We start from the raw sequence: 576,716 nt of genomic DNA on the forward strand, positions 1-576,716 counted from the left end.
GATTGAAAGAATAAACATTATTAAAATGGCCATCCTACCAAAAGCAATATACCGATTCAATGCTATTCCAATAAAATTTCAATGTTATTCTTCAAAGAAATAGAACAATTATTGATGAAATTCATATGGAATCACCAAAAACCCCGAATAGCCAAAGCTCTCCTGAAAAAAAAAGAAGGGAATGGAGGCATCACACTCCCAGATTTCAGGCTATACTACAAAGCCATAATCATCAAAACTGCATGGTATTGGAACAAGAACAGACACACAGACCAATGGAATCGAATAGAAAATCCAGAAATAAACCCACAGATTTATGGTCAACTAATATTTGACAAAGGAGCAAAGAATATGCATTGGAGCAAAGAAAGTCTGTTCAATAAATGGTGCTAGGAAAACTGGGCCGCTACATGCAAAAGAATGAAGCTTGACTACTACCTCACACCATACACAAAAACCAACTCAAAATGGATTAAAGAACTAGACATAAAACCTGAAACCATAAAATACATAGAAGGAAATATAGGCGAAACACTACGTGATTTGCACATCAAAGACATCTTTACAGACACATCACCCAAAGCAGTGATAGTGAAGGCAAAGATAAACTGCTGGGACTACATCAAATTAAAGAGTTTCTGCACAGCAAAAGAGACAATAGCAAAAACAAAGAGAAACCCCACCGACTGGGAGAACATTTTTGCACCCAACACTAATGATAAAGGATTGATCACAAAAATCTGCAAAGAGCTGATGAGACTCAACAACAACAAAGAAAATAATCCAGTCAAAAAATGGGCAGAAGAGCTAAAAAGAAACTTCTCTGAAGAGGAAATGCAAATGGCCAACAATATGAAAAAATGTTCAACATCACTTGTCATCAGGGAAATGCAAATCAAAACTACCATGATACCATCTCACACCAGTGAGAATGGCACATATTAAAAAAACTAGCAACAACAAATGTTGGCGAGGGTGTGGAGAAAAAGGAACTCTCCTGCACTGTTGGTGGGAATGCAAACTGGTCCAACCACTATGGAGAGCTGTGTGGAGAGTTCTGGACCTACTAAACATAGAGCTTCCATATGATCCTGCAATTCCACTCCTAGGTTTTACCCAAAGGACACAGAAACATCAATTCCAAAGAACACCTGCACCCCTATGTTTATAGCAGCACTATTTATAATAGCTAAGCTTTGGAAACAGCCCAAATGCCCAAAAATAGATGACTGGATCAAGAAGATGTGGTACATATATACCATGGAATATTACTCAGCATTCAAAAAAGATAAACACATGCAATTTGCAGCAACATGGATGGCGCTGGAAGGGATCATGCTCAGCGAAATAAGCCAGAAAGAAAAAGAAAGATACCGGATGGTCTCACTCATAGCAGGAATCTAGAAAACTTAAATAAGGGACCAGGAAAATGAATAACTATAAGAAAGTAAAAATCAAAATCAACAAAAATCTATGAACCAGAGACACTTTTGGGGGGGTGGGTGGAGGGAGGGGAGGGATTGAGGTCAAAATGGGGGGGTTGAAATTGTATGGGGAATATAAAAATAAAATTTATTATTAAAAAAAAAGAATTTCTTTAAAAATTCTTTAAAAATTCTAATTCCTGTTTCCCTCTGACATATTCCCATCATGCTCTGAGCACTTTCTTGTTTCTTGTCACAAAAAGATGTTTCTGATCATCTTGTTTTGACCTTCTTCCTGATATCAGTCATTTCTCCAAAAAATCTTGGTTGCTTTTGCCGAAGAATGGTATTTAAAACAAATGGGCCTCCCTGGTGGTGCAAGGGGTTCAGATGCAACCTATGAAGCTATCCGCAGCCACTGCAAGCAGGAGTTAGATCCCCAGGCAGGGATCAACCCACATGGCACAGCAGACCTCTCCCGACTTGCCCGCTGCTCCCCTCAGCAGTGCACTTCAGTCAGTTCTGCCTGTTCTGTTCCCAACTCTGTCTCTGGTGAATCCTCTTACCCCCCGACCTCTGGCCTGTACCCCAGTTCTTGTGTGCATAAATAAATAAATCTTTAAAAAAAAATGACAGGTAAAGGAAGGACGACCTTATAGATTTATGATGCTTCAACTAATCATTACAAGAGGTTTCAGCCATTCATTTTTGGCAAAAATGAACCCTCCCAAAACAACTCCTTCCCCTCCCAAAAAACCCTTAGGCGAAACATATGAATCAGTGAAATCTCAAGCAACAAAGGAGTGTAATCCCTGAGACAGGGAATAGAAGAGCTAAGCCCTTTACTTGCCAAAGTTTATTGCCTTGAGCATCTCCAGACTATTAATCATCACCATAACAATGATCATGTTCAGTGTCAAAGTTCTAAACACTTTAATTTAAAAAAAAAGAATTTGGGAGTTTGGACATAAAAGCAAAACCCAATTACTTGTTGTATAGAAGAAACACCTTATTTATTTCTTTATAAAGATTTATTTATTTATGCATACATGAGATAGGGTGTAAGCTAGAGGTATGGGGGATGAGAGGATTCACCAGAGATAGAGTGGGGAGCAGAGCAGGTGGATTGTCTGAAATACACTGCCGAGGTGAGCAGAGGGCAAGACAGGAGAGGTCTGCTGTGCCATGTGGGTTAACTCCCTGATTGGGGATTGAACTCCCACTGCAGTGGCTGGGGATAGCTTCATAGTCCTGAGCCTTAACCCCTTGAGCCACCAGGGAGGCCCAAGAAACACTTTAAATACAAAGCCATCAACAGGTTAAAGGGTTATAAAAGATATCACGCCAAAATTGGTCAGGAAAGCAGACATGCTACTTCATTATTGAATAAAGTGGGTGTCAGAGTAAGGATATTACTAGGGATAAAGAATGCCGCCTCCTACACCCCAGCTCTTGTATGCATGAATAAATAAATCTCAAAAAAAAAAAAAAGAATTTCATTTCCTAGTGGTAAAGTAATCATTAAAATTTATATAAACATTTATGATCCTGGGCCTCCCTGGTGGTGCAAGGGGTTAAGCACAGCACTATGAAGCAATCTGCAGCCTCTGCAGCATGTGTTCCATCCTTGGCTGGTCAGGGAGTAGCCCACATGGCGCAGCAGACCTCTCCTAACTCGCCGGCTGCTCTCCTCAGCAATGTATTTCAGTCAGTTCTGCCTGTTGCATTCCTCAGTTTGTCTCTGGCGAATCCTCACCCCCTGCATCTCTGGCCTGTACCCCAGCTCTTGAATGCATAAATAAATAAATCTCTTTTTTTTTAAGATTTTTATGCATACAAGAGCTGGGGTACAGGCCAGAGGTGTGGGGGGTTGGAAGATTCACCAGAGACAGAGTGGGAACAGAACAGGCAGATTGACTGAAATACACTGCTGAGGGGAGCAATGGGCGAGTCAGGAGAGTTCTGCTGCATCATGTGGGTTGCTCTCTGGCCGGGGATTGAAGTCGTGCTGCAGTGGCAGTGGATTGCTTCATAGGTTGCGTCTTAATCCCTTGTGCCAGCAGGGAGGCCCATAAATAAATAAATCTTTAAAAAAATTTATGACCCTAATAACATAGTTTCAAAACATACAAAGATTGGGCCTCCCCGGTGGCGCAGCGGTTGAGCGCTGGGTTGCGAAGCTGCCCGCGGCCTCTGCAGCGCCGGTTCGATCCCCGGCTGCTCCCTGGCCACCGGAGGAGGGTCCCACATGGCGCGCAGACCTCTCCTGCCGCCCGCTGCTCCCCTCAGCAGTGTACTTCGGTCCTTCTGCCTGCTCTGCCCCCCGCTCTGGCTCTGGTGAATTCTCTCACCCTCCCGCGCTTCTGACTGTACCCAGTGCTTGTATAAACAAAACAAACAAACAAATAAATAAATAAATAAATAAACATGCCTCTATAAAATTAAAAAAAAAATACAAAGATTGATAGAAGTTTATGAAATTTATAAAATCAGTTATATTTGGAGATTTCAGTATCTCCCCTTCTCTTGATAATTGATAGAACAAATGAATAGATAACCATTAAGCACAGTCTTGAACAATGCTATCAACTTGACCTATTTGCCATTTATAGAACACTTGACTCTATAGCTGAATACACATTCTTTTCAAGTACACACAGAACATTTACTAAGATAGACTATCTTCTGAGACATAAATCTCAAATTTAGAAGGATTGAAGTCATAAAATATATAGTCTTTGATCACAATGTAATTAAACTAGAAACCAGTACCAGAAATATCTCTAGAGAAATTGCAAATATTTCTTTATTATTTTTTAAAGATTTATTTATTCATGCATACAAGAGCTGGCATACAGGTCAGAGATGTGGGGCAGGGGGTGAGAGGATCCACCAGAGACAGAGTGCACAACAGAACAGGCAGACTGGCTGAAATACACTGCGGAGGGGAGCAGCGGGTGAGATAGGAGAGAGGTCTACCTCGACATGTGGGGTTTTCCCTGGCCGGCTGGGATCGAACTCATGCTGCAGAGGCTGCAGATTGCTTCCTAGTGCGATGGTTAATCCCTTGTGCCAACAGGGAGGCCCCCCTCAAATATTTAGAAGCTAACATGCTCTTTAGATAATGCATGGGTCAAGTAAGAAATAAAAAATAAAAATCATATATTATTTAGAATTGAATAAAAATGAAAAAAATAATATATTAGAATTTGTAGGATGTCACTAAAGCAGTTCTTAGGGTATAAATTCATAGAAATAAATATTTGTATTAGGAAAGACGGTTTCAAAATATTGATCTCAGATTGCAATTTAAGAAACCAGAAAAAGAGTAAATGACAAAGTAAAAGAAGAAATAATAAATATGAAATGGGAAATCACTGAATAGATAATGAAACCAGGAGAGGAAATAAATTTAATTTATTTAACAGCACTGTTCTTTGAAAGGATCAATAAAATTGGTAAATTTCTAGTCAGACTGATGAGGAAAAGTAGAGAAAACACAAATTATGGGAATGTTGGCATCACTATACTTTTTTTATTTATTTGTTTTTGCATAGAAGAACAGGGGTGCAGAGGTGCAGTCTGGAGGGGTGAGAGGATTCACCAGAGACAGAGTGGGGAGCAGAACAGGCAGATTTATTGAAATACACGCTGCTGAGGGAAGCAGCGTGCCAGACAGGAGAGTCTGCTGTGCTATGTAGGTTAGCTTCCTGGCTGGGGATCAAACTCAAGCTGCAGCCAGTGGTGACAGCATGATAGCTCTGAGCCTTAACCCCTACATCACCAGGGAGGCCCATCACTATAGGTTTTAAATATTAAAAGGATTATAATAGAATATCATGACCAATTCTATGCATAGAATTTGACAGATGAAACAGACAAATTCCTTAAGAGACACAAATAGCCAAAGATTACTCAAGAAAACAAAAAAAAAATAACCTGAAGAGTTCTAAATCTACTTTTTTTTTTTTAAGACTTATTTATTTATTTATTTATACAAGCACTGGGTACAGTCAGAAGCATGGGGAGGGTGAGAGAATTCACCAGAGCCAGAGCGGGGAGCAGAGCAGGCAGAAGGACCGTGGTACACTGCTGGGGGGAGCAGCGGGCAGCAGGGGAGGTCTGCGCGCCATGTGGGACCCTCCTCCTGTGGCTGGGGAGCAGCCGGGGATCGAACCGGAACTGCAAGGGCTGCTGGCAGCTTCGCAACCCAGCGCTCAACCGCTGCGCCAACGGGGAGGCCCTCTATATCTACTTTTAAAAATGGAATTTGCAATTAAAAACCTTATCACCAAGAAAACTTCAGTCTCAGATGGTCTTAAGGAAGAAATAAACCAATTCTATACCAACTCTTCCAGAAATAATATTTCTATACAAACTTTTAACTTCTTTTTTTGAGGTCATCATTATGCTGATACTGATTGCAGCCCAAGAAATTACTAGAAAACTCTAAGCCAATATTCCTCATGAACATGACTGCAAATATTTGAAACCAAATTTTTAGCAAATCCAATGCAATATATAAAAAAGAAAATATATTAGTATTAATTTTATCCCCAGAATACAAGGCTGGTTTAACATTTAAAAATCAGTGTAGGGCCTCCCCTGGTGGCTCAGCGGTTGAGCGCTGGGCTGCGAAGCTGCCCGCAGCCTCTGCAGCGCAGGTTCGATCTCCAGCCACCGGCGAGGGGTCGCGCATGGCGGCAGACCTCTCCTGCTGCCCGCTGCTCCCCTCAGCAGTGTACTTCGTCACTCTTCTGCTCTCCACTCTGGCTCTGGTGAATTCTCTCACCCTCCCATGCTTCTGACTGTACCCAGTGCTTGCATAAATAAATAAATAAATAAATAAATCTTAAAAAAAAAAGAAATGTTTAAAAAATAAATAAAATCAATGTAATTCACATTAACAAACCAAAAAATAGAAAAAACACAAAATAATATCAGTACAGAAAAAACATTTGGCAACATCCTTTCCTAATTAAAACTGTCAGTAAAAGAGGAAGAGTCACAAACATCAATTTGACAAATGGCATATATGAGAAACTGACAGATCCCAAAGGTCGTTTCCCCCCTATTGTGCCAGTGAGGTTGGGCACAGAAATTTGGGAGAAATTTTGTTTTGTAGTTGAATTGGGGCCCAACTCAACTAAGGATGTACATATTGAACATCTAACTGGGGATGTACTTATTGATAGAGATCTGGAACTCTGAAGAGTTTGTGTTCAGGGCATAGAACCTATAATGGTTATTAAAAAAAAAAATACTTATTTATGCATACAAGAACTGTGGTACCTGCAGGCCACAGGTGCAGGGGGGTAGGACTGAGAGGATTTACCAGAGACGGTGGGGAACAGAACAGGCAGATCTACTGAAATACACTGCTAAAGGGAGCAGCAGGTGAGACAAGAGGTCTCACCTGCTGCGCCATGTGGGTCACCTCCCTGTCTGGGGATGGGGATCAAACTCATGCTGCAGTGGCTGTGGATTGCCTTATAGTGCTGGGTCTTTACCCCTTGCGCCACCAGGGAGGCCCTATCATGGTTATTTTTAAACAAGCACTCCAGGAAAACACAGATAAAGAGTAAGATGAAAGTTGAAATGGAAATACTGAAGAAACTGGTATTTAAGCCTCCTATTGAAGAATAACTATAGAAAGAGGGGCAACAAAAGGTGACCAAGAACAATTAATAGAGGTGAAAAGACACCTCTGTGGTGCACTGTAAGGGAATCCTGTATCTAAAAAGAGGGGGGGGGTTAATAGAGTATAAAGTTATAAAACAATAAATGAAGATAAGGATTCTGGTACATGCTGATATTCTTTGCCATAAACACAAATGACCACTAGAATGTATTTAAACTAGGCATTATCAAATAGAGATGGGACTTAGCCAATCCTCACTGTCCGCACAACACATTCCATTTCAGGGGGATGTTGTTGCAGCTTGAGGCGCTCTTATTGGCTACCACTCTGTTCTCTGCTTTGTTTATCCCCACCTGCCGACAGAGCTCAGTTTCCATGGCTTTAGAAAGTTCAAGCATCCACTTCTCCACTCAAAAAAAGGTAAGTGCGAGCGAGATCTGGGCCATGGGCTTTTTGTACACGTAAATATTTTACCAATTAACTGTCTATCCTTCACCGGATCAGGTGCCTTTTCTTTCCTTCTACACAGAGGGGCATTATCTCATTGAACCTCACAGTCCCCATTTGTAGAAAGCGGAGAACATCACTACTTTATGGGACTGGTTACAATAAAAAAGAGTTTTTGGAGGCCAGGGTTGTGTCACTCCGGCCCCTTAATACCTGTAGTAGAGCCAAGGGCTGAGTTCTTCAGGGGCCCAGCTTTTCGTAGGCTACCTCCATGGCGCCGTCAGCCTCTCGCAGCCACCAGGAGCTGCAGGCGGGCGGGCGGGCGGGCAGGCAGGGTGCAGGCAGCAGTTTGAGGGCGGAGAGTCACGGATCCCGCCTCCAAGCACAGGCTGCGTGGTGCGGGGGCGTGGCTTGGCGGGGCGGAGCCTGTCGGGGGCGGAGCCGGGCTGGGCTGCGGCTCCTCCTCCTTGCGGGCTGACGGAGGCGGGGCCAAGGGCTCGTTTCTTCCTGGCGGAGCGGGCCTCGGCGGCGGGGGCGGGTCCTGGTGGCGTAGCCCCGCCCCCAGTGGGCGGGCGGGCCAGAGAGGGCGGGCTTCCCTGTCCGGGGGCGGGCCCAGGGGCGGGGCCGGGCCCGCAGGCCCCTCCTCCCGAGGGTGGCCGGTTCCGCGGCAGCCGGGGGAGTCCGCGGCTGGGCTCGGCGGCTGAGCTGAGCGGGCTCTGGCTCCTCCCTGTGGCTGGCCCGGGCGGAAGCGGGAGGCGGGGGCAGCGTGCGCCTCGCAGATCTTCCCTCCCGCGGCGCTGGGGCCCGCGCTCCGCGGCCGCGGCTCGATTTGGCGCTTCGCAGGCGGCTCCCGGACCAGGCCTCCTGCGCCCCAGCCCGCGCGCGCTGCCCGGGCCCCGCCGCTCGCCCCGCATCGGCCGCCGCGGGCCCGGCCCGGATGGCTCTGTGCAACGGGGATTCCAAGGTCAGCCCAGGCGCGGGGTCCGGGGCTCGCCGCCCGCGCGGCCCTCCCGCCCCCTCCCCCAGCGGTCGGCATCCCGCGGCCGGCGGGGGTCGGGGGGCCGGCGGGGCCCGCGCGCGTCGCCCTCCCCGGGCGGCGGGCGCTTTGTGGCCGCGGCGGCTGCGGGTCCTCGTCCCGCGGCGCGGGCGTCGGGCGCTCAGCCCGCTGCGCCCCAGCCCCGCGCCCTGCGGCGGGCGCCGAGCCAGCCCTGCCGCGCGGGGGAGGCGGCGCGCGGGGAGAGGGTCGGCGCGTGTGTGCGGGCGAGTGCGCGCGTGTGCGCGGCGGGCGCACCCCCAGCCCGGCCCCGCGGAGATCGGGGGGCCTTTGTGGCGCTCGGGGACTCGAGGTCCGGGCCTCGTGCGCGCCGGTGCTGGGCGGGCCTAGCGCTTCCCGCCACCGGGTTTCCCGCCCGCAGAGACGCCCCCGGTCCCTGCGACTACCTCGGGGTCCCCCGGCGGCCCCGCTCGGGGGCGCACCGCCTTCGGCTTGCTCCCCCTGGGATCGCCCCCGCCGCCCCCTCTCCTGTCCGCGCGGCGCGATGCCTTCCCCCGCTGCGCCCACCATCCTGCCTGGGAAGGAGCGTGTCCTCCCGCCCCCGGCCCGCTGGCTCCGGCTTTCGACTCGGTAGTTGTTGGAGACCTGCCTCCCGGCCGCGGCCCCTCTCCGCGCCCCGCCGCCCGGCGCCCGCCTGGGGAGCGGGTTCCTGAGCCCGAGACTTGCTCACCTGGGGCGGCGCGGGGAGGGCGCGCGCGTGTCGCCGCCCGCATCCCCCCTTGGTTTTCTCTTCTGTGCCATTTTCCTTCGACCTGGAGTTCTTTCAGACCCTCCCAGGGTCGCTTCAGTCGGCGGGAAATCGCAGTTTTGCATTGCGGTGACTTCAGGTGCACCTCCTGGTCGCTGGTAGGGCCTGGCTTTAGGAGCTGTAGGTTGCAGCCTAGGTGAGCGGCGTCGGAAACTTCAGGTGCGCGCTGGTGGTGGAAGTAGGCGGTGTTTGTGCAGCGGCGATCCTGAGAGTCCCGTCTCGGTGGGTCTTCTCTCAGCTGTTGCCTGGCATGTAGTAGACACTCAAAAAGTACTTGTTGAACAAATGAGTAAAGATTACAAAGTAGTTCATACTCTTTTTTAAACCGAGGAAACATCCGCAGGTGAGCTGGAGCTCCTTTTTAGGGAATTGTCAAAGTGAGGAAAGACAATCAAACCCTTGTCTTTGACCTCAGAAGCTAATGTGAATCTTACCACAGCTCTTTCCTGTGCAGTACTAACTTGCAAAGCATTTGTCTTTTCTTTAGTTTTGAGCCTTACAACTCTCAGAGGAAAGGTTCGTTTTTGTGCTGGTAGAGGAAGTGACTGCTATTGGAAGGATTGAAACCTAATTATGGACTTTGAAATATGTATGTAGTGATTTCAGAAGGATATTTTCACAAACGAGTAACAGCAGAAAATTCTAGGTTCAGTTGGTTTTCCAAATTTAACGTCAAGGCTTTAAAATACAGGTTTTCTCTAGTTGGTATTTTTTTGTGGGTTTTTTTTTTTTTTTTGGTTCAATTTGAATTTTAAAGAGACTTTTAATCCAGTTGATGTATTTGAGCCTCTGGTGAATTGCTGATTAACTTTTATTTCTAGGTCTTTTATGTTTTATAACATAGTCAAGCCTTTTTTTGCCCCCCCCCCCTAATTTTTAACAGTTGTGGGTCGAATAGGAAGCATTTTCAAGAGAAGCAGTTCAGGAAAATAACATATTTGATTAACTCTAGGGTTATTTCTTATACTCCTAAGGAAAAATAAACAGCCCTACAATTAAACCATGACATGGCATTGATTATAAGAAACATTTCAAGGAAAGATATTTAACTATGGGGGCAGATATAATAAAGTAGTTGAAATAAGGTATTTTTAAGAGCTTCATCTGGAAATCTGAGTAGGCATCTGTTTTCCATACCTGGCCATTGAAACCTTTCCATGTGAAATATAACACAACCACAGTTTCCAGATTTACTTTGTACATTCCTTTGACAGTTTTGTGTAAATCTTAGTTCATAACGTGTGGAAAGAGTTGATTTTAATTCCTGTTCTGGTTCATCTGAGGTTTTTTTTTTTTTTTCCCCTTAATAGGTTTATTGCCTTTAAGAGAATTTTCGTAAAATATAAATATAAAGGCTTCGAATTTACTTACAAAGTTAAAACATAGGTTTAAAAAATAAACACACAACCTAGAAAACTTTAGTTTTATGTGCATTTTTCAAGCAACCTCAACATATTGTGCTAATTTTCAATATTTTACAGCATATAGAAAAAAGTAGCTCAAATTCTTACCTGGATTTTCTAAAAAAGATATGCATCTTAGTTATTAGGCAAATACTTAAAATTTGAAAGCATTTGGACTGTTCTCATTAGTTTTACCCACAAAATATCATTTCAGAGCTGGAAAGAACCTTTGATGTGTTCGAGTTTCCTAAACTGAAAAAAACAGCTAGGACTAGGGCCTAGCTTTTCTTTCATTTCCAGGGTATTTTGGTTAAACATTGAAGGCTGGGATTTTGTTTCCTTTAGTTAAGGAGGAGATATAATGTTGTTTAGTAAAGATTTTATTAAATGAAAGACAATAAGGCAGTTAGCTTTAAGATCTTTTTACATCTATTCAGTGTTGGGTATGAGTAATATGTATACATTAAGTATTATATGTAACTTTTTTCAGTTGAACTAAGACTGGATTATCTGAGGAATGTTTTTGGACTGCTTGTCAAATTTCCCACTTTTGGGCCCTATCTAAGCCTCCAACTCTGGTTGGAGTAGAGATGTGGGACCTGCCCCACCATATGACTAAGATGTTGACTAGTGCATACAGAGGTGTTTTGTAAATACTGTATGTTATATGGAATCCTTAATAACATCTAATGTTAAAATTTTTAATTTGACATTTTAATTTAAGGTTTTTGTTTTAATTATTTATTTATTCATTAATTAATTCATTCATTCATACAAGAACTGGGATGCAGGCCAGAGGTGCAGGGGTTGAGAGGATTCACCAGAGACAGAGTAGAGCAGAACAGGTGATCTATGAAATACACTGCTGAGGGGAGCAGTGGGCAAGACAGGAGAATTCTACACCATATGGGTTAGCTCCCTGGCCATGTGGGTTAGCTCTCTGGCTGAGGATCCAGCTGAGGCTGCCATGGCTGGGGATAGCTTGAGAGTGCTGAGACTTTAACCCCTGTGCCACCAGGATTGAATTGAGCAGAAAGATAACCTGAAATTGTTATCTTGCTTGTGTTGAGAATTAAATAACTGTTCTGATAACCCCATAGTACATTTATTTTAAAAGTCAGAGATGAATATTTTGTTGTTTCAAATTTTGTTCATCTGTGAAGATGTTAATCTAGAATGGAAGAACTGTTATACACTAAAGGGATGGTTTTTATTTTGTTCCAGGAATGGAAGGTTTTGAAATTCTTCCAGGAACCTCAGATGACCTTGCCTTTACATGGGCCAACTTATCACTTAAGGAAAATAATTGTCTTTTAAGGATTTTTTAAAAACATAGACTTGTTCTGTACTTGTGTTCAAATGCTTTTGATACTTTTGAAAAGGGCAATTTAATGAATTATTTTATAAAGGATACTGTTTAAAGTAATGAATAGTTACTTGCTATCCACAAAGAAAATTTTCCTGTTAATCATATGTAAATTGTGTTCATGTTTCCTGAGAACACAAACTCTGTAATGCTTAAAACGAATGAAGTCCTTGGGGTTGATACATATTCTCAAGCACTTTGTGAATCAACAAAAAAGCAATAGACTTAAATATTTGTATAGCATATAGTTCTGGGTTGTGTAGTATATTCTTAAGTCCATACTTATGTATAGAGACATTTCTGTATATGCTCAAGAATCATAGTGTTTCCAAAAAATCACTTTACTGTAGTAATAGTGTGACACAGGTTGATTTTCTTTGTAGACCTTTGCCATGAAGATCCTAAGAGATGCTTTTTGTAGTTACATCTAGATACTCTTTAATATGTAGTTCATTATAATATGATAGGGAATAAGATACTTGGTTATAGTCGTGTGACTGTATATCCTCTTTGTATAAGCCAGGGCACTTGAGCATAAAAGGTGGAGCTAAAAATAATTTAAAATTATAATAAGTATTATAAAATAAAATGGTGAAAAATGTGAATTTATACAGTATAATAATGGTGGCAAAACTTCTGTAGCAAGAGTTCAAATTATACATTATGAACAGAACACATAGTGTCTCTTCCTGCATATCTTACAAATAGCTTTTATTTCCCACTGTCCCAGCTTATTATGCCTGGAGGTTTTGCATATCTAGCAAGTTGAGAATGGCTGTGGCACAACTGGCAGGTATACTAAGTGTCTGTGATGGCTAGCAGCTTCTAACATTTCTCCTATCAGTACCCAGGATGATAGATTTGACTACCCTTAGTTGCCATTGACCAGCTGTACTTCATTTCATTAGGAAAGAGATGGGTTATCAGTGGTTGGCTTTAAAATTGAAAGAGAAATTAAAGTGAGACATGTTCATTGCACTTGCTCTACACACTACCAGACAAATGCCATGGCAGAAGGTGGAAATACAAAATGAAACTCTAACAAATCCATCCTGTCTTACTTTAATGCTGTTATGTTCAAATATGTTAAAATATGAACACTATGAGACATGTTAAACTGGGTGGGATGTGGGAATAACTAAATTAGGACTATTCTGGACAAAGCAGGGCATATGGTCACTCCAGTTGTAAAGCACATAAGCACATACTGTCCTGAGTATTGATGTTGATTTCTTTTTTTTTTTAAAAGATTTATTTTTATTTATGCATACAAGAACTTGGGTGCAGGCCAGAGGTGCAGGGGGTGAGAGGATTCACCAGAAACAGAGTAGGGAGCAGAACAGGCAGATCTACTGAAATACACTGCTCAGGGGAGCAATGGGTGAGACAGGAGAGGTCTGCCTGCCAGGTGGGTAGCTCCCTGGCGAGGGATAGAACTCATGTTGCAGTGGCTGGCCATAGCTTGATAGCTCTGAGACTTGACCCCTTCCCCACTAGGAAGGCCCCCTGGATGTTGATTTTACCTAGCCTCTGCCCTGCAGAGGGAGACAGGTGGGCAGAGGGAGTGCTGCTGAGGGCTAGGTAAATTTAAATTACCCTAACCTTGTAATTGGAGAACTAGTTTTAGTAATTCTTAACCCTTTGAATCTCATTATGAATATGAATATGAGGCTTCGAATTCTAAAATTATTCCTTGGACAAATTTTAGCTGAACTCTAATTTGGATAATTTTAGATGAATAGAAGTACTTGCTTTGGACTTTTTTTTTTTTTTAAGGATTTATTTATTTATTTTATTTTATTTTTTATTTATACAAGCACTAGGTACAGTCAGAAGTGCGGGAGGGTGAGAGAATTCACCAGAGCCAGAGCGGGGAGCAGAGCAGGCAGAAGGACCGAAGTACACTGCTGAGGGGAGCAGCGGGCGGCAGGAGAGGTCTGTGTGCCATATGGGACCCTCTTCCGGTGGCCGGGGAGCAGCCGGGGATCGAACCGGCGCTGCAGAGGCTGCGGGCCGCTTCGCAACCCAGCGCTCAACCGCTGCGCCACCGGGGAGGCCCAGAAGTACTTGCTTTGATGTTATTAGTAGTAGTGGAACTTTTTTATGCTGTGAATTCCCCCTTCATTTTATGAAAAATTTCAAACAAAAAAATTTAGGTTAACATTTATGCCTCCCATTTCTATTATTCACTTTTCTTATTATTTTTTAAAGATTTATTCTTATTTATTAATGCATACAAGAATGGGCATGTAGGAAAGACGTGCAGGGGGTGAGAGGATTCACCAAAGTGGTGAGCAGAGCAGGCAGATCTACTGGAACACACTGCTGAGGGGAGCAGTGGGCAAAACAGGAGAGGTGACAGGAGAGTCTGCTGTGCATGTGCTTAGCTCCCAGACAGGGGATCCAACTCCTGCTGCAGCGGCTGGCCATAGCTTGATAGTGCTGACACTTTAACCTCTGCACCACCACGGAGGTCCGCATTTACTTTTCTTAAAAAATATTTGTTTTTATAAGAGCTTTATTGAGATAGACTAGGTAGAATTCACATATCATAAATATGTCCATTTGAACAGTTCAATGCAATGGTTAATATATTCACAAATTTTCCAACAAAGTTAATTTTAGAAGATTTTTATCACCCCCTATCCTTTTGCAATCAGTCCTCATGTGCCTCTTACTACCATTCCTAGACAACCACTAATATATTTCTGTTTCATTAGATTTGCCCATTTTGGACTTTTTCTAAGACTAGTTATTGTGCACCAGTAACTTAGATCGTTGTTTTATTAGAGGTTGCAAGACAGTGTAATTCTAATTATGTTTTTTATGGAACTCTTTTATAAATAATTTTTTAGTGTTATGTACTATGTGTATGTTTATAATTTTCCTCAGGTAGTATAGAAATTCTAATAAAGTACCTTGAGACATGCTTACCTTTTGGCAACAAATTGTCAGTTCTTTACTATTGTATTCCCATAGGAAAGCTGTGACTATTTGGTGGGGAGACCTTCAATTTCTTGTCCAATCTGGGACACTTGAGATTCAAAGGAGGCACCGCTAATATTAATGGCTCTATAACATCTATAAACCAGGCCTGTATTTTGTATAACTGGGTTATGTGTTCACCTTGCTTTTAGAAAATATTTGTAAGTTGCACTATGCATAGACTAATTGTCATGTAGTCAGTTTATGGTGCTTTAATTAAAGTGCTTATAGATATCTAAATCTTCCTGGTAAAAGAAGTCTCTTGAATTGGCAATTCAGAATCCTGAACTGTTTTCATTGCTCTGGGTTTTTGGTATTGATAGTGACCTACTGTTTTTTAAGGTAGTAGCTCTCTTTCATAATTAAGAAGACACTTACATTAATACTTGCAGCTGGAGAATGCTGGAGGAGATCTCAAGGATGGCCGCCACCACTATGAAGGAGCTGTTGTTATTCTGGACGCTGGTGCCCAGTATGGGAAAGTCATAGACCGGAGAGTGAGGGAACTGTTCGTGCAGTCTGAAATCTTCCCACTGGAAACACCAGCATTTGCCATCAAAGAGCAAGGATTCCGGTATGCTTTTCACTTATATGTTTTTGAGGAGATTGAACTTAGATACGGGGATAGTTTATTATTAATTTGCTTGGGCACTGAATTTTTTATGAAAGTGAAGCATGAATAGTTTTACATGGAATTTCCTGTGACATTGATTTAAAAAATAATTAAAGGGAACATTTACTTTTCTCAGTTTAGAATATTACTTTAATTTTAATTGCACAGCTATAGAATTTATCTTTTGAATATTTTATTTCTTATAGGATTTCTAAGTCAGCATTAGATTTGGCTATTATGCATCCTATTCATCCTGGGGTATTTAATCATAGGAATATATATGGTGGCTAGAATACCAAAAGAAGAATTGAGTACAGTGAGTCTTGCTTCCTATCCAAGACAGACACTAGATTCTAAAATGTAAAGATTTCATAAGTTGAATCTGAAGGCTAATTACTCAGTTTGTATTCTTGGAATTAATCCAAAACAGCAGTTAACTTACATATAGTTTCTTTAACAACTATTTTGGGTTAAAGCTATACTATTTTTTTTTTAATGATTTATTTATTTATGCAAATAAGAGCTGGGGTGTAAGCCAGAGGTGTGGGGAGTGAGAGGATTTATCAGAGACAGAATGGGGAACCAAACAGGTGAGTGTCTGAAATATACTGCTTAGGGGAGATGCCGGTGAGACTGGAGAGGTCTGCTGCACCATGTGGGTTAGCTCCCTAGCTGGGGATTGAACTCATGCCACAGTAGCTGGCCGTAGCTTAATAGCCCTGAGACTTTAACCCCTGGAACACCAGGGAGGCCCACTATCCTTTTTTTTTTGGAATTAATGTTTATAATAATGTTCTTCAGGCGCAGGCATCTAGCTCTTAAGCTCTAATGTATGTTTCTTCCAAAATGTGTTTAATTTTTCCTAAAAACAATTTTCCATTGGGAAAATGCTTATTAACTTTAAAAGACTTTATAGACATGTATACATTATCCTGTGATTTTTTTTTTTTTTGTGTGTGTGTGTGTGGGACCCTCACTGGCGGCCTGGAATCGAACCTGCGCTGCAGAGGCTGCGGGCAGCCTCGCAACCCAGCGCTCAACCGCTGTGCCACCAGGGGAGGCCCATATCCTGTGATTTTTGTTTCTGAAGTTAGAGTGAATTGAATGTCAGGAAAGGCAGGTTTAAATTTAACTCTATTTTAATCTTAGGACACAGATTAAAAACAGTTACCTTTAGATTAATGTATATATTTCAGTGAAGTACCATTACAACCTTGTTAATTTTTTCATAGCATGGGATTTCTCCCTCAGGTGCGGTCATCCTGTTTTTCCCCTCACCAAAGCATCCTTAATCCTCCATCATAGGCCTTGGGTCCTCCCCCCTCCCTGTTTTCTCCCTTCTCCTTCCTCCAGGATGCCTCAGACAGCTGTCCTTTTAAGCTGAAGTATTAAATTTTAGAGTAAAAAGGACTTTGAGGTCTTTCTAATTCAACTCTTGATTTGCCAGCAAGAACCAGTTTTAGAGAAATGAAAATACTATGAGAAATTGAAATGACCCTCTGTCGAAACCAGGCCCAATCATTTCCCCTACCTAAAAAAACAAATCCCCTAGCAAACTAACCCAGACTCAATGTAGAGAAACCAAATACTTGGCAACAGAATTATAAGCGATTGTTTTTCCTGTCATCTGGTCATACATAACAGTTATTTGGTTTTGCTTGTGCCCCAGTATTCTTCTCTGTGAAAAACAGAAACTGTAGCATGGACTTTTATTCTAATCCTTCCTTTTGAGTGAGAGATTTGGCCCCTTTTCTAGAATAAATATTTGTTTTATGACATAAGGGACATCTTAACCTACCAATTTTTAGAACCTTGATCTGCCTGATATATAAGATTGGTATCTGGAATGACTTAAGGCTTATTAAGTCTTGTAATTGCAAGTTAGTTTCAAAGTGATAGCAGGGTGGAAACAAACCTTGGAATGATTTAGCTCTTATCAAGATGTATTAGATAAGAATTTTTGTAATTGATTGTTAAGTACTACTTAAGTTTTATCCTTGAATAAGCCCATTGCCTTTTTTTTAAAATTAATTTATTTATTTATACAAGCACTGGGTACAGTCAGAAGTGCGGGAAGGTGAGAGAATTCACCAGAGCCAGAGGGGAGAGCAGAGCAGGCAGATTGACGAAGTACACTACTGAGGGGAGCAGCGGGAGGCAGGAGAGGTCTGTGTGCCATGTGGGACCCTTGTGGGTGGCCAGGGATTGAACCAGCGCTACAGAGGCTGCAGGCAGCTTTGCAACCCAGTGCTCAACCGCTGCGCCACCAGGGAGGCCCAAGCCCATAGCCTTTTACTTTTAATTGCATTAAGAATCTTATGGCGGGCCTCCCTGGTGGCGCAGTGGTTGAGCGCTGGGTTGCGAAGCTGCCCGCGGCCTCTGTAGCGCCGGTTCGATCCCTGCTGCTATGCAGCCACTGGAGGAGGGTCCCGCATGGCGCGCAGACCTCTCCAGCCGCACGCTGCTCCCCTCAGCAGTGTACTTTGGTCCTTCTGCCTGCTCTGCTCCCTGCTCTGGCTCTGGTGAATTCTCTCACCCTCCTGCGCTTCTGACTATACCCAGTGCTTGTATAAGTAAATAAATAAATAAATCTTAAAAAGAAAAGAAAAAAAAAAGAATCTTATGGCCCAGAATTTAACAGATTAATGACAGATGCTGGGTAGCCTCTTGGTGATTATCCTTTATAAAATGAAATATATGCTGGAATTCTAGGGGTCTTGATTATTAAGAGTGTTTTATAGAATTTTAGTTTCTGCATTTTTAAAACTTGCTATGAAGATTTTATTGGTAACTTTTGATTCAGATTATTGTAAAGAATTCAGCTGCTTCTTTTCCTACTCCCTAAGGTGTTTCTTTAGTGAGTCAGAGTTGTTAGACAGTGTTCTAAAATTACTTAGCTTCTGTATTTTTTCATTTTTGTATCTTTTTCCCCACCACCTTCCCTATACTATACCGCCATTTACTTTTTTCTCTCCTCCCACCTCAGAGCTCTTATGGTATTTGTCAATGTCTGCTAATTTTATAAGTATTTTACTTTGTCAAATTGTTATGTAAATGTCCAGTTTTGTGTGTGTGTGTGTGTGTGTGTGTGTGTGATTCTGACTTGTTTTGATATATTTAATTCTGGGGCCTCCCTGGTGGCGCAGGGGGTTAAATCTCAGCACTGTGAAGCTATCAGCAACCATTGCAGCATGAGTTAGAGCCCTGGCCTGGCCAGGGAGGTAACCCACATGGTGCAGCAGACCTCTCCTGTCTTGCCTGCTGCTCCCCTCAGCAGTGTATTTGCAGTCAATCTGCCTGTTCTGCGTGTACCACTCTGTCTCTGGTAAAACCTCTCAACTGCCCCCCGCCCCCTCCCCCATGCTTCTGGCCTGCACCCAGCTTTTGAATGCATAAATAAGTAAATCTTTAAAATACATACACACACACACATAATTCCTTCAAACTCCCTCCATTTTGCTGTAAATGTTTGCATTTCAATTTTCCTTATGACTCAATAGTATTCTGTAGTGTGAATATACTACATTCTTGATCTAAGCATGATGGACATACTTCTATGTCCTAGCTTTTGTGCTAGGACACATAGTACTGCATTTATCATTGTAGAGCATATAGTTTTTTGTGTTGATGGTTTTTTTGGATAGATACCAAAGATTTGGATTGCTAGGTCATAGCGTATTTTCAGTTTTAGTTTTTTAAGGTAAATCCAGAATGCTTTCCATATGGGTGTACCAGTTTACTTTCCCACCAACAGTGTAATAAATAGGGTTCTTCCTCTTTGTTGGCATTCTCTTCAACACTTGCTGGGGGTCATTTTCCAAAAACATCTTTATTGTTGATGTCATGGAACTGGTCACCAGTGTTTTCTATATATTTTATTGTGGCAAACTTCTGCATTTTTAAGGAGCTAGATTACGTATCTGCTCTTTAGGGTCAACCCCACACACCTTTAGAATTACTATTTTAAAGATGTCACATTTGTCATTAGAGTAGGTTGTCTTTAGTCTCTTTGATAGGAGATAGGGTAAAAAACATAATGTATGTCATAATTCTTGTTACAATACAAAATTCAAAGAGTGGGGCCTTTGAGCTCTCTTAACTTATTATTACATATTTTTAAAATGCCCTAGGTTGCTGAGTAATTCTTATGAACTTGAGTTTTGATATATTATTCTGCATGTGTTAAAAGCCTAGTATTTTTAGTTTGAATGTTACTACACGGCAGACAACCACTATAAAGTGAATTGTAGCCAATTGTGCGAATATGTTTTGGCTATATCTTGGAATATAGTACTATCCTTTAGAAATACAGATAAATTGGGATTCCTGCAAACTCTAACTTAAAGTGAAACTAGAGGCTACCTTGAATAAACGGCATAAATTGTGCCTGTGTCCAGAAATCTGAATTTGAGTATAAAATTTGTAATATTAAAATGCTTTAAACTTTTTTGAGTGAATGATGAGTGCCAAATTAGACATATTAGTGGCCAGTTGGGGAACATGTGTCACAGTTTGCAGCTTTCTTTATAATAACAGTTTGATTTCCAACTTAACTCATAGAATGATCTGTAAATGGTAATGAAGTCAGATTATGATATTGGGTCAAAAGAGATTTTAACTCCTTTTCCTGGGTCTCAGGTAAGATTGTTGAGAATTTGTGGGACGGGAAAACAGGCAAAGTTAGGTAACTCTTCACATACTGCCATTTTTGCTGTAATTTGCTCTGAGTCACCCAGGACCAGGTATATATATGATATACCTGCCCTTGTCCCCTTGTAACATGGTTTACTTCTTGTCTTATATTTTCTCCATTCTCCATCTCCCTTTAGAATTCTCCTTTACTTCTTCCATCAATTAGGAAAACAGTCAAAACAGATTCACATTAACCTTCAAGAATAGAGACTTTGGTATTTATATTTAAAATTTGTTATTTTAATGAGTATTGAATTGATAGTCTTCAGACATTGTAATAGAGTACAAATAATGAAGCTGTTGTAGGATATTAATTAGCTGTGAGAGGATCTGTATTTGCTACATTGTATCAAAAGTATAACAAAAATGTCTGAATTTATATTGAATTCCCCTCACTGGTAAAAGGGAAGGAGAGCAAAGACTATATACAAATCAGCAGTGATTCATCAACTCTTTCCCTTTAAATCCACAGTGCTATTATCATCTCTGGAGGACCTAATTCTGTGTATGCAGAAGATGCTCCCTGGTTTGATCCAGCAATATTCACTATTGGCAAACCTGTTCTTGGAATTTGCTATGGCATGCAGGTACATCTGTGAATTTGTTCTAAGAGTTAACTTAATTTTATTCTGTTTGTGACTCCTGTATTAGTATTCTCTGTCTCTAGAGTATTTAGGGTATTCAGTTAGTTGGATGAGATAATTTGTGCATATTACAGCTTGAGTTGTACTAATATGACAGAGCTGACCTGAGTGGGAATCTGTTGTTAGAAAAGTAAACTATATTAATGCATACAACAAAATACTATCTATTAAATAAACTTAGATATTCAGATTTACATCAGAATTGCAGAATAGTACACAGAACTCCTATATACTTTTACCCAATACCCCAATTTTAACCATTTAAATAAGTTGCAGATGTGTTACTTTTTGTAGTCCCGAAGTACTATGCCAGTGCCCCACATAAGCACAGTAAACTATCAAAAAATTAGGACATTAACATTTAGTTAGCATCTAATCCAGAGATTCAAGTCTCACATTTTACTGTTTGTCTCATTAATGTCCCTTAAGAATTCTGGATCCAATCAAGGACTGTGTGTTGTGTTTAGTTACCATGTCTCTTGAGTATCCTTTAGTTTGGAACCATTTCTTCTCTTTCATTGCCTTCATAGTTTTAAGGAAAAGTACCTTCAGGTACTTTGTAGAATATCCCTCAATTTTGGTTTGTTTGTTTCCTCATTGTTAGTCATGTTTTGTATTTTTGGCAGGTTACTGTAGAAGTGATGCGGAGCTTAGGGCATCTCATTAGGGAACCCTTGGTGTCAGTTTGTGCTGTGACCAAATGTCATTCATTAGCTTTGGTCTAATGTTATTAAGTATATATACCTTGGAGTTGATCAAAAGCAAGAGCTAGTTGAGATCTTGAGCTAAGAGATATTCTTCTGTGAGTTAAGTGTTTAGAAATCTCTTTAGGCTGCTGTGGTACCTTTTTTGCTTACTTTATTTTTAAAATTTTTTTTAAAGATTTATTTATTTATGCACACAAGAACTAGGGTACAGGCCAGAGGTGCTGGTGGTGAGAGGATCCACCAGAGACAGAGTGGGGAACAGAACAGGCAGACTGACTGAAATACACTGCTGAGGGGAGCGGCTGGGGAGACAGGAGAGGTCCGCTTCGCCACGTGGGTTAGTTCCCAGGCTGGGGATTGAGTTAGTGCTGCAGAGGCTGCCGATAGCTTCATAGTGCTAAGACATAACCCTTGGTCCACTAGGGAGGCCCCTTGCAGGTAAGGAAAAAATGTCAGGCTTTTCTGCCTTCCCGCCATCAGGATAGATGATGGATCCTTGCAGTCCTGAATGCATGCCTGATGGCGGGCGCATAGGTAGATGGGATTCACCTGAGCTGAGACTGGGCTTTTAAGGGAGGAGTCACGGGGACACCAGCAGAAGCCGAAAGAGAAGCCGAGAAAGAAGTAGCAGAAGCTGAGAGAGAAGCAGAGAACGCTGGAGAGCCCAGATAGAGTGAAGACTTGCTGGGGGCTGGGAGACCTGCCAGCCTCCCGGCCCGCCAGCACCCTTGCCTGCTGTGTACCGGGTAAACCCCAATAAAAACCTGCAAAAGCCACTGAGGGCTCCAGACCACCTCCTTTACCTGGTCTGCTGGATCAGAAAACCTGCACTGGCCCATTCCTGCCCTACACCCCTCAAATTATGTTTTTTACCCACTTCCCCCTAAACACTTTCAAACTGAGAATTTTCTGCTGTGATGAAAGTAGCCAAATACAGTAACTATAGATTTACTTGTTCATGAATTGTCTTGATTGCTTCCCTTTTTTCCACCTTTGGCTTTATTGGAAGGGAAGACAGGGTCAGAATACAAGTGGAATTAACTCCTCGCCCCACGTGGAATTAATCTTTTCGTGAGATCCTAATTGGCCAAAATGGAATTGGTGTTAATTAAAATATCAGCTTTTCAGTTTCCACATGATATTCTGATGTTTCCTAATTAATAAAGAATTGCCTGTTAATTTTCAATTTCTTGTGGAATGGCTAATAATGAAGACGTTGTATTCTCCTGATGACTGAGTTGTTTCAGTCTGTGGATTGAGAATAATTTCAAATGCCAGTAGTTGTGGAAGATAGTGAGTTTTTTCAATAATATTCTGGTTGAAACTTGTACTTTAATGTGAATCTTGCACAGAGGGAAGCTCTTTCAAAGGTAGAAATTGAACAAACCGACTTGTTTTCTTCTAGCTGACATAGGTGCTTTCAGCGAAGGAAGTAAATACAAATCAGTGTTCACATAAGAATATTTTATTCTGTCCTTGATACGAGGTCAGAATATTAGAAATTAGTGCTCTGTAATATAGCTTTACCAGATTTTGTTTTTAATTGTTTTATGGTTTTCCACTTTGATTTAGAGGAAATACTGATTACTATAAATATGTAAAGTACAAAGGCCAATATCTACAATAATGGATATTTACTTCTCTAGGCAATAAACACTTTACAGTAAAAGGCTCTTTTCCCCTGTTAATGTTCTCTGAAAATTCAAATGGTGATTATAAATTGGATTTAGATGGTAACTTATTTTTAGAATTTCCTATTTAGTGTCCTACTGAACATATTTTCTTAGAAGAGTATGCATTCCAATTGACTTGAACATTGGAAATTGATTTTTTAAATATATGTACTTTGCCAAGATGTAATATATTTACATAATTTATTGATCTCCCTTGCCAGAATAGTCAATATTAATCATACAGCACTACTTATAATTAAGTTAAACAGTCCTTAGTATCTTGAGGGATTATAACAACATTTTGTAAGGAAGAGTTTCATAGGATATGTTTTTAGGGTACAATTATAGTAAAATAGTCTGGGAGATGCTTCTTTAAGTGATAGTGACTGACTGTTGTCTACCATTTTGTCAAACCCCTATATAACTCTAATAAGGCTACATTTTTCTGTCATTTGATAGGGATGGTGTTAACCATTTGTGCTCACTGTAAATGTGTGCAAAAAAAATTTGCCTGTATATCATCTGAACTTTAATAGTCACATGATAGATTAGGGTGATCTTGGTCCTTTGGGAAGAAATCAGATTTTTTTCAGAAAATATTGATAGAGATAACATCTAACCTATATGTTGTAAAGGACTGCCACTTCTAGAGACTATTGGTGGGTAATGTTAGCATGGAATGTCTCTGGTGTGCACCTCCTCTCCTGTTACTACCCTGAAATTTTAATAATTTTAAGGTCTTAAATACTAGCTGGGTTCTCTTGTCAGAGTTTTTCTAATTATTTTCCTGGTAATTCTTTGCCTTCGAAGAAAAAGTTTGTGCTGCTCATCGTTACCTTTATTTCTGTTACTGACTTACCACTCCCCTTTCCCCAGTGTGAAAAATAGAACATTAGCAGAACTTTTTTTTTTTAAAGATTTATTTATTTATGTAAACAAGAACTGGGGTTCAGGCCAGAGGTGTGGGGGTGAGAGGATTCACCAGAGACAGAGTGGGGAACAGAACAGGCAGATTGACTGAAATACACTGCTGAGGGGAGGAGGGCAGGCAGGAGAGGTCTGCTGCGCCATGTGGGTAGATCTGCAGAGGCTGCGCCATGTGGGTAGATCTGCAGAGGCTGCGCCATGTGGGTAGATCTGCAGAGGCTTCATACGTTGTGTCTTAATGCCTTGTGCCACCAGGGAGGCCCATTAGCAGAACTTTTGAAACTCCCTTTCTGTTTTTTTCCTATGTATTCTTCTCCTTTCAACCAAAGGTAGCTTTTCTCCTGGATTTTCTTATTTCTTTCTTTTCTTTATAGATTTATATATGTTTATATCCTTAATTTACTTTTGTTCATTGGCCTTGATATGAGTAAAATTATACTGTGTGTTTTCAACTTTGGTTTCGAGATTCATATATATTAATATATTAGATAGTAAGTTACTCACTTTTACTATTGAATTTACTTGAATATATCACAAAGTACATATTCCACTGCTAATGTTGCTGGTCTTTTTCCAGCTTTTTGCTGTTATAGTACTACCATGAATATTTTTATACTTCTGATACTGTACACACGTGGACTTTTCTCTAGGGTAACCATGAGTTGAAATGCTGAGTCTCAGCATTGTAGGTAAAAGCTATCTCCTCCCAATTTCTATTCCCACAGCAGTATATTCTGCTTTATTTCCCTGCCAAGTCTTAATATGGTCAGATTTTGTTTTGTTTTGCTTTTCTGGTGAGAAGTGTTAAGTGGGATCTCGTTGTTGAGTATTCATTTTCCTTGTTATTGGAAGATTTCTGTGTTTATTTGCTATTTCACTGTTTCACTGTAAAAGTTTGCTCATGATTTTTGTCCATTTTTTATTGAATTGTCTTAAAAATTGTTTGCTGGCCACTGAGCTTTTGCCTATTACAATATCTTGATGTCTTTAGAGTGTGACTTTTATTCTTTATAATTTTATTTGGTTTCTTTTTCCCTTCTAGAGTTCTAATAAGATCTTTAGTATAAGCTTTGATTTCTTTATATATTCCCATAGATTTTATTAAAGAGTTTTATTGCCAGAATTTCCTTCCCTTTCTTGCTCCCAAATCTATACTATATTGTAAAGTCTTGGCATTTGAGACAGATGAGAGAATCCAATCTGATTGCGGGGGTGGGGGTGGGAGGGATAGACTTAGAGTATTACAGGGTATTCTTTGAGGAGGACCTTTGAGTTATCAGGAATTCACATTGAAAACTATTTCAATATTCATAGGCTATTAAAATCAAAAATTTAAGAAGTAACTTGTTTTTGTTATGTGTAGAGTTATCCCCTTATCCCCTAAGCTTACACTAAGCAGGTTAACTCTTTGTACTTTCAAACATAAGTGGCATAATCAGAAACCAAAAGTAAGCATGAAAGCCTTCTGAACAGGTGAGAAAGTCTTTAATTTTACTGCTAGCTCTTAGCTTTGTAATAGTATTTCATTTAGACTTTGGACTTCCAAATTGTTCCAACAGCTTTGGTTATGTGATCATTGCCATTCTCCTAATTAGGAACTGCAAGTTAGGGGAGGTAGAAATGCACAAGGCTCAGTGAGAAAATAGAAGAAAATTCATTCTTCATTCAACAAATTTGAGTGGCCACTCTGGACCTCTGGGACTGTGAAGAGAGCTGAAGACGTTGGGAAAACATAAAACATGGTCTGATGGTCTGTTTTGGTAATAGCACTAAGCTTCCATAGCTGGAGTAGAAAATGAGGGGAGATGAGAATTGAAGCCAAAAACAAAACAGGGGCCGTGTGATACGTCTTTATACATGTATGGACAAGAGGTCAGCAAACTGGTCTGTTGAACAAATCTGAACCACTGCCTGTTTTTGTACAATGGGCAGACTATGGTTTTTATATAAAGTGGTTGGCAAAAAATTGAAAAAAAAAATTATATTCTCTGCCATAGGAAAAGTAAATGAATTCAAATTTCAATGTCCATAAATAAAGTTGTATTGGAACATGGCTGCATCTGTTTCTTTTAAGTGCTAACCATCAGTGCTTTTGTTTTACAATGGCAAGAAGTGAATACTTGCTCCAGAGACAGTAGTGTCTGCAGATACCAAAAGATATACTATACTTAGATATACTAAAAAATATACTCTCTGGCTTTTCTAAGGCTAAGACATACCCTTTTTACAGAGAAAGTTTACCAACCCTTGCATATCATAGACAACAGTGAATTTAATCATGGATGAACACACATTTATATAGCTAATCTTGTTGGCTGTCTGGATCATGGGTGGGGTGTGGGTAAAACTAGAGCAAAGGAACTGAGCAGCCTGCAGTGTTGGTTATAAACTCAAGTCAGTTAGTGTGCTGCAGGTTATTTCATATCTGAGTGTTCAGGTTGAGAAATGAGTAAACTGGTTAGCAAGTTCCTTTACTACATTTGACCCAGACTTTTATTGCAGGAAGTCTTACCGTGAATGTTTAGGGAGAAGCAGAAGGCAGCTTTTGCTAATGGCTTTGAAGGTTCTGTTTCTCTGTCATGAGAAGGAACATGTGTTCACTCGTCTTCCTGTTTTTCTTTTGGGGCCTGCCTGGTACATTGTTAGGGCAGACACCGATTATGGATCAGCCACTGGGGTGATTTTATTGGTGAAGACTTAACCCTTTGCACTCTGAACCATTCTGGACATTGGCTACCAATGTCCCCTGAGAGGGGACAGCGGAGTGCAAAGGGTTAATGTTTGTAAAAGTCTTGTGTGTATTTACTTGGTGTTGGTGGTGTGGTTTGGTCATATGTAACTGATAAGGAAGAAAAGATTAACACACAATGAAGAATGAAGAGACCCATTTTTTGAAATAAGAGTCTATATGGGATTTGCCTGGGTGAGCTTAATTGAAAGGCTAGATTTTCCTGCTTATCCCATTTTCACAGCACAACCTTCTGTAGACTTTCAGATTGTGCCTTTGGGGCCAGAGATTAAACAGCTTGGAGGAATTTATACCTGTCTAGTTCTAATGCTACAGCACTTCTTATTGTCTACTGTAGCTTTTTTCTAAGCTTCGAGTATCTTTTAAAATGGTTTTAAATTAAATTCAGGTGTAAGTATTAGAAATCTCTTCTTTTTTTTTTTTTTTTTTTAGAAATCTCTCTTTTTAACAGTTGAATTAATTAAAATACCCTAAATGGAAAATCTGCCAGTGTTTTAACAGAAATTAACCTCAGGTTAAGTTTCTAATTTAGTTTTGTTTGATAACCTTGCCTCTTAATAACTGTGTAATTATATATAATATCAAGTTATCCACATTTGTCAAATTCCTCTAATTTTTGGACATAGCATAACATCTTGAAAACAAGGAATATAAATTATTAAATTAACTTTAAAAAATGGCTGGGTAATTTTCTCTTAATTTGTATTAATGTCAGTTTATTTACTCTGAACAGATGATGAATAAGGTATTTGGAGGAACTGTGCACAAAAAAAGTGTTAGAGAAGATGGAGTCTTCAGTATTACTGTGGATAACTCATGCTCATTATTCAGGTACTATATTTTTACATGAATAAGAATGATAAATTAATTTATCATTAATGACTGGAATTCTTTTCTTGGACCCCTCTGTGGTATTATACATTGTACTGCCAGTATTTCAGTTTTCTCTTTTTATTCTGATGGAGTGTGATTTTAAACATGACTGTGCTGGATATGGCAAATAGATATGTTTAAAACTGTCTCACATCCCTACATGCATGTGTGTTCCTCTTCCCTCACCACATTCTTTTTTTTTTTTTTAAATTTATTCATTTATGTATGCAAGAACTGGGGTACAGGCCAGAGGTGTGGGGGGTGAGAGGATTCACCAGAGACAGAATGGGGAACAGAACAGGCAGATCAACTGAAGTACACTGCTGAGGGGAGCAGCGAGCGAGTCAGGAGAGGTCTGCTGTGCCATGTGGGTTGCTCCCTGGCTGGCAGGGGATCAAATTCATGCTGCAGAGGCTGCAGATTGCTTCAAAGTGTGGTGCTTAACCCCTTGCGCCACCAGGGAGGCCCCCCTAATCTAAACAATTTATTAACAATTTATTGATGAATAAATTATTTATTAGCATTCTAAAATCATTTATCTTGTTTTACTATTAAAAAAAATTGCTGAACTTTTTCATCCAGTTTTCTGAAAGACCAGAAAATTTACATTTCAGTCACTTGCTTTCTGTTTTTTGACTATTTCTCTTTTTTATGATACTCATTTGGGTGGACTGTTTGGTAGGGTTACTTTTTTTAGCCTAAATCTATTTTATTTTAAAACCACATATTCCACAGCTGCATGTAGGATGGTATCACTTAATGAGCACACATAGTTAACTTTTTTTTTTAAGATTTACTTAATTTATGCATATAGGAACTGGGGTGTAGGCCAGAGGTGTGGGGGTGAGAGGGTTCACCAGAGACAGAGTGGGGAGCAGAACAGGTGATTGTCTGAAATACAATGTTGAGGGGAGCAGCTGGTGAGACAGGAGAGGTCTGCTGCACAATGTGGGTCAGCTCCCTGGCTGGGGATAGAACTCAGGTAGCAGTGGTTTGCGGTAGCTTGATAACACTGAGACTTTATTGCACCAGCAGGGAGGCCCCATAGTTAACTTCTTATTATTTCTTTTAACTATGCTGATTATTTTTAATAGGGTTATTATGATTTATTCTTTTTTTTTTGAAGATTTTATTTATTTATTTATACAAGCACTGGGTACAGTCAGAAGCGCGGGAGGGTGAGAGAATTCACCAGAGCCAGAGCGGGGTGCAGAGCAGGCAGACTGACGAAGCACACTGCTGAGGGAGGCAGCGGGCGCACCATGTGGGACCCTCGCCAGCAGCCGGGGATCGAACCGGCGCTTCAGAGGCTGTGGGCAGCTTCGCAGCCCAGCGCTCAACCGCTGCGCCACTGGGGAGGCCCAGGATTATTATGATTTATTCTTAAAGTCTGTTGAATTGTGCCTAGATTAATTCTTAATGATTTACTCCAAATCAGACAAATCAGAAATTCAAAAATGAGATGATTTTTATCTTAATTTTTACATAAAACTGTGGCTAGCTATTTAATATTGAGGAAAAGCAAAAAATAAGTTTATCACTATCCAAATTCTCACTTTTCAAATGAAAATTAATTTTAAAATTTAGGTTTTACAGCTCAAAATAATTTTACAGACTTAGCTACTCATTGCCAAAGTATATTTGAAGTAAAATGCTTGTTCTACTTCATAACTGAGAGGTGTTGCTTACATTAATTCTTTTCCTCTAGTGACTAGTCATGAGAATAGCTTCAGGAATCTTGCTGGTGGAATGTAAATATTGCAAGAGACTTTTTTTTTTTTTTTAGGATTTTTATTTATTCATGCATACAAGAGCTGGGCTACAGGCCAAAGATGTAGGTGGGGGTGGGGTGTGATGAGAGGATTCAACAGAGACAGAATGGGGAACAGAACAGGCAGACTGACTGAAATACACTGCTGGAGGGGAGCAGAGGGTGAGACAGGAGAGGTCTGCCTCGCCATGTGGGTTTCTCCCTGGATGGCTGGGGATCGAACTCGTGCTGCAGAGGCTGTGGATTGCTTCGTAGTGCGGTGCTTAACCCCTTGAGCCACCAATGAGGCCCATGGCTAGCTAGTATTTCTAAAGCAAAAAAAAAAAATTAGACTTCTAGTTATAAGAAGGATAAATTCTGAGGAGCTAGTGTACATTTGTGTGATGGATGAACTGACCAACTTATGGCAATTTCACTATATATGTCTATTAAGTCATCATATTGTATACTTTAACACAATGTAGTATGTCCCGTATGTCAAAGATGGAAAAAAGTAAAAGGAAACATTAATCATGTCTTTAATATATTTGTGTTTGTGTATTATTTATTATATATTTAGGGGCCTTCAGAAGGAAGAAATCGTTTTACTTACCCACGGAGATAGTGTAGACAAAGTAGCTGATGGATTCAAGATTGTGGCACGTTCTGGGAACATTGTGGCAGGTGAAAATTTTGAAACTTTCACAGATTTCAGTTTAAAATTTGTATTGGAATTTAAGCATATGTTTCTCTGACATATTTTTGATTTTTCTTATTTCTTAAAGGTGCTGTCAATGTCATAAAAACAATGATTAATTTATAAAGGGAATTTAATATTAAAAGTGATCGCTAGAAGTTACTAGCTTGCTTGAAGTATTTTTAAAATGTTCATCCTAGTTTTTTTTAGACTTATAACACCAGTTATATTTTCACAGCCACAATTAAGTTATAATTGCATTAAATAGACAAATTCAATTAAAATATCCTGGGTGGAATAGTAGTATGCTACTGTGAAATAATCTCTATAGGTCTTTTTTTTGCTGTCATATGGCTTATTAATTGCTACATAAAAATGATCTTTATAAAGAAAGATCATGGCAGTATGGTTTTTATTATGTATTTTTTCCTATAGTATCAATGTTACATTTACAGAGGAAGAAATTGTGAAATGTTACTGTGGGTATTGGTTGAGTCATTGCAACATAAAATTTTTATTTGTTATTATTTTCTCTGTAAAGGAATAGCAAATGAATCTAAAAAATTATATGGAGCCCAGTTCCACCCTGAAGTTGGCCTTACAGAAAATGGGAAAGTAATACTGAAGAATTTCCTCTATGATATCGCTGGGTGTAGTGGAACTTTCACTGTTCAGAACAGAGAACTTGAGTGTATTCGGGAGATCAAAGAGAGAGTAGGCACTTCAAAAGTTTTGGTAAGCAATTTATATCTGAAAGTCTACACATTTATGTCAGTGTTGAAACTCAGACCTGGCTTCCTCACATTGTTCTCAAATGCTGCCTCCTTTCTGAGTTGGCATTGTTTTGGAGTGGTTTTTCAGTTATGCTTTAGATACAGAGTGGTAGCAGTCTCATAGTTTTTATTTTCTTTTTGCTTATTTTACTCAGTTTGATATTTTATTTCCCTATAGGTTTTACTCAGTGGTGGTGTAGACTCAACAGTTTGTACAGCTTTGCTGAATCGTGCTTTGAACCAAGACCAGGTCATTGCTGTGCACATTGATAATGGCTTTATGAGAAAACGAGAAAGCCAGTCTGTAGAGGAGGCCCTCAAAAAGCTTGGAATTCAGGTTAAAGGTATTGATGAACTCCAGAAAAATTACATGTCAGGACTTGTTTCATCAAATCTAATCTTATGGTTAATTGAGAACAGTACTTTAACCAACTACAGTTTTCTCAATACACTCACCCCTTTGACAGTATTTTTTTACATTATAATTCTGGTTCAAGAGGGGTTCCAGTATAAATTTAAAAGCTGTTGCTTACTCCTAGTGTTGAAGATAAATGAGTAAGCTTACATTTTCTACTTATCATTCTGTTCTCTTCCAGTCATTCTCTTTCTTAAGCATATTTTTTCCCCACTCATAATTTATGCATGAAAATGTCTAAGCCTTGCAAAACATATACAAATATAGTTTATTTATTTATTATTTTAGTTTCTTTTTTATTATTATTTAAATTTTATTTTTATATTCCCCTTACAATTACAGCCCCCTTATTTTGACCCCAAGCCCTCCTTTCCCCGCCCCCCCAAATATAGTTTAATTTACAAACAAAATCTTGTACAGAGAAGAGGAGTGAGAAGCCCATCATCACTTTTTCTTTAAAGGAAGACTTCTTAGATTTTAGCTATATTTCATTTGTGGATTTTCTTTTATACTTTATATAAACAAAGTTACAGTGAAATCAGGTCAGTAATTTAATTATAGAAACTATAAATATTGAATTATTTGTAATTGATGCAAATATTATAATACTTAATTAGATATTCAGTGCAAATTATAAAGTGCAGTTAGACATGCAGTAAAGATGAATCCAAAAAATTGTAATGCCACAAGGGTAAGGAATGGACCTGGTAACTGACTAATATGCCTTTAACAAAATGATGGAAGGCGAAAAGCAGATTTTCTCTGATTAGCTAATGAAGCTTAACTTTCAGCACCCCTCATTAGCCAACCTTTTCCTAAAAACTGGGACAGTGGCTAGTAATGTCTTGATATGGTCATATAAGAGTTTTTAATGATTTGTGATTAAGTTCGCTTTGAGTTTTCACTCTAACTTGCTCTGTTGTTGGTGTTGATATGGCCACAGGCATTTTGGGATTAGTCTTAAGAAAAACATTAAATTGGAGATACATTTAGTTTGTATATAGTGGTATTATGTGATTTGTAGTTGTTACTGTGCATCATGAAATTCATGTTATCCTTAGTATTGTGACTTTTAAAATACCTCATTTACTGTTATTTCTCTTGAAGGGGGGGCATTTCAGATTATCCAAGTTTTAGTCTCACAAAAGTCCTGATCCATCCCTGTTATGAGACATAGTGGAATCTTAGGGTGGGGTTCAGGGGAAGAAGCCAACAAAAAAGCAGAACTTTAAGGAAGAAATGACATTGGCTTACCTATGGGCCATGATTCTTTGGGAGAACCTAAAATGGATTTGTTGAGAATCTGAGAAAGTAGTTTTCCTTAATATAGGAACAGACTCCTGCTATCCCTTCCCATCAGAAGACCGAAGTTATTCCCTATAGAGGTTGAATAAGAAAGCGTTTTATTGGATATATCAATACCAGGTTTAGTTGAGGTTGTAAGTGAATTCTACATTAAAAGCAGGACTAAGTAGAAGTCTGTACACTGAATGAATTCGTCTTCTCTGGGGTGATTGACCAGTTTTTCGAAAGAAGCATAAATTCAAGAGTGGCTCCCCCATGAAATCTCCAGCTGTCTTAGCATGTGATGCCCACCAGTTACTCAGCCTTATTACCAAAGAGAGAGCACAATCAGTTTTTTAAGATGTTGCTCTTAAATATAAAAGCCAGTATGTTTATCAGCATCAGTTTTTCAAGAGATGAATGTGCAGTTCTGAGGACTTGGTTATTATATAAGAACCACTGTTTTTGATTCCCTTTGGAACTATGCTTGTTGCTCTGGTGAAGCTGTGAATAGGTGGAAAACAACCAGCATAATTTGTTTTATTATGGCCCTAAATCATTAAATGCCATAGATTTCTCAAAAGGACCCAATTAACGGGTGCTTTTGTCTGGACTTCGTTAATCATGATTTATTAGTAGTTATGAAAGATACAGGCAAATCAAAAGATTTATGTAGATTTTCTGTCTGTAATTTGACCTATTCTTTATTATTTTTTAATAATTTGTTTAAAACATGTTTCTCCCCTCTTTCCTAGTGATAAATGCTGCGCATTCTTTTTACAATGGAACAACTACTTTACCAATATCAGACGAAGACAGAACTCCACGAAAAAGAATTAGCAAAACATTAAATATGACCACAAGTCCTGAAGAGAAAAGAAAAATTATTGGGGATACGTTTGTTAAGGTATCTGTATAATAGACTCATTTTGTACTATTTTTGATGTGAATTTTAGTATTTGGTTTTTCTTGTCATTACATCAAGTAACTATGTTTGCTAATTGTGATTATTTTTTTGCCTGAGAGTTTTATTGTATATTGTTATTGTAACTGTGACCAGTAGAAATTTTTAAATGTTTTAAAGGACATGTACACTTAGGTTGCTAGGCTATTATTTTAATGGTTTAAGAACAGGTGTTTTTAGTTGATATCAGACTTTAGTTCTTTGGGAATTTATTTCATTGTCTAGATTTTAGACTCTTGAAGGAATCTTGCGTACTTTTTTTCAATTCAGGTGAAAACACATGGTCTTAATGCAATTTATTTGGGGGGAGGGTGGTAGATTTCCTTTCCTGGTCAGTATTCCAAAATAACTATGAGAAATGTAGCTGAAAGTATAACATTTTCCTGTCTTTGAAAAGTTTCACCTGTTATGACAGTTTTACTCCCGTTGGTTATAGATCGCCAATGAAGTAATTGGGGAAATGAACCTGAAACCAGAAGAGGTATTTCTTGCGCAAGGTACTTTACGGCCTGATCTCATTGAAAGTGCATCCCTTGTTGCAAGTGGCAAAGCTGAACTCATCAAAACCCACCACAATGACACAGAGCTTATCAGAAAGTTAAGAGAAGAGGTAAAAACTTAGGAGAACTTCTCCTTAGACTTTCACCCTTCCTCATCCTCTTTTAAGCGAACAGTTAAATTGTGTTATGTATACATAACACATTTACATTCCTGTGAAACAGATCTCTTAACATTTTCTTCTTCCAAAGTTGTAATTCTGTGCCCATTGAATAGCAGCTGCTTTAACCTTCCCTCCCTTTCCCCAACCTCTGGTAACCACCACCCTAGCTTTCTATTTCTATGAAGTTAACTGTTTTGATCGCTCATATCCATGCAATCATATATTATTTATCTTTTTGTGATTGACTTCACTTAGTATAATGTCCTCAAAATTCATTCACGTTGTACCATGTGACAGGATTTCCTTTTTAAGACTAATATTCTGTTGGTTTTTTTTTTAATTATTTATGCATACAAGAACTTGGGTTATAGGCCAGAGGTGCAGGGGGGTGTGAGAGGATTCACCAGAGACATAGTGGGGAGCAGAACAGGCAAATTGACTGAAATACACTGCTGAGGGGAACAACTAGCGAGTCAGAAGAGGTCTGCTGCGCCATGTGGGTAGCTCCCTGGCCAGCTGGGGATTGAACTCGTCCTGCAGTGGCTGTGGATAGCGCTGCAGTGGCTGTGGATAGCGTCAAAGCTTGCGGCGTCTTAACCCCTTGCACCACCAAGGAGGCCCCTGAGTAATATTCTGTTGAATATATATATACATTTTGTTTATCCTTTTAACTATTGATGGACATTTGGGTTATTTCCACTTTTTGGCTATTGTGAATTGTGCTGCTGTGAACATAGATTTACAAATATCTTTTGGAGACACTGTTATAAATTCTTTTGTATACATACCAAGAAGTGGGATTGCTGGGTCACATGGTAGTTTTATTTTTAATTTTTTTAAGGAGCCTCCTTCATGTGTCTATAGAGGTTACATCATCTTACCAGCCCACCAACAATGCACAAGGGCTCCCGGTCTCTCTATAGTATGCCCCCATACATATGTCATTTTGAGTGTGTATTTGTGTGTGTGTGTGTGTGTGTGTTTTCTATAGCCATCCTAATGGGTATGGATTATCTGTCTCTATATTTTATACATCCTAGAGGATGTAATGTGGTGTATCATTGCAGTTCTGGTTTGCATTTTGCTAATAACTGATGTTTGAGAATCTTCTCAAGTACTTATTGGCCATTAGTGTATCTATTTTTGGCATAGAAGAACTGGGGTATGGGTCAGAGGTACAGGGGGTGAGAAGATTCACCAGAGTCAGAGTGGGGAGCAGAACAAGCAGACTGAAATACACTGCTAACGGGAATAGCGAGACAGACAGGAGAGGTCTGCTGTGCCTTATGTGAGTTAGCTCTGTAGCTGGGGATCGAACTCAGACAGGCCGTAGCAGTGATAGTGTGGAGACTTAACCCTGAGGCCGCCAGGCAGGCCTTGTGTATCTTCTTTTTTTTTTTTTTTTAAATAGAGGCATGTTTTATTTATTTGTTTGTTTGTTTGTTTGTTTGTTTGTTTGTTTGTTTATACATGCACTGGGTACAGTCAGAAGCGCGGGAGGGTGAGAGAATTCACCAGAGGCAGAGCGGGGAGCAGAGCAGGCAGAAGGATCGAAGTACACTGCTGAAGGGAGCAGCGGGCGGCAGGAGAGGTCTGCGCGCCATGTGGGACCCTCCTCTGGTGGCCGGGGAGCAGCCGGGGATCGAACCTGCGTTGCAGAGGCCGCGGGCAGCTTTGCAACCCAGCGCTCAACTGCTGCGCCACCAGGGAGGCCCCCTTGTGTATCTTCTTTAGAGAAATGTCTGTTTAGATCTTCTGCCCATTTTTAATTGCTTTTTTAAATTTCATTCTTGAAAGTGTTTTTTAAAATATTTTACATATTTTAATTTTGCATATTACCTACATACAGTTTACATACTTTATGATTTACCTTCTGTGGCTTGGTTGTCTGTTCACTTTCTTGGTGGTGTCATTGGGAGACATCTCATTTTGAAACACCAGTTTATTTCCTAATTGCCTTATGTTGTAATTAGAATTGCATTTGGAATGGTGGATAGTTTGTTTTGATTTATTTATGTTTAAAAGTCATATGTGTGCTACACATTGGAATACTACTTATCTGTAAAAATGAAATCTTAACTGTAGCAACATAGGTAAAACTGGAGGGGATTATGCTCAGTGAAATAAGTCAGAAGGAAAAAGACACATACTGGATGGTTTCACTCATGTGGAAACTGACAAAAACAAACAACCCCCTGATATCTCACCACAGAAATGAAGTTACCAGAATGGGTGGATGGGGAGGTGGGAGCAAATGGGGAAGAGGGCCCAATGGACTGTGATGGAGGATTATTGGGGTTTGGTGATGGGCGTGTTATGATAATGTACATTTGTAGTGCTGTGAACTTGAACCTTTAAAATATGTAATGTGACCCAGTATTACCTCAATAAACATAATTTAAATGTGACAAAGGCTTATGTTTAAAATGTTTTTCAGAGAAATAAGATCACTGAAATATTCATTTAATTCCTTACAAGTATAAAGGAGGAAATATTTTAAAAGATGAAAGTTTAAAAACTGCTTCTTTCAAGTAAAGTGAAAGACAACAGGAAAAGCCAGTAACTTGTTATATTTTATTTTCCTTATCATTTGTTATTAATTGACATTTTTCCTTCCTGTAGGGAAAAGTAATAGAACCGCTGAAAGATTTTCATAAAGATGAAGTAAGAATTTTAGGCAGAGAACTTGGACTTCCAGAAGAGTTAGTTTCTCGACATCCATTTCCAGGTGAAAAATTGAATTGAATTCTGTTTGATTTGTCATTTTGAAATAATTGGTTATCTTAGGAAATATGTAACGAGAGAGGAAGAGTAGGTGGGGATAAATATTCTTTTTAACATCATTTTATTAAATATTCATTTCTTTTTTTTTTTTTAAAGATTTATTTTTATTTTATTTATATAAGAACCGGGGTGCAGGACAGATGTGCGGGAGAGTGAGAGGATTCCCCAGAGACAGAGTGGGGAACAGAACAGGCAGAATGACCGAAATACACTGCTGAGGGGAGCAGCGGGCAAGACAGGAGAGGTCTGCTGTGCCATGTGGACTGCTCTCTGGCCAGCCGGGGATTGAACTCTTGTTGTGCAGAGGCTGCAGACTGCTTCATAGTGTGATGCTTAACCCCTTGTGCCACCAGGGAGGCCCAGTAGCACTTACTTACATCAAATTTCAAATCAGTGCTTCACAATGTTCAGTCAGTAGCCTCTGTTGTTGGCAAAGGGATGTGTGTGTGAATGTGATGGAAGCAGGCTGAGTGGTCCTGTGCCACTGGTCCTCACTCTAGCTGGATTCACATGACTTGTAAAAAGTCTGTGTGTGGGTTTTCTGTTATGTAAGATTTCACTGGTAAGAAGGATTTGCTGCTTTAAAAGATAGAAATATTACTTATCTTGAACAAACTGTTTAAAGATGAAGAATGAAACTGAGGGATTAATAGATATAGCTAAGATTTTGCCAGGCTCCTCAAAGGATGCCTTTCTACTGTTAAAATAAAATGACAGAATCCAGGTTTTCTTACATCCATGCATACCATGTGATTTTATCCTTCTAAGTATTAAGTGAGTAGAATTGTTCTGGATTGAAATATTCTGTATATATTTGATATTTTCTTTTTATTTTCCCTTTACTTCCCTACATCCCTGATTTTTTTTTTTTTAAAGCAGCATATTCTTCCTAGAATTAGATTGGTAATTGATGGTGGGTGATGACTGATAAGGTTTTTTTTTTATATTGTCCTCTTATATATGTTTGAAAATTCCCTTCACAAAATTTTTCATATAAATTTGCACAGATAATATCAATTAAATATTTATTGGATAATTTTATGACATTTAATACATGGATTAAATAGGAGAAATTATTGAAGTAAAGAGGATTGAACATTCTAAAAAATGGTTTGGATGGGAAAGGTAATAGCTACATTTGAAATTAAATACTTGTAAAAATTTATACTGGTTATGTAATAATTATATCTGAACAAAACTGGAAAAAATCTATTTATTTTTAAGATTTATTTATTTATGTATGCATACAAGAGCTGGAATATAGGCCAGAGGTGTGGGGAGGGGGTGAAGATTCACTAGAGACAGAGTGGTGAACAGAACAGGCAGACTGTAACACACTGCTGAGGGGAACAGCAGGCGAGGCAGGAGAGGTCTGCGACCCCATGTGGGTAGCTCCCTGGCTGGCCAGTAATAGAACTTGTGCTGCAGTGGCTGCAGATAGCTTTATAGGTTGTTTCTTAACCCTTGGTGCCACCAGGGAGGCCCTGGAAAAAACTTTTAAAGTGGATAGATTTTATTTTTGGAAGAATTACATTTTTGGAACAATGACATTTGTAAATTAATATAAACTTTATATTTAACTTGAAAAATTAAAAACCATTGCTACTTTTCTATCTAGGTCCTGGCCTGGCAATTCGAGTAATATGTGCTGAAGAACCTTATATTTGTAAGGACTTTCCTGAAACAAACAATATTTTGAAAATAGTAGCTGATTTTTCTGCAAGTGTTAAAAAGGTAATAATTTGCTTTGCATTTGTATATTGTAGGAGCTTTAAACAAAGCCAGCCACTACAAGAAATTTAATGGATTCCTGCATGACTGTAGTTTTTATAGTGAATTTGTTAAGTTTTCGTTGTTTGAAAATTCATAGTAATTTTACCTTTGAAATAACTGTGAGGATTCTATACAGTCTGTTAAATGCAGACTTCTTTTTCTAAGCTATGTAACAGATTGGATACCCTGAATTCCTGAAAGTGGTAGTTATAAAATATTTCAAACATTTCTTCCATATGTGTTGCAAGAAAGTTAAGGAAGTTATTTTATCTCTAAATTGACGATGAGTGGAAAAGTCTCCTAGTCCTTAGATTTCTCCAAATCCATGGATTTGGTGCCTTAAATTCCTAATGTGTGTGATCTGAAAAGCTCAGAATACCAAATCAAAGTGGATCTTGGTTGATAGTATTTCCAGGTGAGAAATTACTGTAAATTCTTTTTGGAATAGCTTCAGCCAGCCCTGGAAGAATTCCCATAGAACATTTCAACAAATATGAGCTTACAGTCAAATATTACCAAGTAGATATAGAAGTAAGGTACCAAGAATGAATGTTAGTGGAAACAATCAGCAGAACAGATCCTCACTTTGGCTACTAGGATTAGCAGATAGGCAGTATATAAAGTACGTAGAATTAAAAGACTCAATTGATAATAAGAATAAGGATTATGATAAGAAACTACCAAAAATGACTTGGGCCCCTTAAAAATAAATCAAAACCAACTAAGCTCTAGAAATGAAAATCACTGAGATGAAAGAGTAAATTAATGAATTCAGATACAGAAATTAAGAAATTAGGAGAAAGCAAAACAAAAATGAGAAAAGATTAAGATTGATTGAGAACATCAATTTTAAATTATGTCCCGAAGGAGACGTTGAAAATAACTGAATTCCTCCATATCAATGAAAGCCACTGTGACTCAGATTCAGGAATTTTAACACATCACAATTAAGATAAAGGCAAAGAACTCAGCACATAGTACGTATACCCAGAGAAACTACAGACTTCCCAAGACAAAGCCAGCTGAAGAGAAAAGATTGATTACCTTACAAAGGGAAGACTAATTTTGAAAGCATCAGTAAAAGCAAAGAAACCTGAGTGCCAAGAAAAATAATTGTGAACAGTAGTTATCAGAGATAAACTGTCTCCTAACAACTAGGGTAAAATAAAGATATTTTCAGGTAAACAGAATTTACTACTGACTTTGTTATTTAAGGGATTAAACACAGTGATTCTCCATCCTAGCTGTGTGTTAGGATCATTTGGTGGAGCTTTTGAAGTGTGCTATGCTTGTACTAAAATTTCTTACTTAATTGCTCTAGTATAGGACGTGAGCTTACCAATTAATTTGAGTTTGCAGCTAGGGTTGAGAACTGCTGTTTTAAAGGACTGATTTTAGGAGAAGCAAAAATCATAGGAGAAAAATCTGAATACAAAAAGGGAAACAACAATATGTAGTTAAAATAGCACACAAGGGTATTGATTGGAGTTAAAGTTTTCAAAGGTGCTTGTGTTGTTTGCCAGGAATTTGGAAATATATCTTCTTTTGTTAAGTGTCTATGTTAACACTTACGGGAAAATATTAAAAGAATGAAGTTGGGTTTTAACTTCAAAATCAGTAATAGGGACATAAAACTGGGAGCAAAGATCAGTTCAGAAGAATGTAAGAAAGGAGAAAAAATATGTAAAAAATGGAAAAATATGTAAAAAATCGGTAAGAAATTAACGATTAAAGTGGTAGAATGAAATTTAATCATAACCATTAACCCTCAATTTAGAATACATCTTTAGCTAAGACTTAGATTGTCAAATTAGTTGAAAAGGTGTGAAGTAAAAGAAAAGAAAAATAATGGAAATAAAAAAAGGAAGTGCAGCTAAATTAATTTCAGACAAAGCTGACTTCATGGTGGAATGTTTTATTTCTATATAAGGAGAAAGTTTGATTCACATGAGGTGTGTCCCTTGCAGGTGACCCCATTAAAGCCTCAATGTGTGTAAATCTCTAATCAGCATGTCTTATTCTGATGTTTAACTTCTTATAGCGCTAACTCTTGGAATGAAATTCTGTCAGAGATGCTAACTAGTTATAATATATAACTGGTTATAACCAGTAAGTGTAGCTATGTAGAGTTATAGATACCAAAGGAATGAATGCCTTTTATTTGATACTTTAACAATTGTCTCTGGTTTTTGCAGCCACATACCCTATTACAAAGAGTCAAAGCCTGCACAACAGAAGAGGATCAGGAGAAACTGATGCAAATCACAAGTCTGCATTCACTGAATGCCTTCCTGCTGCCAATTAAAACTGTCGGTGTGCAGGTGAGTTGTACGAATTCATTGTGGCATAATGATCTGCAGTTTGTTCTTTCTACTAATATTGAAGTAAGAATAACTTAGGATAATGAAATATAAAAATAACGTACATCATCTAACTAAAAGGCTCAAAGAATGATTTGCTACAGGGTGAGCTTGCTTGCTTCTGACTTAAAGGGCAGGTATCAAGAATTCATATTGTCATTTATCCTTTGTGTGAAATACACTGCGGCTTTGGAATTCTTTAACCTCAAGAAAGTCCTCAGATAACATGCTATACCATTTAGATCTTGTTCTTGGCGTGTGTATTCTTTAAACTGTGTTCTCTGCCTCTACAAAAGGTCCTCTATTAGCCGTGATAATGTATAACACACATTTTCTGTGATTTATTCTGCCTTTCCAGTTGTAAAAGGATGTGAAGATAAAATAGATAGTTGTCACTTTAAAAATGCTATTCACAAATAGTGTCTGGAGAAAACTTGGGAGAGGGCAGGGAGGAGGGCTTCTTTTCTGTTGTGTAGTGTGTAGTTCAGTATGTACTTAATTGTAAATTAGAAAACATGTCAACAATTCATTTCAAAATGGTATGAGTGCCAGTTATTGGATGTGTTTATAATGTCCTCTTATAGTAAAATTATATGTAGAAAGAATTAACTCTGTTTTAGAGATTATTTATCTCAAACTTATTAAATATACTCTTCTCCTGAATATAGAATCTGAATCATCAGCTTAAATTCCTCCTCCTGAATTCACATAGCTGTCTGTAAATAAGATAATAAAAATTTATTGTTACTTTTAAATTAAAATATTTTCATTCCCTTCTGCCTATTACCCCTTGCTGGTACCAGTTCTCTGATCACTTCAACAAGTGCAAAGGCAACAGTCTGAAAGTCTATCCCTATTACAATCCATAAAAACTAAAAATGAAGAGACAAAAGATAAATCACAAATGCTGGTGCAAAAACCCGAGAGAAATCTCAGTCCAGCAGAACTGTGGAATATTCCTGAAGAAGACTTCAAGGTAACAGTTACAACAATGCTCACAAGAATCAAAAACAATGGATGATGTAAAACAGAAATAAAGGCTGAGAAAACGTGAGATAGTTACAATCAAAATAATGGATTTTTAAAAAACTCTACAACTGGGCAGGTCGTGGCCTTTCTGAATCATTGACCGTGTGGGTTGGAGTAGCCTGAGCCAATAATCTGGTGCCAACTTGTTTTAAGGCCTTATTAAAAATTTTGGATCCCCATGAAGTCCTACTGTACTCAAGTTTACCAGGAGATTGGGTTGATGGGCTTAATCACTTATAAAATCAGGAGTGCTGATAGAAGAAGTAAAGCTTTGGAAGCTTCTAGTCCCATACCTGCCTGTCGCCATCACTAACCAACTGTAGTTGGAGTACAGGGCAGATGGAGCACAAGCCTGGCTGTAAATTGCAGCTTTGTAGGTGGCAGTGTGGAATATCACTGTATATTTGATTAAGGACCCTTTCCTTCATTGCATGAGCAAGTCCCTGTGAGACACCAAAATAAAAAAACAAAACAAAACAAAACACTATAACCAATATAAAAACACAGCAGAAGGTCTTAATAGTGGATGTACAGAAGCATTGGAGAGACTTAGTGCACTCCAAAGCACAATGTCAAGGAGCATACAAAATAGAACAACAAAGAAAAAGAAGAATTAAAAGAATGAAAATCGTGAGAGTCCTTTGGGATAAACTGAAGAGAAATAATGTCTGTATCGGGATTCTCAGAAGGAGAGGAAGAGGAGAAAGGCTCAGAAAGCTTATGTAAGGAAATAATTGCTGAAAACCATCTCTGTCATGGAAGTGAACCAGACATTGTAATCCAAGAAGCCCTGAATTCCAAAGAAAATAATACAGACTAATCTATAATAAAACACCTTATAATAAATGTGTTGAAAGCCAACTGACAAGTGTAGAATACTAGAAACATCAAGAGAAGCAAGGGTAACCAGTCAGGAAACACCACAGTTAGCACATCTGCAGATTATTTAGTAGAAACACTGCAAGCAAGAAGGGAATAACTAGACACTTTTAAGGTACTTAGGAAAGATTTCCAGCCTAGAGTCCTTGACCCTGCAATATTGTATATAGAAGAGTAAGGAGCTTCATTGAAAAGCAAAACATTTATCAAAACCAAGCCACACATGAAAGCAATAATAATAAAAAGCACCAGAACAACAAAGGTGGTGTTAACAGCCACCTAAACTATAACATGGAGGAGGAGAGTAACAGCATGGCCCATCGAAATGAGTCAGAGACCATTTTGTCCAAAATAGAAACAACCCATCATATGCTAATCTCAGTAGAACCTTTCAAACCAAATCAACAGAAGTGGTACATAAGACAGTGGAAATGGAATCTCAATGAAACATAAAAATAAGACATACTGAAAGAAAAAAAAAAACCAAATGTTGATAAGCACTTATATCTTAATAATTATCATAAACGTATTGACCTGAATAAATCAGTTAAAAGATGTAGTGTGTGGGTGAATTGGTGGTGAGAATTTTATGAGGACTACAACCAAGAGGAGAAAGCATACATTGTACAAAAAGGAAGAATTATGTAATATATAAAGATGAAGCATGGCTGAATGGACTTCAAAAGTACAACCATGTGCTGCTTATAAGAAACCTACCTTGCCAACAAAGACAAGCATGAAGTTAGAGTTAAAGGCTGGAAGAGAATCCAAAAAAAGCCAGATATAGACAGCTATACTCAGATCAAATAAAATAAGCCTCCAGCTAAAATGAGATAATTATGTTATGATTACAGGCCTAGCACAAGAAGAAATAACACTCTCTGGATTACATATGTACCAAATAGCAGCACACCAAAAAACAAAAGTCAATAAAGGAGCTCTATAGAAAGAGACTGGCAGTAACACAGTAATATGAGTGAATTAATACTCCATTTACAACTATGGACAGATAACAAGAGAGAATAAAGAATGAAATCTTAGTTTTAAATGAGGAGGTCAGATAAAATAGGTTTAATAGATTTCTGCTGATTACTCCACCCAAATAAAACTACAAAGATTGAAGTTGTACCCGCATCTCTGATCATAATGCCATAATGGTGGAAATCAACTATAAAAACATAAGCAGGAAAACTACAAATACATGGAAACTATAATATGCTGTTCAATAGCTGTTGGATATGAATGAAAATTAAAACAAATCTAACCTTGAAATTAATGAAAATGAAGATACAAGATAGCAGAATATGAGATGTAACAAAAGCTCTTAAGAGAGGTGATTTTAAAACAGGCCCACATTAAAAAGCAAGAGAAATTCCAAGTAAACAATTTAATACTGTAACTAATACAACTTGAAATAGAGGGACAAACAATAACCAACGTTAGTAGAAGAAAGGAAAAATAAGAGTGGAAATAAAATGAAGTTCATTAATATTATAGAAAAGAAACAAAACTAAGTCTGTTCTTTGAGAAGATAAATACACAAAGCACTAGCTAGGCTAACAAAAGAAGAAGCATTAATGAAATGAAAGAGAAGAAATTAGCACAGATAGCAAAGAAATATAAAGGATCCTAAGAGATTACTCATGACCAACTAAGAAATATAAAGGATCCTAAGAGATTACTCGTGACAAACTAAATCGCCATAAGTTTGATAATCTAGAGGCAATAGACAAATTTCTATTATCAATATAGTTTGGCAGGACTGTACCAATAAGAAACTGAAAAATTGAACAAACTGATCACAAGTATGGACATAGAACAATTAAAAATTGTCCCCAAAACAAAAGTGCAGAACAGACAGCTTTACAAATGATTTTTATCAAGCTTTCAGAGAAAAACTAATGCATATATTGTTCAAAATACAAGAGAGAATGGTCCCTAATATATTTTACAGTGCCAACATTAGCTTAATACCAAAACCATATAAGGTTAAAAAGTTTTTACATGGGGCAAAAGATCTATAAGAGTAAAGACATCCTATTGCATGGGAGAAAATATTCACACAATATATAACCAATAAGGCATTAATATCCAAGATATATAAAAAGCATACAAATTCAACAACAGAAAACAAACAAACCTAATTAATAAATGGGTAGCAGATGTAAACACACTGTTCACCAAACAGGATATCCAGAAGGCTAACAACTATATAAAAAATGTTCATTGTCATTTCCAATGACAGCTGTGAGTTAAAATTGTAATATCTCACACCCTGACAATGACACACATTAAAAACAACCCCAACAATAAGCGTTGGAGAGGATGCAGAGAAAGAAGAATGCTATTACCCTGTTGATAGTAATATAGACTGGAGAAGCTATTATGGAAAGTGATCTGGATTTACCTTCAAAAACTAAAAGTGGAAATAGTATATGACCCAGCAATACCATTCTTGGTTATCATGAGATTATGGACCCATTAATGCATAAAATGCCCTACAGTATTTATTATAGCACTGTTTATAATCAGTAGGACATGGAAGCATGTCCATCAGTTAATGAATGACTGGATCTAGATGTGGTGTAGTCACACTGTAAAATATGATTCAGCCATAAGGAAAGATGAAATGCAGCCATTGATAGCACAATGGAGAGAGTTTTGAGGGAATTATGTGTAGTAAAGCAAGTCAGAATAATAAATATAAATAGTGGACATTTATGTATGGAGAATTAGATAAAATACTTAAAAATCTAGCAGACATCAATACCTTGAAAGCTGTGAGCTTAGGAGGGTGTGAGGATGAAGAAAGGGACAAGGCAATATGAGGAATGGTGGTGAGAAAAAATTTGAAATATTTTAATTCATCGAAATGATAGGCCAGCTATTTCAGTTATAGAGTTCTTGTCCCCCACCTCCATTTTAAAGGCTACATATGTAACAATTTATATTGAAATAAAGATAAAACTTCATGATAGAAGTTTGAAGTAATTTATTGGATGAGCTTTTAAAATAAAGTTCATTTTATCTCCTATTACTATCAAAATAAAATTTTGTTTTGTTTTTAGATTTCTAATTTATTCTAGTCTCAGACTTTTGAAGCTGAGACTCTTGGAAGCCCAGCTAAAACTCATAATTCATGGTTAGTGAAGCAAGTTTATATTCTGAATATCAAAACAAACCATACTTTAAAAAAGTCAAGATGCAGCACATTTGAAAAGGAATGCTCTCTGTCTGTATTCTCCCATTAAATGGTGTATGTCTTTCCAGAAACACTTAACTGTAAAAAGGAAATTATGAATGCACATTGTCACCTTTTTTCTTTTAACTGAGCGCCATGAACTTATCTTCTCACACCAGGACAAGTAGATGATTATTCTTTTAAATGAATACCTTGAATTTGTTATGTTTCCATGCCTTATATTCTATGCATGGTTATACTATCATTTGTTTAACCATTTCCCTACCATTGTACATTTAAACTATTTTCAATTTCTCACTATTGGCATTTCGGCAAGTAACAGCTTATATCTTTAAGCAATTGCTCATCTGTTTTTATAAGACCATTTCCTGGATTACAGCGCCAATTACATTGGGATAGATATTATCAAGTTAGCATGAGGTCTCATTCTCAGTGTACAGTTACCCAATGAATCTTTCAAAATTGCTTCTCAGTTTAGTAAGATTTTTTAAGTCAAATTACTTGAATGAACTAAGACAGTGAAAAGGCAGTCAATATTATTAACAAGTTTTATTATCATTAGATCAGTTTAAAAGAAATTGGTAAGTAAATCTTTTATTTTATTGTATCATTAGAGAAGTCCCTGTACTTTAATTCAAACATGTATTGTCAATTGTGTCTTTATTTTTAGGGTGACTGTCGTTCCTATAGTTACGTCTGTGGGATCTCAAGTAAAGATGAGCCTGACTGGGACTCTCTTATTTTCCTGGCTAGGCTTATACCTCGTATGTGTCACAACATTAACAGGTATGTTCTGCAAGGTAAGGTGGTGAGGCATAAAGGTAGGGTATAAAGGAGGGATGTGTTTTTTTAAGGTCTTGCTAGGATTGAAACAACCAGAATCGTCAAGTGTAGATACAGGTATGCCTGTAGGTCACAATAGAGCATACATTCAATGATACCTGTGTTTTGTTCTTTCATTGTATTGCAATCATTTGCTTACCAAAACAGTTTTTTTGTTGTTTTGGTGAGAAATATGAAGGGTTTTTATTTTAGTTTAAAATGTTAATGGTAGCTTTTAAAACGTGTCTTCCAAAGTAGTGGCTTATGCTATCTTGGTTTTTTGGTAATATGTTTTAATCTAGAAGGATGGACTGAAAGTAAATATGTATAGATTACAGAATTACCAATAGCAACTTGGTGAATTCAGTAATCATCATCCCAGGGGAATAATCATCACATCATCACCCTCCTCCTCTCAAGGGAAGTCAATGAAATAGTATATGCCAGATATTTTTAAAAGAAGTACATTAAATGTCTAATGTATTTGGTATTTAGTGTTTCAGATCCAGGTTTTGTTTGTACATTACTTTCTAGTGTTACACACATTTATAACATGTGTAATACTCAATATTTTTTTCCATATACATTTCAAAAATCTCATTTGATGCCAGACTGCTAATTAAATGTTCTTCTTACTAGTGGCTTATGCTATTTCTTAACAGTTCTAAGGTCTAGAAGTCTGAAATCAAGGTGTCAGCAGGGCCTTGCTTTCTCTTGCAAGGTTGATAGGAGGATCCTTCCTTGCCTTTTCTAGTTTCTGATCTTTGCCGGCAGTCCTTGGCTTGTGGCAGTGTAGCTCCAGTCTGTCAGCTGTCTTCAGTGGTCCTCTTTCCTGTGTTTCCTGTGTATGTGTCTGTGTTTCTAAATTTCCCTCTTCTTGGAAGAACACCAGTTACTGGAGTGGTGTCACCCTAATCCAGTAGGACCTTGTCTCCTGATGATACCTGCATGAACCATTTCCACCCATAGATTCTTTTTTTTTTTTCTTAAAGATTTATGTATTTATCAATGCATACAAGAGCTGGGGTACAGGCCAGAGATGCAGTGGGTGAGAGGATTCACCAGAGACAGAGCAGGGAACAGAACAGGCAGACTGACTGAAATACACTGCTGAGGGGAGCAGCAGGCAAGACAGGAGGGGTCTGCTGCGCCATGAGGATTGCTCCCTGGCTGACCGGGGATCGAACTCGTGCTGCAGAGGCTGCGGATTGCTTCATAGTGTGGTGCTTAACCCCTTGCACCACTAGGGAGGCCCTCCACCCATAGATTCTTGATGGACATGAAGTTTTGGGAACATTCTTCAACCTAACACATTATATAAAAAGAGAATTGTGATAATGACATCTATCTTTGCACATTTTGGGGTGCTAGTATCCTAGAGAACATACTTTTTTTTTTTTTTAAAGATTTATTTATTTTATGTATACAAGAGCTCGGGTATAGGCCAGAGGTACAGGGTGTGAGAGGATTCACCAGAGACAGAGTGGGGAGCAGAATAGGCAGGTTGACTGAAATGCACTGCTGAGGAGAGCAGCGGGCAAGACAGGAGAGGTCAGCTGCACCTTGTGGGTTGCTCCCTGGCTGGGGATTGAACTCATGCTGCAGTGGCTGGCGATAGCTTGATAGTTCTGAGACTTTAACCCTTGTGCCACCAGAGAGGCCCCTAGAGAATATACTTGGAGGAAGGTACATAGAAACTCCTATACTCTTACATCCTGTCTTAACTAATTGGGGATTTGTAGTAGATAAGAGCGGCACTGAGGAATAAATGAATGTTATTCTGTATGCTTTGCTTCTTCTACTAAAAAATAATTTCTCTAAAATTTTACCTTCCCCTTCTAGAGTTGTCTATATATTTGGCCCACCAGTTAAAGAACCTCCTACAGATGTTACTCCCACTTTTTTGACGACAGGGGTGCTCAGTACTTTACGTCAAGCTGATTTTGAGGCCCATAACATTCTCAGGGAGTCTGGTATGTTGCTCATTTTATTTACCTCTGCTTGCTGGCATTAGATATTAGAAACTTGACAGTATATGATTCTGGTAGGAGGATCTAGTTTTAATTTTTAGGTGATTTCATTTTTATTATTTAATTATATAACTAGTTCTGTGATGTTGCCTTTTCTGTAACTCTTACTCACCTTTGTTGTCCTTTGTGGACATGTGTAGAGTGGCAAAAAAATTGGAACCTCCCAACTTGCACATTCCCAGCTGAGGTTGGCTGAGGTGACATGCAACTTTTTTTTTTTTTTAAAGATTTATTTATTTATTTATTTATGCAAGCACTGGGTACAGTCAGAAGTGCGGGAGGGTGAGAGAATTCACCAGAGCCAGAGCAGGGAGCAGAGCAGGCAGAAGGACCGAAGTACACTGCTGAGGGGAGCAGCGGGTGGCAGGAGAGGTCTGCGCGCCATGTGGGACCCTCCTCCGGTGGCCGGGAAGCAGCCGGGGATCGAACCAGCGCTGCAGAGGCTTCAGGCAGCTTCGCAACCCAGCGCTCAACCGCTGCGCCACTGGGGAGGCCCTGACACGCAACTTTTTGTTTCAGTTCCCTATTTTAAACAAGTGTCCTTTTTTGTAGTCATTTTTTGAGCTATTGTTTGAATTTTTGTTGATTCCACTGTTGAAAATGGCCCCCATGCTTAGAGCTGAGGTGCTGTCTAATGTTCCTAAGCACAAGAAGCCTGTGATGTGCCTTATGGAGAAAATACGCAGGTTAGATAAGCTTTGTTCAGGTGTGAATTATAGTGCCTGAACCTATAGAGCATAGCTTCAGTGTTAATTCATAATATTAAATAAGGTGTCTTTAAATAGAAGCATACATAAAACAAGATTACATACTTGTCAGTAGATGAAAATGGATGACCAGTGCTTGCAGGAACCTGTTTCTCCTGGGGCAGTGGTTCAATATTTGTTAATTCACTGTTTGCAGCAGTATATATAGTACATAGCTACCATAACAAGAATTGACTCTGTGTGTATATGTAATTACACCACTGTCACATGTCACGGTTATCAAATTATTTATAGACTTAGATTATTTACAATGTTAGTGAAACAGTGCATGATGGCAGTCCTAGCAAGTGTGTGTCGTTTTAGATATTGTCTGGAAGGATTTATGTGAACTGGGTTACAGTGTGTTTCCATGGTGTGGTGATTGTTTCGATGTGTTAACTTGCTGTCTCTAGGGTATGCTGGAAAAATCAGTCAGATGCCAGTGATATTGACACCATTACATTTTGATCGGGACCCACTCCAGAAGCAGCCTTCCTGCCAGAGATCTGTGGTTATTCGAACCTTTATTACCAGTGATTTCATGACTGGTATACCTGCAACACCTGGCAATGAGATCCCTGTAGAGGTAATCTATATATATTATTTTTAATCTATATATTATTTTTAATCTCATAATTTTTTAATAAGGTGAATGGAATAGACTATGACAGTGTTGTTATTTGTGGGGTTGATTTTATTAAAATGTGTTCTTTTTTTTAATCTCTGTATGGTTGTTTATAAACTGTGAAAAGGGGCCTTAAATTTATTGTACCTCCAGATGTCTGATTACTATGTGGAGTGGAACCAACTCTAACTTATAATTTTATCGAATCTTGCCAACTTCTGCTTTATAAATAGTATTCTCCCAACAAAAAAGAAAACCCTAGAAGTAAAGGAAAATTTATTAGCAATAGGGATGCAATCTGATGGCATTATGGCCAGGCACCCATGAGTTGCCTCCTGCTGTATTTACTACCAATTCTATTTTGAATCACCATCTCCCCCTCCTTTTATCCCCCCACCAGCATGTGATTACAGAACTCTGCATAGTAGCAAATGGAAAATAAGACTATTATTGGGACCACTGCTCCAGATGTATAATGCACGGCTCTAGCTATAGCTGGACAGCTGGCTGGGTAATGTGATGTAGAGTCTGTTTTCTCTTTAGTTCAGACTTGCCAATTCTCTGACCTGTCAAGTGAGGCCTCTCCCTCCTCCTGTACACTTGGCAGTATTGTTATTATAGGGGCATCATGTGCCCTAGCAGTGGTCACCGAGTTCTGTGTTTGACCCACAATTTGTGAAGCATTGACATAAATACATAAAATAATGTGCTTGGAAGCCATAGCAATGTCAAATTGCTATCAGTGTTTCTGAGCATTTATTATGGACTAGTAACAAACATTATTTGCCAAGTCCACTCTGAGTGGTACTGCGTTGAAGTCACTTAAATCTATAAAGGAAATAGGTTCACTACATAGAACTAATCGGACCATCCCTTGTACATTGAGGACAATAGTACAGATAGGTCACATTTTTAATTTCAAATGTAAGCTTTCTAGATCTGTTGGATACATGCAGTGGATCCTGGCTCTTCTATTGATAATCTTTGTTTTATAACAGGTGGTGTTAAAGATGGTCACTGAGATTAAGAAGATTCCTGGTATTTCTCGAATTATGTATGACTTAACATCAAAGCCCCCAGGAACTACTGAGTGGGAATAATAAACTACTTGTTCTGTTAACGTACTGTGTGCAGTTTAAATTGATTAGCAACCATTCTCAGTATTGACATGCAGTGGTGTGAAAAAGAGTTCCTGGAGCCACTACATCACATCTGAGTTCTCTACAGCAGAACCCTGCAGTTTTAAGAGCTGAGTTGGGGATTACGTAAAAGGGCCCGAGGATCTGTAAGCGTGTAATCCAAGCACCATTGCCCACATTCAGACAGATCGACTTGGTTGTACCTTTGCCTCACTTATTCTTCATGTTTGATCTCACTCATGTTGTTTCTGTCCATGAGAATGGATGAAGGTGAATGAATTTTGGGGTGGTAATGGACTGCTGTTCCCTTGCCAGTTTCTAAGCGCTCTTAGTACGCCCATTTTATTTACCATTGTTACTTAGTATGTATAGTTTTTAGAGAAACTGAATTTCCCTGTAAGTAACCTTCTTACAAGGGCTGGGGTCAGGGATGAACATATCAGATAAAGATGTAGGTGGGTTATTCCAACCATTTTTGCAGGTCACTGGAGCTATAAAATGTAAACTACCTTAAGATGGAAAAGCACTAGGAATTTGTGAAGTACTTTGGAATTTTATGATACCATAGCCATGGGAGGAAGAAACTCAGTTTAACATGTTTTCAGATCAGGTTCCACTTAGATGCCATGTTGCTCTTCGCTACTGACCTGCTCATTAGTTTAAGGAACCTTGGCCTCCCTGCCTGACATTGCTGGCTACTGCAGCTCTGCAGAGGAAGTCCTCTGTTCTTACCCTAAGAATCGCTGTGTCTTGGGTAGTATAGATAAAGTTTGAACATTTGTATCTCATTTGATTGTTAGCGCACCAGTTCTGAGATCACAGAAACTACTCACAGCTTACAAATGCACACCTGCAGCTTCTATCATCTATTACAGAATTTTGTAAGCAACAATCAGATATACTCTTGAAGGCAAGTTTATCACCCACTGCTCAGAAGACTGTGGCCAGTCTTTGTCCATGCAAAGTATTGTCAAACGTTGTAATCTTTTAACCAAGAAGAGTCATGGACTGGAGTAGAACTTTTGTCACAGGTTTCTGCCAAATTCTTTATAACATTCATATAAGTACTGTAAAAAGACAGTACTAGACCTCTACAACCATTTCTCAATATTTTAGCTGATACTAATATTTAAGAACATTACTATGTTTTTCTCATACCAATTTTGTCTCAGGTTGCTGGCTTTTATCGAATTGACCTTTTGTATTAATCAGGTACGTAATTTTGTTTGGGATTCAGTGTAAGATAAACAATAAAATTATGCATGCCAGCGTCTTCTTTTCATTCAGACTGGACCAGAGGACAACTGTTGCTGGAACAGCAAGGAAAAGCTTCTGTCTATGGTAACATATATACCCAAGACAAAGGAGTATTTCACTTCTACAAAACTTGAAGTGTTCATCCTCTGTCCTGATGATGAGGTACTGATGGTGGCTTTTTGGAAGGAGGATGTCATAGTGATCTGATCTTGGAGTCTTATTTAGGACTGCAATAAGAGGTATTAAAAGACAAACATTTGTGTTTGTGAAAAAAATTCCTCTTCTAGCAAAAGTGTCATGTGATTTTGTATTTAAACAAGTATTAGGACTCTAGAAAGAATATATGAGTGGTTTTTTTCCCTTAAAATATGTTCTATAGAACACTGCTCTGTGAAAATGGCCCACATTAAAATACTTAGGTGGTCATCTGAGTTTAGAAAGTGCTAGTCACTTGTCCTTCCATCTTGGAGATTTACCATATACATTGTATTAAAGCTCTGAGTAATTTTGAAGTTGAAAACAGGTGTTAACTGTTTTTGTATTTAAGGTTTTTTTTTTTAAGATTTTATTTATGCATATAAGAACTGGCGTATAGGCTAGAGGTGGGGGGGCCTTTAGAGGATTCACCAGAGACAGTGGGGAGCAGAATAGGCGGGTCGACTGAAATACACTGCTGAGGGGAGCAGCGGGGGAGACAGGAGAAGTCTGCTGCGCCATGTGGTTTAGGTCTCTGGCCGGGGATTGAACCCCATGCTGCAGTGGCTGGCGATAGCTTGATAGTGCTGAGACTTTAATCCCTGCAGCACCGGGGAGGCCCCCTGGCCCTAAATTCTTAATAAGTAACGTGAAAAAGCATCTCAGGAGACATAATGGAAAGACAAGTGGTCAAAGGCAATCATCAAAAAAAAAAAATGTAAAATCAAATGGTAGATTATTTGAAGTCGTAGCAAAGTTTGACCACTTGAGACTCTTGGAAATACTCACCAATGTGTTCCTGCTGGCACTCTCTTTACTGTGTATTTTTGGAAACGTTCACAGTACATGCTTTGGCTTAGGAGAATGAGAAATCTTCGATAATCTATTTATCATGCAGCTGATTGTTGGCAGAACTGGTGCTGGATCCCAGGCTTTTTTGATCTCCACATTGAGGAGTCACGTTTGAGGTGTTTCAAGGCAAGAGTTTTTTTTTTTTAGGAAGTTCTCAGTGTGTCATTTGACCATTGCAGGTATTTCCAAAATGTTAATTTGACCATTGTGGGTATTTCCAAAATGTTAATTATCTTAAACTGCGTGTTGAATTGCTTCTGGAGAATACTGTCTTTTAGGAATTCCTCTACACTCTTATGCCTAACATTATACCCCTGTTTCTTCCTACCATATCACACTACTCTCCTCCCTCAACACCCAAGACTTCCTTTCTCCCATCTCCTGAATTCTTTTTGTAATGGGGTGAGAACACGCTTCATCATTACCTCAATGATGCTCCTTTCACTGACTCAAGTTCAGGATGTTACTGGAAGCAATACCAGTTGGATGTCGCTTTCCTTAGAAAGCACCCCCTTTAACCTAAGGTTGTTTAGCCAAATGGGTGATATAGGCAGCCTTTTAACTTCCAGGGCATTTTATTTAACGACAAGCAAAGAGATAGGGATGCTCCAAAATTCACCAAAATGCCAGGAAAAATGTACCCCTATCCTGCAGCCACCTCTCTTTTTTTTTAAGATTTATTTATTTATGCATACAAGAACAGGGGTACAGGCCAGAGGTGCGAGGGGTGAGAGGATTCACCAGAGACAGAGGGCAACAGAACAGGCAGACTGACTGAATATACTGAGCAGCCACCTCTCTAAATCTGACGGACCCTAGCTAGCCAGATTACAAAACTGAGCGTGAACTGTTAAGACACCTACTGAGAAACATTTATGCAACTATTTTGAATATAATTATCTGATGAGCTAGAAGTTATCCTTTAATAATCTTGAGTTCTTTGTATGAGAATCCTTTGAGCAGATTCATCTTAACTTACCCATTTTAGTCTTTGTTCAGTGGTGAATCCTGTGGGCCTTGGTAAAAACCCTAGATTATCAAATAATGAGGCGGGAAAGTTTAACTGTTTGTCGAATATACTAAGTTCAGTATCTGGAAAATCCTCTAAGTTGTTCAGGAAACTTAAACTTCAGTAATCCACATGGAGTGTGTGCCTTTGCAGAGTACAGATGTTTTAGGTAAGTAAGTTTCTGTTTGGATCTTTTATGAGCATTGTTAAAACCTTATGATAATAAATGAAGTGAATGGAAAGTTTTGAGCAGATTTTTTTATAAAAAGTATTTGTTAATTGGAATGAATAGTTCTGAAATCACTAATTATTTGTGGTATACTGAAACTTATATGTTGTGGTAATGTTGCCATAAAGTGGCTTTGCTAAATTAATCTGAAATAACTAATGCCTTTTGTCCTCAATATAGTTCACAAGGGAGGAAATGATGACTTCCATAATTTGTAATTAAAGCTTCAGTATTTATGAAAAAGTGGAAGAGTGAAAAAGCAAAGTAATATTCAGAATTTGGTAAAGAAAAAATTGCATGTACTTTCAAGAGTTTCTGCATAGTAAACGTAGATTTACAAATGTAGATAACATAAATATACATCTATAAATGTAGATAATAAATCTTAGATATATAGGAGGAAGTCAGTCCAGGTGGTAACAATGTACATAAAATACTATGTAACTTTTATTGAATGGCTAGCTAAATGTGTGTTGTGTGTTCCCTAAATTAAAGTTCTACACACACCCACACACACACATTCTCACACACTCACCGTTTGCAAGCATGTTAGCAGAGTTGACCAGCCTTTCAAAGTAAATGTTTATATTGGTGATTTGCCAATGTGAAGATTAGAGAAAAATATAACATTCAGAAACAATTCACTTATTTCAGGTGACTGCATTGCTTTGGCCTATTTACTTTCAGATATTTAACCTGGTCTTGTCTTCTGTTATCCTGCAAGACTGTTAAATTCAAGTATATTTTGAAAGTTTTTACTGTTTAAGCATGGCTCAAAGCAAAAATATTACTGAATTTTTATCTTAAACTCATTCTACCTTCAAAAAATATTATCAAAAACTTTATACTACAGCTAAGGTTTTCTTGTTGTTTGGTAGATTATTAACAAATTCTGTTACATACGTTAGATGCCAGGAAAATATGCTAGGAATCCCACTTGAAGCTTTGCTTTTATCCAAATACTGTGTTGAATTCTAACAAAATGTTTTTTCATATTTTGTATGCTACTTCATATGTAGTTTTATATTACTGTTCCTTTAGGTAAATAATCTGTGACCTGTCAACATACATTCTTTCAAAAAAGAGAAAATTGTGTTTAAAAACTCCCACTTCATGTGGCTCTATTAAGTAGTAGACAACATGAAAACTTTGCCAAGAAGTGTTTACCCAGTTGCATTAGGATAATTGACATTCTTTGCAAAAAGTTTCAGTGGGTTGAAAAAATGTATTTAGCTAAATGTGAGAAAATTCCATCTGCTGATTCTTTTGGAAAGCAACTTTTATAATGTTGGTGAGGCAGTAATGAATTGAACTGCTTATTTATAGTGCTTTTTTTGGAGGGGAGCAAAAATAGCAAAATTATACATACCATGATATGTTTTCAATAGTGAGTTTTTCAAGCATACCCAGATTTTGTGCAACTGAAACCCTCTTCTGTTCCTGTTGCTCAGATTCAGGAATTATACTAGTACTTCTCTTAGTGATTGAATAAATTTTATAGCTCATGGTTGAGATTTCCCCAAAATGTTAATAAGTATCCAGAGATTTTTAAATAAATGTGATTTCTTTGGGTGTTTTTAAAATATAATTCAATGTTTATGCTTATCTATTTTCAGTTAGGTTTTTGCTTAAAAACAAACTTTAGGTTTTACCACTGATTAAGAAACATTTGAAAGATTTTTTTTCTGGTCAGACTCTTAAAGTATCTGATACTATAATCATGATTTTAGTACAGAGATTCCCAAACTTTCTCCTTTCACAATTCTTTTAGTAATTTTTTATATTATGACCGTTGACCAAGATAAATACAAAACAGTTACATTCATTAAATGATAGTAATGTTCAAATAATTTAAAAAATATGCACTAATAATGTAGTAGTTGTTTGAAGGTATTATACATGTTGAAAGAACAACCAGTTTTTCTCTGGAGATAATTACTGATGGCAATGATGCGTTTGTTGGGCACTGTACAACCTATTAAACTTTGGAATAGATTGAACACTGCTCTCCTCAATTTCTGTTCCATGTTGGCTTTTGCACCATATTTTTCTCAATGACAGATAGAATGGATTATGGTCCGTTGTTGAAAGTGACCCCCACATGCTGTGAGTTTACTGCAGTGGCTGGGGTTACTTTGGCAAAAGTTTTAGAGCTTTGATATCTGAGCATTGTTTTCTCAGTTTAGTTGATTAGGAATCCAAATACACTTGCATCCTTAATTTTGAAGGAGTTCTTTTGACATTTAAAAATTTGAATATTTGGAAAAATACTGATATTTTAAAATTTCAATGTACTTTTCTAGGAGTAGAGAAACATACCGTATGTTACATCAACTACATGTATAGAGCGTGTCTTAGATCCAAGTGTGATATATACTTGTACTGTGGAGCTTGCTTTGCCAGGTAACTTTTTACTACAGAGGTTTAAAACTATATATTTTTAGACATACACTGTAGAAGTGAGTATTTTAATTTACTGAATTTAGACTATGCAAATGTGTATTGGCAAACACTTTTAATTGTGCTAAGCAGTCTGTGATGGCCCTCCCTTGAATATTTTTATTTTATTTTTTTAAGATTTATTTGATTATTTATGCATACAAGAATTTGGGTGTAGGCCAGAGGTACTTGGGGTGAGAGGATTCAGCAGAGACAAAATGGGGATCAGTACAGGTGGATCTACTAAAATACACTGCTGAAGATAACAGTGAGCATGACAGGAGAGGCCTGCTGCTCCAGGTGGGTTAACTCCCCGGCCTGGGATCGAACTCATGCTGTAATGGCTGGCAATAGCTTGATAAGCTGAGACTTTAACCCCTGTGCCACCAGGGAGGCCCCCCCTTGAATATTTTTAGTTTAGAGATTTCATTTAGCAAGTGAGGAAAAGGAAATTTTTATTGCTTATACATACTAGTTCAGAGATAAATTGAAATTAAAGCTTACTAAAAGAGGGCCTCCCGGTGGCGCAGCGGTTGAGCGCTGGGTTGCGAAGCTGCCCGCAGCCTCGGCAGTGCCGGTTCGATCCCCGGCTGCTCCCCGGCCACCGGGTGAGGGTCCCACAGGGCGCGCAGACCTCTCCTGCCTCCCGCTGCTCCCCTCAGCAGTGTACTTCGGTCCTTCTGCCTGCTCTGCTCCCCGCTCTGGCTCTGGTGAATTCTCTCACCCTCCCGCGCTTCTGACTGTACCCAGTGCTTGTATAAATAAATAAATAAATAAATATTTAAAAAAAAAAAAAAAAGCATAGCTAGCTGTCTTGTATAGAGTGTCACCTTTCTGTGATTTCATCACCCTAACTCTCAGGAAAATTATTGTAAATAATGTAAAAAAAATTTCTGAGAAATAGGAATAGTCTATCATGACATCTTAGAGTAAGATTCCTAGTCTAGTTCTGTGTAATTTGGACAATGTATGTTATAATAATTTATTACAAGTTTTGCTGATACACTATCATCCTGAAATTCAATAAACTTCATTTACTTCTAATTTATACTACATGTAATTCTCTTTCCTTGGGCAGTACCCCAGTTTCCTGGGCAACAGTTAAAATGTTGGAATAGTGCTGTGTGGGTCAAGTGAAGAGCTATATGAAAAATGCCTACATTATGTATGAGGATATGCTTTATCTGTAAAGTGCTTGTGTAAGTATGGCCTGTCATTTAAAGCCAATGGCAGTGTACATGGAACAAACGATGTAGGATTACTAATTCCATTGTACACAGGACAATTCAGATAGGTCTACACTGTGTGGGGTCTCCACATAGTGGGATAACGCACTTTTATCTATGCAAGGGCTACATATGCATCTACAAAAGTTAAGCTGCATATTAACCCTAACAGGAAACACAGTATACTGCCTTTTAATCTGCAACCTTGTACTTGGGAAATAAAAACTTGAGTGTTCAGTTTCTCTTCTGATTGTGGTGGTGTATGTAATAATGAGACATCTGTTTTCTCATCATAGTTGGGGAAAGAAATTTCGTATGAAATGTGTGTATAGATGTGTTAAGTCAATATGTGAGTAATTAGAATGAAATGTTCAGGCAATTTTTATAAAATGTTCAGAGATGACAACACTAAGCTCGTGTGATGGTCAGGTGCTTTATTTCACCACACAGGTTTGAGCAGAGTCTGGAAAGTAGGCTATGTATGGAGAAGTAGAAAGCGTGAAGTGTTGCGGGTGCATGCAGGTTAGAAGGGGCTAAAAGTGAGGAGATTTTTACCAGCCTGTGTTGTTTGGGAGGGTGGAAATGAAGAGTAGGTGCAAGGTACAAGTGGAGGAGGGGGGACTGTGATTCAGCTGAGGGGCTGAATTGCATCCAGTTGGGCGTGAGTCTTGGATGGACCAGAAGAGCTGGAGAAGCTCTACTCTGCTGCCAGCACCTGAGAAAGGGTACAAGCCCTGTTTTTTTTTTTTTTTTTTTTTACTGTAATAAGGGCTTTTTGAATAGGCTGTTTAGTCAAGCCCTTTTCCTTATTATTTATCACTAGCATGTTCTATTTGAGAAAAGCCTTTAGTGGTGGGTGTTTTATGGCCCTTGTCCACCAGTCTGGCCCAGCTTTACCTTTGCAGTCATGTTGATCCCCTTGTGGGTCCCTTGTGTCTCTTGCTGTTTCACTTCTCACTTTTGCCCCTATATTCTCCTCCCACCCCAGAGTGCCAACCTCAGAGCCACATGCCCGGTCTGCAGACAAAGTCAGCTTTCAGTACTCGTGAGGGTCTCCTCAGACGTCACTGTCCACCCTCATATCTGTAGACTGTCACTTCCCAACCCCCACTATTTGTTGAGGAATTCCATGCTTTTATTTCTTCTATTTTACTTGTTTATTTTTTTTTCAGCAATACTTGAGTATTTGAAAGCAGGGTAAATGATCTTTTAATCTTTGAATTAATAAGAGCTTGATTCATAAAATGTCAAAATGATTTTTTTAAAAGGACTTTTGTAAAAATAGAAGACTTACTTCAAGGGAATACATTTCGAATAATAGAATCCCAAATATCACAAACCTACGTGAAGAAGCTAAGCTTAGACGGGTAACCTAATCTGCATCCTTGAGTCCACACTTGAACTCATCAAACAGGAAACTGCCTCTTTCTCTAATGTGTAATGCCAGCTTTTTGTGTTACAGCCCAAAGTGCTGTGCTCTTGTTTTGTTTTTTGTTTTTTTTTTTCCTTTTTAATTATAGGTGGGAAGGCTGATTCTTTGGCAAATTGTGTTTCAATTGTAAATTAAAATATGAGTGCTTTGGAGAATAGCAGGCAATTATTAGAGATTTGTTTGGTCTTTTGATGAGGCTGTGAGGGAGGGGGGTGGTGGTAATGACTTCCCTGTCTAGGAAGCAGAAAACCCCAGAATTCAAGTGGACAGCGCCCATGGTGCTTGTGGTGAGAGTGGTCTCTTGGCAGTTCAAATTTCATTTAGAAACTGTCTGCTTTAGTCTTTCTCTGAACTTCTTGCAACTTCTCTTTTATGAAGATAACTGCAAAGTTTTAGAAAAAAAGATTAGACAGGATTTCGGTGTTTTTCATTTTTTTTACTGCCGGGGAACACAAGTTGATTGCTCACAAGTAAAGAATAGAGGTGTTAGGTTTAGTTTTGAGTACTTACATGCTACTGAGTGGCTGGCAACCTGATGCTGTATTTATTTGTGGCTTACTGGTAGAAGAGTGAGAGATTTACTGTCCATTCTCAAACATTTTTTTGAGTAAGGGGTAATGTATGTAACTTGACATTTATTGTTCTCCAAGCAAACATTGGTTCACATCGGAGAGACACAAAGGTGTGCAGATTATGCAGTTGTTAGCTAACGTTAAGCAAAATGATGGTTCAAGTGCTGAAAATTTGAGCAATAGAGGGAGAAAAAACCTTAAATTTGCAGTTTGAGCAGTGAAATTCTGGACTAATAAAATCCATACATCCTGGTGTAATACTTCAGAAATAATGTTAGCGTTACTCAAGAGTGCTTTGCACACAGTTGAGCACACCCGGGTCTCCAATGCTCATCTCTATCCTCATACCCAGACTGAGGCACAAACCCTTTATCAACTTAGTTTCTGGTTCTACCTGGAAAAGATTCCAATTTTATTTGGTTTCTGCTTTTCATCCTTCAGCTCCAGAAGTCAGTCTTAATTTAAAACATTTGTATCCAGGTGTCTCGGGGGGAAAAAAAGTGAAGTCAGTTTTTCTTTATTTTAAACAATGATCATTTATCTTAAAGCTTCAGTGGAAGCGGCCTGCACAGCGTGCTGTAGGTGGAGCTGTGTCGTTCATCTTGGGAATACTTTACATCAGACCATCTTAAGCCCCCGTAGATCCTACTGGTCGGGGTAGATCCTGCTTCCCACCCCTCTACCACCACAGAGAACAAGAGCCTCTTTCTCTTCTACATCTTGGGTCACTGCATTATCATTTGGGGTTTCCCTATCAAGTTTAAAACTATTCTGATTTCTTGGAAGTAGGACCAGCATCCTTGTGGCAGAGAGACCCACTACCTCTTTTTTCCTCCTTCATGATCAGATCATAGAGACTGTTGTTTCAGTGTGTAGGGGTTGTTTTGGAAAAGTTTTGTAAAAATAGAAGACTTTCGAAGTGTTTGAAGAAAAAGCATTTATGCCTTCAGTAGCTAATTCATGAGGAATCTGGCAAGATGGCAGTGGGCTCTCCTCCATATTGTCACTAGACTGCAGCAGAGCAAAGTAAAATAAAAACAAAACTCTGAGTGACAAATGGGTGACCACAGCACACATTAGGAGCAACAACCCAGCGGGAAAGCTTAGAAAACTTTTAAGTGAACTGTGCTTGTAGTCATACCAGGGCAGGATATCCACAAGATGGAGGGGCTGCTACAGTGCCTAGTGCCCTACAGTTGTCCACCAATATTGGGAATTGTTGAAACCTGCACTGCACTGGTTAAGGAGCCCAGGGGCACTGTTTGAGAGCTGCTGGGGTGGAGTTGCAAAGTAAGGATTACTGGCTTAAGCCTGATGCCCTCAATATAGAATAGTTGGAGTCTGAATCAGTGGCAAAAAAACAGGCTGGACCACATGTGACTCAGAAAAGACTACTAAAAGTGAATGAGATATTCAAAACTTACTGCCACCCCAACCTCTCACGGGCTAAAACAAAACAAACGAACACTTAACATAAACTGGAGTTCAAGTGCCTGTTAATTGTGGGAGCAAACATCCCAGAAGTTTTATACTGGGAAAGGAAGTAACAACTCCCAGTCTGTGACCCCATATCAATTATAATATGTGCCCAGTGCTGTATCTAGTATTCAAAAACAGCCTAACATGTCCACAAGGCTATAGGAGACACCAGGAATGAGGAGCTAGCTTAGAGGAGGGGGTGAATGTGGTTTCCCACCACACAATTCTCTTACCCTCAGCATAGTAGGAAGCCTGAATCCCTGATGTTCACTGGAAATTATCTATAGGCCATGTCCACTTTTATACCTACTGTCCCTTGCTGATATTAGTACTCTGATACATCAACAGAGGCAAAGAAAGTATATTACTATACAAATAACAAGTGAGACAGAAGAATGTACCATGAGTGCTGGAGCAAAAAGAGGAGTCTTCAGCAACGTGTAGAACATAACAGGTTCTACAAGGTAGCAGTTAAAACTGCATTTCTGGAACTCTCTCACACACACACACACCCATACACACACAGAACAATAAAAAAGGATATGAAACAAAGATAAAGCATGAGGCCTACCCAAAGACTACAAAAACTAATTGGAAGAGAAACCTAACTAACGTGTTAATTGCAACACTGCAATAACTGAGATGGAGAAATAAGCCAAATGTGCAAAAATGGATGTGTGGATAAGATATAGTATGTATACAAAATGGAATATACTACACAGCGACTAAAACTCAAGTCATCTGTGGCAATGTGATGGATGGAGCTGAAAGGAATTCTGATGATAAGTGAAATCAAAAGGAGAAATACTGGATGGTGTCACTTACCTGACAAAGGGCAAGATAAAACCAAACTTCCTTATCCTTGAAAGTTGACCAGAACTGAGGAATCCAGAGGGTAAGGACGAGGGGTGAGAGCAAGTTGTGAGGGAGCATAGTGGACTATGGTGGTGACCTATGAATGCTTTGGTGGTGGGTACACTATGGTAGTAACAGCTGAGAGGGGAGATCCTGTATTTCCAAACTACAAACAATGATGTAAAACAACATTACCTCAATTTTAAAAAAGGGGAAAGAAAAACATGAGGCAGCACCAATTAGAAGTAACTAGAACCACTATTAAAAAATACAATTGAGGGTTTCAATGAGCAAACTGAAGCAAATCATAGTATTAATGGACTTAAGACAATATTGGAGGACTCAGAAAAACAAAGAAAAATTTAAAAATCTAATAAAATTGTATGAACCATAACTTTAAAAGAAGTGACATCCCTATCATGGGGGTTCCAGAAAGCACAGAAGGAGAAAGTTACAGAAAATTTAGTGTTTGTGTTCCCAAAGTGAGCACAGGCATAGAAAATTTAAATAAATGACAAAAATCATCTCAATCTGGGAAACAAACCAGACACGATCCAGGAAACCTAAAGAATCCCAAACAACACCAGAGAGACACCAATACACAGAATAAAACTGTTGAGAGCCAGCAACAGGGACAATACAGATGACATGTCATCAAGAGAAAAAAGATTAACTTATCAGGGAGCACCTTATACTTAAAAACAAGCACAAAGGAATTGGCAGGAAATATTTAAAGCATTTTATTTCCAGACTCTTACCCAACATGATTAACATTCAAGTAAGAAGAGTAAGTACCTTCAATGAAAAGCAAAAACAGTTCAACTTTTATGTTTACAAGAAACCCATCTACCCACCAAACACAAGCATAGACTTAAAGACTAAGGCAGTTACACAAGCGGCAACAACAAAAAGTCAGAAACCAACTATAACATAAGTTTCCAGTTGAAAGAGGCACTAAGAGATAGAAATGGACACTATTATGATTATAGGCCAAGTACAGCAAGAAGAAATGATGTTCATAAAAATATGTGCACTAAGTGATGGAGCACTGAGATGCAGGAGACAACTCAAGGGTGGTGTTGACAATAATGCTAAGGGATTTTAATAACCTACTTATAGAGGCATGCTTTATTTATTTGTTTGTTTGTTTGTTTTTTTGTTTATGCAAGCACTGGGTACAGTCAGAAGCGCGAGGGTGAGAGAATTCACCAGAGCCAGAGCGGGGAGCAGAGCAGGCAGAGGGACCGAAGTACACTGCTGAGGGGAGCAGCGGGCGGCAGGAGAGGTCTGTGCGCCATGTGGGACCCTCCTCTGGTGGCCGGGGAACAGCTGGGGATCGAACCGGCGCCGCAGAGGCCGCGGGCAGCTTCGCAACCCAGCGCTCAACCGCTAGCCACCGGGGAGGCCCTTAATAACCTACTTATAATGAGATTAACAAGGCAATAAACAGGGAAAGAATAGCCTTTAGCAAGGAGATAGTGAAACTAGATCTAAGACTACAGCACACTCAAATACCACCGAATAAGCATTTTTTAAGTGCACATGGTCTATTTTCAGCAATAGGCCGTATGCTGCCATCCAAGTCAACTGCCAGTAAAACCACAAGGTTATTACATATATTCTCTCTGACCATAATGACAAATTCAGAAATCAACAATAAGGAAAAAATGAAAAACTATGACTATATGGAAACTAAAATATGCTGCTTAATAGATTTTGGATAAAAGGGGAATCTAAAGTAGAATTAAATACCTTGAGATGAACAAAAGTGAGAATATTAGCTACCAGAATCTTTGGGATGCAGCAAAACTGGTCTTAATGGGAAAGATAATTGGAATACACACCCACATAAAAAAAGCAAGAAAAATTCCAGATAACCTAACACTAGTCCTAAAGCAACTTTAAGAAATGGAACAAACAAGGCCCACCCAAAATTAGTAGAAGAAAGGAAATAAAAATAAGAGCAAAAATAAATGAAGCACAAACTTTAAACAAGCTATACAAAAAATCAGTAAAGCTTAGAGTTAGTTCTTGAAGAAGATAAGCAAAATACACAAACTTCCAGCTAGGCTAACAAAGAAGAGGAAATATTTAAAGATTTATTTTTATTTATGCATGCTAGAACTGGGGTGTAGGCCAGAGGAACGGGGGTGAGGGAATTCACCAGAGACAGAATGGGGAGCAGAACAGACAGACAGACTGAAATGCACTACTGAGGGGGGCAGTGGGTGAGATAGGAGAGGTCTGCTGCACCAAGTGTGTATCTCCCTGGGTGGGGATCCAACTTGTGCTGCAGAGGCTGTGGATAGCTTCATAGTGCTGTGCTTTAACCCCTTGAACCACCAGGGAGGCACTGCATAAATAACTCTTTTTTTAAAAAATTGAAATTTATATGGAACTATAAATGGTCTCAAACTGTAAAAGCAGTCCTGAAGAAAAAAGGAAACTGATTTCAAGCTACTATAAAGTAACAATTTAATATATTGGCACATAAATAAAAATGCATCAGTGGGATAGTATCAAAAGTGCAGAAATAAATGTGCATACATATTAGTACCTAATTTATGACAAAGCAACTATGACCTTACAATGGGGAAAAGATAGTCTTTTTAATAAGTAGTGCTAGGAAAATTAGAAAGCTTCAGAAATTTATTGTGAATTAAATATTTACAATTTCCAAGTTGTTCGAGGACTGTGAGTATGACTGCAGCTTTCATTGACCACCTCCAGACCTGCTTTGTAACCGGCTAAAGGATAAATGAAATTTAACTATTAAAAATTAAGGATTCTTATTCAACAAAGGTCATTATAGGCAAGCAACCTATAGGAAGACAGATTATAGAAGCTGCTTCCAACATACAAAGCCAACACGGAATTCATATCTAGAATATACAAGGTATTCTTGAACATAATTGTAGATCATGTAAGAAAAGTCAAAAAATACAGACTCTTAGAAAGTAGTTAATAGAAAGGAAAGATTATATAATTATTAAACATCTTAAGTGAATATAACCAGAAAAATGCAATTTAAAATGATTACATTTTCCAACAAGCCAGATAGCAAAAATCATGAAGATGGATTACATCAAATTTGGCCAAAGAATCTGCATATGTTGCTGGTTGTCCCAGTGAGCTGTATTTGCTGTGCAGAGTGAAATGAAGATATGTACTATGTTGAAAAATTCTGTACCTGGATAAATTTCAATGTCCACAGAACCACTTGCATAGAATTTTGCAAAAAGATGTCCTCAGAAAGAGATAAGGATGCTATTGGCATCTACTTGTTTTAATAAAGGTGAGTAATAGTGTGGTGCCCAACTCCAGGGGAATGTGTAAGTAACATGTGGTACGTGCATTTGATCATGTGCCATGCAGCAGGCAGAGGCTTGCTGCAAATAAGATTTACACCTCACAAAATATATATATATATATATGTATATCTAAATGAATATATATGCAAGATGGCTTGAAAGATCAAATTTAAAATATACTACTGTGAGTCTCTATACCTCAGTAGAGATTGGGGTTGTCAATGGTAAATAAAGAGAATTAAAGCAAATTGAAATAACCTTGTGAATGCCACCAGTTATATTTGGTGGAATACTACACAGCTGTGAAAAATAATAAAGTTTTTTTTAAAAAAAAAAAACAGAAAAGGTGGACTTACTGAAACACAATTCTAAGAGAAGCAGCAGGTGAGACACAAGAGGTCTGCCAATAGTGGCTTTGGGGACAAAAATGGATGATAATTATGTTAAGTGAAATAAGTTAGAAATTGGAAGATAGATATTGGATGGCTTCACTCATCTGTGGAATATAAATAACCAAAAACACAGACAGAATACAGTCAGAGTAAATCTTGAACTCAGTGAAAGAATTTAATGGGTATTAGGCACAGGTGTTTTGGTGGTGATGAGTGGAAGATGTGCACATATGGAAGAGTGAAAAATGTAACCCCAAAATAAAAGTAAAAACAAAAAGGCTTCATTAAAAAAAAGTTACCATGCCTTTATATTTTGGTCAATAATAATAATTTTTTTTTGACTTGTGAAGTTGGAATAAATTCCATGGTTTGGCCCACCTTGAGCTGCTCTACTTCCAGACACTAATGTAGTTGCTGCAGTTTTCTGTTAGCCAGGCGCACTTTTATGGGCTTCCTATTTACTGTTGTAGTGTGTTCATTTATCTCCAGTCTTCCTGCACATAGCTGCCAGGTGACCTTTGCCTAAGCAGCTTTTTTTCTAGAAATCAGAGGAAAAATTCCTGCCAATGAGATGACTTTAATGCTGGGTTTGAAGTGACAGATGGTAGTTGGATTTTACAAGACCTCCTTACCCTATTCCTTCATATTCTGCCTGTTTTTGTATTAATCCTTTGTACAGATCTGGCGAAGTGTAAAGTACCCTCCAAGGAACAGTGTTAATAAAAAACCCAAATCTGGGTGTTAAAAAGAGTCAGACTGCCTTTCATTTGCAGGGCCTGGGAACCCCTTCTGGCCTTTAGCTTATTAAAGTTTTACAGCAACTGTGATGATATTTAGAGAGAACACACATGCGGGATGCGGAACCCAGAAGACGGGCTTGCCAGTCTTCTCAGCAGAGGGCCTCCCCGCAGGCTGGATTTATTGGACTTTTCAATTTCCTCAACATTTGGATTTCCAAATACTTTTTACTAGTTCAATCTTTCATGCTCAGAAATTAAGCCAAATTGTAAGTAAACACTGCAAACTTGGTCCTCTGGGACTCAAGAGTTTAACTGCTAAAATCTGCTAAATTGGCTATACAAGCTATCTGTTTGTGTCCTCTGACCCCATCCCCACCCTGGCAGTGCTGGACTTTTGTCATAAAAATGCAGCCAGTGTGTATTGTGCATCACGTTTTATGTTTCTAGTTAAGGCGTAACTGAAGTAATTTCATAATACTTAACAAGGTTTGTTCCCTAGTTTTGAGTCATTCATTCGGTAAGTCTTTGCTGAGCATATGTGTCCTGTGTACAGCTCCAAATTTTGCCAGGCTATTGTTAGGCTGCCCTCTTTGTTGATAAGCTCTTGTAATGTGTCTTTTGGACTTCTCTGATCTCTGAGGTGAATAAATGCTGAGAATTAAGTCGCCAATCTCTTGTCAATAGATTAACTGGCTTTTAAATTGTTAAGTAGGAAGTTGATGTTCTTGGAAACAGAAAGAAGAAATATATGCACCTTATGACCCTGAGTTAAAGACTCAGCAGTAAGTGCTGAGTGTTGTTAGGGTTTAATAAAAATTACTTCTGTTTCATACTGTGCTTAAGTGAGGTATGGTGTGGTATGATATAGTGTATTATAGTATGACATGGCATGGTGTGGTATAGTATATCAAAGTATAGTAAAATACAGTATAGTAAGTATACTATAATATAGTATAATGTAGTAAGGTATAGTATAATACAGTATATTGTAGTAAGGTATAGTATAGTATATAGTAAGATATAGTATAATGTAGTGTAAAGTTGCATAGCATAAACTTAAACTTAGAGTATGGTATAGTATAGAAGAGTAAAATATAATAAACTGTAATATAATGCATTCTACTGGCTAGACCTCAGATTCCCATATGCACTGATGCTCGAGTATCAACTTTGCCATTATCTTGCCTGTGATCTTGGGTAACTGTCTTAAATTTCTGTGCCTTAATTTACTTAAAATTATAGGAATTTCGATAGTTGGAGTTATTGAAAAAAATTAAGTGAGGTACAGTAGGTACTTAGCATATAGATGTTCATTAAATGCCAGTCTCTCCTGTAACCATCTCAGAGGAACATAAAGGAGGTGGAAAGCCAGACCTGGCCCTCAGGAACTTACAGTCTAGTGAGGGAAATGAGACAGCCTCTACATAAAATCACCTTGTCAGATTTGCCTCTGAAAAGAGACCCAAATAGCATGTGTTACATTACCCTATCCCTCATTACCAGCAATTCAGGAAATGAAAGATGGAGTTTTTTTTTTTTAAATATGTTTATGCTTGATATGAAGAAGTATTTCTCTAAACAAGTCCTTTTTGTAGAAGTGATACACTTTGAGTGTTAAATTAAGCAGAAACACACACTTGCATACACGTACACGAATATTGTAGTGACTTAGGGTTCGATAAGACATTCAGCTGAAAGTCATGCAAATGTTTGATCCATCTGGTGACAGCTCCTAGAACGTGGTATTTCTAGTGTTTGCAAAAAAAAAAAAAAATACAGAAGTCTGCTGGAAGAGATTGTATTCAATGTGTACGTGCTGAAAGCACTCCCTTTGCCATATTGTATATTAAAAGAATTGAAAACCATCCTTCCATGTGCATATCTCCATGCTGACAGGGTCCTGGCAGTAGAGCCTAAAGTATCTAAAGTATCTAAAGTATCTAAACGTCAGTGTGGACATGAGCTCTAGCAGAGGCCTCTTTTTGAAGTACAATCCTCATTGGTCTAATGCCAGCAGATTCAGTGGAAAGAGCAAGGGTTTGAAGCTGAGATTTAGGTTCTAATCTCTATCTCTTGGAATGAGGTGTTCAAAATTTGCTGGAATTGTAGGAGTCACATTTGCATGGGAAACATGGAACCTCATGGGATTAAGGACAGATACTTTAACCTTCTCATGTTAACTGCTGTTAAAACATCTCGATGCTAGAAAGAGTCCTAAGTGAGCAGTGTAAGATAGGCCACTTGGATCTTTCCCAAGGAGTATTTACAGGGAAGGTGAGCTCCTGCCCCATGCCAGTGCCTCATCATCTTGGGGAAGAAGAGGATTCTGGACACAGCTTGTGTCTGAAGTTGGAACTTCAAGGCTTATTCTTTGTTAGTGAGCTTAGTGATGTTTTGCGGGAAGTTTCCCTCAACAACTGCATGTGTGCTGAGTGCTCGGCACATAGTTGCTGGTGTAGCAAGGGAGCAGTGTAGCTGCAGGCTGTTTTCCATGGGCTTCTGGGGCGGTCATGCTTTTTGGTAGCCTCCAGGTGGCATTGTAGGCTTCAAAACTAGCCCTTAGTGTAGTTGGGGATGGGTGGTGAGGGAGGTGGGAGGGTGGAGGTTTGGAAAAGAGTGACTCCAGTGGGGAGACACATAGGAAGGGAACTTGATGGAGTGTTCAAAGGAGGCAGGAGGTGGGGGCTTCTAATTACCCCTCCTCTTGGAGACGTGATAAACACACTACTCTAGCTAAGTTGGGACTGGAGTTCAGGTTTGTTCTGTTGCTTGTTCTTCTTGTGCTTCCAGTCTGGTCATTCCTGTAAAATGAATTCTGTAACCTGTGGAGAAGGGAGCAGCTGATTTGCCAGTATTCTCCTTGCCTGGGTGCCAGTGATCACTGTTCCAGAACCCAAGCACAGCCCAGAATGTGTCTCTAGCACTCCTGTCCAGGTAGTTGGGATGAGGACTTTAAAGATCTAGTCTCTCTGCATTTCAAATATATAGTATTACTAACTATAGTTTCTGTCTTATACGTTAGATGCCTAGGATTTTCTTCTTTTATACCTGGAAGCTTGTAACTTCTGACCACCTTCACCAATTCTGCTCACCAACCCCCATCCCCAGGCTGGGCACTGCATTGTATGCCAGTCACTGTACTGAGTGCCACAGCTGCTACTTCACAGTCATGCTTAATCCCTATAACAAACTCAGCATTATCTTTGTTAAGTCACAGTTAAGTGACTTACCCAAGATTCATAAGTGTTGGAGACTGCCTTCCAAATCCTGGAGACATTGCTTTGAAAAGAAACTGATATTTTTGTAATAATTTCTATAGCACTTGCCTTTCGTTAGCTAAATTATTTTTTTATAGTCCTTCTACTGGCATAATGAGGCTTCTTGTACCAACAAAGGGCTGATGAATAATGACAGATACTAATATTATCATTGCTGTTTTTGTTATTGCTAATTGTATTTTCAATTAATAGTTGGGATACCCTGATGTAAATAAATAATCTAAGCAAAATGTGCATGGTTTTATGAAACAGCATATCACCATTCTCCAAATCCAAGCTGTATAACAACATTTTACTGTATATTGCATCGTTTTCTAAACTTTTAGTTTTGTTGATTTTTCACCATCTAAGTGATGATTTCTAGGCAGACTCTATCTTATGGGGCATAAATACCCATTCCTATATAGTAGCGGCTTTACTATGATACATGTAGGATGTAAAAAAAAAAAGATCTGAAGAGTAGAATACTCAATCTAAGTCAATTTACAAGATGGAAAAGTTCTTGAAAAGAATGCTGAACAAATAGTTTGGGAAAAGATGGATGCATGTAAATTAGAAATTGAGAAATTAGTCCAATCAATCTCTCCAAACCTTGATTTTCTTGATTCTTTCATTCCTTACATTTATGTTATTATCTTTTCTCCCTTATTTTTACTAAAACAACCCAGCCTTTGGCTCATTTCAGATATAAAAACAAAAAGATTAGCATAAAAATAACCACTAACCTATACACTTTAACAGCTTAATAGTCTTCCAGACAATTTTTAATTTTTTAATTTTTTTTATAGAGGCATGTTTGTTTATTTATTTATTTATTTATTTATTTATTTATTTATTTATTTATTTATTTATACATGCACTGGGTACAGTCAGAAACACAGGAGGGTGAGAGAATTCACCAGAGCCAGAGCGGGGAGCAGAGCAGGCAGAAGGACCGAAGTACACTGCTGAGGGGAGCAGCGGGCGGCAGGAGAGGTCTGCGCGCCATGTGGGACCCTCCTCCAGTGGCCGGGGAGCAGCCGGGGATCGAACCGGCGCCACAGAGGCCGCGGGCAGGTTCGCAACCCAGTGCTCAACCCCTGCGCCACCGGGGAGGACCCCCAGACAATTTTTAATACTTTAAAAAAGTCATCAAACCAAACCTGTTCTTTTGAAAAATTTCAGATGTTAGATAACCAATTTCATTCTGGAGACATTTAGGTAGTTTTCGGCTAACCTCACTTATTGAATATTCAAGTTATTTCCAAATAGTTCCTTTTCTAGGTATTAGGTTATTCCCAGTCTTTATTGCTATATAACCTATTGCTGCTATAACAGATTGCAATTTGAGTGGTTTAAAAGATTTAAAAATTAAAAAAAATTTACTTAAAAGTTTATTCTCTTATAGCTTGGCGTGAAGGAGGAATAGGAAGTAAGGCTTCCTTTGGGGACGATAGGAAAATAAAATTAGATGTGACAATGATGGCACAGATTGTAAATATACTAAAAACTATTGAATTATGCACTTTATATGGGAGGATTCTCTGTCATGTAAATTATATCTCAAAATTATAGAAAAACATTAAAAAGTGGCTGAGGGCTTGACCTGGTTACTTTCCTTCAATGTGGGAATGCATTTGAAAGGGGCAAGATTGGAGGCAGTCAGGCAAGTAAAATTTTCAGGTGAGATTTAAAGTTGGACGCTATTTTCTTTTTTTTAAAGATTTATTTATTTATACAAGCACTTGGTACAGTCAGAAGCATGGGAGGGTGAGAGAATTCACCAGAGCCAGAGCGGGGAACAGAACAGGCAGACTGTCAAAGAAGTACACTGCTGAGGGGAGCAGCGGGCGGCAGGAGAGGTCTGCGCGCCATGTGGGACCCTTGCTGGTGACTGGGGATCGAACTGACCGGCGCTGCAGAGGCTGCAGGCAGCTTCGCAGCCCAGGGCTCAACCCCTTCGCCACCAGGGGAGGCCCCTCAGTATAGCATCTTTGGACACTATTTTTAATTGGATACTTTTTAGTTTCAAATTTTGTTAAAATAGATGTTTATGCTTTAGATAACTGATCATAACAGTTTTGCAGCCTTAGATAATTGCTTACCTGTGTCACAATTTTTATTATAGCCATAGCACCCATAGCTAAGTAACGTGGTGCAACCAAGGACAAGGTGCTTTAGAGAGTTTGTTGGTGAGAGTTTGTTGCTAAGCCAGTGAGCTGATTTGAGGCAGGGGATTAAACAGGCAGTCAAGTCTTTTCCCTGAAAATAGGTGCACCCTATGGCTTTCGAAATTCAGCAATGTTTCTGTTTAAAATTTGTTATGCCTACAGTGTCAGAGTGTTGCTCTCCTTGGCTATAATTGAGGGTTTTTGCTATTTCTACACATAGGAGGTTCTTCTGTAACAAGTGGTTAGTATTGCTGTGTTATAAAAAACAAAAACAAAGGCCTACTTCTTACACACCCTAAGGTCTTTCATCATGAATCTATTGTTCATATAACAATACATGTAGGAAAATGGATTTTTTCATATTCCTTTCTTCTCAGGATAAAGATATAAATGAATCAAATTGTCACAAAATTTAATATCATTAATAATTATTTTAACTGTTGGAGACATCATCAAAAAGACTAGTATATATTTCATAAAGTAAAAACAGCAATCTAAACACATAGATAAGGTGTTATGTTTATTTCTCAACTTTTAGAAGGATGGCTCTGCATGAGAAATAAGAAAACAAAGTATATTAGTGGATGCATCAACTGATGGCATGGTGCGAGTATTCCCTAGAGTCTGGTGACTATAGAGCTAAGGGGATGGCAAAGAAGAATATGAAAGCCAAGGGACATGACAAGATAGTGTGACTGTGATCTGGCTGTGAATTCCCTGCTCTTGCTGCAATTCTGGGGCTTCTCAGATGCTCGCAGAAGTGTTCTAAGCTAAGAAAAAGAAAAATACCGGATGGTTTCACTTATAAGGAGGAATATAAAGGATCCAAATAAGGGATCAAGGAGGGGGAAGTAAAATAAAAACAAGCAACTATAAATATTCTGCAGTGGGGGAGAGGGGAGTAGGATCAAAACAGGGGTGGGAAGAGCACAAGGGACTATGGTGATGGTACACAGTTGAATTGGTGGTGGGAATTTCATGAGGATTATAACCGAGATGAGAAAGCATATAGTGTACAAAAATAAAGACTGATGTAAAAAATATATAAAATAAAAAATACAATTAAAGGGGCCTCCCTGGTGGCGCAGCGGTTGAGCGCTGGGTTGTGAAGCTGCCCGCAGCCTCTGCAGCACCAGTTCGATCCCCAGCCGCCGGGCGAGGGTCCCACATGGCATGCAGACCTCTCCTTTCGCGCCCGCTGCTCCCCTCAGCAGTGTATTTCGTCACTCTGCCTGTTCTGTTCCCCGCTCTGGCTCTGGTGAATTTTCTCACCCTCCCGCGCTTCTGACTGTACCCAGTGCTTGTATAAGTAAATAAATAAATCTTAAAAATAAATAAATAAAAAATACAATTAAAAAAGAGAAGTGTTCTAAACTTTTCCTGGAAACCATGAAATAGTCTTCAACCCTTTAGCCTTTTTTATAAGATGGTTCTCATAAACTTTATGGGCTCAGGTGTTTTTCTTGGCCTGAAGGCAGAGACAAGTCCGGGCAGAATGTGTTTTTGTCCTTGGAAGTGAACCTGACCTTTGTCAGAGCCTTGGAGAGTAGCCTGGATCAAACAACACACAGCTCACCCACTCAGACCTCTGAGACTGGGTGGGGCACGTGTGGTAAACACCCAAGGTCATCTGCACCATCATTCACCTGGAGTCTTCCTCCTTGGCAAGGCCTTTTGGAAATGGTGAGTATGCCCAAAGTTTTATTGTAGCAACAATCTCACCTTCGTAGTTGAAACAACTTGCAACTGCTTGCTCTGATTGGCATATTATAAGCTACCACTGAGCTTGAGCCTGGGAGCTTCTCCCAGAAACAGATTTTTACTGACTTGCTAGGGCCCAGAGACCCCAAACCCCTGATGTTTGGGGGTGAGGGGCTTGTAGTCCGAAGAGGTGAAGAGAGGGCTGGATAGTGAGGAAGTCAGTTCTGGGGCCATCCTCCAGGACTTGGTCCCTGCCCTTTCTCTCCACCACAAGGCCTCATGAAGGACACAGGCTTCAGTGTCCACACTTTAGCATGAAACTAACTGTGTGAACTCATGTTTCTTCATTTATAAAGTGAACAAACAAAACCAGTTGTGTAGGATGTCAGAGGACAGGGTGAAGAATGGAGCTGCCATCTATGCATTTAATAAAAACTCTGCAAACAAGCACTGATACTGTTTTTCTTTATTCTCTGCCTCATCTTTGATGACTTTGGCTATATTTGGAGGACGTGGCCTTGCTCAAATATACTGTCACTCTGGGAATGACAGAAGCACTGACTACTAGATGCCACTGCAGAAACTAGAAGCCTCATTAACTCTGAATCTAGTTCCTAACCTAGAGGAAGAATAATAGATGTGAAAAACAATTTGTCAAATGCTACAAAATGCTTGTTTTTGTTATTAGTAGTGTAACTTAAAATAATCCATCTGAATAGTTTTTGTGGTCCCTAGCACAGCTTTGGCCGAGAGGATTAAGACAAATCAACTTTGGTGGTAAACATATCCTTGTGTGAGGGTAGCCCTTGGCAACAAGAGAGGTAATTGCTTAGAAACAGCTGCCTTCTGGTAAGAAAGGGAGAGCAAAAATAAGTGAGGCATAGTTGCAAAGAGTTCTGAAAAAGGTCGTACACTAAACCTTTAAAGCTCAAGAGCAGGTTCCAGGCTGTTGGGAAGGACTGATCTGTCACCCAGAGTGACTTTATTTGCAAGAAACCAGCTTCTGAAGCAAGCTTGGGGACACAATCTCCTGGGGTCTTCTTTTTTCCCCTCCAAGTATAGTCTGTCATTTTGAAAGCTGAGGTGAAACCTATGAACCAGCTATACTTTTGAAAATTAGCTAGTCAGACATTAAATAAATAGCCTGAGATGTCACTGAAGGGCCTGGGTATGCCATAGCTTGATCTCTTGCAAAGGATTTGGAGAAACTGAGGCTTGGGAGTCAGTGAGGTAATAATGGGTGACTCTCTTTTTGTGTTCTTTAGGGTCACATAGGGATTATACTTAACCAGCAATGTTTACTGGAAATCCTTCAGTGGGGATGAGGAGAAGGAAGTCACTTGTGTGGAAGGATTGCTGGAACCCTGATGTCAGGGTGGCAAATAGATGCGGGTGTTGGAGCTGAATGTGCATGTGTGGGGGCATTTTTTTCCATTTCCATTTATAAAGGAAATATAAGAATTTTGTAAAACATGCAGGAAAACATAGAAAAGTAGAAAAAAATAAAACCATCTATGAAATAATTAAAACACTGCATGTGTATCAATCTGGCCTGGAAATAAACCTGAAAATAATTTGTTAAAATAATGGGAAAAGGTAGGCCTCCCTGATGGCTCAAGGGGTTAAGTCTCAGCACTATGAAGCTATCCATAGCCACTGCAGCACGAGTTCAATCTCCAGCTGGGGAGTTGACCCACATGGCACAGCAGGCCTCTCCTGTCTCGCCCACTGCTCCCCTCAGCAGTATATTTCAGTCAATCCCCTGTTCTGCTCCCCACTCTGTCTCTGGTGAATCCTCTCAAGTCTCCCCCACCCTCTGGCCTACATCCCAGTTATTGTATGCATAAACAAATAAATCTTTAAAAAAATAAAATCATGTAAAGGGATCTTTTTTCTTTCTTTAGGTTTCAGTTCTCAGTGGTTTCTTCTAATGCCTTTAATGGAAATATATGAATGAGAGTTGTAATATACTGGGCAATTTTAGAAATTTAGAATGCAATTATAAAGCTGCTTTGTTATCTGTTACTTCATTTTAAGCATCCCATGGGCTGTTTGCTTTGAGCAAATATTTTTCTAAAACAATTTAGATGCCTCCTTTGTGTCCCACCATGTGAATAGATATAACTGATTTTTCAGAACTTCCCTTTAAATACATTTAACTTGTTCCATTTTATTTTTACTATTAAAATAAAACTACTTAATACCTTTATAATTTATGTTCATGTAGATCCCCCATTGTTTTCTTGAGATATGTACTTTGAGAAAAATCCCATGATCAAAGGCATACACGTGTTTATGCTCCTCAGTCATGTTACTGGATTGTGTTCAGACGATAAGAGTTTGTACCATGGGGAGATGTTTGAGAAAGGGCAGAGGAATCTGTGGGGTGGCAATCCACTTTGGGTTGACCTCGAGAAAGAGATTGAAAGCACTTCTGAGTGGGACCTAGCAGGAAAAGCAGCAGAGGGGCTTCTCAGGAATGAAACAGGGATTTGTGCCTGAATGGCCGATAAACTCAGCAAAGTGAGTTGAAGGAAGAGGAGGTTCAAGAAAATGTACACTAAGTGTTTCTTGAATTCTTAGGAAATTTACAGGCTTTCTAGGTGGTCTGTTATAGTTCCAGTCACTGGAGGCATTGAACTAAGGGACTTCCTACCATCACACTAATAAAATGTCAGGCCACAGATTCAAAGTATCTTGTAGCCCAAATGCCTCAAGTTCTCCACTTGACTTTTTCTATACCTCCAGGGTATAGAAACTTGGCCTGATGTCACCTCTTCCTACACTTTGTGATAAATTAGAATGCCTTTTGGGGCAAGGACAGCTCTTATGTGTTGTCTTCGGTGAGAATAAATGTAGCCAACATGACAAGAAAGGGATAATTTGTACCCTGAAATGATTCTACTTTAAATTTGAAACCCACTATTATGTCACTATATATTATTGCTATGCATAAAGGATTTTTATGAGACTGTTTTCAAAAGGATTGCTCAGCAACTAGATCCATCAGATCTGTAAATTGCAAGTGAATGCGAGGCTCTGATTGATTGAGGCATGACAATTATGTAGCAAGTAGTGGCAAGCTGTCTACCAAGATGGGGTATACCCACATGCACTGTAACACTCCAGTGAGGTGCCTCATTACAACTTTCAAAACTGGTCATTTTCCCCAACACACCTTATTGAGATGACCAGCAGGAAGAAATGTTGATTCTAGCATTGTTTGCTTTTTCATGGGCCAAGTGGACATTGAAGGCAAAGAAGAGAAAGAAGAACAGATCTGTCGGTTGCTGGGCAAGTTTGATTTGAATGGGGCTGTAGAAGCAAAAACCATTCACTTGTTATTGGAGGACTGTTCCCTGTTCACTCCAGGACTGTCCCAGCAAATACATCTATTTTGGAATGAGGATCAGCAAAATGTGAAGGGTAAGCAATTCTTTTTGTCTTTTTCTGGCATCAGTCCCAGGTCGTGGGGGTGAAGGAGCATTGGGTGTGGGCTCAGAGGCTAGCACTGGAGTCCTGACTGTTTATTTGACTCAATATAGGTGCTTCCTGTTTCTGGGCTTCAGTTTCTCCAAGAGGGACACTCATCCTGCCAGGCATTTAAAAAAAATTACTTCTTGGTACTTATCCAAATATTCACTTAATTTATATATAGTGGGTTTTTTTTTTTTTTTTAGTAAATGAAAGCTTATTACCAGTGGGAGATGTAGATTCAATTTTTTTTTTTTAAAGATTATTTATACAAGCACTGGGTACAGTCAGAAGCACGGGAGGGTGAGAGAATCCACCAGAGCCACAGCGGGGAGCAGAACAGGCAGACTGACAAAGTACACTGCTGAGGGGAGCAGCAGGAGTGGCAGGAGAGGTCTGCGCACCATGTGGGGCCCTTGCCAGCGGCTGGGGATCCAACCGGCACTGCAGAGGCCGCGAGCAGCTTCGCAGCCCAGCACTCAACCACTGCGCCACTAGGGGAGGCCCAATTTATATATAGTTTTTTTTTTTTTTAAATAGAGGCATGTTTTTTATTTATTTGTTTGCTTGTTTGTTTGTTTGTTTATACATGCACTGGGTACAGTCAGGTGCGCAGGAGGGTGAGAGAATTCACCAGAGCCAGAGCGGGGAGCAGAGCAGGCAGAAGGACCGAAGTACACTGCTGAGGGGAGCAGAGGGCGGCAGGAGAGGTCTGCGCGCCATGTGGGACCCTCCTCCTGTGGCCGGGGAGCAGCCGGGGATCGGCGCCGCAGAGACCGTGGGCAGCTTCGCAACCCAGCGCTCAACCGCTGCACCACCGGGGAGGCCCCAATTTATATATAGTTTTAATTATAGTATGGAGCTATGTATATTAGCTGTTTTCTTAGTATTATATGCTTAAGAGGCCAAACAAGAAAAGCTTGCTTTCAAATGGATCTTTTCCTATGTCCACACCTTAAAAAGCAAAAAGACAGGCTTTGTGTCATCTATAGAACATTGCTCCTCAGAGAATGTTCTGTAGACCAGCGGCTTCAGCATCACCTAAGAGCTTGTTAGAAACATAGACTCAAAAGCTGCATCCCATATCTGCTGAATCAGAATCTGCATTTTGACAAGTCATCCTGATGATTCAAGTATACAGTAAGGTGTTTTGGTTTAAAAGCAGTATTGCAGAATAATGCAGTGTGGCATTTTGATTGTGAATTACTAGACTAAGATCTCAAGTGAAAACATAATGTGGGAATGCTGATTTATTTCTGAGCTAATGTTCAGGGCAAGATTCCTATTCTCTTCACTCCAGAATTGCCACAAGTGGAAATGAGATCCGTGACTGATAATATGAATTTGCCAAGAATCCATTGTGTGAAAGATTAACACAGGCACGAAACACACAGACACACACACACACTCACAAACACTTTGGTGTGTAAAGAATGTCAGAAATCACAAGAAAGGAGAATAACTTCCCTCTATCCTACTACCATAACAAAGCAACTCTTTTCATTTCTCTGTATTCTTTTTTAGCTCTTTCTATAAATTCAACCATAGCTTTTGCATATTCATGACCATGGGCTCAATTTTATATCAGGCACTTTATATATAGGGTAAGCATTTCTATGATGCACCATGCTGATTATGGTTGTAAATACAGGCATAAAAATTTTTATTCAATTAAATATTCGCCAATGACAACTCTTTTCTTTTTATCAAATTTCATGCTATATATTTGAAATACTATTCAAGAGATGGAGAAACTGTAATGTTTGTTAAAAGGAAAGGTTGCAATCAGTCTCTCTTTTCTGGACCTAATTCTTACCATTCTTAGAGTGAAACAAAGGGAGGAGAGAAGAGAAGCATTTCTACTCACAGCTACATTACTGCAGAATCAATTCATTATTTACCACACAAGTTTTCATTGTTTCAATCCCTAAAAATGTTAAATGAAAACAAGAGTTTGTCATAACATAGTACAAAAATATTTTGTGAATAGAATTACTTAATTTGTGACTTCCTTGCCCTTCACCCAGAAGTTTCAATGGGAAATTCTAAAGTTTATCTCCCTAGCAAAGTTAGATGGAAATGCCAATATACATATTTTTATTAAAAATTAACCTCCGGGGCCTCCCTGGTGGTGCAGGACTTAAAGACACAGCGCTATCAAGCTATCGCCAGCCACTGCAGCATGAGTTCGAACCCCAGCAGGCCAGGAGCTACACACATGACACAGCAGACCTCTCCTGTCTCACCCGCTGCTCCCCTCAGCAGTATATTTCAGTAGATCTGGCTGTTCTGCTCCCCACTCTCTGGTAAATCCTCTCACCCCCGGTACCTCCGGCCTCCATCCCAGTTCTTGTATGCATAAATAAATCTTTAGAAAAAACCCTTATAAAAATATTATTAAAAAATAACCTTATAAAATTTGGCATATTTACCGTGTTTGCAACGGTGATGAGAGTATTTCCTATTTTTAAATTCACAGGGTAAGGGATATTTTGATTTCCCTATGTAGCCCACCTGCTTATTTAATTTTTTGAGCAGTCTGATAGTTGCTTAATATCTTGCCCAGGAAATTTAATTGTAATCAGTAAGAAGCCTGAGTTGTCTTTGAAGGAGCATTTCAGTATTGCTTCTGAGAAGTTCTTGATGTTTTGTGTGAAGCTTTTTCATTGTGATCCAGGGCAGCTGAAAAGCCCTGGTCCTAAATGTGGGTCAGAAATGTGGGTATACCCACTTGTGGTGGGCATTCTGCTCATCTCCCACCCTGATTTACCCGAAACCCAAGTGTTTACCTATGTGGGATACAGGGCTAAAACTTCCCAGCCTAAGCACCCCTATATATTTTGGATATTTAATTACATTTCATATCTAAAACCTTTTGTACATTTTCTTCAATATGAAAGATATTCAATTCATCTTTATCCATAACTGTCTGTGGTCTTTCCTACCTACCCAACCCCAATGTTCTCCAAGCCTCTCAACACTGTTCTTTCCCTGCCAATGGGAGTCTCCTCCCAGGAGGGCAGTGAGGTGGTATTCAGGAGCCAGGTGGGGCCTAGCCTGATAATAATCTCATTGTGGCATCTTTAGTCTCACCTATAATGGATCTAGAAATTCTGGTTGGAGTTTGGAGGAGTCTCATTCTGAAACCCCACAATTTTAACAAGATACTGGTTTGGGTTTGCCATAAGCAAAAGTCTACAGAAGAGGAAAACCAATGTTTTGGAAAATGTTGGCAGCAGAGAAAGACAGTGAAGTGAGATGCAAAGGGAGTATTTCAACTCTTGTTTTGGTTGATCTAAACTAAGGATTTAGAGAAATTTTCAGAAGGAAAAATAGTATATATTGTACAATATTGTGATTAACATGTGGGAATTAACCAATGGAAAAAATCATCCTATATCCCATCCTTTCAGTAATTATCCTAGGCTCATTTTCCCTGTTGATAGTTATTCAAATAGTCATATAATTTATATGTAGTTTTAATTATATAGTATGAAAATAACTTTGTATATAGCCTATCTCACTTAATATTAAATGCATGCTACTATGTAATTTCACTAATTATAGTTTTTATTGATGGGAAATGTTCCCCTCAAGTCATTGTACCATACTTTATTATGCAATGCCTATGTTCTTTTCCATTTATCAATATTAGAAATAATTCTCTAATGAAAAATAAGAGCTGCTTGAACCCTTCAAATTTGCTATGTCATTTGTGAAATATTAACATAAGCAGACAAGTGAGGTGCTTGCTGAGGCTTTGGCAAAATGCTCTCAGCACCATCCCCCCAAGTTGTTTCCTTCCCCCAAAGATCTACCTACTTACTGATGCCTAACAGAAACCCAATTTCCTTTGTAGGTTTAATTTTTGGGGCTTCCGTTGGATGAAAACCATAATCCACACACTCAAGTAGATTAATGAGAGGAAGGATATTTTGTCCAAAATCACTTTGGGCTATCAAATATTTGATATCTGTTCTACCATCTCCAATCTATAGCAGCAGCTTTGGTTTTCCTCAGAGGGCAGGAAGAAAACAAGTCCAATTGTAGAAACAGCATTGGAGCATTTCTGGCAGGAATTGTTAGAGCAGGCGGATCATCCCTATTGGTTGCTACTTTGAGAATTCTAGGGCTGTGTTATTTACCTCAGGTATCTCTAATATTGTATTGGGTACTAACTTTTAAATAAATATAGATTACGGTTGTGGAAATTGCACCAAATAGTAAGGTGCTCAGGTGAGCTAAGATAAGGTGCAGCAACAAATGCATAGTGAGGTTGTCAATAGCCATAATCCCTCTATCCTGTCCACCCTCTGAGGAAATGTGACTGGATGCCTGCTTAGCAGTGATTACAGATTCTCCTATATCCCCTTGGATCCTGATTTAAGTTTTTGCTTGAGGTGGTTACCTGTGATTTGTATGTTCACCTGTCACTAGATGCTACATTAGCTCTACCTGAAACATGGAAAGGTGATTGAGAAGTGCTTGTTGGTTGGTTGAAGTTGTTATAACACACTCATTTTGTTTTCAACTTATGATAGTGCTTGTTGTTCACCACAGTTTTGTTCATGCAACTAACATCCTGATATGGACCCGGGAATCTGAGATACTCATATACAGATTATATTAAATTTGCAGACATAACACATTTCAACATAAGGATAGATGATATCGGGAAGAATGGATTATTAAGAAAATATAAATAAGGCTCTATAATTATTTCTAAAGAAATACACTAGTGGTCATTAGAAAATCGGTTATCAGGATCTATTTAATGTGATTGATGATTAAGTTTCTTTGTGTTACTGAAGTAATGGAAGAATTTGAAATAGTTGTAAGAAGCAGAGATTACATAGTGTTTCTTATAAAGCTGCAAATACAAATATAGGAGAAACACAGCACAACTGAGAAATGGAACCAAGAAGAGGGGTTAGGTGTCAGCTCTGATGCCTTAGGTGTGGATGTCACTGTGGTCCAGGCACCTGTTAGACACCTCTAGATAGGTTTTGTCATTTAAATCTTTGTACACTGCAAAGAAGGTAAAAGAAATCTTCTCTGTGACACTTTCACATTTGTCATTTCATTTAAAATAAAATGAGCAACTTTAAGATGTCAATATCGTTACCCTGATTTCACACCTGGTGAAAATGATGTTCAGAAGGTTTATGTAACTTGTTCACAATCTTACACTGATAGATGATGTAATCAGAACCAGAAATCAGCTGCCTCTGCTGATTAGGGTTTTTGCATTCTTTGGATAAATACCAAGAAGTGGAATCACAGGACCAAACGGCATATCTATTTTTAATATATTGAGAGGCATCTTCATACTGGTTTCCATAGGGCCTGGACTAGTTTCTTGGTGTTTTTTGTTTGTTTGTTTGTTTGTTTGTTTTTTGATACGAGCCATTCTCATGGGAGGGAGGTAGACTCTTTGTGGTTTTGATTTGCATTTCCCTGGTCATAAATGTTGAACATTTTTTTCATGTGCCTGTATGTCATTTGCATGTCTTCTTTGGAGAAGCAACAGGAGGACTTTGATGTGCAGGGCTATAGCTCTGAACATTTAGAAAAGAAGCTGGGTCCCTGGGCACTCAGTGTAAAATGACTCCTAAGCAAGTGCTGGGAAGTTAAGAAGGAGCCCCATCATTCACCAGACAGCTGAACTTCTTACCCTTGCTGAAATACTAGTTCTAAGTGAGCAGAACTATAGGACTTTTGATATTCTAGTTTAGTGTTTACTGCAGAGTGACCTGCGGTGTCACAGTAAAATGATAGCACAGTGGAGAGCACTGGCCATTTAATCTTTCATGTGAGTCTTGCTTTTATGGTAGCAATAAACTTATATAGACTCATACATATTCACAAATGCACACATATACACAAGTACACAGACATGCACAAAAGGTCACACACACACAATTCACATATACACACACACTCGCACATACACATACACATGTGACACCAATTCCTCCCCTTCTGGGTCCATTGTCAAGCAGCTCTTGAATACTTTGTGACAGGACATAAAAATAATAATGTATCAGCATTTGTCACTGCCCGACCACAGTGCTCCTGCATTTTATTTCTGTGGCCTAGAGCTGCTCTAAAACAGTAGTTCCCAATCACATGTAGCTTTTAAAGTTTAAATTAATTAAGATAAAATAAAATTAAAACTCACTTCCTTAAACAAATCAGCCACACTCAAATGCTCAGCAGCCACAGGTACTAGCAGCACAGTCAAAGAAGAGTTCTACCCTTTCAGATATAGACCCCAAGTGTAGTGTACAAACCCTCTTCTCCCATTAGCAGGAACAGATTTATCAAATTATCCCTTCCCTAGAGTCCTGTGGACACAGGGCCTTGTCTGAGTGGTCAAGGTAGAAAGCTAGTTTTAGAATTAGCTTTGCATATATAGAACCATCCACAAGACTTCTAGCAATCTTGCTCCTTGGGATCCATGAGCTATAGAGTCTTTGTCTATTATCTTTGCCCAGCTATACTAGATTTCCCCTGATAACACAAAAGTTCCATAGAAATCCAGACAGGAGCTCTTTCAGCCTCATAAGTGATGGGGACGAGGGTTTTGTTACATGTGTTCTGTGGGTCTTTCCTAGCTCCCCCACTCATTGTGTACCCATCTGTGCTGTTCTGGGACCCAGAAGGACGTTTGTCAGGGAGAATCCTTAAGCTGCTTCCACTGCATCCCCTGTGCCAATGGCCATATTACGCGGGAACCAGGTAAAGATGGTTGCTTTTTCTATTAGTTTAAACATGTTTTGTGAAGGTGGGCCTTGGAGTCTTTTAAAGATGCTATGGTTGGGTGAAGGACTCACAAACATGAATTTAAGAAAGGAAAATACAAAGCAAATTATATAAAGTGAGAAATAGGAATAAATGGATTTATAAAGTCTTTAAAATTTTTTCCGTTTCTGAAATAGATTAAACACTGATTTTGTTCATAATTAGGGAAAAAAGTGCTCACTTTGGCAGCACATATACTAAAATAGGGAAAAAAGCTATATGTTCTACCAAATTATCTCTAACCTGGAACTACATGATCTAGTATTCTACCCCTAAGACAACTGGCTATGACATACTACTCAAGGAATGTAGGACAGATGAATTCTACAACTACTGCTCTATGAATTCTTCAGTACAATTGCTAAATTCTGTTCTTTGTGACCAGGATTTTAGTTAGACTTGGTTTGCTTAGTCTGGTGTAACTTGTTGGAGCAGGTTTATTTTTATCATTATCTTCTGCTAAAGGTAACACAAATTGTATTTGCCTTTTGCCAAAAGACCTTCATTAACAATTAATTAAAAAGAGTTTTTTTAAAATACAAAATTTTTCCAAAATGGAAAAAAGCACCACGTCTCCCCTACAAATCCCAGATCCCTCATGGCTTGGTGCCTGCAGAATTACACTGAGGGAAGTTCAGTCCAACATTCGGAAGGGACCAAAGGGGATTCCACTCTTTCTCTGCATCTTTTACCGAACATTTAAGAGATCCATTTCATAGTCAGGCATCATCTCATTTCAAATAACTTTTTTTATGTCCCAATATTCTCCTTAGCGTCGCCAAATCTTTTCTCAACCCTAGTCAACATGGTTGTTATTTTTGTTACCCTTCATCTTAACCTCAGTTCTTCTTTTTGTATTTTCTCAAATCTGTATCAGGAGGGTTGGGATGTAGCAGCTCAGTGGACTAAGACAATAATTATCTTCAGTAGGCAAAGTTGATGTTGAATCAAGACTCAAAATACTCATATTTTTTATTTTATTTTTTTTTATTTTTTTTTAATTTTATTGTTATATTCCCCATACAATTGCAGCCCCCCCATTCTGACCCCAATCCCTCCCCTCCCACCCCCGCCCCCGCCCCCCTAAAAGTGTCTCTGGTTCATAGTTTTTTGTTGATTTTGATTTTCACTTTCTTATAGTTATTCATTTTCCTGGTCCCTTATTTAAGTTTTCTAGATTCATATTTTAGGGCCTCCTTAGTGGCGCAGCGGTTGAGCGCTGGGTTGCGAAGCTGCCCGCCACCTCTGCGGCGCCGGTTCGATCCCCGGCTGCTCCCCGGCCACGGAGGAGGGTCCCACATGGCGCGCAGACCTCTCCTGCCGCCCACTGCTCCCCTCAGCAGTGTACTTCGGTCCTTCTGCCTGCTCTGCTCCCCGCTCTGGCTCGGTGAATTCTCTCACCCTCCCGCGCTTCTGACTGTACCCAGTGCTTATATAAACAAAAAACAAAACAAACAAATAAGTAAAAAGAAATAAGACATGCCTCTAGAAAATTAAAAAAATAAATAAATAAACAAAATACTCATATTTTAACCAAGCTTTTCCCTGTCCCAAGTTCCTTGGTTGTTTCACCTCAGTAACTTGAATTGTCCCATTTATGGAAAAGCATTTGTGACTTGTTCATAGCTTTATGAGAATAAGTATCTTCCTTCTCATTTAGATAATTGGGAAGAGAAAGAAAGAGGCATCTTGTTGAAAACAGCAATGCAGGAATAGCTGATACAAAGAAGGGAGACGGAATTTTCCAAAAGGGTAAATAATTTTTTTATTTTTATTTTTATTTTATTTTATTTTTTTTTAAAGAAAGGCTTTTTTGTTTAGTTTTATTTATTTATTTATTTTTAAAGATTTATTTATTTATTTATACAAGCACTGGGTACAGTCAGAAGTGCGGGAGGGTGAGAGAATTCACCAGAGCCAGAGCGGGGAGCAGAGCAGGCAGAAGGACCGAAGTACACTGCTGAGGGGAGCAGCGGGCGGCAGGAGAGGTCTGCGCGCCATGTGGGACCCTCCTCCTGTGGCTGGGGAGCAGCCGGGGATCGAACCAGCGCCGCAGAGGCCGCGGGCTGCTTCGAAACCCAGCGCTCAACCGCTGTGCACCAGGGAGGCCCAAGGGTAAATAATTTTCAATCTGTAGTTATCTTCACACTTTAAGTCCACTTTATCATTCCTTTCTCCCCTGAGATATTGTCGATATTCTTTATAAAGGAATTTCAGTGAGTACTAGACTAGGCCTTTGGGTAAGTCACAGCTAATGGGGACACGGGATTTCCCTGCGGTTAGTTCTCTGTTCTTTGTTCATTAGGTCAAAGAGAGATAAACAATGTGGTAAAGACTATTGGTCAAGTGCACAAAAGAGTGAATGTGTGCTGGAAGAGGTGGAATACCTTGCTTATCATCAGGCCCTGGGATTCACGCTTGTCATTCTCTTTGTCTTTGGAGCTCCCATGGTCTTGGCTGTCATAGTTGTATATGTGATACACAGGCACACTCCACTGGTGAATGCCAATGACTGGGAGCTGAGCTTTCTCATCCAGATTTCTCTTGTCATCATCACTCAACTCTTCCATGCTTTTCACTGGGGAGCCAAACAAACTGGTCCTGCATGGTCCCCCAGGTCACTCTGGCACTGGGCTTTTCTCTTTGTCTGTTTTGCATTCTTGGGAAGACTGTATCACTGTTTTTAGTCTATAGAATTTCCAAATCCCAAACCTGAATTCTGTCCATCTGGTCACTTTATTGGAAAATCATTATGCTAATCTCTGTTCTAGTTGATAACGGTATATGCACAACCTACTTGGTATTGGAACCTCCAAGGGTGTACAAGAACATGGAATCTCAAAGTACAAAGATTATTCTGGAATGTGATGAAGGTTTATACAATTTTTAAATTCTCTGTTTGGGATTGATGTCTTCCTTGCCTTGCTCTGCCTTTTTACAACATTTGTGGCTTGCCAGTTGCCAGATAATTACTATGAAGGGAAGTGCATCACCTTTGGGATGCTGGTCTTTTTCATCATCTGGATCTCTTTTGTCCCTGCTTACTTGAGCACCAAAGGCAAATTCAAAGAGGCAGTGGAAATATTTGCAATCTTGGCACCTACGGTTTGTTCGGTTGTATATTTACTCCTAAGTGCTTCATTATTTTGCTGAGGCCAAAGAGGAACACTGATGAGACTGTTGGTGGAAGAATCCTGGCTGTCAATAAAAGCAACCAACTGACTTCAGCCTCTGTGAGCAGTGAGCTTAACAATACACTGGTGTGGAATATTCTAGATGACTAAGGGTATGAGTTACACTTGTCCTTCAAAGCCTCAGTGGTGACATGGCTCAACATTCCCTCTCAGGCTACTCTGCAGCAACTTTCTGATGCTCTGGAGAAATACTGGGGATTTGGGTTCTGGTAGTGTTGCCTTAGCCTTGTGAGTGTCATCTTATACTGTAAGATACCATTTTGTGTGAATAAGAATACCTGTTACTATTGAAATTGTAAATCTCTTCATTCAAACATTCCTTAATATTTTGGTAAAAGGGGTAGATATTAGAGTGTAGGATAAGCATAAGTAATCCAGGAAATGATGGATAAAGATTAGGTTCTTGAATTCATTTTTCTTATACCATGAGTGTTTTATCTAGAAACTTACATTAAACAAGGTCTCATTGTGGGTACCAAAAGAGACATCTTATCCTACATCCTATTACTAGCTCTCTGACTAAGGTAGGAATACTTTCCCTTAGATCTGGGCATTTGGTAAGAGAATTTATGTTTCAAAGGACTCTAGAGCATACAGAGAATACTGAAGAAACTGAGATGTGAACAAAATCCAGTTCCTTCCTGAATTCATATTGGGAATAGGTGAGCTTCTTCCAGAAGGAAGCCAAACCTTCCTGCTTTGTATTTTCCTGGAGGAGAAAAGGTGGTAAAATATTTGTTTTTCAAAACATTCTTCTGCTGGAAAAATAGAAATGAAAGGAATTAAGATTTTAGAAAGCAGTTAATTAAGTTCATTACATAATGAATACTCACAAGCGAAAAAAAAAAGCAAATGTTTACTTGGAGCAGATATTAGAATGCAATGTCTTTTAGGATAAAATTAAATGATAGATATTTGCTGATTATTCAGAATTAACTGGACTGTTAAACAAATATTTTCAACATTCTTCCAGATGGGAAAATTTAAAAATGACATATATATGTGTGTGTTTAGTTACATCACAGCATGGAGAGTAGGGAAATCCTTTCTTTACTTGATATAGGGTGGACAGTGGAAAAGAGAGGATGGTTTGTCAAATAATAGGGAATAAGAATCTGAGTCAATTTCTTGTTCATTTATATATAAACTCCTTTAGTGTTCTCAATGATCTTCTTGGGATTAAAATAAAGTTGAAAGATGGCTCATGTGAAATGACTTGTTTTACTTTCATGGTCAAAATATTCCAATTTCAGAATAAATCCATTTCTTTTCTAAGATGTTGGTTATTGAACATATGGTCTCTAAAAAGATAGTCCTGGTAGTCCATCTGTGCAATATCAAAGACTTCATCATCTTCATACCATAAAAATAAAATATCACTGAATTTACATGTTTAATGCTTTTAGTGCTTACTTACAACTTTAAAATTTTAAGATGCAACTTTTATCTAAAATTCTCTAAAGTTATCACATTGATTTGGTACACATGCATTGTTGAGAACTGATTTATGGTAGAGATATTGAATAATATGTGATTGTCAAAAGATTATGGCTTTATTATTGATTAATTAATTACTGTAATTAATCACTATAATTAATTACTTATTAAGTATTAAAATATTTCCAATAACATTGGAAGATAATTTCTTTTTTGGTGGAAGATTATTTCTTTTTCAGTGGAAAATAATTTAGTTTTTGGTAGATATGTACTTTAAAAATTAATTGGTGAAGTATGGGACATCTAGAGATAATTATTAATAATCTCAAGTTAGAATTTTTAACAATTTATGTAAAAAATCTTTGGAAACTTCACTTATTTAATATTTTTGGAGGATTGTTATACAGATCTCCAGGTAGTTTTGGAAAAATAACTTGGCTATAAAAAACATAATGTGAAAATTCAAATAGACCAGATAGTTAGGGTAGGTTAATTGCTCGAAGGAACAACTCCTGACTTTTAGAAGTTGAGCAAATCAACACTGGACACACAAAAAGACTACAGTGTGTGTCCCCGATCTGATGAAGCCTGGATGGTCTCCCTCCAGGAAGTGACTCAGAGATTGCTGGACATTCTATATTCTGCCTCCTCCACCCCATATTCTGTGTCTTCTCCATTCTGTGCTGTGTCTCTGTATGTGGTATCTAACAAACTCCTTCCCATGAGACTGCCAGTGAGTTTTGGAAGGCACCCATGGGAGACTGGAAAGTGAGCAGGGAGGCCATGTCCTTGTTATTTCAGCCTTGGCTCATTTGCCTCACTGTAGTCCCTCTCCCACGGCCTCAGCTCCCACCAGGTGTCTGGAGGTTGCCCTGTCCCTTCTCCTTTCAGCTCTGGGTGCAAGAACTTATCACTGCTCCCAGTCCAGGTACTCTCCCATCCTCTGTTAGATCCTTTAACTTCTTCAGTTCTCTTCTCCAATCCTCTACTCTTTTGAGTGTATCAGCTGTTTCCTGCTGGGACCTGACTCATAAAGTGGCCCATGTTCTTTTAACTGAGGCTGCTGCAATCTTCTTCTCCAGTACCAGCAGGGAGAGTACATGCAGGCCCCAATACTGGGTAAGTGTGAATAGACCGTGAAGAAGTCTGAAGTCCAGCCTGGGACTGGACTGTAGGGACACTTGAAACTGTTCAACTAAAATACCTCTCCAGGATAAAGCCGAGGAGTCCATACTGCTCAGGACAAGGACAGTAGGAAAAAAGAAAGAAATGGTTCAACTCCATAGAATCAAAGTAAACCCACCTGATTTAAATTTGTGTCATCTTGAAATCTATGTGTGAAGTTTTAGGTACTTTCAATACTGATCAGATTCGATTATTTTTCTCTAATAATATTTAATATTTTTTGTTTGTCAAAAATGAATGACACATACATTATATGACTAACTTCATCACTAAACATCCCAGGACTCTTAATGTGCTTGCTGCAAAGTGGTGCGGCACACGATTGCCCATCTCCCCACTGCTCTGTCACTCAGTGCACTTGGCAGAGCCTCATGCAAATGCCTTTGCAGTTAGAACATCTTGTTTTGAATATTCTCAATTATGAAGGATCTTTACTTTTTTCCAGAATGATTGGATGTTCTTACAGTTTAATTTACTGTTAGACATTGAAAGAGAAATGTAAGAGAAAGAGAAGAAATGTAAATGGTTGGATAGAATTAGAAACGTGGTAAAGCAAACCAAGGTGCAATGTTAATGACCATTTTGGGAAACTATTGGCGGTATCTGTTGAAGCTGAACAATACCTTATGAGCTAGCAGATTCAGTCCCAGAATATACTCACTGAACTATGTCTGTATGCTTACCAAAAAAGATGAATTGGGTAATTGTGATTACCCAAGCAAAAAACTATCCAGATGTACCCAAATGCCCATCAGTCATAGAATGAAAAAATGAGCTGAGCTACTGCTCACACAGTGGGAGTCTGCACAGCAATGAGAATGAATGGGCTGAGTTGTGGGGAAAAGACTGTGGGGAGTAAATTTGAGAGCTGGGAGACCAACTTGCAGGTGATTACTATGGTCTAGGCAAGAGTTCAAGGTGACTTGGGCCAAGAGCAGAGCTCTTGACTCTCTGTGGCTAGTTGGACACTGTCACTCAGATTTCCTGATATAATTTGGCAATTGCACATTTGAAGTGCATGTTCAAAGAGAAGGGGACACATTGCAAAGTGACAATTTAAGCTCCTAGTGTCACTCCCCAAACAAATGCTGTTATTTTGTACTGACTTTAACTTCCTTTTGAAACTCTTAATAAGAGTATAATTTAAGCTAATAAAGCCACCTGGGTAGAAAATGATTTTCGCAAAGTCTTGCCAGAGCTCACTAGTAATCAAAAACTTGAGTGGAAAATTTCCTGCTGCTCCTGTCCAGTTTTAAAGTTTAAATTGCTGCAAATAAACCTAGACCTTTTCTCCTTTCTGTATTTATTTTGTATTGTAATTTTTTTTTACAAGTGTTGCATGAAAAGGCAGTTTGAGGTGGTGTCAAGAGAATGGAAGTGACATGCGATGCAGATGCTGCTCCATTCTCTAAAAATGACAGTTAACCCACAAGCCACTGTCTGTATAAATGATGTGTGAAACAGAAAGATACACTTTCTTTGAGTCACTTAAAAATCTGCTGATATGCAAATTATGTTGAGTTACAGGCTAACCCACAAATGCCTTTTTTTTCCCTCCTCACAAAGTCACCAATGTTGATTTCTACTTTTCTCTTCAGCACTCCTGTTCAAGGTGTCCTACTTTTTGTGCTGTACAGGCCGAGCATACGGGTTTCTAAGGTAAAGCACAAAGTACTTACTGCTTTCTTATTAGGGGATCCCTCACCCTCATCGCGCTTTGCTTTACCAACTTTATTTATTATTAGTATTTAGTTTTTATATCATTGTTCATTTTTAAACAATATTTGCATCACCCCCCACCCCCTCAGGTGTAGTCCCCTTAGAGTTTCCTTCCCCAGTGCACCCGTGCACCATCACCTCAATCCCCTGTGTGCCTCCCTCCCTCCCTCTGATCCCTCTCCTGCCTCCTCCCCTGCAGGATGTCTCTGATTTATAATTGTCCGTTTTTGCTTTGTTGTGTTTTGTGCTGTTATTATTTTTTTTACACTGATGTCTTATTTGGTTCCCCTATATTCCTGCTATAAGTGAAACCATCCGATCTTTTTCTTTTTCCTACTGACTTTTTTCACTGTTTCTCTACCGACTTTAATTTCAAAGTAAATCTTTCCACAGTGTTAAGTTGACTTCCTCAGCGAGGGCCTTGATTGGCAAAGATGAAGACACTGATATACTTTGGTCCCCTAATCTCACAACTGGTTGGAAACAGCAGAGCAAAATGATGAAAAAAAGTTTAGAATGACATGGTCTGGAATGAGCAGTACACTTTCTTGTTAATCCTAGGCAAGTTACTTTACTTCTTTAAGTACAAAGCCTGGCACATAGTAAATATTCAAAAACTTATCTACTCGCTCAGCTGTTGAGGCTGCTAACACAAAACACAAAACATGGGTGTTTATTTCTCACAGTTCTGTAGTCTGGGAAAACCAAGGTCATGGCACTGGCAGACTGGGTATCCGGTGAGAGCCTCTTCCTCTCTATGGGCTCGAGTGATAGACGGGATCTCTCCAGGTATTCACTGTGCACATGAGGGCAGAGCCTAGCCACCTCCCCTAGGCCCCAGCCTCTAATACTGTCACCTTGGAGATTAGCTCCTAATACCAACACATGAATTTCTTTCGGGAAGCAAATATTCAGACCATAGTAGCAAGTTACATTAGTTATGTTAACAGAGAGCATCGAACTGTTAGTTACTATTATCGTTAGCTAGTTGGCTCCTATGCCTGCTTGGTCCAGGCCCCATGGATTGAGCATTTTCCACCACAGTGGAGGCAGTGAGTTCCCGTGAGAGTTCACAGCACCTCTGGACCACATGGTTCCTGAATCAGAAACCTGGGAATCATTATCAGGATTTCTTTTTCCTTCAGCTGTCACTGCTTTCCTCCTTCCAAGACTCTCAGACAGCATAATTACCCACTAATTCCCCATTCCAACTCGGCAAGGGTCTCAGATCAATCCCTTCCTTTTTATCAACCCAATCCAAGAGCAGCCCTTGATCTTGGCATTTTTGTCACTTTTACCCTGCTGCTCTCTGCAGCAAAGGCCCTTTTTCTAAGATGTGTATCTAATTTTGTCACTTCTGGCTGAAATCTCTAGCAGGACTTCCAGGTCCACTGCCATTATGTTCTTGTTCCCTATTTATCTTTCTTTCCTGGTATCCCCTTCCGCCACTTCCACTACCCCTGTGATCTCACCTCCCCTGCTTACAATTCTTCTTATCCATTCTTTCCTTTTCCCTGAATGTCCCTTTCTTCCCTGTTCTTTCTCTGGCTGTCTCCTCCAGTCCTTGAAGACTAGGTAGCACCACTTCTCTGTGGAAACTTTCTTTTCTTTTTTTTTTTTTTAAAGCTTTTTAAAAAAGATTTATTTATTTATGCATATAAAAACTGGGGTACAGGCCAGAGGTGTGGGGAGTGAGAGGATTCACAGAGACAGAGCGGGGAACAGAACAGGCAGATGTACTGAAATACATGCTGAGGGGAGCAGCAGGTGAGACAGGAGAGGTCTGCTGCACCATGTGGGTTAGCTCCCTGGCTGGGGATCGAACTTGTGCTGTAGAGGCTGTGGATAGCTTCATAGCACTGTACTTAACTACCCTTGTGCCACCAGGGAGGACCCCTTTGTGGAAACTTTCTGAGCCATGTCACCAAATTGGCGTGGGCCACTTGTCAGTCTCATCACCCTCCAGGCCTGCTTTGTGACAGCATCTACCCCAGGGTTGTGATGACCTTTGGAAAGGAGCACTGTGAGCTCAGCGAGCTCCATGTAGTCCCTCTGTATTCCCTGACCAGATAAGGGGACTGCTGCAGGGCAGGTGCTCCCTCAGTGTGTTCACTGTCAGGTGGCAACTCCACAGGAGGCTGGTGTTTTGGGTCAGTGTAATCAAGATGCAGCAGCAACTACAGATAATAAGTTTTTGTTCATTTTTCAAGTTCTTAAGCAGTACTGACATCAGGTTGTATTTGAGGCCATGATTGTGGCTATATTGGACCTTCCTCAAACATGGCCCTGTTCTGTAATAAATGCCATACTAGCGGCTACTTGAATGACATTACGGAATCTGGGACAACTGGCCTCTGGAGAAACAGTCTTTATTTAGCTATGGACAAAGCCACCATAAGCCACAGTCACCCAGCAAGGTCAACATAGCATGTTGCCAGCTTAGCGCCTTCTCTCCATTGGCTGAGGCCACAGTAGCTAAAGTGGGCTTAAAATAAACCTCTACAAGGGACTAACATCAATGCCTGGCCTACCCACGAAGGATCAAGGCTCACAATCACATTTTCTGGCCCTGCCAAAAGCCTCTCTGCATGAACATTGTCCCTCTCCAATTCTGTACCCCTCTGTTTAATTTTTGATGTGGGAATTTTTAATCCCCAGCCTATAAAATGTTAGTCATTAAGAATGCACCAAACAAATTACATTCTCTTCTTCTTTCTGGGTTTATGACAACTCAAGATAATACACATCAAACAATAGCAAGTAAGAGGCCAAGGTGCCATCTGAGTTTGTGTCAGTAAACTGGGTTTGCTAACTCTAATCCCAAGAACTCAGTGGGCTTATCCAGCAGTCACAGGGTATGTGGGACTGGAAGAAGTCCCTGCCACCACCCAAAGGCAGAAATGACCAGGTCAGACTTGGGGCATGGGGAAGCACAGAAAAGCCCATATAGCTCACTCTCAAAGAAAGGAACAGAGAAGTCTGAGCTCAGTGGGTTCAGTCCACTCCCCTTCAGGTGAGCAGTGGAGAGTCACTGACGATGTGACCCCAGTTGAGATTCTTCGACAAGGAAGGAATAAGAGTAGGGAAGTTGTCCCACCTGGCACCAGCATATAACTTTTATTGTTTAATCAATAAAATATGTATTTTATTTAAATTATATTTTATTTTAAAATTTAAAAAATTATTGATTAACTATACATGTTTATATCTTCATTTATTATATAGCACATATATGTGTGTGTCTACCTATGTATATTTGTATGTATAATGGGAGGTGCTATTGTTCCAGTATTTGGTTCCATTCAGTTCCTGTAGTTGCCTGACTTAGGGATAAACATGGTGATTTTGCAGTATTAAAACCAGACAGGAGGGGGCCTCCCTGGTGGTGCAAGAGGTTAAGATACAACCTATGAAGCTACCTGCCGCCACTGCAGCATGAGTTCGATCCCCTGCCAGGGAGTTACCCACATGGTGCAGACCTCTCCTGACTCACCCACTGCTCCCCTCAACAGTGTATTTTAGTCAATCTGTCTGTTCTGTTCCCCACTCTGTCTCTGGTGAATCCTCTCACATACACATACCCCCACATCTCTGACCTGTACCCCAGTTCTTGTATGCATAAATAAATAGATCTTAAAAAAAAAAAAAAAAAGACCAGACAGGAGGACTCTGGATTCTTTTTTTTTTTTTTATAAAATACTTCAGATTTTTTTAAAAAATTTTTTTATTTTTATATTCCCCATACAATTGCACCCCCCTTATTTGAGGGACCCCAATCCCTCCTTTCTCTGCCCCCCCCCCCACAGTGCGTCTCTGGTTAGTAGTTGTTTGTTTACTTTGATTTTTACTTTCTTAAAGTTATTTTTTTTCCTGGTCCCTTATTTAGGTTTTCTAGATTCCTGCTGAGTGAGATCATCCGGTATTTTTCTTTTTCTTTGTGGCTTATTTTGCTGAGCATGATCCCTTCCAGCTCCATCCATGTTGCTGCAAGTTGCATGAGTTTATCTTTATTGATTGCTGAGTAATATTCCATTGTGTAAATGTACCACATCTTCTTGATCTGGACTCTGGATTCTTATCATCAGCTCTAATGGTGCTCGCATCTGCCCTGTTTCTTCCTGTAGTTTAATGCCACCCATCACAGCACAAGCTGAAAATGTTAAGCCTTAAGTCATGGAAAGAATCATTGTGACTCTTTTCCCCATAAATTGTTTACATCCTTTATTTTCTACTTCAAAGAAGTGGAATATCCATAAGAACAAGTTGAACTCAATTTCTTTTCAAATTGTAACCTCCTTCCACAAGTGTAATTTAAAGGGCAGTAATGGATACATAGCTTGACCTTAGTGCATTAATGTTGCATTTTAAAAGCAGGGAAATATTGGGCTGTGGGCTGTTTCTCAGACTTAGAAGCCTGATCACTTAATAATGTCATAGTCCCTATCACTATACAGTATCAAATGCCTGCTGAGCTGGAGGCTGGTGTTTTGGGTCAGTGTAACCAGAAGACAGGGAACTGGTGAGGAAAGATAACACTAAAGAAAGCCTTAGGATCCATGATGTCAAAATGTGCCAATTGGGGGCCTCCCCCGGTTGAGCGCAGTGATGTGAAGCTGTCCGCAGCCTCTGCAGTGCAGGTTCAATTCCCGGCAGGCCAGGGAGATACCCACATGGCAGGTCAGACCTCTCCTGTCTCTCCTGCTGCTCCCCTCAGCAGTGTATTTCAGTCAGTCTGCCTGTCCTGTTCCCCACTCTGTCTCTGGTGAATCCTCCTGCACATCTGGCCTGTACCCCAGCTCTTGTATAAATAAAATCTTTTTAAAAAATGTGCCTCCAGATTTATCTCTCCAGAGGCCCAAGGGAACACAGGAGTGAGGAGAAAAGTGTAGTGTTCTATTTGCCCTTTCACAAATGTTTATTTCCCTGGCAGCAAAGGATAGGAGATTTGGGATTGGACCTGGTGACTCTTAATGCCCATTTTTGCAGGTAGTGGCAAGAGTTAGAATTCCATTGGTCAGTTTGAAGAATCACCAAGTACTTACTCCCCCTGCAGTGAGGTCTCCTTGCCAGTGAGAGAAAGGAAAACAGAGATGATGAGAAGTTGTCGAAGAATGAATGAAATTCATCCATGGCATTACATTCCGACTAGAGAAGCAGACGGGTACACATAGCCATTTGAAGAATGAGGTAGTTTGAAGACAAATAAAATATCTTGGTCACAATACTTACCACCTCTGGCACTTTTACCCTATGTCTAAATTTCCATCCCTACTGGAAGAGCTTCGAGGTAATGTTTGTCATGTGCTTACGATGTTGATTTTAACTATAAAGACTTGTGCTGTTAAGTCATTGTAAAGCTATGTGGCTGGGTCATGTTTTCTCAGGCTCTTGCAGCAAAGTTTGATTGAATAAACACTTAATGTTACAGGGTTTTGTATAGGGCTGACAGGAGAAACATTTACTTTCCTTGAGACCAGAGTTGTGTGTTTTTCATTACATGCCTCCTCTGTAAGCACCTGGATAATGCAGCCCTCTAACTGCAAAAGCAAAATGAAGACATGAAGAAGAAACTACAAAAGGATATAGCTAGTGAATACAGGAAAATATAAAGATGCTCAACATCATTAAAAAAGAAATGAAACCTAAATATTGGGCATTATGTTCATGGGTCTCCTTGTAAAGAAAGATTAGCATGTTGATTCTCAGTATAAAATGCAAAGCTTTCTCGTACTGGGCAGTTTAAGATTTTCTCATAATGGTATAGGTGAGAGTTGGCTCAAACATTCGGTAAAAAAAAGTGGCCATATGTATAAAATAGTTTAAGATTTTTCCTGGTGCTAATCCGATTCCATGTAGAGAAATTTATCCCTGAGAATAGTTGACAATGTCTGAAATGATTTATCTCCAACACTGCTTTCATTTCCTATGTCCTCCTAAAAAAAAGTGTCTGGGCCTCCCCTAGTGGCGCAGCGGTTGAGCGCTGGGTTGCTAGGCTGCCTGCGCCTCTGCAGCGCCGGCTCCATCCCTGGTAACCGGCAAGGGTCCCACAAAAAAAAAAAAACAAAAGTACCTAAGCTACTGCAGGGGGAAGTAGTTAGTTAATTACATTGTTATATAGACACATTACAATAAAATACTATACAACTATTTTAAGGAAGAAATACTTTCTTGACATAATGCTCTGAAAAATTAATACAGGGTGTTTAAGATTTTATTAAAAATTTGTAGTAAAAATGACACACATAATCACCATGATTTCAACTATGTGGGAAAAAGTTCATGATTTATCATGTAGTTAAAAATAGATTATAAAACAACATGCTTCTATGCTTGTAATTTTTTAAAAAGATTTATTTATTTATGCATATAAGAACTGGGGTACAGGCCAGAGTTGTGAGGGGTGAGAAGACTCACCAGAGACAGAGTAGGGAACAGAACAGGCAGATTGACTGAAATACACCGCTGAGGGGAGCAGTGGGAGAGTCAGGAGAGGTCTGCTGCACCATGTGGGTAGCTTCCTGGCTACCCTGGCTTCCTGGCTACCTGGGATTGAACTCACACTGCAGTTGCTGTGGATAGCTTCATAGGTTGCATCTTAACCCTCTGTGCCACCAGGGAGGCCCATTCTTGTAATTTTTAAAAAAGATTTATTTGTTTATACATACAAGAGCTGGGGTGTAAGTCAGAGGTGTTGGGGGGGGTGAGAAGATTCACCAGAGACAGAGAGGGGAGCAGAACAGGTGGATCTACTGAAATACTCTGCTGAGGGGCGCAGCAGGTGAGACAGGAGAGGTCTGCTATGCCATGTGGGTGGCTTCCTGGCCAGGGATCAAACTTGTGCTGCAGTGGATGCTAATAGCTTCATGGTGCTGACACTTAACACCTTGTGCCACCAGGGAGGCTCAATATGCTTGTAATTTTTTTTTAAAGATTTATTTATTTATTTATACAAGAACGGGGATACAGGCCAGATTCGTGGGAGGGTGAGAGGATTCACCAGAGATAGAGCGGGGAACAGAACAGGCAGACTGACGAAATACACTGCTGAGAGGAGCAGCGGGTGAGACAAGGGAGGTCTGCCGCACCATGTGGGACCCTTGCCCGCTGGCTGGGATCGAACTGGTGCTGCAGAGGCTGCGGACAGCTTCACAACACTGCGCTCAACCTCCTGCACCACCAGGTGAGGCTCAATTTGCTTGTAATTTTATATAAAATATTTGCAGATGATATTGGAACTCTACACATTGGATGTGCAGAGGTTTACTGGAAACTGAGATGTGTACAATTTTAATTTCACTCTTTAAGTACATATCTCACCATGTATTAACTCAAGTAAATTATTGAAACAACAGAGAAGTATAGACCCTAAGTTCTGTTTTGCTTACATTTCTGATTAATTCTGATACAGCACTTAATATTTATGATGATTCTCTTTGTGCTACTTAGATGGATATGGATTTTGTTTTCTGCCAATGAAACTGTCATGGTAAAAAATTAAATAAAAAATATAAATTGACTGAATTAAGAGGATGTACGTTCTTGGTCCTTTTAATCTTTTGTAGTAATGTATATGTTACCTATATTATCAACAGCAAGAATATTACTACTACAGGGCCTCCCCTGGTGGCGCAGCGGTTGAGCGCTGGGCTGCGAGGCTGCCCGCGGCCTCTGCAGCGCAGGTTCGATCCCTGGCCACCAGTAAGGGTCCCACAGGGTACAACAGACCTCTCGTGCTACTCCTGCTGCTCCTTCAGCAGTATATTTCATCGGTCTGCCTGTTCTGTTTCCCACTCTGGCTCTGGTGAATTCTCTCACCCTCCTGTGCTTCTGACTGTACCAATGCTTGTGTAGATAAATAAATAAATCTTTAAAAAAAAAAGAATACTACTACTACAACTACTACTAACTGCAGTTCAAAGTCTATGAAGTATTTGTGAGCAATGCTAATTTTATTGCTGATTTTTTAGGGAGATGGTTAGACTAGTGTTTGCTTACCTCTTAATAAAACTTGAGAAAAATCCTCTACAGACTTTTGTTCTCCTCCCAAAGTTGATCTCAGCTATCATTTTTCAAATTCCTTTCCCAATTCTTTCCCAGTAGGTCTAAGTTTACCTTCTGAATCCCTCATTTTTGCCCACCATCATCTCTCCATGTCATTCAATTAATTTTATGGTCCTATTAAAATACTTCTGAATAAATAAACTGATGGAGACATTTCCTTGGAAAAATAAAAGGGACCACACAGCTGTGCAATGTTTTGAGTAGCTGTCTTTCACAATAAAATTTTAGAATTCTAAGCAGCAGTGGAGAGTGTTCTCCCCAAATCTGCATATAAAGACTCAGGTCCAGTTACCATGTCTTGTGATTAAAGGAAGCCAAGTGATGAGCTTGTCAGAATGTATCTGTGTCAGTTACAACAATATTGCTTCAACAATATCCCTTCAGATGTACCAGCCCCTGCTTGCCAATGTCCCTCAGGGTTGGTCCATCTGGTTCACCATTGTATCTCCAGCATTGGAACCGTATTTGGCTATAGAGTGTGCCTAATACATATTTTATAAATGCATGAAATTTATAAATGCGTGGATAAATTTAGGCAGAATAGAAATATGGTAGGTTTCAAATGTCAAAAAGAAATTCCTCTCCTTCTCATATCCAGACACGATGTAAGGGAATTTGCATTAATCTTATTAAGTAGGCACTAATTATTTCAATTTTTAGAGGAGGAAATTGAATTTCAAAGGCTTAAGTAATAGTAATAAAGTATGACCAACTTTACTATTTTTTTTTTTTAGAGGCATGCTTTATTTATTTGTTTGCTGGTTTGTTTGTTAGTTTGGTTTATACATGCACTGGGTACAGTCAGAAGCGCGGGAGGGTGAGAGAATTCACCAGAGCCAGAGCGGGGAGCAGAGCAGGCAGAAGGACCGAAGTACGCTGCTGAGGGGAGCAGCGGGCGGCAGGAGAGGTCTGCATGCCATGTGGGACCCTCCTCCGGTGGCCGGGGAGCAGCCGGGGATCGAACCGGCGCCGCAGAGGCCGCGGGCAGCTTCGCAACCCAGCGCTCAACCGCTGCGCCACCAGGGAGGCCCCAACTTTACTATTCTTATAAACAACAGAATTGGGGTTCAACTCTGGGCCCATGTGAGTCCAGGACCTGGACTGTTTCCCTTCTGTTCTACAATGGTGATGTTTTAAGGACCAAGGGGAAGAGTCTGAAGTATGTATATTCTGATGTTGCAGTTATGCATTAAGGGTATATAAATGTGAGGAGCAAATCTTTATTTGAAATAGTAGTACTATAATTTTTACAAATCTAATGAAACCTCGTGTAAATTGGTGATAAAAGATGCTTTATAAACTCTGTGAGAATGATCAGTATATATTCTGGGGACTCAGGAGGCTTGGATTTATTTCTGGCTCTGAGGCTAATTAGTTCTCTGACCTTGGGTGTTCCTAAGACCTCCCTGTGTTTCATTGTCTCCTCTCTAAGTTGAAGGAGCCAGTCTCTAGGACTTCTGATGACTTACTCTCTAGCCTTATAACTCAACAATTCTGTATATGATACAAAAATGAACTAGCTTATCCTATCCAGACAATGGGGATCATCTAAATGTAAGTCAGCTAATAAATTAATGAAAGCTAGACCCACCATTTTCCCAATAAGTGTTTGTATTGTCAGACATGAAAATCTATTTTTATAATGTATGATTTTTACCTAAAAAGGAATTTTCAAGAGATATAACTTTTTTTTTTTCCTTTCTTAAGTTTGAGTTATCAGGCATGGAGCTAAAATGATTTCTTAAGATCTGTGTTATTTAGAAACTGTTTATTCACATTGAGAAATGAAATGGAGAATTCTATTTTCTCTTACTGGCATGGGAATTTATCCAATTAGGTGAATGAAACAGGACTTCCTATTTACTTGCCTTTGAATTATATCTGGAAGGAGGAAATAGAATATTTTGATTCAGTCCTCTTCTCTTTGTAGCTTTGTAATTCAATCATTATTTGGGGGATGCAACAGAAAGACTTAAAAGATGACTCAATCAATTGAAAAGAATAAATGCATCGCAAATTAAATTTAAGGAAATCTCTGTCCATTAATTGAGCATCTGGGGAGACCCATGACATTCTTATGGATTTATAAATCCCAGAAACCTGTGACTGCTGTGGTGTACAGGTAACAAAGATGCTGCCTCCCTACCCAGTCTCTCTCTCACCTCCAGGGAGACAGTGGAAGAGAGCAGAGTAGAATTTCAGGAGAAAAGCCCTGGACTGGTATGGTCTCCCTTTTCCAGGACATTCCTCTTACTTTGGACAAATGACTATTTTTCTCTGAACCTCACCTGGATCTACTGGTCTATTACTTCAGAGCTGAATTTTGGGGACATTCATGGATCAGAGGAGACTGGATGAGGGGGCTAGTTGAAGGAATTGACTCAATTCCAAGCTCTTATGAGTAAAGAACACATGAATCTGTGAAGACAAAGAGCCCCCCACCCCCAAACTGAATCTTTCCAATGGTTTGGATTTGGATCCCAACTGGTAGGGAGGTCCACGGCACAGGGCTGCCTTTGGTTGTTTCTAATGGAGGCCTAACTGGGCTTTGCTGGAGTCAGACTAGGGTTTTAATCTGGTGCAGATTGTTTTACTAATTGGCTCTGTGTGGTTTGTCCTAGGAGTAGCAGAACAAGGACCATTTCTCCCAGGAGGAGAAGTACTATTTGTTCGAACAGTTATATTTAATAACCCAAGACCTCCTGGGACAAAGACAGATACAAGAAAATATTATTTGTTCTTCTTTCACAATCCAAAGTGCCACATTCTTCTAGGTCAAAACTGTGTCTGTCTACTTGATTTTAATGCAGATAATTTCTATTTTAGTAACGTCCAAGAATCTTATATTTCAAGAAGAGAAAAAGAAGAAAGGACTATCCACAGATATCCTTAGGTAACATTTTCAAATCACATTTTTTTGGGGGGGTGGGTGTTGATGTGATAAAACTAAGTCCAGATAATGGTCCTGCTCATTTTATACTTTTGATTTATTTATTGTATTGTAGTTAGTCATGTCAAAGTTCTCTGTGCTGACACAGGGATGGTCCAGTCTGGTATGCTGCTAAGCCAGCTATGAAAACGAAGTCCAGAGCTATAGCATTGGCTGACCTCTGTGGTGTAGATGTTGTCATTATGGCTGAGTTCAAGGTACCATAGGGCGTCCCTGAATATGGAGCTGGAAGAAGATGCACACAGGACTCTCCTGAGCTGAGAACAGCTGGAGTGTCCTCCCTTCACAGATACGCTGAGCAATGCGGGGGAGCTGTGATTCTTAACAGAGGGTGCCTAAAACTGAGGTAATTCAAAGTGTGGGCAACTCCTAGGGGGAGAACTGCAGGAAAATATGGGAACTGAAATGAAATGAAAGCTGTGGGACTAAGCAGGCATGAGTTTCTGGGCCCAAATCTGTGAAATTCACTTTAGGCAGACAGATGAGAGGAACCAATTTGTCAGAAACAGATGAGAGTACACTTAATATATATTTAGGGATTTAACAGATGATGGAGGTGGTTTCCAGTCAGAAGAAGGAGGTAGCTATATTAATTATATACTATATGCATTTATTTTGTACATTTATCTATATGCTTTTATATTCTATATATTTATATATCATTATGCAATATTAATTGTAACGATTGATATGGCCCATGAACCCTAGAATAGAAAATCTTATCTGGCTAATTTTAGGTAACTCAATCACTTCTCATATAAACACGATCTCTGAGAGTTTTACTTTTCTCTATTCAGGCCTCATCCAGCCCCTAGAAGAGTCAGGTATGGCCTTAGTGTGGGGCGGGGTCTCAGAGATGAATTACTTGTGTGGGCTCCACAGGGTGCAGCTTGCATGGGGGCTGGATGGTTGGTTTCTCTGTCCACGTAACAACTCCAAGAGTGGAGTTCTGGACCCTCGCGCCCAGGCTGCACCCTGAAGCTGGTTCTAGCAGGAGCTGCCCCTGCACATGTACACGCACACGCACCTCTGCCTGGAGGAGCTTGAGTCTTTGGTTCTCCAGACTTTTCTGCAAATCTCTCAGAGGCCAGCATAGATCTCTTTACCACTCTATCATGAATCTGGGCACAGAAAGGCTGAACTTTGGAAGAGCTTATCCTGTGTAAACATCTGGCTCCTATTCAGTGCTCTTGGGTGTGGCCCAAGCTCTTCCAATTTCAGAGGGCATTCTCATTTCTACTCCTTTCCTTAAGGGATCTCTCCTCTTCTTCTGTGGCTCTGGCTCTTACCATAAAACCCTCGCTCCAGGCTTTCACCTTGAAATGTGCAGCTCTTGAAAAAAATCAGGACTTGTTTTCAAGATTGCATATTTCACTCTGAATTTGAAAAGCCTATTTTTGTACTCAGAGCCAAGAATTAGAATATATACATATGTGTTATATATGTATAATTAGAAAAAAAAGTGTTTTTAGGAGAACAGCAAACCATTCTACTTTCTTTTGGGTAAACTTTGAAAAGGCTCTTATAAAATGCCACTTTCTTTTAATATCTGGGCCTTCATACTAAATATATTAGTCCCCTATAAGTAAGAGAAGCTTTAAGATTTGTAAACATAAAGTAACATAAAATGTGAACAATAGTAATTAAAACTGCATGGATGAGAGGATTTCTAAAAGTGTTAAAAGCCAATACTTTTTATAAAGCTGAAGTCTTTAGCATTTTGGAGAAAGTCTCAGATCTCTAGCAAGTTATAAGTGACATCAGCTATTAAGCAAAGTAAACAGCATCTGTGTTGTGCTTTGCCTTTTACAATGCATTCCTGCTCTTATGACCTTACTGCTATGTCAACACTCACAACTCATTGGGGCAGGAATAATAACTATCATCTCCAGTGCACTATGGAACACCAATTCATGAATCGAATCTAGATCTTCTAGTGAAAAACTTTAAACTCATACCATCAGACCACAGTTTCTCTATAGCTTACAAGGAATCCAATAGAGTCCTGACATCAAAATAGAGATATAAAATGAATTTATGACACACGATTTTTTAGATTTCAGGCTGTTTTAATTTTTGAGAATGAGGTGCCATCTGGAAGTGGTATCCATTTTAAAGTTGAGACAGTGATTCATAGTTTCCTGATATATATAGTTTACTAGTTTTAGTCTTTCTTCCCAAGATTCTCTTTACTTGAGGAGACAGATGGTTAAAACATTGTGATATTCTGAATGCTGCATTCTACCAATGAGCACCATTCATACTAGAGTCTACATGAATGGCACCTTCTGGAATTATGCAATATTTAGCCTGTGCCACTGTACATGGTCCTGGTGGCCTGGAGAAGAAGCCTGCCTTTTTGGTACTTTGCTCAGGTAATGTTAGTCCTAATGATGGTGGCCAACAGAGGGGTCTAAATCCTTGTGTCCGGAAATTTTCCCACTTGCTATAGCCATTGAACCCTCCCTTATTCCTAGGTAATATATGCTACACAGAGGATACTCCAAGAAAACAAATGTATTATTGACTAAGCTATAATTTCCTTACCCTAACTCAACTGTTCTCAACACTAAGCAATGTCTGGACATAATTTTGCTTGCAACAAATTTTGGGTATTTAGTGTTATTTATATCTAATGGTTAGAGTCTAGGGATGTTGTTATACATTCCAAAGAGCATAGGACCGCCCCCTCACAACAAAGAATTGATTGACTCTGCATGTACAGGTATAGACCTCTATACGTACTCCCTGACAAGTTAGGCTGGTGCATTTGTGAACGTTGAGGATTTTCTTGGGTCTCTCAGTTAGGTGTCTAATAGAAAACTGAAAGTTTCCTTTCCTCTAAATCCACCTGTGGTTTCTTACTGGGAATTTTCTATTTCATTTATGAGAGAAAGAAGTAAAAATCCTTCTTATGGAACCCCGCTACACTGCTGGTGGGAATGCAGACTGGTCCAACTCTTATGCAAAGCAGTGTGGTGCTGTCTCAAAACATTAGAAATAGATCTGCTATATAGCCCCAAAATTCCATTCTGAGGTATCTACCCCCCAAAATTCAAAAACACTCATTTGAAAGGAAATTTGAACTCTCATGTTTACTGCAGCATTATTTATTATAGCCAAACTATAGAAACAACCTAAGTGCCCCCTAAACAGTGAATCAAAAAGATGTGGTATATAAACACAATGGAATATTACTCAGTGATCAACAAAGAAACTCATGTCATTTGCGGCAACATGGATGGGGCTGGAAGGGATAATACTAAGTGAAATAAGTTAGCAGAAGAAAGATAAATATTGAATGATTTCACTTGTGTGCAGAATATAGAGAAACCAAACAAAGGATCAGGTAAAAGACAAAACTTACAAGCTGACCATAGATCTGAGGTACACAGCATTGGAAGGGGGTGGGAGAGGGATCAAAACCAGGGAGGAAAAAACACACAAGGGACGGTGGTGATGGGTCACAGATGGTGGTAGGAGAACTACAGGGACTTCACCTGAGGGGAGAAATCAAACACTGTCCAAAATTTAACAATGACGTAAGAAAAAATATATATATATATAATAGCTTTCAAATGCCAGGAAGCAGACTGCATTCTGCACAGGGCTGTGGACTTTCTAGGACATATTTCATGATTCTGAAGACACTTTTATCATTGATATTTCAGTTGGAGACCAAGACTTTGATGACATATGTTGGGTGAATGACAGCTGTCAGTTAAGAAAATGCATCTATTCGAAGCAGATGACTAGACTTGCTTTTTTGAAAATATCTGTAAAGGTTCTGGATAGCATTTGCAACCAGAGCTTAAAAATAAGTTTGGGTCTGCAAACTTCTCTCATCCTGGAAAAGAGAAAATGTATTGACTTAGGTTACATTGTATTTATTTATTTATTTTTAGTATTTTATTTTATATATTCTTACATCATTTTTCATCTTTGCACAATGTATGCATTTTCATTTTGGTTATATTCCCCATACAATTGTACCCCCCTCCTAATTTTGACTCTAGTTCTTCCTCTCCCCGCTCCTCCCTCCCCCCCTCTGCCCCGTAGTGTTTCTCTGGTTTATAGTTGCTTGTTGATTTTGATTATTACTTTGTATTGATTAGTCTTTTTCCTGGTCTCTTATTTAGGTTCTCTAAATTCCTGCTATGAGTGAGACCATCCGGTATTTTTCTTTTTCTTTCTGACTGATTACGCTGAGCATGATCCCTTCTAGCTCCATCCATGTTGCTGCAAACTGCATGTGTTTATCTTTTTTGATTGCGGAGTAATATTCCATGATTACATTTTAAAGCAGTCTGTCCTCATCATAGTGTTGGGTAGTGAAGGAAGAGCTTTGCTTATGGGGTACAGTGTAAAATGACTTCCCAGAAGAGAATGCCAAACAATGACTTCTTTTTAAAGTGAACTTTCCTATAGTTCTTAGAAATAGACAGGCTCTTCATTGTGGACTCCTCTCTCCCTTCTCAATACTCAGGAGAAAGGCGAGTTTTACATCCCTTAATCAATAACTTCCCATTGAGCTTGGTAATTATACATAATGAGCTTCCATTGTACCAAGTTTCTAGCTGGGGTGAAGATCATGAAGTCACAAGAAGTCTCATCATTACTCAATTCAGTTCTTTTCCACTGAAATTCAGTTTGGGGTGAACCAAAAGAGCTTATCTGAAATTACAAGGGACCGTGAATACATTAAAGAGATAAAAGAAGTTATTTGGAAAAGAGTGAAGGACAAAAAGTCAAGAATTATTTCAAAATGTCAATGAAGATATTAAAAAATTGTGCTTCTCATTTCCTTTTTTTCTTTTTCAGATTTTATGACCTTTTAAAATCTTTTCAGATGTTTTAGATATTTAGGATTAAAAAGTTACTTTCTATGCAGTTTCTTCTGATTTCTTGATAGGTCTTTTCTCAGGGATACTGCTTAGCCATACTCCAAACCTCACTTCTGTTAAGTTTGGCCTTTGAAATCTAATACTGGTCAGGGGGATCTGAAGTGTCTAAGAATTATGTAAACATCACACAAACACTCTCCTTCTTAAAAAAACCCTCAGAAAAAGATCCACATCAGGTTTTCCAGAGTGGACAGTAGCAGGTTCTCAGTTGCCAGAGCATAGCTCAAGTATACCTACTCATCACCTTCCATGTTTCTGAATTCTTTCATCTTTCCTGTAGACCCATGTTGCCCCATGTCTTCGATTGCAAATCTTATAGTTGGAAATGTTGGCTTCTGCTTCCAACTCTTTCCAGCCCATCCAATTAGCCACTAAGCCCAATTCCACCCCTGGAATGTTTCCAAATAACACGTTCAAGTTACTCTTCTGAACAACCACAAAACCCTCAAGACTCCATGTTGCTTACAGAATATTGAACTGTTCAACCTGACATTGCAGGATCCCCTGTCCCCTTGTCCTCATTCCAACCTACCTTTGTCTTTTCATTTAATTCATCCATATATTTATTTTATGCTCCTAGGGAAACCAACTTTACAGATGTTTTCTGATTGCATTCGGTGCTAAATCATGCCAATTTCTATCATGATGTTACTTTAATAAAACAATTATGTAGAAACACATGTGATTTTAGAAAATACAAATGAGTAAATTAAAAATGAAATATTTATTACTCAAACACTCAGAAATAATCACTTGCCAACATTGCTATATTTGCAGATTTTTTCTTGCATATTTTCACATTTGCAAATTTTATAAAAACAAATTTTACTGCATTTACCAAAACTGTTTCAATAATTATTTCATTGAATTTTCACCATAATTCCTTACTTGTAGTTCCGTATCATAGCTTACTATACACAGATATTTATCTGCTCTCCTATTTTGATCACTTAGGCTGTTTTCATTTTTTCACCACACTTTTATTTATTTCTTTTTTAAAGATTTATTTATTTATACATACAAGAACTTGGGTGCAGGCCAGAGGTGTGGGGAGTGAGAAGATTCACCAGAGACAGAGTGGGGAACAGAACAGGCGGATTGACTGAAATACACTGCTGAGGGGAGCAGTTGATGAGTCAGGAGAGGTCTGCTGCCCATTGAACTCGTGCCGCACTGGCTACAACTAGCTTCACAGGTTGCGTCTTAACCCCTTGAGCCACCAGGGAGGCCCATCTCCACAATTTTAAATCATTTTCTTATATGAAATTTTTCTACAAGTTCTTAGGGCTAATTCCTATAAATGAAATTATTTCTGAAGAATCTTTATTTTAAAAAACTAATTTTTTTCAACTTCAAATTTATTTTAATGATATGAACAAGAGTTCACAAATTACAATTAAAATGGAATCAGTTATGTTAATTCCACATAGCTGAAAATCATACATCACTACATTGTAAAAACAACAGCTACAACCAGTATTTTGAGACTTGTGATAATATCTAGAAATTTCTGATGTAAGTATTTTGCAAATAGAACTTTATATAAATTTAAATACCTAATAATCAATTAATACATTATTGGAAAAGATTATAAGTATTATTAATAAAATGAGATTATAACCAATTGATTTTAAAATTATACCAGGTAAACAGTTAAATACAGCTTCATGAAATAAATATTTGGTTATGAAAATAGTTTTGAAAATGATGTAATATTGAAGCTATGTATTATCTTTATTGAATCAGATTATATAAATAATCAAGATTTTTAAATTAAAGAAAATATACCTTTCTTTTCTTATATTCATAAATAAGTACTTATGTAGTCTTTATATACAAGTGAGAAAAAAGTCAGGGTAAAAGTATACTTACTGCCAATCTAGGTTCAAATAGCTCTTTATCTACACATTAAATTGCATTGATGAAAATGTTCAACTTAAATCACATTTACCCAGCATAAATATTTAATCTGAGTACTGTAAATAACAGAGAAAACCAAATTCTTTTATTTTGTCACATATAACTGTCAACTTCTCAGCTTAAAACACCTTGGAAATGGATCCAATTCAACCTCTTTTCATCTTATTAAAACTTGAGGATTAAACTCAGACTATAACCTTCAAGACTTCTGACTAGAGGGCCTCCCCGGTGGCGCAGTGGTTGAGCACTGGGTTGCAAAGCTTCCCGCAGCCTCTGCGACGCCAGTTCGATCCCTGGCTGCTCCCCAGCCACTGGAGGAGGGTCCCACATGGCGGGCAGACCTCTCCTGCCGCGCGCTGCTCCCCTCAGCAGTGTACTTCCATCCTTCTGCCTGTTCTGCTCCCCACTCTGGCTCTGGTGAATTCTTTCACCCTCCCGTGCTTCTGAGTTCTGACTAGAGAGAGCTAAGGAAAAGTTTGAAATGACTTTCTGCCTCCTACAGTTTCACAATGTTTGTTAATTAACGTCAACCACAGTAATATGAGCTGCTAATGTAACAAAACTTGCTCTCAAAATGATTTATGTTCAGTTGCCCACCTACCCAACCCTCATCTCTGACAAGTCAACCATCAGTCTCTTCTCACAGAGTTGTTGATCCGGATCTGGAGCTGTTATTGTGCTCTAAGCTCTGAGCTTAGGTTTGTCTGGCTGGCTGCCAGAGGTTGTACTTTCAAGGGCACTTAGTCTACTATGTGGGTAATCCACCACTGAATGGTTGTTCATTTATTCTGCTCCACTAAATTGAAAAAGCATATACTGGGCCCCATGGTGCAGATGGCTCTATGATGAGCTCTGGGGTACAGTGGTAAATAGAAAAGTCTCTAAAGATCTTGAGATCTGGTAGAGAGGTCACCACATCAACACCTCAGTTCCTTTGCTGTGACATTGAAAAAGCAACAAAAACATATGCAGAATAGAGGAGATGGTAACTCTTTATGGAAGGATCAGGGAAGGCTTTCAGGAAGAGGTGACTACTGAGCTGCATTTTGGAGGATAAACAAAAATTCCACAGTTTGCTGCAAAGTGAGAAGGGTAGAGAAGAGAGACAAAATTATTTTTAAACACAAAGAGGCCTAATATAATATGGCATATTTAGGAAACCACTTATAAGGTGGCATTATTGGAAAGTTTGCTATGGAGAGAGGAAGGTTTGTATCATGAGACTAGAAAGGAGGACAGTAGCTAGAATATGAATGGCCTTGATAATAGTTTGTGCTTGGACTTGACTCTGGAAACATGTATGACCTGATGAGATTGTTGTTTTAGAAGATGCTTCAGATAGCAGTACAGTGCCTGGATTTCAGATGAGAGGCACTGCAACAAAAAGACCACTTTGGAGACAATTATAATCACCCATGAAAGAAATGAGGGGAGACTGGGACAGGAGAGGGATAATGGTAGGAAAGGATAGACACCCAAGGATTTTAGACTATTTAACAAACAGGGCTCTATAGGGTTTGAACAGAAGCAACATTGGGATGGTACTTAAAAGAAACAGGACAGAGGGGTTGATGGATCCAGGAGAGTTCAGGAGGGAAGCTGAAATTTAGAGTTATTCTAAAAGAGACATCAATGGGACAAGGTCAAGTAAAAGTCATGTGAGATACAATAGGCTGGGCCCTGGGAATGCCATAGAATATCCTAGAGTGTAAAACAAATGGATTTTCTAAGTAGAACAAGCAAATGTCAACAGGGATATTCATAAATAGACTACAAAGCAAAAATTTCTCTAACCTGAAAATCTTTTAAGTACTAGCAAGAGAGAAATCCTTGAGGAAAAAAAATGCTGAATTGATTTCACAGTAATTTTGATCTGGATGTGAAATTCTAATTTAGAATAAAATATTCAAATTCCATTGGCAACTTTAATAGGCACTCATCACTTACCCTATTTTATTGGCTTTTTTATATTGCTGGCAGGGAGGAATTTTGAAGACTTCTCCATATCTTTTATTGGCATAAAGAGGCAAAAATATGTCATTTACAGATGCTGAAAACTACAGATGCTGAAAAGTGCTAGTGTTTGCTCATTTCCCTCTTCTTTTCCACATGTAATCATTTACCTCCAGTGGTTTGAGCTGTGTTCTAATTATGTAAGCTGTATAAACATACCACTTCAAGACTTAGTTACTTAAAACAATAATATTTTGCTTATGAACTGTAACAGCCAGAGTTTGGCTGGAGCAGCTGTCCAATCCATTGGATGTCAGTCATGACAGATTGAAGGCAGAGGCATGGAATTATTTGAATATTCCCCATTGGCATGTCTGGTGGCCGATACAGGGAGACTCAAATAGGTAAGACTGGAACAACTGGGACTCTATGGCCATTTCTTTTTATATGTGATGTCTTTACTAAGGGAACCTCTGGGTAGCCGGACTTCTTCCATATATTGGGTGAGGTCCCCGAGGTGTGTCTTTCAAGAATGCGAGTATGAGAGCCAGAAGAAAGATGTCCCTACCTTTTTTTAACCTACCTTATTTAACCTACCTTAGAAGAGGGCAGGCATCTCTTTTGCACATTCAAGTTATTAGAAATGAGTTGCTAAAGCCAGTTCGTATTTAGGGAAAGGTCTTAGACTTCAGTTTCTGTGGGATGAATGTTACATAATTTGTGTGAAAATTACTGCTGTCTAGATGACTGGTAGTATATGGGAGCAGAGAGGGGGCCTAATGTTTTGCCATAGTTTGATTGTAGACGCTGGTAAGATCTTTTGGCTCCTTTGCATTCCCAATTTGAGTTCCACCTATCCCAACCTTCCCAAGTTCACATCTTCGAAATTTCTGAGGGTCCCAATTTCTGTTGGAATGGAATGAGCAGGTGTGTAGAGTTAGAAAACATGATCAGTAATCTCCTAGGGTATACTACTGACTGCCTGTAACTCAGACAAGCTTCCCACAGCAAGTAGGATCGAATAGTTTAGACACAAAGAGCCTAAACCTAAGAAAATCTAATCCTTTGGACTTGGTAACTTACCTGAATAAGAGTTTAAAGCAACAGTCCTAGGTATACTTATTGAAACAACGAAAACAATTGAACAAAATGGAAATTACAGTAAGGACAGAGAAAATATGAGAAAGCATCAAACAGAAATTTTATACTTAAAAAATTGTATAGCTGAGCTAAAAAATGCAATTGAGTAACTCAATAATAGACAGGAAGTAGCAGCTGATAGAACCAGTGACCTTGAACATACACTAACAGAAATCATATAAATAGACCAGCAAAAAGAAAAAAGAATCAAAAAGAATAAAAATAGTATAAGAGCCCTATAGGACAATGTCAAGAGAAACAATATCTGCTTCATAGGGATCCCAGAAGAAATAATAGCCAAGAATTATTCAAGAAATAATAGCCAAGAATTTCTCTAGTTTGGGAAACAGACGTTCTGATCCAAGAGGTCCAAAGAATTTCAAGCAAAATAAATCCAAACAGGCATGTCACAAAATATTATAATTAAACTACTAAAACTAATGATAAGGAAGGAATACTAAAAGGGTTCAGAGAAAGGGGAGTTATTTAAGGAAACCCTTATAGATTATCTACAGATTTCTGGGTAAAAACCTTGAAGGCCAGAAGTCAACGACCTGATATATTTAAAGTCCTAAAAGAAAAGAATTTCCAGAGCCTCCCCAGTGGCGCAACGGTTAGCGCTGGGTTGCGAAGCTGCCTGCAGCCTCTGCAGTGCCGGTTTGATCCCCGGCTGCTCCCCGGCCACCCGGCTCAGGTCCCACATGGTGCGCAGACCTCTCCTGCCACCTGCTGCTCCTCTCATCAGTGTATTATCAGTCTCCCTGCTCTGCTCCCTGCTCTGGCTCTGGTGAATTCTCTCACCTTCCCGCGCTTCTGACTGTACCCAGTGCTTGCATAAATAAATAAATCAATTTTTTTTTAAAAAAAAGGAATTTCCAACAGAGTACTTTATCCTGCTAGATTATCATCAGAATTGAAGGAGTGACAATGAGCCTTACAGACAAAAATTAAAAGAATTCATCGCCTTTAAACCAGTCTTGCAAGAAATATTCAAGGGTCTCATAAAGTATAAAGAAATTCTGTCTAAAAGTAGAAAGACACCAAAAACATACAATATAGAGGAGGAGGAGAATACAAATGTGGACGATCAGAACTAGTTTTAGATCATTTCCTTCAATAGGTTACAAGTATAGAACCATATACATAAACTTCAGGATAACCTCAAAAATCCATAGAAGAAATACTTAAGAAACTGGAAAGGAAACTAGATAACATGAAAGGTAGATGTCAAATCATGAGTAAAAGGAAGACTATAAAAACAAAAGAATAAAGACAAACTATAAAAACATCCAGAAAACCAAATGGCAACAAATATTTCTCTTTTGATAATTATCTTAAATGTAAATGATTCAAATTCACCAATGCCAAGGTATAGAGTAGCTTAATGGATCAGGAAAAAAATCCAGCTTTTTGGTGTCTATAGGAAATTCATTAGTTCTAAATACAAATATAGACTTAAAATTAAAGCTTGAAAGACTATTCTATAGGCAAATAGAAACTTTTAAAAAGGTAGGTATATATTTTATACTTATACCACATAAAATAGATTTCCAATTTAAAAAGTTAATGAAACAAGAATGGACATTATATAATAAATAAAGAAGATGTAACAATAACATATATGCATGAAATGATGGCACAGCAAAATATATAAGGCAATTATTGAGAACTAAAAAGTGACATTGACAACTATGTAATAATTGTAAGAAATTTTAATATGCCATTTACAACTGTGGATACATCAACAAAACAGAGAATAAGGAAACAATAACCTTAAATGGTGAGCAAGATGAGATGGCCCTAATAGATATTCTGCCCCTAAAATCACAGAATTTACATTTTTCTCAAGTGAACATAGAACATTATTGGAAATTATTGGAAATTATTGGAACCTATGGAAAACAGCAAAAGTGGAGAGAAGTTAATTGCAGTATAGGTCTACATTAAGAAACAAGAAAAATCTCAAATTTGGTGTAAGTAATTTAAACTTACACCAAAAGAAAACTTGAAAAAGCAGAACAAACAAAGCTGAAGTTTAGTAGAGGGAAGGAAAAAATAAGAATTAAAGTGGAAATACATTAAATTGAAGCCAAAAAAGATGATACAAATATTGAAACCATTGTTGGTTCTTTGAAAAGATAAAATCGACAAACTTTTAGTTAGGCTCACAAAGGAAAGGAGAGAAAACTTTAATAATTAAACAGAATTAGAAAGGGAAGAGGAGAAAATACACCAGATGCCATAGAAATACAACAGATGATGAGAGACTATACGAACAACTATACACCAATAAATTGATAATGTTGAAGAAGTGAATAGATTTTTAGTACAGTACAGTTTACCAAGATTGAACCTGTAAGAAATAAAAAACTTGAATAGACTAATCACAATGATGGAAGGAGGGGGCAGCAAGAGAGCGGCCACTGGATTCACCTCCCCAACAAACTCACAGCTAGATTGCAGCAGAGCAAAGCCAATAACTCCTGAAGGAAAAACAATTATAGAACATATTTATTTTGCATGCTATACAGCTCTTGCCAAGGAGGTGGCAGGATTTTCTTTCAAATAAGCCCAAAGTTTTCAGTCCTCAGAAAATTGTTTTTTTTTTTTTTTCCTCTGTTGCTAAATTGAACTTCCAAAGAGCCCCTTGCCAGAATGAAGAGAATGGAAAGCTTGACTTTTCAATAACAGCCTCTGATTTGATAATTAGGCATTCCAGGAATGTCTGCTTTGGCACAAGTCAGCTACATTTTATCTCGACAGTGTAAAAGTCTTCTATTTTCTTCTTTTTTCCTTTTCCATTATGATAACAGAAGAAGCTATTTGGATTTTTGTAACACATTTCACTGTTTAAGGCCATGATGTGTGTTAATGTTTTCCCCAAAGGTCACAGCTAGAAATATTTAATGGTGAGGAGATCATGAGAAAGGCCAGCTTCTTAAAGATCCCAGCCAGTATCAACTTGAGAACCTTTCCAGTTAAAGCTCTATTACAACTCTTGTGATTTCTATCCTATCTTTGCAAAAGGAAGCTGATGCTGTGGAATTTAAAAAAGACTGGGAGGATTTGGGGCAGAGTGACCAAGATACGGATTCCAGCTCTGCTATCAACTTATTTCTGGTGAGTTATTGAAAACCTGGAAGGTCCACTGTCCTTATGTGGAAACGGCAGTGATATATACCTGCATCGTAGCATGGTTTGTAGGTAAAGCCCACTGAGTGTGGCACCTGACACACCCTTCACATTCTAATAAATACGAGATCTTTTCCCTTGTACCTCTGCTGCATCATAAGTAGGTGTCACAGCAAGTCTCAGGGCTTCCTGGTGTCAGTTTATCCATCTGTAAAAACAGCTAATCACATGATAATTTGCATGAAAAGTCTATGATTCTGTGATTCTTTATGTGTTCATTCACACACCAGACTGAATTAGCTTTTTGGTGAAGGTGAATGACCACAGGTGACTGGGGGACCCGTGTGGCCTGCAAGGCAGAATGACCCAAATTCTGGGCCGAAGGAAAGTAGAAGGCAGTGGTTGGATCACAACCTGAGACCTTCTGGGATTATATGAGACCAGGGAGGTTTAGCCCAAATCCTGCTTGGGAAGAGCTATCAATCCCAAGGCCAACTCAGGTACTTACGATATATCCAGGTTCTTATTCAGCACTTTCCCAATGAAAAGTAGCAGAAACCCAATAAAAACCATGTAAATCCAATAAACTCCAGTAAAACATAAAAGGGATTTTATTGTCTCATGAAAGCAGGAAGATTCAGGCATGGTTGGACAAGGAACCGGATGAAACGTCTTGTCTATCCTTTTACATGTTAGCCTTCCAGGTTTCCTCCTGTTCTAATAGATTTTCTCTACCTGGGAGCCAAGTGGTACTTGGCACACTTAGGTTTACAGCTTTTAGCTTCAAATCCAATAGGAACAGAGAAGCTCTGTCTTTCTTCGTGTGTCTAGAACACAAGCCCCGTGGAAGGGTTCTGATTGGATTTATTAGATTATATGCTCATTCCCTGGGTGGAGCGCATATTAGCATGTGAATGGCATTCCTCACTGCTCAAAATACAAAGGCCTGCTTGATGGGGGCACTTATGTGATCAGGGGCCAGGGGCCTGGTGATTTATAGTCTAGTAAAATTTACATGGAACAGAGTATGCTGTTTGCCAACTGAAAGAAAGAAAAGACATGCTAGGCAAAACCAAACACAATCCAGAAATACCCATGGTAGGAGGCCCAGGGAGCAGAAATAATTCCCCATGTTGTTCTCAATCTCCCATCCACCCAGAGACTCACTGACCCTCCAGAAACTGCCAAGTAACAGCCATGTACTCTTGGGCTTGACCTCAAAGAACTTGACCTTTTTTTCTATCAGCAATTTCATCTTTTCAATTTCTTGTTCATAGACCTTACACATCATTCAACATCATTGATCTTCTAGTGCCAATTGCCTCTCCACATTGTGTATCAATCCCACTGCCTGAAAAAGCACAGCTTGGGGCCATCCTTTTTCTCCTTCTTACACCTGGAATGTTGGGCACCCTGGAGACAGCCATAGCCTGCACTGATAAGAGCCACTACCAATTTGTGGCCTCCAACCTCTGGCAGACCCTATTCCTAGCAGCTCTTTCATTCTGCCTGTGTAGTGGCTTTTCCAAATTCTCCATTTGCTGGTGATTTGCTGTTTCTCCTGTGGATTGACTCTCCACCTTTCTTTCCTGTACCCTGATTGTCTGACCTCTATAGATGACATCATCTGGCCCCTTGCCCTTTGGTTTCCTGCTGGGCTAGTCAGGGGAGCCTCCAGCAAAGAATCAGAGGGCAAGCACAGAAGCTGAATTCCCTATTTCCCTGCTGCTCCCCTGCCCCACCATCGGTCTGGTGATGGCTCCATCCTCATTAGAAATTCTCCTTTCTCCAGCTCACAAGGACCTCTCCCCTCCTGTTGTCCCCTGTGGCTAGTGCATGTGTGCCTGACTCTCCCTAGTTTGTTCTCTTAGCCCAGTTGACATCTATTTGACTTTCTTTTTCACTTATTCATTCCTTTTAAACTCTCCAGTATGCCACCTGTTTCTTATTAGAAAGGGACACATCCACTTTCTTCAAACACATAGCCCCTCCAGTGACTCATTTAAGCTCAGGAGAACATTCTGATGTCATACAGAGAATACAGAGCCCACTAGAAAGGAACCTCCTCAATAACCTTCCATGAGGCCCAAATCTCCTGCGTCTGCATCTGCATCTGCTCGTCTCCTGCTTTTCTCCAGTTACAAAAACCTGTTGTCCTAATGCCTGAGACCTATCTGTCAGCTTGTGTGCTGGATCCCATGACTCCATCTACCTGGGGTCCTTGTTCTGTCAGTTACAGTCTCTTATTTTCAACCTCTCTCTCACACTGGTTTCTCCCTTCTTTCTAGACTCATCTTTAAAATGCCCCCTCAATACCTGTTTCTCTTTGGCTACCATCATATTTTTCTCTTCCACATCATAACAATCTTCTGAAAAATGTTGACTGCAGACTCCACATTTTCACTTTCCACATGGCCAAATGCTTCCCTCAGCCATTGCTTCCCTCCCACTCAGGTGCCTTCTTGGAAACAGGGTCAGAGGCATCTCAACCCTAAGCAAGTCCACTCCAATCCTCTCATCCTGCATCAAGTTTCTTTTTGACCTGAGGGAAGGAAGAGGAGGAAAATAATACTTAGGTAATTTAATATCCTCCCAAACTTTATGCCTTTAACATCTAAGCTTTCTTTTTACAATTTAAATAGGTGTTTCTAGAAATAAGAAATAAAGCCAAACAAAGCTTCTATTCTTTAGGTTTCTGGCCCTTTAGGTCATTGGCCTTCTAGAGCCCATGTTGAAAGTGAAGGGAGAAGATGCAATGGGTAAGGTGCTGAGGTTGGTGTGAAAGAAGGTGTTTCAAAAGGGGATGCAAATGAGAGGTACTGAGGGCAGAAGGGGGGCAGAACATGCACTAAAGGGAGCAAAATTGTTCAACACAGTGATAAAGCAGTTGCCACAAAGTCACAGGTGACTAGTGCATCCAAGTTAGTTCAGAAAATGAAGGAAATGCTCAGGAGTCAGAGGAGGGCTTTTGCCAGCCTGGAATTTCAGGAAATTGAGAACTGGATAGTTAGAAAGCATTATTAATGGAGAATGGGAAAGAAGTGGTAAAATGTGAAGGGATGGAATAACAGCTACCTTAAGGGCATAGTGAGAAAACCATAGGAAAAAGCGATCTAGTTAGAACACATTCCTTGTGCAGAGAAGCTGCTGGATATGAAATAGAAAAAGGAGACTGGAGACAGATGGTGATTGGCCTTTAAAATCAATTTGATGCGTTTCAACATTATCTTCTGGTACAAGGGAAACACTGAATGGTTTTGAGCAGGGAGAACTATAATTAGAGTCAATATCTCCATTCTCCCACCCATTTTTTTAGGAGAAATTTGTCTATCAGGCATGTAGACTGGTAAAACTTTGGAATGACTGTAGAGAGAAAGATGAAATAATTATTTTAAATCAGCTATTATAATTATACTTAATGAGGTGAAGGAAAATATCCTGGCAGTGAATAAAAAGATAAGAAATCTCATCAGAATAATAGAACTATACAAATGAAAATGCTAGAGCTGAATAATACGTTATCTGAAATTAAGGAGTTACGTATATACTTATCAGACTAGAAATAACTGAGTCAATTGAAAAAAGATCAAGGGCCTCCCTGGTGGTGCAGCGGGTGAGCGTTGGTTGCACTGTGAAGCTGTTCACAGCCTCTGCAGCGCAGGTTCAATCCCCGCCAGCTGGCAAGAATCCCACACGGTGTGGCAGACCTCTCCTGTCGTACCCGCTGCTCCCCTCAGCAGTGTATTTCTGTTGTCTGCCTGTTCTGCTCCCTGCTCTGTCTCTGGTAAATCCTCTCACCCTCCCGCACCTCTGGCCTGTACCCCAGCTCTTGTATGAAAATAAATAAATCTTTAAAAAAATCAATAAAATTATCCAACCCAGAGAAGAGAAAAACAAGAATGAAACAAATGAACAGGGCCTCAAGGACACCTTGGAATAATATCAAAAGGTCTAATATATGTATTAGTGGAGTCCCAGTGGAGGGGAGACTGTATATATAATGGAAAAATTTCCCTAATTTGGTGAAGGACTTTGGTGAAGTCAAGAAGCTCAGCAAACCCCAAGTAATATAAATACAAAACCAGGCACATCATAGTTAACTTAAAAGAACCAAAGGTACAGAGAAATTGAAGAAAACAGCCTGCAAAACCCCACACAGTTCACACTGTAGGAAATGATAATGGATGGAAACTGGGCTCCTCAGGATGAAATAAAAAATAATGCTGAAATAATCTGACTTAATAAAAAAATAACCCTCTGATCTGACCCACTCCCACCAAACCCACTCGATCCTCCTGAAGCTTCCTTGTGTAAGCAAGTGGCAGAGATCAGCAGGCTGCGGTCATTCTCCACTCCTTACTTTCTTTGATAGGGCTTTCCTGCTTTCAGTCCATCAGGAAATTCTGGCCCTTCTGCCTTCAAATATGTGTGCAGACTCAGAACATTTTTTTTTTTAACCTCCACTGTTCATCTCTAAGCCACCACCATCTCTCTTGTAGGCTATTTTCCTTTGCCCCCAGCACGATTTTCTAGTCCAGTAGCCAGTATGAGACTTTCTTTTTTTTCTTTTTTTCTTTTTTTAAGATTTATTTATTCATTTACACAAGAACCGGGGTACAGGCCAGATGTGTGGGAGGGTGAGAGGATTCACCACAAACAGAGCGGGGAACGGAACAGGCAGACTGATTGAAATACATTGCTGAGGGGAGCAGCGGGTGCGACAAGAGAGGTCTGCTGCACCATATGGGACCCTCACCGGCCAGGGGGGATCGAACTGGCGCTGCAGAGGCTCTGGACAGCTTCACAGCGTGGAGCTCAACCGCCTGCGCCACCAGGGGAGGCCCCAAATACATACCTCTAATCCTATCACCGGCCACTGTCTTCACTCTGCCTTCCCATCTCAGAGTGATTAACATATCATTTAAAATGACACATCAGGGCCTCCCCGGTGGCGCAGCGGTTGAGCGCTGGCTTGCAAAGCTGCCCGCAGCCTCTGCAGCGCTGGTTCGATCCCCGGCTGCTCCCCGGCCAACAGAGGAGGGTCCCACATGGCGCGCAGACCTCTCCTGCCGCCCGCTGCTCCCCTCAGCAGTGTACTTTGGTCCTTCTGCCTGCTCTGCTCCCTGCTCTGGCTCTGGTGAATTCTCTCACCCTCCCATGCTTCTAACTGTACCCAGTGCTTGTATAAATAAATAAATAAATCTTAAAAAAATAAAATAAAATGACACATCATTGTGATTTGTGTGTGTTTGTGTGTATATATGTGTATAGAGACTTAAAAATGGAGTAATTTTGCTACAATATAAAGGTCTTCTGTTTCCGTTATCTATCGGAAAAAAGTTTCTCAGAACATGTATCTTTAAAAATAAAAAAAGGGGCAAGAATAGAGTTGATGTTGAACCTTGTCTCTCTCTCTCCTAATAGTAATACTACGCTATGGGTGCATGACCTAATTCAGAAAAAATCCCAGCTCCCATCCATGCCATTGAGATGCATTTCTAATAAAATTTACATTTTATTAAGTAATAATCTATTAAAAATTAGAAAATCTAGTGTTGATCAATTATGTCTAGTAATAAATGTCATGATAACTAAATTGCTAAGATATTTCATGTAACACCTATGGATATAGGAAATAAAAATTAATATTTTAATTTACATTTGTATTTTTGTTACAGAGAATTTTTTGATAGGGATTTTTGTAAAATATTTTCAACCATAGAAATATTTTATATCAGAATAAAATTCTGTGAGGAGAAATAGACTGTAAAACCAAGTTCAGAGAGAAAAAGGACAAATATAAAATTTCCAGGTGCTGAAGAGGAGCATATTCATGAATTTTTTAATGGATAATGATAGATATCAGATAGCTATTGGACTTAAATTCCACTGGACACATTAAGACAGTGATGTAACAACTTTATTTTTTTAAAAGAACAACCCTTAAAATATGGGCATGCCATACTTTACAAATATTTGAATTTATGGTGCCCAATGTTAGATATTTAAAAATGTTTATACTAGTTTTTTTAAATTTCAAAAGGGAAACATAAGCAGAAATTTGAGTGCTGCAATAGTATCTAACTTGCGGAATAAATATTAATACTGATTAAATGTTAATATTTGCTAAAAACTTTTCTATGTATCTCACACATGTTCTGTTAAATGTTTATAATAAGGAAAAAATGTTTATAGTAAGGATTTGGGTGAAGTTTTGGTTACTATTGCTGCATAATAAATGCCCCCCAAACTTAAAGGCAACAATAGGCAATCCTTTTATGTAGGTTACAGTGTTGTGGGTTGGAAATTTGGGGAGTGTTTGGATGGGCTCTCCTTCCTTGGGGTGTCTATGCAGCCATGGTAAATGCCAGCTGGAACCACAGTTGCATGTCCACACTACTTCTTACAGAGTTGAGGCTCATGCTGGCTTCTGTCTGTGAACTCAGCAGGGACTACTGACCAGGGTGCCTGCATGAGATCCCCACAGTACTCTGAGTTCCTTACATGCCATTCCTTGTAAGACATTCCTTACATGACAGCTCTCTCCCTCCAGAATGAACCTCCCAAGAGTGGTGGGGAAAGGCACTGTGGGAGCTATGAAAAAATCACATAGCATCACTTTTACCATTTTTTTTATTGGTTAAAACTCCATATTTTACTGATCAAAGCAGTAAGAAACCCCCCAGATTCAGGGGAAGAAAAATAGGCGCCCAATGAAAGGGAAGTCAAAATGTTTGAGGACCATATTTTAAGACTGCCACAGGTCCTACACATTGTCCTACTTTTTCTCAATGTGGACACTAAAGCCCAGTGGGGTTAAGTAATTTACTTAAGATCACAGAGCATGTTAGTGAGGGAGTTGGGGTTCCAACCCCAGCAGTGGGACTCCAGAACTGAGCCCTTAAACATGACAGCACTGCCTCCTGAGAAAGACAAGTCAGGGTAACGTGCATCCTCTGCCCATTGGCTGAATGAGCACAGACCCTCCTCCCCCGCCCCACTGCAGAGCCCCTATTGACACACCCCCCCCCAACAGTATCTAATAGAGGAGTCTGTTCCCAGAGTCAACAATCTGGGAAGCCTGCTGCTGTGGATACCACCCTGGCAGAGCTCTTCCAAGACTCCAGGGAGGGCAGGCAGGGAAGGAGCTGGAGAACCTTTAGCTGCTGGTGCTTAAAGTTCCTACTCTACCCCCAGCCTAAAGTGGGACAGACCCTGGCACTTGGTAGCCTCTGCCTTCATGCCTTTGAGAGGTGTTTCAGGTGGCACATTGCTTGCAGGTCATGGTTCTAATCCTAGACTTCCCTGGAGACTGTTAATTAACTGTTAATATTAATGTGTTAATATTAAATAGCTTTTATCTGAATAAAGGAGCGCTCACATGGTGTGATTTGCTGTCCCCTCATCCTTGCCTTTTATTAATTAACAGTCATAGAGATCCTCAAAGATTCAGCATGCTTTCTAGAAGAGCTAACTCTTTAATAAAAGCCCTTTCCTCCACCTCCTGCTGTGCTCAAAGGTTGTAAGACCTGCTATCCCTCTAAGCTTTTTATAACTGGTCTTGCAATGACAGAGAAATTCACCATCAGCCAATACTGAGTTGATTGCTGCAGGAAGGACTGAGGTTAACCAGGAGTTGCTGCGGCTTAGTGGCTTACTAAACAACTTCAGACACTCAGGGGACATCACTGTCCCCTGGTTCAGTCCCATCCATCTTAACCTCAAGGGCCATTACTGAACCTGCTTTCCATCTCCAGAAACAGTTTTTCTGAACCTAGTAGCCCCCACATCCCACCCTTGCCCTTGCACACCCAGGCTCTTAGTACCTCTTTTCACTCTGCTATATTTTCCCACTTCAACTTCAGCCTCAATCTCCTCAACGGTAAGACAATTCTCATATTTCCATCTGTCAGAGGTTTGAGATGGCCGATCACTGAGTCAGTTATGGTGGGCTAATCTTTCTTCCATTAGGAGTGAAAAATGTTTCACATATGTGCTTCGTGGCCCCAGTTCTTATACACATAAATAAAATAAATCTTTAAAAAAAGAAGTCTCACATTTGTAGGGGTATGAAACTACAGCCCTAAGACATAGATAGTGTTATAAAGCATCACTTCTTTAAACATAGTGTTATAAATACTAACAACTACAACAAAACCCCCCAAACTTCCCTTTCCCGAAGCACTATAAAACATACTGAATATATGTTAAGGTTACATAAGAGGAATCATCCTCCCTTTGTAACAGTATTGTTAAACTTATTTGAGGAAATTCACATTAGAACTTTTAAAACGCTAAGGGGCCTCTAATTAAGAATGACTAATGAGTGTCCCTCAGTGTCTTTTTTCATCACTCTATCATCATGAGCAAATATAACTTACCAAACCCTAGTGATCTAAGGTTGGGAGTTTTCATTGTTAAATGAAGGAGAACTCCAACTTTGCAGAAGAAATAGCAGGGCAGAACTTCAGTCATGCAAAGTTGTTGGGGCTGTTTTTAAAATTTCCATGTTCTAAGACATCACAGCAGTGGTTGCCTTAGCTCTTCCTCAGGAAAGTTAGAGATACCCTTTCATCCCGGCACAGACCCGGCTCAATTACAGCTCTGTGGCAGGATAAGGTTAAGGGGATGGGGGAGGACAGGCAGGAGAAGGGAGGCAAGAGCAGAAAAATCAATTCAAATTACTTTGATCACAGTGACTTGGAGTCTTCGCTGACAGCTAGGCACGGACCTCCAAGATGCTGGCAGCCCGCACTGGAGCTGTGGGGACTCAGATCTCAGAAGAGAACCCCAAGTTAAGGAAACATGCTGGGCTTTCCGTGGGTAGCAAAGACAAGTCACCCAAGAAAGCCTCCGAAAATGCAAAGGACGGCAGCCTCAGCCCTTCTGGGCAAAGCCAGCTCAGGGCTCGGCAACTGGCTCTGGTGCGGGAAGTGGAGATGAACTGGTACCTCAAGCTCTGTGACCTGTCCAGCGAGCACACCACCGCCTACACCACCGGCATGCCTCACAGGTAAGCCTGGTCCGGAGTGGGTGCTTTAAAGTCTTTTCCCTGTTGCTGGGGATTTTGGCGGTTCTGGTGGCCTTACAGATGATTGACACTTCAGACTATGTAATTATGAAGCACCGGAACCTGGTGAAAATGGCAAACAGTACTTTCTGGATTGTCGTTCAGAAAACAGCTCTTGTAAAGTGGCAGTAGACACTCAAGAACTGACAGGTAGAAAGAATCTCGTCATTATGATTTTTCTTAAGTAAAAGCCAAAAGAGTTCAAAGCTTGTGTGAAGATGCTTCCTCCCAAACCAACAGCAAAAAGCCTTTGCCACCCTGTGCTTCCTTTTCCTGCAGAATTGTTGGTGAGGGAGGGACTGTGTTTTGCCTGTTGTAAGTATGTACCTTGAGTGCTGTGAACTTTTTGAGTGAGTGTTTAGTTTGGCAGTCAGCGTGCAAATTGACAAATTGACTACAAATTGACTACTAAAATGGGGGGCAGAGTCTCATGGCTGGGTGGCAACATTAGGCAAAGGGGGCATTTTATTTATTTATTTATTTATTTATTTATTTATTTATTTAGTATTTATTACATCATTCTTCATATTTGTACAATGTATGATTTCCCTGTGAAATTCCCACCACCATTTCACCCGTGCACCATCACTACAGTCCCTTCTGCTCTTCCCACCCCATCCGGATCCTACTCCCTCCTCCCCTACAGAATGTCTCTGATCTACAGTTGCCTGTTGATTTTGATTTTTACTTTTTATATTTAAAAAGGGGGAATTTAAAAAAAATAAGGGAGAATGTAAAAGAATTTCTGTAGCTCTCTTCTCTGTTCTTTTCTTCGTCTGGATTCAGATAACGCAAAGGAGTAATTCTTTTATAAGTCTCGATGGTAAGAAGCAAAATGTACTGAATAAAAGTGTTAAGAGTCCTGGAATTTAAGGATGTTTATTTCCTGCAATAGCTTCAAAAATTTCTTAGGAATGAAAGATAATTTTGCAAGAAAATTATTGTGAAAATAAAGCCTAAAAACTTTTTCAATTAAGTTGTAATAAAAATCCTTTAGTAATGAAAAATGATTCCAATGAAATGGCCAAAATATTGAAAACTTCTTTTGTAGATACTGTGTGGTGGCATAGAAATTCTGGAATATATTTTGTTTATCAAAGCCTCTGTGTGCTCTGAGCTGCTGTTTTATAGTTCTACTTCCAAAAAAACACCACAGGAAGACTTATTTAGCAATTGAATTAACTGATGCATGCAGAGTAAAATCTTCAAAATGCCTATACTCCATTTTCGCCTTTCCAAGGTAGGAATGGATATTTTCAAATCTAAGCTGTCATTTAAAAATCAACATTGAAACGGTAAAACAAAATCACATTTCTGGAAATGTTCTGTGACATACTTTCTTTTTACCGTGACATTTGCTTTTGATAGCCAGAGTGAATTGTCTGAGTCTCTTGTAAACTGTCGTGCCTGTGTTTGGGGTCCCTGGAGGAAGGACCCCCAGGAGGATGGGCTTAGTCAAATGAGCTTGTAGTACTGGGAATGCACCTCATATTTATTTAAAATTATTATTAAGAAAATTCTAGAAAAAGAGTTAGGTGGCAAAAGAAAGTCTTGTAATAGCTTCCTCTATTACATATTCTTTTGTTTACTCTGGACCAGAGGTTCTGTGGTAGAGTTCTTTCAGAAAAGTTTCTGGTCCAGAGTAAGTAAATATATTGGCAGAGTCCTTTTAGTCACGTTTTAAGGAAAAGTGTAGGTAATATCTATGTCGCATGACACATGAAAAATGCCTTCTCTTCTCACCTTTGTAAGGTGATTGTTTGCAGGGGAAGCTCCTGTGTGCAGTTGAAGCTAAACACCTTTATAAATTAGGTTTACCAAAGTGCTCTGTTGTATTCATACCTCAAAAAAAGGCAACGATTCTTGTCCTAGCTCATTCCTTTCTACATCCCAGTGGTGGAGTCACCACCCTCAGATGATTGCTTGAGTTTCTGGGGGACAATGAATGACCTGACTGACAGTGCATCCCTCCAGTGTAATCTAAGCAACAGAATGTGGGTCCTCAATGCCACCAGTTTACCTTTCATTTGTAAATGTTGCTTGTGAAAAAGTCACACAAATTTGTCTGGACTTCTTCCCCTGTCCTTTCTTCCAAGAGTGATATCGCCATTGGAGACGTGGATGTAGGAGAGATATAGAATTAACGTAAAATAGAAAGAAGTGTATCTATCTGTGAAATGTTATAGGACAGGATAGGAAGCATAAAGAGTCCTTGAAGACATTGCATATTTGCTCTGGGCAAGAATTTGATGGGTTGTTGGTTAGTGACCATCAACAGGGAATTGCTGGAAAGTTCTAACTCCAATTTCCTTTCTGAGAAGGAATGAAAATATTTTATAGCAGGTTAATTCTAGTTCATGAGGGAGTTGAGGATTGTCTTACGCCCAGATTCAATGATAACCTACATTTGAAAGACAGGGTATTATTAAATTATTGGAAGAAAGCTTCAAATATAGAGAGAGGTCTACAGTCCTGATATATTTAAGAAATAAAATTGCAGGAGGCATGACAGAGAATGCACATTAGTCTGTGGTGAGTGGTGCTGACCCCCTGTCTGGGGGCGCATATGAAACAATCTAATGCAATTTGCCTCATCCAGATGCTTTTCCTGGAGTTGTCTGATGATCCTGTAATGCAGACGTATTTCATATGAGGCTTCTTCCCTGCACAGTGAGGGAGGGTGTGCAGGGGCCTGGGCTTAGAGACAGAGGGCTGTTTTTGTTTCTTAATTCCTGTGCAACTGTGGATGATTTATAAAAAGGTTTATTTACTGTTTTTTTTTTAAAGCGTTTTCTTTCAAATGACAAAAGTATCATCTGAACTTTGTAGAAAATTTTGAAAGAAAAAAAAAATAAACATATAAAGAAGAATAGGAAACCATTGCTAATATTTTGTGTGCTTTCCCATAGCCTTTTGAATTAGAATCATATTCTGTTTTATACTTTTTTTTAAAGATTTATTTATTTATACAAGAACTGGGGTACAGGCCAGAGGTGCGGGAGGGTGAGAGAATTCACCAGTGACAGAGCGGGGAGCAGAACAGGCAGATGGATCAAAGACACTGCTGAGGGGAGCAGCGGGCGAGGCAGGAGAGGTCTGCTGCGCCATCTGGGTCTCTCCCTGGCCAGCCCGTAATTGAACCCATGCTACAGAGGCTGCAGACAGCTTTACAGCGCCATGCTCAACCCGCTGCGCCACTGGGGAGGCCCTATACTTTTTATTTTCGTTTAATCTTATGCCAGTCTATCTTACTTTCTTAAACACCACTTAAAATTTCTTTCTGAAGGGCCTCCCCCAGTAGCACAGGTATTTGAGCGCAGTGAAGCTGTCCACAGCTTCTGCAGAACTGGTTCGATCCCTGTCTGCCGGTGAGGGTCCCACATGGCAAGGCAGACCTCTCCTGTCGCACCTGCTGCTCCCCTCAGCAGTGTATTTTGTCAGTCTGCCTGTTCTGTTCCCTGCTCTGTCTCTGGTGAATCCTCTCACCCTCCCGTGCATCTGGCCTATACCCCGGTTCTTGTATAAATAAATAAAAAATAAATCTTTAAAAAAAATTTCTTTCTGAAGACTGCATCTTATGACTATATTCTTTTTTTTTTTTTTTTAAAGATTTAGTTATTTATGCATACAAGAGCTTGGGTATAGGCCAGAGGTGCAGGGGGTGAGAGGATTCACCAGAGACAGAGCAGGGAACAGAACAGGCAGATGTACCGAAATACACTACTGAGGGGAGCAGTGGGTGAGACAGGAGACGTCTGCTGTGCCATGTGTGTTGCTCCCTGGCAGGCCGGGGATTGAACTCATGCTGCAGAGGCTGCAGACAGCTTCATAGTACTGTGCTTAATCCCTTGAGCCACCAGGGAGGCCCTGACTATATTCTTGTGTAGCCATTCTTATTTTATTACTTGTTGTATTGGGCCACACCACACTGACAAAGACATGGGAGTCATGGAGCAGGCTGCACAAGGCAGGATACTGCTGAGAGCAAGATCCTGACCGTTTTATTCATAGAATAATCATAGAGGATCAGCTCTGTGTGTTAGGAGGACCAGGAGAAAAGGATGGGTGAAACTCAGAAATGTTATCTAGGGCTTGGGGGCAAGAGTCTGCTGACCATGTCATCAGCTTGATGACCAAGTATTGTAATCAAAACCAGACCCCAGACCTCCAGCCATGGTCCTAATCTTATCAACAAGGCATTCCACTGATCAGCTTTTGGGGATCAGTCCTCTGCCCCCTGGGCGTTTCCAGTCATAACTCATGATGTATGAGTCAGGAGTAAGTTTATGCATCCGTCCTCAGCCCCCCAGGCGTTACTGGTCATATCTTGTGATGCACACCCTTCCCAGAGTGATCAAGCTTTCTGCTCTTGATTGATATGAAAGGCATTTTGTAAGGTTTGGCTCATATGACAGTGACTGGGCAGTTCTGACCTTTGTATAGGAATGCCGAACTGCAGGTAACCATAATGGTGGCTGAACAGACTGCTTAAGTCTAGCAGACCCACAATTACTTATCATTATAAATAACATTACAATAAGCATCTTTGTATCAGATTTTAAAAACCCATTTTTCTGGTTATTTTCTTATGTTTTATATTCAGAAGTGGAATTAATGGGTGAATATATATACATGTATATTTGTATATATACACATATATACATATATCCATACGCATATATATTTTTATTCTCAATGTTTCTGGAAATATTTTCTCAGTGAATCTTCCCACAGGCAATATTTGAGAGAGCCCATTTCATTTTTCTCTAGACAGTGTAGTGTTTATACAGAACCTATAACATTGAGTTTTTTAGTAAATTGTTGGGTAAGCTAATAAACTTTTATCGGTCTCGATTTCTTTGGCTATAAGAAAGGACAGTTGTAAAAATTAAAGAGATAAGAAGCAGGTGATGTGCTTTGTTTTCAAACTCTCCAAAATAAGGACTGAGATGTGACCTCATATTGTACATGGGATATGTACTATCATATTGTACATGAATGAAGATAATTAAAAATGGGGTACTCATGATATCTGGCACATATGTGCATCTCATCTTGTTCCTCATCTATATCCTGGTACACTGAGTTAATATTTATGAAGCACCACTGTGTGTGTGTTTTTTTTAAGATTTATTTATTTATGCATAAAAGAGCTGGGGTACAGGCCAGAGGTGTGGGGGGTGAGAGGATTCACCAGAGATAGAGTGGGGAACAGAACAAGCAGATTGACCGAAGTACACTACTAAGGAGAGCAGCGGGTGAGTCAGGAGAGGTCTGGTGCGCCATGTGGGTTGCTCCCTGGCTGGGGGATCAAACTTGTGCTGCGGAGGCTGCGGACAGCTTCATAGGTTGCGTCTTAACCCCTTGAGTCACCAAGGAGGCCCACCACTGTGTGTTCTTAGGGAAGGCGTTTAGGGATTCGTATGCTCACCATCCTCCTAGGAAGGATCTTGGGGGTTGAATACAAATAGCTTTTCAATACTATCAGCCTTAACATTCTATACCATGGTGGACTGAACCCATGAAGTTGAAATGATTGGGGACATTTAGATGGACACACCAACACATCCATGAACATTTAGCTATAGTATTTGGATAATGATTTCTACCTTCCTAATAAATGGTTTTTCCTAACCAGTGAACAGTGACATATAGCCACTCTTCTAATATTCCTCTCTGACATCAAAAATTATTGATTTCCTAGAAATGATCTACTCTACAGGATTCCAGAGGGTCAGACGGGACTCTCTGCAGGGACAGGCCCTTGTCCAAGATGGGTTTTGGTGAACTCAGTTCCTGACAAGAAGGCTGGTGAATATAGCAACCTCTGGCTGAGTTTCTGCAGGCAGATCTGGCAGCTGAGAACCAAGCCTCAGGTCAGGGAGGGAATGCTGAGCAGTCTGTTGATTGAGCATCGTCTTTGTGCAAGGCCCTGTAAGTGACACAAAGATGAATGTTCCGTGCAGCCTAAAGGAGATAAGGCATGTACTTAAATGAAAGGTGCTATAAAGAAGAAGGTCATAACACATTTTGGAAGACAAAGGGAGTTTCCCCAACTGGAGTGAGTGCATCTGGACTTGAAAGGTAGGTCAGAGGAGAGGGGCTGAGTCAGGGAAGGTAACAGCATGGAAGGAAGAGTTGTGAAGCAAAGGCACAGATATGCAAAAGTATGAAAAAGAAATGAAGAGCTGCTTCTGTTCTCAGGTACCTGCATGCTCTCAGAAAGGCTCCTTCAGGCTGGAGCTAGGTGTGTGGCAGGAGAATGGAAGGAGAGGCAGACAGAGGAATGGAGGAGAGGCATTGTGCATAGGCAACTCTCAAGGGGAGGGGAGGAGATGACAACAGAAGTCTGAAGTAGGGTTCGGGGAGAGGTTTGCAGGAGAAAGTCAATCCCTATATGAGCCGAGTGGGAAGAGAAAGTGCTTCACTAACACTCATAGTGAAGCAAAGTCTGCAGAGAAGGAGACAGAGTCAAGGGCACCAAAAGCAGGTGTTAGCTTTGGCAAAGGGCAGTAATGGTGGAGCCCAGTGAGAATATGCCACTGGGGTCCTCTCTGCAGTTCTGGGATCTGCATCTGCATTACCTGTGATCTGTAGGTAGAGCAGATCTACCTGTTGGGAGGCTCTGGTGCTTCTGGACAGGCAGTTGACTGGGAGTTTAAAGCTACTGATCCTGGAACCAGGCTGCTGTATTCAGGCCCTGGCTCTGCCCCTCACTGGTGATATGACTTTATTCCTTCAGCTGATGAAGGTGGGCAATGAAATTACCAATGCCACTAGGTGAGGTGACAGAAGAGAGGGTAAACAACAGCGTGGGAATTAGTCAGAGAAAGTCCCCAGCATCCCAACAGTGGCCTCAGGGGAGGAGTGGTCCCTAAAGATAGAGATGATGTCTTTGACTTAAGGACCATGCAGCTGGCATTGCCTTGTGCGCTTGTACCCCAGGGATGTCTGCTTTCTTCCAGATATCCCGGGACCCACACCCTCTGCAGTGGTAGCCAAATAACAGGAGTTTGCTTCAGTCTGCATCCCTGTGACTGTTTGGGGGGGTTTCTTTGGGAAAACTGAGGCAGTTTCTCAATTTAATATTCCTGGTAGCTGGACCATGTTGGTGGATTTGTCCAGTTCTTCTGAAGGACCATGGGCACCTTGGAAGCAGTGTCTGTCTTGGTTTTCTGACTTACCCTTTTTTCTTTCTTTTCTGATGATGCCAACAGATTAGAGGAAGTGCAGAAGCTCTAATTCCCCTCCCTGTGGTCCTCTGCCCCCAGGGTCAGACTCTTTCAAAGCAGCAATGCTGCTGAAGGACTTGGAGTGGTGGGTCAAGTCCCATTTTGCTGTGTGGCCACAGAAAGGTTGTCTAAGTTCTTCAGAACCCAGTGCCGTCTCTGTGAAATGAGAAGACGGGACCAGTGTCTCCTGGACTCTTTCTGGCCTGAGCCTATGTGGTGTAATAATATCATGAACCCGAGCAAAGGGGCGGAGCTTGACCTGCTCGCGGACTGGATAGCGCTTGACCCGGGAGTCATAGCTCAGAGAAAAAAGGAGATGAGTTTGTGCTCTGTTGTGAATGAAGTTGAGGGAGCAGTGGGAACTTCTCTTTGATTCGGAAAGTTTATTATTTTAGTAGTTGGTACAGCAGTGCCAGATAGGTTTGATTTTTTAAAATACATTTTTTTCTTTCCCTTTTAATTAATTAACTAATTTATACAAGAACTGGGGTACAGTCAGAGGTGCGGGAGGGTGAGTATTCACCAGAGACACAGTGGGGAGCAGAACAGGCAGACTGACTGAAATGCACTGCTGAGGGGAGCAGTGGGTGAGACAGGAGAGGTCTGCCGCACCATGTGGGTTGCTCTGCAGAGGCTGTGTATTGCTTCATAGTGCGGTGCTTAACCCCTTGTGCCACAAGGGAGGCCCATAGCTTTGATTTTTTTTTAAAAAATGTTTTCTAAATAAGGGAGCAGTGCCTTGTCTCAAATAGAGAGGCTTGGCTCTAAATTTTTGACTGCTGCTGACTAGCTGTGTGCGACTCTGCAAATCATGAGCCTCAGTTTCTTCATCTAAATGCTGGAAATAAAAAACATCTGCATTGTCCGTCTTCTGGGATTTTTACAGATAAGATCCAAATACTAATCTTAGATGAAAATACTCAACATGCTCTAAACCACTATAAGTGTTTGCTATCACATTATTTTTATTTCCTTCTAATCCTAGACCATGTCTAGAACACAGCTTGAGAATGTGGTTGCCTCTGATCATTTTTCTAGTAGCCACAGCCAGTCCTTGGACAAGGTTTCTTGCATGCTCCCTTTTCCTACTGTTAGAAATGGTTTATTGAATACTTACTGCATATTCATTTTCTTTGAATTATTCAATTTAATCCTTCTCAATAATCTATGATGGGGTTATTTATATAATCTCCACCTTTCAGGAGAAAACCAAGATCTAGAACAAAAAGATTCTGCCCAAGGTCAGATTCAAGGAAATCACAGAACAAGGTGCAGGATGTCACCTCTTAACTCACGGAACACTGCCGAGTCTGGGTTGACTCTCTGTCATGACTGAGATGTCACATTAGTAACTTCACCTTCACTTTCCAGCACAGTGCAAGGTTGCTTTTGCTGGATGTGGGAGTCACCCTTTCTCTCCCTATTTGGGGTCTTCACTCTTGCCCTGCTTATGTTTATCAAACAGCTGGAATGTCATTGTGGGGGTGGGAGGATGAAGCACAGATGAGGAGGAAACCACCCAGGTGGAGAGCAAAGGGCCATGGAATAGAGCGGGCTGTGAATTTCAGCGTTTCTTCAGGCTTTCACCATGGAAGTTGTTTCCATAAAGGGAAGTGTGTAAGAACGGAGAGAGCCCTGGCAGCCCCCAATGACCCTCTAGTAGGTGAATTCAGCTCAACTTCAGGCCATAGGTTTAAGTAAAAATCTATGGCCATCTCCTGTGAGCTGAGAGGGTGAAGAGATCGGACAGCAGAACTGCTCTGGCCTTTCCAGTTTCAGTTTGTGGTCATCCTTGGGCGGCGTGTGCTATGCTATGTTAATGTCTCACCAGAGATTTTTCACCTCTGTATAATGTGCCTCTCCTCTGCGGGAGGAGCAGCATCTCACTGTTCTCCAGGGGTGATGGTTGAGACAATGTTATTTTCCTCACCCGCCTCACCAGCTGTGTGCAATGCCTTCAGGTGTCATTCTTCCAGTTTTGGAGAAAAATCTCCATTTCAGGGCAAGAAAAATTGGATTTGTGCTCACTGGCACCCACCCTGCATCAAATCACAAACAGAAACTTGCCATATATTTCTTCAGATACCGTGAAATTAAACTGGGCTCCAGTCCACATCCCTAGTTCAGTTCCCAGTCCAGGAAGGGCTCCTGAATGTTTGTTATGCTTAGGCTGGCACCTAAAACCCATTGATTGTATTAAAAGTAAAGCTAGGTGCTAAATCCTGCAACCTTGGGCAAGACATAAACTTTCTTATGTCCTATCAGGGATAGGAAGGTCCAATCAGTTGGGATTCAAGCTGATGAAAGTCCTGTCATCTTTAACTTATTTTCTCTCCAGTTTGAGAAATAATTAGCATAGAACAACCCCAAAAATCTGAGTACACATTTTTCCCAAGTGCACACAAATCATTCTCCAGGATCGATCACATCCTGGGACACAAGACAAACATCAACTGATACACCAAGACTGAAATCATACCAACCATCTTCTCTGACCATGAAGGCATCAAACTAGAAATAAACCATAAAAAGAAGGCAAGGAACTCTCCTACCTCATCGAGATTGAAACCCACACTACTGGAAGACCACTGGACTAATGAGGAGATCAAAGAAGAAATTAAAAAATACTTTGAGTTGAATGACAAGGAGGACACCAATTTCCTAAATGTGTGGGATGCAGCAAAAGCAGTAATAAGAGGAAAATATATAGCAATAGAGGCTCACATCAAGGAACAAAAAAGAACTCAAAGCTAATCTAATCACAGCTCAAAGAACGAGAAAGAATCAGCACATACCACTGCGGAAGGTTCAGGTATACAGCATGTTCATTTGCTTTCATTTATTGTGAAATGATTACCATAGAAAGTTTAGTTAACATCCATCATCTCATATGGATTCAATGAAAAGAAAAAGGAAAAAAAAGGTTCTCCTCATCGTGAGAACACCTGGATCAACTTTCTTAACAACTTTTCCATCTAGCTCACAGCATGGCAACTAGAGTCATTATATCAGACAGAACATCCCTAGTGCTCAATTATTCAAACTGGAAGTTTGTCCCTGCCTCCTTCCTCACTGCCAACCCCCACTTCTTCTTTAGTTTTCCAAGTGAGCTGATTGATGGCCAAGCATTGACATTTGTTCTGCAGACAGGAGCATGAGGTGGAGTCCATGGAGGGCACTTTATAGGCTAGGCTTAGAAATGGCAACTGTGGGCTATAGCGTCTGCTGGAGTTTCATCACATGACCACACTGAATTGCAGGGGAGGCTGGGAGCCATGGTCCAAGCCTCAATGAGAAGGGAAACTGAGTGGAGTGAACGGAGCCATGGACAGGGCAGAGTAAAGGGAATGCCCAGGAGGGGCCGCTGCTTCTGGTACCAGGACAGCCCAAAACTCCCTGACCTTCAAGGCTGGCCTTAGCCCCAAGGTGGGGGTTAGCTCTTCTGGCTTCTTACTTGGAATTCACTTTCCTATTTTGCTAAGACTGATGACCCTTTAGAACTGGTGATGAGATGTGAGCGCAGCAGGGACATGGCACACAGCCTTCCTTCTGTCTCCCTACTCATGCCCAGCTCTCGCAGTTTTTCTCTTGCACTGAGAACTGTGAATGTGTTGGAGCCTCGCTGCAGCTCATGACTTACTCCTTCATCCTCCTGTGAGCCGAAGTCACAGCAGGCTCTCTGGAAACAGCCACAGACTCGGGTGCCACATTCAAGGCAGATATCTCCAAGGCAGGATCACACTGGAAACAAAGGTCAGAGGGCGCTTGCTGAGAGCCAGGAGAGTCGAGGGGTTCAGCCTGTCATCTCAACACTGGCCAGGGGTGTGTTTTGAAGAGGAGCTTCTGCAATAGTATGTTCATTGAAGCAATGCGATTATTACGATTTTTCCAATAATGCACCCATATTTTGAAGACAGATAAGCTGGCCTGCTCCCAGCAGCAGGGCACAGCATTTTTAAAAAAAGAATTGTTTTATTTATTTAAGCATACAAGAGCTGGGGTATAAGCCAGAGGTGTGGGGCTGAGAGGATTCACCAGAGACAGAGTCAGGAGCAGAACAGGCGGATCTACTGAAATACACTGCTGAGGGGAGCAACAGGCCAAGATAGGAGAGGTTCTTTGCGCCATGTGGCTTAGTTCCCTAGCCAGGGATCGAACTCATGCCTCAGCGCTTGATAGCACTGAGACTTAACCCCCGCACCAAACAAAACCCATGTCATTGACCCTGTCCTGGCACTCTTCCCCTGGCTCACTGTTCTCAAAGAAGATACATATGCATCCTTATGTGGAATGGTGAGGACTGTGAGGGAAAGTTGGTTAGGAAAATTTGGGTTTGTATTCAAGAGATCTTTTATTTTGATTTTATCTTTTTTTTGCAATTAAAAAGTTTTGTTTTCTATGATGTAATATAGGAACATCTATAGTTAAATAACAATACAATCATTACAGTTAATAGAACAACAGTTTATATCATAACTATTTCCCAGAAGTTTAGCTTAATTTTTTTAGGTTGATTTTTGATTCAGAAATTAGAGTTGAGACTTTATCTCAATTATTATTACTTAAAATATTTTACTTTCCTATTTAAGTTTGAAGGCTTCATTTAAATTTTTAAACCCAAAGAAACTTATTTTCCTTTTATTTAGGTCCACAAAACCATTATTATTGTGCAAAGTTACTGGAAAATCTAATATTCAGTCTAAGTAAATTGGGATTATTTAAAGATTATTTGCATGCATGAAAATCAGGTGAAATGAGTTTTAAAAATATTTTATATTTTAACCGGATGGTCTCATTCATAGCAGGAATCTAGAAAACTTAAATAAGGGACCAGGAAAATGAATAACTATAAGAAAGTGAAAATCAAAATCAACAAAAAACTATTAACCAGAGACACTTTTTGGGGGGTGGGGGCTGGGAGGGGAGGGATTGGGGTCAGAATGGGGGATTTACAATTGTATGGGGGAATACAAAAATAAAATTTATTATTAAAAAAATAAATAAAATTAAAAAAAATTTATATTTTATTTCTGTTTAGAACAAAAAACTTTTGAATTACAAATATCTCCTATTGGAAATAGAACACTTAAAAATATCATTTTTATAGCTCAAAGCATTTTATAGCTCAATCTTCATATTTAATTTGATTACAATTATGAACATTAAGTATGAAACAAGCTGTCCAAAGGACTGTTGAATTATTTAATTACCTCTGGGAATGTAGAGGTGATAGTTAACATAAACAATTCCACAAGTGAGACTCTTTAGTGCTTTCTGTCTCCAAGCTTAGAATGACATGACTATCCAAACACCAGTTGCTTGTTGAACAAAATATTAACTGCTTAAATCTGTTTCCAATATTTTAAGTTCCAGATGGTCATTTATCCAGTAGAAAGGACAAGGAAGCATTAAATTCAAATGTGTTCTTACAGTATTTCAGTTAAGTGAATTTTCAAAAAGTCAATATTCAAAATTAATATTTAAAAAAGGAAGAAATGTATTTACATGCATGGACCCTTATTATCAGATATGCAATGTTGAAAGAATGTCTAACAATCAAAACAGAAAAATCTTTAAGAGGTTTTATCAGCTATTATGTTCCAGTTCTGGGGGAAAAGGGATGCATGACAGCTGTCTTGCCTGGAAAAATCCCGGAGTCTTTTTAGGGAAGAAAAGAGTATGGTATAGTTTTAATGGCGTGATAGAAGAAGTGTGGATGAAATGTTATGGCAATAGAGATAAAGGAATAATTATTTCTACCAGAGGTAGGGAGACAGGGATGAGAAGTGGCAGGAGAAATACACATAAATGCCCCATTTCAACTGGGTTTGACAGGGATGAGAAGTGGCAGGAGAAATACACATAAATGCCCCATTTCAACTGGGTTTGCAGAGGAGGCAGATAGGAATAGGGCTGAGGAAAGAAATGCATAGTGTATAGCTCAGGATCAAGTTGACCTTGTCTCAGGTTAGATATCAGTGGGAAAAACTACAAGATTGGGCAAGAAAATATTTCTAAATGTAGAAAATATTCACAGCTATCTATCTGACATGGTCAGAAAATGAAAATTTCCACTTCACTGGGAAAATGAAATTTTCCCAATACCTGAAATCTTATAATTTAAGAAGGCTTTATTTTAAATTTTGAACCTGAAAAAACAATTTGACAACTCTAGTTTATCTTCATAAATGTCAACTATTATGCTATGTTAAAATGTCTTCAGGGACTAGTAAGGTATGTGCAACTATTTGCCTTGAAAATCAGAGGCCTCATTTTGCTATTTTATTTTTTAAATTCTGGCTTCTCTATTTTCTTCTTCCTCTGTTATTTTTTCTGTGTCCTCACCTTCTGGTAAATTTTTCTTGCTGCTGTCAGTATGCCTGCCTCTAATAACCTGCTTCACCTAATTTGCTTTCTTTCCTCTGTTGAAGAATAGGAAAGAAGAAAATTCATCTGGCTTGAATTATGTTCTAGAAAGAGCGAGTGGTTTATGAATTGAGGTACTCTCCCAGGAGGGCTGAAACATGGGCTTTGTGATAGCTTATGTGTTCATTTGTTGATTCTTGGTTGTGTTCTATCTAGCAAGATTGCTAAAAAGGCGACCTCTAAAAAATTCAGTTGTCACTTTATTTGAAATACCATTTGCCTATTTGAGAAAATACCAAATGCTGAAATGACTTCAAGTTGAAGTTTATCTTGGAATAATCCTTAGAGATTTTAGAAAAGCAAACTGGTAGAATACAATTTTTCAAAGTGTTGATGGGATATATATGCTCAGGTTTTAGATCTTGCCTGTTGAAAAGAACCTTCTACAATAAATCAAGGGAGCAAAGTGAAGCTGTTCATTTGTCTTCTGCAGCAGAAACGTATTAAGGGCTTTTCTGTGGATAATTTTTTTCCTGGAACTTTTGTCAATGCTTAAACCTTTATGGTTATTTTATAGTGAAACAACATTTTAAGGGGCATTGTGGTATATCTGGGGATTAAAAAAATAAAAACTGATTTCGTTTATTTAACTCTCTGGAGGTAGTATTGTTTCTAATTTTCTGAGGGAAGAAAGTAAATACTCAAGAGAGCACTCACATCAGACAAGAATTTGATTTAAGCCCTCTCTGACCTATGACCTTGCTCTGCCAAGCTCCCATTTTGTTCTCGTCCTTGTAGTAACTGATCCCGAAAGTTGCCAGTTTGCCAGTTTATTTTATTCCTTATTTGGAAAACAGAGAATTGAACTAGTTGGTTTCTGACATTCCTTACAACTTTAGTTAGAATCCCAGATTTTTTTAAAGATTAATTTTACTTACAGAGAAGATGTTGAAGAACTAGGTTGGTTCAGGTGGGATGGGAACAGCAAGACTCTTGGCTGAGCACTCTGTCACAAACCGAAACCGTTAACAGGCAGGGTGAGGGGCACCCTGGGACCCTGGGACCTGCCTACTCTAAATGGGTTCTGCCATCAGCCACATCAAGACAAAATGTGCTCTAGTGCGCAAGACCTTCAATAAAAAATGGCTTTAATACAATTAATGTGCAATAAAGAGAAGAGAAAGAATGTTATTAAAATAGTTTGCAATTCAATACTAAAAGTTACCCATGCCCTTGTGGATAAATGCCCAGCCAAACAGGGGTGGCTCAAAGCAGGACTGCTGAGGCCCAAAAGCTAAGTCTAAGGCACCTTCTGGTGGGGACCCATAGGGGCAGAAGGGGCCGGGCAAGTCTGGAAGGAAAAGAGCAAAATCAAAACCCAAGTCAAGATAAGGGCTGCCTGTGTTAACCTCCCCCTCGCATCATTCACCCACATCTCTGTCTCTCTCAAGTGTCTCCTTCCATGTCCCCCAAGTCCCTGGTAACCATCTAAGGTTGAGAAGCAAGCACAGCTTCTTCACATGTCTCTCTGCTCCCTGTGCCTCTCCTAGACAGCTTGATCTCTTCCTTCTCCCTCTCTTCTCTCCTCCAGACCCAATTCCGCCCTTCCTTAGGGTAGGGCCTGGAACCTGGAACCGCCCTGTTCCCTGGGGAGAGAAACTTTTAGGCCTTGCCACTGCAGCAGGGACTTACTTTTCTCATGGCACTCTGCAGCAGGGCCTCCCAGTCTGGCTCTGACGAGTTCCAGACCCCAAAAGAATGAGGTGTGGACAAAGATGGCCAAGCCTGGTGGTGGAGAACATGGAGCAGTGGTCATGGTCAGGTAGGAGTCTTCACAACTTTCAAACTACATTCTGAGTAGGTGCTTGAGGAGCAGTGGGGGGATTTCTTGCCAGATGAAAAACAAACCAACTTTATCCAGATAACCCTTCCCTTTTAGAAAGAAGAAAGTCACATAAAGCCATCCCCATCTATTTTGCAGTCATGCAACCCACAGTATTAAACCTCTGGAAACTTTCATCATCTGGCCAGGTCTACCACACAGAGCCTTGCAGGCTGTGCCCTGCACCACCACTAGGGGCACCATCCACACGGCACAGCCCTGATGACAGTCCTTGGAGTTGTGCAATGCAGCAGACGTCATAACAATAACCATTGTTTATGAGGCCATTTATTCTGTACCAGGCACACCAAACACTGTATTTCATTTAATTTTCACAATAACCCTTTGATGTAGCATGTACTATCTTTCAGAGGAAGAAATTGGGAAGCACCCACGGTTAATCTGCTTGTGTGCGGGAGGGGCAGGTCTTCCTTCATAGCCCATGCTCTTTCCATAAGATTCCCTCCCCTCTCCAGAGGAGGTCTTTTAAGCCAGGCCAATGCAGATGAGTGTTAGGGGGGTATTGTCAACATCCTGGAAGTGTTTCCATGAGAATGCTATAGCAGGTCACCACAATTCCACCCTGACATTAAAACTTCACCACTCAATTCGTAATAGAAAGGAGCTCTGCTACTCACCTCCCACTCTCTCCCTTCCTCCTTACTGCCTCTCTCCAGGGCACTCTGTGACCCCAGCAGCCACATTTCAAGGCATTTCTGAGTCCTGCTGGCCATTTCCTTTGCTTTAGCCTTAGACTAGAGGCCACATATAGCATCTTTTTGTGACTTTTTGCAGAAAGAGCAAGAGAATCACACACTAAGTAGTGAGTGGAGCTTTTGCTACAAATTTAAGGTGTATTTGGGAATGTGGATGTGCCCAGTGTGGGATCCAGGTGGGCCAAGCTCTTCAGGTCAAGGAGACCCACAGACCTGTCACCTGGAGGATGCTCACTCTTTGTGAAACAAGGCTGTAATGCAATATATGTGTGTACTAGAAATGTGACAACTACACATTGGGGAGGGGTTGTTTTATGTTTTTGTTTTGTCACAGTGCAAGTGTGTATTACGTGCAAGCAGTGAGGATAAGGTAAGAGGTAAAATGAGGCAGTGCTGGAGATGCCGGCTGGGTGCTGAGGTTGCTCAGTGGGGCCTTTCCATCTGCCCCCTGCTGCAGTTCCACCTCCTGGAATTTGCTGACCCTCTTTCATCCTCCCCTGACTGTCTTATTCTGTTCCTCGAGAACTTTTGGCTTGAAAGAGGGGAGAGGATTATCTAGAAAACAGCCAATGAGCTATAAACAGGGAGCCTTTCAAGAGTAGGCTTTTTGCTTGATGGTGAGGTTTGGAAAGGTCTCCTTACCTCTTTCCTTACCTGATATTCCTTCCTCTCCTCCACCCTTGGCTGGGCTGGGGCGTGTCCTCACCGCCTGCCTCCTTTGTGGCTCACAGTGGGAGGCTTTGTAGTCGGTTCGGGTCTCTCTCCTTCCCTTTGAACTCCCCCAGGGCAAAGGGGGATGGTCCTCAATGCACTTTGATGCAACACACACTTATTTAACTGTGGTCTCCCTATGTGGCACAGGTGAAGAGAGGACTGTGGAGACTTGAGGAGAAAAACCTCTCATGATGGTTCCCAGGGGGAGGGGAGCAGGGCTGTCTGAGGACAAGAATCTCTCATCTACCCTTTTATGGATACAGCCCTTGCCTTTCCTCTGTCTTAACCTCTGGCAACCACTAATCTGATATCCAGCTCTATAATTCTGTTATGTCAAGAATGTGACATAAATGGAATCACACAGTATGTAACCTTTTCTTACTGGCTTTTTTTCATTCTGCATAATTCCCTGAGATCCATTCAAGGTGCTACATGGAATAATAGTTCATTCCTTTATAGCTGAGAAGTATTCTGTAGTATGGACATAGCACAATTTAATCACTCACCCATTGTGGAAAATTTGGCTTTTTTTCAGTTTTTGACTGTTTTGAATAAAACTATCTATAGGTTTTTGTATGAACATAATATCTTATTTTTCTGCGATAAATAAGTAAGAGCATAATTGATGTGCTATACAAGAAGTTTGGAATGTTTTGATTTATAAGAAACTGTCATCCTTTTCTATGAAGTGACAGTAGCATTTTACATTCCTGCCAGTAATTTATGAGGGACCCACCTTCTCTGAAAACTTGCCTGTATTTGGTGCTATTGGCATTTTTATTTTAGCAATTCCGATAGATGTGCCCTATCTCATGGTAGATCTGGTTTGCATTTCTCTGATGGCTAAGGGTGTTGAACATGTTATCATGTGCTTTTTTGCCATCATTATATCCTTGCCAGTGAAATACCTGTTCATGTCTTTTGTTCATTTACTAATTTTTTAAAATGCTTTTATTGTTGAGTTTTAAGACTTCCTTATATGTTCTAGATATAAGTTCTTTGCCAGACATTTGGTTTGCCAATATTTTCTCCCAGTCTGTCTTTTTTTTTTTTTTTTAAATTTTCTATAGGGTCTTCCACAGAACAGGAGTTCTGAATGTTGATGAGGTCCAACTTAGTAATTTTTCTGTGATTGGAATGTGTTAGTTTTATATCTAAGTACTTTTCATTTAGCCCTAGGTTCTGAAGATTTTCTTCTAAGTTTTTTGCCTAGAAGTTTTATAAGTATTACATTTAAGTCTGTGATTCATCTTGAGATAGTTTTTGTATAAATGTGAGGTCTAAGTCAAATGTTCCTTTGTTTTTGCTTATGGATGTCAAATTGCTCCAGTACCATTTGTTGAAAAGTCTATTGTCTATTAAATTGCTTTTGCATTTTTGTCATTAACCATTGGGGCATATTTGTGTGGGCCTTGTGCTTTCTACAACCATCTTGAAATTTCCTATCCTTTCATAGCAACATATAAAAAAAAACAAGGTAAATGGTCTATTCACCTAAATGAAGCATGCCACTAGTATAATAAATCATTTGATTATGAATTATTTGGTAGTTTAAAGAGGTCTCATCACACACTCATGAATCATCTCCAAGGCCTGCTGGTCTTTATGAGAACAGAGTATTTGGCCCATATCCCACCAAAATATTTCCTTTTACCTAAATAGAAAGGCATGGGAAAGAGTGCCCATATTTTTCCCAAGGACAAGAAAAGTAATTGGCCTTTGTCAGGCATCCTTTTTTTTGCACAGACTTCAGCTGAGACATATAACCAGCAGCTCTGCTGGGACCCAGGCGCCTGCTCACAGGCAAAAACTGTTAAGGGATATCTAAGGAAAATCAGCTGATCCCTTTCTGGGACACATCAAGCCCGATAACCCAGGTTAGTCAAGCAAGACTGAAATCTGCTTTGCCTCCTTGGGCTTTTGAAACATGCATCTGTACAAACCTGCCTGTGCGGACATCCCTAGCCCCAAGCTGGGCCTGCCCAAATCCGGTGAATCAACTCTGAAATGCAGGCGGCACGTGGCAGTGACCAGACCTCCGCCCGCTGTAACCTGCTGGCCTGCCCGGTCCAGTGGAGCAGTGGAACGGAAATATTTGGAAAAGTTTTTACGTGTCCATGGAATTTCATTGCAGGAAACCACCAGGGCAGAGACGGGCATGACTTACAGGTACTTGCTGATTGCTATGTTATTCAACCAGGGCACTGCACTGAAAGGTTGTCGTTAGTAAAAAAAATAAGCATTGAAACTGCAAGACAAACACTATGTATCAATAGAAAAAGGGGGAAATGAATGCAGTGAACCCCCTTTTTGGGCTGCTTTATTTATTTTATTTTTTAGTTTTAATTTTTTTTTTAAGATCTATTTATTTATACATACAAGAGCTGGGGTACAGACCAGAGGTGTGAGGGGTGAGAGGATTCACTAGAGACAGAATGGGGAACAGAACAGGCAGACTGACCAAAGTACACTGCTGAGGGGTGCAGCGGGCGAGTCAGGAGAGGTCCCTGGCCAACCGGGGGATCAAACTCGTGCTGCAGAGGCTGCGGACAGCTTCATAGGTTGCATCTTAACCCCTTGTGCCCCCAGGGAGGCCCTAAATTGTCTACTTTAATTTTGCTCAAAAGATTGTCTAGGTGATAGGTCAGGCTCACCTGTGAAAGCTTCTCACTATGTGCTGTCAGAAATAGCCTTGACTTTGAGTAGGCAGATGCTTTAGCAAGTCATCCTGAAAAACAGGGACTTTGTTTATTTAAGAGAATATATAAATAAAGACAGATTTGTTTTGTTTTAACGCTGCCTAGGTTTTATGGCTGCTATTTTCTTCTAAGTCTGAATCATGCGGTCTGTGTGAATGGCTAATAAAGTAGTTCAAGAAACTGAGGGAGTTCTTGAAATGACAACACTTTTTATCAATGTAGTCCAAGATAAAGTACTGGCTGCTCTCTAACCTTCCAATTTCATCATTTATTCTGTGAAAAATTAACGAAAGGGAGAACTACTTTCCTGGTATGCGGTTGGATGTGTAATCTTTATAAATTGCTCTGTGATGGGAAGGATCATTCTTTTTCAGAGCAGTTATTGTTCTAGTCCTCTACAAGATCTGCCTGTGCTTAGTTAAATCACTGACAGCACCTGCACCAGTGCTTTCTAGACAAATGCCCAGGGATTTCAACACTGGGAAGCAGAGCAAAAGCTATTCAGAAGGATGAGATAGTTGAAAACTGAAAAACAAAACAAGATGAAACAAAAAACCAAACCAGCTTAGCACTTGTGAAGAATACTTCCTTAGCTCAAGTCAAATTTTTGACTTCAGAGAGTTTGCATGTACAGATTGTCCCCAGTGATTTCACTTCTCTATAATCTAAAGAGCTATTTTAGTAGAGTAGCGAGTGCTCTAGTTTATCAGCTAATTTGATTGAGAAAGCAATTTGCAATGATATGACTCCTCTCTGGAGGGCAAAGTATTTCACGCAGACTCTATACAGTAAAGGGCTCCTGCAGAAGAGGGGTGAATCTTCTAGGCTTACAGGGCATTTAAACTGAGAGCAGCCTAGTCCATCAGGTTTCAGGAATGGAGCCTGAGAAGAATCTAAATGCATATCCAGGAGAACAGAGTGGGGCTCCTCTCACTGGGGTGGAGGAGGAGATGCCAGCCTTTCTCACTCCCATCCTCTGAACCTGTCTTCAGAGGACAGCCTACTTCCTCTCACAATTTCTGGTTCAAATATCAATTATGTGATCTGTGCCTATGAGCAGGCAAAGATATGTCTCAGGACAGTGCTTTTGAAATGGTAAAAAAACAGAGGCATGCTTTCTTCATACAGGTGAAAGCAAAGCTGTCCCAAATGGTGTGGGGTTGGCAGCCCAGCTTCTTGAGGGGTTCCCTGCAGATTCTGTTCTCTCCAAGGCTTGAGAGCACACTTCTGAAGCATTGGCGGGCATGTGTCTATGACCTTGATGATGCTGGGTCCTCTTCAGAGGTGACCCTTGGTAGGCGTATGTGCTGCTAATCACACTCTAGTAAGAAATAGGACTTGGGGAAATTTTCACAGATCAGAATTTGAGGGGGGTAAAAGCACAGTTAATTGATAATTGGCCCCAGAAAATAGCCATTTTTTTTAATTAAGAACATGTGCTAGTCTCTATCCAACTCTTCGCGATACATCTGCCATGACCCCTCACTCTAACTGGAAGCAGGGCCCCTTTCTTCATACCAGTGTCCATTCTTGCTTCAAGGCTCTTATTAATTGTCCTTATTTAACTCATCCTCCTTTAAACATCAGGATGGGATTTTTTTTAAAAGATTTATTTATTTATGCATACAAGAGCTGGGGTACAAGCCAGAGATGTGGGGGGTGGGTGGGTGAGAGGATTCACCAGAGACAGAGCAGGGAACAGAACAGGCAGACTGATGAAATACACTGCTGAGTGGAGCATCAGGCGAGACAGGAGAGGTCTGCTTCGCCATGTGGGCTGCTCCCTGGCTGGCTGGGGAACGAACTCATGCTGCAGAGCCTGCGGATTGCTTCATAGTGCGGTGCTTATCCCCTTGCACCACCAGGGAGGCCCCAGTATGGGATTTTTAAAGAGAATCCAGGTTTTCTTGGGAAAACCCTCACTTGGCTCTTGTAAACATAAGCAGGGTGAAGTGGGCAGGTGCTTTAAGAATTTTCTTTACTTGATTTCCTCTTCCCCTGAGACTACAGCTATGTTAAAAGACCTAGTTCAACCTGTCTTTCCGATTTTTTTCTGAAGGGTCTTGTTTCATGTCTAGTGAAATGGCATTAACCAAATGAGTTCAAGTCTCAGTTCTTCAGGTTTACCCTGCATGCCCTTGGGCTGTCTGTGATGTGTAAGTGCCTAACATACAGTAGGTGCTCACTCAATACAGACTCCCCTCTCACTTGTTCTGTAGGTTCTGCCAGTCAGTCTAGAGGCAGGGGATGACAGCACCCTATAGTTGAAACATACAGATGGAGAAGATAGACAATTCTCAGAAGGAAAAGAAATAATAAAATAATCTATAGTAGTTCACAATCTGCAGGTTTCCATGCTGAGGTTTGAATTCTGAGATCTGGAAAAGTCAGGGAAGTGTTTTTTCTTCCTAATTTGGTCAAATCCCATCTCAGCCTTCAGCCCAGTTCCAGCTGCTTGGGTCCCTCAATCATCTGAGAGAAATTATGTTGTGTTTCCATGGAGACTTCGTTTTGTTTTTAACTATAGGTGACCAGGGGAGGTCATATCAATAAATATGCAAACACAAGTATCAAGTAAAAGGAAACTGGAGAAATTGTTTGATTATGGCATTAAAAATGCCAAGTTATTGTTTAAATCTGTTGATTTAGAATTTTCAGCAAAAAATTAGACTTTTTTGTGGGTTCAGCTTTATTAGTGTCTACAAAATTGTCACCCCAAATGTTCCTTCAGTCATTTCTTTTTTTAAATTTATTTATCTATTTTTACATTTTATTTATTTACATATTTATTTACATTTTATTTATTTACTTTTTTTACATATTGTAAGGGCAGGAAGGACCACAGTGCAGGTTTTCTGATCCCATGCAGACCGGGTAAAGGAGGAGTCAGAGTCCTCAGTGGTTTTTTGCAGGTCTTTTATTGGGGTTCAGCAGGTACATGGCAGGCAGGGGTGCTGGGGGGCTGGGAGGCTGGCAGTCCTCCTAGCCCCCAGCAAATCTTCACTCTATCTGGGCTCTCTGGCGTTCTCTGCTTCTGCTTCAGGCTTCTTCTCTTTCGACTTCTACTGGCGTCCCCGTGACACCGCCCTTAAAAAGCACAGTCTTAGCCCAGGTGTCTTAGCACCTTAGCACCCACTCCAGGTGCCCGCCATCAGGCAGGCACCTGAATTAATGAGGCCAAGAAAGATTTGGGGCAGGAAAGAAAGGCCTGGACTGAATGTGCCATGTGCAGCCGCACACCTGAACCTAGGTTTGGCTCTGAGCTTCCTGCAGCGTCAGACTGTAATGAGGGAAATGGAGTGCGTATGACACTGAGTGTCCCAGAGGTAGAGACGAGCCAGTTGCTAAGTAGTGGCCCCTCCTCCTAATCTAGAGCAGAAGAAACTTCTTCCCATGGTTGTTCTTTATGTAATTAATATTATCCTCAAATGTATCCTTAGGGTCAACGCAGTGGTGGGGACTTTGTCTCTTTCGTGTGGAGCCCCTAATAAAAGGAGTGGCACCACATCCGTGATAGTTCGGCAAAGGCAAGTGGGTGGTTGGCAGAAGAAATGACATCCGTCAGTGTGAGATGACTTTCCTACTAACAATTCCCGCATAGCGATGACACAGGTTTGGCTGTTCTCTTACAAGGAGAGGGCTCGCCCAGTTCATGGGATGAAACAATTGCTTCTCAAAAAAAAGTTATGCTGTTTGCCAACTAAAGATAAAGTTTTCTAGAGCTTTGAGCTGCAGGTGGGGAGGGGACAAAAAAAGAAAAGGCGAGGCCAGGGATAGAATTATTGGTATGGGACAGACCTTGGACATAATCTGCTTCAATTCTGATCTTACAGCTGAAGAAAATGGAGGTTTGGGGGTGCTGGGTGACCAGGCTGAAGTGGCATTTGCAAACAGTGGCAAAGCTGGGACTAGACGCCTGTCTCTGGGGTCCCAGACCCAGTTTTCTTTATACTCCCCATACTCCCAAACCCCAGCCCACGCCAGCTAACACTCACACTCACGCATGCTCACTCTCACACACCCTCACAACATCCTCACACACTCAATTTGCTCACCCACACTCACACTTACACTCACTCATGCTCACATACTCAGTCACACATGTTCACATCCCCATGCTCACACACACATGACCATACACACCACCACTACTACCACAAGACACACAGCCTCTGGGGATGCTTGGGGTCCAGGCACACCCAGCACCCCACTTGGGACTGCTTTCCCCAAACCTGTTGATACTCTGCCCTGACTTTGCCCTGAAACACTGAGTTTCCAATCATCATGCTTTGCCCCGCCTCAAACATTCTTCCACACCTCCGGGGCAAATCTCTCCCCATAGGAATTGGATTGGGGTGTGTGTGTGTGTGTGTGTGTGTGCGTGCGCGTATGTAACTCTCAATTTTAATGTGAGGATAGGACTAGGGCTTGAATTATCTTGTAATTAGCCTAGGCCTGCTACATGTGTATATACTTGATTGGGTGCATCCAGCCAGAAGTTGAGGAGCAGAAGGAAAGTCACTGTAGCTAAGATCTTCCCTTTCCCCCATGAAGAGTGCTCCAGCCCCAGATGTCCATGGGTCCCAGGCCCAATGCGCATCTTCACCTCGCTGAGCCTCAGTGTCCTCATCTGTACAAGGGCAAAGATTCCACTTAGCTCATGATGGTGTCATAAGAATTAAATGAAGCTTCATATGTGAAGATGGTTGGCTCACTACCTGCTAGAGTGGGGGCCTGCCAGTGTCTCTTCCCTCCACCCTCCTGAAGCAGTCCTGGGAATCATCACCAGTCATTTTTCAAGGGCTGAGGGACAATGTGGGTGCTGGTGTATTTAACCAGGGAGAGGGGCAGAAAATAAATGCCTACAAATTGAATCTTGTGCAAATCTGAGCTTGTCACCTACCTGTCCTCACTTGCTTTTATAAATATTTAGCTTCTCCTATCAGGATATATCCTTAGTATACTTTGAGAAAGATTTTTTTTTTCATTACACCTTCCATGGCCTCCACCATCAAACAGCTCCAGGAAGCACTGGAGTAAATTATTCTCCAAATGGAGTAATATGAAGACAAAATTCACCTTCCATCAACCTGAGCCTCGTGCCTAGCATAGTGTCTAGAAAAAAATATTTGAGGCAGAATGAAATGAAAATGACCAACTCCTAACAGCTTGCCAGTGCCCAATGTGGCTCAGACTCTGCCTGAGTTCCCAGCCCGTTAAAATGGGGAAGTGTGTGCTGGAGATGCCCCTATTAATCTAAGCTAAGAGGCAGCAGACAAAGAAGGAAACAGTACACAGGCCCGGTATAACCTGAAAACAGCAAAGACAGAATAGAAGTTTCTAGACCAGATTAGGGGGAATGCTTGGGTATCAGGCCAGGGCCATGTGTTACCTGACTGTGCAGTGACACAGGAGGAACAGGAAACAACCCAAAGTTGCTGGGCAAAGGGTTTGCATGTATCTGTAAATGAAGGTTCTAAGGACAAGTGGGAACTATCTTTCACTCTGAAAACCTTTTTCTGGATCCTGTCAGTGGGAATGTGGCATCCCAGCTGGATGATTTGAAGACCAGCTCCCTCCCTCCTTTCTCTGATCCTCTACCTCCTTATCTAGAAAATGAAATAGCAAACCCTTCCTATAGGAAAATACCATTTGTGAAAACAGCCAAATGGTGGGCACTCACGAAAGCCCATCTGCCTCTTGCTTTCTGCTTTTCATCATATCACAGGCAAATACATCGCAGAAGCTGAAAATTGTTTTTGTTCCTAAGTTGAACTTATTGTCATCCTCCAGCCCTCCCATCCCCCCAAAATCCTTTGTGATGCAGTCCTATGACCTAATTTTTCACAGAACACTCGACACACTCAGCCCCATTTGAAAAGCAGCTATACCCATGATTGTAAAAATCAAAAGCCTAGAAACAGCGTTACTTGCACAGGGGGTTGTATTTTCACATGAAGAAAAAAAAAGGCCTGCATGATTTAGTTTAGGCTGGCCTCATTTTGGTCAGTTTTAGGCCTGGGCTGGTTTGCCCGGCGTCCCTTGGCTGTGTCTCTCCTGGCATCAACATATGTGATTACTTGACGGCTGAGGAGACTGCTGGTGAAACGCCTAGAAGGCTCAGTGAAAGGGGCCTATTCAGAACTGGACAGAATGTTTACTTCATATGGAATGGAGCAGAAGTTCTAAAATAAGTACATTTCAGAGGTAGCAGTGTCGGTAGAAAATGCTTTAAAATTTAAGCAGGAGTGACACATGCATAACACTTGGATTTGAAATATTATTTTCATTTCATGTTTAAGTCTCTACTTGTGGTTTTCCAAGGAAGAGTTGCTTGGTTTATGTAACATAATGAAAACATTGGAAAATCAGGACTCAAGAACAACATTGGGGCATAACTTATGGCCTCCTAACACACCACGTTTTTTCATATGGAAATTCTTGACATCAATTTCATATGAAAAAATCAGCACTTTGAGACTGATTTTCCTGACCAAGAAGCAGCTGTAGGTCAAGTATATTTTTACTCAAGAAAAAAGATCTTCCTGAATTTCCCTGCAGTGCTCATAACTGCCACTAGTCTGCGCTATTTCATAAAGGAAAGGAAGCGCCTCTGTTCCTAGGAACTGCAATCTTCAAACTTGATCCAGATAACCCTAGACCAGAACTTATATTTGAATTTATATATTTTCCTTGATTGCTAAAATTAAGAAGTATCTCTTTTGATGCTACAATGCGAAGTTTTATATAGTGAGAGAGAAAAAATGAAGTTATGGTCTGGATATGATTCTGAGAAGCTTACCCCATAATCTAGATAGATGTTTGATAAAAGCATTTTTTCTACGTACAAGAATTTCTGAGCACAGGGGACTCTGAATCACATTGCCGACCTCTGAGTTGAGGAGGTATAAAGAAGGAGCTTGTGGGGAAAATCAGCCATCTTACCCCCTTACCCTTCCTTCTGAGAATGTCCTATCTTAAACAGGTGAAAACAAAGCTTCTGGTTAAAGCTGTGGGAGGTGGATCTGTAAAATGTTTTATAGACAAAGAAATGAACCTCTGATGGTGAGAGTCCAGGTAATGGTGGAGATAGGCAAGCTATCTATTTCTTAAAATCAGATTATTAAAAAAAAAACCTTTTTAATTGAAAATCATTTCAACCTTACAGAAACATTGCAATAATAATACTAAGAACATCTGTAATCACTTTATCCTTTAATGTATTAATATTTTGCCCCATTTGCCTCAACCTTTGCTCATGTTTTTACATGCATGCCCCAGTTTTTCCAAGCCGGGTGAGAGTAAATGACATACATCCTGGCCCTTATACCCCCTAAGTGTTAGGGTATCGACTTATGTATCCCCAGTGCAATCACCAGCTTCCGGAAAATGACACTTAAAAATTAATTAGTCATTTAATTAATTTATTTTTGAGATAACGTTGGTTCATAGCATTGAATATGATTTAGGGGATCAGGTTCTCACCTCCTCAGATGTGCGTCACCCCACCCATGTCCCTTATTGTATACCATTGGGTCTCCTCACTTTTTTCCTACCCCTATTTCCCTCCTCCCCCACCCCCTCAGTAAACTTAACCCTTCAGTCATGTTTCTAGACTTTGTTTTGGCTTAGTTTTTTGTCAGTTCCTTTGTTTTGTTTATCCCCATTCCACATGTGAGTGAAATCAACTTGTACTTGGTACTTGTCTTTCTCCTGACTTATTTCACTTAACACAATCCCTTCTAGTGTCATCCATGTCATTACATTTTTTCCCCCTAATAGCTGAATAGTATTCCATAGTGTATCTATGCCCCCAATGTCTTAAACCACTCATCTGTGGTTGGGCACTTAGGCTGTTTCCATGACTTGGCTACAGTAAAAAGTGCTGCAATGAACACAGGAGTGCCTGCCTTTCTTCAAATTCATGTTTTTGTACTCTTTGGGTTAATGCTGAGGAGTGAAATCAAAGGATCATATGGTAGATCTGCTCTTAATATTTTGAGAAAGCGCCACACTGTGGGGCTGGGCCAGTCTACAGACTCACCAACAGGGTGCAACTGTTCCTTTTCCTCCACACCCTGATTGTTTGTTATTTCTGGTCTTTTTTGATACAGGCCATTCCCACAGAAGTGAGGTGGCATCTCATTGTGGTTTTGATTTTCATTTCCTGATAATGAGTGATGTTGAATATTTCTATGTGTGCAATTTGTATGTCTGCTTTGGAGAAATGTCTATTTAGTTCCTCTGCCCATTTTTTGATTGGGTTCTTTGTTCTCTTTTTACTGAGTTGTAGGAGTTCTTTGTAGATTTTGGATAGTAGCCCCTTGTTGAATATATGATGTACCAATATTTTCTCCCATTCAATAGAGTGTCTCATTTTTTTCTTTATTGAGCTAACATTGGTTTACAACACTGTAGAGTGTCTTTTTGTTTACTGATAATTTTTTCACTGCGCAGAAGCTTTTTAGTTTGACGCAGTCCCATTTGTTTATTTTGGCTTTTATTTTCCTTGCTGTTAGAGTCAAGCCTCCAGAGATATCCTTGAAACCAATATCATGGAGTGTTCTACTTATGTTTTCTTCTATGTATTTAATGGATCCTGTTCTTTTATTAAAGTCTTTAATCCATCTTGAGCTAATTTTTGTGTATGGTGGGAGAGAGTGGTCTGGTTTTATTTCTCTGCATGTGGCAGTCAGCCACATGTAATGTGATACTTTTATTTAACTGTATTCCAATTTTTTCAGCCCACATAATATTGCCCTTTTTGACAGTTAATTTACTCTAGTACAGGATTCATTTTGGTATCACAGTGAATTTTGTTGTCATATCTTTTTAGTTTTCTGTAATCTAAGGCAATTTGGATTGGAATTAATTTTAATTAGTGCTTGGAGGATATTGTTGAGAAAGGGGACTGTTAGTAATTGCAATGTCTGCTTCAGGTTGGGAGGTGGTGCTACAGTGCCATACAGTTCTACACTTGACCTGAGGTTGCCTGGTTACTTCTCCCAATTCTGTGCCCAAAATTGTGTTTTCCACAGCTACCCAATGAGGGCCACCATATCTCATCTTGAACTTGAGGTCAAAGCTGAGGTGGATCTCAAAGTTATACTGACCCAACTGACCTATAAGAGTTTAGTCATCTGGGTTAACCTAAACCTCTGCTGATGCCTGGGTGCCAGGGGTTGGGCTGTCAAGAGTGATGCCTGGGAAATGCATAATGCCCTCTGAAAATCCATAGGCAGTGCTGAGAGGGGCCAACCACACAATTATCTGAGTAGCCCCCACCCTCAAAGTTGGGCACCTATAAAACTAGGTCAGGGAACTACCCAAGAAGCTGGAGCAGCAATCACTGGGAGAGGCCTGTTGTACACTGACTCCAGTGCAGGAGTGTGGGTGCGGGCCCTTTTCCTATGCGGAGTGCTGAAATGTCCCAGAAGCCAGGGAAATAGGTTCTCAGTGGGTTAGATGGAATATTTTTAGACAAGGGAGTTTTGACCTAGTTGTCTTTAGTCTTTTTTTCCCTCCATGATATTCCTTTTAATTTGTGAAGGCACAATGAGATAGAAGCTCTGACAATTGTGGAGTGTGGGTGTAGAATGTGCAGCTCATTATGTTTCTAAGCTCTTGCCTTAGCATTTGAAGGGTCTGCAGTAGGTCACTGATTCAACCTGCTTTTGATACCTTACTGCACTCTAACTCAGCACACACAACATACACGCATTTAGAAACCGGTGCTGGCTTTAAAAAGGATCTTTTATTGTCTCCCAAGATGACCATGTATAGGGCCAGCACCTCTCTGCATAATTTCCCAACAGGTTAACTCCCACTGAAACTTCTTTCTAAGACTCATCAAATTAGTACCCCCTCCTTTTGCCTCCATTTCCAATCCCACTGGAGTGTGAACTCCAGGACAGGGATTTTATCTGTATGATTAATTGCTGCATCCCCAGAACCTGGTATCTAGTATAGAATTCAGTAAATATTTACTGAATAAGTGAATTATTAAGTGGGAATATAACAAACTACACTGTTCACTGGGAGACAGACCATTGCATTCTCAGATATAGGAATTTACACCACCAGATTCCATCCACGGTCTCTCTGCCTCCTACTTCTCAATTTTTCTCACTTTATTAAAAGCATCAAAGTGTCATCAGCAATAAGTTATCAGTACCTGGGAACAGCGTTATTTCCATAGGAAGTAGATCCTTCAGTCTTGGATCTTCAGTCCCTTGAAGTTGCCTATCACACTTGTCATGCATTGCACAGCCCCCTTTACATTTGCTTCTCCTCCACTGTGCATCTTGTTTCATTTTTCACTCACTCATTTATTGCACTCCATGTGGTTTTCACTGTTCTTTCCCTGAGAAAGTTCTGTCTGGCGTTGTCATACAGTCCTGTGCATCATGGGGTTCTGGATTCTAGTGAGCTGAATAAGATACTCACAGCTCTCACTCTGCACATGGTCCATGTTTCTCCTCAGATGAGGCGCTTACATACCCATATCATGGAACACTGGGGATCTCCCGGCCATTGCGAGGACTCAGAGCTCAGCTGCCAGGAGTTTGGGACAAAGGATAAACCTTTCTTTGGCCAAAGTTAATACTTCACTGCACAGAAGCCCAATCATGCAAGTCTTTGTAGGTTGTTTAGAGGATATTGCTTCTAGGGCCTCCCCGGTGGCGCAGCGGTTGAGCACTGGGTTGCGAAGCTGTTTGTGGCCTCTGCGGCGCCGGTTCAATCCCTGGCTGCTCCCCGGCCACCGAAGGAGGGTCCCACATGGCGCGCAGACTTCTCCTGCCGCCCACTGCTCCCCTCAGCAGTGTACTTCGGTCCTTCTGCCTGCTCTGCTCCCCGCTCTGGCTCTGGTGAATTCTCTCACCCTCCCGCGCTTCTGACTGTACCCAGTGCATGTATAAACAAAACAAACAAACAAACAAATAAATAAATAAATAAAACATGCCTCTATTAAAAAAAAGAAAAAAAAGTTTAAAAAAAAATAAAGGATATTGCTTCTAGTCTCACTGAGATGGGGGGGGGTTTGGGGGACGTTGAGCAGGATTTTATTTATTTTTAAAAGGATCATCATGGCGTGCATGTCAGGATCATTCTAACCACTAAGCTGGAAAATAGACTGAAAGTAGAAGCTGGTGGCTGATTAGGAAGACACCATTCACTGGGATGGTCCAGTCAAGAGGTAACAAGCACTTGACCAGGGTGGAAATGGTGAGGAGTAATAGGATTCTGAATCAATTTTAAGAGTAAAGAACATTTGCAAATAGATTGGATATAGTGAGTGGTAAAAGGAATAATCAAAAATAACTTGAAGTTTCTTGACAACTGGAACAAGTCAACTGCCTTTAAATGAGAGTCATCAGATTGCAGGGGAGCAGGCCTGGTGGGAGGACGAGTAAAAGCTTGCTTTTTTGGATTTGTGAGATTGACATGCCTATTAGATAACAAAGGGAAAGTGTCAAGTTGACATGTCTGGAGTTTATAGAAGAGGTCTAAGCTGGAGATTCCTATTCAACATGTAAATATATAAATCTTGGAGTCAGTTTATTGTGGGATTGTAAAAACTTAAAACTAGCAAGGAAGTATAGAAGAGAAAAACTCAAAACTACCCCCAGGCTCAGTATTAGGCTATGGGGGAGATAAGGATGAATCAGCAAAGGGGACTCAGACTGAGCACTCACGAGGTAGGAGGAAAAGAGAGCAGAGTGTCAGGAACTAAATGAAGGCGTTAGAAGAGGTTAAGTCTGTGAAGTCCTGCCTATGGATCAGGTGGGATGAGGATGAGAACAGACCATTGGACCATGGAAGATTCAGGGATTTAGGGACCAGGAGATCCCCAACTATCAACCTTAGCAGGAACAGAGATACAGCGTTACTTACTTCATTCACAGAGTTATGCTTGACAGAAGAATGCAGAGACCCTTGCATGTATATAAGAAAATTCAAAACATTAGTTCTGGACACTTAGTTAACAGAATCTGGTCCCCATCTGCTAAACAGTGTCTCTGGATTTCCTCTTTGCTATGAACAGAGAGAAAAATATAAAGAATCATAACCAAACACTTACATTGGTCTAACCTGTGACTAGTATATAGAAGGATTTTCCTTCTCATATTTCTTCTCCCACCCTCCACCCCCAAATTATTAGTAAGGAGAGTCCTGGAAGAGAAAGAGGCAGCAGAGAAACAAATCTGGGAGGAGCCCACTGTGAGAAACTGTGGAAGGATCCTTAGGTAAGAAGTGACAAGATCAAATTTTCGCCCTAAAGAGGTATTTTTGGAAACGCTGTGCAAAGGAAACGGATAGAAAGTTATTTTGCTAATCTAGGTAGGAGGCCTCAAAGACAGGAACACACGGCAGGATGGGTAAGACTGCATGTGTGATTTGGGAGACTGGACGTGGAGGATGGGTTCCAGCACAGCTTTGTTGACTGTGTTCTGTTTTCCCTTCCATGCACGGGAAGAGGTTGTTAGGGAGGGACAGGGCTTGTCAGTCCAGTAGGGCCCCGAGATCTGGTGCTTTATCCTCAGGAAGGAGGCACTGGGTTGTGTAGAGGGCCTATTGCTCTTGGTCCAGATGCTCTTAAGTGCTTCCATGGAACCACTGAAATCGTCAGCATCCTCACTCACAGGCAGGGAAACTCCAGCGCCTCTGCTCTGTCATCTTTTCTCCCTTTCCTGACTTTAATGCAGGTCCTTAAATGACTCAGATAACCTCAAATCCATTACTTCAAAGCAGCTCAAGACTTTTCTCGAAGGCTGGTCCATCTGTCCTCCTTTATGGGCACCGAAGGACCCTGTGGGCGCAGGCTGGCCTGGGGGAGTGCTCGCCAGCCCCTGGCTTCAATTGCTTCACCTCCCTCCCTTCCCTTCTCCTTCCTTTGCCACATGTTTGTCTTTCTTTTTCCACCTTTTACTGATAACCGAACTGCAAGATGGATGAATTTGTTTATACACACCCCTCCCTTCCCCCAGAGGACTATAGCAAGAAAAAGAAGCTGTTATCTGATCCAAGCCTCCTGGGATGTGCTGGATGTGCTTTGCTCCCATCCCACCCCTTCTCATGCTGATTTTATATCTAACTGGTATTCCACTGTAGATCATAATTTCTTTTATTTCTTTTTTTTTAAAGATTTATTTATTTATTTATACAAGCACTGGGTACAGTCAGAAGCGCGGGAGGGTGAGAGAATTCACCAGAGCCAGAGTGGGAAACAGTACAGGCAGACTGACGATACACTGCTGAGGGGAGCAGCGGGCAGCAGGAGAGGTCTGCTTGCCATGTGGGACCCTCACCGGGCGGCCGGGATCAAACCAGCGCTGCAGAGGTTACAGGCAGCTTAGCAACCCAGCGCTCAACCGCTGCGCTACTGGGGAGGCCCTCTTTTATTTCATTGTTTTAAGATTTGTTTATTTATGCATACAAGAACTGGGGTAGAGGCCAGAGGTGTGGGGGGCAGTGAGAGGATTAACCAGAGACAGAGTGGGGAACAGAACAGACAGATTGATTGAAATACACTGCTGAGGGGAGCAGCGGGTGAGACAGAAGAGGTCTGCTGTGCCATGTGGGTTTCTCCCTGCCTGGGGATCGAACTCATGCTGCAGAGGCTGCTGATAGCTTCACAGTGCCATGCTTAAGTCCTTGTGCCACCAGGGAGACCTCATATTTTCTTTTTGAATATAAGTTGCCCTCTTTTTTTGAAAGTGTTTTCATTTTATACACAATGGGTTCTGCTTCAACAGCAAAGGCTGGTCCACATCACCAAAGCCTAGTGGTAGTGGTTTCATATTTTTCGTAAAATGATTGGTCTTTGATTTAATTATCTACAAAATACCTATGTGAGCCCAGATGAAAATGAGTGAAGAAATTACTAGCAAAGTACTTCCATTTTTATCGGTGAAAATAACTGTATGATTTGATTGCCTGTATTTAGAAAAAACACTACTCACATAATTTTCTTATGTATGACATGATTTGGGGTTTTTTGATCTAGATATTGAAAACATTGTAAGAATTCACAAAATCTCAGAGCAAAAGTTTAGAACACCACACTAAAAATACCTGATTTTTGGTGCTGATCACATAGAAAAAGCGTTCGAAAAACTGACATCTGAAGTGCTTTAATCACATCACTTGAAATTATAAAGTGATTTCTAAACATTACTTGAAGCTTAACTGGACAGACTGATCTGTTCACGATGGCTGTTTTTAAGGAAGGAATACAGAGCGAAGGGTAGTGCTAGTACTGTGCCTGTTTATTTTTGTGTATTATATGAATCTGCTATTTCTTCTAATTTTAGATCTATTAATTATATAAACAATGAACTAATAATTTCAACCACTGCTACATGCAAAGTATTGGGTTAGACACTAAGTAGCTGTACTAGCTCTCAAAACAAAATCTCCCTTTAGCTGCTTTTGATCACCTCCCTCCAGATAGTCTTCAGAGGTCAGCTGTCCTATTTTAATTTTAAGTTCAGCTGAGTGTCAGCAACCCAGATTCAGGCTGGAGAGGACCACAGATGTTATTACAACATGGAGCCTCTTACAAACACTAAGACTGTTACTAACAACTCTCATAGACATGTGATGCCTGGAATTCCTTCAGCTCATTCCTGCCGGTGAAGTCATTCACGGTTCATAACTGTTATTCTTGGGTTTGAAAAAAACAAACAAACAAAAAAAACAATACCCATCAGAGACCTTGACATTGGAATAGTCCAGGATGCTGCCCACTCAGCTGGATTCAAATGTGTAAAAGCAACTCTTCATTTCTTCATTTGATGAGCTGCTTCAAGTTTTAACCAAGTTAGAATTCCTATCAACACTTGTCTAAGACAGGAATATAGTCAGAAGACAGGGCATGCCATTCTGCAAAGTCAGTTATGAATTCACAAGACATAAGTGGCACAGCAGTTGAGCGCTGGGTTGCAAGGCTGCCGGCAGCCTCTGAAGTGCAGGTTTGATCCCCGGTCTCTGGGTGAGGGTCCCACATGGCACACAGACCTCTCCTGCTGCCCGCTGCTCCCCTCAGCAGTGTACCTCAGTCCCTCTGCCTGCTCTGCTCCCCGCTCTGGCTCTGGTGAATTCTCTCACTCTCCCACGCTTCTGACTGTACCCAGTGCTTGTATAAATAAATAAATAAATCTTTTTTAAAAAAAAGGATATTTAGAAAACTTCTTTTAATGTTTAAGTTTAGATGTGCGTTTTTTTAATAGTATTTGAAAACAGGACCATATTATGCTATCCATAGTCACAGGTGGCTATTTAGGTGAATGAACTTTAAATAAAGTTCAGTTTCTCAGTGGGTACTATATGGGGAAGGTGAAGAACATCTACTGTCCCAAAGAATAACCTTGCACTCAATGTGAGAATCTCAGACTCAGAATATGTAGGTTTGTTTTTCCTTTTTTAAGATTTTTAAAAAGATTTATGTATTTATGCATACAAGAGCTGGGATACAGGATGGGGGGATTGGGGGGGTGAGAGTCTCCACCAGCGACAGAGTGGGGAACAGAACAGGCAGATTGACTGAAATACACTGCTGAGGGGAGCAGCAGGAGAGACAGGAGAGGTCTGCTGCACCATGTGGGTTGTTCCCTGGCTGGGGATTGAATTCATGCTGCAGTGGCTGCAGACAGCCTCATAGGCTGCATCTCAACGCCTTGTGCCACCAGAGAGGCCCCGGGTTGTCTTTGCTTTTATGGATAGTTTTTCAAATGAGAAACCTCACTTTAAAAAAAAATATCTACGTGTTCCTCTACCTTGAGCCAAGTGGAATAGTGGAGACTCTGGTCAAGCAATATGTCAACCTCAAGGTAAAAGTATAGGAATAATGATCACTCAGTATCAAGTCCCTCTCTGCCAGGGGAGGGTGGGTGTGGGAGGGAAGGTGATTTAGCTACTTGGACATAAAACTCTGTTATAAAGATGTCAAGATGTATTTCAACGAAAGAGCATTTTGGTGCATGCTATTTTGCATGTCCAGTTAATTTTCAGTGAGTTAATGAAAAGTATTATTTGGCCTTGGTGATTAAATTACCACGATGAGCTGCTGCTGGGGGCCAGCTGACGCCCATGCTTACGAAAAAGAAATATGAATTTTTTCTTATCCATGTCACTTCAAATCCAGCCATCACTTTTTGCTTGTGTAGACATTCAGATGAAGAAGTACTTTTAATTCAACTTTATCTTGCTATTTCATTATTCCTTTTCAGCAATGACAAATTTTGTACAGAATTGTAAATGAAGGCCAAATGTTGCATAAATGCCACAGTACAGATTCATTTCGTGTGCGTACAACCTTCTGATCTACAAGGTGATTCATCACTTGTTATTCTGTCTTCCAACGAAGCAGTTGGATGCTGACGCATGCTAATGTACACAAGTCAGTCTGGGCATTCAGCCTGCAAAGTCTTGCATATTATTCTTCTCAGATCTAACGGAGTCTCAGCCCATCGTCTGCAGGAAGGATGGCCTCTCAGAACCTGTGACCTCTGTACTATGAATTAATCTGGGAAAGTGGTGAATTATGAAATCTGGCTTGCCATGCCTCCCCTTACCTGTTGACAGTTTGCCAAATAGGACTATTGAGGACCAGCTAAGAAAGGGAACAAAAGATAAGTGTCCCAAAAGAGGAGAGTGGTTTGTACTTAACCATGGGCTTCACGTACAGTGTTCCATTCCACCCTCACATCATTCTGTCTACAGTGTGGGAAAGTTTACATGTGCAGCACTCCTGAGAAGAATCGACCACTTTCCACCTCTGTGTCCCATTAGCTCTATTCTAACCCATGTGCCTTTGTAATTATTTGTGTACATGGCCATCCCTCTCACTGGATTTGAAATTACCTGGAGGGAGGGACCCTCTTCTTACTCATTTTGCTTTCCTGGCATTTACCATGGTGACTGGTGTATGAGTGGTTTCTTTGTGCAGAATAAGAAAGGTGACTATAATGCAAAAGATCTGTGAAGGAATTATGATGTAGTTTAAGGGAGAAAAACATGATGTTGGGTCTTGTTGCTTAGGGTGTTTGCTCTCTCTGCATTCACAGAGATGTTTAGCCTGCTCTGAGTCACACAGTGCCAGCGCTGGAGTTAGATCTAGGATGCAGGTCTCCTTTTACAGTACATTTCCCACTGAAACATTCTATTCTTTGTCTACCACTAAGTCTTGATTTGAAGGCATTCTTTCTCTCTTTGCAGCTACCCAGCAAAAGGGAAAAGAAATTTTACCTGCTTTCTGTATACAAAGAGATTGCAAATATTGAGGGAGAATTGAAAGGAAAAACCATACCACTATACTTTTGTTCCAGGAACGAAGAAAAGGTCTAAAACAAATGGCTTAAAACCATTTGAAATGAAAGGAGACTCATGTGACTACAGTACCATGTTGTAAATTGGGCAGACTGAATTTCTGATCATTATGGGCATGCGCGATATCTATCCGATGGTCTCTCTGCCTGCACCCAAGGTCAGGCTTGGCTCAGCCTGGGGATTCAAGGGAGGAGAGGAAAAGCTTGGGTGAGCAGAGAAAGTGGACCAAATAAGGGGGCAACCCCCACAGTCATCAGGACTTCGTACTTCACGTGTTGAATGAATGCTAACAAAATCCAGGTGAAGTTTTACTCTTTGGACAAACATCACAAGTCCTTTACAGATGTTTCATTTTATATTCACAAATATAAACAAATACTGTTTTGTAATATTTAGTGTTTTTACTTTCACGCATCTTCAACATGATTCTTATATTTATGGTATAATTTCCTTTTGACCTTCTGAAAGCTCCTTGCTTAGTCCCTAAGTGTCAATGATCAGGTCTCACTGGTGAAGACAATTTGTCTCATGGTGAATTGTTACTGTCCTTTCCCTGTGGGCCACAGGAGGTTTCTGGAAGGTGTGAGGGTGTCTCAGCCTTGCTCAAGTGCAGAAACATGCCTGTTGTGATCCTGACAACTGAGGTGTGGGAACCCCAACTGCCGGCTGGAGTTTTTGTCCCTAATTTTTACCCATGTGCAATGTTCAGTGAACATGTGTCTATTATAAGAGAAAGTAGGAAACAGCTTTACTTGAAGAAGTGCAGGATGTAAGGTAACTAATGGAAAAGCGTAATATTGCAAATATTGTAGTATACCAGACTTTGCTTTTAAGTATTGTATCAAGATAATTCTGCTATGGCCTGGGGCAAAATAGAGAAGACATTTCCTGCCGTCAAGTCCCATTGTTTGTGGAGGCCACACTCAGGTTTTTTTTTTTTTTTAAATAGAGGCATGTTTTTATTTATTTATTTGTTTGTTTTGTTTATACATGCACTGGGTACAGTCAGAAGCGCGGGAGGGTGAGAGAATTCACCAGAGCCAGAGCGGGGAGCAGAGCAGGCAGAAGGACCGAAGTACACTGCTGAGGGGAGCAGCGGGCGGCAGGAGAGGTCTGCGCGCCAGGTGGGACCCTCCTCCGGTGGCCGGGGAGCAGCGGGGAGCAGCGGGGGATCGAACCAGAGCCGCAGAGGCTGTGGGCAGCTTCGCAACCCAGCGCGCTCTACCCCTGCGCCACTGGGGAGGCCCCACACTCAGTTTTTAATCCATACAAAGGCCCTGCGATAAGAGCCTTTAATGGGCTGGGATTGGGGGCCGGTAATGCATTTGAAAGCCCTGGTAATGAAGGGTCTGTTGAAAAATTGCGGTGGAACTCAAGGGCCTGCATCAGTAAGACTGAAAGGTAAATGAAACCAGAGTAAATGTCAATATATTATTTTTATAATTGTACTGGAAAAAATTTAAATGATATGCATATAAGTAGGTAATAACATGGCATATTTTAAAACATCCTAATTAATGAAATTCAGTGGGATCCCTATGCTTCCTATGGGGTTTTAAATCTGTTAAAGGGCACTTAGATCTCATTATTAGCAATTTGCAAAAAGGTTTTTGTTTGTTTGTTTGCTTTTGTGGCAGGATACCCTTTTCAACTAAGCCTCTGGTTTGGAATTTGTGGAGTTGTGGCATGAACAAATTGGTCAATAATTTTATGACAAGATTTTTATTTCATTTAAGCGTCCCCTAGACATTAAATGGGCTTTTCATGGGCCTCCCCGGTGGCACAGCGGTTGAGTGCTGGGTTTCGAAGCTGCCCGCAGCCTCTGCAGCGCTGGTTCGATCCCCAGCCGCTGGGCAAGAGTCCACATGGCTCGCGCAGACCTCTCCTGCCATCCGCTGCTCCCCTCAGCAGTGTACTTCGGTCCTTCTGCCTGCTCGGCTCCCCGCTCTGGCTCTGGTGAATTCTCTCACCCTCCCGCGCTTCTGACTGTACCCAGTGCTTGTATAAATAAATAAATAAATCTTTAAAAAAATGGGCTTTTCATATAACTTCTTATTAAAATTTCTTGGAATTTTTAATGAACCAGTTGATATTTGTGGATATTATGGAGCCATGAGGACACGGGCCCTTCTGGGTTGCACTGGACTGTTGCTGCAGGGAAGGGTCACCACCGCTGACTGCCCTCGGTGGTTCAGGACTCTCATCTCATCCCAACAGGGCAGAGAGTCCTTAGGACTCAAGGGATGTGCTCACCCCATTGCACTCCCTGGACCATCTTCTCAGAAGACCCAGAATTTCCTGCCTGAATGGCGTGAGAAGTTTCTTCTATAGCTCTCTTCCCTGGAGGGTGGACCACATCCCAGGCCAAGGGCAGACCAAGTGCAGAAGGTGTGGATGTGTGGCTGGGATGTTCCCTGAGGCTGGTGGCATGTGAGGCTCTTTCCTGCAACTAAAGGAACAGAGAGAGGGTGAAGAAGCGAACTGTCATCCATCAAGAGAGGCTGAGCTATACTCACAAAAGGCAGGAGCAATGTAATCATTGTTACAGTCAGTTATTTCTGTGCATTTCCGAAAGGACTTCTAGGAAGTAATAGTACTACTTCTTTAAAAAAGAAGGTAGATTTTCTTTTCTGAGAAACTTTTTCTGAAGATGACATCAAACAACCCCCAGAGATGTTTTGTGCCATGACAATATCAATAGAATTAAAGTTGATTATTTTCAAAAGTGCTTACTTTAAAGCAAGACTCACTGAATATCTTAGGTCTGGTGTATTTATTTAAATCAAATGGCTGATATCCATAAATTTAATCATAAGAAAAATAAAGTCAGTGGAGATTGAAATTAGTTATGACATTTTTATTTTGTAAAGTAACATGATCTATTCAGTTAAGAGTCAGAAAACTGTACTCCAATTCCAGCTTTCATAGGACAGCTGAATAATTTAGGCCCTGACCTCTTAGGATCTCAGTGCTGATGTCTATTAAATGATAGAGGTTGGCCAAGATGTCCTCTAGGCTTTCCTTATATATGAAAGTCCAGGATTTTTATACAAGCCATATTCTCAGTTTGAGATATGACATAACATATTCATGAATCAGTTACCATTTACCGTGAGATGCACCATTGATTTGCATACTGTTGAGACAGAGACATGTTGCCCATCACAATTTTCAGACTATTTGTTATAGGGCAGGGAGAGGGGCAGCCCAAACCCTGCAAACCTGCCTATTTTAAATGGGTTTTGTCATTTGCCGTATTAACACAAAACATATGAGACTTTAATGAAGGAATTTTAATACAATTAGGAAACAATACAGGAAAGGCAAAGAATATAGTTTTTAAATTAAGTACCCAAAGTTACCCATCCCCTCGTGGGTAAAACTTCATCCAAATGGGATTGGCCCAGAGCAAGGCCCCAAAGCCATAAGTCTAAAGCACCTTTTAGTGGGGACCCACAGAAAAGGGTCAGAAACAACCAGACAAGTCCAGAAGGAAAAGAGCAAAATTAAAATTAAGATAAAAGCTGTCATTGTCACCTTCCCATGGGTCTTATCCACATCTGTGTCACCCAGTTTACGACCAAAAGACAAGTGCAGTTTTTTTTTACGTGTTTTTAGGCTTTATGTGTTTTTTTTTTTCAGGTTTCCTTCTGGCTCCATCCTGCTTCCTTCCTCAGTCTCCTCTGCAGCTTCTCCTCTCCTTGCTCAGCTCCACCCTCCCTTGGGCGGGGCAGGGAAACTCCCCCTTTCCTGGGGACCACCCTGTTACATATTGACTGTAAGAAGCATTCTTATTTTGAAATGTGATAAATAGACAAGCATATCTTAGGATCTCTGTTATGCAATGATTCTTTTTTTTTTTTTCCCAAAGATTCACTTATTTATGCATACAAGAGCTGGGGTACAGGCCAGAGATGTGGGGGATGAGAAGATTCACCAGAGAGAGTGGGGAACAGAACAGGCAGACTGGCTGAAATACACTGCTGAGGGGGGCAGTGGGCGAGACAGGAGAGGTTCTGCTGCACCATGTGGGTTGCTCCCTGGCTGGCCAGGGATCGAACTTGTGCTGCAGAGGCTGTAGATTGCTTCATACTGTGATGCTTAACCGCTTGCACCACCAGGGAGACCTGTTGCAGTAATTCTTATCTTATTCAGCTAAAATCCTTCACAGCGTCTTGTGAAGTACCTACCATATCTAGTCATTCATTTCTTCATTCAATAAATCGATAAATAAATAAATATAAGTGCATTGCCTACTATACATCAGACAATACAACATGCATATGTCATAAAGCATTGCATCATGGAGCTTAGCACGATTACTTGCCTTTCATGACACTAACACTCCCATGAAGCTAGTGATGCTGGTAAGATATGAAGAAGTATTGATTCTGTTAGGGGGAAAAGGATGTCCCAAAGCAAATTCCACATAGGCTTTGTGGACTCCACCCCCACCCCAGGTCAAAGCCAAAGACACCGGGAACTCCAAATCCCATCACCACCAAAGGGAAGGTGGCTGGGACCTGAGGGTGGGGTTAAGCAGCCAGGTAGATACAAAAGGCAGACACGTGGGCTTTGGGGGCTCTCCATTTTTGGGCTCTCGGCCAGCTCGGAGCGTCCGGCCAGCTCTGAGAGTGACTTTGGGTTTCCAGGTCGTCGGATCGGGTAGGACGCATTAAAGACTTTATTTCCCTATTTTCTCCCTGAGTTGTACATTTTCCTTATTTCCTTTCCTCTTGTAAATAAACCTTTTATTAACCCTTTTGCATGTGTCTGTAGTAGAGTATTCATAAGTCTCTTTAAAGCGCGCGGGTGAGGACCCACAGCCAGGAACCCGTTTAATATCGGGGCTGCTCTATAACAATTCCAGGACTATAATGAAGGTGCTCCTTCACCTGTTAATTCTTTTTTAGTAAAAATAAGGCAAAAAATGGGTGTTCTAAGAGACATTTTTATGCTGTGCCATGTGAAACAGTTTTACATGATTTATTCTGAAGCAATGCTGTTAAACTGATTTATATATACTTGAATCTTTACATTATCCATTGGTACCTCATAATACCCCAAGCTAAACCCCTAGAGCAATGTTATGTGAGGGATGACACTTTCCTAAGTGCTCTTACTCTCAGGGGCAGAATCTGAGCACAGAGCACCAGTGCCAAATAAAGTTTTCACCCCCCCCCCTTCCCCCAATGTTTTCACCTATAGGAATTGTTCTGGGACCTTAGCAAGATGGCAAAAAAGAATTAGTTGAAAATGCTTGAATACACTCTATAATGGGAGCCATGTGCAGGAATTCTAGGCCTGATTATATGCAACAAACAAAGATGTTCTGTGCCTCTTTCAGAAGGAACTGGAAAAATCCCTTAGTCAGGAATGACTTAAGAGAAGTTTCTGTTCCTGTTCTGTTTAGATTTCCGTTAATGAATTGTTCTTGCCACATGAAATATTTGGATGTTTCTAATTAACCTTTTCTCCCAGTCTCTGTTCAAAGTTTGTTTTAAGCACAGTCTCCTGAGCAATCAAATTTTCAAAGAGACCCTTCTTCCCTCTATGACCTGAGGCTGTTCAGCTGAGAAGGGTTTCTCTGGGGGTTCACAGGTCTGGGCTTCCTGTCTCTTGTGGATGTGAGTACATTGTGTTTTCTGATCAGCGCAATTTCCTCTCCAAAGTGGAGTGAAGAGATGAATTTTACATGCTTCCCTCAGGGATAAACTGGGGAAAAGTGTGGCTGCAGGGACACTTCCTGAAGCAGAGTTCAAAGTTTATTGCAGGTTGTTTGCTCATGCATTCTGTGCCTACCTGATAACATTGTCTCTACCTTTGCATGATCTTCTTGGGGATAAAAACTTACATTTGGCTGACTATGCTGCTTAGGGACATTACTATTGAAACTGAGAGTCAAATCACAGTTAGAAACTTACACACCCCAGACTGCACACTCCCCCTGTCTCTTATCCCCCAACCCCCCATTTTCCACTTACATCATTTTGAGCTACTCTTTCCAGGAACCTCATTGTAGGAGTGAGAATTGTATTGGCTTCTGCCTTATAAATTGTCTTCTCCCCTATAAATGTCATTGAAGAGTTCCCTTCCTAAGCAATCCCAATCCATATTAACCCTATCACAAATATAAATTTCTCCCCAATGATCTTTTGACTGTGGAGAAATTAGCACAGACCATAATGCAGAGTGCTGGAAAGAATCTCCTCATTGGAAATAGAAGAGCAATAGGAAAGGAGATTAATACTTTTCATTTAGTGGCAATATTTATTTTATGCAATTTTATATCATTAATGCCAATAGAGGAAAGGAATGTGGCCTATGTTCTCCCTGAAGACAATGCTTCATGTTTGCATAACATTTTCTGTTTTGACTAAACCAATCACAAGGAAGAGTCCAATGCATATGTGCGTTAGTGCTCCGAGTGTTTATTTCAAGAACTCTCTGTCTTCCCTAGTCCCTCCAGTGAACTGAAATGCCACAGAGCCTGCAATTTTAAAATACATAACCAGTTGTCTTCTTTTTGAAATTTCCTTTTTTTAAAAAAAGATTTATTTATCTATGCATACAAGAGCTGGGGTATAGGCCAGAGATGAGGAGGGTGAGAAGATTCACCAGAGACAGAGTGGGGAACAGAACAGGCAGACTGACTGAAATACACTGCTGAGGGGAGCCGCGGGTGAGACAGGAGAGGTCTGCTGCACCATGTGGGTTTCTCTCTGGTAGGCTGGGGATTGAACTTGTGCTGCAGAGGCTGTAGACTGCCTCATAGTGCGGTGCTTAACCCCTTGTGCCACCAAGGAGGCCCTGAAATTTCCTTTTGATATCAATGACAAAATCACCCAGCCTATTGGTATACTCCACTTTGTTACCTTCCCTCACAGACCACAGGTTGTCCTGAGATCTTCATATATATTCAATCCGATTGAGTCATAAGGAGATTCCTGGGAGTAGAAAGTATTTGAGAATATGAGTGTGTGCCAAGATGATTTTTAAGAAATCTTATCAAAGACACTTTTCAAATTTTTTCAGCTCAGCCTGGAACTCAGTGGAATGGGTTTTGTATTTCTTGGCAATATGCCCAATATCTATAATTATATATATATACTCACACACAGAGGATTCAAAGGAATTTTGAGAAAGATTCTTGAATGAGGAACAAGATGAACATTTGATGCCCAGTGGATTCACACATAAACTTGGCAAATTTCTTGGTATCTGTATTCATCAGAAGCTGTTATTAAATCAGATACTGTGAGCAAATATACTCTAATTCCCTTTGGTGGGATGTGATAGGCAGAGGGACAGTGGAGGCTCAGAACAGAATTTGTAAGCCCTGCCCTGTTATGTAACTGAAATGTTACTTTAAGAAATGAAATGAAAGGAGGTGACATGGTAGTCATATATCAAGGCCAATGGGCAGTGGCAAGTGGCAATATAGAAAGACAGGGGCCTCTAGGTTGTCAGAGTGAAGGCATATAGGAAGATACCACAGGAGATGACATCCCAGTCAATGGGTTGAGGTAGGACTGGAAAGTTCTCAGGGCCATATCAGAGGCTGGGTTTGCTCTCTGAGACTGGATTTTACCTGGCCTGGGAGAGCTGAGGATGTCTGATGCCTTTCCAGATAGAATATTCCTAAACTATCTTCCTAGCCTCATACTCCTTCACCAGCACCCCTGGATATAAAGGTCGTTGGGTTTGTTGGGCAGCTTCTTTCAGAAATTGGCTTGGGTCTTTTATCACAGATGGGCCCTTGTCTTTTGCTGTTGGGGAAAGACAGGCAGAGCTCACCAAAAGCACCTACTGAGTGTTGTCTAGCAAAAGCTCCTTCTCTGGAGGGAAAGGAGATCTGAATGTCAAATGCATCAAATCACTGCTGTCAACTTCTCAGAGGTGCTGGGGACCTTGTCCAAATCTCTAGAAATCTGTGTGTTTAGTAGAAAGAGACTCTGTTTTTTCTTTTTTTAATGTTTATTGAGATAATGTTGTCTTACCACACTGTGCATGTATAGGGGTATAGGTTCATGTATCTACAAATATAGGTTATCACACAACTCCCACCACCAAAGCACCAACAATCCTCCACCATAGTCCTTTGAGCTCCCCCCTGCTTTTCTCCCAAACCCCACCCTCACCTTCTGGTAGCCTTCGTTTTACAGTCAGATTTTTGGGGTTTGTTTTGTTGTAATTTTGTCTGCTCCCCTTCAACTTTTCTTACAGACTCTTGACTATGTCTTATGTATTACGAAATATAGCTTTGTACCCCTAAAACATAAACTGTGTTGTAAACCAATGTACCTCAATAGACATAATTAAAATAAAGAGGGGCAGTCCTGATTTCACTGTGGATGCAACAGAACTGACATCAAGCTCACTGATGAGCTGGGCTAAGTGTTTCTGGAATGAGATAATGATGTGGGATATAGGGAGGCAATGGGAAGAAGTGGAGAAAAAAAGGAACAAAAAATTTATCCCCTGGAAATGGAATACTTCTTAGTTTTAACCAATGAATTAAAATGTTAACCACACCACAAGTGGGTTATGAATGATTTGGCTAACAATTATCCAGTTGGAAAAATAGAAAATGGTATGTTTCATCTGGGTTTAATTTCCAGATCTGCCATCAATAATTTGTGAGACTCTGAGTTGATGCCTAACAGCGCTAAAGCCCTCAGTTTCTCTATATTTAAATAAGAGCATTAACTCCAAAGTTTCCAGCATTCACACTCTATGGAACCATAAAAAGTACAAGTTGTATGTGATGGTTGATTTTATGTGTCATCTTGATAGGGCCAAAGGATGCCCAGATGCTTGCTTAAACACTCTTCTGGGTGTGTCTGAGAGTGTATTTCTGGAAGAGATTAGATCTGAGTGGGTAGACTGAGTAAAGCAGATTGTGAGCAGTGTGAGTGGGTTGTGAACCATCAGCCAAGACCTCAAATGAGCAAAGAGGGAGAGGAAGGGCAAGTCTGCCCTCTGCCTGGCCTCTTGAGCTGGGGCATCAGTTCCATCTGTCCTCAGACTGGGCATACACTGCTGGATGCCCTGGTCTTCAGGCCCCCAGATTTGGAATGGATGACACCACTGGCTTCCATGGGTCTCCAATTTGCCAGTATTAGATTGTGGCATGCCTCAGCGTCTCTCCATAATCTCACAAACCAATTCCTTACCCTAACGTTCTTTCTCTCTTTTATAACTTCTGTTTCTCTGGAGAGCACTAACAAACACATTGCTCTTTTGAGAACAAAGATACTGTTCAAATCTAGCCGTCCTGTCTCCAATTTCATGGAACATAATTTTAGGAACTAAATGCTTGGTATTTTCTATCTTTACCCCTTCAAGTAATGAATGAATTTTGGTGGCTAGTTCCCAGGTAGGAATTAGCACCAGAGCGTGGCTGGTGGGACAACACGCAGGGCTTCTGGAAGGAGCTGCTTTGTGCAGTCTTTTCCTGATGAGAATTCAGCAGGAGGAGCCCTTTAGCTGTCTGAACAGCTGCCGGAGGGGTGACTCGTCAACAGGGGTTAAAGCACTCAAGAAAATTACATTCTCCCAGCAGAAAATGGCCTGTTTCTTTACTCACTAAGAAATGGAGTGGATCCTTCCCTGATATCCTGATTGTTTAGCATGTGGTCACAATATCAACAGGAAGTCAGGAACCCAAATCCTTTTTTTAGGTCTATTTCTTAAAGGTGCCTCACTACCACTAAATGTCAGATGTGGGTGAGGACCATACGGCTGGAGGAGCTGATATTTAGCAAATGTGGTTGCTCCACTGGCCCCCTTGGTCTCACAGCAGCCCAGTGAGAGCAGACTGCAGGGAGCCCCCGATGCAGGGGTGGAAGGAGGCAGTGGGAAGCCACGTGGCTTGGGCTGCCAATGAGGGGGCATCTGTCAGAAGGTTGCCATTTCTAGAGCATGAGCCAACTTCTCGCTAACTCTGCCACATGCTAGTTTTTCAACTCCTCCTCAGATCTGCCAGTGGAATCCTTCAGGGCAGCATGATGCTTGTCAAGCTCTCACATTTGTGTTTTAACTTACCTGTTTGTTGGATGGAGGACATAGACTGGGTTGCTAGAGCTCATTCTTGAGCCTCTGATCTGTTGCAGTGCTTTTGGAGGCACACCTTTCAGGACTGTCAGGAAAGGAAAATAGGGGTGCTCTGATTTTTCTGACCTGGGCCAGTTCATCCCTCCTTAGGTAACCTGATGGTCCCCTGCTTCTAGGGGGCCACCTTACTGATGTTGAACTTAGTGAGGACAGCTGATTGACATTGTGTGGTACATTCCAGAACTTCCCAACTAAACCATCTTCCTGCTTCAGCCTCCCAAGTAGCTGGAACTACAGGTGTGTGTCACTGCACCCAGCTGCTGTGGAGTTTTCAGACCATCTGCCTCCTTTTCTCATGATCCTTTGTCTGTAGAGCTGTCCCTTTTCCTCAGTGCATGGGGTCCCTGCAGTGGAAGCCAAATGACAACTGCCTCCATTGCATACATTAAAGACTTATGTTGTTTCTCCAGGGTCATCTGTATTTGAATAGGGAAAAATCTGTTCATGTGCAAGGTGATTTCAGGCAAAAGTCTGGGAGTATCCCGGAGGGCTTTTCTAGAATGGGGCTCATAACTCTCTCTGCAAATCATATTATGTGAGGGTTCTAACCTCCAGGGGTACATGGTCAGTCCTGTCTCATATTACCCAAATAATTCTTGGGAAGTAGCAAATGCAAATTTGAACTTACAAATCTTGTATTTTTTGAGTGATGGATTTTTTTTGAGAATCTGTTAAGAACCAAGAATCTTCCCTCCCAGTTAAATGTATGTATACACACATACCCTATTTTACATATAATTTAGCAGGGTCACCGGATTCCCTAGAGCTCATCTTGGAATTCCAGAGTTGGACAAAGAAAGCTTGGATTTGAGGGTACATTGGGATCATAGGCAAGTTCCTTATGTTCTTATGGAAAATATAAAACCTTGAACTATACAAAAGCCTTGAATTTTATACCAGTGGTTCTCAACCAGGGAGAGCACCACAGGCATCTTGCATCCCTTGTACCCATCTAGAACATAACAAGAGAGTTTATAGCTCTGTGCTAATATCCCAAACCATATGTAAATATTAAATTTTGAAAAAAAATGAGTCCATTCATGCTTTTCTGTCCCATTCCAGATGGGGTGAGGGACAGGTGAATGTTGTCTTGAAAAAATATTCCCAGCTGAGTTGATATGCTCCAACTGGACATGAGAGCAGGAGGCAAGGAGATCTTCAAGCAACCACAGTGTTCTGTGACTCTGAGGTATTTCTTCAAAACTGCCCCACTGAGGTGACAGGCTACTCTGCCAGGTACCAGGGGGAAAGAGGAATTGTAGCAAGACAGAGAAAGCTAGAAGGCTGGCTTTTCCTTCTTACAACTCTATCCCATTTTTAATGGAAGAAACTGGTAGGAAGGAAGCAGAAAATTTCTAGAATTCTCTTTTCCTTGAGAACCCATTTAGTCAGGAGAGGATTTATCTATTCAATCTTGAGAGAATAAGAAATCAAATTTATCTTTAAAAAAAACCCCAAAAACCTATGTATTTGGCATTTTATAGATACAATATAATTTTTTGACTACATAGATTTATTATCAATAGTTACTTTTTAATTCAGATAATGTGATGAGCTCCTGCTGTCTCATTTTCATTATGAATCACCAATAATATTTAAGGTTTTATTTTATAGAAGTCATTGAAGTAGATATTAATTTATTGATTCATTGAAATTTGAAGAATATTTACTGAGCTCTTATCTTCAGCTTAACATGGTAGAGTTTTCAAAATAATGAGCGTTTGAGAAGTTTGTAGTCCTGTGCTAATACCTGAAACCATATTTAAATATTAAATTTTGAAAAAGAATTATGGTCCATTTATACTTTTCCTTCCCATTCCAGAAAGGGGAAACACACAAACTTTTAGAAAAGACAAGTTATTTTTATGTCCTTTATTATTCCCTGCTTTCCTCCTCCTGTCCTCCCTAGCCCTGAGTTTTTCTGGCTCACTGCTCCAGTGCTTTCATGCTGAAGGACCTAGCCACATATATGTGCTTTAGGTTGAGGGAGCAAACCATTTTTGGACCCCTTGGATCACTGAGCCACTTCCAGCAGCTTTATCTCTTTGTCCACCATTGCATGAAATAACTCTATCATGTAGAGTTCTGTTGCTTGAAGAGGAGGTGACTGAGATACTAAAGGCATCAATGAATAGATAAAAAGTGATGAGATTGCATATTGCTCTGTCAATGCCTTAACTCAAAACCGTTTTTATTCAGAAGATTAAATTGCTTCAAATACTGGAATCCTTCCCTAGAAACTTTATAACTGACTGTATAATAAAAGACTACTTTTCATTCATAATAGCAGTTGTATTTTTGATGCAAACCTTTTTGGTCCAAGTGATAATAAAAATACTACTTACTGGATGTTCTATAGGTGGAAGGCTCTGTAGTAAACACTTTAATATTGATTTTTATTATTGGGTATGTAGGACATTTGCTCTTTCAGGTACCAAATAATCAGCCTTATTATCTTGGAACTATTAATATTGTCACGCCCCTCCTTTTACAGTTGAGGAAAACATAGACTTAGTGTGATTAAGTAACTTGTCAGAGGTCATTCAACTGGGAACTGGTGGAAAGCCAGGATTCCAACCCAGGTTTTCTAATCTTATTTTTAATTCAATCCTCACAGCAATTCTATCAAGTACTTTAGATATTTCCATTTTACACAGATGGACATGAAGAGGGTGACCGTTGTGCTGGTGGTCATCTGGCTAGCAGAAGGTGGGACCAGGGTTATCTGACTGAGGCCAGTTCTTGTATCATTGGGCTACCCTGTCTAGCAGTGGACCTAAAGTAGGTGACAACCTAAAATGCAGGTACTCATTTATCTGAGCTTTTATAATAATACACATTTATTTTGGTTTGCCTAGTAACTCCTTTCCTTGGTATTCAGTGTTAAAGGAAAATACATCATGTCTGGGGAATTTCTAAAATATAATATAACATTTCTTTTTTGTTTTTCTTCTAAATCTTTTTTTTTTTTCAATTTATTTATTAATGCATACAAGAGCTGGGGTGCAGGCCAGAGATGCAGGGTGGTGAGAGGATTCACCAGAGACAGAGTGGGGAACAGAACAGGCAGACTGACTGAAATACACTGCTGAGGGGAGCAGCAGAGAGACCAGAGAGGTCTGCTGCACCATGTGGGTAGCTCCCTGGCCGGCTAGGGATTGAACTCGTGCTACAGAGGCTTCTGATTGCTTCGTAATGCAGTGCTTAACCCCTTGTGCCACCAGGGAGGCCCTAATATGACATTTCTGTTACTGCTTACAATTACCATCTTTTTTGAACACAGTAATACTTTTTGAATACTTTCCATGGGCAAGACTCTGAATTAAGTATGAGGATGACTAATGGTTTGATTTTATTTAAAAGATATGTTTTTATTTTCCATTTTCAGAAGAGACACATGCTCATTGTAAATAGCATTTAAAACAATACAGGCATGTACAATTTAGAAAATGAAAATCTTTCATAATCTACAAATAATGTTTAAAAAGTTTGTGGTATATTCTTTCAGATTTCTTATGCTTCTGTAACTGAAATATACATTAAATATTTGCATTTATGGGATAATAACTTTCACTGTTCTGAAACTCACTTTAAAAAATATTTAACAATGCATGTGTGAAAATGTAAAAGCAGACCTGAATTATGTCTCACTGTGTTAGCATTTTGCATTTTCCTCTTCTACTATATTACGAGGTCCTGGAAAACAAGCTATTTTCTGGCAGGTGGGTTTATTTTGTTATTTTCAGGGTGATTTGGAGAATATTGTGCAGGTAATTGTGATCACTTTGCTCGGAGAACTTCCTACCCACTGGGAGGATGTCCTCCTAAGCATCAGGCACCCACAAGCCTGGCAGGTGCTGGGGTTGGCTATGCCAACTGCTCACTCTGGGCCTTGCGCAGCTCCAGGACAGGTTGCTCCAAAGCCAAGCCACAGTATACACTTCTCTTGTTCTCTGGAAGTGTTGGTGGTTGTAGGCCTGCTAGACTTAAGTGGCTGCTAGACTTTAGTGGCCTGTTCAGCCACCATTATCGTTACCTGCAGTTCTGCATTCCTATACAGCGGTCAGAACTGCCCAGTCACTGTCATATGAGCCAAACCTTACAAGATACCTTTCATATCAACCAAGAGCAAAAGCTTGATCACCCTGGGAAGGGTATGCATCAAGAGGTATGACCGGGAATGCCTGGGGGGCTGAGGAAAGATGCATAAACTTACTCCTGACTCATACATCATGAAGTATGACCAGGAACATGTGGGGGGCTGAGGAGCGATGTATGACAAGGGACCCCAGAAGCTGATTAGTGGAATGCCTTGTTGATAAGATTAGGACCATGGCCGGGGGCCTGGGGTCTAGTTTTGATTACAACACTTGGGTCATCAAGCTGATAACATGGTCAGCAGACTCATGTCCCCCCAAGTCCTAGATTACATTCCTGAGTTTATGCTCTATGGTTATTCTATCAATAAAAATGGCCAGGATCTTGCTCTCAGCAGCATCCTGCCTTGTGCAGTCTGCTCCACGACTCCCGTGTCTTTATCTATGTGGTGTTGCTGGACGCAACAGGTGGTACTTGTGAATGATCACCTCGCTCCTTCATGGGACACATTGTCAGCCTGTTTCTGACTTGGAGCTATGGCCTTGTCATCCTTCTCCTTAGAAGTGGGGTCCTTGGACTTCAGCTGCTGGGATCATGGGGTGAAAGAGTCAGAACACTCTGGACTCCTATGTGACCAGTTTACCTGCTGCACCAGAAGCGCTCCCTGCTCGAATCCAGGCAGCCACCTCAGAGACATAGCTTTCCTTCATGCCCAAGGAGAGTGCAGAGGAAGCAATGGGCCATCACACTGTGGGAAGAAACAGCAGGTGGTGATCAGATTGCTGTTCCCAGAGAAGGGACAGGTCGCTGCTGTATGCCTGTTGCATGCTCCCCTCATGTCCAAACCAGCTCCTGATGAGGAGAGTTGGGGGTGGAGGCACTGGGCTGTATTTTAAATGTTTCTTTCCCCTTCTAATCATTTTTGTCCTCTTTTCTCTATCTTTCTACCATAAAACTCTACTTAACCCACAAATGAAGGTGTAGCTGCATGATGCAATCGTGAAATTCAGAAGAAAGGCTTATTGTTTCTAGCAGGGGTCAGTTAAAATTGACAAAGGCACTTACATTACTCTCCACAGGGACCATCAGCAAACACTTGCCTCCACCTCGCACAGCAACATGGGCCATTGGCGGAGCGAGGGGACATGTGCTAAGGTTGCTTGATGGGAGCAGGGGCAAAGGGTGCTGTCATGTTGATTTACAGAACAAATGACCGATAAAATCTCTTCCAGATTCTGATAATAGTCTTGAATGAAGGACTTTGACAGATGTAGAGTTTGATCAACTACTAAACCAAAAGGAATCATCAAACTGTTAATAATTTTAAAATGTTTACCGAGAAAATTATCTACAAGTACACTAAAGAGGCTCAACTGTAAGTAGTATGAGTTGTGATGACTCATTGGCCAAAAGCTTTTGTCCTAGAGCATTCTGTGGGTTCACAGATCCCCTCCCTGTTTCAGTGGTACTGCTTCCCCTCTTCCCTCCCTCCCTCCCTGCCACCCTCCCCTGCCACCCTACCCTGTCATCATTTTCCAAGGACCAGCAGATTGCAGTTACTTTTTCTTATTTTTTGTGAAACACAAAAAGCTTAACTTTAGTGTATTTTTATTCATTTATCAAGGTTGATACATTCTTCATAACAGCATAAGACATAAGAAGCTTCAAAAATAGGAAAGAAAGAAAGAAAGAAAGAAAGAAAGAAAGAAAGAAAGAAAGAAAGAAAGAAAGAAAGAAAGAAAGAAAGAAAGAAAGAAAGAAAGAAAGAAAGAAAGAGAGAAAGAAAAAGAATTTAGCCCATTTAAAAATATAGTCAGGGCCTCCCCGGTGGCGCAGCGGTTGAGCGCTGGGTTGCGAAGCTGCCCGCAGCCTCTGCGGCGCCGGTTCGATCCCCGGCTGCTCCCCGGCCACCGGAGGAGGGTCCCACATGGCGTGCAGACCTCTCCTGCCGCCTGCTGCTTCCCTCAGCAGTGTACTTCGGTCCTTCTGCCTGCTCTGCTCCCCGCTCTGGCTGTGGTGAATTCTCTCACCCTCCCACGCTTCTGACTGTACCCAGTGCATGTATAAACAAAACAAACAAACAAATAAATAAAGCATGCCTCTATAAAAAAAAAAAAATAAAAATATAGTCAGTTACTTATAAAGCACAAACACCAACTAAAAAGAATTCATGGAATAAGTGGGTGCCTGCTAGCTTCTTGGGGGGAAATGAAGACAGATATTACATCCCCTGAGCCTGGCTCTGCATCTGCAAAATGGGAATTGGTAATCCCAGCCTCAATGACATCCCCAGGCTACATGAGGCCCAATAAGGGGCTGGCCAGGAAGCAGGTAAGCACGTTCAAAATGGGTTTAGTAATTAAAATACCCAGGTGAGATCTCATAGGAAGATTGACCTCCAAAATGCAGGAGCAGTCTCATCACTTGAGAATTTCTGCACTTGCTAGAGATTTGAAGAAGACATGGAATCATCTGTAAATCACTTGTGTAAATAAGCAAGGGCCAATTGGCTAGATCCCAGAGGAGGGGCCTCTGAGTCTCACACAGAGGGTATATGCAGAATAGGCCCCTTGGCAAGGGCTGGTGCAGGAGGGGCTGCCTGTCTCTGCAGCAGCCTTACAAGAGTTCTTAGTTTTCAAATGTCAGTGCCTGAGAGTTTTTGATCTGTCACCACAGAACCTAATCCTTCAATCCTAAAATCCATAATGCACTGCTATTTTTGAATGAACCCATCAACTATCTTTTAAAAACTTTTAACTACTAGGGAAAAAATCTTTGTATTTACCTATATGCTATGCGTGTATTTATCATTTCTTTTTTTTTATTTTTTTAAAAAAAATTTTTAATAGAGGCATGTTTTATTTATTTGTTTGTTTGTTTTGTTTATACATGCACTGGGTACAGTCAGAGGCGCGGGAGGGTGAGAGAATTCACCAGAGCCAGAGGGGAGAGCAGAGCAGACAAACTGATGAAGTACACTGCTGAGGGGAGCAGCGGGCTGCAGGAGAGGTCTGCGCGCCATGTGGGACCCTCCTCCGGTGGCCGGGGAGCAGCCGGGAATCGAACCAGCGCCGCAGAGGCCGTGGGCAGCTTCGCAACCCAGCGCTCAACCGCTGCACCACCGGGGAGGCCCTATTTATCATTTCTGACACGTCATTCTTTTGTGTGGAACTACGTTTCCATGTGTTTTTTTTTTTTTTCTGCTGACTTTCCTTACTTCCCTGGTGCTGCATGGCTGCTGATGAATTTCAGCCTCTTTACAACCTCTTTACTTTGATTGATTTTCACTTCACAGCGGATTAATGTTGAAATGTTTTCTCCTTTCAGTATTTCAACAGTCTTCTGGTTTGCATTTTTTTCTCATAAGACGTCTATTGTCAACCTTATGTTTGTCCCTTTGTTTTGTTTTGTTTTTTAATGTTTGTTCCTTTGAATAAAATGTGGTTTTTCCCCAGCTGCTTTTAGATTTTCTTTTATCATTGATTTTAAGCAAATTGATTCTTTTGTGCCTTGGTGTAGGGTTTTGTGTTTTGTTCTGTTTTTGTGACTAGAGTTGAACTTCTTGGATTTCTTTGTTTATGTTTTCATAAATTGAATATTTTTCAGTCATTTTCTTCTCATATTTTTCCTCTCCAACACATACCTTTCATGGATTTAATCACAAATACATGTAATTTATCTAACTCCTTACTTATGCTCTGCTCATTAATATTTGATAATTAATAAACTTAATTTTTATAGTAATTTTAGGTTCAGTGTGGAAAGTTGAGTGGAAAGTACCCTCTGTCTTCCCCCCACCTTCCTTACACACAACGTCCCCCATTTTCTTTTGATTAATGTTAGCATGGTGTATCTTTCTCTATCCTGCTACCTCTAATCATATGTGTTTTTATATTTAAAGTGGGTTTCCTATAGGCAACACATAGTTGGATCTTTTTTTTTTTTTGGACCCACTCTGACAATCTCTGTTTTTTGGTGTATTGAAACCATTGCTATTAAAGTGATTATTGATATAGTTGAATCACTGTCTCATATTTGTTACTGTTTTCTATTTTTTGCCCATGATCTTTGTTCCTATTTTTAATTCCACCCTTTTGTAGTTTTAATTAAGCACTTTATTTCGTTCTAGTTTCCCTTCTTAATGTAACATACTTTCCCCATTTTTTTTAGAGGTTTCCCTAAAGTTTATGACATGTAAAGCAATGTATATTTACATGTATTCCATGTCCACTTCCATATAACACTATATTGCTTCACAGTTAGGGCAAATACCTTATAATAACTAAGCATTCCAAATTCTTTCTTCCTTTTATTATATTTTTCATTTTCCTAGAGGTGTCTTTTTTATATGTCTTTTTCACAATGTTGGCAATTTTTTGCCAGAGATACTGTTTATCAGATTAAAGTAGTATTGCTACTCCTCCTTTACTATATATGTTTTAGAAAATTAGAAAAGGCTATTGAATTCTGAAAGACATTTCTGAAGAAATAATAATATATCTCATTTATTTTATTAATTTATATGATAAATTCTAGTAATATATTTTTAAAAGTTGGACTCCTTACGTTACTGGAATAAACACTATTTGGTCAACTGTGTAATGGTCTTTTACTTGCTTCTGTAAAAGTTGTATGAGTATTTGTAATTTTAATTTCTAGATTCATAAGCAAGATGATTTTTAATTTCTTTGCATTACCTTTGATACTTTTTGGTATTAACGTTATGATAGTTTCGTAAAAATTATTATCTTTTTATCTTTTATAAAAAGCTGTAATGTTTTTTATTTTTTTACGTGCCAACTGGGGCTGGCAACCTATGAATCACAGGCCAAATCAGACCTACCACTTGTTTTGTAAATAAAGTTTCACTGGAATGAGCCATTTCTGACCATCCATTAATGTGTTGTATGTGACTGCTTTCCCGCTGTAATGGTAGAATTGAGTAGTTGTGATGGAGACTGGTGGGTCTACAAAGTAAAAAATAGCAACTCATTGATCCTTTCTAGAAAAAGTTTTCCGACCCCTGATCTAAAATACTTCAGATGGTATTAAAACTCTATCCATTTCTTGACGATGTAGGTTACTATGAAACCAGAGTAAGATAGCATCCAGCCCACAAAACTGAAGGTGTGTTTGCTGTTGGGGAACATACTTAAGCTACCTTTGGGACATTTCCCTCAACTAACTATAAATGTGGGTATTCATAACAATACTTGCTTAAAATAATACTATAAGGATGAAATGTTATGTTAATGCATTTTAAAAGTGCTTGGCAGAATGCTGGGAATTATTAAATGCAACTTTATTTTGGGGGGAGCTTCTTAGCACTGCTCTTAAGTCATGGTTTATTTTTGCAAGACCCAACAGACTGGTTGGTGCCAATGATATATTCTAAAGTACAGTAGCGGTAGTTTTCTCTGAAAGTACTTTTTCTAGTCTAGATTCTTTCTTTTTATTAAATACAATACCTCTTCAAATATTACTAAAACTAAATATTTTAGTAATATACTAAATATTATTAAATTAATTAATTACTAATTAATTCATTACTAAATATTGTAATTAATATTACTAAATTAAAGATTCCTAACGTTTTCACTGTACTCTCATCTCTTCAATAAGTCTCTTTCATAGGAAAGCACTAGCTTTTCTTCTTCAGACACTTTTAATTTAATCTTCTGGGATTCCTCATATATTCATTGATTGTTTTCTATTCATGCTGTCAGGGGGGATCTGTTTTCATTCATTGCTCAGATTGCAGATTAGTCAAAACTGAACCTATTTGGATCTTTCTCCAATATTTTGGGCCTGGGCAAAGGGTAAAAGGAAGAATTTAAAGCAGAAATCAAGATGTGTGTTTGCCCAAAGTGTCACCTGACCAGGCACATTTATTCTCTGTGATTGTGGTTGCATTCATAAGTTAGCAGAGTAGTGTCCTCTTTCCAAGCATTATATTGTTTGGAGCCAGTAGTGAATATTTTGGGGGCAATGGTGTAGGATATAGGTTTGCTCTCCTACTAATTGCTACATGACCTCTCCTGTCCTGTAGCTCCTGCCACTTGTCGGAGTTTGGCTTTGGAGCCCACCCACTTACTTCCCAGGTGGACAATTCATTTGTAGGTCATAACTCAGAGTTTGTTAAATCTGTTTATTATTCTGACCTTGTGTGAATTTTATTTTACAGAATTTCTCAAGTCTAATGGCATACAGAAGACACACTTTCTTCTGTTTGTAACTGCCTGGAAATCTCAGTAAGTCCCAAATCAGACTAAAGCTGAAGCTAGTGCTATTTATTAGACTGCCCTTTATTTATGAGCCAAAAACAAACAAAATTTATCTACCCACCTACCATCTTTTTTGTCTAAGCCAAACTAGGTAGGGTTTGTTTTATCTCTGCATCTCAATGTATTACAGGATACTTAAATCATTGTGGTTGCTCAATAAATGTTTGTGAAAAGATGGAAAAAAATGAGAATTGCAGTTTTATATGTATTGTATGTTCAGCCTGTGAATAGCAAAGCTTCACTCTGATACCTTTGCATTTTAGTACTTTTATATATTTACTTCCTGGCCAAAGAATGGGAAAATGTGTGGAAAAAGAAAACAACAAAGGACTCACACCAAGAAAATCCTCATGAATTTCTATTGTCCACATTTTTTTTTTAAAGATTTATTTATTTTAAACAAGAACCAGGGTATAGGCCAGATGTGCGGGAGGGTGAGAGAAATAACCAGAGACAGTGCGGGGAACAGAACAGGCAGACTGACGAAATACACTGCTGAGGGGAGCAGCAGGCGAGACAGGAGAGGTCTGCCATGCCATATGGGATTCTTGCCGGCCGGCCAGTATCAAACCTGCATTGCAGAGGCTGTGGACAGCTTCACAGTGCGGTGCTCAACCGCCTGCACCACCAGGGAGGCCCAGTTCACATCTTCTTTATCCACTCACCCATCATTGGGCACTTAGGTTGTTTCCATTTCTTGACTATTGTGAATAGTGCTCCAAGGAACGTAAAGGTGCTGATACCTTTTTGAATTATTATTTTCATGTACTTCAGATAAATACATATTAATGGAATTTCTGGATCATAGGGTAGTTCTATTTTTAATTTTTTGAGAAATCTTCATATTGTTTTCCATAGTGGCTGCACAAATTTACATTCCCACCAACTTTCTCCACACCCTTGTCAACACTTGTTTCTAGTTTTTTTGACACAAGCCATTATAACAGGTGTGAAACATTATCTCATTGTGGTTTTCATTTGCATTTTCTTGATAATAAGTGATGATAAACTTTTTAGGTGCATGTTGGCTGTCTGTATGTTTTCTTTGAAGAAGTGCCTATTCAGATTCTTTGCCCATTTATTTGATTAGATTGCATTTTTTGTGTTGTTTAGTTGTATGAGTTCTTCATATGTTTGAATACTAATCCCTTATTGGGTGTAAGGGTTGTGAATATCTTTTCCCAATCAGCAGGTTGCTTTTATGTTTCTGTGGTATTTTCTTTCACTGTATATAACCTTTTAGTTTGATATAGTCCTGTTTATTTATTTTTGCCTTTGTTTTTCTTGCCAACAAAGTAGAATCTCCAAAGATAACCCTCAGTAAGGACAATGTGAACTTATTGCCTTCTTTTCTTCTATGTGTTTCTATGGTTTTAGGTCTTATATGCAAGTCTTTAATCCATTTTGAATTAATGATATGAGATAGTAGTTTGATTTCATTTTTGTTTTTGGAGTGGTTATCCAGTTTTCCCAACACCATTTGTTAAGATATACTCTTTGCTCCTTTGTAGTAAATTAATTGTTCATGCAATGTGAGTTTATTTCTGAGCTCTCAATATGTTCCATTCACCTCTGTGTGGGTTTTACCCAATGCCATACTATTTTGAGTACTATGACTTTGCAATGTAATTAGAAACCAGAGACTGTGAAACTTCCATTTGTGTTCTTTTGTTTCTCAGTATTGCTTTGGTTACTTGTAGTCTTTTGTGGTTTCATACAGATTTTGTAGTATTGCTTGTTCCATTTCCTTGAAAAATTCCATTGGAATTTTGATAAATATTACATTGAATTTGTATATTGCTTTAGGTAAAATGGGTCTTTCTTTGTATCTTATGCATTTTAACAGTGTCTTAGAGTTTTCACTGTACAGATCTTGTTAAGTTTCATTGTAGGTATTTTACTCTGTTTGATGCAATTATAAATGGCATTCTTAATTTTTCTTTCTTCTACAATAGTTCTTGTACAGATTTTTGTGTATTGATTTTGTAGCGTGCTGTTTTCCTGTGTTCATTTATTGTTTCTACTAGGGTTTTTTTTTTGTGGACTCTTTAGGGTTTGTGTATCTTATATGGAAAATAGTAAAAGTTCTACTTATTTATCAGTTTGGATTCCTTTGACATCCTTTTCTTGCCTAATTACTTGGCTAGGACTTCCAATGTTATTTGATTAATGGCAGTGAGAGTGGGCATCCTTATCACTGATCTTAGAGAAAACACTTCAATTTTTTACCATTGTTAGTTGTGGGTTTATTTATAGATGTTTAAAAGAGATTATCAAAAGAAGTTTATAGAACTTTACACTGTCTAACTTTGGAAGAGGCTGGAAATTAAGAAATTTAAATTGGGAATTTACAGTTATTTTAGGTGCAAGAAAGTATTACATTTTCACTTTTTAAAATAAATCTTCTATTTTGTTCTAGTTATCTTCCATTGCTTCTCTAGGTCTATTTTCTGCACTTCTCCCTCGTATGTCTGCCACAAGAGCTGACCTACATGGCCAACATGGTAGCTCTAACCATCTGTATGGCTGATAGGAGGCCCCAGTAATAGGGGAAGAAAGTGAGGTTGAGGCATTTACTCTTACCCTGCGAGGGATCACCTTATGGAGACTATCTACCTTAACCAGAGTTTGTAAGTACTCTACAAAGAATGCATGCATTTTCTACATGAACACCTTCAACCCTATTCAGGCAACCATCATCCATTTCCTCCTCACTGCTGCTTCTTACCCTGAGTTACTGCAGTGTCCCTTATAATTGTTCTACACCTAGGCAAATAAACCTGATTTGAATCATGTCACTGAGTATGCCATCTGTTTTTTGTTAGAACCCCAGGTGACACATACTTATTTCAGAAGTAAAAAATTTAGACACGAGCAATATATATTAGCTGTGCCCATGTAAAGATGACTAAAAAGATAAACCAGGGAAGGGAAATGCTTAGAGGGTTTTCTTGGTTTTAAGTAAGTCTTCCTATTACCCAACCCCAGGAGTGCCATTCATAGGATGATTCAGGCTAAGGTTAGAAATGTTTCACAACCAGGAGCATTTCTGCTTAGTAAGAAGCAAATGAGAACAAATCAAGCAATTTGGGTGAAATGAGGTTAAAACTGGTACCAACAAGAGTCACAAAGAGCAAAAGAAATTCCCAAACCATTAAGTTTCTTTTGGCCTTGAAATTTGCTCCTTTAGTTCTAAAGATCTAAAATAGCACAGACCAAGAGTTGTATAGCAAAGTTAGTTTTGCTTTGGAGGTTTGATTCAGGTTAGAATATGTAGTGACCTCTAAAACATTTTTTAATACCAGTTGGCAAAACTCCCAGACCTGTCATATTGAATCTTTGTTCAGATCTTTGCCCAGAGCTGTCAGTGTCCCTGCCTGTTTCCCAAGTTTGGAAAATGGATCCATTGTTATGATTTCCCGTTCCTTGGGATTGCCTTTGATGGCACTTGATCTTTGTAATAATTTTGTTCTCTGAAATGTGTGCAGCTCTCCTCTTATCCATGCCTCCTCTTCTGGATATCTTTTATTGTTCTCCACCATGTTTCTAGGGCTTGCTTCCCACCCTGTGGACAGGGCTGTGCTTCAGAGTCAGCTTGGCTTTCTCTGAAGTGCAGCTGTAGCAGTGTGAGTTAAAAATAACGATGTCTTGAGAGACTAGGGGGAGGGGGTGGGGAGCAGAAAGCATGTTCACTAAGAGCTTTTACATTTCTGAATGCCTCTTCTGAGTCATCAACACCCTTGGCCAAGAACACCTCTGACAACTCAGTGAGGGAGAGAGGTGTTTTTGTGTTGTACTCTGAGTATGTTATGAGTGTTTATGTTAATAAGAAGGGAAAAAATACTTGCCCATGTTGACGATGATCGGAATTTCATGCTGTGAGCAAACACAACAAGATGGGAATTCTGGGCAAGTCAGCTGTCCGAGGAGTCTGTGTCCTGACCACCTGCCCTGTTCCCGTAGTGACACTAATTAGCCAGCACTCTTACTATTTAAGGACATGATATATATACAAGACAAGCTAAAGGCCCTTTAGTGACACTTCACTCATTTATACCAATTGGAAATGACTACTAATGAGACTTAACAGGAAATCTCAGCTCTGGAATATTTATTTCAGGCGCATAGTTTTCAAGAATGCACTGTAACAAAAATGTGTTACTTTCATTGGTAACCATTTACTCTTGTCATGAATTCAATGATAAAGGAGGAATAGAGTCTATGTCTTTAATTTTTTTTTTAGAAATAGTTAAATAGAGAAGTCAATTTTTATACAATTGCATTTCAAGGTGATGAATGTGATGATGACACTACACAGAGAGCTATATAAAAATTCCATAAGTTTAATTTGGTGGAAAGAGATATAAGAATCAGGAGGTTTCTGGAAGGAATGTATAAGTTCAGTGAACTTTAGAAGTTGGATGGGATGGACCTTCTAGGCAGAGCAAATAGCATCTTCAAAGGTATTGTGGCAGGAAAACAGATTGTACTTATTTATATTAATGGGTATCTTATTTTGGGGGTTTATTCAGAAGGGTGGAAAATGGCATCCTTTATGAGAGAGGGGCTACTGCAGATGTCAATTTGTTTACTAATTAGCTAACACCCATGCCAATAAACCTTAGCAGACACTCTGAGGATAGAAAATAGACAAATACTTCCTCGTTATCAGTGATAGATGTTATGGTTTTAATATCTTAAATTGTAGACTGTATGTATTTCAGTTCACACTGACACAGATGCTTTCTGGAATCTGGGGTATAAACATTCCATACTAAGTCACATATGTGAATGGAACACAAAATCTCTGGAAAATTCCATCAGAGCACAATGCATAAGGAAGCATGTTGTGTGGGGGATGAGAAACATGCTCACGATGAGTGTGTCAGCAAGCCTGCTAAATAAATCCATGTCAAAGAGCTTATTTCTTATCAAGGTTAAACACCTCCCACATCTTGTTCATACCATTCATTTCATAGGAAACCAATTCAAGAATAGCATAAAGAGAGATAAATTGTAGCTTAGAGTAGGTGATGGAAGTCAAGTGAGCTAATTTCATACTAATGGACTCTACATTCTAAATGAAAGGAAATTTCTTGAAAAGGCATTTTAAAAACAGTTCCTTGATGTCATTACTAAATCATCGGTAGACTGCCAGTTCCCCCTTCCCCTCTAGGAGACGTGCATGGGTCTGGACTTAGCATAGATATTCACTAAGCAACTGTCAAGTCGTATTGAATATTGACTTGACAGCAATGAGGCACAGGGTAAACCCTGCTGATGAGCTGAAGGCTGCTGCCCTAGAGGGAGCTTTCTGGGCAGGGAAGCCTCTGCTTTCCCTTGCTTTGTTTTAGAACTTGGTGCACCTCTGCACAGCCAGGTATCCCTCCTTTTTACTTTGCATACATTTCATTTTTGCTGCGGTGTTGGATTAAGAATAGAATTCAGGCTAGATCTTAATATGCTTAGAATTCACCCTGAATTTTCAAAGTGTCCTGGATCGTAACAAGGTGGTCCTCAGGAAAAGGGAAAATTCCAGGTTCCCTGCCCCACCCAAAGAAAGGTGTGGCTGAGCAGGGAGGAGAAGCTGGAGAGGAGCCTGGAGAAGGAAGGAGGAAGGGTGGAGAACTAGAAGGAGACCAGGAGGAGGCACATGGGGGAGAGGATTACATATCTTTCTCTCTCCTCCTCTCCTGGCAGTGAACAGGGCTGCATTGATGGTACTGAAAATGTGGCTGATACCCCAACCCCCAGTTTCCTGGAGATCATTGGGACAGAGGAGTTGGAGGTTGTTTCTCCTGCCTGCTCTAGAGAGAATAGAATAATGCCCGGTATTTACCAAACACACATCATTTATTCATCCACTCATCCAAAAAGCAATTATTGATCACTATGATGTGCCAGGCACCATGTTAGGAGCAGTCATAGTAACAAAAATGGCACTGTCCATCACCAAGCTGAGTCCAGCAATCATGGGAGTAAGTGACAGGGCTGGACTGAATGCCATGTCTTCTGGCCCTAGACCTGTGCCTTTTCTGCTCCCTATGTCATCCCCATGGACTGGACATGGCAGGTGTCTCGAGCTACTCTTCAATCTCCCTTGATAGTATGTTGCCCTTCTGGAAACTTCCCTTCCATTTTCACATCCTCTTTGTTTTTTACCTATTCAGAGAGGACATGAGATGGAGAAACAATTGGGTGGCGCCTCAAAGTATAATTGTTCACAAGGTTCAGTCCAGGAAGTAGGGTTGAACAAAAGCAAAGTGGAGATTTCAAATATTAAAAGAAAAATTCCTTTGTGAATGGTAATGAAGTCTCAGCAGTCAGGCTATTTTTGACGTCAGACAAAGGTTGATCTGAGCAGTCCTCAATGTGAGGGGGTGCGGTAGGGTGGCTGTTATGCTGAGGACAATGGTGCAGATTAGTCGGGAACAAGGATCAAATCACAGCAACTCTAGCTGTGCTTGCTAACACCTGATTCTGAGGACTGCAAATCAAAGAGGGAGGATGAGGAAGAGAGTCATAAAATAGATTGCTGATTAGAAATTGTCTCCAAGCCTTGCTTACTTCCAGATGTTTCCAGCAAATTTTTACTTTCTGATTTGCGGAATAATTATCTGCAATGGTTAATATTTGAAATATGCTAACATGCATTATTTTTAGACATATGGTCAATGCAATGAGGTGGATTTTTTGATAATCAGTGGTTGATTCTTCTGGTTTTCACCAGAAGGTGCAGATAGATGCTTCTCAGACCTAATGTAATTGATTCAGTTCTGAAATCACATCCTCAATTATAACCCCAGGCACTACGCTAATGTGCATGTACAAGATCATCCACTAAGCACTAGTGTGGTAAAAAGCATCCAGGGCAGTTTGCTCTTCACTGTGAAGCTATACCCCCCACGAAAATCAAAAAAGATGATGCAGCGATGGAAAAATAAGTTAGTTGACTTACCCATGGTCAAGAGAATCATTGCCTCTATGTTTCTCATAATTCCACAGTAATTACTCAAAGGAAATGAATGAGTCTGGGCAATTTGTGTAACAGGGTGGTCCCCAGGAAAGGGGGCAGTTTCAGGCTTTCTGCCCCACCCAATGGAGGGTGGAGCTGAGCAGGGAGAAGAAGCTGCAGAGGAGACTGAGGAAGGAAGGAAGCAGGATGGAGAGCCAGAAGGAGACCTGGAGGAGGCACACGGAGCAGAGAGACATGTGAAGAAACTACACTTGCCTTTTTGGTCATGGACTGGTTGAAACAGATGTGGGTGAGAGACCTGTGGGGAGGTGACAATGGCAGCTTTCATCTTGATTTTGATTTTGCTCTTTTCCTCCCTAACTTGTCTGGTTGTTTCTGATCTTTTTTCTGTGGGACCCCACTGAAAGGTGCTTTGGACTTGTGGCAGGATTTGGGGCCTTGCTCTGGGCCAATCCTGTTTGGGTGGACTTTTACCCATGAGGGGACAGATAACTTTGGGTGCAAGGAAATGATATTCTTTGCCTTTCCTGTGCTGTTTACTAATTGTATTACAGTTCCTTCCCATTAAAGTCTTACATGTTTTGTGTTGATGCAGTTGGATGGCAGAACCTATTTAGAACAGGCAGGTTTGCGGGGTCTGGGTTGCCCCTCTGCCTGCCCTGTAATACTTGGAGATACATTTGTGTCTGTGACAGTCCCAGATGGTGTCCAAGCATGTGGCCAGCTGCCCAGCAGAGCCCTCTCATCTGTGAAGTAGCTCAGCAAGGGTTGGTCACAGAAGGGTGCTCCTGGGGAAGCTGGGCTGGAAGTAGAGGAAGTGGTTGGACTCTCAGATCAAAACTGAGAGGGAAATCCAGTGAGAGAAGTTGTGCCGAAGCAGGGAGCTGAACAGGCAGCCCCGATTCCCTGATTCCAGATCAGCGGTTATGACTGGAGCTCTTTTCTGAGAGCAGAAAATAATTTTCTAATCTTTCCAAGGGATAACAGGAATGATTCCATTTTATTCACCTTTCTAGAAAATCTAAAAATCCTCCCTCTACCAAAGGATAAAGATTAGTGATGGTTTCAGGCTCTTTGAAAGGTGGTGTGGTAAATACTTTTTTATAAGTACAAAATAAAATGCTATTTCTCCTTCAACATTCAATAATCAACAGCTAATTTTGAACTCCTACAAGCTCAGGCACAAGGCCAACCTCTAGAAATATTGAGAGGTGTAGAAAAAGCACAAAGGGGGCACTGCTGGGGCTTCTTGTTCACTGGAGTGGGGGGAGTGTAAGAGACAGAATGAGATAAATGATTGTAAATTTGCAGCAACTGCCAGGTAGAAAGGATGATACTTGTTACTCAGAGTTCACTGTAAATGAGGCTTGACCTTATTTACCTCCCCAAGATGTGATGACATCAGAAGGGTGAGCTCTGAGTGGGCTGGGGAAGACTGGAGGGGAGGGGGTGCACTCCAGGCACAGAGGCCCAGGAAGGGAGGGAGTTTGGAGAGGGCAAAGCCTTTAAAGCACAGGCCACATGGAGAGTGTGAGAGGGAAGAGGGTGCAGAGTAAACAGGGAGGTCAATGGGGCCCAGTGGAAAGTGTGGAGGTGGGTCTGTATATGCAGAGCAGGGGGTGCCAGGGCAGCTTTAAAGAAATGGGGTGACAATGCAAAATAAAAACTCTCTGCCATTTGGAAAATGGATTTAGTGGGGCTAAGTGAGGGGAGCAACAGGGAGATCAGGGCTAGATTTTCAAAGCTACTTAGCAAGGGATTTGGTGAAGGGCTGAGACTGCTCCTCCTGCAATGCCTAGCGCATGTTTCTTCAGTTGCCCAAATAAAACAGCTTAAAGTCATATGTGTCTATTTTCCTTTTGTGAGCCCTGTGTCTAATCAGTGGAAAGATCTAGCCAAGCCCACACTTCTCTGCATAGCCTCAGGGTAAATGGAGATGTTCCACTCACCTCCTGGTTTCTAGGGAAAGCCTTGCCACCCTGGTCATTCGCCTGTATTTTAGTGCACCTGGTAGGGTGTAAAAAGCAGTGTCTCGGGGCCTCCCTGGTGGAGCAAGGGGTTGAGCACCGCACTATGAAGCAATCTGCAACCTCTATAGCACAATTTCGATCCCTGGCCAGCCAGGGAGCAACCTACATGGTGCAGCAGACCTCTCCTGACTCCCCCGCTGCTCCCCTCAGCAGTGTACTTCGGTCAATCTGCCTGTTCTGTTCCCCACTCTGTCTCTAGTGAATCTTCTCACCCTCTTGCTTCTCTGGCCTGTACCCCAGCTCTTGTATGCATAAATAAATAAATCTTTTAAAAAAAAGAGCAGTGTCTCTTACCTATTCCCATGAAAATAAAAAATGGGAACCTCATTAGGAATCAAAGTCCCCCAACTTCCTATCACCATCTCCATTTCTGAAGGATGGAGAATGGGGTGTGGCTGCTTGCTCAGTGACCTCAAGGCACAGAGTCAGGGTCTATCCCCAGGCTGAGCAGACTCAGTTCGCTGCCTGCAGATTCTTGAGCAGCAATCAATGGAGTGATTCACAGACTCTTACAGCTCCATCAAAGTACCAGTTCTTGTATACATAAATAAATAAATCTTAAAGAAAAACAAAACCAAAGCTTTAAAAAAAAAAGGTCAAAGACTAGCTTCTCCAAAGCTTAAATCCCCCATCTCTTCCTCATGGATGTGAGAAATAAAAAGTTGAAAAGTTGAAATAAAATAAAAAGTTGAAAAATTCATTCTTATTGTCTGAGATAGTGGGATTTGTGTGTTTACAACAAACACAGCAGGCTGCATCCAACATTAGCAGGATCTTAAAACTCCATTCAGGGTGTAAAGGATTCTTTAGAAAGTCTATTCCTCTATTTGCTATTCCCCTATTGTGTTACTTTCTTAAACTCCATTTCCTATAGTTTAATATGCAACCACAATGATAAGAGTAATGAAATCCTTCTGAGTGCTCACTCTAGGCATTCCCTTCAGTAAGCTGTTATCTCAGCTAATCCTCAGAACAGCTCTGAGAGTAGGGGCTATTAGCCTGATATTGAGATGAGAAAAGGGAGGCTATAGAAGTTCAGTGACTTGAAGAATGTAGCTAAGATATTAAGTGCCAGAGAAGGGGGATGAGCAAAACCCATATTCTTGACCTTGATGCTGAGCAAGTCAAAGAAAGTTGGTCTCTGGCCCTGATTTATCTCAGTTCAGTCAACATTTAATGACCACATACTGTATACAGTACAGTTCTCAGCATAAGGATGTGAGATAGAAAAATTGAATTTCCTTTTAAAAAAAATTATTATTTATGAAAACAAGAACTGGGATACAGGCCAGAGGCGTGGGGGTGAGAGGATTCACCAGAGACAGAGTGGGGAACAGAACAGACAGACTGACTGAAATACACTGCTGAGGGGAGCAGCGGGTGAGTCAGGAGAGGTCTGCTGTGCCATGTGGGAAGCTCCCTGGCCAGGGATCGAACTCATGCTACAGTGGCTGCAGACAGCTTCATAGGGTGCGTCTTAACCCCTTGCGCCAACAGGGAGGCCCTGAATTTCTCTTTGAGTAGGCTTAAAATATGTTGGAAAGTTAAAACCAGGTGCCTACACAGCATCAGACACATTCTATTAAGTGCAAATGGGAGGTGAGGCAGAGTCAATGAGATCACAGGGGTGACAGAGGTGAACTCTGACTAGAGTGGGGGTGGAAAGGGACTTAGGAAAAGTCCAGGAGAGGTGATAACCTTTCGGGTGCATCTGGAAAGACCACTAAGCATTTGACAGATAGTGGAGATAAAGATTTTCCCCCCACTCCCTAGTTGCTGTATCCTGTTCAGTGGCCCTGGGGTGGGAGTATGTGTTGCGTGTCGGCTCAAGAAGCAGCTTCTGTGGTTCTGTGCAAGTTGGCCACTAGGCTTGTACAGGCCACCAGGAGAGTGGGCAGAGGGGAATCCAGAGAGAGGTGGGCTGGCTGAGGGGTTTCCATGACTCAGCAGCCATAGGAAAAAGGGGTATGACCAAGGAGAGGGGCGACAGGATCTTATTCTTCCTATGGGAGAGCAGAGCTCTGGGGTTTTGCTTGCTAATGCTCAGTGAGGTACCATATAACAATACAAAGTTGCTGACATTAGACTAGTTTGACCTACAAAAGTGACAATTTCATATGATTCACCCTAATGCATTTTGGGATTTTTCTCCTAGTTCTGGAAAAACCTCTGCATGTAGTGTGTGGCTATAAATTTGGGTCTCTTGGCCTTTGTAGTTCTTCATTGTACTATTGAGGGTCTAATGACTGCTGTGAAGATCTTAGTCTAGCTAGAAAGGCAATGAAATGAAATTTTATTTATTTCAGACTGGAATTTGAACTCAGGAGGGCAATCCTGGCTGCTTGATGGAGAATAGAGGCTTGGATTGGTTGCTGATAAGATCAGAAATTCTGGTATCTGTGAGGAGGGGAGTGGATACGCAGTGAAGATTTACGAAGGCCCTTGATGGTAAGGACCTTGGTTTTGTAGATCACTACTGAGAACCAGCCAAAGTACTCCCTGCCATGTTTCCAAGCAAACCCTTGGCATTCTGGGCTTGTGCTTACAGTTCTTAATCCATCAAATGTTTTCTGAGCCTAAATGTTTCGGGAACACTGCTAGGCACTGCAGATATTGTTGGCTTTAAACCAGATATATCTGCATATCTGGTTTTTGGGTTTTGAGACAAAACCAGAATGAATAACAGAGGATTAAAACTTTGATCAGAAAGATGGCCTGCTGCTGACTCTGTTCATGAAAATAACTGAGTAGTCTCTCTGTAGAACAAGGGTACAAGGGGAGAGAATACTTTTTCATGGGGGTCTGATTAGATCCAGAGGGTTCCCCAACTCTGGGCAAATTAGTCCTTATCTACTTTATGACAGATAAAGAAACTGACTCCCAGAAAGGTTGAGATAATGTTTGGGGGTCATAGTAGTTGTTGGAAGAAGATGGAGAAGGGGCTTAAGTTCAGTGATTTCAGGTTTTGCATGATAAACCTGATGGATCAAATGCTTATTTGTCCAGAGGCTTATTTTCTTTTCAACCAGAATGGAAATAGAATAGTGCAATCATAACCATTTGTTGACAGTGGCAACACAAGCTGTAGGGATAGAATTAGAGTGGCAAGGCCAGGCAGCTGGCATCTGCCAAAGGCATGAAAACAGTATGTCAAACCCAAGGCAATGACGCGGCAGCATTCCTGCAAGTCAGATTCCACTAGGATTGCCATGTTAAGAGAAGGTACAAGGATATTGCTCAAAGTCAGCAAGCGCAGCGAGAATTTGGTGCCCATCTTGATAAATCTGTAGAAGTTGCAACCCAGAGGTTGTGCTGTTAACTTGGGTGACTTGGAATTTCTATGCCAAATATATTAGAAACAATAATAAATGTTCACATGGTTTAAAATTTGCTCATGTCGTATGAAACTGCACTTGGAAATTATAGTAAAATATGCAAAGATTTTCATTTCCTCCATTAAAGGAAATGCATTTCTGCAGACTTGAATAAAAAGAATTTGTGCCAACAAGATCATCCTGAACATGTTTTGTTCTTTTAAAGTCATTGAATTTCCACCATACTTTGATATCAACAAAGAAAATCAACTCTTTGCCTCCTTGGGAGTCAGGGACACAGTGAGTATAAAACTAGCTGATTTTCTTCTTATTGCTTTAAAAATGCATGAAGTCCTGGAGATGCCTTGGAATTTAATATGGACTTACAGAAAGAGCTTCTCATTTAATGCTCCAGCTCCTCCCTCACAGATGCCAAGCCCCTGTCACTGTAGATCTGAGAGACCAGTCACAAAGTCCATCACATACGCACTTGTCAGGGAGCTGCGGAACTCCAGTCCCCCAGAACAGGGACACCAGGGCCAGGTGGTGCAAAACTTTATCTCCAAAAGCTTGTGAACAAATCCCCATGTTCTTGATGTGATCCTTTCATCCCAGATTTAGAAAACACCCCGCAGCCAACCCCTGGTTTCTGGGCTCATCCTCCCTCCGGTGTAAGCAATAAGCACAATCAGTAGTCACACTGGACTTGATTAATTCAGTGTACAATGATCAAGAGAGTGCTTTGACTTTGGGGCAAATCAAACCAGGGTGGCCTATATGACACAGACATAAGGGATAAATATTCATTAAAAAAGAAAAATCCATAGCCTGGAGCTGGCGGGGATGGCATAGAAATAAAAGAACATACACAATGAATTCCAACTACAGATTTTTAAAAAGCATGGATGATTAAATACTTTGGGGGCTATTCTACTGTGTAATTTTTAATGGTTTCCAAAATCTGAGTGCTGCTTGGTTACAATGTTGTTTAAAAAATGATCTATTAGGTCTTTGTGTGAACATGTGCAGACCATAAATCCACTGATCAATAGCTAATGCAAGGAAAAAGTTCTTTTTTATTCCTTTACAACACGAACCTGTTATGATTTAGTGCTGAAATGACTGGCCATTTACAAGAACATAACTAATTTCAAGGAAAATGGCCAAGGACAGTGTTCTCAGAGGTATTAATAAGCCCTAAAAGTTTGACATAGAAAAAAAGGTTCTTGGAATATATCCATCCCCAGGGTGCAGTAAAGTGTGATGGTTCTCAGTGAATGCAAGAGACTTTGTCTCTCATATGAGTAACAATTGTCTTTTCTCAAAATACTTTTGACCTAGAATAGGGATTAATATACATGTTTTAAATACCACTTAGGATGTGATTCTTGTATGATTTGAGAACAGTTGATGTCAGTAAGGTGGGCATTATCATCCCATTTTGGGAAAGGAAGAAAATAGTAGGTTGGCTCCTGCCATGCAGTTGGCAAATAGAAATGCTTGACTATGAACCCAGGTTACTGACACCAAATGATTCTTCTCTCTATGGAAAGGGAGCAAGGTCCCCATTAGCAGGACATGATCAGTTCTTGCCCCCAAAGTGCCATCCCCTTCAGAGCCCTTTCAGTGCGGGGAGGACCTCCTTGAAGAGCCTCTTTCCAGACATGGGTCTCCTCCAGCTCCGCTGTCATGTTAATGGCACAAGGTCTGAAAGAGAAACCAAGTCAGCACCTGGTGTGGGAATTGTGCACGATTTCCTGGACACATGGAGGATGGAGAACTTTCCTGATAGGACCAGTTTTATTTATTTATTTTATTTTTAATTTTTTTAAAAGATTTATTTATTTAGGCATACAAGAGCTGGGGTACAGGCCAGAGATGCGGAGGGTGAGAGGATTCACAGAGACAGAGTGGGAAACAGAACATGCAGACTGTCTGAAACACACTGCTGAAGGGAGCAGCGGGCAAGACAGGAGAGGTCTGCCGCATCCTGTGGGTTTCTCCCTGGATGGTCGGAGATCAAACTCGTCCTGTGGATTGCTTCATAGTGCGGTGCTTAACCCCTTGTGCCACCAAGGAGGCCCTAGGACCAGTTTTAAACTTACGTTTCTGATGCATAAATTGAAACTAAACATTAGAAATGTTCTCCCCCTCTAAGAGTTTGCACAATGATTTCTTACACAAAGGTGGTTTGCAGTATGCTCCTCTGTCCATCCGTTAGCCCATGGCTCACATCTGCACTGAATGCTGGGCCTCAGCGTCCCTGTGCTGGTGTGAAGCAGATGCTGCCCTGCTCTCAGATGAAGCGCAGTGCCCAGTGGGCAGGAAGGGTGGGGACACATGCTGATTGAAGGCGCTAGGGAGCTAACACTTTGTATGTTGTGAGGCACAGAGAGCCTTCCGGTTCTGTATTGGACTGCTGTGTTGGATGGTTTTGCTGCCACCTGACTATCCTGGGTCCTCAGCCCCTCGTATGTGCTCCTCAAGCGTTTCTGGAAGCCCTCAGAACATGTCTCATGTGGTCACACACACACCTGGCCTGCCTTCATGGAGCATCTGCTGCTTCTTCCTGCTTCCTCAAGCCTGTTTCTTCTGGGTCCCGTCACGTCCACCCAGACCCCTGCACTCATGTTGTAACAGGGTGGTCCCAGGAAAGGGTGAGGTTCCCTGCCCCACCCAAGGGAGGGTGGAGCTGAGCAGGAAGAGGAGAAGCTGCAGAAGAGACTGAGGAAGGAAGCAGGATGGAGCCAGGAGACCTGGAGGAGGCGCATGGAGCCTAGAGACACGTAAAGAAACTGTGCTTGTCTTTTGGTCGTGGACTGGGTGACACAGATGTGGGTGAGACCCGTGGGGAGGTGACAATGGCAGCTTTTATCTTGATGTTGATTTTGCTCTTTTCCTTCCGGGCTTGTCTGGTTGTTTCTGACTCTTTTCTGTGGGTCCCCACTGGAAGATGCTTTAGACTTGTGGCAGGCTTTGGGGCCTTGCTCTGGGCCGATCCCATATGGATGGAGTTTTACCCACGAGGGGACGGGTAACTTTGGGTGCTTCACTTAGAAACTAGACTCTTTGCCTTACCTGTATTGTTTCCTAGTTTTATTAAAGTTCCTTCCCATTAAAGTCTCCTATGTTTTGTGTTGATGCGGCGGATGGCAGAACCCATTTAGAATAGGCAGGTTTGCGGGGTTTGGGCTGCCCCTCTTCCTGTCCTATAACAATGTGACACGCCAAGAGGGTAGAGGGTGAGTACCCCTCTCTTCTTCATGTTGCCGTCTGCTAGTTTTAGTCAAACAGCTCATTCAGGTTGGGTTCCAGGACTTTCTCCCCACCTCCCTGGCCCAGGCTAGAGTCAGTGTGGCTGGACCAGAGAAAACCTTGGTACCATCCACTGCGAGGCTGTCAGAATTGCCCCCCACTTCTGACAGCCACCTTATCTCCTCCTTCCACTCTACCTGTGCCCAAGCTTCCCTTCACAGGCAGTTACTTATTCATGCAAAGACTGCTGGTAAGTCCACCCATGAGTCCACTGTGTGCTTAAACCCCCACAGCAGTTGGGACCACGCTAAGAAGGTGGCTTTTGGTGCCGAGCTCCAAGAGAGGATGCTGTATTGCTCTCCACAAAAGCTCTTCTACTCTTCTGCTTGGGGGAGGCCTTGGAAGCTCAGCCCCGACACAGCCTCTTTAAGAAGAGTCTTGAAACGCTGTTTAACAAGGAACAAGGCAATTTTTCTTTCTATGGTTAGAGATAAAACACATGGCACCATTATGTTGGCTGCATTAATGGAAGGGATAGCACTTACTCATCCTGAAGTGTAATCAACGGAAGAGCAAAATGATGTTGACTGTTCCCTAATTTTTTTGGAAGATGGAGTGAGGAAAGTAGAAAGGCACTGGAGGTCTGAAATAAAGGAGGGTAGAGGAAAGGCACCAAAAAGGAATTGATGGTGGTAGAGAGAAAGATAGTGAAGACCTTCGGTTTAGATGGTGGGAACCCCAGTTAAACTGGTAAATACCCGTTGTGCCCAATTGTTTGGATTGCCAATTCTGCAATTTACAATTTAGAAAGTGTGTGTGTGTGTGTGTGTGTGTGTTTAAAGAAACACAGACTACCTACTCACATAGAAGGAGTCTGGTCTCCCCAAATGTGAGAGTTGATTTAATTTAGGAAAACATTCCATTCGACATGTAATGCATTTCTGTCAGTGTCTTAATTCCATTTCAGGCATTGTGCTGAACATTCAACTTGTAAAGATAAGACCATTGGCTCGTTTCTTATGTATGAGATAAGTCTGACATCCTAAGAGCTTTGCACACTGACATAGAATTCAAAATATAATTTGTCAGGCGGGCAGGCATAGAAAAGTGAATGTGGGGTGGGAAAAAGGGGAGGAAAGGTTTGTTTGCAATCTATGAAACTTTGAATGTGGTCACTTTATTTTTGAATGTCAGGCGCTGTGGTCCATTAACTCTGAGTTAATCTACCTTCCAGCAGACACAGGCTGTGTCATGGGAAAATATTGGCCTGTGGTCATGAGCCGGCATCTGCTCAGCTCTGCCCGAGTTAGGTGTGTTTGCCTGGGCAGGTGCTTTTGATACTTAGTTTCCTCCTCTATAAAATTTCAAATTGGATACAAGCTCCCTGAGGTTCCTTCCAGTTTTAAGTTTCCTTCTGGTACTGCTATTGGATCCTATTTGGAAGCTTATGTTCATTTACTCGTTCATAACAGTATTTACTGAGGGATCACTGTGTAATATACAGTGACACTGGATATGTGAAAAATAAGGCAAGAAGTCACTTGTGGCATTTACATAGGCGAGGGAGAGCTAGATGACAAGTCAATTTATGAAAATTTGAGTGTTTATCTAGGTAAACACATCAGCAGAACCACAAGGGAAAGAATACTTATGGGAGGGGTGTTCCCAAATAGAAGCCAGGGAGTCCTCTTCTGATGCAGGTGCTAGACCTGGGTATGTTCTTGGGAAAGTGATTATGGTTATACTATCTTCTGTCTGTATAGGACGGTATATAGATCAGTAAAAATGGTTATTTACAAAAAAAAATAATCTGGGTTGTCATTGTGTGCACTTACTTTAGCAATTCAATCAGTTTTGTGGTTCCACCGGGGAAAAACAGCAAGCCCACTGCCCTCTATATTTCCTTCTCAGGGGGAGGGACTGCCTTTCATCCTTAGACGTGTTGGCACCTCCTGTGTTTATGTTTGGGTATTCTGGCTTTCTTTTCCCCTCCAGCCCTTGGCACAACTGTGCCTTTCCCGTCCTCCACTAGGGTTTTATCTTCAGTTTGATTAGAGCAACTTTCAATACTCACATTACTATGACCACCTAAACACGGCTCACAGCTGAGCTGAAATGACTCTTAATCACATATAATTACTTTTCTTTTCCTGTGCAACCTTTTGCTTTTCCTGGAATCAATGATTATCTCATTTTTGAGTTAAGCATATTTTCCCATTTGTGTTCTATCTTGTTCAACCTCATATACTCCTCTAATTGTTGAAATACCCTCTCAAAATATCCTTTCACATCAGATCTGCTCTCAGTTTCACATTCTGGAGGCAGGCACTCCTGAAATCTCCCTCCCTGTTCCACAAGGGATTGGTCTCTACAACCTGCCTTGCTAGACTGGTTTCCTCCAGCCCTTGTTACCTTTTCTGGTTTAATCTCTCATTTTCCTGGGACATATCTGCCACCAGTTTCCCGAGAAAGGGCTCATGGGAGGTAAAGTTACTGGATTTTTTACCAGTTCACATATATCACTATTCTATCTTCTGTTAATTATTCTATCTTCACACTTTGCTCATAATTTGACTGTGTGGATTTTAAAGTCAGGAATTTCTTGCCCTTAGTTTTGAAGGCATCACCTCCTTGTCTCTACCTTCCAGTGTTGCTGTGGCCTGTTAGAGCTATTTTTTTTTAAAGATTTATTTATTTATGCATATAAGAACTGGGGTACAGGCCAGAGGTGTGGGGGTGAGAGGATTCACTAGAGACAGAGTGGGGAACAGAACAGGCAGCTTGACTGAAATACACTGCTGAGGGGAGCAGCGGGCGAGTCAGGAGAGGTCTGCTGCACCATGTGGGTTGCTCCCTGCCCGGGGATCAAACTCCTGCTGCAGTGGCTGTGGATAGCTTCATAGGTTGCATCTGAACCCCTTGCACCACCAGGGAAGCCCTGTTAGAGCTATTTTGACTCTTTATGTTTTGTATATAACTTGCTTTGTCCCCCTCTCTCTGGAAGCCTTTCAGATCTACCTAGTAAACTGATTTTCACATTGAATGTGCCCTGGTGAGAATCTATTTTTACTATTGTGCTGTTTACACTGTGGTGCCTGCATTCCAGGCTGCCTTGTCCTTCTTTTCCAGAAAGTTTTCTTCAATTATTTCATTATTGATTTCCTCCCCTTAGTTTTCTGTTTTCTTTCTTTTTAAAAGTTTTGTAATTGAAATGTGAGGCTTTCTGAAATGTTTGTCTAATATTTTCATTGCTTTGTCTTAGTGTCACTTTGTCTTTTTATCTTTTTGGGATATGCCCTCAATTTTATCTTCAAATCTTTCTATTGAATATTTTTCTCTGCATCCTGTTGTAATTTCCAGAACCCATTTTTTTTTGCCGAATGTATCTTTTTTAAGAATAGCACACTTCTTCTTTCTCTTCATTTTCTCCTATATTTCTAAGTTGTTAATGAATTTTTTTAAGGCTTCTTTCTCTCTACATCTTCCAAATAGTCTCCTCCCTGTCCTACTATTTAAAAAAATTATCTGTCTTTTTTTTATTATATTTTTTCTTTATGTAGATGGCAAACTTTTGTTGTCTACTCATATTTAAGATATAAAAACTGATGGGAAACTTTGAGCAGGTGGCTGAGGCTTGGTAACTCAAAGCAGATCACCCCAAGGGTAATGCAGATGGATTTTTCTTTTCTTTGTGGACAAATTCCCAGTGTTAGTCCTCTTGAATGATTATATTCCCCAATAAGATTTTTCCAGTCTCTTCCTGGGCCAGAGGCATGGGAGGCCTAAGCATCTACTATGGAGGCCTTTGCTTTCTTCCCATTTTCCGTATGGTGCCCTTGCCCTTGACTACACATAGTGTTCCCCCCTGCAGGTGCGCCATTCTCCAGCCTTCCTGGAGAATAGATTTCTGGTCTCTCCTGGGACAGGAAGGGAGAGAGAAGTTCCCCAGTCACAGCAAGTAGGGAGGGATTTCTGCAACTTTAGACTGTTTTCCTTACTTCATTCCCACCCACTCATGCCTCAAGATGCACACGGCCACCTTTTTATGAAACTTTTAGGATTCTTTGGTGTGGGTAATGCTATTTCCTGGCTATCGCATGCCAGCTTAGGATACATCTTTCTCAGAATTGCTGTCAGTCTTTACTCTTTCATCCTCCAAAGTTTTATAATCATAGCTACCTTTTTTTCTTTCTCTGCCCACTGCACTTATGTCTTTTTGAAAAATTGCTTTATTGTAGATTTAGTGAGGTTTCAGGAGGGAAAAAAACTCCATATATGTGATAAATCCACCATCTTTACCCGTGTGCCCGTGTTTGAAAGTGTTAAGTCTTGAATGTGACATGAGTTGATTTATGTTTTAAAACAATCATTTATCTGCTGTGTGGAGAATGGATTGGGTAAGTGCAGGTAGGACCACTTGGTGCAGTTTGTACTAGATGTCCTGGGACCCGGAAGGGGACTGGAGAGATGAAAAGAAATGCATGGCTCCAGGACATGTTTGTATGTTCTACAAAGGACTTGCTGATGGATTGGATGTGAGGAGTGAGGGAGAGAGAGGGGAAAAAGACCAGTGCTACAGTTTTTGTTTATGCATGAATTCATGATGATGCTGTTTACCAAGATGGAGAAAGCAGGGAGGGAGAAACATTTCATGTTAGAGAAAAATATTCAATCATTGCTAGACCTGAGCTTTAAAATTATCATAGAATGAGAAAACAATTTTCATAACATTCTGTTTCCTGGCTTTTTGTATTCATGATGATAGTTTACAGGGGCTTATTTTAAATAGCAGAAGAGTAAAATGACTGAATGTGGTATTGGCATATTTCCAGATACTACCCTGAGGATATGTTTCTGTTTACTGTTTTTCCCCAGGTGATGCTGCTGTGCATTACAATAAGATACTGTTTTAATGTGAGAGCTAATCCAAGAAGTTACAGAATCTAAAGCTATCCTTTCTGACCTTAGGAAGTACTCTTAGGACTTCCAAATCTTAAATGTGCTTTTCTTATTCTCACAGTAGTGTCTAATATAATTTGACCTGATGTTTTTTATTTACTGAAGAACAAAGGACTTTTTGATTTAATCCAACAACCCAACCAATATTGTGAAAATATTAATTGAAGTTGCTTTATTTACTTACTACTCAAAGTAGGTAATTTGGTAACAAGTCTGAATTGATGAACCAAATTACTTTAGGGATGCAGGTAGTTAGTTATACCCACCAACACTGTTGTCTTGGAGATTGGAGTCCAGAACCCATATTTTTCAGATTCCTCCCCAATGACTACAAGTCTGAGGCAAATTTGGAGATGACTGTCTGTGACAAGGTGGGACCGTCAAACATGCAGGTGCCACAGTAGCCTTTAGAGATGCTCCAGAAACTGCCAGGTCGATTAAATGCAAATGTGCCCTCATAATTCTCATCTCTTCATATCCCACCTGCTACTTCACTTTGCTGCTTCCTTAAAATCCTCTCAGGAACACACTCTTCAAACTTCCTCCTCTCTCACGTGGGCTCTCAGGACCCTTCTGTTTATTCTTGTGGTATTCCTGTGCCTGCCCTTTTGTGTGGCCTCCAGTGCCCTGTCACTGCCCTATCTGGTGACCCACGCACCTCTGCCTGAAACTGGAATAATCTATTTTCCAGAATTACACAGCTACTCTACGATCACAAGATGCTAGCTTTTTAAAATAAGGCATGTATGACTTAGTTGTTTTCAACATACTAAATTTACTAAATGCAGCAGAACTCCTTTCCAGTTTCCTAACTGGGCAAAGGCTGAAGGGGACCTGGTAAAAGGCTGAGTTGAAAGAACATCCTGTGGAATTGCATTGTGAGCATTCCTGAGCGTAGGCAACAAGCTGGGGGCAGAGCTGGGTTCTTGGTGAGGAATGCCACCTATTGTCAATAGCCATTTATTGTCAGTGTAAATGGTGTTTGAACAGGAAACCTAGAAGAGACTGGCTTGCAAACAGTTTATTGGTTTTAGTCCTTCATTAGACTAATCATTTTCTTTATATCATTTCCAAATAATTTATTTTCACAGGTGATAGCAAGGCAAACTTCACTTCCAACATGTCTAGAATTATCCTAAATTTTCAATTTTAAAAGCCTATGAGCTACTAAATGGATAAAATGATTAGTTTCTCTCTGGATTTATATTTTATTGCTCTTGAGAAAAATAAGTGGAACTTTTCAGAATGGTTCCTTATTAGACACCTAAGTAATTAATGTGAATTATAGAATAATTAGAAATTTCAACAATTACAAAGAGAATAAAAGTTGCCCACATTTTTGCCATCCAGAAAATCACTGTTGCTGTTTTGTAGAATAAACTTTCACTCTTTTATCACTTACACACACAACACACCATTTTATTTTGCAACTTATGATGTTACCAGGCAGACTGAGGGGTACCCCTGGACCCCCAAACTTGCACACTCTAAAGGAATCCTGCCATCTGCCACATAAAGATGACAAAGCATATTCTTAGTATGAAAGGTGTTTAATAGAATGATTGTGCAGGGAGGGAAGTAGTGAAAAGATATAGTTTCCCAATGAAACACTCAAAGTTTCCCACTTTGGGTGAAATAGCATGAGCCCAAAGTGGAGCCATGTAGCCCAATAGCTTGACACAAGTCTAAGGCACCTTCTGGTGGGGAACCACAGGAAAGGGGAGAAAAAGCTTAGGCAAGTCTGGGATGAAAGGAGCAAAATTAAAATACAAATCAAGATAAAGCCTGCCATTGTCAGTCTCCCCAAGTGTCTCTTACCCTGGTGTTACAATCCACCCTGAAATTAATTTCTTACCTGTCTCAAGTTAAGGTCTTGTGTGACATAAAAGGAAAGTATTCTCGTAGACATTTTTCACAGTAATCTCATTGTCAACTAGCTAGTTTATACCCTCAGCTTTCACACATAAATTCGCTTTTCAAAATATTGTTCATTTTTCATAATTTTAGATTACAAGCAAGCATGTGTCAGCGAGTTGAATCAATGACGCTAAAGCAATGCCATTTGGAAAAATTACCTGATTTTCTAGAGTCAACTACTGGAAATTGATGAGTAGCCCCAAATTCTCAGTCTAAATAATTTATCAGAAAGTGTCAAAATGATAGCTGAAAAGAAAGATATGACTCTAAAAGCACTAAGATGATTGTAGAATTATTTGAATTCTACCAAGCCCTCAATCAGGGTCTGAGACTTAAAATGGTTTTCAAGTTTTGCTCTTTACCATTTGTTACTGCTGAGCTGTGCTCCTAAGGTTCTGCTGGACCCTGTAACAAGTGAGTCATTGTGCGCACAGCCACTTCCTAAGCCTCCTGCCTTGTTTGCTCACCCCCATCCTAGGCTCAGTTTCTCCAGTGTCCTTCTGACCTTCACCCACATGTTCAATAGCCTCATTCCCTCACTCAGTCAGTCATCAGTCATTTACTTATTACTATACAAATACCTATTAACCCCCTACTCTGAGGTAGGTATTGTCCTAGAAAATGGGGACACAGTGGGATAGGACTGAAAGGGCCTCAGCATGATGGTACCCACATGGGCTAGAGACAAAAACCAAGTAAACTAATATAGGATGTAGCTATAAATAGAGTGGTCCTGGAAGACCTCTCTGAGGAGGAGATATTTGATCTCAGATATTGAAGGATGAGAAGAAAACAGCCACTTGGAGGGTTTGATATGGAACTACAGACTGAGTTATTCAATAGATGTAAAAAATTTCCAGTCTCCAAAATCATCATATTCTAATCAACTGTTGGTTGTGGGAACTGTAATAGACTTGGAGAATTTTTCTAATAGTTCTCTCTAGCAGCCAAAAGTACAGACGGCATTGTATTTGAAACACATAATAAATGTATACACAAATATGTTGCCACTTGATCCATTTCTGGGTATTTTGTGGTTGTTGGAGAAATGCTACTTTTTATTGCCTTTTCTTCCAAACAATGTAAATATAAGAGGATAAACTTAAAAGTAATAGTGTGCACCTCTATCTGATGATTTCAGAAATCCATTTTGTTGCTGCTGTCATGGGAGCTTCCTAGCAGTCAGTTAGCAGAGTAAGTCCTTAGTGAAACTGTGAACTGTTTAACCTTGATCCCTACCCCTTCCCTCCCAATCTCCTCTCCTCTCCCCCTTGCCTAACTTTTTCCACAACCACCTTTCCTCTGCAGAGGTGGCCACCTCACAGGATCCCTCATTTGCAGTCCTCATAGCCAGGCTCAGCACCTGATCTACATGAGTCCTTTTACTCTTGCTCTCAATTACATGTCATCACTGATTCCTTTCAGGGCATTTGTCATACAGGCAAGTTTTTTATTTATTTATTCCCTGCCCTCATCTGTTCACTGACTCTCAGTCTCTTCCATAGGATGTAGTTTTCATAAAAGCAAAGACCCTTGTTCATCTTTTGTATCTCTGTATTCCAAACCACTGGAGACGTAATGACTGTCCCTTCATGTCCCTTTTGTGACAAATAGGTACTTTTTAAATTCCTGCTGCTTCACAAAAAATGTGGTATTGAGGCAGGGAAAAGACAGAGAATAAGAAACACACACTAATGGGGTCATTTATAAATTGAGTAATAGACATATTTCATTGTCCAAAAATGTTTCCTACCACAGGCGTGTTTTATGACTTCATGGTTCTCTAAACTGTATTTGCCCGGCTTTGGATTTAGCACAGGCCTTGGGGTTAAGGACTTACAGTCCAGCTGAGCAAAGGCAGTTTCAATTGTAAAGCATTTTGACATTTTTAAGAGAGTTGGCCTCTTTTATCTTTTCCCCTGTCTTCTCTTTTTCCCTTCCTTTTCTTTTTTTTTTTCCACCATTAAATTACATCAAAATAATACTGGCTAGTAGCATACTATTAAAGGCAACACTACTATTAAAAAGTCAAATGACAACAATCAACTATAAACCAGAGACACACTGGGAGGGCAGGAGGGTGCAGGCAGAGGAAGGACTAGGGTCAAAATAAGGGGGATGCAATTTAATGAGGAATATAACCAAAATGAAAATGCATACATTGTGCAAAAATGAAAAATGATGTAAGAATTATATAAAATAAAATATTAAAAAAGTCAAATGATATTAAAGGGTTTATATATCAAAATATGAGTTTCTTATCCCAGCCTCTTGATTTTCCTGAACCCCTTTTTCCAGAAACAACCACTTTGGAGAATTTAAGCTGTTCCTTCTAGCATTTCTAGATTTCCATACTTCTAAATAAAATGTGACTATAGCTCTCTTCCAATTCATCTTTTTAAGGCATAATCTACTTAGTTTCTAGCATAGTAGGCAAAGACTTAATTCTCTTACATCACCATCCTCCTTGCTTTTCCTCCTTTATTCTCTTCAGATAATTTTACTACAAATTTTGTTTAAATATATATTCAGTGTCAATGTCATTTGCCTATGTAAATTTTATTTCATAAAATTTGTGATATCTTGGTTCCCTAGCAGTAGCCCTCGAGACAAGGATTCAGATACAAAAAATGTATTGGGGAAGAACAGGAAGCAGCAATAGGAGAAAAGGGAAGCAAGGATGGAAAGACAGTAATAAAGGGTGCATTGTCCAGTGGTTTCCACACTGTAGGTAGTTGGAACTTAATCCAATGAGGGGCATTCTGGGATCCAATGAGTGGGCCTCACCACTCCTGGTCATCTTACTTGGAGTACACCCCAGCTCTTGTCACTCATCTGTTGAAGGCTGTTCTTAAAGATCCTTAATTTTTTACAACCTCCAACCCACTATGTGCAAATGCCACTGGCTGGAAGTTGGCCAGAAGCATCAACCATATCATATATCATGATTATGTTTTCATACTGGTTTTTCCTGAAACTAATAATTGCCTTTGAAAATTTGCTTCACTTTCTTGATAACTGCTGCATATTTCCCCCACACCTTCTGATAGCTTCTAAATGCAATATTTACACAGTGATTGCATCAGTAATCTGTCCACTCCACCTTTTTCCTTGGAGACATCCCAGGGCTTCGAGGATGCCCTGTGGACAACCTGCTCTCAGGGCCTTCTGCATAGATAATATCCTGGGACTGCCTGCTATCACACCAAAAACGTGCTTTGCCTTCAGGGTTGCATTCCCTTGCTTATTGGTTTACTTCTAGGTGGCTCTCACAGTTTAGAGCATAGTGAGTTTGGGAGGAAGTTTGTGGGGTATGGTGTCTGTCTCCTGAGCCATGCTGCTCCCATTAGGCAGGTTGCCACACTGCCTCTGCGCTGCACCTAGCGCTTCCTTCCCAGTGGCAAGGAGAGTCCTTTCAACACACTCCTGTGTGGGATCACGCTGTCTCTCCTCTCTCCTTACTAATCTCTGTTTTCTTTTCCTTGAATTGTTCCTTCACTTTCCTGGAATAAACCTCAGTGTGTCTTAGAAAAGGTGCCTGGGAGGCTTATGTTTTGAACCTTATATATCTGAAAATGTCTTATTTTCCTCTTGATTGTCAGTTTGGTTAAAGAAATAGATGTTGGAAATAATTTACCTTCAAAATTGTGAAGACATTTTTTTCTACCTTCCAATGTTACCATGAAAAAGCATAAAATGATTTCGATATTATATTTGGCCTGACACTGATGTTAATTTTAAATCTCTGGAAGCTTTTAGAATTTCTTCTTTGGCTCCAAGATTCTGATATTTTATGATGAAGTCACTTGGTGTTGACTGATTTTTATCCATTAAGTGTATTATGGTCTGTGGGTTGGGTCCTTTCAATCTAAAAACTCTTGTCCTCAGTTCTGGGAAATGTTACTATTTTGTTCATTAAAAATTTTTTGCCTACATTTTTCTCTGTTTTTCTGGGGCTCCTGTCATTGTGATAATGGACTTTCTACTCTAATTCTTCCATCAGATGTATTCTTTCTCACTTTCCACCTATTTCCTTTTAAAAATTCTTCTTTCTGAATAATTTCCTCAGTTTTCCCATTTAATTATTCCATTTAGTTTTTCATTTTTGATAACGTGTTTTAAATTTCTAAGAGACATTTTTAGCTTTCTGAAGGTTCATTTTTAAAAGCATCTTATTACTAGTATTTCAAGGATGCAATATTTTTCTCTTAACACTCAAATAAACCAGTTATTTCAGTTGCCACTGTTGTGTTATATTTTATTCTCTGTGCATAGTCTTTCTTTCAAGTGGCTTTTTTCTGTTAGAATATAGATTTATGTTTTTGAAAGTATTTTTTATGTTCAAGGCTTCCCCAGATATTTAATAATCCAAACATACATAGCTGGAACTTGTTGACTTTGAACTTTGCTGGGGAGTGAGAGATCTAGGCTATTTGTGGAGAAATCCTCCAAATCTGGTGTGTTTTGGAACACTGGCATTCCTGTTTAGGGCTGGGAATTACCTTTCCCAGATGCCCATTTCCTGAGTGATGAGTTTGGGTGAAGAGAGAAACTTGCATCAGATTTGGAAAGCAGTGAAGTAGGAACCATTCCTTTCAGAGGTGACAGTGATCAGGTGCAGCGGTCCCAGTGGCACCTAACTACTGACCCCACTGGCAAAGAGTGACCCCCAGCCACCAAGTGCCTGGTTGCAGTTCCCAAGGGCACTAGCGGCCACACATCTGCTGTGGGGATCCCACTTACTGTTTTGCTTGGTGACCAAGCACATGCTCTTTCTGGAATACACTCAGTACTGGTTCAAGCTCTCAGCTGTTGTGTGTTTTTGCCTTCTTAAACTGAGGTGACAAATTACAATGAGCTTTGTTGTTTAAAAAACATTTTTCCTTATAGTTTGAAGTGTTAAGTATCATCAGTGTTTTCTTCTGAAGCCTTCAGGGGAGAAATCCATTTCCTTGCCCTCTCCAGCTGCTAGAGGCCAACTATATTCCTGCCTCCGGCTCCTTCCTCTATCCTCAGTGCTCATCACTGCAACCCCATGTTCTGTCTTCAAATCTTCTCTTTCTCACTTTGATCTCCTTCCTGTTCTTATAAGGATCTGCTTTGATAACATTGACCCATCAGGATAATCCAGGATAATCTCCCACCTCCAGATCCTTCACTTAATCACACCTGCATAGTTCTTTTGGCCTTGGAAGGGAACATATTCTGGGAAAACGATGTGGCTGCCTCAGGGGTCACTACTTTGTCCATCACAGCCTGGCAGTGCTGTGGATGGAATAGAATCTTAGGGGTAGGGAGGAGTGGCTCTAGGAAACTGATTGCTTCTGAAAGAGCCTTTTACAGCTCCTGCTTTGATTAGCTGTCACTGGCCCTTCACTCCATTTCTGTTGTTACCAGTTCCCAGAACTTTTGACGATTTTGTGGTTAAGTAAGATTGCTTCTTAGGATTTGGCTTCCGGACTCAGCCAAGACTGTTATTTCACTGACTGCTTTCAAAATTTTATTGATGTTTTACATTCTTTTTCTTCCTATTTTTGCAGGTTTATATTTTTAAAATTAAACTTATCATTTTGAGATAATTTTAGACTCACATGTAGTTATGAAAAATAATTTGGAGAAATCTCATATTCCCTTCACTCAGTTTCTTTCCCCTAATGGTAACATCTCGCATAACTTTAGTTCAATATCAGAATCAGGAAGCTGACATTGATATGATCCACTGAGCTTATTCAGGTTTTTCCAGTTTTACATGCATTCGTGTGTGTGTTTTGTGCATTTATTACAGGCAATTTTATAATATGTATTTGATACATTTTTATTAAAATATTCCCCTACTGTACCTTAGTGGTGTTTTAGAAGGACTGAAATTAGATGCTGTGTCCCATGTGCCATCTCTAGCTGAAACTTGAATGACAGGAAATTCAACAGAGAGTTATTTTGAATTTGTGATTAGAGCAGAACAGGACCAAATTTTATCTTCTTTACAATCTTGCCCAAGGGTTGATAGGTCAGTTAACAAGGCTCTTTGTTTAGCTCACTGGGTTGTAAATAGTCTGTCCTACCCCTCCCCGCCACCTCCACCTGGTCCCATTACCCCAGAGAAAGGCATTTTGCAACACAAAACTGAACTGACAGACATTTTAGGATCATGATGTTACATTTTCTTTGTGCTGGGTTCCTCATCCACACTGAATTAAAATAGATGAAGTATATTAATCAGAAGAGTAGTTTTAAAAATTTTCAGATACTCTTCTTGAAGAGGAAAATTGTCTTTTCTGATTTCTGCAAAAATAAAGAATTAATGACACAGTAGCATGCATGAATAGAGAGACCACCAGATTTGCCTTTGGATGTGTGGCTATATCTGCACCACTTGAAATTGTAACAGGGTGGTCCCCAGGAAAGGGGAGGTTCCAGGTTCCACCCAAATGGAGGGTGGAGCTGAGCAGGAAGAGAAGAGGCTGCAGAGGAGACTGAGGAAGGAAGGAAGCAGGATGGAGCCAGAAGGAGACCTGGAGGAGGCACATGGAGCCTAGAGACAGGTGAAGAAACCGCGCTTGCCTTTTGGTCGTGCACTGGGTGACACAGATGTGGGTGAGAGACCCGTGGGGAGGTGACAGTGGCAGCTTTTATCTTGATTTTGATTTTGCTCTTTTCCTTCCGGGCTTGTCTGGTTGTTTCTGACCCTTTCCTGTGGGTCCCCACTGGAAGATGCTTTAGACTTGTGGCAGGCTTTGGGCCTTGCTCTGGGCCAATCCCATATGGATGGACTTTTACCCACGAGGGGACGGGTAACTTTGGGTGCTTCATTTAGAAACTAGACTCTTTGCCTTACCTGTATTGTTTCCTAGTTTTATTAAAGTTCCTTCCCATTAAAGTCTCATATGTTTTGTGTTGATGTGGCGGATGGCAGAACCCATTTAGAGTAGGCAGGTTTGCAGGGTTTGGGCTGCCCCTCTCCCTGCCCTGTAACAAAATCACTGTTAGTAGTTGGGCACTCAGATGATTAAATGGTCTCCTGGTCCACTTGGACTCAATTTGATGCAGTTGTGGAAAATTTGCAGTGTTATTAAACTCAAAGTTAGGAAGGCAAGATGGTAGGAGACTATCACAACCAGGAAACATCTAAACTAAGTCAACACAGGTAGTAAATGAAATCCAACATTCTTTATGTATACTTGTGTAATGTCAGGAATGGCCACAGTGCAGGTTTTCTATGATCTAACAGACCGAGTAAAGAAGGAATCAGAGTTCTCAGTGGTTTTTGCAGGTTTTTTATTTAGATTACCAGGTACAGGGCAGGCAGGGGCGCTGGGGGGCCGGGAGGCTGGCAGTTCTCCCAACCCCCAGCAAATCCTTACTCTATCTGGGCTCTCTCTGGCGTTCTCTCTGCTTCTCTGCTTTTGGCTTCTCTGCTTCTTTCTCGGCTTCTCTTTCGGCTTCTACTGGCGTCCCCATGACGCCGCGCTTAAAAAGCACAGTCTTAGCCCAGGTGAATCCTATCTACATGTGCCCACACCCTATTCCAGGTGCCCGCCATCAGGCATGCATTCAGGACCGCAAGGATCCATCATCTATCCTGATGGCGGGAGGGCAGAAAAGCCTGACATTTTTTTCTTTACCCTACAACTTGATATGTATGATGTTTTATTACAAAATGTATTTTGGTAAGAAAAAGGGATACGATTTTTTCCTAATTCTTACTGGGTTCTTCTGGGAAGCTGCCTTTGAAAGAGGAGAGTGGTTTAATATGCTGTTTTTGATCAGAACAGGCAAAGGAGGTAATGAACGTGGTGGGCCCTGATGAACAGAAGCAGAAACAAGACAAACATTTGTTTTTATCTGCTGCCTTTTGTTTCTGCCTATCTGTGATGCTGATTTAGGGCCTGAAGTGGCACTATTAAAGGATTCTAAATGAAACCATATGGTTTAAAAGAATTCATGGAAATTCTGTGAGAAGCTGATTACTACATAAGTTAGGATGCAATTCATACTGCCTTTTCTTAAAGGTTTTTAAATAAAATTGTAAACGCAAGTCAGAAGAATGCTTTCAGTTATTGATCTGTAATTGGTGGCTGAGACCAGGGACTGTAACAGGTGGTGCCTCCTGGAGGGGGTTGCTGATGAGGATAGGGAAAATGCTAAAAAGTATCACATTTTGGGGTGGGGCAACCGATAGGAAATATAAGGGACTGCAGAAGGGGACTTGGGCTCACTCAGTCTTCAGAATTCAGCGTTTTCGGATCTTTCGGGTCAGAGATTTCAGCCCCCACCGCTCTGATCTTCCAAGGCTGTTGTGGGCCACTGAAGGTGGAGGCCTCCAGCAGCCAACCTCAGGAAAAGTTCAGAGGCTTGGCAATTAGCCAAGTGACAGAAAAAGTTCCCAGTTTTGCTGCTGTTACAGCCTGACAGAGAAAGCGAACACCCAGAGCTGGAGAGCTGCATGAATGTGGCCGTTGGTTAGGTTGTTCAGTCGCTGAAGCTGCTCTCTAGAGTGTCACTTGTTTGGTACTGCCCTAGGGCATCCCTGCAGTTCCTGGAGTGTCTCCTGTTGCATCTTCTGTTGTCTTTGTGAGTTGGAACCTGGCCTAGAGTCTGGCTGCCTCGTACTTCAGGTTGACAGAGGCAGGAAGACGCCATCTTGGACACGTGGCCTGTTGTTCAGGAGAGGACCTTTGCATCCTCAGTGGCGGGAGAATGCTTTCTTAGCTGCTTTTGGTTAGGACTGAGAAACACCGGACACTGCTTCAGGTGAGGTAAGTGGCTATTTTTTTTGCTTCAGTAACTCTTTGTTTTTCCCTGGTTTGTTCAGTAAATCCCATTGTTGTTGTTCCCAGAGCCTGAGTAGTCTTGCAATTGTGTGCATAGGTGAAGAACTCAGACAGTGACAGTAAACTATTTGGGCAGTGTCTTTGACCAGTTTTAGTGCCCCTTGCTGCCCTGTATCGGATCCATGCATAGGCCGCCATTCCAAAATTCAGTAACTTAGAATGATAACAATTTATTATTGTCTTGACTGGGAGGAAAAGTTATTTTTTTTAAGAAGTGGGGTACAGGCCAGAGTCGCGGGAGGTGAGACGATTCACCAGAGAGATCAGGGAGCAGAACAGGCAGATGTACCAAAATATACTGCTGAAGGGAGCAGCGGGCAAGGCAGGAGAGGTCTGCTGCGCCATGTGGGTTGCTCCCCAGCCAGCCGGGGATGGAACTCGTGCTGCAGAGGCTGCAGACAGCCTCACAGTGCTGCGCCACCAGGGAGGCCACCAGGGAGGCCCTGTGCCACCAGGGAGGCCCAAGGAATAGTGATTTTGCCAGGTCAGGCTAACCTTGGCCTCACCACCACATCTGTGGTCAGCTGGCCATTGTCTGGGCCTGACTGATTTAGGGTGACTCTCTCTTACCTGGTTACTTGTCCTCTGGAAAGTCAGCCTGGGCTTGGAAGCTCTCCTGGTGATTTCAAGACTGAGTGATGTCAGTATGGGACTGACCATCCTTACTTCTAGTGCATTCTATGGACCAAAGTAAGTCATAAGCCAGTCATACTCAGGGCTAATCTCCATGGCTAAGAGAAAAATCCTCACACAATAACATGATCAATAATTTTCAGTGGTTTTTCTTTCTGTAATGGGCAGGTATTTTTCTCTTAAAAATAGAGAAAATAGGTGTCTGTCTCCTGGCAAACACCTACTCATCCTTCAAGGCCCACAATGTCCTGTGGGAAACCTGTTCAGGCCCCTCCTGCAGACTGGCCCACAGCCTGGTCTGCATGACCACTACTGGCCCCATTGCTATTGCTGTTTGGAGTTCTCAGTGCCTCGAGGAGAGGGACTACTTTCTGAATGTCTTTGAACCTCCAATTTCTAGCACAGTACTTAGCCTAACAAATATTTTCTGAATAAATAGATAATGGCCATTTCTGAGTTCTTTTATTTTCCCCACCCATATTGATGCTGTCATTTTGAGGCGACTCTTGTTCCCTTAATAATTATTTGCTTTGAGTGCCTTCACAAAAATTGTACTATTTGACAAGTTGTGGAAAATGGCAACCTATTCCTGTTTTTTAAAATTGAAGTAGCATTGCATTCTACCATTATGTAAGTTTCCGGTGTGCCTCACTGAGACCTGCTAAAGTCTGATTCTATCCTTCACATAGCAGTTCCTCTGTTTTGCAGCTAGAGTTTTGAGCACTTGTGAAGTTTACTAATTGCAATGTTGCCTTTGTACTTGAACTCTTCAGTTAGCGGCGCTCCTCTGTCCTTCTATCTATGCCTTTGTGGTGCAGTTATAAGTGCCCATCTTAGCATTTGCAAGCACAGACATATTTATGGCAGTTTTGTAAGGCTCTTGAAAAGTCCTTTTCTTTAACTGGCAATTTGATGCCATGGGAAATTGTTACATAGTTCTGGGTGCCTTTAATGATGTTTTCCTTTTCCAACAAACCCTCAGTTTTTCAGCATTTGCCTTTTATTGCAGATTACTGTGTGAGGGGATAAGCACTGTAGAAAGAGTGCTTGGAGTTAGAACTCCCCGGCGCTGAGAGGGATCAAGGCCATCACCTAGTTCAATATAATCTCATTTTAAAGAAGCAACAATGGAGACCCACAGAGGTGAAGTGACATACTCAAAGTTACACAGTGACTTTAGGGCCTTAGGAACAGGATTTGAGCAGTTGGAATAATTCATAAATGTTCTGGAGAAGCAAGCTGCTCGTCCAGATGGTTCTTGTCCTCTAGTTAAACCAGGTGAAGCCCCTTGTGATGAGTCCTCCTTTAATAGATTCTTCCTCTTTGAGAGTGCAGCGTTGGCCTCTGGAGGACTGAGTGCGAAGGGCAGCTCTGCTCCAGCTGGTCCTGGTGTCCCTGTGCCTCTCGAGCATGCCTATGGGAGGATCAGAGCCATCTGATTAAATGCAGATTACTGTGCACCCCTAAACCTGAATTCCTGGAGATTTGGGACAGAAATCTGTATTTTAAACAAATGCCTAGGTAATTCTGATGTACTTTGAAGTCTGAGAATAAGTGAATAACAGGCCAGACAATGGTAAGTGCTAAAGGAAAAACACTAATAGAGTGAGGAAAAATGAAAGGATCACTATTTGCATGGTTAAGTTAATGGAGATGTCTTTGGTCAGAGATCTGTAAAGATATTCTTATAGCTAACCATGCAAAGAGCTATAGTAAAAGGGAATAAATAAGAGAGGACCTGCTTAAAAGTGAGTCTTGTAGTTTTACGGAGAAAGAAAGCCTCATTAAAATTGCTTCAAAGATTTCACATGAATTTTAGAACAAAATCCAAACTCCTCACCATGCACTGTAATACCTTTTGTGATCTGGTCCCTGTTCATTGGTGTGAAGTGGTGTTGTGGTGACACATGATTGTGGGCCCAGTAGGGGCCCTAGGAAATATAATCTCTAGTTCATTGGCATCTCTCAGACTAGCTCCACACTACAGAATTTTGGGGGGATTTGCTTTAGTCAATGAGCAGAAACTGGCCACTGCTTTCAGAAAGATGAAGGTCATTGATCACCTTACCAAAAGCTGAGTGAAACCAGGAGACATGTTGATCAGAGTGATTGGTAACTTTTAGAGGATTTCTATTATGTATTAGTGATAGCGTGGAGGCTGGAGGGATGTAGGGTCTGGGAGATCTTGTTAAAACGAGAGGTTCTATATATCTTTGAATGCTATTAGGAATGATCCAGTTTGGAAGGAGAAACTGATAATGTAAGAGAGGTGTAAGATCAGAAACTTGGAGAGGGAAGGTATGGAAGGAATCCAGTCTACCTGGGAAATGGTCGGCCCATGAGTGCACCAGGGACAATTCTTTTTAATCGTGAGGGAAGCAAGTTCAAAAAGCTTGTAAATGGTGGAGTCGAAATCCAAATCTGTTCTGTCTTGAAAACCTATTTAACAGGGACCTCCCTGGTGGCGCAAGGGGTTAAGCACCGCACTATGAAGCAATCCGCAGCCTCTGCAGCATGAGTTCAATCCCCAGCTGTCCAGGGAGCAACCCCCATGGCGCAGCAGACCTCTCCTGACTCTCTCGCTGCTCCCCTCAGCAGTGTATTTCAGTCAGTCTGCTTGTTCTGTTCCCTGCTCTGTCTCTGGTGAATCCTCTTACCCTCCCAGACATCTGGCCTCTACCCTGGTTCTTGTATACATAAATAAATCTTTTTTTTTTTTTTTTTTTGCTGTTTTATAGTCTTTATTTATTTATTTATTTATTTAAGCACTGGGTACAGTCAAAAGCACGGGAGGGTGAGAGAATTCACCAGAGCCAGAGCAGGGAGCAGAACAGGCAGAAGGACCGAAGTACACTGCTGAGGGGAGCAGCGGGTGGCAGGAGAGGTCTGCGCGCCATGTGGGACCCTCCTCCGGTGGCCGGGGAGCAGCCAGGGATTGAACCGGCGCCGCAGAGGCCACAGGCAGCTTCGCAACCCAGCGCTCAACCACTGCGCCACCAGGGAGGCCCCATAAATAAATCTTAAAAAAAAAAAAAAACCTATTTTACAAATTTGCCCAAAGCCAGCGGTATTCAGGAAACAGGGATTTCATTATTTTTCTTCTCCTCCTATTCCTCTTCCTCTTATTGTGTGCCATATGGTCCCTTGCTCCCAGATCCCATCATTCTAGTTAATACCATTGATTCATTCAACCACCTTCTTGGATACCCACTCTACAGTGTGTGGTGTCCCCCAAGAGCATAGTGTGGCATCTGGAGGAGGGGCACTTACCACCAGTGAGGCACCTGTCTTTTTTTTTATTGCTGGATAGAGGAGCTACCAGCATCCCACGAGAGCTGGGTTTTGACTCTTTGACCACATTGCTGGGGCTGGACCTTGGAGATGAATCCTCCTCCTTGGCCTCAGGGGATGATGTAAGAAGTGAATTTCTATCTTCTCAGTTGGATGAGCTGAAATACCCTGGGGATGAGTGGATAACAAATGTTATAGTCAGACCTCTCTTGACACCGTTGCTAGGCTAATGCTTTCATGTATTTAACTAGAATGTTCTTTTATGAACTAATTCTTTTGCTTAAAATTGACAAGTAATTTTGTGTCTGTATGATGGAGCCCTGTTTATTTTTTTTTAAACTCTTTTTTTTATGTTTTTTTTTATTTATTTATTCATTTATTTGTTTGTTTTTGTTTATACATGCACTGGGTACAGTCAGAAGCATGGGAGGGCGAGAGAATTCACCAGAGCCAGAGCGGGGAGCAGAGCAGGCAGAAGGACCGAAGTACACTGCTGAGGGGAGCAGTGGGCGGCAGGAGAGGTCTGCGCGCCATGTGGGACCCTCCTCTGGTGGCCGGGGAGCAGCTGGGGATCGAACCGGCGCCGCAGAGGCCGCGGGCAGCTTCGCAACCCAGCGCTCAACCGCTGCGCCACCGGGGAGGCCCTAAACTCTTTTTTTTTTAAAAGATTTATTTATTTATTTATGCAAGAACCAGGGTACAGGCCAGATGCATTGGGAGGGTGAGAGGATTCACCAGAGACAGAGCAGGGAACAGAACAGGCCGACTGACGAAATACACTGCTGAGGGGAGCAGCAGGCACGGCAGAAGAGGTCTGCCGTGCCATGTGGGACCTTTGCTGGCCGGCCCTCATCAAACTGATGCTGCAGAGGCTGCAGACAGCTTTACAACGCTGCGCTCAACGTTCTGCACCACCAGGGGAGGTCCAGCTCTGTTTGTTTTAATATTTTACCTGCAAAGGTTTTTCTTGAGTCTGCTTTGTTTCACATCATTCTTTAATGCATAAATGTGAAGTTGAAAGATGCAGAGAGGGATCTTTATGAAAAATAGAAACTAGCAGTAGGTATTCAGTTCATTGACGAGCTTGGATTACTGATGAATAACTTATTAGGCACCAGGTAAAAACCTGAGGCTGAGAGACATGGCCAGAAAAGAGAATCCTTGAATATGTTTACAACACACATTTAAATAGGCTGTGTGTGATAGATGGTTTAAGTAATTTCTATAGTAAAATGTGTTCTGAATTCCACACAATGGATCCCAGCCAAAGTTCTGGGATGCAAATCCCTTGAAAGTAAGTATGTTTAATTGCTGAATTGTCCTTTTACTCATATTTAAGGCAATTAGCAGGAATATAGAAAGGTTTCTGGGGTGGAAGGATAATAAGGATCAAACAGATTTACACCAGGGCTAAAGCTGGTAAAGAGAAATGTGTGGTACAACTCTCTGTCCTTGCCTGGCAACAAATTAAGCTGTGATCTTCTTGGTAACTAGAAGAAAGTAAGAAACATGATTAATTCTAAAATTCTGTGTCCATCAAATGCAACCCATTTGTAAGTTAGAGACTTTAAATCACTTTAAGGGGAGTACTGCTCTTGAAATAGATGGATCATCTTCAAGGATTCTGTCTTGAATCCCACTGTGTTGTCCGGAGCTCTCTCTTCTCTGCCTACTATAGTGGCCGCCTTGTTCTGACACCTTGAGGCTCACACAGGTTTCTTACCTCTCAAAGCTGAGACTTATCTCTCCCTCAATTCCATTCTGGTTCTTTAGGCTCAAACCTTCAACTTGGACGATGGTATACAAGGTAACAGTTACTTGTTCTAAAATAGAGTCGCCTGAATGACAAGGAAGCAAAAGTGAAAATAAGCCAATGGGACAATATCAGATTAAAACACTTCTGCACAGTGATTAACAACTGTGATTAAAACAAAAAGACACACTACCAAATGGGAGAAAAAGCTTGTACATCATACATCTGATAAAGGGCTGCTCTCCAGATCTACAAAGAACTCAGACAACTCAAGAAAAAGAAAACAAGTGGGCAGAAGAGCTAAATAGACACTTCTCCAAAGACATACAGGTGGCCAACAGACACATGAAAAAATGCCCATTATCATATTTCATCAGGGAAATTCAAATTATAACTATCCACTGCACATCTATGAGAATAGTCCATGTCGAAAAAAACAGAAACAAGTGTTGGTAAAGGTTTGGATAAAAAGGGTGGAAATGTAGACTAGCCTGACCTCTAAGCGAAATAGTATGGAGTTTCTCAAAACATTAAAAATAGATCTGTCATATGATTCAACAGCTTTCCTAGGTATCTACTAGAAAAATGCAAAAACACTATTTTGAAGAGACACAGGCAGTTTTGTGTACTTTGCAGCCTTATTAACAATAGCCAAGTTATGGAAAAGTGCCCAATGACAGAGGAATGGATTAGGAAGATGTGGTATAAATACACAATGGAATACTATTCAGCTATAAAAAAGATGAAACCTTGCCATTTTTTAATAACATAGGTGGAACTGGAGGGGATTATGGAAAGTGAAATAAGCCAGCAATACTGCTTTATTTATATTTATTTATATGCAGAATATAAGCAAAGACAAAAACAAATCAAAACAAACCCTTGAAATCTGACTGCAGAATTAAGGCTATCAGAAGAGGAATGGTGGGGTGGCAGCAAAAGGAGAGGGGTTCCAGTGGGGAAACACTGAGGCTTTGGTGGTGGGTATGGTGAGATAACATACATTTGTGGAGGTGTGAACCTATAACTCTGACACATATACAGTGTTGTAAATCAACATTACCTCAATACATGTAACAACAGCAAAAAATAAATAAAAATAAAATGGAGTCACCTGAAATAAATATTATTCAACCTTTTCCATATGGATGCATTTGAAAAACTATTTTTAATGAAGTGTTCAAATGTTTAATGATATTTGTTTATGTTTGTCATTTATTTTTTCTTTCCAACTCTAGGTGATTACGTTTATATGCTCTAAAATACTAAAACACAGGCTCGACCAGGATGATGCCAGCACTTTAATTTGCATTTGTGATTTGCCATGTCGAAGTTAAGGCAATGGTGTGTTCTATTAGTCCCTTACATGCCTTGGAAAAGAAAGAAAGGGAGGAAGGGAGGAGGGAGAAAATTCTAAGAGAAGATCAATTGTGTTGCGCATTTAGGCATAAATTATAATAACGGTGGAAATACAGAAACATAGTTGGCTGACACTCCTAGAGTGTCAGCTTTCCCAGGAGAGCTAATGGCTTTTGCTCATCTGGCCACATTCCTCAGTCTAGTCCTGGGAGAGGTGTCTGAGGCCATGAATGGAGGCTTCAGAGGATGGGTGGATGTATATTGGAGGAAAAAAAAGGATTATTCGTATGTCCTGAAATATAAATGTAGATTCGAACAGCAAGAAAGAACCTACCTTCTCCAAGGGTATGTTCCTTGGGATTAGGTATTCCGTGAAATGGAGATTTAGGCTGTTAACTGAATTTTAAACCTGTTTGTAATATTTACAAAGTTTGCCTGATCTAACTTTATGTAGGTAAAACCCAGCTGAGTGCCTGTCGAAGTCCTTGTTAGTCAAGCTGCGTTGGAGGCCAAGAGCTGGTATTTGTCACTCAGTCCTTAAAAAGGAAACCGTGACCTCTGGTCTCCACTGCTTTAAGAACCTCTGGCCTGGCCGGAGGTTCAAGCGTCCTCACTGCTGATGTGATGAGCCCCTGGAAAGAGAAAGTATTTATTTGGGGGGCATGGCAGATGAGGAGCACAGGCTCTCTGTGATGAGGGCACCATAAAGCCATACAGCTAAAGTCACTTGCTGGGGACATGGCTCCCCGCAGCTTCTATTCTAGAAACTGATGCCTGGCAGCAAGCAGCACACCCGTGCTCTGCCCCCTGGTGTGGCACTAATGACATCCATGAAGGAGCTGAACCACTGTGTTGAAAGTGAAGTCTTTTCTTTTACCTCTTATCAGGGTTATTTCCCCTGTCTTCCTGCTGACTGGAAAGTAGAGCAATGCTGTGTAGAGTTGATAAGCCAAAACTTTTCTTCTTTCTTTGTTTATTCTTTCTGTGTTTCAAATTCTGCCTGAATTTATAGGAGAAAAGCACAACTGGATTGGTCTTTGGCAGCAGGCTATTGTGAAACCACTGATACCTTTGGTTGAAAGACACCATTAGTGTGATATATAAGCTCTCTTCCTTCAATTTATGGGGTATCTGAGGTTGTCTGCAAAGTAATTATTCTTGAGAACTGGCACATGGATTAAAAGTTCATCTTCACTCACTTCAAATATATGGGAAAAATCACCCAGGGCCCAGGTGACGAGGTGGCTGTGGAGTGTTGTGTGCCCAAGATGAAGTACCTACCATGTTCCCCCAACCCCCAAAGCACTCAGCAGAGCTCCTGTCTTAGTGTGGGATCGTGAATGGAGACCTATAGCAGAAGAGAATGAACACTTTCCCAATACACATCAGGCTATAAACTTTCATAAGCTGCTGGGTTTTCTGAACAAGAAAGCTCATCTGTCAGCCTGTTCACATCTGAATTCTGTCTGATGAGCCAGGCATTCCTTCCCAAGACAACTTAAACCCTAAGCTACAAAAAGCAAAATTGTGCAGGAGCAAAGCTCATCCTGTGAGGGCTAGCCAAGAAGTCCAATTAGCAGATTATTGATGGTTTATGTTCTTAAGAGCATGGATGGCACAGTCAGATTTGCCCCCACTCTGGTGAAGCTGTGCTTGGGGTTCCTGCACACACAGTGAGGGCAGGTCACAGTGCCAGGCTTATATTTACAGTCTGGCCTATTTCAATTTCAAGGAGCAGTTCAAGATCTTCGGTGTTGTTTGTTTTTTGGTTTTTTATTGTGTTGTCTCTGAAAATGGAGTTTCTTTCAAGACGCTGAACTAGAAGTGTCACTGGACAAGAGGGTGGGCCTGGGGCCCTCAGTCTGATCCCACCCTTCGGCAACAGGGGGTTAAGCTGAGAGTGAGCCTGCTGCTGTCCACTGCTTCCCCCTCCCTGGAAACCAGAGGGATGGACTCAGGGGGTCCCCTTCTCAAGCTTGGGGAAGAGCTCTTGAGACCCTCTGGTCAAGATTGAAAAGAGGATCCCACAAACACCAGTGAGGGCAGGAGAGGAGTCAGCATTGATTGATAACAAAAGTGCAAGGAAAGAGAGCTCCAGTGATGTGAGAGAGACTTTGGATGTGAGAGAGACTCCCTGAGATGCTGGGAAGGGGGTCTGCCTAGGTTTTAGGACTCGGCCTTTAAAACAAAGGCATTAGACTTTATTGGCTGAGAAATCAAGGACAGTGGGCTTGGCTAAAATTCGCTTGCTGTTGCTGGTTGCACCTATCAGCTGCAGCCAGTGCTGTGCAGGGCTCATGACCATCTCCATGGAGTTTCTCATGGAAGCTGTGTGCCCGCAGCTCCAATTTGAACCGGTCTGATCTCAAGGTCTGTGACTTTTCTTCTAGGTTTGCAAATTCCTTTCCTTCCCAAAGCAGCCAACTTGCTAACTGTGGAAAGATAGCTCAGAAGTAGTAAGAAGAAACAATGAACCAAGGAAATTGATGATAGCAGGTGTCTGGGTTTTTAACTTCTTGCTTACCAGCCCTCTGTTTCTATGCATAGGTAACCATGGCCTCCCTCAGTGCCTGGGGGGGCTCCAGCTGGGGGGAATTTAATGGCCATTAGCCATCTCTACATTGGCTTTGCCCACTCTAGTTTGGGGCTTAGAAGCCACTGTCAAGTGCAATAAGCCAGGAGAGCAACGCACAGCCCACAAGATTGTGAAGAGTTTCAGGTTTGAGTGACTTCCAAACCAGAAGACTATGGGTCTCCATTTCATGCTCACACCCACTCTTTTCTTAGGGAGGGAATCCCGCACTTGTTCCTTCTCTCCTTGCAACCCTGTGTTTAAAGGAAGGGTCAGCCTCTTCCCTAGACCCGTGGGCTGACCTTGACTTATCTAAGCCATGTCCTTGTTGTGTGGACCTGCAGCAGCAGTGGCAACATGGCTACTTGCTAGAAATACAGATTCTCAGGCCCCACTGCAGCCTCCACCAAGGTCATCTTAGCATTAGACCCACCAGATGTCACCTTAGGGGCAGGCACTGGCTGCAGGGAGTGCAGATTTCTTACTGTAGGGCAGGAACTGGACACGGTGCAGGTTTTCTGATCCCATGCAGACCGGGTAAAGGAGGAGTCAGAGTCCTCAATGGTTTTTTGCAGGTCTTTTATTGGGGTTCACCAGGCATATGGCAGGCAGGGGTGCTGGCTGGGGGGCTGGCAGGCTGGCAGGCCTCCCAGCCCCCAGCAAGTCTTCACTCTATCTGAGCTCTCTCTGGAGTTCGTTCTGCTGCTTCTCGGCTTCTCTTTCGGCTTCTGCTTCGGCTTCTACTGCTGCTACCAGTGCTGCTACTAGCATCCCCGTGACGCCGCCCTTAAAAGCACAGTCTTAGCTCAGCTGAATCCCATCTACCTATGCCCACACCCTATTCCAGGTGCCCGCCATCAGGCATGCATTCAGGACAAGGATCCATCATCTATCCTGATGGCGGAAGGGCAGAAAAGCCTGACATTTTCTTTACCCTACACTTACCAAAGTCTCTGTCTCCTGAGAGGACATTTCCTGAGATTGTACAGAGTGGTCATGGGAATGACACTTAGCTCACCCTGGGGACCCCCAGCTCTTGTCTTTGAGCCCCTGGGTGGCCAGGGCTTAGGTCAGGAGCAGTGTTTGAGTTGCTCAACCCTTCCTGTCAAGAATTGTTTGTCTTCTTCCTGGGCTTCTGAGAAGTCTCGGTGTGGACTCTGCACAGGGTGTTCCAATATTTGCTATTTAGTTAGAAAGGCTCACTGCTGAAAATGTGACCTTTCCTTTGGCTCTGTTTTCTTAACTGAGCCCTAAAGCAGATGAAGTATTGGCTGCTGAGAGCTGGGCCAGGGACTCTGGCTTCCTTTCCTTTCAGAGTTAACTTCGTAGCTTCATCTGATTTCACACCCCACTCCCAGTCTTTTTTAACATCCAAATTCAAGAGCATTTCCTGATTTAGCCTTTGGGGTCAGGTAATAAGGCTTTAAAGGAAGACTGATTTTTTTGTCTCTTCATTTTTAATACTAATTGTCCTGGTAGGGAGGAACCTGCAGTGAGTTGCAGTGGCTGAATGTAGCGGAGATTAATTAGCAAGCTCCCTTTCTTCCCCTGCCATGTTGACTGTGTGGGTGACAAGTGGGTCCCCTCTCTATACTCACACTGATTTACAGAACATTCAGAAGATTAGTTGAGGGCCTTTTAGCAACGTGGCCTCTCTGACCCAGTATAACTATTTATAGGCTGCTTTGTTCCAACAATCCACTTTCAGTCTCACTTCTTGGTCTAGTTGGTATTGAACTATTTCCATTATCCATGAGGGTGTTGTGAGTCAGATCTTATTTACAGTTTGAGGCCATCAACATCATTTGATGGAAGTTATTAAATGTGGCGTGTTAGGGATGAATGCACTGCAGATTTTACTGTCACATAAGCCAACTGAACACAGATGTGAGGCAGTAAGACAGAGCTGCTGTGGACCATGATGTTAAAAATAAAGCCACACAAAATATAGGTAATATCCCTCTCCGGATCAATCCCTATTGTCACCAGAGTAGAGTTAAATAAGCTGATGTTTATGATTAGATTTGATTCAAAGACTCTTTTCCGCTCTGTCTTTCTCTGATATTCTCTTCTGTCACCTATCCAACAGCACCACACAGCCTGGTCTGGTCTACATTTGCCCAACATCTATGCATCCATGTTTCTGTTCACATAGGACCCTGACTTGAAGTGTTCCTTCTTTACCTAACAGTGGGTTCTTATGCACTTCAGCACTAACCCCCTCATTTTCATTTCAAAGTTCAAGCAAATGTCACCTCCTCCATGAAGTCTTCTTTGATTTCCCCAGTGTCAGCATGAATTTCTGCTTGTCATATCCCCTCCCCAAAACCACCTAGGCTTCTTTTAGCACATATTTCATTCTGACTGCATTACAGTGACTACTTATATTTACTTTATTACACTTTAAGCTGCTGAATGGAAAGAAGAGTATTGTTTATCTTACAATATTTCTTCTGTTCCAACACCTACAACAGCACCCAGCATGTGGTAGATGTTCAGTAAATATTTGTTTAATGATGGGACAGTAATGTGATTTCTCTCTCATATTAGAATCTCCCTTGAAAAAGGTAGGAAAAAAGCAGCTTAGTTGGACTGCTTAGTTTGGATAATTTCCATGAAATTTTGTCTTTAGGTTTTAGTGGATTAATTTTAAATTAAAAAAATGAAAAGGCATTATGTTTTCAGCACCACTTGTATCCCAATTTTAATCTTAAATGCAGGGCAATGCTCCCAGAAACCTGACCTTTCTTCTTTGTAATATTTTTCACATCCATTTCAAACAAAAGATTTCGCCACAGTTTGATTAAAATTATGTATTTAAGTGAAAGCTTGAAAGTATTCTCTACCGCTGTCTTTGGAAAAACTGGAGGATGGGTCAGCAAACATTTTTTGCTGAGGACACTCTTAACTTGCTCGAGTGTGTTCCTCATGAGAAGATATTCATCATTTTCTATAATGCATCAGGGAAATGCAGATCAAAACAACCATGAGATATCACCTCACCCCTGTGAGAACAATATCGCCTCACACCTATCATTCAAGAAACAATGAGTGATGAAAAGGATGTGGAGAGAAGGGAACCCCTGTACACTGTTGGTGGGAATGTAAATTACGCGGCCATTATGGACAGCAGTATGGAGCAGATTCCTCAAAAAATTAAAAATAGAAATGTCATATAGTCGGTTATCACACTTCTGGTTATCTCTGAGAAATACAGAACACTAATTGGAAGTGATATATGCACCCCCATGTTTATTGCAGCTGATTTGTAATAGCCACGAACTGGAAACCAGCTAAGTGCCCACTGATGAACCGATGGATAAAGATGTGGCATATACATGTAACGGAATACTCCTGAGGCACAAAAAAGATGAAATCTTGCCAGTTGCAGCAGCATGGAGGGCCCTAGAGGGAATTAAGCTTAGTGAAATAATGCAGACAGAGAACACCAAACCACAGCTTTTCACTCATATGTGGTATATAGAGAAAACAGGCAGAGATGAACTAAATAAAAAAAAATAAATAAACTGTTGGACTATAAGACCAATTAGTAGTGAGCAGAAGGAAAGGGGCGAGGAGATGGGTAAATATGGGTAAAGGGCATAGTGATGTGGTTTAGGATGGATTTCAACCTTCAGTGGCGGGGGCACTTAATGCACTATAAACACATATTGATTCTCAGCAATGAACTCCTGAAGCTCCTTGTTTTCCTCTTCGGGGTCTCTGTGTGTTTACTGGAGGGGTATTTCTTCATGACCCCCTCTGGCAGCACAAGTGAGCTCCACCCGAGTGAGTGGACACTCACTGTCTATTGCAATAAACACTCATCAGTGGGCTCCGAGGTAGTGAGATATTTGTGCCTACTTGGGGAAAATGTAGCTTAAACCCTTCCCTCCAACCCCATGTATGTGGTGTGGTTCCCATTTACCACTGCCAATCCACACCCTGCTCTTTTCTACTCTGCTTGGTCCCCCAGGAGGCTACTCTGTGCTCCTGTGGCCTCTGGTTTCCAGTGGATTGAGTCAATTAGCAGAAGCTTGGGGAGGAGAGAAGAGCTGAGGTGTTCATTACCTGACCTCCCTTTCTGAGGGCTGGCTGTGTCCTTTTATTGAAGCTCATAATTTCGTCAGGAGGCCCTCACCACTCAGTTCCCACTGCCTCTGGGTTCTGGTGACCATTGCTTCCAATCATGCCTTCAGGCCTGGGGATGGTAGGAGGCCCAGCTATTTCTAGGGCTGAGGTACCATGGTTTAAGGATGTGTTCCCCTTGAAGGAAACTCCTGTCACACCTTGTAAACATTCTCTGTGTCTTACTCCCTCAGATAGCAGAAGCTTGGGGAGGAGAGAAGAGCTGAGGTGTTCATTACCTGACCTCCCTTTCTGAGGGCTGGCTGTGTCCTTTTATTGAAGCTCATAATTTCGTCAGGAGGCCCTCACCACTCAGTTCCCACTGCCTCTGGGTTCTGGTGACCATTGCTTCCAATCATGCCTTCAGGCCTGGGGATGGTAGGAGGCCCAGCTATTTCTAGGGCTGAGGTACCATGGTTTAAGGATGTGTTCCCCTTGAAGGAAACTCCTGTCACACCTTGTAAACATTCTCTGTGTCTTACTCCCTCAGATAACCCGTGGGTGCATATTCATTTTCCTGCTATGACCTGATTGAACCATGTCATGTCAGATAAGCACAAGTATCCCAGATTTGGTTTTATTTGCTAAACTCCTTCCTCTTGTGAAAAGCTGGTACCTGATCCCTTAGCGAGGTGCTGTTGGATAATAGGTGAGAGAAGGTGCAGAATGCATTTCTCTGCCTGTCTTTATCAATCCTGTGGGAAGCATCTTGACAATAGTAAATACCTAAACAAAACAACTGAAAGAGAATTAAAAAGGAAAAGAGAAATTGTAGAAACCTAAAATTAGAAAGGATCTTGGGAGTTGTCTGGTGAGGGATCTGGTCTGTCAGGAGTCCCATTCTTCAGACAACTTCTATAACATTTTGTAAAAAAGATGTTTGAAGCTCTGGCCTCTTCCTCTTCTAAAGACCCTGATCCCAACATGGGGGCCCCATACTCACAACTTCATCTAAACCTTAATCACTTCCCAAAGGTCTCACCTTCAAACACTGTCACGCTTGTGGTTAGGGCTTCCACATTTGAAGTTTAAGGGGCACAAATATCCAGCAATAACAGTGTCTGACATACCGTCAGCCTTCCATGGCGGCCTAGTGTGGGAGCCATATTCTTGGGTGCAACCCATGAGTGGTGCCCGGCTGGTGCAGTCAGATTCTTTCTTGTGGTGAATTTGAAAGGGAAGAGTAGAATTAGTCAGTCATAGTCCCAGAACAGTGGAACCTGAGGCTTAGGAGCTGAGTCACCAAGGCAGAGTGGATAAGAAACCAGAATAGCAAAGAGCAGATGCCTCCTGGTGAGGGAGGCTGAGAGGAGGCAGGCTGCTAGGGCGAACGGTCTCTCTGGTGAACTTTCAGCTCATTCTTAAGCAGGTCCTTTTCTTACAATAGTCCAAGGCGGCTTTAACCTGAACTAGCTACAAATCTAGAAGAAAGAGACTTTCCCTCAATAAAATGCCAGGATTGAATATTACTGAACAAATTGGGGTCACATGGTCATCCTGAGTCAACAACTGTGATCTGGTGATAGAACTAGCTCATTGACTGCTGGATTACTTGTCCACACCAGGAGTAGGGAGTGGGGTCCACCCCAAGTGAAGCAGAAAATACTATTATCAGAAGGGAGACGAGGCCTTGGATGCACCAAAAAGACTAACCTTTGTCATCTAAGTATATTTCAGTTCTTTCTGCCCAGAGCCAGGTGCACGCTGTTCCATGCCTGGAAGTAAACCCCTCTGTCTTCTCTTACCATGTGTGGAGTTTGTTCTTTCTCACAATACCCCAACCCACCTGGAACTGGTCCTCCTGCATCCTATTTCTGTCCTGGGTAACAACACTCTCAAATGTCCGCCCTCCTCCACTTGACAACCTTCTGAATTTCAGGAGACAGGTAACAATTATGGATGATTACAGGGAAATTTGAATCAGGCAATCCTTTGCTGGAAGGAGCAAATTTTCTCATTTATCTGCACGTAACATTAAATAACTCATCCTACTCAATTAAATGAAGAAACCCAAGCCAAAAACATTGGGAATCCAAATACCCACACTGCCCTCCGGCATGTGGAGGCTTTTAAAACAATCAGCTCAATTGTTTTAAATGGTGTCTGGCTGGAGAGTGCACACTGGCCCTAAATCAGTGTTCCCTGTGGAAGGGCAGGCAAATTCCCCTCGGCAGGTGGACAATCCAATCGGATAGGGCAATGGAACAACTTTGCTTAAAATTGGTATTCGTTTAATGACATTTCACTTTAAAATGCCACTTCAAGAGGGGCCTCCACAGGGGTTAAAGACAGCGATATCAAGCTTTTGCCAGCCACTGCAGCATGAGTTCAATCCCCAGCCAGGGAGCTGACCCACATGGCACAGCAGACCTCTCCTGCCTCGCCCACTGCTCCCCTCAGCAGTGTATTTCAGTCAGTCTGCCTGTTCTGTTCCCCACTCTGTCTCTGGTGAATCCCTCTCTCACAACCCCCACCTCTGGCTTACACGCCAGTTCTTGTATGTATAAATAAATCTTTAAAAAAAAAGTCACTTAAAGAGTTTCAAATGTGTTACTTGATCTGTAAATGAACCTGGAAACACCTGGTTTTGGGTATACACCCAAGCAGGCTCTGGGGATCCAATAACTGCAGGCACTTGCTGCGGAAGCAGATCATTTTCATACCCAGCACCACTTCCAGTTGCTAGGGGTTTTGCCTGACTCTCAAAATGAGAAGGGGAACCCTACAACAGTTAACCCCACTGTTCTACTGTTTTTTTTTTTTTTGCTTTGAATTTCTGATGTCTTTTAAACAATTTTTTAATATAATTTATTTATATATATTTTACATCTGTTCATTTTTGTACAGTGTTTGCTTTCTCCTCTTAGGTGTAGTCCCCACAGAATTCTCACCACCGGGCCTCCCTGGTGGCACAGCAATTGAGCGCTGGGCTGCGAAGCTGCCCACAGCCTCTGCAGCGCTGGTTCGCTCTCCTCCCCAGCTGCCAGTGAGGGTCCCACATGGCATGCAGACCTCTCCTGCCACCCGCTGCTCCCCTCAGCAGTGTACTTCGGTCCTTCTGCCTGTTCTGTTCCCCGCTCTGGCTCTGGTGAATTCTCTCACCTTCCCGCTCTTCGGACTGTGCCCAGTGCTTATATAAATAAATAAAATCTTTAAAGAAAAAAAAGAATTCTCACCACCAATTCACCTGTGCACCATGGCCACAGCCCCTTGTAACTCTTCCCTCCCCTACTTTCATCCCTCTCCCTCCCCTTCCCCTGAAGAATGTCTCTGATTTGTAGTTGCCTATTAATTTTTTATTATTATTTTTTCCCTAATCTCTTATTTGGTTCCCCTATATTCCTCCTATAAGTGAAACCATCTGATACTTTTCTTTTTCCATCTGACTTATTTCACTGAGCATAATCCCTTCTCCCTCCATCCATATTGGTGTGAATGGCATAAGTTTATCTTTTTGGATTGCTGAATAGTATTCCATGGTGTATATATACCACATCTTCTTGATCCAGTCATTTATTTTTGGTCATTTATGTTGTTTCCATTTCTTATACCTATTTATACCTATTATAAATAGTGCTGCAATAAACATAGGGATGCATAGCCTCACCGTTCTTATTCTGCCTTGAAACTCCTCTTCGAGACATCCTAGACCTCAGAGCTTGGACCTGAACTGCTATGGTTTGTAATAAAGCTTATATTCAGAAATCCAGTCTTTGCTTCTGGCATAGAAAGGAGAGGCTTTTTATATCATGAGAGCATCTTGGATTACCCAGGTGGGCCCTAATCCAATTATAAAGATCCTTATAAGAGACAGAGGAGGAAGAGACTCAGACAAAGTAGGAGAAAGCGCTGTGAAGGCAGCTCAGAGATGGGAGTGATGTGGTTGCAGAGTGTTGAGAGCCGCCAGAAGCTGGAGCGGCAAGGAGTGACTTATCCCCTGAGCCTTTGGGGGGAACACAGTCCTGATCACCCCTGTTTCCAGACTTCTAAGCCATTTCCAGATTTCTAAGCTATCAAAACTGTGAAAGAATAGACTTCTGTTGTTTTAAGTCACTGAGTTTATGATAATTTGTGTAAACAGCTCTGCAAGACTAAACACTTTCTTTTTCCCACACAGACCAACTCCTTCCCCATGAGGTTCAGTCAGATTATGAGCCAGCTTAATCGGTCTTTAAATCTTTCACTATACTTAATTTTAGCCAAAATTCTTCACATTTCCCCCTATTCCTTCGCCAATTATTTCCTAACATTTCTGCAGAAATAGTATATTGCATTACTCCATCTTCTTGAATTTTACCATGTAGAACTACTTAAAAAACAGGTTGAAAGAAGAGCAAAAGGTGAAAGCAGGAGACTGTAGTCAAACCAGTTATTAGAGGTGCCTCAGAAATTTCAAAGGAGTGACCCGGTATAGTGGATTCCTACCCAGTTCTATCACTCTCCCAGATGCTGGTATAATCTATTTAGCCAACTGGAATTAATAAAGCCCCTTTTGCACAGCTGTGTGATAAATTGGGACAAGTCCTTTTCTCCTAAGGAGCTCAACTCATATTAATTTGATTAACTATGGACTTATATAAGTTTTTTCTTCCCTTCAGAAATGGCCAAATCTAGGCAGGCTTATCCAGGTTCAGGTTGATAAAAATTCCCTAACAGTCTGTTTAATTGTTTTTTTAGTGGGTCCAACCACTCCTTGTCTGTCTCCCCAAGCAGGAATTCATTTCAGATATTTAAAGAAACAAATAGTGATTTAATTTGCTAAACTCTTTCCTATGTCAGCAAAGCTTAATGGTCACATCCTGGTTAATCTCCTCCTGGGTAATCATTTGTTAAACTGTAGGCTGAGTCATCTTAGTGACATTTATCCTATGGTGCTGGGTGCTGCAAAATAGAAAAAGTCATTGGACTTTGCTCCACATAGGGATACCTACAGGCTCTTTGCATCAAGCATCATTTTGTTTCTCTGGGTTCACAAAAATAATATGTACTCACAGCAGAAAAATCATATCCTATCAAAATAAAGGAAACAAAAATTACCTACAGTTCAACAACCTGCAGGTAACCATTGATAATGTTTGGACAGATCAAAAATACCCAATTTACCAAATATATTTGGGTATGTCATTTTGTTTCTTTACAGAAGTAGATAACTTTTGCACCTGTCAAAATACACTCATAAGGTACCTATCATTTGGAACTAATTTTTCAGTTCCATTCACTGTGAGCATTTCCCATCATCTTTCTGTTGGAACTGGCAGTAGAAGTGTCATTCTTCCATCAACAGATTTTAAGTCACAGCAGTCAGATTTCAACTGTCCCATTGTCTTCTTGCATTTAGTTCCTTATGCCTCCAGGCCAATCTATGGACTTCCAGATGAAACTTCCAGAATCCACTTAAACCCCTCACCGTGGACCAAATCCTGGTTGAACTTTTCTCCAATCTCCCACAACTGCCCCAAGGTGGGTATCTGCACATTGGCTTTTATTCCAGGCCACCACCCCCTACAGATCTCATTTCTTATATAAATCATTTTCTCAGATAGGTTCCATCTGTTTTGCTCATTATTCCCCAACAAGCCCATCCACTCACCTCTTTGCTGCAACTGTTTCCTCTGCAGGTATAGCCTCCCTCCCACTCTTTCCTTGCCTGGGTGCTTCTTTGTCTTAATATCAAGATCTTTCCTGAAATCATAGTTTCTCTGTGTTCTCTCCCTCTTCCTCTGGGGTGTGTATCAGCTCACCCCTGGTCCTGACACACATGGTAGGTGGCGAGTCCTCATCCATGAATGTCCAAAACACCCTACTCAAGACCTGAGCCCTTCTGAGGAGGTTTGAGCTCTCTACCTCTCAGCCTTGACAGAGTATGTATCTTGTCACCTAGTGATGAAAAATACATGTTGATAATGGTGATGACAAAATATTTACACGAGGACAGACAATGTAGAAGAGTAAGAAAAGTGAACAAATGCAAAGTGATAACATGAAGTAACAGATACACTGAAAAATATTCAACTATGTAAAGTAGTGACAGCAATATCAATAGCAGCTACAACAAAACCAGGCATGGGAAGTCAAGAATAGTAGCCCCCAAAAGATATGACAACAGTGTAAAAAGCTGGAAGTTGCTTTCATGCATGACATTTTTTCTTCCTTGCTGCCATGTAACCCATACATAAGAGAAATGACTTCTGCTTTCTCAATTATTCCATTATGATTTCATAGAAATTTTGTAATAGAAAATGTAACTTTTAAATTTTATTTTACTTACAAGAGTAATACAGGTATATTATAAAAACTGCAGACAATGCAGTATTTGGAATGCAGTATTTGATAGACTGCAAGATGACAGCTTTACATGTATAAGCCCCTGATAAATTTCATTTTAAATGTATTGAAAGATTGAGGTATCACCAACTTCATCATCTGCCAGAGGAAAGGATTTGAAATAGAAGGTATCTCATAGAATCCTAGTTCTGTCTACGACATCTCCCTTTCAAAAATGAGTGAAGAAGTGAGGGAATTCACCTCTCACAAAAATCTTTTCAATATTATGGGGTAGAGGCATGTATAATAATAGCTTTTTTTTATAATAAATTTTATTTTTATATTCCCCATACATTTGCAACCCCCCCCATTCTGTCCCCAATCCCTCCCCTCCCACCCCCCACTCCCCAAAAACTGTCTCTGGTTCATAGTTTTTTTGTTGATTTTGATTTTCACTTTCTTATAGTTATTCATTTTCCTGGTCCCTTATTTAAGTTCTCTAGATTCCTGCTATGAGTGAGACCATCCGGTATTTTTCTTTTTCTTTCTGGCTTATTTCGCTGAGCATGATCCCTTCCAGCGCCATCCATGTTGCTGCAAATTGCATGTGTTTATCTTTTTTGAATGCTGAGTAATATTCCATGGTATATATGTACCACATCTTCTTGATCCAGTCATCTATTTTTGGGCATTTGGGCTGTTTCCAAAGCTTAGCTATTGTAAACAGTGCTGCTATAAACATAGGGGTGCAGGTGTTCTCTGGAATTGATGTTTCTGTGTCCTTTGGGTAAATACCTAGGAGTGGAATTACTGGATCATATGGAAGCTCTATGTTTAGTAGGTCCAGAAATCTCCACACAGCTCTCCATAGTGGTTGGACCAGTTTGCACTCCCACCAACAGTGTAGAAGAGTTCCTTTTTCTCCACACCCTCGCCAACATTTGTTGTTGCTAGTTTTTTTAATATGTGCCATTCTCACTGGTGTGAGATGGTATCTCATGGTAGTTTTGATTTGCATTTCCCTGATGACAAGTGATGTTGAACATTTTTTCATATGCCTGTTGGCCATTTGCATTTCCTCTTCAGAGAAGTTTCTTTTTAGCTCTTCTGCCCATTTTTTGACTGGATTATTTTCTTTGTTGTTGTTGAGTCTCATCAGCTCTTTGCAGATTTTTGTGATCAGTCCTTTATCATTAGTGTTGGGTGCAAAAATGTTCTCCCAGTCGGTGGGGTTTCTCTTTGTTTTTGTTATTGTCTCTTTTGCTGTGCAGAAGCTCTTTAATTTGATGTAGTCCCAGCTGTTTATCTTTGCCTTCACTATCACTGCTTTGGGTGATGTGTCTGTAAAGATGTCTTTGATGTGCATATCATGTAGTATTTCACCTATATTTCCTTCTATGTATTTTATGGTTTCAGGTCTTATGTCTAGTTCTTTAATCCATTTTGAGTTGATTTTTGTGTATGGTGTGAGGTAGTGGTCAAGCTTCCTTCTTTTGCATGTAGCGACCCAGTTTTCCCAGCACCATTTATTGAACAAACTTTCTTTGCTCCAATGCATAGTCTTTGCTCCTTTGTCAAAGATTAGTTGACCATAAATCTGTGGGTTTATTTCTGGATTTTCTATTCGATTCCATTGGTCTGTATGTCTGTTCTTGTTCCAATACCATGCAGTTTTGATGATTATGGCTTTGTAGTATAGTTTGAAGTATGGGAGAGTGATGCCTCCATTCCCTTCTTTTTTTTTTTTCAGGAGAGCTTTGGCTAAATAATAGCTTTTCTAGTGCTAAGAAGACCAACACATTGGAACTTAAATGGGAATTTTGGCCCCTTCACTTATTTCTGGAAAGGCCTTCAGGTTATTTTTCTCATCCCCATCAGGCAAGGTGGCTTTATGTGGAATGTTCTTCCAGAGTCTGATTCACTTTTCAGTTTTGCCAGGATGCAGATAAATGCTTGTGTAACTCTACCTATGTAATAATTTGGAGTGCAAATAATTTAGAGGCTTAACAGAACCTGTTTTTCCTTCCCTCTTCTCTGGGATGAGATAATGAAGGTGGTGGCTTTTGACACAACGCTCAGCACATATGTGAGCAATCAAGAGTGTTGCTTCTCTTTTGCTCTCCTTCCTTCCTTCCTTCCTTCCTTTCTACAGTATTTTAGATTTAGAAATCTAAATAATCGTGAAATGAGAGTCTACAATATGCTGTCTAAGACATCATCATAGCTCATCCATTCCTTCAAGTACATACTTTCCCTTTTTTTTTTTTTAATTTTTTTTTACTTTCCCTTTGTTGAAATTGTGATTTCTAGTTGCTGCTGGCCAGGTGGCCATGGAGCTGTGGGTTATCAAAGCCTGTAAATGTGCATCAAAACTTGCAGAGTGACAGCGCAATAAGCCAGAAAGAAGAAGAAAAATACCGGATGGTCTCACTCATAGCAGGAATTTAGAAAACCTAAATAAGGGACCAGGAAAAAGACTAATTATAATAAAGTAAAAATCAAAATGAACAAGCAACTATAAACCAGAGACACGATGGGGGGGGGGCAGGTGAGGAGGGATTAGGGTCAAAATAAGGGGGGGGGGAATTGTATGGGGAATATAACCAAGATGAAAATGCATACATTGTGTAAAAATGAAAAATGATGTTTATATATATATACACACACACACACACACACACACACCACAAATTTGAAAGGAAACTCAAAAAAAAAAAAAACAACTTGTAGAGTGAGTGTCAATAGCTTGGGGGAAAATCCCAGAAACAATGTTAGAGCTTTTTTTTTTTTTTTTTTTTTTTAAAGATTTATTTATTTATTTATACAAGCACTGGGTACAGTCAGAAGTGTGGGAGGGTGAGAGAATTCACCAGAGCCAGAGCGGGGAGCAGAGCAGACAAACTGACGAAGTACACTGCTGAGGGGAGCAGCGGGCGGCAGGAGAGGTCTGTGCCATGTGGGACACTTGCCCGGTGGCCAGGGATCGAACCGGTGCTGCACAGGCTGTGGGCAGCTTTGCAACCCAGCGCTCAACCCCGGCGCCACGGGGGAGGCCCCTAGTAGAACTTTTTTTTAAAAACAACATTGTATCATAAACACAAAGGATGATATGTGGAAATGACTGAGCATGAACATATTGTATTTTGGGAATATTTCTCCTTATATTTTTCCTTTTTAATGTATGTCCAAGAGTGAAATTTTTATGAAAATTCTACGTAAGATTGAAAAGATGCTTGGTAAATTTAAAATAAAATGTTTAAGGGATAAGAAAAAAGCTTGTGTTAAAATTAACTGACCACAGTTTTCATTTTTAATGATATATACAATAATGGTGTATCTTATGGTTAATGGTATCTGAAATTGAATGAAATGTGTAATTCTAGTTATCTTTGAAAATACATTTTCTTGAGTTAAGCTCTTTAGGAAATATTTTGCAAAGACATGGCAAGTTTTCCTGACCATCTTGTTTTAATAGAACGCAGTGGCAGAAATTACACTGATGGCTAATAATTTTGGAAGAATGAGTGTCACTTATAGGGAAAAAAACCAGACAAATCATGTGTCCCTGCTTTCTCCCAGCTCTGTATGTAGGTTCCAGAAATACTTCTGAGAAATTATTCACCATAAAGACTCCCAAACAAAATAATCTGAATTGGGTCTTTCCTTTTGTTCCATATTTGCTTCTGTTGCATGATGACAGCTTGTCTTGAATGTATAAAGTGATGGATAAATATTGGACATCTTGCTGATACAGCTGATGTGTCAGAAGTCTCAAATTAAGAAAATATTTATCAGTGGCAATGGTCTAGTTTAAATGTTCATTGAAAAGCGTAACTATCCAGTAATTATGTTTTGGTTTTGGATGTGAGGTTGGTGCATGAGAATATTTGAACTGAACCTATCCTTAAGGTTCCTGGGAAGGGTTATTGGGGAAACTTTTCTTCCAAGAGGCAGAAGGGTAGACATCTGGATGTTTCTTGTATTCAGCAGAGCCTTGAGTATTTCCAATTTGGTCTCTCAATTTTACTTTCTCTATTTCTCTAAAACCTGGTCCCATACATACAAATGTAGGGCCATGCTAATTTTCCTGACTGATTCAATTTGTCAAAATATAATAATTTGCTCTCCAAACCCATGTGTTAAGAATTTCTGATAAATAGCACAGTCTCACCCTAACAATTCCTCTTTTAATCACAAATAGTGAGCACATAAAGTGGCTTGCCATCTGTACTCTGGCATGTTTAAAATTCTTCAGATATTAGCAGATTCTTTTCTGTTTTTGCATGAATCCGGGTTTGCCTGGCTGCAGAATTGAATGTTTTTGGCCTCTGCTGACTTTCTGGTTTTGAATGGAATATAAATGGTAAATTTTAAGTGGGCTCAACAAAAAGCATTTGGTTTTGACTTTGCTTGTGAGAAATTGAATCAATCAGAAATTCAGTAATTGGGAAAATATTTTTTCAAGAGCAATGGGAACAAAGTATTACAACTTATTTGAAAAGGTCGATAAAAGGCATATTCAAAAGCTATCAAGCATGGATGATTTAAATGTTCTGAACCTTTTAGACTTTTAAGATCAAATTTCTTTTTCTCACTTATAATAAGAATAGGCCTTCTTTTCAATTATATGCATAAAATGGCACTATTTAAAGCCCTCTCACAAGAAAGTTCTTGCAGGAAGTACATACAGTGAATAAGAACCAAGTCTCTGGGGGCTGGTGCCACAGGTACATCCCTGCTCTGCAGCTTCCTGCCAGTGCCAGTGTGGGCAAGTTACTTCTCTGTGCATCATGTTTCCTTATCTATAGAATGGAGTTGACGTCTTCGCACCTCTGTATGGGATTATGTATGCGTTACATGAGTGGATGCATGTCAAGTGTTCTCAAGGGTCCCTGAGATACAGGAGGCATTGTGTGACACTGCCAATAGTAATTGCTGAGGTCTCATGCTGAGCTGCCTTCCATATTGATTAATGACTGCGTCATTTTTTTTTTCCTATGAGGATACTGCAATGCCTTCTATGAGAGAGGTTAAGCATCATGTTGTTACAGGCATGTGGGAAGGAAGGGGTAGAGCTGGGATTCACACCCAGCCCCATGGATGCCAAACCTGTAGGCTTCCACGTGTCTGCAAGACTCCCTGAAGAGCATAAGGACAGAGGGCCCAAGCTGAGCAGTCCAGTGTACTCCTAAGTAGCTCCTCACTGGGACCCAATTCAGCTAATATTAATGTCAAAGAATTCTAGATTTCAGGTAATGAGCAGAGACCAGTCAAGACCAAGGTAAAATTGCAGAGTAAATGATAATTTGACTCTACCCAATGTTGCAACCTTCATGTCTCTGAAAAAGCACCTTGTGGAATCTGGAGAACAACAGAGGATCTGAGAAATAACATATGCACACCCCCTCATATTTCAGGTGAGAGAAAGGAGACACCATGAGCTGTAATAACTGGCTGAGTTCTCAGGTGAAGTGACAGAGGTGGGCTGGGAAGCCAGCCTTTGCCTGCTGGTGGGACTTCTCTCTACCCACCAGTTCATGACACTTAGGCCATTGCTGATTTCTGGAGGTCCACTAGGAAGCCAGGCTTCACAAGGGCAAATGGGCAGAATAAGGAGATTGTTAAGAACGAGGGAAAGCGCCAAGTGGAGGCTTTATGACTTTGTGGAAAGGGGTCAATGAATTTTGTGTGGAGTTCTTTGGAGAACATTTGTATTATTGTCTTAGGACACACTGAGTGGCGTGAGAAATGCTCATTGTGGTCTAATAGGGCTTTTAGGAGCATCTTCCTTAGAGAACCCCGAGAATTTCTCTTGACCAGTAATATAAGAATTAAAACAAAAACAAATGATGTCTATATCTGTATTAGTTTGGTAGGGTGCCCCAAGAAAGGACCATAAACTAGGCAGCTGAAACAACAGAAATTTGTTTTTTCATCATTCTGGAGGTTATAAGTCCAAGATCAAGGTGTCAGAAGGGCTGGCCTCTCTCCTTGATTTATAGACAACCGTTTTCTTCCTGCATCTTCATAGGGTCTTCCCGTTGTATGCATTTGCGTCTCCTCTTCTTACCAGTCTTATTGGACCTAATGACCTCATTTTACTTTAGTGAGCTCTGTAAAGGTTCTAGTTCTAATACAGTCCCATTCCAGGGTAGTTATTGAGATGCAGGACTTCAACACATGCCTTTGCGGGGGCTCCAATTCAGCCCATCATTTCTACATCGACATTTATAGCTACATCTATATCTTGAGCTACATCTGCATCTATCTCTATATTTATGGGTCTTATTTGAACCTGAAATAAAATTAGCAAGAGCTCCTGCAAATCCTGTTGTATGACAACGAAAGGCTACATACTCTCAATCTAATTTCCCCAGCTTGATTAGCACATGGCCTGCTAGTACGAACATATTAGGAATGAGCATTCTCACAGCCAACAGTTATTTAATTTCAGGCTCCTGAGACCTACTGCTCCATTAATTCTGGAAGCCTGGGGTAAGTCACCCAGCTGCAGGCTGGCTATCAGAGCGCCGTGGGGTCAGACCTGGAAAGGCGCACTGTGGGCAGCAGAAAAGGCTGCGCTGTGAGCATCCTTGGCTTTGGTCTGCGATTCTCTTTGAGGCTGGTACTAAAGGCTCACACTTGTTTAAACACAAAAGGTGCAGACATGAATGTGGGGCAATTATTTGCTCCTTTTAAGCAAGCAGGCATGTGAAACTAGAATGTGCAAGGTTTTTTTTCTTTTTCTTAAGAAATTGAGTTTATCCAAGAATTTGGCATTTTCCCATATACCTCCCTTGCGTACTCCCTGCCTCCTCCCTTCCTCTGCTTCCTTATCTCCCTCTCTCAATTATTTATAGAGTGAAGGCTGCAATGCACAAGGCACTCTGCAAGGTCTTGTGGGGGATGAAAAGGTGACTCAGAGGCACTGTTCCTTGCATGCTTTATTCTGATAACCTATTCCCAGTTCTGGTTTGGGGTCTGCTTTCAGGCATTGCTCTGCTAGTTCTTGGCAAGCCTGAAAGCTGCTAGGGCTAAGTGTCCAGATCACCTGTACCGTCAACATGCCCCTTCCTCCTACAGAATTGGCTGCTTTCTTCCCCAGTCCTGGCCCACCCAGGCTGCTGGCTCTTGACCCTTCTGCCCCTTTGGCAATCACAATACTCTGTCTTGCTTTCCAGACAGTGTTATTTTCCTTTTTTTATGAGCTATTTCTTCTGATTCCTCCCACTACTTCCTCTTCTCACTTTGACTGTTTTCCTGATTCACATTGATCATCTCCGATGAGCCAGCTTAGTGTGAAAAAATAAAGGTTCTAATGATTTGCTTCCTCTCTGCTCACTGTTATTCATTCCAGGGAACAAAGATTTGCTTCAGGAAAGCCTTCCTTGGAGCTGAGGGTGAAAAGCCGACCTTAGTTTATCTGTCCATTGCCACAGCCCTCAGCTCATCCTCAAGCTACCTCCCCCCAACCCCCAATGCACACGGGATGGTATATTGTTCTTTAAAGTCAGGAGTGGGAAGGGCAGGGAATGTGAAGAATGAGATTCCACAACCTTATCTACAGGTTATAAATGCTAAGAGTCATGTCTGCAATAGAATCTAAAACTGGCATCCATTCCACTTGACATTTTATGTCTACAACTTAGTTAGACTGGAAAAAAGTGGTCAGATCTGCTATTTTTAAAATTACATACATACAGCCAGACTGTGTGTGCTCCTCACACCTGCCAACCCCTGGGAAGCCAGCCTCCCTCCTTCCTGCTTTTTAGAATCACGCCCAGCAAAGTCCTATCCATCTACTTGGGCTCCTAGGCATCTGAGAACTCGTTGAAGTCAGTCTCTGTCTAAGGGTACAAATTTGGTTGGGGTGAAATCTTGTACCTGAGAAACAAACAGATTCAGGGCCTAACGGGGACTCAGTTCACATGGGGAGTGAATCAACAGAAAGAACATTTTCCAGACTACTGTCACTACCACACTGCTAACTCCTGTACACTTAGAGTCTTTACCACTCATTCAGAATTGTCACAATGTGCCCTCGACATTATTAATTAGCCCCCTTTAAGACTGAAAAGGCTTTGTCCTCCACTTAACATGGCAGTTTCTTGATGAGGACAACACTTTGTTTTTTCCTTGGTATTTATCTCTATTGCCTAGTGCAGAGATAGTGCTCACAATAGGGTTGATTGACAGCAGGGTCTGGTGAGAAGAACCAAGTTTAGAAAACAGTTTTAGGAGAAAGCTCAATTTTATTGTCAGTACATCCACAAGAGGGGTCTGACTTCCATATATTTTGAATGGAGAGATACGTTCTTAGTCATGTGATGCTTAGTTTGGGCCAACATATTGCACTTGACACTAAACCAGAACGTTCCTGTTTCATGTGGATTCAGAGTTGAAGGGGGTGTCTTACTGTCCACCTCTGACCTGAGGTAGAGCTTGTCGGAGCAGCTAGCCATAGGTGATCAGGGCAGTGTACTTGGTGCGGGCCACCAGGCTTGGAGACGTGGTCCTAGGTGTCCTAGGTGGAGTTGTGGACCCGGCACCCACCCAGCCACACCAGGGTGGTGATGCATTGCTGCCCCACCCCCACCTCTGGCCCTCTTCTGGGAGACAGCATCAAGTTAGCAGGTTTGACTCCTCAAAGTATGCCTGTGGCTCCTCAGGAAACTTCAAACTTATCTGCTTAAGAAATAGCATGCAAAGAGGAAACAACCCCCGGCAAGGCTAATAACAGGGGTTTTCAAGCTGTGTTTTAGCACGCCAGTCACAGAAGATCCACGTGTTATTCACTGGCGCGTTCAGCGCAGAGGCTCCCCCACTCTGCCATCCTCCAGCTCCAACTGTTGTGCTGCAGCAGGATTTGGTTGGAGTCTGGGCAGAGCCCCCTTTATGAACAACCCTCCGGACTGATTCTGTTTCAGCAGAAGTGATCCTTGCCTTCCCAGCCGCACACAAAGCAAGGAGATCCTTAAAGGGACCTGCCTGGTCCTCCGTGCAGCCACAAGCCCGCGTCGGTGCGGACTCAGAGACCCAGGTTCTGGCGGAGAGAATGAACGGAGAGGGCTCTTGAGAACCCCTAGTCCTCCCGGAACCCGGCTGGGAGGGAGCTGAGGCCGGAGCGCATGGAGACTACCAATCCCCGCGGCCCGGAGCACGATTAGCTGCTCTGGGGATGCTGGGCGCGCGCGGCGAGCATCCTGCCTGTGGTCCAGAGGCTGCTGGGGCGCTTCCTGCGGTCTGCGCGGATCGGAGCCAGCGCCCGGAGGGAACCCGCATTCAGACCAGCGCACCGGCTCCCCGCGGGTCTGCGAGCAGCCGGTGCGGATGCTCAGCTCTAGGCATCTGCAGGAGCCCCCCCGATTGCAGGGATTTGGCTGTTTAATCGAGCGAGGTTACCACCTGGGAAGGTCTGCGAGGTTGATCCTCGTTCCAGCTGCTGTGATAACTTCGGGACTGACTGTTGACTTCTCCGGGTGCCGGGGACTCTGTCCTGCACCGCCACCACTCCCGCCACTTGCCCAGCTCTCCTCTGAGGGCACCTCTGGCCAGCGGGGCGAGGAGGGGTTAAAAGGCAAGCAGAGCCCCCAGCTGCTAACCTGTGTGACCGCCTGTGTTGTGGGGTTCTGAGAGGGACCGTGCGCCGCCCGGGGAAGCAATGCAAGTCTCCATAGCCTGCACAGAGCACAATTTGAAGAGTCGGAATGGCGAGGACCGACTTCTGAGCAAGCAGAGCTCCACCGCCCCCAATGTGGTGAACGCAGCCCGGGCCAAATTCCGCACAGTCGCTATCATCGCCCGCAGCCTGGGGACCTTCACCCCCCAGCACCACATTTCTCTCAAGGAGTCCACCGCGAAGCAGACTGGCATGAAATATAGGTATGGATATCAAATTTCCTCTTCCCCAGGGGTTCCGTGTCCTGTACAGGTGCCCTGGAGAGGTACAGTGGTTTTGAAAAGTCACTCACCCATCGGTGGATTGCTTCATTTAGAATTCTCAGGTCTCTCTAAAACAGCTCCTTAGGAGGGTGGAGAACACAGATGGGCTGTGTTGTGCTGGGTGTGTGTGTATGAGATTAAAAAAAAATGGGACCCATTGTGTATATTCGGAAGTGTTACAAACACCCTAGATCTGTATGGATTCGGGTCTGCAGAGACCAACTCAACTGCTGGAAACTGGACTGAGCTCAGGGTAGCTTTTAAACAGCAAAGGTGTTTGTCCTATTTTTTTGGCACAGTCTAGTTTCTGCCCTTATATTATTAAAAATAGTTTCTGGTCTACATTCTTGTATACCGCATTCTTAGGTATCTTTTGAACTACCACGGAAACAAAAGCTATGCACAGCTTGTAAGGAAGTTTTGTTGCTGGAAGAAACACCTACAAATGGTAAATTAGATTGGACACTGCCACACTTAAATCCCATTACTGCTTGAAAGAAATGCAGAGTGTGTTGTAAGAAAAAGTCTATTGTAATGCTCCCAATTTTCCCACATGATTTTAAGCTCCATCTTTTTCTATGTAAAACAATAGAGGAAGATGGAAGTCTTCCTGGTAATAGTTGATACTCTCATTAAAAGAATGACTTAAATTTGATAAGCAGAAAATTTTATTATTCAATTATATGACTCTTGCCTCCTCATTATATGTTTTTGTCTTGATCCTTCTTGACTTTAAAACAACCATGCGTCTCATTTCTAAGAGTGTTTGCAGATGTAGAGTAGGGAAGCTGATGGTGCATCCTTCAAAAGCTTTGCTTACTCTAGTTTGCAGATATGATTTTGTCAATTATTTACATCTAGCTATCTGTCTTCTTTGTTAGGAATGAGGTTTTAGGGTGGAAGGAACTTAAAGCTATTAAAAGAATTCACACCTAAGGTTGCTTCCCATGTGGAGTTTCTGAAATAAGCATTAAACCAATTTCTATAAAAGTTATCGTTGAAAAAGTTTCCCTGCAGAGTTACAGGAAGGCTCACTGAAAAAGCACCAAGAACTGTTGTCTGAGGACCATTAAGAAAGAAAATCATGTGTCTGTGGGGAGACCCCACTAAAAACCCTATAAAGCCCTTCCCTCAATGGCAACGCAGTTCAAGCAGCTGGACTCTGGGCAATGTCTGGCAGTGTCAGCTTTTCACAGTCTTCCTGTGATGGGGAGTGGAGCCCACAGTGACAAGTCACTAACTAGACTGCAGTCCCAGTACACTGGCATTTTCTAGTGCTGCCACTGTGGCACACACCCAGCCCGTGCCCAGTGCTCACAGAGGCTCCGCATGCAGTGCAGCTGCTGAGGTGGAGCTGAGCTGCTTCCTTCCTCCAAGCTTCTTGCAGCCAGACCCCCAGGGTGAAGGCCCATCACTGAGGTGGTTTGACTTGTGGCCTCCAGCATGTTAGTAGGCCATGGCCTTTCTTTTTGTAAAGTAGAAGAAATAAAAAGTAACAGCCCTCCTTGGGAGAGCGTGTCATAGGTGCCTGTGGATCACTGTATTGAAGAGTTCGATTTTAGGAGGGTTTTCAGAAGGTTTCTATTAAGATTTTTCTGGTAATACAGCTCATCTCAGATTGGATGAATAGCTGTCTCTTTTGGCCAAAAGCTCAGTGTGTGAGGGAGATTTGCTTGGGCATCTTTCATTACTGGTAAGGTAGGACTGCTCTTCTCTGACAGAAAGTTAGCCATATGTGGCCTTCAGTGTTCTTTGAGCTCTTTATTGTTTATGATGACTGGACAAGTACCTCATCTCCATGCCCCTCTTATTCTGAACTACTCCATCTATGACAAACAGACAGTTCTTAGTGTAATCCTCCCTCTTTCAAATTCTACTGAGAGTGACCTTTAAAAAAGAGATGATGAGGGGCCTCCCCGGTGGCAGCAGTTGAGCGCTGGGCTGCGAAGCTGCCTGCAGCCTCTGCAGCCCCAGTTTGATCCCCGGGCAATGGCGAGGGTCCCACATGGCACGCAGACCTCTCCTGCAGCGTCCGCTGCTCCCCTCAGCAGTGTACCTTGGTCCTTCTGCCTGTTCTGCTCCCTGCTCTGGTTCCGGTGAATTCTCTCAGCCTCCCGCACTTCTGACTGTACCCAGTGCTTGTATAAATAAATAAATAAATCTTTTTTTTTTTTAAAAAAAAGAGATGATGAGATTGTGCCAAATGTACATTAGACTTCTCCTTAGGGTGAGAGATAGACAGACAAACAGGTGGAAAGGAGAGAGACTAACCATACATTTTATTAAAAATTAGAAACATTTTTATTAGTCGAATTATCCTTTTCTTTGACATTGTTGCCATTCAAACATAATGTGCATGTGTGGTCTATTTATTAATGGTAACAAATAGCAAAAAATAAACAAAAAAATAAACAAAATTCCATGTAGTGTGTGGGGTGGTGATTGATTTAAGTAATCAGGAGATGTGTGAAGATACAAGAATGGCATGTGTTGCTAATATTCTTATACTTGAAAATAATTTCGCAGGCATAATTTAATCTGGGATCCATGAGCCCCATAGAAGATTACAAAATACTCTCTTTCTCTGCATTTTATGAGGAGAGGGTTCATAGAAGTAAAAAAGTATCTACCATCAAAAATGGTCAAAAGGCAGTGCTATAGCATTCATTTAATTAAACAATATTTACTGAGCAACTACTGTACACCAGGAACCCCACTAGAACTTGCTACATGAAGGTGCAGAAACCAGAAAAGGGTTGGGGTTTACATTCAAGTTGAGGAGACAGACCAGGAAGAAGAAAAACAGAAAATAGCAATCTAATGGGAGACATTCTTTTGAAGTCTATGTTTTAGGGATGATAGTTATGCCTGGACTAACTTAGCTTGTCCATTTGATGTTGCCACCTCTGCTTCAGTTCCAGGACAAATTGCTGCAGCTTGGGGCATGAGTAATTTTGCCCATATTTGCCACCCATTTGGCACTCTAGGGACTTCTTTCAGGTTCCAGCATTGTTGTAAGGTGCCACCTGACAAGCCAGGACCAACCTACAATGTTGGTGAATATGTAGAATGCCTTCTACTGATATAATACCCTATGATTTCTAAGGCCAAATTTATATTTTAGCTCATGATTACCATCCATTAATCAAGAACTTATTAACTTGGGAGTCTAGAAATAATTAATATATATTTGTGTGAAGCATCTGAATTTTGCAAAAATAAAATGCTCAAAGCCACTCTTAGAATTACACCACCATTATGCAAAATCTTGTGTAAGATTAGCTATTGTTTCAAAGTTGTGGATGAAAAAAATCCATTGAAACAATCTGCTAGTTAAATGCTACTGTCAGCCCCAAAGAACAAGATCCCACTTATTTTTTTATCCTGAGGACTATTCTGTATTTAAATAACCCAAGACAATTCTTTTTCTTATAGACTTTATTTACATCTGTGCTTTGTTAATGCCTGAGAGTTCCTTTATTTTAGTTTTGCTTGTGTTGACCTTGGAGTTCATCACACTCTGTTAGTTTGATGTTTAGTCTGTAACCATACATGATAGACTTAGATACATACATGAAACATTCATCCTAAGATAACCAAATCTCTCAGAACAGATGCTCAACTAGACTTGTTTGTTTTTAAATTTTTTTAGAATGATCTAGCCACTCGTGTTTGACTGGTCTCAGAGCCTCTGTTATTCAGAATTGAGCACATTTGCACTCATAAGCTATCCTCCACCCATATTTTGAAATTGTTACTTTAGTTCTACAACAATTTGACTTTTGATGGGCCTAATTTCATTAAGAAAACATTTATCTGAAATATATTCCTCCAGGTCAATATAACCTTATGCTATATATTACATAAAGCATATTTTGAAATTCTTAAGAGAATACTTTCTAAGAACTGTTGTCTGAGCAATCGTCTTTAGATTTCACTAAAATATTCTTTTTTCCAGTTTTTCAGGTTAATGACCTTTTTGTCACCATTGAAAACATTATTTGAAATAATTGTAGATTCAAAGGAAAATGCAAAAAAAAATCCCAATACAGGAAATTTCCTTGAACCCTTAATCTGTTTTTTTCCCCAATAGTACTATCTTGCATAATATCACAACAAATCAAAACTAGTATGTTAACATTGGTACAATCCACAGAATTGGTTTCAGATTTTACCAGTTATAAACCATGAATGTATGCAAGTCTATTTGTCTATGCAACTTTATCACATGCAGAAATTTGTGGACCCAGTATTACATGGAATCAGAATTGTTCCATCACCACAAAGCTCTTCATATGACCCCTTATAGCCACATCCACTTCCTCTTCCCCAACCCTAATTCTGTGATTTATCTCTATAATATTAATCTTTTGAGAATATCATATAAATGAAATCATGCAGTATTTTGGAACTGACACACACACACACACACACACACACACACATATATATATATTTTAATTTGGCATCATTCTCTTGAGGCCCACTCAAATGGCTGTGTGTATCAGTAGATCATTCCTTTTTATTGGCAAGTAGTATTCTGTAGTCTGGATATTTCATTTTTTTTTTTTAATTTTTCACCATACATTGTCAATCAGGTTGTTGCAATCATGATTTTTAGCATGCATTAGATAGCTTCAGATTATGATATTTTCCCCAGATTCTTTTAATGCCATTCAAAAGCTCAGGAGATAAAATCCATGCTAAGTAACATGACATGAAGTCCTTCATGGTCTGACTTCCATCATGCTTTCTGGTCACCACCCTTTGTTCTTATATCATCTCCACTCATGCTTTATAGGAAATACTTAAAAGACGACTACTCACAGTACCCTGAATTTTCTTATTTATTGTTGCCCTTGTATCATTTTTCATGCTTGTCTTTATACCCTGGAATTCTACCCCTTGTTATTAGTCAGGTAAACTGTTCATACTCGAAGACCTGACTCTACATTGACCTTTTCCATAAAAGCTTCCCTGGCTTCACCCCACACCACATTCAGTACTTACATTTTTATTCCCAATTGCCTCTGACTCTTACTTGCATTATGTAAGTGACTGATCACATAAGTGTTGCTATTATCCATTTGCATCTGTGTCTTCCCTATTAGTCCATGAAAGGCTAGAGGACTGGATCTTATTCATTTCCATAACTCTTGAGTCTAACCTGGAACATGACACATAATAGCTACTAAATAAATGCTTGGGAAATGAATGACTACATATATGGACTATTATGTTAATTGCTGGGGGTAGTAGTAGCTCAGGTCAGTGGAGCTTGGAAGGAGATTACCAAGAGAGGAAGAGGGAAGTATGACTCCAAGACCATACATGTAGTGGTGAGAAATACTGAACTTGCACAGAAGGCTTTATGCTGGGAAGTGGTGAGAGAGAATCTTGCAGAGGTAAAGAGGGTTTGGAGTATCGCATCTTGAAGGCCAGGATAAGTTATTTAAACATGAGGTAAACACTTGCAATGGAGGATCATTATGGATATTTGAACAGGGTGTCTATTTATGAAGTTCTGTTAAGAAAGAATTAATTTGCCAGTTGTTAAAAAAAATAGAAAATCTACAAGTTGTAAGTTTGAAGAGAATTTACAATGAATTCCATAGCACTCTATTTTCATATAAAGTATCAAAATTACACAGAAAATCTCAGACCAGATGCTTTTCCCATGCCATTCCCATCTCAGCTTCGTTATTAAAGCTCACATCTCATCTCATCCACTGCTTTTTACCTCCCACGAATGGTGGGCAGATTTGAATCAAAGCAATTGAAGTGAAAGATCAATTTTGTCAGCTGATTACGTAAAAGGGGGAGAGAGGGAGAGGGAGAGAGAGAGAGAGAGAGAGAGAGAGAGAGAGAGAGAGAGAGAGAGAATACACAGGCACACACACTTGTAAACCTCCGCATGGGGAAAAGTAGGAGGAAATAGGTGGGTTGAAGAGGCGGCAGAGAAGAGCCAGCTCTGTGGCTGTGTTTCAAATAGAAATATTTGAGTTTGGTCCAGAGAAGAGAGCAGCTTGGTTATTTAAAGTGCCAATTTTTTTTTTGGTAAAGAATACCATTGTCATTTTCACTGACACCCATGGATGTGGGCTTTCCTCTCTTCCTCAAAGCAAAATGGGAATATGGGGAGGTGGAGAAATCTTCCTGAAAATGAGTTGCTGATTCAATCTCAAAGAGTTTATTCCACCTCTGCAAGGCACCAGTCAGAAGTCTGGCATCCATGGGATGGTGAGAAAATGGTAGGAGGGGTGGGAGGCTCCCAGAAGTTGTTAGGAAACTTTGTTTTATTTCCACGGCTTTGGAAGTTGTGTGTGTGTGTGTGTGTGTGTGTGTGTAAGAGTGAGAGAGAGAGAGAGAGAGAGAGAGAGAGAGAGAGAGAGAGAGAGAGAGAGAGAGTGAAGGAATCCTTCTAAAGTGTTCCAGATTCAGCTTGTCATCTCACCACAATCTTTAGTTGGGTTGCTCTAGATGGAGTCCTTAATTCCAAGTCTACTCAATGACCCTCTTTAGAAGCTTGGGAAAGGGCTGGGGGACACAATGGATTCTGGGTGCCTTGTCGTGGGTGTAGTGTGGTGCCAACACTTGATGAGGTGGGAACCTATATTTCTGAATCATAACGAGTGTTGTAAACCAATGTTACTTTAATAAAAAATGATAAATTATAAAAGTGATTTGCTTTTAGGAATTTTTAAAAAATTTCTGCAAACATTTTGACTTTAATTTGAGGAAGATTCTGAAAGGAAAAAATTCCATTACATTCAAAAGGAAAATCATATTTATAAAGTTGACTATGCTATTTCAAATTCATATTCCATCGTTAGTGTATTAATTCATAAACAGTATGAGATATTGATCCAGTGGATAGGTTTGAAATATAGGACTCTTGGTTTCCTGGAGTATTCTTCAAAATTCCTTTTAGGAGGGAAAGTCCCTTTATGAGAAGAACTGAATTCCCAAGCATCAATTCATATTTTTTTCCTACAAGAATTTCAAATAATTCCGATAAATAGCCATTAGACATAATTTTCAAATTACTCATTTTTGCAAATTATGTTGTATGCTTAAAAAAATTTCTGCCTCCAATTCGCCATGCTTTTCAGATTTAGAAATCAAGTGACAGAAACTGAAAAATTTAAGGCAAATGTCTTTTCCATTTCCATGTCAACATTGAGGATTATTAATCCTGCATGATTGCTAGCAATGATGTTAGCTAGGAGGGCACTTGAGATGCCATCTATTCCAATCACATTATTACATAGAACAAGGCCTTTTCCTTGGTGAGAGTGATGGTACTGATGGGAAGGTCAAGGTCAAACTCAGGTCTCCCAACACTCCTTCAGCTTCCCCATTGCAGCTTCTTGATTACGTCCTATTTCAACACAGGGAAAAAGCCTGGAGAAGGAACAGTTTCCTTCTATACATAAACACTTTGCAGTTTGTATCTAGAAATGAAGAACTTGCTGAGCCTGGAGAGCCAAACCAGACTCCTTGGTCTCCTGCAGAGTGGCGAGGACCCCAAAATTCTGCCCAAGCTTCTCTTTACTTGTACATGTTCTAAACTGGACATAAATTAATGTCCAGATGACAGCGTGCTTAGCATCACAGCATCTAAAGTGCCGGCCTCTCCACCAAACCATGGGTGTGGGAATGAGACGGTGCTCCCTGCCAAGCCTGGATGTGAGATGCACACTGGCTTCTGTGCCAAGCGCACTTCACTCTCCCAGTGATTTTGGAGATTGCTTTGAAAGCCTGCTTCTGACAATCAGAATCAAAATACAGCACATTTAAAAATCCCCATTGCAGGTTGACTTTCAGTTACTCAGATTGGAAACCACAACAGAAGCCCAGCCGTGATTTTTTTTCTTGGAGGCGACAACTGGGAGGACTCAGAGCGCTCGCCCAGGCCATCTGGTCCAGTCCTCATGAGAAATCTGCCCTGCTTTTCCAATTTGCACTGTGCAGTGACTACTTGTAAAGGCCCCTGAAGAAATATTGTGTAATCTCCTTTCATGACAGTCATGAAAAAATTTGGCTCTTCTTTCCAAGAATTAGAATCATTCACTAAGCCCTAAAATCCTCAGAGGGGAGAAGCACTAAGGTGAAGGTAGTGAGAATTTGGGTTTGCTGGACTAACAGACCAGTCAGGTTGGCAAATGAAGAGAGGAATGAGGGGCAAGAAGGCCAGGGCACAGCAGTGAGGTGAGAACCCAGAATTCTATGGACACCGGCCAGGGGGATTCCTTCCCATTCAGCACCTGCTCATCTGACCTGTTTTGCTGCTAAACTATCCAAGAATCCAGAAAAAGATCACCACACAAAACTCCTTGCAAATGACTCAGCTCCTTTCAAGCTGCCTTCAGAGCTTGTTGGCCTGTCCTGGGTTGAAAGGAAAATGAACTAGCTATGATCATCTTACTTTCTAGATTTCCAGTGCTTGGAAACCATCGCTACGACTCAGACTGCTAATTTCCAGAACGGTTCCAGTTGTTTCCTCGTTGATTTCATCCTCTCATCCCCAATTGTGACTCTCATTAAATCCCTCCATGTGATGACTGTAGCTCCTCTAAGTCATCTGGAGTTAAAGAGAATTCCAAGGAAAAGTCTGGACTTTTCAGTACAGAAGTACAAGATTGCCTAATAATAAAACATGCTTTGTTCCCCTCTTTGCACTTGTTTTAAGTGGGAAATAATTTCAAAAAAATTGAGCCAATCTTTGACAGAATTGTTGTAAAAAATAATTTTTAATTCTAACCAATATTTTAGAATAATGAAGATGACTATGCTGATACACAGCAATTCTTATGGGGTCATTAGCTCTGAAGATTGTGATGGTGACAACTGAAATCTTATGGGTAAAGAAATATGAAAAGGTCAAATTTGATATATAGGTTTTGATGGTCATTGAGCATCCAGAGAGAAAAAAATAACTGTAATAAGATTAATTTGCTATTTTGATGTACTCTGTAAGAGAAGATTTTTTTTTTAACCTAGCAGGTTTAAATATAAATATAACCATAAGCGACTAGTATTATTTTGTTTTTGCTTTCTTTGACCTTTTTTTTTTTATAATTTATTTAATTGAGGTAACATTGATTTACAACACTGTATATGATTTTTGAGGCACAGGATCACATCTCTCCAGATTTCTGTTACCACCCCATACCCATAACCAAAGCACCCATAGTCCTCCATCACAGTCTTTTGGGCCCTCTTCCATGTTCTCTGCCCTCCCCCATTCTCTGTGGTAGCCTCAATGTTAGAGTCAGGTGTATAGATTTTGTTCTTGTTTTGATTTGTCTGTCCCTTTGTTTTTCTATATTCAAATATGAATGAAAATGGCCATCTTCTACTTGTCTTTATCTTTCTAATTTATTTCACTGAGCACAATCTCCTCCTGGTCCAGCAATGTAATTGCAAATGGCAAGAGTTAATTATTTTATAGTATAACAATTGTGTATTTACAACACATCTTCTTAATCCACTCATCTTTCTTTGGGCACTTTGGTTAATTCCATAACATGACTATTGCAGTGGTGCTGTAATGAACATAGGAGTGCACAGATCCCTTCAAATTAGTGCTATTGCATTTTTGATAAATACCTAGGAGTGGACTTGCTAGATTGTATGATAGACCCAGTTTTTATATTTTGAGAAACCTCCATACTGTTTTCCATAGGGACTGGACTAGTCTACATTCCCACGAACAGGGTTAAGAGGGTTCGTTTCCCTCCACATCCTTGCTAGCACTTATTGTTTCTGATCTTTTTGATATGAACCATTCTCAGGGATGTGTGATGACATTTCATTGTGGGCTTGATTTGCATTTCCCTGATGATAAATGATTATGAGCATTTTTTGACATGCCTGTTGGCCATCTGAATGCATGACTAGTATTATTAACAAGAGAAATCTTCTGTGTTGGTAATTGCTACTTTTTAGGACAATGGCCTTGAGGGGGGCTCCATTGCAGAAAATTCCAAGTACAGAGTTCTGCTTCAGGAGTTTGTGTCTACTGGAAGGCCCATCTGGTTTAACAGGCTCTTATATAAGAAAAGCAAGTGCTTTCCTGAAGAACATATGCTAATAAAGTATCCTGCTTTCCATTTCTTTGAGATTAGTTTCCACTTTAAACTTGGTTCTTATGTTACTGGGGATTTGTTAGCTTCTTTGGCTTGAGACCATAGCCACAAGCTCACTACAAAATTCAACTGTGTAAATAACATGGCTTTAACGAATGCTACTTTTCTCTCTACCCAAGAATCTGCAAATAATCCTCCGAGGTATTTGATGAAAATAAATCTTTGACTCACTGCTTACTCCATTTCCTGCCTCTCCATGCACGAGCTCTTCTATATTGTGAGTCTGCATTTACTGAGAAGACTGGAAATGCTTTAAAGAAGTCTTTGCCGAGAGTTTTCATCTTGATGAAAAAATGTATTTGTTCAGTTTTAATGAAGAGAAAATAAATAAGTTGTAAACAGACTTTGGAAATCAGGAGGTTCTGATTGCTTAGACCAAAAAAGCTCAGGATCATTCCTTTTTTAAGTAAATTTTATTTATTTATTTTTGTGTGGAACTGGGGTATAGTCCAGAGGTGTGGGGGTGGGGTGAGAGGATTCACCAGAGGCGGAATGGGGAGCAGAACAGTCAGATAGACTGAAATACACTGCTGAGGGGAGTGATGGGCAAGACAGGATAGGTCTGCTGAGCCATATATGGGTCAGATACCTGGCCAGGGATTGAACTCAGGCCGCAGTGGCTGGTGATAGCTTCCTAGTGCTGAGACTTAACCCCTGTGCCACCAGGAGGCCCAGGATCATTCCTTAATCCAAGACACAGTGGATATTTACTTGAGGACTCCAGATTTCACCAGAGGTTTCCTAAGGGCTTCACAGGACCTGCTGTGGTCTTGGTTCACAGCAAGAGGTTACTTAGATGGGGGCACACAAGTCTCCTTAGAAAAGCACACCTGGACATTTTATACTGTGTGAGCTTCCTCTTGCTGCTGTAACAAATTACCACAAACTTCGTGCCTTAAAAAACACAAATTTGTTCTCTCAGTTTTGAAAGCTTGAAGTCTGAAATCAATGTGTCAACAAGGGGTGCGTTCCTTTCAAGGGGGGCAATGTAGAAATTTGTTTCCTGACCTTGTCTAGCTTCTAGAGTTCACTTGAGCTTCCTAGCTTATGACTTCTTCCTCCATCTTCAAAGCACATCTCTCCACACTGTGGTTCTACCTTCACCTTTCTTTTTTTTTCTTTTCCCACTCTGTTCCTCCTACCTTCCCTCCATTAAGGACTGCTGTGATAACATTGGGTCCACCCTGATAATCTGGGATAATCTCCCGATCTCGAAATCCTTTAATCACATTTGCAAAGCCTTCTTTACTATGTAACATAGCATTATTCTCAGGTTTCAGAAATTAGGGGGTCATTATACAGCTTTCCATACATAGCATGCAAATATGTTATGCAGGAGAGGGGAGAGTTACAAGAACTCCAAAGTAGCAAGCATCACATCCCTATCACTGTCTCTAGCAGCTAAGACTCCTTCAGGTGTAGCAACACAGCAAAAGGAATAACGAGACCACTGAAATACAGAGCATCAGGAATGTTTTCTGTGTAAGGCCACAGAACAAAAATTCTCATTTACAGTGTGTAGTTCCAGTGTAAAAAAGTTTCAACAGTTTAACCTTAGCCTTGGCATTTATTATTTTCTATTTTTGCTTTTAAAATCTAAGTACAAACTAGAAAATTTGGAGGTGGACATTAATAGAAAATCAATAAATAGTCATAAAGAGCAAGCTCTAATTAACATTGCCACAGCTCAAAAAATATATCTGCCTTCACATTTCATGACTATAATCAGGGAAATATGGAATCTTACTCCTTCTAGCACCTGGATGGGGGGAAGATGAATTTTTCAGGAACACAAGATTCCTTTTCTGAACACTTCTATTAAATATTATTCATTTGAAGCCACAAGGTTGTCCTGTCATTTTATTGTAATCACAAAGATTAAATTGTTATTAACAATATTCATACATATTTTTACACAAATATTCAAATGTTTTATATTGAATACAGTGTTCTTCTAGAAAACTTTGTCTCATGTATCGATAGGGAAGCTAGTTGTGGCTCAATTCATTCCAGCTTCTCCCAAAGACCCACAATCTTCTAGCACTGCCTAGAATACTGGACTTTGAGGATTATACTCTTGATGCCAAGTCATGTACATCTGTATACCCTCACTTGGTAAGCAAGCAATAAATGCCAAATTGCATCAAGTGTGGGGAGAAATATTAGTGGCTATAGATCAAAGTGAGTTACATGAACAATTTGCTGAGAATTCAGAAATCAGGGGAGTCAAGAGTTGGAGTCAGAAATCAGGGGAGTCAGCCTGGGCTTATAACTCAGTCTCTTGTGGCCAGATATTGTCACCAGGAGGCCATAGGGGATGAAATGCTTGATTAAAAGGAAATTGAGGAAACATCTCCTTTGGGACCTTACTGATTATAGATGAAAAGAGACTAGACTGTAGAGAAGGCTGCACAGCAAAGTTTAGAATGTACTGGAGGAGAAAGTGATTCTAAAGCAGGAATGGACGCATTGCTGTGAAAGACCTCCCAGGGCCGGACAGCACCACAGGCAGGTTGGACTCAGTTGCATCATTTCCCTGTAAACAGGAAGTGTATTTAGGGCCACCAAGCCCCTCTCCTGCTTCACTGAGGACTGAACGGGAAGAGCTCCTCCTCTCTATGTTGCTCCCAAATTATTGCCAGCAGGGCCTGTATTCTCAGAGAAAAGATGTTGTCCTGGGGCCTAATGCAAATAAAACAGCGGCAACATTAACTAATAATGACAACAATAAAGAAAAATAAATTGAAGTCTCTGTGTTTGTCACCGATGGCCTTAATAAAGTAAATGTGATCAGCTTAATAAGTGGACCACGATCTCATTTCTTAGTAGGAAGGCAGGCAGTGCTGCCATGTGACAATCATTGATCAAGGCGTTTGACTTTACTTTAGCCATGATTAGTTTTAGAAATAGAAACGTTTATGAAATGCTAGTTTATAATTTTTCTTGTTGCTTATTCCTGCCAAGGATATTAACCTGCTCTATACTTATCTTGAGATGGACACCCCATGAGGACAGCGTTGGATAAAAGACAAAAGCTGATTCCCAGAATGTCTGAATGATATTCTATGCCACTGAAACCTTACTTTATGTTAATTTACACTTGGAAACATATTAACTACAGGATTAGAGGAGCTTAATTATATTAGTTTTAATGTTGAGAAAAACTTGAAAGGGAGGAGCAAGTAGAGTTATGCTCATTTTCAGCAATAACAACAGAAGCACCAAAACAGAACCTTACGTCATAGTGTAGAGACGATTGGACTTCAGGTTTCAGTTCTGAGTCCAGACAACTCTAGCCAACTCCATATAGCGAGCAGCATAGATTTATGCCAATAGTGAGTTAGGATTAAAAGAAATCAGCATTGGCAGGTAAACTTTCTGTGCAGGTTCTCTTTCCTCATTGGCACGAGACAGGGGAATGGTCCTGATGCCCGGTCCCCCCTCATGCCTCTGCCCAGGAACCAGAGCAAACACGACTGGAGAAGTGGTTTATAAAAGTACTAGGAGCCCAACAGTCAGAAAGGCAGACAGAAAGTTCAGCAGTCGTGTTTATTTTTGGCCATTTGAGCTTTTTAAAAATCTACTTTGAGGGGGTAAGTGTATCTTTTGGTGTTAATAGATAAATGTATATATAGCTCAAGGAGGTGGCAGCTGCTTTTAAAGGTGACTTTTGGGTAAGTATTCATCAAACATTTAGTCCAGCTAGGGGTGTGTGTGTGTGTGTGTGTGTTTAATGCACACACAAAACTGGGGGTGGCAGTGGTACGTGGCTTGGTGGGAGCACTTGAAGCAGTGAAGGATACCATGGAATTCATTTATGTAGCTTTGCCTTTACTAGTGAATCACTTAACTTCTGTGTGCCTAGTAGGGACCTGGTAATCCTTTATACAGTTGTTTGGGAAGCTAGCATAAGGCAATGCATGCAAATTACCAAGTGTTATTCATTATAATTGTCATTAATATCAATAACAAAGGGACAGAAATAAGTGAGTCTCACTGAACAGAGGGTAATAGCATTTCTATAGATCTTTTCTAAACTTTTTTCTGCTTTAGAATATTCCCGTTTTAATTATCCCCAGTCCCAGCACAGTCTCTGGCACATGGTAGGTGATAAAGGTTTGTTGCATGGTTGAGTGGAGGTGTCACTGGTTCAGTGTTCTTTGTGTGTTACGATACGACTCTCAGCTCCAAACCAACTCTTTTCTCTCCAGACTTGTCCTCTTCCCATCAGCCCAGATCTTCTTTCCTTTAGAGGCTACAGTCCTGTCAGCTTTTAAGTTTGCCTGCAGCAGTGGCTGCCCTTTACCATTCTGTTCCCCATGATGTCTGCTATATCCACTCGCACCCAACCTTGTACTAGAGAAGAATGAACAATGGTTCCAAAATCTCACGGATTATAAGAAAAAAGAGAAAAGATAGGATTAAGAAGGCTGTAGAATGTATCCTGTATGTGTACATGACTTTGAAAAGCATCAGCAGACCAGGTATTACAGCAGCTCTCTCCCAGGAGAGGTAAGTGTAGCTGTGTGCAGGGTCCTGGAACTGTGCTGGAGTCTCTGTTTTTGTTGATTTTCTGCTATGATTGTGGGTCTGGGTAAGATGGTGGTTCCTGAGTTCCCACTACAAGGGGACAGAAGTTATTACAATGAAGGTGACAATGAAAGCTGTGTGGTTTATAAAACTATAAACAGGTGAAGTCATAAGAAGTCATAAAAAGAATGCCTTCATGCAAATTACACTTATGGCAAATTATATATATGATATATATAATATATACACACTTCTCTTATGTACACATATATAATATGTACTTTTAAATAAGTATATATATTTATATATTTATATATATATCAATATGTTGCTGCTTTTCTTTTTCCACCACCATCCATTGTACCCCTTTGACTCTTTCCTCCTCTCTCTCCCTCTTAAACTTGGATACCTCATTTTGTTTATTAGTGTCCACTAGTGTTTATAAGCATTTTGCTTTGTTGAATCATCTGTTATATAAATGTCCAATATTTGTTTTTGTCATTCTGACTAGCTTTACTGTACATAATTCCCTTGAACTCCTTCCATGTTGCTGTAAGTGATATCTTTCCAGCATGTGTTAATGTTGTTGTTTTTGTTTTTTTTTAAAGATTTATTTATACAAGCACTGGGCACAGTCAAGCACGGGAGGGTGAGAGAATTGACCAGAGCCAGAGCGGGGAGCAGAGCAGGCAGAAGGACCAAAGTACACTGCTGAGGGGAGCAGTGGGCGGCAGGAGAGGTCTTCACGCCATGTGAGACCCTCCTCTGGTGGCCAGGGAGCAGCCGGGGATCAGACCGGCGCCGCAGAGGCTGCGGGTGGTTTCGCAACCCAGCGCTCAACCACTGCACCACCGGGGAGGCCCACCTGTTAATGTTTTTGAATATGTGTCATCTCATAGGTGTGAGATGACATTTCATTGTGGATTTGACATGCATCTCCTTCTTAAAGGTGAAGATGAACCTTTGTCCACATACCTATTTGCCTCTGGACATCCTCTTTTGTGAATTGTTTGTTCACTGCCCACTTATTAATTGGGTTGTTTGATTTGTGTATCTTGGATAGTAACTCCTTGTCAGTTGTGTATCAATATTTTCTCCTGTTCAGTGAGAACAGGAGAAATCTATTAATCTACTTATGTTTTTAAATCTTTTTAATCCTCTCTCTCTAGGGTTTTGAAGACATTTTTAAAAATATCCTTTGCCCCAGGCCTAAGGTGTATAAGCTCCTTCTCCCCAACCCATTTCACATTTTCTGCCTTAATTCAGTTAATCTACTTATATTTGCTTTAGCTGTGTAAAAGCTTTTAAATTGAGGTGACCCCAATTATTTGATTTTGCTTTTATTACCCTTGCTGAAGGGATCAAGTCTCCCAAAACATCTTTATTGTATTCCTATTTTCAATAATCCTTTTTTTTTTTTTTTTAATTTGGCAGGCATGGTTATAACTGCTAACTTTAACTCCTCCTCTGGCATATTCTGCAGTTCTGCTGGACTGAGTCTTCTCTTATTTTTCTTATCATAGTAAGTTGACTGTATACTCCTCCTACAAGAAGCTCGGCATCATCCTAGTTTTTTAACCAGGATCTTTAGGTGTCTGTTATCTCACAGGCTGACGCCTTCACACATTTCCGATGGCCAGGGCACTGGGGCAGGTAAGCAATAATAGGTAGGAAGAAACTGGGGCACTGAGAATTTGCCTTAGGTGCACATGAAGGGTTCAAACATTCTATGGTGCTGTGGATAAATTATTTATATTCATATATGATTCACAGGTTTATTTTGGTCAATTAACAAAAATGATCTAATAATAATTCCAAAACCCATTCAGTGACTTGGATTTTGGACAACATGATAACAGATGGAGCAACCAAATCTCCTGGCACATCTGGTCACTCTTACCTTTGTTCAATGGCTGCAGCAGCTGAAGGTCTGATTCCCTGAGGACCCAGACAACAAGGCCACTTGAGACCCACCCCCAGGTTCCCTCACTGTCCACACTGAGCTATAACACTTCCTTCTGAGATGTACAAACAGAGAAGGTGCCTGGCAGGTCTTCTCCAAGAGAAAACTCTTTACCATATATGAAAAGTATGGTAAGCGCCCATATAAAGATATTGCCTTATATAGTTTCTTCATTTAAGCAAGAAGCTTGTACTTCCTTATTTACAGAAAGTGTGGTTTTGTTTCTAAAAACTTGTACCCACTAAAGAGTCAGGTTTGAGAGAAAAGGCATTTCCAAGGTTATGCTGTAATTATGCTAGATGGGGAAGGAGGTTTTAGGGTAAAGTCTAGGAGCACCCCTGAGACTTGATCCTTCAAAGCATCCAAAGAATATAACAGGTTTCCTATAGGAGAATGACTGTGGCATCAGAGAGACTGGATCCCCAGCCAGGGCTTAACCTCTCCTCAGATCTATGAAGACTCCTGTGTAATAGGAAAGTAGCAGAGTCTGGGGCCATGTGGTCTGGGACAAAGACTATCTCTAGAGGCACAGTGGACAGATGACTGACCGTAAGAGGGTCTTACTGATGCCGTGGAAGGAAGATCCTGGGACACTGACCCAACCCAGCAGCATGGAAGGAGCAAGTGGTCTGAATGCTAAATTGCCCATCAGCTTGGCAGGAGGGCATCCCTGGGTTAAAAATAAGTTAATTTATAGAAAAATGTTAACATCCATATTTCTTGCAAACCTGAGTTGTGCCCTACATTCTTACCTGCTTTGTGTGCATTTTGGAAGGTACATAAGGAGGGAATAAGGACAACCCAGCCATTGTTTTGAGATGGGAAACTAGCCAACCAAAGCAAGTCTCCAGGCTGAGCTATGGGACTGTACTGGTTTTAGAATGACAGACATTATTTTTTATGGAAAGAGGGAACATTTTTATTTGATTTTTTCCCTTATTTCTTTTTATTTGGCCTTCACAAGAAGAGAAATTATTTATTTGGTTAAGAAGTTCCTCTCACCAGCATGCTAGTTTCTCAAAAGAATGATTCAATGGCCTCCACTCAGATATAGAGCAAGAATTACATTAAAATTGAGGCTGAGCTGGGTACTGCGCAGGCTTGCAAACCCCACTGTGACTTGTATACCTGTGATTTAGCCTGCTTGTTGACCACATACAATGTACACTGGAGTCCCTTCCTTTCAAGCACATACAAAGCCCACTGGGTGGCTTTGACACTCAAAACTCTGCAGTGGCTTAGTTACCTGTCTGGAGCCAAGGCTGTGTTCCCAGAACACGCCACATGCAACTTTGGACAAGTCCCCATCACACATTTTATTTATGCTGCTTACTTCCCCCCACCTCTTACTATCTATAATTTTAAGCTGCTCTATGTTTTCCCCCTTGAAATGCATTAGTAGCTATGGAAACATGATGCCATTAGAATGGGCAGAGCTTGGAGCAGGCACAATCGCAATCTGAAGGTGGTTTTTGTGACAGCTGGCAGTGTGGATGTTGTCACTGAGAAAGCAGGTGACAGGTACTGTGATCACGTTTATGAAGAACATAACCTCTAGTAGGAAACATGGGTATTAAGCTTAGAACAGAAAATGGAGTTACATCTCTCCCTTGAAGTATACAAGTTCCCAGAGGTTTTAAATAGCAGGACAAGTGAGCTACTGAGAGTATAGGAAAGGAGACTTAATATGCTGATACCAACCAAATTTCCCCAAAGTATATGTGTACAGAAGCCAGTTGTGGAAATGTCAGATATCTCATAATAACAAGCCTGGTTCTAAGTGTATTTGAATGACCCGACTATGAATGATGCGACTATGAAGAAACAGCGTAATTACTGTGAGCTCAGGGGTGCAGGCTGACTGCTTGCACATCTGCCTCTCCATGGCCTGTGGAAATTGCTTTCAGGACAGAGTCAGCTGCTGCCTTTTCTGACAGAAATGACCACAAGCCTGGCTCCATCCAGGATGAGTACTGAAGGCTTTGCTAACTTTGTGAGTGTTTCTCTCCCAGCCCCAGTGTCTGGCTAAACCCTCACATCCCTGACCCTGAATATCTCAAGCAACTGGATCTTTTTGCTTTATGTTTCTAATGCTTCAGGTTTCTATTGCTCAGGAAATATTGACTGTCTCACACTTTCACAGCATCAGTAGCAAACAATATTAACTCAAATACATACATTCAAATGAAATACATTGGAAGAATTTAAGCAATTTCTGATTAACTGTAAACAGTATGAAAAGGTCAGCATCTTGTTAATTCACTGATACATTTACTAGATTCACTATTAAGATGGGCTGGAAAAAATCCAAGTGATTGGAAGGCACTTCTCTCCCCATTTTACTGACCCCTGTAGCAACTGAATAATGTTCCAATGATACCCTGGTCCTAATCTCTGGAGCCTGCAGATGTTGCTGTATGTGGCAAAAAAGAGTACTTCATAGCTGTGATTAAAGTAAGGATTTTGAGTCGGGAAGATTATTCTGGATTATCCAAGTGGGTTTGAAATGTCACCACTGGCATCCTTACAAGAGGATGGAGGAGGAAAGGATGGCTACAGAAGTGTCAGACAGAGGTGCTATGATGACAGGCAATGAAGAATTTAAGATGGGAGACTGCTGGCTTTGGAAGTGGAGGACAGAGCCAGGAATGAAGAGCTGTAGACCTTGGGAAAGATAAGGAGATGGGTCTTCTCTGAGGATCTGCAGAACGAACCATCCTGTCTCTGTTTCAACTTCAGTTCAGTGAAATTCGTTGGGACTTTTGGCCCCCAGAACTGTAAGACATTGCATTCATGATATTTGAAGCAACTAAGTTGGTGGTAATTTGTTACAGCAGCAAGAGGCAATGAACATAGCCTCCTACCAAGCTAAAATCAGAAAAAAAAAAATGAGGGGAAGACATCATTGGTGTTTGAGTGGCCAGAGGGTAGATTTACAGTCTTTCTGAGCATAGCATGTCAAAGCCTCATTTATTTTTAACCTATCAAAGGGAAATGATAGTACTGTATTATCCAGAGTCCAGAAAATAGACATCATACTCAAAGTAATTGAGAAGGTTTAATAAGAGACTGATGACAAGAATGTAAGCAAAATTAAATGCATTCAACAAAGGATGGCAATGTATCCTGGGAATACAAAGCTTCTCCAGTGGGATGATAATGGGGATTAATTACCAGAAGCTGAGGAGAGAGTACTGGTTCGAGGAGAGGCCCTGACAGGAATTGGGAAAACAGAGATAAGTCAACCCACCATCACCACCACCAAAGAAACAAGAGCTCTGGAATAAGTACCCATATTTGATTTTGATTTCATCCCATTCCTGGCTGAGATAGGAGCCAAAAGGCATGGGAACATTAAAGATACTGTCCAGGGCACAGAACAGGGTAAGGAAAGAAGGAGAGTGGACTTGAAAGGACAAATGGAGAAGACCCCCCCGCCCCCACCAAGAGGAGCACATCACAGGGCAGTTGTGAGCGTCACATGAGATAAACCAGATAAGACCCTTCACACAGAACCTGAACAGAGCAAGTTCTCAACAAATGTTAACAGCTGAAGTTATTTCTATTATTATTCCCGTTAATATTTGGTGGTGTTTTTTTTCAACCTCAGAGAGATATTTCTAGAAGCTTGACTGAAAAGAACCTATTTTGATCCGGAGCCTAGAATAATTATTCTTCTTGGAGGTAGGATAGGTATGTCAGACATCAGAAATATAATTCCAGACATATCTATAGGGGTAATTCATAGGATTAAAAAGGAACATTTATATGTACATTTTAACATCATGTTTGGTGACAGTGTAATTAGGATTGTGTCAGGGTTTCCATTGTGTCTTGCTATTTTCAAGCTTTTATAACTTAGTTATAAAATTTTGCTCTGGCGGAAACTTGGCTTACTATGTCTTAGCTGCTTCAGATGAAAATTTTTACAGAGGAAAACAACCTTTTAATTGTCTTTCAGTTGAGTAATGGAATATTTGTGTGCACCGTGGGTGTGGATATGTGTGTATCTATCCATTAATATGTGTGGTAATAGCTTTGGTGTTCTGTCTTCCTTCTTCCCTATCTTGATAGCATGAACCCTGCTACTTAATACGGAAATGACTCAAAAGATGACTCATCTACAATCCCACCTAAGGAGAAAAAGCAAAAGAACAAGAAAAGAAAGGAGAGGTGGAAGGCATGGTTATAGCACTGATGACTTACAATAACCTTGCGAATAGTCTTTTAGCATCTCCCAGCATACTTCGTTCACCAAGCCCAGCCCCCCTGGAGCTGAAACTCCTGAGCAAGGTTTTGTTCAGTCCACATAGGGGTGAATTTTCCCTCTTTTAATTAAATCATGGAAAAATACCCAATAAACAATACCTGTCAACATTGTAATTCAGGAGAACTGTGCACCCACAGGCCTTCTTGGACTTACTGGGAAGGAGGACAAGGATGCTATTGGGAAACAACGTTGCAGAACAAATAGGACTTTCCAGAATCTTGTTAAAGTGATATGTTAATTCCCATCTGACTGCTGAGCAAAAGTTTTAGACAGGAAGTTAAATATTTAAGATACCTAAGGTATACGCACTTCTGGTTGTTTACAAAGCAAATCTGCATCTCCAGAATGAAGCAGAAGAGCTTTGGGAGAAGGGGGAAGGGGCAGGATGGAAGCCAAGGAGGCAGAAGCGTGCTGGGTATGCTTCTGTCTTCCTGGAAGATTTCAGTCAAGGGAGAGCTAGTGAGCTAAGATGGTAGAGGGCAGAGACCATGTCCTTTTTTTGTACATCAACAGTTTCTGATTTTCTGCAGCACACCGGGAAATACTCCTTTTTCATGCATACAACACATGAAAGATTCTGAAAGGTCACTTGATCTAAACATGACAAACTCAGATGCTACAACAATGGGGGATAGGGTTTAAAAGTGAGTGCCTGGCTGGGACCCAAATCCAGTCTAATGGGAGCAGGTGCCCTCAGCTCCTCAGGTTGAAATATGGCCAGATCACTCCAATTTTAAGAATCTGAAAATATTCTAGAATGTCAGTTCTAAAAAAAAAAAAAAGAAGAAGAAAGAAAAAGGAATGTTAGCTTTAGAAGGCGTGGATTTTTGCCTGATTGGTTTTTTAACTGTTACCCCAGTGCTCAGAAGATTAAGTAGAAGAGTAAGAACACACAGTAAGTATTCAGTAAATATTTGTTACATGAATGCCTGTAGAAAAGAGAGTAAGCTAGCTGTATTTTTATGTGATTATTTTAAATTATAATGTTGACAATTTTTTTTCTTCATGGTTTAATTAAAAGGGGAAAACTCACCCTATTGTGGACTGAACAAAACCTCTCTGAGGCAGGTATAATTTATCATGGGATGCAAAACCTTGTGCTATAGAGTAAGAAACTGTTGCCACAGGATTCTGAAGTTTTGCTCAGGGCTCACACAGATGGTTAATGGCAGAAGCATTGAACCAGTAAGACAACCTATGCCTTCTAATTCCCCTCTAGTGTTTTTTTTTTTGCTCATTCATACCTTGCTACTGCAAAATACAAAATGACAACAATATTAGCATGAAGATTAATGAATAAAGGTATGTTCTTTATAAGAGGGCTTTGAAATGAAAAGGTAAATTGCAAGGAGGCAAAAGAGAGACTTAGAAAGATATAGGAAGCACCCTCCAGTGATTCTCACACAGGCAGCCCTGAGGGGTAAAAGCTTTCTTTCCCACATTTGTCAGCACCTCAAGTAACACTAGGCTGCTGAGGCACACAGCCCCCAAATCTCAGTCACTTCAAGCACAGAGTTTATTTCTCATTCACACTATATTTCTTCATGGGTCAACTGGGAGCTGCTCTGCATTATTCTTACTCTTGGACCCAAACTAACAAGTAGCACCTCTGGAACATTGTCCATTGCTAGGATGGGCTAAGGAAGAGCATGTGGCAAATGGCACACAGGCTCTTGGATGACAGGTTTTCTGTCATCTCTGTTCCCATTTCCTTGGCTTGTAAATCACTTGGCCATATTGAAGTTAACAAGGGCAGCAAAGCACAGGCCCACACATGCTTGGCATGTAGGGGCCATCACTCTACAACTGCTGGTGAACAGACACACAACTTGGCTTAGCTCAGCTTGGGAACCCCAAGAAAGTACACCCCTTCCCTCTGTGCGGTCTTGGTTTTAGATTGATGTCATGAAAAACAGCCACATGCCTAAACGTTTATTTCTTAGACGTAAGTTAGAAAAAGGAGAACTAAATGTTCTGCTCTTCAACATTCCTTATTGAATAGTCTCTTGTGCCCTCTGTTTTCAAATTGTTCCAAAACCTGCTTAAAAATACCAGAGGGGGAAAAAAATGAAAAACATAGAACATGGCTCAATCGTTAATACAAATTAATATTCTAGATTTCCAGATAAGTAAGTCTGTAGTCTCTGTGATGAAACCCAGTTTCCATGAGGACTGTGAAGTCACTCCTTGACTCCAGGAGTATCTTTGATACACAGGACCAGCAAGCTCACTCAGGCAGGAGGTGGGTGGGGTCCGTTGGCCATTTGCATTTCCTCTTCAGAGAAGTTTCTTTTTAGCTCTTCTGCCCATTTTTTGACTGGATTATTTTCTTTGTTGTTGCTGAGTCTCATCAGCTCTTTGCAGATTTTTGTGCTCAGTCCTTTCTCATTAGTGTTGTGTGCAAAAATGTTCTCCCAGTCGGTGGGGTTTCTCTTTGTTTTTGTTATTGTCTCTTTTGCTGTGCAGAAGCTCTTTAATTTGATGTAGTCCCAGCTGTTTATCTTTGCCTTCACTATCACTGCTTTGGGTGATTCCCACTGGGAACATTTAGAGGATCATGCCTTGGATTTGGAAGGTGGGAGGCTTCCCAGCAAGACCATGTCTGGTGAACAGGGGGTTGAGGAGGCAGGGCTGGGTGAGGATCACAGGACTGTAGCCTGTGAGCTCCCACTGTCCCTTCTCTTCACTCTGGGACTGCTCTGCAAGACAGCTCCACCAGTTTTGTCTAGCAGGCTTCAGGAAACCTGGAGAAAGTTCTCCTCCCCATCACCTAATTCTCCTGCCTCTTGCTGCAGGCACCCGAGACTGAGGGGAATCTAATGGGGTGAGCTCACATGATTGGCCAAGGTAAAAAGAGAGCATAGTACCATGGTAAGAAGAAATGTATCCAGCTGCCTCCCCTCATCACACCCTCTCTTTTTCATCATTTCATATTAAATCAAAGATTCATTGCAGCGTATGTTTCTGGTTAGGCATGGTCTGGTTGGGATGGCTGAATTCCCCCTCTTGGGAATGGCTGGTGTTTGGAGATGCAAAAACAGTGGAAATGCTAGGATGGATGAACAGTTCACACCCAGAGGAACAATCATAGGAGCAAACAGCACTGCCTGTGTGAGACCTGTGTTGTGTTGGCTGAATGCATCTTCACAAACTCCTCTGGTGGAAATTCTCTTTTAGCCCCATTGGCCAGAGAAGCAACCGATTAACTTGGTCAAGGCCAAAAAATGGTGAGCAGTGGCGTTTAAACACAGCCAGCCAGGCTTGAGGGCTTTTAGCCACTATAATCTTCCTCATCTTCCCTAGGGGTCATGTCCCAAAAAACTAAGAAGCTGAAAATATGGTGTAGAAAAGGTAGTTAGAACACCTTCCTTCTGGCACATCATAGCTTAACCTAGCCTACCTTACGTGTACTCAGAACAATTATGTAACCAGCAGCTGGGCAAAATTATCTAACACAAAGTTTATTTTATAATAAAATGCTGAGTATCTCATAGAATTAATTGATACAGTACATTTTTGAGTGCTGACTGGGAGTTGTGCTTGCCGCCTCTCTAACCATCAGGATTGAGGGTCATATTGCATTTCGCTTCCCCAGAAAGGATCAGAATTCAGAGTAGTCTCTACTGGATGTGTAATGCTTTTCATACTATTGTAAAGTCAAAAATCTTATGTTGAACCAGCTTAGGTGGGGACTGTCTGTAAAACATATGTCCTTCTTATGCCTCTTTTCCCCTCTTCTCCTTTGCAAATGTATAAATTTCAGAACAAAGATGTGCAGGGATATTCTGGGAACCCACATACCTTTTGCACCATTTATAACATTGTTTTTATAGCAAAATGCATCTGAATTCCAAGCAGCCAGCCTGCAAATAAACTTTTGAGCCTCACTCTATTTATAAGTCGGATATTTTTTGAATTTCAATTTACATTTCAGGTAGTGAAACAGCCTTCTAAAGAAACCAGAAAGTCTGGTTCCACAGAGTGAAGGTCCTCTGCTGTAGACAATTAAAAATAGTGGAGCTGCATCTTCTATGCCAATTATCTTGCAAAGTCTATGCAACATGGTTAAATTACCCTTGAAAATCCATTAGGAAGGCTCCATCTTAGAGGCCAAAAATCATCTCCCAGCCTACTTCTTCCAATGCAGAGAAAGTGATCACTTGTGTGCAGCCTAAGATCCTTCTGCCTAGTGGGGCCTCACTTTGGGTCAGGCACCAAGGACCTAGTGGACCTATGGAGCTGTCTTCCATCAACGTGCTCATCCCAGAAGTACTTAGATGAAGGAAATCCTAACTGAACAACTTTATTTCTCCTCCTTTCAGTTTTCTGACCCAGTGACTTTTGTTGAATTTCAGTGTGTTAAGTGACTGTTTGATGTGGCTGAACTTGAGATATGAATATGTACTAAGGCAGGACACTGCAAGCATAGAGCTTCAGAGGATTGTGAAAGCATCACCCAGATATCTTCCTTACTTCCCGCTCACTTCTGTAGAGCACGTCAATTTAAAAAAAAAAAAATTTGTTTATGTATACAAGAACTGGGATTTATGCATACAAGAACACCCAGAGGAATGGGTGTGTAAGAGAATTCATCAGAGACAGAGTGGGGAGCAGAACAGGCAGACTGACTGAAATACACTGCTGAGGGGAACAGCGGGTGAGGCAGGAGAGGTCTGTTGCGCCGTGTGGGTCACCTCCCTGGCCAGGGATTGAACTTGTGCTGCAGTGGCTGTGGACAGCCCCACAGTGCTGTGCTCAACTCCTTGCAGCACCAGGGGCGCTTTAATTTTAAACATGGTCAAGGTCTCCAAGACAGAATCCCTGCAAAAAAAAAAAAAAAAAGAAGATATTAAAGAACAGAGGAACCCCTGGACCATACACATTCATCCCAGTTACTCTCGTCTGTGACTTCCGAGCCTGCACTCTTTTAGCTCAAGTCATGCTATAGAGGAAGCTGTTTGGGTCATGAGATATTTGTAATCCTTTTATTAAAAGATGGTGCTACCGATGTGCCAAGAGGAAGCCCAGACTTTCAATTATTTTTCCACAAGGAAAAATAACCAACCGTGCCCAGTCAAACCAGCTTCATGAGGGACACTCGTCAACAAGTCCCTCAAATATCTGGCACACTGCTCTCTCCAGTGTTTAGCTCCTAAGTCCTTAATTTTGAATGACCTGGGACTTCTATAGATGAGTGCCTGCCAACCTCCCCAACCTCCACATTGGTGTATGCTTATAAATGACTGGTTGCCTGAAAAATTCTTTAAGTAAGTTGGTAGATATTTAAGGACAAATTACTGGAGTGGGTTGGAAGTACCTTTCAAAGTAGCATAAAACCGAAATACTTCTATTCATTGGTATTGGGGAATAGAATGACACCTGCATTAATGAAACTTCTCCTCTAACCAGTGTGTACAGATTTTATTTATTGATATCATTACAGTAGGTCTTCAGTCATTAAAACTATAAAAATGTGTAACAGTCATTCAGGTACTTGGTTCATCTTCATTCTGTTTGTACACTGATTTCTTCCCCCCACCAATCTATCTTTTAAAAGCCATTAAAAATAGCATCAGAAAGTGTTTTTTAAACAAATCCTTTGATCTTGTGTGAGAGCTGTGTCATCCTAAAGAAAGTATTTGAGGTGTTTCTTTTGTGTGGTTGGAGGTTAAGTTGCCATGGTAATGGCTTATTGTGAAATATTGGGAGAGGTGAATTAGGAACATTGCATGTGGCAACTCCTTATTGGGTTCCTGTTATTATAGCCTGGGTAGAACTTGCTATTTCTTGGTCCTAAACCATCTTTCCATGATTTTATAATAACAGGAATTTGCATTTCTAGCTCAAGGCTGCCTTTTTCCTACCTGCTTTTAGAACAATCAATGCTGCTTTTAGAACAAACAAGAAGAGAATCATTGTGGAAATGGTTTTGCATCAGGTGTTACAGAGTAAGTTCTCATGATTTTTATAGCATTTCAAACATGTGGATTGCATTCATTTAAAATCCTTCACTTACCCATTATTACTACTTCTAAAAGTCAAGCAATATCTCATAGAACAATTGTCCAGAATTGAAACAATTCATTTTGCATATTTTCGCTTTGCTCTCATTTCCTCAGAACAACACATATGCTTTATGAAAATACATGAAGAACTGGATGTGCTTTCAGGGTCTTATCAGAAATTTGAGTCTTTAATAGAAAAATAGAAACTATAATCTAGATGCTGCTATGTCAACCTCTTTCTGAGCTGAATGGATAGACAAGTATTTTCATTTAAATAATTCGGTTCACACTGTCCTTGGCAACAGTTTAGCTCTCTCAAGCTTTTGGTAGACCAAGCTGTATTTTCTAAATTGGTCCATATTGCAATGCGCTTTAATTAGGAAACATAACAGATAAGTATAAGGTGACTTCATTAAGACCTTGTTCCATAATTTCTATCCATCTCCAGGAAAACATTGCCCATCTTTGTTTCCCATGAATTTGTGATCCTTTAGTGAGGTTGGCAAACAAATTTTTCAGATGATGCCACATTTACTCATGCCTTCATTCCTTCCATAGATATTATAGAGCGCCTGCTTTGTGCTAAGATAACTTGATGCCACCCACTCACCTGCATTACAGAGATCTCAGTGGAGAATTGGTCCAATGTGGAAGCCTGCACTCAGAAGCTCCCTTGTTTACTGGGGCTTTGCTAACTTTGGGACTTTCTCCCAGGACCTCAAAGTCACAGACATTTTGCCACAGTTTTTAGTGCAATATTATTCATTCATATCATTCATTCAATCAGCATTTACCAGGCCAGTGTCTCTACCATGCTCAAGAAATGCAAAGCAAGAGTAATCCCTGCCCTGAGAGGCTATTCCAGACCCTTCTGGGATCCTGTCTTTAGGAGTGTGAATCGAAGTGACTTAAGCTTTCCTCAGAGTTTTCCATCTCTTCTTCTGTTCTCCCTCATTTTGTCTCCTCACTTTGCCCTTTTGCCCTGAGCTTCCTCTGCTGTCTATATCCCATAGTACAAGCTTGCGTTTATTGAGGATTTATTATGTGAATCACTTTATACATACTGTTTCTTTCACTTCTCACAAACTTCCTAAGAGGCAGATACTATTATTATTCCTGTCTGACAAATGAGGACACTGAGGCTCAGAGTAACTGTTCTGAGATCTTTCAGGTGAGTAAGTAGAATAGATGATATAGAAGCCCAGTTTTTTTCTGACTCTAGTACCCAAGCTCTTACACCTTGCGGTGCAGTCAAAATTACACTGGAGCAAGCTCTAGTGTCCATTTTCACTTATAAACTAGATATGTAGGCCTTTATTTTTCTTCTTATACATTATTAAGTAAATACCTCTTATAAGTCTCTAAAAATAGAGGAAACTCAGACTTAGGAAGAAATGGATACTATAATACATTTCAGAAAGATTTAGAAATTAAAACAACTTTTCTTAATTTCCTTTGAATACTTATTCCACTTAAAAATTAATTCATTACATATTTAAAAAAAAGGTAAACTCTTTTAAAGAAAGCGATGCTTCTATATTAAGGAATTTAAAGTTTCAGCATAATGTGAAACTATAACATATATGTTGTGTGTCTTTGGCTGCATTCAGGTTTTTCTCTATATTTTTGGTTTTTAGCAGTTTGACTATAAGAGGCCTACGGATGGTTTTATTTGTCTCTATCCTGCCTTGGGTTTGCTGATTTTCTTGAATTGGTAAATGAATGTCTTCACAAAATTAAAATGATAATGCTAACCACTAGAGTTGCTAAGCACTGAGCAGAGCTTCAATTTTATTAATAACTTTGGCCTAATTAGGTTTTTAAATTGCACAAAACAAATGCCCCCTTGCATTGCCTCAAGTAAGATGGAGTTTATTGCCAGGACACCCATAATGTAATGGACTGTGAATGGCAGGAATCATGGCACTCCAAGGAGGGTGACCATGGAGCAGCCAGTGCTCTCCAGAGACAGATACCAGGCAGCTCTAGAAACCTCAGAAGCAGCAGTTGTACGTCACCTGCCATCAGTGGGTACTTCACCGTTCACACTCATCTGCTGTTTGCATGTCTGCTCCCTCTCCTACACCTCTGACTTGCTTACTTCTTCCTTCCTGTATTTTTTCACCTATCACCTTGGATTGCTTATTCATAACTCATAACTGGTGTTGCTATGCCTTCTATACATCATTTTAGCTCTGGCACTTGCTGCTAGCAACCCTGTTTTCTCAGTATCTCCTAGCTGACATTTCTGTGAGTGCATCAGAGAGATGCAACTAATGACCTGAGGTGCAACATTACCTCTGTTGAGGCAGAGTTCTTAAAACCACAATCGTAGGACACTGGCAGGTGTAGAGTCATCTCAGTGCTTGGGGGGAGGGCCCTTTCTTATCCCAGAGGCTCTCAGTGTACCAGGGCTTGCGGGGAGGTGAGGAAGGGCAGGAGGAGCTAGGATTCTCATGTTAAAATTATGACTTCCTCAGAGTTTTTTCAACAAGGGCATGAGTGGGACATTTTCTGTGAGAGGGAACTAGAGGCATGATTAGCACCATAATGACATGTCTAATTTATTCTGAACATCTATTTTCATTCCAAAGATGCTCCTAAAACAATGCCATGGAGAGTTTTACAGTTTGGGCTTTCTAGTTGTAACCTTCAATAAGCTATGATGTTTTTAACTGATTTTTTTTTGAGGGGGGAATGGGGAGTCTGGTTGTTCTATCAGTTACTGAAAATAGAGTTGTTTATTTCTCTCTCTAATTTTTTCAATTGTTCTTTCACATATTGTGAAGTCCTATTAGGATGTATATATTTGTGACTATTCTATCTTCCTGATTGACTGGTCTTTATCATTATAAAATGCGTCACTTTATTTCTGATAATACCCTGTCTTGAATTCCATTCCAGACTTCTTCCCATCAAAATGGTGTAACTTTTTTAATCCATTCTACCTTTGTATATAATGTGCATCTCTTGAAGAGAGCATATATTTGGACCTTCCTCTTTTATCCATTCTACCATCCTCTGCCTTTTAGTTGGAGCATTTAGTCTATTAACATTTAATGTAATTGTTGATAATATTGAATTTATGTTTGGGTCACATCTGTTTGGTCTGTTTTTCTTTTTGTCTTTTGTTCTCCACCATTTTTTAGTATTTAAAAATTACTTTTTTTAAAAAAAATTGCACTTTATTGTCTTTTTTTCTATACCACTTGGCAATATTTTTTAAGTGGTTGCTCTAGGGAGCACAATATACATCCTTAGCTTTTTACAGTCTACTTGGATTTAGTGTTTAACACTGCTTGTACAATGTAGGAATTTTGCAACATTGAGGTCCATTTGTAGCCACTTCACACTCTTTAGAATATGTATGTTCTAAACCCTCAAAGCAATGTTAAAAGTATTTACTCTATAGAATCAAATGCATTTAAAGAAAATAATAGAAAAATTGTTTTTTGTATTTTCCCACATACTGGCTCTTCTTTCCTTCTTAAAGATTTTCTATCTGGTATTTTCTTTTAACCTGAGAGCCTCCTTTAGCATGTCTTATACTATACAACTGTTGGGAAAATTTTTCTTTTTTAGTTTTCTTTTATCTGAAAAATGTTTTCATTTTGTCTTTGTTTATACATTATAAAGAGTTCTGGATTGAAATTTTTTCCCTAGCAATTTGAAGATGTATTGATTTCTGGTCTCCACAGTTTTACTGTAAAATTGGTTGATTTGAATCATTGTTTCCCTATCTATAATGTATCTTGTGACTTTGACAACAGTCAGGTTTTTCTCTGTATCTTTGATTTTAGCAATTTGATTATAATGTGCCTAGAGATGATTTTCTTTGTGTTTATTCTGTTTTGGCTTGCTGACCTTCTTGAATCTGTAAATAAATGTCTTCACCAAATTTAGGAAATTTTCAATCATTATTTTTAAAGTATATTATTCTCATTCTCAATTACATATGTATTATACCTTTGAATATTATCCCCCAAATTGTTGAGGGACTGATCACTTTTTATTTTTTTTAATTTTTAAAATTTTTTATTTTTATATTCCCAATACAATTGCACCCCCACCCCCTTATTTTGACCCCAATGCCTCCTTTCCCCCCCGCCCCATAGTGTGTCTCTGGTTCTAGTTGTTAGTTGATTTTGATTTTTTCTTTCTTATAGTTATTCTTTTTCCTGGCCCCTTATTTAGGTTTTCTAGATTCCTGCTATGAGTGAGACCATCCGCTATTTTTCTTTTTCTTTCTGGCTTATTTCTCTGAGCATGATCCCTTCCAGTGCCATCCATGTTGCTGCAAATTGCATGAATTTATCTGTTTTGATTGCTGAGTAATATCCATTGTGTATATGGACCACATCTTCTTGATCCAGTCATCTATTTTTGGGCATTTAGGTTGTTTCCAAAGCTTAGCTATTGTAAATAGTGCTGCTATAAACATAGGGGTGCAGATGCTCTTTGGAATTAATGTTTCTGTGTCCTTTGGGTAAATACGTAGGAGTGGAATTGCTGGATCATATGGAAGCTCTATCTTTAGTAGGTTGAGGAATCTCCACACAGCTTTCCATAGAGGTTGGACCAGTTTGCACTCCCACCAGCAGTGCAGGACAGTTCCTTTTTCTCCACATCCTTGCCAACATGTGTTGTTGCTAGTTTTTTTAATATGTGCCATTCTCACTGATATAAGATGGTATCTCATTGTAGTTTTGACTTTTCTTTCCCTGATTACAAGCTGATCACTTTTTAATATGTTTTATTCTTCCTTATATTAATTAGGCAATGTCTGTTCATCTAGCTTGAAGTTTATTGAGTTATTTCTCTCTCCATTTTGATGTTAAGCCTATCTAGGGATTGTTTACCCGTGCATTGTATAGTTTAATTATTAAATTTGCATATTTAAAAAATGTCCTTACTATTCATTATAAACCTATTTTCTTTTCATCATTGAGCAGTTATAATTGCTGCTTTAAAATCCTTGTCTGTTAATTCTAGCATCTGGAATCAGGTCATCTCAGAGTCATTCTCTTTTGCTTATTTCTAATCTTGAGAATGGAGCTTATTTTTTTTCTTTTTCTATGTCTTTGTTGATAATTTTGGATTAATTCTGGACATTGTAAATTCCGTGTTATAGAGATTCTGGATTCTATTATATTTCTCCAAACTCTTAGTAGCAGGCAGTTAACTTAGTTTAACTCAAAGTGCAAACTCTGTCTTTCAGGCAGCAGCTACAGTCTCATCTCTGAAATTTCAGTCTCCCCTGGGTCATTTGGAATCTGCCTCGCAAATGCATGGTTCAGAGGTCAGGTGAAGAGGAAGGTAGAATTCACTCATTATGTGAATGAATTCATATTTCCTCCCTCTGATACTCATTTCTGTGATTTCCCTCTTACATTCCAATGGCTGTGGCTGTCCCAAGCTCTGGCATCTTATTCTTTAAGTCAGAAAGGTTGCATACTTTCTATTAGACTCACCCCTTCCACATGACAGAAACTCAGCTGTCAGGTCAAAAGTCATGAAAACAAGGAAATCACCCAGAGACATTTCCTTCTCCCAAGTGTCTCCTTCCCTCTCTAACATCTGTAATTTGATTCTACCCTACTTACAAGTCAATATTTGCTGGGTCAGAAGCAAAACTTTAAAAAATTCTTTTCAATGGGGTACCATTGTTTTATATTCTTGTCAATATTTTGATAGTATAGGATTTCTCCCTTCAGGTGTGGTCACCTTAGCTCTCCCACCACCAGAGCACCCACAGTCCTCTACCATAGTCCATTGTGCTTGTCTCCCCCCTTCAATTCTTGATACACGTTTGCCTCTCTGGATGCCTTAGATCTATGGTCAGCTTTTAAGGGTTTTTTTTTTAAGATTTATTTTTTATTTATACAATAGCTGGGGCACAGGCCAGAGGCACGGGATGGTGAGAGGATTCACCAGAGACAGAGTAGGGAGCAGAACAGGCAGACAGACCAAAAGCACTGCTGAGGGGAGCAGTGGGCATGACAGGAGAGGTCTGCCGCGCCATGTGGGTATCTCACTGGCCAGCCAGGAATTGAACCCACACTGTGGAGGCTGCCAACAGATTCACAGTGCTGTGTTTAACGTGCTGTGTTCAACCTGCTGCACCACCCGGAAGGCCCAGCTTTTAAGTAAGGTTTTAAAGCTTGTCTTTTTTGACCCTTTGTTTGATTTCTCTATAATCCCCATATACTTGACACCATCTGGTATATAGTTTTCTCCCAGAAACAAAAGCATCATGAATATCAACATACTAACATTCACTTCCCTGCCCCCCAGTCCCACATGGAAGACCCCTGGGTCCCAGGAACATGCCTGCACACACAGTGAGTTGCATTTCAAGAGTGCTAAACTGAGCTTGGGGGAGCTACCCCTTTTTATTAAAGCAATTAACAAGTCTGCTCCTTGTCCCACAGATTTGTGTCATCCTGATGCAATCCCTCAAGATTGCTCATTGTAAATTCAGCTCTGAGTAATGGTCTAGATTAAAAGTAATAAGAGCCTCCGCCTTCTAGCCAAATTCCCAAAGAGCATGCAGGGACACTCAGGGTATGGCCAACTGTTTCTTCTAACACCACCAGAATATCCCTTCTTTTGGATCCTCTTTGATGCCATCAAATAGCTGTTTTTTTATATTTTATGCAGAATTTATGGTTGTTGGCTTGGGAAGTTTCATCCTCATAAGACCTTATTTGGCTGTTGCAGGAAATAAAATTGACTTGGTCTCCAGGGTAGACCACAATGTGAGTGATTTGGGAAGAACCCACTAGGCATTAGCCAGTGAACCGGAATACATCCTGCCCTATGTGAGACAGGACGCTAGCCTCATCGTTGGTGGATTGTGCTCAAACATCATCAGGTTTGCCGTGTGTGAGCAGTCAGGTACCAGAGAGGGTCCTGAAGTCCACAAATATGGCCTTTCCACCCCTCTTTTTTCACAGTGCAGTGACCAGCAGATCTGACATTCTTATTGTGGATTTTGGCTTAATAAAGTGAGTTCCTAGGAAGAAAAATCTCAGGCAACAAAGGTTGTAATAAATTATATTAACAGATAAGCTCTGGCCTGATAAGCAGGAACTTCCGCTGATTCACGCCAACACAACAGAAGGATCAGCCCCTCGAGGAAACCCAGAGCAGAATGCCAAGGATAAGACAGTTGGATCCGCCACTAGCAGACGAAGACTTGTCATCCTGAGGTGGCTCGGAGGGCAATCCTCCCAGAGGGCAGACACTTGGGTCAGCAGATCTGCTGATCAAGAGGTTCTGTCTACTGCAAACAAAGTGAAAAACAGAAGCAGTTTCTGTTGAACTCACCAGTCTTACCATACTCTTTACCATCTACAAACATCTGGCCCTGCACTGTTCTTCCTTTCTCAGCAGCTAGACGGAGCCTTTTAAAATACAGATCACAGCATATCACAAGCTTCTTAAACCTCCAATGACTTCCCATCACACTGAGAATACATCTGGAGTTCTACTCTGACAAGATCTGACAGTGTCTCCACCTCAGTTCTTATCTCTGACCTCCCCAACCCCATGCCAACATAATACAGCTCACATTCCCTCAAATACTCCTTGAGGTCTTGTCACAACCCAAAATAATAACCCCTGTTTTCCTCTGGGTCCCTTACTCCAGTGACTGCTCTTTATAGAATTTATCATTATGGTGATATACGTATTTAAGCGTTGGTTTTCCTCTTCTCTCTACTAGAACAAAAGGCCCGTGAAGGCAGGATGTTATCCATGGTGATACTTGATGCAGCCCCCTGCATCTTGAATAGTGCCTCACACATAGCGGGTGCTTGGAAGTATTTGCAGAATGAATGAATAACTGAAGTTTATTAGCATTACATGTAGAAAGAACATTCATGGCATGGTAGCTCTGATTCCGTGCTCTGAAAAGCAGATAAGAAACAATAGACAAAAATGCTGGTCCATGAGCACCTTTAAGTAAATAAGTATCTAAGTAAGGTTAACTCATTTCAAAGTTGACTCCACCAAATTAAGCACATAAAAAAGCCTAGTGAAGGCAAATATAAGAGCAATAATGAAATAGCACCTTTCTATGGTAGGGATTTGGCCCACTCACATTCAAAGTCAAGCTTGGAAGGATCATGAAAGGGTTCTATGGTGTTACAGGCAATATTTCCTTCTCACTAGAAGACTTGCACTTCCTCTAAATTGGCCCTCAGTATCAGAGTGCTCATGGAGATACCCCAAGATCTAGTGCCTTGCTTTTGAGTAGATTCAGCAACTCAGAGCACCGGTTAAAAAGCATTTTCCATTCAGTAATGAATTTTTTTAGAAAATTATTTTCTCATCATGAGATAGATTGGGATGCATTGATTACTATATACTAATATTAGTATGATAGTTTGAGAAATGTGGTTTTCACTAAGATTTACATTAATTACTATAAATTACCCTTAATTTACTAAACAAATATTATTTTCATATTTGTAGATACATAAATACATATGTTTATACAAATGCAATACTGTTGACTAGACTCTGGGATTACATAGGTAAATCAAAGACGCCTCAGCAAACAAGTGTTCAGTCTAGTATGATAATTAGAAATAAAACCAAATAATTGAAAATCTGGGCCCTGGCAGATGTAAGAGGAGTATTTATGTTGCAGAGTTGCCACGGGAAAAGTGTTGGTCAGCTCTGTCTTGGAATCAGGAGATATGAAGAAGATAAAGAGGGGTCTCCCTGGTGGTGCAGGGGTTAAGCTATTGGCAGCCACTGCGGCATGAATTCGATACCTGGCCAGGGAGCTACCCACATGGCACAGCAGACCTCTCCTGTCTCGCCTGCTACTCCCCTCCGCAGTGTATATCAGTAGGTCCACTTGTTCTGCTCCCCACTCTATCTCTGGTGAATCCTCTCACCACCACCCCCACACCTCTGGCCAACATCTCAGTTCTTGTATGCATAAATAAATAAAATAGATTTTTTTTTAAAAAAATAAAAGATTTCCAGAAATGACTAAGGTCACAAAGGAGGCCAGCATCCCAGGTCGGCGGCTTCCTTCATTGTTGTTTCTCTCTCTTGCTTCAACTCCTGACTTTCTACCTTGGTTTTGATGTCCCTCTGGCACCCACCCAGCATTTGATTTGTACTTCCCCAATTCTTTACAGCTCCTGTCTTCGCCAGTCTCTGTTATCTGTGCTCACATTGCCATCTAGCTCCTGTTTCATGGGTGTCTGTTCCTGTGCCATCCTACCATCCCAAAAGTCTAGCCTTTCAGCCCGTCTCCCTTCCCAACCACACTTTCCCATACTGCATAGCAGAGGTGAAATTTTTAGACAAAGATGGTCCAGAAAAAGAATCAAAAGCACAAAAAGCTTGGCCTCTCTGGGAATTGCTTGTGGTTTGGAATGAGACAGCAGGTAGGAGGCTAGAACAGTGGCAAATGAGTTAGAAAGTTAAAGTAGAATGTGAAGGGCAGAGTGCACTTTAAAAAAAGAGTTTGGCCTTTGTTCTAGAGACAGTGAAGAGCTATGGAATGCTTTTGAGGAACAACTATAAGATGCTTGGTGATTGGATTGAAAGAAAATGTAGTTTTCTAGGACAAATAACTATGAGAACACTTAATTTCAATTGTATTTATTCTTTTTATTGAAGTAATATTGCATTATAATATTATACAAGTTTCAGGCCTTGAAAATTAACATGCATATGTACTAAGTTCACTGCCAAACCTCCAATTCTCCATACCACTGGCCCTTTTGTCCCAATTTACCCACCACCCTCCTCCCTTCCTTCATGATAACCATCAAGTGGCCCCATAGTCCAAAAGTTTATTTCTGCTTTATTTATGAGATGAACCTTCTGTATACACTAATCTGCAATCACAATCTGAAATCCACTAGATTTCCCAATGTCATGGCTCATTCTTGGCACATATTATGGTTAAGTCTTTTAGGATATGAATTAGGTGCCCATTTATTATTTAACGGGGTTGAGTCCATCCTCTAGTTATATGACATTATTATATTAACTCCAACTGCAAGACAGTTTTTGAGTTGAGTTTCATCAAGTGTCTCGGCCCATTGCTGCAGCCAGTCTGTCTTTCCTAGTTGTGGACCAGCTGAAAATTCCATAATCACATCTTCTATTCTCATTAGTGGAGCTGTTGAGCAGAATGCCTAACCATACAGAACTGTTGCACTCCTTCCAGAGAGAAAGTGACCTATATAACTTAATAAGCTTTCATCAGGTTATTCGGTCAGCTACAAAACCATTGACTTCATAGGTGGTTATCTGGTTATCTGGCCTTTTTGGAGTGGAGGTGTTGATATTTATATCATTTCTCTAACCTGACAGTCTAGAATGTCTCCACATCTAGGTGGAAAATGAGTCTGACTTTCTGTATTATTCCAGTGTTCCATAGTGAGTTATTTTCTGCTAGGAAGTTATGGTGAGGTTTAAAGAAACTTGCTTTTGTTGTATTTTCTCTTTGCTGGGGACTACTTTGCCTTCAACCAGTAAACCTGTGCCCTCCAGTATCCCAAAGGATATGTGAAGCTAGGAACAAAAATAAAATTCTTGACTTAAAGATCAGACTGTCAAAAAGCAGAGGGGAAAAAAAAGATTTCAAATGCCTTCAGATCAATTAGCGCTCACCCTCTTCCTTCTCACCCATTCCAAAATAAAGATACTCTGAGCAGGAGCGAATAGGAGAAAGTGGGAAACAGCGAGAGAATTAGACATTGGGGTTGGGCAACAGGTCCCCTGCCTACAGCCATACACGGAGGCAAGAAGTGGGTGGAGATGACTGAATTCTATCGATAGGTTCCGAAGAGTAAAAGGAATGAGGACCTGCTGCTCAATTGGAATGTTAAGGAGAGCTGCCTTGCAGACAGACGCTATACACCAGAAGCAAGAGATGGGGATAAGGTGGGTAGTAGGATAGAGAAGATTGTGAGAGGGTTCTTTTTTTTTTTTTTTTTTTATAAATTTTATTGTTATATTCCCCATACAATTGCAGCCCCCCATTCTGACCCCAATCCCTCCCCTCCCGCCCCCGCCCCCCTAAAAGTGTCTCTGGTTCATAGTTTTTTGTTGATTTTGATTTTCACTTTCTTATAGTTATTCATTTTCCTGGTCCATTATTTAAGTTTTCTAGATTCCTGCTATGAGTGAGACCATCCGGTATTTTTCTTTTTCTTTTTGGCTTATTTCGCTGAGCATGATCCCTTCCAGCGCCATCCATGTTGCAGCAAATTGCATGTGTTTATCTTTTTTGAATGCTGAGTAATATTCCATGGTATATATGTACCACATCTTCTTGATCCAGTCATCTATTTTTGGGCATTTGGGTTGTTTCCAAAGCTTAGCTATTGTAAACAGTGCTGCTATAAACATAGGGGTGCAGGTGTTCTTTGGAATTGATGTTTCTGTGTCCTTTGGGTACATACCTAGGAGTGGAATTGCTGGGTCATATGGAAGCTCTATGTTTAGTAGGTCCAGAAATCTCCACACAGCTTTCCACAGTGGTTGGACCAGTTTGCACTCCCACCAACAGTGCAGAAGAGTTCCTTTTTCTCCACACCCTCGCCAACATTTGTTGTTGCTAGTTTTTTTAATATGTGCCATTCTCACTGGTGTAAGATGGTATCTCATGGTAGTTTTGATTTGCATTTCCCTGATGACAAGTGATGTTGAACATTTTTTCATATGCCTGTTGGCCATTTGCATTTCCTGTGAGAGGGTTCTTGAACAGAATGGCCAGAGGGGGGACCTTCTGTAGTCCCAGAGGAGAGTGGGAGAGAACTAACTCTCCAGCATCCCAGGTGGAGTGGGGATGAAGTCATTGCACTTTGGCAAAGGGGGTGCACCAGAGAAGGGACTAACATGGCCCATCCAGTAGAAGACAGTGTAAGGACCAGACCAGGGACACTTAGCTGTTATAGAGGCAATGTCCTTTGATGATTTTCAGTCCGTTCTACATTTCACGGGGGTCTGGATCAGGCTAGATTAAGATGTCAAAGTAAATGCCTTTCTCTTTTCCACACTGACATTTGCACAAATCCAGAGCTTATAATCAACCTCATGGGAAAGGAGGTGAATAGAGAAAAGAATACTGAATGAAGCTGATTTTTAATTGCAAAATGACTTTGAAATCATGAAATTTCATTGACCCTTTGTTATAGGACAGGGAGAGGGGCAGCCCAAACCCCGCAAATCTGCCTATTCTAAATGGGTTCTGCCATCCGCCGCATCAACACAAAACACATGAGACTTTAATGGGAAGGAACTTTAATAAAACTAGGAAACAATACAGGTAAGGCAAAGAGTCTAGTTTCTAAATGAAGCACCCAAAGTTACCCATCCCCTCGTGGGTAAAAGTCCATCCAAATGGGATCGGCCCAGAACAAGGCCCCAAAGCCTGCCATGAGTCTAAAGCACCTTCCAGTGGGGACCCACAGCAAAGGGTCAGAAACAACCAGACAAGCCCAGAAGGAAAAGAGCAAAATCAATATCAAGATTAAAGCTGCCATGGTCACCTCCCCACGGGTCTCACCCACATCTGTGTCACCCAGTCCACGACCAAAAGACAAGTGCAGTTTCTTTACGTGTCTCCTGGCTCCATCCTGCTTCCTTCCTCAGTCTCTTCTGCTGCCTCTCCTCTTCCTGCTCAGCTCCACCCTCCCTTGGGTGGGGCAGGGAACCTCCCCCTTTCCTGGGGACCACCCTGCTACAATCCCCCCTTTTAATTTTTATTCCACCATATCTATGGTGGCACAGATTTCATGGTGTAATCTTAGGAGACAGTCTTTTTTCAGGGTTACAATGTGTGTAAGAGAAGTAACAATTAGTCAGCAGCATTGTCCATGAATGTCCAGTATGACAGTTTCATTACTTAAAAATAGTCCATTATCCAAGCCAAAAGACAAAAATTTGGAGCATTGGCTAAAACAAGATAGCAAATATATCAAAATCACAGGGAAAAAATGTTAAAATGGTTTCCTTCATAAGTATAATTAAAATAAGTTTTCTGAAAATGAGACTCTGAAATAGTTACAAAAAAAAAAATCTTACAACTTGCTCTCTTGCAAACTATACCCCACATGTCATAGTAAAACATTGAAATGTGAGAAAATAGTAATAGTAAATAGCAAAACACTGAAATGTGAGAAAATAAGTCTGGCTTTTTATTGCTTATCTATGCTGGTGGCTAATTACAATGATCACTTCTTTCTCTGCTTAGTTCATATCACCGGTCTTGGAGTCAGACTTGCAAATGTAAAGTTTGTAGGGCCCATTTTTTTTTTCTATTAAAAAAATCAGGGCAACATTTGTCTGCCTCTGCCTTTCAGGAATTCTTCACCGTGATTTCTCTGAGACCACTGACTGATTCTAGAGTCTAGAATCTTGCTTGCCAAACTGGGTCTCAATTTCCCTTTGAACCATTTCTTCTGACATTTTCACATTGAGAACATTCTCCTTCCTGGAGAGGGATGGGCTTGAGTTGAAAAGTTATCTCTATTCATCATCCCCCACATTACATTACTGCCCCAATTGGTGATCATTTTTACCGGTCATCTAAGACCATGCTTGACACAAGCCAATTCCTGCCGAGTGACCAAGTCCTTGTAAGATCATGTTCTGTGGTCCCTGTGCCTTTTAGGGGTTGTTAAATGCTTTTGGTAGACCTTAGCTTGCCTCTATCTTTCCAGGGCACACCACAGAACTTCCAGAATCTTCCAGGGCTTTCAAATTTTGCAGCAAAATCCCCGACATTCCTGTTTCTGGTTACTATTTTGGTATGTCTCTTTTCAAGTGTGCCCTTTATCTCTTATTAAAGCTGTTTTTAAAGTGACAGCCACAGAGACTGAATCCTTCTCCTCATCCCACGTACAGCCATCACTTGGCCCAGGAAGAAGCCCCAAGTGCCCTGTCAACACCTGGGCACTGGATAACTGCTCCTAGAAGCCGGGAAGTGACTGACCTAGCTTTGCAAACAAATGTTTATAACATACCTAATTTTACATAAATGAGAGTATACGCCTAATTTTTCAAGTAAAAAAAATTTAAGGTAAAATTTAAAAAGAGTATTTGCTTTCACCTTTTTTTGTGGTATTAAAAGACCTTCCATAAAAACTTATGCAACCCTGATGATGGCAGACAATGGTGGGATTTTATTTGCATGTTTGTTAAAGTCCTTACATGGCAAAATGTAAGTTAGTAAGCGTACGTCCATTCTTCAGATTCTTTTAGAACATTTACTTGTACTTGAAATCTAGACATCTAGATACCCCAGTGTTTGTGAATTCTCCCAAAACCCAGTTTGTGCTGTAGGAGGTTAAATTTTCCCAGTGGTCCTGTGTGCAGAGACCTGTGGGGATGAGCCAGGCAACCATTAAAAGGAGGGGGAGCTGCACCGACAGGGACGTCAGCAGTGTCTGCGGCTGTTGGCAAGCAGGACCTCAGGGGGCTCGGTTGGGTGGAAGGCAATGGGGCTTCCCCTCACCAGTCTCCGAGTATGTAATATGTCCTCCAACTCTGAGTAATCTTGATCAGTTATATTTCTTGACAAAATTTTATTTAAAAAAAAGATAAGCTGTGAATACTATCTATTTTTAAATTAAAATGAATTGGTTTGGAAAAAACCAATTTGGACACTTAATTAGATACTGTGTTTGGATACTTAATTAGAGATTGTGGACATTCCTTTATTTGAATGGTGTGTTTTACAATAGGAAATACTAATGAAATTTATACAGGAGCAAAAAGGTCAAATATAAATAGTTTGATGCCAAGTTTTTCTTGCTTCCAGTAAAGGACACTACTCCTTTACCAAACAGTTTTTACCAAGCTTATTAATTCAATTTCTTTTGATGAAGTGGAATCCTTTATACCTATTCCTATATGCACATACTCTGACAAGCATTTGTCATGGACCCTTCCTAGGCAAGCAGAGCTTTCCCACAGATGTCTCTTAGCATCTGCAGTGAAGGAGTCTCCACCTGCTGAGTAGGGTCAGTGCCACCCAGGACACTTCTACTCTCCCTGAGCCATGATCTGGGCTCCCAATCCGTGCCCCTAGTGCCTGTGTTACTGTGACTCCCCTCACAATTCTTGCAATTTCCGTTTTGAAAAAGTCCAGCCCATGTAGTTGTAATAACATCAGTGTCAGTGTCCACTGGGGGTTCACTCAGACAAGCTGCAGGGAATGTGCTGCCAGTGTCCCACAACCACCATGGACTCGCTCGAGGGAGGTGCATCCTCTTGCTTTGTACCTCTGTAACTTACAGCCCCCACGCAGGGAGCAGTGGGGAGCTCAGAGGTCCCCTGAGCAAGGAGCCTCATTCTTGGGTTCATGACTTGTGGGCTCCTGGAAAGAGGTGATGCTGGAAGATAGCATAGTTTGGTTCATTCCCTATGGCTTCTCTTTCAAGGTTATCTAAGACATCTGAGAGGATTATGGGTATAAAAACAACTTCTGAAGCAACAGTGCTGCGTGCTATCATGGTCTGTGTCAAGGGGAATGGGGGCAGCATCGTTCCTCAGTATCAGTTACAGCATTTCTAAGGGACCTGGGAAAGAATCAATCACTTGTCAATGCCTGGATATCAGCGTAGCTTTGTGGCCTCCTTCCCTAGGGCCCAGTGGAAAAGTCTGTGTTGACAGGCATTGAGCTCAGGTGAAAGGGAAAATCCACTGGAAACTGACTCTGGGTCAGTTAAGAATTAAAATCCCTGAAGTTCTTAGCAGTGACTCAGGATTCCTTTGAAAGGGAGACTCTTCTGTTTAACCCTCTCCCCTCCCCCGCCCCATACACATACCTCTTTCAGAGTACTGGGTGGGGGATGGGGTGTGTGAAAACCACCACAGCCCACCATCCCCTGAGGAAGCTTCTTTCCAGAGAGTCCCAGGGACCTTCTTCCTTTTTCAGCCCCGATGTCCTTCCTGCCTCCTCGGACAAAGCTACCTGACACAAACAGCAATGCAGGGACTTTGCAGGCGAGTCACCACCTGAATCCCAATGGATCTGTGATTATCTTGACTGATGGGCCAAGAGAGTGAGTGCAAGGGAGGAAGTGGGTTTTATGATTTGGGTGTCTGCCCAGACTTTTATTGCTATTTCTTTATTGGCCATCTTTGCTGCCAAGACAGCAGCTGCATCTTCCCCGCATGTCATAGCAAGATTTCACTTTTGTTACTGGTGTTTCTTACTGAGAGTAGTAGACACTGCTAACACCTCCCACTGCTGCCCCCCAGGTAAGCTGAGTAATTAGGGAAATCTTGGTTTTAAATGATTATCAATGAAAAAAGATAATCCTCCTTTAATACAATATACCTGTCTGCAAAAAGTGGTGTTTTTGACAATGAAGCATATTTTTATGATAAATATAATCATTGGAATGTATTGATACACTCATCTGTGCAAACACTAACTTCTGTAATAAAGTCACTCTAGGTGTCTACTTAGAGATAAACCTGCTCATCTCACTTGGCGTAACATACCTATACTCGTGGATAATCCATCAGGTTGAAATCTGGTAGAAAGTGCCAATGCTCTTGGAGCAAAGAAAGTTTGTTCAATAAATGGTGCTGGGAAAACTGGGTCGCTACATGCAAAAGAAGGAAGCTTGACCACCACCTCACACCATACACAAAAATCAACTCAAAATGGATTAAAGAACTAGACATAAGACCTGAAACCATAAAATATATAGAAGGAAATATAGGCGAAACACTACGTGATTTGCACATCAAAGACATCTTTACAGACACATCACCCAAAGCAGTGATAGTGAAGGCAAAGATAAACAGCTGGGACTACATCAAATTAAAGAGCTTTTGCACAGCAAAAGAGACAATAACAAAAACAAAGAGAAACCCCACCAACTGGGAGAACATTTTTGCACCCAACACTAATGATAAAGGACTGATCACAAAAATCTGCAAAGAGCTGATGAGACTCAACAACAACAAAGAAAATAATCCAGTCAAAAAATGGGCAGAAGAGCTTAAAAGAAACTTCTCTGAAGAGGAAATACAAATGGCCAACAGGCATATGAAAAAATGTTCAACATCACTTGTCATCAGGGAAATGCAAATCAAAACTACCATGAGATACCATCTTACACCAGTGAGAATGGCACATATTAAAAAAGCCAGCAACAACAAATGTTGGCGAGGGTGTGGAGAAAAAGGAACTCTTCTGCACTGTTGGTGGGAGTGCAAACTGGTCCAACCACTGTGGAAAGCTGTATGGAGATTTCTGGACCTACTAAACATAGAGCTTCCATATGATCCAGCAATTCCACTCCTAGGAATTTACCCAAAGGACACAGAAACATCAATTCCAAAGAACACCTGCACCCCTATGTTTATAGCAGCACTGTTTACAATAGCTAAGCTTTGGAAACAACCCAAATGCCCAAAAATAGATGACTGGATCAAGAAGATGTGGTACATATATACCATGGAATATTACTCAGCATTCAAAAAAGATAAACACATGCAATTTGCAGCAACATGGATGGCGCTGGAAGGGATCATGCTCAGCGAAATAAGCCAAAAAGAAAAAGAAAAATACCGGATGGTCTCACTCATAGCAGGAATCTAGAAAACTTAAATAAGGGACCAGGAAAATGAATAACTATAAGAAAGTGAAAATCAAAATCAACAAAAAACTATGAACCAGAGACACTTTTAGGGGGGCGGGGGTGGGAGGGGAGGGATTGGGGTCAGAATGGGGGGGCTGCAGTTGTATGGGGAATATAACAATAAAATTTATAAAAAAAAAAAAAGTGCCAATGCTCAAAGAAAAGAAACTTATCAAACAGAACCCAAATCTAGGCAAGGGTCAAGTTCTTTTCGCTCATGTAGGTGCACCCAATTGTGCTAAGTGTTGGGGTGAATACCTAGAAAAAGCGAGACCGAGCAGCTCAGTGTCCACCACCTCATCAAAGGCTTTCTCTGAATATGTGCTGTGACAAAGGCCTGATGGCCAGTGAGCTCCAGCCCCATGTGGCCATGCCCTCTCTTCTAAGTGTTCCACAGCCCAGCCCAAAGCTTCTTCAGGCTGAGAGGGCAGATTTTCCCTGTGGCCTGTCTCATGCCACCCTACAACACTGCCACAGATTAAGTCCAGTCAAATCTATTTTTTATTCTACTCCAAGGAGATGTAATATTGCAAAGAAAAGCAGCCATTCTCAAATGCTCTGACCACACCACAGGGGGAAATTCACTCCCTTCTGTAGCCCAACCCAGACGTATGATGCAGGCATACATCAAATAAAACAGTGTCCTTGCAGATAGGATGGACTCTGAGCTCTCGTAGTTTTTATTCTTTTCTGTTCTATGCCATTTCATCCAGCTTAAAATATCAAATGTGACCTTTTAAACAGATTTATGACAAACTAATGGATTATAATCATCAACTTGAAAAACATTCCCTGGTGTATGTCAGGAAAGGTTTATCCTTTGCCCACATCAGTGCCACTCAACCTTGAGCTGCTCCCTGGCCCCTGTGGCACTTCATGCCCCATGGAGCTTGTGCTCCCTTAGCTGACTTTGAAGCTGGTTCTGGCATCTCTCAAAGCTCCTGCTTCAGGTGCAGCATCTTCAGGATTAGACTATTTAATAAGCCCAGGGAACAATCACTAATGACTTTCTGTGTAAAAGACAACATATTTATAGAACACAATAATTTAGATAATATATATATAAAATAAGAAATAGCAGGAAGTCAAAGAAAACAGAACTTCTAAGTGTAAAGATGTACCCTGTCCGTTCTTACTGGTGTGTAAAAATCTGTTTTGACATACTCAGCTTCTCCATTTTTTTTTTTTAGATTTATTTATTTATATAAGCACTGGGTACAATCAGAAGCACGGGAGGGTGAGAGAATTCACCAGAGCCAGAGCGGGGAGCAGAACAGGCAGACTGACGAAGTACACTGCAGAGGGGAGAAGCAGTAGCAGCAGGAGAGGTCTGTGCGCCATGTGGGACCCTCGCTGGTCGGCCGGGGATCAAACTGGTGCTGCAGAGGCTGCAGACAGCTTCACAGCCCAGAGCTCAACCGCTGTGCCACCGGGGAGGCCTGCTTCTCCATGTTTTTAACAGTTAATGCCCTGGCTGAAATACTGAGTCATAATTGCCTACTCGATAATATGCTCAATGACAGTGTCTTGAATCCATCCCTTTGACCTTTGAACACTGGTCAGGTTCCTCTTCCTAGAATGGTTTGAAGAAACCCTTTCTGTGAAATACAGTTCTTTCCCTCCTTTTGCTACTTTCAATGCAGCCAGAGACACCCACCCAAAATTTCTTCTCATTAGCAAGATCTACAGCATTGTCACTTGGGTTTAGCTCTTTTTTCGTTAACTTCCTAAATGGATCATTTATTTGAACCTTAGTAATATTTGGTTGCTGAGAAAGGGACCATTTCCCTAAATTAATCAAACTCTGTCCTCGAAGGTTAAAATGAAAGGGAAATTTACCTTATAGAAAAAGTCTGTTCAGCTTTTCACCCTGATTCTTTTCTGCTCTGTCCTAAAGTGGCTAAGAGCTACTTTTGTGGTCTTTCACTAGCTGCCCTGGGCTACCCACCATTTTTCACAGTTCTTAGGTGATGAGGGTCCCTCTTGACACTCTTGATGACTGTGTAACCACAATCCTCTTAGCAGTATAGCTGAAATGTGGGAATATTTAAGCAAAACTTTATTAAAGACCAGGGTTTTGAATCTCAAATTAGAGAGCCCATTTAAATCAGAATAAGGTCCCAGTTCCAAAGACTCTGCTTTCATACATCTGGGCTCATTCTGGTCTGGTCCATGGACTACACTTTGAGAAATACTCATTAAGAGATAAAAAATACAAAAATAGATAAAAGAAATATGCTGAGTGAATTGAGTGCAACTGAGGAGGGTGGAGATGTAAGTTGGCTCTGAGGCTCTAAAGGCCTGGTGTATCCCATTGCAGGTCTGAACTCTGCTCTCTAGTTCTAGACTCAGAGAGAAAGACACAGAGACAGAGTCATCCCTGCTTCCCACTGTGCAAAGTTGGTTGTCCCAGCTCTGAGGCTTAGTTTTTTAAAAACTTTTTTTAAATTAACATTTTTATAACAACATATAGGTTTCAGGTGCCCAATATTATCACCAACATCTGTATATACTACACTTAGTTCAGCAGTTAATGTCCAGTTCTGTCCTTCTCTGTACAGTTGAGCCCTTTACTTGATTTACCCACCATCCTTCCTTTCTGTTATCCACTAATTTGGTCTGATATAATCTAAATTTTTTAAATTTAATTTATTCACTTTTTTTGGTTTCTTATATGAACCATATATGAATGAAATCATTTCACTCTTTCTTTCTCCATATGATGTTTCACTAAGCATAATGCCCTCTAGTTCCATCTATGCTGCTGTGAATGTCTGGTCTTTCTTGGATGATTGACAATAAAACTCTGCTCCTTCGAAAGACCTCCCCCTCTCCCAGAGGGGTATCCTATAACCCCATCATGTTAAAAGGGACAACCATATCCTAATCCAGCACTATAGGCCTGATATCTATTTAAGAAAGAAGCATAAACATACAATGTTGATTAACAGGGGGTGGCAGCAAATGACCTATACGTGAGCCATTAAAGGATAAATAAACTTTAAAAGATCACACAGGTCTTGAACATTAAACACAAAGATTCCTTTGGTCTGACTTTTTGCTTCTGCCCCCCACCCCCATTTTGGTTGCCCCAAATACTCCTCAGTCTCCATAGTGAAAATAGAAAATGGACCTCTTTGACACCCTTAGTATCTGCGCAGCACACCAGAAGTGTAGCCCCTGCCCCTTCCCTCCAGAAACTCAAGTTCTGAAATGCTGGACAAGCTAAAATCAGATTGTTCCTAGGCATTCTCCCCCATGTAAACAATAAACTGCCTAATTTTTTTTTCTGGATTGAGGAGTATAAACATGTAAACAGCATAATTTGTTTTATTCATTTGCACTTTAATTGCATGCTGTGTTCAGTAGGCAGTAGATCAGATTTAGAAGGCTTTGTCATCTCTGTTTCCTAGTGACAAAGGGGAAAAACTAATCATGACATTAATAAGCTTTCATTTGGAGGCAAAAGAAATGGATGTTTAGAAATAACTGTGCCAGATTTAAAGTTGTAGCTTCACTTGGCTACTTTTTTATTATGGTCTTGGGTTCTCTAAGTTTATTATATTATTGACTATAAAGAAATACCCTCTCTTCGCTCAAGTGTAGTCCTAATAGAAGAAAAACCCAAGATTACTGAAGCCCAATACTTTTTGAGATTATGAAATTTGATTGAAAGCAGATTTATTGCTTGGCTCTATTTTTTAAAAAATAATTTTTATTTAGGTAGCATTAGTTTATAACATCATATAAGTTTCAGGTAAACAGCATTCTAATCCTTTACTTGCATATGCTACATCATGATCATCACCAAAGTCTAGTTTCCATCCATCACCATGCAACTAACCCCAGTACCCATTTCACCCCCTCTCTAACCACCAATCTGTTCTCTGAATCAAAGTTTGCTTTTTGTTTGCTTTGATATCTCCATTGTTAACACATTATATTATGGCCTACAAAACAAAAATCTTTTCATTTGGGAATGTTTCCTTTGAGATTCCCGGACTCAAAAGTAATGGTGATGTGAAAAGTTGTTTGTGTTATTATATTTTGCTGGAACAAGCCCTTTTAGAAGCAGGATTGATAAGTTTGCCCCTGTGCTATAGGAAAGCTCTAGCTATTCAGTGCTGGGTAGGGTGGAAGAGGGAGGGACAGGCAGCAGCTGAGACTGTGGTAGTTGGGGTACATGGGGAGAGCCCAAGGCAGAAACTCTTTACCAACTAATTCAGAAGGACATTGTGGGAATATTCTCTACCAGCCCAATTCAAATTAGAGGCAGAGAATTATGACCAAATATAGTTTCCATATGAAAGAAAAAAAGGAAAAGTGGGCCTCCCTGGTGGTGTAAGAGGTTGAGACGCAACCCGTGGGGCTGTCCACAGCCATCGCAGCGTGGCTTCTGTCCCCGGCAGACCTCTCTTGCCTCGCCCACTACTCCCCTTGTATTTCAGTGGGTCTGCCTATTCTGTTCCCTGCTCTGTCTCTGGTGAATCCTCTCACCCCCCACACCTCTGGCCTGTACCCCAGTTCTTGTATGCATGAATGGATAAATCTTTAAAAAAAATTAAAAAGAAGAAAAGGAAAAGAGAAAAGATAAAGGGAAATAAATCGATAAGCATGTGCCATGCTGTGCTCCTGAACAGATTCCAGAGGAAACTGAAATTAAAACAAGTCCAATTTATCTAAGCCTAAATTTTGGAACCATCTCATTGTGTTCTGAGGCTTAAATTAAATGCACATTAAGCACTTACCCTGTCTGAAATAACAGTAATGTATTTGCGCCTGTCATGGCCTTGTACATGAATTTTCCATGTTCATATAGTTAATTGTATGGTCTGGAGTCACTATTAGCAAAAAGCTCTTACAGCAGATACCCAGAGGGAAATAAAACAAATCAAAATTTGTTTTATTTGTTTTACAAATCAAGTAAAATTTCAGCTCTACATTTCACTGTTTTTTGAACTGGTAAGAGAGAAACTCAGAGGAAAAATGTAATTTGTAGTGTATAAAGTGCAGATGTACAGATGGTCCATGACAAGTTCTGGTGCATTCAAGTCCACGAAGAAATGAATTAGCAGGAACATATTCTCGCCAAACAAATAAGTAACAACTACACTTCATGAGGAGAGTGGTGGCTGGTGGTAAAGGGCACACAATTGTACTTGACAAATATTTTAGTTCAAATCATTGAAGAGACTAGACTGTCTCTTCAGTCCTATATAATCAAAAGAAATCCTACTAAGCATCATTTTCTTTTCTAAAAAACAGGTATAATAAGTTACAGGGTTAGTATGAGGATTAAATGACAATACAGGTAAATTATCTTGTTCATAAGTGATTATCCAATGCTAACTATAATCATCATCAAAAACTAAATAGTCCAATAAAAAAGTCGAGAAAACAGGCACAAGGTGATTTATGTCATGAAAACATATATATTTTTTCAGTGATAACCCTTACATTAACTCAGCAGATGAATTTTCAGCAGATGTTTCTCAGACATCTTACTCACCTTGTTCAGTTCTTGTCGGCTTGTCCCTGTCTTAAAGCTTATGAGTGGAGTAACTAGAGTGATGAAATACATCCAGCTCTCTTACTGAGGAGGGAGGGGGAAGCATGTAAAGGGAGGAAGAAGGTAAGAGAGAGAGAAACTAAAGAGGAGAGGCAGCTAAATATTATTCTTTTCTTTTCAGAGTGTATCTCTTATAAGTACTCTAAGTATTTGTATGTAAATATATAATGAAAAAATAATCCTGTAATATGAAACTTATTTATTAATATTTTGCCAGTAAGGTTTTTTAAAGTAGCATAATTTTAATAGGCTTTAAAAAATAAGATAACCTCAAGTACCAGGTAAAAGTAATATGACCAAGGACATTGTTAAAGGAAACTGACAAAATCAGGGGTCCAGTCAGTGAAATAATCCTAGGAGAAATGAGAACACTAATCATATCTAACTCACCTGAAAATGCAATTTTCAACCCCTGGGAATCAGCCCTGATAGGTAAAGTGGGGCACTGTTGCTTCCTGTTTGAGGAAAAGCCCATCCTTCTGGGGTTCAGCCCTCGGCAGATTCAAGAAGACACTTGTTTTTCAAGGTTCTGTCATTGAGAATAATCTGATTCATCAGAAGGAGCAAGAGAATCAATAGGATTGGACTTGTTTAGTTTCATCTTATAAGAAACTCATCTACCAGTTAGCACATTACATACAGAGATGCAGTCTTTATAGTATTTTATTGACTCTGTGAAATTAGTCAAAACTGCACTTAAAGAATCTGGAAACTTCCAGTGTTCAAATTCTTTTATAAACTCACACAGCAACTAATTGAGAGGGCTGGGCCATCATTCCTGAGTGGTATTTTCCTTCCAACTACTATTTTCTAGCTCTTTAAAGCTCCGACCTATGAATTTCCATAAAATCCATGTTTTTGTATATTTGAGCTAACTTGGTGCTTCTGTGAGCTTTTCATGGGAAATTTTCAAAAATATTTTGTGCAAGAAATATGTATGGAACATCTACTGATATTTACCAAGGGTAGGCATTGTTGTAGACACTGGGGAGACAGAACAGAATCCACAGGGTCCCTGTCCTCAAGGACAAGCAAACAAAACCAAATAACACATCAATAAAAGAATGCAGGGAGTGATGAGTGTTGTAAAGAAAAATAAAACCAGGTGTTGAGATATAAAGTCAGAGGATAAACTGTAACATTTAAATAAAAGTCTTAAAATGAGATGCTAGTCAAGTGAATGGAAGATCATCCCGACACTGGGAACAGTATATGCAAAAGTCATGAGTTAGGAAAGAACATGGATGATGCAGGAGAAAAAGTTCACCAGACAAAGAGCTCTTGTAGTTTTCCAGGCAAGAGACATTAGGGATTAGATTAGGGTGGTGGTAACACAGAGTTGGGGTGGATGTTCCAGTGGAGCTGTATGTTGGAGATGGAACTGACATTTTTTTGCTGGCAAATTGAACATGAGAGGTTGAGAAACAGGATTCTTCTTTACTTTCTGGCCTCAGTAGTTGGGAGGATAGTGGGGTCATTTACTGAATTAAGGAGGAGGTTTTGGAGGAGAGAGAATTGAGCTTCATTTCTAACATGTAAGGTTTGAGAAATCTGCATGAGAAGTAGAAGTGTGAGACAGTGAGTGATACATACGTGTCTGAATCTCAGAGGAAGGTTCTCATCTGAAGAAATGACTTTGGGAGTCAACAACATAAATTCAATATTGTTATTGATTGAATCCTTGGGATTCTCCTAAATTGGGTCCCCTAGATTGTGATCACTTAGATTGGAGACTCTTCCACATGAAGGTAAAGGAGCAACCTTTCATGGTACTCATCTCTGAAAATAGGATTCTCTCCATTTTCAAAAGCTCAACTTAAAAATTAATATTTAGAGAGAATTCTTCCATTCTCTCCAAAACTCTTCTCTGGGTTAAGCCAGAGAAGTTAAGCTTCTACCTCTATTATGATGCCCCACCTGAAGAATGACTTCTTATACTGTGTTCTCTGCTCACTGAAGCACCTTGTGAGAAGTCACACAGGAATCCTAGTTTTCACTGTAAGAATGTTATTGAGGATGTTATTGCTTAATCACACCAGAGGTTATAAACTGGCACCTGACGATAAGGAATTCAGGTCTTTTTTTGGCATGATGATTTTGCATCTTTCAATTATTTTATTTCTACAATACAAACATCCATTCTATAAATAACCCAGTCTCCACCACTCCCTTTTGCATATATTCTGTTTTTCTCAATTTTGTTACCTATGTTCCCATGGAGGCATCTTTTGTGTTTGCAGCCTCTATAAATGCTCAGTATGATGCTGATGGTAATTCTGTTCTTTCTATCTACTTTTTTACTTTAACCTCACAATAACTCAATGATCCTTTTAGATGGCAGCCATTCTCCCCATTTAGCAAGCCGAGGAAGCTGAGGCTCAGGAAAGTAGAGTAATTTATGTTTGGTTGTTAAGCTCCTGAATGCTTTTTTATACTGTATTGACTAATGGGAATGGTAATCAGTTCTAGGGGCACTTTCTAGTTAGTCTTTGTGAGGTTATCTGGGGGCAAGTGGAAGAAAAACAGAGAAATCTTGAACAGTACATTCATGTCATGTTCCAGCCAATGGTGGGGCGAAAATATACCCTGCCCTTCCTGCCCCTGGCCCAGCACTGGAAAGCACAGCCAGCCCTTTCGGAGCCTCACCAAAATCCCACAAGAGGTTGTAGCAAAGTTCCTGTTTAAATGCCTGTTTTTTCACATGTACCTTCTAATGAGCACTAATCACGGGCATTGAAGTCATTGTTGGTAACCTTCCACAACTTCCTTCTCAAATTTGTCAACTTCCTGTCTTTTCCTTCTTTAATTTTCATTTCCTGCTGAGTTCTTTTACTCCTCTGTAATTTCTTTGTCTCCCTGTTATTTCCTACATATGCTTAGCCCTGTTGGTGTTGGCTAAAACAATTTCTGAATGTTCTTCTTAGCTTAAGACAGGGATCATTTGGAATTCATCTTTTTCAAACTGTTTTCAAAACGTAGAACTAAATGTTCTGTTTTGCACATACCAACATTTGGGTACTTATCTTGTTATTTTTATACTCTTGCTACCTGTGTCTGCCATCATTTTGTTCTGAAAACCCTTACTGGATGGGGCATGTCAAATTAAACTGGTTTAGGGCTGAGCACGCATGAATAGCAGTGATTTATTTTTTTTTTGTATTGTAAAGAAATGAGATAAAAAGCTTATCGAGCTTTTAAAAGATCGAGCAGATCAGCTAAGTTAGGTGATTTTCTTCAAGGGGGAAAATTCTTCTCTGGAAAGGAGTGTTCTTAGTACATTTAGATGGTTGTTTATAGAACATTTTACTTGACAGAGAGGTTGAGTAAAAAAACCTGAATTCTGAATTGTTTTGTAGCCTGGGCCTCCTGAAGATGAGCAAGAAATAAAAATAATGTATTTCAGAAGTTAAGACATGAGTCCATGAAATACCTGTTTTAATTCACCGACATTTGTATGTAGTGCCAGAGATCGTGTATCACAAATTCTGCATAACTCTTCAATAAGACCTGCTAGAATTAAACAGCTTCTAGTGCTGCTGTGTCCATGGTGCTGGGCTAGGTGTGGGGGGGTGGGGAGGTGTTGACAGATGCAGCCTCTGCTGGGCGGTGGGGGAGGGGATTTATAGAGGGGGTCAGGAGAGCAGCGACTTGGCGGCTGGGACACTGGGTGTTCAGGTTCTGGAAAAGATGTGTGTGGTCCCAAAGGAGACACTTTGTGAATTAATGGAATCAGACAAGCAGGTTAAGAGCTGTGAAGTAGAAGAACAATTTTTTTAAATCATTAACATGGAAAGGAAATGATAACCTGAATTCACCCAGAAGTTGCTATAAGAAAAGTCTCTGAAGTTTTTCAAGAGCTCTCAGAGCAGACACATAGTGTGACATAGCTTTCATGGGGTGAGTGGAAGTGGTGAGGAAAGACAGCAGAGTCCCCTGGAACAGAAGAGTCGGGGCTCTGTGAACACAAAGGGGAGAGCCACGTCATGAGAATGCGTGTGCTCCTGAGGAAGACAGCAGAGGTGATGGAGGGACCTGGACCGGCAGGCTTCCATCTGCAACGTGGATGCAATCTCAGCACCCCCTCTCATGTCTACTAAACCCAGTGCCTGTGATACAGCTGCTCTTGCTCACCACCCCCTGCTTCCTTGTGCTTTATCATCCTCCTTGGGGTTTCACTGGTACTGCAGATTCGGGACTCCCGCAGAGAATTCCCCCAGTCTGTCTTCCAGCACCCACATGTTTGACAAAAACTCTTGAAATGATTCCCTCACATTCCCAAGGGAAGGACTCTGCTCGAGCAATTGTTAAGCCACTCACCAAGTATAAAATTAATTAGAAGTGGAGGTAAAATCCGCCAATTTAGTGACTATCCAGGCAGCCAACTGTTAATTCTCAGCTTTCTGTCTCTTGTTTCCATTCTTTTGCGGACGCCTGCTTTTCCCTTCCTCTCTCCCTCTCGCTGTCCCTTCCCCCTGCTCTTCCTTTTCCCTTTCTCACACATTATGAGCGTCTGCTGAGTACTGTGCAGCATGTTTGGTACCAGACAGACAAGGATGAATCAGACCCACAGTGGGCCTCGGGGGCTCCCAGACACGTAAATATATCACTATGATAAGTGTTGGAGGTTGTATTAGCTGTCTGTGGCTGCATAGCATATTACTGCAAAATTTGTCAACTTAAAACCACATTTAATCTATCATAGATTCCGGGCCTCAGGAATCCAGGTGTGTTTCGCTGGGTCCATGGCTCAGGGCCTCTGACAGGTGTAGCCTGGGCCACATTCACCTCAGGCCCAGTTGGGGGAGATTTACTTCCAAACTCACCCCTAGAACTGTGGCAGCCTCGAGTCCTTGCACCTGAGCATCTCTGTGGGCACCCCACAACGTGGAGGGGGCATATGTCAGAGTGGGCAAGCAAGAGAACAAGAGGCTGTGAATAGAATGAAAGCTGGGCTTGAAGGAAGGCTTCCCTGGGCCTCACCACACTCTCAGGGCTGGGACAACACCAGGGCGTGAACGATGCAAGGCAAAAGCACTGGGAGTTGCTTGAGGTCATCCACCATGAGGAACTATCATCATGTCTTTAAAAAATTTAAGCTCAAGTCACTTGGCCCAGAGACAGTGAGTTAAAAACATCAATTGTCCTTTCCGTAGGATGCTGTGAGGAAGGCAGGTAAGGAAGTCTATGGAGCAGTAAATGAAGCCCGGAAGATAGAATAAAACTGGTTCATTCTCCCGCCTTCCCTACTTTGTTAAAAGTTACATAGCAATTCTCTGTCGCTAACAGAGAATTGAGGTGACCTCACCCATTTAACTAAATCCCATTTAACTAAACTCATCCCTCCCACCAACCCCCTCAAAAAACAGTACCGGTGAGGCAGGTAGGCTGTGCCACTGAATATTTGATATTCATCCATTGTTAGTCCCAGAAAAACTAAGATTCTACAACTTGTGATATATTGTATTTGACTCAACATGCTTTGTGTTCAAATTCCAACCAGCAAAACTCATCGCCTTACAAATTGACACACACTATCCAAAGGAAAGATTTCCATTCAAGGCTCTAGCCAGCCAGCACACTTATCATTCATTTATAGCGTCAGCTCTAAGAAAGATTGAACGCATTCCTAATTGCCTGCCTAGGGATATACATTGGAAATGAAGTCGATTGATATTTCAGTGTCTGTTAGACCTGATTTATAGGGACTTGTGTTTCATTCTAGACGGTTATAATGTATCATGCAAACGGATACTGCAGTGCAATTTAAGATTTTTTAAAGAGCATATTCACATTTGTGTTATCATGTTAAAAGAGATGCAGATTTGAAAATAACATTTTTAGGGTTTGCATGATGTATCACCAAAGAAACTACTATTTTAATTGCCAGCACTGGAAAGAAACCACGTCCTTAGATTTCTAACTCAGCCTTACAACATTAATTCAGTAGCCCTTTGCGAGGGGTTTTCCAGGAGGTAAAGAGGGTAAAGGTGGTGTCCACTCTACCTCGATAATTCACCTGCCTTCCTGCACCTGTCCTATATGTTAACTCACCTTCTAGGTCCTTGTTAACTAAAATACTACAGCAAATTCATTATTTGGGGGGGGGGGTTATTCATGACTAAAATAAAACACATCAATAAATCATCATTACTCTATAACTCAAAACTTGGAATTGTGTTGCTAATTTTGTCAAGGAGTAAATCTGTGTCCATAATCAACATCCAGTGTAGGAGTCTTCCACACAATGCACCTGTTTGATATCCATCTACAGTCACAATGGAGGGGGTTGATTTTGAACCGTTGCAGCCTCAGATATTAAATAATTACTTCATTCTTCTAAAACGCCTGAATTTCACAGGACAAAAAAATGTAACCACAGGTTAGAGGTCACTGAAGAAGAAAACATGGAAATCTGTCTTAACAGATCACTTCTAGATGGGTGATGTGAGTGTGAAAAATTTTCACTCTCCAAAACTAATTTCCACAGAAACACATTAGGTCTCACTAAGGTGGTGACCATATACACACACAAACTCAAATCCTGCCTTGCCGTTTTCATTTTTAAAAGATGAAAATTTCTGCAAGAACTCATTTAGTGTTGTTTATCTTACCTCTTTGACCACGGCAGGGGGGGGGATCATCGGCCCCAGTAGCTGTTGGGACCGAGAGCCACAGAGGGGCTGGTGGTATCACTAGTGAGGCACTAATTAAACCCAAGCTCTGTGATTTTCACTCACTGCCTTTTGTAAACAAACCCCAGAGGTTCCTATTTTTCAAATTTAGAAATTAAGCAACTCTCAGAGCTCCCTTTCTCTGTATTATTTCCATGCAAATAATCCAACAAATGCAGCACAAATCAAATCTGCAATTAACTTGGGGGATTTATCATCACTGGCCCCACAAAGTACACATTAGGTTCTAAATAAATTTCCCTTATGGCTGCACAACTTTCTGCAGAAATGTCTTTTCCTAGCTTAGAAAAAAGAGCTCAAAGAGCAACATATTTCTGAATTTTCCAGCAATGATGAAACACCAGAGAAAAGACAAGGTTGTAGGCGAGGCCTGGTGGTGTCAAAAGCAGCTCCCAAGGAGAATTCCTCTATCTGTTGGCTCTGTCTTCCGGGTGACAGTAAGAGGGCTTCCTCGAACTGCACCAATTGGCAGAATGACAAAATCTCTGTACTCACCTTGCTCTCCCACCTTCCCCTCCCTCAATAGGGCAAATATTAATTATTTTTTATAAGCCCCTCAATTCCCTTTCCTGATTTCTGTAGGACAGAGTAATATTTCACAAACCTAGTGGCTCTGCCCTGTGTATAGTACAAGTTTCTCACGTTTTTCTTCTACACAATTTCACTTTCTAAAAAAAAATCATCAAGCCTATTTATGCTCAGAATCCAGTTTGATACTTTTTAATTAATAAATTTCTGGAAATTTTAGAGCAGAACTTTCCATTATAAATGTATAATAAAGCTACACATGTAATTTAAAAATTTCTAGTAGCTACATTAAAAAAACATAAAAAGAAGCAGGCACCACCTCCGTGGTGGTGGCACAAGAGGTTAAGCACAGCATTATGAAGCTATCCGCAGCCACTCCCAGCACGAGTTTGATCCCCTGGCTGGCTAGGGAGCTACTCACATGGTGCAGCGGACCTCTTTCTGTCTCCCCCACTGCTCCCCTCAGCAGTGTGTTTCAGTCAGTCTGCTTGTTCTTTTCCCCAGTTGTCTCTGGTGAATCCTCTCACCCCCTGTACCTCTGACCTGTATCACAGTTTTTGTATGCATAAATAAATAAATCTTTAAAAAAAAGAAGCAGGTAAGTTAATTTTAATAATATATTTCATTTAACCCACTGTAGCCATAATATTGCCATTTTGATATTAAAATTATTAATGAGGTATTTCACCTTCTTGTTTATGCTACATCTTCAAAATCTGTTGAGTACATTAAACTTAACACATACTCAATTGTACATTAAATTTTCATCAGAAATACTTAATCTGTATTTAGATTTCACGTAAATTTTCTGTTGATATAGTTGACGCACAGTTCCAAGTTGTCTCAGATATACTCAAAGAAACTGGATTGTGCATTAATTTTAAAAATTACATTAATTAAAATTAAGCACAAAAAAATCAGTTCCTCCATTGCACTAGCTACATATCAAGTGGACAGTACCACTGAGGCTAGTAGCTACCATAATTGACAGCACAACTTCATGACAATGAATGTTCTCACACTTTGAACCACCTTATATCTCCCTGGGCATGGATTTATTTGGAAGGATTAGAACTTTTAGTAAAATGAGGCTCCACAGCATCCCTTCTTTTGAACCCACAAAGTAAAAACAAACAAAAACCCCACAAGATCAAGACATAATATTTCTGTCCTTCCATCAGCCAATGACTGTCCAGAGTGATAAAGGCTCCACTTCTGGAGAACTGCATGCTGAGTTTGGGGGTGGGGGGCGGTGGGGTAGGACTTGTGCTCCTGGCACCACTGAGAGGTCAGAGAGGAGCCCAAGGAGGGAGCAGGAGCAGAAGAGCCTGGAGGCCCAGGCCTGGCTCATGTGTTCTCACCTCCCGACATGCCCTCCATCCCTCCCCACCTGTTGCCTTCCAGTCTTGGCAAACCAGTTTGCAGCAACTTGGGTCTCTGCAGTTTCCTTTGGAGATTTTCACCCAAATTAGAAACTGCATTTGCCTCTGGCAATGATTGCAATCAGTTACTTCCATGGTTTTTCCTCCATTTTTTGGAAGAAAGAGCTTAAACTGGCCCTTGGGACAGGTTTCCAGCTCCCTGCTGTCCCCCTGCTTGGCCTCAGGAAAACATGGCCCTATCAGTGAGTCATGGCTGCCTTGAGAATGAAGCGAATTCAGACCGAAAGCACCTCTCAGGGCATCTGGTAGATGTAAAATTCTCAAAAAACAGTGGAACTTACAGTTTCAGACTACAGGCTCTTACAAAGTTTATCCACAAAAAACTATCATCACTCTGCACAAAATATAAGTATTTTAAGGGAAGTGTATCCTACGGTGCTAAAACAGAAAATGCTTTGCATGCTTTTGCAAGATAAGTATTTAGTTTTCCACAAGCCAGTATTGGGCTTATTTCCCATGAATGCCTGGCGGCAGAGCTGTTCCAGTCCACCCTGAAGAAGGCACACAGACCTCCTTTCAAAATTGAATTGTCGGAGTCATTCTCTTGGTACAAATTAAAAATACAAATTCTGCCAAAGGTCACTCACCTGCCTTTCTGTACAAAGTGATGACTTTTTTTCTTATTCTTTAGCTATGTCTCTTCTCCTCAGTTTTTGGCCAGGATCCTGTGGCAATTAAAGGGTCAGTGACCCTCAACCAGGGCCCAAGAGGGAAAAAGTGAGCCAGGTCTCCAGGAAACAATGAACAATTTGCTTATGTGACACTAAAGAAATAATCGCTGTGGTGTGTGTGCATTGAGATGTGAACTGACACCATCTATCATGCTCAGACTGTAGAGGAGTTGCACATGATCGTGTTATGCAATATGTAGAGGATGTCATTAGAGAGTCTATTTTTGAGCATATCCTGAGGAACGTAATGGATACTTAGCTGTAATAAAATTTCTATAGGTTTGTCATAGTTTGAGAAGAGTGAAACTGAACATGTTTTCTTGGAGGCAAAGGTTGTGTTGTAGAAAAACCCCTAGAAGATTCAGGCTTATAGTCTGCTGTCAGTTGTGCTGGCTGTGATCTTGATCAAGTCATTTGCTCTCTCGAAGCTTCCTAATCAGTAAATGAGTGTGGTGTTTGAGTGAGGATTAAATAAGACAACAAATGTGATTTTCCAGGGCAATTCTTACCTGTTTGACATTCATTAATATATGTGTGTGTTTGTACTTATACATATATATATATATATATATATATACACACACATATATAGTCATATGTGGATTCACATATGCATAGTCATGTGTCACTTAATGATGTTCTGGTCAACAATGACTGCATGTATGATGTTGGTCCCAATAGCCTGTGCCATCTAGAGTAGGTGCCTAGTAGATCCACCCTCCAGGTTTCTGTAATTACACTCTGTGATGTTCTTCTAACAACACATTTCTCAGAATGCCTGACGGACACAAGACCATTTATATTTAATCACATGAGAAAGGGTTCATAATATATTTTTAAATAAAAACAGTACATTACTGTATTATTCATAAAATAATCTAAATTTTGTAATTAAATATTCATGTCAATATACCCAGCCCAAGTTTCCCCCTCAGGTTCTTTTTTTTTTTTTTTAAAGATTTATTTATTTATTTATTTATTTATACGAGCACTGGGTACAGTCAGAAACGCGGGAGGGTGAGAGAATTCACCAGAGCCAGAGGGGAGAGCAGAGCAGGCAGAATGATGAAGTACACTGCTGAGGGGAGCAGCGGGCGGCAGGAGAGGTCTGTGCGCCACGTGGGACCCTCGCCTGGTGGCCGGGAGCAGCCGGGGATCGAACTGGCGCTGCAGAGGCTGTGGGCAGCTTCGCAACCCAGTGCTCAACTGCTGCGCCACAGGAAAGGCCCCCCGCCAGGTTCTAATCTTGTACATGCAATGCCCACCTGACCCCTACTTGGTCTCAGACTTTGCCTGTCCGAACGGAACTGATACCCTACACCACCCAACTGCCTTCCTTCCAACCTCCCCAATACAGTAAATGACAATTTCCTCCATCCTTCCAATCTCAAAAGCCAAAACTTTGGAATCATGCTAGACTCTTCTTTGTCTCTCCTGCCCACATCTAATCTGTCAGCAAATCCCATTGACTGTTCCTTCACAATATACCCAAATTTCAGCTACTTCTCTCCTCACTTCCGCTATCCAACCCAAGCTACATCTGTGCCCCGGATGCCACCGCAGCTACTAACTAGTCTTATTTCTGCCTTCATGCTTATCGCCTGCTTGCACCCAGCAGACAAAGCAATCATTTTAAACCCCAAGTCATTTCAGGTGAGTACTCTGGGCAGAACCCTCTGATGACTCACTATCACTCAGAGTCCTTACAAAGGGCCAACAAAGCCATGTATGCTCTGACACCCCCAAATTCCCAGGACTTCCTGGCCCTCCTCACTCTCTACCTGCTCTTTCTCTACTCCTGAGTATTCCAAAGAAACCAAGCCCACCCCTGCTCCAATGCCTTGCACCTGCATCTCTGAGGCTGTTCTTTTTAGACAATTTCAGTTCTCGACCAATTTCAGTTCTCAGCTCACAGGACACCCTCTTAGTGAGGTCTCACTATCTCCTTATTTCATCCAGACACATATGCCCACCCTACAGTCTCTCCCCTTCCCTGCTACTTTTCTCTTTATGCAGCTTATCATTGTTTGACATTATGACCTCTTGATGTATTTATGGGCAATCATTATATAAAATATATATAGATATACACACACATGTAATTTTTCTGTTTATTGTCAACCACACCCCCTCCCCACAAGCATTTAACTCCATGAGGACAGGACTCTCAATTTATCACTGTTACAGGCTCATTGCCCAGAACATTTTCTGGTACAGTGAAGGCTCTCAATAAATTCATTTATAATAAGTGACTAATTAAGTGGAATTATTCATCCAACAAATGCTATTGAATCTCCACTTCATTCCAAGCATTGTTCTAGGAACTTAATACAACACAGCAAATAAAATAGACAAAGATACTGTTCTTATGAGGCCTTATCATCTCGATCATCTATCGCTAATAGAACTACATTAATAAGTGCAATTACATATATCCATCTGTCTACCTACCTACCTATGTACCTACCCATCTATAATTGTAACTTGCATAGTGACAGATTATGGGTGTTGCTCCCTATTTGTGTTCCTCAAAGTTTTCTAAATTGACAGGGGTTGCTATTGTAATCAGGAACAGGAAAGAGAAGTGAAGGAATAGTTGATGCAGAGGAAAACTTTAACATCGATCATGTGCTTGCATGAACTTGGCCAAACATCCAATTAAGCAGCATACCTTTATGATCCTGCATTATTGAGGCAGTGTGGACTTGAACTTAAGGTCAAGATTTCTGGGTTTAATGCCCAAAAATAGATGACAAGATCAAGAAGATGTGTTACATATACACAATGGAATATTACTCAGCAATCAAAAAAAGATAAACTCATGCCATTCCAGCAACATGGATGGAGCTGGAAGGGATCATGCTCAGCGAAATAAAAAAAGAAAAATAAAGAAAGAAAAAAAGAAAAATACCAGATGTTCTTACTCATAGCAGGAATTTAGAAAACCTAAATAAGGGACCAGGAAAAAGTCTAATTATAATAAAGTGAAAATCAAAATCAACAAGCAACTATAAACCAGAGACACACTACAGGGGTGGGGGGTGGATGGAGATATGAGAGTAGGATCAAAACAAGGGGGGTGGGAATTGTATGGGGACTATAACCAAGATGAAAATGCATGCATTGTGCAAAAATGAAAAATGATGTAAAAATATATAAAATAAAATAAAATATTAAAAAAAAGATTGCTGGGTTTTAATCTTTACTACTCACACAACCTTAATTAAACTCTCTCTGTAGCTTAGTTTCTTCATTAAAAACTGGAAACAGTAGTAATATCTACTTCATAGTTTGGTGTGAGGACTGAGTTAATACATGCCAAGTGCTCAGAACCATGCAGGAGATGGTAATAATTACTGCTGTTGTCTTGCTGGCATTATAGTTATCTTAATTGCTGCTGAATGAAAGGGAGGAAAGATTTATTCTCTGGACCATTACATTTAATTATGCATCTACTGACTCCCAGGAAAAATACTATTTAGAATTTTACTCTCAAACATGAATTTGAATAACTTTTTTTATGGTAAAATCTTCTGCTGGCAAGTTCATCAGGTACTAAAGTACAGTTCTGAGGACAGAATAGTTCACATGAGATGCCCAGTCTCAGACCTGCCTGAGAACCTGATGGTGGAAGCCAGTTTTCTGGCAATGTGAGTCAAGAGTCAGGATATTGGTTCCTGAGTTGTCACAGAAAGATGAGTTGCCACAGTGACGATGAATTTGTGTAATTGGCACTGCATTGTGGATGCCTGGACACCTGATGTGAAGTTAATTATATTAACAACAGAAACCATTACATCATCTCAGAAAAAAATCATTTAATTTAGTCCAAGATCATATTTAAAATTAATAGCACTACTGTGCATGAAGTAAATATGTGTAGTTCTTTGGGAAATGCCAGTTTGACAAGTTGTTATGCCTTAACAAGCTCAACCTGCAGAGGCTCGTACTTTGGGTAGTTGTTCGTCTCCTTTCTTTTCTGATGTTATCATCAGCCAAAACCAATTGTATTATTAATTAAAAATGTTTCATTTGGTATTCCATCATACATATTTACAAATAATCCAATTCAGTCTGGTCAAGCATATTGTTTAATCCAGGAGTAAGTGTGAAGACATCATGAATCCTACACCCCAGTGGTTGTATTTATTGGCATTAGGGATGTTTACATAGACATAGGATGGAGCAGGAGCTCAACACTGACCTGTGTTTCCCAAGACTGAAGGGAAGCATGCTCCAAGGCAGGACTCCATGACTCCATTTTCATTTCAACAGCTAAACACAAGTAGTGAACTACAGATCCTGGCAGTGGCTTAGTGTCCTTTATTTATATATATGATATTTGCACACTTCTTGTTTTCTCTCTGTTCAATGCAATCTTTTAGTCACTACCTGCTCAGTTCTTGTAATTTCAAGAGAGATGCCCTGGTGACCGGGGAAGGCACATAATTGTCAATAGGAAGGATCTGAGGCAGTGTGTCCAGGACCTCTGGCTCCAGGCTAAGTTGAACAATGAAAAATCTGAACTTGTAAACCTTTATCCTCTCCAAGCAATTGAGAGGGTATGTGATAAAAGAGGTGTTACTTGAACACAGGATAGAATGCTAAGTTCTGGCGAAGATTGTTTTATGTTTCAAGTCAGCAGTTCTCTCCCCAGATCTCAGCTAAGTGTGAAACCAAGTCCTTTGATGACTATCAAATGATTGTCAAGTCACTACAACACCTATTAGGAATTAATCTGGATGAGGTGCCCCTCAGCGCAAAAACAAGATGCCTCTCTGGGGTTTAAAGCTGGATGCAAACCAACCTAGCCTCTGAGAGAGCAAAAGCACAGTGATCAACAATCTCTTTCATTAAAAGCTCCTTCATACCCACTGTCAGAGAAGGGAGTGTCAAAAGAGAGCTATGGGGGCGATGACATCTGGGAAAGAGGTGGACTCAAAGCCAGCTGTCAGACAGGATCCATTAGTGGTGAAGGGGTGGGTTGTTCTCTCCCAAAATGAAATATAACTTAGTTGCTTGACCGGAGCTCGGAAAAGGAAGAGGACATTTAGGGTTTTGCTGGTGTTTGTTGTCTCAGAGTCAGAGTCCTAGTTCCAAATCCAGTCTGTGTAGTAAGAGAGTCAAGATCAGGGCTTTGGATAAATTTGGCCTTGGTTAGAAATCCTGGCTCTACCAATTAGTTACTGTGTGACCTGTCAATTTGTGGAAACTCTTGGAACTCCATTTATAAAATGGAAATCATATAGATGATGGTAACAAGGGCATTAACCCTATAAAGTAGTTGAGATGATAAGGTGGTTTATTGGTGGGACATGGGGAAGGTGCATAGTACATAGACAGTATCAATAACTATTAGTTTCTGTTCTCTCTATGGTGTAGAACAAGACACAAGTGAGGGTAAGAGGCTCATCTCCCTCCTGACCCAAGAAAGGTGCCACTAAATTTCCCTCAGTCCTGCAAAATGTTAGCAATATCATGAACACATTTATAATCCCCCCCAATTCTCCCTTTCCAATAACTCTCAGCTTTGCACCCTTTTCCAGTGTTGGCTCTTATGCTCCTGTTTTTCATTATTGTAATCATCATGATTGCATGCTTTCATATTCACGTAGATCTTTTCATTCCTCTTGGGTCTAGTCTCCTGCTGGGTTGTATATTGTGTTCTGTTGTTTGCCCTAATTTGGGAAGAACCTCAGACCAAGACAAATCAAATTATTTTGATGGACCTGAGCTCTTTCCTCTTGAACGTCCACTCCTGATTGCTCATTATTTTGTTAAGCATTTGGCCACAGCTTCATCCTTTCCAAAATGAATGAAAATAGACAAGGTCCTAACCTCCTAGAGTTTACAATCTCATGTAATCAAAATGGATGCAGACCAGACATAACCCAGGAAAACAAATTTTGAAAAATTGTGGGAATTACATTGTTTGCACAGACTGGGGAAAGCTTGAGGGAGGACACACTTATGCCTGGAGGGTGGCAGCAGGGGAGAGGGAGAAGGGCTGGGTTCACTGTTCAGAAAGGCTGGGACCAGAGGGCTATTGAACACTTAGTAGCTTGTTCTGTACTTGGCTCTCTGACATAAAAATTAATGAAAGAAAGCAGAATTATGTGGCCCTGCAAAAGCTGATAAAAATGATGCACAAATATCACAATATGTGCAATATTCATCAATATGGCATTTTCATGAATACTGATGTTGGAAAAGAGCAGACATTTATGGTTTGCAGTTTCTCATTTGGGATTCTATGTCTCCATCTCTCCCATTGTGTTTAAAGCATATGATCAGATAAAAAGAACAAACTTGGAATAGTTGGGCAGAATCTGAAAGTGTGGAGGGATAATGGTAGAGCATGGTGGAGAAAGAACATCTGGAATCATATACTTAGTCACTGCTTTGTTGTCTGTCTCCTTTGCTGAAACATGAGCTCTGTAACAAGAAGGATGCTGCTGTCCTTATTCAGCTCTCCACTGCACCCCTAGACCTGGAAGGAGACTGGTCCACAGTAGGTGCTCAATAAATATCTGTTAAATGATAAGAAAACGGAACAGAATTTCAACCTCTTCAGGTTGTGGCTCCATAAAGTTGGGCATGATGCTCCCCACCCCCATGGCAGCAAACCCATGAAACAGCCCAGCTGTCATATTCTCCTGTAAGGTCATTTAGGGAGAACTCCAAATCAGGAATTGAGAATGCCCAGCTTCTAATTTCTTAAATCAGCAGGAGTAACACTCCAGCCTTCAGCAAAGACTGCTTGCTGCATTACTAAGTCAGTCCAGGGGTAGAACTATCATTTGAATCACCCATTAGAAAGGGAATCCAGTATCTCTGCCTCTTGATTTGTTTTAATAACATTCAAATATGAAACCGACTTGGCTCACTATGACCGCTCATATGGAATATAGGTTGTGTGTGTCTCTTTCAGAAGTCTTACTGCATTTAAATTTAAACCACATTGCTCTCAAGAATAGCATTATTTGGGCACTGAGAAGAAGCATGTAGTTAGCAGAAGGAAAGTTGCTGGTCCCTGGAGTACAGCGGGAAACCTGCAAGAAAAGCAGAAAGTCATAATTATGTCATTGTGGCTAATCTGCTCCCTGGGCAGTTTGATGAGATTCTTGCATTTAAATGGAAAAATTTCAAAGATTTCTGTAGTTCACAAAAGTCTTTTGCATAAATGATTAGTGCCTTTAACAATTCTCCGACCCAGTAATAGCATCTTGGAGTCATCTAAGCAACCCAACACAAATATTTTATTTCTGCAAGAACCCACCAGAAGAATATGAAAAGGAAACATCCCCCCATCCCCCGCCGCCACTGCCGCCATAATCAATAATTCAAAATTTGTAGCTAGAGCTAGTGCTGTTTTAGTAGCTGGCAACTCTAAGGAGACTTTTCATTTTCTTTAACAAATTACCCAAAGGAAATGACTATAGCAATGATGTCATGAAGACATGAGAGAGCCCAGTGCTTAACCTCCTCCTCCTGCCTCCACCACAGCAGACACATAAGCCAGAAATGCAAAAAGAACTCTGTCAAAAGTCATTTGCAAAGCTAGGGGAACTGCTCCTTGCCCCTAACCCCACTCTTGAAATTTAAAGATTTTTTTATCAAAAAATAAACAAGGATGGGGCCTCCCTGGTGGTGCAAGGGGTTAAGCAACACACTATGAAGTGATCTGCAGCCTCTGCAGCATGAGTTCAATCCCCGGGCAGCCAGGGAGCAACCCACATGGTGCAGCAGACCTCTCCTGACTCGCCCACTGCTCCCCTCAGCAGTGTGTTTCAGTCAGTCTGCCTGTTCTGTTCCCCGCTCTGTCTCTGGTGAATCCTCTCACCCTCCCTGCATCTCTGGCCTGTACCCCAGCTCGTGTATTCATAAATAAATAAATCTTTTAAAAAAATGAACGGGCCTCCCTGGTGGCGCAGCAGTTGAGCGCTGCACTGCAAAGCTGTCCGCAGCCTCTGCAGTGCCAGTTTGATTCCCCGCTGGCCAGGGAGAACCCCACATGGTGCACAGACCTCTCCTGCTTGCCCGCTGCTCCCCTCAGCAGTGCTTTCAGTCCTTCTGCCTGTTCTGCTCCCCGCTCTGGCTCGGGTGAATTCTCTCACCCTCCCGCGCTTCTGACCTGTACCCAAGTACTTGTATAAAATAAATAAATAAATCTTTAAAAAAAAAATGAACAAGGCAACAATTTTGGTCACAACATTTGCCTACAGGGTCCCTTTCCCTGAGTGGAAATTCAGGCTTAACAGTTCTCTGTCTTCATCAAATTGCATTCGATATTGTGAACGTGGATGTGCTTGGTGTTTGCAATTACACCTCTGCTTTTGCAAAATGAAAGGGACTGCAGGTATCACAAAAAGATGGGACTGGAACTGGGGAAGCTTGACAAAGTTAGCAAAGGAAAGCATAATTTCCAAGTTAAATTGGACACAGATTATCACAACATACTTTACATTATACATACCTCCTATTCTATACTTTACGCATATGTATATTTTACGTATGCTTGTATTAGGCATCCATTATTTATATAAAATTCAAATTTATCAGGGCTTCCTGCATTTTTCCTGGTGACTCTGGGAAGGGAATTTGTGGCAAGGAGCAGTAAGTTCCCTGTACTCCTGAAATCTTGGTGAGTGTGTCCGTGTGTAAATATACCTGGCGATCCACCCAGAGCTGGCCACAATGTCTTTCTATGAAAACAACTTCCTGGGAAAAACTTTCTATGAAGAACTTCGTTGAGGTTCTTGTTTGGAAAGAGGTTCACCTTTATTTGCAAATAAAATTTGTGTTGGAAAGCAGCATGGTAAAATGGCACCATCATATGCTGGATATAATTCCAACTCTGACATTTATTCACAGTCTGATCCCAGATTAATTAATCTACATTTTCTACCAGAGTTAATAAGCTCTGTTCTGCATACTTCCTAAGTTGGAAGAGAGTTAAAAGGTAAAATAAAGCTATTAAGACAATGTTCAGTATATAAAACGTGCTCAATGTTGCTCTATTTCCTACCAGAGTTTGTCTTTATAAAGGAAACGCCAGAATTATTAGTCCCTAATTGTTGGTAAAGCATTGATGGGCGAATTTTCCTGCTATAGATCTTCATTTGTTTCATTACTATCTTTATTGAAGTATAACTTATATATGGTGTGGTACCCAAATATTTAATATATAACATGATCAAGTTTTTCATATGTACACACTCATAGAACAGGCAGGTCAAGTTCTAGAATGTTTACATCTCCCCAAAATTTACCCTCCTAGCAGTTCCCAGTCAGTGCCACCTCCACAGAGGTAATCACTGATCTGATGTCTATTACCATAGATTTGTTTTTCCTGTTCTTATAGCTCATGTGCATGAAATCATACAGAATGGACACTTTGGGGTCTGGCTTCTTTCATATAATACTGAATGTCTGAGATTCATTCGTACTGTAATGTATATTGCTAGTTTGATAATTTTCATTCCAGTATGATATTCTATGGTATAAATATAAAATCATATATTTATTCATTTCATTGTTGGTGGATATTAGGGTTGTTTCCAGTTTTGAGTTATAAAAGCCACCAGGAATATTCTTGTACATATCTTTTTTTGCAAACACATGTATTCTTTCCTCAGATGTATAGGAATAGATCAGCTGGGTCATAGGATACATGTGTGCTAACTCTCCCCAGCACCAGGTGGAATAGAAGTACATGACTTGAATTGTAAACTTACAAAAAAAAATTTTTTTAAGGGAGATGGGAATGAAGGAAAAAAAGAAACTGCTAGCCTTGTTCCTTCACCAGACCTCATCAAACCTAGAAACTTGTTTTAAATTCACATTTCACTGTAGGAGAGGCCCCTGACTTGGTAGTGTGGGGTGGGGGTGAGTGCTTTTTCAAGCAGTTCAGAAAACAGAATCCACAGAAAATCTTGGCCCTTATATACAGTCACCTATGACTGATGTAGTTAATTTGAGTTTAAACAAATGTCATTTAAGAAAAAAAAGATAACTCCATCTTACATGAAATTTGCGTTCCAGCATTCATATTCATTTGTCTTACATCAATTTTACAATATTTTTGTCAATTCTCACCTTGTTCCAGCTGTCGATCATAGCAGATTAACTCTTAGAATTACATAAATGCTTCACAGATGTGTCAGGTTTTAAGTGCCCAAGATACACTAAATGCCATCAGAATTGTTTCCACTTCGGAGAGAAATAAATTGAATTGCATGCAAAATGAAGTTTTCATAAACAGGGACAATATACAGCTTTCCCTTTCAGTGCCCCTGGGGGGGCATTTGTGCCTCTTGCTGTGATTACCCAAAAAGTTATGATTCTTAGGTATGACCCTGAGTGCTGCTGTTCCGTGGCTCAAGGAAGGCTGAGGAGCGGACCTTGAGGTGGGTGGTCCCTGCTCACCCACCTCTGAGGTCAGTACAGACACAAGGGCTGGATAGTCTATGGTGGAGGTTGCCCGGGGAGGGGCTCTGGGACAAATCAGGCAAAAACAGAACCCACAAAACAGGAGCTCTTCAAAAGAAACCTCCAAGAAGAAAAAAAATATATGGCTTAATGTACAATTATTTGTCAGTTGTTTTGAAATGTATTATTCTACCCGAATATACTTTTTTAGCACTGAAATAATCCATAATGCCAAAAGCCCAATGTGAGGATTATCAGATTAAGCACCCAGAGGATGTGTACAATGCCACAGGGGGCTAAGAGGCTGAGGAAGCTGTGCTCTTTCACTCAAACCACCCCCCCCCCCCCACAGCACTGAGCAGTCCTGAGCGGTCACTGGAAATGGTGGGTGAGTAATATGAAGGAAGCCAAGGGGTTGGTCCCTAACCTCTAGAGCTGAGAAATTAAAGGCCTTTCTGAATCGTACCCCCTAAAGGGTTTGAGGAAACTGGTTAAACAATAGCAAGGCCTTAGGAGGCAGCAGGCCCAGATTCAAATCTCAGACTTGCCATTTACAGCTCTGTGATTTTGCAGAAACTAACCTCTGAGCTTCTGTTTCCTTGCCTGAAAAAGGTGAGCACAGCAAGGGCCACCACAGGATCTCTATAAAGGTAAAGACAAACGGGGCAGCTGAACAAACATCGGCTCCCATCCCTACCCCATACCCAGTCCCCAACACCCAGGTCTATTTTTCTGCTCAAACCGCTGAGCTGGTCTGAGCTCCCCTCAGACATGGTCTTGCTCACTGTTCCTGTTGTTTTCCCTTCCTGAGATGTGGTTCTATGTAGAGTAAAACAGGAAACCTCAGACCAGAGTCTATAAAAGCTTTTGAAAAACTCCAGAAATGCAATTTGAAAGGAGGGGACTTGGAGTAGATTTTTCCCATTGTGAAGAGGAAAACCAGGGGAATTGGGGCTTCAATGAATGCAATAGCAATCCATTGTAGTGAAACCCAATTAAATCTCCCCCTCTGTTTCACAGTATTGTGTATATAATAGATGCTGTGTGTAGCCAGGAGGTGTTGAAATGACACACTAGTCATGAAACCTCTCCCCCAACCTGGGCCCAGATCAGAAGCTGCTCTGCCTGCAGAGGCCAAGGCGCAGGATATGCATTAATCCTTCTGTGCCCCATGGAGAATACAGAAAATAGTTTCAAACTGATTTTGTTGCAGCAAGTTTTTATAAAATCTTAAGATTTTTTCCTTTTTCTTCATTCAGTAAACAAATGTTCAGGGACCATCTATGGCCTGGCATGGGGTGCAAGTTCAATTACATGCCTATCCTGGTAGACTCCCTGGTCTCAGGCAAATCAAACTTACAATTATTTGCCATCCAGTACAAGGTGGAAAGAGATTACTGATTGGCTCTAATACGCCAGGGGTCACAGAAAAGGGAGCAGTTTAGAGGAGAATTTCTTCTTGGAGAAAGTAAAATTCTGAGAAAATACCACACCAAATGGTAGGATATTAGGTGGTTCATTGTGGGGCCTTCAGTAAGTTACTTAACCTCTGGACCGCTCAGTGGATCCCGTTATGAAGCAAGATAATGATATTTGCTCCATACCATTGAGTTAAGACAGTGGTTCTCAAACTTGAGTGATGCTGGAGCCACCTGGAGGACTTGTTAAGGTGTACTGCTGTGAACCAGGTTCTGATGCAGCAGATCTATGGGGAACCTCTCCTATTCTGCCCAGTGATGCTGGGGGTGCAGACAGGGTACTGCACTCTGCAAACTACTGAATTAATACAAGTGAGGGGGGTTATACAACTTCTGGGATATGGCAAACTCAAGAATTGTGAACCGTGATGTGTGAGCCTTGGAACTGTATATAAAAGGATGAGTAGGAGTTTGCCAAGGGGAGGAAGGTACTCCAAGGACTCTTGAATCCAAGGACACTTCAAGGACACTCCAGGCAAAAGAAAAATCATGATGTTTTGGGGATAAATCTCAGAATGTAATGCAGGCTTCCTTGGGGTTAGGGAATAGCCAGACGAGGCTGTGAAAGAACATCGGAAGGGCAGTTTGCAGTTGCTGGGGGCTGCCACAGCCAGTTTAAATCAGTCTTGATGAGTCCCTCAGATTAAAATTCTCTCCTGGTCTTCTTTCTTACAAGTCTTTGGCTACTGGAGAGTAGGCAAGAAACCACACAATGTGCATTTAATAAAAGCTTGTGGACTGAATGCATATAAACTAAAAAGGTAAATAGTGTCCATTGTAGAGAACAGCAACTGATCAGTTAATAACTTCCTAACCTGGAAAACACAGGCAGTCCCATGTTTCTTAGGCCCAATGCAAGATTTCTGGGTGGCTGAGCAACTGAAACTGTTTCCTTTTGTTCTTTCATCCCAAAAGAACAGGACAAAGCCACAAAGCAATTTTATCTACTGAAAAACAATTACAGCTGGGTGGGGGAAGAGCACCACAAAGCCTTGGAAATTTCCTGAGAGTCAGGCTAAGAAATCTGGACAGATTTAATCGCCCTTGTTGCAGAGGTTCTTAAATGGAGAGCTTAATCTCATTTTCATTTTCTGTAAAGAATAATTTGGAGAGGCTTCGGGAAATAGAGTCAAAGCTTCAGAGTTCAAGGGAGATCACTCTGTAAAAACAAAAATGAAGAAATGCAAAACACAGGTCATAAAAGCCAACACACTTTTAAATGTGTATATCTATTAATCCACCCTTTTAACACAAAGTATAAAGTGTAAAAGAAACTGTCAGCATTGGAATAGCAAAAGAATGAATTAAAAAAAAAACAACACTAAGTTTTGAAGATAAACTATGTCGTCAGCCTGTGTGATGAAGATAATTTATTCCATTTTTTTTTTTTGATGTCTCTGAGACTGAACACTCATAAAAGGAAGGTGAGAGTTCTACACGGAGGCCCTGTGGGGTCAGGCAGCAGCTCTGGGCCAAATGGCCTTTCCAGTCCCCACTGTGATAAACCTTGATGAGCAAAAACAACCACAATTAACCCACCCCCGGTGTTGAGTAGGGTGTCTAAAGGGCTTCCGTCTATTCTGTTCAAACCACACCAGGGCCATCTCGGTGGCTGTATCCGTCCTGTGTGAAAATGGAGTGGATCACAGGACATCCAAAAGGAAGCAGTTATGAGCCGAAGAATCTGGGCCAGACTCTTGGCTCTGCCTTTCCTGAGCAAGCCACCCAATCTTGCTCTCCCTCATTTTCTCTATCTCTGAAAGGATATACTCACCTTGCTGTGAACATTAAATGGGCTATGTCTTAAATGTCACCCACCAGGAGCCAGGACCCAGATGCCTACCAGCTCTGTGTCCTTGGGAAACTCACTTGACCTCTCTGGGCCTCAGTTTCACAGAATATGAGGTCAGATAAGCTTATCTCTGAGAACCTTGTGGTTTTTAAAATCTGCTCACTGTCTCTGGTTTAAAAGCAGGAAGAGAAAAGAAGGGAAGGAGAATCAAGACAAACACTAACTTTTCTCTCTTCTCCTTACCAATTTTGGCCATGAAGTCCTGTGCTACCTCAGAGTTTGAACCACAATGAGAACATTTTAATGGGAAACTTGATCTATTCGTGAGTGTGTAGAGAGCAAATCTTTTTTATCTGTCAAACATTCTTTAGAGGGTATACCAGTATTGAGGTTTAATTTCTGGTACAAGATAGTTTCAGTCTAAAAGCCTTACGTGTGTGTGGGGGTCAGGGAATTGCAGCAGAAAGAACAGCTTTTCTGTTTTAATCCAGCGAGTAGAGAACTTGAAGACAGGACTCTGTCTGCAGCAAGCCCTCAGCATTACCAAACCTGGGTGGGGGTGGGGAGTGGGGTGCGGCACCCTGACCCCAGGAGCAGCATCCCTTTGTGCTTCTCTCTAGAGACAGACCTATCTTTGGCCCCATTGAGACAAATGTGGATTCCATGCCCAGCTCTGTCACTTCCTGGCCAAGTTACTCAGCTTTCCTAAGTCTCACTTTCTTAGTGGGGAATGAATACCTACCTCAATACATTGTTGTATTTTTTTTTTAAATTTTCTTCATTCATTTTATTAATCATTTAACACTTTGGAAATTTTCAGAGAATTCAGAATGAAATCATCTTCACTTTAAGCATTGAAAACATCACTTTTTTTACAAACCCAAAACACTGAAACTAGTAGGAAGGTCTTTGTTTGCTTTATTTCTAACATCAAATTTTCAAATAGGCACTCTCTAGGTTACCAGCTCTGTCACTCTGGGTGTTTGGCCAAACGGCAGTCATGTGACCCATGTGCAAAGCCTGGCTAAAGTAGAAGCTTGGATTGTGAGAACCCCATTCATCAAGGTCCACATAAAGTAAGATAGGTGGGAAGCAGGAGGACAGATGGTAGGGTTGGCAGCAAGGAACTTGTTTGTTGACATTGATATAGACCCTTCTTGCCGGAGTGACTCCATGTACTTGTTGCCTGCAGCTCACCTTCTATTAAGATGATAACTTTGGCCTAGTCTTCCATGTATTTTTTTAATGTAAGTTAAGTGCATAGCATGATATTCAGAAGTAAGTGCTCAATAAAACTGAATGCTCTGGATAGGCAACATAAAGAATTTAAGAAGGAAACCCGGTGTCATTCCTGTGATATAAGTAACAAGGACTCTAGTCACACATAAGCCCCCTGAAGTCCGCCTTTATTGACCATTGCACTGATAGAGTTTTACTGAGTTTTGTTTTCAGATTAGATCAGACAATAAACGATGACTTACATTAAACCCTCAAAATTCGCAAAGCAATTTCATGTGCATTATCTCCCATATTCAATAACCTGGATTTTTTTCAAACAAGAAAACGAGTTGACAGGGTTGGTGAGTAGCAGAGCGAGGGACAGAATTCCGGATTTCTCTTTCCTCGCAGAAGCCACAGCCCTTCTCTGTAGAGTTGACAAAGCTTGTTGCATGCAGCCTCTGATTTCCAACCGTCCTGTGCTGGGAGTTGGGTGGGTATTATTACCTCCATTTGCTAGGTGAGGAAATTGACAACCCAGAGCTAAGACCAGAATCTGCTCACTGTCTAGTGATATAAACGTGAACATAAATAAGCAAATCAAACCAATGTCATGTGCTGTAATGTTTCTATAATGTTTTGGGGTTCTGGGGTGAAAGGAGCTCATTGTCTCGGGGTGGGGGGATATATGTACAGCTATGTGTTGTCCCAGGGAGGTTCCTAGAAGTAATACTTGCATTGATATTTGAAGGACGAGCAAAGCAGACAATTAAAGGAGAAGTGAATAAGGAAATCATGTAGAAAAAAACAGAAGCTCAAAGTAATTTTGCTGGTAAGCCAGGAAATTCTGTCTTCAGTTCAGTGTCGCACATTTTGAGAATGCTTTCACTTATTTTCTAACAGTTCTTTATTGAGCATCTACTGTGTGTGGGGGTCTATAAACTTCAAGTCCCCATAACTTGGTCTGTGGGAATTCACAGTGGGAAATGGCTGAAGGGAACTAGGGCGCAAGCTGCAGGCATTGGTGAACAATAGCAGAGGGCCCTGGAGTAGATGAAAATGTCACCAGACAGAGAGCAGGCCAGGGGGCCCCTCAACCCAACCCCAAACTCCCCCACAACACAGGCTGATAAACTATGCGCATTACAGTCACTGCCCAGTTCTCCACTGTCAGGAAACAGAGGGATGCATTGAGGGGTCCTGCTCCCAAGCCTGGGAGGAGGCTCTTGAGAGCCTCTGGTCAAGATTGAAAAGACGCAGACATGGGTGAGGACAGGCAAGGAGTTAGGGTTTGTTGGTTAGAGAAAGAGCAAGAGGAGACTGCTCCTGTCCTTGTCCCAAGACCCTTCCTGCCTCACTACCAGGGAGGAAGGAGCCAGAGGCTGAGAGAAGGGGACACGGGGGCTGAAGATGCATTCTGGCGTGCAGCATTTAGATGTGGACAGGGGATGCAAGGTCAGCAAAAAAGAATGCAGAGGTCAAAGGCTCAGGGACACTCAGGAAAGAGAGAATGAAAAACTAGAGTGAAGCCAACACTGTGATATCCCACAGAGGATTTCAAGAAGATGAGGACCCAAAGTCAACCACAGGGAAGGACTGCTGGGGTCACCCCTGGATTTAATGAGCACAGTGTAATGAAGAGCAGGGGAAAGAAGTCGGACCATTGTTAGCTGAAGAGTGTAATGAGCAATAATGAAGGAAGCTTCTGAGAGCACATGTTCTCAAAGGTTTATGGGAGCGCAGAGGGAGGGTTGTTTTTACATGTGAAAGACTTGAAGAAAGCACAGATACTGAAGAGGAGAGAGGAGATAAAAACAAAGCAATGACCCAAGAGGAGAGGACATTAGTGGCTAGAAGGGAGGATGCTTTCTCATAGTGATAGTTCTCTTTCTTTGTTGTAAATAATAGCAGATATGAATTTCTGGTTGACAGAACGCAGTAACCTACTTAAAGACCTCACTTGGCTCAACAACTGAAAAATCTCAACATGGATCCAGTTTTAAAAGCAGCTGGACCAAAGGATTAGGACTTTCTCTCCCTCCATTTCTTAGCTCTGAATTACTGTTTGACTTCACTTCCTGGCATGGAGGCTCTCAGGAAGGGTTCTTTTCCCACTCAATTAAAATTCTCAGAATAATCAAATTGCGTCACATGCCCAATGACTTGGGTGGGCTCATATGCCCTTCTCTTGAGTTAGAGATGAGGTGAAGCTATCCTACTCTATGCAAACGCAGAGTGAGGGGATTCTCTAGGAATACCAGGGTGCTGTTAGTCAAAAAGTGGAGTGAGGTGCTGGGTCATCAGAAAGTTCCAAATGTCCATGACCATGTGTCACCAGGAAAAAATGACACTTCGGAGTCAGGGACGCAGAAGTCCAGGCTGGCTACATATGTTCTGTGAGTGAGGGAGAAGACCTGTTTTAGCAACACTACATGCTCTTTGCAGTGGCCTCCACAGACCTCAGTGCTTAAACTCATCCACCCATATTCCCCTTTTCATTCCCTCACAAGAGAGGGGGAATGAAATTTGACAAGGTGAATGGACACGAGATGAAGGAAGGAAAGAGCTCCCCACGCAGAGGTGAAAATACCTGTGGGTGTGATAGGTGGGAGAGAAGCAAAGAAAACACAAACCATCTGGGTAAATAACTTTCCAAGCTCATCGCTTATGAAAAGAAAGACCCAGTAAAGATTTCAGAAGAACAAGCTCAGCTCCTGGAAAGTGCTGAGAAAAGCTAGTTTATTCTCAGTGTGTCTCCCTATTTTTATAACTTACCTCAACTCCTCTTCAGACAGGCATGGTTGGTCCCAATAGGTGGCCCAGAGAGAGATGCTGTCTGTGTAAGTCTTCATGGGAATGTCTCCAGAAAGGTGCTGTGGAAGGTGCTTCTGAGTGTGGGGAGCTCTCCAGCTTGGCTTTCTGAACAAGACGATTAATGTGCATGTAGACATCACATTGAGGCTTTATCTTAGGACACAATTCAGAAATGAAAAAGCAAACAAAACTGATTATGAGGAAAAATAGATTTTCTGGAACTACATTGTGGGAACAGAGGGGGAGAAGTAAAAGCTTAAGCTCTTTGGAAGCAGGAGACCCCAGAGATTGGAAGTAGAGATTGCTTATGTTTGAGTCTGCTAAGTAAGGTACCTCCTGTCCTGGAACAGCAGGCGGAGGGGGACAGGTGGGGGAACCATTTTTCTGAGGAGCTCTACACAAAAAGGGCATAGCTACTTCCAACCCAGAGGTTGGGGGATGCCCCTGACCTCGCTGCCCCAGAATTTTGCACCTTGCATTTAAGCATTGAACTATGGCTATTTGGATGTCTCCAGAAAGCCTGCTCCTTCAGACTGGCCTGTCTCCTCTCAGCTCTTCCCAGTCAGGTTAAAACCCCTCCATGTGCCCGTTACTGGGCATCCCTGTCGGAGGACTCCCACGTCCCCCTCTGAACTCCAGTGGGCATCATTCATCAAACACTTAAATCAAGTCCTGCTCCACTGTTTTTCCTTCTGTGTGCATTTGCCTCATCTCCCCAGGGAGGTCATGGAGCCCTAGAGGGCATGTTCCTTGATGGGTTCCTTCTGGGGCCCCTAGAACCCAGGGCAGTGCTCGGCAGGTAGTGGAGGCTCCATGCCTTAAGGTAGCTCTGAACCCAGAAGCCAGGAGAACTAGAGCCAAGCCAGACTCAACCACAGCCAAGAGTAGGGACAAAGAACAGAAGGAGGAGCACCTGAAAAAGAGAAAGTAGAGAGTCCCAATACCTTCTGGAAACATCCCAGGACCAAAGGCTGTCGCTTTGCAGTTCTACTGAAAATCTCTAGAGCTCTGGCAGCTCCTGCCTGAGGGATCATGATGCCTGTGGGACTTCCAGTCACCCACTTGCTGGAAAGGGGTTGAGGGGTACTTAGCCCTCTGAATATTCCATGTAGGCATTCCATGGCGGGGAGAGGGAGGGGGTCACTACAGGCACAATAGCCACTGGAGAGTCACATTGCAACAAGGTAGCTTTCTGCTTCCCATCAGCCTGTCTGTAAACACAACTGGTTCTTCCTTTTCATCCTCCATTGCTAGGGAGGAGGACAGGAAACTAAGCATGAAGCAGCACCCGTTTCTCATTTCGTTTGGATTATAGAGAAATAGCATTGTTCTTCCAAGGGCTCTGATTTGGTTTGTGAATCATGGATTCTATACATGGCCAATGTTTATTTTTGGAAGTGATATGTGTTCCTTTGGCACTAAGTATCCCTGCATGATATTTGAATGCTTTTAATTTAGATTTAAGAAAGCTAAGAACTATGCCCTCAAAACAACACAAGTGATTTGCCAAAACCCAGGATCAGATCCCAGTCTCCAGGGCCAACAAAATCCTAGAGCACTTATCACATAAAATAATTGCTCACAATAATTGAGTGAGAGTGGGGATGAGGTGTGAATTCAATGATGAATAAAATATAGCCCTAGAGAGACTGAAATCTAGGGAGAAAGCTAAAGAAAAACCTCCCCTGGCTTCCATCTTCTTTTCTTTCTCCCCTTCCTCCTTCCTCCTAGAACCAAGTTGTCAACATCAAATATTGTAGAAATTATGCAAGATACCAAGTTAGCTTATAATAGGAGGTGGAAAAAATCAATTTTAAAAGAAAGTCATGAATGTGGACCCATTACATCCTAGAGAAAAGAATATTTTTTTAAAGATTTATTTATTCATGCATACAAGAACTGGGGTACAGGCCAGATGTACGGGAGGGTGAGAGGATTCACCAGAGACAGAGTTGGGAACAGAACAGGCATACTGATGAAATACACTGCTGAGGGGAGCAGCGGGCGAGACAGGAGTCCCATGTGGGATTCCCACTGGCCGGCCAGGGTCAAACCCTCGCTGCAGAGGCTGCAGACAGTTTCACAGTGCAGCACTCAACCACCTGCGCCACCAGGGGAGGCCCAAGAAAAGAATATTTAATACTGAGTCTGAGTATTCTTCGGTGAGGTGGTGATACCTGAGCTGGTTGGTTATCGGATGGAAATTTCAGCAAAGGGGGAAAGAGCATTTTAGATGGAGGGAAGAATGGGTGGAGGGTGACTGAGGGAGTGTCAGTAATCCTGAGGGGTGAGGGGTGAGCCAGGACCAGGGCAGGGGATGAGGTGGGGGAACTAGTGCAGTCTTCAGTGTTCAGAAGAGCAAGTACTCTCTGGCACCTGAAGTGGGTGTTATTTCTCATAGGAAGCATCTTCATGGGTGCCCTCCAAGGCAACTCAAAGGCAGGAGAAACTCATTGCAGGTCTCCCCAGTAGGGTCTTCAGAGAAATTTATAGTCAGGCTCATCTAACTAGGTTTGCAGACACTGAGAGAAGGCAATTACCTACCAACTGGGCTGGGAACACACAGTGAGGGAAGGACCTAGCTGGGAAATGTGGACCTCGGAAATTCTCCTTCCACAATCCTTCCCTAATCACCCCAATTTCCTCCTGCCTCAGGAAAAGCTAGAGCTTGGGTAAAGGTGGGAAGTCTCTGTTACTCATCTAACAGTGAAAAGCAGCCCCCAAGACTCACAAAATTGCCCCCCTTAGATTTGCACAGATGCTTAATATTTTGTTAAGGATTTACTCCATTAGCAGAAGAAAAAAAAAAAGGATAATATTCAAACCCTTCTGAGAAAGCAGAGCTGCCAACTTGAAGGAGCACTGGATCAAGAGTCCAGAGACCTCAGCTCATTTGACTCAAGCTGAGAAGTCATGTGGCCATAGGCACATCATCACCTCATCTGTAGTTCCCAACATGCAGTCTATACCCAAGTCCTGCAGCATTTCCAGATTCTACTAGATCCAGTGACTCAAAATCTCTAGAAGCTAGACTCAGGGCCTGTACTTCATAGGTTTGGGCAATACTCACACTCACTATTCACGAGCTGTTTCCTTTCCCACTGGCTTCTGAGGACCAGATAGAGATGTGTTGCATGGCCCCTTGTGGTGGGGCCACATGACTTGCTCTGATCTTGGAGTCTTGAATGTGGGCTTCTAGGTGGAGTATTGAATTCCAGAATGCACAATTCCAGTTGTTCTCTTGGGTGTGACTAGTCACTTGGGGATCCCTGTGAGAGGCATGGAGTCTGAATGAGAAATGGCCTAGTAGGTAAAAGCCACCAAGATACTCTGTGTGCATCTTGCTTGTTAGTGCAGCAGAATCTTGCTTAGACTCACTGAGAATCACCCTCTGGGGATTCTCATAACAGGCAGATATTTGAAAACACCTCACTGATGGCCTGGCAGGTGATTTCCAAACCTAAACTTTGTTGATCCTAGACACAGGTCTAGTTACCAGCAGACTGGTAAAGCGCTCTGAGGTCTTCTTGAGAGCTTCTTCCACAGAATGGCAGTGTAGGAAATCAGACTGGTGAAGGGGGTGTCCAGGGAGGATAGCAGCTGTAGAGTGGAACAGGGGAAGGCACATTCCCAAGATGTTTGTAACCATGGGCTCATGCATCCGCTTGGCAACTGGAATTCCCACCTGTACTATTTTAGCATTTCCTGGCTAGAATGTTTGTGTGGATGAATGGATAATCTGCATTGGGGGTTCTCATCATGGGTGAAGATGATTCCTTGAAATGATGCTACTTGGAAAATGTGAGTTTGAGGCCTAAACTCATAAGTCATCATGGATGAAAATGATTCTTTAAAATTTTGCTGCTTGGAAAATGTGAGTTTGAAGCCTAATCTCATAAGCACCACAGTTTGGGTCAGCTCAACCCACTTTTAGGGTGAAGAGTCAGTCTTGGTTTAGCATGGAGAGGCCTGCACCTGGGAAACCTCTCAGTCCTGCAGGAACTGAGACAACTGGTCACCCTACAGGCCACTTTGCTTTCTCCCCATACCGTCACTGTGAAGAGATAAACTCTCGCCATCCTATCCCCAACTCCACTCGGATAGTTGGCAAAACTAGATTGCAGTCTCTTCCCATGTGCTCTAGCTCAAGTCAGGAAAAAATAAACCCTCCACAGCTTCTGTTCTACAGAAAGAGGTTTACAGATTTCAATATGCCAGCCAAAAAAAAAAAAAAATTCTCAACTTGATTCCTTTGCCAGCTTGATAGGCAACAGCGGAGGTGGGTGGCTTCCAGCTGAGTGTTCGCCCTGAGCTGGTTTTGAGCCTCCCAGCTCTGCCACTTGACGCCATCCAGGTTTCCAGACGCTGGCAGGGACACCACAGTCTGTCACCAGCAGGCCGCTTTGAATTTTCCTATTCTGACAACCAGACAAGATGTCTTTTGAAGGGTGTTTAGTACTTGGGTGGTTTGTTTTCAAGATAGACAGGACTCGGAGTAGATTCGCTTCTGAAAATACTACATGCTGGTGGTGGGTCTGGATCTGGCTTGGGGAGCCTGCATCAAGAGTTACAAGGTTACACACTTTTAGTCCTGCAATTAAATGAAAGCACTGACCTTTAGCTGAAAATGGTAATGAAAACCTGGGTGCTGAACTGGACGGAAGTGTGTTGGGAAATGACTGAAACCCTGAGTGATTAAAGCTTAGCACTTGCTTCACCTCTGGCTTATTCCAGGTATTAGGAAGGGACTCTGATGTTAACTTTAAAAAAAATACCTCTGACATGAACTATTTATCTGCACAGCCTTCTAGTCTTCAGCCTGCTAGAAGGGGGGTGTGGGGAAAGTGCAGCCTGCCTCTGACTCTGTCCACTGCTTTAATTCTTACAAGGTACTGAGTATCAGACCAATGCTTGTTTTAGGAACCATTTGCCCCTGGAGCCGTGCACGAAAGGAAAATAGGATGCTAAGGCAAAAAGCTACTCCCAGGCAGCATTGAGAAGAAATGAGGGGTCAAATGCAGTGAGGGCATTTTTGGAGGCAGTACAGCCCTCCAGGGAGGTGTGGTCACTGGTGCCAGGGAATAGAGTTTGAGAAAGGCTAGGGCAGGCTTCTTGATTCACGTCCAGGTACAGGAACCACAATACATTTCTTCTTTTAGATTAAGCTTAGTTTTCCTTAGGAAACCTCCATTATATTAAAACCTGAGAATGGGAAACAGGTATATAGGAATGGATTTATCACCTAGATTTTATTCTGTAGCAGCTGAGCATGGGTGGCTGAGGGGAGGGACTCCTGGAAGGCTAAAATTCTAAAAGGAATAGAATGAGTGTGAGGTGCAGCAAACACTGGCCCTACTCAGCACTTTCCCAGTGGCTGACCCTGTGGGAAGGAAAAGAAAACAAGAAAGCTCAAAGGTGTTTGGATTGAGCCTCTCTCCTCACCAGCCTCCTCGTGAATTTAATCTCTGTAAGATGTATGCAAGTAGATCGTGCTTTAATGTGTTTAATTTCTGCAAGACTTTGGCTTGTCCTGCCAACCACAAAGTGGAAGGCATCCTGCCTTCACGGCTCTCTATATCACGAGCTTTGAGGGAGACGCCAATGTTTGAGGAGTGTGTACCTGAAGGAAGCTCTAGATGGGCATGACAGGAAAGGTGGAGTCCTGGGACTCCTGTGTGCCCCATGGGCTGATATTCACCCAGACCAAGTGGACTCTAGGGCCTCCCGGAGCTTCTGTTTCTTTAGAGCGAAGAGCACATCAGTGAAGGAACATGTGACATGGCCCTTCTCACTGCCTCCAAGCTGCTAGTAATGAGTATTTCAACTATCACTGTCAATATCTATGTCAAATTGGACCTGATTTACTCATTAGACACAGGGTGTTGGTTAAAATCACTCCTCTTCTGTGAGGAAATCATCCAATTCCTTTGCCAGGTTGAATCCAGATCCTCTAAGACTTACTGGCTAATGGCAGCCACCACCATTCTTAGAGCAAATGGGAGAAACCCCAAACCACTACCATTCTTAGATCCCAAAGGTAAGGTGGGAGTCCTGGAGAACGAGGGTCAAGGCTACAGGTCCAGCTTTCTTTCCAGGTCAAGACTTTTTGCTGGGCTTTTTTTTTTTTTAAACAAGTCAGCATGCTGCTCTACAGTCCCCACAAAATTACAAATCCTTCCTTCTTGTACTGAAAAGCTCCTTGTGTTTTATGAGGTTGGCTGGGCAGGGCAAATGGGAAAATGTCGTCAGGATGCTGGATGTGTAGGTGGTTGGTGCAGGGCTGAGGTCCCAGGGATCAAAAGCCAGTGGGACTGGATGGGCACTGATGCAGTCAGGGCAGGAAAAGCCAGAGCATGTTGGTGTTGGTGTTCTAGGGGTTGCCAGAGAGCCCAAGCCAGGGAAGCTGAATGCCTTATTGAATCCAAGGGAGTAACCACAGAGAAGCTGAATCGACTGTGGAGGGAATGAGATTGAGAGCAGGGGGGCGTGAGGAGTCAGGGGTGGGTTCTGTGCACTTAGCTGAAAATACAGACCTCTGCCTTTTAGTGCAGTGTATGGTGTTTTACCTTATTTATTTTAAAGCATTTTTGATGGCTGCATGTATTCCATAAATAGCTGAATATAAAATCTTTATTTTTCTTTGTTTAGATTACAGTGATTTTCAGGATTGAGTCTCATTTTTTAAAAGTAAAACTAGCAGACAGATCTGGGTTCACCAATTGAGAAAGAAAATACAGACCTTGGCAAGTGAGAACCTGAGACTGGTATGATGGGGGTGTTTCCTCTGTGTGTCCCCCACATATTTCACTGCAGCTGAAGTTCCACAACTGATGGTCTAGTTACTCAGACCTGAAGGGATGTGATCTGATGCCCCCGTGAGGGCCGTGTGTGCTGCAGCCTCTCCTGGCAGGCTGGGTCTTTGCAAATTCTCCCTGTGCGCCCTCTTGTAGGTTTAGAAAATGCCCCTGTTCTCTCTCGTATGACTGGAAACAATCAGCCCAGCCAGCTAGAGCTGCAGGCACAGGGGATGGTCCAAACCTCTTAGGGTTTATTTCTCTGCAGAGCGTCCTGGCAGTACCAGCTGCAGGAGCTCCTCACTTTGCCATGACCTTGGCTCTGTTGCTTTTTTCCCATCCTACCCTCATCCCAGCCAGAGACAAAGGGAGAAACAAGTGGCCTGAATCTCACCCTGGCTCTGCCATTTAGCCACCACCGCCTTCTCCACATGCCCTCTACCCAGACCTACGCATCAGAAGTCATCTGCTTATGGGAGTGGTTCTCAAAAGTATGGTCTGTTGGGCCTCCCCGGTGGCGCAGCGGTTTGAGTGCAGTGCTATGAGGCTGTCCACAGCCTCAGCAGCATGGGTTTGATTCCCAGCTGGCCAGGGAGATGCCCACATGGCGCAGCAGACCTCTCCTGTCTCTCTCGCAGCTCCCCTCAGCAGTGTCTTCTGTCCATCTACCTGCTCTGCTCCTGCTTTGTCTCTGGTGAATCCTCTCACCCTCCTGTGCCTCTGACCTGTGCCCTAGCTCTTGTATAAATAAATAAATCTTAAAAAAAAAAAAAAGTATGGTCTGCACACCCATATCACCTGGGAACTTGGGAAAAAAGCAAATTCTCAGACCCCCAACTCAGACCTACCAAATCAGAAATACTGGGATTGGTGCTCCACAGTCTGAGTTTAGCAAGCCTGCCAGGCGATTCTGATACAAGCCGATGTGTGGTCATTTGCATTTCTAACCATTTCCCAGGTGTTTCTGCTGCAGGTCTGTGGGCCACACATAGAAAATGCCTGTTTATGGGCCTGGTGGTCCAAATGTGGCCCCCCCCCTTTTTTTTAAATTAAGGCAACATTGGTTTACATGTTGTTGTTGTTTTTTAAAGATTTATTTATTTACACAAGAGCTTGGGTATAGGCCAGAGGCACAGGAAGTTGAGAGGATTCACCAGAGACAGAGCAGGGAGCAGAACAGGCAGACGGACCAAAAACACTGCTGAGGGGAGCAGCAGTGAGACAAGGAAAGGTCTGCTGCACCATGTGGGTATCTCCCTGGCCCACCAGGAATTGAACCCATGCTGCAGAGGCTGAAGCTTCATAGCACTGCGCTCAACCCGCTGCACCATCTGGGAGGCCCTACATGTTGTTTGTGTATTAGAAATCGAGGATCTCCCCTCAGGCATTGCTGCACACTGCCTCCACCACCGAGTCACCCACAGTCCACCCTCATGATCCATCGTGCTCCCTCTCACCTTGCTTCTGCCCCTGCCCCTCTAGTAGCTTCAGTTCCTTAGCTTTCTAGGGTTAGTTCTTAGTTCTTTTGATTTCTTTGTTTTGTAACTTTAGCAAATTTAGCAGCAGAAAGAAAAGAGAAGCTCTTTGGAAACAAATCGTGTTGCTTTAGAAGTGTTGAATGCATTTCCCTACGTGTGTGATTTCATTTATTCCTTTCTCCTAAGTAGCTGTTTTTGTGATGACTTGTACCTGGGTTACATGGTGCTACAAGATGCTGGAGGAGACATTCCCGACAACAAGATGTAGCATATAAGCATGACTGAATACTACTCAGCTGTATAAAAGATGAACTTCTATTATTTTAAACAATGTGGATGAACCTAGGAAGTATTATGCTTAGTGAAATAAGCCAGACAGAAAGACAATCACCTTATGATTTTACTCATATGTGGTAAATGGAAAAGGCATAGAAATGGGTGAACTAAATAAAACAAAAACAAACTGTTAGACCCATTAGTGGTTACCAGAGGGAGGGAGGAGGGAGAGGTAAATTGGGTGAAAGGGGACATTTGTACGGTGAAGGCTATGAGTTGCACTTTTACTAATGAACTGAATAGTATTTATAGATGCTCATTTTTAATGATGCACACCTGAAACATATAATGTCCTAATGAAATGTTATTTTGTTATGAATTCATTAATTAAATACAGTGACCTCTCCTGCCAGCTACTCTCTTCCCCCAACCAACTCACTGACCATTATTTGCAATGATGTGACATATTTATCTGATTACCTGTTTATAGTCAGCCTCTCCAGCCAGAATGAAAGGATCTTGCATTATTCATCGCTGCACCTCAGGATTTATAGCAGTATCTGCCCATACTCATCAAGCAAGTACTTGATGAAGGAATTGCTTCTTCCTAAAAACAATTAAAAAAGAATTTAGTTAGGATTTGTGTCTTGTAGAAGGGAGGCTTTAAACCAAAATGTGTTTTGTAGTCTCTTATTTTTAGGAAGACTCACTTCTATTTCTGGACTCTCGCCTTTCATTCATTCACTATTTCTCATTTTATTTCCAGCTTTACTATGTTATTTGGTCAATATAATATTGAATATTACTGTAAGAATGGGCATCTTTTTCTTATTACAGATCTCAAAAGGGAACACTTTCTTTTTTTTTTTTTTAATTTTTTTATTTATTTATTTTAACACCTTTTTTTAAAAAAGATTTATTTATTTATTTATACAAGCACTGGGTACAGTCAGAAGCGCGGGAGGGTGAGAGAATTCACCAGAGCCAGAATGGGGAGCAGAACAGGCAGAAGGACCAAAGTACACTGCTGAGGGGAGCAGCGGGTGGCAGGAGAGGTCTGCGCGCCATACGGGACCCTTCTCCAGTGGCCGGGGAGTAGCTGGGGATCGAATTGGCGCTGCAGAGGCTGCGGGCAGCCTCGCAACTCAGCGCTCAACAGCTGCGCCACCGGGGAGGCCCACAAAAGGGAACACTTTCAATGTTCCACCATTAAGTTTGATATTTGATACAGGATTTTTGAGATGTTCTTTATCAGATTAGGGAAGTGCCCTTCTATTCCCACTTCGCTAATTTTTTAAAAAAAATCATGTATGGGTGGTAATACAAATACTTTTAGAATGATCTTAGAATATTTCTTTGTGTTATCAATGTTAAACCATCCTTATGTCCCTGATAGGAATTCAGCTGTGTCATACCATCCTCTCCATGTTTTACTAGACTTAATTTTGTTTAGGACTTCGCATCTGTGCTCATCAGTCAGACTGTCCAGTGATTTTCCTTTCTCACAATTTCCTTGTGCAGTATTGATATCAAGGTTATACTGGCCTTGTAAGATGAAGTGGGAATGTTCTCTCGTTCTCAGCTTTTTGGAAGTTTGTGTAGGATGTGTTATTTTTCTCTCTCAACTTCTGGTAGCATTCATTGATGAAGTCATGTAGACCTGGAGTTTTCCTGTGCTTCTTGGGTGCTAAGAAAACATCAGATAATATCAATCCAAGGACCAGCCCTTATCTCTGAGGTTTAGGTATTCAGAGTCCCCAATCAACGTATAGGGTGTTTACCAAGCCCCCTACCATTATCCGTGCCCTTGCTTTTGTCCCCTAGCCTGGGAAGACATCCAAAGTGCCGTTCAACCTGTCAGCTGATAATGGCAGGTGCCCCTGGGGACAGGCTACCAATTCAAGCTCACTGCACTTGGTCTCCCCACTTGTCCCACCCAGATCGTTGTTCAGTGATTTCACACTGACCAGTGACCTTCCCAGTGTCTTCAAATATACGTGCTTCCGTTCTGTCCAGATTTTTATTCCCTTCAATTGGATAGCTTTTCTGAACGACCTAGTCCACTATTAACAGACAGTAGTTTGTTTTTCACTTTCTTCAACTAAAAGGCAAAGGAGAACCGGTGTACTCAAGTGAAATATGTGTACCCCTTATTCCCAAAATGTTGCCTTCACTAAGATTTTCAATTTCCTCGTTGGCATCATCTTCAGAGTCAGGCCTGATCTATACCTCCTTAATGAAATAAATTTAAGAAGTTTTCTTGAGACCCTATTTCTTGCTCATGCAAGGTAGTGAGGATACAGAACTGAATTACGGAGGAGTCCCAAATTGCTGGCAAGATGGACATCTAGACTGAAAATGACAGCAAAATATAGCTGCCATTCCAGAGACAGGATCTGGGCTGATTCACACAGAGGACAGAGAACACAGCTGATTCTGCCTTGGGGAGCAGGTTAACAAGTTTGGCAGTAAAGAAAAGGAGGAATGGGCATTCCAAGGTAAGGGAACAGCTAATACAGAGACCAGAGACAAATTGAGAGAGAGCAGGGCACAGTGGGAAAGAGGTGACACCCCTGTGTGGAGGTACCGGCTCCAACACTCACCTGGTCTTTACTTAGCTTTCTTAGCCTCAGTTATCACTTCTGCAAAATGGGGGTAATGGTATTTTCTAGCTTATAAAACAGTTTACTTAAAGAAATGTCAGCTGAGTACATATTATTTAATACATAACAAGCCCTCAATAAATTATTGGAAGGCAAAAGTGCAGGATAGGAAAATAGATTTTGTTCTGATTAATTTTAGCTGGCTAAAAAAATAATACTACTGGGAATATTTGGAGATTTATGCTAGGGTTGGAAGGACTTGGAAAGGAATTGGGGGTTCCCGCCACCCAAAGAGGAGTTCCAGGACCAACATGCAGAAGGCAGGATTACGAGGATGAGTTTAAGGCTCCCAGTGAGACTTGAAGGAGATAGACTTCATCTGGGTGGACGAGGATAAATGTATTTTTATTGATTTATTTTATATTTTAAAACATTCCATTTAATCCAACATATCAAATGTTATATGTATAGAAATGAAAGGAAATAGCACATATGTTTTATACAGAATCTTTGAATCTGAATTTTTGGTCTGAATTTTCTTTTGAGAGTGGCCACACCTGACTAGTGCTACCATATTGGATAGTCCAGGTCTTGGCGATATCTAGGTTTTTTATTGCCTGTTTTTCAATTAACCAACTTAAAACTTTGTTGTTGCTTCACTTCACCTGTGGAATGATGATTAACGTGTATGCTTATGTTGTATGGAACATTCTGTAGACAATGTTATGTTTTTTTTCCCAATGTGACCCATCTGGTCTAGCCATCAATGGTCATCCTCAGGGGTCCCACAGCTACTTTGGAGTAGTCCACCTGCCAAAACTACTTGAACTTATTTTTTTTAAATATTACTTTATGGTCTCTGGAGCCTATTTCCCTTGGGCACCTCTCATTCCACAGAGCAAACTATTATATTTGCTTCCACACTTTCTCTGCCTTGACCTCTCTCCTGGGATGTCTTTCTTCCCCCCTATGGCTGTGTAGGGTAAGGTAAAAGTATCAGGCTTTTCTGCCCTCCCACCATCAGGATAGATGACAGATATGCGGTCCTGAATGCATGCCTGATGGCGGGCACCTGGAGTAGGGTGTGGGCGTAGGTAGATGGGATTCACCTGGCCTAAGACTGTGCTTTTTAAGGGTGGCGTCACGGGGATGCCAGGAGAAGCCGAAAAAGAAGCCGAGAAAGAAGCAGAGAAACTGAGAGCAGAGAAGCAGAGAGAAGGCCGGAGAGCCCAGATAGAGTGAGGATTTGCTGGGGGCTGGGAGGACTGCCAGCCTCCCGGCCCCCCAGCACCCCTGCCTGCCATGTGCCTGGTAAATCCAAATAAAAAACCTGCAAAAGCCACTGAGGACTCTGACTCCTCCTTTACCTGGTCTGCTGGATCAGAAAACCTGCACTGTGTCCAGTCTAGCCTCTAGAGGCTGCTTCCATCTCACCTGCACCAGGTCCCACCTCTCCTGTGGAACCTCCTCTTCCCACTGGCCTCCTCCCTGCCCCAGCAGCTACACTGCACACCTAAGCGTTCATCACCTCCTGCTTTTCTGTGATAATTATTCCAAGTCACTGTTTGTGTCTGTCAGCCCTCGGGGCAACTTTTTCAATGTGAGGATTTGTCTCCATCCTTGCACGGTGCATCGGGGGACACAGGCTCTGTTCCCAATACAAGTTAGAAATTAAATAATAATAACCAACACATGACAGGACAAATGGTAACGTCTTATTTCTCCCTCCAGTCTCTCATTCTAGGGAAGGTTGAAGACAGGATGTTCCAAATGAAATAGCTTGATTAGTAAAGGAATGTGATTAATCTACTCCTCTATACCAGTTGGAGCCTGTCTTAAATTGCCAAGCTGAAAGTGGTTATCACAACAGCACAGGGAGGACCAAGCTAAAGAGAAAAACCTTACCTTTTCCTCACTGGTAGAGAGTAGTAGCAGGGTTTAGGGATTTAGAGGAGAGAGGGTAGCCCTGGAATTGGATGACTCAGGCTTTACATGGGGCTTCATTTCTCCATTTCTTCTCTGCAAAGTCAGTTCACCTCTACAGTGTTAATTAGATATCCAATAACAAGAACAATACGCACCCTGCCTAGTCTAAAGAGAATAATGAATAGAGTGGGTTCAAATGAGACAGCTCTATACAAATGCACAGGGGTTTTAAAAGCAGGATTTAGCTTATGATTAGGAGGAAAAGTGGAAATTAATAGTCCATTTCTATTAACTTAACCATCTCTTCTAAAATCTTCTAGAGGGGTGCTCAGCAGTAGTGAGGCAACTAAAATAAAGCAAATGTTGATTCTGCCATGTTCATGTTCTAAACATGAGCCCACAGGAAGGAAGTCTATTTTCAAAGGTAGGGACCAGAAGTGGCGGGGGAAGCTGGGTAAGATAAGAATACAAAGCATCTGAGGTGGGGTGTTTTGGCCCTCAGGGATATCACACTGTGTTGATTCTGGGCACAGGAGAGGTAGAGAGAAACTTCTGCCTCCACAACCATTTGTCAGCTTCTTACTTTATTGGGTTGGTGAAAATAAGCCCTGAGGGGCAGGGAAGAAAACAGAAAAAGAGTGTTTGAGGACAAATCACTTAGAGGAATTGGACATGTTTACTTTGTGTAGATGCCACTGAACTATTTCACCTTCACATCACCCCCAAACACAGATCTCCAAGAATGGGGCACTGTATTAATCCCTGTAACTACCAATTAATTTTCAGTTCTTTGCATATTTTTGTTTACCACCTTTTTATTCTGTTCTTTGAGTCCAAGAAAGAAAGCATTAGGATTTCCCTCCTCCCCCAGAGCAACACACACTGTTCAATGAACTTGGAAATGGCCCAGGATATAAATGAATGTAATAATTATATGTCAGTCATCTGGGGTAATTGAAAACTGCTCACTGAAAACAGGAATATTCTTAAATAACAAAAGATAGTGATTTGTGAGTTATTTTACAGGCAAGATCTTGTTAGTATTCTGCCACTCTACTTCATATAGCATTCAGATGTAAAGTAGAACTTCCCTAAGTTGGTTTTCTTAAACTTCTTTGTTAAAAAGACTGAAATAATGGACTTGCACTCTATAATCCCCCAAAATGTTGACTTTTCTGTTCAGATACAAATCCTTGCCATACACAGCCCCATTTTCATTTATCAAGATAAATGCCTGGTTTTCCTCTTGTGTAGTTAATAAATTTTCAACCATGTTTTAACTTGCTGTCTCAAAAACACGAATTTGGATTTGTGAAGGCCATCCGTTCCCAAAAGAGAATTGGTGCTGCAATTTCTTCCAGTAGATTCTGGTCTTAAAGTAAACATTCCCAAAGCAGAATGCTTCATTTTGGGGAACTCTCTTTTTAGGTTGAAGTGTGTACGCTGCCATTGTGTTGCACGGAGTTCTGGAGTGTCAGGAAGGGACAGGCCTGTAAATGCAAGGAGACTCCAAAAAGCAGCTGCTTTTCTTCCTCTTTTATTCCTTATGCGGAAAAAACCCACAGGGGTCTGCCCAAGTTTGGTGCTTTTACGTGGTAGTCAAACTGAGTGAAATTACTTTTGACTTCGAAGAAAGCCAGGACAAAGTGCTGGTGTCTAATAATGAGAATGTTAGACAATATGGCAAGTCTGGAAGGTTCTAGTAAAACCATCTGATTATGTATACCTGGTTTGAAAGGCTGAAGAACATTTCCACTTGGACAGGGTTCATTTGTTTTTTCTTCCCTGAACTCAGCTCTAATCATTGTAATGAGTCTGTTGACCCTGGTTGATTTGTCCTGCAGAGTTAGCACTAATCTTGCTCTTTGCATGCTGTTAGAGCTAACACAGATGAACCCAATTCAACATGTAGATTATGTCAATTCTAAAAGGAAATTAGAAACTGTCTTTTGTTTAACTATGTAAAAAATAACCCACAAACAATAAAATGAATATTCGAACTATAAATATCCAGGGGGGCAGCCACTTCCATTCTCCCATACTTAAATCTTTTTCCGCCAGAGTGAGGCAAACAAAGCAAGGGAGCTTATAGATGGTCTTATTCACCAAAGAGCTTGATCACAACACATCATAATCAATCAATCAGATGCAATGTTCAATATTTTTCCTATTACTCTCTGCTTCCTAGGACTCCAAGCCATCCCACCAATTACAGGACCAAAGAACACTGTAGAGAGGTCAAAAGCTTTCTGGCAAATACACAATGTAATGATTTCTATTGCCCCAGGTTTTCTATTGCCCCAGGTTTTCTGGGTAAGCCTAATCTGCCTGGGTATACATTTGACAGATACTCATTTTTCAACATTTTCAGTGACAACTGATTATTCTAAAAGTGGGGGTGGACAGCAGACAAGCAATCATGCAGGAAGTTTATACAAGAGCATTGGGCTGGAAGCTTGAGGTTTTGGGGGATTCTATTTTAGTGACTGGCACTCTTAGAACCAGTTACTTCAATTCAGATTCCTTTCATCTTAATTAGGACAGGCGATGTAATGACACAATCAAACACATATGGTGGGATTATAAAACATTTGGGATGACTGCTGGCTGCTGGTCTGGTGGTATTTACTAGAATATATTGATGTGTGCATGTAACAATATTGACTGGTGTGAGTAGGAATCACCACTGGGCCTTGAGGCAAGAGAAGTATATACTCTGGCTACCAGAAATCACCCTGGGTAACAGAAGCCAGGCATCTTTTCACAAAGGATTTAAGAACTGTGTGACATGGCAGAGCCAGGCAGAGGGAGGGGACTCTCATTTGAATGCTCCCTAGCTAAAAGACCATGGGTCAGTCACTGAATCTCTCTGTGACTCAGTGTTCTCCCCTGAAAAATGGGAGAGATGCAGACTCATGGTTGCTGTTTCTGTGGAGTGACTGAATGATGTTTATAAAGAGCTTAGCCCAAATTCTCTGTAAAGAGAATGTGGCCGAGTGTTCCCAGGGGCCTGCTGTGTAGATCTGAACCCCGTTACATGGCCAACTTCTGAACTGTCTGAGAGTAGTTGACACTCACCTGAAGAAAGATCTTGAAAATGGTTCCCATGTGAAGTCAAGCTGCCTCTGTGAAGAAATGGGTTCATTTCCCAGGCTTTTCTCTTCTGCTCTGTAACAACACTGCTGCCTCTTGGGAGCTATAATGGCCTGGCTCCCGGCAGCCTGTGTGGAGACGTCAGGGTTCCTCTCAAAGACCTTAAAAACTTGTTTTCTTTGGTGTACTAAGAAGCCCATCCATACAAAAATAATAGCCTCAACCCCCAGAGCCCATCCTATTACCAGGTAAGAGGCTGTTCTTTCTTCTTCATCTCCATTCTGCTCGTTCTTTTCCCAACATCTGTCCTGACTTTGAGAACCATTACTGTGTTGCTTGTGTGTGCACCTGGGGAGAAACAACCACTGAGCATATGTTTGTCTATAGATGTATTTTTAGCTCCCTAACTAAACTGTAAACCTTTTTAAAAACAATACCCTTCATGTAGGGTTCCTTTGTATCTTTGCAGTTATCTCCAAACTGCTTTCCTCCTGTGCCTTTGTCAGGAAAACTAGGCATTTCCATCAAACACTTATTTATTAAATATGTACAATATATTGTATATATTGCATATAGAAGCAATATATTGTATATATGCACTATATTGTATATATATAGCATATAGAAGCACCCCCACCTCTAGGGGCTCCTTGTATTTATTAGCAAGAAGGGAAAATGCATGCAGTGGTGCATCTTTTACATCCAGAAAGCATGAGAGTAAGCTGATCAATACATACGCAGCATGTGTGGGGCACATTGCATTTCCAGGTCTATGGGAATGCCTCCTCTGGGCAGCAATCAGCAGATATTTGTTTTTTATGTCACTAAGCACCTTGAAGGGGAAGAGAGGATTTTCTTAAGGATTTTTAACACAATCAATTTCCAAGTTCCACTGAAGGCAGTTAGAGTAAGCTAATGGTTAATCATGAGCAGGGGGAAGGGGAACTAAGAACAAAGAGTGGTTAGAGTTTAATTCCACTTATTCCTAATTTTTAGTCTAGGAGTATTTTGTTGTAAAATGGAGGGGATCCGACTACATTTTTAGGGAGTTGTCAGTCTTCCTGTAAAGACAACATATGGGCCCGTGACACTAAACTAGACTGTAAGCAGCTGGCATTGATAGGATATGACAAAGCCATCAAGGAAAGGTCTGCGTGTCCTGTTTGGGTGCTGCCAACACAGCCTATGAGACCATGACCGCCCCCAGGGCATGCTGGGTTGAGTGGAGATGGAACCTCATGGTGAACAGGGCACTGAACACAGCCCTTCTGAGGGGCCAGAAGTCACTGTTGATGAATAGGATCTGCCTAAAAAGGGCAGATGGCAAAGTCAAGTTGAAGAGGTAGGCAGATCTTATCACAGGGAGAATTTTCCATTACTGAAAGCAGAAAAATAATACCCATTCAGTTGTAAAACAGTCTGCAGTCATCCACTTCAGAGGCCATAACACCTGGCTGCACCAAGGGTGACTGTCCCTTCAGGGCTTGGCTTCCACCACCAACTCAGTAACGACCATGCTGTTTCGATCAACACCCCATTGAGACAACACTGCACCCCTCAGGTACTTATTTCCGAGGGGGTCCCAGCTGGGGTGGCAACTAAGAGTCAAGAAGGAGCCATAATTTAATTCTTCACATGATTCCCAAATGTGAGCTTTTCCTTTGCTTTCAATACCCTGTAGGGTGGAAAGTAAGTTATCTGTCAGTGACATAAAAGGAGGAGAAAAGATTACAAAGATTTGACGTTAATGCTAAAAAATGTTTGTATTTCCTGAGGATGTGTCCTACAGCCTCTCATTTACCAAGCACCCAGCAGTGTTTTTAGTTAGAGCCTGTAAAATTCTGCAGTCTGCAAAACCAAGGCATCAGGCCCACCATCCCTTGCAGACCTCCTGTCCATTTAGGCAGTTGCTCTAGTTCAGATGCTGAGACGTTCTTCTGTAGATGACTGAAATCTCCTAATTGATCCCCCTCGCTCCAGGATGAATTGCCTCCTCAATCCATCCTCCACACTGCTGTCAGTATCTTTCTAAAATGAAAAGTGGGGTTTTATACTTGCTGAAATACTCTGATAGCTATACCTCACCCACAGGTTACATTTCAAGCTAATGAAACATGGCATTCAAGCCTTCTCCCCAGCCCCAGACAACCTTCCAATTCTGCTCCAAGATCCCCAGCTCTACTCTGACCCCGTCCATCTGTTCCCATACCCCAAACCCCTAGATTAGGTGTGTGTCTACTCGGACAGGTTTCTCTGCTAAGGACACCTGCGTCCATCTCTTTACCTGGTGACACCATTATTTTTCTCAAGTTTTAGGACAGATCCTTTCTTCTTGGCAATCTCTTTCAAACACCAGTGTTCCTCCCCCACTTCTCAGCCCCGTCATCCAACCTCCACTTTCGCGCTGTCATTGTCATAGACTGAGCCTTGGCTACTTGTGGCCCTCCTCTGCTCCACTCCCCCAGAACCTGACACAGGGGTACCCAAGAGCTCCTCAGAAGGAACCGAGGGCTTTTCAAGGGTTCTAAACAAGGAAATCTCCTTCCTGAAGGGTTAATATAATTATTGCTTTTAAGTGAACATGGAGGACCTCAGACTGTCTATAAACACCTTCAATCAAATCATAGGACTTTCTGTAAATAAACAGAAAAATTCAAACTGAAGGAGAATGTAAAAAGAAACAATATTCAGAAAGTGTCCTTCTGTGCTAACTCTTCTTCCCTATCCCAGATATTGGCCAGTTTGAAGAAGTTAGTGTTACTTTGTGTACAAACCATGAAAATCCTGGGTGACCCAGCAAGTTTCACTCAGTGGCTCTGCATTTGACATTCTATGATATTCCTCAGCCCTTGAAACATGGCATTCAAGCCTTCATAGATGGCTGCTTGGAGCCATCTATGTCCAAGTTCATTCATTCAATGTGCAGAAAAGCCACCAGAAGGGTCTGAGCAGAGATTTGCACTCTTGGTCTAATAGTTGCAACCTACTTTCCTTTCAGTTAATCAGACCCCACTCCAAAGCTCCAGTTACCCAATGCAATCTCCAATTTTTGCAAAATTGCAACAAAGACATATATGGCCAGTACACCAAAGCACTTTCTTCACAACAGCCAGATTACATTTAAAGCTCATTCCAGAAGTGTTCCTCTCTACTTTTGTAAAAGAGTGACTTGGCAAGGCCTTTTCAGAGAAAAGGGCAAAGTCTTCCCCCCAAATTTTCAACTTTATTTTTTACTCAGAAAAGTGTTTGGAAAAGCAAAATTGCAGTTTGACTTAAAAAAAGAAAAGAAAAAGTGTTGTGGGTGGAAACATGTTAAGAAATGCAATAATCACAGTGTTTCATAATCCCTTGAGGCCAATATTAAGTACTACTAGGAGCTAATATCTCTAAATATAGAAGTAGTATATTTACAAGTTAATCTAAGAGATAATTTTTCTGTTCACTGAGAGAAAAAAGGTCTGCTCCCAAGTTTCATACAAGCTCTCTTCATAAACATACACTTTGGGCTTAATATATTTCTATTAAAAATATTTATGTTAGAAAATTTTATTGTAACTATCATTAAACTGCCCAGAGTTAAATAGGTTCTCAATAATTGAACTCCAGCACCTGCTATTTTAATGATAAATCTAGAGCATATTTTTTCTTTCTGCAGGACAGATAAGTAATGATACGTCATTATTTGAAATGTGTTTTGTCAACTGGTAGAGACTGGGATACTGAGATTTCCTTATCCGAGTAAGATCAACAGAGACGATACTCTATTGGTTTCTTTCTGGCGGTAGCCTATGTAAGATGCCATAAAGGAAGGTGAATCTTTATGATATTTAAGACCAGCTTGTAATCCGATACTTTGGGGAGACTTGGAGCTGCCTAAGACTCAGTAGTTGACAAAGCTGATTCTCTAAAGGCCTCTAAAAGTATTTGCCCCTCCCTGTTACATTAACTAGAACTATGAATATTATTCAGGAAGCGTTTTTTAATAGCTCTGCAGGATTATATAAGAATAATCTGGGGTTTATAGTCTTTTTTTGTGATTTGAAGGTAGAATCTCCATTAAAAAATATTTGTGGAAGGTCGGTCCTGCCTCTGGTCTGTGCTGAGCTCTGAGGATCTAAGTGTAGATGAGGGATACTCATCCCTGCTACGAGATGTTGGGGAGGCTGGGGGAGACTTGGGTCTGCTTCCTGTAAACTGATCTTATTTTTCTCTGATGTCGCCATTCTTGCTGATGGCAGGTGAGAACACACTTTAAATAGCCTGTTCAAAGTTAATTCTGTCTCTTCTGATTTTAAAGAGTCAAATTCTTCATCAGGAATCTCTCTTCCCTTCTCTTGGTTTCTTCCTAAAATGGTGACAGGGAACGGGAGGAAGTTTAAGAATCTTCTAGGCCACCATGTATCCTGCTGTGCTGTTCACATGAGGTTGGTATGAAACGTCCCTTGGGGCTTAGAATCCTCCCAGGTACCCTGGGGCCCAAGGGAAAGTGCTTCTTCAGAGATTCCCACAAGTCTGCTTGTCTCTAGTCTCTCCTTACACCTGGAGTCTTGACACAAACAACAGGTGGGGCAAAGTGGAAAATGGTGAGCCTAGACGCTCACTTCATACTTACTTCTCATCCTCTTTCCCTCTGTCTGAAAAAGGGGGGTCCTATTTTTCTTCTATTCCGAAGTTTAAGGTCATATAATTAGCAACTAAATGAGATTCAAGTTACCGTATAATTTATCATCCATGTTGGACACTTTGAAAGTAAATTATTGCACTTGGTGCAAATAATTGTGCACCAAGTAATGGGTGTAGTCAGACCCCCAAATGGATTAACCAAAACATACAGTCTATAGTTAACTGGGACTCAGATACATGTACACCACTTCCAGAGAGATGAACTTAAGATTCAGGAGCAAAATCCACTGTAATTTGAAACACTGCGTACAGTGTACTTATATAATTATTTGTGCAATGCTTATCTCCCCAACTAGATTTAAAGACTTTGAGGGCAAAGAGTGTGTGTGTGTCTTTTCTGCTGCTTTGTCATCCCTTGCACACTTCAAGTGCTTAAACACATATCTGCTGAATAAATGAATGAAACAGGCATCTCAGAACTGTTTTTAAAATAATTGGCAGTTGCACAAGGAACTCCTGTTCAGCCTGAACACCTGAATTATCTTATTTCTCTTCCTATTTTTCCCTCAGTACTTCTCCTATCCCTCTCTACCCTACACACACACATACACACACAATTTATGACCTTTGTCACTTGAGTGCAATTACTTTCCAATTGCTTGGCCTTCATTTGAGGGGAGTTTTCAATGAAAAAAGATAAAAATTTTATTTTTCAAAAATTTCTTCATTATTTTCAAAATATTTTTTACTCCATTTTTTTGGACTGTATAATGTGCTATGCAGGACATATCAACAGGGTTCTTAGCAGTGTGAATGATTTCACTTCGCTACAAGTTCTATCAATCCATCCATGGAACTAAGATGCCTGTTCCCCTTGAGAGAACACAATTGATGGGTTATCTTTTCCCTGCTTGTTTTGTTTTATGGAGTAGCTCCTGAAATGGTTAATTCCATGGTTATTATCATGGTGGTTATTATCATGGTGATAACTAATGTGTAAAAACTCTGAGACTCTGCAAGTCCTTTCATAGGCATCATCTGCTTGGATCCTCACAAGCACTGTGCACAGCTGAGGGCAGGCTGTGCTTTATGTGCACTTACAGATGGAGACCGTCAGGTCCTTGACGCTGATCCAGCTTCTTATCATCACCGCATCTCTACTTCCACTTGAAATCTTTTGGTGGGAGTGGGAAGTAGGGGAGAGGCTGGTCAGAACTGACTTCCTACAAAGTGATTTGATGGTTTTCCTGCTCAGTGCGTCTGCTTCAGGGCAGTAAGAAAGGAAGATGTAAGCCATCTCAGGGATGAGCTGAAGATTCAGGAGCAAAGCTCAAGAGGAAGGACTCCCTGGGAACTCCCAGCTGTACGTGGGTGTTTTGTTCTGATCAGAGTCAGGGTTGAGTTTCTGCAACCCTTGGAGACATGCTGAAAACTTCAGTCAGACCTAGAAGATTCTGTTCCTGGTAAAGAGACAGAGTGTGAGAATGGGAGATAATTAAAAGCAGAGGGCAAGAGACGCGGCATTACAAAGGAGAAAGGTGCAGGAAAACTGTTCAGTTGGGGAGGGGACTATACACAAAGAATATAATGTGCCTCCAGAATTATGTGACACCCCTAAGTCCCATGCACCAAATCCTCACCGGGTTAGTGAATTGGGCCCCAAATGATCACCTTTACCCCAATCCACAAACTCTGTACTTGTAGAAATTCTCCAGAGCATCTAATCTGCTCTATTTTGCAGCTCTATTTAAACACAATAGCTCTCAGCATTCCATCCCTGCTTATTTTAGGTCCATCTCAATCTGATATTCCTGGGTAGAGAGCAGGGAAGCTGGTTGCCAGCAGCCTGCATGTCCTGGCCCCCACTGTCTCTCACCTCATCTGTACTCCCCCGACCATGCTGCCTCCCCACACACCTGCCGTCTGCTCTCCAGCTTATGCCCACTTTAGAGGCTTGCCTATCTCTCTGCCTGGAACTCTTTCCCACTCCCCTGCTGTTGAGACTGGCTCCACTATTCCCTCATGTCCCTCCTCAGAGGGGCTGCGCCACCATCTCACCTTTCCCATTACCCAGCATCTGTGTTTTCATGCTGGTTTCAACCTTGAGATTATTTCTACACATGCCAGTTTACGCAGGGCTCCCCGCTAGAAGATAGGCCTCATGAGACCATGAACTTGGTCTGTGCTGTCCACTGATTTAGCCCAGGAACCGACAACAGCGCCTGCCTTAACAGTCAGTGCTCGATAAACCCACAGGACGCACGACTAATCCACCCGGAGATGTGACTCATTCAAGCACATGCTCTTAGCTCCTTGCCCAGAACAGCTCTAAAATGTTCCTTGGACTGAATAGTGCTGAAAGGAGCTCTTGATCCACCTTCTCTTACAGGCACGACTGCCTCAGCTCTTCCCAATTTTCCTCTTCATTCCCCTTTCCAGACCCTAACCTCACACCCAGCAAGTTGTGACATCTGTTCCGGTCCCATTGCTCACCCCAAACCCAGTCAGCAGAGCACACACACGACTTCATTTTCTCTCAAGCAAACACTGGGATGGAATCAGTTCTGTTGAATTTTGATCTGGTCTGAGTTGTACATTCCTCCTCTGTATTTTCTCCTCCTGTTTTTTGGTTTTTTTTTTAAAGATTTATTTACTTATGCATACAAGAGCTGGGCTACAGCCAGAGGTGTGGGGGGTGAGAGGATTCACCAAAGACAGAGTGGGGAACAGAACAGGCAGACTGACTGAAAAACACTGCTGAGGGGAGCAGCAGATGAGCCAGGAGAGGTCTGCTGCGCCATGTGGGTTGCTCCCTGGCTGGCTGGGAATCGAACTCATGCTTCAGAGACTACAGACAGCTTTATAGGTTGCGTCTTAACTTGTTGCGCCACCAGGGAGGACCTCTCCTCCTGTTGTTTCTGTTGGAAGGCTGCTCAAGAGAGGAGAAGAGAGGCAGTTCCCACCTCCCACTGCCGCCATGGTGTCAATCACAGAGACACTGGAAAGTACTGTCAGGAGTGGGGAGTGCAGCTGAGGATAGGGGTTCACCTAGCAAGAGCCCAGAAACTCACTTTCTCTCTTTAGGCTTCCCCAAATGCCCAAACTCAGGCAGGGAGTCCACCCTCTGCTTCTCTGAGGAGTGACTGGCCCTGGATCATTTCAGATGGACAGGCCACTGGAAGGTGGCACAGGGCACACCCACGGGACCTTGACCCCTCACTTATCCACTCTCAGCCTCCATTTCCTTGTGGATGGAGTGGACACGGCCTGTGTGCTTGGAAAGACGGTGTGCATCTGTGTGTTCATATGTCAAAGCGCCTCGGGTGACACAGGCCAGTGATAGCATTAAGTTAGGGCATATGGGAAATAAACTATGTGTCTGTAAGTGAAAAAAAAAATTATAACTGATTGTTCTCATCCATTTTAAGAGTCAACGACATGCTTATAGAGCTTAAATATCCTCGTGGACTCGAAGTTCCCTCCATTGCCCATTGTGGCCTTATGCTATTAAAAATTAGGCTTAGTTGAAATCATTACTAAAATAACCAGTTATTTGACCGCCACATGCAGATGGCACCAACTTCCCATCATGATCTCCCTTCTCGTGTACTGATGATACCAGAGCTGGAGAGTAACTTCTTCAGGGTCTCATTAAAGAGCTGTCAGATCCCCACTACTCTGGCATCAGTATTAGGCATGAGCCTATGAATTCTTGTTATCTAAATCTTGCTTGAAGCAGCTCAGTCAGTAGGCTTGAATAAACATCCAATAGTAATGTTAGCCATCCGAAATTAAATTATTTTAATTTTCTAGGAAGGATTAATTCATGAAAATGTAACGCAAGATCCTATCACAGCCTCTGTAGTTGCCATGCTGAAATTAATTTAAAATGTCTGAAGTCAACTTTTAAAAATGATTTGCCTTAGTAAAAATTCGTCCACGCCGGGGTAAGCATAGCTTTGACTCTATTTTCAAGAGAATTTCAGTGAGATTTTTGCCTTAACGTTTTAAAAATGATATTCTTCTGGTGCCGTTTGGTTTCACAAGAGGTTGGTCCTTTCTCCCTTTCTTCTTTTTATGGACCTATAGGAAAGAACTTTCCCTTTGCACTTTTAACCAATTATGCATAAAATCAGAAATTTGTTTTTTTGATCCATTATACATAAAATCAGAAAGGACTGGCATGGAGAGGCCGCTGCATCTCAGACAACAATTCTCGAGGCTGTTGATGGGAATTCTCTATCCCCCATGGAAGGCACAAAGCCCCACTCCACTCCTGTTACCTCAGAATAAGAGGCAGTTCCCCCACTTTTAAATCATAACAAAGTAATATATAAGAAGAATAAAAAGACCAAAGTTGAGCTGGGAGAATGAAGACAAAATAAAACCGGAGACCAAGTCTGGCCAATCATTAGCCATTTTTAACAAGGCTTAAAGTAGAGTCTTCTGCCAACTGCAATCAGTTTTCTTATTTTCTGGAGAGAAAGAAAGAACATTCATCAACCTCAAAGCCAGGTACTAGCTCTTGATGCATATTGATAGATAGTAAACATTTGCTGAATTAGGGGGAAAAAAGCTAACAAAGAAACAAAGATGAAAGTTCTGGAAATGGGAGGGTGTTTACAGATAAAATGAATAATAAAGGGATGCTGGCTTCAAGGGGCCCTCAGTTATCTTCTGTTTTTATTTAATTTTTGGATCTCCTGTTCACTCACTACATCTCTGTCAACTTGTCAACCTTAGTGCCAACATGGCTAACTCGTAACCATGTGAGAAGCAAATTTGCCAGATTTCTGTGTGTGTGTGAAGGTCTTTTTGTTCCTAACTTTATGCTATCCAGTAAAAAGATATTCCCAAACTGTGTAGGCTTGTTGCTTGGACTTGCCTAAATAGACCAGACCCAAATTTTTGTTGGAGGAAGAGATTATTATCTGAAGATAATGAAGACAAAGGATGTGAATTTCTTCACAGACTATCTCCCCTGGTAAAGGCTGGACAAGGTTCCAAAGCAAAAGGAGGGAAGAGGGAAAACAGGAGTGTTTGGTGATTGGGAATTGGAGTATTAGGTGTTGCTGATCCTCTCGGTCATCTGAGCAAGTTCAGGTGGGCTCATGCTGTGCAGACATCACATGTTCAAGAAATAGCAGCTCAACCCCTCCTTTAAGTAAAGATTTTAGCATGAAAATGAACAATAGTTCACCACAAATAAGGTGATAGGTCTGATCAGAAGAAAACAGAGAAAGAGCGGGAGAGAATCTGGAGGCAGAAAGCAGTGAGTCTTAGGTTTTGACCTAGTGGTGGCTATGAAGTATGGAGGGAGGTGGGGGTGCTGCCCACGTGGGGTCACAGGATTTGCTAGCTGACTAGCTGTAGAGCTCAAAGGAGAGGGAGAAGACAAAAAAGAACTCTTTGGGGGTTAAAATGTGTTGCATTTTTTTAGAAGAGGGTGGTGGGAGAAACGTAGACTGATGCTCTGAATTTGAAACATGCACTGAAATTCAGAAAGGGTGACCTGAAGGTGCTTTCAAGTGCTGGACAGCTGGTGCTAAAGTGTAAAGCCAAGACTGCACACAGAAGTAGCCCTTGGTTGTGATTCCCCCTGCAGCCAGTTCCAGGTGCTGAGGCTATAAATCCTAGAGGGTAGGGGCTTGCCTTCTGCTGGAGCAGTGAGCAGAGTTATCTGTGAAAGATGGGGCCACACAGGGAGAAAAGGTATTAATTTTCTATTCCCCGTCAAGGAACATGAAAGGCAATCTAATCACAGTGCTGAAAGCTTTACTGTTGACTAAGTGGGTATTTAAGTATCGCCCTGCCCCCTGCCCTCCTTCCGACTCTGTTATGTTGCTGACTGTTTTCTAAAGAGAAAGCAAGAAATTCACCCATGATAAATGGAAGTTGCGAAGCATGGAACTCCTACCTAGGATGCTTTCTTGTGTGTTTTATTTTGTAGTTGAAAACTTCACAGCTCATTACAGTGGAAACTAATCATAGCTCTCATTACAAAGGGGATGCCAAGAAGGCTTTACCTTGGCTTCATCTGGTAGAACTTCTTTGAAAATAAATCATCACCACTGGTGGGGAAAACTTCCAAAGCTGTAGAGTCTCCCTTCTTAACTTTGAAGTTGCAAGTGCTGGTGTATTTACTTAGGAAACTGTGATCAGTCTGTTGAGGGGATATCTGGACAAAATTTGAAAGAGGGAGAAGAGTGACCTCGCTTTTGGGTGATACTTCCTTCATCTTTCTGGCTACCCCACCTCTACTGCCACCTCTCTTGGGAGTTTTGTGCTTTCTGTCCTGTTTGCTTCTTCTAATCCTTAAAAACTGATAGAAGAAAAAGGTTTGAAACTCATACTAAGGTATAACTGACTGGTAAGAGTTTTCAGTCAGGACTCTCAAACTGGGGTAGCAGAAGGTGCCCTGGGGCACCCAAACAACCATGGGGAAAACATGGCACATCTCTGAGTCAACACACTTGCTTCTTGCTTGAAGAGCTAGGAAAGAAGTATTATTTTTTTATTACAATGAATACAGATATAAGAAATGGAATATAAAGCAGTTGAATGAACAAATCACATTTGAGATGATTGTTATAAAAGAAGTACTGTATGTGAGACAAGCAAGCCCCTTCTTGCTAAGGCCCCAGAGCCTTGGGTTGAAGAATCTTCTCCTCTGTCCTCTGCACACCGTTTCCCTTCTGCACTGTTGGTAGGTGAGGCCCTATATCCAAGTAGAGCAAGCACACACAGCAGGTCTGAGTTTGGAAGTAAATCCATTGGCCTAAAAAATATTTTTTAATTTATACTATTAAACAAATAAGAAGGAAAAAGAAAGCAATCAATAACCTTATGCACATTTTATTTTATTAATTTATTTTAATGAGGTACCATTGTTTTACATCCCTGTTAATTTCTTGACAGTGTAAGATTTACACCTCAGGTGTGGACACTATAGCTCTCCCACCACCAAAGCCTCATAGTTCTACTCCATAGTCCACTGTGCTGTCCTTGCTCCCCCCACCCCGCCCAACCATAAGCCCTCCCCTGCCCTCCTGGATGCCTCAGATCTATGGTAAGCTTTCAAGCATTGGTTTTAAAGTTTGTCTTTATCTGACTTTTTCTTTGGTTTCTCTATATTCCACATATAAGTGAAATCATCCAGTATTTATCTTTCTCCTTCTGGCTTATTTCACTGAGCACAATCCCTTCCAGCTCTATCCATGTTGCTGCAAATGACATGAATTTACCTTTTTTATTGTCGAATAATATTCCTTGGTGTATATACATCACATCTTCTTGAGCCACTCATCTGTTTTAGGGCACTTAGGTTGTTTCCATATCTTGGCTATTGTAAATAGTGCTGCAATAAACATAGGAGTGCAGGTTTCCTTTCAAATTAGTGTTTTTGTGCTCTTTGGGTAGATTCCTAGAAGTGGAATTGCTGGGTCATATGGCAGAACAATTTTTAGTCTTTTGAGGAAATAACACATTACATTATGCACATTTTAAATAGTAGCAGTGGGGTAATGCATATTTAATTTTACTTTCAAAAACTTTTCAGAATTGTCTTTCCTTCTAGTTTGAAAGGATGCTGGTAAACTCACATTGCTCTATGGCAGATGGAGGCACCAAGAGGTATTTTTTAAACCACCTAATCTTTCATCTACATTCAAGATTCTTGATTCTTCACCCCTTTGGTGAATCCTACAAATTTCTCAGAAAAAAAGAATTTTTAAATATATAATATAACTAGAATTCTAGTTAGCTGGGAATATAGTTAAAATACTTAAAATCTAAATTTGCAGCCTAGCAAAATACCCACTTTTTTAAAAAGATTTATTTATTTATACGTACAAGAACTGGGGTACAGGCCAGAGTTGTAGGGGGTGAGAGAATTCACCAGAGACAGAGCTGGGAACAGAGCAGACAGATCGACTGAATACAATGCTGAGGGGAGCAGCAGGCGAGACAGGAGAGGTCTGCTGCACCATGTGGGTAGCTCCCTGGCTGGGGATCGAACTTGTGCTGCAATGAGCTGCAGGTTGTATCTTAACCCCTTGTACCACCAAGGAGGACCCAAAATACACACTTTTTAATTAAACTATTAAATAGCCAGCTCTACGGAAATGTCAAATAACACAATTTCTAAGTAGTAAAAAGTGTAAATGAGGAATAAAAATAATTTTTTGAGATTTCTGAAGCATTTGTGATGTAACAGAAAAATATCTGTAATTTGTTTTTACCAAAAAAAAGTCATAGGTTATGTGAATACTTCTGTCATTTCTTGGCTACATTTATGATTGAAATAAATGCTAAATTTTAGTTAGAAGTTGGTGACATACAAGTTCATGAACCACCCAAATTATATGTCCCTAAAACAGAGGTTCTAGATTCTTCTGAAACAAGGACCCCAAATTTATGATTTTCAACTATTCTGATGGCTTGGATACTTGAAACAGAAAAAGTAATGAATGACTTTTGTTTAAGTGTAAATAGACCTCAGTGAGCATTTCTCAACCCCACCCCAACTTGCCAGAACAGGCAAGTTTGTATGACTCCATTCATACATCTGTATGTCCCTTCTCCACTGACCCCTCCTGGTAATAATAGTTCCAGACTTCTCAGACCCACATGATTCCTCCAACCTGCCTCTACCTACAAAATGCTACCTTCTCCTTTATCCTTATCCTTCTCTCATTTATCCTTACCCCCAACCTCCACTTTTCTAATGATTCTGATAAAAATAACTTAATAATTTGCATATAGTAGATTCAGATTGTTTGCAGTGTATAAGCACAAATCCATGAAGAGGATTCTAAGGTTGGGGAAGTGAATCAGGAGCCTCAGAGGCACCCTTCCAGCGATTCATTCCCAGAAGCAAACTCCACCCAACTCAGTGTTTAAGACACTACATTTATAGAACACTGGAATATGCTGAGAGGGATGGTGCATTGATACTTTTTTTAAGTTTCAAAAAAAGGATTGTGGGCTATTAATCTCCATTTGTGAATGAGGAAAGAGGTTTTAAATTGATCAGTAACTGGCAGAAGTTCTCTCACAGCCAATCAATATGGTTTCTGCACCCTCCTCCTCAGTTTGCCCAAACTGTGTCCCTCCCACAGCCCCAATGAAATGACTGAGTAGAAGTCATCACAGTCGCCATGTGGCTGAACTTGGGGGCCATGTCTCCATCCTTCCCATGCAGGATGTCTAAGCCATCATCAATAATGCCGACCATGCATGCCCTGTTGAAACCACCTCTGCGTCTGGCTTCCACCAGACACTTCCTGTTCTCCTATTTCTCTGCCACCCTTTCTCAGTTTCCTTTGCCCATGGCTTCCTCTCTACCACCCACAATATTGGAGTTCCTCAAGGCCAGGACCTCAACCTTCTTTTCCAATTGCACGCTATCTCCTTTGGCAACTGGCCCCAGCCCATGGTGCCCCATTACCGTAATGACCCAGTAAACCCCTCTGCCTACTCTGACCTCCAGTAACTAACTCAGATTTGTCATGGGCATTTGCCTGTGTATCCAAAGGGGGAACTGAAAGCTCCCTTTTTTCCAGTGAACCCCATTTCAGTGAAAAGCACCCCTCTTTACCAGTTATTCATGTCAGAAACCTGAGAATGTCCTATTACTGCTCCTTTTCTTTTACTGTCCTGTATAAACCCCAAGTGCTATAAACTTTACCTGCTAGGAGTATCTGGAATCTTCCCTATTCGCCTGTCTCCACTGAATCTGATTTCAAAGCATGTAGCATTCTTTTGCACCAGGTTTATCAAAGCAACCTCCTAGTCCTCTTCTTAACCCCCTTGGGCCATTTCACTGTTTAAGTTTTTCCGTAGTTTTCCACTACTCTTTCATCTTAAGACCAAAATCCACTATAAAATCCATGAGGCCTGTTTAATCTGCCTGATACCAACCCCACCAGACACCTAGAATCCCCTGGCTTCACCACTCACTGCCCTGTGTTTCTTGCAGTTCTGCCACTACCTGTGCTTCTTCCACCTTTGAGCCTCTGTACATGCTGTTCCCTCTGCTTAGGATGCTAATCCCCCATCTTTTCATTAAGTTACTTCCTAATCCTCCTTTAAGTGCTGTTTCCTGAGGGAAGCTTTTCCTTAACCTTCCAGACCAGCTCAGCTACCCTAGCACACCAGTTTTACTCTGTTCTTTTATTTGGGACTATAATCAAATAATTAATTCACTATACCTGTTTCCCTTTCTGTGGTGTAAGTCCATGAAAGTATTAAACATCTGTCTGCTTCCCACTCTAGCACCAGGTTTGGCACTCTGTTGAAATTTAGTATATCTCTACTGAACTAATTCATTAATATAGGAAAGTAACTTTTTCAACAAATTTCTCTAGACTTTTCTCGAATGATTGATCAACAAATGATTTTATATAGCCAAGGAAAATGACTAAGAACCTAGTTAGAATTTACAGCTGATAAATGATTTAAACCTTTGAATCAAAGAATCCGAAAGATCCCATTTTGGGCCTCCCCTGGTGGCACAGCGGTTGAGCGCTGGGCTGCAAAGCTGCCCGCAGCCTCTGCAGCGCCAGTTCGATCCCCGGCTGCCAGCAAGGGTCACACATAGCTCGCAGACCTCTCCTGCCCGCCCGCTGCTCCCCTCAGCAGTGTATTTCATCAAGTCTGCCTGTTCTGTTCCCCACTCTGGCTCTGGTGAATTCTCTCACCCTCCCGCACTGCTGACTGTATCCAGTGCTTGTATAAATAAACAAATAAATCTTAAAAAAAAAAAAAAGAAAGAATTCCATTTCATTTTATTACTACTTAAATAAAGGTATGAATGAAACAATGCTTCATTTTGTTACTTGTCAATGTCTGTCATTAAATGCATGGGCAAATCATTTATGTGCCTGCTGGTTTCCAAATGAGATATCACTCATTTACCAACAGTGATGAATGGTGCCCTCATGTGAAAGCGTCACAACATTTATAGTCAGCTTCATGGCTGTCAAAATGTGTGTGCTTATAGACTATCAAAAACAACGGACTGGCTCCAGGAACATGCCTTCTGCTCTGGGGTTTTTTAAGAAAGCATAATGTACATTTCTTTTAAAAATACAAAACAAAACAAAAAAACCCTGTGCCCCAGATTTATAACTTCCGGGTAAGGCACTAGACATATTAGAGTATGATTTAGAGGGATCAGGAAGGTGTTTAAATAGAGGGAGGCAGCAGATAATGTAAAGATCTGAGTACAAAAAAAACCAGGTCAAATAAAACTTGTTTCTGCAACTGGAGACCCTTCCATATGCTTCCAGTTGGTCTCTCTTGTATTGACCTTTAACTTGAGAATTTATCTCATGCAAATAATATGCTGTTCCTTGGTCAAAGGCAAGCCATCTATTTTAGCTAGCTATTCTCTTCCAAGCAGCTTACAACTGTGAATAATGTCTCAGATATACGTATTTAAAAGCAAGCAATTTAAAACAACACATTTGGACTGCTAATCTTCTGCTTTTAGCCTCTTTGATTTGTAAAGAAATTGCAAGTCTCAGAGGGGCATGAAACTCTTGATGCTTGATTTCAATTCTCACTGCTCTATTATCACCCTAAAAGCAAAAAGAGCCTGATGGATGCTCCACAAAATGACACCAGGAATTATGTTGAATGCTTCTGCCATGGAACTAACCATTGCCCTAAAATAAGTACAGCCATGTATTCACTAAGTGGACAGCCCTGCCTTGACAAAGAAAAGGGAAACATAGCCTTTGGTTCTCAAGTAGCTGTATCTCTTCTCCAGAAAACTCTTTACCGAAGCTTTGATTTATGATTTCCAAAACTTGAGTGACAAAGCTAAGTGTCCCAGTCCCCCATACTGATGTCATTCACTTCTAATATTAGCGGTCTAACAGCTCAGGTTCACCCAGGAAAGAACTTTTATTTTGAGTTGAACAGGAGCAGATACTAAAAATGAACACAGTGAAACTTCCTTCTGGTATATCTGACACAGATAAAGTAGATAAACCTGTGCAATGAAACTATTTTGAATCAAATGGGAAAAGAATTCAATCTAATTAGAAATTTGATGTGTTTATATGATTTTTATGTAGCTTCATTTATGTGGCTGCTGAGGAACTAAGAAACAAAATGAAATTCCATCAAGTTGTTTTGTTGCACAATGTCACACAAGGTCATGAAGAACTGGAGAAAATCCCATATGGGTGGAATAAAAAAAAGATTCCAGGGCATCCCTTGGAGTGCTGCAATATGTGACATTGGCCATTACTGGATGTGAGAGCCACACAAACAAGATTTTGGATGCTAGATTTTGAATTAATAAAATCAAATTTGCAAGTGTTTGGATTTATATGATCCAATAGAGCTTCAATGGAGTAGCTGGGCAATCACCTAATCTCCACTTAGTGGCGCACAGGTGTGGGTATGGGCATGAGGGTGTAGATGTACCATTTGGAATCATGGAAACTGTTGGAATTCCACACCCTGAGTTGAAGGGAATAGGTACCTCCAACCTTCTCCATCTGCAAAGGGAGCAATATCATCACATGTCGAGACGATTTCCATGATAGGAGTCTCCCAAAGTTACACAGCCCTGGACAGCGTAAACGCAAGGGACTTAAAGACCAGCTATCACTTGTGCCAAGAAAATGTCCCTCATTTAAAAAATTGCCATCTTATGACTGGATCCAGAAGATGTGGTACCTACACACGATGGAATATTACTCAACAATCAAAAAAGATAAACTCATGCAATTTGCAGCAACATGGATAGAACTGGAAGGGATCCTGCTCAGCGAAATAAGCCAGAAAGAAAAAGAAAAATACTGGATGGTCTCACTCATAGCAGGAATCTAGAAAACCTAAATAAGGGATCAGGGAAAAGAATAACTATAAGAAAGAAAAAATCAAAATCAACAAACAACTATAAACCAGAGACACACTATGGGGGGGGTGGAGAAAGGAGGGGTTCGGGTCAAAATAAGGGGGGTGCAATTGTATGGAGAATATAAAAATTAAAAAAAATATAAAAAACTGCAATCTAAATTTTGTAACTATAACCTCCAAAGGGTGTAACATTTAAAGAAAGAGTTAATGGATGAAAAATCCGAGGCTCAATGTAGGACCTGATACCCCTTTATCAGTATTGTGTTTATTATGGAGTTTTTCTTATAGTGCAAAATCTTCCAAGGTTTTTATTCAGAACAGCTGGCCTAGGTGTTTAAACAACAGTGGTAAGAAAATAGGCCACGTTTAGTACTTGCTGCTTTGCGATTTGTTTCTGCTGACGATTCTCAAGGTTCTTTGGTCTTCTGAACTCATAGCAGAGTGATTGTTGTCTTCCTAAGTCACTGTCACCAGGAAAATAGGACAAATCTCCCACTTTAAGTATTGAGATGCTGCTCACTAAGTACCCATTACACAGACTTGCCCTGTTTGAATCTGTAGAAAAATGTCATATTCTGCATAGTTTCTGCACCAAGTTTCTCCCTCCCTGTTGTCAGAATCACTGAGAGAGATTAAAGTAACATGAAAATCTTTACTTAGATTTTTTTGTACTCTTAAGCACCTCCATGGTAGGTCATATGCGGAAGTATTGTAATTATGTTGTTCTTTTACTGTGTCCATCAGAAAGATAAAGGACAGAAAATTCCTGGAGGGTAGAGAATTATATCTTGCTCCCCATGTAACCCCAAGACCTAATATATTACCTGGAACACCGGGGACCTCTCAGTAAGTCCTTCCTGACTTGTCAATATTGACTATCACTACCTGGAAGATTATTATTCATATTCATGTCTATATTTTTATATATGTATATCACATATATGTACATCTTGTTTTGGTGTAGTCTTTTCTATTCTCACTATAAGGATTTTGTTCTAGATACCGATCTTTTAAAATCAGTAGACTTTTAGACTAAAAGAAAGATCTGATTGCACATCCTGTGGTTTTGCAAGAAACTACTAAAAGAACAATTTCTTATGCAAATTATTTTCACAGGAGAGGTCCAATTACTTTTCTCTCATTTAGCAGTTCAAGTATTTTTCACACACAGCGTTGTGTGGACATAACCAATTCATATGGGAAAATTAAGCACTGTGTTTGCAAGAGAGAGTTAGAATACACCAAAAATTATGATGGCTTGCCTCCATTCATGGCCCAGGTATTACTATTCCATCCTATTATGAAGGAAGAGATTCCCCTCAGGTGCCCCAACAACTTACAAAAGGAGAGAAACCAGGACCTCCCTGGTGGTGTAAGGGGTTAAGACTCAGCACTATGAAGTTATTGGCAGCCACTGCAGCCCCCGCCAGGGAATTAACCCACATGGTGCAGCAGACCTCTCCTGTCTCACCTGCTGCTCCTCTCAGCAGTGTATTTCAGTAGATCTGCCCATTCTGCTCCCCATTCTCTCTGAATCCTTTCACCCTCCACACCTCTGGCCAGTACCCCAGTTCTTGAATAGATAAATAAGTAAATCTTAAAAAAAAAATAGGAGCGAAACCTAAGACTTCTAACTCTGCACAATATGATATACTTTTAACTATGCTCTGAAATTTCATGTGTTACCTACATGGCATTTTGTAGACAAGATTAATAAGCAGAGGAAAGAAATGCATGCTAAACAGAGAGTACTAATTATAGACTCCAGGGAAGCCAAGTTGAGGAAAAATCAAGAGGTATCCTGAAGTTATTGGGCTGTGCTACTCTTGATCAAGTTTGTTTGTGTTGGAGTTGAAGCAGGGAGGGAAATTGGGTTCTGGTAAGAGCATCTTATCAGAGAGTAGGCAACATACTTTTCTACCATGCGTTTCAATGATTTAAGCTTCACCTCCTCACATTGGCCCCTATAAATTCCTGTGAGGCATTTCTCCCTGAGAATTTTATTTCTTCTAAGGACTATTAGGCAAATGACAGGAAGATTGGTTGGCTCTGAGCCTCCATGGAGAAATTCCTTACAATGAAGACTCAGGAGCCTTATTCTCTCCTTTACAGAGTGAACATATATTTCCTTTCCTTGGAAACTTTTGGGGATAAAAAGCAAAGGTATTTATGAGGAAAAGAAGAATCATTGAAAAAGGACTATCTGACCTTCTTGTGGCAATTTTATAGAGCCTCTTATGAAAAATAACATAAATTAGTTTTAATTGCCTCAAGGTTCATTGTCTATTTGTTCTTTCAATAACCCTCATGCACTAGTAATAATATTCTGTTTTAGAACTCAGTTTGTCAGTTACTCAGCCAATGGATATTGACAAAGTGTTTGCTGTATGTCAGGCTCTAATGAATAATGAATGAATCATGAATGAATGGTTGGGGAATAAGATAAAGACCTTGCCCTAAAGGCACTCACATTCTGAAAGGAGAAAGACAAATTACTAAAGTCAAAATTTGGAGTAATACACGGTATTGGGGGAACAGGTTTTTTTCTGCTGCTCCTGAGTGCATTTTGAAAGTCCTAGTGGTCAAATGGAGAGGAAAGTGAGAAACAGTCAAGAGCAGTATTTTAGAAGAGACAAAGAACATTCACATTAAAAGTGTGTTATTTCACCTGAGGAAATACTAACCATGCATTACTTATTTTTATTCTAGGAATCTTGGAAAATCAGGACTCAGAGTTTCTTGCTTGGGTCTTGGTAAGTACCTGGTGAATTGTGTAAAAGTGGGTTGGGGGTGTTCGTTTGGGATCCTAGAGGGGCTGATGGGGCATAGTTTGGGACCCCATGTTGGGTGAGAAGGACTTCTAATCTGCATCTCCTCCCCTTTATTTCTCTGAGCTTTTCCTGACCACACAGTTTCCTCCCTTGAGTCTAAGTAGTCACTGTGCTCATGATGACTGTGTGACCCTGAAACAAAAGGAAATTGGCTATGAAAGCACCTCAGAGGAGAGTGTCAGTTTTACTAAAGTTCAGCCCATGTGAGGGAATTCATGGATCTGTCTGCTCACCTCCTCACCTGTCACTTATCTTAGCTTTTCCTATGTTTATTTTCTTTTTGCCTAATTTCCTTGCTATTTTCTATATTATTAAGTGGTTTATGTGCTTTTGTTACACTTTTATAATGTACTCAATATTTGGCGACAAGATGACATATCTAGGTATGTTATATCTATGTACATATATGGCTATTTCTCCCAGAAAAATCCAAATATTTAAGGAATATTAAGGAAAGATAGCAATTCTAACAGCATAAATATGAATCTGGGGTTGTGAAAGCTAAAAGTGAGACTTGGGGAAGCATATGGCTTCCAGACATTCTCCAGATATAGGAAAGACAGCTTTGGAGTGCTGGCTACTCAACACCAGTAAAGCTATTGCCATCACTTAAGAGATTCTAGACCAGGAAGGTCACTGAGGAGGTCATAAGAGGTGGTGAAATTATGGCTGTTTTGAAGGTAGATCCTGGTGGACATTCTGTTGTATTCTATGTGGAATGAAGAGAAAAAAACAGCATCAAAGATTATACTGAGTTGTTTTTTGTTTTTGTTTTTTTTTTTGCCTAAGCAACAGGAAGGATGGAGAGTTTCCAGTAAATGAGATGTAGAGAATGAGGGAGTAGAGGTCACATAAACTAGGGACCAATAAGAAATTCAAGGAAAGAGGTCCTATGGGCAAATGAATATATAAATCTAGAGTTTAGTAGAACAATCTGGGCTAGATATAGGATGACTTGGGAGTCATCAACACATAGATGCTGTTGAAGTCCTGACCTGGAGGACACTTAGGGAGTGAGGAAAGATAGTATAGAAAACAGAAACCCATGATCTGAGTCCAGGGAAGTCCATTAAGAAAATGGGGAAATGAGGAAAAGCCAACACACAAAGTTAAAAACAAACAGACCCTGTGAATGAGGAAAACCAGAAGACCACACATTGTTAGAATCCAAGTGAAGAAAACAATTCAAGAAGATGGAAGACTCAGCCATGTGAAATGCTGCTCAGAGGTCGAGCAAGGCGAGGCTCAAAAAATCAATTTGGGTATAGTGACTGAAGTGGGTTCAAAGGACCATGGAAGGAGAAAGGTTGGAGGCTATCTTATGATGACTATTTCTGTAAAGAGAAGCAGAGAACTGCAGAGGCAGCTGTAAAGGCAAGTGCTGTCAAAGAGGGTGCTTCTACATGTGCAGCAATGATGGCAGATGCATGTGCTGATGCAGAAACCCTCTTGAGAAGGGGAAAAAAATGATACAGGAAAAGGGGGGGAAATACCTGGAGTGACTCCTTAAGGATACAAGAAGGGAGAAACAGGAAGAAGGCAAGGCACATGGGCTTTGAGGCTGGCAGGTGGCTGATCGAGAGGTGGCAGTTGGGGTGATGGTATTTCAATAAACTTCTCTTCTGTTGCTTCTATAGTCTCAGTGAAAATCAGAAACAACCCATCAGCTATTAGTGAGCATTGGTAAAGACATTGAAAATTTTAGGTGAGAGAGAAAAATGGTGACATGAGAGAGCAAAAGCATGATGTATTGGAGTGGTCAGTTAGCATTAAGGACCTGCTGGGGATTAAATAAAAGTGAGACCATCTCCATGATTGTATGTTTCCTCCAGCCATGTTCAGCTAGGCTGGTCCAAGGGGCAATATTCAGGATCAGTGTCTATGGCAGAAATAATTTTCATAGAAAATTCAACCAAAAGCCTTTAAGACTAAAAAATTCAGGGGCCCATGAAGTACCACATCTAAATGAGGGCACACTGTTGTTTTTTAAAATCCCACTGTGTGTAAGCTGTAGGTACTGGTGGAGTTTGAAACAGATTTGATTCAGAAGCAACAAATCCTGGTTTGAGCTACAGGTTTTTCTCAGAGCCTCAACACTGTGATAAGACTCCGCATGAAATAGGAAGAAATAAGGAAGTTCATGGGTCTGACTGGCTTCATTCAAAACAGATAACAAAGTTTGACAGCTTGAATAAGCCTTCTTTGAGAACTTTTCTGAGTTACCTCTGTAAGCCAGAGGAGACAAAATTTCATAAAGAGGAATAACACACCAGTCTTAGACAATTTGTCAGGCTCTGCAGGCCCCAAATGTCAAATCCAGGTGAATCAGGTTCCTGTTGTAGGCTTGGCATGTGAGCTCAGTCACAGCCCAAGTTCACCCGAGGCTTCGGAAATGAAGTATTAACACTTCCAGTGCTTTATTGAAATCCTCTAAAGGTCAGTAAAAGCTAACAGTTCCAACTTCCTTCTCTAACACAGAAGGACAGGCTGGGGCTTTTCTGCCCTGCCAAGTATTTGATAAACTAAGAACATACATAAATGGGAATAGAAAGGTGAAATAACTCAAGGATGAACTGAATATACTCTTATCAAGACCCAAAGTCAAAGAAATGATGGGTAAGGAGAGAACCCATCAAAGAGAAATTGAAACTCATTTCCGTCTAGAGGAAAGTGGGGTCATTTTCTGAGAGATGGGGGGTAGAATTTACATGTCCATTTATCCATTCATTCATCCATCCATCCATCCATCCATCCTCAGCACATCACTTAGGAAGTCAGGCATTGTGCCCATTACAGGGAACACCAAGTTGAAAGCAGCCAGGACCCTGCCCTCAAATTGCCCAAGTGTAGTAGGGAGAAGGCAGGCAGGAACACAATCCAGTTGATGGTGATGGTTGTAATAGTGAAAAGTCCAGGATGAACCAGAGAGTTAGAGGGAAGGGGAGTTGGAGGAAAGAGGTCAAAAGTACAAACTTACAGTGATATGAATAGCAGAGATGTCATGTTCAACATGATGACTATCATTAACACGATGATATGTAGGAACATTTTTAATAGAGTAAATCACAAGAACATTTTTCCTTCCCCCCCTTTTTATTGTGTCTATGTGAGAATATGGATGTTAGCTGAACTTATTGTTGTAATCATTTCATGACATGTGCAAATCAAACCAGCTCGATGGGTTAAGCCATAAACTTATACAGTTATGTATGTTAATTATTTCTCAGTAAAACTGAAAACAGTAAACAAAAGCCTGCTCTAGCTTGTGAAAAGCTATTTAAAAACTCCTATCAAGGGCAGGGCATGATCAAGTTATGAACATTTTCTAGCAGCAATATGAAGGCTAGAGTAGACTGGAGACAGGGAGATTGATTAGGCGTTCAATGATGAGGCAATAGTATCCAAGGTAGAGCAGAAGAAGCTGATTATTCAGAGGAGGAAGAATAAGCAGTGACCTTGGGAAACAGCATGAGTGGTCTCCTGGGTGTAGGAGGATGCTGGGTTCCTGAACTGGGCGTGTGAGGGGGGGAGCTGAAATCTCAGCGTGAAATGCAAGAGCAGCAGTGAGAGGAAGGAGGACAGAGTACTTTGGTTTTCTCCAGAAAGAACAAAGCCAAGTGCAGACTGGGAGGTGGGTGAATATAGAGGGAGAGCAACCCAGCTTTTAGCATTGTCCACAAAGTGGGTCACGGTCCAGAAGTTCTGCTGCACACACAGTGAAGCAGAGTCCAGGCTCAATTGGGGCTTGGTGGTATCTCCATACAGCTCTCACCTCTGTGGCTAGAAAGGGGCATCTACATACCCTCAGTTTCTCCAAGAAGTCTCAGATTAGGAACAGGAGGCCATGCTGTGCTGTATCAGACTTGGACTGAATCTACATATCAGCTCTCTGGGGGTCTCTAGTCTCCTGTAGATAGAGATCTTGAGACCATGGCTTCCAAAATTGTTTGAGCCAATTCCTTACATTTTGAAATTATATATACATGTATTTATATGTTGTAGGGTAAGGTAAAAAAGTATCAGGCTTTTCTGCCCTCCTGCCGTTAGGATTGATGATGGATATGTGGTCCTGAATGCATGCCTGATGGCAGATACCCGGAGTAGGGTGTGGGCATATGTAAGTGGGTACACCTGGGCTGAGAGACTGGGCTTCTAAGGGTGGCATCACGGGGATGCCAGCAGAACCAGAACAGAGAGGAAAGAGTGAAAAGAGCAAAAGAGAGCGAAAGAGAAGCAGAGACCACCAGAGAATGCCAGAAAGCCCAGAAAGAGTGAAGACTTGCTGGCACCGCTGCCTGCTCTTTACCCAGTAAAATCCCAATAAAAGCCTGAAAAGCCACTGAGGGCTCCAGGACTCCTCCTTTACCCGCTCTGCTCGGATCATAGAAAACCTGCCATGTACTCATCCTGCCCCTACGTATATATATATAGATATATATAAGATTTTTATATATATTTATATACCTAATGAATATTTTTATAAATAGCCATAGTTCTATATATATTATAGGAGATATAGACTATATAAGCATAAAGTATGTAAATATTTCTACCAAGAGATTATAAGGAACTTTATCGAGAATTACAAGTTTTTGTGTCTCAGAAGAACCCTCACTAATAAAGGCATTTTACTAGTTTCTGGAAACATTGCACAGGTATGCGTGACAAACGGAGCAGTCAGGTATCTCTAGGAAGTGAAACAGGACCTAGGGAGCCAGGGAGAGCATGGCTGTGTGGTCACTTGCCCATTTTTCAGCCGAGTATATATATGTTGAGCCGGATGTAGGACACTGGCACCCTCGGGGGAGCTCTCCTCAGCTGCTCCCCATTGGAAGGGCCTCCCCTGCAGTCCTAGCAAGTTTGATCTGGGTCTAAGAATGAGGACCAGAGAGAACACTCCATGCCCTGAGGAGTAGTTTACACAATGGAGACTCCACCATCATTCCATTTGGCCTTCTTCCCAGCAGCCTTTCACACTTGAGCCTGGAAGGAATGAAGTCATAAAGATATTTAACACTTTGGAGAACCCATGCTGAGTCTCTCAAGAGGTGTTTCTTCTTTACTCTGGCTGCAAATCAGAATTACCTGTGACACTTTTAAAAATGCAGATAACCCACTTCCATCTAAGAATAAGAAGCGCCTGCAGCTACTCCAGTGCAGATGTTTAAAAGGCTGACTGAGGCTATTGAGACTGGCAGAAGTGGCGTCTGTGGCCCTAACCACATAGAAAGATTAATGGGGAACAGCAAGCACTGTCATCTGACCTACTTGGCTGCTTTCCCAGGCCTTCCATGTTCCCCCAGGCCTCCACTCTGGGGCCCGAGGCACCTCCAAGGGAACTGCAGCCTCTAGAGAAGCCCCTCAGGGCTGGCTCCAGGCTTCTCTGGAGCTGGAATCCTGGGGTGGGGGAGTTTTGGGGGCAGGGGGATTGAGTTCCACGGCCATGCAGCCATGCAGCCGCTGCCTAACACTTTCGCCCTTCCCTGAGGGAGGCAGGGAACCCTCTGGAACAAAAGCAATGCATCATCTTAAGAATCAACCACGTGTGCTTGCTTGTGTGCAGCAAGTACTCCTGGTTCGTCTCCCTCTGCTTGAGAGATGCTCTCACTGCACTAAATATTTTGACATGGGAGAACATGACTTTAAATATTTAACATGGATGGTATTACTTTTGTGACACTCTTCAGGATTCTTTCTTGTTGCTAAGGTCCACGTAAACTAGGAGCCTCATCTGCTATTATAACAACAGAACCATAATAAGTTTTTCATAAGAATATTTATAAAGTGCCTCCAAGGCATGTGACAAACCATTTTTAAAGTGAAGCTTCTTCCTTCAGAGAGTTTACCATTATACACTATGAACTATCTTAAAGCCAAAATACCCTCCGAATGCACATGGTGCATGAAAATTAAACATATAACAAGAGTGTTAGGCCTGTCACTTTTTTTTTTTTGAAACGTGTTTTTTTTTTAATTTTTTTTTAAATAGAAGCATGTTTTATTTATATATTTGTTTGTTTGATTGTTTGTTTTGTTTTATACATGCACTGGGTACAGTCAGAAGCGCGGGAGGGTGAGAGAATTCGCCAGAGCCAGAGCGGGGAGCAGAGCAGGCAGAAGGACCGAAGTACACTGCTGAGGGGAGCAGCGGGCGGCAGGAGAGGTCCGCGCGCCATGTGGGACCCTCCTCCGGTGGCTGGGGAGCAGCCGGGGATCGAACCTGCGCTGCAGAGGCCCCGGGCAGCTTCACAGTCCAGCGCTCAACAGCTGCGCCACCGGGGAGGCCCAGGCCTGTCACTTTTTCTGAAAAGTCTACCTTGATTAAACGCTATGATGCACACATATTCAAAATATGTTTTTGTATTTTTACAAAATTGTTTTAAAAATATTTTTCCTAAGGGCCTCCCCCGGTGGCGCAGCGGTTGAGCTCTGGGCTGTGAAGCTGCCCGCAGCCTCTTGCAGCGCGGGTTCGATCCCCTGCCACCAGCGAGGGTCCCACATGGCGCGCAGACACGTCCTGCCGCTCCCGCTGCTCCCCTCAGCAGTGTATTTCAGTCCTTCTGCCTATTCTGCTCCCCGCTCTGGCTCTGGTGAATTCTCTCACCCTCCCGAGCTTCTGACTGTACCCAGTGCTTATATAAATAAATAAATCATTTAAAAAAACTGATTAAAAGTTTTAAAAATATTTTTTTTTTCCCTAATTTCCTACTCTGGATAAAGTTCTTAAGAATTGCTGACAACCAGGTTGCTACAGAATCACCAGTCACGGCAACCATGTGCCTTTGCTAACAAGAGTGGATTAGGAGCTGAGACACAGCTGGGGAGAGAACGGCAGTCTGATGTTCCACAATGTGAAAGTTGGGGTTCACAGAAGAATTGAGTTCTTCCGAGGGGTCTCCACTAGGGAGCTGTAGTAACCCACGCATACATTTACACACACACTGCAACTGTAAAGGGCCGGAGGAGAGGGCTTCCCCGGACCCATCTGTGAGTAATTTGCTAGAAATGATCATTTATAAACATGGCCTCACAGTTATGAGAAGGTCAATTAGTTCTTACCATCCCCCACCTTTTACAGATGGGAAATACAGAGGCAGGAAGAGGGGGGAAGGTCTTGTCCAAGGCCGGTGGAGGAGACAGCAGAGCTTTGTTTCCCTTCCCTGCCCTTGTACCAGTCACCTGGCTCCCTGACTCCCCACTGCTTTCTCCAGCCTCCAAGTGCCCATGGTCACTGCTGTCATCTACAAGGCTTAGTGTCCTCGGCCTCCTCCTCAGAAAGCTACCGACTGGCTGTAGGGTAAGGTAAAAGGTACCAGGCTTTTCTGCCCTCCCACCATTAGGATGGATGATGGAACCCTGCGGTCCTGAGTGCATGCCTGATGGCGGGCACCTGGAGTAGGGTGTGGGCATGCGTAGGTGGGTGCACCTGAGCTGAGAGACTGATGTATAAGGGTGGTGCAGCAGAGTGCGGGGTGGTGGTAGTGCGGTGTCCAGGGTGGAGGAGTGGAGTGTACGGAGGAGTGTGGCGACTACAAACAACGGCGAAGAGCATGTGGCTGCTAGAACCGTTCATAAACCTGCCCGGAATGGGTTGGTTGCTTTACACTGGCCCTGGCGTGTTAAGGCCCCTGCCAGCTCTAAGAGTCAGGGTATAGGCCATGGTCGAATTTAGTTGACTCCTTTTCCTTTGTGGCCTCTGGTGAAGATGCCAGTACTCTACCTTAGATCTAGAAAGTGCTAGAGCCTGAAGACTCCCAGAGCCACTACCCAGGTTGAGTGTAGCCAAGAACCCCATCAGCCTCCTGGATAGAATCTGTGCCTCAGAAACCATGGTTTCTGACCAGGTGTGCTTTTCTTGCCAGAATTGGAAGTAACCCAAGTGGATGTAGATGTTTTGTTTTGGGGTAAATGTCCTAAATGAGGCTCTCGACTCCTGCCTTTCTCTACTGAGTGTGTTCCCCGAAGAAGTGCAAATCCTTCCCCAGAGACTGTGCTAGAAGAGACAGCCTAACCTCGCACAGCGAGTCCACGCAAGATACTCAGACACTTTGCCCTGGCTTTGCTCTGTGCACCCTACATTCATAAACAAGATTTATTTTCCAAGACAGCATGAGACGCAAATGAAAGTTTTGTCCTTTTTTAACAAAGAATGTAATTGAGCTCCTCTGAGAAGGAGGGTTAAAAAAAAGAGTGGGAAGTTGTGCTTGCTCAGACTGGGAGCAAAAGGCTATGGGAGCCCCTTTGGCATAGTATTTTTGGGGAACTGCTGTGGGTCAACACATTGAGCGAAGTGTGAGCAGATTCACCTGTGTGCCTCAGGGGCCACAGGTAGATGAGGTTAGGAATGAAAGCCTAGCTCTTTTAGTTCCATCAAGTGTGAATCAGTCAGAAACCTTCCAGAGTAAGTAAACAGAAAGCTCAACTCATAGCAAAGCAAAAATATCAGCTTAAGCAAAACCAGAAATGTCTAGGCTCACAGAGAATTTCTAGGTTTACATGGACAATGGACTGTGATCCTGAAATGGAGACCACCCCTCCGCCTCTTTGGGCTCTTGCACTCAGCCCCAGAGCACTGCTTCCGGGCAGTGCAAGGGCAGTGGGTGACCTGCATTTTACTGCCCGCCACCAGGGGCCCCACTGGGGCTCAGACTGCAGGCAGAGGCCAGCAGTGATGGAAGGTGGCAGTGGTTCCCCTACTACACACCCCCAAGGACAGGCGGCCCCCTATCCAGGGCTGCAGGGATGAGCATGGGGCCCCACAGGCCAGCTCCAGCACTGTGGCTCTGTCCAGCGGCAGGCAGTAGAGAGGCCCATGGATTTGGTGCTCGGATGGTAGAATGTATGGATCAGGCGAGAGCTATGAGCTGATTGGCCCATTGGCCAATAGGATTGAAACCGATCCAATTAGACTTGTAGGTGAGGAACCTGAAAGATGATATAAGGCAGAGCAGGCGCCAGCTTGAGAGAAACGCTATTCCTGACCTCCAGAGAAAGAAGTACCAGCAGCTGGTCTCTGAAGAAAGAAGAGACACTGAAATGCTTCACAAAAAGCCGAAGAGCTTTGCAGAGGCCAGAGGTCACCCTGTGTAAGGTCAGGAATGGACACAGTGCAGGTTTTCTGATCCCATGCAGACTGAGTAAAGGAGGAGTCAGAGTCCTCAGTGGTTTTGCAGGTTTTTATTTGGGGTTCAGCGGGTACGTGGCAGGCAGGGGTGCTGGGGGGCTGGGAGGCTGGCAGTCCTCCCAGCCCCCAGCAAATCTTCACTCTATCTGGGCTCTCTGGCGTTCTCTGCTTCTGCTTCGGGCTTCTTCTCTTTCGGCTTCTACTGGGGTCCCCGTGACACCACCCTTAAAAGCACAGTCTTAGCACAGGTGTACCTGTTATAGAGCAACCCCGATATTAAACGGGTTCCTGGCTGTGGGTCCTCACCCGCGCGCTTTAAAAGGGACTTATGAATACTCCAGACACACACAAAAGGTTAATAAAAGGTTTATTTACAAGAGAAAAAGAAATAAGGAAAATGTACAACTCAGGGAGAAAATAGGGAAATAAAGTCTTTAATGCGTCCTACCCGATCCGACGACCTGGAAACCCAAAGTCACTCTCAGAGCTGACCGGACGCTCCGAGCTGGCCGAGAGCCCAAAAATGGAGAGCCCAAAGCCCACGTGTCTGCCTTTTGTATCCACCTGGCTGCTTAACCCCACCCTCAGGTCCCAGCCACCTTCCCTTTGGTGGTGATGGGATTTGGAGTTCCCAGTGTCTTTGGCTTTGACCTGGGGTGGGGGTGGAGTCCACAAAGCCTATATGGAATTTGCTTTGGGACATCCTTTTCCCCCTAACATACCCACTTCAGGTGCCCGCCATCAGGCATGCATTCAGGATCACAGGGTTCCCTCATCTATCCTGATGGCGGGAGGGCAGAAAAGCCTGATTTTTTACCTTACCCTACACCCTGCCCTCCTGTCCTGCCTCTGACACCACCTGAAAGGAGCACCAAAGGCCCTGGGCCTGGTGTCTCAAAAAGCTGTTGGTGTGGGCCAACTATTCACAAAGAGCTGTTAACGTGGAGTTTCTGACACCGCTGCCTCCTGGTCACTGGTGGTGACCAGCACTCTGTCAGGGTCATTTTTGAGAGCTGTTAACCACTCCTGAGGGTCTGGCACTGCCTCTCGGTGCTGCGGCCTCTGTTGCTGTCCGGTCCAATGTCCGGTGCTGTCTGTCCCAGCCTTCAGACTGTTTCTGTAGGCAGTTGTGGCATCATCCAGCCACCCCTGAAGATGGAGCTTTGTTTAATCTACCCCGACTGCATTCTGTGATATTTAAGGTGTTCTTACCTAAAAAGGAAGACTAGTGGTTGAAATGAAATAGAGGTGGGGGTCTACTTGGTGGCCTAGGGGTTAAGTTTCAGTGCTATCACCGCTACAGCCTGAGTTTGATCCCCAGCTAGGAAGGTGACCCACATGGCACAGCAGATGGCTCCTGTCTTGCCCGCTGCTCCCCTCAGCAGTGTATTTCAGTAAATCCCTGTTCTCCCCTCTGTCTAATCCTTTAACCCCTAACCCTCTGGTCTACACCCCAGTTCTACCCATTAAAAAAGACCAAAATTAAGAGTTAAGATATCTCTAGATTCTGAAAGCCCTTTTCTTATTTTGGCTTCTCTGAGCCTTTCAGCATCATTGGTAGCTAAGTTTGAAAATGAAAATTCCCCCCAGCCTTTTTTGTAGCCTGAGGTGTTGTTTAAGTTTGGAAGATCAATTCTGTTTACTTCTTGCCTCTTCCGATTGCCTAGTTGACAACATTTCCCTAGGCAGGGTAAATACGAAGCATTGCCTTTGCAACACACTCTTCTTTTTCCTGTCATCTTGAAGGATCCGTGAAACCTGAGACTCATTTGCAAATAAAACTTCATCCTGACACCTGGTTGATGAAAATATGCAAGGGAAGACCTCCACGAGAGCAAAGCAGAAAACATCGTCAACATTCATTTTATATCTAACAACTAATTAAAAGGAGGGGGATGAGCTGCCCAACATGTAATTATAGAAAATGGGCGATGAGGTAATGAGCAGTAGCTAAATTGGAGCTGACAGTTTAACCGCAGGGATTTCTTTAGGCTGGAGAGAGGAGGGATGTGAGGACCTGCTTGGCTCTGCTCACGGTGACTGGACGCTTAGTTCTCTACCCAACCCACATCTCCACCTTCTGCTCCAGCCCACCCTTCCCTTCAGTCCTCACTGGACAGAAAATGGCCCAAATCAACAGGCTGCTTTGGCAGCAGTGGCAGCAGCCTAGAGAGAGGACAAGAGTGTGGACATGACATTCTGTCTGACTGCCACCTGTCACCCCATTCCCAGGGTCACAGAGAGGAGCAGCTGGTTGGGCAGCTGGTGGATATGCAGCCTCCAGGGCTTCCTGTGTTTGAGTTCCAAGAAGGTGAAGATGGATTCCAAGGTCCTCTAAGGCATGGACCGTCTCCTTAAAGTTTTGGATTACACAAGCATGCCAGATGCTGTGCTGGGGAGAAGCAGGAGAAAGGACACATCAGGGCCCCAGAGTCAGCCTCACACAACCTGGAGGCCAAGCATTGGTGTCGGGGGGACCAGGCAGGGGCAGCACCCTGATTCCCAGGCTGGATCAGACCCTGGGGCTGTGCTTGCAGAGGACACTTGCGTTTCTGTTCACTGCCGATAGCCCTTTTAGTCTGACATTTCCTCTCACCGGCATGTGGCCTTTGGGTGCTGCACTGTAATTGTATTTCTGTCTTCCCCGGACTGGGGGCTCCCGGACACAGAGCCATTAGGATCATTTGCCATTTTGACCCACTCTCCCCGACTCAGCCCCCCACCCTCCAACACACACACGACCTCCCGTCTGGAATGGTTCTGGGGGGATAAGGGCTAGATAAATATTTTCTAATGAAGTGATAACAAATTTCAGGAACAGAAGCATGAAAGTCTAAACCAGCATGGCCTGGAGAGGGAATTATACGGGAAAGAAAGTGATGAGAGGTGACTTTGGAAACCTCACAAAGCATGTCAGTGGCCACACCATGGAGCTTGGGATTCAACTGTTTTGTGATTAGGGGCCTGAAATATTTGATCCCAGGAGTCACTGGCCAGATACCCTTTCAAAATTTTGTTCTGGTTAGAGTAGTCACAGTGTGGATGGCAAATTGGAGGGGACTAGGAATAAAGGCAATAGACAAGCTGAGTATGACTCAAATCTCACTTTTACAGAAGATTAAACATAAAAATGAGTGAATTGTCCTCTAACTGTGAGCCAAGCTCATCCCACTGTGAGAATCTGCAGAGCTTCAAGAGCACAGGTGGGGACTGCGAGGAAACCAGGTGTGACCAAATTAGCAAAGACAGTGCAACAAGGAAGTGTTTAGCATAAAATAAAATATTAGAGAACAAGACCTAATGTAGGTCTCAGCATAGTAAATTACAAAGTGTCATAGATTGGGTTAAAAAAAAAATACTAGATCCTAGATGAGTTCTTTTGAAAAAAAAGGACAAAGTGGAAAATGAAGAAATGAGTAAACAAAAAAATCAGACAAATAGAAACAAAAAGAAAGAAGTGGGGCTTAAAGTTAATATTTTTAATATTCAATCAACAAAATAGAATCAGGCAAAAAAAAAACCCTCCAAAAAGATACAATAATAAGAAGTAGCCCCATAAGGTGGGATCCAGACACTCAGTGCGGTCCATATCCATGGTGACAGGAAGAGACAAGGAAAGGACAGGTGTGATCTTGGTTTTCCTGCCCTAACCCTGGAGCCAATGTTGAGGGTAGGGGAGGTGGTGTCGGCTCACTAGCAGTCTCAGCAGCCAGAAACCCATGTGGAAGGGGCAGGACAACAGTCATGTCTACTGGGGGAAGTTTGGCAGACTTGGTAGTCAACAGTTTTGAAATCCAAGCTGTGAAGAAAGTGTTTAGAACATGGACTGGAGGGCTTCTATGCTTAGTTACTGTAAACTAGGACTGGACTACCATCGGTCTCGGTATTCCATTCTGTTTTTCTCTTACACAGCTCAGCATCTTGGTTATAGGTGAACAGCCAGTCAAATTCATCCAGGTATAGATTTTTGCCAGGCAGATGCAATGGTGGAACAGTGAAGCAATGGAGTCAAGAGCAGGGTTAGAGAATGTTCTAGATAGTAAACCATATTACCAGTCACTTAACCTTCAGATGAGGGAAGAATAGATAGACTGGAAGGTTAAAACTTTGAGAATAGTGTGGCGATAACTGCACGAGATCAAGATCTGCAAATGAGAGTTCACAACACAAGGAGGCTAATGACAGATCCCTGGAAATGGAACCTGAATGAGCACACGTCCTTCCACATTCTCTCATATGCAAGTTCAATTCCATTTTTCTTGGCACTTTTGTGGTCCTCTATTTCCACGCCATCCACATTTTTTATTGTTCAATCTAATCATCATTACCTATCTTGCTTACATTTTTTTTGACTTGAAGTTTCTACTTGGGAGTTTTCAATATCCAGGGTGTGCTAAGTGTCCATAGTTCCCTGGTAGTATAACTTTACAATGGCTTGGTACTATATTCAGGTGAATGGGTGGCTGCTGTGTGGCTTCTTCCATTGAACCACTGGAGTCAGGTAAATAAGACAGTAGATTCTCAACTGCCTCTGCTAGGAGAGGGAATGAGTGACAGAAAATTGAAAATGCATTTATGTCTGTCTTAGAATGAATTTTGTATTCCTATTTGAATGTGAGCACCAAAGGCATGAAAATCAAGAGTTGTCTAGAGTTAATAAAAATATGCAGGAATGGTTTCATGATCTAGTAGCCCATCTCTGACTAAGCTTCAGTTAAGTGTTAAATTTCCATGAGTTAGTCTTTCCACATGGCACCAGAGGGAGAAATTCTACCCTGTCACAAACTGATGTGTCTCTCTTGCACCCTGTTCTATTAGGGTTGGTGGCCCTTCTAATCTTGTCCTAGAAATGAGATGATTGATTTTTTTATTCTATCCTTTTTTTTATTCTATCCTTTTTTATTTTATTCTCCAAAGCTATTTTTCTACAGCCATTTGTTGTTACTGGGATTTTGCAGAAGTTTAATAGTACTAATATAATATAGGGTAAAGCACCAAAGACTCTTCTGAAAGGAATTGTCTGCAACTCTTTATCTAGTCAGGCTAAAAATCCTCTGCGGCATTATAATCTCCAGTATGGAGTCAAGGCCACCTTGACTGGGTTGCTGGGTTGCTCTTCAGGCTTCGGTTCAATAATTAATGCCCCTCTTCCAACAGCTCCAAGTTTACAATTGGGAGATTGTAAGGGGATGGAGTCCCTTCCAACAATGTCTGAACTGCTGTCAAGACCAACTCTGGTTGTTGTGGGGGCAAAGAGGCCATTTCCGCCCTACCCATCTGGGTTGGTGAAGCAATCAAATTAATATCATACAGACTAATGGGAGAAAATAACAAATTTAATTATAAATATATGGAGCATCTACATGAATGTAGGTTCTAAAGCAATGGGGCAAAGTGAAGGTATATATGCTGAGCTAAGGAATAAGGTAGATGCCTGGGCTTCAAGGAGAAAGGGAGGAGGTTCCTAAGACAAGAAGGGTGGATCACATGAGCCTGAGGGCCTCAACCAATCTCAGCTCAAAATAATCCACATGGGACCTCCCTGGTGGCGCAGTGGATTGAGTGCCTTGCTGCAAAGCTGTCCAAAGCCTCTGCAGCACCGGTTCGATCCCCGGCCAGCCAGGGAGAACCCCACATGGCGCGGCAGACCTCTCCTGCCTCGCCCACTGCTCCCCTCAGCAGTGTCTTTGGTCTGTCTGCCTGTTCTGCTCCCCACGCTGTCTCTGGTGAATTCTCTCACCCTCCCGCACTTCTGACCTATACCTCAGATCTTGTATAAAATAAATAAAATCTTAAAAAAAAAAAAATCCATGCCAAAGCAAAACATTGTGTGGACACCTGTTCTGACATCTTGGGGAAGCTGATCTTTTACCCCCATTACAATCCTGTAAGGGTCCTTAAAAAGATTCCCTGGGCCCTTTCTCAGCCCAACCGAGCTGGAATTGTGGAGAGGGAGCAGTAGCTCAGTTCCCAGGTGGTCCTGCTAACTGGGCAGTAGTTGAGGCTCTCTGACCTGACAAGGAGTTCCAAACTCTGCTTCCAGAGCTGCCAGGAGGGAGATCTGGTCCAGCATAGGCTACTGCTCATGAGCTGGCCAAGACCACCCCATCAGGTTGGAGTCACCGAGAGAGGCGCTTTCCAGGCGACATGTGGGAGGACAGCAAGAGGGTGAGGTGCCATAGTTGTGCCTGATGCCACGCCAGTGCCAGGTGGGGAGTTTGTTTCTCATTTAGTTTGGTCCCCAATTAAAATTCAGAATTTTGAGGCATTTTTAAATGTTTTGATCTATTTATCACTCTCCATATGTCACTTCAGAACAATCCATAAAAATAATAAAATTTCCCTGAGCCTTGTTAAGATGGGTATACCACTAGGACTGATATATTCTGTCAGCTTTGGTTTTCACTGCAGCCTCTGGAGAAGCTTCTTATGGGGTTTCTGCTGCTTCAAATATTATCTCTTAAGAATAGAAGGAAATTAGGATTTAGTGGGCATCTGCTGTCTGCTGAGTCCTGCATTAGAAACCTGGTGCATGCTATTGAAATTAAGGACCTGAGCTGTGGCATTAGGTTCAGCCACACCCCAGCAAATAAGCTCAAATCACAGTGTGAATGTGAGTTTCAAAAATAAGATTGTGTCTATAAAGTGTGTGGCAGTGCCCAGCACAGTATAAGCTCTCAAAATATGTTGCCTGGAGTTATCTTCATTTCCTTTCACTCTCACACATACTGGAGTCATACCATTGTCATTTTGGAGATGGCAGTCTCACAGGTGAACCTTCTTACCCACAGACATACTTAATCACAGGTGTACCGAACAGAAAATGAAAGCATCTACCCTCCAGGGTTGTTGAAAAATAAGAGATCATTTCAGAATGTGTTGCCTAAGGCCTAGGACATAATTGAACTGCAAAACTGAGTTCTGTTCTATATATAAGGAGGACAGTGGTGATAGAGACAGAGTTCCTGTTCTTATGAAGAGAGGCTGGGCTCTCACCTGCCCTTCGGGAACCATGAGGCGTTATGCACACAGACTGTTAGTAGCACATCTTCACCATACTTACGTGCTCTCTCCGCATTAACAGAGAGTCCTAGTCCCTCTCAGTGTGATCTGAGATTCTTGACTGATCACCAAATCATCAAAGATGGAGAGTCACCAAGAGAATGTCTGTTTCCCCAGGAGCTGCTTCTGGGAACACGCTTCCTTGTTTCCTGAAACCAGGGCGCCTGGTGCTAGAAGAAGCAGATGCTATCTCTGTTTTAAGATGGCACATGCGAGTCCTACATAATGACTCCCTGGATTCCTGCCAACCTCCCAGCCACCCTCCAGAATGTTCTCTCATTGTGATTAGCACTGTGGTGGCTGGTGGATACCAGACTGCTAACACATAAAAAGGCCACAGATGGATTCATTCAGATTAACTAATTTCCAAGTAATGAATTAATGAAAACAAGATCAGCAGTTAATAAAGGAGCTTATGGAATATGACTCCTATGCTGATCATTCGTTCTTTGCTGTCCTTGAATTCATTCATTCATAAGACACTTAAAAATGGGTGAAGGTGGTCAAAAGGCACTAACTTCCAGATGTAAGAGAAATAAGTTCTGGGGATATCATGCATAGCCTCTGACTATAGTTGACAATATTGTATATTTGAAAGTTGCTAGGAGTAAGCTTAAAAGTTTTCATAAGAGGGCCTCCCTTGGTGGCGCAGCGGTTGAGCACTGGGTTGCAAAGCTGCCCACAGCCTCTGCAGTGCCGGTTTGATCCCCGGTCACCGGTGAGGGTCCCACATGGCGCGCAGACCTCTCCTGCCGCCCGCTGCTCCCCTCAGCAGTATATTTCGTCAGTCTGCCTGTTCTGTTCCCCACTCTGGCTCTGGTAAATTCTCTCACCCTCCCGCACTGCTAACTGTGCCCAGTGCTTGTATAAATAAATCTTTTTTAAAAAAAATAGTTTTCATAAGAAAAAAAAGTTGTAATTATGTGAGATGATTGACAATAAACTTGAGGTGATCATTTCACTCTGAAACATATATTGAATCATTATGTGGTTTATACCTTGGACTAATACAGTGCTATATGTCAACTACTTCTCAGAACTAGAGAAAATATGCATATTTGGAAAAAGACATAATTAAATATTAAACCTTAATTAAATGTAACATATAATTTATTATTGGGTAAGAAAGTTTCTAAAAACAATGCTATGCTTTAGAAAATATTTTAAAAGCCCACTTAATATGCCCCTCTAGATTCCAGGTTTTACAGTCTCCAAGGACATAGATTACCTTTAGATATTAGTTGTTTTGCAAATGTATCAGGAAGGACTATCTTGTGTTTGAGAATGATCCAAAAGATCATTGATATAGAAATATAACTTTCATATTCATTGATGTCTCTGGTTACCAAAATTTCTGGTACAATTTTCCATACACTGTGTTAGGAAATTTCTTCCCATCCCTGTAAAATCAAGGGCCAAGTGATTATATTGCTATCACCTTGATGCTGAAATCTGACTAGAAACTGCAGAGCCCAGATCAGCTGCCAGGAGCTGTTATCATTTCAAAGGAGTATGATTCTATATAGATTTGAACTAAATGGTATATCCTAAAATTAAAGATGTACCAACATGATTTTATGATTTCAGATTGCTCCATTTTCTTCTTTGGTGTGAGAAATTTCTACATGTAATTACAGAAAAGGGAAAGTGTCTGTCACTTAGTGAGAAACCGAGGGAGTGATTTTCTTAAAAAATCTAGGCATAGAATTATGTGTTAATTTGTATATTTGTACCCAGTAGAAAATATAACTCCAGAATTATGGTTTTAATGTCCTGTATGATGTAAGTCATTTTATATATAATTCAAGATCCATATATCTTTTTTTTATCTTTATTTATTTATTTTTAATTTATACAAGCACTGGGTACAGTCAGAAGCGCGGGAGGGTGAGAGAATTCACCAGAGCCAGAGCGGAGAGCAGAGCAGGCTCCTCTGAGGGGAGCAGCGGGCAGCAGGAGAGGTCTGCGCTCCATGTGGGACCCTCCTCCGGTGGCCGGGGAGCAGCCGGGGATCAAACCGGTGCTGCAGAGGCTGCGGGCAGCTTCTCAACCCAGCGCTCAACCCAGCGGAGGCCCACCATGTATCTTTCTGATGGCTATATACAACTCTATCCTCAATGTCTCTGAAACCAACTTTATCAACTGACTGTTGTGTTTCTTAGCATTTTTTTTTAATAAATTCAATAATATATCTGAAAAAAAAATCTAGGCATAGGGCCTCCGTGGTGGCGCAGCGGGTTGAGCATAGCGCTGCGAAGCTGTCCGCGGCCTCTGCAGCGCGGGTTTAATTCCTGGCCAGCCAGAGAGATCCCCACATGGTGCAGCAGACCTCTCCTGTCTCACCCGCTGCTCCCCTCAGCAGTGTATTTCAGTCGGTCTGCCTGTTCTGCTCCCCGCTCTGTCTCTGGTGAATTCTCTCACCCTCCCACGCATCTGGCCTGCACCCCCGTACTTTTATAAATAAATAAATCTTTAAAAAAAAATCTAGGGCCTCCCCGGTGGCGCAGTGGTTGAGCGCTGGGTTGCGAAGCTGCCTGCAGCCTCTGCAGCCGGTTCGATCCCCGGCTGCTCCCCGGCCACCGGAGGAGGGTCCCACATGGCGAGCAGACCTCTCCTGCCGCCCGCTGCTCCCCTCAGCAGTGTACTTCGGTCCTTCTGCCTGCTCTGCTCCCCGCTCTGGCTCTGGTGAATTCTCTCACCCTCCCGCGCTTCTGACTGTACCCAGTGCATGTATAAACCAAACAAACAAACAAACAAACAATAAATAAATAAATAAATAAGACATGCCTCTAGAAAATTTAAAAAAATAAATAAAATAAAATAAAAAATAAAAAAAAATCTAGGCATAATTCTATGGGAGATGCAAAAATATCCCGCCATCCTGATACAGCTATGGATTTTCCATCAGGAAAAGAACATGATAGAGTAAAAGAAAGATGAAATCATTAGTAGCTAGTATCCATCAGGTGCAAATAAAATTAACTAGTCTTTCTATGTAAATCTAGGAAACTGTTAATCTGGATATAATAGCATTGGGAACCTTTAATCTTCAAGCTTTTGCTAAATTATTACTTATATATTCTATCAATTTTTATTTCTCTTACATTTCAAAACTTCATGGTTGAAAAGTACACAAATCATTTTGTATTCCTACTTTGAGTTTTCATTAGTGATGTTTAATATTGCATACACCATGGCACTCCTATCCCAAAGGGGGAATTTGAAGGGACTGGCAAAATAGTTTTCATTCTTTTTTGCAATGTATTATCCTTATCTTGTTTTCACTAAGAGGGTTTCTGTGCTTCTCCATGGAATTAAAATTTATTTCTTAGCATATCTTGACAGTCCTATGAGTACACACTGTTTTTTATGTACAGATAGACCCAAGTTACTCAAAATTATTACTGTGTGGGGGAGAATAACATACTGAAACATATAAAAAATATATCCCTGCACAAAGATAAAGATTTGATGTGGCCTTTACAGAGCTAAAAGAAAGTATAAAGGAGGTCACATTGACTTTCTAACTTTTTGACAGTAGTGTTTTTCCAGATGGTTCTTATACAGAATAACTTACTGTGGAAAGACAAATCCAGAAAAAGAAATAAAAACATATTTGCAAATTTATACTATGACAAGGTCTTATGCTAGGATTTCACGGGGAAAAAAAATTGACTTTCAATTTTAATAATGGATCCTATTTCAGAATAAAATAATGAAAATATTTGAATTTGCTTAAAATAACAGTAATTGTCATTAAGACCTAATGTTCCATAGCAGCTATCTAATTTTTTTTTAAGATTTATTTATGCATACAAGAAGTGGGGCATAGGCCAGAGGCATGGGGGGGGGGAGGATTCAACAGAGACAGAGTGGGGAGCACAAAAGGCAGATCTACTGAAATACACTGCTGAGAGGAGCAGCAGGCAAGTCAAGAGAGGTCTGCTGCGCTGTGTGGGTAGCTCCCTGGCCAGCAGGGGGATCGAACTTATACTGCAGAGGCTGCAGATAGCTTCAAAGTGCTGTGCTTAATACATTGTGCCACAAGGGAGGCCCAGGAGGTGTCTAATTTTATTCAAACTCTCTTGTTTCACCCATGTTAACTATTCTATACATTTCTCATAGGAGTTCTTTAAAAGAACACAGAGAGTAAGGCATTAATTAGGCTTGTTGGGGATGAGTGCCCTGGAAACCTTGCTGTAAGAAATAAGATTCAACATGTAAATGTCAGTTCAAGAAAATATGAGGCTTTTTGACAAAGAAACTTAGGACAAAATACAAACAAATACAAACTCGGCTGCTTTTTCATGTTCAGGAAGTAGGAAGAACTGTAATTTGTTAAAACTCTTGAATGGATTTCCCAGTAAAGTAACTAAAATTTTTTTTATTTGCCTCAGATTATAAAAGTAGTTATATTCGTTTTAATAGTGTGGGCAAAAAATTAAAACATACTGAGAAAAATTAAGATTTTTTTTACTTTGTTTTCTTTTAAAAATACAAATCTCGATACAAATCTACATGCTTCATCAATCAATCCAGGAGTCAGACCTTCATAAGGAAGTCTAAGCAGCAACATTGAAATGTGGGGAGTGGGTCATTTTTTCCTGGGGAAATATTCAGGGCACTGAAATTCCTGTGGTCTGCTCACAACAGCCCACGTAGAGAAATGGCAACCTTTGAAATTCTGCTTTATAACACAAAAGTGCTTTTAAACTTCTTGCCCTCTTCATTTATCCTACTTCCATCATTATACACTTGTGTTTAAACTTTACTCATCAGATTAATGGAGAAACAGAACAAAAATGGTTCCAAGCAAATTTGCCCTGAAATAAATCTTAAAACAAAATGCAGCTAGCAGCATCCCTTGGCACTTGAATACATCAAACTTTAAATCAAAGAGAGAAAACATCAAATATTTGTACATTCTTTAGAAGGATCGTGAAGAACCTCCCGTTGACCCCAGTCATTTAACCTTCAAACCCTTAAACCCACACAGGGGCTTTAGAAGAAGGTTCAGGGTCAACTCTTCACAGATTTTTCTCGGAGACCCAGTCAGCCAATCTCAGCCAAGCTCGCTTTATCTAAGACGGGGCTCCTGTCCCCGTGCCTTCCCACTGCGAGACTCTGACCCAGAATCTCCAAGATGGGCCCTGTTGCCAGCTCTCAGCTCTGGCCCAGGACTCTTCTTCAGGTTTTTGAGTTTAATCCCTGGGACGACTCTAAGCATCAGGTTTCATGGAAAAAAGATAAGCCCTTCCTCAGTGCAGTTGGGAGAGTCCAGGAGCAGAGAGCAAACCCAAAAGAGTGGGGACAAGTGTGTTGTCCCTCCTCCACTGACGAGGCAGTGTGGGAACAGAAACCTGTGTACAGCTTATCAGGAAGGGTTGATGGGGAAGCATTGGCAGAGAACACGGGACGCTTGGTGAAGGCAGGCTGTTATAGGCATTTAGAGCAAATACGCGGCAATATCATTTGGCTGGAGAAGAAGGATGAGGGGCTAGGGGAGCGTCATTACAGGAAAGCAACATGGCAATTGGAGAGACTGTGGCCCCTGAGACCACTAACCACTGTGGAAAGACACTTCCCATTGCTCCACATCCTCATCTGTAAAATATGTAGAATTCTCAGACCTTGCAGAGTGGCCTGTGAACAGGAATACTGCTTGCACTTCACCTGCCTGAGAGGCCCACTGTTCTTCCACGTGGCCTTTACCACTTCTTTGCCTCCTTTTATTGCTATTTTCAGCTCTTTGATAAAGTGCAGGTGTGAGAGCATCCCTCGGCCCCCCAGAGTTTGAGTGGTATTATTGGTTGCCAGAAAAGGTAATCAAAGTAAAAAAGAAAAGGCTAAGTTGTTACCACATTTGTTAACTCAGACCAGATGCTCATTAGCAATACACTAGAAGCCAAAAAAGAAAGACCAGGCTGCAGCTTGGATCCAAAAATAAGGGCCAGACTCTGTGGAAAACATCAACAGATGCAAACCAGAACAAGGCAGGGTGCTGTGTCTGCCTTTTGAAAAAGGCAGAGCCTCAGGCTGCGTTCCGGGTCCTCACATGTAAATTGCATTCATTTATCTGTAGTGGCCACAGCAGAGCCCTGAACGCTGTTTTGCTTCCAGACCACCTGGAATGACTGTTAGATATACAGATGCCCCTGTTCAGCCTCAGATCTGCAGAATCAGAATCTCAGGGTGGGTTTCTAGGGGCCTGAGGCCCCTGTGGCATAGGAACCATTACTCTGACATTAGAAATTAATGTGCTGCATCCATGGAAAACACTGCTAAACACTCACGAATTTAACCGAATCCTCTTAATCCTGTGAACTGGTTATTATCACCTGCCCTCCCTGTGCGAGTGAGCAGTGGAGCCAGACCTCCAACTGAGGCTGTCCGAGTCCCTGACTGGTTCACCAGCGACCTCCTGCTCCAGCAGTGACTGCTCTGCTCTGCACTCTCTGTGAGGGGAGGCAGTCAGAGCAGAAGCCACTTATTCACCTCTGCTCCTGTCTTCACACCCCAATTCTACCATCTGAGACTTCCCCACAGGCCCGCTTTCCAGGTATTTGCTTCTGTTTGTTTTTGCTCCTGCCTCAAGATGAAGATTCAGGTAACTGTGCTACTCTGATATTCCAGGAAGAGCTGTGCTGTGTCTCCACACCCCTGCTCTTACTCCGCCACTGCTACTTCCTTGAACTTTGGGCAAACCATCTGACAGTGGAGAAAAAGAATGAATAAGAAATATCAGGGTGTAAAGGAAAGGATGAAACGCTATAATAACAATGTGGGAAGCATCTAGAACTGTGGTGTTCAAACTTGGTTGCAACTGTTATTCTCTGAGAATCTTTTAAGGTTTGGGGTGCTGGGGTTATGCTCCTAGAAATTCTGCTGTAACTGCCTGGTGAGGAGTCAGGTCAGCAGACCACTTAAAGGCCCTCCCCAGGATGTTCCACTGTGCAGCGGGGCTAAAAATCACTGACCCAAGACAGGGAGTGAGGGAAAATATCCATGTGGGGCAAGTGGTATTCTGCGATGGCCAGAATGCCTGTGCTTTCAAATGTTTACTTACTGAGCCAACAATGATTATGCACCGACTGTATGCCAGGCTCCACTTTGGTGTCTAGAACTAAAAATTATACTAAGTTCTATCCCTGCCCTTGGGGATAGTTGCAGTCTGATGGGAGAGTCACATGTAAATATAAGTTATATAGTCACACTGAGCTGTAATCAGTGCAGTGATGCTTTTTCTCCAAGTGATAGAAGAATAAATGGGAGGACTTCTCCTTTTAAAGCCCAACCATCCAATCATGAAATTATAGAGATGAAAAAAGCAGAAAGTCCCAAATTTGGGGTAAAAGAAAACTAGGATACATGAAATTGAACTTTCTTAGTGTCACAAATCTAACGGAACCATATTCTAAAATGTTCTAAGAGTGAAGCTGACCACACTTTGTCTCACCAGTGGCAGCATAGAGGAACCATGTCCAGCAGCACTGGACTGAGGCTGAATTTCTGGTCCTGAAGAATAGGTGGGATTGAGACATAATGACATGGGGAAGGACTCCATTCTCAGAACCCACAACTCAGAGGGGACAGTGCATGCAGGAAATGCCATGGCCCTGACCTCAGGTGGCAGCCAACAGCTCGATGCCCCTTCCTCCTAATCAGCACTGCTCCTGGCCTTATATTCTTTGTCTTGCTTTCACATATTTTGGAGGGAAACTTCCACCTCCAGCTCTCTTTTTTGAGTACTAATTTTATTCCAGTGAGATAGTGAACATGTTTTTAATTTGCTTGGTGCATTGTCTAAATTCAGTGACATCTGGATTTTAAACCTCTACCTAAAATCCTTTGGTGATGTGAAATGAATAACTCTAAGTACCTCTAGATTAAATACCTCTCCATCATTTGATCAGCTGGACTCCAGTAACCTGGAGTTGTCCTGTGCTCAATTTGCAAAACTTGAAACTGTTCAACCCACAGTGAAATGTGTTGAATTGACTCTCCATTCTCCCCTTGCTGTGACCTTGCTGTTGCCCTTTTAGTCTTACCTTCTTTCATATCCTATGTCCTTTCAATCAGCAAATCCTACTTACTGTCCTTCAAAATCTAACCACTTCAACCACTGCATATCATCCTCACTGCCACCACCTCCGACCAAACCACTGGCATGTCTCACTTGGATTATCCCAGCAGCTCCTAACTGGTATGTCAGCCTCCACCTCAGAAGTGTGTCCGCAACATCACAGATGCTCCTTCTCAAAGAGCAAAGACTGTTTCTTCTCTCTTCTAAATACTTCATCGGCCTCTCCAAGGTCCTTTTTATTTTTTTTTTTTATTTATTTTTTTTTTTTATAGAGGCATGCTTTATTTATTTGTTTGCTGGTTTGTTTGTTTGTTTTGTTTATACATGCACTGGGTACAGTCAGAAGCGCGGGAGGGTGAGAGAATTCACCAGAGCCAGAGCAGGGAGCAGAGCAGGCAGAAGGACCGAAGTACACTGCTGAGGGGAGCAGCGGGCGGCAGGAGATGTCTGCGCGCCATGCGGGACCCTCCTCCGGTGGCCGGGGAGCAGCCGGGGATCGAACCGGCGCCGCAGAGGCCGCGCGCAGTTTCGCAACCCAGCGCTCAACCGCTGCGCCACCGGGGAGGCCCCCAAGGTCCTTTTTATAGTTGACATGGCCCATGAGATCTGGCTCCAAGAACTTGGCCCTCACATTTTCTTTTCTGGCCACAGTGGCCTCTGGTGGACCTTGAATATGCCAAGAGAGGCCCCCCTTTCTCCACTGGAGCACTGTTCCCCTAAACAGTTGCATGACAAGCTCCATTTTCTTTGGTTCTTTTCTTTTTAATTTATAAAGCTTGCCTGGCTGCCCTATATAAAATCTCAACATTCACACCCCCCGCCAACATTTCATGCTTTACCAATTTCTGCTTTATAAAAATGATACTCTTTAAGATGCATCATTAAACACTGGGCATTTTATATTTTATTTATCAAATTAGCATTCAGAAGTATTACATGTTTAAATTATTTTACCTTTCCCCATTAGTCTACTCTATAGAGGGAGAAATAATTACTAGCCTTGTTCACTGTTGTATCCTGACCATGTAATACAATACCTGGTACATAGGAGAATCCATAAATACTTGTTGAATGAAAAGGTAAAGAATTGCTAACTGTGGCATAGTGAATATTATAATTACAAGTATATATTCTCTTCTTGTTACTTATTTTTAAAATATCCAAACCATAATCAAGTCAAAATGCAATACAGAAAAGGAAGTCACCGAATTGATAATCTTAAAATGGTTGAAACCCAAATCGAGGACATTATACAAAGTCTTGTTCAGGATGCTTCAGAAGTGCCAAAGCCATAACATACAGGGAAGAATGAGGAACTGTCACAGGTCAGAAGAGAGCAAAGAGACATGAACACAGAAAGCAATGCTGCATCCTGGAATGAAAAGCGTACAGCGAAACTCAAAATAAATCTGCATTTTAGTTACTAGAGTTGTTCCAATGTTCACTTTCCCATTTTGATACTGCACAGTAGTGATATGAGATATTAACATTATTCATCTAAATGTCTAAATATGTCTTCAAATTCAAGCAAAGAGGTCATTAAATGATAAACATGTTTGCCTATTGGATGAATAACCCACAAGCAATTACCTTGTAAACCACTGACAAGGTAACTAATTAACCAAAATAGGTGCACAATGAGGGTGTGTGTGTGTGTGTGCGCACGCGCGCAAAGGCTATTTTCTTCTTTTTACATTTGCTCAATCATTTTTTATGTCATGGTAGATGGACTCCCGGGGAACCAAACAGGTTTTCAAAGCATATATTTCTTGGGACATGAAGGAGTTTCATCAGAAGACAGAATAACAGTTCAAAATTCTTTTTATATACCTTCTGCTTATGAAAGGGTAGAAATAACAAGTGTCAGTTTACTAAATTACCTAAGTCACATCCCATTAATTTGAGATTTCACAGTGAAATAATCATACGTCATCATAGGTCTTAAGAAGACATGTTCCAATTAGAGGCAGAAAAATGATTAAGAAAACTGTCACAGGGTTTTTGAGAATCATATTAACAAATAAGCCACCTTCGCTGAGAGGTGGGGGAATAGAAGAGAAAATGATGTAGAGTCCCACTCTCTGGAAGGCCTGTCCTCCTTCCTTCTCCATCTGAGGGATGTGTACTCTGTACGAAGCAACTCTTCCGTCAGTGTGACTTGAGGATCCTGCCATACTGTGCCACCCCATCCTTGCTGGAGGTCTTGCAGGCAGAGAATAGAAGGGGGTTGGGACAGGTGGGCACCTGGAGATGGGGAGAAGTAGAGGTTGGACAATTCCATTTGAGCACACAAGCAGCTCAAACACATCTCTTTGGCATCATAGCACAAGCAAGCCAGCACATTCATCAAGCAAATGTTGACCTGTTTTTGCTCCAAGATACAGAAGAAGAGCTAATTTGTGTTATTAATACTGAGTCTGCAGCTTGTCCCATTTAGCTTTTTAGCCCAGATCTATTCCCAGTGAATGAGGAGATTAGTGGACTGAGATGCAGTGCCCCTCCAAAGTACTGCTGCTTCCTATCTGTTGTTTGACAGCTTCAATGCCAAATGCACTCTTGTATGAGCTGGTCTGCAGAAGCATTTAGGAACTTGGAGCAGAGCATTCTGTATCCAAAGGTCTGCAAACTTTCTGAAGGATCCGTTTCCTAAAGTTTTGCCTTTCAGAGACTCATTTTCTAAAAATTCTTTGACCCCCTTCAAAGTTCTCCAAACATCACAAATAAATATAGCTAACAGTGCACTATTATTTATAACTATGTTCTATTTGCTGCAATAGAAAATGCCACCAATCATGTAACTATCCAGAAAGTTCTCAACAGTAATTTTAACATACTGAGCTACCTACAGTGTTTTTGGTTACACTCACAGTTCCAAATGCTTGTTTATTCTCTAGACACATAATTTCTGCTGCGTTCTAAAGAGACTCATAAAAGTGTCTATAAAAGGTTTTGATGCCCAGGCAATTTTTTTTCACTTAATAGAGAATTGCATTTCATAGCAGATCACTTATGTTATTCTCATTCAAAAACAAACACTGGCATTTCTTTAGTCCATTAAGTTTCTCAACGCCTATCTTTTTTTGTACACCAGTCATAGACAGTTTTATTATTGTGCCTAAAGTTGTCATTTTTCTGTGCAAACATTCTTCATTTGGATAGTCTTCCTATGTATCAAAATAAAAAGTACGCTCTTATTTTCTTCTTCAAATATTTGACTGCTCTTGAGTTAGATCACAAATTCATTTTTCTCTTAATTTTATAGTAAGAACAATAGCAGTAAATATGTGGTGGTCAATAACAAGTGTTATTTGATTTTGCGTGAAAACACAAAGGAAGGTGTGGGGACGTATCTTCCACAAACGATGATGCCCCTGAGATTCAGGGCCTTCTGCTTTGTGGGGACACTGGCCCTCTGATTAGGAGAAGCTGGAAGTCAGACATTCTGAGGAAATTTTGCCAATTTAAATATTGGTACCTTAGTAAAAATATATTAAAATACTAAGTGAGTCAATATCATTCTACTTGGGTAAAATAGTCTACCAGCAGTGTACAACCTGGGGGGTGGCCATTTGCAACCTCTAAGCATGCAAAGTGTTATCTAACTTTGCTTTAGTCCCTAAGATTCAAGAAGAGAAAAAGCACAATTACATCAACATGCTTCTATGGAGTATGAAATCCAAGTGTCATAATTAAATTGAAAATTTCCTAATGAGGCAGCAGGATGAATATTGCTGAATGTTCCACTTATTAGGAAGAATGAGGTTAGGCTCCCCATCTGGAAACAGGCATAATAAAACTGCCTTGTAAGTTTGTCAAATGATTAGTGATAGAGGTATACAAATTTCTGCATATTGCCTGGCATTTGGAAAGTGTTCCATATGTAGTAATTCTGTCATCATGAAATACAAAACAGAAGATTCCAACAGCATTTCTTTACCTGTCTCCCCAAATATCAACTCTGCCCAGACCCTGGCTGTTCTCCCTCCAGCACCTCTCCCTCTGTGCACTGTTTCATCACTTGGTCCAATGGACATGCCCAGGATCTCAGCCCACTCAGAGATGTTCTACCTCTTGGCCTTGCCCATGCTCTCACCTCCACCTGGAAAGCCTGTTCCTTTCCGCTTCACAGGAAGCTTCCCCGAGTGCCACCTCTCCAGTCTAGGCAGATCCCTACCTCCCCTACAGCCTGAGTTTGCCTCAGTTGCACTATGTGTCAAGTTGTATTGTAACCTCCTGGGAGAAAGGAACTTGGTCAACCACTTCACTGTCCCTAGGACCTGGGTTGCCTTGCAGGTGTTAGTATTCAGAAAAGAAACTGGATCAAAGAAGGAATAAATGAACGAGATGATTGCAGGCCAGAATCGCCTTTTACTCTGGCCACTTCCTCCACCCCCAGCCCCAAACCAATGGAGATTTCCACTCTGGAGTCTGGTCATAACAGAAAGATCCTTGAGTGTCACACCAGGGTGGGGGGGAGTGGTTGAAAATGGGGGCGAGATGACACCTGAAAGAGTTCTTTTGAAAGGTGATAGGGAATGCAAAATAGCCCTACATGGAGGCAAAGAAGAGAAGAACTATAACCCGACATCTTACCTTCACTTTCAGAACTGTGGGGTCAAAGTGGTCTTGGGGCTCTGCCCTCCTGTACACTAGCATTCCTGGTCCCTTAGTAGAAGAAAAAGCATTTTGTTTTTATGGGTTTTAATCTTTTTTCAGTGAAGTACTACCGTTTTATAGCCTTGTTAATTTTTTGAACACTGTAGGATTTCTCCCCTCAGATGTGGTCACCATAGCTCTCCCGCCACCAAAGCACCCATATAGTCCACTGCAATCTCACCCCTTCTGTCCTCACTCCTCTCTTGCTCCCTTCCCTTCTAGATGCCTCAGATCTATGGTCCCTTTTTAAGGTTGATTTTAAAGTTTGTCTTTGATCCTCTGTTTGATTTTTCTATATTCCACATAAGTGAAACCATCCAATATTTACCTCTCTCCTTCTGGCTTTTTTCACTTAGCATAATCCCTTCCAGCCCCATCCATATTACTATAAATGGCATGAGTTTATCTTTTCTTGATCACTGAGTAGTAGTCCATTGTGTGTGTGTGTGTGCGTGTGTGTACCACATCTTCTTGAACCACTCATCTGTTCTGGCGCCTAAATGTTGTTTCCATATCTTGGCTATTATTAATAGTGCTGCGATGAATATAGGACTGCAGGTTTATTTTCAGATTAGTGCTTTTGTGTTGGGGGGGTGGTGGTGAGATACTTAGAAGTGAAACTGTTGGGTGTATATGGCAGATCCATTTTCAGTAAAAAAGCATATTGTAGGATAGGGCTCTCACCGGCATACTGGTAACTTTGAGTGAAGAAAAGTCATTCCTTCGTCCATAGAGGCACAGATTCCTGCTGGAGTACTTACTGAAAAAAGAGGGGCAAATGAGCTTTAGTCCACTGTGCTCCTTATCCAGGTACCTTTGGGGAAATCCTAACAAAGTTGTTCTGACCCAAGAAACAGTGTTTACTCTCATTGTGCACAATATTAGAAGAATGATTGTGAATAATATACAAATATTTATTCCTTTCTAGGAACATGGGTGACATTTGGTGGTCAAATTTCAGATGAGGTAAGTTACTTTTGGCTTCTACAATGCTGATCCAAGAAAATGCAGAACTTCAGGGTTGGGTCTTGGCCTTTTATGGGGATAATTCACAGGAAATAGTTAAGATTGAATTGAAGCTTATTTTCAATTTCATCTTGTTTCTTGTAGTTTTTATATTTGGTCTATTAATAGCCTTTGAGGCTATCAATCTATATTGTGTTGAGGCTCAATAGTTAGAGAACAAGCCAGTTAGGAATTAATATTTAGTTACCTTATGAAAACATTTTTTATTTTGGTTTTGTTTGCTTGTTTTGGTTTCACCAAGAGTGACCAACTGGTTCCAGTTTGCATGAATTTTCCCATTTTAAATTGGGATATCCCATTCCTGGTCAATCCCAGCTAATCGGTCCCAATGCCTTGGGCAAATGCATCCACCCTCTGAGCTCATTTGCTTCTATGTCCAATGGTATGATCATGGCCACCTTGAAGGTCTATTGAAGGGACTGACCATGTTAGGCAAGTCAGATTACACAGTCCTCTGATTAGTAAATAGCAGACTATAAGTGACAGCCATAACAATTATATTTACCAGAAAATTCCTCTAAATCTTCATTAACACATTCAAAACAAAGCTTACCACAGTGATTTTCTCATGCCTTTAGGGAATATCTTCATAGCATAAGTGAACTATGCAGGCACTCACTGAGTGTTAACAACTCCCCTAAGGGAACACCCCCAATCCCTCTCATCTTTGCTGCTTACCTGCAACACTACAGAGAAGGCACAGACAGTGTATCTGCCTAAAACTCTCAGCGGGATCCAGTCTGCTTTGCCATTGACTAGTGAGACTTACTAACATTAGATTTACTAACAATCATCAGTCACATCAGCAAATTGAAATGCGCCTCTATGCAGCAGTGTCATACTTTAGGTTAATGAGACGTGCCTGGTCCAGGAAAAAACTTTTTATAAAGGTAGTTCTGTTAGGGGGAAAAGGATGTCCTAACCTAATTCCATACAGGCTTTGTGGACACCACCCCTACTCCAGACCAAAGCCATCAGGACAAATCCCATCACCACCAAAGGGAAGGTTGCTGGAACCTGAGGGTGGAATTAAGCAGCCAGGTTTGGCATAAAACCAGATACATGGGCCTTGGGAGGGCTCCTTTTTTTTTTTTTTTGGCTCTCCGCCAGCTCTCAGCTTGCGGTCAGCTCTTAGGGTGCCATTGGGTTTCCAGGTCGGCGGATCGGGTAGGACTCATTTAAGACTTTATCTCTCTATTTTCTCCCTGAGTTGTACATTTCCTCATTTCCCCTTCCCTTGTAAATAAACCTTTTATTAACCTTTTGTGTGTGCCTGCAGTGGAGTATTAATAAGTCCCTTTTAGGCACGTGGGTGAGGACCCACAGTCAGGCAACCCATTTTATATCGGGGCTGCCCTATAACAGTTCTTAACATCATCCCTAAGGAGAAATGTAGGTGAGCTGGTGGTCATTTCCACAGCTCCCAAGGTCACCAGTGTTATTTCATAGATTTGGGGGGAGAAGTGTTAGCTGCATACTTTTATCTGTCTGAATGCCTCCCCACCCCTTTGGGCATAGGTCACCACAGAGGGCTTGTTGCATGGCAGGGGTGGTGGGGGGAGTTCCTGGGGAATGAACACTGAGAAGGAGATTCACATGCAGGACAATTATTTGGAAGTGCCCTCAGGACTAGTGCAGGACAGGGAAGGAAGCAGGATTGGGCAGAGAGAAACTGGGCCACAATGGAGACTCAACAATGACCTCAGCTGACTCCCTGTGGACCTCCAAAGCTGAGACAGCCCTGCAGAGTTCTCCCAAGTTGGAGCAAGAAGACTGAGCATTTACTAGAGGCTAGAGGCTGCCCTGGGATGCAGACCTGACATTGGGCGAGGAAACACTAACGGAGGCAGCTGACGGCAGCATTCCTAGCAGTGAGGGAGACAAGTCCTTCAGTTGTGCTGGAGGTCCAGGGTTGCTATCAGAGGCAACACACCGATGGCATCGGGTGGAGTATGTGGAGAGGCATGGCGAAAAGTCCTCCCTTAGCAAAGTAACAGCCAATGACTGTATCAAATATGAGATAGGTGACAAGTAAGCAGGTCTAGAAGTAAAGATCCACTGTGACCAGTGTGCACAGCCTTGGGACAGGCCTGCAGGACAAAAGACAAAAATATGTCCCCTAACAGAGCAGAGGGGCCAGCCATAAACAATCATTTCTCCTTTGTCTCATCTCTGCTCTGCCCTTGGTGGCAACTCTGCTGCCAGCCCAGGTCAGTGTGCGCAGCTGGCTTCTGAAGGGAATCATCTCAAAACTACGATTCTAAAAACTGAACAAGAATGTCATGAAAGGCTGCAGTCTCCCGGCTTGGATGCAGGTTAGAGGACGAATGCTTGTCCTGCCAGAAAGTGGCTGTGGCTTCCCCAGGTCCCCGAAGAAAGACAGCAGCAGAGAAAAGGAGGAGGCGTGTCAGACCACAGGCACTCAGGTGCTTGAATTGCTGGGGTTCACCTATTTCCATGTGGCAAAATTGCAGGCAAAAGCAGCAATCACACCTCCCCAGATCCGTCCAGCTTTCTCTCTGGCTTCAGATGAGCTCAGCACAAAGCAGGTGTAAATATGGACTCCTGGATGACCACACTGGGAAAGCTATTCTTGCCGTAACATGCTGAGCAATGCTATCACGGGCGGGTGCTCCCTCCGGAAGTAGCCATGTCCCCATTAGGGGCAAGTTCAGCCACATATTGAACACCCACTTGACAGGGATATGATCAAAGGGACCCAAACACCAAACTGGAGACCTCTGTGAGGCACCTCCTGAAGAGGATTTGGCATCCTCATAAAACCAAGAAATGTGTTAACATGGGTGAATGATAATTTATTTAAATAATAATGAAGGTATGTTACCATCTTCCAGCACCTAAGGTTTAGAGTTTTATTTACATTTTCATCCTTAAGGTACTTAGGGTCCCGTTGATTGCAGATGATAATGAATTGGCTTAGCCAACAAGGGAAAACATCATTTTAACTTTCAAACAAGAAGTGCAGAAACAGAACCAGCTTCAGGGCTAACTCAGTGGCTCCCACCCATTTCCCAGCGATTCTCTTGACCCCGGGTTCCTTTGAGTGTGGACTTTACCCTCAAGTAGTAAAACAGCTGCAGGAATTCTAGGCCTCAATTGGAACAATAACTGTAGAAAGACTGTTGATTCTAGAAACTGTAAAAACAACGAAAAGTGTTTCCAGAACTTCAGAGCAAATCTCCACAAATCTTATTGACCAAATGTGTCAAATGAGCTTTCTTACCATCAGCACCCCAGGGGAAGCAGGTGAGCTCAGCCTCCTGAGGCCTCCAGGCTCCCTGGGAGAGTGGGACAGAATCATCCTCTTCCTACAGAGGAAGAAACTGAGACACAGAGATGTCAATTGATCTTATCTACTAATTGGTACAAACCAGGCCAGAAACTGGTCTTTGGATTTAATTATTCTATATTCAAGTCTTCAAATTCTACTGCTGGGAAGTATCCCAGCAATCATTTAGTCAACTTTCTATCCACGATTCTCCATCTTAAAGTTTCTCTCTAGATAAGATATATTATGCACATTTCCCAATAATCATCCACCAGTGTATCATGTGACAAGGGTAACATATAACCCTTGTTCAGTTGTAAAACACTGGACAGTCATACTGGGAAAGCTATTCTTGCTTGAGCTTTTAAGCTCTACGGAGGATAAATATCCTAATGGCAGCAAATTAAAAACAGTAATGGCTCTTTTGCTGCTATTATTCTAAAAGAGTTTCATGGACTCCATTTTGCTCACCTAACACTTTTCTTGGTAGGTCAATATTTAGAGCAACAGAAAAATAATTTATCCTGGAAATGCTGATGAAGCAACTTTAACCTACAATCAAAAATAAAATGAAAAAATCAATGGTCATTATTTGTGAGTTGTGTAATATTTCAACTGACTGATAAATCTCCCAACAAAATGCAAAAAGTGGCCCCTCTCCACGTTGCGTATCACTGTCCCTCTATGCCTACCCTCAAGCTGTTATTTATAGCTTCCTCTATATTCTGACACATCTGCCACTTGGTTCAACAGCACAAAAGAAAGAACAAGGAGTATGGCGATGTTTGCAGGCTGCCCGTGAGAGCCGGGTCCCCAGAGAACAGGGTGCTCTCTGCCCATACCTCAGCCCCCGTCCATTCAGCTGACTGGTTGCTCTGTGATGGCTCCTGGGATTTTGCTGAAATGTGCGTGGCAGGAGTGTTACAACAGTCACAGCTCTGTCTAGTCTTTGGTTTGTCAGCACAATCTGCTAAACTTTGAGGGGAAAAAGGCAAAGCTTTTAGGTCAGGCGGCTTCAACTGCCAAAACCTATCGACTTGGGGAAAGACGAGAAATGGAGACACCAGTGTTACACATGACCCTCTTTGTCAGATTCTGATGCCACCGAGAATGTTGTCAAACCAGGTCTTCCAAGCAGAGTGAGAAACACAAATCATCCATCTCCCTGTGTCCCGGCTGACTTACCCAACACTGAAGTGAGTCCCTGCTGCCTGGTCTGAGGAAAGGATAATCTCACCCCATATATTCTTTTATTTTTGAGTCTTTAATATGCCTGTGAAAAATAAGCAACAGCGTTCAGTGTTTTTAAAGCCACCAGAGGAGGCAGTGGTGCCCCCCAGCTTAGAGACGCTGTTGCCTTTCCTCACTGGCTTCCATTCTCTTGCAGGTCGCTGAACGGCTGATGACAATTGCCTATGAGAGTGGAGTCAATCTCTTTGACACTGCGGAGGTGTATGCTGCTGGAAAGTAAGTCAGTCCCTGTTTGTGCCTCTCGAGTTTCATTTCTTGAGCCAAGAGACTCTGCCTGCATGCAATGGCAGGTGGTGGAGGGGTAATGGAGATCAATAAATGTGAGTTGAATAGAAGAGTGAGCAAATGAATGAGGCTAGTCCCATTCTTTCATAACTAGCCCCAGAATTCCTCAACCTTCAATAAAAATGGCGTGTCCTTTCTGCCAGGAGACAGGGGCAGCCTTTCTGTTTGCAGGCCTGTCCCGCACCTAGCACTATAGGCAGATAAGAAATTAAAGGAAGAACCCAAAGATGCCAATAAATCCAGTATCACTTACAAGAGGGCATTGCAGACCCCATTCTAAGGATAGAGGGACTATCAGAGGTTTCACTTCTTTTGCTGGAGAAATTGCATCTAGTTACAATCACACCCAGGAACTGAGGGCAGGTGTGGGGCCCTAGACTAGGGCTCCCCCCTAAGACAGAGCACATACCTCCAGGTTCCAGCACACACATTTCAGACAGACCTGGAGCACGCTGGCTGAAAGTCTAATGTACATCCTTCCAGGTGAGAATTACAGTCACCTTGGAGACTTGCTGAATCGGGTTCATCTTTGCCTGGTTTTAGCACATTTTTCTTGCACGGGATCCCTCCTCCTCAAAGGCAGGCCTGTATTTAAGGACCACCAAGGAGGTTCAGAGTCCACATCTCTGATGTTTTCTGTGAGTCCACCCTACCCTTTCTCAGTACCTTCTGTCGAATCCTGTTTAGTACCAGATAGTATGAAAGTTGAAAAAAGGAGGCATGAGTCACAAAATGGTTTGTATTCCTGTGATAAAGGATAATCTATTCCAATTAACTATTGATTGATTGTCAGTGTGCATTGGGAAGAGGCTCCCACTGGGAGATGCAAGATTGCAAAAGGCAACTGTGAGGTAGAAGAGTGGGGGCAGTGGGCTGGAGTGACACACGGAACCCCCGAGCTCATCTGTGTGGGGTGTGCTCCAAAGCTAACCCACATTGCAGTTCCTTGTGGGCCAGACATGACAACGAAGACAGAACTTTCAGTTAAGACAAATAATCCCGGGCCTCCCCGGTGGCGCAGCGGTTGAGCGCTGGGTTGCAAAACTGCGCGCGGCCTCTGCGGCGCCGGTTCGATCCGCGGCTGCTCCCCGGCCACCAGAGGAGGGTCCCACATGGCGCGCAGACCTCTCCTGCCGCCCGCTGCTCCCCTCAGCAGTGTACTTCGGTCCTTCTGCCTGCTCTGCTCCCTGCTCTGGCTCTGGTGAATTCTCTCACCCTCCCGCGCTTCTGACTGTACCCAGTGCATGTATAAACAAAACAAACAAACAAACCAGCAAACAAATAAATAAAGCATGCCTCTATAAAAAAAAAAAAAAAAAAGACAAATAATCCCCATCTAGGCGACCCTGATGGACAAAGTGCTATATCCACTGGTGTCCCCACCCCCTTGAGTCCTGCTGCTTCTCACAATGTTGGTCTTCCTGGGAGAGACTGTGGACAAAGCTTTAGTCTCTTTAAATTTGGGTCTCAGCTGGGGTAGACGGAGATGAGAGGGCAGAGGGATATCTTCAGCACACCTCTCCAAAACCTTGGGGCAGAAGGAGCACTTCGCTCCTCGCCTTATTATCTTGCTCCTGTGACACGTTTATCACTGGAAACCAAGGCATTGTCTGTGTGGCCACTGCACCTGCAGAGTCTGGGACATCTCAGCCACACATGGGTGTTGTTTTTTGTTTTTTTTTTTATTTGCAAGATCACCTGGGAGTCAATATCTTGTCTAAACCGTGTGAGATTCATAGTCCTTCCGGTCACGATGGAGACCTTAGCAGTTAGAAGGAAAATCTGGACCCTTGGACGCTGCCAAGAGGAACATTTATATATGGAATCAGCAGTTCAAAAACACCAAATTGCCGAGTGACTCCACTGTTTCTTAGTATCAGGACGGCAGGCGTTCTCCTGCCAGCATGTCAGTATTTGGCAGGTGCTTCTGGAATACTCCGGAGCAGCATTCTGCAGGCACAAGCAGAAACAGCGGAAACTGTGCTACCAGCTGAGAACGGCTTCTATTTTCAGGACATGTGGGCACTGAGAGTTCAAACAAGGAATGGCTCTGGTGTTCTGCACGACTCTTGTGTTTCCAGGTCACTGTATCCTAAGACTTTCTCTGTTTCCCTGCCAGGGCTGAAGTGATACTGGGAAGCATCATCAAAAAGAAAGGCTGGAGGTAATGCATTCACCATCATTTATTTGCCTTTCAAAAGATTTATTTTGGGGCCTCCCTGGTGGTTCAGGGGTTTAAGCATAGTGCTGTGAGGCTGTCCGCGGCCTTTGTGGTACAAGTTTGATCCCTGGCCGGCTGGGAGCAACCCACCTGGTACAGCAGACCTTTCCTGTCTCGCCTGCTGTTGCCCTCAGCAGTGTATTTTGGTACATCTGCCTGTTCTGCTCCCCACTCTGTCTCCAGTGAATCTTCTTACCCTCTGCGACTCTGGCCTGTACCCCACTTCTTAAAAAAAATGGTCTGATAACTGACCAAAAGACTGTCCCCAAAAGTCAACTCTTGGTAAAAGACTGATTTACAGTGGTTTGAAAATATATACCAGACGTTCATTACTTGTGTGTCAGAAATTATTGACTAGTATAGCATAACAAATCTCCATGGGGTTGAATGGAGGAGGGAATGTTCCTGAGGTATTTGTACATAGGCGTATGATATTTTTATGGCTTGTGCTGCCATTTATGGTCAAGGAGCTGATTATCTGTACATACCTATTTATGTTCACTCATCATTTTATTAATAACTCTGAATGCAAAGAAATGATGAAGCAAGACCCTCTTGGGATAAATGTCCCTGTGTTTTCTTACCTGGACACAGTCAGCCAGCATCGTTCCTGGTACCAGAGCTCCCCTCTTGCCTGACCCAATCACTTATGTAACAAGAGCCTATGGTAATGCAGGATCCCGTCACATCAGTGGGGGCGGTGAGGCCATCCCCCACATGGCTCTATGAGTGTCAACCATGACTGCCACTTCCTGCCAATGTGAGTATAGAATCAGGCAAAACCCAATAAAGATCAATGGGCACATTTGGGGGGTCCTCTTCCACTCTGGCATAATATATGCCAATGGCCAAATAAGTAACATTTCTAGAACACTTGTGAGACAGGTGTGCAAAGAGCCTTGGACCCATGTGTGTAAACAAAGAGGGTATAAAATTTATTCTAGGCAAAATGGACATTCTTAGAAATTAGCTTGAAACTGGTTTTATTATGTCTCTGTACACATCATTTAAACACCCTCCAGGAGAAGAAACTAGAATGGTGGAACCAAGTTCCTTGTCTTCCTGAGGTTGCTTACTCCTCATTCTTGGCGAAACATTTGGTAGGAATAGAGAACCTTGCAGAAATGGAAAACCAGAAATTTATGAAGATGTGAACAACTTTGGTGACCTACTTTCTCCCTCTCGTTTCTCCTCATTCCCTTCTCCAGGGACTGTAAGGTTGTTAAGAATAAACTATATTCAACCTTTCCTTCCCCAATATGGGACTGTATCACTGCCCCATAACGAAGTGCCACAGACAGAATGTTTAAGGCAACAGACCTTCATTCTCTCACAGTTCCAGAGACCAGAAGTCCAAAATCCAGGTTTGAGCAGCCTATGTTCTCAGAAACTCTGGGTTCTTCCTTTTCTCTGAGTCCTGGCAGTGGCTGGCCATCTCTGACAGTCCTTGGCTTTGAGCTGCAGCCCTCCAAAGTTTGCCTCCATCCCACATGGCCTGCTCCCCCTTCCTGTGTCTGTGTGTCTTATAAGGACAACAGTCATGTTGAACTAGGGACCTGTCCTACTCCTGTATGACCTCAGCTTAATTTAACAAATTGCATCTGCCAAGACCTTATTTCCAAACAAGCTCACATTCTGAGTACAGAGGTTAGGACTTTAACGTATTGGGGGGCACACAATTTAACCTAGAACAGAGATCTTAGAGGTAAATTCACTCAAAGTCCAGTGGAATCCGCAGTGAGGTGTAGGCTACCCAGGCTCACCTGTGCAAGGAGGGGAGGTGTCCATGCCATTGCTTTTTACCCCTTGATACCTCACAAACTTTAACCCCACTCTACATAGCTTGCAGAGACTATAATATATCTTTTGTAGATAGTGGGTTAGCATGTACTTTTCACAAACTGCTTTTTAGTCTTGCAAATAAAAACTCCAGCTATCACCCTGCTGCAGAATATAGGTCTCAGCGCACAGTTGCCCCCACAAGACTGGTGCAAAGACAAACTTTATCATGAGAGCATGAAGTTATAACAGTGGTTTCACACTGGCTTCTAGTCCTGGGGTTTTCACTTGCTAGCTGTGCTTCTCAAAACAACTTTCTTCACTTCCCTGAGTCTTGGTTTCCCCACCGTAAAATGGATGGCATAACTGTGAAGTGCTGTGAAGGAGTACAGGGGTATTTTGAAGGCTGTGCTCGTGTCAAACCAAAACACTTGGATTATCATTCTCCACCTCCACAGAATTGCTTTTAATACCTTTGGGGCTCAGTGAGCATTTGCCAGGTTGCTTTCTAATCTTGCTGTTTGACCATAAATGTTAGCAAACCCATATCGACCAAACATCTTATAGAAAGCCCAACTTTGGAAAAAATAAATCTATGGCGGTTTTCAGATAGAGTGTGCAGCTTTGACAGGTTCAATTGCTCTGAATAATCGGAAAAGCTGAATTCATTTTTTGTAATATTCTATCCAGTCTTTTGTTGAAGCTCTGAATATGTTTGCTGGCTCCCTTGTGGCAGATTGCTACTATAATAAGTATCATGAGGCTGATGGATTAACCCAGAAAGAACATCAGCTACTGTGGGCTGTGTACTCTCCAGATGCATACATCTGGAGACCCTTCATTACAATGATTCAAATTACTTTTCAGGGAATTAACATCAGTGGCACAGGGTTGCTGACATTTTCTACAAATTTTTCTTGTCGCAACCAAATTGTCAGAATTGTCACTGCTATTCCCCATCGATTATCATTAATCATACCAGGCTTTCACAGCTGAGGGACCCAGGCATTGACTCTAAGGCTGATGGAATTTTAAATGCCTTATTACAAATACTCCCAAAGAATGACCTTAACTTTTGAATCTCAAATGATTTTTTTTTAGACCAGTTCAATTGAATTATATCCCTCGAATAACTAAATCACAGTGAGACCTGCCTCCCAGTTTTAAACTCTATGATTGTCATTCTCAAGACATATTTCTAATTCTACCATCAGAATGGTAAAATTACATTTCTTACCTTTGGGTGTGGCTCTGGGAAGATAAATTTGCTGACAACCACATTTCATCCCCTTGGGAGTAATGTGATAAAAGCTACAGTTTAAGGGTTTTAAGACTGTTTTCCTAAAATAACATTTCTATCTAACAAGACACGTAAAGATATTTTTTTCTTACTATTCTTATTGAGTTCATTATTTGTATTTCCATGTCATTAGTTCCTATGGGAGAAAGTTGTGGTTAGAAGGTCATAACTCAGAGCCACTTAGGTCCACAGTCCCTGGCAGAGGGTAAATTACCCCAGGAAAAATTCTCACTCAATCTGTGTTTTGTCAGATGATAAATAAGTGGTTGTTAGTCGGTAGCTATTTGCTTGAGCTGCTAAAGCGATCTACTCTTGAAGTCCTTTTCCTTCCCTCTCGCTGATCGCTTCCTACCCCCATGGCTACCACTGACCTTTGCTTTGCGGCCACCCAGTCTCCTATTTGATGTCACAGACCCCTCCTCCAGCCCCTCCTGGTAAAGATGACCCCCTTCCACCTCTCCACTAGGACCTGACATCATCCCCATTCCCCAACTTTTTTTTTTTACATTTCAGTGATATGGATTAACAAATTTATCTCTTTACCAAATTATTTAAATGTGAGGTACAATGGGTTCTTTGTATTTTATAGTATAAATAAATAATAACAGGACTCAGTACAATAACTTCAAATGTCTTTAATCTTCTTCTGTGTGTGTTTGTCTGTTTAACATACAGGAGGTCCAGCCTGGTCATAACAACTAAACTCTACTGGGGTGGAAAGTAAGTTACACACTTTGTATTTTCCCTACTCAACAGGAAACAACTAGTAATTTATGTTTTTATCCTTTAGGCAACTATTTTGTATCTAATGTACTAAAATTAATGGATTCAGAAAGAAAGAGTATTTTTCTCATTCAAAGGGAAAAGCAATTTGCCTTGGAGTCAGTTTTAGCAAGATGCTCCCACAGAAATTTAGTGCAAATCATGTGGTCACTTGTTACTAAGTGATTCATGGAGATTTTCAAATACCAACCTCATACTTAGAAACATTTCCAAAATAGAGTTCAGATTTCAGGGGAAAAAAATAAGCACATAGCATCACAGAAGAAAAGCTACTCAAATCTGCCAAAACTGAGAGTTCCACGGAATGTAAAGATAAAAATATCTTGTCTGGCTCCACGTGTAAGTCTCTGATCATTCTGCAGAGGGCTCTGAAAGAACTAATCAAAAGGACCCTCTCGCTGGAGAATAACAGGAAGCTTCCTGTATCACTTGCTGTCAGATCAAATGAAAGAGAAGTCCTTTCTCTGTGGCAGAATGCAGAACAAGGTTCACAGGATGAATGGGCTTCTGATGGGCCTGCTGCTGTTTGAACTGGTACTTACATTACTCATCAGGACTTAGAAGTTGGGCCTCTTTGACCAATATGCAAGAAGACAGCAAGCTGTTCCACATGTCTTTTCATGGAATGCTCAAAGATTTCTGTCTTAACAACAAACAAGCACAAACAAACAAATCAACGGTTATTGACCTCCCTGGGCCTCCCCGGTAGCGCAGCGGTTGAGCGCTGGGTTGCGAAGCTGCCCGCAGCCTCTGCAGCGCCAGTTCGATCCCCGGCTGCTCCCCGGCCACCAGAGGAGGGTCCCGCATGGCGCGCAGACCTCTCCTGCCGCCCGCTGCTCCCCTCAGTGTGTACTCGGTCCTTCTGCCTGCTCTGCTCCCCGCTCTGACTCTGGTGAATTCTCTCACCCTCCCGTGCTTCTGACTGTGCCCAGTGCTTGTATAAATAAATAAATATAAATAAATCTTTAAAAAAAAAAAAAAAAGAAAAATGAAGGCAGAGGGCAGTTCTTCTTTAAGAATATTCTAAGCAAAATATACATGATTACACACACACACACTCATATTTCATTGCTATTTTTGAGCCAAATGATGACTATAATGCTAGAGTGATGGCATTCGGGGATTTATTGCTATTGTGGTCTACATAAAAATAAAGCAACTTGGCGCCCTGTCAGAAACATAGATTTATTCTGTCTATGTCCGATTCTTGATGCCTTTGGCTTGGTGTTTTGCTCTGGTATGCAAAAATCTAGCCTATAATTTAGAAATCAACAGGAAGTAAGACAATCTTCAAGTATCATTATGTAGTAGAGTACCTCATGCAATACGATCTAATATACTTGTAACTCATTCCAAATTGCCAAGGTTGATGGTGAACTGCTATGTTGTAAAAAGAAAAACCTGCCAAAGATATTGATGTTGGAGAAACATTTCATTAATGCTTTAAAACTCTAGGATCATGTTTCTAATTAATCAGAATTTACAATGATTTGGGAAGGCAAAAGGTTAAAAGTTTGTCTCCTTATGATTCTAAGTTAAGGATGACTTGGTTCATCAAATTTTAAATGGAAATAATTGTTGCATTTATTATGTAAGTCAGAAGGCACTGTCAAATTTGTGTCCTTGCTCAGAAAAGCTAAAGCTAACAATAATATCACAAAAGCTAACAATAATATCACAAACTTGTGTCAGGCTTTCCCCCCCAACCCCGGCTTGAATTGGTTAAAAATAAAGTGGGAAGGTTGAATCATATGCCAAGTTGTATACGGAGTGTGTGTGTATGGTGTGCCTGAATTACATTAGTAAGGTGTGGTGGCATCAAGGTTAAGTCATCTCCTGGGGTCTCCAAAGAAAAGGGGCTCAGTGTGCTGCCCACCAGCCTTCTTTCTCAGCCCTCAGTGGTATAGAATTTGCCAAGAAGGGGATATAAAATTAGCAATTCATTTCAAGCACGAATGATTATTCTTCTGTACTTTTGAAACAGCAATTTAAAATAAAAACACACCCCCACTCAAAGTCTTTTGCTTCTTTTTTCTTGTTAGAGCTGAAACGGAAAGAGGGTTGTCAAGAAAACATATTATTGAAGGTGGGTACTGCTGCTTCCATCTTATTTTCCTTTGTGGGATGCTGATTCAAGAAAGGTATCAATCAAATTGGCTCAAAACACATATAGAGGAGGAAAAATTTTCTATAAAAAGAACCACAGTCAACCAAGTTTGTTTCTGGGATTAGTTGGGCAGAGGGGAGAATGGGATTTCAAAAGAAAAAGCCCTAATTTTCTAGAATTTTCATTCATAGCTATGCTAACATTAATAAAACACTCCCATAAGACTTCTTGAAAGAGCTTTAATTGAAAATTAGATACATTTAGTGAGATATAATTTATATACCATAAAATTTTACCCTTATAGTGTACAATTCATTGGTTCTAAATTTAGAGTTGTACAATAATCATAACTTTATTGTAAAACATGTTTATCCCCTCCAAGTGACTGTCCAGGCAGTCACTTCTCATCCCTTCTGGACCCTTTCCACAGCCCCCAGTAATTGCTAGTCTGCTTTTGTGTCTATAGATCTAACACTTCTGGACATTTCTTATAAATGAGATCACCTGTGTGATATTTTGTGACAGGCTTCTTTCACTTAGCATAAAGTTCACCCATGTTGTAGCATGTATCAGTACTTCATTCCTTCTCACTGACAAATAAAATTGCTTTGTATCAATATACCACATTTTGTTTATCTATTCATCAGCTGATGAACATTTGGTTTGCTTTCATTTTTTTGACTATTATGAAAAATGTTCTATGAACATTTGCATACAAGTTTTTGTGTGGACAGATGTTAAGGTCTTGTACTTTTGAAAAAGAGGTTCTACACATAGAGAAAAAACTTGTAGAAAATTACCACTGAGTTGTTGATTCACTGTACTATTGCTTTTGTAATGGTACTCAAAATTATGTGTAGCTTAGAAATAAATAAGAAACGAAATAGTCTTCTAGGACTCTTACATTGTATAGAATTAACCATTCTGCTTCATTGTGAGGATTATAAGAGTTGTGAGAAATTTTTCTTTCTTTCTTACACATGTATATATTACAGAATTATTATACCTTTTGTAATAAAAGAAAAATGTCAAAAGGGGAATGCGGTATATTTCCCAACATATTTCACAAAAATTCAAGATTTTTGTAATTTTAGGTTCATGATTAATCATTAAGACAGTTTATTTTATCCTTTTAAAAACTAATTTCATTTATGAAATGCTAAAGTCACCAAAAACATAAAGTGTGTTCTAATCCCACCTCTTTAAAAGTAAAAATAAGTCGGGCCTCCCCGGTGGCGCAGTGGTTGAGCGCTGGGTTTGCAAAGCTGCCTGCAGCCTCTGCAGCGCCGGTTCGATCCCCGGCTGCTCCCCGGCCACCGGAGGAGGGTCCCACATGGCGCGCAGACCTCTCCTGCCGCCCGCTGCTCCCCTCAGCAGTGTACTTCGGTCCTTCTGCCTGCTCTGCTCCCCGCTCTGGCTCTGGTGAATTCTCTCACCCTCCCGCGCTCTGACTGTACCCAGTGCATGTATAAACAAAACAAACAAACAAACAAACAAATAAATAAAACAAGCCTCTTTAAAAAAAAAAAAGTAAAAATAAGTCAATAGTACCGTTTGCCCACCTCATTTCACTCTACACTTGGACAATCCGGTGCATTATACTTCCCAACTTTTTTCTGTAGTTACACTGACTTATCTATATACACTTACAAAAGAAATACAAAAGTGTTTGTATTAAACCAAAGAAATCAAGATATATATATATATATATATATATATATATATACACACTTACATAAACTTTACATTTTTCTCAATTAAAATACAATTTACACGCACATGCCTGCACATACATATGGTTTAAGGATTATTTCCAGCTTTTATCAATAGTATTGAAAAGAATTATACAAATGACCATCCCTATTTAAATGTGGTAAATACCAGAAGTGCCATTGTTAGGTCAGAGAATAATGCATATTTTAACAAAAAATTATTTTCTAAGAAAAATATACCACTCTGATGGAGTAGCTGGTTTTATTTATCTGCTTATTTATGCATTTATTTATTAGTGGATGTCATAACTTTGTGCTTCTCTTTCTGGGAATTAACTTTTGATGTTCTTGGACTTTACTTCTTTGAGTTGTTTGTCTTGGTTTTAATTTGCAGTTTGTCAGAGCTCTTTGTATATTTAAATATTCACTCCTTGTTGGTTCTATTTGTTGCAAATATTTTCTCCCAGACTGCCATTTTATTGGGAGTTTTTTCTCCCTATGAGCCTAATCTGAAAGATAATGTCAAATTGAAGATATTCATGTGACTTTGAAAGTTAGAGAGCCTTATTGACCTATAAAGATAACTACTTTGAAATGCCTTAGACTTGCACTAGAAAAAAATTATTTCCAGTATTCAATCATTTAATTTCAAATGGAAACATTTGTGACTAGATAATGACATATGTATGTATATACATATACTTGATACTGTTAATTTAATAATATTAATTATATTCTTATATTAACAGTAATAATTATATCATTCCATTATGTTCAAAGTCTGAGTTTCTCTTACTAACTGATTTTCAACAAATTTGTAGGCATTTGGGTTTTGAAATCAGACATACCTTGGATTAATTTCCAATTCTGTCATTTATGAGCTAAGTGACTTTGTGCAAGTTACTTAACCTCACTAACTCTCCATCTCCACAATTATAAAATAAGCTATAAATATTCCTACCCCATAGGGTTACTATACAGGGATTGAAATTAGATCAGTCACACTGAGCACAGTGCCTGTCATAATAAGAACTTCAATGCTATCTTTGTCACCATCACCTATTATTATTATCAGTGCCTCTGCTGCTCTTCCTTCTCTGGATAAGAGAAGGAAGTGAACACCATTACTAAGTATTACTAAGTGAACACCATTCTGAGGCTGCCACAATGCATGACCACTTTCTCACACTAGAGAAATTGCTGGTATGCCCAAGTTCTCACCCAAACAAAAATCTCTTCTCAAGCATTGGTGTCCTGGTTGACACGGTCAAGTCCAACTGAGCCTGCCTCTCAAAATCATTGTCAGTCCTGGTCTAGCATTTGCCATAACTTGTGTCTCCTGCCTCTTCATTTGTCACTAAGAAATAATCCCAGTTGGCCTGTAGTACCTAGCAGAATGCACAGGGAGCCAGGTACTGCCTACCAAGTTATTGTTTTTCTTTTCTTTTTAATCTGATTAAAAAGGAGATTCAGAAAATGCCTTACACAGGCAGTGAACAGAGAAATATAAAATCAAAGTGAAAAAGAATGAAGATGTATTACCAGGCTCTTCACCGAATCTCCGTTGCTTTACTATTTACCAGTGCATGTGTATAATCTCAGAATTCCAGCTTTTTTTAAAATCCGTTTTCTTCACAGCTCATATGACTTAATAGAAATACTTTAAAATTTCTCTACCTTTAAATAAATGAGGAATTTTCTTAGGAACTCATCTCTCAGAATGAAGAAACAAGTTCAGCTAAAATTCAAGCTGATATAGATTCAAACTTTAGCATAAAATTTCAAACTTTTGAGGTTGAAGATAAATTACAATGTTGTCATTTTGGTGTCACTTTGCAGTTCATACTTTCAGTCAAAGACAGTGCTCATGAGTGTCAGGGAGTCAGTTCAGAAGATATTTCTGGGAAGGCTGAAATTAGGGATTGAGTGGACTTTGCAGAGAAGAAGAGACATGAGTCTCTAGACCCAAAATAAAGTTTGAAGCCATTTACAGATCTTCTCCTTGAGTTTCCTTAGTACTTTCTCTGTGAGGAAGGTGACCCTTTTCAATATTGCAGATTCAGATGCACATTACACTTGAGAAACTGTTAGAGAATAAGACGAAAGTCATGCGCTGGGTGACCTTGGCAACCTGAGTTAATTCACAAAGTGTAAAATGAGCTCGATTGGTGCATTACACAGTTTTGAAAAATTTCATGTGAAAGACCTTTACCGTGAGGTCCCAAATCCTTGACTTAAATCCTTTGAGAAACGTTCTCCTTAGATTCACGAGGAGGGGGCAGAAATTTCACTAATAGGTTTATTACATCCAGTTAGGACCCCTACGTCCTTTCAGATTCTGAAAGTATATTTATTCATTCAGCCTCTCCACAAACATTCATTAAGCCCAAATTTGTGCCAGTGTTAGAATTTAGCAGATCAAATTTCTTTAGTGCCTAACGTGAAAGGATAGAAATAGTTTGGCAAGTCAAACCGTGAGAAAAAGAAAATTGTGTGCTTTTATAGACAAAAGCTGCATTTAAGTCTTTATTTGCCTTTCAGGTAAACAACAGTTTTGTTACGTAATTCAGAACACAAGCCACTATCATTATTTTAGGATCAGGAGATGAAAACAATCTAACCACATTCTGCTTGGATCTTTTTAATGACTGGCAAATATCAAACCCTACTATCTGAACTTTTTTTAAAAAAAATTATAATTTATGATTTTTCAGTATAAGAATGAATTTCTTAACAAGTAGATTCACCACAGTGGGCACCAGGGAAACTGCACTTGCCTGCCTCCCTCTCCCCAGTTTGAGTGTGATTCACAGTGGGAGATGTAGCCACATGTATTATCCTAATGCAGTGAAGCCTTCAGGAAAACAAACAGGTGTGTCTTAAATCCTAACTGAGAAGTCTACCTAAAAGAAGCTGGGAAATGATATGCGGAAACAGTGTACATTATGTGAGGCATATTATTTTTAAATTAGATAGTGAGGCAAAGGGGTGGTACATGTGGAAAATAGCTTATTTGAAAAGATCCCTTGCAGAATCTCCAAGTCACTGAGTTAATCCTGCAAGATTACACACCTGATCCATCCCTAACCAGGCCAATCTGCTTAACACCTGGAAGGAGCATCATTCTTGAGACTCCTGTGAAATAAAGCCGTGAGCTGAATTAAGGTCCACCTTATAAACAACTTAATGGCTTTCAAACTTCAAAAGCTAAAAGAAAAATGAACTTAGAATTCTTTTTACTGCAGTCACTTGATAGCTATTTTCTTTACATGATACAATTTATTAGCTTGTGGATTTTTGAAGATCGCCAGTTAACTTATGGACATCTCTTCAAGGGCAGGAGCTTTTCTCCTGCATTCATTCCCACAGATGCTAGGGTAGTGCCCAGGGACAAGGGAATATCAGAAGTGCTTTCAGCAAGCCACGGGGCACTAACCTCCTTCGGTTGTGATTAGCTGCCCAGCTGCCCCTCTGGAGCCAAGGCAAATGCATTTTTGCAAGTCTACTTAAAACAATACCTGGCCCCAAGCCACTGCTCAACATTTGCAAAATGGAGATAGAACATGACTATTTGTTTATGGGAGATAAACCCTACATGTCTCTTTATATCTTTATGTTGCTATGATTCAGCTTAAGTCATAGATTTAAAAACATCTAGGAAGGAAAGGCAGCACTGCCTGATCTGGCCTGTGGTCAGATGAAAGAGCAAAGCAGAATGATCATCTCACTCCCTTCTGTGTTTAGACAGATGAGGAAAGTGAGTTCAGAGAGGCTATGAGACATTGGCGAGGACATCTAGATCAGCACTGGACCCTAAACCCTGTGCCTCACCTGCACAAACCTCTCCCCCGAGAGCTACCCTGGTCCACCCAGCAGCCAAGAGCTTCTCGTGGTCGAAAATGTGCTGTCAAAGTGCCTATGGCTCCCACCCCCACTCCCACCAATTTGCTTTCCTCTACCCTCCCCATCTCACTGGCTGTCACTCATTTCTCAGGCCAATGGTTTAGGAGTCTTCCTCGATTCCTCTCCCTCCACACCTTATATCCAGCAAAGTCCTCCTACTCTTCTTGCCCAACTTGCCCTGAGTGTGAACACTTCTCACCAAATTGGTCTTCACTTGATCTGCTGCGGTAGGCTTCTACCTTTAAATAAATGAGGAATTTTCTTAGGAACTCATCTCTCAGAATGAAGAGATGCTTTCACCCCAGCGCCCCAGGTTCTCAGCAGGCAGAATGACCAGTTCAAAATCTGAGCAGATCATTTCCCCCATATAACCCACTTCTCTTTACCTCCCAACCCCTCACCAATGTTTTGTCATCTCATGTGGAGTAAAATCCAAAGTTTTTAATCACAGATCACAAGACTTATGTGGTTGCAATTTTCAAAGGCAGTGTACAGTGTCTTTTTGAGGCACAACCTCCCCTCAGAGTTGGAGTAGACACTAGGTGGATCACTGACATGATGCAATACATCATTTTGTATACTAACTATGAAGACAGAATGCCTCCCAGGAAAAGGAGTGAGAGGTGAGAAACGGTTGCATATGAGATGATCTGAATATGAAGACTACGTTTTTATTTATAAGTACACATTGTTACCTTGAACAGCCAACAGATGCTGTTATTATGCACTGTTAGCTCCTTGGGGAGAAATATGTCCATGAATCTTTCTACAAGCAGAGTCCAACACAGGCTCAGGATGAAATGAGGACTTGGGACATAACTGGTGGTGTGGAAGAGTAAGTGACATACCTTGTGTCTGATCACACAGGATTACAACAGGATCAAGTTGTAAAAGTGTCTCCTGGTTACTTACCATCAGCCCATATTGACTTGCTTGGAAGAGACAGAGAGGGAGTGCACCATCATAAAGGACTGTGTCCTATGCTATGCTAGACATGGCCATTAATGCCTCCCGTTAGGGGACTCTGAAAATTTTGGGCGTTAGTTTTTAACAAGGTTCATTTGGAACCTTTCCAGATGTGAACACCACTGTTACAATCACCACATTTCTTTAGACTTGCACTTACAAAGTGATTGGCAATTGATTTACTTGCTCTCTGGAGCAGCAATTCCAAAGGTAGTAAATACTGTTATCTCCACTACAGATTACAGTCAAGTCACAAAAGAAGTCACATTCACCAAGTAGGATCCCAAAAATGTCAAGCCAAGCAGGATCTCTCACAGCACTCCAGGATTTAAATTTCCAAACTTCCCAACCCACATTGCCCATTATTTGTTTGCTTGGTTCTCCTGGCCTCCCCAAGTTTCCTTCATACATAGAATTGCTTCCCCAAAGTGGCTCACATCACAGTGTTTTCTAAGGTAAATTTAATTTCCATCTGCCCCTTGAGATAGCTTGGTGATTCTCCAGGCCTGAAAGCCAACCCAGGTTTCTGAAGAGAAGGTATTAGTCCTTCTAACACCCATCTGTCCTGATCTTTTCAGCAATATTTCTTTTAACAAGCTACCCCCACTAGACAGTCCTCTTTCAGTAAATGAAAAATATTTCCAAAACTATATTTAAGCACTCCATTTTCCTGTCAGAAAAGTAATTGTGGCTGGTCGATAAACTAGTTTGGAAATCAAATTGAGATGAGCCCAAATTTAAATTTATAAGAGCCTCATTTAACATGCAATTAATTTTATGCCTGTAATAAAAGAGAAAAAAATCCTCCGGTCTTCCTGAAATTAAATAGGGTGATAAGGAAATGCTGAGAGCCTCATGGAAATGAGATAAAATGATTCTTGAACACTGTCAGCCTTTGGTTGCATAATATCATATACAATACAGTCTATTTCAGGGAAGTATTAATTTTACTGAAATTAAATAATCTTTTTCTGAGTACTCATAAGAATGTGACCAAATAGTCAGGGCTGAGACATAGATTATTGCTTCCAGAATTTTTTTTAAGCTCTAACCCTCTTCTTAAATTGTTACAGCTTCTAATGTTTTAGTTTCTTCCCCAAAGAATGGGAAGTAATGGAAATGGTAGAACTCAGCTATATTTAAGGTTCTTCAAACTTTGTTCCACTTAGTGAAATACTGAGCAAAGTCTTCATTTGCCAACCCCTCGGTTACTGTTTAAACCCATGTGTACCTTAAGATTGGATTGACATTTATTCTTATAATATTTTAATGTTTTTATGTGCAATCACAATCTCAAACCCACTGCGAGCCTATTAAGTAATTCAAAACATGACCTTAACTTGCAATTTTTTAAAAAGAAATAAGTTAAACTCCCAAGCTGCTTTTTAGTCTAAATATTGCATCTGGATACCGCCACACGTGTCACTACGTAAGTTCACTACTGAGAATGTATTTTCAGTTGGGTAGAAGTGCTAAAATCATTGAAAATTTTCTAAGAATTGGGTGGGGACAAAGTCAGCTTCTGATGTATTTTTTAAAGGTTCTGGAAGCCCATAAACACATCATTGTATTGAAGAACTTTTAAAAATTATCCAGTGCTTCCCCCCCCCCCCCAGTAAGTTCTTGAAGGAAATGAATCATCAACTCTGTCTTGTACCACTTATATTTGAACTTTTGGGTTTTTCCTGTCCCTGCCTGTCAGGATTGAAGGGCTCCCTCCAGAGGCTGCAGCTGGAGTACGTGGATGTGGTCTTCGCCAATCGACCGGACAGCAACACCCCCATGGAAGGTGAGTGAAGACACTTAAAAAGAGTTCTTGGTACTAGTTTCATGACTTATTCCACTCAGGGAAATGAAATATATTGACTGATATGATTGAATATGAAAAACAAATACCTTTCCGTTTCATGCCCTTCAACGCTTATCCTCAAGCCAGGGCTCCAGGTCCTGCTTCTTCCTGGTAAACAAACTGCTTCGTTGCTGCACTGGGGTTGTGGCATCAGTGGCTATTATGCTCACTTCTTCTAGGTTCACTTTTGTGATTTCATCAACTAAAACAATAGTGTTTACTGGAAGGGGAGTTTATAACACAGCCATCATTATTTTGGAGTCAGTTTTCTGAGGACCTTCTATTTTATAACTTGAAGTTTGATTAGTTTCCACACTGTGGTGACAAGTGCTCAGTGGGATGTTCCAGGGCTCACCACTTCAAAACAAGACTCTTTCTTGGAATTTGGTTGCTGATTCTGAAGGAGCTACATTTTATCCCCTTTCTCTTACAACTGTTTGAAGACAATACTTTACCCATCTCCTTGTGGAAGATTTCAGAATGTTCCTAAAACCAGATTCTCTTCAATTTTCATTTATGGAAACTACCTAGAGTGCTTAAGAAAGAAAAGATAGTTTGGGAGGAAAAATTAAAAAGAATGTTTTAGTTAATTGGAGTTTGCAGTCATGTGGATTATCACTTGATTGAGTTGAGTAAGAATGAAGATATTTGGGGGAAAGGAAAAAAGGAATGTTCTGGCTATTTGAGATGTATGAAGTGGATTTACAAGTTTTCAAAGAATTAGACTAGAGTAACAGGCATACAATTACTCTAAAGGTAAATTTGTCCATGATGATTCAAAAGGTAGTTCAGTGTCTTATAATAAATCAGGTTCTTGTGATAGAGTTATAGAAATTTTAGAAGTGATAGTGGCATAGAAGTTATAATTAAAGTGCATATGAATTAAAAGCCTGGTGACCATCTTCTTTGGAAACATGTCTTTGAATTATACCATGTACAAGATAGAAGAACATCTGGGATATTTCTGAGTCTCTTCTTTTTTTTTCCCATCCTACCTCTGTTTTTAATTTTAGGGATATAATGTAGGAGTATCTCAAAAAGAAAACTTACATTATACAAGGCAGAAGTTCTTAATTAGGAACCAAATGATGTGATACTGCTATGATAATGGGTCTGTTCTATGAACACTGATTGTGTGTTGAAATTTATTAGAAGGGAGCTTATAAGCTTATAAGGGAGCTTATAAAAAAAAATGCCACCTGGTGGATTTGTAAATGTACCGTTGTCCAGCCTCTGCTGGAATCATAGAAAATTCACATTCCCTTTCATTTCTGACAGAAAATTCCACCAAGACAAACAGGAAGCTATTTTATCATTAGTCACTGTCCAAATTCAGAAGCTCAGTGAAGGCTATCAGCAATGCAGATTTGCCATTTCTTAATAAGGTCAAGAAACAATGCATTTTGTAACTTGATGACAATCAAGCTCTCTTCGTGGGAAGAGGTCTGTCTCCCCACCCCACCAAGTGCCTTTTTGCCAGGCACTCCAGCTCCAAGCTTAGTCTTCCAGATGTACTTAGCAGGGACATACTACAGGCAGTTTGTCACTAGGACTTATTCCAGATTGAAATAGCTCCCCTGTGAATTCACTCTCACTTTCAGAAAATGTATATGATCAAACTTAGTAGAATCATTTGTTCCAAGGTGAGCCAGATGGAAATGCCATTTTGATACTAGTTTCTGGAAACCCAGTTTCTACATTTGGTCTCTTCTACTTTAACAGAGGAAAATGCTGATCTGGGCAATAAAGAAGAAGAAAAAAGGAGACAGGGATTGCCAGGTGGTCTTGGGTGCACTTGTGTATGAGTGAAACTTGTACATATACAATGGAATCTATACTTAGAGAGTTGTGTTTCTAAAAATAATACACAAAGGAAATGTTAGGCATGATCAAAATTACCCTGAAATCCTGACAGTAATTTTCATCAGTGAGTGCTACTCCATAACCTCTACTTAGTTGTTTTATTTCTTCTCCAAATACAGTGGCAAACCCATCACTTGCCCAGTCACTTTTTTTGGTTTGTTTTTTGGTAATCATTGGAAAATCCTCGATATTATTCTCATCCTACCCCCACCTCCCCCAGCAACTCACATTAGTAATTTTAGGCTGTCACTTGCATCCAATTCTATCTGATATAAACAATACAAGTTCCTGAGTATATATTGCTGAATTTCAATACATTAAACCTACAGATGTCAGCACTGTTTAGTATGTGTGTGCCTGGGTGCATATCTTTAGTATACATCATTTTTATTGGTTTCAACCATTCCCTATCAATTCCATGGAGCCACAACAGACACTAATTTATAATTTTTCCGAGGCACCTATTTTAAACCCAAGGGACCTAATGAGAGCACCCAGCCCAGCTTTGGAATACACATTTTAAACAACTTTGATTTAATTTTTTTTAAATGCCAACCCCATTCATTTGATTCTTACTATAAAGCAATGTTAATTGGGAACATTTCTAAAATAAACCAAGATGAGTTTTATCCAGTTTCTATTTATCATATAACAACTATTGAGCCAGAAAAGATTAGCTGTAACATCCTCTTTATAATTTATTGGCATGATATAGTTAATTAGTTGTTGCAGTCCCTTCTTCCTTAGAAAATTAGTAGACAAAAAATGAACTCTCCAAAAGAACGGCTAAATTATAAACATTCAGTCACTGGAGAAAGGGATGAAACTTGTCATTTGCTATCTGCAACCTATGGAATACAAGGCTATGGGAAGATGTTCCTGGCAACAGAGGGGGATTTATGTGCTTTCCCCCCCCTGTCCTTCTTGTTTATTTTTTCTGGTTCACCTAGTAGTAAGTCATTTTTCTTTCACAGCATCTGTCATGCCATCTGTTTCTGCTATAATATCTGGCATCAATGGCATGTTATCCAAATCCAAAAAAAATCAGCCCATACCCCATCTCTTCTTTCTTAGGAGGCTGTGCTCTTCCCAGTTGAGTCACTGACAGTTCCTTGTGCTCTGCGATACTTACATTCTTAAGTCTCTCATTTACTTAAATCCCAAGGTGTGTTTCAAAATCTTCTCTTGAACTCGTTAGACCATAGAAAGTTCATTCCACCTGAGTCGTGCAGAGCAAGTTGACGTGGAGTGCTCGTGTGTCTGAAGTCCTGCAACTAGGAGGTTTTTTGGTGGGGTTTGCTGTTATTCCCAAATGCCAGGATAGTTTCTCCATCTATGCTCTTCTCACTCTGGGGAGGAAGTGATCAGGCATGACTGTGGCCATGAAAGAAGGTGGTGAATCACATACTGCTTCTGAAAAAAAAGTGATAAGCCATTCTACTTTATATAGATTTTTTTTCTGAAAGGAAAGAAGCCCACTAATTTGTTGATCTGAAGAATGTGATGAATTTTAATTAGATTAAATCTTAATTTAAAAGTCACTTCAAATTTGAGTTTTTGTATTTTTCATGCAGAGCTTTTTGTCAAAACTAATCTCATAGAATCCCTGAGTCATTAAATATTATGCCCAACATAATTGGAGTTCAAATTATTTATCTTCCCCTGCCAGCAGGTCAATACAGACATAAAGCAATCCAGATGTTTTCATTTCAAGTAAGAGAGACAAGATCAAATTTAGTTTTACTTAATTCCCATCATATCATCACATCAAACAGTCCATCCCATAATTATACTTCTTTCTAAGCCATCTTTATTAGTGTCTTACTATGCAAGTAGAAACATATTCAAGAATCAAGACATCCCATGGCAACTGAGGAACTATGACAAAGCAGCAAACATTACAGCATCACAAATTGTGTACATTTTCCCAATTCAAAACATTGGACCTGGATAGTCAGACTCCAAGGTTAAGTTTTCAGAACCAAAAATGTAATGGCCTAAAACTGGAAAGACCATTGAACCATGATGAATCATCCCTTCTGCCCAATTTTTTATTATCTGCCCTGAAAGACACCTTCACCCATTCCAAAAAATGTAGTAATCACTAGGAAGAAATTTTCTGCAAGTAGTCTTGTAACAGTGCTGTCCGCTGGAAATATAATCCACATATATATTTTATATTTTCTATTAATTATATTAAAAAGTAAATAGAGGGCCTCCCTGGTGGTGCAAAGGGCTAAGCACAGCACGGTGACACTATCCACAGCCACTGCAGCAAGAATTCAATCCCAGGTCAGGGAGGAACACACATGGCACAGCAGACCTTTCCTGTCTCCCCCTCTGCTCCCCTCAGCAGTGTATTTCAGTCAGTCTGCCTGTTCTGTTCCCTACTCTGTCTCTGGTGAATCCTCTAACCCCCTGCACCTCTGACCTGTACCCCAGTTCTTTGTATGCGTAAATAAATAAATCTTTAAAAATTTTTTTAAAAATAAAAAGTAAAAAGAAGTAGGTGAGATAGTTTTATCTGTTTCCCCAATTTCATTTATCTTCATTATTTGTTTGACTTTCTGGCTTTCTGAACAGATCTGAACAATCATAATTAACAATAGAAACACACTGCAGAGTGCACTATTCCTTGTGCACATGGTACCTCAGATTTGCAGTCTTCTAGGGCTGTTGAAAAACTCCCTACAGTTAACTCCCCTCTCCCCGCTCCCTCACCCCACCCCATCACCAAAGCTCTGAGTGTGGATCATGGTGATGTGCAACTATCAGGAACAGAGCCCCAGTTAACAATTTGTCCACTTGGGTTCCATAGATTGAATAGGAGCATTAGGAAAAATGACCTCTGCTGGAGCATACAGAGAAGCTGAGATTGCCAAGGCTGCAGCAAACATGTAATGTGACAAACCACACTCCCAGTGACAATGTGCAAACATCTGCTGCAGTATTCTATGCTTTTCTTGTAAATCAAAGATTCCCAACCTCATTGCATAAAGTCCAGGTTGGAAGGGAACATCCCAGAGAAGAATGCAGCTTCTATGCAGTTTAGCCACTTCCTCTATTCTCTTTCCCCTTTTATTTCCTTTCTTCACATCTTCCATCAACAGTGACAGCAGAAACTGTTCAACCCCCATCAATGGTAAGACTCTAGAGGAGAAAGGAGTTGGGCCTGGGTCTGGGGGCCTTTTGGACCTCCACATTGCAGATATGTGGCCCTGGCCAAGCCCAGAAAGAGTGGTTTGGGGGAGTTGTTTTTTTCTTCTCTTCCAAAGTTGTTTTTAGTTAAGAAAAAAAAGACCAAGAGAACGGAAATGGCTTCCGTTCCCCCCAGCTGTCAGGTGGAGACAGAGCTACTTAGTATTCTGGGGCTGTGAGTTTGTGACTCATGCGAACTTCCTTCTGCAAGAGTTGTCATCTCCCTGAAAGATAGCTGGAGTTGTGACAAGATTTACCTCTGCATTCTGAGGGGATGTCGACTCAGTCTCAAGGGGATTCACTCTATAACGTCCTAACTGCATCTCATCCACTGTGACATAGGTAGGACCTGGGAACTCTCATTAGCCCAACGCCGTCCCGGGCAGTGGGACTATGGATGTGAGCAGCCATCACTTAGCGGTATCCCTCCTGGTTCTCTAGCAGGCTGATGCAGTGGGGTGGCAGCCACCCGTGTCAGAGCTGATTTGGAATTCTTAGGCAGCAGGGATAAACAAACCCTTAAGTATCTCACTTACTTTCTGTACAAAATGAAGTCATGATAGAGAGCATATGGCTTTTGCTAAACCCCTCCTGGATATTTGTGTCGTGAAAAATATCAGGTCTGCAGTCAGAGGACAGGGATCCTAGCTTCAGGTATAGGAACTTGATTGGGTTGCTCAGACTTTTTGCTCCTCAGTTTTTCATTTGGAAAACAGGAAGAGTAAAAATATTACCTTTCCTGGCTGTTCCCAAGATTGGTTGAAATGTTTTATAAATTGTGATGCCCTGCATAAATGTTTTGAGGCTATTATAATAACATCAGTCTGTGCTTTTTGGCATATATAGGCATAATAAGATGTAATAATCGAAGTTGCAACCAGGCATTAAGACACAATTGAAATTCAAAAAGATACCAAATCTCCATTTGTAATATTGCGAAATGGGCAAAAGCTGGTTCTATGATTTTTAGAAAAAATGTTTTGAGAAATTAAAATCTCAGAGAAGTTGAAAAAAATTAACACCCTATACGTTACTCCTGGGTTTACCAAATGAGGCTGTATTTTGCCTCTATTTTGCCCTCTCTTGCTCTCTCTCATTATGACATTTCACACGTGAACAGTGTCTCCACAGCAGGCCTTCAATACAATCATGACGTGACCATCACACCCTGGCACCTTACCCACGATGTATCACTATTATCTAACATGCGGGTCATATCCAAATATCCTAAAATGCCCTTTATAGGACTTTTTTTTTTTTTAAGATTTATTTATTTATACTAGCACTGGGTACAGTCAGAAGCGCTGGAGGGTGAGAGGATTCACCAGAGCCAGAGTGGGGAACAGAACATGCAGACTGACAAAATACACTGCTGAGGGGAGCAGTGGGCAGCAGGAGAGGTCTACGCGCCATGTGGGACCCTCACCTGCGGCGGGGACTGAACCGGTGCTGCAGAGGTTGCTGGCAGCTTCACAACCCAGCGCTCAACTGCTGCACCACCAGGGGAAGCCCAGGACTTTTTTTTTTCTTTTTTTTTAAGATAGAATTGGGTTCATGATTTAATTAAATACCACTTGGCATTTAGTTGGCTTTTCATTCTCTCTTTGGTCAAAATGGTTCCTCCACCTTTTTTTTTTTCTCTTAATGACATTGCCTTATTTTTAAGATTTATTTATTTATTTATACAAGCACTGGGGTACAGGCCAGAGGCACGGGAGGGTGAGAGAATTCACCAGAGACAGAGCAGGGAACAGAACAGGCAGACAGACCAAAAGCACTGCTGAGGAGAGCAGCAGGCACGGCAGGAGAGGTCTGCCGCGCAATGTGGATATGTCCCTGGCTGGCTGGGAATCATACCTGTGCTGCAGAGGCTGCGGACATCTTCACAGCGCTGTTCAACCCATTGTGCCACTGGGGAGGCCTGACATTGACGTTTTTTTAAACTTCACACCAGTTGTTTTGGAGAATGTCTTTCACACCAGATCTCTCTGATTGTTTTCTCATGATTAAATTAAGATTAAGCCTTTCTCCCAAGAAAACAACACAGGGGATGTTGAGTCCTTCTCCGTGTGTCCCTCAGAGGCCAAGAGGGACACTATGTCCCATTTTCAGTCATATTGAGACTGACACTCAGTGAAGATCCTGTCTGTCAGCTCCATCCTCTTTGAATCCGTAATTAATAAATAACCTGGGTGTGATTCTCCCCAGGCCACATGAACAACCTGGTCCCACATAGCTGACTTAGCATCCACTGGGGGCCCTGCTACATCTGTGATATAAGGGGGGTTGTGGTCCTTCCCAGGTATGAGTAAGCATCCTATAAGATGGGCTCCCCACTCTCAGCTCTGGAACTGGAGCCCTCACTTCAGGAGAGAGCACAATGAGAAGGGCCCGTCTGGAAAGAATGAGGCTGTGACTCCATCCCGCCAGGGGGAGAGGGCTATACCTTCACTCCACCCCTCCCTGGTAGGGGGTAGGGGAGCAGAAGACTGCCCGGAGTGTTTATTTTTATTTTATTAATTTTTTTCCTTACATCATTGTAATCCCCATGGCTCCCCCACCACCGTATCACCCATGAAACCTCACCATATTCCCTTGTGTCCTTCTCTCCCCGTCTTGATCCTCTCCCTCCCCCTTCCTTGCTGTATGCCTCAGATCTATGGTCAGCTTGCTAGTTTTTGCTTTTTCTTGACCTTTTTTTGGTTTCTCTGTATTCCACATATCAATGAAACCATCCAGTATTTATCTTTTTCCTTCTGACTTATTTCGGCTAGCATAATCCCTTCCAGCTCTATCCATGTTGCTGCAAATGGCATGAGTTTGTCTTTTTTGATCACTGAGTAATATTCCATTATGTAAATATACCACAACTTTTTGATCCATTTGTCTGTTTTGAGGCACTTGGATTGTTTCCATATCTTGGCTATTGTAATAGTGCTGCAATAAACATAGAAGTGCAGGTTTCCTTTCAAATTAGTGTTTTTGTGTCCTTTGGGTAGATTCCTAGGAGTGGAATCGCTGTATCATCTAGTAGATCCATTTTTAGTATTCTGAGGCACCTCCACACAGCTTTCCATACTATCTGGACCAAGTTACATTCCCACCAGCAATGTAAGAGGGATCCTTTATCTCCACATCCTCCCCAGCAGTGCTCAGCGTGTTTAATACACATCCCCCGTAGTGACAGAGTGGCGTCTGTTGACTCAGGAGCTGACCCCTTTCTGACACATCCAGATGTGCAGAAGCAGCTGGTCCTCTACTTCAATGGCACAGCCAGGAGGCAGCTTCCCTCCTGGGGGTGACAGGGTGGGTATCTGCAAAGGTTTCCTGTGTGGAGTCACACAGGAAGAGTGGAGGCTGCCATTGAATGCCAGAACCAGTAGGAGAAGCAGAGAGGAGAAAAGAGAAACCAACCACATCCCACCTCCAAGCAGGTCTCAGTTAGAAAAGAGAAGAGTGCCTCCCCGGTGGCACAGCGGTTGAGCGCTGGGTTGCGAAGCTGCCCGTGGCCTCTGCGACGCCAGTTTGATCCCCGGCTGCTTCCCAGCCACCGGAGGAGGGTCCCATGTGGCGCGCAGACCTCTCCTGCCGCCCGCTGCTCCCCTCAGCAGTGTGCTTCGGTCCTTCTGCCTGCTCTGCTCCCTGCTCTGGCTCTGGTGAATTCTCTCACCCTCCCGCACATCTGACTGTACCCAGTGCTTGTATAAATAAATAAATAAATCCTTAAAAAAAATACACTTTAAAAGAAAAGAAAAGAGAAGAAATGCAAGTTTTCGCTGAGATGTGTACAGGTTGTGTTTTTGACCTAAAATGATGTCAGGTCTATTACCAAAGAGTGGGCAGGAAGACCATGGGACCAGCCTGAATTTTCAGTAGGCCTAGGGACAAGGGAAGATTAAAAAATAAAGCTGTGTTAGGATTACATGAATTTAAATTCCTAATTTTAAGTGACTCTGACTTAAATTACATATATAAAAAAAAAAACTTCCATTCGTTTCAGAAAACAAACATGTTTACTTTTTATGAAAATACCACTAAGCCCCATATAATTGGACATTTAGGAAAACCTTGCGTGCTTGAGATTCAAGTCTCCACAGCCACAAAATAAGACACAGTCCACCTGAATGAAACGTGTCTGTAATACACAGGCATCCTTCATATCCACCACCCATCTCCTACAAATCCTCCCCAGGAATCCAAAAGCTTCTGAAGGTGTCCTTCTACTTCAAGGAGTAATGGAAAAGATTATAAGCCACAAAACCTCAACTTGTACAACTTGGAATTTTCCCATCCTTTCTAAATATATCTCAATGTTGAGTTTTGGTATTTGTCTTAAATTTTGAAAGGTGACTTGTGTTGTGACTAGCTTCAATGAAACCAATCATATAAAATTAATGATAATTAAATAAGATACTTTTAGACATAACATTTTGAAACCCTAGTACAGTCAACCTAGAATTTACTTATATAAGAAAATTAGGTATTTTTAGGAGCCAGTAGCTGGAAGGGAAAAGTACAGAGAAACAGTAGGCAGGAAAAGAAAATCTAATCTTATCAATATTCTCTTTTAACTTGGAGAAAAGAAGAAAGCATTGTATCATTGGCATGGAAACTAGAAGTATATTTGGTAATGGAACAAACCCAATTGTCACCTAGAAATGAATGCTTATATCTAATGAGACAAGAAAAAAAAACTGACACAAGAATTCACATAAAATGTTATGGAAAGTAAAAAGGGAAGATATGGATTCCAAAAAGAAAAATTGAGGAAGGAACAAAAGATAAGATTTTGTTTCTCCCACCCACCCATCTTCTGGACTCCCTTCCCAGCACAGATCTCACAAGCTCTTTTCTCAAAAGACCTACAGAATGCCTTTTAATCAGCCCCATGTCACTCAAGATGGCCGAGAAGAACATGGTTTATAAAAATGCTCAGATCCAAAACTTATTCAAGAGCAATTTATTGAGTGCCTGCTACATTCTAGATAGTGCTTTTCATGCATGGGATATACAGGAGGACAGAGAGACAAAGATACCCATCCTTACAGCACACACTCATTCTAGTAAGATGGACAGGAAATTGGGGCTTCCCTGGTGGTGCAAGGGGTTAAGACGCAACCTATGAAGCTATCTGCAGCCACTGCAGCATGAGTTTGATTCCCAGCCAGCCAGGGAGCAACCCACATGGCGCAGCAGACCTCTCCTGACTCTCCTGCTGCTCCCCTCTGCAGTGTACTTTGGTCATTCTGCCTGTTTTGTTCCCCACTCTGTCTCTGGTGAATCCTCTCATCCCCACACCTCTGGCCTGTACCCCAGCTCTTGTATGCATAAATAAATCTAAAAAAAAAAAAGATGGACAGGAAATAAATAATAAAATATTAAGTTCTATAGACTATTAGAAGGTGATAAGTGTGACCAAAGAAAAAAAATAGTAGAACAGGGTAATTAGGATAGGAATGCTTTGAATGCTGTGAGTTGTCACTGAGAAGGAAAGATTTGAAAAATGACCAGAAGGAGTAAACTGAAGAACTAAGAGGGAGATAAGGCAATTGTAGAAATGATGTCCAGACCTGAGATGGGAGCACCCATGGGTGTGTGAGGAACATGAGGGACACCCACTTGACTGCAGAGTATATGGAAGGACAGCATAGACAGAGATGAGTCTACAGAGATTTCAGGGGGCAAATATTTGGGGATCTTCTGAATTTTGGACAAAGAAGTGATATGATTTCACTTACACTTCTAAAGGATCTCTCCAGCATGAAATTAGAGTAAATTGTAAGGAGACAGATACCAGAGCAGTGAGACATAGTAAGAAATAATTGTAGCAGCCAAAGTCAGAGATGATGATGGCTTGGATGACGGCGCTAGCCGTAGCGCTGTGAAAAAACCGGTGGTATGAGGTTATCAGTGTTAATTATAATCTCATGGCTGTTGAAGTCCAGGCACAGTCCTTAGAGTTTAGAAATGCACAATTAATACTAGCTCTGCTACCTTAGAATCTACCATTAGGTGGCAACCCACCCCATTGCAATCCTCAAGAAAACCTGCTACTCTCCTGACCCAGCCACCGTTACATTTGAACATACAGAGAGAATGTGCCTCATTTTTAAACTTTTACAGTTACTATTTCCTCTTTCCCAGGTAGTTCACTATCAAAAAGCTGAGAAAATTGTTCCAGTCTACTACTTTTGCCTACTTTAAAGCAGCTTAAAAACTGCCTTTGGGTTCGTTACCTGATACCTAATAAAAGTAGAAAAGCACACAGAGCCAAATGGATTTGGGATTGCCAGTGAACCGCATCAGCTGTAGGGGAGGAAGGTTTAATATCTTTAAGGTTAAGACAGCATTTCCCTCCCAGCGCCTCTCTTGGGAGGACCAGGAAGTAAGGTGAGCCCTAGGCTTTTAAAGAAGTAAAGATGGCTTCCTGTTAGAGCATGAAACTGGATTTGCTGGTAGAAAATCTCATTAGGATAAATATTTCTTTACTCTTATCAATCTTCTGCCAAGTTGCCTGCTTTATTCTTTCATTCACAAGATGGACTTCCTTTTAAAATAAGTTAAAAGCCTGTCCCGAAAAGCTCATCCACAGACTGTTGTATAAATAAGAAGCACCAGGCAGGATAACAGAATAAGAAGCACCTATCAAGCTTCCGAATCGCTCTTTCTGACCATGGGGGATGCCATTCCCCCAACGGGGAAGATCAGAAATGCCAGGCTTGAGGCAGATCTCTCCAGCACAATGGCAGAGGCCCCCAAGATTAAAAGTAACTGTTCCACTGATCGTGGATATAGAAATATTGGACACCAAGTAAATTGGGAAGGATTTGGTTATATTTATTTTTCAAGATCTCAATGAACTTTTGGAAAACCATTCCTCAGCAAGAGTTTTATAAATAGTGTTTCCTTTTAATACACTGTTACTCCTTGGTTAATAAAAACTCTGTTAACCTTCTATGTGCGTCAAACAGCATAACAAAAAAAGTGGGCAACAGATACATAAGTATGAGTGGAGAGAAAAGGAAAAAAGATCTTTTGCTTCCTTTTGTTTGAGCATGGAGTTTGGTGGGTGTGGCTGGTTTTAGACATCAAATGTAAGCCTGATCTAGCAAGTTTTTAACCTCTCTGAGCCTCATTTTCTCCGAATGTAAAATAGCAAGATAGCAATAATACTGCCACGTATAAGGCTGTAGTAAAACATATAATGTTGGTAAAGTACCTAGCATGTAGTCCAGCACATAGTAGGTACTCAATGGAGATAGCCCTTCCCTGTCCCTCTGGTATTTGTGCGCCCAACAACACCTGGTAAGAACACAGTGGAGTGGCTGGTTGTCTGCCCCACAGGCGTCCCTCTTGGGTACCCAGATTTTCATGTGGATAAAGATAGTTCCCTTAGGCTTCCAACTGGCCTGAGGAAGACAGCTTCCTCTCCCCTTGTCTGTCCTCAGTTCCAGGTGAGGTCTGGTTGTGTGAAGTTAACCCATTTTTAATTTTGACCTGGGTCATAGTTCATGTGACAGAGGCAGTCCCATCAGGAGTCTTGCTTGGGTGCTGAGCACAACGACCCTGCTGAGAGTGAATGAGGCTGCATGTGGCCAGTTGTTCTAACAGTAGCAACAGATGCTACTGATCTGGATGCCTGGATACCGAGTTAGACCACCCTGGGGATAGGGCAGCAGCAAGTGAGGAAAAAGTTGGGCCTCAAGAACTTATTGGAACAACAAGTTTCCTTCTTTTTTTTTTTTTTTTAATATTTTGTACTGTCAATCTTTTTTTTTTTTTAAGATTTATTTATTTATACAAGCACTGGGTACAGTCAGAAGTGCGGGAGGGTGAGAGAATTCACCAGAGCCAGAGCGGGGAGCAGAGCAGGCAGAAGGACCAAAGTACACTGCTGAGGGGAGCAGCGGGCGGCAGGAGAGGTCTGCGGGCCATGTGGGACCCTCCTCCGGTGGCCGGGGAGCAGCCGGGGATCGAACCGGCGCTGCAGAGGCTGCGGGCAGCTTCGCAACCCAGCGCTCAACCGCTGTGCCACCGGGGAGGCCCCAACCAGTTTCTTTTTAAAGATTTATTTATTTATGCATACAAGAACTGGAGTACAGACCAGAGGTGCAGGGGTTGGGAGGATTCACCAGAGACAAAGTCGGGAGGAAGCATGTACGGCCACTGAACTTCCAGAGACAGGAGTCAGTAAATCTTTTATAATTTAAGGACTTTCAACTGAGTTTTCAATAACTTTCTCCAACAAGAAAATAACAACCAAAAACCTAACTGATACACCAAGAAGTCAGAAACATACTCATTTTAGTGTTTAAGAAAAACTGCAACCCAAAGCTCAAGAAGATCACAAAATTAAAAAGCCAGTAATTCTCAAACTGTCTTTAGATATTTTATATGTAACTAAATGAGAGGTATCTAGAACTTATAGCATATCTTTCTATGTGTTATTCATTGAATTTTATTGTCCTTTACCAGAATTATCTTCTACCATAATTGTTTGTGATATATAAGAAAAGTTTCATTTAGCTAGTCTAAAATTAGAATAAATTGGTTCTATCAAATAAACCTACACAGCAGGTTAATTTCCTATTTCTTTCTGCATCCAGTTTGTTGATCATTCATCCTGGTACATTTCCCTGGGGAAAAAAAAAAAAAAAGCTATTCAAAATCAGGTTCTTTGGAATGTCATCAGTGGAAGTGATAAGCCACTGGCTGTGCCTGCCTTGAGCATTTCTAGGCCAAAATTATCTTAGCCATTGCTAAGGGTTCACATGTTGAACACTAATTTCTAATTTCTATGATGGTATTAGAAGATATGGCCTTTGGTAGATGATTGGGTAGTGAATGGATACTCATGAAGGAGATTAATGTCCTTATAAAAGACATTCCAAGGCCTCCCTGGTGGTGCAAAGGGTTAAGACACAACCTCTGAAGCTGTCCGCAGCCACTGCAGTATGAGTTTGATCCCCGGACAGGGAGCAACCAACATGGCACAGCAGACCTCTCCTGACTCACCTGCTGTTCCCCTCAGCAGTGTATTTCAGTCGATATGCCTGTTCTGTTCCCCACTCTGTCTCTGGTAATCTTCTCACCCCCCCCCACACCTCTGGCCTGTACCCCAGTACTTGTATGCATAAATAAATCTCTTTTTTTAAAAAAAAAGACTCCAGAGTGTCCCTTATGGCAATGAGGACTTGCTCAGAACTAAAAAGAGAGTTCTTAACCTGACACCAAATCTGCCAGCATCTTGATCTCAGACTTCCCAGCCTCCAGAAATGTGAGAAATCAATGTGTGTTGTTTAATCCAACTATCACATATTTTTGTTATGACGCTCAGAAAAGACTAAGACAGTCATGTTCTAGGATCAAATTTGTGGGGCTTAATTGACAAGCATTGAGACTTTAATATTTTTAGTAGAAAGAAAGAGAGTCCTTTTCCAAATTTTCATGTATTCACTTACGACAGAGAGATATCCCAAATTAGAAGACCCATTTTCAAACATTAGAAATTCCTTCTGTGAAGGGCGACCTTTAGCAATGCCAGAGGAAGCCTCCGGATGCTAACTTAGAGGGCCAGTTTCCTACAACCTACAGATGACATAACTTTTAGCTTCACAGATGACAGATAAGTCAGGCATCCAGAATACTAACACAATTCTTGAAATTTGGTTCATTTAGATTTGTTTGTTTAAATTTGTTTATTTGTTGCCCTTACTTGAGAGAAAACTTAAGACAATGGACTGACTTACTCTCTTTTTGAATGGTTTAAATAAATTGAAATTTATTCCACTGTTTACAAATTCTGTATACTCACTGTGGTTGCTACTCCCTTTCATCAAGACTGAAATCACCTCTCTGATTATTACCATTTAGTATTCTTTTGAAGATTTATTTATTTATGCATACAGGAACTGGGGTGTAGGCCAGAGGTACGGGGTGAGAGGATTCACCAGACACAGAGTGAACAGAAAAGGCAGGTCTACTGAAATACACCGCTGAAGGGAGCAGTGGGTCAGACAGGAGAGAACTCAGGCTGCAGCATTGATAGCATGATAGTGCTGAGACTTAACCTCTATGCCACCAGGAAGGCCCCACCATTAATTATTAATTGAAACTCTCAGTTGGCATCACTAGGCTTTAGTAGGAAATAAAGGGGCCCACATAGATCATGTTGAAGGGAGAAGTGCAATTTTATGATCCATATTCTACAGCCTTATTTCTCAGAGTGTTAGCGGGCAGTAGGGGTCTGGGTGACAAGTGGAAAAGACTGGAGGTTGTGAGAAGAGGATTACAGAGAAATAATGAGAATCCAGCTGTAGTAAAACCAGAAAGCTATGTCGTAGCCTGAGGCGTGTCGCTTGGCCATTTTTATCTAACGTAGAATGAACACTTGCCGTCTTGCTAGGATTAAAGTGCACACATCTGGTGGAGAGAGAAATAATTTTAAAAGATAGAGATAAAGCATCAAGGCTTCTCCCCTCTGTCAGGCAAGTTGGCAAGTTAAACAAGGAAGGAGCAGAGTTGCCAGGACAGTCGGTATCTGTTCTGGAGAAATCACTGAACTTCAGGCTCTTAACTTCAGGATGCAGTTCTTATTTGCAATTCTGCAAATGGAATTTTTAGGTTTGGGATTTGTGTTCAGTTTGACATAAAAGACTGGGGAGAGAGCATGCATGGGGAAGATAAGAAAATGCCACAGAACTCAAAACAAGTCAAATAAATGGTCTCTCTTCTCAACCTTTGCTTGGGTGAGGGGACTGTTTCTTCCAAAGTGGGCTGAAGATAGCCAAACTTTTTTTTAACCAATCCTACGTAGTGGTCTAGTATCTCACTTTGGAACTTAGGGATATTTACTAACCACTGTTTTGTCAAGGCCTTTAACTGTAGCTATAATTGAGACCAAAATGTCTCATTTCAACAGCCTATTTTTCATTTCAGAATAAGGTTTGGAAATCCCATCTTTACAAAGGCTCTGTACAAATTGTTTGATCAGAACAGAGGTTGACCAACTAACAAATTGGTCTGCATACATGATCTCATGTCAAGCTTTGAAAGAATCTCACAGGATCAATACCTTTCTCACATTACACTTGGGGAACTGGAAAACAGAGAAGCAAAATGTACTTGCAGCATCTAAAGAGAGTCAGCTGTGTGTTAAGGATAACAGGGAATGAGAGCCAGCTGCGTGGGGCCCATGGGGGAAAGAATGGTGATGATTTCAACCTGAAAAGGAGTGTATGGGGAAGACTTAACAAAGTTTGCCTATAATTCAAATAGTATTTCTCAGACTTTGAGATTTGAGAGCTAATGAATCTAGCACAAAACCCCTTGCTTGTTGAAGTTTGGGGCCTCCACCTCTGCATTTTCATTAAATTTCCCAGGTGAGTCTGATTCATACCAAAGTATGCCTGTGTGTAGGCATGCATGTCATGGTGACTACCTGCTTGCATATGCACTAAAGCAAATAACTAAATTAAAGGAGAAATGATAATGTGCAGCATTTAGTTTAGCTTAGGTGAAAGAGCAGAAAAGGAGATGTGGGAGGAAGCTGATATTCATTGAAATGACTGATTAACAATGTTCTAAGCAATGGCTCTCAAACTTGAATCTGCACCAAAATTGCTTGAGGGGACTGGTTAAAACACAGAACCGAGAAGCATCCCCTGCTCCCAAATTTGTAATTCTGTAAGTCTGGGGCAAGGTCCTAGGGTTTGCATTTCTAGCAAGTTCCCAGGTGCTACTGTGGGTGATCCAGTGGCCATTTTCTGAAATTATTGGTGTAGTGGTTTTCAACACAGACACACATTAGAATCATCTGGAACGGAATTTTTAAAGTATTGATGCTGGTCCTCACCCCCCACGGATTTTGATCAAATGGAACTTGGGTGTAGCCCAGAGAATGTCTTTTTCAAAGTTCTTTGGGTGTTTTAATGGGCAGTCAGGGCTGTGAACTACAACTATGACTTCCTGGAAAAGCAGGAGGAGATCAGGCAGTGGGGAGAGGGAGTCACATTCAGCCCCAGGTCATGAGATTTAATCACCTTTGCCTGCATGTCCTTTCCCAGAGCAAATAAATGCATTGCACGAATCCATTATCCACACTAAGTTCCTTTCCCCACTAAGAACCCAAGTTCTGACTAGTATGTTTGCGAAGTGTTTCCAGGAGACACATCAGCCCTGACTCACTCCATCTTTTCTTTCAGCAATGCTGCCCTCTAGTGTCCTTAAATAGAATTGTGTGACACCCACCTCAGCCATCCGTGCAGCCGTTTCCTATTAAATAGGGGAACAAATTAGGGCTATTTCTTCTGATATTAGGGGGAAAAAATGAACACATTTAGGATGCATTATATGACATTTTATTTGGTGGCAACATGAATGCCTGACTTCAGGCCCCTGCTTCTCTGTGATTTCACCCCGCCTTCATAACCACAAGAGCAGTTCTTTCTGCATCCTGCTCAGCGAGAAATTACCAGCAACTCAAGCACCTGGGCATTGGAGTGGGTGCCTCGGGGCTCAGAACTCTTGGTTCTCACCTTGTCCTCACTTCTCACTCTCACCGGTTCACTGAGTCACAGTTCATTGAGAATAGCATTTCCTGATTCCTACCATCTTGTTGAAGTCCCCCCACCCACAGGTGCTCTGACCACCTCCGTCTCAATCAAGTCTTTACCCCATGCTTCTTCCCCAAACCCTGGCCCACATCAGCATAGTTTCCGCTTTCTGTGGCACTCCCTGCGGTGTGCAGGCTGACTCTTACACCTCCCGTCCTTAAATAAAATTCTCCTTTGACCCTAATAACCTTCAACTACAGCCTGAGGTCTCTGCTAGACACACTTCAAACCTGAGTCATCCACTCCGGTTGTCTCTGAAGTCTTCCTTCCTCTGCCCACCCCTCATCTCCAGTCTGGCCTTGGTCTCTTCATACCAATGACACTGAAGCTACCCAGCTCGTGGTCTGCAATGACCTCCTGTCGTGTGTTCAAAATCAGTGGACACTGTTTTGTCCTCTTCCAACTTAAGTGCTCAGCTCCTTCTTGAGAACGCTCTGCTTTTGATTCTGAAATTCCCTCCTTCAGCTTCCTTCCTGGCCATCTATCTGCAGACCAACCCTGGCACTATTCTCTCTCTGACCCCTGGGCTGGCTCTTAAAACCTCTTTTCTTTTCTTTTCTTTTTGGTTTTTTAAATATTTATTTATTTATATAAGAACTGGGGTATACAGTCAGAGGCACGGGAGGGTGAGAGCATTCACCAGAGACAGAGCAGGTAGCAGAACAGGCAGACTGACCAAAGACACTGCTGAGGGGAGCAGCGGGCAAGGCAGGAGAGGTCTGCTGCACCATATGGGTTTCTCCCTGGCTGGCCAGGGATTGAACCCATGCTGCAGAGGCTGTGGACAGCTTCACAGCACTGCGCTCAACCCGCTGCGCCACAGGGGAGGCCCAGAACCTCTTTTCTCTGCAGACTTCCCTTAGAATTTTATCCACTCTGTGAAATTTAGTGCAATTAATAGTCTGGTAATAAATTTATCACCTCCAGTACAATTTGCTTATTATCACATACCCTACAATTTCTACTCATCTCCCTATTTAGTATCTCACAAGTGTCTGCAATTTTTGCATGTCCAAAAGGAATCCTTGATTTCCACCCCCAACCTGTTCTTCCCTCATACCCTCAAATTGCCAGATACCTGGGAGATGGTCTCAGTCCCTTTCACTTACTTGACACATTCAGTTAATCCGCAAGTCTTGTTGAATCTACCTCCAAGATATATTTTGAAACCATCTGTGTTTCCCTCTCTTTATTACCACCACCTTATTCCAAGTTACCCTCATGCCTACCTAAATACTTCAGTACCTTTCTAATGAAAGGTAGAGGGCTGTTTCTCCAGCCCTCTCTGATACAACAGATTTGCCATAGCATAAAGTATTCCCAAATTTAAATGACATTCTGTCATTTCTTACCTAAAAAAAGTTAATGACTTCCCACTAAACTTTGAATAATATACGAATACTGTGCGAACCACCTCTTGTGCCCTGTCATCCTTCTTGACTAGACTCCGCCCATGCTGGCTTCCTTCTGCTTGCTGGTAAGTTGTCTTACCTAAGGGCCTTTGCAATGCTGTTCCATCTGCCTAGAATGTTTTTCCTCTGGTCTTCACATGACTCCTTTTTATTTGTTTTGCTTAACGATTACCCTTAACCTAACTAAATAAGCTTTCCCCCTCCCTCCCTCTTTAAGGCTTTATATTTTGTAAATATTTATTTACATCTCCATCTTCACACTCAGTTCTAAACTCCCTGAGCCAAGAGCTTCATGCCTGTTTTACTCACAGGTGAACCCTGCATTGGCACAATGCCTGGCACAGGGAGACTTCCAGTATATGTGTATTGAATAAGTGAACGAGGTGCAAGAATCACCACCTCTTGGGCCTCCCTGGTGGCGCAAGGGGTTAAGCACTGCTCTATGAAGCAATCCGCAGCCTCTGCAGCATGAGTTCAATACCCGGCCAGGGAGCAACCCACATGGCAAGGCAGACCTCTCCTGTCTCACCCACTGCTCCCCTCACAAGTGTATTTCAGTTAATCTGCCTGTTCTGTTCCCCACTCTGTCTCTGGTGGATCCTCTCACCCCCCGCATCTCTGGCCTGTATTCCAGTTCTTGTATGCATGAATAAATCTTTAAAAAAAAAATAAGAAAAAAAGGCGCGCAGACCTCTCCTGCCGCCCGCTGCTCCCCTCAGCAGTGTACTTCGGTCCTTCTGCCTGTTCTGCTCCCCGCTCTGGCTCTGGTGGATTCTCTCACCCTCCCGCACTTCTGACTGTACCCAGTGCTTGTATAGATAAATAAATAAATAAATAAATAAATAAATAAATAAATAAATAAATAAATAAATCTTTAAAAAAAAAGAAAAAGAAAAAAAAGAATCACCACCTCTTCTGCACGCCAGCTGTTCTGTCCCGGTCTCAGGAACCTCCACGTGGTCGAGCCACTGGTCAGTGTTCTGTGCTCATCATATTTGACTGCAGAACAGAGAGGGGAGTGTCTTGGGTGCAATTTGTTCTCTTAACGTCCTTCGTGTTTGACTCACCACAATATCCTGGCACCCGGAGCAGCAGACACAATAAATACTGTTGACTGAATGAAATCCTCAGCTCTGAGTGAACCAGAATATAAAAGGAAAGGAAGCTGACACAACCATGGAGATATCCAAGGAGAAGAGAATACTTCCGGGGGTTTAAATAATGGCTACAACTTCCAGAAATGTTTATCACTGGTACACATTCCCACTTGTATATAAAAAGAAAAGCATTTCTTATCACTTCTTGTATCTAATTTTATAAAGTGAGAATGAACTTCGGCATTTAAGTTGCTGAATAGTATCTGATATTTGGGAGTATTTCTCCAAGAAAGAAAAATATTTTGCTTATAAACTAAATTTTCTGTCTGTTGGCTAGACAAGGGTGAGTCGCATTTCCATTTTCTATAAAAGAAACTAACCTCAAATTAAAAGACATACATAAGTCAAACAGGCAGGGACACTAACTCCCTAACCCTGACATTCTCATTCCAAATCCTGTCCCTGTCAATTTAGACGGTGTTTGCTCATGAGAAATAAAAATAAGAATATACCTACCTCAACTCACCTTGAGATAGGATTTGATCTTTGGGAGGACATGTAACCTATAGAAATTTGTGGGACATGGGGAAGCCCGCGGTCTGTATCCCCTTGAAAATATCAAATGATCCTGAATCTTTGGTTGACCTGCTTTGTGGAAGAAATCCTGCTGTATGTGCCTGTTATTCAAGCCCTCCATGCTCTCCATGCCACATGCCATCTGGCTGGGGACAGGATTGGCCGCTCCACCCTCTGGGGAAAGGATTTATTTTCCTGTTTAGGAAATGTGATGTCAAGCTGAAAAAGGCTGATGAGCAAACCAGACGGGGCCATGAGCATGCCTTGATGAAATTCATCACATGGGTGTCTTGGAATAAAGTTTCGTTTAATCTGGTCAAGGACAGAGTGTGCCACTGTGGGTTTAAGCCACTGTGGCTTCAGCTGTTTGTTCTGCATTTAATAAGCTTATCTTTCTGTTCTGCATTTAATAAGTTATTGTTGAGTCATCTCTGCTCTGCAGTCAGTGTATGTGTGGCCCAATTCTGCAAATCCAGACACAAAGACAGGCCCTCTAGCCTGCTAACATTATGTCCTGAAAAGTCAAAGCCAGAGCTTTCTCTTACTTCTCACTTTATTGGGCAAATTACCCAGGTTCTGAAGGAGATTAATCATATGTTCTTTCGTCAGACCAGGAAGCATGAAGCAATAAAAATAAAGGAACAATTTATAGAGGTCATTATGTTTTTAATATCACTTAGCCTTATTGCTGCAACATGAAAATGGAAAGTTAACTTAACCCAAAGAGTACTACCAACCTCCAAAAAAGTCCATATTTCATGTTTGACTATTCTGTTGTCATCAATGTCAAAGTAACTACACTGATTGAATAAATAGTTGTATTAAACTTGTAAACTTTTGACAGAAAAAAAAAAAAAAAGACCACCTAACTTGCAAAGTAGAGAAACCCATGAAACCTCTCTGTTTGGCCTTCCACAGAAATTGTGCGTGCCATGACGCACGTGATCAACCAGGGCATGGCCATGTACTGGGGAACCTCGCGGTGGAGCGCCATGGAGATTATGGTAACCTACTTTTATTTTTAAATGGCCATTAAGTACTTTATTGTGGCTTTTCAGGTCCTATGTGTAAATTGCAAGATCTTTTGCAAACTTTCCTTGCAATCTCTATGGCACTGAATTCTCTTATCAATTCCATCATAATGCAGATGGACGTGGGGGCTGTATCTCATCCGATGAGATACAGCAGGGAGGGCTCACGTCTTTATAGGAATGATGTTTTAGCATGCTCTTTGGTGGCATGAGGGTAAAAGTAAATTTCCCAGATAATGAGATAGAAGAAAAGAATGTTCTAGTTTTCTTTTTAACTACTTCTATAACATGCTAATAACAGATCGTTTTTATATATTAGTTTGATTTCTTTAGGAAACTAGTCAAACTACATTTTCTTTTATAATAGTCCCAATGCACATGACTAATTTGCCCAGGACTCAGTCCAAATGTGCTCAAAGAATAAAATGGACTTCCTGCTCTTCATGAAACTGATGGTCATAATTTTGCTTATTGTTTGACATCTTTCATGTTTCACAGTTTGTATTGATTACACCAAAATGAAAATTCTCATGCATACACATCAGAGAAATCTAATTTCTCATCATTGTAAATTCATTTGCAATTTTATTTCTCCTTAGGAAGCCTATTCTGTAGCAAGACAGTTCAATATGATCCCGCCAGTCTGTGAGCAAGCTGAGTACCATCTTTTCCAGAGAGAGAAAGTGGAGGTTCAACTACCAGAGCTCTACCATAAAATAGGTAACCTCTCAGAGTTACTGATTATTTCTAACAATAGGAGTGAGATCAGTGATCTGGAAAAAAATGTCACTGAAGTCCTTTTCTAAATGTGCCCAATTAACATAGGATTGTAAGAACTATGCATCCAGAGACTGTTAGACAAGACAATGAGCCTGCATGTGGTTGGTTCACAGGCGATCACAGATGGGAGTCAAGCAGTTGTAAATTGTGATTGAACTCAGTAGGAGTTTAAAAATTGCACAGAGAATGAGGGGAAGACCCAATGAATAAACTCAGTTTTCATAGGGTGCTTGCTCTAGTTAAAGCATACATCTCTGAATTGTAACTGCCTGTCCAAAAAATTATAGATATACACATCTATATCTCCTGTGCCTGGAACTGAGTCAGACATGGGGCATTCAACAACCCACTAACAAGCCAAGCGCTACATGTTAGTATAGGGAGACATAACACTTTCAAAGACTGGAGGAAAAAATTATACACACACAAACAAACACCCTACATATACCCAAGAATTTTGGATATCAGAAAAATATAAGCCTATTTTCAGGCTTATTCCTCAAATTAGCTTTCAGAGATAACTGTTTTGCTAAGAAAATAGGGGCTCATGTGATAGAAAAATGCTGGGTAAGAAAAAAAGATTAAAAATTCAACAAAAATGGCAATAGTTACTATTGCTATTGCTTTTTGTGTATTTGCTCTGCAGAGGCATTGTGTTCCTGCTGTGTTCCAGGCACTAGTAAGGCTGAGTGGACAAGCAAAGTGCTGATTTTCTGTGCAAGTAAAGTGTTAAAAAGAAACCTGAGAATTTGGAACCTCAGAAAATTATGGCTGAACTTCATTTTCGGGCTTGTTTATATGGCTTGTTTATATCCCTGTAACCAACTTTGCATGTTTGATTGGCTTATAAAAATGAAGCACAATTGTAAATGCCTACAATTTAACAGAAGGTTGTGTGCTGATGTTCACTCATTTACCTAGGTAGCTTCTCCCACAACTAACAAATCCTATTGAAAGGGCTCCTGCACTTTTGATTACCATTTGCACAACTTTTGAAGGGTTTTTCTTCTGCAGGGGTTGGAGCAATGACATGGTCTCCCCTTGCCTGTGGAATCATCTCAGGAAAATATGGAAATGGTGTGCCTGAAAGTTCCAGAGCTTCACTGAAGGTATTTTTTCCTACCTCTTGGGGAGCAGCTAGGGGTGAGAGAGGCTTGGAACAGGGAGGGAAAAGATGGGCGAGAACACCCTGCAGCTGTGGCTTCCCTGCCTAGTAGAGCATGACCTCGGCCTGATCTCAGTCCCCACAACCCTCAGAAGCCTGCTTCTGACACACAGTCAGCTGCTTCATAATCTGCTGCTAGGAAAACCCCCTTGGGTGGCAATTGGGGTCTCACCTGATGACCAGGTAGAACCCACCAGCCTCTTTATTCTTTTGTTAAATAAGGCATTTCATTCCTCCACTGACACTGATGAAATATAAAGTTTGTTTTCTATGTAAAAAAGATCTAATTTTACTTTTCTTAGAAAACAAAATTTAAGCCATAGAGGTTTAATCCATATGGGGCAAATCGATTATAGCTGAGCACGTTTTTTTAGGTTGGTTAATGTTTTCTACTATGTGGAGGTGGGGAGTGGGGATAAGGAGGGAGGATTAGGGAAACAGATTCAGAGGCAGGACTCAGGGGCTCAAGCTGGCATTTGCAGAGATCAAAGCTGGCGCTGAGTCAGGTAGCTTAAATTCTCTAAAGCATAAAGACATCCAAATTCATTGACATAAAATTACCTCCATTCAGAACATCTTGATGATTAATTTATTGGAGAGTACATCACACACTTTTTATTAATAATATGGCTGTTTATTAAAAACTTTAGAGTATAAGAACATTAGAATCATAAATTACTCTTATAATGTCAAAGGAGAGAGAAAATAGGCATTTAAAAAATTAAAAGCAAGCCAAAGGTCCCCAAGAGGAAGTCTCTCGCCTCCATCAGCACAAAATTAGTGGAAGGACTGCTCAGGTTGGGTCTAACCCACCCCCCTTCAGTCTGCATGGCTTCCCCAAGTGCTTCCCTAACTGGAACCTTCTCCGGCTGTCAGTCACTGTCCTTCTGCTCCTTCTGCCTATAATGGCTGACCTGCCAGCTTTTTCATTGTTTAAAATAACACAATATAAATATCTGTCAAAGCCTGCAGACATGATCCTGTTTCTAGATTTACATTATCGCAAAATATAAATAGCCAAGAATATTAACTATGGTCTTGCATCTGAAAGTTGAAGATTGTTCTGTACTAATTATTAATAAGTCAGCAAAGAAAAACTAAAAGTGTTTTAGGGAAGAAAGTATAAAAGGAGGAAGACAAGAAGAGTAAAGAGGGGAGGAATGTCCCTGGTGGTGCAAGGGGTTCAGATGCAACCTCTGAAGCAATCCCCAGCCAGGGAGCAACAACCCACATGTCGCAGCAGACCTCTCCTGACTCGCCCGCTGCTCCCCTCAGCAGTGTATTTAACTCAGTCGGCCTGTTGTGCTCCCTACTCTGACTCTGGTGAATCCTCTCACCCCCACACCTCTGGCCTGTACCCCAGTTCTTGTATGAATAAATAAATCTTAAAAAAAAGAGAGAGAGAGGAGGAATGGAGGTAGGGAAGCATTGAAATTTGTGGTTTTACTGAGTGCCTACTCTGTGCAATCTCAAGAGCTGCCCTTCCTTCTTAGTTAACGGGGCCTCCACCCATCCGTTTAGCCAGCCCATCAGCAGTCGTGGCATTATTTAGACTGCCTCCTCTCCCTTCTCTTCTCCAGCAGGATGCCAATCCTCCAGTCCACATCCTGCCCCTCCATGGTGCATGCCCTGTTCAGATCTCCATCATTTCCTACCTGGTTTGCTACAGCAGCCTGTCACCTGGACGCTCCACTTCCCCCCTTTTCTCAACTACCTGCCACTGTGACCAATTATCTTTCAATTACTCTCACCCTACCATAAGCTGCTTAAAATCCTTTAATGACTTCCCAATCTTACAGGACAAAACCCAACCCCATTGAAAAACATCCAGTGAAATCCCTTGGGATCTAAGTTGAACCTACTTTTCTGATATTGTCTCTCCTATATCATGCTACTTCATTTTCCATCGAAAATGCACTGTGCCCTCACTGCCTCCTGGGATGCCCTTCTTTCCCTTCTCCGGTGAAAGCCCTGTCACCTCTAAAGACAAAGCTTGCTTGTCTTCACCTGTGGGGGGCTTTCTCAACTTAGTGATTTGCACCTCCCCCTACTAGGTCATCAACATTTCTTACAGAGTTTTAGATTTCTCTAATTGCAAGCTAATTTAACCAAAGGGAAACACATAGACAACATTCCTTGGGAAAGATGGAGCAGAGGTGACCAAGCCTAACTCCACCCCTAGATTTGAAAATTAAGCAGGACTCCCCTCTATTTCTCTCTGTATGGGGGTGTCATTTTCTTCCACTGCAAGTGGTTCTTCCTTATACCAGGAATGGGAGAAACGGTTACTTCAGACATTCGTTGTTAAATCTTATAACCAGAGGAAAGAGATATTTTCTTTATCAGTGTCAATCCAGAGATAAGGGGGCAAGACTGGGCCATGTGCTGACCTGCTAGACCAGTGACAGTGGCCAAAAGGATAAGGGACTGTGATCCGCATATGCCATGCAAAGCTTTTGAGGTATTTTTTGTAAGGAAGCCATACAAACATAGCTGCTGACAAAATCATTGAGGGGATACCTGTAAGGGCAGGACTTGGACACTGTGCAGGTTTTCTGATCCCATGCAGACCGGGTAAAGGAGGAGTCAGAGTCCTCAGTAGTTTTGCAGGTTTTTTATTTGGGGTTCACCAGGCATATGGCAGGCAGGGGTGCTGGCTGGGGGGCTGGGAGGCTGGCAGGCCTCCCAGCCCCCAGCAAGTCTTCACTCTATTTGGGCTCTCTGGCGTTCTCGGCTTCTGCTTCGGCTTCTCCTTCACATTCTGCTGCTGGCTGGCTGGGGCTGCTGCTACTGGCGTCCCCCCGTGACGCCGCCCTTAAAAGCACAGTCTTAGCTCAGCTGAATCCCATCTACCTATGCCCACACCCTATTCCAGGTGCCCGCCATCAGGCATGCATTCAGGACAAGGATCCATCATCTATCCTGATGGCGGAAGGGCAGAAAAGCCTGACATTTTCTTTACCCTACAATACCCCATCTATAAAATTCTTCGTAAATTACCACATGATTTGTGAAAACATCTAGGACAGAATCTGAAACTTACTCACCTCGCTCCTCACAAAGCCAGGCAAATAACAGATAGCCAGTAAACAAATGTTTGATGAATAAATTTGATGCGCCACAACAGAAGAGCAAAAAGTCTGATCAAGAAATCAAGTGTGTAGCTTTTAAATAGAAATTTTAAATGGAAAGTACAGTTCAATCTGTGGGTAGCTCTTAGCTGTTGTTAGCAAAATGCCTTACAGAAAAATCACAAAAATCACTCATCTGTCAAACTGGAAGCAAGCAAACTGAGGTGACTCAGAGGTGGGGAGAAGGGCAGCCCATATTCTCCAGGGGTTCACACTGAGAAACTAAGGATGTTGCACATTAAGGTATAATTTCAGAAGGAAAGTTTTTAGCTACAGCATTTTTTTATTGATTTCAACTTCAATAGTTAAGACTTTGCTCCTCTCTTGAGTCAAAGGCTTTGATGTTTTAAAAATAGTTGATGATCTTCGATGCTAAAGATCCAGAGATAAAGGTCCAGAGATAAGGCTCCATTGATCTCATCCATGCCTTTATAGTTGCTGCCTGAGTTCCAGTCCAGGACTAACAGCCAACGGAGGCTAAGGGCAAGTCCCACACATCTTCCCACCCCAGTATCGTTACTTGTAAAGTGGAGACATGTAGATAATGGTCACTGCATTGGGCGATGGTGAAGAAATAGGCTTTAGGAAAATTTAGGGAATTTTGTCATGTATTAAAGTGATAACCCACTAATCTGTGGAGAAAATCTCATTCCGTTGTGCCTTTGGCAAAATATTGTTGAGTATCTACTCAAGCTATGTGCTGAGCACTGCAGATATAGGGAGGAATGCACTGTCAGTCATTGAGGAGTAATTCAAAGATGGGTCAGAGAGACAAGCAGGTGAAGGGGTGAATTATGAGAAAAGGTGGAATCCACAAGTACTGTGGAGTCACATGGGATGGCCAGGAAAGCCGTAGGGCATCAAAGATGGGGAATTCCATGCCCAATCTGGCTCCAGGTTCCCAGATACCTTCCTCATCCCCGTATCAACTGAACCCTCCTCAGTGCGAACTGCTGAGTCAGGACTGACGATGTTGAGACAAACCTGAAGCCACCTGTCTTCAGCTGCTCAGTTAGAAAAACCTGCATGTGATCCAACTGCTGCCCTGGAAGGGGGCTGTAGGGTAAGGTAAAAGGTATTAGGCTTTTCTGCCCTCCCGCCATCAGGATAGATGAGGGAACCCTGTAGTCCTGAATGCATGCCTGATGGCGGGCACCTGAAGTGGGTACACCTGGGCTGAGAGACTGGACTTTTAAGGGCGGCGTCATGGGGACGCCAGCAACAGCAGGAGTGATCGACAGGGCTGGGGGGCAGTTGTAGCAGGAACAACCCTGTATGTCATGTGCAAAGTTCCAGCTCTCTAGGCCAGAAACGCCCAGCCACACAGAACCCCCACTTGGCTGGCAACCGCAGCGGGTATGTGGACTCGGCACAGGGACAAGGCTAGGCCCAGAGGCAGGTGATGCAGCCACCCAGCCCGCCAGGCCACCCCATCACCCAGTAGCAGCAGAAGCTGAAAAAGAAGCCGAGAGAGAAGCAGAGAAGCAGAAGCAGAGAACGCTGGAGAGCCCAGATAGAGTGAGGATTTGCTGGGGGCTGGGAGGCCTGCCAGCCTCCCAGCCCCCAGCACCCCTACCTGCCATATGCCTGGTGAACCCCAATAAAAGACCTGCAAAAACCCACTGAGGACTCTGACCCCTCCTTTACCCGGTCTGCATGAAATCAGAAAACCTGCACTGTGGCCTGTCCTGCCCCTCAGGGGCTAAGTGGCATAATAGGGTTGGAAGAGGAAATTCCATCTTGACTCATGGACTACAGCCCACAGTCAGCAAACTGGGTTTATCATTATCCGTAATCACACCCACCACCAAACTTCTTACAAGAAACACTGGTTCACTTCCATATTTAATTACTGTTTTGATTAAACTCATTTTTTAAAGATTTATTTATGCATACAAAACAGGGGTACAGGCCAGAAGTGTGGGGGGTAAGAGAATTCACCAGAGACAGAGTGGGGAACAGAACAGGCAGATTGAAACACACTGCTGAGGGGAGCAGCGGGTGAGCCAGGAGAGGTCTGCTGTGCCATGCAGGCAGCTCCCTGCCTGGGGATTGAACTCCTGCTGCAGTTGCTGTGGACAGATTCATAGGTTGCGTCTTAACCCCTTGAGCCACCAGGGAGGCCCTAAACTCATCTCTTTAGGCTAACATTTTCTACTTGTAAAGAAGTTGAAACTTTTTATTTCCAAAATACTTTTGTTTCTTTAAAAAAGTACAAGGAAAGCAGTGTAAATACTATGCAACTACTGTTTTTTAATCTAAGTTTCTTATTCTCTAATGATTAAAGCAACAGTGAGATTTATAACTTTGAGAGTGGGGCAAGAAGGATTCAATGAATATTTGATGTTTGTTACTTTTTTAGTAATCTTTTTCAATATGGTGTGCTGTGTTTGTAAATACACTCACATTATATACACATAAAAATATACAAGACTTGTAACTCAATAAAAGTAAAAATGCACTGTACATTAGATTTCAAAAAAGGAGTTCTATACATCCATAAAAAAATCAACCAGGCTATATGTGTGTAGCTTTTATTGAAATCTCAGAAACTCTCCTAGCTATAATTTTTTTTAAAAGCAATTGTTTAAAAAGCATTTGATTATTGGTTTTCAACATTTTTGGGTTTTTTGTGTGAATAAAATTCAAAGATACAGATCCCCTGAAAGATGTTTTGAAACTAGAGCGAGAGTGGATGTTTCTCCCACTGAGAATGGCAAGGGTTCTGGGATGTCCCCCCACGTGACTGGGGAACCTGTGCCCACCACCAGGTTCATCGTTCTGACTGTCCTCACACTGGCATGGGGTCACCTCTGGAGAGATCCTGCATGCCACCTTCCTCTCAGAAGCAACGGGGATTTCCTGGAGCTGAGTCTGGCAAAACTCTCAGCCAGGTTCCTGAGCAAACTCTCAAGTGAGACGCCCGACTAAGCCTCTGAGACTTAGATCTAGAAGCAAACAGACGGGGGCTGGGCCTTTCTCTTACACAACTGCAAAGTCATTCCCCAAATCAGAATAAGACACAGTGTGCTCATCACACACACCACACCCAAAACGTTCTGTAACTAAGTGATGGACTTACGTGGTGATGATGTAGAGGTGTATACAAATAGTGAATCATGATTCGGCACACCTGAAAGTAATGCAGTGTTAGAGGTAGGTCAATTATAGCACAGGTTTTAAAAACACAGTGTGGTTGCCCTTTTCTCTGGAAATAATGTCTTAAAATGATGAAAAAATGCTCAAAAAACGAAAGAGCCAGCAGCCTACTGAAATCCTAAGGTGGAGGCATGCTCATCACTGAGTTTCTGGGGCCTTGGGGAAAGTAAATGAGGCAACTGTGCACAGTGTGCACAATGGAAAGTCCACATTGCCACACGGGGGTGGTTTTATTATTTTCACTAAAACAGACTAACGAGGATTCTCACAAAGACTCTTTTCCTTTGGGTGTTGCTGCTTAGTGCACCCTTTGCAAGGAAGAATCTATTATTCCCTCTTTTCATAGTAAGAGCAGAATCTTCTGGAAAGTAGGGCATTGAAAGTCTTGTCAATCAGATTTTTCTCCTTATACTTAGGAAATTAGTCTCACTATGGTCTACAGATCAGAGCCAGGCTTTTCACATAGGTTTTAAATAATAGCTTCCCACTGAATTTCCTACCTTTTCAATCATTTACACAAAAGTTCATACAAATTTGAGAAAGACTTAATCCACTTTAAAATATTTAAAATGTACTTGGTCCTTTTCATTTATGCCATGTCTGCTTTTGGGATGTTGCTCAGAAAGTGGACAATAAAGCCCCATTCTAAGGCTACAAGCCTAAGACTAAATTGAAGACAAGAGGGAGAAAAAGTTATGACAAGAATGTACGATAATGGCTTTCTCTGAGCAGAAAGCTTGGCACCAGCTTTCTTAACAAAAAGGAAACATAATAGACCTGGTGAAATGTAAATATTCTTTTTTGCCACAATCCCAAATTGGATTATCACCATAAGAACGGTTAGTTCCTCCATCCAGCGGACACGATATAATTTATTATGTGTCAAGAGCTCAACAACTTTGTGTATATTGATGGATTCGAATAAACACCATTGGTGAAAAGGGCCACAATTTTGAACCAATAAATGAGGGGTGAGACCAGGGGGAATGCTTTTTGGCCAGAAGTTACAGGCATCCTTGTCACCCGAGACAGAAAGTTCAGAGTCAAGGAGACACAGAAACTCACTGTAAGGTTCTTCTGTTTTAGTGGATGACAGTGTTGGCACCAAACCCTTCCCAGATATAACGTGTAAATGTTCTTCTTCCCCTAGTGCTACCAATGGCTGAAAGAACGAATTGTAAGTGAAGAAGGGAGAAAACAACAAAACAAGCTGAAAGACCTTTCCCCCATCGCCGAGCGGCTGGGATGCACGCTACCTCAGCTGGCCGTTGGTAAGAAATTATGAGAAGGCGGGAGGGGCTCTGATCGCGGAAGATAGGGTTTTTTTTTAAGATTTTATTTATTTCTGCATATATAAGAACTGGGGTACAGGCCAGAGGTGTGGAGGGTGAAAGAATTCACCAGAGACAGAGTGGGGAACAGAACAGGCAGACTGACTGAAATACACACTGAGGGGAGCAGCGGGCGAGTCAGGAGAGGTCTGCTGCGCCATGTGGTTTGCTCCCTGGCTGGCCGGGGATTGAACTCATGCTGCAGTGGCTGTGGATTGCTTCATAGGTTGCGTCTTAACTCTTTGTGCCACCAGGGAGGCCCCGGTTGTTTTTTTGTTTTTTTTTTTTACCATTGATCCACACTCCTGTCATGAGAGAGTATTTCTTGTAGGGTCAGACTGGTTTCTGAGGCATAAACTCCTGGTAAATACCATCTAAAATGAGATTTCCAGAGCCTCCACCAGGAAACAGGCTACTTGTGAGGTTAAGGGGCTGGGTCCCACCTCACACACCTGAGCAGAGCCCAACATTCATACCTTGCTTGTGAAGACACATTCTGATGTGCACCTGGTGGTATTTGGTTAGATACTATCTAGAATCTTCTGCATGTATTACCTATGAACATTATTCTGCTAGTGTGCAAAGACTTTAAAAGGCCCAAGCATATTAACAGCTTAAGAGAGTAATGGTGGACAGCAGGACTTCAGCAAAGACATCCACCATTCATGCCTATAGTTATTCAACAGACATTTAATAAGTACCTGCGATCTGCAGGTCCTGGGCTGTGTGCTGAGCATCCAACTGCAATTAACATAGCCTGATGGGCAAATCAAGAAAATAAACAGATATTTTTAATACAGAGTTGAGCACACAGAGTTGTGGAAGTGTGGAGGCTCCCAATGCAGCCTGAGATGGGGGGAAGGCCTTTAGGGGAAGACAGACCCCATGAGGTTCCCCATGAGGAACCTCAAATGATGGCAGAGGTTAGTGACACAAATGGAGCGAGGAGGCAAAGGGGTATCCCAGGTGTAGGGTAAGGAAAATGTCAGGCTTTTCTGCCCTCCCGCCATCAGGATAGATGATGGATCCTTGCGGTCCTGAATGCATGCCTGATGGTGGGCACCTGGAGCAGGGTGTGGGCATAGGTAGATGGGATTCACCTGGGCTGAGACTGGGCTTTTAAGGGCGGCGTCACGGGGACGCCAGCAGAAGCCAAAAGAGAAGCTGAGAAAGAAGCAGCAGAAGCCGAGAGAGAAGCAGAAAACGCCAGAGAGCCCAGATAGAGTGAAGACTTGCTGGGGGCTGGGAGGCCTGCCAGCCACCCGGCCCCCCCAGCACCCCTGCCTGCTGTATGCCTGGTGAACCCCAATAAAAGACCTGCAAAAACCACGGAGAGCTCCAGGACTCCTCCTTCACCCGGTCTGCTAGATCAGAAAACCTGCTCAGTGCCCTGTCCTGGCCCTTACACCAGGTCAAGGGGATGGCCTGAGCTAGGGACTTGATATAATGTTTGGGGATGGAAAGGATTTACAAACAGGGCAGGGAGTGAGGAAAACTTAGCTGGTCAGGCTTTTATACCATTGGCCTCTGTGGCTATCACCTGCGGACTTGATCTTGTTAACATAGAGGTGCCGGGGCACGCATGCCTGACTATGGACACCTGCGCATGGGTGTGAGTGCGCATGTGCAAGTATGCACACCTGAGCCTAGAGGTCAGGGATATAAGGGCGGCATTACTCAGAGACAGCGACAGCAATGGCTATGAGAGCATGCCAGAGGAAAGAGCATTATAGAGATTTGGAGGGGGCACAAGCTGCTGTCTTCCCTGCTGGCTTGTTTCCCCTACCAAGGCCTACCAAAATTCTCCTTCAAATTGCTAGAACTAACAGTGAACCTACTCGCCCTGAGATAGCTGCAAAAGAGATGGGGGAAGGCAGGTCTTTGGGGTGAAAAATGATAGCTGCACCCTGGATAATGATTCCATCAGGTGCAACTAAAAGTGAGCCAGGCAAGTTGATAGGTCAGATTTGCATCTGGAGAAAGTGTTGCTGGATGTGAAAAAACTGCTAAGGGCAAGGGATAAACCAGACAAGAGGCAGGAAAACCAACTGTGCAGGAGAGAGGCGATAGGGGTCTGAATAACAGCAGGAGACATTGAGGTGCTAGGCGGCTGAGTTGAGGGTGGGGGAGGTGATTCCTGAAGGGTAGTCCCCGCATGCACACAAGGGCCTACTATCCAGCAGCAGAAGGAAATGATAGACATTTGACATAGCATGGGTGAACCCCACAAACATTATGCTAAGTCAAAAAAGTCAAACACAAAAGACTTATGATTCCATTTAGATTAAAAATCAAAAATGATATATACCTTTAGGGTCCTCCCTGGTGGCCTAGGGGTTAAGTCTGAGCGCTAACACTACAATGACCTGAGTGGATCGCTGTAGTGGGCAGGAAGGGACACAGCACAGGTTTTCTGATCCAGCAGACCAGGTAAAGGAGAGGGTCCTAGAGCCCTCGGTGGTTTTTTCAGGCTTTTATTGGGATTTACCAGGTCCGGGGGCGCTGGGAGGCTGGCAGGCCTCCCAGCCCCCAGAAGCCTTCACTCTTTCTGGGCTCTCCAGCTTTGTCTTGAGTTCTCTCTGCTTCTCTGCTCTCCTGCTTCTGCTGGCGTCCCCATGACGCAGACCTTAAAAGCCCAGGTGCACCCACTTCAGGTGCCCGCCATCAGGCATGCATGCAGGACCACAGGGTTCCCTCATCTATCCTAATGGCAGGAGGGCAGAAAAGCCTGATACTTTTACCTTACCCTACAGATCCCCAGCCCGGGAGCTGACCCACATATGGCGCAGCAGACCTCCCCTGCCTCGCCCGCTGCTCCCCTCAGCAGTGTATTTCAGTGGGCCCACCTGTTCAGCTCCCTACTCTGTCTCAGTCCTCCCACCCCCGTACCTCTGGCCTACACCCCAGTTCTTTACGCAAAAATTTTTTTAAAATACACCTATAGGGACACAAAGTAGGTCAGTGGATTCCTGGGGTTCGGGTAGGAATGGGATTAACAGTTTTTACATGAAGGATCTTACTGGAATGATGGGAATGTTCTGAAACTGATTTTAAGATGATTGCACACTTGATCATATATGAAAAACTATTGGATTGTACACCGAAAATGGGTACATGTTTTGGTACATAAATATAAAGGCTTTTCTTGTTTTGTGGGGTTTTTTTTTAAGATTTATTTATTTATACAAGCACTGGGTACAGTCAGAAGCGCGAGAGGGTGAGAGGATTCACCAGAGACAGCAGGGAACGAACAGGCAGACCGATGAAGTACACTGTGAAGGGGAGCAGCGGGCGGCAGGAGAGGTCTGCGCGCCATGTGGGACCCTCGCTGGCCTCCGGGGATCAAACTGGCGCTGCAGAGGCTGTGGGCAGTTTTACAGCCCAGCGCTCAACCGCTGCGCCACCGGGGGAGGCCCTTTTCTTGTTTTGTTTTTTTTTTTTTAAGAAAGCATAGTCCCTGCATCAGCAACTTCAGCCTCACCTGAAAACTCATCAGAAATGCAGATTCTCAAGTCCCACCCCAGGCCTCCTGAGTCTAAAACTGAGGGTAGCATCTAGTAATCTGTTTCCCAAACCCTCCAGCTGACCCTGATGTGTGCTAAAATTTGAGAACCAGAGGATTAGAGAAATATTTAGGAGGGTTAATCATCTAGACTTGGCAATTAAAGGGAATTGGGGATCAGAAAAGGACAGCCCCTGAGGATAATGCCCTGGTGTCTCGATCAGAAGCCCCAGATGCTGATGAAGCCCCCACATGGGATTGGGAACACCATAGGCACAGGTTTAGTAGGAAGTAGCGAGACTTTTGCTGTGGCTGTGGGACACCTAGCAAGGGCATCCAAAAGACCGTAAATCTGTGGCCCGTAGGAACATCTAGCTGCAGGCCACTGTGCTACCTTAATGACAGGGAGGTTCCCGGGCATGTGGCTTCTGACGGGATCTGAGAAAGGAGGATCAGGTTGTCTAAACTACCCTTTCAGGAATTTAAGTTTAAAAAGGGAATTCAGGTGGGGCAGGAATTGGGCTGGTGTGAAGGGTCAAAGGTGTCTTACTTTAGAGAGCATGCTTTGTTGATAGAAAGAGGATAGTATGAAATGAAATGATAGTATGAAATGAGAGAGGGCGGCAAATGCTGACTCAAATCCAAGAAAGGCAAAGGGAGATGATGGATGCAGGGCAGTTTGACATTGGACTGAAACAGCACATACCATCCTCTGAAATGAGCACTGTGGTGTGTACTTGTGAGGAATTGGGGAATATCCCAAATTGATGGACTTAATTTTCTAAAGGGGGAAGGACTCCTGCTGAGACCTGCTGAAAATGGGGTTTCAGGACAGTGCTTGCTAGTAAGTCAGAGGAAAGAGAGGTATGAGGGGGTTTGAAGGTCAGTAAGAAGATAAACAGATAATCAACACCGCGCAAAACCTGTGTGGGGAAGAAAGGCAGCCTGAGAGATTTGACAGGTAAACAAAGGACCCAAAACCAGATCGCCTGGGACTTTAGCTACCAGATGAGGGAAAATTGAGAGCATGAAAAAATAACAGAGGACTGTGGGCCAAGATGGAACAGGACTCCAGACATCTGCCAATGAGCAGTGTCAGATGTCGAAGGAGCAAGAATGTGCTCCTGGACAGGCACAGCTGGACTGGCTGCCCCAGAAGCTGGGGTCAGAACTCACAAAAAAGCACAGGAAGCAGCAACACACAATTCTAATGCACATTCTCCCGAATCCTCCCGTCGACAAGGGGTGAGCCTGAGATTTTTGGTTCTGAAATTCACTGTCTTATCAACCCCCCTCTGCCCTCCAGAGTTAATACATTTTGGTTGCCACGATGGTGGCTGCAGGTGGCAGTGATAAGCAAAACAATCATCAGCAATGCTTTGACATCCTGACCAGTGTTCTCTCTTCCCAGCTTGGTGCCTGAGGAACGAGGGTGTGAGCTCTGTGCTCCTGGGATCATCTACTCCTGAACAACTCATTGAAAACCTCGGTGCCATACAGGCAAGTAGCCAGCCCTTACCAGCAAATGCCAGGGAATGTTCCCAGGCAACATCCTGTCTCTCCCCACCTCTGTCCTTCATCATGTCACAGCTGCCAAGTTACGTGAAAGCCCCTAATATAGGGGACGGGGTCCCTGTTCCAAATAGGGTTGGAAGGGAAGTAGGGACACGAGCCACATGACTTCTACAGCACGTGGATCCGGGGTGTCCTCCTCATCTCAAAGTTCACCTCTCAGGACGGTTTGTTTCTGTGGATGGTGCATTCCCAGCTCCAGCGTTATACCTGCTGGGTGGTTTCCAGGGCCTGACCATGCGAGCCTGCTTAGTTGCCTGCTAGCAATGTAACAGCCATAGGACGTGTATTTCCACAAATATTTATTGCCGACCACCTGTGTGCCTCCACAGCACTTAGGATCACATAGTATGACTGTCCCCCCTAGACAATAAGCTCCCTGAGGTCAGACACCTGTCTGTCTAGCTTCTCCACCAATTTTCCAGCTCCCAACTGATTATATGGCCTTTAGTCAATACTCAAGAGATATCTGTTGAATACATGAAAGTTTGTTGTGTCTTGAGAAAAATAGGCTCTTTTTTGGGCTTCCAGAATCACATCTCTCTGGCCGTAAATTTGGGGTACCTACCCCCACTCCTTCCCGTGCTGGGGTGGTCTGAGACCTAAAGCAGTAGATGGAGCCTGCAGTTATACTCCAGGGGGCCTGCAGGGGGCAGTAGGAGGAGGGAAGTGGGAGATGGTCCTGGGAGTTTTAGCTAAGAAGGGTGAGAGCGGCAGCTGTTGTGGCCATTTCCTCCTCCTCCCCAAAAGGCAACACCTCATTCTCGGGTGGGCCCCACTCAGCACTGCCAAGGGTCCCAGAAAGGAGCACATCCGCTACCCTTGCCAGAGCCACCTCCTGCTGAAACGGTAACATTTTCCTCTTACAGGGGAACAGAAATGCCTGCCTATTCTCCCCTGCCCTCCCGTGCCATCCCCAAAACATGCTCTTAGCCAGTTACCTCCCCCAAAAGAAGATAGAGGGAGGTGGGGAAAATTCATTAAACTTAAAATATTAGAAGTCCCTTTTATAGAATAGCCCAGAACATGCTGGGGGCGGGGTGGGGGGAGGTGAATGGTAAAGCTCCTTCCCCACATCACTTGTCTTGGGCTCCACAGCAGATAAGCACTTGTCTTAGGCTCCACTGTCTCCACCTCCTGCTCCAAAGCCCCCCAGCCCATGTGGCCTCTGTCCCTGTAGTGGGTACACAGAGAGTCAGAGGGATAGGGAAGAGCTTATACACCAAACCCAATGCAACAACCTCAACTCCACTAATATTAAGTACTAATTCTGTATCTGCATTATTCCGGGCAGAGAAGGTAGAGAGATAAGAACAAGACCCTGACCTCAAGGCAGGACTGGGGGAAAAGTGAATTAAGAAATTTATCCCTTAATTAGCTCAGCTGACTTTAGGAGTCATGGGAAACAAGATATTCCAACCTAGTGGGACAGGTACGTATCACAGATAAAACAATCTGAATTGCTGAGAAGGGTTATTAAGTCAGTCAAGATGGTGCTGTAATGAAGGCTAATTGAGAAATAGGCGGGCCTCCTTTACGTGACGTCCTTGGCAGAAGCCCCGACTGTAACAGGTGTACTGTGAACCTGGGAGAGGACACAGCCTATGAAAGCCAGGAGAGAGTATTCCAGACACAGGAGAGTAGGGCACAGACCTGAGCTGGGAAGGAAAGGCTTTTTCCGGGAACTGCCAGTCTAAGGCTAACATGTCCATATGCCCTGACCAAGAGGACAGTGGGCACCCTCAGTAGAGAGGCAGGCAGGGAAAAGACCCCCAGGATGCTACAGGAGTGTGAGTTCTGGTCTACACAGATCAATCCTTTGGAGGGCTTAGGGAGAGGGGACATAGTGCTAGTTTAAAGTTTAAAGGCAGCTTTTTTTTCTTAAGATTTATTTATTTATACAAGAACTGGGGTACAGGCCAGATGCGCAGGAGGGTGAGAGGATTCACCAGAGACAGAGCAGAAAGCAGAACAGGCAGACTGACGAAATAAACTGCTGAGGGGAGCAGCAAGCAAAACAGGAGAGATCTGCTGCGCCATGTGGGATTCTCGCTGGTCCAGGTGGGGGGGATCAAACCTGCGCGGACAGCTTCACAATGTGGTGCTCAACTGCCTGCGCCACCAGGGAGGCCCTGTTTAAAGACAGCTGACAGCTGGGAGTGCAGAATGAAGCAGGGGAGGGCCAGGTCTGCAGGTCCCAGGTGTGTAGCCTGCTGGTGGCCATGTGGGTGGAGAGGTGGCTTGCCTAGGTTTGGGAAAGAGAAGCAGCACTACTTGTTAATGGCTTGGTAAGGACAGAGGTACTGTGGGTTCTTACCGGGCTAACCCAGTGATCATCACTGCCACCTCGGGGAGCTACCACTCCCTAGGAATGCTGAGAAGGGTAACTCTGGGCTACAGGAGGATTCCAGGTAGCTGAAAGATAAAATTCTGAGAAAATGTCTTCCGAAGTACTTTGTGCATAGCAAGACTGACCGGTAGCAGAACAGGGCATCAAGCTTAAAGGCAAGAGAAAAGGGCCATTACCCAAGTAGGAAGGTGTAACCCTGGGGGCTTACCAGCCCTCCCTTATGTACCGTCCCTCAGCTCCCATCACTGAATACTCCACCCAAGGCATGCTGTTACTAGGGCCCCAGGGTGGCTGGGTTCCCAGCAGTGGAGGGATTGGCTGCAAAAGGACAGAAAGTATAAATGCCAGCAGCTGTAAGGAAAGAACATTTCTAGCGGCTCAGGAAGGCAGCTGCCTCAGGGTCTGGGATATGCCTGAAATGTGCATAAACCAGAGAGGGCCAGAATCCCAGGGTCAGGGGAGAAATTATACTGCAGCTGGGGCACCAACTGCTGCACAGCTGTCCTCTCTCTTTGCACCCCCAAAGTGGGAAGAAGTGCCTCCCTTCCCCCACCAGCCTGAAACCTTTAGTATTTTATTCAAGTACTTTTTTGGTTTCACTTTTTAATGGCATTAATCTGAAATTTATTTCAGTGTAATGAAGGATTTTTTTTTCCTCACATGGCTAACCCACTGTATTTTAGACACAAAACTTCCCGTTTCTAGCTTGGGGCTCACTGTTGCAATCTCATTTTAAATAACACACTAGTTTAGATCTTCAGACTCCAGAGCTGGTGAGACTTCCAACACCCCCGCAGGCCTCGGATAGGAAACTGTTAACCAGAACCGGATTCTCAGGTCAAGGAGCTCCACTGTTCTGCCAAACCCTAAAGGCTTCTGAAGATGACACTTGAGTGGAGACAAGTCACCCTGGCCAACATGACTGTGGCAGAGGAAGGGCGAGGCCAAACCCTCAGAACTGGTCATGACCGTTCCAGTTTCCACACAGGGTCAGACTATTTCTGCCACAAAGTCTGCCTTTGTCCTGTGTCTCATGATGCAATGTGTGCCCTTGGCCCACCTCTCAAGGGAAGTGCTAGCCCTGGATGAGCTCATCCTTCTGCAGAGGTGCAGGGGTGAGAGGATTCACCAGAGACAGAGTAGGGAACAGAACTGGCAGTCGACTGAAGTACACTGCTGGGAGAGAAGCAGCAGGTGAGTCAGGAGAGGCCTGCTGTGCCATGCGGGTTGCTCCCTGGCCAGCTGGGGATGGAACTCGTGCTGCAGAGGCTGCAGACAGCTTCACAGGCTGCGTCTTAACCCCTTGTGCCACCAGGGAGGCCCTCATGAGTCTTCTTTTATACCTTATGCCTGCTTTTATCCAGGCAACCAGTAATTAGGAGCAACTACTATGGGCAAGCACTTTTGCACACTGGAGATACAGGTCAATAAAACAAGGCCCCTAACCTCAAGGAGCTCAGTCTAGTAAGGAGCTTACATTCTAGTCGTGCTTTATGTGTTATACAAGTCTACACAACTCTAATATTTTTTAAAAGATTTATTTATTTATACAAGCACTGGGTACAGTCAGAAGCGCGGGAGGGTGAGAGAATTCACCAGAGCCAGAGCAGGGAACAGAACAGACAGACTGAAGAAATACACTGCTGAGGGGAGCAGCAGGCATGGCAGGAAAGGTCTAACGTGCCATGTGGGATCCTCGCCGGGGATTGAACCGGCGCTGCAGAGGCTGCAGGCAGCTTCGCAGCCCAGCACTCAACCACTGCGCCACCAGGGCAGGCCCAACTCTGTGTAATATTGAAGCAAAGAATAAATGATCAAGTCCTAACTGCCTCTCTTGTCCTTTTCTTGCTCTCAGGTTCTCCCAAAGATGACATCACATGTGGTAAATGAGATTGATAACATATTGCGCAACAAGCCCTACAGCAAAAAGGACTACAGATCCTAAGGCAGTGCATGAGCCCTGGAGCTGCATGGTAAAAATAGTGGTATTACAGGCACAGAATGGTGTCACTAGCCAGTCCTTTGAATCACTTAGCAGCCTGCTGCTCAACCTCTAGTGTCCCTGGATTCTGAGGTGTCTGCTGTCGCTACCACTGTGCATCTGAATTATGAGCACATCTGGAAACTCACAACCAGGAAAATCCATTCTATTTTCTTATCTTGGACTGGAGTCACCTGTTCTTGCATTGCTCTGTACACCTCATGCTTATGCATTGGAGAGTATATAGGGGTGAAGATGCATTACCTTCAGTCATTTAGTAATTTAATGAAGGCTGTGAGATATTTTTTCAAGTGAACAAGATCCACAGGTACAATGTGGTCTGAACCAGAAAGAGCATGCCATCTTAATGCAGAAGTCTTGCTTGGAGAATAAGCAGAAAAAATTTATTTTTTTCTATTCTCACATTCACGTTAGCAAGAGTTGTTTCATTTACTTAACAAACCAAAATTCCTAAGTTTTTGCTTTAAAATTTTCACTGTAGCTTGGCCCCAAGTATGGCCCTATATAGCAATTTATTCAAGGTATCTACTAGAATTCTAATGCTGCTATGTCCATATATATGAAGAGATGGTAAAAAGATGAACATCCCAACCTTTAGTAGAGATATTAAGGTTAATTTATGAAGGGGAGGATTACACTGCTATGAAAACTGCTTGGAATAAAATGTACCTGCAATGAAATGTTCATTTTTGACTACATTTTACTAAAACCTGCTTAATACTTTTGACTGCTTGTGCTTGTAGACATAGCTTCTGCAAGTTTAAATATTTGAGCTTTTAAAAATAAATATACATCTGCTCAGTTTTCTAAGTCAACCTGTAAAATACCCAGAAAGGCAAATGTTTGCTCTTTAATTAGCACTGGGATTTTACAATATAATGCCTGGTATTTCTGAGGAGTTATTAACATGAAAGTGAATCATGGGCTTTGTGAAAAAATGCTGTCACTACCCAATATATGCTGGGTGAATTAACTAGCCCTATGAAAAGCAAATGTTACAGAACATCCTGATTTATTAATCACACTATGTACACTAACGTATATGCATGAAAGCTCTCTGCATGGATTAAAGGGGCCTAGCCTTGTTACATTCAGAAGCCATCTAGTCCTGCCAATCTTGGCTAACCCCCAGATGAATATTCCACTTAAAAAAAAAAAAAATGCTGAGAATATACTGTGTGTACCTGTAAGATGGGAGAAAATGTTGGTTTTTCTTTTGGGGGTGTGGGGAGGGAGGAGGCTGGTCCTATGTTCCTATTCAGACACCAGAGCATGTACAAAAATTTAATTTTTTGACCAGCAGATCCCTTATTTAGAAATCACTTTGAGACTTACAGAAGAAATATACTATCTGCTTAAAATATTCTTTTCTGCCATCATTTCCAGGTGTGTATTTCATGGTTAAGTTATAAATCTTAAAATGTTAATGTGAAATAGTAACAACTTTTCTTTGATTACTACTACCTGTATTTTAATAAGAGGAAAGTGGGAGTTTAACCCAGAGTATGAATAATGATAAAAATGGATCATTTTTCAGTTGTTCATTGTGTATTCAATCCACCCAGTGAACTACTGTGTAGAAATGAGCTGATGTTGTCTAATGAGAACTGTAATTTATTTATTTGCTTAGAGTAATAAAAGCATTTTGTGCATTTAATCTCACAAGTTTTATCTGCTCTTTCATTATGTGTGTGTATCCAGCTACATAAAATAGCCAATAAGTACGTAAGTAATTATCTATGCAGGTAAGATGCACTGAATGGTGCCTAACAGAAACAATGATGATTAGAAGATTTAAGTACAAATTTTTTTCTCTTACTAATGAAGACAATGATCAGCTGTTAGATATATTTTACTAGGTTTTAGAAATACTTTTATATTATAACTAAGATTATCCTTAAAGAATCTGCAAATTAAAACCAAATACAAACATTATTGCTTAGCTGTGGGAATGAGGTTTTTTTTTTTTTTAAAGATTTATTTATTTATGTATACAAGAACAGGGGTACAAGCCAGAAGTGTGGGAGCGGAGAGGATTCACCAGAGACTCGTGCTGGATTCATCAAACTCGTGCTGCAAAGGCTGCGGATAGCTTCATAGTGTGGTGCTTAACCCCTTGTGCCACCAGGGAGGCCCCTGAGACATCTTCTTGATGACCTTAGGCACATTCTTGATTAAGATGTGCAGGAAGTTCTTAAAACAGGAAGCCAGATGTAGGACTGGGTTAGCATTTCCCTGGCCAAGATTTCAGTGAATGGATGACTCTTTCCAGGTTACCTTTTGGAATGGTATCTTTGCCAAGGAATTCTTTCCAGAAAAGAGAAAAAATGAGTGCATGGAAAGGTTTCTTTAGGCTAGAACTGTGAAATTTATTTCTTATCTAGTTATTTACCTTGGCAGATGATTTGTATATATTAAAAAAAAAAACCCTCTAGGCCTCCCTGGTGGCCCAAGGGTTTAAGACGCAGCCTATGAAATTGTCCACAGTCACTGCAGCATGAGTTTAATCCCCAGCCGGCCAGGGAGCTACCCACATAGCGCAGCAGATCTCTCCTGCTGCGCCCGCTGCTCCCCTCAGCAGTGTATTTCATCGGTGGTCTGCCTGTTCTGTTCCCAGCTTTGGCTCTGGGGAATTCTCTCACCCTCCCACGCTTCTTTCTGACCGTACTCAGTGCTTGTATAAATAAATAAATCTTAAAAAATAAATAAATCATAAAAATAAATAAATCTTAAAAAAAAAAAAAAAGACATCCCCTGGACCTGAGACATCTTGTAAGTAACCCTCCTTGACAAATATAGAAACCAGGTCTGAAGAGCTGATGCAACTGGACCAAATTCAACTGCCTATTAATGACAGAACCAGGCCTATATCCAAGTATTTTGTGTTCCAGTTCAGTGATTTTTTTTTTTTTTTAGCTTTAAGAGTTCATGCAGTAATTGTGTGAATTTTTAAGTTAACAAAAGTTTTGGTATGAATCCAAATTCAGGATGAATTAAGGTGAGGGAAAGGTCAGAAGAGATGCAGTGACAATCCATGAGAAGTTAGTGTCTAACCAGCTCTAAGAAAATCTAAACCAACCACCCAAAAGATCCTCCTAAACTTCAATTTACATCCTTCTGAGGCGTGCAAGGAGGTGGGAGATAGCCCCTCACAGCCCTTCCCAACAGGTTCATCTGTAGATTGGTTTTCTCTAAACAAGTCTATTTTTCCTTCCTTCCTGGCTTTAGAAGCAGCAGTGACTGGCATTCGTATTGCAAACACAAGCCTGGATGGGCAGGATGGCGCAGCAGCTCAGCATTCTGCTCTGTAATACAACTGCGCTGTGCCCGTCACTGCCACACAAACATGTAATCAGATAACTTCAGAAATGCACTTTTACATGTGTGAGAAATTAAAGCCATGGTAATGTGAAATGAAGTAACAAAGACTTATTCACATGGTTCTCATAAAGAAGTCTAGAGCAAATACAGTTTTTTAAAAAACAAAGTTTAATAATGCTTATTAAGCAAGACTGTTCACAAGAGCTTTGGGTATGAATCTAACCTCCTTATTTCAGTTAACTTCAAATCTTGTTTCAAATCATATACCAAATAGGACAAGTAGTAAAATTTTACTGGCTAAGAATAATTTCAACCCAAGATTTCTACTACATTGTAAATGAGGAAGCTAAAAATAGGGAAATGAAAAATGTTCCAACACTTCAAGCCTCTTCTTATCACAAGGAGTATGACAAATAAACTTTATCACTTTGAATCCCAATCACAGAACCCCTTTTATTTTACTGTTGTTGGACATGGAGTCTCTTTAAGATGGAAATCTTATAGCAGGTTTTTGCTACCTAAACCAAATTCTGCATGTCATAATTCTCTATGCCACATGGCCATTTCAGATGGGGAAAAGGGTCAATTGCCGAGTATAATTCCCAAGAGGATAAGCACAGTAAATCCTTAATGAAAACTGTGGAACTGTCAGTACACATGCCTTATATGTTTATGTCTAGAAATTTATCTAAGAGTGCAGAAAATCTGAAGCCATCATCAGGATTGTAAACAAAAAGTGCTCTAGGAAAAATTCAGGATCAAAGGCAAATTTTGCCTCTTTGCTTTTCTACAAATTATGTAGCTTATTAATTCAGGAGACTTTCTACTAAGAATATTAAGTAGATGTCCCTGTTTCACACCTCAACTCAGGCAAACCATATTACAAGAAGCATGGTGGCATTTCTCCCCATCTATCCAGCAATGCCATCTAGTGGTAATTTTTTACCTCCAATTTATAGACTTACCCCAGCTCTCTAAAAACAGATGACACCAGTGGTTTGTCAAACAAGTAAATGCATGTAGTACACTAACTCCATGTTGCCAAACTAGTGACCACTTATTCACCAACAGAAAAAAAAAAAACATGTTAAAACAATAATAATAAAAAACAGACCTTTCATGGGTTATACTAACTACAGTGACTCTCTTCAGACTACCCATCAGTCCAAATTACCCAGTGAGGGCAAGTGGAGAGCTAGGCACCAAAGGAAAGGCCTGCAAACTTGTAAAAGCAGTGACCAGTCCTCAACTGAAGACAGTGCTGAAATGATCATTATGCAAGGGTACTCCCTCCTCCCCAAGTTCTTAGATGCGCTCTACCAAAAATCCAACAGCGTGGAAGTGGAAGACAAACTCCTGACGAATACCTTTTAATAGTAATAAATTGAAAAGTGGAGAGTATTTGCAATATTTACCTTAAATTTAGAAATGGAACTATTAAAGTTAAATTAGGAATTAGGAATATGCCTATTTCCTCTGAGCTTCTTGCTGTTTTTAGGAAAGTACTGGATGTGGTCAAAAGCTCACAAGAAAATAAAACCAGTATCACCTATGATTCCATAGTTTTTTAAGTGAGACAGGTAAAAGAGGAGCTTCACAAACTTTTTCAAATCATGTCACACACAGAAAATGACATCTGAACACTCACTGACTAAAAAACAGATCCCCAAAGAATAGAGAGATTTAATTTTTTGTTTAGAATTGACAGGGTTCTGTGGACCAAGAGGTCAAATTTAGGAATCTGGATTCCTAAATGGGAAATGTTGACAAAAATCACTGATTCCTTTGAATTCTAAGAATTCTGGACCTAAAAAAATCACTTTAGCCTTCTACATGTTAATAGACAGGAAAAAGGCTCTCCTGTTAACAAACATTCCTCCATGCTAACACCAGATCCTCATGGAGGAAATCAATGCATCTAGTCTCTTAACAGGTGAAATCAACACATTAGGGTCAAGCTGACCTCTCTGGCCAGACAGGGCCAAAGCTATATAGTGAACAGTGTGTGCTTTAACCCTCTAGGACAAATCTGGGCACTATTTTTAGGCTTCTGCCAAGGCTGCCTTTCTTCTTCGGGGGGGAGGAAAAACTTTTCCACAAGTTTCACTTTCCCAAGTTGGATAAACCATGTTTTTTTAACTTTGTTATTTCAAATCACAAATTCAGTCCTGCAAATATGAGGCTTCTGTTCTATCTCCCTCGGGGACAGAACTCATTCTAATACTTATAAGGCTCAAAAGAAGTTGTAATGTTGTAGCTGGAACATAGAGAACCAGTTATTAACTTCTTGCAACTATAATATAATAACAGCTCAGTCTAGGTTACCCTGACCTCTGACAGATGAAGGAAACAAGTTATTTTCTTTTCTTATGATTATAGCACATTGCAAGACACTCTGCCTTTTAATAAATGTTCTGTTCTCTGAGTTTCCCATTCAATTCATTTAATTTCAACAATCTGTCAAAAAGAGCCAACAAACACATATTGAATTACATTTTCCTGGGTTTTTTTTAAACCATCAAATTCCAGACTATAAAAACATCTTGTGAGTCTCCCACCCTGACCGACCACCCTGCTACTTTTACATATACCTCAGGCCACCCATAGATACAAAGCCAGGGAGTGAGGCTGAAATGGTCTACTTGGAGCCAGTAGACAGGAGGGCAATGAGGCCTGATGAAGCACTTATGGACAAAATGTAATTCCTGTAAGAATTTATGTTAAGGAAAAACTAAGAACCCAAAACAAAAAGAACCCATCTCTTTGGAATATACTCTCTCCTTCCTGGCACTCTGATTAATGACAATGATGGACAATGCCACTGTCTACAAACATATTTTATGAGAGAAGACTATAACGAATGAAAAACATTCATAGGAAATATATTCCAATTTTAAAAAGAAAACCTGTGAAACATAAACCTAGACCACAGGATCACAAAGAACACATCTGAATCTTGTTTATCTTCAAGAGCATTGATGAGAGGATCTGAGAAGGAAGAAGAGACTGTGTGCCTTGTTGCTGTCTCTTCCCCTCTTCACATGCCCTCAGCGGGAAAATAAAAGCATGGACATTTGGAAAGTATGCAGCTACTCAGTCTAGGGACTGGGCTGCTCAGGGCAAACCACTCCAGGAGTCCCAGAAGATACAAGTTAGAGAGTGTCTGATATTTTGTTGCATCATAATCTCCAAATGTTAAAAGTTTGGCTGCACATTCCTGGATAACATCTCTAATAAATTACCTTAACAAGAGAAGACTGATTCTTGTTTAATAGCTCAGTTAAGAGCAACCTGAAACATTATTAAGATATTATGAAATGTGCCTATTTAACTGCACTGGCTAGTCACTCAATCCCAAAACTCAAAATATCAGTAGACTCCAGGGCCTTTGCCAAGAGCTATAAAAGAAGGCAATTCATCTCCCTCCTTAGAACTAGAGGTAGATATACAGACTCATCTATGAGGAACTGCTTTGTAATACTTGTTACTTATCATGATGTCCTAATTTATAAATTTATCAAGACAAAAGCTCTTATTTTAAATGTCCAGAAATCTGTTCAAGGTCACAGTGCTATTTAATGGACTACAGTTTTTCTTTCCACTAAAATACTCAACAAATCAAAATGAACTACTGTTTCTAGATTTCTAATAAAGATAATCAACCTTTAAAAGGATACACTGTGGGGTTGAAGTTCTTCAGGATAAAAAAGGAAGCCACAATGACGAGAACCAGGAAGAGAGTGTTGTTATAGAAGATGGAAAATGTTGTCGCTTCATAATCAGCAACTTCGTTCTTCTTCCACAAGATCCTATGGGCACACACACAAACCAAGTTGATAAACAAACATGTTTTAAAAATGCAAATACTTCATGGCCCTAGTTCATTTTAAGATCTCCTTAAGTCTTCAAGACAGAATATAGTTTTAATATTAAATTTAGTCAGACCTGTTCCCTTTCTGCTACTGATGCTGTACTGATGCTAAAGAAAACAGTTGCTGGATATGCTCCTCTTTTCCCAAGTTAATAGAGCTTCAGAGGAAGAGTCTGACTAACACCAACTAGGCTGGTTTCCTCAGCAGCCCTAACAGGCATCTTTTCCAGGGCCTCACCTACAGCACATTGGATCCTCAGCTGGACAAAACTTCCTGGCAGTTAAACTTCCTGGCCATTTGCTGGCAGGAAATACAGACTATCAGGATTTTAGCCTTCAAAAATACAATCCAGAAATAAAAATTAGCTGTGGTGTGACAATAGTAAAATTCTGAGACTCTCTCTAACCATCTTTACATAATTAAAGCAAAGGATCTGCTTTCTCATTAGAACGTCTTAACTTTTATAAAACCCATTTTTTTTTGTTATGGTATTTTATATCATTAATTTAATTTAACTAATTATCAAGCTTTACATTTACTTCTTCATGTAAGCAACAGGAAGTTCTAGGTATCTACGCATAAGGGAGACTTAACTTCTCTTGGTTAATTAACTTAGTGAAGCAGTTTTTAAAGTTAGGTTGTTACCTAACGGTGAGATATGAAATCAACTGAGTGAAACAAATGCTCAAGCATAATAACTGAGAGGTTGAGACCAGCATTTTTTAAAAAATTAAAAAGGGTGGGCCTCCCTGGTGGCGTTGGGGTTAAGCCTCAGTGCTGTCAAGCTATCATCAGCCACTGCAGCTTGAGTTCGATCCCCAGCCAGGGAGCTAACCCACACAGCGCAGCAGAGACCTCTCCTGTCTCACCCACTGCTCCCCTCAGCAGTGTATTTCAGTCAGTCTGCCTGTTCTTCCTACTCTGTCTCTGGTGAATCCTTTCACCCTCCACACCTCTGGTCTACAGCCCAGTTCTTCTATGCATAAATAAATAAATCTTTAAAATTACATAGGGAAGACTAGAAAAACATGAAGAGTATATCACACTAGGATAACCTGTTTTGTGAAACAACTGCAAGTTTATGTCTGAATGTATCTGGTCAAAAGTTAAAATACAGTTGTTTTTTTTCCTATTCTGAATCACTATCAAAACAGTTGAAAGCCACCTGCTTGTAGGTCTTAGTTATGAGGTTCAATCATGAGTACTGGTATTCAATGTGGATTTGTGAAATACTAAAAGCACATATTTCTACAGTTGACAATTTTACTTCTGACACTGCATTTAGCTTATCAATGAAATCTCCAAATCATCTTAAAGTATCTAGTACACCCAATGGCAGAAGTTTCACTTCCAATTCTAACTCTGACCCACTACTTAGGATCAAAAACCAAATCAGGCAAGTCTGCAGTGGGCAGAGAAGACCCATTTGCCATCTTTCAAATAATTAATCACCTGAAACCCATAAGACCTATAACAAACCTTTTTGAAATCTATGTAACAATGATATGTACTTCATACTAGAACCACCACACCAGTGAATGTTATAGTAAAAAGGTTAAAAGTGTTTCAGATTCTCTAAGTTCTATCCCTATGCAAAAATTTGCAACCAGAACACTATGCAGTCAGCCCTCATTAAAGCTACTCTGAAAAAAGACCTTCATTGCCATAATTTAATACAGGGCCTTCAGCTTTACAAAGGATCCATAGGAGATAACCACTGAAATGATGTTTTGATGTCCTTCCAAAACCACCACAGAAGATGTTGTTCATTAAGTTGCTAAATGTCCCTTAAATAAGGATCCACTTGATGAAGTCCTTCCAAGATTCAGTGCCAGGAAAGTTTCCTTTCAGAAGGACTTACATGCTGCTTACATGCTGCTTCTCATCAGACAATGAAAGCTGTATGACCTCAGAGGCTTCCCTTTCACTTGGAAGCTCAGCCTAAGTTTAGTGCACAAATGACAAAACTAACTGAGGTCCTTGTTCATCTACCTTCTCTTCCTTTTTAAATGGATTGTGATCTTTTAAAATTATATTAGTTGTGTTATATGCACTTAAATATTGCAAATCCCCACAAAGTTTCTGTTCCATTCCACAGAACAGCTTGTAAATATCAAAACTTAAGATCTATGAAAACAGCACAATTCATGACTCTATTAAACCATCTGGCAACTTGTAAGCATGAGCTTATTCAATCATTCAGAGAATTCTACTCCTCAGATGTTAGACTATTAAGCCTTCCAGTACCAGTCAGCAGGAAAAAAGGGAGGTGGAAGTCAATAGGAGACAAACCCAGTTCTTTTCTCTTCCCCAGTCAAGGTAGATAACCAAGAACTGGATGTTCCTCTGGAAGCTCAGCAACAGAAACACCATCACCTGGAAATGCTAGAACGCCACACAATGTAAACATTGCAGACTCAGTAGGGTCAGGTGAGTCACTCAAGGACAAAGGCAGCTCTGAGCAAAGCTCTCCAGACTCCTAGTTCCAGCAGAGCAGTTAGAGCACAAGCACTAAGGTCACAGTGCTTCTCACCAAAGCTGATCTGCAGTTCAGGCAAGTTACCTAAGTTTTCTGTACTTCAGTTTCCTTGGGTGTAAAATGGAGGTAACAGTCCCTATATCTTAGGGCTCTTTACAGGAATAAACTATACAGCACAAAGAAAAATATCTGCTGATAACAAAACTCAAAAGCAGTTATTAATCTTCTTATCACTACATCTTCTGTAATAACAATGCAATACCCATACCCTCTAAGCAGGAATCAAAAATTATTTCCCACTAAGCATTCCCTTTGTGATTACCAGAAACACTTTAAGGGATCAAACCTTTCATCTTTTTCTTTCCGAGACATCTTTCTATTATCAGCTTCAGAAAGTTTTCTCGTCACTTCTTTGGAAACAGCATCCTCCCTCTTCTGTGCTACTCTGGAAGGAAAAGAAAAAATAGTTTCCACATGCTCCACAAGTGAGCATCACACTCTCTCAGAAACACTCTGTACTCATATTTTGTGCTGGCAATTGTATAATACTTTACATTTCAAGAAAAGAAGCTGGACAGAAAGTCCCAAGTTTATTACACTGTACTAGCCAAAGAGAGGGCGTGCAAGAAACTTCCAAGATGTGGTTTATTAGTTATGTGTTTTGATTTCTGTTTAAGGAAGAATTTTTTGAAATTTAATAGGGAAATAAAAGTCAAATGCTATTGCCACAGTTCAGCTATGAATCAATTTAACTCCATTTAGTTTTAACCTATGATTTAACTGCTCAACAAATAAATTGGATGAGACATTAACAAATGACATGATTTTAATTCTAGTAAATAATAGGAGAGAAAACTAGGCTTAAAAAAAAACAAAGGGGAGTTACCAGCCTTAGTATCTTAATATTTTTAACTCCACTCCAAGGAACAATTTCACTAAAAAGAGGTAATGCCACATGGTCAGGGATTCATTTACCACTTTCAGTTAAATAAACCACTGGTTTGAGGAATGCACCAAAATATGGGATCAGGGCCTCCCTGGTGGCACAAGGGGTTAAGACACAACCTATGAAGCTATCCACAGCCACTGCAGCATGAGTTTGATTCCCGGCCAGGGAGCTACCCACATGGCACAGCAGACCTCTCCTGACTTGCCTGCTGCTCCCCTCAGCAGTATATTTCAGTCCTTCTGCCTGTTCTGTTCCCAACTCTGTCTCTGGTGAATCCTCTTGCCCCCATACCCCAGTTCTTGTATGCATAAATAAATCTTAAAAAATAAAAATAATATGGGATCATCTAGAAAAAGACTTCACTTTTTTTCCCCAAGAAGTCAGATCAGAATCTTCAGTAATGATTAAAAACTTAAATGTATACTCATCAAAGAATCTACAAGGTGAATTTTATCAGATAGGATTTCTGTGAAAGAATGGACTAAATTTAAACTGTGATGAAACACAAAAACACCCAAAAATTGACATTTCCATTCAACATAGTCCATTTTTCAATACATAGGAGAAACGGATTAATCATATAGAAGAAGTTAAAAAAAGACAAGAAAATTGTGACAATGTCCTACACAGTCCCACTACATAAACATTTCAGGCAAACTTGAGATGTATTAAAAGCAACAGGACATAAAGCATGGAAATAGAAATCTGTTCACTACTGTGCTATATTCAGTTCTGGTCGGTATATTCAGGGAAAATGGAGAAATCTAGTGGATCTTGAAAAGTCTGAGATCATTCAGGAAAATAGCTTTCAACCTTACTTCGATCACATTAGCTCCTGGGATACAAAGTAAGCAGTGATGCTCAACCTAAGTGCCTGTGGGTGCTGAGATATGGGAGAAACCAATGTAGCCCTCTCTGGTCTCTGTACAACAAATCCCTATTAACTGAGATGATCTCAACAGGTTTCCGTCCCTGTCACCAAAAAGATACTAACATAGGTACAAAAAAGTTAGGACTTCTCTAGAAAAGATCACTAAGTCTCAAAATTACAAACAAGTAGGAATGGAAAGGGGACAATTCTAAATGAGGAAGGGCACAATTCATGTTCAAAGGATGACATGAAGACTCTCAGAAGAGAAAGCCCAGTCCAGAAAGGTGAAGTCAGACTGGTAGGAGGATGACATGCATTCCTGGGACCTGGAAGAATTTGGTTTTAATACACTTAAAAAAGAGAAATGCATGATGAGTTATTAGAAAAAGTAACATAATGAAATGATGGTGTAAGGATGAATACATTTTCTTCATCCCATAAACAAGAATAATACCTGTATCTCACATAGATATATTGATTAAATAGAGTATCATGCTTTATACAGCACATACCACAGAGCGCCCTAAATGTATGTGTTTAAGAGACTGAATAGTGAGTGCTCTAAGGATTCAAGCAAGCAAGTGTCCAAACCAGAGAGAGAACTATGGAAATAAAAGACAAGCACGCGGGTACCTCTCAGATTTAGCAAAATTCCAACTGTCTTTAAGAAAGAACATCCAGGGCCTCCCCAGTGCCGCAGCGGTTGAGCTTTCGGCTGCGAGGCTGCCCGCAGCCTCTGCAGAGCCAGTTCAATCCCCGGCTGCCGGGCGAGGGTCCCACATGGCGCGCAGACCTCTCCTGCTGCCCACTGCTCCCCTCAGCAGTGTGCTTCGCCAGTTTGCCTGTTCTGCTCCCTGTTCTGGCTCTGGTGAATTCTCTAGCCCTCCCACGCTTCTGACTATACCCGGTGCTTGTATAAATAAATAAATTAAAAAAACAACACAACAACAACCAGAAAGTCTAACTGGGGAGCAGAGAAATGCACTGCTATCCTGAATCAAGGATGAATGTGAAATCAAAATGAACCTGAAAACAGTCCAAAGGCACCTTTTCCAATTAAACAATTCCCATTTTCTTCGCAAAAGAACATGTCATTCAAAATAATGTTACCCCATTTTTGAATGATCTATTTTATAATCTGTGTGATAATTTTCACATACTCACAAGAAAAAGATGTAATTAACATTAAAAATTTCATTTAAAAATTAGCATTAAAAATTAGCATTAAAAATTAAAACAACTCTTCTTTCACATTCAAAAATAGTACATGAAGAGCCAAAACAATTTGTCCCAGAAAGAATCCCTTTTTCTACTGAAATGCTATGAATTTACTTTTCTACAAACTTTATGATTAAGACTGGTATTTAAATATTCTAACTCCACCCTCAAAATCTACTTCCATTAGCAGTATCAGAATCATTGCCTCTGCTTCAATTCATAATTTCCTCATATCGTTAATGTGCCTTCCCAAAATATGTAAATATATATACACACACACAAAGACATCTCACATTAGTGCTTACTGAAACCAAGATACACAAATGATCTTTAAGAGATCTACTAGATAGAAATGCAACATTTAACATGTTTTCTACTTGAGAAATATACTTACTTGTGCTTGAGAACAAATTTCACATTTTTGTAGGCAAATGCTACCAAGTAAGTGCTTACAAGGGTCATCACACTGTACAGAACAGCAGACTGAATAAGATCCATATGCCATATTCGCCAATATAACCCTGGAAAAAAAAGGTGGGGGAGGGGAGTGGTGCTGGGTTAAAAAGGAATAAGACATTACTACCCATTTACAAACGTCGGCTGAATTAATTGTAGTTAAGCCTGGTATTTTAGTCCGCCTAGGGAATACAATAGTGTACATGAGGATCTTCACAAGTTGAGATACCCAATAAAAAGTTACAATCTCAAAGCTTTCCCACTTCAGAAGACTTGTAAAGCATAACCTTCCTGTTACTAGTAGAAATGAAATTTCTGCTTCTTCTAAAATGAAAACAAACTCTGGCTTGACAAAATCACAATTCGACCTCAAATTCCATTCATCAGAGGACTATTAGACGGAATACAAGTCATTCCAAAATGCACATGCCGTCCTAAGCCTTAATTCAGAGCTGACGTGGCAGTTGTATGAAAGCAAGGCTGCTTGGTGCAGCCCCGCAGCCAGGGGATTCACACCAACCTGCACGCGGGTGTATAGGCCAAAGAGAAAACAAAGCCGGATTTAAAACACCCTGCAATAGTGTGATAGACAAGAGATGTAGATTCGGGAACCCTGAACTCTAAAAAAAACCCTGGCCAACTCGCAAATGTTTTGTATCCAAATGAGAGTTCTAAAAGTGCCGTAATAGGGTGATAAAAAACTGTTTTAAACAGCAGATCGCTGGTCCTGGGCAGATGTCCAGCCTCCTCCATCAAATTATTAAAAGGCTGCACATCAGCCGGAGGCGATCGACTCTAAAGCTAGGGTTAAGGGCCTCCCTGGTGGCACAAGGGGTTAAGCACAGCACTATGAAACTGTCCGCAGCCTCTGCAGCACGAGTTCGATCCCCGGCTGGCCAGGGAGCTACCCCCACGGCACAGCAGACCTCTCCTAGCTCTACCGCTGCTCCCCTCAGCAGTGTATTTCGTCAGTCTGCCTGTTCTGTTCCCTGCTCTCTCTGGTGAATCCTCTCACCCCCTGCACCTCCGGCCTGTACCCCGGCTCTTGTATGCATTAAAAAAAAAAAATCTTTTTAAATAAAGAGGAAAAAAAAAGGAACCCGTCTCTCCTGTAATTCATCCGTTTCTCCGAAGTGCGGACATAGGCTTAAGATGCCAGTTGTGGGGGAAACAGCCGCAGCATTATCTCCAAAGCATTAGCCCCGCAAGGGCCTAACCGGGTGATCGCACAAACACAGCCTCCGGGACGCCTCGCCGGACCCCCGCCCGGCCCCGCCACGTCCCGCCGGCGCCTCCCCAGGCCCAGCCGGCGCCTCCCCGCCCCGTCCCCACCAGCCCGTTCCCGGCGCTCACAGATCGGGATGGCCGACACGATGAAGGCGTTCCCGAAGAAGAGCGCGGTGGATTTGGCCGAAAGGTTGCGGCTGAAATCCTGTAAAAGCAGGTCCTCTTCGGACTGCTGTTTGGAGCCGCCTTTGGGCGCCATGGCAGAGCCGCGAGCAGAGACCGACGTCCCCGCGCGCAGCCCCGCAGCCGCCGTACCCGCGAGCGCCCCGTCAGCGTCGCGCGGAGGCGGGACCAGCGCGGGCGAGCTTCCCCGGGATTGGCCAGCCTGGCGCCGCTGCCTACAACAGCCGGCGTGATTGGATGAGCGCACTGCACTTCCGGATTCCGGGCCAGCCGCGTGGCGAGTCGTCTTCCGAGGGGAGGCGGGAATGTGTCTTTTTTTTATTTTGATGAACAAAACTTTATTGACACTTCAGTTCCCAGCCGCTGATAGGTCGGCGCTTTCCAGGAATTTGGAATTCGAAAAAGAGCCGTTTTCGTGCTCCGCGTTCTACTTTCATTTCACGAGCGTTTTACTAGTTCCCTGTGTGCGCACCGCGCCGGGCGCCGGGCGCCGAAGCGGTGAGGGGAAGGGAAGGCGGTGCTGCTACCTCGACAATGCGCGCTCCCTTTTCCTGCTACAGACATTACATAGCGACGTGAAATATCCGCTAGAATCCTGTGAGTTGCACATGGTTATCCCCATGGTACAGGTAATGTGGTCTCCAAGCGTGATCTCTATTCTACAAAATAACTGTCTGCCTTTGTACAAAGTAGGAGGCACTTTTGCTTTTAAGGAAATCATGATCTCATCGATGAAGATAGTATTTAAAATATATATTAATATTATGTCAGATATAGTGATAGTGTGTTATTTGGTCATATTTTGACAGTATGTCACATATATTTGCAAATTATGAATGCCTCAATACTTTTATTGCAACCAAGTTTTCAGAGAAGGGTGGTCTCCTAAATCATGTTAAGTAAAACTAAGTAAAGATAGCATATTGGCGAGACAGGCCGCCTCTGAAGCTCAGCGAATTGAATATGGGTAGTATACCCACTAGATGCCATTTTTGAACTCATCAAATTATCTATCGCTTTCTTCAAAAAATATACTTGAACAGGGCCTCACTGGTGGTGCAAGGGGTTAAGCACAGCACTATGAAGCAATCTGCAGCCTCTGCAGCATGAGTTTCATCCCAGGCTGGCCAGGGAGCTACCTACATGGCGCAGCAGACCTCTCCTGTCTCGCCCGCTGCTCCCCTCAGCAATGTATTTCAGTCAGTCTGCCTGTTCTGTTCCCCACTCTGTCTCTGGTGAATCCTCTCACCCACCCACCCCCCACCGCATCTCCGGCCTGTACCCCAGCTCTTGTATGCATAAATAAATAAATCCTAAAATATATATATATACTTGAACACTTAATTCTCAGTAAATGTTTCTGTCATTTATACTACTGACATTAGAAAGATCATCCTCAACTTCCAGCTGTTCCATCAGCAGTTGTATCATTTTTCTTAGATTTATTTTTTTCTATTAATGCATACAAGAACAGGGGTGTACACCAGAGGTGTGGGGTGAGAGGATTCACCAGAGACAGAGTGGGGAGCAGAACAGGCAGACTGACTGAAATACACTGCAGAGGGAGCAGCGGGCAAGACAGGAGAGGCCTGCTGTGCCATGTGGGTAGCTCCCTGGCCAGGCATAGAACTTAGGCCACAATGGTGATAGCATATTAGCCCCCAGACTTAATCCCTACACCAGGAGGAAGGTCCAGCACTTGTAGATCTATATCCCTCAACTTTATCCAAATTGAAATCATTCTTCAACAACTTCCATTCTAATGAGTTTTGTGTCTTCAACTTTTTTCAATCTATTCTCTACATGAGTGCTACAGTGAGCTTCTGAAAAATAAAATGCTTCCATTATCTATAGTAACTATCTCTAAATGCCAGTCATCTTCACCAATTCACTACAAAATATAAAGAAAAAATTACTGGCATCTAGTGAATTTTTCATAAAACTGAAGATATTAATTTTTAAATATCTTCATTTTTATAAAGTTAAAATGCTCTTTATCATGTGGTGGTAGTGATAGAAGAAACTCTTATTTTTCTCTCCAATATACAAATCAATCTCATCCTTTTCCACCCTCTTCTTCTGACTAAAATGCTGGATTTCAACACTAATTTCATTCTTTCCCTCTCTGTGACGCATCTATGACACATCATCAATGAAGCCTTTGGATCTTTATAACTAAAATCTCTGCTTGTTCTATATAAACCAAGGAAATCAATTAGAAAACTATATGAGCAAAAGGAACAGAATCATCAGAATATTTAAAAGGAAAAGAGGAAGAAAATAAACAATGATGATGTTAAAAGAATTATACCATGCTCTCTTGGGCAGCATGTGTATTAACCCCCTGCCTCCAGAGAGGAGAATGATTGACTTAATTACTGAATGATTTCCTCAATCCAAAGATTTCAGCAATCATGCCCATGTGATGAAGGCTTCATGACAGCCCTAACAATGGATTCAGAGAGCTTCTAGGTTGGTGACCACATGGAGAAGCCCAGAGAGGACCTGGAAGTGCTGTCCCCCCTTCCTACATGCCTAGCCCTATGCATCTTTATTTAGTTGTTCCTGAGTTGTATCCTTAATAATAAAGTGGTAATAGTAAGTTAAACAATTTCCTGAGATCTGTGAATTGTTTTCACAAATTATCAAATCCAAGGAAGCGGTTGTGGAAAGGAGCATGAATGACAAGCTGGGCTTGCTATTGGGGGTCTGAAGAAGGGATGGTCTTGGGGAACTGTGTCCTTACCTTGTGGAATCTGATGTTAGCACCAGGTAAAGGGTCATAATTGAGGTAAATTTGTACAACACTAGTCAGTGTCAGAGGAGAATTGAATTGTGAAGTCTGCTCTGACCCAGGGTCTGAATCAAGTTAATAGGATTGAAGTTGTAGGATACCCAGTCAGTGTTCACCAAGAATTGAAGAATTGTTTGGTATGCAAAAACCTGCATAGAAGTACCAGAAAAGAATAGAAGGAAATAGTTTTTTCCTTTTATAAACATAGAGGTAAAGAGGAAATTTACCCCCTCTGGGTTCTTCCTTGGCTGGTCATGCAATCAAATTAACATCAGATAGATTAGTAAGAGAAAAGAAAAAAATTGCATATGAATGGATAATCAACAAATTCTGAAAGCAAATTGGGCAAAATGAGGGTGTATTTCCCGTGTAAAGGATGGAGGGAGAAGATGGACTCACTTGATGTGGAGATGGTGATTCATGGAGAACAGAAGCTCTTTCATTAGATGGTTGCCCTACCATATCGATAATTTCTCCAACAGATAGTTTATTTCTGATAAAAATCCTAATTTGGGATAATAGCCCGAATTTTTATTTTTCTAGGTTGTTAAGGGAATGTTGAAAGTTTCTCATGAGACTGCAGGGCTTCAATTGACCTCAGCTTGAAATAATCCACATGCCAAAGAGACACATCTTGGGGAAACCTATCTGAACAGCTTGGGGAGGCCTGTCTTTCTCCTCAATGAGTTAATTGTGCCAAGTATAAGATGTGGGGACATGATGAAGTCAATATAACTGAAAACTTCACCTGCCAAAAGGTACTCCAACCAAGATAGATGAAATACACTGAATCCCCAAGTTCTGTATAGCTAAAACATGTTTGGGGGTTAATCTGCCCCATTAACTCCCAGGTTTAAGGGAACTTAAAGTCATATAATATAGGGGGGAAGAAAACCCTTTATGTTTTTTCACATTACCAAGCAATTAATTATTCTCTGACACCACCAGGCATTCTACAAATGTAACTCCATTATGACACCATTTACCTGAAGATAGTATCAGATTCCACAGGTTAAGGACACAGTTCCACAAGACTGCCCCTACCTGAGATGCCAGATGCAAGTCCAGGTCACCTGTGCTTCTGACCAACCAGCTATAAAGCAAAGTTCCTAGGACACCGTCCCTCCCCAGTTCAATTAACTTGCCAGAGTGAGTCACAAAATGAAGGGAAATACATTTGCCAGTTTGCTTAGGAGATGACAAGGTATAAAGATGAACAGCCAGATGAAGAGCTACAGAGAGTGAAGTCCCCACTGAAGCTCCTATGGACTTTGGGGCCAGACACACAGTTGCTGTCTCAGCAACCTAGAAGTTCTCTGATTATCATCTTTTGGGGTTTTTATAAAGACTTTATTACTTTGGCATGATTGATTAAATCATTGGCCACTGGTGATTATTTAACCTCCTGCCCCTCTCCACTCAGAAGGTTGGGGGATTGGGCTGAAATTTCCAACCCTTAGATCAGGATTGGTTCCACTGGCAACCATTTCCCATCCTTCGGTTACCTAGGGGCTGTCCAAAAGTCAGCTCCCTCACATAACAAAAGACATCTTGTATGTTCTCAGCACTAAGAGTAATTCAAGAGCTTTAGTAGTACATGACCTGGAACAGAGTAAAGACCAAGTATCTATTTCTTATAAATCACAATAGCACAGGTATAATGAAAAAAGAAAAAAAACACACACAAAAAAAAAACCTGTTCAACTGTTCAGAAAGAAATGTTACCTTTTTGCAAAGAATGCTGGGATATATTGGCCTTGAGACCTGGTCAGTTCCCTTCTCCCACCCACCAAACACTGCCAGTGATGGGATCTGTTTGCCAATGTATTTTTGTTGTTTTGATTTTTTTTTAAATAAAGATAAGTTCTTAAGAATTCTAAATGTGAACTTTACTGTGGAATTGATTTTTAAATCAAATGAGGCATTAAAACAATTGAGGAACAAGCATTTGTATTTTGAACTTAAAGCTTATACTTTTCAAGATGAATATTGTTTTCCTTTTTAGGAAATACAGATAAGACCCATGTAAATTGGATACTGCTTTTGAAACAGAAAGCTGTTTATTTTGTGCCTAAGGGCATTCATAAAGTCACTTCTTTAAGAAAATGATACACATCTACAGAAAATAAATTATCTTAATAACCACTGACAGAGACTATAATACTTTAACTCTCAAAACTCTCCCTGGAATCATCTAAATGTGAGACTTACCACACATGCATCGTCCATGTAGCACTGCAGGGCACAATAAAAATTAAGATTTGCAGTGGAAATCCATTTTCTTTAGTTACACATTTAACCTAAGCACTATGGCAACAGAATATAAGATTAAGTATGTCACAAATTTTAACTGGAATGGCTTGGAGGATTTGTTGCTCATCTTTTAGGAGTCTTTGTTGCAGAATCCTTCTATTTCACACACCCCAGTCATGGACAGTGTTGTGTAGCAATGTACAATAGGTACAACAACCTGGTAGATAAAAATCCTAAAACCAAATTCTTGAATGAAATTTACTCAATCTCAGTATTTCATTTGATTTGCCAATGAACTAGCAGTGTTCATCTCCACACTTTTTTTTTTAAAGATTTATTTTTATTTATACAAGAGCTGGGGTACAGGCCAGAGTCTTGGGAGGGTGAGAGGATTCACCAGAGACAGAGCGGGTAGCAGAACAGGCAGACGGACTGAGGGCACTGCTGAGGGGAGCAGTGGGCGAGTCAGGAGAGGTCTGCCTCGCCATGTGGGATTCTCCCTGGCTGGCCCGGAATCAAACCGGCGCTGTGTAGGCTGCAGACAGCTTCACAGCGCAGTGCTCTACCCGCTGTGCCACCAGGGAGGCCCTCATCTCCACACTTATAAATAGCTGAGGACAGGAATTTTGGGTAGAAGAAATAGTCTATATAAATTAGAGTCATGCAAGATCACAGCTCATGATTGAGGTCATTACATACTAAAGGGAAATTTTTTTTTTTTAAGATTTTTTTTTTAAAGATTTATTTATTTATTTATACAAGCACTGGGTACAGTCAGAAGCACGGGAGGGTGAGAGAATTCACCAGAGCCAGAGCAGGGAGCAGAGCAGGCAGAAGGACCGAAGTACACTGCTGAGGGGAGCAGCGGGCGGCAGGAGAGGTCTGCGCCCATGTGAGACCCTCCTCCGGTGGCCGGGGAGCAGCAAGGGATTGAACCGGCGCTGCAGAGGCTGAGGGCAGCTTCGCAGCCCAGTACTCAACCACTGCGCCACCGGGGAGGCCCATACTAAAGGGAAATTTAAAAAAAGAGGAAGGAAGGTTTGTTTCTGTAAGTATAATTTCAGTGGAATCATCAGTGTTCTTCTAGAAATCTAGCTAAACACTTAAGTGACCTACCTAGCTTATTTTTATCCAGGAAATGTAATGCAATTGAATTCTAATCCTATTCGTTATTTTCTGATTCCATCCCTCTTTTGCTTCTAGGGTAGCTGTATCCCACTGTCTTACCCATATTTTTTATTCCAACTCTAGTTACCTCTTCCTAGGACATTTCTGTACCAAATATTGTTTCCTCTTTCCCTTCTTTTCCTTGGTTAGAGCTTATGGTTCTTCAGAGTTGGAAAAATCTATTTAATCTGTGTGATTTTGAGAAATTACTCACTATTTCCGAGCCTCACTTACATCCAAAGGTTGCTTTGTGCAATAAATGAAACAAATAATGTGAGGCCCTACCACCGTGCCTGGAACAGAATAACCTCTCAATAGCATAGTTGTTCTTCTATGTGTTGCCTCATACTTAATTTAGAAACCTGCTCTGACTTCTTATTTCCTGCATGTGGGTGCGTGTGCGCACACATGAACACACGCCTTTCCTTCAGCTTACACTTCCCTCCTGCTCTTCCCTGCCAAACAAAGAGTCTGCTGGAACTCAATTTGTCACTTCCCACTCATTCCCAACCACCTTGCCACCTGAATTCTACTCCTACTCTTTTCTGCATCTGTTCCAGAAATGGCCTACTGAATTGCCAAATCCAGTCTTTTCTCCTCAGCTTATAACCTCATAACCATCTTCAGAATTAAGCAACTTCCCACAGCTCATTCTCTCACAGAGTTCTCTTCTGTGGTTTCCAGTCAGCTGGATGAGCCTTGTTCTCTTCCCTCCTCTCTGACAACCCCTTCTCTGCCTGGTGTGAACTCCACTGCCCCTGCCTCTTGGGAAGCACTGCCCACTCATGCTGATATCAAAGAGTCAAGGGGGTAAGAACTTTGTGACTCCAGAGACCTCAGGAAGTAGTATCACATGGGTGGTAATTTTGGCAAAATGGAGATAACTTTTCCAGATAAATCTTAATTTCAATGTTACCCCATAGCCTACAAAAATGAGGTGATCTTTATGCTGCTTCACACTCAAGCAAAATAGAACAAATTGAGGGCAGGTGGGAAATGCCTCCAGAGCTCTACAGTAAGCACATAAGAAAATATCCTTGCACTTCTTTCTTTCCTACAGAGCTCCGTGCAGTAGCTGGTAGGAAAAGAAATATCCCAAAGTATACACATATCCCAAAGTATACACATAACATTTACCTTCCCATACTTTGTAAGGGTTTCACTAATTCTCCACTAAGGTGGCATTTGAATTCATCCAAAAATCAGTTTTATAAGAGTTTAGCATGCACATACTTGTGAACAGCATAGGCCTAGCTCAAATTCCACTTCTACCACTTATTGGTCATGTGAACTGAGGATTTTTTCACTTCATTATTTTGTTTCTCTCTAAGGCTCTGTTTTGCAAATCTGTTAATTAGTGGAAATTACACCACTTTATAGGGGTTTTTGAAAAGATGGGTGAAATATATGTAAAGTACTTAGAATAGTGCAACAAACATGTATTCAAAGTATATTATGTAATTTTTCTTTTGCTACATTTCCATATTTTGCCCCTCCCTTTCTGAGAAATTCTGCTTAATTAAAAAAAAAATAAACATGTATGTCTATGTGTGTACAATGTATGTCTATGTGTCTCAATGCCTGTACAAGCAGGGGAAACTGAGCTCTAAGACAACAGAGTCAATCTGGTGAAGGTTTAAAAGATCCTGGTCTTTACCCAAAATAGAAATGCATCCCTACCCTCTACTCTCAGCAAAGATGGAGTATTTCAGCTCCTGACCTGGGGAAAGGAGGAAAGGTGTCCAGCATCCTATGTCAAAAGGAAGAGTAAGAGTTTACTTCTCGGGCCTCCCCGCTGGCGCAACGGTTGAGCGCTGGGTTGCGAAGCTGCCCGCGGCCTGTGCGGCACCGGTTCGATCCCCGGCTGCTCCCCGGCCACTGGAGGAGGGTCCCACATGGCGCGCAGACCTCTCCTGCCACCCGCTGCTCCCCTCAGCAGAGTACTTCCCTCCTTCTGCCTGCTCTGCTCCCCGCTCTGGCTCTGGTGAATTCTCTCACCCTCCCGCACTTCTGACTGTACCCAGTGCATGTATAAACAAATAAACAAACAAACAAATAAATAAATAATACATGCCTCTTTACGCAGCGGTTGAGCGCTGGGTTGCAAAGCTGCCCGCAGCCTCTGCAGCGCCGGTTCGATCCCTGGCTGCTCCCCGGCCACCAGCAGAGGGTCCCACATGGCGCGCAGACCGCTCCTGCTGCCCGCTGCTCCCCTCAGCAGTGTACTTCCCTCCTTCTGCCTGCTCTGCTCCCCGCTCTGGCTCTGGTGAATTCTCTCACCCTCCCGAGCTTCTGACTGTACCCAATGCTTGTATAAATAAATAAATAAACAAATCTTTAAAAAAAAAAAAAAAAAAACAACATGCCTCTTTAAAAAAGAAAAAGTTTACTTCTCAAAACTTCTCTCCCAGAGTAAAAATTTACTGCTTTACTGTAATTATAATAGAAATCTGATTCTGAAAATTGGAAATCACGAACACATTTAAAGAAGAAAACAAAAATTGACCTTGATCTCACAACTCAAAGATAAGTTCCATTAATATTTTGAAGCAATTTTTTTGTCATTTCCTATGCATTCTTTCCTACACAGTATTATAGATATTTGAACATCTATAATTAACATGCTTGAGATCCATGCTGTGTGTAATTTTATCTGCCTTTCTAATTGTTCTAAGCATTTTTTAAGGTCACTGAATTGTCTTCAAAACATTCTTTCTAATGACTATAGAACTGACCTTTGGTTGAATGTACTAAAATTTGTGTATTTTAATAACTCATTTTCTAATCACAAAATAATTGTCCATTTATAAAATTTTAAAGTGTAATACATAAATCACTCATAATCTTATCGCTCAGATATAATCACTGTTAATATTTTGATATATTTCCTTTTCCATGACTATTACATACTTGAAATAATTAGGTCATATATTACAAGTATTTTCCCATGTCATTAACAATGCTTTCAAAACAGTATTAGATGATATATTTCTGATTTCACTCTCTTACTGGTAGGCAGGAAAGAAATGTATGACTAATAAGGGCAAAACACATCCAAAAAGAGAAGGAAAGTTCTGTAAAAGGCCATAACCCTTGTATCTAGACGTTTTCCAAAAATAGAGTTCACACTTGCTTGGCAACCAAAAGCCAAGTGGGTGTCTCCAAAAGCCAAAGGAATATAGCGGCTTGTGTCAGAGCACCTTCAGTTACAACTAACAGAACTCTTCTCACACAAACAAACTTAGAGAAAAAAAAATCAGCAGGAAAAAAAAAAAGCTTAAAAAGGAGATGATAGAAAGATTGGAAAGAGGAAGGAAGGGAGAGAAATTTATAAACTGAGGAAAATAAGTCCCAGTAGTCTGAATCAGAGGCCCAATGTCTTCAGGATTCTTGTCATCTCTCTGTTGATCTGTGTTGGCACCTTTCTCTTCAATACAGACAAGGTGGTTTTCTGGAAAGAAAGTGCCTCACATGACTGTGTGGCTTGTATTATCTTTATAGCTCCTGATTGCAGTGGAGGAGATGGTGATTTCCCAAATGGATCCTGAAGAAAACTACCAGCAGGGATTCTGGTTGCCTATGCTGTATCGGTCACTGTGATTAGAGACAGGGTATGTGAACAGCAGGGGGCTGTCTGGGGACCACATGTAGTAGAAGCAGGAAGGCCAGCCACTGAACTGCTTGGGATGGTGGGATCACGAGAGCAGAGAGGAGCAGGTTGGGAGGGATCACAGGCCTCAGCCACCAGGTGTGCTCCTACACACTCATAAGCCAGGAGCAGGCAGTGTAGCCTCCCTGGGGATGGAACTTATGAATGCACCTTCCTTTATTTAACCATTTCCATACTTTTAATCATCTAGATGGCTCTAGCTTTCTTTTCATCAGTCTGTTAAAAACTACTTTTTTTTTCATTTACTGTATGATATTTATTCAGTTATGATTGAATAATAAAGAATAAGATACAGAAAGATAAATAACTAAATGTCTACTACCCAGGAACAATCAAATTGTACATGCGTTATTCACATGTGCACACACATACTTAGATTTACATAACACCAAATTGATATTAGTTTTCAAGTAGAATTTTGTTTGTTTTTTGATAATTCTTTTTTTTTTTTAAAGATTATTTATACAAGCACTGGGGTACGGTCAGAAGCACGGGAGGATGAGAATTCACCAGATTCAGAGCGGAGAGCAGAGCAGGCAGACTGACGAAGAACACTGCTGAGGGGAGCAGCGGGCAGCAGGAGAGATCTGCGTGCCATGTGGGACCCTCACCAGGCAGCTGGGGATTGAACCTGCGCTGAAGAGGCTGCAGGCAGCTTCACAACCTAGTGCTCAACCGCTGCGCCACCGGGAAGGCCCTCAAATAGAATTTTCATCTATGATTTTTAGTTAAACCTGAATTAGAAGTATTTTATATTATTAAATATTCTTTGGTGTCAAAATTTTGAAAGATAGGGCCTCCCCAGTGGCACAGCGGTTGAGCACTGGGTTGTGAAGCTGCGCGCAGCCTCTGCAGCGCCGGTTCGATCCCCGGCTGCTCCCCGGTCACCAGAGGAGGGTCCCACATGGCGCGCAGACCTCTCCTGCCGCCCGCTGCTCCCCTCAGCAGTGTGCTTCGGTCCTTCTGCCTGCTCTGCTCCCCGCTCTGGCTCTGGTGAATTCTCTCACCCTCCCGCACTTCTGACTGTACCCCAGTGCTTGTATAAATAAATAAATAAAATCTTAAAAAAAAAATTCTGAAAGAAATAATATTTCATCACATAACTTATCAAAAATTTTTCATTTGATTGGGGTGCGATTAGTTTGTATCCATTTTTGATATTATAAGTACTCCTATATTCAGTGTAAATATTTTTATCTTTGATAGTTTCTTTGGCATAAAGTTCTAGAAGTGGAGATACTGGGCCAAAGTGATTAAACACACCGATAAGTACAATCGCAAATACGAACCAGGAACAACTCTACTGAGGTTTAAGGTAAGAGGAAAGGATAACATTCATAAGGCCTAAAACAATCAGAATGGGGAAGGGTGGGAAGCCAAGGAGAACTAACTTGAACATGAAGGCTGTAACAGTGCTTTCAAAGGGAAAGGACAAGACTTGCTTAGGTTGACATTTAACAAGATCAAATGTTAACATAGATGAATTTGGGTTTTTTTAAAAAAGATTTATGCATGCATGCAAGAACTGGGGTAGAGGCCAGAGGTGCGGGAGGGTGAGAGGATTCACTAGAGACAGAGTGGGGAGCAGAACAGGCAGACTGACTGAAATACACTGCTGAGGAGAGCAGCGGGCGAGGCAGGAGAGGTCTGCTGTGCCATGTGGGATGCTCCCTGGCCAGCCGGGGATCGAACTCGTGCTGCAGTGGCTGCAGACAGCCTCATAGTGCTGTGCCTAACCCCCTGTGCCACCAGGGAGGCCCAGATTTGGAGTTTTGTTATGGGACCACTTGGACCTAGACCTTGAATGCCTAACCCACCAGTTATTGAGCCCCCAGGCTATTGGAAAGTCAGTCAGTCACCAGTGAGAAACAGACTCTCCACCCTGCAGAGCCTTCCTGCTTTTGGGCAATGGTTCCAGAACCAGCTGAACCCAAATGGCCTCACAAATGCAGATGGGAGAAGACCTGACCTAGAAGGAAACTGGGACACACTAGCAAGCTAAAACACACACCCCTAGCTAGAGACTTAAGATGCTAGTGAGACATGTGGCATGTGAAGAAGCATGTATCCTGGTGTAGCTCAGCCTAAAACACACCATGATGCTGCTCCCCCATACTCCCCATAAAACCAGTAACCCAACTCCCCTCTGGTCAACAGTATGACTCAGGGAAGTTGCTGCCCCTTTCCCATTGTGTGACCCACAATAAATGTTCCTTGCTTGAAACCTATTATTGGCCTTTTCAAAATTGGAGGGAGGGAGTGTTAATTGGTAGAAGCCAGACAAAGACACTTCAGAGGGTTTCACACTTCAGTTACCACAGATGCCCCTAGAGGACTGACCCCTAGGAAAAGAGGAGTACACCCACTGTACATCTACTGTGTTGAGTCCCTCTGTCCCCAGCTATCGAGGATACCTCCAGACACAATTATCCGCACCCAGGGACACATGTAGAAGGAAGTGGAGAATTTGCTGACCAGAAATGTTCCACAGTCTTTTCACACAACAATCAGAGGGCAGGAACAGCTCTTCCTATAGCACTCTACCAGCTGCTCTGCTTTATGGGAAGCAAGGAGAAATGGGACGGGGGATGAATAGAGAGTTCTCCAGCAACCAGAGCAGCCTGGCCAGAGCAGGTAATTAGGGGCAGAGTCCTGACTGTCACCACAGCTAAGAAAGGAGGATGGGAACGGAGAAGGCCAAGGGTATGGACCAGAGTGCTAGGAAAGATCTTAGGAGGCACTGTGAACACAGAGCTGTACAGAACAAAGACCAAGTTAGATTTCTAGACTGCTTTATCCTGGGTCCTGGGTAAGAAGTGCATCTGTCTTCAAGACTTCCAAAGACAGACTTTTTTCCCCTCCTCTCCTCTCCCCTCCCCTCCCCTCCCCTCCCCTCTCCTCCCCTCTTGTATTTATTTATACAAGAACCAGGGTACAGGCCAGATGCGCGGGAAGGTAAGAGGATTCACCAGAGACAGAGTGGGGAACAGAACAGGCAGACTGATTGAAATACACTGCTGAGGGGAGCAGCGGGCACGGCAGGAGAGGTCTGCCACGCCATGTGGGACCCTCGCCAGCCGGCTAGGATTGAACCGGTGCTGTAGAGGCTGCGGACAGCTTCACAGTGCTGCGCTCAACCACCTGCGCCACCAGGGGAGGCCCTTCTTTTCTTTTGAAGGTGACTTGGAATAGAGACTGGATCACATGAGACCTGGAAAACACCTTTAAAAGTAACTGAAATAAAAATCTCCTTAGAAAAAGGAGTTTCACACAGGATCCATAGAATTTATTCACTTCTCCTTTATCCCCTCTCAGATGTCAACCCAAATATACATATTTAATACCTTTCTAATTTATAATTGGACTGACTCACCTGTTGGCATCAGAAAAGGTATTCTGGAATAAGTTCCTTTGACCTTTGTTGTTATTTTCTTTCCTTACCTTACCACCTTCCACTCATCAGTCATCACTTACTATTTTTCTTTATGTACACCATCACCTGATGCAGAGTTTCACACCTATGGTTGCAAATGCACATGCTCATTAAGGCAGAAAAAAATGACTGTGGTAGTAAGGTGAAACTTTTCAATTGTTAAATGTGCTTTGCCTTCATTCATCCAGTCAACAAACATGGGTTGAAGATTTAATGCAGATAAAATTCCTATTCCTTCAGTCTATTGTACAAACTCCTTTTATTCTCCCTCAGGAATGTGGCTTTTCATCTGTTGATCATTAAAAATTGGCCCTAAGCAAAGCACATCGTGGAATGAAAAAGCAGTTTCTTCCTGATAAAAACCGAGCTGCTATTGTCAAAGGGCACAAGAGGTCAGGCAGCTCTTAGAAAAAGAGCAAAGCACCCTCTTTGTATTGAGATGTTTAAAATTCTTTAATCAAGAAGAGCTTTGGCCTATAATTAAGGTATGTGCTTGACTTAGTTCAGCTTATCTGAGGATGAGAGAAGAAAGAAGTGTGGTTTGGGAAAGGCAGAAGCTTACAAAACAAGCAAAAAAAAATGTCTTTGAGCCAAGATTTGCCAGAGCAGTCTCATCAAAAAGGACAGTGGTGGCAAAGAAGGACAGGGATTTTAGGAGGTAACTGCGAGGGGGTCCCCCACGATGCTGTACTAGAAACTAGATGGAGCAGAAGGAAGGTAATGGAAGAGTTTGTGATCTTGGCGTCTCCTTCCACCTGTGGCTTCCTGTCTGGAACCTGGAACACAGATCCCCTTCTCTGCTGATCTCTCAGGCCACGTCACCAATATGGAGCTACAGGTTGTTGTAGGGGACAGAGCAGATAAGTGGCCAACCTTCTTTTGCCCAAGACTCTTAAGTTTCAGATCTTCAGGTCCTATATCCTGGAAAATCTCTGAGCTCCTGCAGAAAGAGATAATTGTTCATCCTCCATACTAAGCTGAGGTGGTCTCACAGAAAACTCCAGTATTCATGGATTCACCTTATACACACTTACTTCATAACTTCAAAATGTTCAGATTGTGTCTACATAGACACTGAGTCCCTTGATTATAAAAGCATTAAGGCAGTGAGTTCTGGACTAAACCAAGTGTGGGAAGTGGGTAGTCAGCCTGCAGGAGAGGTTTACACTACAGGGGAGGGAGATACTTTAGCATTTTTCAGGACACAAACAGTAGTTAAAAATATAGAGATTTTTACATTTTACTTACTTGAAACATGTAGAATGTCGATAGTCAAATAAATCTTTAAAGATTTATTATTTATGCATACAAGAACTGGGGTATAGGCCAGAGGTGTGAGAGGATTCATCAGTGACAGTGGGGAACAGAACAGGCAGACTGACTGAAATACACTGCTGAAGGGAGCAGCGGGCGAGACAGGAGAGGTCTGCTGTGCCATGTGGGTCACCTCCCTGGTGGGGAATCCAAATCATGCCACAGAGGCTGTGGATAGCTTCATGGTGCTGTGTCTTAACCCCTTGTGCCACCAGGGAGGCCCCATAGTCTATATAATTATGGAGGCCCCATAATTATTGATGTAAGTTTTTGCTGGTTCATTTGTTTTGGATTCAGAAGATGTAGCTATTTACAAGGAATTTCACTGGTGAATTTGCAGCCACATACCTCCCTCCCCTCCCCAGTCATCACCAACTGCTTCCCAGAGTCTTAACTTTCCAACTTTTAATCCCCTTCCAACATGATATCAAGAATGTAACCCTCATGCTCAGGGAGAAGCTCTGTTTTCACGTTCTTAATGTTCTGCTGAGAACCATCAGTGTCATACAGCTGACACAGCTCGGGACCCCTAACCTAACCCAGGCTTGCAACGTTGCCTCTCCATTCTCCTTCAGAGGCTAATCTCACCCCTTCCCCCACTAGTTCCCGGAGATCCCAGGCCTCCTGAGGCCTCCTCAACCTCCTGCCGGCAGAACTTCAGCCCTGATTCACTCCTCTGTGTATCCCTTTCTCCTGCCAAATAAGAGAAGTACTCCTCCTCATTTCTAAGTCTCACCTTCTGTCTCACTGATTACCTCCCTTCCAGGAATTCTGATGTCATTACCATCACCTCTGCCTCTGTTTATCTTCAGCTGCTCCTTCTTGTGGCTCAGTTCTTCAACATTTACACTTAACTCACTCCTATCTTTAAAAGAACTTATTTCTTGTCTCCCCGTTGTTCTCACTACTAGTTGCTCATCAGTATCACCAGGGGAGCTTTTTAGAAGTGTATGGTTGCCCAGGTTGTACCTCATAACAATTAAGTCAGAATTGCCAGGGTGGGATCCATATGTCAGAAATTTTTTCTAAGTCTCCCCAGATGATTCCAATGTATAGTCAGGATTAAGAAACATCAGTCTAACATTAATCCCTAAATATTAACCCCTTCAGCTACCCCTGTCTATCCCCATTCATTGCCAAACTTCTGCCTCTTTCCTCTGAACCCTCACTCAAATGTCTACCAGTGTAATCTGGCTCCTATGTTGTCCACTTCCATCCCAGTGACAGAGCGGGGAGCAGAACAGGCAGACGGACCTAAGACACTGCTGAGGGGAGCAGTGGACAAGAACAAGGTTTGTTGTTGCATGTGGGTATCTCCCTGGCCAGTCGGGAATCGAATCCGTGCTGCAGAGGCTGCGGACGAGTTCACAGCACTGTGCTCAACCCGGGAGCTGCCACCAGGAGGTCCCTCTGCCCATTCCTGTTGGGCAGTCTCATTCACTTTCTTGGCCTTTATTGCTGTCCAAAATGCTAATGACTCTCCCAGATCCTACACAATTTTCTTCACACCCTGTATCCTGAGACTCCACTCTGATCTCTCAGGAGAACCCTCAAATTCAATTGTGAAACTGAACACTTGTCCTCACCCCACACTCCCAAACATTCTCTTTCTTTATTGTTTCCTATTTTAATTCATATCTGGTAATGCCCAAGTAACTTGGCATTATCCTTGACCTATTCTTGGAAACCTCTTGTCCTGTCGATCAAGTCCAGTTTGTCCTGTCCCTGAAGTAAGTTTAGTCATATAATCCTCTTAAATATTATTCTTGAGCAGCCCTTCTCTAATCCCTACACTTGGTTTGGCTGCCTGCCATGTGAATTCAAGGCATGCTATCCTGGCCCCCGCACAGCACTCATCAGAGCCTATAGGGATGTTTCCCCTGTGGACGGTGAGTGAGGTTCAAGGGGCTCAGAGCCACAGCTATCACCCACCAGTATCTCAGAAAAATGCATAGGTGTATACATATAAGATTCTCAATATTCTCAAAATTTTTTTAGTTGAGTTGTGACTGTTTGTTTGAGGGGATAAGCTAAAGAAGAGAGTAAAATAGGTGGGTTCTCTATATACTCACAAATAAGTATATCCATGGAGAGGATTCCAAGTGAATTCTATTTGGGAGAGTACTGCAAAAACTGCATGTAACTTCATTTAGAAGTGCTGATTCTTTTTTTTTTTCTTTGAATATTTATGTATACAAGAACTGGGGTACAGGCAAGAGGTGCAGGGGGTGAGAGGATTCACCAGAGACAGAGTGGGGAACAGAACAGGCAGACTGACTGAAATACACTGCTGAGGGGAGCATTAGGCGAGACAGGAGAGGTCTGCTGCACCATGTGGGTTGCTCCCTGGCCGGCCTGGGATCGAACTCGTGCTGCAGAGGCTGTGGATTGCTTCATGGTTCTGCTAACCCCTTGCACGAAGAAGAGTTGATTCTAACAGCTAAAAATAATGTAATGTGTAGTGGAAGTTGGTAAGAAAGTAGACCTTAAAAGTTCTCATCAAGAGAAAGAAAAACTTGGGCCTCCCCGGTGGCGCAGCGGTTGAGCGCTGGGTTGCGAAGCTGCCCGCGGCCTCTGTGGCGCCGGTTCGATCCCCAGCTGCTCCCCAGCCACTGGAGGAGGGTCCCACATGGCACGCAGACCTCTCCTGCCGCCCGCTGCTCCCCTCAGCAGTGTACTTCGGTCCTTCTACCTGCTCTGCTCCCCGCTCTGGCTCTGGTGAATTCTCTCACCCTCCGGCGCTTCTGACTGTACCCAGTGCTTGTATAAACAAAACAAACAAACAAACAAACAAATAAATAAAAATGACTCTATAAAAAATAATAATAAATAAAAGAGAAAGAAAAACTTGTAACTGTGTGGTAATGAATGTTAACTAATCATTTTGCAATATCTAAATATAGCTATCATTATGTTATACACCTAAAATGAACAACACAATGGCATATGTCAATTATATTTGACTTTTTAAAAAAGGACATAAGGAAAAATAAGAAAAGATAACTAATTATGATAGCCCTTAGACCTAAATATATTCTGAAAGTCTATGTATTTTAATTCTATACACTAGTCTGAAATAATCTTAAAAGAAAGGTTTGGTATACCTGCTGTAAGACCTCTTATATATTTATAAATACTATGGGCATATTAAATATTTGGAAATGTGTTATCTAATACCTCAAATTCTACCCACTTCTGCTTCCTAGAAAGAATCATGCAGCTGTTAACTCATTTAAAGAAGGCTTTTCATCGGTATCTTGCATCATATCAGCTAAGGTCAGTAGTTCACATGTGGTAGGAGTCTTAGAGAAAAGCTCAATTTGGTGATGGGGTTATTGGTTGAAATTCAGATGTTTGTTTTCAAAAAGAACAAAGCCAAAAACAAAGCAAGACACTAAAGTTCTAAAAGATGTTTTTCTTACATTTTCATTAAGTAACAGTTTCTGAAATCTAAAATAATTCCAGTTACCAGTCCGAAGAGGCTGTTTTTCCATTGTGGCTTGTAGGAATTCCGGGGTTAATAATTTGTCTCAGCACCAAACCCTTGGCTTCATTTTCCATTACCCATCTGCACATTTTTGCATGCACATGGGCTGTTGGTGTGCATATGTAGCCAGCCTTTGCATGTGGAATGAATGTACTTTCAAACAGCATACCCATAAAAGTTCTAAGGAAGGCAGCGAGTCCGTGAGTCCTTGGAGGGGATCCAGCTGCACACTGCAGATGGCGCTGCTGCAATGGGGACAGATGTGTTCACAGCTCCAGTCAGGCCCCTTTGCTCTATGACACCTCTGTGCCTGGGAGGATGGCACTGATTCATGCATTTATTGTTTGTGAGGGGCTTTCACATAGCACTATGTATGAAATTCATGGAGGAATGTAATGCAAGTCTATTTTTAATGAACACAGAATAATGTCTGCTTCCCTTTGTTTGAACCTTGGAGCAAAAAAAAAAAAAAAAAGAATTGGTCTAAAGGCTAAACCAGTAGCTGATATTAATGAAGAATAATAATAGTCATCATCAAACTCTGTAACTTGCTGTGAAAGAGGAAACAAATAACAATGGGATACTTATGGTCTTGGTGGTGTCACCATCTTTTTCACTTAGTGTCACAGAAAGCCAATTGTCTAGTTAAAGTAATGGTTTTTATAAATTTAAGTCATGTCATTGCCTGAGGAGGTTACTATATGGGATTAGAGGGTGGAGGAAGTATTCAATCTAAGAAAGAACATTTAAAATGTTAGAATGGGGGCCTCCCTGGTGGTGCAGGTGTCAAAGTCTCAGTGTTATCAAGCTATGGGCAACCACTGTTGGATCCCTGGCCCCGGAGGTGACCCACACATGGCGCAGCAGCCACTCCTGTCTCACCCGCTGCTCCCATCAGCAGTGTGTTTCAGTCAATCTGCCTGTTCTTCTCCCCACTCTGTCTCTGGTGAATCCTCTCACCCCCTGCACTTCTGGCCTGTACCCCAGTTCTTGTATGCATAAATAAATGAATCTTTAAAAAAATTTTTTTTTAAATGTTAGCATGGGCTGTGGTAGAAGACTATGGATGCCTTGATGGGTGGGTGTGGTATGATAACAAGATGAAGTTCATAATTTGGAAAAATGCAGAGCAAGGAGCCACAAAGAAGACAGAAGGAACAACCAGAATAATGGGAGAAATACCAGAGGAGGCTAGTGGGTGATAAATAGACGCCAAGAGGAAAGAGTTTTCAAAAAGAGGGAATGAGCTTTAATAAACTGTAATAATGAGTTTTGTAGATTTGCTTCATTATAGTATTTTCTTTTGAATTTTATGTCCCCTCTCTACCCCACCCTCTATATTATTGTGATTAGTGATCCAGAAGCACAAGTACCTATTCAGATGCTTCATAAGGATGTTGTGAATAAGTCTACCATGACCAAGCATTCTGACCCAAATATTGAATCACATGAGCCTAGAGTGGAGCAAAGTGTCTGAGATCAGGTTATACTGGAAATTGTGAGCAAAGGATTGCCACAGCGTTTCCTTTGCTTTAAGCACCAAGGAATCACAATGACAATATCAGGATGTGGAAGCCTCTCCATTCTTCAGTAATGTTTACTGCCTAAATAATGACCTTTATGAAGGTCTTTATGCCTTTTTAAAAACGAAAATTTTTAGAATGATTTCTACTCTAAAAGTAATATTCACTAGGAAAAAATTCTCATCACAAAAATGTAAAAAATGGGAGGGGCCTCCCTGGTGACACAAGGGGTTAAGCCTCAGCACTATGAAGCTTTCCGCAGCACTGCAGCATACTGTTACAGGGCAGGGAGAGGGGCACCCCAGACCCCGCAAACTTGCCTGCTATAAATAGTTTCTGCCATCCGCTGCATCAACACAAAACATATGAGACTTTAATGGGAAGGAACTTTAATGCAATTAGGAAACAATACAGGAAAGGCAAAGAATCTAGTTTCTAAATCAAGCACCCAAAGTTACCCATCCCCTCGTGGGTAAAAGTCCACCCAAGAAGGATTGGCCCAGAATAAGGCCCCAAAGCCTGCCACAAGTCTAAGGCATCTTCCAGTGGGGACCCACAGAAAAGGATCAGAAACAACCAGACAAGTCTCAGAGGAAAAGAGCAAAATCAACAGCAAGACAAAAACCACCATCATCACCTCCCCACGGTTCTCTCACCCACATCTTTGTCACCCAGTCCACAACCAAAAGAAAAGTATAGTTTCTTCATGGGTCTCTAGGCTCCATATGCCTCCTCCAGGTCTCCTTCTGGCTGTCCATACTGCTTCCTTCCTTCCTCAGTCTCCTCTGCATCTTCTTCTCTCTCTCAGCTCCACCCTTCTTTTGGATGGGACAGGAAACCTGGAACCTCCCCCTTTCCTGAGGACCACCCTGTAACAACTGTAGCATGAATTCCATCCCTGCCCAGGGAGGTGACCCACATGATGCAGCAGACCTCTCCTGGCTTGCCCGCTGCTCCCCACAGCAGTGTATTTCAGTGGATCCGCCTGTTCTGCTCCCTACTCTGTCTCTGGTGAATCCTCTCACCCCCTCCCCACCTCTGGCCTGCACCCCAGCTCTTATATACATAAACAAATAAATCTTTAAATATATATATAAATAATATATATATAAAATTGAAGTAAATCACCCATCACACCAAGATCCAATCTCTGCTAACATTGTTAAGGGTGCTTCGTTTCTCTTTCCCCTACACATTTAAACTTTCCTTTTTCACAGTTCTGACACCTTTTTATAAATACTTTTATGTTGCTTTTTCCAATTTGACATGGTATAATTAAATCAGTTTCCCACTTCATTATGAAGTCCTCATAAACATTATTTTAAATTGTGCATTACATAATTTGATTAACAAGGCCCCTATGGTTAAACATTTGTATTTATTAATTTCTAATTACTTTTTTACTGGTATAAACAAATTCTGCCTTGACCGCCTTTATTCTTCCAGCTTTTATATATTTTTCACAATATTTAATTTAATAGGTTAAGAAATATGTTTTCAAGTCTATTGATTTAATTTGCTAAGTGGCTTTCTAGGTTAAGTCTCAGTAGTCTTTGTTATAAGCACAGGCTTTGGAGTCAGATCCGGGTTGAATCCTGGTTGTAGACCAGCATTAGACCCTTAGAGGGTTTTGGATACCCTTAAAGGACTTCACCAATGGTAAGAGCCTGGAGTGCCACGCACCCCCCACAGAATTAACTTTAAAAACACATACAATATCTAGTTAAAGATGTGTGGTAGGAAGTCTAATGGATGGATGCTTCCCTGTGGTGACTACCTTAATACCAATAGTTCTTTTTGATATCAGATTTCAAACTTTATTAAATTTGTACCATATTCTTTCATACCCCTATTTTAATAGTCCACTTGGCACTGGCTGGTTCACATGTAGAGCAATGGGACTCTGGAGAAGTGCCTGGTGCACCTTTGAGAATTCAGAAAATCCATGGGTCTCTCTCAACCTTATCTTTATTTTTTTTTTTAAAGATTTATTTATTTATGCATACAAGAGCTGGAGTACAGGCCAGAGTTGTGGGGGGTGAAAGGATTCACCAGAGACAGAATGGGGAACAGAGCAGGCAGATTGACAGAAATACACTGCTGAGGGGAATAGAGAGAGAGTCAGGAGACGTCTGCTGCACAATGTGGGTAGCTCCCTGCCCAGGCATCGAACTCATGCTGCAGAGGCTGTGGATAGCTTCATAGGTTGCATCTTAACCCCTTGCGCCACCAGGGAGGCCCCTCAACCTTATCTTTAAACTGAAGGTAATAATACCTATTTCCCTGCTTCTTTTAAGTGTTAAATCCATTTTCTTGCTCTGCACAGAACTGCCATGTAGTGAGTACTCAATAAATAATTGCTATTGTCGCCACTTCATAAGTGCTGATATGTTCTCAGATACCAGCAAAATTAAAAAAAATCTTTGCAGGCCTCCCTGGTGGCACAAGGCGTAAGACGCAACCTATGAAGCTACCCACAGCCACTGCAGCACGAGTTTGATCCCCAGCCAGGGAGCTACCCACATGGCACAGCAGACCTCTCCTGACTTGCCCACTGATCCCCTCAGCAGTGTATTTCAGTCAGTCTGCCTGTTCTGTTCCCCACTCTGTCTCTGGTGAATCCTCTCACCCCCTGTACCTCTCAGTTCTTGTATGCATAAATAAATAAATCTTCAAAAAAAAAAATCTTTGCTCTTATAATCATTTTAAAAAACAATCTCAATCTTGCTTAAGTTTCCTTGGTTTCTTTTTTTTTTTTTTTTGCTTATTAATGAAACTGAAGCTTTTTTCCACATGAATTACTAGGTCACATTCTCAGAATTGTGTGCAGCATGGGTTCAAATCTCAGTTCTTCCACTCATTTGCTCACTTACAGGGTTTTATTGGCAAACAATGGAGACCTCAGCTCAATGGGACTAAATAATATGATAACGTACAAACCCCCATAAGACAGAGCTCCACAGAGGACAGGAGCTGAGGGCTGGGGGTGAGGAGAGTGGAAACAAACATGGTGATGATTCTAGCTTGTTTCCCTCTGAAGACTTGGCTCTGCCGCAACCTCCTGATCAGCAGATGCCTATAGTGCTTTCCAGGTATCACAACTTCATGTAAACTAGAGGATTAGGGAAGAAACATCCCAATATCCTTCCTACTTTTTCCATACACACATAGATAGCTCCAAATCTATAAGAATTGACAATTGCACAAAATTCAGTCTTTCCAATTAGTCAACCCACCCTTCATCTCAAATCTTCGTTTAGTGAATTCCATTTTTTCTATAGTTTCTCTCATATTGTCTTTACAATGCAGATTAAGATCATTCCAGATATAGTAATTGCTCCTGACACTTGTCATTTGTAGCTCTAAGAACAGCATGTTGGAATTTTCATGTGACTGCCCTGTGATTTTTTTTTTCTATGTCAACTTTGTTATCATTTTTTAGCAATAAATATAGAACAAATTCACACTTTTTTTTCATGTTAAGCTACCTTAATATTAGTACAGTACTAGACAGACTATTTTATAGTTAATTCCAGTCATACTATTCTTTGACTTGAGCCAAACTGAATCATTTTCGAATCCTCAAACATGCTGTGTGCTTTCTTGCCTCTTTGCCTTTTTTTCTTAGTACTTCCTGCTGGCAAGCACTATGCCACTATCTCCCTTTCACTTTCTCCTGCTTGGAGCCTAACTATCAATGTTTAATATATTGGAAATACTTAGTAGGCAAATAAATAAAAAAATTTCATTCAATGGACAATAACCAAAAATGAACAAAGAAGGAGGAGGAAGATGGAAATATTTACTAAAATAAAGATACACAAATTGCTAAGCAACTTGATTATTAAGTATAGTGGCCAGCAGGGTGATGGAAATTAGGGAAGCCATGGTGAAATCTGAGCCTAGATCCTGAGATTTGTCCTTGCTCTCCTCTTTTTTAAAAAAAGATTTATTTATTTATGTATACAAGGACTGGGGTACAGGCCAGAGGTGCAGGGATGGGGTTTGTGTATGTGTGAGAGTTAGACACATTCACCAGAGTCAGAGTGGGGAACGAAACAGGTAGGTTGACTGAAATATACTGCTGAGGAGAGCAGTGGGCCAGACAGGAGAGGTCTGCTCTACCATGTGGGTCACCTCCCTGCCTGGGATCGAACTTGTGCTGCAGTGGCTACGGATAGCTTCATAGGCTGACGCTTAACCCCTTGCACCACCAGAAAGCCCCTTCTAACTCTTTTCTTGTGAAGTGGCATATGCTTTGTAAAGTGCACACAGAATATACAATTTGATGACCACTGGCACACACACAATTCATGAAACAACCATCCAGTTCAAGAGAGAGACACCAAAAGGTTCCTTCAGGCCACTTTTCAATTGGATCATCCCTTACCCTGAGTCCCCAGCAAAGGTGAAGTCCCAGAAACCCTTGGTTGACTTCTGTCACAGCAAGTTACCTTTGTTTATTCTTAAAGTTCTTGCAAATTGAATTAAACAATACAAACTTTTGGACCTCCCTGGTGCAGGGGTTAAAGACACAGCGCTATCAAGCTATCACCAGCCACTGCAACATGAGTTCGATTCCTGGCCAATGAGATAGAGAACCCACATGGTGCAGCAGACTTCTCACACCTCTGGCCTGTACCCCAGTTCTTAGATACAAAAATAAATCTTTAAAAAAAAATACAAACTTATACCCATCATTATTTGCTTAAGAGAGATTCATCCTTGAGCTTATATGTGCCAATAATTCACTTTTTTTTGCTTGTTGTATTTTGTTATATGAATACATCTCCATTTATCTAGTACAATGTTGATGTACATTTAGGTTGTTGCCAGTTTTTGTCTATTTTAGGTAAAGCTGGCATGAACACTTGGAACATCATTTAGTGGACCTGGGCTCATTTATCCCAGGCAGATACCTAGGTCACAGAGTAAACATATGAGAGTTCTACTTCCTCTGTGTCCTCAGCAATACTTGGTATTGTAATCTTTTTAACTTTTGAAAATTTAGCCTGGCAGGTGTGTAGTAGTAGTGGTATCTTAACGTAGCTTTAATTTTACTTTCTTTAATGATTAACGATCTTGAGCATGTTTTCATATTCTTTGTCTGTCTGGATTTTGGATATTGATAAGTTTTATGCATGAGATTGACCTGATTACTATTAAAGATGCTAGGATTGAAAGATACAAATAGTAAAGGTGAAGGATTAAAAAATTCCTCTGGTTGCTCCAGGGAGGGCTGACTGTAGGGGGCACAGGAGAGGCAGAGGGAGTATTTAGAAGACTCTACCAGTCCTGCAGAAGTGGGTGGTAGCTCAACTTAGAGTGGCATAGGACTTAGAGACAAATAAAAAGCTTCAACATATATTTTGGAGGGACTCTGACAAATGTACCCATAGACTGAATCTGGGAAGGAAAAGGTGGAATCTACAGATGGGCTGGAGGGGGAGTGAACTGTTTCCCACAGTGTAGGAATCTGGGGCAGTGTACTCCTTGAGTGTTGGAAGGGAAGTTAGAGCAGATGAAAGAAGAGACTGAATCACGCCAGAGCAAACTGTGCTACCCCCAAAATTTAAAAAAATCTGGTTACAAACTGTGCTCAAAGAAACACTGTGGAGGGAGCAGCACTGGACTTTGATTTGCTTCCCTGCCTTGCAAATGAGCTCTGGGGCCCTGCTGCAGTGTGAGTCTGCCAGCAAACTTATATAACTTTATTTATCACTAATGTTGTTGGGCTTTTTCCTTTCCAAGAATAAATATGTCTCTACAAGATGAAATAAAAAATCTAAAAATTTAAAATTAGATTAGTTTGGAAATTATGGGCACTTTTCTTCTTGTGTAAGGTCACTCTGCCCTTGCAGACCAGTGCTGGGGAAGTGACACATTCCTTTCCTCTTCCCACGCTTCTGCTTATTTTCATGCAATAAACAGCAAATCCTTAACACTTCAAAGGCTTAGTGCACATGACAAATATTTTTATTCTCTATTAAACCTTTAATTTTGTTATGTTATACAAAAGCAGAATGCCTAGCCACAGGTTTGCCAAGCTGTTTCTCCTCCTAGCCTGACTTCCTTTTTTTAACCCACTACCCTACCTGCTTCTACGCACAACCCTGGGAAAGAAAGCCACACTTAAGGCACCACACAGTACCAAGCCTGTTCTATGTGGAAAACAGAATTCTGGCCTTGCAGAAACAATAAGATGACTCTTCAAGCCTCCTGCTTAGATCTGTGTGACCCTTTTCAGTTCTTAAGCCAGGTGACAGACCACATAAAAAGGACCTCAGAGTTAACAGTGGCTGACGACAGAGTCCCCGCGTATGAGGTAAGCACTATTATTATCTCCACTTAACATGAAAAGACTGAATTCAGTCACTTGCCCAGGATCATTGGGTAAGCATCAGGGACAAGATCAGAACCTAGGTTTATCTGATTCTAAAATGGAAGCTGTCATTGGTGCCCATGGAGCAGAAGTTGTGTGTGTACATCAGAGACCTCCTACTTACTAGCTGTGTGACTCTGGGCAGTCTTCCGTGGGGGACTGTCATGGTGCCCACCTCATTGGACATTGCAAGAATTAAATAACCATATAAAATACATATGCAACACTTAATACTGTGCCTATGGCATGTTATGAGAGTGTTAGCTATTACTTTAAAAATAGCTTTGCTGGGCCTCCCTGGTGCCTCAAGGGATTAAGACACAACCTATGAAACTATCTGCAGCCACTGAAGCATGAGTTTGATCCCTGGCCAGGGAGCTACCCACATGGCACAGCAGACCTCTCCTGACTCGCCCACTGCTCCCCTCAGCAGTGTATTTCAGTCAGTCTGCCTGTTCTGTTCCCCACTCTGTCTCTGGTATATCCTCTCACCCCCACACCTCTGGCCTGTACCCCAGTTCTTGTATGCATAATAAATAAATATTTAATAAATAAACATATAAAAATAACTTTGCTAAGATATAATTCACATGCCATGTAATTCAAATATTTAGTGTACAATTCAATGATTTTCAGTATATTCAGAGTTATACAACTATCATAATCAATTGTATTTATTTATTTTTAAAGATTTATTTATGCATACAAGAAAAGGGGTACAGGCCAGAGGTGCAGGGGGTGGGGGTGTAAGAGGATTCACCAGAGACAGAGTGGGGAACAGAACAGGTGGGTTGACTGAAATACACTGCTGGGGGGAAGCAGCGGGTGAGTCAGGAGAGATCTGCTGCATCATGTGGGTCACCTCCCTGGCTGGGGATCGAATTCGTGCTGCAGTGACTACTGATAGCTTCATAGGGCTGCGTCTTAACCCCTTGCACCATCAGGGAGACCGTTATTACAATCAATTTTAGAACATTTCATTTCCCCCAAAAAAAATTCAGCACCCACTAACAATCACTTGCTACCCCTTCCCTACCACTAGTCCCAAGCAGCCACTGGTCTACTTTTGCCCTTATAGAGCAGAAAGAACTATTAAATATATAAAATAGTTAATATTCTGGATATTTCCTATAAATGAAATCTTACAATATGTGACTTTTTTGTTTCACTTAGCATAATACATAAAGGTTCATACATATTGTAGCATATCCAATACTTCATTTCTTTTATTGCAAATAATACTGCCTCCTATATAGAGATACATTTTATCCTATTGACAGATGAAGAGGCATTTGAGTTGTTTCTACTTTAGCTCTACATTATTCATCATTGAATAATGATGCAATGAATACTTGTGTGCAAATTATGCACAAATGTTTTAATTCTCTTTTGGAACTGAGAATGGAATGGTAGTTCTTACCTGGCACTGCCTCTCTCTCTTATACATCTCTGAATATGTAGGCACATGATTCTCACAGACAGACATATATCTCGTGTTTTTGTTCTAAGGGATCTAACAAGGTAAGTTAGATTATTTCACATGACACTGGGGGAGTCTTGCCTTATTATCCCTCTGGCTATAGCTTTGTTCATGGTGCAGCCCCTTCTCTGGCATGCCCCCCCTCTTCCCTTGCCAATCCTTTGGGTCAGAGCTCAGGCTCTGCCTCTTGTGGGAAGCCTTGCTTGAACCTCATGGTGGGAAAGATGCTCTGTCCTGTGCCCCATCATCACGCTTGACACACTCTACCTCACTTCTCACAATTGACCAGACAGCGAGATCCTAAGGAAGAGTTAGTCTTCCTGTCTTCCACGCCAAGCACAGGGTCTAGCGGGCAATGTCTGCTGAAGTACTGTTGATTGTTGATTGACATTAAGGAAGATGGCACCAGATCCAGAGCAGAGAAGTTGTGATCTATCAGACTAATAAAATTGTCTCTGTCACACCATGCAGCCTCAGTTGGAAATGACAAAATGGAAAAACCTAGGGGTGTTCAGATCAGGAAAAAAGAAGCTTCACTCTATTATATCATGTAGAACAACTTTCTTATAAATAGTGAGTCCCCTGGGGAGAGTGTTGCCTGAAGTTGGTATGTGTGGCACAGGGCACCCAGGATGCCTTAAGTCATGCTCGAAAGGCAGACCATCTGTTTCAATGTATATTAGAAATAAATGTAGCTAGAATATTAAACACTATATTGTTGTGTAGGAGCAGACCAAAATATTTTTTTTTAAGATTTTTTATTTATTTATTTGTTTGTTTGTTTATTTATTTATTTATTTATTTGTACAAGCACTGGGTCCAGTCAGAAGCACGGGAGGGTGAGAGAATTCACCAGAGCCAGAGCGGGGAGCAGAGCAGGCAGAAGGACCGAAGCACACTGCTGAGGGGAGCAGCGGGCGGCAGGAGAGGTCTGTGCGCCATGTGGGACCCTCCTCTGGTGGCCGGGGAGCAGCCGGGGATCGAACCGGCGCCGCAGAGGCCGCGGGCAGCTTCGCAACCCAGCGCTCAACCACTGCGCCACCAGTTAGGCCGGACCAAAATATTTTTTAATTAAGAATGTTCAAAACATGATTAAAGACGTAATAGAGCAGATGAAACACAGTTATAGTAAATATTGCATAGCTGGTACAAAAGAATTCAAGTTTCAGAACACTACTGAAGGATATTTAAAATGTGAAAAGTTCAAAGGATAAAGTACATTTTACAAGGCCATGTTTGCTCCACCATGGCAGAGCATATGAGTTGCCTGTGATCTCTTTAAAAAGTGGGTTTTGATTCAGATAAGTATTGTGAACGGAATGTTTGCATGCCCCCAAAACTCATGTTGTACCCCATTTGGAGACAGGTCCTTTGGATGATGAGTAAGTCATGAGAGTGAAGCCATTATGAATGGGATTAGTACCCTTCCAGAAAGAGGACAGAGAATCAGCTCTCTTTGCATCATGTGAGGACACAGCAACAAGGCAGCCTTCTATAAACTAGGGAGAGGATCCTTTCTAGAACCCAGCCATGCTTGCAGCCTGACCTCAGACTTCCAGTCTCCAGAACTGTGAGAAATCCAGTCTGCGATTATTTGTTCTAGCACCCCAGACAAACTAAGCCATTGGGTCTGCAGAGCTTCCAAGTTTCTCTGTTTCAAACAGGCACCCAGAGGACACTTCTGGCCCCATGCTACACTGGAGCAGAAAGGTTGCAAAGTATAAATGAGAGGATAAAGTAAAAGCAATAACACTGCCTCTCCCGTTCTATTCTGCTCTGACATTCTTCTGGGTGGTCTGTAGATGTTAAACATATCAGTGCTCACAAAAATCCTGTAGGTGTTATTGCCATCTCGACTTTACAAATGAAAATTTAAAAATCCAATTGGGGGCCTCCGTGATGGTGCAACGGGTTAAGACGCAGCGTGTGAAGCTACCCGCAGCCTCTGCAGGGCAAGTTCGATCCCCGGCCAGGGAGCTCCCCACATGGCGCAGCAGACCTCTCCTGACTCACCCGCTGCTCCCCTCAGCAATGTAGTTCAGTCAATCTGCCTGTTCTGTTCCCCACTCTGTCTCTGAGGAATCCTCTCGCCCTCCACCACACCTCTGGCCTGTACCCCAGTTCTTGTATGCATAAAAATAAATCTTTTTAAAAAATCAAATTGGTTTGACTTTTGATCACAACTTTGTCTTTATTTTCCTTATTACTAATATAAGTCAAGCCAGAGGGATCTAATCATCACCTGACTTGGCCAGTGTTGTTTCCCAGCATTTGTTCCATCCCATGTCCTCTCTGTGGCCTCATTGTAAGTCAAAGTGATCTGCTCCAGGGATCAAAGCCCGAAATGTTCTCCCATTTCCTTCCCCATATTCAAAACAAAAGAGTTCTGGGCAAGGGATGCATTTCTGTCCCATGGCTATTTAATTAAAAAAAAAAAAAAAAAAACACTGAAACTGATAAGGAATAAAACAAACATTCTAAAATATCAGTTACCTAAGGGTAAAAATATGTATACACAGACATATTCACATATGGACATATAGACAAACACATACACATAATGCACATTCACACACACTCATGCAGACACACACGCATATACACATATATGTGCACATATACACATTTCCATATAAGTGCAAATGTGCACAACATCTTTAGCTGCCTGTAGGGGATTTATGTTGTCTCTAATACTTTGAATTCAATTCCACATGGTACTCTGTGAGTTAAATACTTACACTTATTTGGGGCTTTTTGGTTAAGATTTCAAAGAGTCTGATTAAGAATAAATCCAGGGCCTCCCCGGTGGCACAGCGGTTGAGCGCTGGGTTGCGAAGCTGCCCGCAGCCTCTACGGCGCCGGTTCGATTCCCGGCTGCTCCCCGGCCACCAGAGGAGGGTCCCACATGGCATGCAGACCTCTCCTGCCGCCCGCTGCTCCCCTCAGCAGTGTACTTCGGTCCTTCTGCCTGCTCTGCTCCCCACTCTGGCTCTGGTGAATTCTCTCACCCTCCTGCGCTCTGACTGTACCCAGGCTTGTATAAATAAATAAATAAATCTTAAAAAAAAAAAAAAAAAAGAATAAATCCAAGAAAAAAACAACCAAGGTTTCATTTCGGGGGATCCCAGGACGCTTTTTAGTGAGGGAAGGGAAGATTCATTGCAGATGAGAGACAGGTGCATTAGGCACCTTACTAAGACTTCACAAATAGAACTTTAGTCTCTACCCGCTAAACAGCAGATTTCAAACACCTGAGGGCTTAGGGTTCAATGTGGGCTGTTGCTGTTGTTTGGAAATGTCCATGCAAGTACAGATCCCTGACTTCTCTTGAAAAACAGGAAGAACTGGCAACTCTGGTCCAGACTCCTGCATCATCAGCCTCAGCTACTTGCAGCAAGGATGTGCTCTCCATTCTGATTATACCAACAAGTCTCATTTGTGCCTGTTACATACTTGGCACTGTAGGTACCTGCGTTTAGAATCCCTGGTTTATAAGATGGGCTCATAAAGAGCTAACATTTTTTCATCATTGTCCTGAGGGAAATTGGGCTAAGTACGTCAGAACACTGAAAAGCAGTTTCTTTTAACAAAATCAGAGCAGCCAATTCACCCAAGAATCATTCACTGAGTTTGTAGGACCCGATTGCCCTCATTTAAACATTATCTGTTGCTCAGATATGCAAGTGACAAATTCCCCTGCTCCTCCTGCAGTGCAGCTGGTCATCAGTTGGCATACTCGTCACTCATTTCCTGAGAGGCTCATTTTAAGAGTTGGAAGGGAATTTAGAGGTGGCCCAGTAATTTTCCCATTTGGTTTGCTTGTTAATAGGAGGTTGACTTGCAGATTATTGCAGCGTCAATAGAATGGATGGAGGTTTTTGTGTATGGTGTGGAAAGGTGATATCCAGAGACCCGAATCACTCTTTTCAAAAAAGCAAATACTTTTTCACACTCAGTTGAGAGGTTGGAGAATATTACAATCATCTGACCAATGAATTGCATTCATTCAATAAACATTTATTAAGCACCAACTTCACACCATGCACTGTGCTAAACTAGAGACACATGATAAAGCCTAGGTCCCCTGCCCTGAGTTATTCAATCTGGAGGCAGTTATTCAAAAACTCCCTGCAAAGTAGATGGTGCTATCTCACAGACGAAGCAAAGACACATCCATTAGAATCAGAAAGAGACCTCAGAAAACTCCCATCTCTTTGTCTTCAAAGAGACACAGGGGTTGATCCATCTAGCATTGTACGAAAATCAAACAAGCCAACCAGACTGTTGGGAAAATGGAGTGGCTCAGGTTTTTTTTTCCCCACCCTCCTGCTGCTGGCCTCTTCAGCTGGCATCTGTGTACTTGCTTTCCCCCAGGTTACATTACCTGCACATAACGTGTTGTTGGGGGTGGGGAGGGGTGTTTGGGAGTGTGACTATGGGGTACATGCAGCTTGCAGACACCTGGGCCAAAAAGCCAGGAGCACAGGGCGTGGGCCTATGTAAATGCAGACACCTGGGATGAGGAGCAAGCAATAAAAGGGGAGCCTCAGCTCTGGTTCACGGTGTCACTCTAAGGCTAGGGGGCTCAGTTGCTTCCTCCCAGCCTGCTGGTGTCCCTGTGTCTGGTCCCCTGATTCAGAATTAAAGGCGCGTTAGAGACATCAAAGTCTCCAAAATTCTCTTTTCCTCTGCCCGAAACAACAATGAACCTGCCTGGCCTGGGATGGTTGCACAACATAGACACATTTTGCTTTGAAAATGATCTACCAGGGCCCTAAGACACTTCCACCAATCTGATCACTCTAGGCAAGGGTGAAAACTCCAGAACCTCAGTCCAGAAGATAGCAGATGGGGGTTGGGGGAAGCAGGCCAGGGTGGGGCTGTTCAACTACAGGGAGCCCAGCTTCTTAGGCACTGCCACTACCAACAGCTGGGCCATAGCAAAGCTCCTTGTTGTTGTTAGAACAGCAGGGTTAGTGAAAAAAGTCAGAAATTGTGGTTTGTTTCATGTAACATTTTCATTTTTGAGAGCTGAGGATCACAAAATACTTTTAAATCCAGAGTCGGTTATAAGATGGCTCTATAGGCAGATTTCAGCCCCTACACTGAGATCTCTGAATCTAGGTGAACCAGTGCCCCACCCCTTATTTTATTTAACATGGAATCTTACCAAGAGCTGGCAAGCTGGAATTTGCTTTTCCAGGAAGCCCCAATGGGCCCCTCATGTTTTTAAAAATCCAACATATGGAAATATTCAAACTTCCTACAGATCTCAGTCCCTCCATCTCCCTCCCCTACTCTTGCCTTCTAGCTAAAATTAATCATTTTCATTAAGAATGGAACTTGAACACATTTATTGATCCAAGTTATTCTTTAAGAATAATCTTCAAAATATATGAGTAATATGTAAATATGTAATTTGGGCCTTTTGACACTAATCCTTAATTTTTCATATTCATGTCATTCTGGCTTGTAATCAAAATTCTTTCCTGTGCTCTTGTCCTTTACTTCTGGGCTGATCTTGAGCTAAATAAAAAGGCACTGAGTGGCTTATCTTTCAATGCCTACAAAGACTTCATTATCTCCCTTTCACAGGTGTTCTATTTGCCCTGCCTTGATTGTATAAGCTAATTACATGAAAGATTTTTTTTAAAATATTTATTTATGCACACAAGAGCTGGGCTACAGGCCAGAGGTGGGGGGGGCGGCGGGGAGAGGATTCACCAGAGACAGAGTGGGGAACAGGAACAGGTATATTGATGGAAGTACACTGCTGAGGGGAGCAGTGGGCGAGTCAGGAGAGTTCTGCTGCACCACGTGGGTAGCTCCCTGGCCGGCCAGGGATCGAACTGGTGCTGCAAAGGCTGCGGACAGCCTCACAGGCTATGTCTTAACCCTTTGTGCCACCAGGGAGGCCCTAATTACATGAAAGATTGTTTTTTGCTTCTCCATCTCTATGCCCCAGTAGTTGCTTTCCTTTTACTCAACTGCAGCTGAAGCAAGATAAAATTTAAGTGCTTTGCTTTTTGTTTTTATTCAGACAAGATATTTTTACTCTTTAATTATTTTATTACAGTTTCTCACGTCATTAGGACTTAATTTGTACACAATAAGTAGAATTAATTTTAATTAGTAGCCTTGGATTGTGAACTTTCCTTAGCAACATACCAGAAAAGACCTAGCTTTCTGAATGCTTTAAGAACTTCCATGCTTTTCTAGAATTGTACTCTAAAAAGAAAAACAAAAAGATACATAAGTGTATGTCCCTAACACAATCTATTTATTTAAAGCACTTTAATCACTTTGGGATATTTATTTATCGCAGTTGAATCACCCTGGGACACTTTTACTAACGTTTGGGGTTTTTCCAGGTCTCCTTACAATAGTCAGCAAAAGGATCATCATACTGTCCCTTCCCTGCCCATACCTGTCCCTCAGGAATTTTAAAGTAATCACTTCATTGTCACGACTTCAAGCTGAGGCCATAAGAGTTAGTAATGCCTAAATGTGATGTAATTTTCTGAGAATGAGGAAAGTGACAATTTATGGAACCCAAGACAATAAAACAGCTGGCATTTTTAGCATTTTTAAATTGCTTACTACATGCTAGCATTGTTCAAATCCTTCCGCCCCTGCCAGCTCGCTGAACTCCTCTGTTCATCCCATTCTTCCAGGGGCACAGCTGAGGCCTGGAGAGGCCCAGTAGCTGCCCAAGGTCACAGAGTGGGGCCAGGGCACATTGTTGAACCCACGCCTCTGCCTCCAGAGCTGAAGCCCGTGGACTTGACTGCCCTGCTTCCTGCTTGAGGAAAAACAAGCAGGGATATGGGAAAAGCCGATGAGTTTTTTTGTCTCACAAGTTTGCCTTGCATAGCCTTGGTTCTTTCTCTTGTCCCACATTCTTTTTTTTTTTTAAAGATTTATTTATTCATTCATACAAGAACTGGGGTACAGGCCAGAGGTGTTAAGGGGGGGATGTGGTGAGAGGATTCGCCAGAGACAGAGTGGGGAACAGAATTTGCGGATTGACTGAAATACTGCTGAAGGGAGCATGGGCGAGTCAGGAGAGGTCTGCTGCGCCATGTGGGTACCTCCCTGGCCAGGCATCAAACTCATGCTGCAGTGGCTGCAGATAGCTTCATAGGTTGAGTCTTAACCCCTTGCACTACCAGGGAGGCTCTTGTCCCACATTCTGCACTTACAAATTCCAACAGTCTATTTACTGGGGTGGGATGGCATCTCATTATTTAAATGTATTCATAGTTCTTTGGAAGAAAGGCTACATAAATATTACAGAACCATTTTCTTCACAAGGCAAACTTATGAAGAGAGGAAATATATGAATTGTATTCCCCTGAATATATGATGCATGTAGTTCTCATTCTAAATAAGCAGAGGGAAGCTGACTTTCTGATGAGTCCAAGGAAGGTGGTTGCTGGAGTTCTTGTGCACTTCCGTGATGCAGGCTGCCTAGGTTCCAGACTCGATGTCAAATCCTGCGAACACCCACACCAGAAACTGCCTCCACACAATGGCTGTGCCTCCTTGTGCCTTTCTGCTCAAACTTCTAAGTGCCAAATTCCATATGAGAATGAGGCAGTAGCAGCAATAGACAAATAAATTGTGATATTTTCATGCAACAGAATACTACTTAGCAAGAAAAAATGAACTCAATATATGTACAACATGAAATGAATTCATAAGTATTTATGTTAAAAGAAGAGAGACACAAAATAGTATCTACTGTATAGTTTTATTGAAGCAAAGTTTAACAAGGGTATAACCTAGGGTGGTGGGTGGAGTGTGCATGAATTGGGAAGGGGCATAAGGTGAACTTAAGAAGGGAACTGTTTTTTAAAAAAAAATATTTATGCATACAAGAGCTGGGGTACAGGCCAGAGATGGGAGGTGGGGGGAGGTGAGAGGATTCACCAGAGATAGATTGGGGAACAGAACAGGCAGATTGACTGAAGTACACTGCTGAAGGGAGCAGCGGGTGAGTCAGAAGAGGTCTGCTGCACAAGGTGGGTTGCTCCCTGGCTGGCCAGGGGATTGAACTCGTGCTGCAGAGGCTGTGGACGGCCTCATAGGCAATGTCTTAACCCCTCGTGCCACCAGGGAGGCTCAGGGAGCTGTTTTTGAATGTGTTTCCTGTCAGGTATGAACTGTTATGAAAGTCATAAGGTTGTGTATTTGTGTCTAGTGACTTTGTGCATGTTAAACCTCCATAAAAAAAAAAAAAAATGAGGGCCTCCCCTGGTGGCGCAGCGGTTGAGCGCTGGGCTGCGAAGCTGCCTGCAGCCTCTGCAGCACCGGTTCGATCCCTGGCCACTGGCAAGGATCCCACATGGCACAACAGACTTCTCCTGCTGTGCCCGCTGCTCCCCTCAGCAGTATACTTCGGTCCTTCTGCCTGCTCTGCTCCCTGCTCTGGCTCTGGTGAATTCTCTCACCCTCCCATGCTTCTGACTGTACCCAGTGCTTGTATGAATAAATAAATCTTTAAAAAAAAAAAAGAGAGAGAGAATGTCAACACTTTTTAAAAAAAAATAAATAAATAAAATGAAATAACAAAAAGCTTGAAAACTGTGGAGTTGCAAAGGCATGAGAGGATCAGTTGAAGGCAGAGCTCAGCTCAGAGTGGGGTTTAGAAGTCAAGCTCAGGGATCTGATCTGAGTGCACGCAGCCCAGGACCTTGAGGAGAGGCAGGATCAGACTGAACCATTGAACACTTCCTCCTCATCATTTTGTATGGGAGCTGGGATGGAGGTGTTAGAGGTAGAGATTACCTGAAACAGCCCCTTGTCTGACAGAAATCCAGTTGTGCTTCTGTTGACTTGGGAGGTGCACACTTTCTGTAAATACAAATATCCACCCAGGAAGTAGGACAAGAAGAGAGACGGCTATGTGTATCTACCCCTCCAGGTGAGGCTTTTCACATTTTAAAATTTCTTTAGAGGCTGTGTCACCTTGGGCTTAGAAAACCTTGGGTTCCCCAGGGCAGGCCTTCAAACCTAGGGACCTTCATAATCTCTCAGTCAACCTACCCTAACTCCTGTCATTGTTCAAGTCTTCCTCTATTCTTCCCAGCATTTGCATGGGGGAGGAAGAGGTCACTACTGGTCACACTGACCTAGAAATATGCAAGAATCACAAGGTCATTTCCATGGGGACTGGATATAATTTGCACATTCTCACTCGGGCATGCTGTCAAAATTCAAGGAATTTTCCATATTAAAATTAAAGACAAGTGTTTTCAGAAATTGAATTGAACAGATGATTTTTTAATGTATCTGAATCATAGCTGCAGGTCTTTGTGTGTTTTTGAGCTGTTTCTATGACATTTTCAATAAGCATTTTAAATACAAAATAATGTTACAGAGGTATCACCATAAAAGGGGAAGTATAGGGCAAATGAAGATTGCTCAGGCTTTTGTGCCATTAACCTCTATGGGAGCATGAATTTGGAGTATGCATGCCTGATGGTGGACACTTGGAGGATGGTGTGGGCATGTATAATGGGCACATCTGAGCCGAGAGACTGAGTACATAAGGGCAGCGGCAGAGGGCAGTGCAGCGGAAGACGGCGGAGCTATGGCTGAGGAGACTATGAGAGAACGCCAGAGAGCAGAGTGAGTAAAGATTCACCAGGGGCTAGGAGGGCTACCAGCCTCCCAGCCCCGCAGGCACCCCTGTCTGCCTGGTGCCTGGTTGCCTCACTACAAGTGGCATAGAAAGATCATTATAAGCCTGAAAAAGCTGGGCCTCCCTGGTGGCGCAAAGGGTTAAGACGCAACTTATGAAGCTGTCCACAGCCACTGCAGCACAAGTTCAATCCCCGGCCAGCCAGGGACTAACCCACATGGTGCAGCAAACCTCTCCTGATTCACCCACTGCTCCCCTCAGCAGTGTATTTCGGTCAATTTGCCTGTTCTATTCCCCACTCTGTCTTTGGTGAATCCTCTCACCACCGCTCCATCCCCGACCTCTGGCCTGTACCCCAGTTCTTGTATACATACATAAATAAATCTTTAAAAAAACAAAAAAACCTGAAAAAGCCACTGAGGGCTCCTGGACTCTCTCTCACCATCTGCCGGGGTCCATAGAGAACCCGCCCTGTTACTTGCTGGCACGATAGTCCATGGCAGCTGCCTTGGACTAGCTAAGAGGAACTGGAGGACAGGGCTGAGCAACCAGATGAAGCTCTAGAACACAGAAGGTAGGTGGACTATGGAGGAAAAGAGCTCTTGTTTTCTGTGGCCCAGCTTGAAGTCTGCTTGGAAGGAGACACGTAGAAGAGAGACATGTAGAGACACTTAAAAGAAACACGTGATAAAGGGGGAGGCTGACGACGACAGCTGTTACCCTGAAGCGGTATCTCCTTTTGTCCCAGCTTTCCGGGACCTGCTTCAGAGCCCCTTTCCTATGGTTCCCCTCCAGAAGGTGCCTTAGACTTGTGGGAAGCTTTCAGGTCTCCGCAGTCCCACTTCAGGCCAACTCTGGTTGGGCATTGGCTCACAAGGGAATGGGAAATTGAGTGTTTATTGGGACACTATTATTCTTTCTTCTCTCTGCACATTAATTCTACTAAAGATCTTTCAAAATGCAAGTCTGCTTTGGCTTTATGAGCATATTGGCCAGATTCCTTTAGAGTGTGCAAGTTTGTTTGGGGACCGCAGGGTGCCCCTCGGTCACATGCTAATACTTCATGTATATCCATGTGTGTACTTCAGAACATATACACAGAATAATGCTATGTCAGTAATCTGAGCTCTTTTTTGATATAAGTTTCTTCAGGGGCGGTCCTGTATTTTTCATCAGACACATCAAAGTAGCCACTTACAGATCATTAATATATTATGACGTTTGGATTTAAAACAAATGCATTTCAGCAAATGTAATACTCAAATTTGGAAAATGAGTGTGTGTGTTTATGTGTGATATGTAATTAACCTTCAATTTACAAATGGATTACCTGAACCTTAACGTATTCTTAGGAGTGCCTGAAGAAATTCAGACAATATAACTTCTGATCAAGACTTTTTCTGGGGGCCTCCCTGGCAACGCAGGGGTTAAAGACGCAGCGTTATACACAGTGTTATCAAGCTATCACCAACCACTGATGCAAGAGTTCGATCCCCAGCCCTAGGGAGCAACCCACATGGCTCAGCAGACCTCTCCTGTCTCACCTGCTGCTCCCCTCAGCAGTGTATTTTACTAGATATGCCTGTTCTGTTCCCCACTCTCTCTGGTGAATCCTCTCACCACCACCACCCCCAAACCTCTGGCCTACATCCCTAGTTCTTGTATGCATAAATAAATAAATCTTTGAAAAAAAATGACCTATTCAACTGGCAGGAAAGGTAAAGATCAATCTTCGACAGCTCAGGTAAAAGAAATTGTGAGGGGGCCTCCCCAGTGGGGCAGTGGTTGAGGGCTGGGTTGCAAAGCTGCCCGCAGCCTCTGCAGGGCAGGTTTGATCCCGGGCTGCTCCCCGGCCACTGGAGGAGGGTCCCACATGGCGCGCAGACCTCTCCTGCCGCCCGCTGCTCCCCTCAGCAGTGTACTTCAGTCCTTCTGCCTGCTCTGCTCCCGGCTCTGGCTCTGGTGAATTCTCTCACCCTCCCGCGCTTCTGACTGTACCCAGTCCTTGTATAAATAAAATAAAATAAAATAAAATAAAATAAAATAAAATAAAATAAAATAAAATAAAATAAAATAAAATAAAATAAATCTTTAAAAAAAAAGAAAAGAAATTGTGAGGATGAGTTGCCCCAAGTCCTGTTTGAACAGATGGACTAAATCATGGACCGATGGACTGGTGAGCCCTGTCCATGCAATCTGGCCCACCACACTGACCAGCAGGCAACATGATAGGCAAAAAACATTAAATCATGATAAATGATTACCTCACAATCTCCTGGAGGGAGAAAGCTGAGAACCTGCATGTGCATTTGTAATGTACCTCATTTGCACATACCGGACTGTGACCCAACCCAGAACAAGCTGCTCCCCTTCTCCCAGCCTTGGCCTCATGGACTTACCCTTTAAATATACCCTCCTGATCATGCCTAGTGAAATAAGCCAGGAAGAAAAAGAAAAATACCGGATGGTCTCAGTCATAGCAGGAATTTAGAAATCCTAAATAAGGGACCAGGAAAAGACTAATTATAATAAAAAAAATCAAAATCAACAAGCAACTATAAACCAGAGACACACTACAGAGGGGGAGAAGGGAGTAGGATCAAAACACGGGGGGTGGGAATTGTACGGGGACTATCACCAAGATGAAAATGCATACATTGTGCAAAAATGAAGTAAAAAATATATATAATAAATATCCCCTCCTAACTCTCTTCAAGGAGCCAGGCTAATTCTCCTCCCCACCCCACCCCTTCCCAGATACACGGGGAGGTTGGGAGGCTGGGGAGTTGGGGAAGGTGGGGATAGGAAGTAGGGGTGCAGATGGGAGTGCAGGGGGAGGGTGAAAGGGTCAGCTTTGTGCAGGAGACACCAGCTGATTTTATTAATCTAGGAGGACTTGATCACTACCAAGTTTGATGGGTGTGAGAGGAAAATTGGCTGGTAATTAAGATTCATGGGATTTTTTTTTTTAAAACCAAGGTTATTAACAACAACAACAAGATAATCCACGATGACCAAACTATAAACATAGTATAGAAAGGATCTGACACTACATTTGTACGATCTACTGTACTCATTTAGCCCTAAATCCTGTCAATGGCATTAACATGTCATTTATCTCAACCATAGAGTTTTTATATTTCCATAAAGTCTGTGCCCAAGGTGAGTTTTGCACTTAGCTCACCAGAGTCTTCTCCTTGAGGTAGCCTGCACTTTATAGCAATTAAATTCAACAAAGAGACAACATGAATGTGAAACACAATTAAGTGATGCAAAATAATGTAAAACAAAATGCAGCTGCATATGCATTTGTTGATGTAAATACTCTGCCATGCAGCTACCTTAAATTCTACATAGCATGATCTTAAGAGTGAGGGAGAAAGTGAAACCATAGTACTTTCTAGGCCCAGGTGCAGCAGGCCCAGGTGCGAAACCTCCTGATCAGCAGCTCGAAGCCCATCAAAAGCAAAGCAGCAGCACTAACCGCTCCTGTGCTGAACTAGTGTTTTAGCAATTCCCACATTACTTCAGTGCCTGATAACCTTTAATCTTACATTTTTGTGCTCCTTGAGCACAAAATGTATCCTCAGGCTTCACATGAGAGACCCTTCGGTCAGTGCATTGATGTCCTGCAGCTCAGTTGCAACATGGGTGTGGGTAGAGGTATCTCCATATCTACAAGCAATTCTCAGACACCTTCAGGTATTAGCCAACTCGATGCTGACACTATCTCCCTGGAGATAGCATCAGATTCCACAGGTTTAGGGTTTGGTCTTACAAGACCACCCTCCACTTTAGATACAGGTCACAAGCCCCAGGTGATTGGTTACCTGTGTTTCTATCCAGCCAGCTTCAGATTGCCGGTTCCCGTGGGCTTTTCGTCAGCTTCAATTTTCTTTCAATTAATTTGCTAGAATGACACACAGAACCCAGGAAACCCGTTTACTCAGTAAATCACCAATTTATTACAAAGAATACTAAAGGAGTGGGCCTCCCCTGGTGGCGCAGCGGTCGAGCACTGGGTTGCGAGGCTGCCCACAGCCTCTGCAGTGCCAGTTCAATCCCCAGCCACCGGCGAGGGTCCCCCAAAGAATACTAAAGGGGGCCTCCCTGGTGGCGCAAGGGGTTGGGACGCAACCTATGAAACTGTCCACAGCCACTGAAACACATGTTCGATTCCCAGCCAGGGAGGTGACCCACATGGCAGAGCAGACCTCTCCTGTCTCGCCCACTGCTCCCCTCAGCAGTGTATTTCAGTCAATCCGCCTGTTCTGTTCCCTACTCTGTCTCTGGTGAATCCTCTCACCTCCCTCCCCCACACCTCTGGCCCATACCCTACTTCTTGTATGCATAAATAAATAAATCTTAAAAAAAAATAGAATGACAAAGATAAGTCAGAATTTTTTCAGGATGTAAGTGGTGATTTGCTTCGTTCTTTTGATTCTTACATGTTTGTTTCCCAAACTTCTAGCCTAAAAAGATCACATCTAAGTGTTACACCTCCTGCAAAAATGTACAGTACAATGATTCCCTGTTCCAGGACATTACATGCTTTAGTGAGTCATTAACAGACTTTGGATGTTTTGTTTTCCTACTAAGGTGTCAACTGAACTCGTAATCACACTGAGGGTCAGCATGGTTTCCTTTTAGCTGATCTAGTACATATTTAAAGATCTCCTGATGTCCAGATCCAAGAACATCATCATTCATGTGCTCACTGTGAAAGCAGTCACAGTTGTCTTTAAAATCTACAAACAGTTCTCGGAATGGCTAATGTGCTATTTATGCACAACAAGCCCCAAGCCCCCCATCCAAACATTATTTTGGTTGTGCTGGAACTCCTTGGGTTCATCTGTACAGACATTTATTCTGTGACAAGTTCATTTCTTGCTATGAGAATTTAAACTGTTTTCTATTATGGTTTTTGACTTCCTTACTGCCAACAGGGTAATTGTATCCAAGATCTTTTTTCTTATTTTTTATAAAAAGTCTTGTTGATTCCTCAAGATAAGGTGGGATTTCTTTCTCTTTATATTTTTCCAGCTAAATTATTTAGTGTATCAGAGATAAATAATACATAGAACATAATCATTCATTAAGGACGACAAAGTTAACTCATCATGAATCTCCTGGAACTAAAGAACACTCCTTTATCTTTCCTCTCAGAAGGTATCGGGCTACAAAATTAGAACAACCCAAGGACATGTTGGTATGCATCTCTGTGCTTTGGTTGCCAAGTACAAGAGGTGAAATGAGTTGCTGATATATATCTTAGGGGGTACACACTCATACTGGACAACCCGAAAATGACTGCCCTGTACTAGAAAGAACATCGCGCTCTCTTCAGTACTTTGAAGCTTCTTTTACTGTTTGTGGCTGCCCGTACATGCTGGGTAGCTTAGTTGGCTGGAGCATTAAGTACCAATTGTTCCACAGGAGAGAACAAGCCCAGAGTCCTACAGGGCCCCTGAGCCAGGAATGCTCAGCACGGAGCAAGAGGAGAGAGGCCAGACATGAGCCCTGCACGACCACTCAGATTCTATCAGGACAGCACGGGCCAGGGGAGAATCTGGCTGACAGGCCCTCCCTGAAGCTGAGAGATACTAGGGCTACTTCCATTTTTTTTTTTAAAGATTTATTTATTTATGCATATAAGACTTGGGTACAGGCCAGAGATGCGAGGGGTGAGAGGACTCACCAGAGACAGAGTGTGGAACAGAACAGGCAGATCTACTGAAATACACTGCCGAGGGGAGCAGTGGGCAAGTCAGGAGAGGTCTGCTGTGCCATGTGGGTAGCTTCCTGGCCAGCTGGGGATCGAACTCGTGCTGAGGTGGCTGGCGATAGCTTCACGGTGCTGTCTGCGCCACAAGGGATGCCCAGGGCTACTTCCATTTTTTAAGGGTGCTGGTATATTAAAAAATAAATGCTGACAAATGTATCTAAATTGTGGTATATTTTAAGTGTCTCCAATCATTAAAATGACAAATTGAACATCTTTTTATCTGTGGTTGTTTTACTTCATTGTATGCCAAAGTCAACATTTGAGGCCCTCAGTGAATGGTAGTCCTTGGCCAAATGCCTTTCCTGGATTTCCCTGCCCTATAGTTCAACTCCAACTTGGACCAGTCAGCCTGCCAAGAAGGCCCAGGCTATTCTCGGAACTTTTCTCTCACTCTACAGTTTGGACAGCCTGTGCTTGGAACATCCCTCAGTAAGTACACATTGAGTAAATGAATTGAATGTTCTTTAAACATGTGCAGTAACTTTCTTCATTACCCTTCTACTATGCCCTCTTACCAGCTCCCCCAATCCTGTATTCTACCCATCTTTGAAATTCCAGTCAAGCACTATGTTTTTAATGACATCTGTTCTGATTACTGTGCCCAGTGTCCTCTGTATGCTGAGAAGTATCTTCTGCATTTACAATCAAAGCCATTTTTAGTTGTTTGATACTCCCATGCCCTCAACCCCCACTCCCACCCTAGCCTAGGACATTCAAATCTTTGCAGTCAGGAACTATGTCTATTCTTTTGTGGCTATAGTGAAGGGTCTAAACTTGGCTGCCTGGACATCTTTGAGCTTCATGGGGACCCAGAAACCCAACCATAAGGTCTCCTGCTTTTGCCAGATAGGTCCTTACATAGTGGTTAAAGTCCCCCATTTGGCTTGTTCCTCTATTAGCCAGTGTGTAGCTACATACCACCTGATCCTCAACCTAATGGACATCACTTCCATGCCAGCCTGTGAAATTCTTCAAACAAGTCATTCACATCCTACCATGGGAACCAAGGACCACGCTCTCTCTTGTTACTACAAAACCTGCCTCCCATGTTTCCTGCTTATTTCTTGATTCTGTGATCCCACGTGGTGTGATGTTCTCCAGACTATAAGACTGTGTGACTGACATACCACTACCAGTCTCATCTTGTTCAGTGTCAGTAGTACGTTTGGCCACCATGTACTATTTAGAGTGGGAACTCCCCCCTTCAGCATGGGGGTGAATAGGAGGTGATCAGAACAGCAATCCATGGAGTTGTTACTCATTACATTTGTGTTGAATGCACGATCTTCAAAATGTGAAGTTCCAAACTGGGTAGGCGACTGGAAATTAAATCTGCATGTAAATCATAATAGATTCATTTTCAAAAAAAAAATCTACTTAAGTCATATAGCAATGGCTTCCAATCACATAATTATGTTTCAAGCAATTTTTACCACCCACTATGCTAAATTACTTTAGGGCAAATTTGTTCTTAATTTCTATACTAATGATTGATATTTACATTGTAATTCCTAATTGCTAATAGAAATAAATTGTAATTTTGTGGACTTGTGAAAAAAAAAAAAAGATGAAGGTATCAATCAAAATGGATGTAGAGATGAAACCCAGCTGAAAGCATATGAGAATGCAGACTTTTCCCACACAAGAATTTACTTTTTCTGTTTCATTGCCTTGATTTGTCTCACTCCTTTGCAAGCAAAAATGGCAACACTGAAGACACTGAAAATCACATAGAATCTTCCCAGAACCTGCAGCCAGTATTAAACTGCTTCAGAAAGGGTTTCACTGGCGTTACTCTGCTATTTTATCTCTAGACTTCCCAAGGTCCAAGGAAACAAATAGTCACATGTTTTTCCATCTGAGGACTCCTGCTGCTTCTTAAAGCATCAGCCAGCGGTTCTGCTGTCCAATTTCCAAGTCACACTCACTCTCCTGGAGGCCTCCTCTCCCCAGGGCCCTGCTCCTCTTCTACCTAGTTAGTGCTGTGAGGTAGGAGCTGAGGGCTGAGAGGAACGAGGAGTCTGCAGTGCAGCAGAATCTTCTGATCTACTCCCTGTCACTCCTTGACCTCACCAGAAAAGAGACGACCTTCTTTCTAATCCCAGCAATCCAGGAAAAGGAGGCAAACATTTGGGGATGTTTACTTTAATAATGTGCAGCACTGCATAGAGGGGGGAAATATTCTCTGAAGTAAAAATGAGGATTAACTGGAAAGAAGAGACTGAGTGAAAGGAGGTCCCAGCCAACTGCTTCTTGAAACCTCCACCCCCACCCAGTACAGCTTGATTTATATAGTTTTGAGAAGCGTTGATTTTCTTTTTTTTTTTAATATTTATTATTTTTTTAAAGATTTGTTTATTTATGCATACAAGGGCTGGGTACAGACCAGAGGTGTGGGGGTGAGAGGATTCACCAGCGACAGAGTAGGGAACAGAACAGGCAGATCTACTGAAATATGCTGCTGAGGGGAGCAGTGGGCGAGTCAGGAGAGGTCTGCTGAGCCATGTGGGCTGCTCCCTGGTCAGTCGGGGATCAAACTCGGGCTGCACTAGCTGTGGATTGCTTCATAGTGCTGACGCCTAACCCCTTGCGCCACCAGGGAGGCCCGAAGGTTAGTTTTCTTAGACAGGCATCAGCAGAATCAAAGAACTCATTTTCAGGAGCATCATTTTCCTGGGGTATATGTTAATTTCCACATGAACAATAGCTATGTCTTACCTAACTCCTTATCGCTGGTAGCTAATTTGTGTGTGAGAAAGGTAAGAATTCAGGAGATAAGAATTTTATAAGGAAAATGCCTTTTTTGTAGGACATCTGTGGGTTGCTCCAGGGGAGAGGCTTCAGGCTGCAATTCATGTGCTGGAGCCTGAGGGCTCCTTGCCAGCCTCTGACTTAATCTACTGACTCTGTCTCTGCTTTCTCACTGTCCACACTTTGTTCCTATTTTATTTTGTTTCCATTCACAAGAGAAAATGGTCATTAAATAATGTCAGCAAGCTTCAGTTCCCAAGCCAAGAGCAGGGCCCTTCTCTCAACTCCTGTCTTGGCTGAAGTTGGGCTACACCCAGCTTCTCTGCTGCTTCTCCTTCCACTGGGTGAAGCATTCGCTAAGCGTGATACGCTGTGACTGAGGTTATTGCTCAGAGTAGGAGCCGACAAGAAAGACCTCGCAACTCAAATGGCTCGCTTCTCGGGGACTAACCATTTTATAGGCCGTGGAGGAACCAGGCCTGAGTGTCCTCAGTGCTGTGGTCTTGGCTGCAAGCCCCTCAAGTGTAAGTTCATCTCCTGAGCACATGGCCTCTACCTCTATTATGATCAACAGGAGAATGGGCTTTGCCCCTCACACTGACTGGAAAAGGGAAAAGAAACTACCAAAATGAGAGGTCTAGGGCTGGGGACAGGCAGGGTACCAACTCCCAAGCAAAAGCAGGAATGCTTCCTCCCAAATTAGGAATTCTGATTTGCCTCCCCTGGGCAGCTGTTGGTTTGCAGTTGTGCTTAAAGTTTGCCCACTTTGATGTTGATTACTACCGATTTTATCAGCCAGAGAAAGTCCCCACATTTGGCCCATACATATGGGGACCTTTCTCAATATTCACACACAAACAATTCAGATTTATTTAAAATATTTAGGCAAAAATATTTTCCATAACACAAATATCTATTACCGATCGCCTTATATTTGTACACTGCCAATAATTGCATAGGTATATGTTTTTTAACCAAAACAAAACATGGAGTTGTGTGATATATTTAAATTTTTTTATCATGCTTACATTTTCACATTAAAAAATGTGTATCGGGCCTCCCCGGTGGTGCAGCAGGTTGAGCGCAGCTCTGTGAAGCTGTCTGCAGCTTCTGGTGTGTTCGATTCCCACCAAGGAGATTCCCACAAGTCGTGGCAGATCTCTCCTGTCACGCCCGCTGGTCCGTCCCCCCGGCAGTGTATTAAAGTCAGTCTTCTGTTCTATTCCCCACTCTGTCTCTGGTGAATCCTCTCACCCTCCCGCACCTCTGGCCTGTACCCCAGCTTTTGTATAAAAATAAATCTTAAAAAAAAATATGTATCTACTTCATAGCTTTTAAGTTTCCACAGTATCCAAGTGGATGAATGTCATAATCTATCCAATCAATCTCCCATAATGGGATGGTGTAAATATGTTCCCTTTTTCTGGAACAAAAAATAAAAATGCATTCTGTATAACTGGTTTCTATACTTGACAGCCGAGGACAGGATTTCTGCAGCTTCTATATTCCTTCTAGTTTGCTTTTGTTAAATCTCTGGTGGGACCTGGGGCTGCCGAGGGGCCGGGGAGTTTCTTGACTTCTGTGCAAGAATTTGTGTAGGAGTCAGTGTAGGTGAGCCAGAAATGAAGATTTATTGTAGGTGAGAGGACACACTGGAGAGTAAGTGGGGGCAGATTCAGAGGAGAATTGCTCTGCTGCTTAAGTAAGTTTAAGGGGGCCTGTTAAAGAGAAAAGGGGAAGGGGAACATTTGCATGGGCTCAAATGGGTAGTTCTTAAAGGACAAGAAGCTGCCTTTGAAAGCAGCAGGATTATTAAGAAAAAGAGACCTACACAGACACAGCAAGCAGTCTTGCACCAAGATCTTCCTGTTACCGGAACAAGAGGGATTTGTATATGGTGTTCTGAAGTGGAATTTCTCACCTTTGGTTTGCTGCAAAGATTAACTTTTTCTACCCCCACCTCTGGTTCATGGCTTTGCCTGCAAATCTCCAGCTGAGTTAATGGCTGTGTTAAGCACCCCTATCTCCTCCTCCAGCTCACCCCTATCTCCGCATCCAGCTCATCCAGCAGACAAGCAAAGTAGGGACAGAAATCAAGGTATTTGTCTTTCCCAGTGGGGTATTCTGTTAGGAATATAACACAATCAACTTTTAAAATTTCCAGAAATGCAGTTGGAGCCAATTAATGGTTGGTCTTGAGGAGGAGGGTATAGGGAATGCAATTCAGTGAGTTTCAACAGCTAATTCTAAAGGGGGAATACAATTCAGTGATCAGAGTTTAATTTGCTTATTCCTATATTTTTTGTTCTAAGTTCCATCACCTCCACCTCCACTCTTTTATAATTCTACCTTGATTTCTTTTTTTTTAAGATTTATTTATTTATGCATACAAGAACTATGGTACAAGCCAGAAGTGCAGGGGGTGAGGATTCATCAGAGACAGCGTGGGGAACAGAACAGGCAGAATGACTGAAATACACTACTGAGGGGAGTAGCAGGTGAGACAGGAAAGGTCTGCTGCACCATGTGGGTAGCTCCCTGGCCATAGATTGAACTCGAGCTTCAGTGGCTGCGGATAGCTTCATAGGTTGCATCTTAACCCCTTGCACTACCAGGGAGGCCCTCTACCATGATTTCTCCTAAAATTATCACCATAATCCATACAGATATTAGACAGAAGTTCAATATTCCTTTCATTGTGGTAAGAAGGTGCAGCTGGAATTCAGAGAAGATGGGTTCTAGTGGCAAGAAAGCATAGCAGTTGATATGACCTCCTTGCTCCCCAAATTAATATACTGAAAGGCCTGACCCCAGTACTTGGGAATGTGACGGTGGGGATAGTACCTTTAAAGATGTGACTCAATTAAAATGAAATTAAAATTAAGATGAGGAATTACGGTGAACATGGGCCCTGATGTCGTTTTGATGAGATGTTGGGTTCAGTGAGCAGGAATTCTTGGGCTACCTGAGATAAGTTTCGGTGAGTTCCCCTTTCAGTGCCCCGTGGAGAGTTTACCCAGAAAAGGAAAATATTTGTACAGACACCAGCAGGTGAAGGTTACATTTTAAAAGGACAGGTTTGTTAGGAAAAGGGGGGTTGGAGAGAAGCACCTGCTTAGACACAGGTGGGCTGAGAGTGGCTGCAGCTGGTTGGCAAAGGGAAAAAGTTTTGTGGAAAGAAACACCTGCATAGTCACAGGCAGGCTGGAGAGCCTTATCTTGCCAGCGCAGAAGTTGCACTGATATAGTCCCTTCTTCTTGGGTGAGGGTCCATTCCTTTGTGGAAATGTTAGCTATTGTTAATCAATTTTAGGGTGGAAAAGGTTGATTTGTAAGCACTGGTGATTTTCTAATGACCCTCAATCTCCAGATCCCCACCTCTGATCTGCACCTGCAGATACTTTCCAGAGCAGTCAGTCCTTGACTCAGGAGTCCCTCCCTAAAGGTTTTCCTTTTCTATAGTTGGTTTAAGGACTATGTTAATTATCTCAACCCCCGCCTCCAGTTTCTGGTCTAGTGATGCTTCCATCCTATATTTTATACTCTTAACCTCCATCAGGCCCTAAATCTCTAGGCCCTCCTTATAAGAGGAGGAAATTTGAACACAAAGAGAAAACCAGAAGTGGGTGTTCATGGAAGAAAGGCCGTATGAGGACACAGCAGGAAGGCAGCCATTCCCAAGCAAAGGACAGAGGACCCAAACTGTCCAGCACCTTGATCTTGGACTTTTAGTCTCCAGAGCTGAAAGAAGATAGCATCTTGCTGTTTCAGCCATCCAGACTTGGTAGGTTGTATGGCATCCCTAGCCAACACATATTTTTTGAGTAAATTAGTTAAATACCTTTGCCTCAGTTTCTTTCATATATAAACTAGGAAATGAGATTATGCAATCGTACAATCCTTAAACTTTTAAATAACCTTTCAACGAACGACAAGTTGTGCCATTTATTTTCATGAGATTGGCACCACAGAGAGCACAAAGTATTATTAGCACACACAGGAAGAAGGTCAAACTACAGGGCTGCTGATTCAGTGGAGTCGCTTGTTTTTGGGGTCCAGATCATTTGCTGTCTCTTTGCTCTACACATCTTAATTGTGGGCTTTAGCCTTATTCATAGCAAAAAATACCAGGCCACGTCTACTGATGGGCTCCTGATGCTCCCTTAGTATTACAGGTACTATGAAAGCTTGCAACCATGATCAGGCTGGAAGCAACTGTACTGTGCACTCAAGTTAGCTAGGGATTGTAATGGCAGGGAGCAGCAGTGTCTGTGTCAAGCTGCCACCTCTGGACAAAGAAGACAGAGAAACACCTATTTGATTGAGGTATGTAAGGAGATTTCCATTGCTAGCTATGGCTTCTGCATAACCATTCTGCATACACAAAACAAGCCCATAATCTGCAAATATCTTTCAACATAGTAACATTTTTGTGAATACTGATCCTAATAATGTATTGAATATAGCGATTTATTTCATAGACATGTAACTGAGTGATTTTTAATATCTCCAGTTGCTGTGCATTTAGAAGTGAATTCACTGGTTTCTTCCCCTGGTTACACATATTCAAGCCCCTGAAAAGCCTGGACTCTCGGGGCAGTGTCCATGTGAATGAAAAGGCCCGAGAGGCAAGACTGAAACTGTAGTAATTAAGAAAATCCAAAATGTGATAAACAATTGTATTCTTTGCCTGAAACAATAGTGTGATTATGGGAGAAACAGAGTCCCTCTGGAGGCCAGGACAGGAGAAGCCAAAATTGTGAAAATTTCTGGTGTGTCTCCAGCACTATCTAGGGAAATAAATTTTGACCAGTAGAATAAAAACTGTGCAGGCACCACTAAAATTCCCTTTTCCTTACTAATATATCCTTGCAGCAATGCATCCAGCAAATAACCCAAACTGAAGCCAATAAGCAACAGTTAACAGTAAAAAACACTAACAGCAAAACCAAAAGAACTCTATTGTCCCCTTTTGCAAATCAGGTTATCTGACAAAATTCACGTCAAAGAGAAACAAGTGAAAGTTTGCTGACGATTTCTGGAAAAGCTTGCTTTCCTATTGGATATGTGTCCCTTCCTCCTTTGTATTTTCTACTTCTCCCTCACCTGCATGCAGGTTATCTACCCTTCTTGTGACTATTATGTGATCATGAATAGACATATCCCACACAAAGGATGTGAAACAGAAAGGCAGAGAGTCTAGGGATTGTAATGAGAGGGAGCTGCAGTGTCTGTGCCAAGCTGCCACCTCTGGACAAAGAAGACGGAGAAACACCTATTTGATTGAGGTATGTAAGGAGGTTTCTATTGCACGCAGCTGATAGGATCCCTAATTGTTGCATTGGCCATATTTCAGTTGGCCTAAGGATTTAAGCATGAATTAAAGTCAATAAGGGTACTACAGACTAAGGAAACAGCAGCAGAAAAGCACAGCACCTCCCCCCACCCCCTGCATTCTATCTTATAATGGGAATAAGGGAATGGTTTATATTGTTTATTCATGTGTAAACATGAAGGGAGGAAATGAGACTCAAGGCTAGATTGAGAACAGATTTAAAAACAAATTTGTCCAATAGAAATATAATGTAAGTCATTAAAATATTCTAGTAACCACAGTGGAAAAGTAAAAAGAAACAGGTAAAATTAATGTTCAGTAATACTTTTTATTTAAGCTACACATACAACATGTTATTTCAAGAAAGGATCAATATACAAACTACTAGCAATATAATTTTACATTATTTTGAACACTAGAAGTCTTCAAAACCTGGTGTGGATTACAATTTGTAGCAACTCCCAGTTAGGACTGGCCCCAGTTCAAGTGCACAATAACCATGTGTGGCCTATTGCAGTGAAGTTTTAGCATCTTGAATCTCATGGTTACAACACTGAATTTTAATTACAGAACTATACACAGAGTGAATATTTAATTTCTAAGAGAACCTCTAATATACCCCAAACATTACGGTCTCGTATTTTATTTCAAAAGTTGTGGCTCATAGTTTTTGGAGATAAAACCCAAAAATGTAAGTAGGTTTTCAAGACCAGATGCTTCTATGGAACAGTAACACCAGTGGCCCAGAACTCAATGTCATGAATATCTGCTGAGTTTCCTTAATCTTAGAATGTATTGCTTTCATAATAACATTTTGGGGTTATTTTAAAGAGGAAATAGAGACCAATAAGAAAAAATTAAAAATAAAATCAACTACCAAAGATAACCATGATCAGCATGTCAACAAATTATCTTTTTGAACTGTTTTATATAGGAATAGTGTTACACAGTTGGGATTAAACTTTTAATACTATTCCTTATTCTTTTTTTTTTAAGATTTATTTATGCATTCAAGAACTGGGGTACAAGCCAAAGGTACAGGGAGTGAGAGGATTCACCAGAGACAGAGTGGGGAACACAACAGGCAGACTGACTGAAATACACTGCTGAGGGGAGCAGCGGGCAAGACAGGAGAGGTCTGCTGCGCCATGTGGGTCAGCTCCCTGGCTGGGGATTGAACGTGTGCTGCAGTGGCTGGTGATAGCTTCATAGTGCTGAGACTTAACCCCTTGCAGTACCAGGGAAGTCCCTATTCTTTATTCTTAACATTATTTCATTAGCACTTTTTCTATCATTAAAAATTCTTCAGAAAGACAATTCTCAGTGGCTACCTTATATTGTTTCTTCATATGAATAAACCACTTATTGTTTAACCATTACCTTACTTAACATAGACACTTAGGTTGTTGCAAATATCTTAATACAGTATATAACTTGTGCCAACCATTTTTATATATAAAACTATTCTCACAACCTGGTTTATTTCCCCAGGATAGTTCTCAGAGGTAAAGTGACTGGAACTAAAAGCATAAACTCTTGTGAATCTCTTCATATATACTTGGCAGATGGCTTTCCAAGAATCTGAACCAGTCTTTACTCTCCCTAAATGGTGTGAGCACATATATCCCTCCACACTTTATAATCACTGTGGAGTAACCTTTAAAAAAGACAGTGGAATAAGAGAACAAATGTGAAAAATGGTATCTCCATGGGCTTTAATTTCAATTGCTTATTAGTTAGAATGAACATTTTCCCCCTTTGTTATTTAGTAACTAGAATTTCTGCCATCAATTTTATGTATTATTTATTTATGTACAATATAAATACTGTCATGCTTGTTTTAAACATTTTCTGGTTTGCTTACTTTTTAATTTCATGCTTTTTTAAAGTCAGGTCTACTGTGATATATTTTACAAATGGTAAAATTTACCCTTTTTCATGCAGTTTTATGAATTTCCATAAACATATACAGTAAGGTAACCAGCTTCACGACCAAAATGTAAAGTATTTCCATTACCCACCTCCAAAATTTCCCAGGTCTTTTTGTGTCAATCTTTCTCCCACTTCCAGCCTCTGGCAACAACTTACCTGTTTTCTGTCCCTATAGTTTTTGCCTTTTGCAGAATGCCATGTAAATGGACTCATACAGAATATAGCCTTTTGAGTCTGTCTTTATTTCAGTTAGTGTAAAGCATTTGAGAGCTGCATCCATGTTACTGTGCATATTGGTATTTTGTACCTTTTTAATTCCAGAGTAGTAGTCTATTTTATGGAATCCCACATTTTGTTTATTCATATACAAATGAAGACATTTGGTTTATAATCATTTTTTTGTCAATAGTGATTAAAGTCACTATGAGCACTCACATAAAAGTGTTTGTACATAAATCTTGATTTATGTTGATAAATACCTCAAAGTGGGATTGCTAAATTGCATGGTGAGTATGTATGTAACTTTTTTTTTTTAAAGATTTATTTATTTATGCATACAAGAACTGGGGTACAGGCCAGAGGTGTAGAGGGTGAGAAGATTCACCACAGACAGAGTGGGGAACAGAACAGGCAGACTGACTGAAATACACTGCTGAGGTGAGCAGCGGGTGAGTCAGGAGAGGTCTGCTGAGCCATGTGGGTTAGGTCCCTGGCCAGGGATCAAACTTGTACTGCAGTGGCTGCTGATAGCTTCATAGTGCTGAGATTTAACCCCTTGCACCACCAGGGATGTCCCTGACTAAATTTTTTATTTTATTTTATTTCTTTTATTTCTTACTTTCCCATCTTTGGTAATATTAGAACCCTGCATTATGAGCTAGAAAGTCAAGAGTTAATTTACTAGCTACATGGATATGGTCCTTATTAAATACATATTTTTAGTTGCCACAGGTGTTGATTCATCTTTCTAAGATTAAATTGTGTAAAGAATATCCAAAATGTCCCCAGGTATCACTGAGCAGAAAATGAAATGAGCCTGTGCTGCTTGACCCAGGTCAGAATCTGTGTCAGAGGTGGGTCTATGTATGCATGAGGCAAGCCCTGGGGCTCAGCCTACTTACTTGGAGTCCGGGTGCTCTCTCACCTTTCCTTACCTCTGAGACCTCCTAGCCTTTGACTCACCCACACCTAACATGGCCAGATTGGCTTTCTTCATCTATTGCTCCCAAAGAAACTTGGCAGAGGTACAACATGAAGTTGGAGTTTTTCTTTCACTTAGCACTTCAAATATTTGAAATTGTATGAGATGACTCAATTCCAGGAAACTTGAGGTATTCTGGGACACTTGTTCCGTGAAATGTTGATAAAAGTCCTACTCTAGGGTCTTATGGAAAGATGTGAGCAAGCCAGCTTGTGGGAGGCAAGGACAAAATGTAACTTCAGAAGAGTGTCTCTTTCATTCCCTTGTGGTTTGCACATTGGACTTCTCAGCCCCACTCCTACATTGTTCTCTTGAGCCCAGTATCTGTGTGCTTGACTCCAGAAAAGTCCTGCTGCTGACTTCCCCATAGCAACTGGCTTACACCCTATTCTGAGTTCTGTTTATGAATGTGTGTTTAATTATAAATTCTTTCAAATCCTTTGAAGGGAAAATTTATTAAACATTTATTAAAGCATCAATATTTAACACTATCTACTTTACTTCTCTTTCCTAGACTTCAAAGGAGACCCTGTGCAGCCCATTTTACAGATGAGAAAACTGAAACTCAAAGGTTAAGAAATTTGTCCATGGTTCCAAAGCAAGTATTTATTACAGTTGTGCCTTAACTTCAAATTCATGCTGTTTTTCCTATTGCCTTCCTCAGCCATGTCAGAAAGAAACTGGAATATTACTGTTACTTGCTATCAGCAAAATGGAAATAGCATAGGCTTTGGAATGGGTTGAATTCCATTTGGTTATTTCTGAGCTATGTGACAATATAATTAAACTGAGGTCTCTCTCTTATTTGTAAAATAAGGCTAAGAATAGAACCTACCTAATAGGATTGTTTACAGAATGTAAAAAAGAAATTGGCACATGCTGGACACTGGATGAATAGTAGCAATGATTTCTTTTTAAAGTTAATTTAATCTTCAAATGATGGCTATTGAGCACCTAGTGTATGCCAGTTGCTTTTAAAATGGCATTGAAGGGGGCCTCCCTGGTGACACAAGAAATTAAATCTCAGCTCTATCAAGCTATGGCAGCCACTGCAGCACGAATTCCATCCCTGGCAAGGGAGGTGACCCACATGGCACAGCAGACCTCTCCTGTTTCACCCACTGCTCCTTTCAGTAGTGTATTTCAGTCAGTCTGCCCATTCTGTTCCCCACTCTGTCTCTGGTAAATCCTCTCACCCTCCTGCACCTCTGGCCTACACCCCAGCTTTGTATGCATAAATAAATAAAATCTTAGGAAAAAAATAAATAAAATGGCATTGAAGAAACAGAAATTCATTCTTTCTATAAATGTTTATTGAATATCTACACTGTGCCAAGATTGTTCTGGGGAGTAGGGATGCTGGTGCTTACATTCTAATGAGGTGGTGGAGGAGAAACAGCAAATATAATAAGTTAATTATATAGTCAATTAAAACGTAATAAGTGCTATGGGGGAGCAAAGGTCAAGGAGTGGAGGAACAAGTTGTAGTATTATACAAAGAGGTTATGGCAGTTCTCCTTGAGAAGGTAAGATTAGAACAAAGCTTTGAAGGAGATAAGGAAGTCAGCCAAGCGGATATCTGAGGGAAGGAAAGAAGTGGATTTACTGTGAAGCTAGTGAAGCTTAAATTTCAACATCCTCAACTTGCAGGGGCCCCTACAAGGACCTGCATCTAATTTTGTATTTGTGATATCTTAATGAGGCCCACAAACTTACATGGATTCAGTATTTACCCCACTATAAAAATGTTTCCAGCAGAAGAGCCAGTTAGATCAAAAGCTCTGAGGTGAGTAGCTTCACCTGCCTTTCTCAAGGCAGAAAAGAGACCACCATGGTGGGAGCAGAAGAGGTGGGGACTTGTATGGATCATGTGGTTCTTAAAGACACTGTAAGTCCATTGTAAAGAAGTCACATGGAGTTTTGAACAGAGTTGTGTTATGATCAGACTTATATTTCAAACACTGTGTTGCCTAATATATTGGGCAGGAACAAGAGAATGTTGGGAGGCCATGGCAGTAATAGGAGGCGGAAAGAAGGTGGTGGTTTGGACCTCTTTGGCAGCAATGGTAATGGGGAAGCAGCTGTATTCCGGATGTATTTTGAAGGTCAAGTCAAAGAGACTTCCTGATGGATTATATGTTAGTTCTGTAGAAAAGAGAGTATTTAACCTACAGAGACTTCAGGAGATCACCAACAGATTGAGCCTAGTGAAGGGAAGATAACCAAGTCCTGAAGCAGGAGGCATAAAACTTTTCAGTATAATTTGGAGATGTTGCTCTTTTATTTGATTGAAGTAATTATTTCAGACAGAGGCTGATTTAACTGATCCTTAAATTGAATTATAGGAAGGAGGTTCTGAGGCTTAATCTTCACTCTCTCACTCCATGAGATTCAATGGAAAAGATGTATTAAATTAGGTTTGAGGAAAAATGTGTCAGAATTGGAATCTATAGTTCTACAGATAATGGGACCTTGAGTAAGTCACTTAAATCTTCAGTGGTTAATTCCCTCACACTTGAGATAAGGGAAGGACAAAATCCCCTTACCATCAACATTTGTAGTATTTTTTTTTTTGAGATGAGTTTGTAATTGGTGCAATTTCTTGTTGTGATCATTTTGTTCTTGATATATACAGAAGAAAATTTTAAGTAGACACCATTTGACAAGTGATCTCTCACACCCATCTTGGCCTGCAAAGGAAGGACATAGCTTGAACCAAGTGCTTCCATAAAAATTGAGTTAGAGGGGCCTCCCTGGTGGCGCAAGGGTTAAGACGCAACCTATGAAACAATCCACAGCCACTGTAGCCGAGATTGATTCCCGGCCAGCCAGGGAGCCACCCACATGGCACAGCAGACCTCTCCTGTCTCGCCCGCTGCTCCCCTCAGCAGTGTACTTCGGTCAATCTGCCTGTTCTGTTCCTTACTCTGTCTCTGGTGAATCCTCTTACCCCCCACATCTCTGGCCTGTATCCCAGCTCTTGTATGCATAAATAAATAAATCTTAAAAAAAAATTTAGTTAGAGATGAGCCCCCCTCCCTCTGCAAGATTCCTCAGGGAATACACACATTTCCTGCAGAAGAGAGGATGTTTCATTGGCCTGTTAACCTGGGGATCTCCTGCAAGGATTTCATCAGATTTTCACCAGTAAGGAGTGTAGAGGGTTGAAGTCAGAAGCAGCAGTTCTTAGATGTGTTAGATCATGAAGCCTCTGGGAATCTGATGCAATATCTGCTCTATCACGTCAACAGGAAAGACATTGTAGGTACCAGATATTAGAAATGGAAACTTCATCCTTTAATTAACGAAGAGGCTGAGATGGATGTTAAAAGAATAACCCCAGACCTTGCTGTTAGTACCTCATGACTGCAGGCCTAAAATCTAAGTCTTGGCTGTGACTGAATGTCCTTTCCATTATATGATATTCCTTGGTAAATTTAGTATTTCCTTACAAAGCTAGTTTCTTTTTATTTTGAGGGGGAGTTTCCATTTTTTTTCTCAGTATACTATCTATTGAGATATAACTGCTATACTATAATGTTCAGTGATGTCAAGTGTACAATTCAGTAATTTCCAGTGTGTCCAGAGTGGTACAACTATCACCACTATCTAATTTTAGAATGTTTCATTATACCATAAGAAAACCCTATTAGTAGTTATTCCCAACCCTCCTACTCCCAGCCCTAGGCAGTTGCTAATCTACTTTATATCTCTGTGGATTTGTCTATTCTGGGCATTTCTTATAAATGGAACTTCACAATATGTGATTTTTTTTGGTGATTGCCTTCTTTCACTTAGGATATTTTCAAGGTCCATGTTGTAGCATATATCAGTACTTCCTTCCTTTTTATTGCCAAATGATATCCCATTTTATGAAATATTCTGTTTACTCACTTATCAGTTAATAGGTCTGTGGGTTTTTTCCAAAGTTTTGATTATGATGAATAATGGTACTAGGAACATTCATGTACAAGTTTTTGTGTGGTCATAAGCCTGAGAGAATTGGCAGGTTATGTGATAACTTTATGTTTAACATTTTGGTGAACTGACAAATTGTTTTCCAAACTGAACACATCATTTTATATTCCTACCAGCAATAATACAGGTGCCAATTTCCCACATTCTAAGACTTGTTATTGTCTTGTTAAAAATATTAAAAAATTTCTATTCGAAAGATTTTTTTTCAAACTTTCCAGATGACTTTTTAGTAGTTGTTTTTTTTTTTTTAAATAATAGTCATCCTATTTAGTGTAGAGTGGTGACGTGTGATTAATTGCTACTACATAGAACAGAAGAGAATTAAATAGTAAGGGATTAAATGGGAAATAAATTCTAACCTCATTTTTTTTTTCTAAGACAAAAAGTTGAGTCTTTACTGTGTGGCAGTTATTGTACTAAGCTTTGTCCATAGATCACCTCATTTAATTCTCATAATCCCACCAGCATTAGGTACTATTGTTTTTTGTTTAAGATTTATTTATTTCTGCATACAAGAGCTGAGGTACAGGCCAGAGATGCAGGGGGTGAGAGGATCCACCGGAGACAGAGTGGGGAACAGAACAGGCAGATTGACTGAAATACACTGCTGAGGGGAGCAGAGGGCGAGTCTGGAAAGGTCTGCTGCATCATGTGGGCTTCTCCCTGGCTGGTCTGGATCAAACTCATGATGCAGAGGCTGTGGATTGCTTCACAGTGCGTTGCTTAACCCCTTGAGCCATGAGGGAGGCCCTAGGTACTATTGTTACAGATACACCTTCTTGAAAGAGAGGTGCCATTTTCCTTACCCCACCTTTACTTGCAGTCCCAGTACTCCTGAGCAGGGGAGCTACTGGGAAGCAGGAGCAGAGCTGAGCAGCCAGGAGGACCTATATAACATGTGTCGCAGTGCAGGGAGAGGAGTACCCCAACGCCACAAACCTGCCTGCTCTAAATAGGTTTTGCCATCCGCCACATCAACACAAAACATATGAGACTTTAATGGGAAGGAACTTTCATACAATTAGGGAACAATACAGGAAAGGCAAAGAATGTAGTTTCTAAATCAAGCACCCAAAGTTACCCGTCCCCTTGTGGGTGAAAGTCCATTCAAATGGGATTGGTCCAGAGCAAGGCCCCAAAACCTGCCACAAGTCTAAAGTATCTTCCAGTGGGGACCCACAGAAAAGGATTAGACACAACCAGATAAGAGGGAAAAGAACAAAATCAAAAACAAGACAAAAACCGCCATTGCCACCTCCCCACGGGTCTCACCCACATCTGTATTACCCAGTCCACGACCAAAAGGCAAGTGTAGTTTCTTCATGGGTCTCTAGGCTCCATGTGCCTCCTCCAGGTCACCTTCTGGCTCCATCCTGCTTCCTTCCTTCCTCAGTCTCCTCTGCAGCCTCTTCTCTCCTTGCTCAGCCCCACCCTCCTTTGGGTGGGGCAGGAAACCTGGAACCCTCCCCTTTCCTGGGGACCCCCGTTGCACATGGAAGGCGGGTAAGCTGCTTTCAGGCTTCTGCAGCCTGACTTACACCCTGGTACTGATTGAGTTTTTGTAGAGTTGCCGGCTCGCCTGGGGAACTTGCTGCGTGCTACTGAAAAGGGAGCGCTGGTGAACCTTTCCCAGAGTGAACCCAAGGACCCAGCAACTCTGCAAAACTCCATCAATACCACTGGGAGAGACTTGGAGGAGACATTTGGAAGAGGGTGAAAGAGACGTGTGAGAGGCTGTCCTTGGCAGAGACAATGGCAGCCCTTATCTTCATTGTACTTTGATCTTTAACTTTGAGTCTCTCCTTTTGTCCCAGTTCTCTGGGATCTGCCTAGCCCTTTTCTAGTGATTCCTTGTGGGAAGTTTCCTTAGACTTGTGGCGAACTTTTGACCCTCCTGTTCCCCTAAGGGCTGACTCTGTTTGGGCATTTGCCCAAGAGGAAATGGGTGATTAAGGGAAGGTGGGGTTATTGAGAAACTGTTATTAGAAATTTCTTTTCTTTTCTTATCTTTTCTTTCTATATACATTTTTCTAGTAAAGATTTTTCACACTAAGAGTCTGCTACCTTTGCCTTTGTGTGGCAGATGGCTGGAACCCTTTTGAATTATGCACCCCTTAACAGTTTGGGGTCCCTGGGTACTCCTCAGTCATGAATTACTACTGGCCACTTTATGAATGAAGAATCTGGCTTAGTGGCTGGGAATTGGCAAATCCAGGACTTAAGCTTAGGTCTCTTTAGCTACTGAACAGAACTCTTTAAGTTTATTGTTAAATATTTTATTCAGTAAATTCACCTTTCCAAAATGGGTCTGACCAATAATTACTTTTCAAAGTTTTACCTTTACCAGGCATCCTCTTCAACTACTAAGAATATCTGTAGAGTTGTTTTCAAAATTAGGTATCAGAATTACCTACTTCAATACGCTTCATTAGCTTTGTAGGCTTTCCAATATAACTCAAAATTTGAAAACTTCTGAGTCTGAGGTTTTCCACTGTAATTAACAGCAGCACTACCATAAACAAAATGGATGTTTTGTTTTGTATGCAGTAAGAAACGCACAGATAGTCTGTCAGTCTAGGGCTGATGTCAGACTCTGGTGCTGGGAACCAGGTTCCTTCTACCATGTTTCTTAGCTTTATGTGGCTTCCATTTCCCCCAGAGTATTCTCATTTGTCCAACTTACTTAGGAGATTCATCTGTACTCCACATAGCAAAATGTGCATGGGCAGAAGAATACACAATTTACCTTTAAGGATTGTCAAAGAATGCACATGTACCACTTTCACTTAATCCTATTGACCAGAATTGAGATGTAAGGTCATACCCTGATGCAAGGGAGGCTGGGAAAAGTAGGCTTTATTCTGAGTGGCTGGGAAGTCACCATTTGAAGTTTTCTAGTGCTGGAGAAATTTGAAAGGGTGAATATTTGGGATGATTAATCTCCCTCACAACCAGCGAGGAAGAAAATTTGTCTACTTCCTACTTTTACTTTTGACATAAGACCTAAGAGAAATTCTTTCTATATGTAAATTTAGATCACATAGTGAAGATGACTGAGACCATGGTTCTCAAACTTTGCTGCACATTGGAATCGCGTGAATAGTGGCTTCCAACTATGATTCTCATTTAATTGGGTATGGAATGGAACTTGGATATCAAGGTATTTAAAAGCTTCCATGGTAATTTTTTTTTAAAGATTTATCTTATTTATACAAGAGCTGGGGTACAGGCCAGAGGCGTGGGAGGGCGAGAGGATTCGCCAGAGGCAGAGTAGGGAGCAGAACAGGCAGATCTACTGAAATACACTGCTGAGGGGAGCAGCAGGCACGACAGAAGAGGTCTGCTGCACCATGTGAGAATCTCCCTGGCCGGCCGGGAATTGAACCCGTGCTACAGAGGCTACGGCCTCACACCGAGGAGGCCCTCCCATGCTAATTCTAATGTGCAACAAAGTTGGGAAACACTGGGACTAAAGGGAGAAAACACTTCTAAATCTTTGCTATCTTCAACTTAAAATACACTGAGTGTGGATTTACAGCATCAATGACCTTGAATTGAAACCCATGGGCTGGTGCATGCTCCTGGTAATAAAGTTATGTATGATCATGGTACATTCATTACCAGGCCTGCAAAGGACAAATCAGAGGGCATATCCTATTCACAATAGCCTGTGACATTTTCATATACAGAGGACACATTTTAATTGTAGCTATATTTAAACACACGTATTGCTCCCATGTGGCATGAAAATAGTTATTCAAATTGTGTGTGTGTGTGTAACTGGTCTCAGACATGATGGTGAATCAACCTTAAGCACGACATTTAAGTTTTGAACACTACCACCTACTCAAATTAAATTCAGATGCCCTCTCTGGTTTTGGCAGTGTATTTGTCATCCAGAAACTCTAAATAGCCTTTCAGAGATTCAAGCAGTCTGAGCTAGTGGCATCTCAAACTATTACTAACTGTCAGATATTTTATCCATTCGGGCAGATAGGTGGGCAAAGGTTATGTTTTCGTTGAATTGTTAATGCTGAGTTCTGTCTTTTAAATTGAGACATGAAATGAGGAGAAGAGGAATAAAATCGAAACTTTTCACAGAAATATAGACAGGTCATTTTACCCACCTCTTCACCTTCAGAAAGAATGACATTAAAACATTCTAAACAGATAAGAATTTATACTATTTTTATAGCTCTTAAATGACAGCATTGCACAACCCTGTTCTCACTGCACCATATTTCATTGCAACAATTTGCAGCTAGGAAATTTTTCCTTGCACCAAGCCCAAGGGCTTTGACCAGGTTAATCCCATTTCCTCCTTGCTGATGTTCAGTTCAGGTGACAACACTATTCTTTGTGAAATTTTCTCACACACTGGGAAACTATAATTAAAGAAATCTTCAGGTTTCTCTATTCCAAACCAAATAACCTCCTTTCATACCTTCCTCTTACATTGTTTTAAAATGTAGTCACCTTCATGGCCATCTTCTCTTAACTGCAGAATTTTCAAACTTGCCTGCACAATGGAATCACTTGGAGAGCTTCCAACACTACTGATGCCTATATCCTACACCCAAAAATTGTGATGTAATTATCTGGGATATGTCCTGAACTTTGGAATTTGTGATTCGAACTTGCAGAGAAGTTTGGGAAAGCTTTGACAATAGGAATGCCCAGATACCACCAACCAATAAAATCAGAACATCTGGGGTGGGACCCTGGAAACCTGTTCCTTCACAATTGCTCTCTAGCTGTTTATATTGCCACAGCAAGGTTGGGAGCTATTTTCCTAGGACCAACAGAATTAGCATGAAGGTGGGAATTAAAAAATATATATTAAAGTAATATATGAGATTATATAGATTTATGAGATTATATAGGTTTCAGGTGTAAAACATTGCAGCTCAACATCTGCACATTATGTTCATCACCCAAAGACTAGTTTCCATTTCTCACCATACATTTGGAGGGTCTTCACCAACCCTCCTTCTCTTCTCGTAGCCATTATTATTTTTTTCTTATAATCTAGGTTTGCTTTTTCTTTTTAAAGTGCTTTTTTTTAAGATGTATTCATTTATGCATACAAGAGCTGGGGTACAGGCCAGAGGAGTGGGGGATGAGGAGAGGATTCACCAGAGACAGAGTGGGGAGCAGAACAGGCAGATTGACCGAAGTACACTGCTGAGGGGAGCAGCGGGCAAGACAGGAGAGGTCTGCTGCGCCATGTGGATTTCTCCCTGGCTGGGGATTGAACTCGTGCTGCAGAGGCTGCGGACAGCTTCATAAGTTGTGTCTTAACCCCTTGTGCCACCAGGGAAGCCCTTAAAGTGGTTTTTTTTTTTTTTAAAGATTTATTCATACAAGAACTGGGGTACAGGCCAGAGGTGCGGGGGGTGAGACAGAGTGGGATACAGAACAGGTGGATAGACTGAAACACACTGCTGAGGGGAGCAGCTGGTGAGACAGGAGTGGTCTGCTGGGCCATATGGGTTAGCTCCCTGGCTGGGGATGGAACACTCACTTGAGTGGCTGCGGATAGCTTCCATAGTGCTGAGATCTAACCCCTTGCGCCACCAGGAAGGCCCTAGGTTTGCTTTTGTTCTGTTTGTTCACTCCTTTTGTTACATTATCTTCCATATAGGAGTGAAATCATAAAGTGTTTGTCTTTCTCCTCCATCTGCTTTATTTCACTTAGCACAATACTTTCTAAATTCATTCATGTTGCAAATGGCAAGATAACATTTTTTTAAAGTTGAGCAATAGTCCCAACTAGTCTTTTTCTATTTACTTGCGATAAGCACGTAGGTTGTTTCCAACTCTAGGTTATTGTGAATAATGCTGCAGTGAACATGAGGGTGCAAATACGTCCTCAAATTAATATTTTTGAATTCTTCAGGTAAACATAATTAGGATTTTTTTTTTAAAGACTTATTTATGCATGCAAGAACTGGGGTATAGCCCAGAGGTGGGGGCAGGGGGACGTGAGAGGATTCACCAGAGACAGAGTAGGGACTGAGCAAACAGATCTACTGAAATATCTGCTGAGGGGAGGAGTGGTTGAGACAGGAGAGGTCTGCTGTGCCATGTGGGTCAGCTTCCTGGCTGGGGATCAAACTCATGCTGCAGTGGCTGGCAATAGCTTGATAGCGCTGTGTCCTTAGCCCCCTGAGGCACCAGGGAGGCCCACGGTTGGGATCCTAAAGTAACATAGATCCTCAGGTCCCAGTCCAGACCCACCGAATGAGAGTCTTTGAGGGCAAAGCCCCCCAAAATCCGTGGTCTAATAAACACTCCAGATGATTTTAGTACTTAATACAGTTTGGAAAGTAGATTCTGGGAGCATGTACTGTTGTGAGAGCAGAAGGCAATGGTACTTCTGCTTCTTTTTCCCTCCACTCTTAAAGGTAGGTGACCCTGGAACCACAGTTGCCATATGAGGGTCGTGAGGCAAACAGACCTAAGGAAAATCCAAGAGAATCACAGAGGGGCTGCCCCTGATGTCAGTGTGCTACTGACCAGCACTAGCAGTGCCCGACCTTCAGGCTTCTATTTGTGGAAAAGTAAGCCCCTACTCATCTATCCTACACGTCAGTAGGATTTGGTGTGCTTGAAGCTGAACACAATCCTAACTCATACAGAATCCAATCTTTGAGTACTTTTTACATGGAGAAAACTCAGAAGTGAACCCAATGCTTGAAAATAATCATGCTAAATTTAAGGGAAGGTCCCCAATTATAGTATTCTAATTACTACATCAGAATTACCTGAGGGGGCTTATTTAAAGTGATTCCTGAACTTCATACCTCATACCTTAGACTCTTCCAGATTTGGACTGGGAGAAACTATCTAACTTAGCAAAGTCATTATTATTCATCCCTGGCATCCTACTGCAGGCTAGCACTAGGCTGAGGCCAGTGAAGAGGCCTAGGTACAAAATTTAAGGAGGTGCTCACCCTTTGGATTGTGCAAGTGCAGAGTCCTCATTTGGCTTCACCCTTTTCTCTGCCATGATTCAGATGGGATAAATTTAACAGGTGATGCCTCTTATTAATGGGAACACCCCACTCAAATGATCTTTCACGTAAAACAATTCTTCAGGGTTGGTTCCAGCACTGGAAAGACATATTTACCTATAAATGATGCCATGTACAGTTGAATTTCAATTTGGATATGCATCTTAGTGTCAAATGACATCAATTCCCTTTTGAGTTGAAAGGGAAACTATTATAGCCCTGATTGTCTTGGTTCCTGTTCACAGTGAACACAGGAATATGACAGCAAAATGCAGCATCGGGAGTCAGTGGGTGTCAGATATGAACATGGTGATGACTGGGATCCTCATGTGACTACTGAGCACTCAGATCTTGGTTACTGGAATTACAAGTGGAAATGCGTAGTTGTTTGTAAAAATGTGTTAAGCTTGGCTATTCCTGTTTCCCAACAACATTTTAGGACACATATATGCTGCAGTCTCCCAGAAATAGAAGTGTGGGTAACTTAACCCAAAGTCGTGGTTCCTGTGTTCTGCCTGGGTGAATGGTATGTCAGCAGAATGAGTGAGTCAGCACAATGAATGATGATGAGACTCGAGGACTGACGTTCTGGAACTTACTGAGAATGCCTAATGAAGGTGGGCAGGAGGTAGAGGGGTTGGCGTGGCAGACACAGGGAAGCTGGCACACAGCTTTGGCTGAAGCAGCCCATAGGCTGCGAAGAGCTTATATATACATTTCACTCCAAATTTCACAATTCAGGCTTTTTCACTTCATATTTTGTGATTCTGGCTTTCAGTCTTCTAGGTGTAGTACTGATGGGAACAGCTGGTGGCCTGTAGCAAGAGGTCAGCCACAAACACGTGAACTGTAGAAGAATCCTCTTATCACACCCTCCCTTGAGCTAGAGAGGCAACATTAGAGAACCTCTCATCTCATTGTGACTGGTAGGTACCCAGCACTCATCAGGCAAATATTTAACAAGTAGTTGCTAAAAATAATGACCACTTTTTCCTGCCTGATGTGTGCTGGGGACTCTACCAGGTTCCTCCATCTGTGACTGCCTCGGACTTATGACAGCAGAACTCTGTCCTGTATTTTACTGTGGGCAGGGGAATGTCGTAATCTTTCCCATGAACTGCGAATTGAGCGTTATCTTGAGGCTGCTTCCCTCCTTCGCTTTCTGGCAGCTTTTTAAGGTGGCACGAAGCAGGAACTAGAAAACCACAGCTGGATTAAATCAACACCCAAATGTGTCAGGGTTTGGAGGGAACCCAAAATGTGTTTGCTGCCTGGATGATTGAGAACCACACCTGGTATCCAAGTGCAACAGAGACCTGCCAGTGCAACCAGGCAAGGCTGCAAGCTCACTGGAAACTGCTCCTAGTACAAGGAACTCCCGGTGACTCTGCCTGCAAAGTCACACTCATTTAAACACAAAGGTCAGATGTTTTTACAGGATGTATCCTAACATTTGAAGGAAAGAAATGACATGTCTTGAATTTGTCTTATTTTTTTTTTAATTTTTTTTTTCTTTTATAGAGGCATGTTTTATTTATTTGTTTGTTTGTTCGTTTGTTTCGTTTATACATGCACTGGGTACAGTCAGAAGCGCGGGAGGGTGAGAGAATTCACCAGAGCCAGAGCGGGGAGCAGAGCAGGCAGAAGGACCGAAGTACACTGCTGAGGGGAGCAGCGGGCGGCAGGAGAGGTCTGCGCGCCATGTGGGACTCTCCTATGGTGGCCAGGGAGCAGCCGGGAATCGAACCGGCGCTGCAGAGGCTGCGGGCAGCTTCGCAACCCAGCGCTCAACCGCTGCGCCACCGGGGAGGCCCTTGAATTTGTTTTAAAATAGTTAATTTTGCGCACGCTTTGGCAGCTGATATGCTAAATTGGAATGATATAGAGAATATTAGCATGGCTCCTGTGCCAGGATGACACATAAATTCATGAAGCATTCCATAGCAAAAAACAAACAAACAAAAAAAAAAAACTTTAAGAATTTTAGCAAAGAATAAAGAAAAACAATAAAGGGGGCTAGATAGAATAAGTCTGACAAAATAATGGACACTGTTGACTCTGGATGTTAGGAAAATAGGAATATACAAAATATAAAATTTTGTGAATTTGAAGTGTTATAATTAAATATCTATTTAAAGAGTTGAGTTGATCATTATGAAGCCTGTTACCCTTTCAGTAAGTCAGTGTTTGTCTTTGCATACCATTTCTTTAACATAATAGCAAGCAATAAGGAGCCAGAATTCTGTGGCACTGATTTGGACTATCCTTCCTACCCACTCCTATCCACCATCTGGTTGGGTTCAGGACCCTTATTTTCAGTGAAAAGATAGCAGGACTGGAGCTCAAGAAATCTGGGTGCTAGTTGGTCTGTTCATTGGCTATGAGATCTCAGACAAGTCACTGCCTGCTCTGCAGCTTCTTGCCTCCTTCTTGCCTTGTCACCTAGGGATGGCCCTGTAAGGACACGCACCACACGGGTCACTGGGGCACATGTGAAATAAGGACGCAGTGAAGTATTAACATCAATAGCATGAACTTGGACCATGGGGCCACATGCCCTGGCCCCCAAGACCTCATTCATAAGCTGAGGGAGGTGACATGAACATTCCCAAGACTGTGAGAATCATCCAGGAGGTGAGTTAAAATTCTGATTCTGAGCTACACCTGACCCACTGAATTCAGATTTCTAAGGGTGGGATCTGGGAAAGCTACACAACTGATTGTGCATTGCAACCTAAGCAGGAGCAACTGAATTAAATAATGGCAGCGATTCTTTCATCCTCTAATAGTGAAACTGCCTGGGGGGCTGGGGGGTCTATTGTGCCCAGCTATTTTAATGGTTATGTACAAGTCTCAGATATGGGGTAATTTCCAGATGGTTAACATTTGAAGAGAACCAGAATAAAGGAGGAAGAGGGAGTCTGAACTAGTCCGGTGAACCAAAGTCTTTTAGTCACAGGTGAACATATTAGGAGAGTGGAAGGGCCCACTTTGGGCTCAAGCACCGAGTATATAAAAATGGTGACCTTGAAGAGCTTAGAGCAGGAAAGGTAATTGTCTCAAGAGAGAGCAGCGGGCCTCCCTGGTGGTGCAAGTGGTTAAGCACCACACTATGAAGCCAATCGCAGCCTCTGCAGCATGAGTTTGATCCAAGGCAGGCTGGGGAGCAACCCACATGGCCAAGTAGACCTCACCTTTCTCTCCCACTGCTCCCCTCAGCAATGTATTTCAGTTCTGCTCCCCACTCTGTCTTTGGTGAATCCTCTCACCCCCGGTGTCTCTGCCCTGTACCCCAGCTCTTATATGCATAAATAAATAAATCTTTAAAAATATAAATTTAGGGCCTCCCCTGGTGGCTCAGCTGTTGCGCGCTGGGCTGCGAAGCTGCCCATAGCCTCTGTAGCGCCGGTTTGATCCCCGGCCACTGGCGAGGGGCCCACATGGCACGCAGACCTCTCCTGCTGCCCACTGCTACCCTCAGCAGTGTATTTCATCGGTCTGTTTGCTCTGTTCCCTGCCCTGGCTCTGGTGAATTCTCTCACCCTCCTGCGCTTCTGACTGTACCCAGTGCTTGTGTAAATAAATAAATAAATCTTAAAAAATATATATATATATAAATAAATTTAAAAAAGAGAGAGAGCAGCACCCATAACTTCCACAGTCTAGGGAACCCTCAGGGTGGCTAGTCCAGAAAGCCAAGACACTTGTGGAGGGTGACCTTGGCGTCCTGTGCCTCCCACACTGCAGGCCCCGGTGATTGGCTGCCCACCACCCCATCCATCTCATTGGCTGCTTCTCTGCTTCTCCTTGCAGTACACTGCAGCATTGCGCATCCTCACCCACAAGCTGCTCTATAATTTTCAATCGATAGATTCGAGCCATTCTCATTTAAGGTGACAATTGAGCCATAAGTGCTTACTCTCACTTTACTATTTTTTTTTTTTCAATTTACTTTATCTTTTTATTTTTTGACATCTTCCTTTCATGTTTTGTTTAGGTTCCATTCTGTTGTCTTCTGTTTGACTCCTATTGATTTTTGTTTGAAGGTTATAGTATTGATTTTCGCTTGAAGGTTGTCCCGAGGTTTGCGCTCTATGGTTTATACTTATGGCCCTTTGGACAATTTGATCTGATGGCCACATTTTCACGCTCCTCCTCCATAAACTGTATAGGTGTCTGTTCCCTTTTAATCCATTTTGTTGCTGTTTAATAATATCCCCTTCAGTACTTTTTTCAAGTTTGGTATAATTTTGATTGTTTTTTAATTTTTGTTTTCAGTGAAGTCCTGTATCCTATCTGCTGTTATGATAGTCTGACAGAACAAAGTATTCTAGGATGGAAATTTTTTTATTAGTTCTTTAAATATCTCCTGTCATTCCCTGCTGCCTATAGTTTTTCCATTGAGAAGTCCACAGATGGCCCAAGACCTGTTCCCTTATAGGTCACTCTTCTTTCTCTTGATGCTTTTAGGATTCATTCCTTGTCATCAGCTTTCAACAGCTTAACTGTACTATGTCTTGGAGTATGTCTGTGGTATTATTTTGCTTGGGAGTGTTCAGGTCTTTTGGATCAGGATATCTGACTTGGTTTCTGGATGGAGATAGATCTCAGCAATTACTATTTTTAAAAAAGATTTATTTATTTATGCATATAAGAACTGGGGTACAGGTGAGAGGTGCAGGGGATGGGGTAAGAGGATTCACCAGAGACAGAGTGGGGAACAGAACAGGCAGATCTACTGAAATACACTGCTGAGGAGAGCAGCGGGCAAGTCAGGAGATATTTGCTGCGCCATGTGGGTAGCTCCCTGGCCAGGGATCGAACTTGTGTTGCAGAGGCTGCGAATAGCTTCATAGGTTGTGTCTTAATCCCTTGCGCCACCAGGGAGGCCCTCAGTAATTACTTTTTAAAATAAATCTCCCATGTCTTTGTCTTCTTTTCTCTTTCCCCGTGATATGTATATGATTTCCCAAAGAGTTCTCCCACTTTTCATTTTTTTAAATTATTTTTTCTCTTTCTTGTTCTACATGTATGCTCTTCAACACTGTACATTCAGGTTCAGATTTTCTCCATTACTTGTGTTTGCTTAGTGTTGAGTCTCTACGGTATTTTTAAATTCAATTATAGTACTTTTTAGATCCATTCATTTTTATTGTAACAGTCTCATGTTTTGTGTGTTGTTTTTGCAGTCCTAATTTTTCTTAATTTTTCAAAAAGATTTATTTATGCATACAAGCGCTGGGGTGTAGGCCAGAGGTGTGGGGAGTGAGAAGATTCACCAGAGACAGAGTGGGGAGCAGAACAAGCAGATCTACTGAAATATACTGCTGAGGGGAGCAGTGAGAGAGACAAGGAGAGGTCTGCTGCGCCATGTGGGTTGCTCCCTAGTCAGGGATCGAATTTGGTTGTGATAGCTTCATAGTGCTGAGACTTAACCCCTGGTGCTATCGGCGGCTGGGGATTGAACCGGTGCTGCAGAGGCTGTGGGCAGCTTCACTGCGCCACCAGGGGAGGCCCAATTTTTCCTCTTTACCTTTCTAAGAAGGAGGGTTACCCTGGGGCTCTTGCTCCCTTTGTTAAGATCCAGGTGCTTCAGACTCCAGATAATGACAATATGTAGTTGTTATCTTGGCGTTGGCCTGAGTGTGGGTAAAGCAGGTGTGCATATCGCAGTACAGGCTGCAAATAAAGCCTCGTCTGTAAGGAGACACAGGTGACTGAGCTGCCTCTCTCCCACCAGCTTGTGCTTCCAATTGTTTTTCATTTTGGAGAGAAGTTCAAAGCAATAATCACCATTCTATACCCTACTCCCATCGTTCTCAGTAGTGCACCCTCTGCCTCGCATGCCACCTCTGCGCACCCCCTTTTCCAGTACATTCCCAGGTTTTACAGTCGCTGATGTGGGCATGTGCCCTCGAGTTACTGTAGGGTAATTGGAAGTTGTCAGGTTTTATCAGCCCTCCAGTAATTAGCATCTGTGATCAACACCTGTGGTCTTACACGCATGTCTGATGGCAGCACCTGGAGTATGGTGTGGGCATGCTTGAGTGCGTGGGCACACTGGAGCTGAGAAACTGAGAATATAAGGGTGGCGGCAGCAGAGAAGAGTTCAGTAGAGACCAGTGAAGAGACCACAAGAGAGCACCAGAGAGCCCAGAAAGAGTGAAGAGTTGCCTCCTGCCCCCCAGGCCTCACTGCCTACCCTGCCTGCCCTGTACCTGGTTGCCTCACTACAAATGGTATAGAAAGATCATTAAGGGCCTCCCTGGTGGTGCAAGGGGTTCAGACGCAACCTATGAAGTTATCTGCAGCCACTGCAGCATGAGTTCGATCCCCAGCCAGGAAGCTAACCCACAGCAGACCTCTCCTGGCTCGCCCACTGAGAGTATTTCAGTGTATTTCAGTGTATTTCAGTCAATCTGCCTGTTCTGCTCCCCACTCTGTCTCTGGTGAATCCTCTCACCCCCCGCACCTCTGGCCTGCACCCCAGTTCTTGTATGCATGAATAAATATTTTTTTTTTAAAATAAAGATCATTAAAAGCCTGAAACAGCCACTGAGAGTTCCAGGACTCTTTTACACGTCTGCCCGAATCAATAGAGAACCTGCCATGTGCCTTGCTGGCACTTAAGTTCCCAACAGCAGGGAGGCTCAGAATGACAGAGGCTCCTTCCTCTCAGGGGTCTTAACTCTGCATCACTCCAAACTCAGTTTAATTGAAGTTTTTCCTACCTCTTTCCTCTGAGCCAGACCTCTTGATGCATTCAACAGTCATCAGGTTGTCATTTGGGGTTGTGTATTTACTTTGGTGTAATTTGGTCGTAAATCTGGAGGAGGTAAGCCCATCATCTACACTCTGCTGTCACCTTACTCTCTAAATTCCAGCCCTTCCAATTTTCTGTTGGGCATCTTGATGCTAACCCATATTTTGTATATTTAAAAACTTCTTCCGCCTATTCACTTTTCTATGTCTATTAATAGCACTACTATTTCTTGGCTCCCAAGTTAGAAGCCTTACAATTTTTTTTTTTTTCATTTCTCCCTCAGGCTGCTCTCCCTATTAGTCACCAGGTTTCTAGTGAATCTTCCTTTTAAATGACTCTTAACTCTCTCGTTATTTGCACTTTCACAGCCCCCACCCTGGTCCAGGCTTACCTCCCTGGCTAGAACCAGCTTTGACCTCTTTAATGGTTCCCTTCCTGCTAAGTCCCCCTTAGTCTTATCAAGGCCTTATTCAAGGCCCCCTTCCCTGTGTGTGTGTTTCAAGGAGCCTCTTTTGGCTTTAACCAGCTACCTCACCTGCCCAAGGACCATGCGTTTCCAGTCCACGTTTGGCTGCCTGCTTACTACCATACCCCAACCCTGCTCTTACCTGAATCCAAGAAAGCCAGGCCCACTCATTTCATAGCCTAGGACAATTTTCTGGCTTCCAGTCCAGTCAAAGGCCCCAGCTCCCATTTCTCCCAGCTAATAAGGTTTGAAGTTAACCTCTTTACCAGCCCCCTGCCTCCAGTCACTTCCCCCTCATTCCCAGCTTCAAATAAAAAGAATACTTTCTGAAAGAGTTGTTTTAAGCCTTGGCTACCCTACTTAAAAATTAATGGTTCTTCTACTTCCTGCAGAATGAAGACTAAGTTCTTCATCCTGGACCTCCTGATCTACCTTTTTAGCCACAGAATTCCTAAAATTGACCTAGTGCCCAAATGCTTAGGGGGCTTGGGAAGGTAATAGAATTGAATAATATGGATCCTGTGTAATACAATAAGGAGTTGTGGACAGTGGCAAACTAAAGAGGTGTGTCCTGTATAAGGGAGAGAGCCAGCTATTGACATGAACAGTTTGGGATTAGTGTTGCCAGATAGTCTGATTATTCAACAGATACCAGGAATCTGTCTTTTTTTTTTAAAAAAAAAAGATTTATTCATTTATGCGTATGAGAACTGGGGTATAGGCCAGAGTTGTGGGGGGTGAAAGTATTCACCAGAGACAGTGTAGGGAACAGAACAGGCAGATTAACTGAAATACACTCCTGAGGGGAGCAGCGGGCAAGATAGGAGCAATCTGCTGCACCATGTGGGTCACCTCTCTGGCCAGGGATCAGTGCTGCCACTCGGTGCTGCAGTGGCTGCCTATAGCTTCACAGTGATGACACTTAACCCTTTGGACCACTAGGATGCCCAGAAATCTGGCTTTTCGGCAACATTTCCAGAGATTTTAATGTTGGCTCAAAAATAACATGGTGCAGTGCTAATAAATTTATCTGCTCACCTGTGTGGATGCAGCCCTCTGGATCAACGGTATATTCACTATTGACTGAATAGTCCTTAACAATTTTTTCCTCACTGCTCCTTTCCAACTTGGCATGCCTTCCCTGTTCAGCTGAAAATTCTGGCTCTTTCCAGGCCATTCCCCTCCTCTGTGAGGCTTCCTTGGGCCACTCTGACCCTGAATAATCTTTCATCTCCGTGTTCATGCTACCCATGGCCTCTGGGCAGCACAGTGTGTGAAATCACCTAAATCAGCATCAAAGAAGTTGGGTCACACTGCTCCCCACTAACCAGTTAGGTGATGTTGACAGGTCATGGCACCTCTCAGAACATCGTTGTCCTTATCTGTAAGTTGTGATGAATAATTCTTGTTCTGCCTCCTCCCAGATAGACTTCAGAGGAGGTAACATAATATTCTGTAAACTATAAAACAATATACACATTGCTAATCATAAATTTCAAGGATACCAACTTCATAATGCCTGAGGCATGTTCCATTGCCCTATGGGAAGGTGGTGTAGTCAAACTTCTGTTTTCCTAGATAACTCCTCCTATCTTCCAATCTCCATCCCAGGCTGGATTAATAAATGTTCTTCCTTTTCCCTGAGAAAATGAAAACAATAAGAAGAGAATTTCTACAAAGTGCCATAACACATCTCCCACCCATTGGCACATGTATTCAAATTCTGTCTTCTCTTTTGTTACTGTGGAGGAACCTGCAAAGACCAACTTCTCCAAGCGTGTACTGGATTGTATTATTTCTCATCTACTTAGGGACATTTCATAACTATTCTCTTCGCATGCATCATCAGTTTTCCCCTTTCTACAAGATCTTTCTCACCTGCCTATAAAACTTTAAAAAAAAATCTATCTTGGTTCTATAACACCCTTTGTAACAGGGTGGTCCCCAGGAAAGGGGGAGGTTCCAGGTTCCCTGCCCCACCCAAGGGAGGGTGGAGCTGAGCAGGGAGAGAAGAAGCTGCAAAAGAGACTGAGGAAGGAGCAGGATGGGGCCAGAAGGAGACCTGGAGGAGGCGCTTGGAGCCTAGAGACACGTAAAGAAACTGTGCTTGTCTTTTGGTCGTGGACTGGGTGACACAGATGTGGGTGAGACCCGTGGGGAGGTGACAATGGCAGCTTTTATCTTAATGTTGATTTTGCTCTTTTCCTTCCGGGCTTGTCCGGTTGTTTGTGACCCTTTTCTGTGGGTCCCCACTGGAAGATGCTTTAGACTTGTGGCAGGCTTTGGGGCCTTGTTCTGGGCCGATCCCATATGGATGGACTTTTACCCACGAGGGGACGGGTAACTTTGGGTGCTTCATTTAGAAACTAGACTCTTTGCCTTACCTGTATTGTTTCCTAGTTTTATTAAAGTTCCTTTTCATTAAAGTCTCCTATGTTTTGTGTTGATGCAGCGGATGGCAGAACCCATTTAGAATAGGCAGGTTTGCGGGGTTTTGGGCTGCCCCTCTCCCCGTCCTATAACACCTTCATTTCTCTCCTTCCTTTTATAGCAAATTCCTAAAAAGAGTGTTCTGTGCTTATGATCTCTAGTGTCTCTCTTCCCATTTTTTTCTTTTTTGTTTCCTCTCTTTCAGTAAAGTCTAATCAGGCTTTCCTCTACCCCCACTCCTCCACTGATGATTACTCTTTGTCACAATCTTCAAGCCTCACCGCACTACTAAAGCCAATGATTAGTTCTTGGTCTCCACTTTCTTTGGCCCATGAGCAGAATTAGCAGAGCTAATAACTCTGCTTCTGGAATACTGTGCTCACTTGCTTTGTCTCCACCCTTGCTCCCTCTGTGGTCTTTGCTGGTTCTTTCTCATCTCTGCAACATCTAAATGTCAGAGTGCCCCAGTCCTTGAACCTCTCCTCATTTCTGTTTGCATTAACTCTCTTGGTGATCTAATCTCTAGGTTTTAGATGCTATCTTAATACTAATGATTTTCAAATTTGTGATTTTAGACTAGACTTCTCCACTGACCCACTGATTTAAAAATCTAGCTGCCTATTCATTGGGTACTAATTTAAGATATCTAAAACTGAAATCTGACAGCCCCTTTATACCCTAGAATGTCTTCTCCACAGTCTGATTCATTTCTGATAGAGGAGACAGAGCCCATTGCTTAATCCATGAACTAGTGTGTACCTGAGCCCATGTACAGATGCTTACAGGCTTGTTGAGGTCAGAAGTACAAAATGCAGAATCCATGTTGGTGGTATCATCCTTAACTCCTCTTTTTCATGATCTCAGTTTACCTTCAAAATATGTTCAGAATCTGGCCAGTTCTTATCACTTTTATTATTGTTATTCTGCTCCCATACGCCATAATCTTTCACCTGGTTTACGGCATTAAACTCCTAGTGGTCCTTCTGCTGTTACTCTTGCTCTCCTAAAGTCTATTTTCAATAGAGCAGCCAGAATGATCTAAAATGTAAGTCAGAGCAGTGTCTTTGTGCTGCCCGGAATTCCCTAGTGCCTACTCATCTCATTCTAAACAAAGGCAAGGTCACCGCAGTGGCCTACAACATCTTTCTCACTCCTCTGACTTCAGGTTGCCCCTCTGATATCATTTCCTTCCACCCTCCCCCTCATCCTGCTCCAATCACTCAGTCTGTTTGTTGTTCTGCAATGCTCTAGGCATCTGCATGCCTCAGGAACTTGCCACTGCTCTTCCCTCTGCCCAGAATTCTTTCTCCAGATACCCACATAACTCACTGAGTCTTTCAGGTCTTCACTTAAATAATACCTTCTCAGTACCTATTAAAATAGAAATCTCCCGGGCCTCCCCTGGTGGCGCAGCGGTTGAGCACTGGGCTGCGAAGCTACCTGCAGCCTCTGAAGCACCGGTTCAATCCCCAGCTGCCGGTGAGGGGCCCACATGGCACGCAGACCTCTCCTGCCGCACCCACTGCTCCCCTCAGCAGTGTATTTCGTCAGTCTGCCTGTTCTGCTCCCCACTCTGGCTCTGGTGAATTCTCTCACCCTCCCACACTTCTGACTGTATCCTGTGCTTTGTATAAACAAATAAAAATAAAAACCTAAAAAAAAAAAAAATAGAAATCTCCCTTTCCCCCTTGTGCACACTTCTTATCCCCTTTATTATATTATTTTTTCTATTGTTAGATGGCATTAGACCTGTTGCAATTGCCAATATTTAATATACTACATGTTTAATTAACATGGTTTTGTGTACCCCCCTCACTAGACTATAAGCTCCTTGTGAGGGGAGATTTCTATTAGTTTGTTTTTCCATTCATATTTCATTAGCTCTCCTTGTGAATATTTTTCTTTTACTAAATTTAAAATCCAGTGAGTAAATTATGTGTGATTTTTTTTTTTTTGTCCCATAAGCCAAATAACATTATAACCCAAAGAACACACAGAAGATTCTTTTAAGTTAGGGAACTTTCAATAGTTTCATTCTTTTCCAACTCACCCAACATTTCAAAGGTTCACAAGCTGGTCTTGGGTGCAGGTGATGCCTACTGGATTCAGTGAATGCTGGGAAGCCTGGCTCTAACCTCGGAGAGCACAATTGGGGATGTGTCCCCATGTGGTCAGATTGAGGCAGATCTGTTTGCTAAGACGCAATTGTAAAACATTGTGGAAAGGCAGGTTTTTTATCTACACTTACGAATTCTGGCTGACAAGTTCTCATGCTACTATTTGTCTTCATGATGACCCAGTGAAAACTCAAAAATTGAAACTTTCTAGATTAGATTAGTATTCTTCAATGGATTTACAAGCCTCTCTGAAGGATCCAAGCAATGCCGGCTAATAAACATCCTTCAGTTGTTTGGCTCAGAGACAACAACCTCTCCCTCCATACTCTCAGTCCACTGTTTTGTGCTTGTCTTTCTGAGGTTTTATAAAATAGGGATGGGGGAGGGGCAGGCAAAGCAAAGAGGTTTCTAACATAATTACTAACAAACTATTATTATCTATATTCATCCTTGCTTCCTCCACCACCACCTGCTAGGGCTTGGTGCACTATCTTGTAAGTGACTGGTACTCTCTGTCAGGTAAATGAGAAATTGTCTAGATGGACTTAAAGTAGGGTGGGGGGGAGGGACTTGTTTGTTTCAGTCAGGGCACTCAGGATTGGTAGACCAGCATCCTGTTGAACCCTCTCAGGATTAACCTGCCTGATTTTTCCTGAACAGGACCCCCCTACTGCTCCCAGAGTTACTTCAAGCTAGATTGGGGTGCTGGTCTTTGAAGGGTTAGTAGAATTTGTGATAAGATAAGTGCAAAAACAGAAAGCATTTAGAAACTTTTATATCAACTTAATATTGCCCTTAAACCAAACTTGTGATTTTTCCTAGTACTTCATTTTTATTATGTTCATAAACATTAAAAAATGTTTTAAAATTCAGCAGAAACAGAACAAATTGTTCTTCACAGACAATGAGAGGCACCACTAGAGGCAGAACTAGGTAATAGTTCTCCTCAAGCACTTTTCTTCATCAAAATTCTCTATGATCTGTGAGAAGTGATTTTCCCAAATTTTTGTCCTGCTTTCACTATATTTTCACACTATATCTTTTAAAACAGATTTTAAAAAAATCTTTTGGGTCCTCCCTGGTGCACAGGGGTAAAGACTCAGCACTATCAAGCTATTGCCAGCCACTGTGGCATGAATACAATCCCCAGCCAGGGAGCTAACCCACATGGTGCAACAGACCTCTCCTGTCTCACCTGCTGCTCCCCTCATCACTGTATTTCAACAGATCTGCCTGTCCTTGTTCTGCTGTTCTGCTCCTCACTCTGTCTCTGGTAAATGCTCTCACCACCACCCCCACCCCCCATCCCCCCACCCCACCCCCCAGCCGCCCACTGCCCCCACACCCCAGTTCTTGTATGCATAAATAAGCAAATCTTAAAAAAAAATCTTTTGACTTTCAGTTAAAAAAAACAACACATGATTACAACATAAAAGGAAAATGGCCATGAGTAGAACTATAGAGATAAGTACAATGAAAACAAAACCAACACATTTAATCCTACTCAGAAACCTGCCCCCAACTGTGCCTTGTTAAAACAGTAATAATAAAAATAGTAATAAGCAAGTGTTAGAACAGTGTTCGAGATCTAGGAGCACCAATCGAGTTTTCCTCATTGGTAATCAGTTAGCACAGTACTGATGTTCTCACTGTGTGAGTCAATGGCATGTGAACCCTGTCACCGTGCCATCAAAGATCAACCCAGACACCAGCAGCCAGGCCCTGTATGCGAAACCACAGATTCGGTGTTTTCCAATCTGGCATAAAACCCATGAGAAATGCTTGATGTGGTAATTAGTGACCTTTCCAAAGTTTCTAAGACAGAATTCTTTAAAGAGTCAGTGGTCTAAGTGTTTGTTTAGCAGGGTTTTGATTTTTACAACGTGAGTCCACTTTCCCCAGAATCAAGGATGTAAATAGAACTACAGAAGCAACACCACACATGGATGACTCCGTATTTGCATTGAGAAGAGTAGCAAAAAAGGCTGTTGCAAATGAGACGATCTGGCCTTTCAACCCCAGAGTTTCCTCTGCCCTCTGGGTTCCAGGTGAGAAACACTCTTGTGTAAGGCAGGCCTTTGGGGAGAGCATTCAGAAGTGTTACAGAGCAACCCCGATATGCAACCCCGATATAAAATGGGGTTGCCTGACTGTGGGTCCTCACCCTCACACATAAAGGGGACTTACTAATGCTAAACTTGCGGACACACACAAAAGGTTGATAAAAGGTTTATTTACAAGGGAAGGGGAAATGGGAAATGAATAACTCAGGGAGAAAAAGAGGGAGATAAGTTCGTTAATGAGTTCTACCCGTTCTGCTGACCTGGAATCCCCATGACCCGCCAATCTAGCGAAAAACTGAGCATGCTGCGTGGGCAAGAGAGCGACCCCCCAGCCACATGGCCAGTTAAATACTCAACCCCGAGAACCTAGTTGCTTAACTCTGCCCTCAGGTCCTTGCAGCATTCCCTGTGGTGATCATGGGGTTTGTGTTTCCCAGTGTCTTGATGGAATTGGGGTGCACTCCACAAAGCCTGTATGGAGTTTGCCCCCTAACAGAAGGACAGGCTGGGAAGGGGTGTGGGAGAGTGTTTGACAGAGTCCTAAAAAGAAGGTCCTGAACTTCTTTTTTTTTTTTTAAGATTTATTTATTTATACATACAAGAACTGGGGTATAAGCCAGAGGTGCAGGGGGTGAGAGGATTCACCAGAGACAAAGCGGGGAACAGAACATGCAGACTGACTAAAATACACTGCTGAAAGGAGCAGTGGGTGAGACAGGAGAGGTCTGCTGTGCCATGTGGGTAGCTCCCTGGCTGGCCAGGGATCGAACTCATGCTGCCGAAGCTGCATATAGCTTCACAGTGCTGTGCTTAACCCCGTGCACCACCAGAGAGGCCCATGAACTTCTAACCAAACCCCGGGACTCATCATTAGTACTGTCCCAGAAATGGCACTTCTTGGAGGCTGGGGGACCTTGGGATTTGGTCCAAGGAAGTAAGGAAGCAGGGGCATATGTGTGGGGAGGCTCCCTCCTGCTGTCCTGGAGCTGGCAGAGGGAAAGGACAGTGTCATTGTCCTGCGGGGTGCTGGTGCGGTGAGGTTGACAGAGTGGAGGGGTCCACCCTAAACCATCTCCAACTCATTCAGGTGAGTGGTCACCCTCTCTTCCACCCCTTTTCCTCAGTTCCCTCTCCCAGGGGACAGCTAGAAGCTTTTCCTTTACTTTATATTTCACTTTCTCCATAGATTTGGCAAGTGCAGCTCATAGCAACCCAGAGGACTCCCTCCATCTCCCCCCCATCTCCAGCGAGATGCCTCATGAAGGAAAGTGTGGTGACATACATCAGAGGAATAAAGGTAAGGGAGGAATAAAACAGGGCTCAAAAAAAGTCAGGATATAATGGATATATTTTCTCTATGTTGTACTTTACTTGCATTTTCAGGTTAATATGCTGATTTTTTTCTTCAACCAGCAAGTCTTTTTTCATATGAAGCATCTCTAAATGTAACGCAGTGGGTCCAGCTGTTAATTTGAAAAAGTACAATACAAACATTAAAATAATGGACAAAGGTCTAGAAATGCAAAGGTCTAGAAAATTCTGTATTTATTTTACTATTTTCAGATTAACAATTAAACCCACTATTTTAAATACATTTGCTCTCTTGAAATGAAGCTGAATACAAAAATACGTTGAACTTTTCAAAAAATATAAATATAATTCTTTCAAAATGTTACCTTCTCCTATGCTTCTGACTTTTCAAATACCCTGCATTATGCCCTGGCCATTTTAAAAACTTAGCAAGCAGACAATACAATTAGTGTAAATACTCTGGTACAGTCTTCTAACTTAATTGGATTAATACAAGAGTTTCTTATCTACTCAATAGCCCTCCCTTGAGGGAGACCAATTTAAACTTAGGATAAGCCTTTATTATATTTATCAGCATATTCCAAGAATGAGGATGATTTTGATTTTACATTTTAGCGAAATCCCAGAGCCTCCAATGAGAAGCACAGTGGAAAAGGGTCATCGTGTCCTATTTTGCCTTCTCTCTGAAAATAGAATTCTTTTTTTAAAAAATAGAATTCTTATTACATAAATATTCTATGTGCATTACACAATAAATCTAAATAAGTGAGAGAACTTTTGCTCACAATCTTTTCACTTCAGCAGAGCAAACTATTTATTTGACCCTTCTAACCCTGGTGAGTAATCGCAAAGATTGAATTTCACAATTTTCAGTTATACCGTCTCAGAAGTGTGCTCCATGTTGCTGTATAGTCTTCATTATTTAAATTTTAACAACTATGCCATATTTGAAATTATTCTCCTACTTTGGAGCATTTATTTTGTAATCATTTCCTCTAGTGATTAATGCTGCAGCTAATCTTTATTTAGCATTTTTTTTCCTTCTGGATGATATTTTTAAAATACATCCAAAGCAGGAGTATAAAAAGTCAAACACTTGGATGTGAGATTTTTATTTCACCCAGTAATCAGTGACTCTGAGTACTCTCGTCCATGGCTTGCATGGGTTCCATCAGGGACAATTTAGACATCTGAACTTTATCTAAGGGCTGCTGTTGCCCCTTCACCATCACCACTAGATTGGGGGGTGAGCTCCACCTCCATTTCAGGAAATAAAGGCTTAAGTGACCGTATGAACTTCTTAGATGTTTTTACTTCAAGGTTCTCCTCAGGGAGTAATACCAGCACATTAAACTTAAAATGAGTCCACTGAAAAGACAAAAAAAAAAACCCCAAACATAAGTAGTGACAATTAAAGAGGTGTATGCCCCTTTAATAAATGTAAAATAGCCTTTGTTATTTAATTTGCATTTCTTTTACCGTTAATGAAATTGAACTCATTTCCATATATTTGTTTATTAGTTATTTCCTCTTGAATGAAGCCTCTATTTCTATCCCCCACTCATTTATTTATATGGATCTAATAATTTTGTAAGAGGATTTTATAAATGATAATATTTTCCAGTTGATTTTCCTTCTGAAGGTAATTCTAATGTGGGCTAATGAGCTACATCTACCTCCAAATCTCATAGAGTTGCTTCAGAAGTCTTTAGATATTGGTTTTAGTCCTAAGGGTCTATACTAATCATTAACGTTTCTATTTATGCCAGGCATAAAAAAAATATGAAAATACTTTTGGTGGATGCTAAATTTATGGAATCTAGCTTTTTTTTTTTTTTTTTTTTGCACAGTATACACAGAGTGATCAATTAAAATAGACTGGGACTTGGAGAAATTTTGATGTACATATTTAATTAGGGGCCTAGGAATGTGGAGCGGTAGGAGCTGGAATTTCTTGGGAAGATGTAAGATAAGGGCAAGTGGAATGGGATGGGCAGATGAGGGGTAGACTGAGAAGAATTGAGGTGAGAGGAGTTTCTCCATTCTCTTTTGATTATCTCTTTTTTGATTGCTGCATCAGATTTCCATGTGTGGTTTGCAATTTTTTTTATTTTAATTTTTTAAAAAGATTTTACTTATTCATTTTTGCATAGAAGACCTGGGGAGTAGGCCAGAGGTTTGCAGGGTGAGAAGAGTCACCAGAGACAAAGTAGGAGACAGAACGGGAAGATCTACTGAGATACACTAGTAAGGGGAGAAGCAGGAGAGACAGGAGAGGTCTGCTGAGCCATGTGCGTTAGCTCCCTGGCCAGGCATTGAACTCAGGTCATCGTGATTATAGCACTGAGACTTAACCCTCAGGCGACCAGGGAGGTCCCTGCAATTATTTCTTTAATAGACCCTTTAATTATGTTCTTTCAAGGTGTACACAGAACACTCATCAAGACTTACCATATTCTGGCACATTATTATGCAAGGTTCAATTGAAATCACTCAGACTATATGCTCTGACCACAAGAGAATTTAATTAGAAATCAATAGCTGGAAAATATTGGGAATATCCCTGAGTATTTGAGAATTATACTTCACACATACATTAAAGAAGAAATACAGTGAAATTAGAAAACATCTTGAACAGAATAAAAATGAGAGCACACATATCAGGATTTGTGGGATATAGCAAAAACAGTACTTAGTGAGAGAATCATACATTTAATGCTCATATTAAAAAGGAGATCATCCAAAATCAATAACCAAAGTTTTAACAATTAAATCAACAATAGAAAGCTTAAGAAGCTATTTTTAAAAAGAATTTAACCCTAATAGGCAGAAGAAATAATATGAATAGGAGCAGAAATCAACAACACAGGATACAAAAAAAGAGAAAATCAATGAAACCAAAACCTTGTTCCATTAAAAAAAAAAATCAATAAAATCATTATGCAGGAAGAAAAAAGATACCAAAGAGAAGACATTACCACAGGTTCTATGAACATTAAGAGCATAATAAAGTAATATGAACACTCTTATCAATACATTTGACAAGTTAAATGAATAAATGCCTTAAAAGGTATAAATAGGGGACCTTCCTGGTGGTACAAGGGGTTAAATCTCTGCACTATAAAGCTATCTGCAGCCACTGCAGCACAAGTTCAATCCCAGTCTGGAACTAACCCACATGGTGCAGCAGACCTCTCCTGTCTTGCCCACTGCTCCCCTTAGCAGTGTATTTCAATCAATCTATTTATTCTGCTCCACACTCTGTCTCTGGTGAATCCTCTCACCACCTTGCACCTCTGGCCTACACCCCAGCTCTTGTATGCAAAAATATATAAATCTTTTTTAAAAATGGTGTAAATAACCAACATTAATTCAAGAAGAAAAAGAAAAATATTTGGCTTCATGTCTATTAAAGAAAGTGAATCCACAAAACCTATAAAAAAATTAAGTTCTAATCTCAGTCTAACTTTAGACCCAGAGATTTTTATTCATAATTTCATAAAACATTTAAGAAAAATTTCTTTACAAAATAGGAGGATACATTTCCCAACTCATTTTATGAAGCCAACATTACTGATATGAAAGTCAATTAAAGACTTTATAAGAAAACACTGACTAATATCCCTCATGTATATGGAAGTGAAGATCTGTAGCAAAATATTCACGAATGATTCCAGCTGTATTTTAAATATACTATATCCTGATCCAGTGATTTTAATCTCAAGAAAATAAGGTTAAATTGAAGTTCAAAAATTGATCAATATAATTCACCATATTAACAGAATAAGGAAAAATACAATATGACCATTTAGCTCAATCAATTAAAAAAATTCACTAGCTTTATTTATGATAAAATCTCTCAACAAATCAGAAGTAAAAGGGAACTTCCTCAACCTGAAAAAGAACATCAACAAAAAACTGCAACCTAACCCAGTTGTGAAAAAGGCCACTGAGAAACATGGGAACACTTATTCAACATGTTTCTAAAATATACATAGGGATATAGAGTTTTTGTTTGGGGTAATGGAAAAGTTTGGATACAGATAGTTTTGGTGATTTTTATACAACATTGTGAATGTATATAATGCCATTAATTTATATGGTTGAAATGGTATCTTTTATCTACATTTTACCTCAGTAGAATTAAACACTTATATATGAAAAGGAAACTGTAGCTTAGGATTTGGCTTTGCAGAGACTATATATAACTTCAGAAGATCCAGTACAGTTTAGTCAGATGCTAAAATGAAGAGAAAAATGTTCATTTGTAAAGCCCTCTAAAGTCTTAAGAATGGAATGTTTTGTGAACATTGTGATAGGAAAAAAAGTGAAAATTTGGATCCATTGTGAGTCTATTATGAACCAAAAAACTCAATCTCTCAAGGTTTTCTCCAGTAAAATAAAATTTCTACTAACTAAACTACAGCTTGCTTCCCACACAAAAGCTATAAAAATATATAAGATTCAACACCTGTTAGCAAAATTATGAATTGAAATATCTTGAGTTCCGGTGCTAAGTTGCTCAATAACTACATGATTAACATTCCTCTTCCTTTGAACTTATGTAATGTGATTTGCTTGTGTATCTTGGATACTTCTAAAGAAATACCAATTTTGTTGATAATGGTCAGTTTTTAGGAAATATTCTGAAAGTGATAATTTGAAAAATACGATTAGTTTATTTCAGACACTTAAGAGAGCAATATATGGATATGAATTTATGGATATAAGATACTTATATATTCTTCCTTCTCTTGATGAAACTCACTTAAGAACTCCTATTGTCTAAAATGATCAAAACCATGTACCAAGAATAGTGGAAAAACAGAGGTTTAGTGGCTAAATTAGTTTTGACTAGTATATACTATTACTTCCCATTATAGACAGAATAACAAGATCCCCAATAGTTCCATTAAAAAAGAAAAGTATTATTTCTTTCCTCTTCATTTAGATTCATGGTGGCATTTGCCATGACATTGACTTAGGTGGACTACTAAACTTCAATTATCTTTTTTTTTTTTAATTTATTTAGGCATACAAGAACTAGAGTGTAGGCCAGAGGTGTGTGGGGTGAGAGGATTCACCAGAGACAGAGTAGGGAAGGGAACAGGCAGATCTACTGAAACACACTGCTGAGGAGGGCAGCGGAGATGGGAGAGGTCTGCTGCGCCATGTGGATTATTGAACTCATCCCTCAGTGGCTGGCAATAACTTTATAGTGCTGTGTCTCTAACTCCTGTGCCACCAGGGAGGCCCAAAAACCTCAATTATGCTTTTTTTTTTTAAGATTTATATATCAAAAACTGGGGTACAGGTCAGAGGTGTGGAGGGTGAGAGGATTCACCAAAGACAGAGTGGGGAGCAGAACAGGCAGATGGACTGAAAACACTGCTGAGGGAAGCAGCGGGCTAGACAGAAGAGGTCTGCTGCACCATGTGGGTATCTCCCTGGGCGGCTGGGGATCAAACTCATGCTGAAGAGGCTACAATAGCTTCATAGTGCTGTGCTTAACTCCTGGCGCCACCAGAGAGGCCCCAAACCTCAATTATCTTTTTTATCAAAATACCATGGATAAGAGAATTTCTCTTACCCAAGGAATCCAATTCACTTAAAAATTACTGATCAGCAAAGAGCCACCGGGAGACTTTTATGAAGAAAACAGATAAACCATGGGTTTTTTTTTTTTTTTTTAACATAAACCACATAGGCTAAAGCTCTGAATGGAACACAGGGAAGAAGTCTGCAAGATACGCTAAATATTTCCAAAAACCCAGTGAAAATTCTGCTGATATTAAAATAAAGCTCCCTGCCCTAACTTGTTACTATATTTTTCATAGCATGCTGATTAAATGTCCTAAATTGTTATATCTAATTAAGGATTACAAATAATTATAAATGGGAAAGAAGGTTATTGCATGGTAAATGTAGCTTAGTAAACAAGTGTTTTTGAAGATATGAGGTTCTGTGGGAAAAGGATAACGAAATAAATTCTTAGTGATGAAAATGTTGGGACCCATTTTTCTAGACTAATTGTTTTGTTACAAGCCCTAACCTGAAAGAGTTGTCCTTTGCCTGCCAGGGAAAGAATTCACCAGAGAGTGCTAGATGTAGTTGAACCGGGCAAGGCTTTATTAGAGAAACTCATGCATGAGGGAGCCAGTGCCAGAAAGAGTTTAGCCTGACTCCTGGAAAGAAGTTCAGAAGAGATATTTAAATGTAAGTCCGCAAAGCAGGGCAGAGGGGAGTGTGTCACAGTTTGGGCTGGGCTATGCCAAGGTGTGTGCTAACAGGTTACACTCCAATTTCCAGCTCTCGATCTTCTCCCTCCAGGAAATCATGCGATAATCATAAGTCAGGATCTAATGCTTTTTTCTATCATGGTGCCTGCTGGTCAGTGTGGTGGGCCAGGGTATCTAGATAGGGCTCGCCAGTCCATAATTTAGTCCACCTGTTCAAACAGGACTTGGGACAACTCTCATTGTGCTAGTTTGAAATTTCTCTGACCTAGACATTCTCAATTTGACAAGTAATCATGTTTCCATATTGCTGCTACCTAAGTAGGTACTTAATATTTATTTATGTACTTAATATTTATACCCTGCCTTTTCCTGATAGCATTTAAATGGTTTCACACTAGCTAATATTCATTCCATATTTGGGTTATTTTCTAATCTGCCCAAGAGTTTGTAGAATTCTTAGGAAAATGGAGTACCAGTCTTACTTATATGACTTTCATTCTGTTTTTCCAACAGGCACTTTCTGGCACAGAGTGAGTGGCATCCTTTGTTCTTCTCACTGAGCAGCAAGTTGTTGGTAAAATTTTCATTTCAGATACATTTTTTGCCCTCATTCAACAAATACAGTAAGTCCCACAGAAGGTCACAAGAAACTGCAACTTCAAGAAAAAGTGTAATGCAACTAATTTCATCATACAGGTTAATTGAAAACAACAAAAGTTAAGTTCCCTACATTATATTTCTGGTCACAAAAATGTCAACAGATTTCTAAATAAAGATCCCAACACATTTCTAATATTAAACAAACATTTGAATCCATTCATTCATTTTCCACCCTGCTTATTCTAGTTTGCTGGGAGTTGGAGTGTGGAGCTCATCTCTGATAGGTCAGGGGTAAGGCAGGACCCAGCACTGGTCAGGATGCCCTTCTATCAAAAACCACACTCATACACAGCCACAGAATGAGGGGCAGAATGAGGGGCACCCCGTGACCCCCAAACCTGCACTCTCTAAATTGGTTCTGCCATCTGTTGCATCAAAACAAAGCATACCCTAGTGTGTAAGACCTTCCATAGAAAAGAAATTTAATATAATTAGTGTGCTACAGAGAGAAGAGAAAAAATACAGTTTCCAATTGAACACCCAAAATTACCCATCCCTCATAGGTAAATGCCCAGCAAAACAGGGTTGGCCCAAAAAAAGGACTGTTGAGGCCCAAAACCTTGCCATAAGTCTAAGTCACTGTCTGGTGGGGACCCATAGGAAAGGGGCAGAAGGGGCCAGGCAAGTCTGGAAGGAAAAGAACAAAATCAAATCAAGATAAAGGCTGCCATTGTCAGCCTCCCCACGTGTTTCTCACCCACGTCTCTGTCTCTTTCAAGTACTCCTTCCATGTGTCCCAAGTCTCTGGTACAGGTCCAAGGCCGAGAAGCAAGTGCAGATTCTTCACATGTCTCTTTTCTCCATGTGCCTCCTCCAGGTTTTCATCTTTATCTCCCCATCTCTCTCTGCTTCTTCCTCCTGTCTTAGTCATTTTTCCAGTTTTTTTTAGCTTACCTACAAAAAGCTTACCTCCCCAGCTCCACCCTTCCTTAGGTGGGGCAGGGATCTTGGAACCTCCCTTTCCCTGGGGATTACCCTGTTCCAATGGGGGAAGACAGAGTCCCCAGAGAAAACCCACACAGATATGGGAAGAACATGCCCACTCAACAGAGACACTGTCCCCATCTGGAAACTGATTATTCTTTCCTCACCAACTTATAAGTAAGTGACTTTGAATGAAGCAATGTCATTCGAGGACCTGCTGAACTAACTTAGAACCTAATATGTGCCAATCTCTGTACCGAATGTCAAGTGCTGTTAGGCAAAGGGAATGAAATACACACAAAAGGTGTGTAGGCAGAACGTTTTCAAGGAAAAGGGAACGATTTATGCAAAAGCCTAGAAGTGGGAAGGAACTGGACTGGTTGCAGGAACTGAAAGGACAATAGGGTTTAAATTCCGTGGGCTATGTCTAGAACAGAATGACATAAGCTTGGAGAGGCTACCAAAAGCTAAATTATGCATAACCCTCTTGACCATAGCCAGTTCTTAAAAGCTTACTGTCTAATTGTTTTGAATAAAGAGATTGGGGTTGGGGTGTGGGTGGCAAGAGGTGTAGCTGAGAGTCAGCTTGGAGGCTGGGTGTTGGCTTAGACCAAAATGGTAGAAGGGAACAAAGAGAAACATATTTGAGATTTATTGTGAAGCAAGAGCCCATAGAACTGACATGTAAATTAGATGTAATCTAGATGGGCTGAAAGGGAGAGTTTAGCTGCATGATCTGGGATGCCACTTACTGGATTGGGAAGATTGGGAAAAGATAGGTAGGGCTGGGGGGCTTTCAAAAGGAATCCAGAGTTTGATCGGGGCTGTGCTATTTTGAGATGCTTGAAGCATTTGAGAGTGAGATGTCAAGTCTTCTGGATACAGGGTTTGTAACATATATTGATGGGATTCAAAGATGTCAGAGAACTTTATATTTCAGAGATTGAAAAATGTAAGGAGATAGAAAAGAAACAGGGAAAGGAAGAAGGAAGAAAACCAGGATATGTAATGTACCAGGGTTAAGACAAAATAGTCGGCTGAGAAGGTGAGCTCAATTGCTGCTAAGAGTGAAGTGCCCCTTAGACTGGACACCATCTGAGGCACTGGAAGTCTGAACCAGGCATTCTAGAAAGGGAAATATACTGATGACAGGCTGGAGCACATGGAGAGGAGAACGATTTGAGAGATCACAAGCTGATAACTCTGGGAATTTAGGAGATCTTGTATAAAAAAAGGAAATTCAAAAAGACAGATTTAGGGAGTAGGACTAAGATGGACTCAGTTTTTAGTTATAGAGAACTGAATTCGGGTAACTGCAGAATATCCAAGAGAAAATATCTTACAGAAAGCTGAAGTTTGACTTGAGAGAGAATTTGAGTTACATATACAGCCAAAGCTGGGTAACACACTCTGTCTTTTCCTACAGTCCAAAGTTGAGGTCCTGACATAAAAGAACATAATCCTTGACATAACCTCTCTTGCAGACCTAAGTCCTGAACTGCTCAGCTCAACTAGCAAACACCAACTCTATCCTCTTTCTAGAATCTACAAGACACCTTAGTCTTGCACCTGGCCCTGTATTTTTTTCCTGTCTACTTTATTTCTAGAAGTAGCATTGCTGGCCCACAATGCATATCTTCATCCAATAGGTCAGAGGCAGTGTACATTCTCAGAGACCAGGGGAAGTGGAAGAAAACTGAAAGAGAGTCTCTGTGTCTCTCTCTTCCTACATTAGTGGCACCTTACTGCTGTTTGGTTTCTGAGGCCTTTGCAAAATAAATCAGTAAGTTAATCTTTCCTGGGCTTTCCAGTCTGTCTTCAGTTGGTCTCTTGGGCTATTCTGTGGTCCAAGACTTTCCTTCAATATTGGGAAGAGAATATGGAAATCAGAGGAGGTGGGAGGACTTTTGTATGTGGAACCCATGATGTGAACTGCCAAGAAGTTATCTCAGTACTTGATGAAGACTGTTTTAAGATACCTCAGGGATTGTTTTCTTGTGAGAGTAGCATGCAGGTGTATATGTAACAGGTTTCTTTTCTTCAAAGTATCTTGAACATACACCTACTCAAATAAGCTACCAGTCTTGTATGAAGTGACTCATTTGTCAACAATAAGTACAGAAGCCAGTATGGGGGCTGACAACTCCCTCAAGAACACACAGTGTACTGTACTTCAATTTAAGTGTCTCAAGAAGGATTGAACTCTCTCCTGTTGTTCGAATGGCATCGATTGGCTTATATGTGGTTTCTCTGTCTGAGACTGCAAGTTCAGTGCAAAGGTAACAGGAACACAACATGGGCGTGAATATAGGAGAGATGATTTCAAGTATGTCAGGAAAGGAGTATCATATTGCATGAGTGTCTGAGAGTGGACTTAACAAAGTACAACAGATTGGTTAGTTTAAAGCAACAGAAACGGGTCTCCCTGGTGGCACAGAGGTTAAAGTCGTAGCACTATCAAGCTATTGGCAGCCACTGCAGCACGAGTTCTATCCCCAGCCAGGAAGCTACCCACATGGCTCCCCTCAGCAGCGTATTTCAGTAGATCCACCTGTTCTGTTCCCCACTCTGTCTCTGGTGAATCCCCTCACTCCCACACTTCTGGCCTACACCCCAGTTCTTGTATGCATAAATAAATGAAAAATAAATCTTTAAAAAAAATGAAACAACAGAAATATATCATCTCCCATTTCTGGAAGCTAGGTGCCTAAAATCAAGGTGCTACCAGAGTCATGCTTCTAAAACCAAAGGGGATGGGGCTCCTTCTTCATCTCTCTCTAGTTTCTGATGGTTGGTTAGCAACCTTTGGTGTTCATTGGCTTACAGCTGCATAAATCCCATCTCTGCTTTCATCACAGGGCATTTTCTGTATCTGCACATGGCCATCTTCTTATAGGAACACCAATTATATTGGATTAAGGGTCTACCCTCCTCCAGTATGAGCTCATCATATATTTTCAAATAAAATAATATTCTAAGGTACTAAGGATTAGGACTTTAACATAATATTTTTTGCAGGGACAAGTTTCACCCATAATAGTCATTTTTATGATAAGGAAGGAGTGAGGGTAGGAGGGAGAAAGGGAACAAAGAATTTATGGACAATGAGCTGAGACACTAGTGTCTATTATTTTCTAGACCACTACTTTCCTGCCCTCTTATAACAAAAAAATTGCTTCTTAGCTGTGCTATTTGACTGAACTACTTGCTCTTCCTTTCTTCTGGTAGATTCATTACATATTGACCAGTGAGTTATTTCTCTTCACTAAACATTAACCATTGGTCCTCAGACTTTATGGTGGTTCCAGATCACCTGGGAACTTGGTAAAAATATGCTGAAGTCTAGGCCCTATTCTACTTCAACAAGCTTGTTTCTGTATCTTCTCATGGAGCCCTAGGTGATTCTAATATATTCCAAAGTTTGAGAATCACTGACCTTTGACACATGACATGCAGTTTTTCTACCCCAACCTTTGCCAGTATTGTGGAAGACTTCATCATCCATGAAGATGACTCAGTCAACACCAGACTTCCCATATAATGACCACTTCACCCTCAGTGACCTTCTACTGCATGATCAGAGCCAGTCACTCCCATATCACACACAGCGTTCGCTAGTCTAGGTAACTGGCATGACAACGAATGAGCTGTACTGCGTAGGGCAGAATGCCCTTTTCAGCTCTGTGAGTTTTTGGTTTTTGTTTCATTTTCCTTTTTCTTAGCACAAATCACTACCTATTCTGGTTACTTTTGGTCATCAACACTTTCCTGGGAATTCTCAGTCATAAGAATAGTCTCAATTCAAAACTGAAGTGTTCGATAGAATTTGAACCACACTCTATGCTAAAGTTCCTTTCCTGCCCCACCTTGTCAGTGCTGCAGGCTGGAAAGTTGTGCCAGGGAAAGAAGCAGAGATGGTTTCTCTCTTCCTCTCTTTGCTCCACATCCTACCCCAGTTTGGCTATGTCTATTTATTTTATTTATTTATTTATTTATTTATTTATTTATTTATTTATAGAGGCATGTTTTATTTCTTTCTTTATTTTATTTTGTTTTGTTTTGTGTTTGTTTATACATGCACTGGGTACAGTCAGAAGCGTGGGAGGGTGAGAGAATTCACCAGAGCTAGAGTGGGGAACAGAGCAGGCAGAAGGACCGAAGTACACTGCTGAGGGGAGCAGCGGGCAGCAGGAGAGGTCTGCGCGCCATGTGGGACCCTCCTCTGGTGGCCGGGGAGCAGCCAGGGATCGAACCAGCACTGCAGAGGCTGCGGGCAGCTTCGCAACCCAGCACTCAACCGCTGCGCCACCGGGGAGGCCCAGTTTGGCTATGTCTATATGCTCCAAGATTCATCAGGAAGAGAGAAGTCTCGCTAGACTGGTACACAATCCACAGGGCAGCCTCTGAGATGTCAGAGTTCCATTGCTCACTCTTTCAAAGGTGTTTTTGTGAATTTTGTGGAGATACTCTTACCTTGGTACATTCAAGTTGGGTCCCATGATAGAGCTTCCTATAATTTCTTCTTCAATCCTTACCCATTTGGTGGCTAGTCCCCCCAGGCCGGTATGAAAACTGAGATAGCTCACAGCAAGCTACTTACACAGGCCCAGATGGCCCCCGGAAAAACTCTCACCACCTTTGCTCTTTGCTGGTGGATGTGAAGCTTGTTCCCAATGCAAGCTTGTCCTCCAATCCTCCCCCTTACCAGTTCCTCTTACTATCCTTACGCTCTTCAAACTCAAGGAGGCATATCTGATGCTCTTCACATAATTTCCTTGGTTGAAGGAGAGAGAGAGGCCTTCACCAAGAAGAAAAGGAAGAAAAAGCACATCGACAATTCTCCAAATAATACTTGTTTCTCAAATTTTCAACTCCAATGCTTGTACACGCACTCTAGGTAGGTGCTAGATTAAGAGTCATAAAACCAGTTTGACCCTTTCTTTGCAAGTTCTACATAGGTGATATAGCACCTCATTAGAACATCTGTTGTTTTTCTTCTCAATCTCTTGGGCCTCAGCCAAAACTAAAATTGAAACTAGAAAGAGGCCCACTTGAACACCTGCTGACACAGCACACTGCCCCCTAATTTAGGAAATGGCCAGTTGCTGCCATTTAAACAATTCTTACTAAAACCACTATCCCCCACTCCTGGTCTCCTTTACTTTCTCTAGCATTAGCCTTCTCTTGCTTCCCTCCTCCAGGTTAGATTTCATGGTCCATATTTTCTGTAATCCTTTCACCAGTACCATAAATTCCCTTGTCTCTCTGTCTTTTCCTCACATCAATCTGTAGAAGCCTCCATCCTGCATGAACTCAACAACCCACATGCTCCACGCCTACATCCAGATGGCCATGCAACATGACTGAAAAGCACAAAAGGGCAAACTAAGAAAACTGTAATGTTAAGGTCGCCAACTCTGGACATTTGACACTGCCAAAAATCCTGTTACATTTTCTTGGTCAGCTGTCTCTTATTCTCTGTGAGGGCCATTTCGTATATTCCCCACTCTCTGCAACTTCTAATCTGTATCTTTCTTTCCAACCTCAGAAAACATCTTACTTTTTATTTCTTCGTTAACACAGACGTCATTATACCGTAATATCTTCTCTCTACAAAATTAACCATGTACGCTACACCTGCACCCATCCTATTCGCTTCCCTCTTGTTAAAATAGAAAATTTCCTCCTTTAGTTCAAAACCAACACCTCTGTTTCTTCTTTGGATCCCATCCCTCCCACCTTCTTAAACTTATACACTATCAATTATCCCTTCTTCTAACTTCAACCTCTCTCTTCTGGATTTTTGTCCCCATCTAAACATTTTAACCTCTTATCAAACAAAACTGTAATATTTTACACTTGCAAAAAACTACTATGTACCACTGTTCCTCTATGTACTTCGTTATGTGCAACTTACTTAATCATCACAATATCCTTTGAAAAAGGTTGTATTTTTATCTCCATCTTTAAAGAGGAACAGACTCAGATAACATCACACAGTTGATAAAGAAAATTGGGATTCAAAACCAGGTGATTGGGTTCCATAACTTTTTCTATTCTCTGGATTCCCTGTTGATCTATTTTTATTATCTATGTTTTTACAGATTTTTATTACTTGTCTCCTCATGACTTGGTCCCTACTCTCACCCCCAACTTCTATTATAAATTTGAAATTTACAGAAAAACTGTAAGAATAGTACTTTGGGCGCCTATGTATGCTTTATCTAGATTCACACACATGTCTATGTATACACACACACAGGCAGTTATACAATGATACAATTCAAATTTCAGTTGCCATGGTACATTCATGGTAATTGCATAAAGTATGTCATTGCCAGAGATCCAGCCTGAAAATCACTATATAATTAACCAATACCTGATCTTGAAGACACTTCCAATTATGCCAGATTGTTCATTTCACAGACAACAAAGCATGTTATGGTGGTGTTTCCTTGTCTTCCATATTTGGCTATTTGAAAGAGGCAATTGGCAAAAAAAAAAGAAGAAGATGCAAATACAGGAAGAAATTATGTGATAAAACTGAAAGTGAGATTTGAATCAAACATAAATGAAGTGATAGAAGAGAGAACTGGGAATCTTGACATGTCACCATTAGAAACTCTAGGGCTTCCCTGGTGGTGCAAGGGGTTAAGACACCACCTATGAAGCAATCCTCAGCCACTGCAGCATGAGTTCAATCCCCATTTGGGAGCTACCCACATGGCGCAGCAGACCTCTCCTGACTTACCCACTGCTCCCCTCAGCAGTGTATTTCAGTCACTATGCCTGTTCTGTTCCCCATTCTGTCTCTGGTGAATCCTCTCACCCCCCCATACCTCTGGCCTATACCCCAGCTCTTGTACGCACAAATAAATTAAAAAAAAAAAAAACCCTTTAGAGTTTTTCATATGCATAAATAAATTTTTAAAAATTTTAAAAATTTGTATTCATAAATAAATTAAAAAAAAACTCTTTAGATGTGCAGCCAGAGAATCTTATCAAAGATCAAATTGCCCAGATTAATGGGCAAAATGGTTGCAGTGAAAATGTCCCAGAGGAAGTGGACATTGGCAAAAGCTTCACATTAAAGGAAATTCTGTAAATATTTCATGACATTGAAAATATAGATGATAATATTCAAGCTTATCAAACTTAGAAAGGAGTATGACAGCAAAAGCATAGAAAAGATGCTTGATCCATATCATTAGTTACATGATTAGAAGAACTATTCAAACTAAGTTTTTTACAAGGAAACAAAATACTTTAAAAATCCTCAATGTTTCTAAATTACAGTGTACTAAGTAGAAATTCATTTTACTGGTATCTTATTTTTCTACATCTATAACTAAACAAAGAACATTCTTAAAGTTTTGACAAAAATTTTTCAAGGTCTGGAGAAATGGAAATTTTCCCCACTAATGGTTAAAATTTTCTTGCATAGTTTCACCTTACATGGTCAATTTTGAGCCCAGTATTATTACCATATGACATGAGAACTGCATGCATGTGTATGTGTGTATATGTATGTGTGCATATATATATGTGTGTGTGTATGCTTTTTTTTTTCCTTAAAGGATTTGAAAGAACTCTACAGTTAGGTTGCTTCACCCTCTAAATATTTAATATTTTGACATGCTTCTCTATTTCTTAAGAACAGGAACATTCTCCTACATAATCATAATACATCTTGTCCTCCAGATTTTTTTTTTAAAGATTTTTTTTTTTTTAATTTATACAAGCACTGGGTACAGTCAGAAGCACTGAAGGGTGCACCGAAGGGTGCCTCTGGTGAGAGGCAGAGTGGAGAGCAGAGCAGGCAGACTGACGAAGTACACTGCTGAGGGGAGCAGCGGGTGGCAGGAGAGGTCTGCATGCCATGTGGGACCCTTGCCCGGTGGCCGGGGATCGAACTGGTATTGCAGAAGCTGCGGGCAGCTTTGCAACCCAGCGCTCAACCGCTGTGCCACCAGGGAGGCCCTGTCCTCCAGATTTTTAACATACATCCCATAATATATTTGACATATTAAATTTTCCCAATTGTCTTAATAATAACCTTTATAGCATTTTTTAAAAATCTAGTATCTACACGAAGATCAGGCATAGACTATAGTTTCCTTTCTTCTAAAATAACTCCTCTGCTTTCTTTTCTTCTTTTTTTTTTTAAGATTTATTTATTTACGCATACAAGAACTGGGGTACAGGCCAGAAGTGTGGGGGTGAAAGGAGTCACCAGAGACAGAGTGGGGAACAGAACAGGCATAGTGACTGAAATACACCGCTGAGGGGAGCAGCAGGTGAGTCAGGAGAGGTCTGCTGTGGCATGTGGGTCACCTCCCTGGCCAGGGATCGAACTCATGCTGCAGTGGCCGTGGCTAGCTTCACAGTGCTGACGCTTAACCCCTTGCGCCACCAGGGAGGCCCCTGCTTTATTTTCTTCTCTTATGACATGGATACTTTGAACAGTGTTCTGAGACTGTCACATTATTTGGATTTGTCCTATATTTTTCTTTATAGAAGATATAGATTTATATTAAATATTTTTTCTCTAGAACAGTTTCCTTCACCTGCCACTCCCACTCCCTAACCAGGGCCCAGGTATGATGGAGTTTCTATATTATCCTCCTTTCTCCCCTTTGCTCCTTTTTCTCTCTGTTAACCAACCAACAAAAACAACACAAAACAACTCCACAACCCACAACCTACTCCCTCAACCCTCACTCATATTCTTTTTTTTTTTTAAAGATTTATTTTTATTTATTTATACAAGCACTGGGTACAGTCAGAAGTGTGGGAGGGTGAGAGAATTCACCAGAGCCAGAGCGGGGAGCAGAGCAGGCAGAAGGACCGAAGTACACTGCTGAGGGGAGCAGCGGGCGGCAGGAGAGGTCTGCGCGCCATGTGGGACCCTCGCCCGATGGCTGGGGAGCAGCCGGGGATCAAACTGGTGCTGCAGAGGCTGCGGGCAGCTTCGTAACCCAGCGCTCAACCGCTACGCCACCAGGGAGGCCCCCATTTTCTTTTTTTTTTATAAAAAGATTTATTTATTTATGCATACAACAGCTGGGGTATAGGACAGAGATGCAGGGAGGTGAGAGGATTCACCAGAGACAGAGAAGGGAACAGAACAGGCAGACTGACTGAAACACACTGCTGAGGAGAGCAGCAGGCCAGACAGGAGAGGTCTGCTGCACTGTATGGGTTGCTCCCTGGCCGACAGGGGATCAAACTCCAAATCCTGCTGCAGAGGTTGCGAATTGCTTCACAGGGCTGTGCTTAACCCCTTGCGCAATCAGGGAGGTTTCCTCGCTCATATTCTTAAAAATGACTGAGACCCCATCATCCATTTCCTCTATTATATTGCTTCATGGAAGTTACTCTTCTTACCCAATGGGTGTTCAGATGTCCTCATGTTCCCCATCCCAATCCAAATCTACTCTCAAGAAAATATTGGAAAGTTTATATCAAAATTGAAATGACTGCCAGCAGTTCAAATAGATACATCTCCCTGGGAAAGATTTGCCTTGTAGTGAAGTTGTGTGAAGATGTATGCTCAGTGCCCATCTGATTCCCAGGGCATAAGCTTTAGACTTTTTGTTGTCAGCAAGTTTCTTTCCTTTTGTTAATCATGAATGTATAAGGAGATACTTGGACACTATGTTAATATCCTGTTTCCAACCTTTCAGCCAGTGGTGTTAATATCCTTTGATAAATCTTTAAAAAAAAAAGAAAAAGAAAAAGAACACAGGGGGGAAAATACCCTGATAAACAATTTATAATTCTTTATCAATTGTAATTTTGGTAGTTATAAAATGGTGATTTTATGATTCTATATGTCCATCCACATTTATTAGCTGGCATTCTTCTGTAAAAAAAAAAAGCTTTCCCTTCTCTTTTGCACCCTCCCCCACCTTTTTGAGTATTTTCGTTGACTTGTAGATTCTTTTTCATCAATGTTATGAATTGCCATCATTAATTTTATCATTCAAATTGCTCTGTTTTGGCCAGTAGAAGGAGCTTTAATGTGGGTTCTGTGTTTCTTGACACATCTCATCCGTTTGTGAATGCTTACCTGGTTATTTTTAACTGCATTAAAGATAATGTATTTGAAAACTGTAAAAATCATTTGAGGCTTAAAATTATCTTTCTCCGAAGAGGATTTACATTTGCTTTGCCAAAAAGTTAAGGCTACCAGCAATCCTAAATCACCTTGATCCAACTGGAGGATTTGCAAGGATTTCAAACTGGGAGGGCTGGTGTATTTCTGGTTTACTCTTACTCCTAATGTAGTTCTTTGCACTCCAGCCCAATGCCTGTAATCATCTCCCTTGACCTTTAAATTTCAGTTTTCAGACCCTGGTCCCTGTTAGTCTGTTCTGCTTAGCTTTTTAGCCACTTTTTTGGAAAAAGAAGTTCTAAATGTTCTGCTCACTTCTTTGGGCTTCCTTCTCTCAGATCTCACTCCCTTAGTCCTTCATTGTCACGTGAGCTCTCCTAGCAGGTTTGAAAATATTGTGGGTTTTCTTGGTAAGAGTTTTAGCCTGAATTACCTAATCCATCACTGGAAGTGAAAGTTCCTTTTACTCCAGAGATAATTTTTCAAAATAAAAAATGTAGCCCGGTCATTTTTATAATTAAAAAGCTTTAATGGTTGCCTATTGCTCTTCAGAATCCTTAATTAGGTCTGCATCCCCCAAATCATCTCCAACACACACTCTCTTGCTTTCTTTTCTCCAGACTCTCTTTGGCTGGAGTTTGGGCTCTGCTCTTCCAGTTTCCATTTCCTGACCACTTGTTGCCTGCCCCCACCCCTTTCCTACTTAAAGATCACTTAGTCACCATGGTTCAGTTAAATGTTTCATCGCCAGGGAAGTTTTCCTGGCTCCCTGACCTAGGTCAAGTCTCAGTCATGACACTCTGCTCTTCTTTAAAGCACTTATTAGAGTTTGCAATTAAATGTTGATTTGAGTGATAACTTGAGTAACATCTGCAGTTTTTCATATGCTGTGTGAAGGCAGGGATCATGTCTGTTTTGCTCACCATTGCATATTCAGTGACTTTTACCAGACATTTAATAAAAAGAGGAATGCCCTGGTGGTGCAAGGATTTAAGTCTCAGCACTATGAAGCTATCCGCAGCCACTGCAACAGGAGTTTGATCCCCGGCCAGGGAGCTGAACCACATGGTGCAGCAGACCTCTCCTGCATTGCCTGCTGCTCCCCTCAGCAGTTTATTACAGTAGATTTCCCTGTTCTGTTCCCCACTCTATCTCTGGTGAAACCTCTCAAATCCCCCACCCCCACCTCTGGCTGGCACCCCAGCTCTTGTATGCATAAATAAAAATATCTTTGAAAAAAGGAGAAATGAATAAAAAACAATGGTCAATCAATAAATCCTTTCCTAGATTACTTATCTGTGCAGTTAGTCCATTATTTTCACCAACACGTCTGTCTGTACCTAGAGTTTTGTTGATGTAGCTGAATTGTATGGCTTTTTAATTTTGAAGTCTAGTAAAAAAAAGTTTTGGTTTCCATTTCTCCTGTAGTCATATTGAATTCTGTCTATACAGTTTTTTTTTTAAACAGGGAAACATTGTTTTGTTTGAGTGTTATGTTTTTTTGAGATTCTGAAAAACTTTGAAACCAAAAGTTTCTTTGGTTTCAATGTAAATACACTGATCATGGAGGGGAAAAAAGCCATTTAGGCCCTGCACTTCCAAGTTTGCGAACTCTTCAGAAAGTGAAAAATAAAAGTCAGACCCTCAGGCTAGTCAAAATAATACATACAGCAAGTAATGTTGCAAATATTTTCTTTTGCTGAATATAGCCTTTCCATGGAGAGTAAATTTCCATATGATTTGCATTTGAAAATGAAAGATAGAGGATTTTTTAAAGTCTGTAGGCAAGAGGTCAATGAATAATGGGAGCTTAATTGCTTCTCTAGGTTTTTGTTTTAAAACCAGAATTAGGGCCTCCCTGCTGGCTCAGGCAGTTGAGCACAGAGTTGTGAAGCTGTTCGCAGCTTCTGCAGTGCCAGTTCAATCCCCGCCGGCCTCGGAGCAAACCACATGGCAAGTAGACCTCTCCTGTTTCGCCTGCTGCTCCCCTCAGCAGTGTATTTAGTTGGTCTGCCTGTTCTGTTCCCCGCTCTGTCTCTGGTGAATCCTCTCACCCTCAGGTGCATCTGGCCTGTGCCCCAGTTCTTGTATAAATAACATAAATCTTTAAAAAACAAACCAGAATTAGTCTTATATTTCTATAAACTTGTATGGCCTATACCTATTTTTCATTTTCATATATTAATATGCTTGACTTGGGGTTGACTTTTTTCTTTCTCTAAACCTATAGATCATGCAACTGTCATCTGTTATACTTCGTTAGCCTTAAAGTCATTTCTTAGTCGGCTTCCTTGCTTGGGTTTTTGTTTGTTTGTTTTCGTTTGGTTTTATTTATTTTGTAGAAGAACTGGAGTGTAGGTCAGAGGTGTGGAAGGGGAGGGCATGAGAGGATTCACCAGAGACAGAGTAGGGAGCAGAGCAGGCAGATTTACTGAAATACAGTGCTAAGGGGAGCAGAGGTCGAGACAGGAAGGGTTTGCTGTACCATGTACCATATGTGGATTAGTTTCCTGGCTGGGGATCAAACTCAGGCCATAATGGTGATAGCACTGAGACTTAACCCCTAGGCCACAAGGGAAGCTTTTGATTGGGGTTTTCATGGACAAAGTTGGGTAATGGGAGGTGAAAATTAGCTGAATTTTATAGGGATTACAGTTTTTCTCTGCTGGAGAAAGATGAGGTGAATGAACTGCCATTAGGCAACATCTCACTTCTTGGTTTTGTGAGGAAAAACAAAAAACAAAAAATCTCCCTATTCTGCAAATGCAGAATACAGCCCAGTACTCCTCTTTTTAGAAGACACATGTTCAAGCATTCTAAATTAAACATCACATCAAGTGGAGGGGCCAATGTGTTTGCTATGTAGGTTGAGAAATGGGGAGATTCGGGTAGCAAATGCTCCTAACTTCTCCCCTAAACTCTTTCTCCAGCTGCCTACTAACCATTCCACTTGAATATCTAATAAACCTCAATCTTAATATGTCCAAAACTACATTCTTTACTCTCTTCTTTCCAAAAGCCTGCTTGCTCAACAATATCTCAATAAATGACAAATCAAAAAACCAAAAATGGAAATACCACATGATCTAGCAATATCACTCAGGTATTTACCCAAAGAATATGAAAACTAACATGGAGAGATTTACAGTTATAGCAACATTATTCATAATAGCATAGATATGGAAAAAAACCTAATTGCCCATCAACAGACAACTGGATAACGAAACTGTGGAATATATACTCAATGGAATACCACTCAGTTATTGAAAAAGAAATAATGGCATTGGGGACAATAGGAATGGACCTCAAGGTGATTCTACTAAGTGAAATAAATCAGAAAGTGAATGGCAATTACCAGATGGTTTCTCTCATTTGTGGAATATACATAATGAAAGAAAACACACTGGCAAAACACAACAAAAATAATTCTTAGGCTCCATGAAAACTAGGTGGTTACCAGCAGGGTAAGGGTGAGAAAGGAGATGTGCGCTGTATCAGGTGATGTGTACTGGCAATGGAGTTTTGGTGGAGGGCAAATAAAGCATGGTGAGGTGTGAAGTTGTGCTTCCAAACATATGTTTTTGTAAATGAATGACAATTTAGTTTTTTTTTTTTTTGATTTTTTTTTTTTTTAATAGAGGCATGTTTTATTTATTTATTTGTTTGTTTGTTTGTTTTGTTTATACATGCACTGGGTACAGTCAGAAGCGCAGGAGGGTGAGAGAATTCACCAGAGCCAGAGCGGGGAGCAGAGCAGGCAGAAGGACCGAAGTACACTGCTGAGGGGAGCAGCGGGCGGCAGGAGAGGTCTGCGCGCCATGTGGGACCCTCCTCCGGTGGCCGGGGAGCAGCCGGGGATCGAACCGGCGCCGCAGAGGCCGCGGGCAGCTTCGCAACCCAGCGCTCAACCGCTGCGCCACCGGGGAGGCCCTTAGTTTTGATGGAAAAACAAACAAATGACAGCTCCATTCTTCTGGCTGCTTAAGCTAAAATTAAGGGGTCACCCATGACTCTTCAGTCTACCTCATACCCCTAATCCAATGCAGTAGAAAATCCTCTCCACAGTACTCTCCGAAACTAATCACATCTCCCCATTGCCATGATTATCACACTATTCCAAGTCACATAATCTCTTACATAAACTATTTCCTAATTCTTCTGCTTTTACTCTTGCCTTCTTAAAAGGCTCTTTTCCACACAGAAGCCAGAGTTATCTTTTTAAAATGTAAATTATACAGATTGCTGTCTCAAGGTAAAACCCAAAGTCCTTACCAACCTGCCTGCAAGATAGGAAATCTGACCTCTGGCCACCCCTCTGACTTCTTCAGCAGAACTACTTTTACTTGTTTATTCCATTCCAGTGAAATTGGCTTCTGTGATTTTCCTCTTACTTGCCAAATTCACCCCTGCCTCAGAACTTTTGCATCTGCTATTCCACCTACCTGGAATGCCCTACCCTCAATAGCCTATCACCAGTTCCTTTGTCTTCCTCAGGCTTCTGCTTAAATGTTTCCATTTAGAAAATGCCTTTCCTATAACAGCACATCATTTTTAAAAAGCACCTCATTCTGTTAGGGGGAAAGGATGTCCTGAGATAATCTCATACAGGCTTTGTGGTCTCCACCCCCACTCCAGACTAAAGCCATCAGGACATTGGGAAAGACAAATCCCATCACCACCAAGGGGAGGGTGGCTGGGACCTGAGGGTGGAGTTGGGCAGCCAGGTTGGATATAAAAACCAAACACGTGGGCCTTGGGCTCTCTCTGGCTCGCGATCGCTCGCCTCCTGGCTTCACCGCTCCTGGCTGGCGGCCAACTCTGAGAGCGCCATTTTGGGATTCCTGATCGGCGGATCGGGTAGGACTCATTTAAAACTTTGTCTCCCACTTTTCTCCCAGAGCTGTACATTTCCTCATTTCCCCTTCCCTTGTAAATAAACCTTTTATTAACCTTTCACGTGTGCCTACAGTAGAGCATTAATAAGTCCTTTTAAGCGCGCGGGTGAGGACCCACAGTCAGGCACCCCGTTTTGTATTGGGGTTGCTCTACAACAATTCCTGTCCACACAACACTCTTTAACACTTTACTTAGGATGATTATATATCTCGGTTTAGCTAGGTCAATCCGGGTTTCAAGTGTACTGTCTTGAAATAATTGCAAATAGTTACTATCAAATTATTCTTGTTTGATAAATTATGTGGTTGTCCTACCTAAACCATGCTTTATTTTTACAGCTTTCCTCACACCTGGTACCATCTATCTCTCTCTTTCCCAATGGTGAGAGTAGTTGACCATTTTTTTTTTTTAGATTTATTTATTTAATTTATTTATACAAGCACTGGGTACAGTCAGAAGTGCTGGAGGGTGAGAGAATTCACCAGAGCCAGAGTGGGGAGCAGAGCAGGCAGAAGGACCAAAGTACACTGCTGAGGGGAGCAGCAGGCGGCAGGAGAGGTCTGCGCACCCTGTGGGACCCTCCTTCGGTGGCCGGGGAGCAGCCGGGGAGCAGCCGGGAATGGAACTGGTGCTGCAGAGGCTGCGGGCAGCTTCACAACCCAGTGCTCAACCGCTGCGCCACCAGGGAGGCCCAGGCCATTTGTTTTATGCTCTCCTACATCCCTAGCTCTCAGAAGTACTGATAAAACAAATACTCAATAAATACCTATTGAAGGAAATGAATGAATGAATGAATGAATGAATGAATGAATAGGCTCACTAAGTACTTGATAATGTCAAGTACTTTCCTGGGAATCAGGGAAGAAAAGATAAGATACAGTCCTCTTTCAATGCACAAGCCCCACCTCAGAGGTTCTGACTAGATGGGTCTTATGTAGAGACTAGAAACAGATAATGTTGAGTAATGTTGATATATCTCTTTAAGTGACTCAAGTGATCCTCATATATAGACTGGGTTGAAAACCTGTGGTCTAAGAGTTATCTGTTTAATAGAGGAGTCAGAGATGAAAGGTAGGTGGACCTCAGAACAATCTCTCCTCAGTGAATGACAAAGATGTCCATTCTGCCCAAATCACCATACTGAGTATGGACATGACATGAAAACCCATGCTATGTATTTGAGCCTGCCTGGCGTGGATGGCGAGGGTTATTTGTGAATTCAGTTCTTAAATTCTACTTTCATTGCTGAAAAAAAAAATCTTTATTGATAGAGTACTGGCTTTGCTGTATCCCGTTTGCAAAAACGGGAACTATTTATGGCCCAGAATATCCGATGACAGTGTAAGAAGTGGGGACAAGAAGTTCCACAGAGAAATGGTTCTGGAACTTGCTGGAAAATGAGCATTTGAATATGATTTGCCACAGGGAACAGCTTTGCAACTAACCTGTGCACATAAGCCCAATTATATCATTAGGGTAAGTTCATCCAAATAGAAATGCTGTTAACTCGATGATCTCTGCACATGGTTGTCAAGGACTTTAATTATTTGGTAATTCAAGGTTTTTTTTTTTTCTCCTATCAAATTTAAGTTTACTCCAACTGGAAACAACTGAGTTTCTTAACATTCTATAGAATAATAATTTTAGGTACTTTTAGAAACAAGTTGCTGGGGCCTCCCCGGTGGCGCAGCGGTTGAGTGCTGGGTTGCGAAGCTGCCTGCAGCCTCTGCAGTGCTGGTTCAATCCCCGGCTGCTCCCCGGCCACCGGAGGAGGGTCCCACATGGTGAGCAGACCTCTCCTGCCGCCCGCTGCTCCCCTCAGCAGTGTACTTCGGTCCTTCTGCCTGCTCTGCTCCCCGCTCTGGCTCTGGTGAATTCTCTCACCCTCCCACGCTTTTGACTGTACCCAGTGCATGTATAAACCAAACAAACAAACAAATAATAAACAAATAAATAAATAAGACATGCCTCTAGAAAAATTAAAAAAAAAAAAAAGAAACAAGTTGCTGGTAATTTTCTCCTTTGACAACACAGAGCCTTGATTCTCCTTTCTATAAGCTTAGCTTCCGCCATAAACACTTTAGCTATGGCACTTACCACATTATCCTGTATTAGGCCACACCCTCAAAGTCTCCTCCTTGTTGCATAATAATCACCCCCTGCCCCTGCCCCCCTACCTCAGTATCTGGTGAACTTCCTCAAAGTGCAGAATCCTATATGCTAGTGATTTTGATTCAATGGGCCTTAGGTGGGGTTGGGAGCCTGCTATCAGTTTCCCCAGGTGATCAGGGGCATCGTTCACAGGCTTCTCTATAAGAAACTGATAGAGCAGGCGCTTGCTTAGTCATCCTGGCATCACTATTGCACAGCACATACCTACCCAATAAATTGCATTGAAGCAATGGGATGAGCGGTCCAGAAAACATCTGTGAGTTTCTTTGAAGGAATCCTTTAATTCAGATCCTCAATCAGTTAGATCTGACAACACTTTGATTATGTAGTGTAGGTATTACTCAATGAGTTCAAAAGTAAAGGGGATAAAGAACAGCCTTGGTTGTAAAGGATCCTGTAAAGATAAGGACCATTCAGCTCCCCCACAGTTAGGTAGTTTGCAAATGCAACTCAGGGATCAAAAGAATAGTGTGGGATCTGGCGCAAAATTCTAAAAATCTCCCTATTCATATTTTGTTTCATCTTCCACTAGGCCTTGTATGTTCATCTTTCCCACACAGAGACACGCAGTTGCCTCATCAGAGGTGAAGAAAAATGAGTTTCAAGAAAGATTATAACCGAGAAATATTTTTAAGTTGGAAATGGTCAGTAAACATTCCATTACGTTGTGAAAACACTGTTTATATTTATCAGCGTACGTTCATGTCATGCTCCATACTAACCTATCTCTGAGCATTGAATCAGTTCACTCTTAATTCATGATTATTAAATTCCTACCTTTAGTTATGCTGATATATTCCCTACTAGCATTTTCTGATCTTCTCCTAACACCATTTTTATAACCTACTTGAGATAAATAAATTTCAGCCAAAATCTTGTCTTGCTCTAGAATCCTCAAAGATGAACATACTCTCAGGAAATAGGAAATCTTCCTTCAGATAAGTTCCAGGAGTTAGCACATTAACAACAACATCAAGACAGAATTTCATTACTATTAAATTTTATGCATTTAAAAATAATAGTAATTCGGTTGCCTGTGTAAAGGATTTGACTTCTCTTTCACTGTGGATACATTAGCTGCATGCACAAATGAACTTCTTTTGAGTTTAAGAATAAATAGTGCTTACACACATAGTTAGAAAGCATCATAGCTTGAACTCTATCAAAACTGTCAGTCTGCCATGTTCACACATTATCTGTGTGAACAGATAATAAATAAATAAAATAAGAGCCTGTTTTTATTTAATAAATAAATAAAAGCCTGTTTTATTTATTTTTTTAAAGATTTATGTATTTATACATACAAGAGCTGGGGTACAGGCCAGAGATGTGGGGCGGGGACAGTGAGAGGATTCACCAGAGACAGAGTGGGGAACAGAACAGGTAGACTGACTGAAATACACTGCTGAGGGAGCAGTGTGCAAGTCAGGAGAGGTCTGCCTCGCCATGTGGGTAGCTCCCTGGCCGGTGATCGAACTTGTGCTGCAGAGGCTGTGGATTGCTTCATAGTGTGGTGCTTAACCCCTTGCGCCACCAGGGAGGCCCCCAAAGCCTGTTTTAAAATCTCAGTTCTTTCACTGTGCTGAGTCACAATAGTCACTGTTTCCTTCTTGCTGCAGTAGCCAGAAATGATGATCTTTCTACCAGAAGGATGTTATAGGAATAAACTATTACTAATAATTGTGAAAACAGAAAGCAGCGGATATTGATATTTACACTAGATAGTGTATACTCTGTTAACGAAAATGAAAACTGGAAATTTACTCTTCTGAACTAATCAGTCATGCTAAGGCAAATCCAGCAGACCAGGATAACAAAAAATTAGTGACAAAAGGAATATGTGGAAAAGAAATTAGAATATTTAAATTTTATAAGCACGTTGTACAAGAATTATATGGCTTAAGAATACATATAGAATATATACACTTGGATATGCCATACATGGTACATGTGTTTGTGTCTTTTATAGTTTGAAGTGTTCAGGGAGGAGTCACTTATACATGTATGTGCACATACAATAATTAACCCAGTGACTTGAATGTAGTACTAAGTGAATAAATGATTTTAAAAAGCTGTCACGACAAGGAACTGGTTAAGTAAAACACTTTATAGTTACTTAGACTATTAAACATCTATTTACTTAAAAGACTATTAACATGGAAAACTGCAGATGATATATTAGATAAACTATGAGTATACAGAAATACCAATAGAAAAAAACCTTTGACTAAAATAAGACAACATAAAAATGGGGCACGGTGGGTATTATTGTCTTCTCTTCCTATTTTTTCTTTAATAAACATGTTCCTTAACACATAATCTGGCATATTCGTGGAATTGGCAGAAAATGTTCTAGGTGTTGATGTATTGCTTTGTAACAGTTTTTACATTTCTGACATATTAGGCCATGTTACTATCTAACTGGTAGAGCCTACAGCAGGAAGACTAGTTAGAAGATAACCCTATGGTAGTTTATGTATTAGCCTAGAACATGTTTAGCTACACAGTTAAACCAAATTGGGGTTTTTTTTTTTTTTTATTTTTTTTTATAGAGGCATGCTTTATTCATTTAGTCTGTTTGTTTGTCCGTTTGTTTTTTTATACATGCACTGGGTACAGTCAGAAGCGCGGGAGGGTGAGAGAATTCACCAGAGCCAGAGCAGGGAGCAGAACAGGCAGAAGGACCGAAGTACACTGCTGAGGGGAGCAGCGGGCGGCAGGAGAGGTCTGCGCACCATGTGGGACCCTCCTCCGGTGGCTGGGGAGCAGCCGGGGATCGAACCGGCGCCGCAGAGGCCGCGGGCAGCTTCGCAACCCAGCGCTCAACCACTGCGCCACCGGGGAGGCCCCCGTGTTTTTCAGATAGAACAATAAGTCATTTTGAAGCAACTGAGAGGTCAGTTGCTTCAAAATGTTATGAAAGACCAGTTCCTATCTTTCCGCTCCAGCATCCTCAGCTTATAGGTTTCATCTTCATATTTTTTAATGTTTACCTTTATTTTGTCATTAGGTTCCATTTCCATTTTATGTTAGTATTCTTAGAAGCAAACAGAAAAAAATGGGGAGAAGGGGTAGGACAGCTCTCTTTTAGCATAAGAAACAATTTTGAAAATTCTTTTTGTTTTTAAGTTTTTAACTCCTTTTTTTTTTTAAAGATTTGTTTATTTATGCAAACAAGAACTGGGGTAGAGGCCAGAGGTGTGGGGGGTGGTGGTGAGAGGATTCACCAGAGACAGAGTGGGGAACAAAACAGGCGGATATACTGAAGTACACTGCTGAGGGGAGCAGCAGGCCAGACAGGAGAGGTCTGCTGCACCATGTGGGTTGCTCCCTGGCCGGCTGGGGATGGAACTTGTGCTGCAGAGGCTGTGGATTGCTTCATGGTGTGGTGTTTAACCCCTTGCACCACCAGGGAGGCCCTTGTTTTTCTCCTTCTGACTTATTTCTGTTTATTCCCAGCTCTCTCCATGTTGCTGCAAATGGCAAGTGTTTATCTTTTTTTTATATTGATAGCTGAGTAGTATTCCACTGTGTATATACCACATCTTCTTGATTCACTCATCTGTTTGGGGGCATTCAGGCTATTTCCATAGCTTGACTATTGTAAATAATGTTGCAATGAACACAGGAGTGCAAGTTTCACTTCACATGAGTGTATTTGTGTTCTTTGAGTAGATAAAAATGGGCCAAAGAGGGGCCTCCCCGGTGGCGCAGCTGTTGAGCGCTGGATTGCGCAAAGGTTCGGATCTCGGCCGCCAGCCCAGGGTCCCACAAGGCTCGCAGACCTCTTCTGTGCCCCGCTGCTCCCTCAGCAGTGTACTTCCGTCACTCTGCCTGTTCTACTCTCCCCTCTGGCTCTGGTGAATTCTCTCACCCTCCCGTGCTTCTGACTGTACCCAGTGCTTGTATAAATAAATAAATAAATCTTTAAAAAAAAGGGGGGGGGGAGCAAAGAGTTAAACAGGTAGTTCTCAAAAGAAGACATACAAATCGCCAATAGGCATATGAAAAAATGTTTATCATCTTTTATCATCAGGAAATGCAAATCAAAACCACAATGAGATACCACCTTACTCTTGTGAGAATGGCTCATATCAAAAACACCAAAAACAAGTGCTGGTATGGGTGTGGAGAAAAGGAACCCTTTTGCACAGTTAGTAGGAATGTAAACTGGCCCAGCCCTATGGAAAACATGGAGGTTTGGGAAAAGACTTTAAAGGGATCTACTACTCCACCCAGTGATTCCACTCCATGTATTCACCTTTAAAGTACCACTTGTGGGCCTCCCCGGTGGCACAAGAGGCTGAGTCTCAGCACTATGAAGCTATCAGCAGCCACTGCAGCATAAGTTCAATCCCCTGCCAGGGAGCTGCTCACATGGCATAGCAGACCTCTCCTGTCTGTCCTGCTACTCTCCTCAGTGGTGTATTTCAATCAACCTGTCTATTCTGCTTCCCACTGTTTCTGGTGAACCCTCTCACTCCCCCTCCCCACCTTGCACCTCTAATCTACACCCCGGCTCTTGTATGTATAGATTTTTTAAAAATGTACCACATGTTAGTTATCTTATTGGATGGTAAAATATCTTGAATAATTTTTTGGTGGTGGGAGAAGAAACTGTGTTATTTTCACATAATCACTATATATTGGAAAAATGACCCTGGTCAAAATCAAAGAAAATTAATTACAGTTGTATCCCAACAATTGGCAGTGAGAGATGGGAAAAGAGCTTGCAAAGAATGTTCTCTGCCTGTGATCTGAAATCTAAACTGATTGAATTCTGTAATTTAGAGCATTTCTAGGCTGAAAAAAATAAAACCGCTTACCTTAGGAGACACGGAAGCCTGTAAAAATGTAAGCTAATAGGTGGTATTAATACATAATGTGGGGGCCTCCCCGGTGGTGCAGTGGTTGAGCGCTGGGTTGCGAAGCTGCCCGCGGCCTCTGCGGCGCGGGTTCGATCCCCGGCTGCTCCCCGGCCACCAGAGGAGGGTCCCACATGGCACGCAGACCTCTCCTGCCGCCCGCTGGTCCCCTCAGCAGTGTCCTTCGGTCCTTCTGCCTGCTCTGCTCCCCGCTCTGGCTCTGGTGAATTCTCTCACCCTCCCGCGCTTCTGACTGTACCCAGTGCTTGTATAAACAAACAAACAAACAAATTTTTTAAAAAAATACATAATGTGGGCTTTCCTGGTGGCTCAGGCAGTTGAGCGCTGCACTGTGAAGCTGTCCACAGCCTCTGCAGCGCGGGTTCTATCCTGGCCGGCCAGAGGGAACCCACATGGCGCAGCAGACCTCTCCTGTCTCGCTGGCTGCTCCCCTCAGCAGTGTATTTCAGTCAGTCTGCCTGTTCTGTTCCCCACTCTGTCTCTGGTGAATCCTCTCACTCCCAGCATCTCTGGTTTGTACCCCAGCTCTTGCATGCATAAAAAATAAATCTTTAGGGCCTCCCCTGGTGGCGCAGCGGTTGAGCGCTGGGTTGTGAGGCTGCCCGCAGCCTCTGCAGCGCCAGTTCAAGCCCTGGCCACCGGCGAGGGTCCCACAAAAAGCAACAAACAAATAAAAAACAACTTTAAAAAAAGAAAGACAAGGGCCTCCCCGGTGGCGCAGCAATTGAGCGCTGGGTTGCGAAGCTGCCTGCAGCCTCTGCAGAGCCGGTTCGATCCCCGGCTGCTCCCCGGCCACCGGAGGAGGGTCCCACATGGCGCGCAGACCTCTCCTGCCGCCCGCTGCTCCCCTCAGCAGTGTACTTCGGTCCTTCTGCCTGCTCTGCTCCCCGCTCTGGCTCTGGTGAATCCTCTCACCCTCCCGCGCTTCTGACTGTACCCAGTGCATGTATGTATGTATGTATAAATCAATAAATCAATCAATCAATAAATCTTTAAAAAAAAAAAAAGACAAAATACCAAATAGTGTCACTATATGTGGTATCATAAAACCGAAAGGGTCAGAGGTCAATTAAAAAAATATCCCTTTAAAGCACACTACAGAGCTGAGACATCCAGACGGGGGTGGGAGCACCATGAGCTCCGGTGGAGGACTACGGGGTGGTTGGGTGGTGGGAGCTTTATGGTAACAGCAGGGGGGCGGTAAGACTCCAAAATCCAAACAATGTAAACCAACATGATTGCAATTAAAAAAACGTGGTGAGTACGCGGTGCTCCACCAGCTCCGTGAAGACAGGTGTGGTGCCCGAGCTGATGGTGACCGCACCTGGAGCCCTGTCCGTGGCTGGCCCGCACTGGGCACCGGACAGATACTCGCTGAGTAAGTCAGTGTGGTGCTTCTGGACCTTAAAACCCAAGAATACTGGCGTTTACCGCCCAAACTCCAAGGGCGCGTCTCCCTTCGGCAAAGCCCCG

General features: G+C 41.5%; 3 protein-coding genes and 1 pseudogene across 9 annotated transcripts; 3 read left to right on the plus strand and 1 right to left on the minus strand.

Annotated features, from left to right (window-relative positions):
• Positions 1-8,449: 8,449 nt before the first annotated feature.
• Positions 8,450-51,840, plus strand: GMPS (guanine monophosphate synthase; the record flags this gene model as incomplete). The annotated part of the gene is made up of 16 exons (XM_084231688.1): positions 8,450-8,476; positions 15,461-15,642; positions 20,846-20,960; positions 27,807-27,904; positions 30,277-30,380; positions 30,935-31,128; positions 31,345-31,510; positions 33,621-33,772; positions 34,266-34,439; positions 37,113-37,218; positions 38,893-39,008; positions 41,243-41,368; positions 47,188-47,303; positions 49,182-49,312; positions 50,529-50,701; positions 51,739-51,840. The coding sequence occupies 16 exons, from the start codon at positions 8,450-8,452 to the stop codon at positions 51,838-51,840; spliced, it is 2,082 nt and encodes a 693-aa protein (XP_084087814.1).
• Positions 51,841-78,229: 26,389 nt separating this feature from the next.
• Positions 78,230-88,558, plus strand: LOC311170181 (vomeronasal type-2 receptor 1-like; annotated as a pseudogene). Its single transcript has 3 exons — positions 78,230-78,422; positions 85,088-85,211; positions 87,580-88,558. The product of its transcript is annotated as a vomeronasal type-2 receptor 1-like (transcript).
• Positions 88,559-125,607: 37,049 nt separating this feature from the next.
• On the plus strand, positions 125,608-450,419 carry KCNAB1 (potassium voltage-gated channel subfamily A regulatory beta subunit 1; the record flags this gene model as incomplete). Of its 5 annotated transcripts, none has more annotated exons than XM_084231608.1 (14): positions 125,608-125,882; positions 358,176-358,219; positions 388,151-388,188; positions 392,925-393,004; positions 395,193-395,237; positions 399,049-399,093; positions 401,199-401,242; positions 409,547-409,633; positions 431,372-431,457; positions 432,084-432,204; positions 433,279-433,373; positions 440,870-440,990; positions 445,964-446,052; positions 450,330-450,419. In XM_084231608.1, the coding sequence occupies 14 exons, from the start codon at positions 125,608-125,610 to the stop codon at positions 450,417-450,419; spliced, it is 1,260 nt and encodes a 419-aa protein (XP_084087734.1). The 5 variants fall into 5 exon arrangements, with proteins under 5 accessions (XP_084087734.1, XP_084087737.1, XP_084087735.1 ...); XM_084231609.1 differs by lacking the exon at positions 125,608-125,882 and adding an exon at positions 144,777-145,018; XM_084231610.1 differs by lacking the exon at positions 125,608-125,882 and adding an exon at positions 244,321-244,541.
• Positions 450,420-456,397: 5,978 nt separating this feature from the next.
• Positions 456,398-465,128, minus strand: SSR3 (signal sequence receptor subunit 3; the record flags this gene model as incomplete). 2 transcript variants are annotated; one of them, XM_084231151.1, is made up of 5 exons in its annotated part: positions 456,398-456,502; positions 457,475-457,606; positions 460,495-460,593; positions 463,581-463,707; positions 464,996-465,128. In XM_084231151.1, the coding sequence occupies 5 exons, from the start codon at positions 465,126-465,128 to the stop codon at positions 456,436-456,438; spliced, it is 558 nt and encodes a 185-aa protein (XP_084087277.1). In that variant the 3' UTR covers positions 456,398-456,435. The 2 variants fall into 2 exon arrangements, with proteins under 2 accessions (XP_084087277.1, XP_084087276.1); XM_084231150.1 differs by having other exon boundaries at positions 460,471-460,593.
• Between the last annotated feature and the right edge of the window lie 111,588 nt (positions 465,129-576,716).

The sequence above is a fragment of the Talpa europaea genome (genome assembly GCF_964194135.1).
Source record: "Talpa europaea genome assembly, chromosome: 4".
NCBI lineage: Eukaryota > Metazoa > Chordata > Mammalia > Eulipotyphla > Talpidae > Talpa > Talpa europaea.